This window comes from Ambystoma mexicanum, chromosome 5q (assembly GCF_040938575.1).
Source record: "Ambystoma mexicanum isolate Mex_15411 chromosome 5q, UKY_AmexF1_1, whole genome shotgun sequence".
Lineage (NCBI taxonomy): Eukaryota > Metazoa > Chordata > Amphibia > Caudata > Ambystomatidae > Ambystoma > Ambystoma mexicanum.
In genome coordinates this window covers 1,401,305,753-1,401,882,468 of record NC_090933.1, presented here as the reverse complement: position 1 = coordinate 1,401,882,468, position 576,716 = coordinate 1,401,305,753, and the positions used below count along the sequence as shown (strand labels likewise).

General features: G+C 45.3%; 1 protein-coding gene and 1 long non-coding RNA gene across 2 annotated transcripts; both read left to right on the top strand.

The window, feature by feature from the left end:
• The first annotated feature begins 67,637 nt into the window (after positions 1–67,637).
• On the top strand, positions 67,638–104,612 carry LOC138498206 (uncharacterized). The gene is made up of 4 exons (XR_011278716.1): positions 67,638–67,690; positions 68,049–68,133; positions 77,651–77,704; positions 104,559–104,612. It is a non-coding gene; the product is annotated as an uncharacterized lncRNA (long non-coding RNA).
• Positions 104,613–240,637: 136,025 nt separating this feature from the next.
• On the top strand, positions 240,638–493,142 carry LOC138498457 (fibrocystin-L-like). The gene is made up of 7 exons (XM_069622207.1): positions 240,638–240,773; positions 241,281–241,555; positions 306,806–306,876; positions 377,099–377,264; positions 444,766–444,898; positions 490,758–490,901; positions 492,832–493,142. The coding sequence occupies exons 1-7, from the start codon at positions 240,638–240,640 to the stop codon at positions 493,140–493,142; spliced, it is 1,236 nt and encodes a 411-aa protein (XP_069478308.1).
• Positions 493,143–576,716: the final 83,574 nt, after the last annotated feature.

Here is a 576,716-nt window from a genome sequence, read left to right as displayed (position 1 = left end):
AATGTCTGTGTGGTACCACACTTAGCTATTGACTCCTTTAAAATGCATTAATTCCTGATTGTTGTAATGGCATACAAATCATACAGCAATGTGTATCAGCATAGATCATAGGAAGGAAGGCAAGTTGGGTTCAACAATGCCAGAATGCTGACCACCTCTACCTAGAGGCAGTTCTGAGTGAAGATCCCCCCCACCTGGGCAACTTGTAATAAAGAGTATTAAGAAGCCCAGTCCGTTAATGTTTAAATAGTCTTGTTTCCTGGTCAAAATGTTCAACTACCCCAATGTACCTGAGTTAGAAGAGGTTCTTTGACAGTTCGTCGACGGATCCCCAGAGGGTGGACTCCCTTTAAAAAAAAGGAGCCACGGGGCATCGAGATTCCTCGAAGAAAGGTGAACACTTGCGTCGAGACTACAGCTTCGACCTTTGCGGTGCTCTTTGATGATTGATCGTGAAGGCCTGTTAAGGTGATGTGTGCAGTCCACCTCGGTGCAAAGAGTTTGGTGCCGCAAAGAAGATTTGGTGATGAACGTAGGCCAAACAGCAGGGACATCAGGTGTCGGGATAGCTTCGCCAATCGGGACTTGACCACGGGCGAGACTTCGGATCTTCACTTCGTCATCAACTTTGATGGCTTTGGGTGACCGGAAACCCACCGACGGGCTCTCCTCGGTCATCGACAACCTCGACTTTCTCCGGCGAGACAAAGCGGTCGACTGTGATGGCAAGGGAGCTCTTTGTTCAATGTCCTTAGGCAAGGTGGAGCGGTGCGGCTCCGGTCGTCGAGCAGCACAGTGTCAAGCTGTCCCCGCTGCTGGGCATCAAGACTCGACTGGCTTCCAGCGGTTCTGGAAATCCTCCGAACCCTGGTCGATGGCAAGGGACTTCGATGGCCCCGATGTCCTGGCACTTTACTTCAAGATTCTCGGTGAACCCCTTCTCCGGTTGACAGCCTTTTGGGACTGGCTTCCAGGGTACCTCGATGAAGATCAGCTTCTGCACGATGTTCCATCGTAGATCGGGGAGAGGTCTCCTAGGCAGGTCCTCTCTAGGATCAGTCCACGACAGACTCAACAGCGTTTAGATTTGGTTGAAGTAAAGCAGCAGCAATTATTCTTCTTCCAGCTGGGCTTCAAGCATAAGCAGCTTCAAGTTTCAACTTCCGCTTCTGAACAAATTGGGAAGTGAGAGGTCCCCAAATATACACATCTGTCCCTCATTCTCTGTGCTGAGCCAAGCTCAGTCAGCCAATCAGACAGAAGGGCATTCATGAAGGCAGGGAGCCACTCTGGCTCAAAGGCATTCAGGCTATTCACTTCCACCCAGACACCCATAACAGAAATGTGGATTGGCGCAAGCACTCAGCCTTTCAGCACACCCCACTGCATTCATGTCAGTTTCAGGCAGCGCTGTCTCATTCATTGTGTCACACACACAGAAACCAGACACCCATAACATAGCATGCATATTGGTCACACACTCTATTCACACAGGTCCTACCCCAAGGGTGTACCCACAACATACAGTCACTGGGAAGGCTCCAGACAGTCTGGCCTGGTCTTCCTCACAATACCATATATAGTTCTTCCACCCAACAGACAGTCAGGGGAAGGGTCGGAGTTAGGGCTTCCCAGGACTTTGGGAAAACAAGGTAACAGGCAAAAGAAACCAAGAGGCCACAGGTACCATCTTGCCTTCTATCAGGAATCCACTGATTCCTATGGCAAAGCCTGGATATCCTAAAATGAAGGACACTCAGAGCACCTGTCAAATTCAGCATGGAGCTGCCACCAGCCCATACCCTTCTCTGTGGGCCACGTACAGGTGCCCAAAAACATACACTAGGGGTGCCGGCTTTACCTCCACCCATGGGTGCCATAAATGTATGCCAAGGGTCTCTGTTCACCACAAACAAAAAGAGGAAAATGTGCACTGCCCGGAGTCCCAACTGGACTCCTGTGCAGAAAACCACACAGAACACACATTATAAGGGAGTACAGACAAGGACATGAAGGCCCTGTCCCTCCAATGCATTTCCAGCATCACATATTTTAAAGACTGTTTTACCAGAACCAGCTTCACCACTTCAATACAGGAGCAGATATTTATAGTTTTTACAGCTACAAGTTGTAGTTTCATGTTTAAAACCATGTTCAATTTATTTAGTGACTTCTAGATAAATGGTGAGTTGTTCATCATTTAGCTGTGATTTGAGCACTGACATGTCTTCTTCAGATTGTTTATATGATACATGGTATTTTCTACCTCAGGCATGGCTATTTCTGCTTCATTTGTAATGAGTGGTCTTCCAAGTGGTTCTTGGCTTCATGTAAGGGAAGGTTGACTGCCCTCAGGAGTGTCTTTATCTGGTTGAGCTTCAATTTCTTCCTCTTGTTTCTGTTCATTATACAACATTTCTTTGTATTAGTTGAAATTTACATTTGTTATACTGCTTTCATTTGCTTTGAATGCAGCTTCAAATGAGTCATAGTCACCTAGTAATTCTTCTTCTTTTTTCCAAGGTTTAAAAGTTGCAGTACGGCCATCTAATACAGTCCTATATGTTGCAGAGATTTAAATGATAACTTTATATGATTAATTAGGCTAGGTTTGGTAAATTTTATTAGGCTTCCTTCAAAAGTTGAGACTTTATATTTGTTAATTGTCTTATCTGGGGTGACATTGTTTTTATAGGGGTAGTTTTGGGCTATGTCGTACAAGCACAGGTTTTCCAAAGCAGTACTTCTGTTTAGGTAGTATGTGTCAATGAAATAGTTTTTTAAAAGGTTCTGGCTGTTGGGATCATTTGTGGCTTTTGTTTCTATCTTTTGGTAGGATTTGAGTACTCTTTTGCGAGATGAAGCTGGACCAAGGTTTAGCCAGACAATGTGCCTCATTATAGGTTTGCCGATCCGGAAACAAGAGTGCCGGTAATGTCACTGGCACCCTTGTTTCTGGACCGACAAACTCTGTGTTTGTCTGCCGTGGCCACTGTGCCCAACAGGTCTGAACCTGCTGGGCGCAGCGGCCACAGTAGGCAAACACTTCACAGAAGTGCCGGCGCCGTTAGCAACATTGTCGGTGCTTCCGTGTCCCCATGGGGACTTACATTTTGCTGCAACTGACTTCCCGTCCCGCCGGAGTTCTAATCTCCCGGTGGCACCGGAAGTCAGGCGCCGGTAAAATATTACGGGTTCGGCGGCAACCCGCCAGTAGCACCGGCAGAGTTACTGCTGGACCCGTAATGAGGCCCAATGTGTTCAGTTTTGGCATCAAGGGCTTTACCTGTTAAATGGTCTGCAGCTTTGTAGCATTCACATTCTCTAGGGGAGAGCATTTTTATAACGAAGTTGCACAATTTTTGTGACAGTGTTTTGTCAGATGGTATGTCATCCCAGAGGTCTTTTAGCTCTGTTTTATCAGCTTTGGTGAGAGGCTGTGGCATATCATGCAACTGCAGTGGAATATTCTGCAATGTATTGTATGTCTATGTTTGCATTCCACAAAAGGGCAATGATTTCATTGTAATCATTGATGTACTTGGATGCTTCATCCATTTTAATGTTGTATGTGTTTTTTGGGGATTTGCCTTTTACAACCCGTCTGACAGAAGGCATCAAGCTATTTACTTGTCCTTTTTTGGAAACTGGTCTAGGGAAGCCAAACTGACATTTGGTATAGTATTTACCTTTGTTTTTATATCTATGTTGGCAGTATATGTTGTTTGAAGCTTAAGCTTTGTAAGGGATGTCACAGGTTATGTATTTTTCAATAAACTGTTAAACAGTGGCGTCACTGTCATGGCACAATTTGGGAGCAGCTTTTATGGATGTGTGGTGCTCCTCTGGATTGATATTCATTTCTCCAAAAGAAGTGTTGTACTTCTCTGAGTGGAGTGGTAGTTTTATTGCAGATGAAGTGTAGCATGGCAATGAAGCGATGGTGATATGTTGACTGGGTCAAGAGAACAGAGTTCTTCTGGTGTTTTTAGATCTATTTCATTTTTATTTTGGTTTGCAGTGCGTAAGAAGCCGTGCAAGTCATCCAATGCGTACTCTGCACAGATTAAAGTAACAAACCATGTGGTTGGGCCTAGGTTCCTTAGCATACAACATATATAAGTGTGACTTCGGAACCAATATGTACCACGCATGTTTGCCAACAGATTTGTGATACTTGACAGCAAAATGTAATCTTTCAGCCTCATTACGATTTTGGAGGTAGCCATGCCCTTAATAAGGGCATGGCTACCCCCAAACTCTGGTCCGGCACCGGGTCCCACAAAAGGGGAATAACCAGGCCATTCCGACCTTTGCGGGCCCGGTAATTTCCCTTTCGCGGGACCCGGTGCCTGTACGTCCCCCATAGGGCTCAATGGGAATGGGGAGGATGGTAGCAGCGGTACCGTTCATAACCGTACCGTTGATACCATCCTGTTCTGCTTGCCTGTGCCGCTCTGCACGCCTGGTCTGACCAGGCATGCAGAGCGGCCCCCGCAAGCAGAACTCGTAATATGGCAGCAAGGTAACAACGGCACCGGTAGCACTACCGGCGGCGTTGTTGCCTTCCCGCCAGGGCTGTAATGAGGCCCTTTGTCTTTTATTTTTTGAAGCAGTTGGGTAGCAGAAATGTTTAAAAAATAAATGAGAACCTGTTTTTAATGTGTGTGCCACTCCATAACTTAGAGTTGCTAGTTCACTTTCGAACAGGCGGTGGAAAATGTAGTTCGATGCACGAATTTGTGTGGACCTTTCAACATATATTCCTCCTTTTCCTGTAGGATAGATCAGAGGAAAAGAACGTGCTTCTACACTGTTTTCCCATATGCTCATTTGGGATCCTGAAGGCACGCCCCTGTACGCTCACACCAGAGAAAATAAAACCCATTAGGAAAAAAAGGCCCAAGAAACTCTTGCAAGGATAACATGTATTCCCATACAAAAAAGGAAAATCACCAACAAAGAACTCTGCTGCCGTGGAACGTTCTTTCGTCATTCGCTTGAGTGGCATGTTATAAGCACAAATGGCAACACTGATGACGCAGTTACAGATAGCACAATTCTCCAATCCTTGTTGAGGGTACATATACATGTAGGTCCTGCTCCATATGGGATACCCGGCCATTGGCCCATCTTCATCTGTCCGTCTTCACTGGCGTGGGCACTGCTGGGCTCGTCATCCGATTCAGGGTTGGCCTAACGATCAATTATACACTGGTGATAACAATGTTATTTTATCATGTCTACACTACACCTGGCAGATACATGAATCGGATCTGGGGAGGGCTGAGTTCTCCCTAACTTCACTCGTTCCCAGGCAGATCAGCAATTTCAAGGCTCTCCACCTTCGGTTTGTGCTATAATTTAGACGAATCACGTGACCCACTTGTGAAGGCGCGATAGCCTTGCCTTGTGATCGGACAGGGTGTAAAGGTTTTATGGTTGGTGGTCTGGGCTTGGATGGCCCCGTAGCATGCAGGGTTCTCAGGATGAAAGTGCTGCCAAGCTATATTTCTCGTGCAGGGATTGTTCCGGGTAGGAGGGCCTTGCTATCCAATCTCTGTGATGGTACTGCCGGGAGGCTCGCTGCTCCCTTCTCATGACCTTGCTGGGCACATTCCTCCAAAGGATAAAGGACTTGTAAGTACTGCAGAAAAATTGAGAATTTCATGGACTCTGTGAGACCTGGTCAGGGTGGGGGTGATGTTTGCACTCAGGCAAAGGGTCTGCTGTCAGAGCCTGCAATATTATTTGCCACGTTTGGGCCTAAGTTCCAACCTGGCTGCTAATTTCTAAGATGGCGTCTACATTTGCATCTGTCTACTACACGCTCTGGCTCGGCCGTACATCCTTCTCTGCATGCACCCCCCTGCCCTCTACTCCCTGATTGGGACCACTATCATTTATTTCTCATTCCGTATTGCCTAGGGGGGGGGGCGGGAAGACCCGCTCTCCTTCACAACATTCCCCCCTTTAGTAACTTCTTCAGTAACAAACTCCCCAATAGGTTCCCCAAGGGGCCCATGTGTCCTATATTCTTCAGCATTCCTCCTGGATTTCTCTTCCTCTAATCTTTTAGCCTCCAAGTATGGCAGTGAGCCTGTAACTGGGACCCATGCCCTACACACATCTTGCAAGCTTTCCCCAGCCTGGGCATATTCTTCTGGGGAATATTTCATGTAGATGCAACCCCCACCCACAGCTAGGTAAACCCAGTCTTCGGTATAGTACTCGAGGTCAGGTGGGGGTTTGGTGGCAGTGCCAAGGGGATGTAATAGGTGATACATTTCTATCATGCAAGGTTGGTTTGTGTCATCAGTTTGGGTACCGATTTCTGTGGCCCCTCAAAGTGCTTTAGGTGTTACCTAAATTGAGACCATCATCATTGTGCTATTAGGCACTGCTTTGGCACAGTATCGAAGACCCATCTGGAACATGCAAAAAATTACCAAAACAAAAAATGATGACAGGCACCGGCATCTTCACTATCGCCCCCATCCAGGATGGTGCCCAGGAAAACATTGTATTGAATCAATCATTTTGTATTCTAGCTTATTTCTTCATGCAAACTAGGTTGTGTATGGCGCATATTATCTGTGAGAGGGAGCCATTCTCTGCATCTTTGGGAGGCACGAATGTGCAACAAGAATCTCCTATCTTTTTGCACATGCCTCCTTCCATCGCCATCAACAGGGCTAGGACATACCTGTTCTGCATAGTCATTAATATCAAAGCGTTCAACTCTACCTTTAAGAAGTTGAATTCTTGTTCAACGTCATTTGCCAGCTGCATCAGCTCCCACCTCACAATTTGCAACCACTTGGCATTGGTTGTGGCTTGCACCCCCGGTAGTAGCGATGAGGCGTAGAATGTCTCTGCTTTGCTGAAGAGCCTGTATTCATCCGGTATCTCGTCCAGCAAGTTCAATAGGTCTTTTGACAGATAGTTAGATTGTCTCTTCCTTAGCAGGTTCTCTCTTTTCTCTTTCCAAGGGAGCATGCAAAATTCTGGTGGCGGCAATGGGTTTCTTGCTTGCTCTTCAGTCATTGGGAGGGAGGTTGGGGAAAAAGCAGTTGGTGGCCCCCATTGCAAATGTTCTTCAGGGATTACTAGTAGGGCTGAGTGCAGCGTAGCCAGTGAACAATAGCCTCTCCATGATGGATGGAGGTGCAAGAATGACTGCTGGCAACATACCCAGTAGTAATCCATTACTGCTGCAGAGCCTTAGGTCAGGATTGAGTAAGGTCTTCTTGCAATGTTCATTGGCCCCTACAGAAATTGTCCCAGCACTATAAAAACAAAGTTTGTATCTATCTTGTCTATGCACCTTCACTGGTTTCTCCATGGCTTCAATCCATGTTAGTTTTGTGATATGCTCAGTCCAGAATAGAGCACATGTTGCTTTCACTCAGGGCAGAACATCTTCATATCCTATGAGGCCCTACGACATACAGCTTATTGTAGTCTCTTGCCATTTGTTGTTGATTTACTTTAGTCCTTGTATAGCCAGGTATGGTCTTCGCAAACATTGGATGCTTTTTGGTTTTTTTTCTATGCACTGCAGTTGGTCTGGGTCAATTACTTCAAGTCTTATGCTTGGAAAGTGCCTTTGGGCCTACACAACGCAAGATGTACTAAACACTGGGCTTCTAAGATTAGTATTTCCTCTGGCACGAGGACCTTGGGAGCCCCTAACGCATGAGGTATCAATGAACACACATAACAACTGACATTCACTTTGCCTCTGCCCACTGAGCTCATGTCAGTATACCAACTACTGGATACCAAGCCCGTGGTAGGCATCATATTTCACCTTGTGTGCTTGTCTTTTCGTACGTTTTGTTCTAGCTACGTACCCTCTAATAACATTGCTGTCATTATGTTCATTATCTCTGCTTGTGTCAAGGAAGGCATTGGGAAATAATCTTGGAAACATCAAGATCCTTATAATAGTTTCTAGCAAGCCAGTGTGGGTGGTGTTACTATGTACAGTCTTATTTCTGACAAGGGGTTGTTGGTAGGCGTGGGGGTATATTTCTATTGGGGTGTGAGTTTGTTCAATTATATGCAGTTATGGTAATGTTATTCTCCCCCCCCCTAATATAAACGATGCACCTAAATATATTCCTAAACAATGCATAGACATTTCAAAAACACCTACTATAGAATGCTTTGCACACATAAGAATATGAATAACTGTACTGTTTCTTAATATCTAGCGAGTGATTTGAGAGCGCTGGTTCCATGTTCTTCAGTGCCCTAAAATGGAGAAATAATGCACGCAAAAAGAACACGTGGAAGGAAGAAGGGAGGTGCACTAAATGCAAGATAAAGGGAGAGAGAAAGAGGAAGAGAAAGAGGGGGAGAGAGAAAGAGAGAGAGATATGAAACAAGGGATGATGACAGACAGAGTATGGGGAGGGTAAAGAGAGTGCCCCCTGTGCAAATGTAACTTTAATAGCAGCAATATGGTATTAAAAGTGTAATTAAGGCCTGGCAGCAGGGGCAGATGAACGAGGTAGATGAACGCTGCCAGTCCTTCTAGAGCATTTGGGCAGTGCTTTCCGAACGTCTGCCAGGTGGATCCAGTATCAGAGTCCTTCCACCTTAACAGCGAGTGGAGTGCAGTATATCACTTTGAAAGGCCCATTAAATCTGGGGCTGTCCCACCTGCTGACCAAGGACTCCATGTAAACAAGGTCTCCTGGCAGCAGTGGTTGGGTTGGTGAGGAGTCAGTCGTGGAGACAACTGTGGCGTCTGGCACGTCTTCTGCTCAGGGCAGTGCGATCTGTCAGGAAAGACAGTTTATGGCACGACTTAGGTTGGTGAGGTACTCTTTGAACTCATCGCCTAAAACAGCTGCTGCCTTATGATGCCCTTATGATTGGGGACAAGGGTGTATGCATTGGCCGGCCAGTGGCAACCTCGTGGGGGGATAAATGGTGGTCTTTGCTGGCCTGTGTGCGCAGGCTGAAAAGTGCTATGGGGCAGTCAGTGCACCCATTTCCTTTTAAGGGTGGTGTAAGTTTGGACAATTTACTTTTGAGGAGGCTGCTGATCCTCTCCACAATTCTATTGTCCTGGGGTGGTAAATTGTACACATCCGGTGTCTGATACCAAGTAATTTAGTGATCTCTTTGAAAAAAGTGTGTACCGTTATCTGACCTTAAAACATCACACACTCCCCATCTGGGGAATACTTCACAGACTAGAAATTTGGAGTAGAAGCTGATGGAGCTATGCAAATGTCTTTATAGATGCCTCATTAGGGCTCATTGGAAGACAAAGCATGCGAGGAGTGGGGCGAGAAAGCTTTGCAGGCAAATGTTCTGCGCGTCCCAGTCCATGCTCATGTACCCATTAATCCTGCTCCGTAGCACAGCTCCTCCAACAAACATCAATCCGGATCTGCTCTACTCAAACGTAATTGCATTCTCAACACTTCTCGAGGTTTACCAGAAAGGCATTTTGCCCACCCATGGGCTGTGCCGCCCTCACTTGGTCACTAATTTGTAAGGTAGACCTGCAATAGCGGTGTAAAAAAAGTTAAAAGCCGGTTTGCTTTCATAGGCGTGCTGCCTGAGCTCCAACCAATTGGCGGTGTTGCCACCCGCGACAATAGCAGAGCAGCAGCCATGCTAATTACAGGGCTTTTACCGTGTATTATAGTGTATTATAGCGTCAGGTGCACAAGCCTCAGAGGTGAGCTGGGTATCAGAGTCTTTTATTGCAGCCCCCTTTCCAAAGGGGGATGCGCCTTTTCTTTAAACAGCCGCGGCCTTCCATCCCCACTGCGGGAGTAGGCTGCCTTGCCTTCCCTGGCGCAACCTTACCACACATGCCGCCCTCAACGCCCACACTGTTCTCAACACCCAGTCACCCACAATCACCTCAACACTCAAGACGACTTCAGTGCAAACATTTTCATCAACCCAAATGCTCTCCGTAACAGCCATGGTATCTCCCAACTCCCAGCACCACCAACAACCTAAACACCCCTAGCATCAGCAGCAATCAAGATAACCTGAAAACCCACAACTATAACATCTACTGTTTTGCCAGCCCAGCAGTTCTTAAGCCTTCAGGCCTGAGGGAAACCGAATTCGACAAAAGTTGCCTTTTTTTGTTCCAGTCACCCTGGCAACCTTAATCTGTATCTCTGTTAAAATGCAGAGCCGTGGTGCTTTGAGCTAGCAAAGAACAGAATTCTGGCTGTCACTGCAAATTCCTTTCTTCTACAAATCACATTCTATGACATGTTACAGCCAACAACTGATAAGGAACTGTTTATGATAGTGTGTTTATTTTGTTTTGCGCACAACTGGCGTTTAATGCCTGAGAGCAATAATCTGTATTATTTGAAAGCACAAAAATGAAAACAGTTTTAGATGCATTGTATTGAACTCATTATAAGTCATTCCGCATCCTGCAGACCCATGAACTAACCTTAACTATTTATAAGCATGTCCTGCACTGAAGTCCTGTTAAAACAAGCATTGGCAAAGCCAACGGTTTTGGCTTGTTATGGATATCTTCAGACATATCCAGTAGTCATCTACTATTCAGTAAGTATTCGGCCCTGCCCGAATACTTAGGTCAACTATTCGGCCGAATAGTAAATGTACTATTTGGTACACCCCTAATAGTGACCCGTTGCATCTCTCGCCCATGCCCGAGTAGTCAATGGGCCTCATTACAAGTATGGAGGTAAGGCAACAACGGCGCTGGTATCGATCCAGCCACCATTGCTACCGTACCGCCATACTATGAGTTGTGCTTGCCGGTCTGTTCTGCCCACCAGGTCTGACCTGGCGGGCAGTGCGGTACCCGCGAGCACAACTCGTGGATGCACCGTCACCGTTATGAACGGTGCCAGTGCATCCGAGCTCTCCATTCCCATTCAGCCCATGGAGCCGAATGCGGATGGGGAGTCCCTTATTGCCAGCACCCGCGACCCTCGGCATGTCCCGGTAATTGGTAATTCGGGGGTGCCAGTAAAATCATGGGTCCGGCGGCAGCCGTGCCTTTGTTACAGGCACGGCTACCACCAGACCCGTAATGAGGTCCAATGTGTAACTCACAGAATGGCCCAGACAGGTGGAGTAACATACCTCGTAGTGTGCACAGTGTCCTGCCTGTACTGAAACTATGACACATGGTGCATCGAATGGTCCTGCTCAGTAAACGTTCCTGAAGGTTTGGAATGAACCAATCCTCCTGGATGTCAGCAGCGATGTGGTGTTTGGAACTGTGGGAGGGGTGGTGTAATTGGTCAAATGCAACGGTTAGCAATTTGGTCGGCATCACAGCCTTCCCAGAGCATTCTTGTCTACATAATAGGTTAGTTGGGGATTAATTGCACCCTCGCTTTACCCATACTCTGGGGCCCTTCCTTCTAGTTCAATAACCTGTGCTGTGGCAAGGCGTTGTAGGGGATGGGTTGTTGTTCCGAGGTAGGTGTAGTGATCACATATTCTGTTGGCTTGGGCACAGGGAGCTATGCAGCAAGTTTGGCCGCTGTGTCTGCAGCAGCGTTCCCAAGTGACATCTCGTCCATGTTGTTAGTGTGGGCGGCGCACTTGACGACCGTCACTACACAAGGTTGTGACAATGCAAAGATTAGTCTGTCTAAAAGTGTGGTATGCTGCATAGGGGATCCATCTGCCCTCCTTTTCCATCACGAGAGACCAGCGTGCACTGCTGTACTAACGTACACGTGACACCCCTGCACAGCCTGCAGCATGTCAATGAGCGCAATGAGGTCTGCGCGCTTGAGTTGAGTAGTGCATGTACAATCATTTTTGTATCAGTATTTCATATTCACTGTCCACTAGTCAAACCACTGCTGCGCCAGAATGCCTAATCAGTGTGTCTTGGTCAATAGTTGCTCAACCGTCAACGAAGAGTAACCCCCCCTCCCCTCAAGTGCCTTGGCAGCTCATCACTATGGTGGCACCGTTCTCTATGCCAAAACCTGCAGCTGCAAGTGCCTGCTCACATGCGAATTGTCCATTCATCTCTGAATCTAGCATGCTGCTATAATAGGCCAGTGGCTTGTGGCCCATAGTGCTCTTTTGCGTTAGTGCAGCAGTCATAAATTGGCCATTTGAATGTGAAAACTAATAGAACTCCTGAGTGTAAGCTGGGGTGGCCAACAGGGGGACAGTACAAATCACTTCCTTGAGGTCACTGAAACTCTGTCATTTCTTCTGTCCACACTATTTTAATGTCTGTCTTTTGCGCCTCTTTGAGGCTCTGCAGAAGTGGCCTGATGTAGGCCGCATAATCTAGAATCCAGGCTCTGCAGTAGTTGCACAGCCCTGAAAACCTTTGTATATCTTTGACAGTGGTGGGCTGAGGGGTGGCACATGCAGATGCTGCTCAGTCTGGTATAATGCATTTGCCATTTGCTGATATGAACTGCCCTAAGTACAACACTTCCTTTAAACAGTACTGTAGCTTTACCTTGTCAACCTTATGGTCCAGGAACTGTAACAGAATAATTGAGTCTTGCCTGCACTGCTGTTCATTTTCACTGAACACCAACAAGTCATCTACGAACTTAATGATGGTACTGGACACCTGAATGTTCCCTAAGTCTGCGTGGAGTATTCTGTTGAAAATAATAGGGCTCTCACAGTACCCCTGAGGTAATCTCATGTGTTCGTAGCGCCACCCCCATGTGAAAAGGCAGTGAGGTACTGGGAGTCTAGGTGTAAGCATATTGAAAAGAAGGCATTCTTCAAATCCACCACAGTGAAATGTGTTGCCTGTTTGGGGATGCTGCATAAAATCATGTCAGGGTTAGGAACCACAGGAAATTCCTGTTGTACTACGTTATTGAGGGGGCGTAAATCCTGGATCATTCTCCAATTACCCCTTGTTGCCTTTTTAATGGAGTATATGGCCGTGTTACACAGGGAAGGATGGTACTAATATTCCTTGGTTTAGTAGAGTATTTATTGTGTCTCTAATCCCCTCCTCTGCCGCTCTGGAAAGTGGGTATTGATTCACCCGTGGCAGCACCACTCCTGGTTATAGTGTTATTTACACTGGGGCACACCATGTAGAAGCCCTACATCATGGAGGCTAGTGGTCCACAATCTCTCAGGCACCTGTTCCAAATCTTCCTGGAAAAACTGGGGTGGGGTGTACAATGCAATTAGGGGGCACTGATTTTATTTTCATTTATTGTTCACTTGTTAGGTGCCTACAAAGCAAGTAAATACAGTTCAAAGTGCCCACAGGGCATAGGGAGGGAAGAAGGGAGTGAGACACATTACAAAACACAAAAATATTAAACACAGTAGAGGGAAAAGGAGAAAGGACGAACCTACTATGTCTTGTGAGGATTCAGAATGTGCAAGTGCAACAAGATAGAGGGCAGAGGGGGGAATTGCTGGAGTGTCCGTGCAGATAGGTGCATGGTCGAAGTGCATGGTATGGAGAGTGCTACACGGCTTGGAGCCGTGTTGGGTATAAGTGCGAGCCTCCAAGGCAGAAGGAGTACCAGGGCAAGTGCTAAGGACAAACAGGAGCAGGAACGAAAGGGTGTGGGAGGTCAGGGGCCCCGAGGATGCATGATGGCCCAGGACACCAATCACAGCAACTGTGAAATTAGCAGAGGAGAGAGGATGGGAAGGAGGAGGTAAAGAGGAAAGTCTTGAGGAGATTCCGGAATTTAAGAAAGTCCTGCTCAAGGCGCAGAGGGAGGGAGAGGCTGTCCCATAGGAGGGAGCCAGCGGTGGAAAGCGATCAACCACCTGCCCTCTGTTTGGGGAAACGCTTTACACACAGATGGTTGGTGCCAGAGGAACGTAGAGGTCTAGAGGGAGAATATTGAGTGAGATACAGTTGAAGATAGTGTGGTCCCCGGGCCCAGACAGCCTTGTGGATGATGCAGATGGATTGAATTTAATCTGTACGCAGAAACTGGAGCCAGTGAAGTCTTTTTAGGCAGGCGTGATGTGATAACTGGGCTAAAGGTTAAGTCTGGCTGCCCTATTCTGGATTAGCTGGAGGGGTCACAGAGTTGAAAAAGGTAGATTTAGGAGGAGGCTATTGCACTAGTCAAGCCTAGAGAGAACCAGGGTTCGGGTAACCTTGAGGCTCTGGGGGAAAATGAGGAAAGGGAGAATTCCTTTGAGAAAGAATAGCTGAAAGTGGGATTTCTTGGCAATGTCCTGAATGTGAGTGAGGAAGGAGAGAGTAGTCAAAGATGACTTCAAGGTTTCTGGCTTCAGAAGAAGGAGCAGGAGGAGAGACCATGGAGGAAGGCCAGAATGAGGGGAAGAAGGAGGGAGCAAGGGTCCTGATGGGAAGGATCTCAGTTTTGCAGGCGTTGAGGCAGAGATCATTGGAGGTGCTCCAGTACTGGATGGCAGATAGGCAGCCAGGGCTGATGGAAGGTGCAAGAGGGTCAGCAGGAAGTTTGAAACAGAGTTCTGTGTCATATGCATAACACTGGAAGTTGGGGGAAAAGAGGAGTTGAAGCGTGTAGATGTTAAAGAGCCAACGGTAGAGGATAGAGCCCTGGGGGACACCACAGGTGGAGAAGGAAGTAGGAGAGAAGGGGCCCAGGATGACTTGGGACGAGCGCTCAGTTAGGAAGGATGTCAGCCAGTCCAGTGCCCGTTCCGAGATACCAAGGGTATCGTGGAGTCTTTGTATGAGGATGGAATGGTTGACTGTGTCAAAGGCAGAGGAGAGATAAAGTACAGCTGGAAAGTTGGAGTCAAGAGATGTGAGCACAGGTGTTCAGAAGAGCAGTTTCCATGCCTCTGGATGCTCGGAATCCAGATTGATGGTCGTGCAGACCACCAACTGTCACGACCCTCGCCCCAAAACCCCCTCTGGCAAACCCATTGGCCAGGTGGAGTCAAGACTCTGGCCTCTAGAGCCTGGCATCCTCTTCAAAAGCCCTCATGGGGCCAGTCCAGGCTCATACACCATGAACAACAATGTGCTTGGGAACTACTTTATTGTATTGTCAGCCAACATGGAGGCATCCACATAGCTTGGTTCATAAGAACCAAGCTATGCGGTCTAGTGTTTTGGGTGTGGCAGGCCTGGAACTACTTTCCCTGGTACTACTTTACCTGGGCTATATAAACCATACCCTGACTGCAGAACATGCTTCGTGATGCTCACCGTGTCCAGCTATTCCCTCGAACCTCAGAGAAGCAGAACCAGCAAGGAGACAAAAGGAACATCATTAGCAGCAGCATCTTACCTGCAGTCTTCATCTTTAAACACTCGCAGCTACTGAGAACAGCTTCCTCGAATCTGCACGCCTCCCGGACAGAACGACCTGAAAGAGGAAGATAGAGGCAACATTAAAGAAAGCTGTAGAGACATTTACAAATTACGAACTGCTCAAAAGGCTTACCTGGCTGGTCGCCTCTCGGCTGGCATCACTCCGGACTTTCCACTCCACTCGCGCTGAAGAACACTGCGACCTACAAGGAAGGAAAACACAGGTTAGCAAAGGCAAGAACGCTGCGCATAGCTCTTACTTACCGCATCATAGCGCTCTTAATGCGCCATCATTTACCAGCGGGGCTCAACCAAGCCAGTTTGCCGCGCTGAAGCTCTGCATACCTAAGGGAGAAAAAAGAGACATTTTAAACAAAGAAAGGCATGCAGGATAGCAACAAAACTAAAGAACAGCAATAAGACCTACCTGAACAATATCAAACGGGCCGACGTCAGTGAAGTAACTGGACCGCACTCGCCCATGAAAGACAACGCGCCCCTGCAAAGAAGGCAGGACGGAGAGCACGCCTAATTCTACCACAAGGCAGAACCTTCCCCGCAGACCACATCAGGGCAAAGCTGAGAAGCATACCAGCGAGTAACCCAGCTGGGTGGCGTCCCTGTGGATACCAGGTGAGCGTAACACCAACAAGTTCAGTGAGCTAGTTGAGTTGGGGCAAGGCCAGCTTCAGCAGCAGTTTCCTCAGGCAGGAAGGGGGTGATGGAAATAGGGCGGTAGTTGGCTGGACATGTAGGGTATGCTGAAGGTTTTTTCAGCAGGGGGTGCACAAGGGAGTGCTTGAGGGAGGAGGAGAAAGATCCAGTGGCAAAAAGAGTGGTCGCATAAATCAGCGATTGTGGGGACAATAGAGCCAATGTTGTTCTTGTGGTTCTCGATGAGCAAGGGCAAACCTTTTTAGAAGAGACTTTCATGGAGCAGACAACTCTGGTAACTTCTTCAGGTGTGAAAGGGGAGAAGGAGAAGAGGGGGGAAGAAGAAGGGTGAGGGGCCAAGGGAGGCAAGGGGGTATGGGAAGGGTTGGGAGGGTGAGTAGCAAGGGTGTTCAGGATGTCCTGAGTTTTGGTGGAGAAGTGAGTGACCAGAGCATTGCAGAGAGCCTGGACAGGGAAATGGGAGAAGGAGACTGCAGATGGGTTGGCTAGTTCCCTGCAGATCTCAAAAAGTTCAGCCATGTTGTTGGATGCAGTGGATATCTGCGCCTGTATGTGGTTTTTTGTCTTTGCACCATGGAGAGTTTGTATTGCCTTTGGAGCAGGCGGCAGGCCAGTTTGTCAGAGGATGCACCTGAGTTTTGCCACTTACGTTTGGCCACGCTGCATTGCCTTTTTAGGGCCGCAGGTACGGAGTCTTATCAGGTGTTACGCTTGGAGGCAGGTTTCAAGCGGATCCTCATGACTGGGGCAAAAATGTCAAGAGTATTGGTCAGTATTGGTGATGTAAACGCAGAGGTTGCTGAGAGCAGAGTCGGTGGTGGTAGAGTGTATGGTAGGGGGTAAGGTGGGATGAAGGTGGAAGCAAAGGCAGCAGCTGATACTCATTTCATCAGGCTAATGTTAGGGAATGAAGTTGGCAGGGCTATTGTGGGTGCGGTCAGAGGGCCAAAGGGACCCAGGTGGGAGGAGAGGAGAGAATGGTCTGACCAAGAGAGAGGGGTGACTGGTGGGGAGGAGAGACAGAGGTCAGAGTGAATGGGGGGCGTCCAGAGTGTGTCCAGCCGAGTGGGTTGGACCAGAAGGGAGAATGTAGAGGGATAGAGAGGTGCAGAGGTCAATGAAAAGAGTAGATGCTGTGAGTCCAATTGGATGTTGAAATCCCCCAAGAGGAGGAGATAGGAGGTGGATGGAAGTAAGGAAGCACAGAAATCAGCCCAATCAGAGAGGAAATTTGTGGTAGAGCCTGGAGGCTGGCAAATGGTGGCAATGGTCAGGATGGAGGAGGGTGAGATGACCAGTTTGTAAACCAGGCTCTCAAAGGAAGAGTAGAGCTGGGTGGGCAAGATGGAGGAAGGAACCCACTCAGGGAAGATTAAGGCAACCCCACCACCAGCACAGTGAGGTTGAAGCCTGGAAATGATCTTGAAGCCATCAGAGAGGAGGGAGTCAAAAGCAGAGACTGAGCTGGCATTGAACAATGGGCCTCATTACGGGTTTGGAGGCAGAAATGCCCTTAATAAGGGGATGGCTGCCTCCAAACTCGGTCTGGGTCTGTGGTCCCTGAATGGAGAAATACTGGGCCATTCTGACTTTGGAGGGCCTGGTATTTCCCCATTCAGGGAACCCGGACCATCCCCATTCCCATTTGAGCCCACCTAGGGCTCAATGGGAATGGGGAGCATGCTAACAACGAGCCCGTTAATGACGGGCCCGTTGTTAGCATTCTGGTCCCCTCGCGGGACCCGCAAAGGACGTCTGGTCTGACCAGACATCCAGAGTGGGGCCCGCGAAGGAACCTTGTAATAAGGCGGTACGGGGTTAACGGCACCGGCACCTTTGCCAGCGGCGTTAACCCCTTACTGCCTCACTTGTAATGAGTCCCAATGTCTCGGTGAAAGCGAGAATGTTGAGGTCAATGGGCCTCATTACGAGTGTGGCGGTCCGCAAACAAGGGTGCCAGTAATCTTACCGGCAACTTTTTTCCAGACTGCCACACTGAGTCTGCCTGGCGGGGCCGCTGCGCCCGGTAAGTCTGACCCTGCCGGGCACAGTGGCCCTGGTAGGCAGATTCATCACAGAAGCACCGGCACAGTTAGCAACAGTGCTGGTGCTTCCATCTCCCCACTCCCATAGAGTATGGGAATGGGGATTTACAAAATCTGGCGCCTGACTTCCCACACTACCGGGACTTGTAATGTGCCAGTGGCACCGGGATGTGAGGTGCCAGATTCAGTGTGACGGGGTTAGCGGCAACCCGCTGGTTGCACGGACGGGTTACCGTCAACCTCGTAATGAGGCCCAATGTCTTCAAGAAGGAAGCAGATGTAAACAGAGTGTTTGTTGGCTGAGCGAGCGTTAATCTTCACCAGATGAAGGAGGTCTCTGCCTTTGAAAGTTTTCTGAGGAGGGGTACAGGTGCGTGGTACACTAGTAGGAGGAGGAGGGGTGGAGAGAGTAGTGGGAAGAGAGGCAGGAGAAGGAAGGAAGTTAATGAGAGACGGCAGGATCTGGTCAAAGAGGAGGAGGTTGGGTTGAGGACCCTGAACCAAGATAGTGCCTGTGTGGTAGACATTAACGATTCAATGTGAAGATAAGAAGCCGGCCAAGAGGACTTCCCACTTGGTACTGCCGTTAATGGGAGAGGATGTGAAAGGATAGAGTAGAGATGAGATGATGGGTCCATAGATCTGGAGAGGGGACAGATAAGATGATATCAGTGAAGACATCACTGGAAGAAGCGCTGACATAGGTTTTTACGATGGGAAGGCCAGGGTTTGCATCTTTCGTGTACTGTACCATAATCTCACTGGGTATGCAAATTGCCAGTACTATCTCTCCATCATCAGGCCTGTCCTCAAATAAATCTGTCAGTGACCTCTCTTAGGGGTATCCTGGGGTCAATACAAAGTACAGTGCACCACTCGCACCTAAGTTGGTCACTTCCAATCACCACAATTCTTTTAGCAGACACTGTCAGACCCTGCAAGTCCAAGGATAGTATGGTGCCTGACGCCAACTCAGGGGACACAATGGGATAAAAATGAAGTCAGTGGGCACACGCCAACAACCCTTGCCAATGTGAGGCACCACCTCCACAAGTACCGTTATCCCATACAAGAACATGTCTGGCTATGGGAATTCCACAAACCACCACTTTGCGAACCAATGCATGAATAATAAGCATGGTCCTAATGGCGCATATTCATGGGGTTGCACAGACTATACCCTCCAAGAAAGACGTAATCGAGGTAGTGGCTTCTTGGGAAAAATGTGCAGTATCCGAAAGGTGTTTACACAGGATCCTGTGGTCGACCAGGTCAAAGGCAGCCGAGAGATCGAGGAGTAGGAGGAGCGAGGACTTACCCTTGTCCATAGAATCAAGTAGCAGACTCTGTGCCGTGACGAGGAGGAAAGCCAGATTGTCTTTTACCAAGAATATTGTGTGCTTCCAGGTAGGACTGGATCTGCAGATACGCAGCCTTGTCTAGAATTTTCAACAAGAACGCAACGGTAGTGATTGGTCGGTAGTTGTTGGGGGAGTCTGGGTCATGGGTAGGTTTCTTTAGCAGCGGCCGAACCCAGGCTTCCTCGAGGGAAGGTGGGACGATACCCGAAGCAAAGGAGGCATTTATAAAGGCAGTCATGAAAGGGTCTTTAACTAAGCTGGCTGGGCTGATGTCACCCTTACAGAGCAATGGTTTAATATGCTTCATAATCAGTAAGACTTCAGGTATAGTAACTTCCCTAAAGGCAAAGGGTTTTGGTTTGTTTGTGCCATGTGAACCACCTAGGCTGGCCCAGTGGCAAAGGGCTTTGATTGGGGTGGCGTGACTGTTGAATTGGGGTGGGCAGGTTGTTGAATTGTGTCTTGATTTTTTCCTCAAGTGTTTTGATTTTGTCTAGCATGCATGGCATGATGAATGTTATGTCACCATGTTTCATCTTTCTCTGTTGGTTGTGTAGTGGTGGCAGGGATGACCAGATAAATTAAATTAAAGATAGCAAACACCTCTTTGGACTGGATTCTAAGGTTGTAAGTAGATGCGTTAGTTGTAGAGATAGCCTTTTTGTATTGTTTAGCAACTGCCAGTTAGGTATCTCGTGTAGACACGGAGGGACTTGATTGCCATTCGTTCAGTGCTACCCGTTTGGCGGATCTTATATCTAGAAGTTCTTGGGTGAACCATGAGTTAGCATGTTTAATATTCTTGGCTCTTTTCTTTCCAGTGGGGCCACTGCGTCTACTGCTTCTTTGGCGGGGGACAGAGGGCAGACTGCTGCTGCTGCTGCTGAAACAGCCCAAACCGATGGCGGGGCGGTGGGAGCGGGTGAGGAAGCGGGAGACGCCATCTGGAGCACCAATGGAGTCTCGCGCTCCTCTCCACAATCAACACCGTGGCCCCCTGCTCCTCTGTCCGAGCCGCTTTCAGGTCCGCCTCACGTGCATCCAATTTTGTGTTCAATTTTGTGTCTGATTTTGCTCGGCAGCACAGTAACTTCTGCCGCATAAGAGGGCCTTTATCAGGCATGTCCTTCATTTTCTACTTCACAAACTGCACAATGCCAGTATTGGCAATATCAGATTGCCGCTTGTATGCAGATTCAAAGTTACTTTTCAAACGGGGGGCGCTGGAGAGCCCGAACAAGATGGCAGCCACCTGAGGAAGCTCTCGCGGGTGGCGACAAACATCACGGCTCTCTGCCCCGTTAAACCGCACATAATCGCGTAAAGAAGAGAGAAATGCCTAGCTGAACCGCATGATCGCAAGCATAGAAAATCCTGAACCGATTGGTGCAGCAGGGACGGAGAAACAAGCTGCTGAGTTGCAGACCGCTACTGAACCCGGTCCGGCCTCAGCGGAAAAAGGCGCAAAAAGTACAGACCGAGAGCTGAGGACCGAAAGGGAGCTGCCCTTCTTATGGCCGACAGAAAACCTCTGCCACAGACATGACACAGCACGTCACACCAAACTGGAGACTCCTCTGCCCCAGTTCGGAGCACCCAAACTGCAAACAACATCAACAACCCCATGAGCGGGGAGGCCGGTGGCGGGGGACACCGCCTGTGGTGTGTGCGAGGGCCGCACTTCAATGGCTGGCCCGGCACTCTGCACCTCCCGAGGAACCTAAACTGGCGGCGGTCTATCACAGACGGCACCACCCACCCGACACCCTGAGGCTGCCTCTGGAGCCCAACGCGAAGTAAGTCCACAGCGCAGCGGGGGGAACCGACAGCACGGCCCGCTCACACTCATGGACATGCTACTAGGAACACGCTGTGCGGCGGCCCGCCGGACCCCACCAGCTGCACGCACACAGCCGAACCTGAAGCCTGTACCCAGCACATGAAAAGGCCCGCTGCAGCAGAATCACCCGCACACCTCATCCGCCTGCAGCCCATAGGAGGAGAAAGCGACAACCGGCAGGCTACACAGGCCCCTCATCAACCCTGAATTAGGACCTGGCCATCCCCTCAGATGGCACACACAGGCGCATAGCAGCAGCCACACAACAGAGGGGAAACATTGCCTGCAACCCCCCGTGTATAAAGCAGCTAGACGTCATCAGCGGGAACCCGCCCCATATGCCTGCAACCCCCGGAACCGGAGGGCGAGGAAACTCCGACACCCCATACCCGCAGCCGACCGCCTATGAGTACAGCCCATCCACCAACCCCCGATTAAAAAAAAAAAAAAAAAAAAAGCCTGTGCCTTGGCCCCCCACCTGGACCACAGATGGGGCAAATGGACATGAATCAACAGCAGTGATATCAGGGGGCCTTAGACCCAGCAAACATCCCCCTGCATATAAAGAAGGTGCACGCAGGTGGGGAAAACCAGGAAGATCCACACCAGGCATTAGCGGCCGCCCGCTGGAGAACACAGCCCTATACCAACCCGTGGTCAAATCCTGGCCAGCCCTAACCCCCTTGCTCGGGCCACAGGCAAGGCAAACAGACAAGGAGCAGAGATTGTGTCGACGCCGGAGGGACTTGCAGCCTGCACCACCCCCCCTCCACCAGTCGCCGCAGGCACCCCGCGGGGGCACCCATACAAACAAACAGGCGACAGCGAAGACTGCACCGTCACCCTCAGACCCACACAAAAAACGGTCCATACGCTACAGGGACCCGGGACCACGACCTCTGACACCACCGGTGTGCCGCCCTCGCTGACCCTCACGCCCTACCGGTGTCACAACACCGAGAGGCCAAATACTCGCAAAGACACACAGACAGCACCAGATAGAAACATTTCAGGGCTAGCACGGTGGCACCTCCCAACCCCCGCCTGATCAATATACGGACAAAATCCGGAGAAGGGAGCTCACATCGCTCACAAGGATCAGGCGAGCAATACCACCCATAAGCACAACGCCTTAGAAGGGGTGAGAACTTAAAAGCAGACAACAGACCAAAGGAGACGCATAAGGGGAAAGCCCAGGGACCTACACCAGGGGAGGGCCCCCCCCCGGGAACCTCCCCAAATCAGGCAGGTACAAGCAGAACTGCAAGCACTCGAAGGTACCACCAAGAGCACCCCCCCTCGAACTGGACACCCCGGAAAAAGAAGCGCGGAAGGGCATGCAACAGGTGGCACATATCGCAGAATAGAAGGAATACGCCAATCAAGACAAATCAAGTAACCTCCCAAGGCGCTCGACGTGTAACAAAACAGACATGGAAGTCCAGGCGCAGCTGCAGGAGATTCTAGCCAAAATGAAATTAATTGACCAAAGGACCCAAGAAACTAACTGTACACCTGTGGGAACGCAGGAAGGTAGGACATGTGGTGTTGGCAGCGTGTTTTGGTGGGTGGGCAGAGTGAAATGTCTGAAAATTGTGATTTTTTCGCCACATTTCAGACTTTGCCGGGGGTTGTGGGTAATAAATTCTGGGGCGATTTGTGCAAGTTACACCTCTGTGGATTCCCACAGGTGTCCTCTTTTTGGAAACGCATGGGGTTCCCTGTTTTTCTTGGTGGCTTCGACACCCTAGGCCCAAATGTGTAGGTTGTCCACAAGAGCAACATTTCTCAAAATCTGCTCTGCCTAAAGAGCCTTTTCCCTTTGCGTCAAGGTAGGTGCACCCACACATGTGAGGTACCGTTTTCGTTGGGACACTGAGGAAACGCGGGAAGGTAGGACATGTGGTGTTGGCAGCGTGTTTCGGTGGGTGGGCAGAGTAAAATGTCTGAAAATTGTGATTATTTTTCTCCACATTTCAGATTTTGCCAGGGGTTGTGGGTAATACATTCTGGGGAGATTCGCGCAAGTCACACCTCTGTGGTTTCCCACGGGGGTCCTCTTTTTCGGAAATGCATGGGTTCCCTGTTTTCCTTGGTGGCTTCGACACCCTAGGACCACATCTGTAGGTTGTCTCCCCAAACACTTTGGGGGTTACCAGTGGTTTAGCCTATCCGTGCAGTGGTACAGGCTTTAGCCGCAAGCAAACTTTCTATTCTATCAGGATTTTGAAAAGATTAGCACACCCCTACAACTTCACAGTTTTGTGCTTATTCGTTGAACGGCACCAAATTTATAAGCGACCCAAAAACTGCTTTTTGGATGGGAAAGATAACTTGACCATAAATATAGGGTCACTTCTGCAGAGCATGAAACACATGAATCCACAGAGGTGTGACCCCTCCCCCCATTCCCCCTCCAGCACTATCTGAAATGTCATCAGGCCTAGTACGATAGTCGCTTGTTTTGTTCCTCCCATCCCTTTCTGCACACCTCTCCCTCACCTTTGGTTCAGGCCTAGTATGGTAGTCACCTGTCTGTTTCCGTTTCCTTCCCACTCTCCCCCTCCCTTCCTTATCTATGTTTTAGCTCTTGCACTATCTGAAATGTCGTCAGGCCAAGTACGATAGTTAATTTCACATCCTTACTGCTCATGGCCTGTAAGAATGTAATTGTATTTTACCTTGTTCCCTCCCTTGCCTTGAAGCGCTTTGAAACACATTGTGTATAGGCGCTATATAAATAAACTATTATATCATATGTACATATACATAGTTAGATGGTCCACTTGAGTCAAGTCACTCACACATTCCACAATGCCACTTAGTAGCCATCGCTGGAAGTTCGTCTCCAGTTCCAAGCCACATCAGCAATGCATTGTGGGAATGCAAATTAGACAAAATGCAAACCTTTTTCTCCAGGAAATTGTCTTTCTCTTAGAGGGCAGTACTACTTTATACATAGCTTAATCAACCCACGACACATTTTGCAAGGCTATTATATAGACTTGTTGTATATTTTTTTAATTACAGGACGGATTAGGTACACGTTAGAGGTGGGGTTGGGGGAAAGAGGATACCATGTGAAATTGGAAAGTTGAGTGTGGTCTGGAGAGAACGTTTTTGGATTATCGGGAGAATACTGGGAAATCTCGCGAGGTTCTTGCAGCAAAAACGCAGGACGCACTTGGAAAAGAAAATGCGTCCCACGAACCAAACAGGGAAAGAGGATAATGGGAGAGAGCCAGGGAGGGAAAAAGAAACTGACAGTACTGGAGGGAAAATGGAAAGAGGAGGGGGCATTTGGTGAGTACCTGTAAGGACTGGGAAGAGTTTTGATTTTCGAGTGTTATCAGAATACCCGGGGAATACTGCAGGCATGGGGGGGAAAATCCCTGTGGGAATCGGGAGAGAGTGAAAAAAGGAAATGTTTACACCTACAGAGATCACATGTACTAGGGAGGGGATAATGGGTCTTTGTGCAACTGCCCATGGCAAAAGGCTGAGGCTAGTGGGTCCCAGAGAAACCCATTGGTGCAACATATGACCATGGCTAGTGTGCCCCGAAGAAACCTGTTGGAGCAACATGCATTGTGGCCACAGCCGAAGGCCATGTCTAGTTGGCCCCAAAAAAACCTATTGGTGCAATATGTATAGTGGCCACAGACAAAGACCATGGCTACTGGCCCCCAAAGAAACCTATTGGTGCAACATGTAAAGAGGCCACAACCAAAGGCCACTGCTAGTGGGCCCAAGGGAACCTACTGGTGCAACATGTACAGTGGCCATAGAAACTATAGTATATCAAAACCCTTGAAATTCAGTGAAAGAACATTAGTTTAGAGAGAGTTAACATGATCAGATTTAACTCAACAAAACCCCTGAAATTCAGCACTCACATTTTAAGCAACTGCACCTTAAATATACACCCCCTGTTGCGCAGCATATGACCAAAATGATGACGTTACAGATGACATCACTGGTGACATCACTAATTACATCACACATGACATCACTAATGGCAGCACAGATGACATTAATAATGACATCATACCAAACATCACTGATGAGATCGATAATTACATCATAACATATTGATTATATAAGTTAGAATATCTTTGTTAACTTATTTTGATAAATATTTTATTTTATTACACTTAATAACATAACATGGAACATTACACTGGCACAGAAGCATGATTGTGTGCAGCATTCATTTGTAGTACTTATCAACTTATAAAATGTTAAATAAAAATAACGTTATACAAATGATTTAAATTTCATGTATTGCTAAGCATTTACAATACTTAATTGTAGGGAAAGTACCTGATTCAGGCAAATCTATTTCAGGTATTTCAAACATAGTACATGTACTAGTAAAAATAAAAATAAGAATAGATAGAAGTAGAAACATATTTTATTGCAAGTGTTATGAAAATAGTAAATGTACACATTTAAATTTACAATTCTTACTGTAATAACATTCCATGAACACATTCTTTTCAAAATTAAGTTTTTTTTAAATCACATCTAATAGAAAGTGCGTGACCGTGTGTATTGTGATAGTATAGAAATTAAGAATTCAAAGTTTGTTTAATATACATTGCAACATAACCTTTGAAATTCAGAGAAAAACCTTAGATAAAGAGATGTTTCGGTGAAAATGTAATGCAACAAAACCATTGAAATTTGGCAGACAATTCAGACAAAGCCACTGGAACTTTTGGGAAAGATTTGTAAAGAAAGGAAAACGTTATTAAGAAAATCAAACGCTGTTTTTGTCCCACTCTGACTCATTTTACCATAGAGAACTGCAATTTCCGGGAAGCCGTAGTGTGAAAACCTCTGCATGGATATGGACCAAATAAGAAACAACTTGGGAACAAGCATTGACCTAATTTCATTAACTGGTTTGGGGAAAAATTCATCCAGTAGTTTTAAAAATATTTGACAGAACGATGTGCCCCCTGCTCCCAAAATCGTTTATATATCTTTCAGAAATGAAAATCCGCAATTATTTTGCAATTACCATGGTAACACTGTGGGCATTAGAGTATGAAATGTGAGAAAAAGTTTGTTTAGAAGAAAGGAATCAGTGTATTGAAATTAGGGTAGTGGTGAAGAGGAGGAAAGAGAAAATTAAGTAAACTGAGGCAGTTTGGCGTGGGCTATGGAGTCCTTTTTTGAGCAAAAATGTTTTCGATTTGCATGGGAATCCCGAGACTTATCCACGTCATTATTACCTTGGCTATAATGGAAGACATAGGAAATGAAAGTGATTCAGAACTTGAGTGGATGTCAAAGGTGATAGTGTGAGAGGATGGGAGGGGAATATAGTATGTTGCGTTATGGGTGGTCTATGTATGATTTAGTGACTATATTGGGTGTTAGAGTCCAAGAGACAAATATGCGTACATTGTTTATGATTAACACACTAATCAGATTGAAATAAATTGTATCCTTGCGTTAATAGATGAATGAAGGCACAAATCAGTATTTATATTACATATACTGCATAAATGGATTATATATGTTATACTAATCCTTTTATGCAGTTTATGAATTATTTTGTTCTTATTTTTATACATTTGTGCGTGGTTGTTATAAAAAACATTTGGGAGTGGGGATGGTAGGTGGAGGGGAAACTTGGAAGGATAGAACATTAGGGTGGGTACATTTAATAAGGGGGGAAAGAAATAAGCACATAAATATTGTTTTGGTTTTGTAATGTTTTCAATGTTTTTTGTATAACAAGAAAAAAGGTATGTAAAAAATAATGCCACTTAAAAAAAAAAAGGAAAATAAATCCTAGCGTGACAGTTTTGTTGATGGTTTGCAATTCCAACTGCCCTTTCATCCAGGGTGGCACCTCCCATGGTCATCCTATTAAGGCATATGAGGAACAGGACTATGCTCTCATTTAGGCTCACTCACGGTTGTCACCAGTGAAACAATTTTGGGTCCTGGGAGTAGGACTAGACTCTGGTGAGACTGCTGTAGCCGAAGGCGCTGCTGATGTTGTTGGTTGCGATTTCGGTACATGAGCGTAAATTGTGGTGCTGGAAGTGGAGGGTGCACTTGATGGTTGTCGTTCTGTCTGCTGTTAATGTGCCTTCACCTTCTGCTTGTAGTGGGCCTACCGGTAGGGCTCATACACTTCTTCCCAGTGTACGCAAATCAGGTGTTGTATTGGTGTTGATGGCAGAACGTGCAACAGACCGCTTCCCCCTCTTTCAAGCAATGATGCTCCGACACCAGAAAATACCTCCAACTGTCCGCAGCCTTCATGGTAGTCCTTGCCTTCTTCTGTGGTGGTGATGCAGTGGGGACCTTGACAATGATGCGGTCTTCCATAATAGTTACCTTCGGCACGTCTTCAACACTGCTGTTTTCATGTGATGAATGTGGGCTTTGTTGTCTTTGCATGGTGTGGAAGTGGGAGGATAATGTATTAAAAAAGTAAAAAAGACAATGAAAGACAATGGCATTTAAGATTTTTAAAAAACTAAAAGAAGTGATAAAGAAAAGACAAGGGAGAAAGGTTAAGGAACTGAGGGCAAAAATAGAACTGGAAGAACTGCTTTTTAAGGTTTAGTAGTAAGCCAAAAGACTGCTATGTACCCAAAGTTAAAGAGCAATGGAAGAATCATGTACACTTCCTTGGAGTGTGATTAATAACCACGGGAATGATGGACTACCAACCAGAGGGGGCAATCCAATGCCGTGGCACGTGTTCCCATGTTGATCAAGTGGGTGTGGCTTTTTAGCCGTTGCAATGGAAAGAACGAACTTAAACAAATTATGAAACCGAATTTTTGTTTTTTGTAAAGCTTGCAAAGGCCTAGAAATTCTTGTCTGAGGGTTGGCCTGTGGTTGGTCTTTTGCACGTTTTTTGTTGTTGCTTTGTGTCAGATGGGCTGTGTAGCCCCATAAACTCTGCGCTTACTTGTGGCGATGCCTTAGCCATTGGAGTCACGCCATCCATAGTCGCAGTAACGGGTGGAAAAAAGTTTACAGACAAATGCTGAAAAACACTTTTTTTGTTTGTTTTAAAGCTTGCAAAGGCCTAGAAATGTTGTCTGTGGGTTGGCTGGTAGGAATTTTCATGAAAGTAGTGTTTTTTTATATTTGTTTCAGATGGGCCATGTAGCCGTGGGAATTCCGTGCTTACAGTAGCCACGGTCATAACCGACAAAGGTTCCACCAATGGGTCGTCATGAATTATTTTTGCCAATGAACATTTTGTACTAGTAGGTTGCTTTGGGGCCCACTAGTCATATTCGCCCGTGGCCACTGTACATGTTGCACCAATTGGTTTCTGTGGGGCCCACTCGACATGACTTTCTACCATGACAAGTGGCCATGAACAATAGGTTTATTTGGGGCCCACTAGCCATGGCCTTCAGCTGTGACCACTGTACATGGTGCACCAATAAGTCGAACTCTCTCACAGCAAACTTCTCAGCCAATGGGATTAGCCCGTTCATAGCCATCGTAACAGACAGAACGGAGTAAATATAAAATCTGAAAATTACTTTTATTGTTTTGTTTTAAAGCTTGCAAAGGACTGCAATGATTGTCTGTAGGTTGGCCTGTGGGATTGTTCATGAAAGTAGTATTTATGTGCTGTTTAGCCATGGGAATTCCACGCTTATGGTAGTCACTGTCATAATGGACGAGGGTTCCAGCATTGGGTTGTCGTGAATTTTTGCCACTGTGCATTTTTCAACAGTTGGTTTCTTTGGGGCAGACTAGCCATGGCCTTCTTCCGTGGCCCCTGTACATGTTGCAACAATACGTTTGTTTAGGACCCACTGGCCATAGCCTTTTGAAATGGCCATTGGCACAAAGACCCATTGCCCTCTGCCAAGTAGATGTCATCATGGCAAGTGTAAAATATCTTTACTTTCACTCTGTATTCTCGTGAGATTCCCCTGGTATTCCCCTGATACTGATAACAAAGTTCTGATTCTTACAGGATTCCTCCGTTATTCTCCTGATAACTCTTGAAAATCAAAAACTCTTCCCTGACCTCCAAGGCCCTTACCATGTAAGCCTCTTTCCCCTTGGTCATCCCACTCCCATTAATTGCTTTTTCCCCTCCCTGATCCTCTCCCATTACCCCCTATTGCTTGCGTGTCTTTTGGTATTGCCGCAGGAATCTCACAAGATTCCCCCGGTAAGCCAAACTGTTCTAACTGTAACTGTCTCCCAAGACCACACCCAACTTCACATGGTGTCCTCTTTCCGCCTACCCACCTCTAGTCTGAAGCTATAGGCCCTTTTTCCTCCTCCAAATAGCTTTTTGATCCCTTTTTGTATTTGGCTTCCCCAGGTATTATCGCAGGCATCGCTCGCGATAAAATAAATGGCGATTTTTCATTTCTGAAAAGTCTCTCTGCTGCAAACCACCATGGGAGATATAAAGGTTTTTGGGAGCAGGACGCACCCCCTCCTCAATCAAATATTTTTAAAACTATACTGTTTGCATGTACCCGAAACCGGTCAAGGACATTAAGTCAACGCTTTGTGCCCAAGTTGGTTCTTATTGGTCCAAATCTGTTCAGAGGTTTTTCCACTACTGCTTCCCACAAACTGCACTTTTTCCTCTATGGGAAAATGAATGGGAGTAGGCCAAAAACAGCATTTTTTGCTTTCTCAATAACATTTTTATTTTTTAAAGAATGTTTCCCAAAGGTTTGTTTGATTTGATGGGGAGGGTGCGTGACAAACATTTTTATCATCCAAATCTGTCCAGCAAACCAAAAGTTATTCACAATAGAATTTTGAGAAACGTATATCTACAATGGTTTCAACTTAACTATAGGTCAGCGACTGCCACTTATACTATATATGGCAGTTGATGAGATTTGATAATTTAATTGTGTGAGGGATACGTGCCCCAGCTATAGGCCTGGCCCACTGGCCACGGTCACAGTCATTTGCTTAGTCTTTTTGCTTAATGTTTGCAATGCGGACAGGGGATAGGCAGGGGGAAATGAGCCACAGCCCTAGGGCAAAGCCATTGGCATCTGTTTCTTGCAGCATGGCAATTTGGACTGTGGAGAAGACATAGTATAACAAAACCCTTGAAATTCAGTGGAAAAAACCTTGGTTAGGACAGAGTTAAGATGATCCAATTCGGTTTATACCAAGAAACCATGAAATTCGTCAGGTGTGGGAAGTGGCGAACAGCTTAACTCGAGTTCCCCCAGTTGCTCCTCAGCCCATAAGCATAGACATAAGATCCCAGCAGGGGGGGGTCAATAATGATATATAAAATAATGTGGGTTGCATCTATGTGGGGACTCCAAGTTAAGCTGCTCTTCACTTCCCACGTATTGCCTCAATGTTTCCAAATTCCACACTGCCCCAACAATGTACCTGTCATGTTTCGGTTTCTGTAATAAGGTATTACTGTTAAAAGCATCCTGGAAAATATGATTCACAGCAATACTAAATGTTTCTTGTAAAGTGATTCCCTCATTTTTGGGATGCTCCTTGTAAATGTTTTCTGTAAAGTTAGCTCTGCAAAAAAAGGGAATGTCTTGGTTGTTGATGTAAAAGAGATGTTCACTTGTCTATCATTGTCATTTTCCTCTTTTCCAGACCTATGTTTCCAGAAACCTTTTTTGTTAGAGTTACTGTGGATGGAGTCCAGCTGGCAGACAGTGACACCTGTCATGGCAACTACTACTACTACTACTACTACTACTACTACTACTACTACTATTGGTGGTGGTATGGATTCCCTTGCTCTTTCAGGGTAAGATGTTCTATGCACATTTTTAGAAAATAGAACAATGACCTGTGGGTAAAAAAAGCAATGTTTTTGTATGTTTACCATTTTCTTAAAGAGCTCCGCCCCATTGCTATCTTTTCTTGTCAATTTCAAAGAGCCCACTTTAAAGGTGGATTCAGGTCGTTTGTTAGGTATTTTATTTATAAACACAACAAAAATACGAACTTTTAACAGACCAAACAAAAACCTTAACGATACATAAGTGGCAGTAAACAATGCATATAGAGTGGTAAAAAGAAATGTTGCCTCCTTTAATTTACATCCAGATGTAGATGTGTCTCACGAACCAGCATAGTAGCCAAAGAGAGAAGTATACCGCTTCGGTCTGGGAAAGGTAGTTCAAACTGAATTCCTGACATAAGCCTAGTCACCAATAAGGCCAAGTTTATAGAGCACCTGCCGATGGACCACCGCAAGTCACTAAAGCAGAATACTCTCAGGAGGGAGAAGACCCTGCCTCAAATCAAAACGCTTATATAATGTCTATATATCTCTGGGTCTACTTGATGACACCACTATCTCACTATGTGTCCTAAGAATCACAGCAGCAGGCTATATCCCAAAGCCATGCCTGTACTCTCACGGTGAACCCGGTACCAGGCGATCACCACGGTACCTAGACAGGAGCAGCAATAGTCCTACAAATCTCTTGTAGCTCTTACGTAATTCCATGGCATAGGTCAGCAAACCCATCACGGGAAACACTCTTACCTACTCAACAATCATACAGCCCACCTCACCTGTCTACCTTTTTCCCCACCTAGCACATGAGACTTTGGGGTATATTTTAACATGACCAACCGAGGTATGCTAAACTTGGTGGAGAAATGTAAAGTGCAGCAGTTTTAATCTGTAGTTATAAGGGACCATTGTAAGGAAGGCATGGTATCGAAGTAAAGACAGACACAAGTGCTCACAGTTCAAAGGTGTTTATTAAACTGTATGAATGATGGAGATGAAACACCTAATCGAAACCTAAATCAAAGATGGGAGCAAGCTACGACCATCAAATAATAATAATACAGACCAAGTCTAGTAAAATAAAATGTGTCTATACTAAAAAAAACTTAGCGCTATGCTACAAAACAGTGTGGGACAATGTTCACAAGAAAAGAACGAAGTGTTCACAAAATGATAAGTCAGGATGTTATGGCTGGGGTCTCCCTAGCACTGGACAAGGAAGGTCTCTTGAGCACAGCACACTTCTGGGCTTTTCCGGCACAAGTTTACAGTTCCTTTCAACAATATCAGGACATTCTGTGGCCAAGTGTCTTTTACTCAAAGTCTCTTGCCTTAGCGGGCCTGATGGACCATAAAAATCATCACGTTGGGCGATTACTCTTCACTTTTGGATCCCATCAGCTGGGCTTCGATCCTTCTCTCAGTGTTAGCCTCCCACATTCGGCTTCACTACAGCCTTTAATTCAAAATGTAACGTTCAAGAGTCTGAATGTCTTTTTAAACAACTATTAACTGTGTACATCTCTCAGTCGGGTTCATACTTGTCATCACAATGTACACAATCTCATCAGAAAGCAGGGGTTCACTTCCCCTAGCTTTCTCTTGGCATCCCTCTGTCGGATTCACATAGTCACAGTCTCAAGACAGTCTCTAGACCCCTTAGGTTCTTCCCTTTTCCTAAGACCGGGTCTCAGCCCCTAGTCAGGCTTTCCTTAATGCCCCCAGCCAGTCTACACACAGTTCCATTAACAGTTTGCTTTATCACAACAATGGGTCAAAAGACTTGACTGTGCAAGGGGGTTTTGCTTGACTCTCGTATGACCACTTTGACACCTCATGTTGGCCTCCTCTAAGGCCTCTTGGTTCTTGTAGTTTCAACAAAACAGAAGTTCCAGTGAGAGTCTTTCAAATGAACACCCACATGGCGCCAGACCACTCTGTATCTGGACTTTTACTGTGGTTTCTTTAAAGTTCAAATGCACAAGTTCTTTGTTGCTGCTTGCAGCTATCAGTTTTCTCTGACTCATCGGCTGTGCAGAACTTGTTGGGATCTCGCTAGTCAAGGACGGCACCACAGTGGCAAACGCTTCTCCCCGCCTTGGCTATCAGCGCGGGAGGGCCCGGTGTACCGTTGACACCTGTCACACCACGCGATCGCTGTACTTCCCGGTCTTGGGATTTCCATTTTCGGAGGCTTCACGGTTCTGGGTTGAAAAGGGTAAGGGCAATTTCCTCCTCGTCATCCCTTCAGATCTCACTGCCTTTCTCTTCCATTTGAACTGCCGGTCCAGAATAGCTGCTTCCTCGTGCGTTCGGTTTTGCTCAAAGTGTGCTTTTGTGCTCTGCCTTTTATCCCTGTTGGGAAGGGAATAGGCAAGCAGGTGTGTGTAATTATCGGCAATTGCCTGTCTCTGCCTGACCCTTGTGTTGGGACATGTCTGTTGTTACTCCGTTGTTTGTCACGGTGCAAGAAAGTGTTTGTGTTGGAAAAGGGGTGGGTAGAGTTTCTAGATATCCTACGGAGAAGGATGGGGAAAAGGTGTCAAAGTGAAGGGGGGACCGCGTCTCACCCGTCGGTGTCCCACACCCACTCCCCGAAGACCCCCCATCCAGGTGATCCTCTCCCACTGGTTCACCCCCAGGAACTGAATCCAATAGCCTAGTTTGCTAGCATATGTAGAACCATTGGTCATCCGTTACGAGTACACCCAATGAACTCTCCCACTGTGCCCTGGATAGCACAAATGACTCATTCATCAATGTCAATATTGCTGCATTCAACATAGACATCAACCTCACTTCATTCTGTGTGTTTATCAGGTCAAGGGAGGGAATTACCTGAGCAGATTGAGCAAGCCTGGAATATCAGAGCACAATGCTACCATATGGCAAAGAAATTAGTAAATGTCTACAGAGGTGGTGCCCCTTGAAATGTATATATATTAAGGGACATAGTTCTCCAAAACACCACTCCTATTGTGAACATAGTTTGCAGAATAATTGTCTCAAACGTGACAGGCTACCAAACCAAGATGTCAATTTGTTGCAGGAGAGTGTTGATGGGGATCTTGCCAAACCGCTGTGGCAAGATCCTGCCAGTATGACATGTGGAATGTAAAATATTAGACTTGTCCCATAACTTCTACAGTTCCGAAAATTACTCAATCCCTCCCCTTCAATGAATGGCTCTTCCTTGACACCTAGTTCCACACACCCTGCACTCCCCACCCTCCCCGAGACTCTGATCTGCTCCCCACTGTCTTCCCCCGGTTGCTTGTAGATCCCTTGCTGCCAATTCCTCTCCCATACCCTCCCCTGCTCCTTTTTTCTCTGCTTCCCTCAATGTGGTCATCCCACTATGATTGTAAAGCGCTCTGTTGCTTCCCGAAGCTAGGTTCGTGCTCAGTAAATACACTAATAATGATAATCTCCTTGCCCCAAAGGCCAAAGTCAAGAAATACTGTTGATCTGCAGAGAATCTGGGACAGCTGTCGCTTTCTTGAGTTAAACATGTTTTTGGTCTGGTTATGGTGGAAACCAAAAGACAATGGGATTGAGCCACCAGATAATCAAGTTCCATATCCGGGACTGCAAGCCCTTCCTTATCATATGACAATGTTAACACACATCACTGTACTCTAGACTGCTTCCCCACCCAGATCATACTAACAAGAAGGGACAGTACTTTTAGGATGACACTCTTGGTATTGTATCAGGGGTCCTCCAAGCCAAGCAACGACTGGAACACCAAAGTAATCAAAAAAGGAGCGTAAACCAAGCAGGAAGTAACGCTGTTTATTTGGGCCTAGATGCAGCTGGGAAAGCACGATTCAAACAGCACGGTGGCCCAGAATTGTGTGAAGAGAGCTGTCAATACCGCCCACTGTGGGCAGCCATTTTATACACAAGCAACATAATTAATATACACAAGGTTGAAACATTTGTTAAAGCATCTTACAAGGCTGATTGGTGGGACTACGTCAGTCAGCTATATCTAAGCATACATTAAAAGCTCATCATTGGCTCATGCCATCTCGACCCCCATTGTCCCACACCACCCATTGTGACATCATGCACCTTCCACACCTCCCCAAAATGGCATTCAATAGCATTACGTGATACTGCTGACCACTGGGACTTTTCATCTGACATTGGCCAGCCCTCATCGAACAACCTGAACTTCGCAAAGGGGAGACATTCACACAGCATTCAACCAATGAGGTGCCCAGCGGACATCAGTGAAGACACAAAACACTGTTGCACCCTAGGGACACCAAACCCTCTCCTATGATTGGCTCCCCGTCGCTCGTCTCCTCTTCCCACAACCCTCTGCCAACGGGCAGTTTGAAACGGCACACCTCACAGTGGTCGAACTTGATTTAACTGCAATTAATCGGTAATTCCCCAAGGCTTCCCAACAAGTGCACTTGGTCCCTTTCCCATGCCGCTATGTTCTCCTGGGAATGGCCAACTTGCAACATTTCTCCAGCACACTGCTGTAGCTGAATGCTCAAGCGATTTATGGGCACTGAGGGCCTGGGGCCTGTATCTGTAAAAAACCAACTACTTAACTTACCTGAGGCCTATACTCAAAAATGGCTACGAGGGGGGGCGTGGCCAGCTGCAGAGCAATGTGGACGTAAGTCCCTGAAGCTCCCGCGGCTGCTTAACATATCCTGGAAAAATAGCCTGCTATCCGTGATAGATCTGCACGAAAAAAATTCTGCTGAGAGACAAGCATTTGGAGCACAGATGGCCGAAGTGCGACCACAGAAATCAGCCTCCTGACCGATTCCTGACCATCAGAACGACCCGTGGCAGCTGCGGGAAGAAGGAGACAAGATGGCTGCGAGCTGCGAAGCAAGCCTGAGGAGCCGAGCGCAATACTGAAACACCGAAGAGGTGACTGGAGTGCGGTCTATGTCCGGCCCGAGGGGACTGGTGGCTTTAAAGTTTGCTACGGTCCGGAGAATTGTCAGACCACAAAGCGATTGTCGTAGTGTAATCCCAAACAACGTGGCAACCCCGTCTGCATATACTACGTGGGACACTGCCTGAAAACGACAAACACCAAGAGGACCGATCCACTTGTACATGGAAAGAAGGGGACAAGCAACCGCGAGTGCCTGATCGAGCCCAGGGACCCGAGTGTAATGCGGAAACACTGAAGAGTTGACTGGAGTGCCGCTGGTTCCCAACTGGAAGGGACCGATAATGGCTTAGTTTAATGCGGTCTGGAGGACTGCCGGGCCACCCAGTGAATGCCGTAGAGTGATCTCACACAGCATGGGGATCTCACCTGCACATACAACGTGGGCTTCTGCCAGAAGGTGAAGAAACACAGGAAGACCGACCCGCCTGTACGCTGAGACGACCTGGGGGTGACCTCAACCTGCCTGGCGCGAGAGAGAAATCACACCTGCCCCACCCGATATTATACCTGGAGGAGAAGGAGCGGCTCCCCGAGAGTCCCACAGACTGCCCATCCACTACCGAACGAACGGAAAGCTGAAGGAGCCCGTGTTCCACACGGGATGAAAAATCGGTGTAACCACGAGGACACCAGGGCCTGGCACCATCCCACACAGAAGAGAGAGCCCCGGGAACAAGCCTGCGAGCTAACGTCAACAGCCTGCACAACTGAGTAGGGAGACGCTGAGCGACAGCAGTTCTCAGCGAGGAGGACCCCCCCCACCGAAACTGTGAGCTACCCGAACAATCACCAGAGTGCAAACCAAGTAGTACCCACCGTATTGCAGGCCGACCAACACTGACTCTTGTACCTATGACGGGAAGATACTACACTTGAAGCACAAGCCTGAGAATATTCACCCGTTCTGCCCAGAGTCCGTCAGAGCCCCACGCACCCCGAACAGCAAAGTTGGCTGAAGAGCCAAACAGAGCAGAGGAAGACCGCTGATCCAGGCAGAGGAAGCACCACCGCACTAGCGTGGGAACGCTGGGGCTAGAGAGGAGGCAGACCCGGTAAATGCTCTGTCCACGGACCCAATACCCCCGCTATGGTATGGCTTCAAGACTTCTGTGGGAATCCTGTTTGGGTGATGTTGCCTGGGAGGGGAGGGGATTGAGACCCCCCCTGGTCTCCCCCGCGGGGATCACCACAAAAGCGAGCTTCGCTTAGGACCAACACACCCTTCAAGGTATGGCTCCCCCCCCAGTTTTGTTCAGTGGAACGGAACATCGCACTGCAGCCTGACACCACCTGCGCCCATCCTGGGAAAGGACAAATCCAGGAAAGTGACCACCCAATGCAGGGTAAACCAATTCACCACACCTGCCACAACTACCACAGCGGAACAAGTTCACTCAGATACCATGGCGGATGCGAAGACAACAATATCCAGAAGGGACATAATGGCAGCAATCACAGATTTGCGTGCCTGCATGGAGCAAAAAATGGACGGCATCAGCATGGATGTCTCACTCCTCCGACACGACCTACAGAAGTTAACATCGTGCCCTGGATAGGCAGAACAGCGAATATCCGGGATGGAAGATGGGCTACGAAATTTAGAACAACTGGCTAGAGTCACAACACACCTGAAAACGATAGAGGAAAGGGTGAAAGAAGGAGCGGGAAGGCCAAGTCGTAACAACGTACGAATCCTGGGCCTACCAGAAAAAGCAGAGGGGCCGAACATGGAACTGTTCCTGGAACAATGGCTCGCAGACATGTTTGAACCAAAGGCTATTTCCAAATTCTTTTCAATCGAACGGGCCCACCGTATACCTACTGGACGACCAGTGCCCGGGACACCTCCACGCACGGTAATAGCAAAGCTATTAAATTATAGGGATCGCGATGCGCTGGGGCCTGCGCCAAAGGCACAATAACCTACAATGCATCCAGAATTGCGTTCTTCCCAGATTACACCAGGGAAGTGCAGAAGGCCAGGCAGTCATTCGACCAACTCAAAAAGCAGCTACAAGCCCTAAATGTGAAGTATAGCCTAGTGTTCCCAGCTCTGCTGAAAATATACCATAAAGGCACGACGGTCCATTTTACAGATCCCAAGGACGCATGGAGATGCGCAGAGCAGCACATTGAAGGGGACTGGGAATCAGTGCAGAGTAACAGGAATAGAAACCCCAGGGCCCTGCCTGAGAGAGGCCTCCCGGCCCCACAACCACCGGCGCAGTAACACCAACCACCGCTGCACAAGGGGGAGGAGTAATGCCTTGAGAACCATCGACTGGGTATATCCTCACACCTCTACGTTTAAAAGGCAGGACAAATATTCCTATGTGGCATACAGTAAATGTCCACGCTAATCACGGATAGACACAAAGATGAGCGACCGGCTCTGACGGAAGCCCCCCACACCTGGAATATCACACCAGCGCTGTTGGGATGGACATGCTTCAGGGATCTGTATGTGCCGAGTTTAGTCTAAATTTGCTTGCTTAGTAGTTAACTGTTGTCTGGCGACAGATGCTTCAGGTTGGGATGGGTCATAGGGAGGGGGGAGGGATAAATACATTATATGTTGTCCACAGTTCCACCGATCATGTCACACTCACGCCACAATAGTGCACCCTTCTACCCTGCGGTCAACTCCCAAACTGCGCTTGAAATGCAGCCCTACACTCACCTATTTCCAATATATCTGCTATTTTTGATGATGTCAAAACCCTTAGATTCCTACCATGGAATGTTGACGGAATGGGCACTGGAATCAAAAGGTGTCTAGTCACACAATTCCTGAACAGGCACTCACCAGATATCGTGCTCCTTACTGAAAAACACTTGGCAGGCACATCATGCAACTTGTTTTGGCGTACCAACTATCGCATAACGATGCATGCCGGTTTCTCCATGGGCTCGAGAGGGGTGCTCATACTACAACACAAGAGGCTTCACTTTAAACTTTCCATTGTAACACAAGACACAGGGGGTAGATTTGTCTACGTACAGGGAACAAGATGGAATCAAACTCTTGACATATTGGCGGTCTACTCCCCACCCTCACTTATAACTGACCTAGTTCGCGATATTACACCTATACTCACTAAAAACACGAGTGACCTCCAAAGAGGTCATGAATGTAAAGATGGGCAGGAAACACCTAAGAGGGAGGAATCCAGAACCAACACTAAGCTTTTCACCTTCACCTCTGCGCTCGGGTTGAAGGACGTATGGCATGATCTACACCCAAGAGAATACGAGTACTCATTCCACTCTGGGCTCCATGCCTCACTCTCGAGATTGGACTTTTTCTTCCCCCCAGCAATAGATATCCATAAAGCAATAGAGGCGACCTTACTCCCACGCGGCATCTCCGATCACTCTCCCCTCTTGATGGTGCTTTCCACAAATAGACCACTCACCCCTCCCTTGTGGCGCCTTAACAGCTACTATTTAGGATTCCCAGAACTCATTGAACACATCCAAACAACCACACATACATATTTTGAACTGAATACTGGGTCAGTAGATAACCCAGCAATACTTTGGGAAGCATACAAACCGGTACTCAGGGGCGAGATTCTCTCCTCGACGACGGCCCATAAGAAGGCACACCAGCTGGCACTGGTGGAATCAGAACAGGATGTGCAGCAAAAAGAAGCGGCATATGTCGCGACCAGCTCCCTAGATACACATCGATTGCTTCTACTGGCGCAAGAACGCCTTCATAACATAGCCCTAGATTGTGCCAAACAGGTGCATAAAGTGATGTGCACAAGACTATATAAATCAGGTGACAAAGCTGGCAAACTGTTGGCTTGACTGGAACGAAGGGATGAAGGCCATTGACAAGTTAGAGAAATTCGAACAGAGAGCTCAGGATTGTTACAAACTGACCGCGATATCGCGGAAGGTTTTGCAGACTACTATGCTGAATTGTATAAACCTCCGGAAGAACCCATTCACACTTCAGTGCTTGATGGGGTCGCAATACCCTCCCTAAGCGCCAACCAAACAGCCCTTCTTGAACAGGATGTCACGGAAGATGAACTGGTATTAGCTATATTGCAATTACTATCGGGGAAGACACCAGCACTAAATTGTTTCCCATCGACATATGGAAACAAGATGGCCCCACATCTGCTTAGTATATTCCTACACTACAGAGAACAGGAAACACTGGGCCTCAAAGCAGGCGTTAAAGTGCAACCCGCAAAAGGACCTCGTAATCAGGCGTTAAGGGTTTAACGGCGCTGACACCTTTTACGGCGCCGTTAACCCCTTAACGCCTGGGTTGTAATGAGGCCCACTGTCTCCCGATTTGAGGAGAGCTAGTATAATTGTAATACCCAAAGCAGGTAAGCCCCCAGAGAAATGCAGCTCGTATAGACCAATCTCACTGATCAATGGTGAAATCAAAATCCTAGCAAAAGTGCTGGCGAACAGATTACAAAAGGTGATAACCTCACTGATCCATCCGGATCAATGCGTATTCATGCCACAGACGTCCACACGCATGAACCTCCGCAGTCTCTACCTAGCGCTAGAGAGAGCTCCCGCCCTTCAAGAGCCCCTTGCTCTGTTAGCGGGAGATTTCGAAGAAAGCTTTTGATTCTGTCTTCTGGGAGGCCGTGTGGGAAATGATGCTCAGAATGTGATTTGGGGAACAATTTATGGGCTAGCTACGACTCCTGTATAGCTCTCCCGAGGCGGAAGTCAGGGTAAATGGATGGCCATCAAGAGTCTTTCAACTAGGTAAGGGAACAAGGCAGGGCTGCCGCCTATCTGCGTTACTCTTTGCATTGGTAATTTAACCCCCTTGCCATAATACTAAGGAACACATCATCATTGAGTGGCTTCCGCTGGCGAGAGAACTGGGAGGATAAAGTTTCCCTATATGCCAACAACCTGTTAATATACTTGGGAGACCCACTCAGATCCTGCCCGGTGGTTACACATCTATTAGAAAGATATGGGTGCTTCAGTGGTCTGAAAGTGAACTGGTCCAAATCCATACTTTTCCCGGTTAAAGGCGTGCAGAGTGCTGTCCCGGATAACTGTCCATACCGCATCGAAACAGAACACTTCCGTTATCTGGGAATGCAGATCACGGTCAACCTCACGGAATACATTGTCAGGAATCTACACCCGATCATGAACAGATTTATAGAAGATGTGCGTCAATGACCCTACTTGGGAGAGCGGCACTGTTCAAAATGCTGGCCCTATCCCGGTTCCTATATATCCTACAAAATGCCCCACTCCATATTTCAGCCTTAGAATTCCATAAAATCGATACCACCCTTAAGAGGCTCTTGTGGAGGGGAGGACATCTGCGGATAGCACTACAAACACTCCAACGTTCCAACTGGGAAGGAGGTTTTGGGTTACCACATTTACAAACCTACTATTCGGTTAGCCAAATGTCAGTGGTTAATGACACACTACACAGAGATACAGAGCTGCCCCACATTAAAGCAGAGATTGCCGCAATGCAGGGGTTGTCCCCACTAGGAAACCTCTACCAAACACTGAAACCCCCACTTCCCAGCACTATGGCAATGTACACATCACTAATCTGGAAGAAAACACACAGACATATTGGCTGGGACAACAGAATTACCCCAATATGAGTACTATGGGGAAACAGAAATGTACCCGAAATAGGCAAACTTCCGGCATGGCCGAGTTGGGAATCAAAGGGAATAATCAAAGTTGGGGATGTAATTGTGGGAGGCAAGCTAGCACCCTTCGAAGACCTAGCTGCACGATTCGGTCTTCCTGTCACTGAGCGATACCGGCACACACAGCTTCCTGCACTTTTACCTTTAAAGTCCATTTGATGTTCTCCTCCAAGTGCTCCTATGCCTCTCGCACTCATCAGGGAGGCTGTCAATTCAGGACATATTGTTTGAATCCAAATTTACTGCTGCAGGGAATTCTAGTTTCTGCAATCTATCAAGACAGCCAGGAACCAACCCCCTTCCATTACATAGTGTAACACCCACAGGGGTGGGGGAGAACCAAGAGTGTGCCTCTTCAGTGGGACATGTGACACCCCAGTGCTGCTCCTCCAGAGTACAGAGCTCCCAAATTGTATTTTCTGCGCAGAAAGGGAGGCGGGAAGGCGTGCATTCTGGTTCCCAGAACATGTAGCCTTACATTCTAGGTATCATTCTCCTCCAAGCGCTTTCATGCCTCTCAAACCCATCAAGGAGGCAGTCAACTCAATTGTTACTAGTTGAATCCTAAGTTGTTGCTTCAGAGAATTCTGTTTGCTGCTGCGAACCAAGGTAGCCAGGAACCAGCTCCCCCCCTTAACATAGTGAAACAACCTGGCTGGGGGTGAACCAATAGAGTGGATATCCTCAGTGGGGCACATGGCATCCCTGTGCTGCCCCTATGGAGTACAGAGCTCCTAAATATTATTTTCTACACATAAGAAGACTGAGGGCTACACTGATTCCCACAACTTTAGCATTAGATTCCAAGTAATGTCCTACTCCAAGAGCTTCCATGCCATTCATGCTCATCAGGGAGACAATCAATTCTGATTTCACTGGTTTAATCCAAAGTTTTTGCTGCAGAGAATTCTGGCTGCTGTAGTCCAACAAGGTAGCCATAAACCAACTCTCGCCCATCACACAGTGTAACACCCACAATGGCAGTGAGAACCAATAGTGTGGCTCGCCTCATTGGGACATGTGCACCCTCCCTCCAGTGCTCACCCTCTGGAGTCCACAGCTATCAAATAGTATTTTCTGCACTCTGGTTGTGGTGCTTTTAACCATACCGTTTCCAGGTGGTGATCTCCTACAAGTGCTTTGTTGTCTCTTACACTCATCAGGGATGCTGTGAATTCAGGTGTTTCTTGCTAAATACAAAGTTGTTGCTGTGAGGAATTCAACCATCCGCACGGGGAGTGTGCGCTCGCCTGGGCTTTTTTTCACATTTTGTAATGAAAATGAATGATGGGAGATCAACCTCAGAAAATGTGTGGGGCTAATCCGTACACATTTTCCTCTGCTCACTGCACAACACACACATAGTCAAGTGTACTCCGGGGGGACACAGCCTAAAGGCGCAGTCCTCCCTGCCACATTTAGCTGGAATGTGACAGCCACGGGTACATCAAAGCATCTTAGGAGCAACACCTTCCTCCGGCCATGGCTAGCCTAATTAAAATATCAAAGGCCCCATGGATCTGCCCTCTCTATTGTCTAAAGATCTGCTGGTGGCAGCGCATACTGATGAGAGGTAATTGAAACAGGCCTGCGATACGCCTAAGTGCCGAATGGACAAAAAGAGGCCAGACACTAACACCTCTTTGACATGCAATGGCCCTCATTACAACTCCGGCGTTAAGGGTTAACGCCACCGTTAACCCTTAACGCCTGATTCTGATTTTAACGCCTGCTTTTTGCAGGCGTTACAATCCAAGGCGCTAACCCGCCATGGTGCTAATTACGCTGCTGTAATTTACGGCGGCGTAATTAGCGCCTTCCCCACTCCCATTATGCCCTATGGGGCAAACATGGGAATGGGGAAGGGAAAATGGGAAATGGGGATTTACCGCCCCACTCACCTTGGAATGGGGCGGTAAATCCGCCATCCACCATGGTGTAAACAGAGTTTACACCATGGTGGTAAAGTTAGTGCACTTAGCACCAAGGTTGTAATGACCTCCAATGTGTCAACTTGAAGCTAGATCCCACCCCTCTGTATGAAGGGCAGTGAATGGAATGTCTGGGACAACTGTTTAGAGTAGGCAACTCCTGCAGGGAGCCCCCTTTTCAGAGGGAAGAAGTATATGAATTGAGGGAGGCCGAAGTCTGTTTTTCACCACAAAATTCAATGAAGACATATGCTTTGATCAAGATTCACAGAGAGCTCAATTAACCAGAAAGACACTTTGAACCACAACAGACAGGAAGATGGGTGGAACTTAGTAGTACATGATGTCAACCCTTACCTTTCCTGTTGCAAAGCACTTTGGTTACGACCTCACACATAACAGAAGATTGTTGGTGGGGACCCAGGTTGGTTCCTTAATGTAGGTTTAGCCAGCGCCTATCACTGGGGCCCATTTGGCTTTAAAAGGCTTAAAAAGAGGGCTGAGCCCCTCACTTAGCAGATCATCCGACAACTTTGAAAGGTGTAAGAAGAAGGACTTAGTATTGGACCCAGGCTAAAGGTACAGTCTGCCTTACAATTTCCGCCAGTGAAGGATGGCCAAGATTTCCAGGAGGGAAGCAAGTTCCCTCCCCCAAACATTCTCCCAGGGAATAGAGGAAGGTACCGTCCAGCAGCTCCAGAACCGGTACCCAGCCAGCACACAGCATGCCCTTCTAGGTTCTGGCAGCAAGCGTCCTAGGTGGGACGTGCCAGAGAGTCTCTGAACAAAGGACAAGGCTGTTGCCTGCAAACACTCTCCTCAGCTTTGGTCTGTCTGCCTTAAAGGATGACACAAGCCCTGCGAAGAAGCCAGGAGGAGTGCCACAACAAGCATCAACCACCGTCCATCTTTTAAGGACATTTTCAAGGCAGTCGAGGTCTCGAACCGTGACCGGCTGCACCACTGACTGTTGTCACGCTGCAGTCACGGAAGCTGTCAGAGATGCCTCCACCAACGTTCAAGATCCGCCAACCAGCACAGAGACAACAATTATTGACCCTGAGTCACTGTGTAAGCCAGCCTGCAGCCTTCCGCCCAGCCTCGCTTGCCAAACTGCCTGCCGTCTGAAACCCGCAGCTGTCTCCCATCGTGAACTCTGTCGCAGGAGCTGCAAAGCGTCCTGGAGCTGACTCGACGCTGTTGCGCATCAAGATCATCTCAAGCATCAGGTACATTGTGGTTCTGTCCCCCTGATCGTTCTCTGAAGGCCCCGCTAAACATTTACGACCCCTTACTCTGTTAGTGCTGAAACCCAATAACCTTGAACAGTTAAGATTGATTGCTTTACCGACTACCCTTTTGTCAGTATCCAGAGTGCATCCCTTTCCTTTGTGAAACTGTCTGTCCTCTGTGTTCCTTTACAGGGTGGGTTATATTTTGTAGTATGATAGCTGTCTGTTGTAATAATAATAAAATAGATATTTTATATAACCTTGACTGGACAGTCCCTTTTATCATTGGGTAATAATTGTATTTTCGTTGTGTTGCAACTAACCAACGACCTTCCAGAGATAAGCCTGTCCTTCCGTCCACGTTACCAAAATTGGACACAGAGGTTTATAATTTATATGTTTCCAATCTGTTCGGATCCCTTCTGGTGTACTAGAGTTGTGGGGTTGATTGATGGTTTAGAACCGATATTCATCCCTGGAGCACTGGTGCCCCGGAAGTTGATTTGTCACAGTTGCTGTAGGGAATTCTGGCCTCTGTAGTCTATCAAGGCAAAACAATAATGAAGTGGGACCAAATACCTCTCTCTAAATCCGCTCAATATTGGACAGTTTTTCACACTTGTGTTATTGCTAGACTAGTCAACAACACCTTCCATGTTTTCTAAACCATTTCACTTAAAACAAAGTTTATTCATATATTAATATAACAGCATAAAAAATAAAAACAATTAAGATTCTTCATGTGCATTTACCACAAGGCACATTTGCATAAAACAACACAAATGATCTATGACTTATTATATCAAGGTTTTATCAAAGAGTGGGGTTAGGACATGGCAGGTTTATTGTGTACATACAAATTGCCTATTTATATTTTCATGGCATAATATATGTTCACCAATTCAGCTAACATTTCATTCTATCTTCTGAAAAAGATACCATTGTTCTGGTCTCTCATAGTCTAGGATTTTTTAATGCAAATCCGCAGGATATGTCTACATATGTTTCGGCCTCAAAAGGTTCCTTAGGCGCTATCCCTAGTGTCTTTTCTTTTAGTTGTGGTCGTCTTCAGGACAGGTGTATTTCTTAGAGTTAGCGAAAAAATCACAAAAAACCCTTGGGTTTTTTCAGCAAAATCACTACAATACAAAAAACATAAACAATTTTGTTTTAAAACCAGAGCGGCAATACCATAAGGTTAGTTTCTTCCTTCTATATAATGGAAGACTGCTCTCTTCATTTTTGCAGATTTGTTTACTTCCACAGGGGGGAAGAATTTCTCTTCTTCCCTGTAACACATAATGCATTATGTATGTCTCATTTTTCTGGGCTTTTACTCATGTTGCATTCTAAATTATTACTTGCTGTACGTGCTACTGACCTGTTCACACGGATCAGTTGTAATTTAAGTTTCCTTTTGATCCTTTTTTTCATAGGTGTAATGCCAGCTAGACCTTTCTTTCTTTATCGTCTCAGCACTCGTTCTGTTTCAGTATCTCTACAAGGGAACAAGATGTTTTCACTTTTAGCTGATGTAGCTAGCGTTTTCGTTATTTCTTGTATTATGTTCATTGTTCTAGACATAACTGCTGAACCCATATGCATGCATTGGTGTTGGCCGGCCCCCAAACCCTCACCCATAATAATTGGCTCACAAATTGCGTCAAGTGTTGGCAATAAAAGGCCGTAGGATTTTATTGTACAGATATGGTTATGGCAATATACAATATCACATATAATAGTATAATAATTTTGGACACCGGGTCCTGAACTTACCCCCTCTGACCCGTGCCCGCCTTCTTGTGTCCCACGATTTGTTGTGGGCACCGTACAGTGGCCTGTACTTCTTTTTGTTCTTCTCCCTTCTTTTGTAGGGTGGGAGGGTTCTGTGCTAAAGAAGAAAAAAGTTTGGAATACACTGAGTAAACAGTGAACCTCCTGTTTGTTTGGATCCCCGTTCATGGTCCACAAACAGATTGTGTTTACTCAGAGAATGCTGCTCTTATTTATAAGACCCAGGGAGACCCTGGGTCTTTGTTATGCAGGTAGTGGGGGCTGCTGTTGTCACAGCCCCCGGCCGGATAGCCGACTGTCTGGCCCCCTGATGGGGACAGGTCTTTGAACCTGGGCCCTGCCTGACTGTTGGTTTCCTTATGGTGCTTAGCACCTTGCTGTTTGGAGGAAGGTTGAGGTGACTGTTCACACCTCAACCTTCCTTGGCTTTGTGCTGCCGAGACTGCGTGTCTCTGGAGCTGGGGGGAGGAGAGGAGCAGGCTGAGATAAGGTTGGGGCTGCCCCTCTTTCAGGCTGCTGATGGTAGCAGCAGTTACCCTGCCTCGCTTTTGCGATGCCCTGCAGCATTGCCCAGAAATGTAGTTCAATGCATTGCCTTTTAGAGCTATTCTCATAGTTTTCATACATGCAGCATTAGCTAAACCATTCTATCTAATGTGCTATGCTCTATTTCCTGTATTGTAATATCTTTTCTACCGCAAGTGTTTTCATATTTTCAGGCTTGTGTCTTATTTCTTGCCCTTTGGATTACTTTTAGCAAGTACTAAGGTGATGAAAGGCTCTACTTAAATTGTTCTCTGGAGACCGTTTGTTTCCTTCTTCTGCTCGCCTCCGCGTCTGTTCGATTGTTTCAAAACATACGAAACACAGGCTTTCTCGCAATTAACTAAATCTGTTATAGCGCGGTCACGTGACCTGATATCCTTGTCATGTGACATTCAGATAGGCTAGTATTTGCGCTCTCGCTTACATTTTTTCTTTCTTACTGCCTACCAGAACCATATTCGTAGGGTGGTTCACCCTCTATGGATCGTGTTAATTCGTTCAGTAAACCATTTTTCTTTGTTATTACACAGGATTTCAATGAAGCCCGATATTTTCGCTCCATAGTCATATGAACTCATGGATATATGATATTCAAATTCTGCTATTTTCACCTACACTATGGTGGTGTTTTTATCACATGTCTGCGCCAACCTAGGGTTCTAGTTGACCCTCTATACATCAGCATTTTTTTATTCGAAAGGGAACTTGTTTTTAAGGAACTTTTGTTTTTCTAAGTGATCTTAAACTAACTCATATTATAAATGTAGGTGTTATTGAGATATACTGTACAGAACCTACAGTTGGTTCTCCTTATTTCTTTTTTGTTTTTAGCTCGAATCAGCTATTGATATATAAGGTACTGGCTTGATATTTAATCTGGCTATAGACATTGTGAGTTGATTCTTTTTGTAGCACTGGGCTCCTTTATGGCTCTCCATATTACCGTCAGCATTTTATTTTTACCCCCGGCTTTGCATTATGGAATGGTTTAGTTGGGTCTAATTCCCATAACCTATAGTAGATCTTGGTTGCACTTTTTTATCTCCAGTTTGATTGCAGAGGGTATTCTCGTGTCTGTCTAGGAAGGTGTTGTTGGTATATAGCCTTAGTAATGTTTATTCTACATGAAGATTCCCCATTCTACTGAAGAGTTAAGGCCATTTCTTACTGTGTCAAGGTTGTAGATCCATTTTTGTTTGCATTTTTTTAAAGTGAAATATCTGTCGCCACCTCGATTTGAAACATTGACCATTTGAATTATAAACCAAAAGATTTCAGTTGGTTTATGTTTGTAGCGTACATAGTGTGCTCCTAGGAGTTTGTTCTCAATTGTATTTCTTATACATGTTCTATGTTCACATATACGTTGCCATATCAGGCGTTTGGTCTTTCCAATCTACAATAGGTCACATGGGCATTTGATCCCATATACCACCCACTGTGAGAGGCAGTTTGTGAAAGTATTCAAGCACCACTCTTTCCCTTTCAAGTCAATGCTTTTAATGTTTTTTGTTAGGGGACAAACTGAGCAATTGCCACATTTAAAGTGGCCTGTAACGGGCGGCAGGTCCCATAGGGTTCTTTGTCTCTCCACTATATGTTTATCTTCACGGTATGTGTGGACAAGGCTATCTTTTAGATTTCTTTGTCTTTTGAATGAGAACCTCGGTAAAATCCAGAGTCTTTATAATGTGCCAATGTTTCAAAATGGTCTTTCTTAAGCAGTGGCTTATGGGACTGAATGTGCTTACGTGTGTTATTTTCTCTAAAGTATATCAAGGCAGCAAATAACCAACTCTGCCCATTACATAGTGTAACACCCACAGTGGGGCAGGGGAACCGATAGTGTGGCTCTCCTCAGTGGGGCATGTGTTATTCAGGTGTTTCTAGCATAAACCACAGGTGTGGGCTACAAGTTGATGAAGATCTGGATCTCAAAGCCCAACTTTAGATTTAACCCAAATGTCTGCATGCATACCTCGTCAAACCTCTGGATTAGTCTCACAATATGAGGAGGAAGCCAACCCAAGACAAATTGTGAGTAAGCAATGCTGGATTGTAATCTCCCAAGACTGCTTTCTTTTTTAAACAATTTTTTATTTATACATTTTGATTGTACAACAGGTGCCCTAACTTGTATAGTGGCAATGTATACAACTGTCATGATCTCTGCTTTCAAAGGATCAGGACTTGCCCGACTCCCTTGGAAGCAGACCCATAACCCCGGTTCCGAGTGCCAGCCAGTCCCAATTGGGACCTTTTGGACCCTGTCCTGGCGCCAGTGGCACCAGGCTCATAAAGATGTCCAGTCCCAGCGCTGGAAGCGCCGGGCTCATAATGCTTGGGTGGACTTACCTGCAGCAGACCATGCTGCTTACTTACCTGCCAGTTGAACCCCTGATCCTCTTCTGTTTGGGACTACTTTTCCTGTTAGGTGGGGCAGGAGCCACTCCCTAGGTTCAGAACACTGGAACTCTTCTGGAAAGCAGGAACTCTTTTCTTACCTAGGCGAGGCTGTGGAAGGAGACACCTAAGCACTACAGGAGGCTATTTAAACCACACCCGATGGATGAATCTTGCTTTGCGTTATTCTGCATTCTCTGCAGCAGAACGCTCATCGTGTCTTCTGCTTCTGATCCTGGGCCTAAGGGAACAAAGGCTTACCATCCTGGAATCCAGTCTTCAGCAGCACCTGTAAAGACAAAGAAAGAACAGGTTAGCACTACGGTCTTCAGTGGCAGCGCATCTCTTACCTGGTCCATCGGCTGTCACCAACGCCTCGTGCTGCATTCCGGCATCTGAAAGACAAAGGCTTACCTACTCTTCGCATGCTCCGGAGGTCTTCGCACTGCATTCCGGCATCTGAAAGACAAAAGCTTACCAGCTCTTCGCACGCTCCGGAGGCCTTCGGCGCTGCATCCCGCATCTGAAAGACAAAAGAAGGTGCGTTTAAAGACATTGGGCAACTTTATTACTCACGTGCCATTACTCCTTCCCACGCCGAATCCAGTGGGTATTCCAGCACCCTTCAGCTTCTCTAAAGCTCCGAACTTGTACCTGCAAGATAAAAGGGACAGTTAGTGCGCATTGTGAAGCAGGCTACAAGCGCTTACTTACGTGCTTCCAGGCGCTTCTATTCCTCACGCGGGTTCGATCCTCAACTCTCATCAGCCCGCCATCCGCCATCGCCGGAACCCTGCAAAACAAGAGATATCATTACAAAAGACTTTTAAGACATTTGAAGTGCCCAGAACCTATCGTTCGTGCAGTTAACGACGGACAGCAGTCCTCTGAGGTCAAGAGGCCGGCACCCTTATCCAGTGAAGAAACTGGTTACAGCACCCTGCCCCGAGGCAGATGGAGAGCTCGGCGTTCACTTACCTAAGGTGAGGGCGTTAACCTTTGGGGTTCTACAGGAGAAGAGAAAGGGAAGAGGAGAGAGGCACCCAATAACCCCAGTTCATTAATCCCATATTTTCTATCTGCAGACATCTTACTCTTCGAGTCAGACATACAGTGCACAGAGGTCCAGCCCAAAGAGCCAACCGTGTGTTACACATCACCTTTGAAGATACGGCATTCACCCAGTCAAGACCGGCGCCTCTGCGGGAATCAGGTGAGCGTTACAGAACGCAAAGCCAACCGCAAAACTCCCACCCAGGCGCTATGGACACCTCGGATACCGACCAGCTAGCCCAGTTACTTGGGGAACTAAGAGCAGAAGTGCATGCAGCCCGTCAGGAAACTAATGCTCTAAGAAGGGAACTGATTATTTCCAAGGAGCGAACAGACAATCTCGCTAGACAATTGCTACAGTCACAAGCCGGACAAACTCCGTTACCCGCATCAGGGGCAAATCTTCCTTCAACATCCTCTACGAACCCAGTGCAGATCAACCTACCTGGGAATGTACCTCTGGCTCCGCCCGAACGATTTTCTGGTGACCCAAAGAGGTTTGCAGTATTTATTAATCAGTGCCGGTTGCACTTCTTATGCCGGCCAGCAGCCTTTCCAACTGATCAAGCTAAGGTAGCTTTCGTGCTTTCGTACCTTAGTGGCAATGCGGCAGACTGGTCGATCCCTCTAGTTAATCAAGATGATCCGGTTCTCCATGATTTTCAAGCTTTTCAGCTCAGTATGGAAAAAACTGTTTGCAAGACATTCACAGGGGCAGGCCTTGGACAATGAGCTCCTTTCATTGCGACAGGGTAATCAAGACCTTTTGGCTTATATTGCGTCTTTCAACAGACTGATAGTGGAAACTCGATGGCCTGAGGACAAAAGGATTACGCTGTTTTATAGAGGTCTACGTGGAGAGCTCAAAGATGTGTTAGCCCAAGTAGTGAATCCCCCGCAAGACTGTTCGGACTATATTGACTTAGTCGTTCAAATTGACCACAGACTGCAGAACAGGAAGGCCAATCGTTCCAAGTTTGATGCTCGAGTATTTTCCAAACCACCAACTCCTACCAAAGGAGTAGACTCCGGGGAACCCATGCAAATAGGGGGCCTGAAAGGACCACTAACACAAAAGGAGCGGGAAAGGAGAAAACAGCTGCAATTATGCCTCTGTTGCGGAAACTCGGGGCACTTTCTTCGAGACTGTCCGGTGAAACCAGCCAAGAAGGCAGTAGGAGCTCCAGTTACCAGGGTCACAAACTCTGAGCAGGGAAACGACCTCGCCCGACAAGAATAGAGGTCCTCTTGCCGAGCGTTAAAACCAGTTCCGTGACCTCGCATTTCGTGATACTTATGGTCCTCATTAGCCCTGAACATCCGGATCGATTACATGCAATTGAAGCTTACGTCGACAGCGGTGCCATCGGCAATTATGTGGATCATGAAATGGTTTTGAGGATGAATCTGACTCTTTGTCCAAAGGCTGTAAAGGATGTCATTACTACGGTGGATGGTACGGAGATAGCCTCCGGACCAGTAACGCATACCACCCAAGAAGTGACGCTAGTAAGTCAAGATGGACACCATGAGAAGATCGTGTTCGATGTGATCAAGGCCCCTCAGTTCCAGATTATTCTAGGAATTCCTTGGTTAGAGAAGCACAATCCTCAGATCGATTGGCGAGCAAGAACGGTTCAGTTTCCAGAATGTGTCTCTACTTGTCACCCTCGACCTGGTGTTGCACTGGCAGCAATTTCCTCGGAGGCTCCCCAGTTACCTCCTGAATACCTAGAATTCCAAGATGTTTTCCGGAAGGACCAGGCTAACTCTCTACCTCCTCATAGGTCTTATGACTGCCAGATAGACCTGATACCTGGATCTACTCCTCCTTGTAGTAGAATTTATGCCCTCACCGAGCCTGAGAATCTTCACCTCCGACAATACCTGGATCAATACCTAGCGAATGGGTTTATTCGTCCTTCCAAGTCCCCTGCTTCCTCAGCTTTGTTCTTCGTTCCAAAAAAAGAAGGGGACCTTAGAACTTGTATAGATTATCGCGCCCTGAACCAGATCACCGTTAAGAATAGATATCCGTTACCTTTGATCCCTGAACTCCTGGACCAAGTCAGAAAAGCATGCATATATACAAAGCTGGATCTTAGAGGAGCCTACCACTTGGTACGAGTAAAAGAGGGCGATGAATGGAAGACGGCCTTCCGCACCAAGTATGGGCTATTTGAATATCAGGTCATGCCCTTCGGACTTTGCAATGCCCCGGCCGCCTTTCAATATTTTATGAACGATGTCCTCAGAGAGCTCATAGATGTGTGTGTTGTTGTTTACATTGACAACATCCTCGTTTATTCTTCATCGGAAACTGAACATCGGAAACACGTGAAAATGGTCCTCGAGAGATTGCGTCAACACAAACTTTTCGCTAAGTTGGAAAAATGTGTTTTCAACGTGACTGAAGTTGAATTCTTGGGATTCATATTATCACCTAGCGGAGTGCGTATGGATTCAAAGAAGGTCGATGCAATTCTCAAATGGCCATCGCCATCCTCCGTAAAAGGTGTTCAAAGCATGTTAGGCTTCGCTAACTTTTACCGCAGGTTTATCCCCGAATTCTCTCAAATAGTCCAGCCCATCACCGCCTTGTTAAAGAAAAACAAACGTTTTGAATGGTCTACCGAGGCGGAACAAGCTTTCCAGAATTTGAAGACTAGATTTATCTCTGCACCGATCTTAAAACATCCTCGCCCAGACCTCCCCTACATCGTTGAAACTGATGCTTCGAGCATTGCCATGGGGGCAGTTCTATCACAAAAGGACCCAGTAACCAATCAGTTGCATCCCGTGGCATTTTGGTCCCGCAAATTCTCGCCTCCTGAAATCAATTACACTATTACTGATAAGGAACTTCTAGCTATCAAGTCCGCCTTTAAGGCTTGGCAGCATTATCTTCTGGGGGCCCGACACACCGTTACTGTGATTACAGATCACCGAAACCTGCAATATTTGAAAACCACAAAAGCTCAATCCTCTAGGCAACTCCGTTGGGCACTATTCTTTGCCGAGTTTGACTTCATAATTACCTATTGACCTGGTACAAAAAACGGTAAAGCTGATGCCCTTTCTCGGATGGGAGTGGAAGAACATTTGATCAATCCTAAACCTGTACCTATCATTCCCGAACAAAGAATTCTAGGTGTAATCGCCACACAATCCATAGAGGAAGTTAAGGATAAGGCCAGGCTACTGGTAACTCCAGCAGACATACAGAATTGGCATCTGCAGGGAAAGGACTTTACGGTGAAGGACAACCTATTATATTTCCAAGAACGGTTATACCTGCCCAGCACAGATTTACAGAAAAAGGTAATCTCTTGTTATCACGATTCTTTAATGGAAGGACATCCCGGTATGACCAAGACCTCGGAAAAGATCAAGCGCTACTTCTGGTGGCCGACTTGGAAAAAAGATATCAGAGACTTTATAATGTCCTGTGGAGTATGCGCCCAAAACAAGAGTCAAAAGGAAAAACCAGCCGGCCTCTTACGCCCTATTGACATCCCACCTCGCCCTTGGCATACGCTTTCTATGGACTTCATCACCGATCTACCTCCATGCTCCGGATACAATACGATCCTAGTAATCGTGGACCTATTCTCCAAGATGGCGCATTTCATTCCACTCAAAGGCTTACCAACAGCAGCAACTCTGGCCCGAGAATTTCTCGAAAACGTCGTCCGACTGCACGGTTTTCCTTCAGTTCTCATTTCGGATCGAGGTAGTCAATTTATTTCTCATTTTTGGCAAAGTTGCTGTGGGTCGGCTCAAATTGATGTGAGACTTTCGACCAGCCACCACCCTCAAACCGACGGACAAACCGACAGGACCAATCAAACTCTGGAACAGTATTTGCGCTGCATGCTACAACAAACTGAAAAAACTTGGAAAGATATCCTTTGGATAGCCGAATATGCCTACAATAACTCTGTCCACTCGGGAACTGGGAAGACCCCGTTTTTTCTTTTATACGGTAGTCACCCTCGAACCTCGGAGTTGGATCCACTCGAAGATCTTGGAACACCAGCAGTAGACCACCTGCATTCAACAATCACCCAAGCCATTAAGGAAGCCGTTTCTCACCTTCAAAGGGCTAAAGAACAATACAAGAAAGGAGCAGACCAACATCGGAAGGACCCCCCCAATATCCAGTAGGAGATCAAGTCTGGTTATCCACCAAATATCTACCTCTAAAAGGACCACGCACATTCAACCCAAGATACCTTGGTCCCTATTCCATCACTACCATAGTAAATCCGGTAGCGGTCAAGTTGGACTTGCCCCCTCACATGAAGATACATCCAGTCTTCCACGTCTCTCTATTAAAACCCGTGCAACCTCAAACCCGACTAACTAAATCTCCAAAACCTATTCTAGTTGATGGAGAACTCGAGTTTGAAGTCAAAAGCATCCTGGATTCCAAGATCTCCAAATTCAAACTATTTTACCTGATTGACTGGAAAGGCTACGGTCCCCAAGAAAGATCCTGGGAACCTGCAGAATATGTCCACGCCCCTCGTCTAATCAAAAGATTTCATCGAACATTTCCTAACAAGCCCAAACCCCCGCAGAAGCCCGGTTTGGGAGGGGCCTTGAGGGGGGGTGCTGTCATGATCTCTGCTTCCAAAGGATCAGGACTTGCTCGACTCCCTTGGAAGCAGACCCATAACCCCGGTTCCGAGTGCCAGCCAGTCCCAATTGGGACCTTTTGGACCCTGTCCTGGCGCCAGTGGCACCAGGCTCATAAAGATGTCCAGTCCCAGCGTTGGAAGCGCCGGGCTCATAATGCTTGGGTGGACTTACCTGCAGCAGACCATGCTGCTTACTTACCTGCCAGTTGAGCCCCTGATCCTCTTCTGTTTGGGACTACTTTTCCTGTTGGGTGGGGCAGGAGCAACTCCCTAGGTTCAGAACACTGGAACTCTTCTGGAAAGCAGGAACTCTTTTCTTACCTAGGCGAGGCTGTGGAAGGAGACACCTAAGCACTACAGGAGGCTATTTAAACCACACCCGATGGATGAATCTTGCTTTGCGTTATTCTGCATTCTCTGCAGCAGAACGCTCATCGTGTCTTCTGCTTCTGATCCTCGGCCTAAGGGAACAAAGGCTTACCATCCTGGAATCCAGTCTTCAGCAGCACCTGTAAAGACAAAGAAAGAACAGGTTAGCACTACGGTCTTCAGTGGCAGCGCATCTCTTACCTGGTCCATCGGCTGTCACCAACGCCTCGCGCTGCATTCCGGCATCTGAAAGACAAAGGCTTACCTACTCTTCGCATGCTCCGGAGGTCTTCGCACTGCATTCCGGCATCTGAAAGACAAAAGCTTACCAGCTCTTCGCACGCTCCGGAGGCCTTCGGCGCTGCATCCCGCATCTGAAAGACAAAAGAAGGTGCGTTTAAAGACATTGGGCAACTTTATTACTCATGTGCCATTACTCCTTCCCACGCCGAATCCAGTGGGTATTCCAGCACCCTTCAGCTTCTCTAAAGCTCCAAACTTGTACCTGCAAGATAAAAGGGACAGTTAGTGCGCATCGTGAAGCAGGCTACAAGCGCTTACTTACGTGCTTCCAGGCGCTTCTATTCCTCACGCGGGTTCGATCCTCAACTCTCATCAGCCCGCCATCCGCCATCGCCGGAACCCTGCAAAACAAGAGATATCATTATAAAAGACTTTTAAGACATTTGAAGTGCCCAGAACTTACCGTTCGTGCAGTTAACGACGGACAGCAGTCCTCTGAGGTCAAGAGGCCGGCACCCTTATCCAGTGAAGAAACTGGTTACGGCACCCTGCCCCGAGGCAGATGGAGAGCTCGGCGTTCACTTACCTAAGGTGAGGGTGTTAACCTTTGGGGTTCTACAGGAGAAAAGAAAGGGAAGAGGAGAGAGGCACCCAATAACCCCAGTTCATTAATCCCATATTTTCTTTCTGCAGACATCTTACTCTTCGAGTCAGACATACAGTGCACAGAGGTCCAGCCCAAAGAGCCAACCGTGTGTTACACATCACCTTTGAAGATACGGCATTCACCCAGTCAAGACCGGCGCCTCTGCGGGAATCAGGTGAGCGTTACAGAACGCAAAGCCAACCGCAAAACTCCCACCCAGGCGCTATGGAAACCTCGGATACCGACCAGCTAGCCCAGTTACTTGGGGAACTAAGAGCAGAAGTGCATGCAGCCCGTCAGGAAACGAATGCTCTAAGAAGGGAACTGATTATTTCCAAGGAGCGAACAGACGATCTCGCTAGACAATTGCTACAGTCACAAGCCGGACAAACTCTGTTACCCGCATCAGGGGCAAATCTTCCTTCAACATCCTCTACGAACCCAGTGCAGATCAACCTACCTGGGAATGTACCTCTGGCTCCGCCCAAACGATTTTCTGGTGACCCAAAGAGGTTTGCAGTATTTATTAATCAGTGCCGGTTGCACTTCTTATGCCGGCCAGCAGCCTTTCCAACTGATCAAGCTAAGGTAGCTTTCGTACCTTAGTGGCAATGCGGCAGACTGGTCGATCCCTCTAGTTAATCAAGATGATCCGGTTCTCCATGATTTTCAAGCTTTTCAGCTCAGTATGGAAAAACTGTTTGCAAGACATTCACAGGGGCAGGCCTTGGACAATGAGCTCCTTTCATTGCGACAGGGTAATCAAGACCTTTTGGCTTATATTGCGTCTTTCAACAGACTGATAGTGGAAACTCGATGGCCTGAGGACAAAAGGATTACGCTGTTTTATAGAGGTCTATGTGGAGAGCTCAAAGATGTGTTAGCCCAAATAGTGAATCCCCCGCAAGACTGTTCGGACTATATTGACTTAGTCGTTCAAATTGACCACAGACTGCAGAACAGGAAGGCCGATCGTTCCAAGTTTGATGCTCGAGTATTTTCCAAACCACCAACTCCTACCAAAGGAGTAGACTCCGGGGAACCCATGCAAATAGGGGGCCTGAAAGGACCACTAACACAAAAGGAGCGGGAAAGGAGAAAACAGCTGCAATTATGCCTCTATTGCGGAAACTTGGGGCACTTTCTTCGAGACTGTCCGGTGAAACCAGCCAAGAAGGCAGTAGGAGCTCCAGTTACCAGGGTCACAAACTCTGAGCAGGGAAACAACCTCGCCCGACAAGAATAGAGGTCCTCTTGCCGAGCGTTAAAACCAGTTCCGTGACCTCGCATTTCGTGATACCTACGGTCCTCATTAGCCCTGAACATCCGGATCGATTACATGCGATTGAAGCTTACGTCGACAGCGGTGCCATCGGCAATTATGTGGATCATGAAATGGTTTTGAGGATGAATCTGACTCTTTGTCCAAAGGCTGTAAAGGACGTCATTACTACGGTGGATGGTACGGAGATAGCCTCCGGACCAATAACGCATACCACCCAAGAAGTGACGCTAGTAAGTCAAGATGGACACCATGAGAAGATGGTGTTCGATGTGATCAAGGCCCCTCAGTTCCAGATTATTCTAGGAATTCCTTGGTTAGAGAAGCACAATCCTCAGATCGATTGGCGAGCAAGAACGGTTCAGTTTCCAGAATGTGTCTCAACTTGTCACCCTCGACCTGGTGTTGCACTGGCAGCAATTTCCTCGGAGCCTCCCAGTTACCTCCTGAATACCTAGAATTCCAAGATGTTTTCCGGAAGGATCAGGGTAACTCTCTACCTCCTCATAGGTCTTATGACTGCCAGATAGACCTGATACCTGGATCTACTCCTCCTTGTAGTAGAATTTATGCCCTCACCGAGCCTGAGAATCTTCACCTCCGACAATACCTGGATCAATACCTAGCGAATTTGTTTATTCGTCCTTCCAAGTCCCCTGCTTCCTCAGCTTTGTTCTTCGTTCCAAAAAAAGAAGGGGACCTTAGAACTTGTATAGATTATCGCGCCCTGAACCAGATCACCGTTAAGAATAGATATCCGTTACCTTTGATCCCTGAACTCCTGGACCAAGTCAGAAAAGCATGCATATATACAAAGCTGGATCTTAGAGGAGCCTACCACTTGGTACGAGTAAAAGAGGGCGATGAATGGAAGACGGCCTTCCGCACCAAGTACGGGCTATTTGAATATCAGGTCATGCCCTTCGGACTTTGCAATGCCCCGGCCGCCTTTCAATATTTTATGAACGATGTCCTCAGAGAGCTCATAGATGTGTGTGTTGTTGTTTACATTGACGACATCCTCGTTTATTCTTCATCGGAAAATGAACATCGGAAACACGTTAAAAATGGTCCTCGAGAGATTGCGTCAACACAAACTTTTCGCTAAATTGGAAAAATGTGTTTTCAACGTGACTGAAGTTGAATTCTTGGGATTCATATTATCACCTAGCGGAGTGCGTATGGATTCAAAGAAGGTCGATGCAATTCTCAAATGGCCATCGCCATCCTCCGTAAAAGGTGTTCAAAGCATGTTAGGCTTCGCTAACTTTTACCGCAGGTTTATCCCGAATTCTCTCGAATAGTCCAGCCCATCACCGCCTTGTTAAAGAAAAACAAACGTTTTGAATGGTCTACCGAGGCGGAACAAGCTTTCCAGAATTTGAAGACTAGATTTATCTCTGCACCAATCTTAAAACATCCTCGCCCAGAACTCCCCTACATCGTTGAAACTGATGCTTCGAGCATTGCCATGGGGGCAGTTCTATCACAAAAGGACCCAGTAACCAATCAGTTGCATCCCGTGGCATTTTGGTCCCGCAAATTCTTGCCTCCTGAAATCAATTACACTATTACTGATAAGGAACTTCTAGCTATCAAGTCCGCCTTTAAGGCTTGGCGGCATTATCTTCTGGGGGCCCGACACACCGTTACTGTGATTACAGATCACCGAAACCTGCAATATTTGAAAACCACAAAAGCTCAATCCTCTAGGCAACTCCGTTGGGCACTATTCTTTGCCGAGTTTGACTTCATAATTACCTATTGACCTGGTACAAAAAACGGTAAAGCTGATGCCCTTTCTCGGATGGGAGTAGAAGAACATTTGATCAATCCTAAACCTGTACCTATCATTCCCGAACAAAGAATTCTATGTGTAATCGCCACACAATCCATAGAGGAAGTTAAGGATAAGGCCAGGCTACTGGTAACTCCAGCAGACATACAGAATTGGCATCTGCAGGGAAAGGACTTTACGGTGAAGGACAACCTATTATATTTCCAAGAACGGTTATACCTGCCCAGCACAGATTTACAGAAAAAGGTAATCTCTTGTTATCACGATTCTTTAATGGAAGGACATCCCGGTATGACCAAGACCTCGGAAAAGATCAAGCGCTACTTCTGGTGGCCGTCTTGGAAAAAAGATATCAGAGACTTTATAATGTCCTGTGGAGTATGCGCCCAAAACAAGAGTCAAAAGGAAAAACCAGCCGGCCTCTTAGCCCTATTGACATCCCACCTCGCCCTTGGCATACGCTTTCTATGGACTTCATCACCGATCTACCTCCATGCTCCGGATACAATACGATCCTAGTAATCGTGGACCTATTCTCCAAGATGGCGCATTTCATTCCACTCAAAGGCTTACCAACAGCAGCAACTCTGGCCCGAGAATTTCTCGAAAACATCGTCCGACTGCACGGTTTTCGGATCGAGGTAGTCAATTTATTTCTCATTTTTGGCGAAGTTGCTGTCGGTCAGCTCAAATTGATGTGAGACTTTCGACCAGCCACCACCCTCAAACCGACGGACAAACCGAGAGGACCAATCAAACTCTGGAACAGTATTTGCGCTGCATGCTACAACAAACTGAAAAAACTTGGAAAGATATCCTTTCGATAGCCGAATATGCCTACAATAACTCTGTCCACTCGGGAACTGGGAAGACCCCGTTTTTTCTTTTATACGGTAGTCACCCTCGAACCTCGGAGTTGGATCCACTCCAAGATCTTGGAACACCAGCAGTAGACCACCTGCATTCTACAATCACCCAAGCCTTTAAGGAAGCCGTTTCTCACCTTCAAAGGGCTAAAGAACAATACAAGAAAGGAGCAGACCAACATCGGAAGGAAGCCCCCCAATATCAATATCAAGTAGGAGATCAAGTCTGGTTATCCACCAAATATCTACCTCTAAAAGGACCACGCACATTCAACCCAAGATACCTTGGTCCCTATTCCATCACTACCATAGTAAATCCGGTAGCGGTCAAGTTGGACTTGCCCCCTCACATGAAGATACATCCGGTCTTCCACGTCTCTCTATTAAAACCTGTGCAACCTCAAACCCGACTAACTAAATCTCCAAAACCTATTCTAGTTGATGGGGAACTCGAGTTTGAAGTCAAAAGCATCCTGGATTCCAAGATCTCCAAATCTAAACTATTTTACCTGATTGACTGGAAAGGCTACGGTCCCCAAGAAAGATCCTGGGAACCTGCAGAATATGCCCACACCCCTCGTCTAATCAAAAGATTTCATCGAACATTTCCTAACAAGCCCAAACCCCCGGAGAAGCCCGGTTTGGGAGGGGCCTTGAGGGGGGGTGCTGTCATGATCTCTGCTTCCAAAGGATCAGGACTTGCCCGACTCCCTTGGAAGCAGACCCATAACCCCGGTTCCGAGTGCCAGCCAGTCCCAATTGGGACCTTTTGGACCCTGTCCTGGCGCCAGTGGCACCAGGCTCATAAAGATGTCCAGTCCCAGCGTTGGAAGCGCCGGGCTCATAATGCTTGGGTGGACTTACCTGCAGCAGACCATGCTGCTTACTTACCTGCCAGTTGAGCCCCTGATCCTCTTCTGTTTGGGACTACTTTTCCTGTTGGGTGGGGCAGGAGCAACTCCCTAGGTTCAGAACACTGGAACTCTTCTGGAAAGCAGGAACTCTTTTCTTACCTAGGCGAGGCTGTGGAAGGAGACACCTAAGCACTACAGGAGGCTATTTAAACCACACCCGATGGATGAATCTTGCTTTGCGTTATTCTGCATTTCTCTGCAGCAGAACGCTCATCGTGTCTTCTGCTTCTGATCCTGGGCCTAAGGGAACAAAGGCTTACCATCCTGGAATCCAGTCTTCAGCAGCACCTGTAAAGACAAAGAAAGAACAGGTTAGCACTACGGTCTTCAGTGGCAGCGCAGCTCTTACCTGGTCCATCGGCTGTCACACTGCATTCCGGCATCTGAAAGACAAAGGCTTACCTACTCTTCGCATGCTCCGGAGGTCTTCGCACTGCATTCCGGCATCTGAAAGACAAAAGCTTACCAGCTCTTCGCACGCTCCGGAGGCCTTCGGCGCTGCATCCTGCATCTGAAAGACAAAAGAAGGTGCGTTTAAAGACATTGGGCAACTTTATTACTCACGTGCCATTACTCCTTCCCACGCCGAATCCAGTGGGTATTCCAGCACCCTTCAGCTTCTCTAAAGCTCCGAACTTGTACCTGCAAGATAAAAGGGACAGTTAGTGCGCATCGTGAAGCAGGCTACAAGCGCTTACTTACGTGCTTCCAGGCGCTTCTATTCCTCACGCGGGTTCGATCCTCAACTCTCATCAGCCCGCCATCCGCCATCGTCGGAACCCTGCAAAACAAGAGATATCATTACAAAAGACTTTTAAGACATTTGAAGTGCCCAGAATTTACCGTTCGTGCAGTTAACAACGGACAGCAGTCCTCTGAGGTCAAGAGGCCGGCACCCTTATCCAGTGAAGAAACTGGTTACGTCACCCTGCCCCGAGGCAGATGGAGAGCTCGGCGTTCACTTACCTAAGGTGAGGGCGTTAACCTTTGGGGTTCTACAGGAGAAGAGAAAGGGAAGAGGAGAGAGGCACCCAATAACCCCAGTTCATTAATCCCATATTTTCTATCTGCAGACATCTTACTCTTCGAGTCAGACATACAGTGCACAGAGGTCCAGCCCAAAGAGCCAACCGTGTGTTACACATCACCTTTGAAGATACGGCATTCACCCAGTCAAGACCGGCGCCTCTGCGGGAATCAGGTGAGCGTTACAGAACGCAAAGCCAACCGCAAAACTCCCACCCAGGCGCTATGGAAACCTCGGATACCGACCAGCTAGCCCAGTTACTTGGGGAACTAAGAGCAGAAGTGCATGCAGCCCGTCAGGAAACGAATGCTCTAAGAAGGGAACTGATTATTTCCAAGGAGCGAACAGACGATGTCGCTAGACAATAAGTCAACCAATATAATGAATACTGGATAAAAGACAAAAAAAAAGAACATGCAGCAATATAGTGAACCAGCCATCACTAGATGAATTTACAAAAATAATTCACTCTAATCAATTCCATCTAGTTATAGCATAAACAATTCGAACATTTATAAGTTACAGTCTAGTCCAGCTCAGTGAATCCAACTTTACATGACAGACAGATACTAGTCAAACAACAACAAAACGAAAACAAAAAAACACCAAAGAAAATACACACACTTGTGTTCTGCTACACTACCATCAAGAGCATAACATCTCATGACCTTAGGACAATTTAAGGCTAACCATACAGTTCATTAAATGTTGATCAAATATCATTGTATAAACACGAATTGTACTCCTTTATTACATTACTTTCTCATATTGAGAAAGGATAAGCAAATCATTTAGACAAGTATCGAATTGATGTTATTTCCAAGTTTTCCATAACCTTATGAGCCAAAACAAGTGCCCTGACAGTCCAAAGTTCAGTATCAAAATTGATTCCTAATTCATGTTCTCCTAAGAATACTATTAATCTTCCTGGATTGTTTGGAATAGTAACATTACCCGCTAAATCTATTCTATTAAGTTACATCCATCCAGAAGTCCTCGATCCGTGAGCAGTCCCATAGCATATTTGCCCATGTCCCCCTCGTTCCCACATCCCAAATAGCAATCATTGGGCCTCATTACGAGTGTGCCGGTCTGGTAACAACGGTGCCGGTAAGCGTACCGGCACCGTTGTTACCGGACCGGCTCACTCCGAGTCTGCAACCGGCTGCCCTCCCGCCCGCCAGGGCTCACCTGGCTGGCGGGACGGCACCCACTCTCAGACTTACATGGAAGCACTGGCACTGTTGCACACAGTGTGTGTGCTTCCATGCTCCCCATTACCATTGAGTCCTATGGGACTCAAATGGGAATGGAGATTTACCATTGCTGCCGCCTGACTTCCCGGACCGCCAGGGCTGTAATGCCCCAGTAAATCCCGCAAGCCAGGCTCTGGAAAATCTTGCAAGTCCAGCGGCAGTCTGCTGGTTTTACCGGCACGGCTACCGCCAGACTTGCAATGAGGCCCATTGTCTAGAAGACCCAATGAGAGCATATTTTCAGGTGTCCATTACAGCCTACTCTGGGTTTATTGTCATACAAGGCATAAATTACGATCCAATTCTGCCAGAACAGCTAATTTAGTCGATTTCTCCCATTGATCTTCAGACAATTCATAACCCAATTCAACGGACCATTTCTGTCGCAATCGATCCCATTCATCTATTATTTCATATTCAACTGGTGCCTCCATTAAAGCAATCCGTTCAGACAATAAATCACTTAAGACTGAGAAATACTTCTGATCTCCTGCGCCTAAACTAAATCACACAAGGCATTAAAGCGAACCAGACAATCATCTTCTAACAGATCAGTCACCATCAAACTTCACTTAGAAATCCATATTTTACAACGTAACATCTTATTCTGTAATTGGAGAGCTGGATATTTCCACAAGGAGGTGCTCTTACGCAACCACACACATTGATCATTCTCTTTCAACCAGTTAGACAGAATTGTACACATGATCGATATCTTTGGGAGTAATCTATTAGTGTGTGGCAGCCTAGACATAGTGTAAAGACTGGCAAATTTGAAAGGTAGAACTGCTTGAGTTGCATGCATGTCAAGTAGACACAGACAACTGAGGAAAAGTTGGGTCAGAAACTTTTATTTAAAATAAAAAGAAGGGTGGAAAAAGGCCTAACTTGCCCTATGCTAAGTTAGGATTTCCCTACTTAACTAACACTAACAATAGTCTGTGTCAGGAAGTCCAAAGCAGGATAGCTCACTTTGTCAAACAAAGGGGTTCCCTTCCCCAAGCTTGCAAGTCTTTCAATGTTCCAAAACAACACATTCGGTCTAGGTGTGCTTTCTGGACCACAAAGTCCACACATTACAGGTCATGCAACCGACACACCTTACTTGCTTCTTCACAGTGACACTGCCACTGTTTCAGCTTTACAGTGGTATTGCTTGTATCCTCAATATTCTCAATGTTTGGTTCGCCACCATTCACTTGTTATATTTTCAAATGTTCATAAAGCTTTTGCCAATGCTTATTCTTTCAGTATACACAGTTCTTTAGATTCATATGGCACTTGCCTATGCTTGCTTTCTTCAGTTTACACAATTCACAGTTCCTTTTGTATCAGGGATCATCACCAACTGCTTTCTTTCTGTTCGGTACTCAAAATACAAGGTTTCATCTCATTTCATTCTAGTCACTTTAAATCCATCATCATCAAATTCCCAGTTAACTCTTCTGCTGGGAATTTGCACCCTGCTCACGGCCGTTTTCACAAGTTCCAAACTTCACTTTTCCTTGGCCCTCTCTTGACCTTTTCAGTTTCGTATTCACAATTCAATATTCACAAACAAACCCTTTCATTCAGTTTTCTCAGCCTTTTCCTTCTCATACTGTCAGAAGTCGTAAATTCAAAACTGGAACAGCATTCACACTGCCCAATTCGCCTGCGCTCTGCCCTGCCGAAACCACGTGGTTCTCTCCACTGCATTGCGGAGTCATTCAGGCTCCTTTGACCCACCTGGTATGCTGTCTCCGGGTGCTGCACTCCACATCGGCTCCCGCCTCAGCGCCTCAGTCACAGGATCTCCACCACCTCTGTTGTATGGATACTGGATTCCCTCTGACTCCAGGAAGACTGCAGAGCATCTCTGCTCTCAGAGACCTTCTGATGGCTCCCATCACAATCCGCTTCCGCTGCAAAGACTTCTGCCTTCTCCTGCAAGCGTTCCACTGATAATCTCTCTGGCGATCTCCCATGCAATCTCCTCAGCATCACCTGAGCAGGACATTTATACCGCCTCCTGTTCATCTACTCAGTATCGGTCTTAGTACTCGGCATCCCTCTTCCTCGTTCCGGTACCAGAGTGCTGTTTGTGTATGTTTGTATTAATAAAGCGAGGATCCCCGCTTTGAACCTCCACAGGGCTGGAGGCCGCCTTCGTCCCCCGCCGGGGATTCAGGTATGTTTTTTTTTGTGGCCGCTCCAAGATAAATCCCCTAGTTCTCGCGCACGTTTTGAAACCATCTCCTTGACAGGAAATAACAAAAATGCAATAATAAGTGATGAGGTCTCTCGCCAACTAGGGGTTTTGGGTCTACGAACCTATGCGCTCTTTCAATATCTGTAAAGTGTCTGGGATACAAATTCAACATTCTTGACAGATTATTTTGTATAAACTCAGTTGGATTTCCCTGCTCGGCATTTTCTGGAATTCCACATTTCTCCTTGAATGATTCTCCAGTTGAGATAACGTGAGGTTGAGTTTCTGATTCTGAAGCTGGAGGTCTCTGATTTTATACGATATCCGATTGTATACGATATCTTCACAATTCTCTCATCTAAGGTGTGCGTCTGTGTTTCCAAGGTGTCAATTTTAAGAGCCATCTCCTGACACTTTTGTTTCAGAAGCAAACCGCTTTCATTTGATCTCAGCAATATAAGCAGTCATTTTCGGAAGCATCTCCAAAATCTTGACATCCCTTTCCTCTTTAAGTGAATTTGTTGTGCTTTTTTCTGTCTCTTAGTAATTGTGAAGTCTCCGGAATCAGTGCTTCAGCCATAGTAGATGAATCAGTCACAGGTGGAGAGCGAGCTCAAGCCTCAAGCTGTCATCCCTGAAGCTGACAGTTCTAGAATCCTCAAGACTGGTTTCTAGGACACACTCTGCCAGAGTGTACTTGTTTGTTACTATGTGCAAGCCCACCACCCTCTTTCAGCAACCAGAGGTGGACTTGCCTAATGCCTTCCTCATTTGTCACAAGCTCTTCAGAACGTCTAATGCAAGATGGCTGGCTATGTGGCCTGCATAGACTCTGACATCTAAAAGTGAAGGAGCCAGTCTTCCCCCAGCAATAGCAGAAAGAAGCATCTTTACGAGAATCTTCCAACCTGCTGAATGGTCAGCATTGTCGGACCACTGTAGTGAATACTTTTGGATTTGCATATAAAGTCGCAGTTTGAAATCAGGAATACATTTCTTACTGCAAACTCATGAAATTAAAATTGTGCTTTTCTGGTTGTCTAGACCACCTGTCGAACTGTAACACTGATAAAACCAGGACAACAAACTGCTTCTACATTGCACTGCATGTTAAGAAATACTGCAAAGCTATCTCCTGCATTGCAGACAACTATGAAATTCTGCAAAGACGGCTCATTACAAGCTGGGCAGTGCTGGTAAATTATTACCCATATACCGCCACATTACCACACCACCCAACTATAACTTTGGCAGAAAGTTGGAGGATTCCCCTCCAACTATGAGCTGGAGGTAAATCCAGCAGCTTTCCGACACATTTTGGTGGAATTACTACAGAAGAATTACTGTCGCTGTAATTCTGCAAACAATGCCCCATTGAGTCGGAAGGACTAAATAAAATGGGGATATAGACCTCCAACACCACTTGTAATCTTGCGATAATACCACCGGACCAATTGGCAGTAACAGTAATACAGTTTGGCAGTATCTGGGCAGATTTACCACCCAGATACCACCGAACTCGTAATGAGGACCAAGAAGGCTAACCTGAAGTTATTTTTGTTATAAAGAATCTTAGCTTTTCTTCTACAATCTTCATATCTGGCTATTGTATCTGTAGGTTCCTGTGAAAGTTGTACTTGAAGTTTACCTCATATCTCTGCACTGAATCTAATATTACTCCTGCATTTAATTGTGTTGTCTTTGAGTGACAGTATATATATTTTAAAGCTTTTACCTGCAATATAGATAAAACCCTATGAATGGTCTTAGTGAAGTAGGACTCCTCACATGTTATTTTGAATGGGACTCTTGGAAAAGAGTTAAAGAGAAAGTGTTCGATAAGTATTATGATATAATGCTATTTTATGCATGTTTCTTTTGTTTTTGTAGCCACTGCAAGAACGGACCCCATCAATAACAACTGTTGTACCCTTGTCCGGTGTCCCAGGTCAGTCCTTGGTAATTCAATAGTAACAAAATGGCATTAAGGACAACAAATGCAAACAATAACAATTATTCAAAAATCACGCAGTGGAAAGAAATGTATGATTAGACCATTTTCTACAGTTGAGGAATGTGTGGCAATGGAGTAAATATAGCCTCACAGCTCTGCATTTGCCCTTACTATGGATTTTGCTAACATGTGAAATGTATGTGCATTTTTGACAGTTAAAACACAAGCATGTTTCCGTTTTCTTCTTTTGTTTACAAGAACATATGAAGTATGGTTAGATATGTATGCATATCCTTATACCGTTTCCTGCACATTTATGGTTGACATATTGCTTTTTGCTTGTTTCTGATAGGTTCATTGGTATCAATCAAAGGTCAATTCTATACAGAGGCATATGGTGCCTTCAACCCTTACAATCGAAATCTGAGGATTAAGAGGTATTGTTACTTTCATCTACTATAATTACTCAAATACTTATACTGCTTTAGTCCAAAATAGTGAGACCGGTCTTTCAATGAAGATATTCTGTTAACATTCATGCTGAACAAACTGTGCTGAATTCCCAAGTGAAAATGTTTAGAAAAAATACTGTTCCCATATGGTTTGATCATGTTAGGTAGTTCTATTAATTTATTGTAATTATTTATTTATTGTAATTATTTGATGACAGTTTAACTATATCATTCTTTAAAGAAACAGTACAATAACAACATTTAAAAATAAAAAATTAAGAAGACAATCCAATCATAATCAGAATACCTAAGGAAGAGTGTTATAAGTTCTGTTTTACTGGTAATGTCTCTCATTCCTGACTGTCTTTTCGCAAATTCAGAAGTGGTGTGCCGCCAATGATCTCTGCCTTAGTGCCAGTAAGACTGAGATCCTCCTTATCGGAACACCAGCTCCCTCCTTTCCTCTCACGCTCTGGCCGCCCACCCTGGGCCCTCTTCCTGCTCTTACCTGTGAGGCTAAGAACCTCAAGGTCATCTTCGACTCCACACTCTCCTTCTCTCCTCACATCTCTGACGTCTCTAAGAAGTCAAACTACCAGCTGTACCTCCTCAGAGGTATTCTTGCCTTCCTCACTTTCCACCAGAATCTCACTGTCTCCAGAGCTCTGGTCCTTTCTAGGCTGGACTACTGCCTCTACTCTCCACCATCTACAACTCATCCAGAACAGGACTGTGAGACTTGTCCTTGGCCTCAAGCACAGGGATAGTATCTCTCCAGCTCTGAAATCTCTTCACTGGCTCTCAGTGGCAGCATGGATCAAGTTCAAGAGCCTCTGCATTGTCCACAAGGCTTTCTGGGACCTAGGACCTCAATACCCCCAACTCTCTCTTCCTAAATATCTGCCTTCTCAAGCTCTCCGCTCCTCCACCTCAAACTCTTTGAGGGTCAGTCGCTTTTCCAAGCAAAGAGGTGGGGGCAGATCTCTTTCTTCGACTGGGGCCTCCCTCTGGAACAGCCTCCCTTCCTCTCTGAAACTTGAGCAGAACTATCTCCAGTTCTGGAATCAACTCAAGACCTTTCTCTTTGCTTCTGCCTTCTCTCTTCCTCTCCCTTGGCGATCACCTGCTTGATCCATGCACTGGTCACCTTGTCACCCTCTGAATTTAGGCTCAGGTCTATGCCTTCCCAGCTGCAATCCCGCACTGCCTCTTGGCTCCCCTGCACTTGTGGTCTTTATCAGTAACAATACAGTTTCCTCTCTTGTATTTATTCGCCACCTGCTGGCTGCACTTATGAGTACCCGCGCCTGCCACCCGTTGGCTGCACTCCTGTTTTTCTCTTTTGTCCCACTCTTCTCCATCCTCCCTCCACCCTCAGCACTTCTCCCCTCTCCCTTCCCTGCTCTTGCGCGATCTGAATGACACAAGGCCTAGTAAGATCGTCATTTTGTCCTTCCTTTGTTTCCCACTCCTTGTCTTGTCATGCCTAGAAACACCTGTGTACAAGTGGGTTATAAATGCCATATCATATCACAGGAACTCAACGTATAGTCTAAGATGTAGTTGCAAAAAGACCAAAAACAACATGTTGTACTGGAGCAGAAAACGTATGAGCTATACTGACAAGTAGAGAAGAGCAGAGAAAAGCTTCTTAGGTGGATGATATAAGGGCGAAATGAAAACCAAAAAGGTGCTAAAAAAGAAAAATGTATATGAAAAGAAACAGAAATGGAAAATGGAAATTAAATATTATATTACAGTTCGTGTAGATTCTTCAAATAGGGGAAGAGAAAAGAGGCCAACAGAATTTTGGATAGAGAATAGACTGGAAAGATGTCAAGGTAGGACAACAAAATAGGGTAAAGAACATAATCTTAAATGGGAAAGAACAAGAATTTGAAAAAATAAAAAGATCAAAAATGTATGCAAGTGTTACTCAAATGCTAAATAACTGCAAGCAGTTCATATGAGTAACAGTGGACCCTTTAAAGTGAAATCTAGATTACGAAGGGTAGAGGATATGTGAGGAGAAGCTGACGGCTTCTGAGGGTATGAGGGTAGTATAACTTGAAGGGAGCGCCTGAGGCGGAAATAGACAAACGTGTCGAGGGCAGTGGAGGCTCCGCAGGTTTTAGCCTGTTGGTGGGTGAGGAAGCTCCCTTCGGGAAAAAGGTCGCCGATGGCTTTTAAGTTCAGCTTGTCAACCTAGTTTAGATAAACTTTCTCTGTGGTCAGGGGAATTCCCGGAATACATTTTATCGGCAGGAGAGGGGAGAACCTGGTCTGAATGTCGCATTTTTGTGTAATTTTTTTCCAGATTGCGATGGTAGAGAGACCCGTATTTAGAGTGTTGTGTGAGGTGTGGGTTTGACCAAAGATTGCTGCTCTCAGCAGGTAAGGGGATGTGACAACTCGCTCTAGCTGTACATGGGGCCGGACAAAGTGCGTGGCGTACCAGTGGCCTAAGAATTGGGCCTGTGCCGCCCAGTAATAGCGTTCTAGGTCGGGGAGTGCCATGTTGCCCTTATTCACTAGTTGGATCAGTAACTTATAGGCTATTCTGGCTGGTTTGCCCGCCCATAGCAGTTCTAGGACTAGGCTCCAAAGGTGTTGGAGGTGTTTCTAGGGTACCAGTAGGGGAAGGTTTACGAAGATATAAAGGAGTTTGGGTAGTATCACCATTTTGACTAGAGACACTCGTCCCCAGAGGGTGAGTGGCAATGACTTCCATCTATCAATTTTCCCTTGAAGTGTCTCGGTTACTTTGCCATAATTATCTTGAAAGAGAGTTTGGTGGTCCCTGGCCATTTGGATGCCTAGGTATCGGACGTTTGTGTGCTCCCATTTGAGGCCATAGTCGTCTGGGAACTCTTGGGTCTGTAGGGTTAGCGGCAATATAATTTACTTGTTGTGGTTGATTTTTAGGCCGGAGAAGTTGCTGAATTTAATGATATCATGTATTACCGGGTTCAGGTTCACTGCTGGGTCGCGAATATAGAGGGCGATGTCATCCGCATACAGGGAAATTATTAATTTGTGAGGGCCAAAGGATAGGCCTCTGTGTACGTGTCTGACTCGGAGGTCCGAGGCGAGGGGCTCCATTACTAGCGCAAATAGTAAGGCAGATAGGGGGCACCCCTGCTAGTTCCCTGCTGTAGGTCAATTGCCATTGATCTGGTTTTCCCCAGGATTATGTGTGACCGGGGTTGGTTGTACAGGAGGGCAATCAGCTTGAGGTATTGTTTGCCAAGACCCATTCGCTGGAGCACCTCAAAGAGAAAGGGCCTTTCGATGGAGTTGAACGCCTTTTCGGCGTCCAGGAGGACCGCTATTGCTTGGTGTGAGGGGTCTAGTGCTTCCATGACTCCGAACATGCGTCTGATACCAAATGTTGTGTTGCGTCCTGGGACAAACCCTGCCTGGTCGGCGAGCACCAGCGTGGGCATAAGGGGGATTAATCTGGAGGCCAGGATCTTGGCTAGTATCTTGTTATCGAGATTGATCAAAGAGATTGGTCTGTAGGAACCGCATTCTTCTGGGGGCTTGTTGGCTTTATGCAGTAGGATCACGTTCGCCTCACGGAGGGTCGGGGGTAGTGATGCAGTCTTGAGTGCTTCCTCGAAGACCTGTATCAGTAGGCGGGCGAGGATGGGTGCGAATGCTTTATAGAACTTGCCGGTTAGCCCGTCGGGGCCGGGCGCTTTAGTGTTTGGTAGTTCTTTAATAGCCTGGAGGATTTCCTCTGGTGTGATGGGTTGATTTAGAGGTTCCCTTAGCGTGGCATCTACCCAGTGTAATTCTATTTCGTTCAGATAGCGCACTAGTTCCTCTTGGGTGGTGGTATAATTGGCCCTGTACAAGTTTTGATAGAAGGTGCGGAAGGTTTCCGCTATTTCCTTGTCGGTGTGCACTAGGGTGGCTTGGGGATTTCGGATCTGCTCTATTTGTGTAGGTCTCCGGTCTGCCGCTATTACGCTCAAGAGGAGGGATACCCAGTTTATGCCCCTCTCCATATTGGCGGATGCGGTGGCCTTGTGATAGGAATTTCAGTTCACGATCTTCTGTCGCTCTGAACTTGTTTAGCTACTTCTTTAATGCTGCCAGCACGTGCGGCTCGGGTGATGTGGTGTGTAATCGTTCAAGCTCTTTCAGGCGGGCTTCGCTTGAGGCCAGTTCACGTCTGATGAGTTTTAAAATTCCTTCTGCTTTTGTTAAGCAGATCCCCCTAAAGTAACATTTCAGGGATTCCCATAGGGTTCCAGCTGATGACACAGAGCCCTGGTTGAGTTCGAGGAAGGTGGCTATCTCTGTGCGGAGTTCATCTGCGAACACCTGATCCTGTAATGCCCCCGGTTTGAATCTCCATGGCCGTCTCCCTTCTGAAGGATCTGGTGGGGTGCACTCTACTGTGACTGCTGAGTGGTCAGACATTGATCTAGGCAGTATTTGGCACTGGTGCCATTGGACTTGAATGTGTGCGGAGACCAATATGTAGTCCAGGCGGGAACTGGTTTTATGGACCCAGGAGTGGAACGAATAGTCTTGAGTCCCCCTGTGCTGGCGTCTCCAAATGTCCACCAAATTGTATGCTTTACAAATTTCGAGAACTTGGAGGGCTGCTTTAGAGACAGTTGTAGACGATGGGTGAGACCTATCCTTCTGTGGGTCTAGTGCGGTATTCATATCGCCTGCCCAGATAATTGTTGCAGTCTTCGCTTCCCCCAGTTTTGTCATTACCCAGTCAAAGTTGTTGTGCCCATCTGTGTTTGGCCCATAGGAGTTTACGATGATGAATTCCGTGTTTTAAATGGTCCCCCGTACCAGGAGCGACCTTCCCTCCTCGTCATTTCTAACAGATATTAGTTTGAATTTTCGGGATCTATTTATCAGGATTGCCACTCCTCTGGCATATGAGGAATATGAAGCAAAGTATCTATGGCAGCCCCAATCCCGGGCCCATCGATTCTCTGTTCCGGGTAGGAGATGGGTTTCCTGAATTAGCGCAATATCCACTTTGTGCCTCCGGAGATACTGTGTCATCTTTCTCGTTTTGGTCGGGTTATTGCCCCCTCTGATATTCCAAGTAGCTAACTTGAATGTTGTTGGTGGGTAGGCAGTTTGGCTGACCTTGAGGCAGAGAAGCGGTTGGTTGAGTTGGGCCACATTACAGCTGCGTTGTGCCTACGTTCCTGTTTTCCTAGGCAAGGGCTAGTGTCGGTGCATCCGCCGGGCAATTCCGGGTGCAGGTGAAGGGGGTCGGATTCCTGGTGAACACACTTCCATAATATTAAACAATTTCCCTCCCAGCCACGGGCAACCCCCAACTCGCCCGTCAATTTTCCCCTCCCAATTACTCAAAACATAAACGTAGCTGCGCTTGGGGCGCTAGGGAATTTCTAAGGTCAGGCGCACCCTGAAGTCCATCATGATTGTGGAGGCCAGGGGCTCTTTTGCGTCGCACATAGCGGCCTGATGCTGGGCATGTTTGGGTGTCACAGCGGGTCTCTGTCCACTCGGTCTCTCCTGGGGGGTCTCGGAATGCCGACGTTCTGTTTACACCTCAGCTTATCCAGAAAAGCATTTGCCTCCTCGGGCGTGTTAAAAAATTGGGATTTGCCGTTTTGTTGGATTCGTAACTTGGCAGGGTATAGCATGGAGTACAGCATTTTGTTGTCCTGTAGTCGGCGTTTCACCCCGGTGAACATCCTGCACAGCGCCTGGACCGACGGGGAGAAGTTGGGAAAGAATTGGACGTCATCTCCGTCGTGTTGCAGGTTCCCCTTCTCCCTTGCAAGGCCCGCTATCGTGTCCCGGTGTTTGAAATTAAGTAGTTTGGCAATTATCGGGCGGGGGGCTGCCCCGGGGATGGGATGGCTGGTCGGAAACCTGTAGGCTCGCTCCACTACAAACATGTTGGACAACGCGGGGCTTCCGAATAACTCTTTGCATAGGGTTTCCACAAAGTCTTCCATTTTTCTTGTGGTTTGTTGCTCTCTCACCCCTAGGATCCTAATGTTGTTCCGGCGGGAACGTCCTTTGAGGTCCTCATTTTTAGCAATGACAGCTTTCATTTGGGTTTCAAGTGCTTGGTGGCCGTGGAGGCCGCATTATCTTCGATGACGGATATTCGTTGCTCGGCGGTGTCAAGCCTGTCGCCATGTTTGTCCAAGCGATGTTGTAGCTGGTCAACTTTTGTGGACAGGGTATCAAGCTTACTGTCTATTTTGCCGATGCCAGCTTTTAGTTCGAGTAAGATCTCTCTGATGTCTGTGGCTTGTGCGGTTGAGCGGGGTCGTCGTCGTGTGGCATGGACTCTTCCGGGCTTTCTAGTCGTTCGTTTGTTTTAGGGGTTTTGACAATGGCTCCTGTCTCGAACGTCAGCTTCCTCTGTGATTTATCGGATTTTCCCATTGCAGCGGCTTTGCTGTTCTCGGACCGAGTGTGGCTCACTGCCTGTAAGTCTCCTCCCTCAACCGTTTCCCCACTATCGCGTGGGTGGCAGCGGATAGGGTCTGTGAGTTCTGCAGTGGTTATTATGGCGTGCGGGGAGTCCCCGGGGGGGTCAACTGTAGATGGATACCTCTTGTTGGACAGCGGAGCACTCCCCCAGGCTGAGTTGTCCTGTGGTTAGGGGGGTCCGCTGTAGGCCGCCATCTTGGTCACGCTCTAGCGCCCTTTCCCATAGGATTATAAATATGTGTAGGGTACAGCATAAAGAGGACTGAGAGCAAATGGACAAGGTAGGAGAAGACATATGAGCGGGCATGGAAGATGGATATACATGTTCAGGTTTGAAGGCTTTTTTGTGGTAGCTCAACTCCAAAACCGATGAAGGTGAAACAGGGGCTCATTATAAGTGTTCCTGTCTTGAATTAAAGTGCCAGTAATAATGTTTACTGGGACGTTGGGGTGGCCAAAATTACCTCAAGCCAAGAGCCAAAATGCCGGTATTAGCGGTACTGATAATACAGGCAAAACCCCCCATGGAGTCCTCTGGGACTCCATGGAATGGGGATTTATTGTTTCTACCAGCACTTGGAATCTGTCTGAAACACCGTCAGACCGAGTGCTGGTAACGGTAATTCCGTTTGGTGGTATCCAACCAGATTTACTGATGGGATACCACAAAACTCATGAGGCCCAAAGAAACAGATCAGTCGAGGAAGACAATAATGATTTGGTTTTGATACCAGACTTGAGACAGAAATATTTAAAAATGCATGTGTGTAAGCCAGCAAGGGACTGAAACAGAGCAACATTTGGTGGAGATTGATGGCTACACCATCACCTCCTAATTTGATGGATAGTGGAGCTTGGGCACACAGCTTAATAGGCTTGTAATTGAAAACACATGTTCACATCAGTTCAAATAAGTCAGCATTCGCTTTATCAACCTAAACTGTGGCAAGCTGGTCAGACAAATTTAAAAATATTTCACATTAAGGGCCTAATTCATGGGACGTTTAGCACGGTGCAAAGTGACTTTGCACTGCCAAAAACACATTGAACCGGGACTAATTCACAGAGCGATGCAAAGTGTATTTTTGCGGATCAAATTCCCTTTGCACTGCAAAAGTACTCTTTGCACTCGGCTAAACGGGCCTAATTCACACAAAAAGCACTATATCTGCACTACAACGTGACTTTGTTCCACAAAAATACACTTTGCACAGCTCTGTGAATTAGGCCTGGTTCAACGTGTTTTTTGGCAGTGCAAAGTCTTTAAAAATACCTACTAAAGTTAATGAAAAGAGTAAAAACACAAATGAAGACATTAAAATAACTAAATAGATCATACTTCTTCAGGTAACCATACATACTCTGCTGCACTACTTAGCACCCCCTTTTTATTTTTCCCTATTTGCAGGATTGAAGCAATATTTTTCAAAAAGGGGGAAACTCATCCTGTACACATCACCACTGGTTGTACCATCTACAACCCTCCTCGCCTCTTCTGCACCAGATAGCCTATGACCTGGATGTTTATTACGTTGTTGAACACTACTTTTAAATATTCAAGCCAGTGTGTCTTTTTGAAAAAAAGAAAATCAATCTAAATTTGCTTTCTTAAAATAGTTATGTGAATTCATTGTTTTATCTCTTTGTCAGCATTCATCAATTGTATGGACCTGTCTTTGTGATACACCATTAGGGTTACCATAATATAAATACTATCTGGGCAATGGGCATCACAGTGGGTAATGAGTGGTACTTGTTAGAATTTCCATTAAGTCTAGTAAAAACAGTAAGGCACAAGGAAAAAATAGTTCATTGTTTTCGATGCACCATTAGGCGGTTGGGTTTTGCAGTCTTCTTCAACAATCATGCATGTACATAGTAATCATGGATGTCAGTTGATGGGTTCCCATGGGCATTTGTCATGTGAGGGTTATGCAACAAGATGAGCCTGTTGATTGGTTGGGCTTGGTTTCAGTGCCATCTGGGTAGTTTGTAAGGAGGAAAGGGGAATGGCAATAAATGCCTTGCTTTATTGAGTGGTATGGGAGATTTCTTGGTCACGTCAGATGCGGGAGAAATTGTGCACAGTGGTTGAGAATGCAGTGTTTGGTGTGTAGTGCAGAAAGGCTGCTGTTAATTGATGTTGGAGTAATGAGTTGTGGGGACTGCCCTGTGCTTCTTAGTGCTTAGAGACTCCATGAATGTAATTTGACTGGGTGGTAGATGCACGCTGAGAAGAAAGTGATGAAAAAAAGAAGTATTTCAGGAAGGGCATTCAGTAGTTGTAATTCAATGTATTGGGCAAGGGGGTTTCCGAGTGTGTAGTGATATAACTCAGTCTCCACATTTGAAAATACAGCAGTAGCTCGAATATTAAGCACCACTGGAAGCCCAATGGTGTCATATAATCAAACATGCTGGATAACCAAATGCTTCCAACCCTTCAGCTCTGTTTAACTGCACTCTCCCACCTGTAACATTGGTTATCTGGTATATTAGTGTCTTACTAGTGCATTTATTTCTGCATCATAATCACATTTATACTGTAAGAATATCAGTGTGATAACGTAGCAAGGATGCAGGGTTTTGATTATCAGAAAAACATGTCCTTTTCCAGATCCAAATGCATACAATGATATGAATGTAATCATTTACTAGACACATAGTTTAAAGGGTCAAATAGAAATGCTGTGCTCACTACTCATTATGAATATCCTCATGATAGTTGAGTGGTAATGATAAAGAATCTTCCATTGTGCCCTTTAACAATATGTGGGCAATATTCGAGAAATATAAGAGAAATTATGAATGATGTTGTTTTTGGGATCAATGCACACTGTGTTTGGAAAAATACAACTCTCTCTATAATATTCTTTGTAATGGGATTCCATTTGTAGACAATATAATGAATCTTGAACATTGCAACATGATAAGTTAAAGGCTAAATGTATCTTAGTTACCGTACATTGAACAAGATTACTATTGTCATTGTGTTCACTAATGTAACTAGAACTATACTCATTCCTTTGCTTTTTATATTAAGAGTTTACGTCGGAGGAAGTCCCTGTGAACTTCTGAAGCCCAATTCCGATGAACCGTAAGTAAAGCTGTTACGTATATTTAAAAAAAAAAATCTATTTTCCTGACATGGTATTTCAGAAAGGGTAACAGAAACACCACACTTTACTTCTTTCTTCATTTCTTTCTGAGTTATTGAGTTGCCTCTAATATGTATATATAATTACCAAAGGATGTCTGTGCATGACATCCTAACACTGAGACTCAACCCGGCTCTTCTAAAATGTTTGTGAGCCTCCCAAATGCAGCATGGTTCTCTGCATTGGGAAGAGGAAACCCAATGGTCACGATTGAGTGACAAATGTCGTAGCTAATTTCTTCTCCGACCTGATCCTTAGGCTATCCACATGAGTATACATGCTTCATTTATACAAACACTTTGATGTTAGGTTGAGTGGTGTGAAACATGAACTGAGCAGCAACCCAGTATGCATGTATGCACTTATTGATTCAAGCATTCAACCCTTTCATCACAGACATATTTGTCAAACGTTAATGTTTGCTTTCATTTTTATGTGCTCATACTCATTGCTCATGAGGGTATTTTACAAGAGCACAATAGGAGTGTATCAGACTTTCCATCTTGAAACAGTAACCTTCTATCAGAAAATAATCAATATGGTTAGCCTAGATTTTGATAATGGGCTTTGCTGAGTAAGACAAGTTATTATGGCTGCAATGTGTGCTGGAAGTGATTGTAATGAGGCAGATGAATGTGTAGGTAATACCCACGCCCCTAATCAGATGAGTATGCAAGTACCACTTCCTATCACACCCCTTGCCAGTATTGTCCAAGTGAGAAACGATACCATCTGAGACAGACCTACCGCCCCAAGAGTCTAGGGGTGAAAGACAAAACTAAGTTCATGAAGATATAATTCTGAATACAATAGATGGTGTGACCAGTACAGTGATAGGTAGGTGTTATTATATATATTGTGAGGAGCCAGGAATGCAACACGGACACAGATGATTCATGGTTGTTGTCATAAACTTATATTTAAATTAAAAAGGGTTGGAAGGTGCCTTACTGTCCCTACTCTAGGAGGTATTTTCCCTACCTCAACCAAAACTAAGGGTCTGTCCAATGTCAAGATGTCCAAAGCAAACGGTCCTGTGTCCCAAATCCTATCCTCACCCTCACATTCTAAAAATAACTCTAAGGTGCTAAGGTAATGTCTCTGGTCTTGAAAGGTGCACACATTTTCAAGTTCGAAAGAAATGTATATATATACATATATATATATACATATATATATATATGTACTCCCACACAAACGGTTCCAAATGGATAAGGTTCACAGTCCCAGGGGACGGCTCCCTTCCCCAGGTTTCTCTTTAAGAGACTTCAAGACTCCTACGTGTACAATTTCTCCTTGGAGTTCTTTGTTCAACACACAAAATAAAAGACCTTGTAGTCAACACAACTTGGATACGACTCTCTACTTCGTAACACCCCTGGTGTACTCCCCTGCCAGGTTATTTTCTACTTCAAGTTAACTTTTGCTCACAGTCTTGCTTTTATTCCTTTGCCATGACGTCTTTATGTGTCTTTCACACTTGCAAACTTTAATTTGGCCTGGTATATTCCGCTGCCAGGGCTTTTAATGTGATTTCCTTTACACACTTGCAACATGGTTTTGCCGGGTGTACGTACTCTCCTGCCAGGGCTTTCATGCAATTCACGTTACATACTTGTAAACTTAATTCTGCCTGGTGTATTCTCCTGCCAGGGCATTCATGTGACTCACATTACACACCTGCAAACTTGAATTTGTTACATTCACCTCCAGTAGTTCTCTTTAGGTAACAATGAATCTCAAATTTCCTTTAATTCATTTCACTGTCCTTTAATGTTCTTTGGTAGCATTGCCGAAACACCCTGGTGTCCCAACCTCCATCTTTAGGACTCACCGGCTTTCTTTGGTGCTCTTTAGTTTACTCGTGGTAAACGGGAAGCAGCAGTTTGTGTCCCGCCTCCACCTCACAGGCTCTTTGACTTCACCCACCAGCTTCCACGTCCTTTGCGGCACCCGCTTGGTTGCTGAATTCTTCTCAGTGTGTGAGCAGAATAGGTGCTGCTCTTCGGCTCCCGTCGCCGCCAACCATATTTGCTTTCTTCTTCTGGTGCGGTGCCACCGTGGCAAACACTCTCCTGCAGCCTTCGTCTGTCTGCCTTCCCCTGCAGCCGGTTGGCTCCACTGACTTCTTTTTAGCGCTTTGGTAGTCCCTTGAAAGTCCCAGCACCTGGCAGACGCTCATAACCACTAAAGCGCGTTCTGCACTTCTCAGCTTAATGGATCCTCATTGCTCCATTCAGCATCCTTGTTTCAGTATTCTCATATGCATGAACATGTTGGGCATTTCTTGGTTTTTATTTCCCATGATACTGGAAGAGGCTATCAGTAGGTTTTGTGTGTGGGAGGGAACTCTTACAATAAGCCAACAAAGCTTGAGATATGAGGGAAACATCCCTAAAAGGGAAAGGGGGTATGTGTCTTTACCTGAGGATACCATGTTATGACGTTGAGGGTCGCCTCCCCCAATGTGGTCCTCCCTCATATAGCCACCCCCCAGTGTCAGGATAAGGTAGAGGCTGCCGTATCCTGGCCACGTGGGGAGAGGTTACCTTAGGGAAAAGTGTGATGACACCATCAGTATCATCACAATACATATAGAGATAGAAAATAACTAGATGGCTCCACACATACACACAAATTTAACAAAGCAGACACCAGTAAATATAGACATGAAGAGCACATAGCCATGAAAAATATTCGCACATCTACATGAAGTACATATGCACGCAGCTATGAAGAGGATTTGCACATAGGCATAAAGAACATACACACCTATAGGTGCAGCCTCTAAAATCATTAACATGTAATAGATGCAGGGCACAACATGGCAGAGAATGAACCAAGATGCATCCATTTTCCTAAACGCAGAGGCCCCAGCAGGTCTCAGAATTAGCAAGGCCTAAGAACCCAAGATGATAAACTGTATTCTAGAAACTTGTGTAGAGTTCAGACAGTATCTCACAGCTAGCGCCAAGGACAGAAACCAGGAAGGGAGTAATGGATGAATGAAACGCAGGCATTAGATGACAGTTACCAGGACAAGAAGCAGTAGACCTCCCAGTTAATCAATTTTAATAAGAGCACAAATAACCATTGATGTCCAGGTGCATGAGATCAGCAAGTCAAAAGACTTTATAGAAAGTAAATTAATGGTGTCCTCAATGGCCATAAAGTACACAAAAGGCACATTAGAAGTAACTAAAACCTTAATAAATAGAAGGAAATCCACTCTCAAACATGGTACCCTAGCACATGATCCAGATACAGAAACACTGGCTATTCATTATGAGCCAAACACAGATAGGACACATGCAGAACTGCCTCAGCATGAACAAGGACACCAGACGGTACACAAGGCCAAGTTCAAAGGATAGGGAAGGCTTCATTGTCTTGGGATGATTAGGAGTATTCTTTAATTGAAAGTATGGCAGACCATGGAAGTCTCTTACTTGTGTCTCCCTCATATCTTGACGCCTTTCAGAGTTCCAAGGTTGGTAAGCTAGATGCCAACCAATAACAAATCCCCTTGCCACTCTGCCTATGATAGATAATGTTGACCAAATAATTGTCTTTATAATGATGTATTAGAAATAGTATCTGTAGTAGAATGGGTCCAGGCGGAGCTATCAGATAAGTAGCCACCAGTGGAGTACTAAACCCTATTGAATCTATATGTTGTTTAAGATACTGACCAACCCCCATTCCCCGTAGGTTTTTTACATGGATAGTGTAATGTGACATCATTATTGATGTCATTTTGCCACAAAGTGTGCTTGCAAATGCTAAATATGTGAGAGCTATGAGATAACATATTTGGATTCTGTCCTGACTTGGATTTGTTGTTTGAATAAAGCTGGGTTTTGATGTGCACCTGAGTTCTCTATCATTGAGTATTATTTTGACTAATTGTGTGTCCCTGGGCACACTTTAACATGGTCATTTGAAATGAACACTGTAGAGTTTCAAAAGGAGCCTCTTTGCAATTGTAGTAGCAGTAATAATAGTAGTCATTTGTATAATGCCTTTATACCATATTATTTGAATGCTAGAATGCGTGTGTGCATTTGGCCAAGAAAAGGAAGTAGGAGGGCTGACCGGTCTCCGTAACGTTACCCATGAAGTCAGGCACATGATTGGGTGCTGAGTGGAGAGGAATATGTGTGATAGCAAGAAAGATTTGTTAAATGTCCATCTAGGCCGAATTTGTCGTAGGTCGTCGCTGCATTCTGGTGGAAGTTGCTGTGCGCTGTGTTTAAGCCTAGCGGCGTGTTATGTTTCAAGGTAGACCTGAATTTTGTTGTAGGTCGTCTCTGTATTCTAATGCATGCATGTGGGTTGCCATGTCTGCGGCCTAACTTCACTAACGAGGTGCATGCAAATGTACCTTGAGGCACGAATGGACTCTTGTCTTGGAAGTAGCTCTTCTTCAGTGTGAAACATGGCTAGACTTCACAATTCTTTAAGTGCAAAACAAGGCTCACCTTCCCAATTCCTCCAAGTGTGAAACATGGCTAGCCTTTACAATTCTTTAGCTGTCAGTCTGAGTGCAACACATTGCCTGGCCCCAAAATACATCCAAGTGGAACACATTTCTGCCTCCGGAATACATGCCCATACACATTGGCTACCCCAACAAACCACCTAGGTGAAACACATTGGCTACCCCAAAAAAACATACAAATAAACATACATTTTTATTAGCATGATTTGCCGAGAATACACATAATTATGTATCTCAAAATGTCAGTACTCTTTGGGAAAATTGTGCTCAGATGTAAACACATTATTAAAAAGAATTTTAATTACATTTTTTTAAGTCCAGCCTTAGTTCTAAAGCATATGAGTACTGTGCAGGGTGTGGATAGCCAGTGTTTGAGCTGACATATTTTAACAATTTTTTTTAACTCCATTATTGGTTCCAACATAAGCACCAAAAAGTGGAATGCCAAACATGCATTCACATTATTACACCGAATCATATTTCGTTTTTTCTCCCCCCCTACCCTCCCTCCCATGCAAGCCTACCCCACACTTCTACCTGCCTCTTCCTCTTCTATTGGCGTCACCTCACTTTCTGCACCTGAAGGGTTGTCCTCCTTAGAGCTTCCCCGACCAGACCCAAACAGAGTTGCAACTAAGTGTTTCCAGGCTACCAGCGTGTCTGCTTCTTCCTCCCCACCTCTGTTTGCGGCCTCTTGCCACACCGTTGTTTTGGCATTCGCCCATTTCTGGAGATCATGCCACCAAGCTTCTGCTCTCGTCCTTCTATTTGCTTTCCAGCTCAGTGATATTCTACCTTTAGCAAGTATGTATGCTAAGTCTTTAAACTTGCTCACGTGTTTGAGTTTACACGGCCTTGGAAATCCCCATAACATACCCGTCCACAGGGAGTCTATGCTGGCATATTTTAACTACGTTAACAGTAGCACTGTAGTGTGATTTGACAACTGTGTGTCAGTATGTGAGTCTATAAGGATTAGTCCTTGGTGAGGTATTGCTGAAAAAGCCATGTTTTGAGAGCTTTAAAGAATTGGATAATGGGTGGTGCATTCTTATCTGGTACAGGGGTTGAGTCCCAGAGGGTGGGTGCCGAACAAGAGAAGGATTATTTGTGGGTCTTCTCTTTGCAGGAGAGATGAGATTCAAAATGGTTAGTCAGTTTTCTGCATGAAGGGCATGGGCCACCAGATATATAGAGGTTGGCAGACTTAGCTACTGTGCTACTTGTGAATGCTTTGTAGTTGATAAGTGCAGTCTTGAACAGTATCCTGGCCTGGAAAGAAAGCCAGTGTAGTTTACTAAGGATGGAGGTTGATTCAGTCAGATTACTGAGCACACGTAATGAGGCACCCTGGGCCAGGATGGACTGCTTTTTGGGGAGCCAGGTGAGCAGCTGTAACCCTCATCAGAAGGACGTTTCTCCCATTGATGTGCAGAACCACTATGATCCGGAAGTCCTGCAGCAGAGTGAAGTGTTTTATTTTGTGAATGGTGGAGATTTGGAGCCCAGCTGTTTGGGCCATCTTGGCTATGTGTTTCTGGAAAGGCAGTCTGCTGTCAATGATGAAACCTAAAGATGTTGCTGAAGCTGAGAGTTGCGGGTAAAATCCTTCTATCCACATATCATTGAGCCATTGTTGGACAAGTTGTTCGTTAGCGGGTGTCCAATGCAGGCACATTTGTTTTTGGAGGGATTACGCTTGAGGAAGGCAGTTGACATCCAGGACTGAATGACAGCTATGAAATTGCAGAAACAACTTATGTCCTGCAGGATTTTTACTCTCATGTATACCTGGATATTCGTGGATGGCTATATCAGGATCTTTGAAGAGGGTGCAAAAAAATGCTCTGGTAGAGAGTGGTCCAGACACATCAGGTAAGGGTTTTAATATTTCTTTATTGAATGAAGCTCGTAAGAACAAGTCGTGGGTAAAGAGACCAAAGGTACCCGTGCTCTTGATTTCCCCTTTGCCCTGCTGGCTCCAACTGTCCCTGGATCTCTTGCTCCCTCAGTTTAGATTGCAGCACTCTTACCACAAGAGAATGTTCTTCAAAGCTCCTTAGGGATGATTCTCTCTCTTGGATTGGCCATTGAATCAGCATATATAACACACTTGCCCCTTATACACCTAGACCAACCAACTCACTTGGCCACCATGTTCACGGTTTGCTTCCCCTTTACCACCCTACCTTTGTTCCACATTTTCCCATTGTCTGTGACAACAGCTTCATCCACCACTTTCCCCACCCTCTCCGATCCCTAAATCCTGCTTTCTCCCTTCGGGTCTAACCCTGTTTTTTTCACTCGAACCACCTCCACTCCTTGGAAAATCCCTCCTGCATATTCTTTAACCTATGAAACCTTGTCTTCATCTTCCCCCCTTTATCCTGCACTCTTCCTCTCAAACTCTGTCCATCCCACTCTACAAAGCGTGTACGTCCCAACCCCGGCGGACAGACCGCTATGTGTGGCTTCCTTCTCCACAGTAATTCAAAAGGAATCAACCCCATGATTGCATGGGGTGCCACCCTGTAGGCACACACCCTTTGCGCCAATGCTTACGCCAGACTTTTACCTGTCCCACTGGTCATACTCACAGCTTATATCAGGGTGCGGATGAACCTCTCAACCGCACAATTGATATTGTGAAGACATCATGAAGTTAGACACAGACAACAGATTCAAATGTATACTCAAAATGTTATTTAACTTAAAGGTTTTAAAGGTTAGGATGGATTAAGGTCTACCATGCCCTATTCTAAGGTGGGATTTACCTACCTAGATAAAACTAATGATAGTCTGATAGTTAGAGGCAAGACAACGGAGCACAACACAGATTAAAATGCTGATCCCGCGATTAGAAACCCCTCACTTATAATAATAATAATTTGGCATTTATATAGCGCTATGAACCCTCAGGTATCTGAGCGCTGCTTATTATTACCCACGGTGTGTGGTGCTCATTTATCGACCTCGGAAGGATGAAAGGCTGAGTTTGGCCCCGCCGGGATTCAAACCTGGGTTAGCAGGCTCTGCATGTATGTCAAAGCGAGCGCTCTACTCGCTGTGCCACTTGACCAGCATATTAAGCATATTATAAATGAACAATAAAATAAAATAAATAAATAAAAAGTCTCTGTCAGTGTCCATAGCCCATACTTGCTCTCACAGCTAGCTGCATACATGTTGGTCTCAAAATAATAGTGTACAAAATAAAGTTCAGAGCTTCTTCAGAGCTTCTTCCAGCTCTTGGCTTAGGATCAGCTTCCACTTCCCCAAGTTCAAAATAGTTCTCAAAATGTGGGGATACCCTTCCCAAATATGGGGCTATCCTTCCCTTTGTGCTTCCAAAATAACACAGTTTCTTGGAACACCTCCTAAATCAGGGTTTCCGTCCCCCAAGAGTTCAAACTTCCAGACCTTCTTACTTCCAAAATAGCACAGTTCCTTGGGACACATCCCACGTCTGGGTTTCCTTCCTTCAAGAGTCAACACTTTCAGTTTTCACAATTGACACAATCCCCTGGGACACTTCCCAGTTCATGACTTCTTTTCTCAGATGTTCAGAGCTCCCAGCTCTCAAAATCAACACAGTTCTGTTTTCTAGCTTCAGTCTTTCAGACAAAGATGTAGCAACACATACACTTGACTTCACATATGCTTTCATTGCTTTTCCAAATAGGGCACTTGGTCTAGGTGCAGTTGTCAGACCACACGGTTTACCCATTACAGGTCACACAACCTATACCCTTTCTGATTCCTTCAACACTTAGCCACTGGTTCCATCTGATAGGGATGCTTAGTTTATTCCTCAGTGTCACATTCTCCAAACACTGTTCCGTGGCTGCTTTAGCCACCATGCACTTTATTATTGTTGTTTGTATTTCGCTGGTTCTTTGTCAATCCAGCTCTGACTCTTGCCAATTCAAGTCTCTTTCACATTCTCCAGACACTGTCTTGTGCCTGCTTTAACTACCATACCCTTTTTTTATTCTTGTGTGTATTTATCTGACTCTTGCCAACACAAGTCTCTCTCAATTTACAATGCCCAGTCCCCTTTAGACTTTGGCCCACTATTTAGTTTTCCATCTTCGTACTTCGTTAGTACTCTCTCGACTTTGCCTTATTTCACACACTGTATTCCTTGTTTTGGGAGGATAGCTCAGGGGCAACAATCTTGCCTTGAATGCAAGACAATGTGGGGCAACACAGGTTCGATCCCCGGGTCTGCGCTTAGAAACTTATGGGTATTAAGCATGTTATAAATAACTAAATTACTAATTTCCGTGTCCCTTGTTTCATGTACCACTTTGCTTTTGCTCCCTTCATGAGCTTTCAACTGACTTTGTGCGTCATTCCCAAATGCTATGAATACTTCTAGCTGTGTGAAGTATTCACAATTGCTTTCAATCATCCCCTTTTACTCTGCAATTGGTTATAGTTCATTCGGTCTCTCAATAATACTTGTTCCGTTATTCAACAATACTTTCAATCTCCTTGCCTTTCACTCAGCTGCTGCAAAGGACTTTGCTAAACATTACGGGAACGACCCCATCAGAGTGTATATTGGCTCTACACTCACTGGTCGCACACAGCAGCGTTATTCCTCCTGGCATCCTTCAAAATGGGCTTCTCCAGGCTTCCGCTCCTTCCTGGCTTCTCCCGACTTCACCTTCCTCTCACGATCTACACCGCCTACTCTCCTGGCTTCCTTTGGTGGCGGCTGCAGACCCGGGATGCTCCACTGTTTCTTCCCATCAGATCCGCTTCAACTGATGCCAGGACCTTAGACCCTCGCACAGCCGACCACGGCTGCAGCGTCCCCTTCTCCTGCACAGCAGGGTTCCAGCCTGCTGGGCCTCCAGCTTCCTTTCCTTCAGCACGTTCCCCTTCCCTCAGAATGCCAGGCATTTTTATATCATTCAGGTGTGTTAAGTGACCCCATATGTGCGTTGTTGAGTTCTCGTACCTGACTCTGGAGGATATCCATTAGGCAGACAAGCCTTGTTGTTTCTATGGTATGCCCCCATAGTCCTCCTCTTCGTCTCAGTACCACAGTGGTTTTTGGAACTGTCTGATTCAATAAAGGAAGCTTTTTCACCACTGTTTGGCTTCTGATATATGTGTGTGTCTATGAAATGAGGATGTGTCCTCCTATTTGGTTTCTTCCTCGTCCCAGTACTAACATTTTGTTTCTGGGGAACTTATTGAAAGGAGAAGGGAAGGGGTTGGCAATATCCCACAAAGGCATTAGGGATAGAGGGCTCATTGTGAAAGGGAAAGGCGGGATACCAATTCTCACATAAGGATGTCCTCTCCCTATTCCCCAAGTTCCCTCCACACAGGTTATCCTCCCTTGCATATCCACCCCCAGCGTTGGGATCTAAAAGCGATGGCCTTTCTCTGGCCACCTGAAAGGGGGAATTTTGGGTTAAAGAATTCAGGACGCCCTCAGGTTCCTCACAGTACAGAGATGTTTCATGGTGAGCAACACCCATTCCTTCCAGAAAAGCCTCAGCCACTATTAAAGTAAGTTAAACCCTTTTATCAGTTAACAGTTTCCTCAGAACACCTTCCCTCTGAAGGTCCTTATTAAGAAAATCTATCATTGTTTTGGAATCTACTTCCTGCAGCACTTCCACTTCTACCCACTTTGAGTACGGATCCATCAGAACTAACACATACTTTTTCCTTCCCCTCTCCAATCCTAGGCACTCCAACACATCCAGTGCCAGAAAGGTCCACAGAGAACTGTTACATTCCAAAGGCTGAAGCGGATGGGTATGATTCCTGAGCATCTTTTCAGCTTCCTCAAACTGCATGCACCATTACACCATCTCCTCCACTTCAGTATCCATTCTAAGTCACCAATAGTCACTCATCAGCCTACCTTTCATATTAGTCCTGCCAAGGTGACCTTCAGGAGCCGCATCCAATATCAACTTTCCTGCTTTTCACAAATAAATTTCCTTGCATACTCAACTGCTCTCTGACTCTTTGAAAGTCACTTAGTTCCTCATTCCCCTTCCTCTCTCTCCAACCTCCTCAAAGCAGCTCAGCTACCCTGCTGCTCAAACTTGTGAAGCTCGAATGTAACTTCTTCCCTCATGGCTATCAGTACATTCCTCACTTTGGCCAAAACTGGCTCAGCCTCTACCTTCGACCTAATGATGCGGTGAAACGACTTGAGGCACCCTAGTTCTTGTCGGAACACATTCCCATATCTATCTTCCGGTTTAGCCACTTGGCCCCTACCAATCACGGCTATAAGACTAGGAACACTCTGCTCATACTAACCCTGGAGGTTTCCTCCTCCTCCCTTTCTAGATACCTATACATCAGCTGTTGCGGTGCACCCCTTCAATTCTAATTTGGCCTGGAATACCCCTTTCAAGTCGATGCGGGCCCCAATAAATGCATTTGCTCGAGCTCTAGGAGGCCTGAGTCTTATACTCCTCGGCTGAAGTATTTCTCTCACACCATCAGGGCCATGTTGGTATATTCCAAAAACGGAATCCAACTACATTCACAATCACCTGGGCACTTCTTCACTCCCATTATCATCACCCACCTCTATTGCATCCCCCACGTTGATCCCCCAGAGTTCTCCTTTGGAAAGGGTTTCACAGCACCTGAAAAAGTGTCTTTTCTGCCTACATTTCTGACTGTCTGCCTGGAAGCCAGAGCAACTAGCAGAAGTTGCAAAATGGAACATGTGCTTGCCTAATCGCCTTTTGATGCCTTTGCCCTTCTACATTGGTACACAGATCTCTTTAATTCCTCCCACCTTTTGCTCCTTTCATCCTCCTTGGGTTGAATATGGGCCCCTCTTGTCCTTCAGGCCCCTGACTGCAGCACACTCCTTCCAATTCACTTTGGCTATGTCCAGTACCTCATCCAGGCTGGGATCCCTTTTTTTTCTTTTTCTTTTTTTTACAATTTCAAAATCCAAATATTTATCAACATGCCGTAGTTTGGATATACGTGACTTCAGAGTTCTTTGAAAAAGAGCTTTCTACCAGCACACCAAAGACCCTGTCTAAAAATTGGATCAAGCAGAAAATGAAAAGTTAGTGCCCTGAGAAAGGAATGCCCAAAATGTTTCTGCATCAGACTTATAGATGGTAGTGACCCAACTTCCAAGGTAAAATGTTCACAAGTCAGTCAAAGCCGTACAAAATAGAGTGACATTTTTCAGTGTTTCCAGTTCTTCTGCGTTGTTACAGATTCGACATTTATTAGCGGCTGAGTGCGTGAAGATGTACAACAGTTGGTTAGTCGGTAACAGGTTCAGCCTGAAACGCAAGAAGTAGTTTATGTTCCAGGGATTCGGAAATTTGAAGAGGTAGTTTGGCAACTGGTTCCTGGGTTTGATGTCATCTTTTATGGCAGATGAAAGTTTAAAGACATTTTTACCATCAAGGGTTTTGATCCAATCGTCCGTCCACAGTTTCTGTTTGACTTTTTCAGAATTGAAACTGGTTCGTCAGGAATGGAGGGCAAGTCGGTCAATAAACCTCGGCAGCTATTGTGCCAATTATTCAATAGGGTCTCTGTGCCATTAGACAGTGCTAAGTTTAGTATCAATACGGCTTTGTCGAGGGGGCAAGTATGCACTTGCGGTAGAGGGACCAAGATTTCCATTGCGATTTTGCAAAGAGCGATACTAGACCCAATTCGTACTGTATGACCACTGCAGGTATTATGTTTGATAGATTAAAGATTTTTCTCCAGAAAGACACTTCGAGTGTTGGCCAGAGTTCTCATGGAGTAGAAGTGCATCCTTCCGTTCAATGCAAAAGGACTGGTGAAACTTTCACAGTGTATTATGTAAGTAAGGGAACGAAGGATTCAGCCTTGCGTGATTAGGGATGTCAGTCTTGCTTTCAAATTTGTCTGGCGGGCTTGATCAACTTTGATGCTATTAATTCAAACTCCCACATAGCAAACCTCATTGATTATAGAAAGAGGTTGATTGGAGAGATGCCATTTGAATATAGGGGCGCAACAGCAATCTCGTGGACCAAGAGTCATAATGTTAGTTGTAAGGGAGTTCATTTCCATGCCGTTATCAGACAAATATTTCTGCAATTGAGACAGGGCTCGTTGTAACCCAATGGGTGTCCTATCGATCAATACAATATCATCTGCATAAAGGATGCAGGAAAGATGGTGCACACAGATCTTGTTTGGAAAAGAACAAGTTTTATCCATGTGGTCCGTCATATCATAGAGGAACAGAATGAATAAAGTTGCTGCGAGCGTGCAGTCCTGCTTCAATCCATTGTTCGCATTTATCTTTGAAGACAAAAGGCCTTGAGTGTTGAGATGAATTTGGATTTCTGTGTTGTCATACAGAGCTCGGATTGCTGCTAGTAAATCGTCTGGGCAGGCCCATGCCTCCATCTTATCCCACAGCAAAGAGCGGTTCACAGAATCAAAAGCCTTCTTTAAATCTATAAAAGCCAAATAAATTCAACTATTACTCAGATGTGTTTTCGATTTGAGTATGTTTAGAAGAAATATGTTTAGTTTGGTGCCGACTCCTTTGGTAAAACCCGATTGATGTGGGTCATCTCTGTCATGTAAAGAGATCCAAGCTTGAAGATGATGCAGCAGAGACGAGGCAAATAGTTTGCCAATGGCATCCAACATGGCGATAGGGCAGTAGTTTGCCGGATTCTCTCTGGGGCCTTTCTAAATTGGCATGATAATGGATGACTTCCAGGATGTAGGATTTGATTCTGTCGGCAGGATGATATGATAGTTTATTAATATAGCACCTCTACACAATGTGTTTCAAAGCGCTTCAAGGCAAGGGAGGGAACAAGGGAAAATACAATGACATTCTCACAGGCCATAAACAGTAAGGATGTGAATTTATCTATCGTACTCGGCCTGACGACATTTCAGATAGTGCAAGAGCTAAGACATAGATAAGGAAGGGAGGGGGAGAGTGGGAAGGAAATGCAGACAGACAGGCAACTACTGTACTAGGCCTGACGACATTTCTGGTAGAGCCGGAAAAAAACAAAAGGTGAGGGAGAGGGTCTGTGAATAAGCTGAGGCTCAAAGGGGCCCAGCTTCTGGAGCTGCTTTAATCATGTAGTTGGTTATGCCATCAGGCCCGAGGGATCTTGAATTATTGGCCTTCTTAATCGGTAGTATCATGTCGAATAAGTCGATAGGCAGACACCACCCTTTTGTAAGTGAAGAGTCAGGGGCAAGGTGGATTCATTTTTAGAATCGTAGAGCTCACAAAAGTATTCCACCCAACTTTCACCTGAAATGATGTTCGCTAAGTGCATGGTCTGCAGGGATTTGGCACCATTTAGTAGTTGCCATATTGATCTTATGTCCTTACTGGTAAGCAGGCGTAACATCAGTTTGGCATTGTTCTGAGACAGCTCATCTTTATGGGTCTTGAGCCAGTTCTTATACTATATCCTTTCTCTTTCTCATGTGCCCATTCCTATCTTCATGTAGATATTTAAGCAATATCAGATCTTTTTCAGGGCTTTCTTCGCTTCGAGGACAGTCTTGTCTGAGGCATGTTAATCTCATAACTTAGTGGTGTTTTGACATTGGATTTGAAACGGCAGCAACAGAGGAACATAGTCGGCATCACCTCCTGACTGGACGCAGCATTTGAGGTTCTGGGGATGTAGCCTTAGACGATTGCGTGACTTGTTAGTCTCGACAGCCACTGGCCAATATCTGGAAGGTTCAGACCAATCACCGACCCAGGTAAGTTGGAGCAACGCATGGTCACGCTCCGTTTTCTGAATTACTTCAAAAAATTTGATGTAGGGCAAGAAGCCACTGGAAGTAAAAATGTATTCAAGCACCTTGAAGAAACAGCCATTAGACCATGTCAATTGACAGGCGCCATCAAGTGAGTAGCACGTCTTGTTTCCTTGGAATGAAGCAAATGGGATCTGGTGATGTAACATGGGCAATTAAAATCACCTTAGATGACTAGAAAATGATCATTGAAAGCTGTTGTAAGGTCGTCGATGTGAGCTGATAAGGCAAATATGAATTCATCAGATGTAATGGAAGCAGGGTTCCAGTAGGCGTTCAGAACCAAGTAGCGTTGCAGAGAGGCGTTTGTATGAGTTTTAACTGAGATTTCTGTGGCCTGTAAGAAATGGTTTGGACAATTGAAACAATTGATTTTATGGACATTCACGTTTTTGACAAATGTAAGCAGCCCTGCAGTGAGACGGCCAAGTAATCCTTTGTAAGCCGGGTTTATGATAGCTGTATATCCATCAAGCACCGGCAAAAAAAGAAGCCAGGTTTCTTGCAAACAGATGATGTGGAAGGCTCCCGAAAAGAGATGAGTCATTTGGGAGATGGGAGAATCCTCTGGTATTCCAGTAAGCTGCTTTCCACAATATGTTTCGTGGTGTATTTGGGTACTGATTACTTCTCATTAGCGCACTGTGCTAAAACAGGTTTCATTTTATGGGTGATAACAGAGACTCTACGTGAGGTCAATGCTTTGCAGGTCGTGATGACAAGTCGGCTGTTAAACACCTCAAAAGTCAGCAAATCGGTTGAGTTCTTAAAAAAGGGATGCGTGGACTTGGCCATGTGAGGTTTGAGAATTCAAGGTTTTTGCAGCACTTTGGCCATGTTAAAGGAGTCCTGGTGCTGACTTGACTCCACCCAAGCTTTATTCGAACCTTTCGATGAGAAACAAATAATTTTTCTACAGTCAAAGGCCATGGAGAGTAAGAAGTGAGCCATCTATAAGCCAGTGGACTTAATCAAAGATGTTTTCATGTGTAAAATTATTTTGTCTGTAATGTGTTTAGTAGGAAATTCCACGATCCTGATGTCTTCTGATCGTAAGAAGCGAAGTTGTGGAATGCTATAAAATATTTTCAGAACATTGGTATGGTTCAGAATTAGATCATCATGCGCGGGCAGCAAACGCTCCAGGGTGACCACTGGGTCATTGTGACAGGAGTTACATTTAGATGGCTTGGGATGCGATCTGTAGGGGCTGAGTTGCGAACAAACAAGGCTCCGCTTGGTGGACCGAAATGAAACATGTTGATGGTCTATAGGTTTAGATGCCGCCTGGCCTTGGATGTCAACAGTGATCTGTCGCTTCTCTGTCAAAGTACGGAACGGACCAGGATTGGAGTTTATCTCGTCATAGGTTCTGTGCAGAGCCAAAGCTATATCCTGGCCGTTCATGTGTCCAGTTTCGAAAGTAGACTTCAGGCAGGGAAGGGCCGCGGCCGCAGGATGGTTGATGGGCAGTGATATTTTCAATTTAGGTGGAACATCACCATTGTCGAGCAGGGGTGAATCATGATCGACAGTGTAAGTCGAAAAATTCAAACAGTCAGCCTCTTCACTAATGCAAGAGGAGTCCCTTGTTAGTGGGGTCTTTGCATGAGCTTTAGACGTTTGGCCAATGCAAGAAATGGCAGTTACAGGCTTCAGAACGGAGGACAAGTCTTTGGCTTTGTGATCGGGTAAATCATGCAAGTTAGATAGGTTCCGAATACAGTTCCTTGCTTTATTAGTGTTGTGGTTCCTTGGCAAAGGCTGGTTCTTCATTTTCGTTCCTAAAGACACCACCTTTTTTTACACTCTATCTCTACCCCTTCTCTAGTGTTCCCTGACTTTAAGCATACATTGGTCCCTCACCCGCTCACAGTACGACTGCCCAATGTTGCACTTGTTTGCTAGCTCCCTCAGGCCAGTCACAAAGTCTTCCAGTGCTTCTCCCTCACACTGCTCCCGCATTGCAACGTAATATCTTGGTAGTATTAAACGCCTCTTCTTTTCAAAATGCATGTCAATTTTTTTGAGGGTGACTTCATATGTATTTAGCACTGCATCCTCCCGACCTCTGACAATTTTCCGTTCCTCACTAGTCATACTGATCAAGTCCGGCAAACTTTCAAAAATCCTCCTTCCCTCAAAACTCAAACAATGCATGAGGAGGACTCTCCTACTCTTAATACTGTAGGAGGAGCCTTGGGTGGCAAGAACGTAATCTTGGAAGTCCTCTGTCTATGTCTCCCATTTGATGGTGGGCTTCCCAGAGTGGGGTAAGAATTGTTGAGGTAGACTTCTCATTTTCTGTGCTTCGGTAGATCACTGTTGAAACCCAGCCCATGTGGCAGCTTCTCGCTGCACGTGGTGGCAGTGAACAGTGTTACATCTCCTTGTTGCTCTTCTGCAGTTGTTAAACATATAGCTGTCCAAATGCTAGGAACTTCATTCCAAAATGGCACGCTATCTATGGATGTGACTGCCTTGACTGTGCAAGTATGAAATCAAGTATTGTCCTTCTTCTGGTTCATGCAACAGCTTACTACGCTGCACGCAGAGCTACTCGCAGTCAACTGCTCATGACTTTATCTTGCTCTTGCCCACTGGGTTGCCTCGATCCAACCCACTACAGTATTGGTAATGCTCTGTTGGGATGGGGGTGTCAGGATTGTGATCCGCTGTGGTGGCGTGCACCCACCACTGATAATGCCTGGAAATGGGGCCCCCCTCAACGCTACTTGTGGTTTATTGCTCCAACTGTCTAGCTTGTGCTTTGGCCACCACACCAGCAGGCACCTCCTTATTCCAACTGCTGAGTCGGTGCTGCGGCCACCCCACTGGTGGCGGCTCTCCACTCTCCACCAGCACTCGTCGCTCTCCTGCAGTGACCAGGCCGCTCTGGGGCAGCATCATCCTCACCACAATCTCTATGCCACAATGCATCCTTTCTGACCTGCATTCTGTGTCTGCCTCCCTGGTGGTCTCTGTGCTCATTGCCACAGATAGAAAGTGGTGGGCTAGACACACTAGGTACGTGTATTAGTATTTTGTTGTTGTGTGAAGCACTTAAGAATAAGTCATGGGTAGAGAGAGCCTAGGTGTCAGTGCTCATCCTTACCCTGCTGGCTCCATCTGCCCCTGTAATCTCTTGCTCCCTCAGTTTAGATTATACCACAAGAGAATGTTCTTCAAAACGTCTATTAGAGATGATTCTCTCTCTTGGAATGGCCACTTAATCATCATTTATAACGCCCCCCTCCCCTGTTACTCCCCTGCTGGCTCCAACTGTCCCTGGAATCTCTTTCTCCCTCAGTTTAGATCATAAAACCCTTACCACATAGAGAATGTGTTGTAAAGCTTCTATTAGGGATGATTCTCTCTTGGAATGGCCAAGGAATCATCATATATAACAGGATGCTTGTAAAGGTTAAAGAGGTTCGGTGAGATGATGGAGCCTTGGGGGACTCTGAAGGAGGGTGGAAATTGGTCAGAATGTAACATGTTCATCTGGATGGCCTGGTGCCAGCCCGAGAGGTAGGACGTAAACCAATTCAGGACAGTGCCAGTGAATACTGTGAGGAATCAGTAATGTGAGACTCACAACTGAGTCTAGAGTTTTCAAGGTGTACATTTTATTTGGAAATGAAACAATACAATAACCCTAACTAACCCTACTCTGCCAGGGGATTCCCTACCTATTCTACGTTTTAAGGGAGAAGCTCCTTCAACCTCTACAGGTTCGCAATGCACTCTTATTTCAACTTCTACCAGAATGGGCAGCCACTTTGCCTTTCCTCTAAGTCTTGTAGCTACCACAAAATCTGCTTCAGCTTCTGACTGCCACAGTGTCAGCTTTAAAGATGCATGATTATTTTGTGTGACAAGCACCCAGCTCTCTTCCCCAGCTTCATGGGCACCTCTGTATCTCCAAAGTTTACCTCAAAGCTGTAATGCCACTCTCCCAGTTTTATATGACCTTGTCACTCTTGTATCAGAAGACCCTGGGTTAGAATTAGCTTCAACAACTTTAAAACAACGTGCTTCAGTTCTTATTTTGGCTGGTTTCTTCTTTGAAAGGTTTTTCCTATTGGCTTGGGCAAAGCTTGTACATCTTCTGAGTTTTACAACATTAGCAACTTTTGCAATGCTTAAAAGTAGGAGGTTACAAGAGTTAACGTTCACTTCGCAATTGTTTTTAAGCACACGAAATGACTTCTTGATGGTAAACTTCAGCTTGATACTTTTGTTCGCTTTTACAACGACCGCTTTCGTGTTTAACAATGATCGGGAAATAAAATAATGCATATGTGACCTCTCTGAAGTAATGTTTCCTTGTAGCTCAATGGGAAAGTCTGCCACTGCTTACATGATCATTACCGTTACTGTTCTCCCTGTTAATAGGAGTTACGTGACTGCTCCGGTTAATGATTTCTAAGTAACAATGGTAAAAGAAAGACTTTTTTCACACGCAAGCACTTCATTTATTGCTGGGTAAGCGCATGATGCATTTCCCTTTGTTTGATAAGCCTTCCCACTATGAAGACTTTCATTTGCTTTAGCTTCAACACAAAATGAAGTTCAGCTGGTTACAGTTACCGGCAAGGAATTTCTGCTGCTCTGGAGTACGGTCCTTCATTTACCAGCTCCAATATTACATCGGCTGCAGGCTTCCCAACTTCTTATCCTCTGCTACTGCTACTATGGGCACTCTCTGGATCCACACCTTTCCTCAGCACGGTTGTTTCGATTGGGCCTCATTAAAGGAGAATCTTCCTCTCTTCAGCTTCCCTCAGCATACTTCTGCACAAAGGCCTGAGGTAAAACACAGGACTCTGCACCCATGACAATCAGGCACACCTGGAAAGACTGCAGGCTTTCTCCAGTCTCTTCCACTGCAGCCACAGCCATACAGGGTTTGTGAGCACAGGACCAACTCCAACCCTGTTGGTAAAATCTGCCTGTTCTTTGCCCTGGCGTCCCTTCCATTTTAACACTTCCTTGTGAACTGCCAGCCTTCAGTTTGGTTTCTTCTCCTACTGCTGCTGGCATCCTTCCAGCTCCTGCTACAGCTTCTCTCTGGGACCCCTTCCTGCAGCAGCCTTGTATGCCCCTCAGGTGGGTTAATTGGCTCTAGGTGCAGACCCTCAGTCTTAATTGCCTGACACTGGCAGAGGCTATTAGGGTTGCTTGCCTGTTCTCTACTTCTGTAGGCCTCTTTAGCCTTCTTCTTCATCACAGTTTCTGAGGATTTCTGGGACATGTAGTCCCTTTCAAGGCATTGTGGTTTTCTTACTCCACTGATGGTTTTAAAAATATTTCTTTTCCCTTAATATTTTAGAAGGAAAATTGTAAGACAGATAGTTGGAATAAGAATGGCCGCATTTCCATCATCCCTTTTGGTATACTTTTGGCCTTGAGGCAGATATATATATTTAGGGAGGCAAAAGACTGGTTCTTCCAATATATCACTTTGTTGGGTTATACTGTGGGAATTTATAGGAGTGTAAGATATTTTAAATCAAAAATATGCCAATTTCTCCTTTAACCTGGTAACAACAGCGTCCCTTTCTAGGTAAAAATACTGTGTCTTATCCTCTCTATCACCCCCCAACCCTGGGCCTTGTCCCCGCCCAGGTGATCCTCCCGCAGTATTCCACCCCCAGGATTGGGATCAGGTAGCATCTGCCCTCTCCTGGCCATTGAGACTTTAGGCAGGGCTTCAGTGGGGGACCCAAAGGATTCTCCACAATACCATCATGTCAGAGGGGAGGTAGAGGAAGATGGGGGGTTCGATGGTGTTGAAGGCAGCCGAGAGGTAAAAGGGGGACTAGGAGGCTTGAGTGACCCTTATCCTTGATTGAGAGGGCATCGTCCACCACCTAGGTGGTGGCTGTCTCACTACTGCACTTGGGGCAGAACCCAGACTGATTGCCTTGTATGAGGTGTATTTGTTCTGGTGGGTAGTTGTGAAGCAACTCCTTTTTCCAAGATTTTAGTGATAGAATTTTGTAAGGGGTGGTATTTGGCCAGGTCATCTAGGTCTAGGCTACATGTTTTCAAAAGAGACCATATGCGAGAAGTCTTGAGGGTGTCTGGGAATAACCCTTTAGTGTAGGAGGCATTAATGATGCTGAAGAGTGCGTTGAGCGCTAGACTTTTAAATTGTTCAATGATGGAGGCAGTGATGATATAGTGAGAGTGGGAGGTAGGTTTGAAGGAGGCAAGCATTTTGAGATGATCCAGGGAGAGAGAGGAGGAAATTCGACCCAGAGGGGCAGTGTGCTTGCTGGTGTGCAAGGTGCCTAATGCTGGGCAAAGTTGATTCGATGGTCTGTTGGATTGTGTCTACTTTTGCAATGAAAAGGTTGCTGATTTTGTCACATTTTCCCTGAGTCGCTGGCACCTTGGAGTTGGGTGAGGACTTGGTACAATGCTTTACTATTTTGAAGAGGGCTTTGCTCCTGTTAGAGTCTGCAGCGATGGTGGTGGAATAGTAAGGAGCTTTGGCCTCCAAATTTGGATCATATGGTTGGCGTGGAGATATTTAAGGTTTGTGAGATCTCTGGGGTTTCAATTTCTCTCTAGGGCTCCGATTAAGGGTTTTTGTTGGAGGTGAGGTTGTAAGTGTACAAACAGGCAGATGTGTTTGGTGTTAAAGCTGCTCGTTTCTTGGGGGCCATGAGTGTTTACCCCATTGTTCTACAGGGCAGTACAGAGATGGATGTGACTAGGGTGCACGAGACCCACCTGGAATTTCCAACCTTGGTCCAGTTTAGCAGGATGACCTTATTTTTTTTTTAACTTTATTTAAAGAGAGTTACATTGAAACAGAGCATCACAGACTCAGCAGTATATTTCAACCATTACAACAAGTCGACATTCAAAGCACATCAAGCATTGTCTTACTGTTCAAGGTGTCATTGGGGGTGTAAGATCATTGTCCGATACCATATTACATAAGTAGCTTCTGAAGGGAGCCCAGATATCTTTGGGGCAATATGTTGCCAGCACATTTAACACAAATTGCTCTTTGCATTCATTCACCATTGTGAGATCTCTGAGGAAGTCTTCCTTACAGGGTGCATTTACTGATTTCCAGCACTTACAGCGTTTAGCAACTGCACATGCCACATTAAATAGTCGTCTAGTAGTCTCTGCCATTTTACCAATATCTCCAAACAGGTATTTCAGTGGGGAAGGGGATGCAGGAATAGACGTGATCCATTCCAGGATCTCTGCAACCTCGCCCCAGAACCTTGCCACCGGGGGACACGACCAGTACATATGGTACACACTTGCGTCTGGTGCATCACATTTCAGACAATTCCCTGTGCAGCCCTCCACAAATTTGTACAGTTTAACAGGGGAAAAGTGTAGCTGATTAAGTATTTTAAATTGAATTAATCGCAACCTGGAGTTTAGGGAAACTGATCTAGTAAGCTGACAGCATCTGAGCCATTTTTCATCACTCAGTGTGATCCCCAGGTCTCGCTCCCAGGTCTCTTTCATATTGTTGCAGGAGGTTGAGTGTGATTGAACTAGGATGTACAGAATCGAGACCCCTTTCTTCCACCCATCGGTCGCTGTTATAGTCCTTGTGCATTCATGTGTAGGGGGTTCTGCAGGGAAGGTTGGCCATTTAGCTGCAAACGTGGCTTTCATGTGATGGAAATGGAATTGTTTGAGTTGCCCACCTCACATCGCGTCCACACAATCTTTCAGTTCAATATATACACCTTCTGGGAACATATCTCGCATTTTAAACTGTTTAGTCGGATCCCACAACCTTTGCAGTGCTTTATCAAACGTGGGGGTAATATTGGGGAAGTTCCACAATGGGATTTCTGGGTGTTATGGGATCTCTAGTCCAATCCTTGTGTATATCTTAAACCATGCATGGACGGTGGCACTCACTGGATCAAACTCACAGGAGTCTTTGTGTTTGGAACCAAATATGACCGATCAGACATTGGAGGGGGAGGCTGCAAATCTATCTATAGGGATATGTGCAGCCGTATCGTCTGGGTCGAAGCAGTGCTTGGCAAATTGCGCTTGAGCCACTAAGTAGTACAGTTCGAAGTCCGGGGCTGAGATGCCACCGCTCGAGAATGGTTCAGTTAATTTGATCCATTTCATCCTGGCTGTCTTCCCACCCCATATAAACGTGGTGATTAGTGATTGAAGTTTTCTAAAGAAAATTTTACCGGGCCAGAGGGGTATGTTGCCAAAACAATCGAGGACTATCATCTTAAGGAGAGCCACTCAGCCGTATAAGGAAATGGGGAGTTTGGTCCACAGCTGTAGCTTAGTGGTTAATGACTGTAAAGGTTCCTCATGATTATCCATGTATAATGTTTGTTTGTCCTTGGATACCACCACTCCCAAGTAACGTACCCCACTTGAACCCCCCCATGTCAGACAAATCTTGGGGCAGGATGACCTTCTTGACTTGATCAGTGAGTGCCCGAAAGAAACCCCTTGGGAGGCAGTGAGCTAGAGAACACCAAAAAACATCTGTCTGACTGAGAGCTGTGGTTCAAGGCCAGACAAAACCTATCCTCTGAGCCAAGTGAAAAACCCCCACTGGTCCGACACCAGGGTAATTACTAGGGATGAGCAAAATGTTCACTCCCAAAGCATAAAGTCCGTATTCCGCACTGGAATCCGCTTCCGCCCATTCCACGAAATCGACATGAGGGTTCCGCTACCACTGAAATTTCGTCCAGTTCTGTGCGGTATCACGCAGAGCGTGCTGTTTGATTCCCATGTTAGTTTCGTGTTGTGTGACGAGAAACTTTGCAAGGTTTTTTTTTATATGTGCTAGCTTCAAGCAGTGATAGGTTCACGCAGCATCACAAAAAACATTGTGCAAGTCTTTTTTCGATCCATGCTAAATTTGTGACACGAGTAACTTTGTGCAGGTCTTTTTTTGATCTGTACTAGTTTTGTGCAGTAGCACGAGAAACTTTCTGTGGGTCTTTTTGGATCCATGTTAGTTTTGTGAAGTGGCACGAGAGACTTTGCAGTTTTCCACGATCCGTGCTAGTATCGTGCAGTGAATCGAGAAACTTTGCACAGGCTTATTTTAGATCCGTACTAGTTTTGCGTCGTGGCACGAGAAACGTTGCACCGATCTTTTGAACCGTGCTAGGTTCACGCAGCGGCACGTGAAACCTCGCCCAGCTTTTTGTTTGATTTGTACTTGGTTTGCACAACGACACAAGCAACTTTGTGCCGCTGTTTTCGATTCCTGCTAGGTTTGCACAGCAGCATGAGAAACTTCACACCACTCTTTTCGATACGGAGGTGTGACGGAACAGCGGATTGCGGTGAAATGGATCAAAATTCTACAGATTTCGCTTCTGCTCCGGGCGGAACAGAATTTGACAGTTTTGCCCAGCCCGTCATTAAATCATCCTTACGGAGGGAACTATTGAGTCACCTCTTTGTCTTTTGTTAGACTTGAAAGAACCTTTTGAACAATTTTGCTTTGCACCTGCCAGCTTCCTTGTATTGCATTGTCTTCTTTATGGGATTAGGTGAGACTGAATATTTCATTTGACAGAGATTGGCCTTTTCCACACATTGTACCTGTCATTTCGGGCCAACATTGACCTGACATCTTGTTTATTGAGTTTTGCCACCATACTGATACATTGGGCCTCCATACGACTCTGGCAGTAGCCGCGCAGGTAAAAACGGCAGGCTGCCGCAGGAGTCGTGTTTTTTTCCGGCACCTGACTTTAGGGAATAACCGGGGCATTACAGCCCTGGCGGTCCCTGAAGCCAGGCGTTGGAAAATGGCGGGCGAGGCAGCACCTGCCCGCAGTACACGGAGCGTGCCGGTCCGTTAACAACAGTGCCGGTAGCTTACTGGCACCATTGTTACCAGACTGGCATTCTCATAATAAGGCCCATTGTATATAAAGGTTACTGAAAACGCTTAAAACATACTTGGTGTCCGAGCCTCAGTTCATGCTACATATATCGCCACGAAAAACATGAAAAAGAGTCCTGTAAAAATAGAACGAGTTCTTTAAAATATAAACAACAAAGTCTTAACAAATATACCAAAAGAGTCTTTATAAAGTGCATTTTAAACTATATACAAAATAAATTACTTGGAAGATATTGGTACAGCCAGCATGGAACTGTATGGGCACAGCTAGCTTAAAAATGTTTTTTATACTGGCATATATTGTTGTGAAAAACATGAAAATATGTTGGAAAATGTTCCCGTCCACTGTTGATGATTTGCATCAATTGGATTTTTTCATGTGTCAACCTACCAAACCGACTGCAAACTGTCCGGCATTTTGCTCAATTTTTCACAGAAAGTGTGCTGTGTAATGCACAATTTTAACACATTATTCAAAACCTTTCTCAGGGGAGAACCCCAGTGAACACCTTTTAGTTGGTTCAGGCACCCTCACTATGCTCGAGACCCCTAAGTAGTCCCCTGGGGATCTGTCAGACAGGTGGCCAGGACACGGCCATCGCTTTTGGATCCAGTTCCTGGGGGTGGACCAGTGAGGGAGAATCAACTGGATGGGGGGTCCTCGGGGAGTGGGAGTGGGACACTGACGGATGAGATGCGGTATTCCCCTTCTTTTGACACCTTTTCTCCATCCTACCATGTAGGACATTCAAAACCACGCCCTCTCCTTTTCCGATACAAACACTTTTGCACGACACATCAGACAATGGACTAACACCAGAGCCGTTTACCTGACATGTCCCAATACAGTGCTCAGGCAGAGTCAGGGAATTGATCAACACCACACACACCTGACAGCCTTTTCCCTTCCCCACGGGGATAAAAGGTGGAGCAACAGAGCATAGTACGAGCACGGCTGACAGCACGACGGGACGGCTAACCAGACGTGGCAGTTCAAGAGAAGGAGAAAGACGGCAGGAAGCAAGAGGGTGGCGAGGAGAGAAGCGACCTTGCCCTTTTCGTCCCAGGCCCGCTGAACCTTCATGGAAGAAAGTTTAAGACTGCAAACAATAGTACAAGTGTCTTGCAGCAGATATCAACGTTTTCTTAATATAGGTCTTTATTATTTGACATGACGCCACCAGGACTGCCTTATTTTCATTTGATGATCGACGCTTGCTTACATTTTAGATTTAGGTTTAGATTGGGCGTTTTTCCAACCTGCATACAGTTTAAATAAACACCCTTGAACGGTGATCACTTGTGTCTGTCTTTACTGTTGTCACCATGAGTTTCCCACAGGGAGCCAGGTACCGTCCCTTTGTTTCCACACTAGGTGATTAAAAATCATAATTAGATCTTTCACCCAGCGCGGTCCCTGAGTATCCCTGCAGCAGCATGATCATCATTGACACTGCGCACTGCGCATGCGTGGTGGTCTCGGCTGGGCCCGAGTGTGGCGTGCCTCGTCCTTTGTTTAGGAGGTCGGGGGAGCCTTGTGCTTTGTTTAGGAGGTTGGGGAGGCCTAAGCGTGGCTCACAGGGGGGCCCCCAAATTTTGTGTTACGCCACTGGCAAATACACTTTACAGGTTGCTTTTACAATAGATTCCTATGGGATCTGCCTGGCCCTGAACAGGCGCAAATCCCAGGGATCCCATAGGAATCAATTTGTTGTACGCCTGCATCATAATCTCATGTTGGCGTACAGCGACATGCACTAATGAGACGAGGAAGAATGCACATCTCATCTCCATCTGATCAGTGCCGGAAAATGTGGTGGGGTGTTAACGCCTTCATTAAACACCCCAACTCATTTAAAAGGAGGCTGTTGGTGTTTTAGTTAAGCACATAATAGATAGAAGAAATGTGCCGGCACCTCAGCCAGATGACTTGGGATAGCACAGCTACTATAATGCAATTGATATGGGATTATCAACCTCATTTTGTACTAAATGGAAATTGGGGGAGGGGACCCCAGCATGAAAGGTTAAACCATCAGAACGCAGATGGGGAGAAGGAAAGAGTAAAAGAGGCGTAAACTTGCTTTTACGCTTTTCATTTTCCCCTCCATTTCGGTGAAAAAGCTAATACGCTTTTAAGGCGGCGTTTCTTAATAGATTCCTATGGAACCCGCCTGGTATTGACCAGGTGCTAAAACGGAGTTTGAATTCCATGGGAATCCATTTGTTTTACTCCTACATGAAAATTTCATGCAAAAAATAAAATGAAGTGCTCACACAAGATGTGATGAGCCCTTCAGAGATCGTATATCCTGCGTTCCCCTTCTGCACGAAAATGGGGCAGAGCAGGACATGGAGGCCTAAATTCATTACGTCATGCATTTACGTCTCCATTTCCTGTTCTGCCCATTTAAAATGAGTGTGTATATGTTGCCTGATACATGTTAGAAGTGTAATTTAAAGATCAACCCTATTGATGCAAAATGTGTGCCTTTCTTGACTTCTTGATAAAAGTTTGGGGAGCATGTCAAACTCGACTGCCCCAAATCAAACACGCTTAACTCGTTTCTCATGTTTATGTTTTGTTCTTTAGATATGGACTTAGCACTGACACGGTTACCTGCAAAATGTCTGGCTCCTATGTCGGTAAGAAGTACTTTTATGATAATTCTATAGATATAGTACTGGCCTTTCAGAAGACAACTGAAAACTGTCTTATTCATTGACTCTGTGCTGGCCTCATAGTTAACAGCTGAACTTCATCCCTGCCAACAACTACGTGCCTGGCTTGAACTGCTGTAACCAACTACATCCCCTGCTCCCCTCTCCCTGCCACCCCCCTCCCGGCTCCCCCTCGCTTAACAAGCGCCTTGATGCCTGAGGGTTTTGCGCACTCTAAAAATGCGAAAATAAATAAATAACTAGATAACAGTTTTCTATATCACTGATATGATTTGGCAAGTAACATATATACAAATAAACAGCAGTACAAACAATTCATGCTGAATTACAGCAAGATTGCGCAAGGCAACAGAACTGAATAAACATGGCAGTGTTACTTACACTTGTGGGCATGTGGGGGTGGACATGGGTACCTCTGCTAGATGCTTTGAGAGGTGCGGGAGCTTCGGGTGGGTGGGGTGCAAGTGCCTGACTCTTGTTCTGTGGGGGCGGGGGTTTGGTAGGGAGAATTGTCATGAATGGTTGATTTCCCTTACCTACTGAGTCCCTCGGCAGCTTTGCTGGATTTCTAGGATTTATTTTTTCACCTGGTAAGAGTGTGAGCCTTTTTTCCCACTCTTACATGTGCTTTGCTATGTGTGTTTCTACTTTTTGTGTGATCTTGGGCACTGGAGCCTCACCTACTCCAGGGCACCATATTTTTCATGTGTGTTTATGTTTATGTTTATTGTTACACAGCACCTTTAGTGCAGTGACACAGGGTTGTCTTTTAGACTTCCCACCGACTCTATTTTCTGGGGCTGACTACAGTCCCCCAGAAAAGGGTAAAGTTGCCATTAACTTTACCTTAGTCACTTTAAACCACAGACCCAGTACACCCCATCTTCCATGGAGTATTGGAAAGGGTTAATTCCTATCCCTTTTTGTCTGTGCCTCTTGGGACATTGTTTTGCTTCCTTTACATTAAGACGTGGCTGATGGCAGTGGTATCTACCCTAACATTTCTACCGCAATTTTTTTACATAAATGTGGTAATGTTTTAGGCCATTATTAGCCTCAAACATAAACCCGCTTGACCAAATACATTTTATTTTGGCTCCGGCCGGGTTTATTCACCATTTCTTTTTGTTAAAGCCTTTCTCATGTTTTACTCTGCACGCCAAACCAGGTTTGGTCCCTTTGTTCATCGCCTTTTTGCGGGCTTCCACACAGAAGCCCTCCTTTAGGTGCCTGAGAGTCTGGGTAGGCAGGATGTGAGGGAGGGGTTTTAGGACCCCTGCCATGGGTTACCCTGGTAACCCAAGTCGCACTTCTGTCTGATTGGCTAAGGGGACTGGCCTTGCAAAGGCTGCTACCCTGCTGTGTGATTGACAGCCAGGCTGTATGAATGGGGGAAAACTGCATAAAAAGCAGGTCTCTGGGACTGGAAGAGCAGAGTCACCACTGGAACGAAAGAACCAACGAGGAACTGGAAGAAGAGGACCCCTACAATGACTGAACCACCCGGTGAAGCCCTGCTGCAGGTCCGAATCTCCAGAATACAACGACAGTGAAGATCCTCCAGGAAACTTCTTCCCTTGAGCTGGTGGGACCAACCAGTTCACCCAAACTGCAAGCCAGGACCCCTCCTCTGGTCGAATTCGCTGTACAGAGCTACAGTGGGCCGGATAGCCAGGAAGGTCGGACCCTGCTTGGGTTTTAAAGAGCGCACCTTTTATTCATTGCTTTGCTCTGCTGCTGGTTTCTTCCCTGGGTAGTGCAGTACCCTCCGGTCTTCCTACTTCTGATCAGTCCGACAGTCCCCTCAGGAACCGTGAGCCTGCAGGAACTACCAGGAACTTCTGCCTCAGCTACAGCTCCCTCTCTGTTTTAAGGTACTGTGCAAATCCGGTTGTGCGTTTCGTTCAGCCACGGTGAAAGTGTTTGAAATCTTTCTCCAACCAGAGGGCTTGTCCTTCTCTTCTCTTTGAACTAACTTTTCTACCAACCAACCTCGTCCGGAAACCACGCCACGAACTTTACCGCGAACTACCCTGAACTTTGTTTTCTTGAGCAAAAGACTTTTGAACCATTGACTTTGGGACTAAGCCTTTTCTGTCTGATTTTACCATTGTAGTCTCTTTTGTTCGCTTGCCCTGAGTACTTACCTGTTGGTGTGGATCCATTTCTGTTAACTTTTGTCTTTCCCTCCCTTTTAAATTTCTGGAGTGCCATTTTGCTCCCACTTCATTTTGTGAGTTTAACTTGTCTGGAATTTAAGGGAAGTGGTGTGGTGTATTACGAGTGTGATTTTTAGACTGCTTATAATAGTGTAATCTTATACAACTCAAGAGTGAAATAAATGTATATTCTTTTACTTGAAAACCTTGAGTCAGTGTTTGCCTGAATCATAGTAATTGATGTCCTTTGTGTAACTATTTGATACTGCTCACTTACTCTTGAGATAAGTCTGGCTGCTCCGCTACTGCTACCACTTTAACTGTGTAGTACAGGCTTGTACCAACGGTGAAATTGTACTGTCACTTGTAGTCTTAATTGTGTGTGGTGTTCCCAAAGGGTACTGCATATAATTCTGCATAACACTGCAGAAGCTTTGTACGTAGAGATGTTACAGTGGTCGCCCACTAGCAAAATCACACTTTCCGCAGGCGAAGAAAGGAGCAATACACATAACATAAAAAATTAAGGAAAACCCTCATCGTTAAGAACATTGGTTTTGTAAAGAAAGGAGATATGCATAGGGATCAAAAAAGGTCTCATCATTATTCCCAAAAGTATGGTTGTATGTGCATAATGGTTTTTATATGAGATAAATCTAGCTGTGAAGCAACAGAGCGCTGCACAAAAAGTAATTACAGTAATAGGTTTCAAATATATGGATACTATTAGAAGGCTTACATATTAAGGTTAGAAGGCTCCAGAGGGAGGGGACTTAGAGTGATGCTGGGTCCCAGCATTAGCATTAGCAATCCCATCACTTGGCTACTTCTGCTATGAGTGAGGCCGCAAAGGGGATCCATTTTAGTCCAACAGATGTACACAAAGGTACTAAATAATTAAATGATGGTCCTCTCACATGTGTCTTGCCTTTTTCTATGCCATCTTGTACTGGCTTTATCGATGTAACTTTGTAAAAGGAATTGCTTTATTTCCATTTCATTCAAATGTAACAACCTGAAACATGTAAGGAAGATTGCAAGCATTATATTGTCTGGCATCTGGGGGGCGTGGCCTGAGCCCATGTGGTGAGGCTGTGAATTTACAGAGCTCCATCGTGATCCTTACTTGATCCTGCTACTCGGCGGTAATAGGTAAATCTAACCGCATGCAAGGACATCAACCTGCAGGGGATATCAGCGTCCTGCTGGGAGGCGTTGTCCTGACCTAAATCAGACTTGTTTGGTGGAGAACAAGCGGCTGGAAAACTGGCCCATGAGGAGGAAGATGGCGGCCAGAGCGGCGTCACAGTGAGAAGGAGGAGGAGGGGCGCAGACACTGCCGCGCTGCACTCCACACCTTGCGTGGCCTGTGTGCTAAGTAATTCTCTGGGGTGTCCACTACTGGGGGATACCTAGGTTGCTGGCTGGTTCATGAAAATCGCATGCCGGACGGAGGTATATGCTGTGCCTTCGCCTGTGCGCTGTCCTGCCTGCAGAGCTGGCAGGCTGGTGCCGGCGGATGCCTGAACGGAGAGGCGGCGAGCAGATATGCACGGCTGACTGGGTGCTTATCTTCTGGCGAGGATCGAATTGGGACCTGTAGCGGGGCGAGGGCACGCCGGCTGACGCCCATTGCTTGAGCAGCGGCCCGGGTAAGAGCGACTTGTGACAGCCACTTTCCTTGAAAGACCTGACGTGCCGTAGCAGGCACGGCAGGGGACTGAAATAATACTGCTACGCTGCAGACCTGCCTGATGTGGAATTAGAGTTCTCCCCCCATATGAACCCACTCCACCTGAATTACCCCTGGTGATTGGAGCTGGCGGCAGCGTTATCAAGGCCCTCGCTGTGACCCATAACAAGCTATGTAAGTGTTGAACGTTAGCTGGAGACCTGGCACCTGGCAGTGCAGCGGACATTGCACCTTCCTCATGCTGAGACTGCAAGTGATGTGAGTGGGATCCAGGTAGTAGCAGGACACCTGTGGTGTGGTTGGTGGGTGGTACTGATCCTGCACACCTGCTCTGTATGAAAGACAAGTAAGGTAGGAGCGGGACTGCTTCTACTCTGTTGCGACGACTGGGCCTCTGGGTAGCACACGTATTGCGTGCTTGGTGTGAGGCGAGTGCTGTTTATAAGACTGAGGGCCTTGACGTGTGCGGGCCTGGGGCCCTGGACAGGTCATAAGGTGAAGGCACCTGATCGTGCTGACAAAGGGCGTACAGGTGCAGGGAAGAGGTGTGCGCACAGTGAGATTTCACAGACTTCCCCAGCAGCCGCTTGAGGTGGTAGATATGCAGAGCGGGAGGTTGGACTGGGGGAACGGCTGGCTATCATGTGACTGGCAATCTCTGGAGTCTTGGATGTTAGGATCTGTCACTCACGGCTATCAGCACCCCAGATACTGGGAGGAGTGGACTCACTTTCGCTTATGGAAAGCAACAGACCTGATGGCAAACATTGATCTCCTGATCTCTGACCAGCTGATGCCTACAGTATAGCACCTTGAGAAGGGAGAAGGAAGTGTTGCATTGTGGCAGAGCTAATATTCAATTGTTACACTGCTGAGTATACCCTGCACTGACCAAGATACGATTCTAGTCACTGCTGGCTGCTGTGCTACAATTGCTGGGTCAGTGGGAGCGTGCATAGCAGTCCACATGGGGGCTGGAGACTGCACTGGGTGGCCCTCTTGTCTGGTGGTTCCTGGAATTCCTGTTGCTGCCGGCTGAATGCCTGGATTTCTGCTGAAGCCTGAATCCACATTTGCTTTGACCTCACTTGGAATAATGTCCCAGACTAAGGGTAAAAGTAAAGCCACAATTATCTACTTGTTTGCTAATACGGGTAAGTCCTGTGAACTCTCAAACAGTGCACCGGCAATGCAAACAGAGGCATGTGTATCTGGAGCAGGCTCACAGGAAGATCTGGTACTGGATGCAATAGCTGCGCTGAGATCCTCATTAGAGACGAAAATAGATGAGGTCAAGGTAGACATTCAGTTGTTACGACAGGATGTGCGACAACTAGCCGAAAGAGTTACGACGGCTGAGAAGGAGCTGAAGGAAACGAGAGACTCTACAAAGGACCTAGAGACTCGGGTTCGGGATCTGGAGAGAAGGAACACTGCTTTGGAGCTGCGGGCTGAGGATGCCGAAGGGAGGGCCAGACAAAACAATGAACGGCTGCTTGGTCTCCCAGAGGGCTTCGAGAGTTCAAACCCCACTCAGTATGTTGAGAACTTATTACTGCAGGGAGCAGGACCTGGGAACTTATCGCAAGGTTTTGCGGTTGAGCGTGCTCACCGCTTGCTACAGAAGCGGCACCCACTGGGCTGTCATCACAGACCTGTCATTGTAAAAATATTGAACTTCTGTGATAGGGAGGTGATATTGAAACACTCCAGGGAAGGCAATTAGATCCACAGAGACAACTCTAAAGTCACCATATACCCAGACTACACACCGGAGGTGCAGAGGGCCAAGAACTTTTTTGTGCCGGTCAAGGCGAGACTCAGGCACCTCAATACTACATACATGCTCATATATCCTGCTAGGCTCAAAATAATTTATAAAGGCAGGGCACACTTTGTTGAAACACCTGCAGCTGCTGACATGTAGCTGGAACACAACAATTTGGCTAGCAGAGACGAACCTAACACTTGATCCCATGTGTGCCATTATTGAGATAGGTCACATGAGTTTGGAAGTTGCGATACCCGGGCATCCCACGTAGCATTAACTGATGTAAAGAACCACCTGTGAAAAGAGGGGCGTTGGATTTGCGACTACGACCTGATGGTCACCCTCTAGAATGGTGCACCTGATACATTTGATTCTAAGACTCTTGTTGTGCTGTGTGTGATAAGAGAAATCTATGTCTGTCTGAACAAATAACCTTGCATACGATGGGGGCAACGTTTGATTACCCACTAATGGCCTTGTTGGAACGCTCTACGCGTAGGTGGGTGGCTGGCCCTTTGCTAGCACCCATTGCTCGACACATGGTGGCCTGGATAGGCCCTAATAATACGGGTACGACCGAGCACTGTACACACCGTGCAGTAGCTGGGCGAGTTAATATTGTTTGGTTTGTTGTGTTATTGGTTTTATGTCCTCCACGCTTTCTGGTTCGTATGCTATTCATAAGGTTTAACTGGTCGGGTGGGAGCTGGGTTGTGGAGCATTGAAGGCGGACGCAGGATCTCAGGTCTATTATGAAAGGGCGGGAGGTGTTGATGACGTTGTGCACAGGCGGGTAGGCAGATATCTAGAATATGGCCCCCATTAAAGTATTAACCTGGAACGTGTGTGGGTTAGGACATGTAATTACATAGGAATAGGGTGAAATCTTTCCTGACACGTAAGATATCAATTTCCCTGCTTCGGGAGACCCACTTAACGACCGAGGAACTGGCGAGGGTCCGTGAGCTCTGGGGGGGATGGGTATGGGGTGGCATACTCTAAATATGCTAGAGGAGTGTTCACTTGGATAAATGAAACTTTGCCGTTCCAGCTGCTGGAGATGGAGGCAGACAAGGAAGGGAGGTACCTCATCTTGTGGGGTTACATTGACCACATTGAGGTGTGCATAGTTAACTCTTATTTCCCGAATCATGGCATTCCATCCCACGTTCACACATTTTGTTACCAGGTGACACATCATAGGAAGTGCTTCTTCTTATGGGGAGGTGATTGTAATTGTGTTAGGGATCCAGTGCTTGACATATCCTCTATTCCCCAGAGAGGTCCGTCGTCTGCCTCTACTGCACATAATGTGGCACTGACCAACCTGGATCTAGTGGATGTATGGAGAGAACTGAACCCTGAGGGTAGGGGTTACTCCTACTATTCTTTACCACATGCCCTGCACATCAGGATTGATTACATCTTTGTTGGGCGATGTCAGATGGCTGATATGTGTGGGGCTGAGTATTTGGGGAGAACAAAATCAGACCACTCCCCTCTGGTGGTTGCTTGGAATCTAGGGAGCCTAAGACCCCCCCATTCCGATGTGGCATATGCCAACGGATGCACTGATTGACCAAGTCTTTAGAGACAAGTTGCAGACGACACTAGTAGAGTTTCTACGACATAATGTGGGCAGCGTTAAGGAGTGGGGCACTGAGTGGGAAGCCCTGAAGGTGATGGTCAGGAGAGATGTAATATCTAGTGCTGGGGGTATCAGAAGAACGCTGAGGGTGGAACTGGAAACTCTAGAAGATGAGATCCGAGGCCCAGAATGTGGGTCTGCAATCGAGTGAAGAGAAGCTGGCTAAAACCCAGTACCGCTGCCTTGAGGCGCTGGAAAGGTTATACAAATTCGATGATGTTTCAAGAACCACCAGAGCACATGCTAAGCGGGATAGGCCGGGAAGGCTGTTATCGCGGCTGTGTGAGCAGGAACACCCCAGGCACCTGACCACTGCGTTGCGTGAGGAAGATGGGAGTATATGCAGGACACAATCTGGAATCAACAATATTTTTGCTAGGTTTTACTCCCAGCTGTACAGTCATGAAGAGCAGGTTCCCCAAGAGGATCTAATGGAGACCCTCTCGCTTATGGCCCTTCCCAAGCTAGAGAATGCACAGCAGGCCACATTAGTCCAACCCATCGCTGTAGAAGAAGTGCGTGATGCGATTGCTTCACTTGCTATAAGCAAAATTCTGGGAAGTGATGGACTTCCACCTGAATTTTACAAAACATATAACTCGACACTAGTCCGTGTTGCTCAAAGTCTTTGAGGAAGCCTACACTAATGGTGCACTCCCGGCAAGCATGCGGGAAACCCTGGTGGTCCCGATACCTAAACCAGGGAGCCCACAGATAAATGAGAATCGTATCGGCCCCTGGCAATGCTCAGTAATGATATGAAAGTATTGACAATGATATTGGCCGGGCGGCTCCGCAGAGTGATTGCGGCCTGATACATAGCGACCAGACAGGTTTTATTCCAGGCCAAAGCACCACCCTGAATTTGCGCCGACTGCAACACATGATTGCACAGACCAATGAATGCCCTGACCAGTGCGTGATAGTATCGCTAGATGTGATTAACCTTTAAACTGCTAAGGACGAGTATGCTCGTCCCTTTTTGCATATACTTCAATAATAGCCTGCCACTTAAGGGGTTAAAGCGTTTGATTCACTTTATTGGGAATGGCTGTTTGCAGCACTGTAGGGATTTGGGTTCGGTGAACAGTTTATAAGATGGGTGAGGATCCCATACACATCGCCGACTGCCAGAGTCAAATCTGGGAGGCAGGTGTCAGTGGTGTGGGACATTCAAAGGGGAACGCAACAGGGATGCCCGCTATCACCCATGCTGTATGTACTGGTGCTAGAGCCCCTAGTGGTCTACATAGGCCAAGAATTTCTAGAGGCCGGCATTTGGGTTGGTGGCACTAGACACTTAATATCATTGTATGCCGTCGACCTCCTGCTGTATATAGGAGAGCCGCAACACAACCTACCAATAATCATGAAAGTATTGGACAACTTTGCTAAATTGTCCAGGATATCTTTTAATAGAGAGAAGTCTTGCATTTTTCCATTGGCAGAACTTCGTGGGGTTGAGGCTGAGGCTTTGGGGCTCCGGTGGCAAGTGGGTGCCTTCCGATCCTTAGGTGTACACATCATGCACACGCCTGAAGGCATACACACACGCAACACAGTTGGGTGATACAAGGGTTGAGAAGGTCAATGTCCTTTTGGTCTAGGCTCCCACTTTCGCTGATGGGATGGTAGTGATTATAAAGATGATTGTTCTGCCTAGATTCTTGTACTTCTTTACCATTATCCACCACTATATAAATGTCTCCTTCTTCCGCTTACTGGACTCTCTGGTGTGGGGTTTCCTGTGGGGCCCATCTCATCATAGGATTTCCCTAGCAAAGCTGAGCTTACCATATAAGGAGGGCGGTGTGCAGCTCCCGAATCTGGAATGTTACTACTTGGCGGCACAACTTAGTTATGTGACGAAATGGCTGTCAGATGAGGTTACATCTGAGTCGCTACTGCTACAGCAGCTGGTGGCCTCTGCCCGCCTCAGAGAAGTCATATGGCTACCATTGAATTGCCTGGACACTATACCCTTACTAATCAGCTTGGGCAGGAAGGTGTGGCATAGAGAAATTATTGAAGATAGACTGCCCTTACTCGCCCGATGTATCAATAGTGGTGGATGTATGCAGGAACAGAGATCCGATGTACCGATAGTGGCAGATGTATGCAGGAACAGAGATGAACGCAGTGGCATGATGTTGGGAGGGCTGAGGAGTCTCTACCTGGGGCGACATGTTCAAAAATGGTAAATTTAAAGAACTGGACACTATAATTGAGCAAACTGGACTTCCTGGTGGGAAGTTCCTGCGATATATGAGAACAACAGGGTGGCTAAACAAAAACGGTCTGGGTGGTCGGAGATACCAGTGGCAACGGTGCTGTTGGTCTTAATGTATTCTCTTGAGGATGGCTGGCGACCGGTGTCTAGACTGTATTGGATAGACCTAATCCCTTGAGCTCCAAGCTAAAAACATGCTGGGAACCAGACCTAGGAGCAAAGATTGGGGAGAAGGAGTGGGAACGTATTCTCAGGTTTCCCAAGGATGTGTCCAGGAACGCCTGCTTCAATTTGTTCCAAATAAATGTGCTTCACTGCACCTATATGACACCTAGTAAAGTGGCCAAATTTAATAAAGGTGAACAGTAAACCTGTCCCTGGTGTCGGAGTGATTGGGCCGATCTGATACACATGTTTTGGCGTTGTGCTACGGTGCAGGGTCTTTGGTCCTGGGTTGAGCAGGCATGTAGGAAGGCTGGGGTCACAAGATATTCCTGGAATCCATTGGAGTGCCTGCTATATGCATACCCGAGAAATAGTAAACACAAGCACATCATTAATTTTATGGATATGGCATGTATCCTTGTTAAGCGTTGCATTGCCATGTCCTGAAAGTTGGCTAGGGGTCCATAATATTCACGCTGGTTTAGGGACTTTGAAACTTGGGCTGAGGCGGAGACCAGAGTGTGGGCCAGGTCGGCACAGAACCTAGACGCGGCTTCGGGTGGAACTTATGAGTCATGGAAGCAGCTTGTATGGGATATGTTTCACCCCTTAGATGATAAGCCACTTACTTTCTTTTTTTGCCTTATCGCCAGCTCTAATAATCCAACACTCCCAGACTGAGTGGAATCTGGTTACCATAGCCCTGCTATGTAGGATTGGTATATTGTTGGTATTTGCCCCGGACCTGACCACAGAGCGGATACCACTAAGACCCAGTTGACATGCGTGGAAAACTGTTGTTAAGTTGTTTGACTTGATTGTTTTGCTTGCTTATTTTGATAGTATCCAACAAGTAAGCAAAATGCATACCTGTAACTAATGCACAATTATTTTTTTACCACTAATTGCTTACTACAAACAAATTTGAAAATAAATGACGTTGTCTGGCATCTGTGACAAAGCATTCAAAGCAGTGGCAGCAAGACAATGCCCTGTAATATAGCGCAGGTCAGTGGCTGCTCATTAGAACTGTATTTTTACACTGGTGTGATAGCGCAGCAAGTAATGCATTTGCCTTGGATATGTGGTGAGGTTCAGCAATGATAAGTGTGACACAGGTAAGGGACAAGCTTGAAACATGGTTTGCTCTGTGTTAAATCAGGAAAGGGGTTATGCCAAATGACTACAGGAACAAGAGGGGCATCTAATAAAACTGTGTTGGGATTGAGCAACACAAAGTGGGGTTTTCTAGGTTCACCAACACAAAATCATAAAGTGTATATCCTATTTCTATTCCTTGCCCATCTAAGGGCACCTTATCCTGCAAAGCAATGGGCCAATAAGTGGGCAACAGTACGATCTAAAACATAATTCTATCAAACCCTTAGTCTCCGGGCTTAACATGTTTAAACCAAAATGTCCCTACTTGTGGCCAACAAAAGCGTTCCAAAGCTGATCTACAAATGTCCAACTGTATGCAACAAAAATACAAAGTTTTCCTGGAAGGATTCTTCCAGATCTTGCTCACAGTATGTACCCTTCTTTGGACTTCTTGCTCCCATGATACATCTCTAAGACCTCTCCTAGGTCTCGGGGTCAGACTTCCCATTTATGCCCTCCTTCTGCACCTCAGGTTTCCAAACTCCACTGCACGGCTTCTTCAGCTTCTCTCTCTGTACTGTTGGGACCACCTGCCAACCTTAGGCGCCAGGCTCATGTTGGACCCCTGTCCTGGCGCCTTAGGCGCCAGGCTCATAAAGCTAGACATGTGTTCAAGTGTTTTAATGTGCACTTACCTGATGCAGACCATGCTGCTACATCCAGGCCCTCTTGAGGCCTGAATGGAACTACTTTACCTGTGGGACTACTTTCCCCTGGGTGTGGTCGGGGAAGGATACATACCTGATCGGTGGGAGGATACATACCTGGAATTTCTTCCAAAGCTATTTAAACCACGCCCGATCAGCAACTCACGCTTCGCGTTGTTCTGCTCCTCGCAGCTGGACGCTCACCGTGTCAGCTCCTGCATCTGGACTTCAGCCACGCCTGTCAGCATCCTGGGTCACCTGCTAAGAGAGAATTGGAGAGAAAGAAGACCTTACCTGCTAAAGCTGCATCACGGAGACATAACACCGACAATCCTGAAAGGGAAGACATCATTTTAAAAGCATTTCGCTGCAGCGCTGCATTTCACTCACCTTTCCTGGGCACCTCCATATTCTGCAGCGATCATCCGGATCCGCAGCCACTTCCCAGAGCCTAGAGAGAAAAAGACAAGAACACAAGGTGAGAGAAGGAAGGGAATAGGAAAAGCTCAGTTTCCTTCTAAGACTTACCTGTTGGGTCATTCCCATTTCATTTCGGGTCCTGCCGCTTCCTGGCATTCTGGACCCCGGCCCCTATGGGGAAAAAAGACAAAGATATTGAATGAGCGAATGCAAAGACATTACCCGAACGCTCATCCAGAACTTACCTGTCATTTACTGGAACTGCACGTTTCACTTCGGGTCGGCGCCATATCTCCGGCATTCCGAACCCCGGCCCCTAAGGGGAAAAAGACATAAGCGTTAGCGCTTGCTGCAATAAGACAAATGAACATTATTATTAAGCTTGAACTTTTGAACTTGCTACAGAACTCTTACAGCGCCTTACCTGAATAGTCAAGCTTATTTGAACTCCCATCAAACCTCAATCCAGTGAAGTAACTGGGTTTCAACGCGCCCCTGCATCAGAAGCAGGATGGAGAACTCATCCTTCCAGACCCTAAGGTGAGACTTCACGGGGAATCGAGGAAGGGTATCGTGGAGGGTTGGAAGGGAGTGGGAGGCTTGAGCATTATTCCGTCAGTAGGTAATACTTCCTTTTCACACACAGGGGAATATTTCTGCGAGCCAGAGAGTCCATCTTCAGAGTCCTGCGCTTCACCATTGAAGAAGCATCAGCACTCGAAGCCAGACCTGCGCCTCCGTGGGAATCAGGTGAGCGTGACAGAACGCGAAGACAACCCACAATTTCCCACCCGGGCGCTATGGAGACTTCCGAGACAGATCAGCTGGCCCAGCTTTTGGGGGAATTACGGGCAGAAGTGCACTCAGCCCGCCAGGAGACTAACGCTCTCAAAAGAGAACTGATCCTATCCAAGGAAAGAACGGATGACCTGGCCAAAAGGTTATTGCAGGCCCAGGCAGGGCACACTCCTTTACCTAATTCCGGAGGTACTTCCACATCAATGGGTTTGAATAACCCGGTACAAATCAATCTACCTGGACACATGCCTTTGGCCCCGCCTGAACGTTTTGCGGGGGATCCCAAGAAATATGCCGTCTTTATGAACCAATGTCGTTTACACTTTCTATGCAGACCCGGGGCCTTCCCTAACGACCAGACCAAGGTAGCCTTTATACTATCTTACCTCAGTGGCAGTGCTGCCGATTGGTCTATTCCATTGGTAAATCAGGATGATCCCATTCTCCAGAATTTTCAGGGTTTCCAGGCCAGCATGGAAAGATTGTTTGCTCGACACTCTCAAGGACAGGCCCTTGATAACGAACTGCTATCCTTACGACAAGGTAATCAGGATCTCCTGTCCTACGTTGCCACCTTTAATAGACTGGTTGTGGAAACTGGATGGCCAGAAAACAAAAGGATCACATTGTTTCATCGAGGCCTGCGCGGAGAGCTTAAGGATGTTCTAGCTCAGATAGTAGATCCACCCCAGGTCTGCGCAGACTACATAGACTTGGTGGTTCAACTTGATCACAGACTTCAAAATAGAAAAGCAGATCGGTTCAAGTACGAAACCCGAGTACCGAGCAAAACCCACGCTAACTCCAAGAGTACCGACGTATCCGAACCTATGCAAATCGGCGGTGTTAAAGGACCATTAACGCAGAAGGAACGAGAGAGAAGGCGGCAAATGCAACTTTGTCTGTATTGCGGGACTTCCGGTTACTTTCTTCGAAATTGTCCGGTTAAACCACCTAAGAAGGTGGTTGGAGCCACTGATAACGATTTATTGACACCTGATTCGGGAAACGACCTAGCCCGACAAGCATAGGGGTCCGCTTGCCGAGCTTGAAAACAAACTCTTTGACCTCGCATTTCGTCATGCCAATGGTGCTCGTGGAACCAAAACAGCCTCAGCTGTTGCATGCTATAAAAGCATACATCGACAGTGGAGCTATTGGAAATTACATAGACCGTGAATTGGCTTCCAGGATTAAGCTCCCTCTCCGCCCGAAAGTAACCCAAGATGTCATTACTACAGTAGATGGAACCGAAATAGCCTCAGGGCCTGTAACGCATTCCACTGTTGAAATGACACTGGTGGGTCAGGATAGACATCGGGAAGCAATCGTGTTTGATGTGATCAAGGCCCCACAATTTCAAGTAATTCTTGGAATTCCTTGGTTAGAAACACATAATCCCAGAATTGACTGGCGAGCAAAGAAGATAAGTTTTCCTGATTGTGAACCAACTTGTTACCCAAGAAATCCAGTTATGGGTCTAGCCTCAGCAACTTCCACCCCTGTACAGCTACCGTCAGAATACCAAGAATTCCAAGACGTTTTTCAGAAAGAACAGGCTAACACGTTACCTCCCCATCGGTCTTATGATTGCCAAATCGATCTGGTACCCAATGCTCAACTACCTTGTAGTAGGATTTATGCTCTTACGGAACCTGAGAACCTACATTTGCGTCAGTATTTAGATTAGTACCTAGCCAATGGTTTTATTCGCCCGTCCAAGTCTCCTGTCTCCTCAGCTCTGTTCTTCGTGCCGAAAAAAGAGGGCGACCTTAGAACATGTATAGACTATCGCGCCTTAAATCAAATAACGATTAAGAATCGTTATCCTCTGCCCCTGATCCCTGAGCTTATCGACCAGGTGAAAGACGCTCGTGTGTACACCAAGTTAGATCTCCGAGGAGCTTATCACCTGGTGCGTATAAAAGAAGGCGACGAATGGAAGACTGCATTCCGCACCAAATTTGGGCTCTTCGAATATCAGGTGATGCCCTTCGGTTTGTGCAATGCACCTGCCGCCTTTCAGTACTTTATGAATGATGTTCTTCGGGAACTTATCGACGTCTGTGTCATTGTTTATATTGACGACATCCTGGTGTACTCTTCTTCAGAATCCGATCACAGAAAACATGTTAGGGCAGTTCTTGAGAAATTGCGCCAGCACAGACTATTTGCAAAGCTCGAAAAATGCGTTTTTCATACCACAGAAGTGGAGTTTCTTGGATTCATCCTGACACCTCAAGGAGTCCGAATGGACTCGCGAAAGGTGGACGCCATCCTCAAATGGCCATCTCCTGGCTCAGTGAAGGGAGTTCAGAGCATGCTCGGCTTCGCCAATTTCTATCGAAGATTCATCCCGGAATTTTCCCGAACAGTCCAACCCATCACAGCTCTCCTAAAGAAAAACAAACGCTTTGAATGGACTCTTGAGGCCGAACAAGCCTTTCAGGACCTGAAAACCAAATTCACCTCTGCACCTATATTGAAGCACCCGCACCCAGATCTCCCTTACATTGTGGAAACCGACGCATCCAGTTCGGCCATGGGAGCTGTCCTGTCGCAAAGAGACCCAGAAACTAACCAACTACACCCTGTGGCCTTTTGGTCCAGGAAATTTTCTCCTCCTGAAATCAACTACGCAATTACCGACAAAGAGTTACTGGCTATTAAATCTGCTTTCAAGGCTTGGCGTCACTACCTTCCCGGGGCAAGACACACCATCACCGTAATTACGGACCACAGAAATTTACAGTATTTAAAGACGGCCAAAGCTCAATCTTCACGACAACTCCGATGGGCTCTATTCTTTGCGGAATTTGATTTTGTAATTACCTATCGCCCTGGCTGCAAGAATGGTAAAGCGGACGCCTTATCCCGGATTGGCATGGAAAAACCCAATTCGAGTTTAGAACCTGTGCCAATGATACCTGAACAAAGAATCTTAGGCCTAACTTCATTGCAAACTATTGAGGACATCCAAACGCAAGTAAAACAACTTCTAGACTCTTCAGCCTTACTGGAATGGAGTCAAAAGGGTCCTCATTACACCGTTAAGGATGACTTACCCTACTTCCAGGAGCGGTTGTTTATGCCTAGTAAAGAATTGCAAGAACTTGTTATTGCCCATCATCATGAATCATTAATGGAAGGACACCCTGGTATCACTAAAACGGAGGAAAAAATCAAACGCCACTTCTGGTGGCCTTCTTGGAGAAAAGACATAAAGTCTTTTGTATTGTCTTGCGGAATTTGCGCCCAAAACAAGGGTCAAAAGAAAAGGCCAGCCGGCCTACTTCAACCCTTGGATATTCCAGCGGCACCATGGCACACCTTGCCAATGGACTTTATAACTGAACTGCCTCCTTGTGCTGGTTACAACACTATCCTTGTAATTGTGGATCTATTCTCCAAAATGGCCCACTTTATCCCTTTAAAAGGTTTGCCTTCAGCTTCCACCTTGGCCAAGGAATTTCTGGAGAATATAGTTCGCATACATGGTTTCCCTTCCATATTAGTCTCGGATCGTGGAAGTCAATTTATCTCCCATTTTTGGAAGAAGTGTTGCCAACTAGCACAAATAGATGTGCGGTTATCCACCAGCCACCACCCCCAGACTGACGGACAAACCGAGAGAACCAATCAGACTCTCGAGCAATATCTTCGGTGCATGTTACACCAATCCGAGTTAAATTGGAAAGACATCCTTTGGATCGCAGAATATGCATACAGCAATTCAGTGCATTCTGGAACCGGACAAACTCCTTTTTATACTTTGTATGGTCACCATCCTCGGACCTCTGATCTAGATCCACCCCTGACCCTGGAAATGCCCGCAGTAAATCATCTGCATTCCACAATAACCCGAGCCTTCAAAGAAGCTGCAACTCATTTACAGCAAGCCAAGAAAAAGTATAAAGAAAACGCTGATTTGCACCGAAGTAAAACTCCTCCTTACCAAGTAGGAGACCAGGTATGGCCAGCAACGAAACATTTACCCCTCAAGGGCCCGCGAACCTTCAATCCCAGATTCATAGGACCTTATCCCATCAAGGCTATAATCAATCCCGTGGCCTTTAAACTGGATTTACCGTCTAACATGCGTATTCATCCAGTTTTTCATGCATCACTTTTGAAGCCAGTACAACCAGGGACGCGACTGTCCAAGCCTCCAGACCCAGTTCAAATTGAAGGGGAATTAGAATTCGAAGTTAAAGACATTTTAGACTCCAAGGTGTTAAAGTCCAAACTCTTCTATCTTGTTGACTGGAAGGGATATGGACCTCAGGAGAGATCGTGGGAGCCTAGTAACCATGTTCACGCACCTCGATTAATACAAAGGTTCCACCGGAGATTTCCGAACAAGCCAAAACCCCCGGAGAGAACAACCTTGGGAGGGGCCTTGAGGGGGGGTACTGTCATGATGCCTACCTCCAAGGAGCCAGGTCCGACCCAGCAACCCCAGAGGCAGGCATCATTCCCCCCAGGGAAGTGCCAGCGGGCCCAAGCTGGGGCCCTTTGGACACAGTCCTGGCGCCTTAGGCGCCAGGCTCATGTTGGACCCCTGTCCTGGTGCCTTAGGCGCCAGGCTCATAAAGCTAGACATGTGTTCAAGTGTTTTAATGTGCACTTACCTGATGCAGACCATGCTGCTACATCCAGGCCCTCTTGAGGCCTGAATGGAACTACTTTACCTGTGGGACTACTTTCCCCTGGGTGTGGTCGGGGAAGGATACATACCTGATCGGTGGAAGGATACATACCTGGAACTTCTTCCAAAGCTATTTAAACCACGCCCGATCAGCAACTCACGCTTCGCGTTGTTCTGATCCTCGCAGCTGGACGCTCACCGTGTCAGCTCCTGCATCTGGATTTCAGCCACGCCAGTCAGCATTCTGGGTCACCTGCTAAGAGAGAATTGGAGAGAAAGAAGACCTTACCTGCTAAATCTGCATCACGGAGACATCACACCGACAATCCTGAAAGGGAAGACATCATTTTAAAAGCATTTCGCTTCGATCGCTGCAGCGCTGCATTTCACTCACCTTTCCTGGGCACCTCCATCTTCAGCAGCGATCATCCGGATCTGCAGCCACTTCCCAGAGCCTAGAGAGAAAAAGACAAGAACACAAGGTGAGAGAAGGAAGGGAATAGGAAAAGCTCAGTTTCCTTCTAAGACTTACCTGTTGGGTCATTCCCATTTAATTTCGGGTCCTGCCGCTTCCTGGCATTCCGGACCCCGGCCCCTATGGGGAAAAAAGACAAAGATATTGAATGAGCGAATGCAAAGACATTACCCGAACGCTCATCCAGAACTTACCTGTCATTTACTGGAACTGCACGTTTCACTTCGGGTCGGCGCCATATCTCCGGCATTCCGAACCCCGGCCCCTAAGGGGAAAAAGACATAAGCGTTAGCGCTTGCTGCAATAAGACAAATGAACATTATTATTAAGCTTGAACTTTTGAACTTGCTACAGAACTCTTACAGCGCCTTACCTGAATAGTCAAGCTTATTTGAACTCCCATCAAACCTCAATCCAGTGAAGTAACTGGGTTTCAACGTGCCCCTGCATCAGAAGCAGGATGGAGAACTCATCCTTCCAGACCCTAAGGTGAGACTTCACGGGGAATCGAGGAACGGTATCGTGGAGGGTTGGAAGGGAGTGGGAGGCTTGAGCATTATTCCGTCAGTAGGTAATACTCCCTTTTCACGCAAAGGGGAATATTCATGCGAGCCAGAGAGTCCATCTTCAGAGTCCTGCGCTTCACCATTGAATAAGCATCAGCACTCGAAGCCAGACCTGCGCCTCCGTGGGAATCAGGTGAGCGTGACAACACCCCTGTCTCTCCCAACCTTTATACCCGCCCACCCCCCAGCATGCCCACAACCTCTGCCCCACCAACGAACCGATCACCCACCCTCCCAGACCCACCTCATCCCGCCACCACCCCCTGCCCTTTCCTCGCGTCAACTCCCTCTCACATCCTCCACCGACCTCCTCTCTTGCCCTCCATAAAAACTGCACGTCTCACCCTGGCAAGAACAGTGTCAGCATCCCCATCGCCCTCCGACCCCCCTACCCTCTCACACACCGACTGCATTAAAAACACTGGAAAAAAGGAAACAAACATGGTCTCCTACAATCTCCCACTACTCCACGCCCCTCCTGTCTCGGCTCCGCACCTCAATCTCTCAGTCTACACCATCACCACCCTCCCCCCTCCTCACCCTGCTTCGAACCCCTCTCCCTTGAATTTTCACCAACCGCCACATCTAGAAACCATAATCCATTATGCCTCATCCACGAATTCCCAGTCCCAAATCAGTCTTCCCAACGGACCACCATCACACACCTGTCCAACCCCATCCTCTCCACACCCACCTCCTCCGCCCGCCTACTCTTCCCCACCACCGTCGACCAACCCGCCTCTCTCACCTCCCAAATTCCGCTCACTCCCCTCACTCCCCAACACCGCCCACCCCCACCACCCCTCCAGCCACCCACCCACTCCTCCCACCACCACCCCTACAACCACCTCAACACCCCGTACCAAATTAATATGCATCCTTTTTAACGCCCGATCTGTAGCAAAAAAAAGACACAGCATCTTTGACCTCCTCGCCTCAGACAAACCAGACCTAATCTTTATCTCGGAAACCTGGCTCTCCGACGACTTTGCCCCTATCGCCCATGAAGCCTTCCCCCTGGACTACTCCCTCATCCCACTCAATCGACCATCTAGAGGAGGAGGAGTAGCAACGTTTTTTAAGTCACACTTCTCCGCCTCAATCACTGACTGCCAGACTAGAATCCCCTCCTGCGAATCGCTTCTCGTCAAACTATCCTCCCACCAACGTTCTCCCACAGCTTCCTAATCATCTACAGACCCCCTGGCTATGAAAGACATTTCTCAAGCAACCTCTGTGATTCGATAGCCACCATCCAAATAAACCATCCCACCCTCACTCTTATAGGGGACTTCAATATCTGGCTGGACATTCCCACCAACCCCATGACCCACTCGCTGGTCGACTGCCTAGATGTGCTTAACCTCTGCCTTCACATAAACGGCCCAACTCACACCAAAGGACACACCCTTGATGCCATCTTTAGCTCCCACGACCAGATATATCTAAGCCCCCCTACACCTATCATCTGGTCTGATCACTTAATTGTGCCTTTCACCATTCGCTCGCCTGCCCCTCTCCCCGTACTTGAACCAGAACCCCCAAATCAACGCAAATGCTGGAAGAAACTAAAAATCCTCCCTGACCTAGCCGACGCGCTGCTCTAAACTCCTCCATCAACCACCACACATAACAAACCCTTAACCGTCGACTCCTTTGACTCATGGCTCAATACCTCCTTAATCCCACTCACCCCTGCTTGCCAATACTCTGCTCACTGTGGCCCTTATCCCAGATGGTTTACACCAGAACTAAAGACTACAAAACAACTGTATAAATCCCTCGAACGCAAATGGCAGAAAGATAAAACCAACCTGTGTAGATCCACCCTGGCCCGCCACCATCGCCACTACAAAGCCGAAATCCAAAAAGAAAAAAAAGTCCACTAGAACTCTCGAATTCTCAACTGTGAAAACCCCAGCAAGGAACTCCACAAAATCATTTCTGAATTCACCAAACCAACTTGTACCACCACCCAATCGACCCCATCTCAGTCCCTCTGCGACTCACTCTCTCTCCACTTCTACACTACTGCTCTCGACAGAACAAATTCTCTCAACAACAAACTGGCCCTCATGTTCCCACCACATAATACACGCGCCCCACCAGTAACCCCCCCGCCTGCCTCAGCAACTACAACCCATCCCACTTTCGACTCGTTCACTCCAATATCAAGAGACCAATTTCTCAAACTTCTCTCTGCCCGGAAACCATCTGGATCCCCCCTTGGCCCCTGCCATGCCTCAATCCTCAAAGAAATATTCTCATCCACCTGCGCAGGAGAGTACGCAAGAACCATCATAAATGACTCCCTCTCCTCAGGAATCTTCCCCGACGCCTTCAAAACTGCTCATGTCAAGCCTTTTCTAAAAAAACCTTCCCTCGACCCCAAAAACTACCGCCCCATCTCAAACACCAGGTTCCTTGTTAAACTCATCGATCGAACCCCATACTCCCAACTAAATGCCTTTGTCAAATCCAACAATCTCCTAGACCCTGCACAATCAGGCTTCAGACCTCGACACTGAACAGAAACCACTCTGACCTCAATCTGGGATTATCTTAATAACACTGCAGACTCTGCAGGATGCGCTGCACTAATCCTTCTAGACCTCTCTGCCGCCTTTGACACAATCAACCACTCAATCCTCCTTGACTGCCTCCACTCCCTAGGAATCCGTGGAAACACTCTCAAGTCGATAGCATCCTTCCTCAGCAATAGGAAACAAATGACCCGCCTCTCCACCTTTGCTTCCGCCGCCCAACCTGTCAATACCGGTGTTCCACAAGGAGCATGCCTATCAGCCCTCCTGTTCAACCTCTATATGTCCACCCTCCCAGGAATAATCCGCCTGCACAATATCCTGTGCTTTAACTACGCTGATGACACCCAATTCATCCTAAAACTCCTCAACTCAAAACCCAACTGTCAGCCCGACCTCGCAGCCTGCCTCCTCGGCATTGATCGCTGGATGACCACAAACCACCTCCTCCTGAACCTCCTAAACCCCACTAAAACTGAAATCATGGTATGTGGCAACACCAAGCTTCTCCCCTATCCTCATCATGTCCAGGGCATGTTCAGTTTCCCCTTAATGCACACTTAATTTGGTGATCAGCAAAGTATTGGATAAATATGGTAGCAGCTTCAGGTGGTGGTTCTGTGGCTTTATATGTGTTTCAGAATGTCAGTGCCTTCTTGGCTTCTCTATAATTGGCTCTCACCACTCTGTGTGATTCCATGTCTCCCGTGGCTTGGAGAGTGGACTGCCTTCGTGTTTCCACCTCGACTTTAAGGCTTGAAGTTACATTGCTTTCTGTCTCTCTCTTGCTAGTAAGTGAAGGGAATGAGACTCTTGTGGTCTGTGAAATTCATGGGAGCACGACCGGACACAGAGGACTTTTTTGTGGTTCCCTGTTTAAAACCGCAAATGTTTATCAGATGGTCTGAAAGGGTTTTTTAGAAAAATTGTCTCTGTAAATAGGTGATGTCTGGAATTTCCATAGTATAGAAGGGGAGATGCACCAACTCACTACAGATATCTTTGTGCCACCTGTAGTAAAACACTGAACTGGGCTGACTCAGCCCTTCACCTTTCATTGGTCTTTACATTGGGAAAAACCCCCCTTGTTCAGAATATTTAGAAACATGAAGCATCCAGCATGAAGGACAATTAAAAAAATTCATATGCGTCAATGTTTACTGAACATCATGCAAGGCAACATCGTCAGGCTACAGTTCCTGGAATGCATAGGAAATGTGCTTTCCTCTGTCATTAGGGATTGAACATTGCCTTAAAGACATCAGCAAATCTGTGATAATTGAAATTCTTTGAGTTACATAGACAGTGTGGATCAACGTCTTTCCAAATTTTTAATGCACAAAGCTCCCCAAAAAAATTCTCTGAATCCGTATTGCCTGTAGACTGTTGGGAGGTCAACAATGAGCAGTGGCAGGTGGGGTGCATCACAATGCAGCCTTGTGTGAGAAACCTGAAGGTGTCTGACCTACTAGTCCATGGGGATCTGTCATCCAGGTGGCCAGGACATGGCCATCGCTATTGGATCCAGTTCCTGGGGGTGGACCAGTGCGGGGGGATCACCTGGATGGGGGTCTTCGGGGAGTGGAAGTGGGACACCGAAGGGTGAGACGCGGTACCCTCTTCCTTATGACACCTTTTCCCCATCCTACCCCGTGAGATAATTAAAAACTCTACCCACCCTCCTTTCCCGGCACACACGTGAAAGACAACGGACTACCACCAGAGCTGTTTACCTGACATGTCCCAACACAAGGGTCAGGCAGAGTCAGGCAGTTGCCGATGGCTACGCACATCTGACTGCCCTTTCTCTTCCCCATAGAATAAAACGCAAAGCACAAGAGCACACTTTGAGCAAGTCCAACCGTACGAGGAGGCAGCTATTCCACGACGGCATTTCAAACGGAGGAGAAAGGTGGCAAGACCTGAAAGGACGACAAGGAAGGAATTGCCCATGCCCCTTTCAACCCAAACCCGCAAAGCCTCAAGAAAACGATTATAAGACCGGGAACTACAGTTGGCGTATGGTGTGACAGGTGTCAATGGTACATGGGGCCCTCCCGCATTGATAGCCAGGGCGGGGAGAAGCGGTTGCGGCCGTGGTACCGTTCTTAACTCCAGAGGCAAGAAACGCCAACGAGTTCAGCACAGCTGGTGAGTCTGAGAGAACTGATAGTAGACCGAACTGTTCTGGACCCAAGGTTGCAAGCAACAACATTGTATGAACAAAGAACTTATGTGTATTTGAACTTTAAAGAAAACCCAGCTAAGGATCAGATACAGAGTGGTCCTGCAGTAACATGGGTGCTCATTCGAAGAACTCTGGCTGGAGCCTTTTGTTGAAACTACATGAACCAAGGGGCCTTAGGGGAGGCTGGCGTGAGGTGTCAAAGTGGTCATACGAGGGTCAAACAAAACCCAGTACAGTTGAAAGTCTTTGACACATGGAGGAATCAAAGTGAACTGTGTTACTGGGGCACATTTTAACCCGACTGAGGGATGCCTATGAATTATGGTGACCAGTAACACAGCTGAGAACTTTGTGTTAATAGAACTGTGTGAAGCCTGGCTGGGTGCTTTAAGGAAAGCCTGACTGGGGGCTGATACCCTGACTTGGGTAAGAAAAGAAACTAAAGGGTCTAGAGTGACTTTTTTGTGAACTGTGGCAAGTGTGAACCTGACAGAGGGATAACCAAGGGAAAGGCTAAGGGAAGCGAGTCCCACATTGTGATAAAACTAAGTGAACTGAGATAAATTGGCAAGTGGGAATACGGCTGAGGGATGCCTGATAATTAGGGTGAACAGTACTACACCCGTGAAAATTGTATTGACAAGCGTGAACCCGACCGAGGGATGTCCACAGTGAATCATTGTTCAAAAAGACATTGAGACTCTTGAATGATGCAAGATGATGATATTCTGAATGAAAGGCCGTAGTGAACCCGACTGAGGGAGGCTAGCGTTGAAAGAAGGATCGGAGCCTGGTTGAGGGGCTCCAAGGGTGAAGAATAATCGTCTGATGCCAAGATTAATTGAAGGAACTTTTGTTTTGTTGTTTATGGAACATCAGGCGCTCTGAAGCAACAGACTTTGCGTGAAAGAGACGAGACTTGGCCACAGAAGGCCCTGATATTGTTGAAAGGAACTGTAAGCTCATGTCAGAGAAGCCCAGAAGTGTGCTCTGCTCAAGAGTCCCGCCTTGCCCCATGTTAAAAACGTGGGCAAGGGAGACGTCGGTCATAACATCCTGACTTAACATTTTGTGAACACTTCTTTCTTTTCTTGTGAACATTATCCCACACTATTTTGTAGCATAGCGTTAAAGATTGGCAATTGTTTTCTTTTAGTATAGGCCCTTTTTGTTTGACTGGACTCCACTTGGACTGTATTATTATTATTTGATGGTCGTAGCTTGCTCCCATCTTAGATATAGGTTTAGATTTTTATCTCACCCATTGTTACAGGTTAATAAACACCCTTGAACTGTGATCACTTGTGTCTGTTTTACTATTGCCACCATGAGTTCCTTACACTTGTAATCGTGAGCTAGCACTATATATTCCTAACTCTTTTGTTCAATATGAATGCAGTGCATGGCGTCTGTGCCCCACCACTGAGAATTGACAATGGGCCTCATTACGACCCAGGCGGTAAGTTACCGCCTGGGTCGTACCTTTACCACCATGGCGTAAACTACGTAATTAACAACATGGTCCCTTAGCGCCATGGATTTTAACACCTGCTAAAAGCAGGTGTTAAATCCGCCATGGCGCTAAGGGACCTCGGAATCAGGCGGTAAGGGTCGGCGCTGTTTACGCTGCCGTAAACCCCTTACCGCCTGAGTCGTAATGAGGCCCAATACCTTTGTTCACCAAACAGTAGTCTCATCTACCCCACCCACTTGAATTGGGCCCCATCATTTATGTTGTGACCCTGGCTTCTGCAGGCACAGGTCCTAGCAGCCATATACACTTTTGAATATGTTATCAATAAACAGAACAGCGTTTTCTTAAAAAGAAAAAATATTTTAAAGTAAAAAATCAACTCCCATAAGGGATACCCATTTAACTGAAATAATATATCTTTACTGCCAAAGAAAGTATTTGTGGAGCCCCTTTTACAACGTCATTTTCAAGGTGGCAAATGTTAAAAAGCTGCACCACAAGGGTTGGTGCCAGAGAATTCCATGCTTGCCACAATTTCTGGTGTGAGTGGCATCAATGCACCTCAAATGGATTTCCCTGGAATATCTCTTCCAGAAAAAAACTGGCGCACTCCATGCAACTTCATGGTGAAGATGGATTTGGAGGGGTCACTTCCTTTGAAGATCTCTGTGGTGCACGTATGTGAAAAGGGGAGATGCAAACGAGTTTAGCACATGCATTCAGTGAAGGGCCCAGGCTTAGCTGATCACATGTTCAGAAGGATCTGAAAAGCTAGAAAGAACCTGACCAACCTTATATGGCACAGGTTATGCTCTTCTGCATGGCTAATTGGTAGGTCTCAAAATGAACTCCTGAAGTGGAATGATCAAAAAATGTAAAATCCTGAGCATAGAAGCCTTCAGATCTCAGCACATCTATTAGAGTACAGTTGTATGTGTTCTTTGCAACAAAGCCATGAAAAAGATTAAAGGTGAGTCGGAGGATACCAGGGAGAGTATAATTGGCCACCACTCATACAGTGCTGGGTCTGAAGAAAGCAATGTGTTCTTGCTAATGTACACTAATTAATGATGATTATCCTCAGTTAATGGTCAAGTTTACCAGAGTGATCATAATGGAATGTACCCTTTAAGCCAGAGCACAGAAAACAATTGCAACTTCCAACTATTCAGTAATTGTTGATTGGGAGAGAACGCTCAGATGTGGAGTCTGAGATTAAAAAAAAGACTGTGCCTAATTACGAGTTGGGCAGAGCAGAAACAATGCACTGGAATTACCACATACTGCTGCATTCCTGCACGGCCCCAACTACAAGTTTGGCAGAAAGTCAGAGAATTCACCTCCTGCCATGAGCTGGTGGTAAATCCTCTGACTTTCTGTCCATTTTTGGTGGAACTACCACGTCAGAATTTCTGCTGCATTAATTCCTCTGAAAAAACCCCATAGGGTCCAATGGACTCTGAAAAATGGGGATTTACTCTGCCCCTTGTAATGCAGCAGTAATTCCGCCGGACTATGTGGCGGCAACAGAAACACAGTTTGCTGGTATCCTGGCAGATTTTCCACTAGGATACCAGCAAACTCGTAATAACCCCCAATGTGAGTCTTGTCCCATAAAGACAAAATATTAACTGCATCAGAGAATCATGTACAGATCATTAGGTTTGCAGTGAGCATGGTAGTAACCACTTGAGAATGGTGCTAACCACTAGAGAATGGTGGTTATTACTTAAGAATGGTGGTAACCACTTGAGATTGGTGGCAACAGCTTGGGAATGGCCATAACCACTTGAGAATGATGGTAACTCCTTAACATGAAAATGAATAAGTGACTAGAAATATAAGGAAAATATAGACTTGGGGCCTGATGTCATGGTGATGTTTGCTTTCTATGGCTATGGTATGTATATTAACACAAGCATAACTATTTCCCATTTCTCTCACAGGGCATCACAATGTCAGTTTGATCGTAGACCAAGACTATGGACGGTATGTCATCTTTGACCAATCTTTACAATGATCTGATATGCTTAATGTTTACTATATCTATTATTCGAATGGATTGTGTCCTCCCACGTATTCCTCATCTTAGATATATCCTTACCTTCAGCTTTGCTGCTTCGGAAGATAAGGATATATCTAAGATGAGGAATATGTGGGAGGAACATCCAATCGAAAGAACATTACAGTTGGTAAGTAACTTGTTCTTCGAATGGTTTGTGTCCTCCCACGTATTCCTCATCTTAGATATTACCTTCAGCTTTGCTGCTTCGAACGAAGCAGCAAAGCTGAAGGTAAGGATATATCTAAGATGAGGAATACGTGGGAGGAACATCCAATCGAAAGAATGTTACTGTTGGTAAGTAACTTGTTCTTCGATTTGCCTCTCACTTAGATATAGCTTTGTATGACGACTGATGAAAAATGTAACATTATCAAGTAAGACTAGGAGTAACACAATCAGGGAAATACCACGAGAACAACAGTCGTGAGTAATACTCACTGTGATTAAGACCCCAATTTAAACTATACGAAAAGGGTTGCTGCCACATCCTGATTTAGGGGCACAGCTAGCCACAGCTCTGTCTTCAATCGAGAGTCTGGTGAAGCTGCAGTTCAGGTGTCCAGACTCAGTCAGCTGCTGGTCCATCTCAGTGCCGGTGTTCTCACCACTTCATGGTCAGTGCTGAGACCTGGCACTGCAAGGCTTCCAGCTGTCAGAGAGGTTGAAGATTGTTGCAAGGCTGACCCTTTTGAGTTGAAAGCAGCAATGCAATTGTGATCCCACTCTGATGGCTGGGCATCCAGTTTTTCACCTTCAAAAGGATCTTGGATAGGAGTTGGTTACAAAGGGTTAGCTCCCACCCAATCACCGGGTCATCATATTTGTTTATTCCTTTTTTTTTTATAGTGCTGCCCTTGAATTTATTGGGGAATTAAGAATATGCTATGATGCCCGTGCCTCAAACGCATGGTTGTTTTTATTTGAACATGGTGGCTCTGTGCATCAAAATTACATTTCCAGGCTTGACCCTGGACAAAGATTACAGATTTGGATTCAGCCTTGAATGTAGACACCAACTGAAAATATTACTATCTAATCATGGTCACTATAGCCTTATACTCCCCGTTCTGGCAGTATTTGCCTACCTGATTAATCACTGGAATATGGTTTGACAGAGAACCAGTGGGCAAACTAGGCAGGATAAAAGCAGAACATTACCTGGTCCATTCTCATGGAGATGGCACAGTGGATTTAGCAAACTCTTGCAGTCTGTCCATCCTGTTGTCCTCTCAGCCTTTGATATGATTGGCCACCCCTTCTACTACAGAGACTCTTAAGTATCAGAAATCTCTACTGAACCTCATCTCTACCACCAGGACTGTAATCTGTAGAGTGCCCCTAGGGCTTACCCCTGCCCCAGTGGCCTCATTATACGTTTCCCTGGTAATTCCGGCGGGATATCAGCAAACTGACCTACTGTTTCCACTGCCTGATATCAAGGAATTTCCAGGATATTACAGGTGGCAGAAAGGGCAGTAAATCCCCATTCCATGGAGTCCCAGAGGACTACATGGAGGGGATTGCTGGTATTGCCGGCACTAGTATTATTGCTATTATTTTTCACTGGTGGGGGCCTGATTTACCTCCAGCACTTGTCTGGAGGTAAATCAGTGCCCCCCACCGGCAAACTTGTAAATTTGTGTTGCAGTAAAAGTGACGGTCACGGAATTACCATCTTTTTTCCAGCATTGCAACACTTGTAATGAGGCCAAATGTATACTATCAGACAAATAATGAACAAACAATAATAGAAAAAATAATGAACATACTAAGGGAACTAGAACCATGTGAAAAAATATATATCTCTTATGTCACATTCTGTGCCACCTTTTAGTACCTAAAGCAACAAAATTGAATGTTTTTAAAGGCATTATATATTGCTTCCTCTCCTATACATTTACATGTAAGTGGTATTGTAGAGTTGCTACATTTTAATAGAGACCCACCACACTGGGCTCTAAAACAGATGGCACAGTCACATTTTTCAGACCTTTCACAAACAGATGTCGTCTTGAGTCAATTACACAAAAACAGGGTGTATATGCAGAATTACATAAACAATATAACCAAAGAAATAGCAACATTTAGAACATTCTTAAAAGTCTCAAACTTTTAATTAAAATACTTAAAAAACATTATTAGTCTGGGTACAGGTTGTACTTTTGAACCAACGTGTTTCATTTTCCATGTTGGCGTGGCTGTAGCTGTCTCAATGAGGCATTTCTTTATTTGGAAATTGTCAAGTGTCAATGTGATTAATATACATTGTAGCCTCTTGGTTTAGGGGTGGCGATTTCTTGTGCATCCATTCTGAGGTTTCACAGTGTTTATGTTAAACAGATGTTGGTTGTTGGTGGCCCTGTTTAAGTTACATTGTGCAAGGAAAATTAACACATCAACAACGTTGCATATGGTAACTAATTTGTTATGCTCCAGTCTTGTTAACTGCTGCTGGTAAGAACACTGGATGTCACATTGTCCACTACTGAGTTATTTGTCTCTCTAATTCTGTACTATAAGTCATGGATAACCTAGATCTGTGGACAACATGGTAGAGAGACAGGGATCCTTTTTCACACTTACAGAGGCAAAATACAGAATTGCCTGGTCGAGACCCTGTTGTTCTCTGATGTCACCAAGGGACTGGTGGGTATTAATTTCTGGATGAACACAATGGCCCTCATTACAACCTTGGCGGAGGACCATGGTGCTATTAGCACCATGGTCCATGCCGCTAAGGTTACAAATTCCGCCATGGTGGATGGTGGAATTACCTCCCCATTCCAAGGTGAGTGGGGCGGTAATTCCCCATTCACCATTTGCTCTCCCCATTCCCATTTTTGCCCCCATAGGGCATAATGGGGATGGGGAAGGCGCTACTTACGGCACCGTAAATTACGGTGCCGTAAATAGCTCCAAAGTCCCTTTGCGGGTTGGATTTTTATCGCCTGCTAAAAGCAGGCGTTAAACACCAACCCGCAAAGGGACACTTGTAATCAGGCGTTAAGAGTTGAGTTGTAATGAGGGCCAATCAGTCTGATGATGAAAGGGGCAAAATAGACATGTTGGTATTGTGGCCGAAATAGCTTCTTAAATCAATTAATATTCTCTTCCCAGCACACACATTCTTTGGGCAAAAGTCCCAATCAATATCATAATACGGCCCTGTGCCCCACTGATGGCAACCTCCTGCTACAAGTCTACCCAGACCCTTTTCCATATTGTGCCCACATTTTTGGAGCTCTCCTCACAGTGAACACGATCTGGTTCTGACCACAAGCCCTTAAGTGGGACACAAACGCTCAGCCACTGCCCAGATCAAACTGTAATTGTACCTCTTCCACCCCAAGGGGATGCGACCTTTGGCACTCCAGATGTTTTGGACTACAGTTCCATCAGCTTTATTTATTTATTTATTTATTTATTTATTTATTTGTATTTATAATGTGCCCATACAGAATGTGTTTCCAGCCGCAAAAAGGCAGGGGGAGGGGCAGGGATGACAAGACAAAAACGTTCCTACTAGGCCTTTTGACATTTAGATCGTGCAAGTGCAGTAACAAGAAGTGCGGGGGAGAGTGGAGGAGGGTAAGTGCTGCTCAGGGTGGAACGATCCATGCGTTAAGCGAGTGCCGAGGAGGCCAGGTGGACAGAGAAAAGGGAATGCAGAGAGTGCATTGGAAAGGAGGTACACAAGCTAAGTGCGAGAAGCGGGGCTGGAAGGGCTCAAGGGGTGCAGGCCCAGCCAGACAGGGAGCACACAGGGAGGGGGCTCGGAAGGGCAAGTGTAGGTTGGGGTCATGGGGGTCAGGGAAGACAAGTGCAGGGATAGACTGGTCGAGGAGAGCTTGGATCCCTGTAAGAATTTGAAGGAACCAGGCAGCCAGTCAAGAGGCAGAGGGGGGCAGTAGCAGGGGAGGGGGAGAGGGAAGGAGGAAGAAAAAAGGAGGGTCTTGAGAAGCTTCCAGAACTTAAGGAGATCCGACTCAAGTCTGAGAGGGTCAGGGAGGCAGTTCCAGAGGGAGGCACTTGCAGAGCAGAGAGATCGACCCCCCACTCTCTGCTTAGAAAAGCATCTGGCCTGCAGAGAGTTGGAACTAGAACAAAGAAGGGCTCTAGCAGGGAGGTATTTAGGGAGAGAGAGTTGGATGTAGCAGAGTCCCAGGCCCCAGAAAGCCTTGTGGATGATGCAGAGGGTCTTGAACTTGATTCTCGCAGCAACCGGGAGCCAGAGGAGAGATGTTAGGGCTGGAGCGATGCATTCCCTGAGCTTGAGGCCAAGGATACGTCTCACAGCCCTATTCTGGATTAGTTGAAGGGGCAAAGGGAGGAGTTAGGCAGATTGAGGAAGAAGCTGTTGCAGTAGTCCAGCCTGGAGAGGACCAAAGCTCTGGAGAGATTGAGTTTCTGGGGGAAGGTGAGGGAAAGGAGAATGCCTCTGAGGAGGTGCAGCTGAAAGTGGGCCTTCTTGGCAAGGTCTGTGATGTGAGGCGAGATCGAAAGAGAAAGGAGTCGAAGATGACACCAAGATGTTTTGCCACACAGGAGGGTGAGGTGAGGGGACCCATGGAAGGCCGTCAGAGTGTAGGAGGGAAGGAGGGAGCTGGGGTCCCAATGAGAAGGATCTGTCTTACTGGCATTAAGGCAGAGATTGTTAGCAGTCCACCATGCCTGAATAGCAGACAGACTGTCATGATGCATACCCCCGGGCATCCAGACCACGTCCATCAGCCCCGGGAGCAGGCATCATGTTGCCTTGAGAAAACTCAGCAACCCCTGCTAGGGGCTGTCTATGGGACATCAGTCCTGGCGCCATAAGCGCCAGGCTCATAGGTGCACACTTACCTGATGCAGACCATGCTGCAAGAAGATCCAAGCCCATGTGAGGCCTGGAAGGGACTACTTTACCTTAGGGACTATTTTGTTACTCGGGTGTGGTCGAGGAGGAATACCTACCTGGGACTACTTTGGAGGCTTTTTAAACCACGCCCGAAGAGCAGCACATGCTTCGCGTTATTCTGCATCCAGCAGCATAACGTTCACCGTGCCAGCAGCAGCATCCAGCCTTCTGCCACGCCCGCCTCGAACCTGGAACACCTAGAAAGAAGGAAAGAAGCAAAGGTTAGAACAAGAGTATTACCTGATTTCTTACCCGATCCCGGATTCATCGCATCTTCAAACCAGAGGAAAGACTTTGTTGTAAACGTGTCGCATCGCCAGCAGGAGCGCCGCTCCATACTCATCGTTCCACGCAGCATCTCTCCGATCCGGCACTGTCTCCATCTTTGCATCGCCGAATCCCGGCACCTAGGGGGGAAAAGAAACAACAAGGTGAGCAGAGAGAACAGACAGAGACAATCTCTTTAGCCGCCATATGCTTACCTGATTTTACCGCCGGAGGTATTATTCATCAGCACGCCACATCTTCTTATGCCACACCTGCAAGAAAAAGAGAAAGCAGCAAGTTTAACCCTTGGCATTATTTACCGGACAGTGTTGGGTAACACAGACTTTTACCGGAGCGCTTTCAGCTGTCAATCTTCTTATTGGGTCAAGGCTGCAAGATAAAAGAGGAATTGGACAGGAGTGAATTCCAGACATTTTGAACTCTTACGAACTATATACTTACGGTTCTTTGCCAGGACCTTTTGGAGTCAGGATTCGTCTACAACTCTTCCAAAACCTTCAGGCCAGTGAAGTAACTGGTCATCAACGCGCCCCTGCGTACTTCGCAGGATGGAGGGCTCATCCTTCAAGAATATAAGGTGAGATTGCTGAGAGGGCACTTCAAAGGTGATAGTGGGGAGGACAGTGGGGGTGCTATCACTAGAATCCACAAGTGGCTAAACCCATCTCTCCACCTGCAGGAGAATATTTCTACGGGTCAAGCAGACAAGATTAGGAGGGCAGATCCAGTCAGTCATCGCTGCACTACTCATCACGTGGGTGGAGGCCGCAGCAGTCCGGGTCCGACCGACGCCCCTCTGGGAGCCAGGTGAGCGTAACACAGACAGTCAGGGATGAGAGGAAGTGGAGGAGGCAGAGGAGGGGCGCTTGAAGGAGAGCTGAGTTTCATCCAAATAACATTGGAAGTTAGGAGAGAAGGCAGAGATCGAATGGGGTAGAGTGGCAAGGTAGATGTTGAACAGCCAAGGCGAGAGGATAGAGCCTTGAGGGACTCCACAGGTGGAGAGTGAGAGTTGAACCTGGGAAGGTCGGTCAGAGAGGAAAGATTTCAACCTGTCGAGAGCCAGGTCTGTGATGCCAAGGATATCATGGAGCCGATTTATAAGGGTGGCATGATTGACCTTATAAAAGGCCGAGGAAAGGTCAAGAAGGATGAGAATGGAAGGAGAGTTGGAATCAAGATTAGAGAGCAAGTCTTTATGGGTGTTCAGGAGTGCAGTTTCTGTGCCTCTCGAAGCTCTGAAGCCAGACTGGTGGTCGTAAAGGCAACCAGCAGATTCAGTGTGGTCGATAAGATGGGACATGGCCAGCTTCTCCAAGAGTTTGCCCAGGAAGGGGGTAATGGAGCTAGAGCAGTAGTTAGCCAGACAGGAAGCGTCAGCAGAAGGCTTTTTGAGGAGAGGGTGCACAAGGGAGTGCTTGAGGAATAACAGTAACAATCCAATGGCAAAGGAGTGTTGCAGAAATCAGCCATGGCTGAAGCAAGTGAGGCAAGGTTATCCTTGATAGTTCAAGAGGAGCAGGCAAGCACATGTTTGTCTAGAAACCTCATCAGGTGATTTGGAAGAAAGAAAAAGAATAGGAGTGAGCGGGGTAGGAGGGCCAAGTCAGGTCTGAGAGCAGGTGAGGGAGAAGGGAGTGGTGTAGAGGATAGTGAGGACAGGATGTCCTGAGTTTGAGTAATGAAGTGAGAGGCCAGTGCAATGCAGCGGGACAGGGAAGGCAGAGGAGAAATTGAGGCTGCGGTAGGAATGGCGAGTTCCTTGCAGATTTTGAAAAGTTTGCTGTGTTGTTAGTGCCCCCAGAGATGCAAGCTTGGATATAGGACCTCTTCTTCGAGCAGATGGAAAGCCTGTATTGCATTTGGAGCAGGCGGCAGGCCAGTTTGTCAGAGGATGTGTTTGAAACCTGCCACTTCGGCTCAGCAGCTCTGCACTTATGTTTCAGAGAGGCCAGGTCGCAGTCATACCAGGTGCTGCTCTTGGAGGCAGGCTTCCTGCAGATCTTCATGACATGGGCAAGGATGTCCAGAGTGTTTGAGATAGAGAGTTGAAGGTTAGTAGGGGCTGTGTCAGAGTTAAAGTCAGTGGCAGGAGTTGGAGGGGGAATGAAGGTGGCATCAAAAGCAGCAGCTGACACTCGCTTCATAGGTTGAATGACGGAGACTGGCAGTGTGGGTGGGGGCTTAGCTGGGGGACCCAGGAGGTCCAGGCAGAAGGCAGAAAAGCATGATCTGACCAGAAGAGGGGAGTAGTGAAAGGGTTGGAGATGGTGATGTCTGCAGAGATGAGATCATCCAAGGTGTGTCCAGCTGAGTGTGTTGGACCAGAGAGAAGAATGGAGAGAGAAAGGGTGTCACAGAGGTTGCAGAAGAGTCCAGAGGCCGCTTTAGGAGAGTCAAGGTGAATATTGAGGACTTTGAGGATGTGAAGCTTGGAGGTGGAGGCCAGGAGAGAAGAGGTGAGGTCAGACCACTCTGAGAGAAAGAGGGTTACCGGGCAAGGAGGCCTGTAGATGGTGTACAGAGTCAGTGAGAGGATAGGAGATAAACCAAGCTTTCAGATGAGGCATTCAAAGGAGGAGTAGGACTGAGTGGGTATGATAGTAGCAGGGACCTATTCAGGGAAGATCAGGGCCACTGGTCCCTGGACCACAAGGAGCAAGGTGTCAAAACTTGTGATATCGAGGTTGATATCTTCAAGGAGGTGGCAGATGTCAGAGGAGTGTTTTACAGCAGTGTGAGAGTTGATGGTAGCTAAATGAAGTTGGTTGCTACTTTTGAATGTCTTCCGATGAGTGGTACAGGAATGTGGTACACCCGTCGGTGGTGGCAAAGGGGCCATAGGGGTGGCAGAAGGAGGAGTGGCAGGAGAAGGCAGGAAGTTGATGAGAGACAGAAGATGCCTATCAAGAAGGAGGAGGTTGGGCTAAGAGCCCTGGACCATGCCCGTGCCATTCGGGTAGACATTTGATGATGGGCCTAGAGGAAAGGAAGTGGGCCAAGAGTACTTCCCAACAGGTGCTGCCATTAATGGGAGAGGACAAAAAAGGGGAGAGCACTGAGACCATGTGGGGAATCCAAAGGTCCCCAGAGCAGGAGTCAAGTTCTCCAAAAAGTGGGGGCTCATTAATATACCAATTGAGTGTGGCATCACAACAAATTAGCATATCAAGGTGCCCTCTGAAAATAGTGGGGTAATTTGGGCCACCAGTGCGTACCATCGACTTGAGCCCTGATGAAGAGGGAATGACTAAGAGAATGTCGGTGGCAGTCTGCCTGGAAGAAGCTTTGACATAGGTGTCAGCGATGGGCAGGCCTGGATTAGAGACCAGGAGATCCTTCTTGAACTTTTTCCTTCTAGACTTCGGAAGAGAGATAGGATAGGTGATAGAATAACAGAGAAGATAGGGGAGATTGAAAGCACCAGGGAGGGAGAGAGGGCGAGGGGGAGAAACACCAATCTACAGCACACAGCAATTAAACAATCTAGAATCAAGTGTCCAGGATGAAGGGAAAAGGCCTAGGTTACAGCATAAATACAGTGGAAAGCAAGGCACCTAGAAGCGAGATATCTGGATAGAGGGAAAAAATCCTAGATAGAGGGATAAAGGGAAAAACTTAATTTTCAAACACTGCAGCAAATGGAAAAAACAGACAGATTCGACTTTTCTGGAAAGAGGGATGAAAAGCCTAATTTTCAAACACAATAGCAAATGCAAGAAGAAACAGATATGACTTTACTAGATAGAAAGGGAGACGCCCCAATGTCTAAATACGAAAACTCACCTAATGCCAGATATGGATAAAATACAACTGTGACGTGCAGCAGACTACAATGTTAGTTAATAGGGGTAATAAGAGAGGAGGGACAGTTACATAGGGAGCAGTAATGGCTGTTGCACCTGCCCACACATTTCTTACTTTGTCAGTCGCTGCTGGTTGACAGCTTCCCTGCATGCTCCCACCGTGAAGACAGGCAAACACAGACTGGAGCTGCTGCTGTAGGAGCTGCCCTTTGCCTTGGGGCCCCTAGCCAATGGGGCTGCCTGGGCAGTGGGGCTGCCCTGAAGCGTCCACTAAGGTAGGGCAGTAGTACCAATTAGGCGGCAGGGGCAGTGTGGGATGATTTAGGGAGGGAGGGAAAGAAACAAGGGGTTGAATACCCATGCTCACAAGCCGCAATGCCGATAGCACAAGAGTAATAGGAATTAAACTTCCAATGCAGGCTAATTCAACTCCGGCACAAGATGTTATCAGGCAGTGAAGTTGAAACTTTCAATGCAGGCAAATTCAATACTGCACACAATGTTATCAGGCAAAAGCAGTTAAAACGTTCAATGTGGGCAAATTCAATACTGCACACGATGTTATCAGGCAAGAGAAGTTAAAACTATCATAGTCAATGGTGAGAGATTATGGTCACAGTCCAAAACATCTGGAGAACCGCAGTTTGTAGACAACTCACATAGACTAATGTCAATAAGAGCATCTGCTGCAGTTTCCAGAAGTATGTTCTTAGGAGAAATGCAGCACTTATCTCATGATTGGTCCCCCTAATATGGGGCATTGTAAATCTTCCTCTGTCTGTTGCTACAAATATGTGTTCCGTGCTTACTGTATAAATCAGAATAAACATAAACATTTCATAGTTTACCTTCAAACTGCTCTCTAGAGTATGCAGATTGCATATTGGTTAGGGCTGGAATTTCCTCCTTAGGCCCGGATGCCAGCAGGCGAAGCCGACCCCCTCCAAGGGCCACCATCATACCCTGTCCGGGGCCTCTTTAGAACTATTGCCATTGAAGAAACATCGTTGCTTCCCATTTTGTGCACCTATCATAATGTTGCAGTTTACTCATGTTACCTGCATATTTGATGTAGCCCCCGTATCATGAGGCGAGGGTTTCCCATTTTGTGCACCCATCCCAATGTTGCATTTTACCTATTTCACCTGCATATTTGATGTAGCCCCCGTATCATGAGGCGAGGGTTTCCCATTTTGTGCACGCGTCCCAATGTTGCATTTTACCTATTTCACCTGCATATTTGATGTAGCCCCCGTATCATGAGGCGAGGGTTTCCCATTTTGTGCACGCGTCCCAATGTTGCATTTTACCTATTTCACCTGCATATTTGATGTTGCCCCCGTATCATGAGGCGAGGGTTTCCCATTTTGTTCACCCCTCCCAATGTTGCATTTTACCTATTTCACCCGCATATTTGATGTAGCCCCTGTATCATGAGGCGAGGGTTTCCCATTTTGTGTACCCATCCCAATGTTCATTGCACTTGCACGATCTAAATGTCTCATGGACTAGTAGGGACGATTTTGTTATACTTTTATCCTGTGTTCCGTTTCTGTACTTCTTGTCACTGCAATTGCACGATCCGAATGCCTCATGGGCTTTTGGGACCGTTTTTGTTTTCTGTTGTTAATTTTCTGTTCCGTTTGTGTACTTCTTGTTACTGCACTTACTCGATGCAAATGTTACAAGGCTTAGAAGGACTGTTTTTGTTGTCCTTCATCCCTGCTCCCCCAAACCTTTGTGTTGTTGCGCCTTCTAACACTGTGTATAGGGGCATTATAAATAACCAATAAATAAAATAAATAAATAGACTTCTGACAATTCAACATTGTCTAACAAACTAGGACTACAGCAATCCGAAAAATACCATATTCACAACACAGGGATTGCCTCAGTAAAAATGCCCAGAGAAACGGGCAAACACTAACATGAAATGTATTCTCTCAATGACATCATGTTGAGGACCTAATCGCTAACTTCACAAGCTAGACTGGTGTGTTTATACAATGATATGTATACTCTTTCATGTCATACATATTATAATAACCACCTACACATCAGAGCATAAAGCAAACGTTAATTGAATGTCGATGAACTACAATGATGAACCAAACATATCTCTGATAATCAATTATAATCATCAAGAAAGAAATCACAAATTAAAAGATGGATTATGGGAAATTCCGATCACTAATGCATAAACAACATCAAAACAAAACGCCAATCATAGTGCACATTTGATGATGCATAATATAGCTTTATAGACCTGCAGTGAGGGGGCCTTACCAGGCATTATGGTCCCTGGAGACCGAGTTAACAAGGCATGAGGGACCATAACGCCCGGTACGGCCCTCGCTGCAGGTCTATATAGCTATTAGAACCCATGGGCAAAAAGAAAAAAGTTAATTTAAAAATATAATTTGTACAATTATTATATTATTTTTTGGGGAATTAAATATTCCTTGTAGAAAATGTAAGCTTAAAAAAACCATGAAAAATAGCATGATAAAAAAATAAGACATGTTTAATTATAGTAAGCTGTTCTTTTAACTAACAAACTAAAACTAAAACTAAGGAAAAAAGACGGTATTCATAGGGAAATGTAATTTTCACTTTGGCCGCTAGAGGGGGGCGAATCACTCTTAATGCTAACTTTCCGATCTAAAGAAAGCAATTTACAAGCTATGATGGAACTGCGAGCTATACCAGTTCTTAAAGCCCGCAAATTGGCCAATGGGAAAGGGTTATTCACTTGCCCAGGGTTCTAATACAGAAATCTCACTGGACAGTTGTGGACAATATGATGTGGGAACACCCGCAATAGCGGTAGCCTTGGAAGGTTCCATGTGATAAAATCGCGGCAAAAAATGCTGTGGTTACAAAATATCGCCGGTTTTTGCACCGCAATGCATTTAAAGGATGCGGGGGACACCCCTGGACCCATTATACCATTTAAGGGGCGCGGGGGAGACCCCCGCAAGCCCTGCTCCCCTTAAATGGTATAATGGCACACCTTTACCGGGTCAAACCACGGCATTTTTACTGTGATTTTTTCTTTACCGCAACATTTTTGCCGCGATTTTATTACCTGATACCCCTTGGAATGTGGCATTCGGAGCAATCTGCAGGCTACACTCATTCATAGACTCTCAGTGCATTCCAAGAGATTTGATATACAGCGTTAAACCAAGCTCTCCACAGGGGGCTTAGCCACACTAGCCTGAGCCTAGGTAGGCCAGATGAAAGTGAGGACCTCTGCTAGGACTTAAGGCCGTTACCACCGAAGCCCTCCCTGGAAAGCGGGTTTAACGCTACTAGCACCTGGGTGCTAAACGTGTTTGTTCTTTAGAATCAAATGTTTCCTTTACAGATACCCACCATGGATCAGTTTCTTCATTCTGTCCATGGCAGCTGCGTGAGGTGGGCTGACGAGGGTGGCGGCAAAGAGCTGGAGGTTCGGGATAGCAGTGGAAAAAACAGTGTGCTCAGAGGTGTGCAGGGGAGCAGAGGCAAAGGAGCTCGGCATGCGCTCGAGCAGCAACCAGCTGTCCCGCAATTGGGACTTATACTAGAGGTTCTGGCCTGGTGTTCCAGGATGCTGATTGGCTGCCACCCTTGCACTGTGGCCTGATATGAAAGCTAAAGATGTACGTTGGACATCTTTTAGAAAATGTGTCTTATATCTGTTTTTTTCCCATCGCTAGGAGTTTGCCATCGCCATCGAGCTACTTTATCTCGTCTCTGAATAAATTCTCCATGTTCCAGACATTTGCAGGTAAAATACAAGTGTGTTACAATGCGAATCTCTGGCAAAGTAAACATTGATATCTATACATTTCTTTATAATTTCCCTTTCACTGTTCCCTCAAAACAAACTTTTCCAAATCTGAATGCAAGAAATTATGTCAGCCTATAAAACGGTTTCTTTAAAAGTGTTTCCAAGGTCTAATTGCTTGGTGTAAATATGCCATTTGTACTTTAGTCATGTACTGGAAAGGCGGCATTCCCCTTGTCATCTGTGATCACAGCGTTACTGCAGCAGCTCTGCCCAGGGTAAAACTACAGGAGTTGGCAAGACATTCTCTGTAAACCTGAAGAATTTGCCTTACCCAAGACGAAGGAATCAATGCCAAATCAGAGCAAATGCATGCCAGCTTAGCGATTCTTACACTCTCAGTCCAGAACTAAACGTGGAAAAGTTCCATACGGACACGCAAGCAGTCCGCCAAATTAAACCTTCACTGCCCCACCTTGCATGAAGAAACAGCATCTCAGAATAAACCCGCACCATCCATTTAATTCACAAAATCACACTGCCACTGTTTCAGACAAATGTAAAACCCAGGGTCCATTCACAGAAAGGTGATGTGTTTTGAGATGTTGGAGACTGGGAGTAGACAATGGGCCTCATTACACGGTAGGCGGTAGGGATTTACCGGTACCGGTAAGGGATTACCGGTATCGTTAAATCCCCTCCACAATCACGACCCGAACAAACCGCTATTAGCGGCACCGCTAAGTACGGTGGCACTATTAGCGGCAAGTCCGTGGGCGCGCGACCCCTCAGTCCGGAAATAGCACCATAGCGCTAATAGCACGCCATCACAAGCCATGCGGACATGGCAATACCGGTATGGCGAAGACCCAAAAACCCCTTACCGGCAAGGCGCTAATACCGGCATCGCGAACCACCCGTTACAAGACCTGAGCAGTGTTCCCACCTGCCACAGGTTGACAAAATCAGCACAGGTGGAGGCAATGGAGACTGGCAGGACAAAAGAGCACACCACACCCCTTCCCACACCCATTTCCTCATGCATGCTGAACCAGGTGCTCGATGCCCTCCTGAAGCACACAAGTCAACACATAGCCATGCCACGGACTGCCCAGGAGATCTCCAACACCAAAGTTGGCTTCCATTCATCGGCAGGCATCCCAAGTTGCATTGGGGCCATCGACTGTACCCATGTTGAACTGGTGGTCCCACATGCCAATGAGGTAGTCTACCGTAACAGAAAGCAATACCACTCCATCAACGTCCAAATGGTATGTGACTCCAACAAGATCATCACACATTGTTGTGCCCGATATCCCGGATCAACCCATGATTCAATGGTCCTGCGGAACTCGACAATACCACGATACATGGAGCGACATGCTGGACAACGTACATGGCTACTTGGTGAGTAGCAGGCCAACCACATGGCAGTGTGATGTGGATTGTGAGTGTGGGGGGGTGCATACTCCAACTGGGTGTGAGTGGGGGGAGATGCATACTCCAACTGGGTGTGAGTGGGGGGGTGGGAGATGCATACTCCAACTGGGTGTGAGTGGGGAGGGGGGAGATGCATACTCCAACTGGGTGTGAGTGGGGGGGGGAGATGCATACTCCAACTGGGTGTGAGTGGGGGGGAGATGCATACTCCAACTGGGTGTGAGTGGGGGGGATGCATACTCCAACTGGGTGTGAACTGGTGTCAGGAGAAGAATGGACATACATATTAGCATCACTGTCCAGTGAGGCAGCCCACAATGGACCAGACACAAAACCACATGCAAGTTGTGATTTTGCCGGACAAAGATATCAATCCATTACGCCAAACATGCCATTTCCAACCACATGCACACCGCACAACACACCATTTACCCCATAACACAAATCAGCAACATGCATGGAAAAATCACATCAGAAATGTACGCTGAACAACATCAGAAATGATCCGCGCCCATGAGTGCATACAAATGGATCTCCTGTAGCCATTGAAGTGAGCCACACCCGTACAACACTACTGAATTGCCATTAAACAGCATGGTGACTTCAAATGAGGAATGGCAGTATACTAGAAGTGTGGTACAAACGTTGCCAGGGCCGGGAAACATGAATGACTTAAACTCAGCCAGGACATGGCAATCTCTGCCGTATGCATGCATGCTGCATGTCCACTTGCAAGGACTACCTCACCTTCCCACATTGCAGTTACCCTGATTGCCATGCGTGCTTCGATCAGTGGATGTCATTCACAATGCTATGATTGATTGTGTGATATGTACAGGTTCCACTTGATGTAAACACTTACACATACCCATTGTTGCACCCATGCAGGTGATGCCGGTTATCCCCTGAAGAGGTGGCCCCTTACCCCTGTACGGAACCCACAGAACAGGCACGAAGAGGACTACAATCGTGCACATACCCGTACCTGCGTGGTAATTGAGCAGACATTTGGCCTTTTGAAGGCACGCTTCCGGTGCCTCAGCAGGTCGGGCGGGGCACTCCTGTACAGGCATGAGAAGGTGGCCAAGATCACCATGGCATGTGTCATGCTGCACAATATGTGTATCAGACGGAATGTGCCAATGCCCCCTGACATTGAACTGCAACCACCTAATGAGGATGATGACGGGGATGAGGATGGAGGAGAGGGGGCTGCAGGTCATGCAGGTGGCGATGCCCAGGAGGGACGTGCTGTGCGCCAGCACCTGATAGACCATTGTTTCTGATACACATGGATTAGGAGGGTGCAATTGATGTGGAGCTCAGGGCACTGGGTATTGGGAGGACATTGACACTGTGCACCCTTCACCAATAAAGCACACATACACAATAATCAATGTCCAGTCATGTGATTATCCATGCCATAACGTGTGTATTGAGCATTATGTGAATCAAAAGTGCATGTACCCTCCACCCCACACATCCTCTCCCTCCCCCCTCCCCCCACAACTCCCCCAAACACCCTCACCCCCTCCCCCCACAACTCCCCCAAACACCCTCACCCCCCTCCTCCACAACTCCCACAAACATGTTGTGCACATCACTGCTGCATTAGTCTGCAAGTGTCAACAGTGACAGGCTGGCCCTACTTCCCTCCTCCACTACCACCATTGGGGTGTTGTGAGTCTGGCTGCCGCAAGGACCGGCTGGACCTGCGCAGGGTGCTTGTTTGGTCGGAGCTGGCAGACGAGGAGGTGCCTGGTTGATCAGATCCCTGTGTGTGACGCATGCTCTCCATCGCCTCAGCAATGCGGGTTAGGACCTGCCTCACAGGGGCCATCTCATTACATAAGCGCGTCTTGTTGCTGTCCATGGCTGTTTTCATGTCCCTTGAAAACTCCCGAATCTCCTCCCTGGACAAGGCAGCCTCGCCGGCCAACCAGGGCATTGAGCTCCTCCTGGCGCTGTCGTATTAGGCTTATGCTCTCGTCTGTGGCCCTGCCCCTGTTTCTCCTCGGCGCAGCTTGCTGCATGTGGCCGCCATCAGGTGAGGTCGCCACGGGACTCAATAACCCTGCCAGTGATTCTCCGGCATTCACCTCATGGATGCTGCCATTTGGTGTGTTGCACGGGCTGTGGTGTGAAGACAGCTGGGGACTGGGTGTACGCTGCACTTCCGGTGTCGGACATGGGTCCTCCACATCACTCATGGGTGCCGTGGTAGCTGCTTCCCCGACGGAGCTATTGGCTGTGGACAGCGTGCCTTCTGCCACTGGCTCCTGAGTGGTGGGGGTGGGTGGTGTGGGTGCTACCACAGTGTCGGATGAGATATCAACCCTTGGTGAATTCGGTGCGTGTGTGGCTTTGGACCGCTGGGCCACTCCAGATTTCCCAGTGCCCCTCGATGTACTGGGCCTGGTGCCTGCATCCTTGCCCTTGGCCTGCTTTTTGGGTGGTGGGGCCTGCGTTGCAGAGTCCAGCTCCTCACTGTCAGATTGTGAGCCTGTGGGGGAGCAAGACAGGGATAGCATCAGTGATGGGTCAACGTGCATCATGCATATGTTGTTGTTGCTGCAGTTCTATGGATTTGGACATCTAGTTTGGACATGCAGTTGTTGGCCAGATGGGTGGGTCATCCAGACAAGAGTCAGGGTGACACGTGTGTGAGGTGCTGCATGCATGTGGTTGTGTGGGGATGTGCACGGCATATGTGCAGGGTTCTATACATGTGTGTGTGATGCCCCCATCCATTAGATAATTCCCATATCACATTTGGGGGAGGACCTCATGCTTTGCATTGCAGTGTTTTGCGTGGACACTCACCTCCATCTGACGTTGTTGCCACACCGCGCCCATTTGGCCCACTCCCTCGATGGATTCAATGCCAATGATGCTGGCACATGTCTCCTCCCACTCCTGCATCTTCATCGGGGATCCTCCTCCGCCTCCTGTGCCCATGGCCAGACTCCTGTTGGCCAATAGTATACTGCGTACACGGAGGCGCAGATCGTCCCACCGCTTGCGCACGTCCTTTACGGTGCGGGGGGTGGTGCCCACCGCACTGACTTTCCGCGCCACCTCTGCCCAGATCTCCTTTTTTCTCAGCAGTGCGGGACGCCGCATGTCACTTGCAAACACTACATCTGCGTTTTCAGCTAGTGTGTCTGCTAGCATTGTCAACTCCTCGTCAGAGAAGCGTTGTTTGCGCTGGCGCGCATCACCTTTCTTTAGGGCCTTGGGCATTCTTTGATGTCGTGGGAAGAAGTTTTTCCAGCTGTGGTGTTGCTGCAGGTCCTGGGTGCAGAGGATGGCAATGGATTGTGTTTTTAAAGATGGCCGCCGAGCTCTTTCCCGTTCCTGTGCGATGACGCTATTTCCGGTTCCGCTTTTTTACGGTGACCGCTAATAGCGGTGACCGCTAATGGCGGTAAGCGCTATTAGCGGTAACCGCTATTTCCATGTAGCATGAGGGCGGAGGTGCTATCAGCACTTTGGTCAAAGCCGGTAAGGTGCTCTTGGGGGACTTTTGCGGCATGGCGGTAGGGTCATTTACCGGCATGATATGATATGATATGATATGGTATTTGTAACGCGCCTATACACAAGTGTTTCAAGGCGCGACGAGGCAGGGAGGGAGGGAAACAAGGGGAAGACAGACAAACGATCCTACTAGGCCAGGTGTCATTCAGATCGCGCAAGTTCAGAGGTAGGGGGAAAAGGAGAAAGTGCAGGGGTAGGAGGTGGGGGGGAAAGTGCAGTACACGGTAAGTAGCGTAATAAAATAATAAATAATAAATAATAAATAAAAGGGCCAGCTGGTGGCAAGTGCGAGGTAAGTGCAGAGCAAGTGCTAGGAAGGGGGCTGTAGGGATACAGTGACAGTCCCACAGTGCAGGGGGAGCCAGGGAGGCAGTGCAAGTGGAGAGTGGCTGGGCCCTGGACCGAGGTCGCTGAGAGTGGCCAAGATGCAGGTTTAGTGCAGAATTTCAGTGGGGAGTTAAGCAGGTTTAGCAGGGGAGAGGGAGAGAAAAGGCAGAAGCGAAGAGGAAGGTTTTGAGGTGCTTCCGGAACCGGAGATGGTTCTCCTCAAGTTTCAGGGAGGCAGGAAGGCTGTTCCAGAGGGAGGCCCCTGCTGCGGAGAGAGATCTACCCCCAGCTCGTTGCTTCGAGAAGCGGCTGACCATGAGGGAGTTGGAGACGGATGAGCGAAGGGCTCGTGAAGGAAGATATTTAGGAAGAGAGAGTTGAAGGTATTTAGGCCCCAGGCCCCAGAAGGCCTTGTGGACAATGCAGAGGGTTTTGAACTTAATCCTCACAGCCACTGGGAGCCAGTGAAGAGATTTCAGTCCTGGAGAGATACGGTCCCTGGGCTTGAGGCCAAGGACACGTCTCGCAGTTCTGTTCTGGATAAGTTGCAGAGGGCGGAGAGTGGAGGCAGGCAGATTAAGATAGAGGCTGTTACAGTAGTCCAGCCTTGAGAGAACCAGGGCTCGGGAGACAGTGAGCTTCTGGGGGAAGGAGAGGAAGGGAAGAATACCTCTGAGGAGGTGCAGCTGGTAGTGTGACTTCTTAGAGACGTCAGATATATGAGGAGAGAAGGAGAGTGTGGAGTCGAAGATGACCCCGAGGTTTTTAGCCTTGCAGGTAGGGGCAGGAAGGGGGCCAAGGGAGGCCGGCCAGAGAGCTGCAGGGAAGGAGGGAGTGGGTGTGCCGATGAGTAGAATCTCAGTCTTACTGGCGTTAAGGCAGAGGTCATTGGCGGCACACCATTCCTGGATAGCAGACAGACAGTCGGAGATGAGGGAAGAAGAGGCACTATGCGCGTGTCCGCGTACTCGGAATGGGGCGCTATTAACGGTCGCCTGCGAGGGCGGACACGCTAATAGCACCATGCCGGTAAATTCCGTTTTTTACCGCCTACCGTGTAATGAGGCCCAATTTCTTATGGCCACTGTTACTCAACCAGTTCAGAAACAAACCTGTCACAAATATTGCCTTTGCAATCCCATATTGATTGCTGGGGAAGTCCCAATGCTGTGCTCTTTACATTATAATAGTTCCAACCTTTGCCTGAATGCCGGGGACAAGGAGCTTGAAACAGCAAATTCGCGAGAGCACAAAACAGGCACTAAATTACTTATTAGTAACAACAGTCATACCGTCATACACAGTGATGAGTATAGTGGGAGCATTTTGGACGGAGGATGGGTAGCAGCGGATAAGGTGAGTGGGGTACTGGAGGCAGGGAGTGGAGGAAACGATGACCGTAGGGGAGGGGAGGGCGGGGGAAGATGGCGGGGCTGGGAAGCACCCTTCAGGCTACTCGGAATGTGAGCTTGAATTGTGGGATTCAGCCCGCAATCCGAGCAACCTGATCCCAGCCCCAGGTGCTAATAATATTTTTCTGCATTTGCAATGCGGTTAATGAATTGTCAGATTAATGGCTAAGGCATATTGATCATCTCTATCAGTGCAACAGGCAATGTATCTTGTTTTTGAGGAGAACATTTCAGAAGTGTAACTTGAGAAGTGCTTTGTAAGGACTTATGTTTACTTTCAGTGGTTTGTGAGAATGCCCACACGGTGTCTTGGTGGTTTCAGCAGCAAAATAACCAGGGCAGTGTTAGCATGTAACACCTGCTGCAAAGAAGAAAATACTGACTGTGAGTGGGAATAATTTGTGAAATCGACCTGAAATGACTGGGAAAAATCACAAAATATCAGAGCTTTTGATGTGATCATTTTGGTGTGCTTGACAATTTTAATCCATGTAGATAGTTTGTAACAGTTCTGATGGTGTCCCCCCTACTGCTAGCGTCAAACCACATCAAGTGTCACATCACCCACTGCCACTGAGCACACCCACATGTGACATCGGCCAGTGAATGAGAGCACTGTGGGATCCCAGCAACAGCATCAGTGTCACACTCTCACTTACCTTACCTGATGAGTATGTGGGCTGTAGATTCTCACACACTACCAGTGTCTCATCTTGCCCAAATGTAACAGCACCCAGAGAATGTGGGGGCGTACCCCTAATTACTTCAAGCCAAGCGGGCCCACCTCCTGAGGAATGCGTGCACGTTTTGTACGTAAAGCAAGTTTATTGTACAATTGTCCGGGGAGCAGTTAGATGGTAGCGTGGGACCAACCTAACCCAAGTCTCGACGAACCACATCAGTTGATACATTTTATACATTTTTGCAACAGTTAAAACACTCCCAGATACTTTATTACAACCCACCCCTCACACATGATTCGACAAAACATATACAAAGAAGTTCCATCTTTTTCCATTTCTTTCCTTCTCATTGGTCAGCGACAATCTTTACTACCATCTTCAGATCATATTCGAAGCCCGCCTTTGCTGGAGATTGGTCCTTGGTAGGTCATGACACAATGACGTAATAAGCCTTCACATACAAACATAATTCATTACTAGCAACAACTGGCCTAAGGCCTTTTAACCTTAAGCGTGATTGCACATGAGCCGCACGGATATCTTAGCAGCATGAGGAAAGCTCCGCAAACAGGATCCCTTTGAACTACTGATGACAATTTACTGGCTCCACTTAAGTCATACTAATTGTTGTGACTGCCACTCGAGCATGTATGGCCTCTAGTTCCACCCTGAGAAAACAATTGAACACTGGACACCACAGTCTCTGGCCTCATCTTAATTGCCCACCCGAGCAAATGGCCAAACCCCTCTCCATGACTTCAATGCAATAGGCAAGATTACATCTGTTCCTTCTGGAACTGTTAAACCATAAACCACTGTATACTGTTTGCAGGCTGACCTTCTACTGGATGACTCATTGTTCCTCTGTCAACCCCCCAAACCTGCAAAACCAGTGTGGGAAACCTGAAGGTGTCCTCACATCTGCTCCCCTCGAGTCCTCCCCTCAGGTGGCCAGGGAAAGGCCATCGCTCTTGTATCCTTGCGGGTGGAGAAGCGAGGGAGGATCACCCATGGGTGGATGGTCCTTGGGGATTGGAAATGCGATATTCACAGTTGAGACACAGTATTGTATATTTTCCATTCAGGGAGAGCACTATATCCCAGGGGACATTATGGGGTATTGCTATCCCTGTCCCAATGACCAAGAAAATGCCCAAAGATGGTATCACTCTAGAAGCACTAGAAAGAGGGTGAAAATGAGAGGGGTTAAGAATAAAACAGGAGAGACATGGTATCCCCCTTTCCCAATTGAGGACCAACCACATCCTCCCCCAGCCTTTATAGGCTCTTGTAAGCCAGCTCCTCTCATTTCCCCACATATGACATATGACTGTCCTGGGACGAGGAAGAGGTGACTAAGAGTGATGAACACTACACCATTTCACCACTCTTGTATTTGGACGAGGAAGATGCCGGCAAAGTGCTGTGAGGGTCTGGCATTTCCCTTTAATTGTAGTCAGACAAGCCCAATTGAGAATCTACACCTGCAACCTCTCAAGTGGTTGCAGGTGTATAAAACGTGGGCTAGAGAACAGCAAGGGAGAGAGCAACAGGGAAGCCTGTGTAAGAGAGACCAGCAGGGGACCCTTTTTATGTGGAGGCAGCTGTGGTGGGACCGGAGAAGGAGCCAGGATGCAGGCAGATATCCAAGAGGATGTGTGGGGCCAAAGACAAGTGAGCTGTGCTGTTGCCACAGGTGTGGGAGCTTCCACAACAGAGAGCGAGCAGCAGGAGCTGTGAGCAGGTCTTTCTGTGCATGTAATATGCATATTATTCCTTCCTTACTGTGGGATTTCAGGACAGGCTCCCCATTTGCAAGTGCATTAAAATATTTCTGTCTCCCAGTTTTTAAGTACTTCAGAGTGTTAGGCAAAATCCTCTGCAGTACCCTTAGGGAACACTACAGACAATTAAGTCTACAAGTGGCAGTACAATTTCACCTTTGGTACAAGCCTGTACTACACAGTTATAGTGGTAGTAGTAGCAGAGCAGCCAGACTTATCTCAAGAGAAAATGAGCAGTAATAGGGATTACACAAAGGACCACAATTACTGTGACTCAAACAAACACTGACCTTCTGGTTAAAAAATATAAGTACATTTTTTTTTAAACCATCTGTTCACAAAACACGTCACTTCTATTAAACAAAACCACACTCTAAATATACAACACACAACCAATTCCTTTGGTTCAGGTGAATTCAAGGTAAGTACATTGGGGTTTGACAGACCGAGTTTGCGAAACAAAAGACGTAATGGCGGTTTAAGCAGTGCTTACTTTTTGACAGTATTACAGTACTGACAGATCGGTTTTACGAAAGAAAAGCGTACCCACAGGAAGAATTGTAACCATAGTCAAAACACATTTAGCACATTGAATAAAAACCAGGGAACAGGGGATAAAAATCATAGGCAATACTTTTGTCAAGGCACTCGAATCACAGGACGTATTCTAAGAGACAGATAAAGTAAATAGGCCTGCGCCAGTGTCAAATGGAGCAGGGTCTGTTGTTGAGGATCACACAGTTAGAACAGTTCGAGATTAACGTTGCCAGGAGTACTTGGATATTGTCAAAGGGAGACAAAAGTTATAAGAGGGAAGGGTTCACCCTGATTCCTCAAGGTCAGACGGAGAGAACAACCAAATGGACACAGTACCTTATTCGAATGAAGAAAGGTGGTGCCACGGCAGTTGTTCCTGGTAGTTCCTGCAGACTCACGGTTCCTGAAGCTTCAGTCATGGGGACAAGAAGGAGGACGTCTGGAGAGATCTGCACTACCCAGGGATGAGGCCAGCAGCAGCAAAGCAACAGTGATTAAAATGTGTGCTCCTTTAAAACAGGAGAGGGCTCTTCTGATGGCTATCTGGACCACTACAGCTTCGTGCAGCGATTTTGATCCAGGAGAGGATTCTCTGGCTGTAGAAAGGTGAGCTGGTTGATCCCACGAGGCTCAAGGGAAGAAGACTCCGGACTGGATCTTCTCTGTCATTGAAGATAGCTCAGGACTGCAGCAGGGCTTCACCAGGACTCGGAGTTGCAGCAGCCGTCTTCTCCACCGCTTCTCTTCGGTTCTTGTAGTTCCACTGGTGACTCTGACTTCCAGCTCAAGAGTCCTGCCTTTTATGCCAAAATCCCCCATTCACACAGCCTGTCTGTCTACCATACAGCAGGGGGGTTGTCCAGCCCAGACAACCACCTTAGCCAATGGACACAAAGTGCGACTTGGGTCTCCAAGGAGACCCTGTGCAGGGGGTTACTAAACCCCTCCCTCACATTCAGCCCACCTAGACACCCAGACGCCAAAGGAGGGCTTCTTTGCTGAAGCCCGCCAAAGGACGGTGACCAAAGAAGGCAAACCTGGTTTGCCGCGCAAAGTAAAACACAAGAAGGATATTAACACAAAGAAATGGTGAATAAACCCGATCAGAGCCAAAATAAAATGTATTTGGTTAAGAGGGTTTATGTTCGAGGCTAATGCAATAGCCTAAAACAGTATCACATTTATATAGTATAATCGAGAGATAGGGTAGATACCACTGTCAACAGCCAAGTCTTAGTGTTAAGGGAGCGAAACAAGGCTCCAGGAGGTATAGACAAAAAGGGATCAGAGTTAATCCTTTCCAATACTCGATGTAAGATGGGGTGTATTGGGTCGGTAGGTTAAATGACTACATAAAGTAAATGGCAACTTTACCTGCTTCTGGGGGACAGTAGTCAGCCCCAGAGAAATGGAGTCAGTGGGAATTCTTAGAGACAACCCTGTGTCACTGCACTGAAGGTGCTGTGTAACACACACAAAAAGTTGGGCTCATGGAGTGGTGTGGCCCCATAGCCCAAGATCACCAAAACAGTAGAAATACACATGGCAAAATACATGTAAGACTGGGAAAAAGGTTCACACTCTTACCAGGTGGAAAAAAATAAACCACAGAAATCCAGCAAAGCTGCTGAGGGACTCACTAGGTAAGGGAAATTAGCCATAAATGTGAATTCTCCCTAACACTGCCCCCCCCCCCCCAGACTAAGGGACAGGAGGATTTAATCCACTTCTGGATGGATCTCATACCTCTAGTCGGTTATAAACATCCTAGAGAGACCATCAGCATTTTGGTGGTGACTTCCTGCTCTGTGCTCAATGGTAAAATCAAACCCTTGCAGGCAGATTGACCATCTTAGTAGTTTAGGGTTTTCCCCTTTCATTTGCATCAGCCATCTCAAGGGTTGGTGGTCAGTATGAATAATGAAATTAGATCCATACAAGTTTGGTCTAAACTTCTTAAGTGCCCACAAAATAGCAAAACATTTGCATTCTATTGTTGCCCACCTTGTCTCAGGATCCTTTAGCTTCCTGCTGATGAAACAAATGGGATGTTCCCTACTTTTCCCATCCAGTTAACTAAGGACTGCACCTATACATTTGAAGCACCCGTTTGTACAATGAAGGGTTGGTGGTAGTCAGGAGCTCTTTGGACTGGAGCTTGACAAAGGGCTTTCTTCAGGCCTTCAAAGGCTTGAGTGCACTCCTCATTCCATCTGACCTTTTTAGGAAGTTTTGGAGAGGAGATAACATTCAGTGGAGAAGCTATGGACCCATAGTTCTCTATGAAGTTCCTGTAGTACCCAGTGAGACCTAGGAAGGCTCTCCCTTGGGTTTGAGTAGGTGGGGTGGCCCAGTTTTGTACAGCCTGTACTTTGCTAGGCAATGGCCTTATTTCACCTCCTCCTACCTCATGTCCAAGGTAGACCACTTTGCTCTGACCAATTTGACATTTGCTTGCCTTTATGGTCAGATGGGCCTGTTCAAGAGCCTGCTAAACATACCCTAGGTGATCAATATGTTCTTTCCATGTAGGGCTGAACACTGCAATGTCATCCAAGTATGCCATGCAGAAGTCATCCAGCCCATTCAAAAATTGGTCTGAAATGTAGCAGGTGCATTCTTTAGTCCAAAAGGCATTACCTTAAACTGGTAGAGGCCTGCTGGGTGGAGAATGCAGTTTTTCCCTTGGCATGGTCTGTCAGAGCTATTTGGCAATAGCCTGAGGTTAGGTCAAATGTGCTGAGGTACTTGGCTGCACCAAGTTTATCCACCAGCTCAACTGTCCTAGGTAAAGGATGGGCATCCATCTTAGTGACTGCATTTAGAGCTCTATAGTCCACGCAGAATCTCAACTCCTTGGATCCTGCATTGGTGCAAGCACCACTGGGCTAGACCATGGACTAGTAGAGGGTTCTATAACCCCGAGCTCAAGCATCTTGTTGACCTCATTCCTTATGTGGGTTCTTACATTGTCTGACATTCTGTACCCCCTGCTTTTCACAGGCAAACAGTCACCAGTGAGGATATCATGCTGGCCCCAAGGGGTCAAGCCTGGTGAAAGTGAGAACATGGAGAAAAACTGATTCAACAGTAATTTGCACTCATCCTGTTGGTCAGATGTTAGCATGGAAGAGAGTTTAACTCCTTCCACTTTCTCATCGAAAGGTAAGCCTCTGAGGAGGTCAGGCAGAGGTTCACTCTCCTCCTCCTGAGCGGAAGCTAGGAGCAAAGCCCCTATCTCAGGTCTAGAGACATAAACCTTTAAACGGTTGGTGTGAAAGACTCTGGGAGGCTCCTTAGGATTGCCTAAATCCACCAGATAGTTCGCCTCTCCAAGTTTACCCACAACTTTGAAGGGTCCTAGCCACTTGTCCTGTAAGGCCCTCTGCCTTGTAGGCACCATAACAAGAACAAGCTGGTCTTGAGTAAACTCAACCATGTTAGCCTTCTGGTCATGCCAATGCTTGACCAGAGCTTGACCAGCCTTCAAGTTATCACTTGCCACTGCCATTATGTGTGACATTCTCCTCTGGAGAACTATCACATAGTCAGTCACTCTGGCTGGATTGGGGGAAGGAGCACTCTCCAACCCCTCCTTAATCAGGGCCAATGGACCTCTGACTAGATGGCCATAGAGAAGTTCAAAGGGACTGTAACCTACTCCCTCCTGAGGGACTTCTCTATATGCAAAGAGAAGGCAGGGCAGTAGAAGGTCCCACTTTCTTTTAAGTGGTTCTTCTAAAGCACTTATCATGCTCTTCATAGTTCTGTTAAACCTCTCCACCAGTCCATTTGTTTGTGGATGGTAGGCAGTAGAGAACTTGTAAGTGACTCCACAGTTTTTCAACATGGCTTGGACATAAAATTGGATCCCATGTCAGATATCACTTCCTTAGGAAAACCTACTCTGGTAAAAATACCAAGTAGGGCCTTAGCCACAGCCTGAGCCGTAACAGTCCTTATAGGTATTTCTTCAGGATATCTATTAGCATGGTCTACTACTACCAGGATAAACCTGTTACCTGAAGATGTGGGAGGATCAAGAGGACCAACAATGTCAATCCCAACCCTCTCAAAAGGAATTCCCACCATTGGGAGAGGCATTAAGAGTGCCACATTCTTGGCTCCACTCTTGCCAGAGGTTTGGCAAGTGTGACAGCTTCTACAGAATTTGTCTACTTCTGAACCTATTTTAGGCCAGTAGAAGTAAAGGGAGAGCCTTTCCTTGGTCTTCTTAAAACTTAAGTGACCAGCCAAAGGTATCTCGTGGGCTAACCGTAGGAACTAGAGTCAGTTCACTAGAGGTACTACAAGTCTTTTGCAGTCTCCAGGGGTTGACTCAGTCGGTTCACTGTAGAAGAGGCCATCTTCCCAGTGTAACCTATACTTTCCATGTTCTTTCCCCTTGAGCTGAGAAGCTGCCTGTAGGTGAAGACCTTCAAGAGTAGGACTCTCTCTTTGTCCTCTGAAGTCTGCCCTGTTGGGTCCACCTTCTGCCAGTAAAGACTGCAGCTCAGGATGTTCAACAGGGTCAAGATCTCCAACCAGAGTAAGATCTTCTTCCAGATCTGAGTCTTCAGTTTCTGGTTTTACCACACAGGGTTGGACCTCACACTCAGCCTCAGCTGGTGGAGGAGTCACAGGTGTGACTTTGGACAGTCTCGGTGATGTCCTTGTGGGCACCGGGGTGCTTGCTGTTTTCTTGCTGGCAGACTTGGGTTTCCCCTTTGTCTCTTTTTGTCTTGCAATAGCAGTAAGTAACTCCTGTGGACTTGGGGTGATAGTTTCTTCTATCAAGTCCCCAGGAGAGCCTCTCAAGGTTCTCTCCCTTGCACGCTGGTGAGCTCCTGTTTCCTCTTACTGGGAGGTTTGAGGGTACTAGACACAACTCCAAGAGTCTTCAGGTCATTACCCAGCAGAACTCTCCCAGGTACTTCACTCTGCACACTAACAAGTATTCTGACAGTTATGTCATTGCACTGGATGAGAGCTGGTAACTGGGGAACCATTTTCACAGGGCCCCCAGCTAACTTTGTTAGGTATTTGGGTGCCTTAGGAACATCCTCTACCTTGAAAAAACATTCATCAACCACAGTTATGCTGGATCCAGTGTCTCTGATGGCAGGGGTCTCCTGACCATTCACAAAAACACTATTTTTTATAATACTCTTTAGTATTATCTGGGTTTGAGTTATAGACATCTAAGTTCTGTTGTTCCCAAAGACCCAAGGATAATAAAAAAAAACACTAGCTGAGACTCTCATGGGTTCATCAGCCAGTAAGTGAAAGTTTCCACTTGTCATAGATACTTCTTCCACCTGGGAGAAGGCTAAGGAGACAGTGTGGACCCCTGAAGGTTTACCCTTACATCTGGGATCCCGTTTCACATGGTCAGTAGCTTCACAAACATACCATTTTCCAAATGTCCTATTGAGTGGAGGCTTACTCGGACCTCCACCTGGTTTAGCACCAGATGGTACACTAGCCTGATTCGGTTTCCCTTGTGATTTACCCTGGTTCTGTTTGGGGCCCTCTTTTGGATCTTTCCCTCATCCATCTTCTGAGTTGCCCCAGAATTCTTGTGAGTAGCCCGGTTGGCAACCCACAAGTCAGCAGCCTTAGCTAACCTCTTAGGATCTATCTCCTTTGAATCAGCCAAGTGCTGTCTAAGCTCAGGAGAGCAGGCATCATAAATTGACTCCAACATAGCAAGATTCCTCAAAACCTTCATAAGTGTTCACTGAATGCAAAAGTTGTAATTCTTCTATTTTATGACTTCTTCTTCTTATAAAAATCATTAATTTGATTGAATCAAGTAAATTAAAAAAATAAAATAAGTGTTTACTTTGTAACCCTTAACCCAATCATCTAAATTCTTCAAACAGTCACACACCCAGGTAGCCCAAGGGGTACCATCATGCTTTTTGAGGGTCCTAAACCTCTTAGGTACTTGGAAGGGGTCTTCCCAAATCTAGCTATCAAATCTAGCGTCACACACTCATAATCCTGTTTATCCACCTCCCCCAACTCCATTACAGCATCACTTGCAACAGGGGGGAGCCTAGAGAAAAGCCAAGAAATCAACTGATTCCCTGAGATACCCTGAATCCCATAATTGTATTCAAACGTTGCTAACCAATCCAATCATCAAGTTTAGTCTCATACATACCAATCATTTCCTTTGGCATACGGGGTCTCTTAGGGCTGGAAGACCTAGAAGATCCTGGGAGATAAGGATTTTCTACAGACAATTTCTTCATCTCTAAAGCATGAGCCTTTTCCATTTCTCTGAGCCTTAATTCTTGATGTTTCATGGCAGTTTGTGCATCAATACGTTTCACTTCCAACTCAAGTCTCATTTTCTCAAGTGCAATAAATTGAGGAGTGAGTGTGGGACCTGATGTGGTCCCTGTGGATAGAGGTTGTGATCTCTGGGCAGGGAGAGGAGTTGTAGGGCCTACTGGCATAGACTCGTCTACTTCCTCTAATCCAACACTGTCAGAATCAGACACATCATTATCCACATTTGCTGGGGGGGGGGGTAGGCCCTTCTGACCCACTCCCCAGACTTTGCTTTCCCAATAACTTAGCAACCAGTTCATATTTTTTCCTTTACCAGAGAGGTTTCATTCTCTACACATGGTTCTTAAAACCTCAGCAGTGTAGTTTAAGAGACTCGCTTCACTGTAGTTTTCCATATTTGACATGATTTTTCAGTTAATAGATTTCTGTGGTATTTAGCCTTGTGGTTAGTTGACCCAAGGTAATAGCAGCACTCCAAGTGTAATCTCTATACTTAAAAATCCCACCGCTGTACACCAGTGTTAGGCAGAATCCTCTGCAGTACCCTTAGGGAACACTACAGACAATTAAGTCTACAAGTGGCAGTACAATTTCACCTTTGGTACAAGCCTGTACTACACAGTTATAGTGGTAGCAGTAGCGGAGCAGCCAGACTTATCTCAAGAGCAAATGAGCAGTAATAGGCATTACAGAAAGGACCACAATTACTGTGACTCAAACAAACACTTACTCAAGGCCAAGTTGGGAATAGGGACCTGATTGCTTCTCTCTTACCTTTCTGACTCTCTGTCTCCCTTTCTTATTTGTTCCTATGCCTGTGCCCCTCTGTCCCCAGTGAAGACCCAGGCCCCTATTCCCAACATGGCACAGTGAAGGTGCTAAGCAGCACGATTCACTGCGCCAAAACAGGACGCCCAGGCTCCACTAGTATTCTCAAGTGGACGTGGGCGTCCTCGTAGAGCATGACAGTGCTCTGTGTGGATTGCGCCTGTTTTAAGGTGTTACGGGCGCATTCCAATCACGGCAGCATTTTTGTAAAATAATGACATTTTTGTTATTTTACAAAAATGCTGCCGAGAACATAGATGAACACGTTCCTATACACCAAAGTGAGCAGCTTCAACATTGCAGGATGTTGAAGCTGCTTACTTTGATGTATAAGAAAGTGTTCATATACACCTTTATGGTGTATATGAACACCTTCATTTAAAGCGAGCAGCTGCTCGCTTTGGTGTAAATGAAAGTGTTCATATACACCTGTGTGGTGTATATGAACACTTTCATTTAAAGCGAGCAGATTCAACGTTGCATGCTGCAACGTTGAAGCTTCTCGCTTTGGTGTAAATGAAATTGTTCATATACACCCGTGCGGTGTATATCAACACTTTCATTTACACCAAAGCAAGCAGCTTCAACGTTGCAGGATGCAGCGTTGAAGCTGCTAGGTTTGGTGTAAATGAAAGTGTCCATATACAATACACGGGTGTATGTAAACACTTTCATTTACACCAAACAAGGCTTCTTGTGGCACTCCTACAGTTTAATGGCACCAAAAGGGTACCGTATATGTGCGCTAGTTTAGCGCACATATAAAACTGGCGGAGTGCCACAAGAATAGGCTTCCAAAAAGCCCATTTACGAATGTGGCGGTTGCTAGGTTGGTTTCCAACCCATCCCAGCAACCGCCACATGTATTCCAAAAGTGGCGCATTCCTTCCGATTTCGGAGGAATGCGCCACCTTCAGAATAGGTCTTAAATACCGAAAAGGTCGCTAAGCCTTTTAACGTCCTTTTCGATACTTAACACCTGGATGAGAATAGGGCCCTTAGAATGCATAGAGTAGAAAAATAGAAGAAAATGAATGTGTCTTCTTCAGATAAAGTATGTATGGCGGTGGTTGAAGTGGGCGTGAGTGATGCTCCTCTACTTTTGCAATTCAGTTTTAGTGTTCCTATACTTTTATTTTAAAAAGAACTGTTCCAGAATGGTTTTGTTTTAAAATAAGTGTATGCTCTGTGTCACTTTAGACAGGGGGCACGTGTTTTTCTTTCATTCGCCTTACTGGGGATTTGAACCTGTGATCTGCTGGATCAGCTCCAACCTCGCATCATGGTGAACTATCATAGAACTGCTGAGTTGCTGTTATTTTGTTCAGTGGCCTACTTGGGACATGGCCCATTACCAAGCCTCATCATAGACCTGCTCCCGCAATAATTAGAATTTTTCTTTTGCATTTAAGCAACATAACGTGAAAATACTGCAGGCACAGCTGTACTTGCAGTTAATGGGAAGGTGGGAGCAGGGATCTACTGGCCTATTGTTAAGGATTCTAATCGGGCGTCACACACCAGACCAGGATTATTGATACTGGGCTAGGCTGCAGCGCACAATTAAAACACTTTACTTTATTAACTAAGAATTCAGATTGAGAAGGCACCCAAACCGTCTCACACCCACCTTTGCAAACACCGCGGGTCACAATGGATCATGAACCAGGCCGGTGGATAGTAATACAATATTTATTTATTTTAAAATTCAAAGGAAATCACACACATTTAATATAGGGCAGCAATCACCAGTGTGGTGAGGTAATAATTTACACTGTAAAATGATAGAATACACTTAGTTTGACCTTCTAAAATATCAAACACAAAGCCCAAACAAATGAGAGCAATATTACTTTTTGGGTAGATAGCACCCCAGTTAATATTTCCCCCTGCAACGCTCCCTCAAACCCTGATTAACTGAATTTTGGGTGGATACAGAGGAGTAGCAAGGAGTCAGGTATACTAGGCAGCAAACAGAATTAAAATCCCACAAAATGGGAGGCAAAAGCCTTTGTAATTGCACAAAATAGCACTCGAAATTAGTACATATTTGTTTTACACGTGCAGTTGAATGAATAAGGTCGAAATTAGTATGGCTGTCTCAAATAAGTCAGAACACTTGTAACTACAAGGCAATGTACTAGCAACGAGCATTCGGTTCAGAAAATCAACTTTGGAAGAAACATACAGTACAACAAATCACACGTGGAGAAATTACATTTGCTAATTTTCACGGGTTTAAATGGCAAAAACTGCTTTAAAAATGGGTGAAACAGGCAAAATCAGAAATGCGGTTTTTATGCTGAGGGACAAATGCATATCACAGGGATAATATGAAAGTGAAAAGGGAACTCTAAATGAATGATTGGATGAGATTCTTAACATGAAAGGAAATTTGGTTTTAAAAGTGAAATCAGTGGACAGGGAAAAAACGGTTTGGAAAGGAAAGGACACGTTTCACTTAAACTAGATTTTAGTGGCTAGAAAAGAGAAACGTCACCCGTGAATAAGAAGGTTAAGCTGCAGTCGTAACCCCTTCACGATGTGTGCCTCTTTTAGGGAGAATTAATTTATTTCATCAAAATAGTACTAAGGACTTACACAAGGACAGAAATTAGTTGAAAGAATGGCGCTTACTCTTGGAAATCAATGACAGGATGCACAGAAGATTCTGACAGTTTTAAGGATTTATGCTAAGGCAGTTATGGGATTTCTATGGGATGGGACCTTATACAAGGTAACAGAGCAAGGGATGCAGTTTGTGGTTGTTGGCGAAGGGAAATACTCACAAGAAGCACTTGAATGGGGTAGTCTGGGCAGCGGACTGGGTTTTTGAACAGCAAGGCAATATCTGTTCACAGCTCACAGCGACGGGCTCTCCTAGAATGGGACGGCTGGGCCTAGTCTGGTCACTGAATAGCGAGGGTACAGCTGGCATGCAGGTAGCGGGGCAAAAAGCCGGTTTGGTCACAGGATACTCTCAAAAAGGGTACCACAGATTTTCCCCCTTTCTCCCTGAGCTACTGGGATTTTTAGTGGGGTTTTTCTGGATCAGTGGTTCTGCCTGGATAGAGTCAACTATGCACTGGCCTGGCACTGGAATCTGGAACCTTGCAGGATGAATTTGGAATGTCTGGATACGCAGGAGCTGGAAAATTCAGAAGAGAGAGTGCAGAGCTCCCCTTGCACCCCTTTATGTAGGGATCATGACATCACAGGATTTACTATGGGGGCAGACCTTTGGCTTGACATGCCTCTAACAACTGGATTGGTCAGGGATGACTTTGTTAGGGTACATTCTGGAGTCGGCAGAGCCATACCTAGGGTCTGCGGATCTCCAGCTCTCAGAAGGCCTTAACTCCTTCCAATGTCCCAAAGAAGTCGAGGTCCACACAAGGAACAAAGGGCTACTGCTGTTTTATTATAGCAAACAAGCAAGGATCACCCGTATGGAGCAACATCCAGTCCAGGCACATCTCACTGATTTTGGGCTCGCAGGCCCCTTTTGTACACTTGTGATGTCACAATCAGCGTCACTTACCAAAATGCTTCCCTGAACCTAACGCCACTCTGGGTTGGTTCCCTGAGTGGTAGGTCCAGTATTGAAACATATAGTGCGCAGTGTTACTGGTGGACACTGTGTCAGGTGGTAGACTTGGATGATCCCTAAAAATTGCTACCTGAAAAGTGTTACATTAGAGAGCCCGATGATTGGCTGGGGATTCCCGCCGCCAGCCCCTAACCCCCAGTGTCCTCATTGGTCAGGCGGCGGGCCCCCAAGCCTGCGACTACCATTGTTCCCAGCCCGCACGACACCTGCTCTCGTACAGTGTGTATCAACAAGGTGTGACTATGTGACAGTGTGTAACAATGGGGTGCTTAAACTAATGCCATGAGAACGGTCCATTCCCACCACATGATGTAAGTGGTTTGTTGCAATTCGTTGCAAGCTCAGTCCCAGAGGTGAGACGGCCGTGTCTTCCCAGCTTCCAGGTCTTGGCACCATATCAGTTCGGCAGAGTCACGTGTGAGGAGACCGTCGATGAGGCTGAATTACTTTGATTTCATTTGTATTTTGGCTTGGAATATTCTCTCCTATAGCCGGTCTCACCGTGGTGCAGTGGGTGAGCAATGTCACTTGCAAAATCATAGCTTTGGCGGCAGCAGTCCCTACCAGAGCTGTTCTGCTTGCACAGCATCTTGCGGTTTGAGATGTATGTGAGACGATTCTGGCTTTCTGGATTTTCCTAAGGCCTACTTCGGCTCTGATTAGGCATTCAGTGTAATTGTCCATGGGTTTAAGGCATGTCATGGTCAGTCAGGTCCCTTGAATGCCCCTGTCCATCCATAGGGTTAAAAGCGTGTAGTATCTGCAAGCCTATACACAAGCTCTTCTGTCATCTTGCGTTTCTGCAGTGCTGTAGCAAGCCTAAGTGGCAAAATAATAAACGTGTGGACAGTATGTATATGTCATGGTCCTCTAAATCATAGAACTGTACACGCGTGTTCTTCGTGTGGATTGGTTTATGAGTGTCCCGAATGTGCAGGTTGCACGTGTGGTTCCTGTCTAACGCAGCTATGTCGTCATGGTGTCTCTAACAACCTGCAGCATGGTTTGCGGGAGATTCATTCAATTCGGTCCATATAATCATCTCCAGCACGGTCTTGACTGGCGTTGCTTGGTTTGGATAGAGTCCGTACCATCGCTGGGTTATATGGTCGGGTAGCTGACTACCGGTCATAGTGCGTGCTCATGCTGGGAGCAGTGGGGATTAATGCAAACTCATACGGTCAGTGGTTATTCTGTCGGGGGTGCTTCTTCCGGTTGGGGGGGCCCATCGGGAGAGAAGGGACACTCAGATTTTCCCTCTTCAATCCCCCCTCTGGTCGACTTGTGGACCACAAAACTATTGCTCTGTTTGTCATCTCTCAGGTGCCACACCTTTGTGATCCCAGCCAGATGTCCAAAGTGAGTTACCTGATCTTCAAATGACCAATACATATATATACATCATCCTCCAGGCTTGCAGTAAACACACTTTCCAACATAAATCTTTGGGCGCCTTGGATTCTCTAGTTTCATTGATGGTGGATACATGTCTGATTCCATTAGCTGTTGCCGTAGTCTTTCTCATTCCATACGTATGACATCTGTCTGCTGGTCATCCTCTGCAGGCAGGAGTAGCCTCATTCCGATCATTTCTTCTGCAGTCATCTTAGATTTTGCCATGCACGCTTTTACTCCAAGTAGCGAGACCATCCCCAGGATCAGGCCTCCTTCCAGCATTTTTAGACCATCTGATAGCCAGAATGGCATCCAGGACCAAAGGTATGAAAACCAGCTCCCATCCTTCTTTGTGCCTTTTGGATTCTTCTTTCATTTTGGCATGCATTTTTGCTAATTGTGATACTGCCTCATTGTCTTCATCGTTTGCCGGTATGAACGTACAACAGGAACTTCCAATCTTTGCGCATACTCCTCCCTCCATTGCTGTGAGGTGGTCCTAGACATACCTGTTTTGTAAGGCCACCAATCGTATAGCTCGGAGCTCTTCCTTTATTGCGTTAAATCAGTTCACTGTTCAGTTTATTGTCATCATTAGCTCCCATCTTGTAATTTGAAGCCATTTTGCATTTGCGTACATTTGGAATCCGGGATTTATTATTGCAGAGAAGAACATGGCCGTCCTGCTGAACAACCAATGTGATGGTGGTACTTCGTCAAGAGCAGCTTTCGATTGGCCCCAGAAGTAGTTCCCTTGTCGTTTTACTCTCTGTAATTTCCCATCTTTGGTGGTGATGTTACCTGGTGGTAGCTTGGCTGGAGATAATGACCTCTTCCTTCTTCTGTTGCTTTCATTCATTTTTGGGAAGTCGTCTATTTTGACATGTTTCATAGGCACTACCCTTGAGGGTACATTGACATGTGCCAATGAACAGATACCTCCCCAATTCGGTGGTAGTTGTTGTATGCTTTTGATCCACAGGCCAATAATGATCCATGAGTACTGCGTGCCTGATCCCATCTCCACTATCTTCTCTATCCACCTGCATCCCTCGTTTGTTCCTACTTCAATATCCCTGTTGTGTTGGTAGCACAATGTTGGTGTTGTTAGAGGAATAATTGTCAGTGGTCCATCTTCCTTGTGTAGCCATGTCAGCAAGCTTGCGCTCCTGGCCCATTCCTTAAGGCACTTGTCATTTTCTTCCTGCACCTTGTTTACTGCAGCTTTTGTCAATGTTAGAGGCTTACTTCCCACCACTCCATCTACCTATCCTTCTGTAGTATCTACTTTCCTAAATACCACATCTGGGGCCGCTCCCAGCAACCAGGTTCTCCGCCTGTTTCCCTAGCATTCCATTTGCACGGCAGGTAGTCCAATGTCACTTCCTTAGTTTCCCTTTTTCTGGTCCGTCAGTTATGTACCGTAGTGCTTAAGTGTGCTGCCAATAATTATCGAACATAGGCAGTGTTTTTAAAACTATCCTTGTATGGGTATGTTGACTTTGATCTCCATCTGAGTGTTGCTGTCTTCCCTTTGAATCTCCCTCGTGTCTGGAACAGTGCGAGATATAGGAGAAATTGTGTCATCATTGCGGGTACTTCTGTAGCTACGAAGGTCCTGGAGGCGCTCATGGCATATGGGATCAATGAGCAGACATAGCAGCTGTCCCGTGTAGTGTACTTACCAATTTTCCACATGTGTTTATACCATTATACCACATGTTGTTTGTTATGTGGGTCGTACCAGTGAGATATGCGTCAACCCCATTAACATCAGCACCAGTGCTACGTTTACCTCTCCTTACCTTTTCAGCTGTGCTGGTCGTACCACCTGACACAGTGCTCCTTGCAGCATGGGTAGCGGAAGTGTTAGTATCAGGGGTTGCAGAGACAAGTAAAGTGGTGTACAGTTGCCAAATGACAGCGATAGCAGCCCAGTGGACAGCATTAGCCATACGGTTGTCAGAACACCTTTTATTATCACAGCCATGAGTATATATATATTGCTTACCATCCTGTCAAGCCGTTGATGAGATGATAAAGTTGCCCGCCTGAAAATAGCGATAAAAAGCGTTACTTATTTTAGTATTTGTAAGTACTTCAAGCCCGGTGCACTAAATAATCATTTACTGCCCATGCAAATAGCTCTTGCCAGATTTTTCGTATGGATCTGTCTCTCAGTATGGGGAGGGTGTGGTGAAGTTGTGGGTACATTTGAGCTATGTATTCTATAAATGCATTGTAATAAACACGTGGTGGCCTTGGTCTGGAGGGTGTGGGCCTCCGTACAGCATGTATATATTGAGGCATAATTGCAGCCGTTTTCTCCTTTCCCGCTCCTTTTGTGTTAGTGGTCCTTTCAGGCCCCCTATTTGCATGGGTTCCCCGGAGTCTACTCCTTTGGTAGGAGTTGGTGGTTTGGAAAATACTCGAGCATCAAACTTGGAACGATCGGCCTTCCTGTTCTGCAGTCTGTGGTCAATTTGCACGACTAAGTTAATATAGTCCGAACAGTCTTGCGGGGGATTCACTACTTGGGCTAACACATCTTTGAGCTCTCCACGTAGACCTCTATAAAACAGCGTAATCCTTTTGTTCTCAGGCCATCGAGTTTCCACTATCAGTCTGTTGAAAGACGCAATATAAGCCAAAAGGTCTTGATTACCTTGTCGCAATGAAAGGAGCTCATTGTCCAAGGCCTGCCCCTGTGAATGTCTTGCAAACAGTTTTTCCATACTGAGCTGAAAAGCTTGAAAATCATGGAGAACCGGATCATCTTGATTAACTAGAGGGATCGACCAGTCTGCCGCATTGCCACTAAGGTACGAAAGCACGAAAGCTACCTTAGCTTGATCAGTTGGAAAGGCTGCTGGCCGGCATAAGAAGTGCAACCGGCAGTTCAGTCTTGGTAGGGGTCCTCTCCCGTCAGCTCCTCATCGGTTCATTCTTTCCAGTGGCGACTCTGCCTTTCCAGACCCAAAGACCTGCTTTTTATGCAGTTTTCTCCCATTCACACAGCCTTGCTGTCAATCACACAGCAGGGTGGCTGTCCCACAGCCAATCATTTCAGATTGCGACATGGGTCTCCAAAGAGACCTTGTGCAGGGAGTCCTAAACCCCTCCCTCACATCTTGTCCCCCCAGACATACAGGTGCCTAAGGAGGGCTTCTGCATAGAAGCCCGCCAAAAAGACAGCGAATAAAGGAATCAAACCTTGGTTTGTTGCGCAGAGTAAAACACGAGAAAGACTTTTACAAAAATAAATGGTGAATAAACCCACCCGGAACCGTAATAAAACATATCTGGTCTAGCAGATTTAATTTCGAGGCTACCAAGAAAGCCTAAAACAATACCAAGGTTATTTAAGATAACCGCGGTAGGAAAAATTGGGTAGTTACCACTGCCACCAGCCAAGTCTTGATGAAAAGGGAGCAAAACAATGCTCCACGAGAAACAGACAAAAAGGGATAAGTATTAACCCTTTCCAGTACTCCATGTAAGATGGTTTGTACTGGGTCTGTGGTTTTATAGAGGCTAATAAAGTTAATGGCAACTTTATGCGTTCTGGGAGACAGTAGTCAGTCCCAGAAAAATGGAGTCTGAGTTGGAAAGTCTAAAAGACAACCCTGTGTCACTGCACTGAAGGTGCTGTGTAACACACAGTAAAAAGATGATGCCTGTGGAGTAGGTGAGGCTCCACAGTCTATGAACACAAAAAATGTTAAACACACACAGCAAAAACACATGTAAGAGTGGGCAAAAAGGCTCACATTCTTACCAGGTGAAAACAATTCATCCTAGAAATCCAGCAAAGCTGCTGAGGTACTCAGTAGGTAAGGGAAATTTGCCATTCTGGAGAATTCTCCCTAACAGCCTCACAGGCACGCCCAGTCGATATCCTCGGCCCCCTGCGGCCGTACACCTTGCGCAGCATACTCTTGTACTGCCCTGCCTTCACTTTGGCTGCCGCTGTCCGGCATTTCCTTCGAACATGTGCTGCTGCTGTTGGCGCACGTCTGCCTGTTCACCTACCCTGTAGTTTCAGCGCCGAGTTGCGAGCCCCACGCTCGCTAATACCACAGTGACCTATGCAATGACCTATGGGTGACGTCACCAAGCTAATGCTTCACAACCAAACAATTTGTGCACGTATTACACACAACAATTCCGCCGTTTTAATTCCGCATATAAAAAGCCCACAATCCCCACAGCTGTCTTCCCACCTCCCCTGGAGTGTAGTATACGTCATCAATCATCCCGTTTTGTAATTGAACTGCACCCGTCGCGTCATCTGACGTGTGATATGTTTCCTACCATAGAAACTTAAGCAGTTACCTACCTTCCGTAATCTAAGATAGCTTCAGCTACACCTTAAGGGAATTCGACATCTACTCATCGAACTGGAACGCTCAATTCATAGGAAAACCACATCTATTCACCAAGCTATAACGTCGATTCATAGGAAGACCATGCCCCTAGACATGTGTTCACTGTCCAGACCTATCCAATCCTTCTCTCACATGGGGACCCGCTGCCCCGCCCTCAAAACGCTCACCAACACGAGAAGGGACTACCTCCACTCCATTCCCTACAATCATACATGTGCCAACCACTGCCGCTTTACCGAACGTTATAACAATGTTACACCACCCTCTGCTCTATTTACACATCCCCCCCCACCCGCACAAAATGTGGACCACACTTACTTTCAGGTGCACTTCTGCCGGCGCTGCTCGGCTTCTGGCTCCCCTGCCACCTGGCTCGTCTCGCCTCCTCTGGACCGCGCCAGGACACTCGCCAACCGCGGACGGGATGATTATGAAGTCGGCTCCCATTGGCCAATTCTCTGGTTGCGCTGTCCGGTTGTGTTGCAATTCGTGAAGGTCCTGCAGACTTCTGAGGTCCGACGGCAGAGGGGGCAGCACCTTGCCGAGCCAACGTCACAAATGATCTCGCTGGGGACTCTAACTTGTTAGTTTAAATTCTGGGGTTGGCAGAGCCGTACCTAGGGTCCGTGGATCTACAACTCTTGGAAGGCCCTAACTCCTCCCAATGTCCCAAACAAGTCGAGGTCCACGCAAGGAGCAAAGGGTTACTGCTGTTTTATTATAGCAAACAAGCAGGGATCACATGCATGGAGCAAAATCCTTCCTGTCAGCCGGTTGGACATCAGGGATATGACATCAGTTTTTATGTTGTGTGCTTACAACTCCCATGGTCTTCCCACAGTTATTTTAGCTAACATCAGTTATGACATAAATTGCAATTTTTTACAGTTGTAGCACTTTTGAAAATCACATAAGCAGATTCCATATTTTACACTGAACCTGTCATTACCATTCCCACATCTGTACGATGTTGTTTAGTCGTTTTAATAATCTTTCACAAGTTTTGGTAGGAAATATTTCACTTAAAATTCTACAATTTTATATGTGTACCTATTATCACAGAGCATGTCTGCATTAAATATCAAAGTTATACATGTACACTTTTCCCATGATTTACATTTTCTTGCCATTTGCATCCTATACATGCTAGGGAAAAGCACAATATCTTGTTTTAATGCCACAAAAATTACATTTAAACTGTTAAACTTTTGCATTCCTGCGTTTTCCAATTGCAGAAATAAGAGTCTTAAAGTTTAAGAAATTTGAACAGTCTTTTAACCCAGATGGACCGGCTTTGTCTTCCAAATAAGGGCATTTTTTTAAATACCCACAGCCAACTGTCAGGCACTAGCCCTGTGTTGCCATGGATTTGTCTTTGAGGGGAGGTGCTACCAGAAAGTCACACCTATGTGTCCCAGAAATCCTTTGACCAAGGCTGGAGCACTGCCGCAATGTCTGATGAGGATGCGAGATGCTTCACCCTTCCCTATTCATATGCCCCAGGCGCTGGTCCAATTGGGGGCAGATGGATCCTGTAGTCAGGAAAGGCAGGGCCCTCTGAAGACAGGACCTGTCAAAACCTGTTTCTTGCTGGCTTCACAGAAAATGTATTTATTTATGTATCTATTTTTTTCTGAACCAGAAAGCAAGACTGTAGGGATTAAATATCCTATATATATTTTCAAAAAACCTCCATCACATTCTATGCAAAGACAGGACCTTAATTCAACCTTTTCACTTTCAAACCAACATTGTCTTGTTTGTTAAAAGCACAATTTTACACGTGGGTAATATTCCTTAAATGTCACTTTCAAATGTGGTTTTCTCTCTCTCTCGCATCTGTGTCCTGAGTATTTCCATGGCCATAGTCATATTTCTAATGCACCAGCAGCTGTTCAAATAAAAGGACATTTGTAACTGACATGAGCAAACAGAGAGAGAAAGCTTCTTATGAAGGGTTTATCTGTGCCGTTTTGTTGCAACAAGGAAAGCATTTTCCTGCGGCTTGGAGTGAAGTTCTTTGTTACTTCACAGATCTTGCCTGACACAGCCAGTCATTCAATGAGAAATGGACCCCTTTTGCTGGAGCACAACCTGAATATGGAGGGATGTAGCTGGGTCTCACTGGATCAAAACTGTGTACTGTTGGACAGATGAAAAAGAGCATCAGGGCGCAGTCATTTTAAAATGCAGAATATTTTCTTTTACAGTGAAACGTTTTTAGCTGGCAGCATAGCAGCGCTGCCTTTGAATTCTTTTCTTCAGTACAATTGAAGAAAATACTGGCAGCAATTCTCGGGTTGTTCTGGGTTTCATCTTGCCCCATGTGTGGCTGGTAAGACAGCGCAGCCATCATTTTTGTAGCTGCAAAACGCAGTTTTGATGCTAGGCAACGGTGCTCAACTGAGCCATTCTGCTGATACTGCTGGATTGCAGCTTGGCAATGTAGGGGAATTCTGCAGGGTTGGTCAATGTACCCCACACTATAGGGAACTCTGGAGATTTCCCGGTAGGCCTCTGCACCCTGTGCCACTTTTGTGTGGTGTATCCTATTTTATTTCTTAATTTTCTCATAGGATAAGGGTTGAGCTGGCAGAAAATGTGACCAATTTGAACATTATTTTTCAGTTCCCATACCACCCATGGGTGGGAGGGGCGGCTTTAATCTTTAGCATGCCCCTAAGAGTTGCGAATGGTGGGTGACTAGAAGGGGGAGAATGCGCAAAGCTTCATACTGTGTGGGACAATGAATAATGGCAATGGCAGTTGTTTCAAATGGATTTTTACATTTTCTTTCACTGTGTTTCTTTCAGCCTTTACACAGTGGTGGGCGTGGAATGGAAGAAAGTCAGGACACAGGCATGGGGTTTGTATTGCTCGTGGGAGGGGGCGTGGCGATGAGGTTTGCACTACTTCTTTTCTTACACTTCAACCACTGATGTGGGGAAGGGGATAGGAAGGCGAATCCTAGGGACATAAAGGCCTGCACAATGGGCCCTTTTCTGAAAATAAGACAAAGGAAAACTCACACTGTAGCAAGAGGAAATAGAATTCCGTTTTCAGTGGGAGGAATGCAATCCTTCACCAGCTGAGGCAATGCTGCCTCCTCTAAATGGAAGAACCCCAAGTGCTGCTTCAGGATTTTTGCCATTATAAAACGGACCTTTTAAAACATCATGACAGTGAAACTGGCTGTCGAAGCACGTGCGAAAGACAGAAATCGGGCACACATGACCAAGTGTCCTTGTCTTAATTTTATTTTATTGGCTTTATTAAGTACGTTCACACAATTATAAAATGGTACAAAAATATTGACAGTGTGACCTTAATATTTATAGTAGGAATCTCACACAACGCATATTGGCAATGCCAACAGTTTTGGCTTTTGTGTAGGCATGGGAACAGATTTTCCAGGCACTGCCGTAGTGGCATTAACTGGCCACCAATGGCAGCAGCTGCAAAATGGTGCGAGTACCTGGCACGCCAAAACTGTTGGCTTTGCTAATGATTGTTTTTAACAGGACTTAAGTGAAGGATATGCATAGTGCTTATAAATCAAGTGGGTGAAGGCAGACCTGGTTAAGAAATGATTTTGATATACCAGTAGCTTGTGTACAGCTTAAATTAAGCCATTAAGACTGCTTTGAAAAAACACTTGCAGTCAATTTCAGCACAACGTATAATGCTTAGGATTGATAAAGTTAGCTGGATGAGATCCCAGGAGGGTGTGCTTTGTGCAGGGAAGGGCAGGAAGTGGGTGGGAATGGCCATATGGATTAGCATGGCCAGGGGAGTTGCTAGGTCTGGAAAAGACCCGGGGCTAAGCTGATGTCGGAACTGTTGGGACTGGGGGCTAGCTAGTCTTTTGGCTGTAGCTCCTGAGATTCTATCTGGGGCTACAACCAAAAGATCAGGGGCTATAGCCCCCTTAGCCCCCCCTAGCAACGCCCCTGAGCATGGCCACGGGCAGTCAATGGGTGGATAAACAGCCAAACAAAACCTACCAGCTTTATATTTTTATAACTTTCCTAATATTCAATTTCTCCCCATCTTTACTCTTATGCAATAGTACTGGTTTATAGGTGGTGCTGAAGTTCACCCAGAAGTGCACTGCAAGTGCTCTTGTGCTGTCCTGACCTGTGTTGCGCTGCTGAATCCTTGTGGGACCTGTGTCCGCAAGAGGAAGCCACGCCGTGTTCAAACTCGGCGAAACGCTTTGTGGACTTATACCTCAACAATCACTGACCACGTTGTGGCCCTGCTCCCAGACTCCGAGTAATCCCACATATTGCATGGTGCATGCGCACCCGCGCACGCACCTGGAAGTGCACTGCAAGTGCTGTTGTGCTGTCCTGACCTGTGTTGCACTGCTGAATCCTCGTGGGACCTGTGTCCACAAGAGGAAGCCACGCTGTGTTCAAACTCTGCGAAACGCTCTGTAGACTTATACTTCAATGTAAATATAAAACTGGGACTTGGCACTTCAACGTATTGGGACTTTTTTGTTGGGACTTACTTGTCTCTTACACTTACATTGTCTTTGTTCTGAATCCTAGAATCACTGCCCACGTTGTGGCATGGCCCCAGACTCCCAGCTATTGCACATATTGCACGGTGCACACGCACCCGTGCGTGTACCCGGAAGTGCACTGCAAGTGCTGTTGTCCTGTCCTGACCAGCATGGCGCTGTTGAATCCTCGTGGGACCTGTATTCGCAAGAGGAAGCCACACCGTTTTCAAACTCACGTTCTGTGGACTTATACTTCCACTTAAATATAAAACTGGGACTTGGGACTTATAACAACATATTGGGACTTGGTTGGGACTTACTTGTCTCTTACGCTTATGTCGTCTTTGTTCTCTGAATCCTAGAATCACTGCCCATGTTGTGGCCCCGCCCCCAGACTCCCAGCAAGCCCAGATATTGCACAGTACGCGCGCACCCGCACCTGAAAGTGCACTGCAAGTGCTGTTGTGCTGTTTGGTTGTGCGCGGGGCGTGTGGCGCTTCTTTGTTCTGTCGCGCGTGCCTTGTATCTGTTAATCAATGCTCTATGATACAGCCCCGCTCGACTTTTTGGTTCATGGTAAGTCAGCATTTACTTGCTGTAACCTGAGTGCTATGGTGCCTTTACCCACGGAAACGGTTTCACTTCCTCTTTGAAATATCACTGCTGAAGTAATTGCACTGATTTCCCAATTACTTAGTACGTGGGCAATGTGTGTTGATTTTGAAGTCTAGGAATTATCATCCACTGTTTTCTCGTGATTAATTATTACCAATCAAAATTCCTAACGACAATGGCTTATTTTTTTATTCTCTCTAAACTCAAACTACCCCTGAATTTCCTTGTCTTATTTTTGTAAGTGAGCTTTGTGAAGCCTTAGATTTAGGCTGCTTACGGCAATTTAAAACTACATACTAAACATCCTTGCAGATGATTAAACCATCTATCATGGTGGGTGCACTACGTAGTGGGTGCGTTTGTAATGACCCTTCAGTCCATACTTCTAACATGCCTGATCCTTCTGATGACATACTTACTACTGAAGAGATGTCAAAATAAATCTGTTTCCAGGGCATATCCTGATGTGGGGCTCTCTGGCGCACCCTCCATTATTCCATGCAACCCTGGTGTACACGCGAGACCCTCACACAGATCCGAAATTAAATCCATGTTGACTCCCGGACAAATTGTTGGATGATGCACTTATTAAACACACTCATCTATTTCGTTTACATGAGGCCCACAACATGGAGCTTCCTGTTCATCCAATATTCTCGCAGCAATTTTCCCACAACGCTCACGACAACGAACCACAACACTTCACTCAATATTGCAATAAATCAATATCGGATGTTTCTATGTTCGTTCCTGCCGTGTTGACAGTGCTTGTAAAACAAGTATGTCTCTCCCTTGGCCCCTCAACACCGGTTATTGCTTCTCGCGGAGGCATTGATGAAGTGCAATTTTACAACAAGAGACAATCTCAACCTAATCCACTATTTGATCCCAACATATCCGTAAATCTCTCTCCTAAAAATCCATTTAATCCCTTTGCGAGTTCTTCGTATTCCAAACCTAAAATTTATCTTGAGGAAAGTCTGATCCAGGATTCTCTTACCCAGCCAACAACCCCCACTTTTAAACACAGGTCTTGTGAGTGACCGACAAAGTGCTATCCAAATGCTTGATCCTTTGACTCTCTCCGATTCTAACCATTCCGATCATGAGTTTCCACTGTTAGCCCGAATTTTAAACCTGCTCGATAAAGGCCAGGATCTCAGACACTTGGAACTCAGAAAAGGAAACAAACTCTCAGTTAAGAGCCCTTAAACGTGCTAATTTATCCATGGAAGCGTTCACCCTGCAAAAGAAAAATACTGTAAATGCATACAGGAACAGAATGAAAGCAATAAAACACCTTGTATAAGCTTATGACAATCCAAAAATTCTAGGTGACCTATGCAAGAACAATAGACGATCTGTTTGGGCTGATAGAAGAAATACGTCTTCTACTACTGGTGCTTTTCAAACTTCCATTTCAGGTGATTTATGGACCTCCTACATTACCAATACATTTAAGATCCCTGGGGAGTTCACATATGTTTCACTTAATCAGAGTTTGACGAGCCCTCTCGGAGTCTGCCAATGGTCTCTCATAGACATTCAATGGGCAATTTCACAACTGAATCACTCGAAAGCTGCTTGCCCTGACGACATCCCTCATTGTGTATTGAAACAAGATCCTAGGCTGTGGGCCCACATTCTAAAAATTAAATTTGACAATGTGGGCCTCATTACGAGCTTGCCGGTCCGGATACAACTGTACCGATAATCATGCCGGCATCGGTGTATCTGGACTGGCAAACTCCGAGTTGTGCTCGCGGGTTCCTTTCATTCTGCCAGGACTGACCTGGTGGAAGGAAAGGCACCCGCGAGCACAGCATTTCGGATGCACCGGCACTGTTATAAACTGTGCCGGTGCATCCGACCTCCCTATTCCCATTCAGCCCTATGGGGCTTAAATGGGAATGGAGAAGAATTTTTTCCAGCACCCAGCAATGAGCAAATACCGGGTCCGGCAAGGCCGTAATGACCCGGTAATTGGCCATTTCCGGGCACCGGAAAAAAATAAATACTGGCGGCAGCCGTGCCTGTTTTACCGCCAGCCTCGTAATGAGGCCCTATATTTTCTACTGACACCCTTACCGCTACATGGTGCACCGCCATAATTGTGCAGATTTATAAAAAAGCTGACCCTGCCGATCCGGCCAACTTTCGCCCCATTTCGTTACTTGATGCATCAGCAAAATCTTTGTAATATTTATTTTGAATGAAATTGAGACCTACATCTGTAAGAAAAAAATGCTATCACGCTACCAAGTTGGCTTCTGAAAGCAAATGGGAACAATCTTAAATGCATAAATGCAACCATATTGGCCCACATTTTACAAAGTCATATAATTGCGAATATGGGGCCGGTTTACATGGCATCGTTGGACCTCTAGTCTACTTTTGATTGTATTATCTGCAATATTCTTTGGAACAAGATGGTGGCCTTTGGTTTTCCTTGCACCTCATTAGTCTAATTCTGAAACGGCATACCAACACAAGTTACATGAGTAGAATAACGAACAGGGAGCGCTTACTGAACCCAATCCGACCCATGTCAGGGTTAAACAGGGTTGCAATTTAGCAGTGACCCTGTTTAACCTCTACTTGTCTGATATGGATAAAATCTGGGACTCAGCAGTTTCTTTCCCTGTGGGACTCAGAAGTCTAACTCTTAACTGGTTGGCATTCACTGACGACATCCTATTATTTGATAGCACTCCCTTTGGCCTTTAGGGAAACCTTTATCTATTTGCACAGTATGCAAATGATTTAAACTTAATATCCAATGCAAAAAAGTTAAGGATCATTATTTTTAATAATCTAAAACGAAAAGTGGTCTCTTAAACGTGGTCCATCAATGAACTCCCTATACCACGTGCACAGGTTGTCCGTTTCTTGGGTTACAATTTTACTGACATACAATCTATGGTGATGTGGAGAGCTACTCTTAACTCCAAAGCTAAACCTTTAATCTGTCAAATGATCTGTCAAATGAGAATCATGTATAAAAAATTATGTAAATTCACAATGGGGCCGATCTTCGAATTCTACCTATTAAAAGTGGAACCCATAATTCTGTACACCTAGATATATGCTTAACTAAAATTCACCTCTTCTTGGATCAACTCCAAGGTAGAATTTGGAAGCAGTGTCTGAATCTGGCAAACTCTCTTCCTAATGCCATATTGCAACATGAATTGGGACTGGTTTCCCTTTCGGTACGATTTCAGTGGAGGCTTTTAAATAACTACAGCAAAATGAATGCTCCCCTTTCAAATTCTCTCTGAGGAATTCCATACAATGTTAGAAGTAGGACAACCTCCTTCTATTGCTACATATTTATTGAACATGGAAAACCATCTTACAGAAATAGGTTTATTGCTGGATGATCTACTTTTAAGACCTGGACATGTAAAAAAATAACATTTTGATTCTGATTGGTGTCGAACAGTGGACTCCTTGAGTAAATATACATGTTATAAAGAGAATGCAATTTCTATTCTCAAAAGATATCCACGTCAGCTTTATCTCTTACGCTTTCCGTCTAACAAGGCATGTGAGACCTACTTAAGATTTAAGCTCAACCAGATGTTGACTTATGAAAAAATGAAACATTGGCCACATATGCAATCACTTTTGACTTTAGAGCAGTGCAGATTTTGCAATTCTATCATTCAGCTAGAAACGCGAAAACATTTGGTGATCTTTTGTGTATATTTCAACCATTATAGAATCTCTGCGTTTGGCCAAGAATGTATTGGTGATTCCCCTTGTCACGTGAATCTTTGTGGGCACGCTGTATGACTGGTATTAATCTAAAAGTTATGTTGGCACTAACGCGGCTACTTTCTCACATTAATGAGGCACTGGCCCTAAAAGCCAACTTTAGTACGACTCAGCAGGCCTCCTTTGCAACTCATTTGCAAGGGTAGCCTGTTGAGTACAATTTACTTCTGGAGTAGGTGTGCACAACCTACTGATAGCAGGTGGTTTCGATTGATGCAGGATCTCAAGGGCCCTAAATTCCCTTTGTTAACGCTCTTATACCACATGTTGAAGAGTTCATTATGCAACTGATACATATAACACACAGAATACAATACCTGGAATTTCCATGGAAATAAGGTATGTAAATGTTAAAGTACAACAAAATCTTAAAAGCATTTTAAGAATTCTCATGTCATGCGATAATGATAGACCTGTGTGTTTTCTAACCTGTCATGCTTTTTTTGATGATCATCCTGGTTATATATGTAAAAGGCAGAATGCACATTCTTCTGTTCGTATTAATGTTGTATTTTTGTTTCTGTTTTAAAAACATATACTCGTATGTGGAGTATTTTTAACGATCGCACCGAAGATAACTTGCTTATATTTTATTACATTTTTATTGTTTGTAAAATATCTTGCTATTTGCACAATAAGCTATACACTGTGCGATCTCCTATGTATGTATGTCTAGTTTCTATGTGGACTATCTGTCTACTAGGACAATGTTTTTAGATGGGTTCTAAGAAAACGTTTTACACATCGTACCTATGAATGTGCATTTCTTTCCACTTTCTATGAGACAATATTATGTATGTTTGGAATCTTGGGATGATATTTATCTTTGCATTATATCTAAATGTTGTAAAAGTTTTGAATTTTAAACTAAATACAACTATAAATAAAAAAAATTAAAAAACAAGAAGTTCCCCATTATAGCCAAAACTGAAAAACTAAGCAAAGTGAGACGAGCACAGATGGGATTTCAGAAGGGCATACAAGTCTATAAGCGAAGGGACAGAGAAAATACAGAGTGAATTCCACATCTTGGTGGCAAGTGGCAAAAGAGAACAGCAAAGAGAGCAGGAGCAAAGCAGGTCTTGGCCAAAGAGTAAAAACTGTGAGGAGAAGGGAAGAAAGCAGACAGGTGTTATAAGCGAGGAGAGAAAGGAAGTGGAAAGACCATACACTCTTTTAAACGCAAAACAGGGGGAAGAATATTGGTGCAGAAATTGAAAAGAAGATCCAGCAGAGGGAAGCACACAAGCATGGTGGAATTTGAGTGATAGAGTGAAGATAAAAGAGTGAGATCAATAAAAATGGAGGGCTGACGTTGTGAAGGAGAAGAGCTGCAATCAAGAAGAGAAAACATAAGAATTAATGAGCATACATGCCAACATTCTGTGACCAAAAATCTGTAGGAATCGTAAAGTTTAAAAAATATTGAAAAGATAAAATCGGTATTTGTTGCCACTAAATCAGTAGATGGTAGGACTGCTTAAAAAGCGGTATCCTACCGCCTAAATCGCTAGGGTTGGCAAGTATGTAGGATGGGGTGCCAAGTTAATGAGCACAACCCTTTCCTCTCCCTGTTTTCTCTCCAGTCACCTTTCACTCAGCCAATTCTTGCCTGTGACACCCCCGACATACGGCCTGGCAGACACCAGCTTACATATATGGGACAGCATTGGTCGCCCATCAACCCAACCTGATACACTTGGCCAACACACACTCAAATAGGGAACGCCCAAACACTTGTTGGGTCCATCATGCATCAATGGTTCACTAATTTCTAAAGCACTCCTCTCTGAAGTCTTTCAAAACCTTCACAGGAATATATTTGTCCCAACGAGGTAGGTGTTGGGGGGGTGTGTCTCTCTCTCTCTTTCCTTCACTGTACGATCCCAGGTATGTGGTTGTCCTGACAGCCTTTCAAAATGTCTGTCTTGGGTTGATTAAGCTATGGATAAAGTAGCACTCCCCTCTTGGACAAAGACAATTTGCTGGAGAAAAAGGTTTGCAATTGAGCTAATTTATATACACACAAACCATTGCTGATATGGCTCAGAACTGGAGGTGAACTTCCGGCGATGGCTACTAGGGGCGCTGTGGAATGTGTGACTTGGCTCTTATGGATTTTCCTATTTTCACATTTCAGGTAAACGGTTATTTTTTTCCAAACCTTTTTAAACCCACCATAACTTTGTTGGTGTTGCTAAAAACATGGCCAAATGCTCCAACTACAAAGTTCCTCCTTCAATATATTAGGGACACTGGGAAGTGGGAGGAGCATTAGCAGAGTTGCATGACTGACAAGGGAGACAAACAGCGAACATCGTCTCTCCAGATGGGGGTGCAGGGAGAAAAAGCAGGCACTGTCAGGACTATACTGCACTGATGCTCCCTAATAAGGGGGAAACCAATTATCTAGTTGTCCCGACAGCCTTTCAAGATGTCTTTCTTGGGTTGATTAAGCCATTTATAAAGTAGCATGCCCTTAGACAAAGCAATTTCCTGGAGAAAAAGATTTGTATTTGGGCTAATTTGCATACCACAATGCCTTGCTGTTGTGGCTCAGATCTGGCGGCATGTATATATATTTTTTTAAAAGACAACCAGCATAACAAGACAAATCACTGAATCCAACTGCCTCTCAGTGGACTTAAATTGCAATATTGGAAGTGAATTTTAAAAAGTTTTCAAAAAAGAACTATATGCATCCTAAAAATGGGACCATTTTCACTTGGTTCGTGTTGCAGTGCAGCGCCCGCGATGTGGGATTTCTATAGTCTCCAAAAAATATCAAAACATATATTAATGCTTAGGGTCTTCATAGTGTAGCATTCAACATGAAAAGTCATTTGGCAACATGTTCCTCTATGGCCATAAAACATCATTGCCATGTTAAACTAGACTGAATTATTGCTGCCACTCCTGCCCTCTAAGGGACAGGCTTAACACTCTTCTGGCCCAAGGTGGCCAGGCCAGCTTGCAGAGCCACAGTCCTGACCCTAAGCGGCTTGGAGGCTAAACCACAGAGACTCACTTGGACTGACGGCTGTGTCCGTCAAGGTCACTGGTAGTATTTGGGAGTATTAAGGAGACGTGGAGGAGGCAGGACTCTACCCATTCCTCCCCAGGATTAGAAATGGCTGTGCAAGAGGGCAAGGAAGGAGCAAAGAGAGAGAATGACTGAGTCTGGCACTTGTACACAATCACAATTCTAATCCTTGCCATTCAACCATCCCTAACCTTGGGAGAGAGTTCAGCATTCTACACGCGTGTTACCTGAGCATTGTCAAAGCGCTGTACTACTGTGGTCAGTTCTGGAAATGGAAAACATATATGGGGGAACTGTCACCTCTTTGGAGCGTTGAGGCTTTTGGAAGGAAGTGGTGAGAACAAAGGGCATGGTCCCCTGCCAGGTAGTGCGCCACAGTGTTTCTTCATAGAGCCCAATCCTAGCGATTTGCATAAAAGCAAAGAGCATTATGGGAACATCATAATGTGCACAATTCAAAATGTTAAACATGTCTTATAGTTATTCAGTAAGAAGCGCTTTTAAGTGTATAATGGACTCTTGTTTTGATTAGTCACAACATTCACCCTAATAAAGAAATGTCAGTAAATTACATGACATATATACCACATACATGCCAACATTCTGTAAGCAAAAATCTATAGAAATCGTAAAGTTTCAAAAATATTTTAAAAAATGGGTATTTGTTGCCACCAAATCGGTAGGCGGTAGGACCGCTTAAAAAGCGGTATCCTACCACCTAAATCGGTAGGGTTGGCAAGTATGAATGAGCATGAGAAAAAAGGACATACTGGGCAAAGATTAAAAAGTTGCAAAGGGCAGGTACAAACAGAGATTTGGCATGTGTGTCTGAAAGGATAGAGAGGGATCAAAGATAACATCAAGGCTACGGTCGGAACAGGAAAAGCAGAGAGAAGTTGGCAGCAAAACGATTGGACAGAAAATAATAAAATGTATGTTTTTGAAGATTTGCGATGAAGGCTGTAGGTACCGACCTCCCAAAGTGTAAAAATTGAAATATACATTCTTCATCTATCCCAAATCCTGCAAAATGTCCACCACTGCAGATGTGGAGATTCTGCTCCACCCTTGGAGTTGTGCTCTCCACAACACATGCTTTATGATGCTAACAAACATTGGGAAAAAGTGTGTTGCCTTTTTTTGAAAAGGACACTCATTAAAAAAAGGGAATGGACATAAAGTATCACAAGGCAGTACTACAAGGCAGTTTAACAGCTTGTGCACATTTTGTTCTACCGAAAAACTCTTTGTGCTAAAAACTCACAAATATTTAGATATCTTCTATTTTGGTGGCAATCCGCCATCTTTGATTCCAAGTACGTACCAAGACAGGTACCTAACCAGAGGAACAACTTGGCAAATATGTTACCTGCTCCAATCGAAAACCCTTGGTCCATATTCCAATTAAAGCAGAGTAATACCCTTGGAACCCTGTCCTTGGTGAAGATGGTAGATAAGTTAAACAATACCTCAGTGCATCAACATTGTAGAGCGAGATAGTAAGAAATATGGCATTGATTTAGGAAACCCCCTAGGTTTAAATGACTTAACAGTTTTATTTTGTAACATTGTATTTCTTATTCCACGGGAAGCCACAGTCTTTCTACCTTCCCACACATAATTGAAATAACCATATTGGCTGGGACACCATTATCTTTTATACTGCCCCTAGTGATCCGTGCATTACTAAAAATCAGTTTATTATATGAAAAGAAGACTGTCTGTGAGAATCCGTCTTTATGTAGGATTCTCTGATTTCGAAGTGTAAACAGTGAATCAAGAACAGTTTTCTCCTTTTTTTACACGCACTATTCTGCGGAAAATACCTTTAACTCTTGATCTGATTTGTCAGGAAGTAATCCACTTAGCTATTCTACATTCATATTTGCAATTTCATTGTGTTTTTCCCAGAGATCACTGGAGTTTCACCTTCTGAAGGGAGTGTTGAAGGTGGTACCATACTAACAGTTACCGGAAACTTCTTTGATCAGACAGACTCGCCAGCTTTAGTACTTGTTGGAGGTAAGTACACCTTTGAGCATGGCATGAAATTTTGAACCCAAGGCTCATTCACCAAAGCATGTTGTAGATCAGTAATTGAACATTTTAGTACACTCAGAGACCTATAAAATGCAGAGTTCTTGTATTACCATTGAATTGAAGCAAAATCATGAAATAAAAAAGTTATAGAAAAAAGAGAGCAAGACAGAACAACGCTTGCCTGGCTGCACCACTTCTTGTTTATCACAGCCTGCTCTGTCTGCAATAAACAAATTAGTTTGATGGTTTGTTGTGTTGATTTTTTGCAACAAACCAAGTAATGCATCAATTTTCTCTGTCATGACCAGTTTGCATTATTTGATTAAGAAACATTAGAACTTTCAGCCTCATTAAGAGTTAGGCGGGAAGTGGTGAAATTGGCGGTAACTGGGTTACTACCAATTTTACCACTACACCAAATTATGAGGTTGGGTTTTGAGTGGAGGACTTACCTCCAGGAAAACCCTGGAGGTAAATCTTCCCACTCAACACTGAAAAATCGGCAGAATTGGCGGAATTACTCCAGCGTTAATTCTGCTGCAGTAATTCCGCAAAAAAGCCCCATTTGGACCAATGGACTCAAAATAAATGGGGAATTACATCACCAGCACCACTTGTAATCAGGTGGAAATTCCGCCTGATCAAGTGGCGGTAACAGTAATTCCTTAGGGCAATTTATTGGTGGATTTACTGCCAAATTTCCGCCTAACTGCAAATGAGGCCGAATATAGTTTTAGGGTGCAGAAATAAGGCTCAGACACAATGGTGGCATATTTTTGGGTGCAACTTTTATTGATCAAGAATGGATTGGGAAATTCCTCTGTCCCTAAAGCTAACAGGGGTTTCCCTGCCTCAAAGAAAACTAGTGAAATGGTCAGGATGTCCAAAACAAAAAAGTCCATCACTGCCGTGTCTCAAAGCCCACCCCTGTCCCTAACATTATTAACTTAAATAAACTGTGCAAGGATGATCTCTTTTCAAAGTAAAGTGTTCAAGGTAGTTCCAGCCAACAGAAAATGTCCCAGTCTCTTGGGTAATCAAATCTGATGAAATAAACAATATTAAGAAATATAAGATTCCAAGGTTAAGATCGTACTCTTTTCCCCTAGACTGCTTGTCGTTCTACTTTCCTTCCTTTTGCGCTTCTGAGCCCCATATCCTTTTGGGTAAATGCCAATAATCAATTCACAAGGATATGCTTCTCAGATTCACAGTTCTTTATCCCACCAACTTAGCACACTCCCCACCAAGTGTAGAATTCCTTCTAATTAATCCTTTTTAGTTCTAGGGTTCTTGACCCCTTGTTCCCAGACTCACAATATTCAAAACGGCTTGGTTCACTCTCCTGACAAGCCACTGTCCTCTCATGGAGGCCTTTCTTTCTCTCACAGGGTCCCAGACCCTCTTATTCTTCATTACTTTAGACTTTTGTCTCTCATATGGGTGCGGGTCATAGACTCACAGTTCATTATCATATCTGCTTGGTTCACTCTCCTGACAAACATATCATTCTTTTCTCTCTGTCTCTCTCTTGGTTATTCTTGGTGTCCCAGTCCCTCTTGTACTTTGACTAACATATGGGTGGGGGTCCCCGACTTGCAGTCTCCTCTGAGGGTCTCAGAACCTCTCATTCCAGCTTGTGCTTTCACCCCTTGTTTTTCCAAGGCCTCTAGCAGCTCTTGAGTAACCCGCGTACTGGTTTGTCTCTTCTTTGCGGTACCGTTCATATATCTCATTCTGCTCTTAGGAGACTACAAAGAAGCATATGCCCCACATTATTGAGGGCAGAGAGCAAGTCCCACATGCGTCCTCCATAGGGGTATGTTTCAACAACCATTTTTGAGGATACAAGACGTGGCTATCAAGAAGCCAAGATTAAGCAACCTGCACTTTGCAACAAGCACACCAGCCACATTACCCAGAAGTCTGGAGGCAGGCTCAGGTACTAAAGACATATCCACAATATTAGATAGAGAAATTAACACTATTTGCCAGAAGGAACCAAGTGCAGGACAGGTCATACACATATTGAGCATCACACTTTGGGCAGTTTCACTGCAGTGAACAGCTTAATTTTGCCCTTCAAATAATATAGCCTGCTCGGGAATTTAAATTTTCCTGGCCCAGATGTTCCCTACTATCGTAACAGAAAGTCATAACTCTATTAAAGACACAGAGGAAAAGGGTTATGCTCAACTCGACTCTTTACTTCTCGAGCAGCTTTGAAAACAACTCTAAAACAAAGCAATACAAGTAAAAAAATGATAACATCCAGAAATATATATACTTCTTGTAGTTTTAACTTGATTGGATAAAAAACAGTCCATCCAACCTGCTCCATCTGAGGCTAGACCATCCCTGTCTGGCTGGAACACTTCCTCTTTCTTCTGTTGCCACCAACTCGAACTGGGGTCGCAACCGGTAAACACTGCATAACTAACAAGCTTATCCAGCCACCTCACAAGCCCACTTACTAGAGCTCTGCAGCTGCATGAAGAACCAGACATACTAATATTGATTGAAAGCCAAACGCTGGGAGAGTGATTGCCTGGGTGGGATAATCCTTCATCTCTCTGTCTGTGATGCTGGAAATGCAGTGGAGGGACAGGGCCTCCATGTCCTTGTCCTGTAGTCCTTTTATCATGTGTGTTATGTGTTATGTCCTGCACAGGAGCCCATGTGGGACTCCTGGCAGTGCAGCTCTTCCTCTTTTTAGTTTGGTGTACAGACCCTTGGGATACCCTTATGGCACCCATTGGTGAGAGTACAGCCCTGTACTCCTAGTGTATGTTTTTGGGCACCTGTGTGTGGCCCGCAGAGCAGGGTATGGGCTGATGGCAGCTCCATGCTGAATTTGAGAGGTGCTCTGAGTATCCTCCATTTTGGGATACCCAGGCCCTGCCATTGGAATAAGTTGATTCCTGATAGAAGACAAGATGGCCCCTGTGGCCTCTTGCTTTCTATTGCCTGTTACCTTGTTTTGCCCAAAGTCCTGGGAAGCCCTGACTCTGTCCCTAACCCCTGACAGTCTGTCGGGTGGATGTCCCATATATGGTATTGTGGGGAAGTCCAGGCCAGACTGGCTGGAGCCTTCCCAATGACTGAATGTTGTGGGTACACCCTTGTGGTAGGGTCTGGGTGAATGGAGTGTATGACCAATATGCACTTCATGTTATAGATGCCTATTTTCTGGTATGTGACATAAAGACTGAGACAGCCCTGCCCGAAACTGGAATGAATGCAGTGTGGAGTGCTGAATGGCTGGGTACTTGTCCCAATACACATTCCTTGTTGTGAGGGTCTGGAGGGAGGAGAATGGCCTGAATGCATTGTGAGCCTGATTGGCTGGCTGCCTGCATGAATGCCCTTCTGGATTTCTGGATGTTTGGTTACCTGAGTGTGACCCAGCAGAGTGAATGAGAGGCCAAACAGCATATCTGGGGACCTCTCACTGATGGAAATTGTTCAGAAGCTGAAGTTGATGCTTCTCTCAAAGCCGAGCTGGAAGGTGAACCTCTGTTCCTATCGATGCAATCTGAAAACTGCTGTGCCTTCAAGAACTGATCCAAGAGAGGACCTGGCTAGGAGACCTCTTCCCACGCTACGAGGGACCATCGTGCACAAGCTAACCTTCGCCAAAGCGCCCTGGAAGTCAGTCCTCGAAAGGCTGCCAACCGGAGACAGGGACCGCCGCGGAATCACAAAGCGAAGAGCCCGGACATTGAAGTCCATCACCATCGCCGCCGGAGCCGCAGTTCTCCCTTGCTTAAGAACACTTTGAAACAAGGACACCCTCGCTCATCACCAATGACCACTTTGCCCCACCGGAGAAAAGTCAAGGCTGCCGACGAACCGAGGAGAATCCACCTGTGAGTTTCCTGCCACCCGAAGACTACAAAGACGCTGACAACCCGACGGCCTTGCTGGGCCAAAGTTCTTCAGTAACTCTTTGAGGCAACGAACTACCATCGTCGAGGAGCACTGCATGCCTCATCTTCGCAGGACATCCACGACCGATCATCAACGAGCACCGCCAGGACCGAAGCTGCTGCCTCAACCCCTTTGTTCACCCTTTTCTTCGTGGGATCTCTACGATCCGTGGCTCCTGCTTTAAAGGGAGTCTGCTCAAAAGGATTGTCAACGACCCGACGTCGAACTCTGCTATTCCAGGTACATCGGAGTGGTACAACTATTTAGAAGGAAATAAGACTCATCTAAACAATATATGGACTGTGCTTGTATTATATCTTTATTTACAGGTTGCCCAGGTGGGGGGATCCTCACACAGCACTGTGTCTTGGGTAGGGGCCAGTATTCTGCTTATTGTTTAACCAACCTGCTCTCCTCCTATGTCTATTGTTGGTTCACTTTATTAACTGATTTGTATGACATTTTAACTGAGTACAGTTGATGTATTTTAATGGAATCAAAGAGTAATTGTGGTACCACATAGAAACTGTATATAGTTACCATTTTAGATTAACTTGAGCACAAAGTGTGTTATTGTGATTGTGTACATAACTTGTGCCTATTCATATAAAGGACTGTGTTTTCATTAACATAGTGTGTGGACATTCCTTTGCGGGTGCTTGGGGACAACACTGTACTTAAGAACCAGCCTACATCACCTTGTGAGATCTTAAGCCTTAAGCCTTGATTGCTCGTCCAACGTTACCATATACAGAATCTTGGTGGGGTGCTCTGTGCCTCTACTCTGCCATATAGAGAGCAGGAGTGCAGAAACCCCCCTCCAGTCTTTACAGTGTCTTTAATAGAATTATGACTTTCTGTTACGATAGTAGGGAAAATCTAAATTCTATGTCAAGACAGGAGGCTTGGATTATGCTTGTTTAAAGCTTACTCACCACTAGCGTTGACACTTGTTTGATTGGCCTAAAGTAGAAGGTCTTAAAGACTGATTTGCTAGACCAATCTGCTGCTGGTACAGTTCAAAGGCCAGCAAAGCCGCACCTGGGAGCACCAGGGGCCACATCAGCTTAGTCCCTTGATGTTGGGGCAAACATTGGAGTAATGAGGCACAGCCTCAGTATCCAACATCCCCCACTGACAGATCACAATTGTCAGCAAGATAAAGTTATCTTGCCATGCGCCAGTTTGAAAACCAACTCACTGTCTGCTGTGTCCACCCAGATCGATAATGCAGGAGGGGGCCCAGCCGAATCTGGTGCCCCATAACAAGCAGGGCTCACCAAGCTCACACAGAGAGTTGGCACGCCACCACATAAATCAGTCTTCCAGTTATCCAAAATACATGTTTTATTCGGCTTCAAAGGTGGATATAAAAGGAAAAATACAACACACTAACACTTTTCACCCAGACCTGGGCTTCGTCAGAATGTGCACCGTTTCGTCTGTGAATACATAAATACAAAACATAGTCCTTCATCCGCAGTTATGGTCCTTGTAATGCTATTGCAAAGCGCCATCTTTAAACATTTGGAAACGCATGGTTACATATCATTTTATTTGGTTCCCTGCGCTATGCACAGCTCAGTCAATAAATTCAATCCTTAACTTGTATTGTATTTCCAATTAAGTAAATGCAAATGCATTCATAGTGGATCAGACATATTCTCACATATTTTGAGGTGTATAATGCTGCGAAGGCAATTCGCATATTACTTCTATAGCGTACTGCCGCAATAGTCTCAGATTTAAATACAAAGTGCCTCTGACATGTAACTATATTCAATTAGAGTACTCTAAAATTCATATAAAGTGCAAAGTACTGTAGAGTAAAGAACCTTATGCAGGTCCCAGAGGAAGTCCCGTGGGAATAGCAGCGAGGACATTCTGAGCGTGGCAAGCCATGGAGTGGCAGCTTGCTATACTCTCTCCCCTGCAACCTCCTGCCCAAAGTCCTTTACTCACCTGAGTACAAGAACTACCAGCAGGACTACATAAACCACATAAATAGATGCTGCAATGTATGATGAAAGGTGATTATTACATAAGGATAGTTTTACGTGTGAAGAAATAACAAAAGCACGCTAACTAGACCTTCGGGCCTGTTGTGATCATTTAAGGGCCACTACATAATTGGCGATGAGGACTGGATCGGCCCAGCTGCTCCACAATGCAAGGAGCAATGCCACCGCCATCGTTCCTGCAAGTCCCAGGCAAGCCAGCTATTCCATGGCTCCAATGAGAGCCTTTATTTCAAACTTACCTGGAAGCGATGGGTGGAACAGGCTATCCAGTGGGGCGCAAGAAGGCCATGTTACTAAATGCGCTAGGCGTGGAAGGGCAAAAAACTTTTGCAGGCCTGAACCCAGAAACCTGACAGGAGACGGTGATGACATCTATCAAGAGGCAAACAGGAGAATGGCCAAGAGATTCTGGTGTAAAGAAAATATGGTACTACACAGAATCAGATTTTACGGCAGGAAGCAATAACCGACGGAACCTGTGGACGACTACGTAGTCAAGCTAAGAGAATTGGCTGTCTTGTGCGCATTTGGAGCAACGTCAGAGGAAAGAATCTGCGACATGCTCATAGTCCACACGAAAAACAGAAAGGTACAAGACAAATTTATTCTTGAGAAAGAAATAGTGTTGGATAAAGCAATCCAGATTGCGAGAGCTTTAGAAGAGATGTCTTGCAGGTGCAAAGAGTGGGGAGTTGCTGCGCAATCACCTGAAATACAGTGGGTACAATCCAAAGGCAGAAGGGAAAAAGGACAATGCAAAGCCAGAAATGACGTAGCAGTGAAACGCGAACTGTTGAAGTGCCACAGGTGCACCAGTACAAGCCACTTGGCCAACAGCAGAGAATGCCCGGCAAGGAACATAGAATGTTCAAAATGCAGAAGATATGGACATTTCGTGTCGGTGTGCATGTGGAAAGCGATGAAAACTGTAAGCAATCCAGAGCGAAGAAGGCAGAGGTGAGTCCTACTCAGATGAAGAAGCATGCGCCACAGTTCTCATGGTGAACAGCGTCACGACTCAGAGGGAAAAGCCCCACTGCACCATTAAAGTCAATTGCCATGAAGCAAGAGTGATGGCAGACTCTGGTTCCGACCTCACCATACTACCCTTGAATTTATACAAAAACTTGGTGAGTGTCACAATCACACTTTGTAAGGGAAGAGAGTTCGACACTCCCTCCCGAACCACAGAAGCCGAATGAATTGACCCCTCCCACCATGGTTGCCACAGACTATGTGAACCTATCACACATTTCCATTAACTTAATACCTGAGTGCCTCAACACCCACACACACATGAGTTGAAAAAAACCTCCTCATAAACCTGCCTCCTGTTCCTTCCTGGTTAGACACACTTGGATACATGTATAGCTTTAAAATGGACACATGGATAACATATTAGCATAAGCGAGATGAAACAAACAAATGGGAAGTTTCCCAACATGGTAAGACGCACACATGGCCTCTTAGGCAAGCATAAGCAAGACGTAACAGCACACAAAACATATTCAACAGCAGAATCTAGTTAGCAACACTAGATCAGCCCATAAACACTTGTGACTCTCCCACACATAACTTCCAGATACGAGGATTCCATATCCTCCTCGTACTAACTGTCACTTTGCAGTAGCCCTTTTAAAGTTCATGTTTTACTTCTGGCCAAAAGTTCCAAACAAGCACATAAACCATAGACGTAAATAAATGCCCCCTGGGCGCCTCATAAGGGCTTCTTGCTTTTATGACTCAGACTGTAGCAAACCAGACTACATTCCAGCCCCTCCCGTACTTATCTTCAGTCCGGGAGCCCCACAGGACTACCTGGACGAAGAATGTGCTGCCAAATGGAGGACGCAGTAAAGTTTCTGTCTTCCTGCTCGAAAATAAGCTCTGTCCCCAGTCTGTCAGCATGATAGTGTGGGAAACACACCGAGAACTCCTTCTTCCTCCGACCATAAGAACGCTGAACTCCCAAAATAAGCCGCACCTGCATAATGCTGTTGCCGACTAATAAGCTGTCCCTAATCACAGGCAGCTGGCAGCGCGCGCGAGGAAGGACTACAGATGCACGCTAAGGCTGATGGGAAATATAGTCTTTTCTTCCCGCAGCTCCCAAAGCACTTTAACATGCGAAATGCAACACCCCACGTCTGCCCCAACCTCCATTCCTGACAGTGGGAAGAGAAAGAGTCAAAGCCTACAAACCAAACATCAGTCCGACGGCGTACAGAGGTGCCAGTGTAAATCTTTTGAGGTACGTCAGAGCAACAGTGGAATTCAAGGACAGGGTCACCAGAACCTTAGTGTATCTTGCAGAAAATGGACCACCAGTATTAGACTGTGATGACTAAGCCAAACTGCAAATCAGGCTCGAACCCAGCATGGAGGGACAAGTCCTGTCCATAAACAAAAATGGCACCTCAATCAGCAAAGAAGATTTGCCACAATTGTTTTCAGACACGACTGGCCGCATCAAAAAATATGTGCACAAATAAAATGAAAACAGGGAGCTGTACCAGTCAAGCAGAGACCTGTGCCGGCAATGGCGAGAGTTGCACTACAACAAAAGCTCAACAAGATGCTATCGGAAGGAACCATAGAGATGGTGGAGTGTTCAGAATGGCTCAGCCCAGTGGTTCTCATAAAGAAACAGCATACCGGCGACTTGCGCATTTGCATGGATTTACGCAGCCTAAATCTGGAGGTGGTGGCGGACAGTTACCCCCTACCGAGCATAAATGAACTGATCTTGCTCATGAAGGAGGCTAAAATATGTTCAAAATTAGACATGAGGGATGCCTCCCACCAACTCACCTTACATCAAAAATGCAGACCCGTCACGGTGTTCATAACACCATTTGGAACGTATCAATTCACAAGAATGCCATTTGGATTGTCCTCAGTGGCCTCTACATTCCAACGCATGATGGACTCCCTCTTGAAAAACATCGGTAATGTCTCTTACTTCCAGGATGACATATTAATATGTGCAGAAGATATGGAGACATATTATGCAGCTCTCTGCAAAGTGTTGGCAAAATTGCAAGAAGCAGGAGTGCGACTACGCTACAACAAATGCGTACTGCAGGCTGATGAAGTAGAATATCTGGGATACACCATATCCAAGGCAGGCATGAGTCCCAAGAAAGACTTACTGCAAGCAATCGTAAAGGCGCCTCCCCCAACCAGCAAAGAAGAGCTAAGATCGTTTTTGGGGCTTTCAGAATACTACGCAAAATTCATACCAAACTTCTCAGAGACCACTGCTCCCATGAGAGAATTACTCAAGAAAGGCGCGGAATACCACTGGGAGGCATACAAGCCAAAGCATTCGATGATATCAAGGATGGAATAATGCATGTGCCCAGCCTACAACCCTTTAATCCTCAATGGAAGACCATGATTACCACGGATGCCAGCACATACAGTATAGGAGCAACGCTCACGCAAAAGAAGATCGATGAAGAACATATTCTCGCGTTTGCGTCCAAGGCCCTCTCACAATCAGAAGAAAATTACTCCACAATTGAAAAGCAGATGTTAGCATGCGCATGGGCCGTGGATTGCTTCCGTACATACGTATGGGGTTCAAAGTTTCGGTTGGTTACCAATCACAAACCCCTAGAGCATCTACTGAGCCTGGGAGGAACCCACGCAGCGACACCTCGCCGTGCTCAAATTTCAATTAAAAATATATATTAGAACAATGCGCTTAAGATGAAAAATGCATACAGAATTTTGCACAACTGCCTATTTAATCCTCCAGTCATTGACATATTAACCGATGCGCACAGGCTTCACACATTCTCTACCACTGTATTGCGCAGAATGTAGAATAGTAGAATGTCCACGTGATCAAGTCCAAGTTAATGCTTTCTTAATTTTAATGATTTTTTAACAAACATTAGATCAGTGTTTGCATAACGTGACATTATCTTCCAGCAATAAACTCTAAGGTCTATCATCCCGTGTGCATGTTACAGCCTCACCAAATCCTCTAGCGACTCTATTGCAAGGACAAAATGTATGTGTGACGGGGCGGCTCTGCATGGTGCTCTATGGAGAAAGTTATGATGTTGGTGATGCATATTTTAACAATGGGTAGAGTATGAACTAAAGTTACATATACTATGAATTAGTGATAAAAAACACAATACTCCATCACCCTGAACAGGAAGTTCCAGGTAGCATGTTGAATTTATAGATTCTATGGCAATAATTCAATATTATTATTTGGGGAGTGGTGATGTCCTCCGAATATGCGGTCTTGCAGGCAATCCAGGAAACTCTAGGCACAACTGAAAACAAATGATGGGTGTTGGAGCAGCAATATTTTGACGATTCCTACCCCCCATCTATTGTCCAAGATTGTGTCCATAATGGTTGAATTTCTTGCAGAATCAGAGAGACTAAATAGGGCATGTGCTGTGGTGTCGTGGCCCACTGTCTTGAGAAGCAGATAGACCAGCAAGATTATTCACATTCTTTATATGATAGAAATGGGTTGACGCCTTAAACATGCTGTCTATAATGATGCTGGACTTGTCTGCTGGTAGCATTTCCCCTCATTTCCCTCCAAACTTCTAATATGGTGGAACATAAAAAATGGCTGCATTTCTTTTACTGCCCTTTTTTAGTGCTATATTGGGAAAGGAGCCCTTATTGCTATGAACTTATTCGATAAGCTCCTCAGTGTTTTGTAGTATCTAGTTAATACGTTTATAAAATCTTTGCAATGCCCTCAGTCTTTATCCAATAAGTTTGTTGCTTGTGCTCCTCTTCTGCTGCATTCCCCAAGCTCCCCTGGCATGGCTAAACCTTGAGCTTAGCCAAGCTATCATAGGAGTTGGTGGTCGTCCTAGAGAGCCTTTGCCTGGTCTCTATTTTTGGGCTGCATAGGTTGTTTGAAGCTCGGGTATGGTAAATTAATGTTTTAACCTGTCCTCCTTTTGTATCTGGCCAGTGATTTACACACAAACACACACGCACGTGCTCACGCACACACACCCTCACTTTACGAAAATACAAATAATGCTAAGACTTCTGTTATTTCTGATTTCCGTAGGGCAGACCTGTGAAATTCTCATTATTACAAACAGTGCAATAACTTGCAGAATGCCAGCCAAGCAGAACACACTCAGAACAATATTTCCAGGTAAGTGGTCTATACATCTGGTGGTTATGTTGTAAATTGTTTGCTTTCACCTCTCCTGTCTTCCTAATGTTGTGCATGCCTCAATTTGAAATCTGTCTATGGCATTCATATAGGTAGATGGCAAGATAAATCAGTGAGAACATTGGTTGGTCTGACATCCGTGTTCATGATGTAGGACGCTGCTACTAATTCTGACAGGATCGACCTAGCTTTTTTTTTGTTTGCAAGGTCAATGAATTGACTACTGCTAAATTGTTTAGTAATTGCATTGCACCGGTCATTAGATCAATCAGAAGCAGAAGGACTCCAGCATGGAACTCTGTATACAAATCTGAAATTATTTAAGCAATAGAACCCTTAGAGGGGGAGCATCAGTTACAGGCCAAAGCAAAGCCTGCACTAATATTACTATTAGTACCCTGGCCCGTTGTACTGGGGTACTAATAACTTATTTTTCTTGAGTTGAGAAATGGGGTGTTCACTGTTTTTCAACTTGAGAAAAAACTACAAAAAAAGGTGGGTGCCATGGATCGGGAAGAAGGTAGTCCCTTCTCCCTTTCCATGGTGGCCATTAGCGTGCCGTCGATGTGCTGTGAACACTAGTGTTCCCAGTGCCGTAGAGGGATGAGGCACAAAAAGGTAAGTGGGGTGGGGCAGTGGGGTTGAAGATGTGGAAAAGGGGAGTGGGGAGGAATGGGTAGGGGGCATTGGGGAATGCACTTACCTGCTACCCGGCGAGGGAGATGGTAGCCTCCCTGTCGGAGGAGGTTTGATGCAAGGTATTTCCCAGTGTGCTAAAGACCATATTCTGAGTCTCCTCATTGGCTGGCAGGCCGCCACACCCACCTAACCCGGTATTAATATTCATCATTATTGAGATGCTCAAAGACCATCCATATAATCAATCCTCTAGCATCTAGAGTAGTGATAGCAGGGAGATACTTCAAGGAGCAGCCTTAGAGCGGTTGTCAGGAGGTGGTGCATTTGCACTGCTCCTTTTGCACGTCTGTGAAGGATGAAGAACCAGTGCTGCAGTGACCCACTGGCCTACACTGTGCACCAATGCCACTTGAAAAGCAAAACTGCTGCTAAGCTGCTGCTGAGACATAAGTCAAGCCATACTGCTGTATCCCATAGACATGGCAGCCAAGCAATGAGGTGTGGTGCCTACCTGCTTTAAGAATCTGACATGAGGTATCTGCTCTGCATCTATAGATGTCTTCTGATGTAGAGCGTAAGAAGCAGGTAATTGAGAAGTGGAGGGCTGGCCCGGTGTAGGCAATTTAGACACTGATGGGATGAAGATGCTGCTATCTGGGGTATGCAAGCTTGAATGTGTGGGTGCAACAGGGACATTGACCTAATCTGGAGCCCCCACGTCGGATTCAACCCAAACATCTGCTGACATCCTCCTTGGAAGCCCGCCAACCTGTTCTCCCACAACCCTCACACTAGCAACACATCATGCCCTACTAACATCAAGGAAAATAAGTTGTTTAGGTCATTTTATGATACATTGTGGTCTCTACTGCTTGGATCTTTCCCTTTTGCCTAACTATAAAATAAGTTTGGCTTTGAGGGTATTTACCTCTCAGTGTGCATTTTAAGAACTGGAAACTGGCCTAAGTAAATCTATCCACTTGGATACCACCTTGTGTGACCTCCTTATTTAACTACCAATGATCCACGAAAACTCACAAATCTTCCAATGACACTCTGGATATCTCCACAAATGGGTCTTGCTTCAGCTCCTTCGTTTGGGCAGCCCAATGACTAGCCAGACCCCTCTACTGGCACTGGGAGTGCAAGCTGAAGATATATATTTTTCTGACAGCTGCCAATGGAACCCAACACACCAGTAGACCACCATTCTCTTATGGACACCTTACATCGGCGCAGGGGGATCAGCAACCTTCTCCTACACTGGTTCAGGTCCTACCTCACCAACCGCCAGCAGTTTGTTCAGATGTACTCTTCTAGATGGCCAGTGCTACCCCTCACCTGTAGAGTCCTGCAGGGCTCCATCTATACATGGAGCTGCTGGGAGCTCTCCTAGCCACACCCAACATCCACATCCACCAACAAGCTGATGACACACAGCAATACCTCAAGATCGACTCCATCAAGGACATCCATAGGCTCAAAACCTGCCTCTCACTCATCCATGCAGTGGATGCCCGCTGCAAACTTGAAGCTCGAATTCCTACTCCTCACCAACAACACCGAACACCCAGACATTCAGACCGGGCTATAAACCATGAACTCTGAGGGCTCACCTCCTATGCTAAATCCGTCAGGTTCCCCAGCCACAAACACCTCTCCTTCAAGACACACATAACTAAGAAAACTCAGACAGCTTGGTATCAGCTCTCCCTACTGCGGAAAGTCAAGTCCTTCCTCCGTCCAGACAGCTTTAGATATACTGTTTGAGCCCCGGTCCTATGCCACCGGGATGGGGGGCAGTGCACACCACAAATACCTAATGTCATCCTCCCTTGTGCCCCAGAGAAGTGTCCGATGTGCGGCCAAATGCCTCCTCAAGGGTCTACGCAGATACAACCACATCCCCCTGGCCCTCATCGACCTTCAATGGCTTCCACTGCACGCACAAATCACCTTCAATTCTTGCTGCGTCATGTATAAGACAGTCGCTTCAAGTCACCCAGCTACCTTGCAGAGAAACTCAGCACCTCCAGCAGACAGTGCACCACCAGAAGACAGGACACGTGCCAACTTGAAATCCACCGCTGTAAAAGGAAGGGACCAGAAAACAAGCCTTCTCTGCCTACTCTCTAAGTCTATGGAACCTCCTCCCATCAGCATCAGACACGCCCCAACGCTCCTACAATTCTGAAAATAACTCAAGACCCACCCCTTCAAAGAGTCTCTCCTCCTCACCACCTAGGCCATCATGTCGCAACTTGCACCACCTGACTCACTAGGCACTGCTTGCCCCTCTCCTCCCTGCCACCCGGTTACAACTGTACCCTTCATCTGTGTCCCTCTGTATCCTACCCCCGGCTGTATATCTGTTCTGTTGTGACTCTGAAAAGCCCTCAAATAAGATTCTGTATTGTTATATACCTCTGCAAAGCACTCTGTTGCTTCTCAGAACTAGGTCCACACTCAATAAATACCATGATAATGATAACAGTTACAGTGTCTGCCATTTCCATTGCTAGCACTAGATTCAAGTAGGAACCCACTTTTTCCCAATGGAATTCAGACTATGGACCTTTTAGCCTTTTCTTTGGCAATGATTTCCAGCCCATTATGAATACCATATGTCCATTGCTGTTATTTATCCACCTCTGTTTGCCCACATATCACTGCCATCAGGGTTAACCCTCTCTGGGATGTGCGATTTCATCCCAACTGAAGGTACTAGTATAATCTATCTTTATGTATCTTGAATGTTGCCACTGACCAGTACATTTGTTAAATAATTTCAGTGTGGAGGCATACGTATTTCTCATGAATTAGTGCAAGTAAGAATCCATAGAAAGGGAGCCTAAATCAACATAGTGGGGGTCTCCCTTTGAAAAATAGTTTTAAAACAATAGTTTAAAAAAGGGCATTTTTACAGCACATATTTTGCAAACAAATTAATAAAATACCATACAATTTTCATTTAGTTCTACAGCGAACTCTGCATGATGCCAGATCACCAAATGTACACTGGACCTTTTTTTTCACGATGCTCCTGTCCATAAAATCTAGCAGCACTGCCAAAGTAAGCACATGTTCATTATGCCCGTGTCCACAATGTTGGTCATCGTTGCTACTGTAAAACACTTTCATGATCCTTGTGCTCAAAATAAACAACATTGTCATTGAACACGTTCATGATTCTTGTGCCCACAATACGTTTCACCATTGACACTGTAAAACATGTCCATGATGCTGGCACGCACAACATATGTCAGCAGTCCCACTGTAAAGTTCATTGATGAGAACGGAGAGTCTTGGGGAATTTGGCAGTTGAACAGTGCTTCAGACAACATTGATTGTATGGCTAGTTAGTAAAATGGCATTTTCATACCGAGGAGACTGCGTTTTCGGCATATCTTCTCACAACAATAGCAATACAGATGGACCAAAAGAAGGTACAAGTAGATCAGAAATGGCAAGTATCTATAACAGTTACTTTGCTAAACTTCTACCAAAGTTTAATCTTTGACTTATCCGAGATGATTGAAACACCATATTTTTTGTCCCAGAACAGTCTCCTCCATACCTTAAAACTACATTTGGACATCATCCGGTTACAATGCATTACAAACTCCATAAAAAGGGCTAAAGAGAATTTCAGAAGCCAGACAGCATGACTACATATTCGAAATGGCCAAACAGGTTCCTTAAAGCTATTTTCCATTGGTCTCCTCCAGCTGTTCTGAAATTAGTAAATATTTGTTTTACATGTGCGGTTGAATGAATAAGGTTGTAAAGAGTATGGCTGTCTCTAAGAAGTCAGAACAATTATAAACTACAAGGCAATGTATTAGCAACGGGCATACGTTCAGAAAATCAACTTTGGAAGGAACACACAGTGCAGCAAATCACACGTGGAAAAGTTGCATTTTCTTACTTTCACAGGTTTAAATGTCAAAACGGTTTAAAAAGTGTGGAATAAACAAAATTGGAATGCAGTTTTTATGCTAAGGGACAGATACACATCACAAGAATAATATGAAAGTGAAAGAGTGACTTTAGAGTAATGACAGGACGAGATTTTCACTGGGAAAGGAAATTCGGTTTTAAAAATAAAAGCAGTTGACAGAGAAAATCAGTTTGGAAAGGAAATGACAAGTTTCACTTAAAATAGATTTTAGTGGCTAGAAAAGAGAAATGCCACCCGTGAATAAGAAGGTTAAGCTGCAGTTTTAACCCCTTCACGCAGTGTGCCTCTTTTAGGGAGAATTAATTTATTTAACAAAAATAGTATTAAGGACTTACACAAGGACATAATTGAAATGAAAAGGGCGCTAACACTGGAGATCACTACAGATTTTCCTACACAAGGTACACAACGGATTCTGACAATTTTAAGGATTTCTGCTAAGGCAGTTATAGGATTTCTATCAGATTGGACCTAATACAAGGTAACAGAGCAAAGGATGCAGTTTGTGCGTGTTGGGGAAGGGAAATACTCACATCAAGCACTGGAATGAGGTATTTTGGACAGCGGACCGAGTTTCTGGACAGCGAGGCAATATCTGGTCATTGGTCACAGCGGCGTGCTCTCCTAGAAGAAAACAGCTAGGCAAAGGTCTGGTCACGGCACAGCTGCACCTCAGCTGGATAAGACAGGGAGCAAGGCAAGCAGGTAGTACTGGATAATCCCAATGAGGATTCAGCCACGTTTCCCCTTTCTCCCTGAGTTATTGGGATTTTTTAGTGGGGTTTTTCTGGATCAATGGTCCTACCTGGATAGGGTCATCTATGCGCTGGCCTGGCAGTGGGATCTGGGATCATGCAGGATGAATGTGAAATATCTGGATATGCAGGAGCTGGAAAATTCAAAAGAGTGTGTCCTTTGTCTCTGTGAGCCTCCCCCTTTTATAAGGCAGTTGACATCACAAGATTTACTATGGGGGCAGACCTTTGGCTTGACATGCCTCTAACAACTGGATTGGTCAAGGATGACTGTTACCGCCTACCTGTCAGCCAGTTGGACTTCGGGGACATGACATCAGTTTTTATGGTGTGTGCTTACAACCCCATGGCCCTCCCACAGTTTGTTTAGCCAAAATCAGTTATTACATAAATTGCACATTTTTACAGTTGTGGCACTTTTGAAAATCACATAGGCAGATTCCAGATTTTACAATGAACATGTCATTCCAATTCCCACATTTGTACGATATTGTTTCGCCATTCTAATAATCTTTCACATTTCTAGTGGGAACCGGTTCACCTAAAATTGTACAATTTTCGATATGTGTACCTATTATCACAAAGCATATTTGCATTAAATTTCAAAGTTACACTAAGTATACTTTTACCACGATTTATATTTTTCTGCCGTTTGTGTCTCCTACCTGCTAGGGAAAGCTACATCATCTTGTTTTAATACCACAAAAGTGACATTTAAACTGTTAAACTGTCGCATTCCCGCATCTTCTGGTTGCAGAAATAAAAGTCTTAACGTTTATTCATTCCAAACAGTCCTTTGCCCCAAATGGCAAGTATTGTCTTGCAAATGTTTATGTTTATTAGGTTTATATAGCGCTTTAATCCAAAGCGCTTTACAATATAACAACAAGATACAAGGATAATGAAAGAAGCATATTTACAGTCATAAAACAAACCAATGAAACAATATGTAGAACAGTTAACCTAGATGGCAGAGGGTGAGGGGAAGGGTGAGGAGGAAGGGAGAGAGGAGGTAGTCAGGGGAAGATGAAATAACAATTTTCAATTTTCGGATTCAAATTTCCAAGGGGCTAGGAGGAGGGAAAAAAGGGAAGGGGGGATAGGAAGGGGATAGGAGGGAGAATAGGGATATAGGGGAGGCGCGATGATAGGGAAAGAGGTCAGACGGGGAGTGGAGAAGAAGAGATTTCAAGGAGGTGTGGAAGGTGGGGATGGAGCAGATTGAGAGAGGTAAGGATTTCCAATGTAAGGGGGCCAGGAGCTGGAAGAACAAAAGCGTGAAGAGGCGCAAGGGGACGGGGGGACGGTGAGTAAGAAAAGGCATACTTCTCAATGTTGCTCTGGAGTTGCTTTTGAAACTCCCCAGTTTGGGTTGAGGGGATGTGCTGCTAAAAAGTCACATCTATGTGTCCCAGAAATCCATTATACCAGGCTGGAGCACTGCCACAGAGTCGGACGAGGACGCGAGATCCACCACCCTTGCATTTTCATATGCCCCGGGGGCTGGTCCACTTGACGGGAGGCAGATCCTTTTCCCAGGAAGCAAAGTCCTTTGAAGCCAGGTGAGGAAAAACATAAAACCTGTTCTGTGGCTTCAGCACATTTATTTATTTTCTTCTTTCCTAAACCAGATCACAAAACTCTTGGAATTAAATATCCTACATATGTTTTAAAACAAACCCCCCCTCACATTTCTATGCAAGGACAGGGCCTTAATTCAACAACTTCCTTTGAAACAGACATTTCCTTGTTTGTAAAAATACATTTTTTACACGTGGTTAATTTCCCTTTGCTGCCACTTCACAATGCGGTTTTCTGTTATATCTAGATTCTAAACATTATTTGTAGCCCTAGGCAATTTCTCCTACACAGAAATCTGTTCAAGGGAAGAGTCCACAGAAACTGACATAAGCACTGAGAGATAGGGCTTCTTTTGAAGAGTTTAGCTGTGATATTTTGTTGCAAAGTCAAGCATTTTTCCGTACGGCTTGGAGTGAAGTTCTTTGTTATTTCACAGATCTTGCCTGACACAGCCTGTCATTCAGTGAGAAATGTCCCCTTTTGCTGGGGCACAACCATATGGATGGACATAGCTGGGTCTCACTGGAACAAAACTGTGTACTCTTGAAACGGTGGAAAAGAGCATCAGGGCGCAGTCATTTTAAATGCAAAATATTTCCTTTTTCAATGGGAAATTTTGAAGCAGGCAGCATAGCAGCGCTGCTTTTCAATTCTTTTCTTCGGTGTACATAAGGATAACACTGGCAGCCATTCTCTGGGTTTTCCCTGTTGCATCTCGCCCCATATGTGATTGTCAAAGACAGCGCAGCCCCGTTTTGGTGCAAGGCAATGGTGCTCAACACGGCCAGCGCAGCCATTCTGCTGGTGCTGCTGAAAATGCAGTTTGGTGATGTAGGGGAGTTCTGCTGGGTGGATAAATGTACCCCACAGATCCCGCCCCCGACTTTCCCGAGACTTCTTGTTGAGGGAGAGTAGGGCAAAGTGGGGTTCATTTGGTGGAGTCCTTCTTCCATCAGGGAGTGGTACGCCACGATCCTCCCTTTGTCTTTCGTTGGAGTGTGGAGCGACACCCCCTTTCCTTCCTTCCCTTTCTGGGTCCCCGGGGAGATCCTCCTTGGTCTTTGAAGGAATGGAATCGGTACTAACTAGTGAATAAATAAAGACAGGTTTCAAAATGTTCCCACTGATTGTCTTCCCGGAAGTTTGACATCAGTGGTACACACATACATTACGTTCATTACTGTACTTGAACCATTTCAGCAAGTAATTCCTCAACAAAGCAAAGATAACTATCGATATTTATGCCATGTTTTTGTAATCGCTTTTTGCAATGGTAATGAAAAAAATTACTCCCTGTTAGATAGAGATACCTTTTTCTTGTTCTCATTCTCCAGATGTCCCCTCTAATTGACTTTCCCTTGGCTCCTCAATCAGCTGCAAAGTATGCCTGGGATGACAACTCTTTCACTGATTAATGTGGACCCATTTCTCTTCCGACAGCTCTCCTTTGGGGATGCAGATTCTGTAGGCAACAGGTGATATTGTATCTACAATTTCAAAAGGGCCGCTCCAGGAGGGGAGAAATGTTCTCTTCTTAGTCTAGTTCCTTTAAAAATTGTACAAGTAGACCCTATCTCCTACTTGGTATTCCTTGTTGGTTGTTTTTAAGTCATATTGAGTCTTCATCCCCTCTGCTGATTTTTCCAGATTCCGCTGAGCATACGCAAAAGCATGCTGAAGGTGTTTTCTTCGATTATCAGCATATTAATGGGTTGTGGCGGCGTTTATCAGTGTCTGCTCTTGTGTTCTGTAGAGCAGACGCTGAGGTAGCACCATCCCTCGTGCAGTCATTAGCTCAAATTGAGACATTTTGGTCGTGTAGATCTGATGGCCATCAGGACAAGCGGTAATTGGATGTCCCAACTTGGCCCAGAATCTGCCACAAACGTTTTTAGAATCTTCACAATTCTTTTATTGTACCTCTCAACTCCCCCACTAGAGGACTGGCAGTATGCAATATGAAGTTTCCTTTTTACCCCAAGTATCTCCCACATCTTTGTCATCACTTCGCTGGTGAAGTGACTTCCTCGGTCTGACTCAATCCTTTGGGATAGGCCAAAACGCGAGAAGATGTGGTTGATCATCAGGGCAGCTGCTGTTTCTGCCTTGCAATTTGGGTCCGGGAGACATTCCACACATTTGGTAAACAAGCATGTTACTGTTAACATGTACTTGTTCTCCCTAGAGGAGTGAATCACGGCCCGATGAAATCTACTTGTAAATCTGACCAAGGCAGTGTCATCCTCCTCTTCTGGAGGTGAGCTTGGTGTGTGAGTGAACTTGGCTGAAATTGTGCACACACAAGACACCCCTTCAAATATTGGTTGAGGTCCTGCCCCATGTGTGGCCAGTATCCCGCAAGATTTCTAGAGTAGTATGAAACCCCCGATGACCGGCTGTGGCCGAATCATGGGCGTGACTTAGCATCAGGCTCCGGAATGAGGTAGGTACCACCCACTGGTTGCATCCAAAGATGGATCTCCTTACCAATAAACCGTCTTGGATTCAGAACATTTTCATCAACACCCTGAGGTCCTCTTTCCCAATGTAATCGGTATCCGTCAGAGGAAAGTTCTCAGGGTCCTCAATGTGTTGATAAAATATTCCAATAATCAGATCCCCTTTTTGCGCCGTGATTAAATCAGCATCTGGTGGTCTCCTTACTCCAGTAGGCAGTTGAGAGTTCATTGTGAGCATTTGTCTGGGACCTAGTGACAGCAGTGACCTGGATTTCCCCCAACAGGGACTTGATCTCAAGGAGATCTCACTGGATGGCTCCGGTTTTGGCCAGATGATCAGCTAGGTAATTCCCAGTTTTGTCTGGCCCCTCTATTCTGAAATGACCCTTAATCTTTTTCCAATAGATGGCCATCCCATTAGAGGTGACCAGATCATTAATATTTTGTATTAGCTTGCCATGTTTAAGTGGTTTGTTATTAGCACACAGCATGCCTCTGGTTTTGCAATTAACCAGGTGCTCCACAAACCCGTTCCGGACATAATCTGAGTCGGTGATTATGACCAGATCATGGAGTTGGTGTTGGACGGCAGTGAGGATGGCCTGATGAACTGCCATCAGCTCCGCCACCTGCCTACTGTGGGGATCGATTTTGTATCGAGTGGAGGGTTCCAGGGCATCATTCACCCAGGATTTCCCAACGTTGGCCACCAGTTCTTTTTTCCCATTGTTATCAACATGGTAGGAGCACCCGTCCACATAAACTGTGAGCATTCCCTCGCACTTGTCCTGGGTTTTGAGTGCGAGGGAGTTTTCTCTCGCACAATCATGCAAGTCATCCAGACCTTGCGCGAGGGGCTCTTCTTGTTTTGGCCATATCTGACCTCCACAGGAAAGCCTTTCATGGACAGAATCCAGGAAGTAATTCTGGAATTACTCACATTTCCTGCCCAGATTCTGTTGCTTTGGAGGAATTGCAAAGGCTGGTGTGGAGTCTCCACTATGATGTGTCCCCCTGGATGAACCGGCGGTAGTTTTTCAATGCCCACACCTTTGCCAGGAGTGCTTTCTCACAATCGTTGAATTTTTCCACCACAGAGGATAAAGTCTTGCTTACATAGGAGATGACTTTATTGACCTTGTCCTGCTTTTGATATAATACTGCTGTCAAGCATGTATTCGAGAACCCTGTCTCCAAGAAGAACTCCTTGTATTTGACAGGGTAAACTAGACAATGCGCTTGTGAGAAACTTCTTTTGAGTTGTTTTACTGCCTCGGCTTGTTCTGGACCCCACTGTCATGATGCCTACCCCCGGGCATCCGGATCGAGTCCATCAGCCCCGGGAGCAGGCATCCAGATACTTATTAAAACCCCAAAAACCCCGGCTGGGGGCCGTTTGGATTCAGTCCTGGCGCCTTAGGTGCCAGGCTCATCATAGGCTCATAGACTTTACTTACCTTATGCAGACCATGCTGCAAATGAGTCCAAGCCAATATGAGGCCTGGATGGGACTATTTTATTACAGGCACTATTTTTCACTCGGGTGCGGTTCTGGGGAACTTCTTACCTGTGACTACTTTGCAGGCTATTTAAACCACGCCCGAACAGCAGCCCATGCTTCATGTTATTCTGCATCCAGCAGCGTAACGCTCACCGTGTCTGCAAGTCAGCATCCCGTCTTCTGCCACGCCCGCCTCGAATCCGGAGCTCCTAGACAGAAGGAAAAGAAAGGAGAAGAGGTTAGATCACGGACATTATTTGATTCCTTACCTGATTCCGGACCCAGCACAGCTCCGAGCTTGGAAAGGACATTATTTCAGCACGCGTCGCTTCGCAAGCAGCAACGCCACGTCATACTCACCAGTCCAGCGCATCTTTCGACTCGGCGCTGCCTCCATCATTTTCTTTGTCGAAACCCAGCACCTGGGGGGAAAACAAAAGGAATAACAAGGTGAGCCGAGAAAACCGACAAAGACAATCTCTTGCCACCATAGGCTTACCTGCTTTACCACCGGAGGTATTATCCTTTAATTCGTCACATCTTCCTATGCTGCACCTATAAAGGGAGAGAAAACAGCAAGTTAAACTCATGCAACTTTTACCGGACAGTGTTTGGTAATACAGACTCTTACCTGAACACCATCAGCTGCCTCCAGGCAATATTCTTTTGGACCCAGCTGCAACCTAACGAGGGAATGGAACAAGAGTGAACATCGGACATATTGAACTCTTTGAACTTTATGGACACTGGAGTCAATATTCCTCCGGAACTCCTCCAGTACCTTCAAACCAGTGAAGTAACTGGTATCTACGCGCCCCTGCATGCCATGCAGGATGGAGAGCTCATCATTTAAAAACATAAGGTGAGGTTACCAAGAGGGGATATCGGAGGTGATTAGTGGGGAGAATGAGAACAGTTGGGGGGCCATCACTAAAGTCCAGGGGTGGCTAAATCTCTTTCTCCACTTGCAGGAGAATACTTCTATGAGTCCAGCAGACAAGATTAGGCGGGCCAGTCCAGACTGTCATCTCTGCACTACGTATCACGTTGGTGGAGACCGCAGCTGTCCGGGTCCGACCGACGCCCCTGTGGGAACCAGGTGAGCGTAACAGAACACGAAGCTTATCTACAAATCCCCACCCGGGCGTAATGGAGACCTCAGAAACCGACCAACTAGCCCAATTGTTAGGGGAACTTAGGGCAGAAGTGCACTCCGCGCGCCAAGACACCAACGCCCTCAGGAGAGAATTGATTGTGTCAAAGGAGCGCACTGATGATCTTGCCAGACAACTGCTGCAAAACCAAGCCAGGCAAACACCACTACCTGGACTTGGGGGGATTTCAAACCCCATTTCATCGAGCAGCCCTGTGCAAGTGGTTCTACCAGGGAGCCGAAAAGGTTAGCTGTGTTCATGAACCAATGCCGCTTGCACTTTTTATGCAGACCAGGAGCTTTTCCAAACGACCAAGCCAAAGTAGCCTTTGTACTGTCATAATTTAGTGGCAGCGCAGTGGATTGGTCAATTCCATTAGTCAACCAGGATGACCCTCTTCTTCAGGATTTTCAGGGTTTTCAATTGAGCATGGAAAGACTATTCGCCAGACATTCACAGGGACAGGCTCTGGATAACGAACTTCTATCCCTACGACAAGGAAACCAGGACCTGCTTACTTATATCGCAACCTTCAATAGGTTGGTGGTGGAAACCGGATGGCCAGAGGTAAAGCGAATTACATTATTTCATCGTGGCCTTCGGGGTGAACTCAAAGATGTTTTGGCCCAAGTTGTGAACCCACCTCAGGATTGCGCAGAATATATAGACTTAGTGGTCCAGCTAGACCACCGACTTCAGAATAGAAAAGCCGATCGAGCTAAGTTCGAGAATCGGGTATTGGTTAAACCCAATGTTACTCCCAAAGGAACCGATGCATCAGAACCAATGCAGATCGTGGGGGTTAAGGGACCCTTAACTCAAAAAGAAAGAGATAGGAGATGACACTGTTGGGTCAAGATGGGCATCGAGAGACTATTGTGTTTGACTTAATCAAAGCCCCGCAGTTCCAAATAATACTGGGGATACCTTGGTTGGAAACACATAATCCTTGTATTGATTGGCGAGAGAAGAGAGTTACCTTCCCGGAGTGTGCACACACCTGTTACCCGGAAAAAACCTTGAACAAAAGCCTGGCCACAGTCGCTAATCCAGTCATGCAGTTACCTCAGGAATATCAAGAATTCCAGGATGTTTTCCAAAAAGAACAAGCAAACACCTTACCACCTCATAGATCATACGATTGTCAAATCAACCTCATACCCAATGCACAACCACCATGCAGTAGGATCTACGTCCTTACGGAACCCGAAAACCGTCACCTACGACAATGCTTGGACCAATACCTTGCTAATGGCTTCATTCGTCCATCTAAGTCCCCCGCATCTTCAGCTTTATTCTTCGTGCCCAAAAAGGAAGGTGACCTCAGAACGTGCGTAGACTACCGCGCATTAAACCAGATCACGGTGAAGAACCGATATCCATTGCCTCTGATCCCCGAACTACTAGACCAAGTAAAGGATGCCTGCATCTACACTAAATTAGATCTCCGAGGGGCATATCATCTGGTACGTGTAAAGAAGGGCGACGAATGGAAGACCGCTTTTCGCACCAAGTACGGATTATTCGAATATCAGGTGATGCCCTTCGGGTTGTGCAATGCACCAGCAGCCTTCCAGTATTTTATGAACGATGCCGTTCGTGAACTGATTGACGTCTGTATTGTCGTATACATAGACGATATTCTAGTGTACTCCTCCTCAGAATCAGACCATGTTAAGCACGTTCGTGCAGTCCTTGAGAAAATACGTCAGCACAAGTTATATGCAAAATTGGAAAAATGTGTTTTTCATGCTACAGAAGTTGAATTCCTTGGATTTATCCTGACTCCAAAAGGAGTCCGAACGGAATCTCGATAGGTGGACGCAATCCTCAAGTGGCCATCACCCAGTTCAGTTATAGGGGTGCAAAGCATGCTTGGATTTGCTAATCTCTACCGCAGATTTATTCCTGACTTCTCATATGTTGTACACCCCATCACAGCACTTTTGCGAAAAAACAAACGCTTCTTGTGGACCGAAGAGGCTGAAAAAGCCTTCCAAGAACTGAAATTGAAATTCACGTCGGCACCTGTCTTAAAGCATCCACGCCCCGAGCTCCCATACATAGTTGAAACCGATGCATACAGTTTAGCCATGGGGGCTGTCCTGTCCCAGAAGGATCCGGAAACCGGTCAACTTCATCCAGTAGCATTTTGGTCCAGAAAATTCTCGGCCCCCGAATTAAACTATGCGGTTACCGATAAAGAGTTGTTAGCCATCAAATCTGCCTTCAAAGCTTGGCGGTATTATCTTCTCGGTGCCAGGCATACCATTACTGTAATCACCGATCACAGAAACTTGCAGTATTTAAAAACAGCCAAGGCCCAATCATCGCGTCAACTTTGATGGGCCTTATTCCTTGCCGAATTCGATTTAGTGATCACTTATTGACCAGGTTGTAAGAATGGTAAGGCAGACTCTTTATCCCGAATTGGGATGGGAGAAGCATATTCGAACCCGGAACCGGTGCCTATAATTCCTGAACAAAGAATTCTTGGGATAACTACTCTACAGACCTTAGAAGATATTCATTTAAAGATCCAACAACTTTTCGATTCAGCAGCCCTGCAGGACTGGGTTAAAAAGGGCCAAGATTATTCAGTTGTCAATGACCTACCTTACTATCAAGGGCGTCTATTTCTACCACACAAGGAACTACAAGAACACGTCATCTCCAATTACCATGAAGCTCTGATGGAAGGGCACCCAGGTATTGCAAAAACTGAAGCTAAAATTAAAAGACAATTCTGGTGGCCCACCTGGCGAAAAGATGTAAAGTCATTTGTACTGTCTTGTGGCATCTGTGCCCAGAACAAAAGTCAAAAGAAGAAACCAGCTGGTCTTTTACAACCTTTAGATATTCCACCCACACCATGGCACACTTTGTCTTTAGACATTATTACAGATCTACCGCCATGCAATGGATTCAACACCATTCTAGTTATTGTGGATCTTTTTTCCAAGATGGCCCACTTAATTCCTTTAAAAGGATTACCTTCTGCTTCAATCTTGGCCAAGGAATTTCTCAAAAATATTGTTTGAATACATGGATTTCCTTCCGTATTGATCTCTGACCGAGGTAGTCAGTTCATTTCGCAATTTTGGCAGAAGTGTTGTCAATTGGCACAAATCGACGTAAGGTTATCAACCAGTCACCATCCCCAAACAGATGGTCAGACGGAGAGAACCAACCAGACTCTTGAACAATACCTACGTTGTATGCTCCACCAAACCGAAAGTAATTGGAAGGACATTTTATGGATTTCTGAATACACATACAATAACGCTGTACATTCAGGAACCGGACAAAGCCCCTTTCCTTTTATACCATATATGGACATCATCCTCGAACCTCAGAACTCGATTTACCCCAGCATTTAGAAATGCCGGCAGTAACTCATCTGCATTCTACTATTACACAAGCTTTTAAAGAGGCAACAAAACATTTGAAACAAGCAAAAGAGAAATACAAGAAAAATGCTGATCAACATAGAAGTGAGACCCCACCATATCGAGTCGGAGACCGAGTTTGGCTGGCTACAAGACATATACCTCTGAAAGGAACTCAGACTTTTAATCCTAGATATTTGGGACCTTACACCATTAAGGCCATTATCAACCCGGTGGCCGTCAAATTAGAATTACCCTCTAATATGCGGATTCATCCTGTCTTTCATGTTTCACTTCTAAAACCAGTTCAACCCGGGACAAGATTAACGAAACCACCTGACACCATCCTAATAGATGGAGAACCTGAATTTGAGATAAAAAACATCCTGGACTCTAAAATGGTTAAATCAAGACTTTTTTATTTAATGGACTGGAAGGGTTACGGACCACAAGAAAGGTCATGGGAACCTAGTGACCACGTTCATGCTCCTCGATTGGGACTTCCCAGACAAGCCAGGGCCAAGGGGAAGAACAACTTTAGGAGGGGCCTTGGGGGGGAGTGCTGTCATGATGCCTACCCCCGGGCATCCGGATCGAGTCCATCAGCCCCGGGAGCAGGCATCCAGATACTTATTAAAACCCCAACAGCCCCGGCTGGGAGCTGTTTGGATTCAGTCCTGGCGCCTTAGGCGCCAGGCTCATCATAGAAATTAGTCCTGGCGCCTTAGGCGCCAGGCTCATAGACTTTACTTACCTTATGCAGACCATGCTGCAAATGAGTCCAAGCCAACATGAGGCCTGGATGGGACTATTTTATTACAGGGACTATTTTTCACTCGGGTGTGGTTCTGGGGAACTTCTTACCTGGGGCTACTTTGCAGGCTATTTAAACCACGCCCGAACAGCAGCCCATGCTTCGTATTATTCTGCATCCAGCAGCGTAACGCTCACCTTGTCTGCAAGTCAGCATCCAGTCTTCTGCCACGCCCGCCTCGAATCCGGAGCTCCTAGACAAAAGGAAAAGAAAGGAGAAGAGGTTAGATCACGGACATTATTTGATTCCTTACCTGATTCTGGACCCAGCACAGCTCCGAGCCTGGAAAGGACATTATTTCAGCACGCGTCGCTTCGCCAGCAGCAACGCCACGTTATACTCACCAGTCCACCGCATCTTTCGACTCGGCGCTGCCTTCATCATTTTCTTCGTCGAAACCCAGCACCTTCGGGGAAAACAAAAGGAATAACAAGGTGAGCCGAGAAAACCGACAAAGACAATCTCTTGCCACCATAGGCTTACCTGCTTTACCACCAGAGGTATTATCCTTTAATTTGCTGCATCTTCCTATGCTGCACCTATAAAGGGAGAGAAAACAGCAAGTTAAACTCATTCCACTTTTACCGGACAGTGTTTGGTAATACAGACTCTTACCTGAACGCCATCAGCTGCCTCCAGGCAATATTCTTTTGGACCCAGCTGCAACCTAACGAGGGAATGCAACAAGAGTGAACATCGGACATATTGAACTCTTTGAACTTTATAGACACTGGAGTCAATATTCCTCCGGAACTCCTCCAGTACCTTCAAACTAGTGAAGCAACTGGTATCTACGAGCCCCTGCATGCCATGCAGGATGGAGAGCTCATCATTTAAAAACATAAGGTGAGGTTACCAAGAGGGGATATCAGAGGTGATTAGTGGGGAGAACGAGAACAGTTGGGGGGCCATCACTAAAGTCCACACGTGGCTAAATCCCTTTCTCCACTTGCAGGAGAATACTTCTACGAGTCCAGCAGACAAGATTAGGCGGGCTAGTCCAGACTGTCATCTCTGCACTACGCATCACGTTGGTGGAGACCGCAGCTGTCCGGGTCCGATCAACGCCCCTGTGGGAACCAGGTGAGCGTAACACCAACTCACACTTGACCCCCCCTTCAACAAATGGATCAGGTGTCTTGTGACGGCTGCGTAGTCCTCAATTAACTTCCTACTGTAATAAGTCAGTCCAAGGAGGCTTCTTAGCTCACACAGAGTTGCAGGGTCTTTTAGTTTTAATAGTGCTTCCACTTTCTTCTCCTGGGGACAGAGACCCTCAGGAGTTATTTCATGTCCCAAGACGTTGACATGGATCCTGCACCACTGTGCCTTCTGGAAGGACAGTTTTGCTCTGGCAACCCTCATCTGGGTCAGAACATAACGGATTTCCGCTATGTGTTCCTCCACAGTTGAGCTTTTTATCAAGACATCATCCATATAGCCGTTGCTTGGGAAGAGGAGTAATTTTTGTTCCTCTCTAATCGGATTGTTGTTTTTATCCCCTTGGATTTGTCTACATATATTTGGGCAGAAAATATAAATTAGACACTATCCCTAGTGTCCATTTTCCTCTTTTAGCCATCTTCAGGACAGAGGCATTTCTTTAACGGAACAAAATCAATTCTTTCACCCCTTTCGTGGTTGCACACACAGTCACTGTATAGTATTTTCAATCGGATTGGAGTGTTTTCACTACTTTAAAAGAAGAGCATATATCCTCTTTGTGCGAGGGAGGGAACTCTGTTGCTGTTTGTTTGTCCTCCACAATCGGTAATTCAGCGACCAGAATGTCGTTTTGCTTTCTTTTTAAGTCAGCTTCTGTATTTATTAATCTTAATTGCGAAGCTGGTCTTAAATTGTTAATGCTGGACGTCGTCTACTGAGTTATTTTGATGTGAACATTGTTCATTTATGTTAGAAAAAGCAGGGGCGAGGCGCACACTCCAATTCCTGGCCAATATATTACCTGAACAAGTATCCAAAAACAATCACAGGGTTAAACCCCAAAGTGTCCAAAATATTCACAGGGTTAAATCCCAATAATGTTCACAGGGTTAATTCCCTTCTTGCACTGTTGTACTCCTCCAAGCGCTTTCGTATCTGCAATACTCATAAGGGAAGCTGAGTTGCCATTCAATTCAGGTGAAACCAATATAAATGCAGTTCCAGTCTCTAGGAATTATGGTCAATGTAGTGAACCCATTTAAACAATTCAGGTGACCAGTGAAAGACTCCCCTCCAAAACACACATCATACCCTTAGCAGGGGGAGGGGGGAAAACCATGATTATGGCTCTCCAGTGTAGGGCAAAATAACCCTAGTGCTGCAGCCTCTGGAGTCCGGATCTCCACAAGTTAAATATTCAAAAAAGCAGGGGCGAGGCGCACACCCCAATTCCTGGCCAATATATTACCTGAACAAGTATCCAAAAACAATCACAGGGTTAAATCCCAAAGTGTCCAAAATATTCACAGGGTTAAATCTCAATAATGTTCACAGGGTTAATTCTCTTTTTGCACTGTTGTACTCCTCCAAGCGCTTTTGTATCTGCAATACTCATCAGGGAGGCTCAGTTGCCATTCAATTCAGGTGAAACCAATATAAATGCAGTTGCAGTCTCTAGGAATTATGGTCGATGTAGTGAAGCCATTTAAGAAATTCAGGTGACCAGTGAAAGACTCCCCTCCAAAACACACATCATACCCTTAGCAGGGGGAGAGGGGAAAACCATGACTATGGCTCTCCAGTGTAGGACAAAATAACCCTGGTGAATAATTTGGACACTTTGGGATTTAACCCTGTGATTGTTTTTGGATACTTGTTCAGGTAATATATTGGCCAGGAATTGGAGTGCGCGCCTCACCACTGCTTTTTTGAACATTTAACTTGTGGAGATCTGGAGTCCAGAGGCTGCAGCACCGGGGTTATTTTGCCCTACACTGGAGAGTCATAATCATGGTATCCCCTCCTCCCCCTGCTAAGGGTATGATGTGTGTTTTGGAGGGGAGTCTTTCACTGGTCACCTGAATTGTTTAAATGGGTTCACTAGATTGACCATAATTCCTAGAGACTGCAACTGCATTTATATTGGTTTCACCTGAATTGAATGGCAACTTAGCCTCCCTGATGAGTATTGCAGATACGAAAGCGCTTGGAGGAGTACAACAGTGCAAGAAGGGAATTAACCCTTCATTTATGAACTCCTCACGGAATGTCGTGGTCTTTCTTTCTCTCACACATCGCCAAGCTTGTAATGAGGCCCACTAACTTTGCACCTTAACAGTTGCATAAAATCTGCCTTCTTTCTCCACCAAGGTGCAAAGAAGGTGTGAGTTATTTCACAGCCTGGTGGTCATTTTCTTAATATTGAACTCTGCCACTGTGTGATCTTGGCCAGTTTTCTGTGTCGGAGTTCGGGAATCTGCAAAAAAAACGTTGGAACTCTCAATGGATATTGTTGGGAATCCTCTTTTTCCCCAGCTCCTTGGCTGACATGGCAACAGTTCTCAGAACCTGTTTGGAGAAGGACACCCCCTCTGTTTCACTTCTCTGTGGCTCACATGTTTTGGGTTGAATAGTTTCTAGTTCTGTGTCGGTCTCCATACTTACCCTGTCCCACTTATGGTCTTTTGGGACCGATTTTTCTTTGGGAGGGATCCTGCCAGTTTTTGAAAGAGAAGGTCTGCTTACCTGAATCCTCCAGGGATACTTCTCTTTCAAAGGGGATAATCTGGAGTTCCTCCACAAAATGGGTTCTTCTTTGGCCTCTCCTACTTACCCTCTGCTCTTTGGGTTCTAACATTTTGGGTGTAGAAGAGACTCTTTCAGACGGAGAGGGTTTTATGGTTTCTGTTTGGATAAGAAAGGAAGCTTCCTCAAGGTGTTGGCATTTCCCCTCCACCCAGGCCCCCTGCCCCAGGACCTGAGGTTTGTCAGAGGTTTCCTCCTGTCATTTCCCCCCTGGGGTATCAGACCTGGGTGGTGGGGAATTCTGGGAAGCAGGGTTAGGTTCAGAGTTGGACTGAGCCCTCAGCATGCACCCCAGATCATTGGTCAGTTGCTGGAAATATCGCTCCAGTTGCGTAACCTTGTCTGGGTGGTAGGGAGGTCTGAAGTAATTCCTCTGCTGCTCCTGAAAGGGGTAACTGTCCCTTCTCCTGCCGTAGCTTGGGTACTGGAAATTCCCCCCATAATTTTCCATCCTGAATCTCACTTCTTCTGGGTTCAGGGATCTATTGTCCTGGAACCGGGGAGAGAGAGGAGGATTGTTTTGGAAGTTCTCGTTTGGGGATATCTGAGGAAAAAGTTCAAATTGGGAGGTGGAGTGATACTTCTCTCCTGACGGAAGTTTGGAGGGGCGTGTCCTTGGGCAGTAGTTATCTGATTAGTTCCCCCATTGGACCGGGGGAGTGTATACATACCGCAGGATTGGTTTAGTACCCTTGTACCTCGGACCTGTATAGGTGGCAGGGTCAGAGGGGTCATTGTTCTGGGCCCCGCCTGATTACCATTCGATTGGGCCGTGTTGGGGAGTCCCTTCTGATTTTCTTTTTGCTTGTTGGTAGGAGGGTTACTTTTAGGCCCCCCCATCTCCAGATCTAAAGGAGGGGTAATTTTTACCTCTGCCACATTTGCAGCAGCAGGTTTAGATGGTTTGGGGGTTTGGGTGGTATTTTTACTCTCAGCAGGTTTTTGGACCTCATAAATCCTGGTGGTCTGTTCAATCACCCAATCCAGTGTCCTATGCTCGTGAAAGTCACGCACCAACTGAGTCATTATGTATTTGGGGAGAGTATAGACATATGTAGTTATGAACTCCCTACTGGGTGTTCAACAACTGGGAAGTCTGAGCAAATGTGCGCTTTATCTCCTGCACAAACTCCCTTGGTGTCTGAACTTCCCTACACTGCAAGTTATATGCAGCTTTATGGGCCTCTTGTGGGTTCCTATGTGCGGAAATCTTTTTCTATATGGCTGCCTTATAAGTGAACCATTTATGATGATCTTGGTTCTCCAGTCCTGCAAAGAAGTTGTAGTACTGAGGTGGGAACGTCCATTTAGCAAATGCTATACAATTCACATCATTCCTGATCTGGAATGATGCCATCATCTGCTCATAAGGTTCGAGGTGCTCCCATACCGAATACTTGGCATTCTTGTGATATGGGGTCAGGAACTCTTTATGGCTTTGATTTGTCTTATTGGGTCTTTCACAAAGCCCTTGTTCTGCTTCACTATCTTTTTCTTCCTCTACACTTGTGTCCATTCACCTTCTGTCTCAGAACTGCTACTGGTACTCCCTTCCGTGTCTTCTAGGCTCTCCCTAACTCTATGAGACTGGGAATATCCTCTCTCCTGGACCAAAGTGAACTCTCAGGGTCACTCTCCCTGGAGTTCCTTTCAGGCCCAAGATAGAACCCAGTTTCCTCTGTATTAGTAAATGTGTTTGAATATATTTGGCCGAATGGTACATTTGACCGAATTTGGCCTGTACCATATGACCGAATATCTTCGAACAAATTGGCTAATAGACACCTATCATGGTGAGCGGTGGTTGCAGTGGTGCCCCCCCGCTCCCCATGATCAGTGTGCATTGACCTTGGGGGAGTTGTGGGGGTGTCCCCCACTTCCTCGATATTTGAGGCGGGGGATCGGCGGAAAAAAAGGAAAAGGGACCCTGCGGTGTCAGAGCTGACCCGCGTTAGACGGACGGATCAGATGTCGCAGGGCTGAAGTGAACCAGGCGACCAGAATCAGGTAAGTGGGGAACGGTGGTGGGGGGTTGGTTTGAGTGTGTTTCAGCCTCTGAGAATTGATCACATGCAGGCTTTTTTTTCCGGTCAGTTTGCCGCGATCAGTTCTCAGATGGCCAAACGCACCCAAACTGTTTCCTCGTCTGCCCCCTACCAGGGAGTCTGGGGAATTCCCCCTTCCCCTGAATATACAAAGGTTTTTAGAATGTCCTTCCTAGGCTGAGGGTCTGGCTTTTCTCATTCAGCGAAGTGGGGAAGGTGGTCTCTTTGTAGTCAAATCTTCAGCCAATCTAACTCCCCGACTTTCTCCTCATGAGAGTTTTCATGGTCTGAAGTACTTACTGTATTATTCCTTACTTCCCAGGACACACTGGTCAGGCCACTTTCCCTTCTGTGTGGAAGAGATGAATACTCACCAATATCATACAGGGACTGGCCTTCTTAATCAGTTGGGCTAGGCCTGGGTAAGTCTAACTGCCTCATGTCACCCTGTTCTTGATTCGTGGCATGCATGAGGTTGGTTCCCATTTGTGCATGAGAAGTTGTAAATGACTGGCATGAGGCCCCGGTTGGGAAGGGTGCCTCACCTTGATCAGTGGGCCTTGTCCCATATCCTGATTGGTCAGCGTGCCTCAGGTCCTTTTTATAATTTTCCATTTTGTTGGTGAGGCTCTCACACATGTGTCTATCTTTCTTTATTTGCTGTTTTTAGTCAGAGAGTTGGCTTTTTAATTCTGACACTAAGGCCTGATTAATCTCATGCACCCTGCTCTGAGCTACCAACCTATCCTTTGTTTGTTGCACCTCCTGCTGAAGTGTTTAATTCTCCCTCTGTGAGCCTTGTAAGCTGCATGCGTATTCAAGGTGATTTTCCTTTAAGAGACTAATCGTTTTCTCTTGTTCATCCCTACATTTTGCTGCCTCTAATAGTTCAGCTTCTCTTTGTCTCACTCGCTCTACAATCTTATTGCTTTCTTCTCTAATTCTGGTCAGTTCCTGAGAACCTGACTGTCCCTTTTCTTAGAGGCCTTTTTCCTGAATCAGCTGCATCCTGTGTTGTTTCAGAGTACTTACCTGCTGATATAGCTGATCTAAGTAATTTTGTGAATCAACCCCTTTGATAATTAATTGACTATTTTCAGTTTTCAATTGTTTTATTTCTGATTGGAATGTGATAATGTCCTCCAAAAAGACTCTATTATGAGCAGGCTGGTCCTTTAGCTCATGTTGCAATGCTCTCAGATTTTCTACACACTCTTTATGTGTATTCTTCAGTGCAAACAACTTGGTTTCACACTCTGCCTTCTCTTGCTGCAGTGCTTTGAACTCAGCTTTGAGTTGTTGAACAAGATCCCTGGCTTGTGACAGGTCTCAAGCCTGATTCATCCTACAAGTCTAACTATTTTGCTAACGCTCTTCTACTAAAAGCAAATGAAAATATAACTGAGCAGTAAGCTGAGCCAGTTGGATCTGTTCATCATGCGCAGTTGTGGTCATATAAAATGCTTCAAGTGCTTTGTGCAATATCCCATCTTCAAGCCAACTATCATTGCTTATTGAGGTAACCTCCTGCACAATTCTGGTTTGCCCCTTTTACTGCATCGTCCTCAACCCATTCTCCTTTGAGAAATAATTTAGTTAGGAGATGCTCCCTGGCTTCCCCAATTTGTACAGTAGTCATTTTCACAATTGGCTTTTTGCACTTTAATAAAACTTTCTTTATGCAGGGGCAAACTCACCCTGTTCCTGCTTGATTTCCTCACTCAAATAAATTCTTACACACTCTTAATCTTCTACCTATACACCTCCCTGGAACTCAAGCGTCAAGTCCTAGCGGCACTTTAACAAAACAAAGATGACTTTCCCTCCAACTTAATACAATTGCATCAAAATTAATAGACTGTCACAATGTTCTTTTCATGGGCCATGAATAGGAAGCTAAATCCTGCCCATGAGCCCCCACTTTGTAACAGTTTATTGAGACGCCACTCTCAACACACTCACGTGGTTATGCAACAAACCGTTTAACAGATTCTTTTTTTAACCCTATCTCAGACACATATCATGCCCCTTGGATCCCTCTCCCCTGAGCTAACAATGAGCCAAGAACCAGGCTGGTGTACCAGAAATATATTGGTATTTATTTAAATTAACAGTAATATAACTTAGCATGTAAATATCGAAAATGCCACTTTATCGATGGCACAGCACAATCAACTTCTCTCAGCATAAATAAATCACAAAATTGAATTAAAAAGAACACAGACCGAATTCTTCCTTTCTGTAAATTGCACTTCACAAAATAACTACGATTATCAATAAAGAAAGCACTTAGGTATTGTTGTGCGATTTTGATTTTCCTGCAGGCTTAAAAGGGTAGCAGTAGGATTTCAAGATTGGTAAAATACATATGGCAATTATAATTTCACCCACATTTTTGGTTTAAAACAGGCTGATTTATCGCTTTGTGTTTCAGACCCCCTTGCTTTGTTCTATGTTGGGAAGTGAGACAGAAAAATTGGAATGCTTTGGTGAATTTTGGATTTCAGACCCTCCTTACTTAAAGGCCTGTGTTGGGGAATCTGGGTAAAAATATTGGACCGATGTAAGAACAAAGACACCCTCTTCCTTAAAGAAGTCGGGGTCAGCTGGACAACAAGGATTACCTAATTCAATTAAAGGCTATAGTTTTCAGCACCCACTGCGAAGTGAGCTATGTTAATTTCAAATTTTAACAAAATTCACCCTGTAGTGTTCTGCCAAATGGGGAATTAAATAAATGAATATTTTGGTTTACATAGGCTAAAGACCTACACAGTTTGCCCCCCACTGACTATAAAGGGAAAAGATTCAAGGCAAGCAGACTCCCCCCCCCCCACCTTTCGGTTTTCCAGAGCTTAGTTCTACTTACATAGCAAACCTCTGTTTAAGGTTCAGGAATGCCATCTGCATCTCAGGACACTCTGGAAAGATAGGGCAGGGGTCTGGTCACTCCACTCTCAAAGATGGCTTCCCGCTCTTCACCCAGTCAGGACCCAGTCAGCTTTGAGACCTTCCTAGACATGCACAGCTTCAACCAAATGCACTCTCAGCAATCTCCTCTCGTGTCTCCTTAAAGCTGTCAGATGGTAAGTTTCAGCAGCCTCCCTGATGGTCTGTCCCTTCTCTCTCTCCTCCTGTCTCCTTTTTCTGTCTCCCTGATATTTGTTTGTCCTGTCCTAGTGCAGTCCCCCCTTATATAGCAGAAAGTACATTACCAATTTTACAATCTTGGGGAAGTACCCTTCAATAATCCCTGCCACTAGGATTGGACAGTTACTCTTCTCTCTCCGCCCAAACCCCATCTCCAAGTCAGGATTGGTTTAGGGGTCTGGAGCACCCTATGGCAATTCCCATTTGTCATGATCCTTTGCTCTCCTTTCAACTTTTTGGCAAAAAACTAGTTATGTACCACAACTTCATATTTTACTAGCAACTGCCATACTAAATATATTTTCTGTTTGAGCTGATCATGGATAATTAGATAAGCTGACCACCAAAATTGTACGATGTAGCATTGCCATGTGGCACATTTCTGCCGTTTCCATAAAAAGCACCACCGTTATGAATATGTAAGTTATTAAGCATATCCCTAATTTCAATATCTACCTGCTCACCAACTCTCACATTTGGAACATGTTCAGATCAGCCAGAAACCTAATCTAACTGGCCATTGCAGTTCCCAGAGTCACAGTTAGATGTGTTTTATATCCCATTGCACTGGTTCCTGGTTCTGGAAATGGCCAGGACCTTTGCTGTGTGCCTGCTCCATTTTTGGAGTTGTCCAGGTCCTCAGCACTGCACCTGCTCCCATGTCTGCTTCCACAGACTCACCAGAGTGGGACAGTACCTCAGTTCCTAGCAAAAGTCAACCTGACCTGGGACTACAGGCGAAGAGAACACTTGCAGCTCTGGCAGGCCCTATTGATCTGAAACTTCCCTGTCTACCATCTGAAGTATCTCCATACAACCCTGAGATCACTGCATCCAGTGCTGACTCCATAGTTACCTCCTTGGCCACTGAGCCCTCTCTCACAAGAGTAGTAGCATCAGGGGTCTTCAGCCTGGACTGAGAGTTAGTGGTGAGACCGGTCTCTCACACTCTCCAGCTGAGGAAACCTCAGGGCCTTGGCCCTCAAGCGCCTCCTCCTGTGCTGCTCACGCTCAAGTGACTACATCGACTATGTCTGAATCAGGTAGGTCATTACCCAACAGACATCCTAGTGGAATGAAGCCTTTGCCTGCAATGCAGTGTAGGGAGATATCACCCCTACAAATAAGTTCCACTATTGCCATGGTACAGTATGTCAGATCATCCAACCCTCTTACCAGTTTTTAAGGTACTTCATCCATTGTCACCTGACATCTGTGATACTTGCAGCACTATCACCCAAAGTGGGAGATCGTTCCCCCTTTTATGGACACACAGGCTATTGGTGGGAACTGTGGTCCACCCAAAGACCCGGTACTGAACCAGCTAAGAAAACGGGAAATTCCAGCCACTCCCTTCCCTAGTAGGACTTCATATGTTAAGATGGCCATGTTCTCTATATCCCCCTCTTCCTCTAGTCCAACAGTTACCGTGGCCTGCTTGGGTCTCCCCTTGCAAGCTGATTCTCCCTTTTTTATGTGTCATTTCCACACACAGAAAACAACCTCTTGGTGTAGAGGATGCAGGCATCTCACACCACTAAATGCTGGTGAAACGCCATCTGACATTTTTGAAAGATACTCTCAAATGCAAATAAATAAACCTACCCTCAAATGTGTCAACTTTGTTACCTGCAACCCATACATTTAGATATTTTAGAGATTGATGCGCAAACACCTCAAAGGTTTGTCCTATTTTCTTGGTGAGCTCTCAACCTCGTAAGGTACTGCTTGAGGGTCTTACAGAACTTCGTGAGGACAGCGGGCTTCATTGTCTTATCAATGGGTCTTATCAATGGGTCTCTCCTCAGGAGCCCACTGAATAATTACATCAGTCCCGGTTGTCGTTATAGACGTCATAGACCCCACAACTCTTCCACATCCTACATGCAGAAAGCAAACTCCAGTCCTTCAAACCAATTAAATATGACCCTCCCCATTTTATAAGAAGAGACTAAGAGACTAAGGGCCTCATTCCGAGATTGGAGGTAGTCATGGCGCTATTAGCGCCATGACTGCCTCCACTAACGGGTCCGGCACCGGTCTTGTTCAATGGGGACTTACCGGTGCAGTCCGACCCTGGCGGGACCGGTAAGTCCCCATTGAACAAACCATTCCCCATTCCCATTGAGCCCATATAGGGCTCCGTGGGAATGGGGAGGGCCCTAATAACGGGCTCGTGAATAGCAAGCCCGTTATTAGCACCCTGGTCCCTTAGCGGGACCCATAAAGGACATGTGGTCTGACCACAGGTCCCTTACGGTTCCCGCTAAGAGACCTCGGAATTGGGCGGTTGGGGATTACCGGCACCGGTCTCCTTACCAGTGCCGGTAATCCCTTACCGCCCACCTTGTAATGAGCCCCTAAATCCTCATGGATGTGGCGCCTATGCTTCCCCTGGGTGCCACCTGTAGAAGTGCTCCCTTCCCCACTCCTAGCCCCCTCTGCTTCTCTAGGTCTATTTTGAGCAGTGGCACAAAATCTGTTTTCTTCTCTCATCACTCTGCCTCTCTCTGGTGCAGCTGATAGCAAAACAACTGTAAAGACGCAGGTAGCACTGTGCCGGCTACCTAGAGTCAGTGGATGTCAGACATGGAGCTGCTCAGCAGCTTTGAGGACAAGAGCAAAACCCCAGCCAAACACTAGTGGCCTACAACAACTCAACGAAGAAGTGACATCTAGAGGTGGAAAATTACACCAGATGCCGGGAGCCACTGGAGCCACTAGATTGTGTCCGGGGGAGAAGGCGTGTGAAGGAAAACAGACCAAGAGAAGCAATAGACAAGACAAAGATGCTAGTGACAAGGTGGAGAATCCAGGGTCAGGAAAAGTGATGCAGGGCTAACCTTAACAGAAAGAACATTGAACAAGAACACCTAATGAGAAACACTGCAATCTGCACACTTAGTTCAGCTATGCTAGAGGTCATAGAGAAATTGAACATAAGTACAAAGGTTGCATGTTGTAACATAATGTTAGAGTTCATAGAGCACACTGAGAAACTATACAGAAAGATTTGGAATGATCTGACTCCTGTATCTACGAGAAAGCTATGCTCTATATTCCAGACTTTCATTTCTACGTAGGGTCCTTTTTGATTCACGGGAATAGACACTGGTTCCAACCCCTGTCTTGGGCTCTCCTATTGAGGAAATAACACATCATCCGATGTGTAATCACTACTATTACTATAGTATGTATTTGGTTGGGTATCAAAAATGTTCCCGCCCCTTGCTCCATTTCCATTCTGCGTGTTCTGTTGGCTCTGATTTTGGCTAAAAGCAGTCTGATTTTGAGTTTGGTTCTGATTCTGAGTAACATTTCCTTGACTATTTTGGTGCTGTTGCATGTGGCTTCTTTTCTGCCCATTTGTTCCTGTGTGCCCCCTATGCTGTCTTCTCTGGCCACACCCATTTCTATTTTGTAAATGTGGACATTGCGCTCGCCAGTGACGTTCCTCTCTGCAGTACGTACACTAATTTAGTCCCAGAGGCCCTCCATGCATGTTCGAATTACTTGTGCCTTCTGCGTTTGCTCTCCCTCTATTGTGTCCCGCCACTTGCTGAAGTAGCACCTCAACCATTGTCCGTACTGCTTCTCTTTTCATGGGCAAGGGGTATTCATCAAATATTTCATGTATTTGCATTGTGGGAATACTAGGATCTGAAATCCATCTTAACGCCTCTCGTATATATACTTTTAGTTTATCACCCGTTTGTCTTGGCGACAGCAGAAATCGCCGCTGTACATATGGTATCCCTGCTTCTCTCCTAATATCTTTATTCCTCTTCCCCGGCGTGGCAAACATTTCAGCATATTCATCATCAAATCCATTCTTAAATTCAAAAAGTCTCTCTCTACAACGTGCTAATGCATTCAAATCCAACAACTGTTGCGGTGGTAGCCTCCCAATTAACTGTTTCCATCTCCCCGTTAAATATTCCCCCATGCATTCCAACAATACCTGTCTTTCATTGCTCCTCCTGAAATCATACATCGAAGCTAGCGTTGACGTTTCATCATTCCCGTTTATATACATCTCCGCCTGTTCTTGCAACTCTCGTTTTCTCTTCTTGCTGATCGCACTACGGGTCACTCTAGTGCATTCACTTCGTCTGGTCCCCTCTCTCATTTCAATGAGTTCAAGTTCAATTATTGGAGGGGCGGATGGGACAGAAACAATTTCTTGGGAGGGAGGTGCAGATGGGACAACGGGAACGGGAAGTGACTGTTGTGGCGCTGGCTGGCTAATGGGAGGTGCTGATTGTAGGATCTGTGGCTGCGCTGGGGTGTGAGCAGTAGGGAGGGGCTTAACAACTGGAGGGGGCTGAGCAATAGTCACTGGCACAGTCTTTTTAGTCTCTCTTCTTTGGCCTCGCTTTGTATCAGTTAATATTTTATTTATTAATTCATCTGATGAATGCAACTCTTGTGGGTATATTTTATCTATACTCAACTGACCATGTCTATTTGATTTTCTCAAACTATCATCCCACTCCTCCTGCTTTTCTCTCACTCTTTCTGCTTTCGACTCATGCCTGCGCCCGCTCTTCTCTCTACTTTTCCAACAAAGCATAGCTTCCCTTCTCCAGTCTCTAAGGATGTCAAATGCCACTGGACGTGTTTTCTTTTTCAATAACACCTTCTCCAAGTAATCTATCCTCAAGATCTCGAAAACTCTCAAAACTCCCAGCCATTGCAAATCTTCCTCTTTTCTGGTTTGCCTATGCCAAATCTCACAAAACATTATCGCCCCTACACCATACTTCACATACATCTCATACGGCGGCAACCCCTCGGGTGGCGCTACCTTGCCAATTTTCCAAAGATTGTATACCACAGTTGAAAAATCCCGCTAAGGTGGACAATACCCCAGGCATGTTTTAACCTTACCCTCGGCTAATCACCTTACACTGGGTGTTTGATTTTGCAAAATCAACTCTCAACCAATATTAGGGTTACTTCGAATCGGGGCACGACTCACCTGATCAATCAAATCGTCTCTCAAGACGCGATTCGTCCATATACTGACGCAACCAATAATCACTTTGTCTGCGTATCTTGGCTCACTCTGCCTCATTTCGGGACCCTCGCCTCCTTGTTCTCTGGCCGGGCACGTCGATCAGGGATCAGTTGTGTGCAGATCTGCAAAGGAGTCTCATCACGTTCACAGGGACGCCCCGAACACCTCTTGATCCCGGCTCCATCGTCGCGTCCTCGCCATTCTCTATGCCTTCCTTATTTTACAACATACACGATGGAACAAGTGGCCTCCCCCAGGCGCCATCTTGAAGGGGCGTCTAGGGGACCCTCGTGTATGGAAACAAGGCACAATCACCACACACTAACTGATACAACAGGCACAAGGTTGTATTCCCAAAAACTAGGGTTTATTGCAAAGCAAATAGTCTCAGTTGGCCAACTGGGTCCCATGCCCCGCAACGTGTGTTTCCAGACCCCGGGGGACGCAAGAGAGTGAGACTCGTACAACAGTTACATATATACAAAGCAAGCATCTTACAATCAGTGGTGACACATTCGATACCGCCCATAATGTATTTCCTTTGAATTGGGTTCGATGATTGACAATTGTGACGAGTATGACACCTTCAGACATTTATTTAGCAAAAGTTTGTAATTTAATAAGCCTGCAGACATAATTCTTTGTTATAAGAACATACTGCTTCTGTTCTCTGCAAGCAAGCTGCGCGGCCTCACTATCTCCTAAATTCTATTTGTGTACTGGGGGTCAGCTCGCTCTCCAGGGCTCTACAGGGCTCAGGGAAGGGGGGCCATAAAGGAGAGCATATTTCAAGCCATTAAATCTTTGTTTCTAATATTTCTACTGTATTAGCGAGACTAGCTTGCACCTGTATACTGATTAAATGCCTTGCTTCTTACTTCCAAGGACTTGTGAGGGAGGAGACCGGGCATTTCTGTCTGGCACGCTGCGTTATGTTTCAACAAGTCTCTCGCGGCCTTGCTCTATGCATGAACAATAATGTACTAGTGGAGCAGAATACATTTTCAGCAAAGCAGTTTTAACAGAAAGCAAAAGGCAAACGTTCGAAAACAAAATGGTGATTTCAAAAACTTCAAAATGGCCGCACTTCAGTCAAGCTTATGGCTATGCATTTCTAATACTAAACACATGAGGCGGTTGGTCTTTGGCCAACAGAATACATACCCTCCATCATTGAGGGGTGTTTACTTTTCTGGACTGACAGAACATCTACTCCTGTCCTTTTTTAAAAAAAATAAAGAAGAGAAAAATTGCCAGACTCTACTGTGATTATTTTTCTAATGAATCACAATACATACATTGTGCAAGCTTTGTGTACTCATGGCTTGACAAGCTGTGTGACTACTGGATTGTCAACACTGAGACTATACTGATATTTTTTAAGTTTAAGTATAGTGGGATTGTAAATCTGGGGGCCTACTGGGAATTTGCGAAATATGTTCAGTCTGCTACACTGGAAGCACACTGGATTCTCAATCTTGCAGTACACAGGGATTGTGCACACTGAAAATATACAGGCCCTACTATACTAGAATTTTGCAAACTAGAAATGTTATGAGTTGTTCGAATTGGGATTATATTACCGGTAAAATAGCTCAGTGGGTTGAGCACTTGCTGCTGAGATCTGAGTATGATCCGCAGGTCGCACGGTCGAATCCTGGCAAGGACATCTCAGCCTTTCGTCCTTCCGAGGTTGATAAATGAGTACCAATTTCTTTTGGGTGATATTGTATGTAGATATGTTCTCTGTAAAGTCTTTGGATATATTGGAATGGCAAACAGAGTATATAGTAGGGTGGTAACAACTGTGCTAGTACTGGGATATCTCAGAATAAACCAAGATGGCGGGAATTGAAAATATATTGGGTTATGTAAACAAAAAATACAATGGTTTTTGCATGGGAATATATAAGGATGATGCATTTTAGGATTGTATTGGGATGGCAATCTCACAAAATCCTGGAATTACGCATACTATGATTGTATAGGAATTTATAGTACAAAGGATTGTATAAACTCTGAATATCTTGGAGTCATACTGAAAGTGAACTACTTCAGTGAAACTAAAACTGGGGTTGGCAAACTTGGTGGATAGCGGAATTGTGCAAACTGGGTGCATATTGGAAGGTTACTGGAATATTATGCCAGTGGGAAAATTGTGGTATTGACAAACTCGTTATATGCTGTGACTCACCAAACATAATGCATAACTGAATATTAAAACTAGGAATATACTAGGATTGTCAAATAGGGCATGTAATGGGATTGTCACACTGGGCGTGTACTTGAATTGTGCAAACTCGGGGAAAAAGTAGCGTTGTCCACCTGGAACTGTACACTGTGTCATTAGATTTTTCTATTTATTTTTTATGAACCTTGAGCGAGCCCTGTCCGGCTATTTGCTTGAAAGTGTGGGGAAAAATATATTTAACATAATCCACCAGAGGTGTTTGTTAAATGTGTTAACTATATTTTCCCTGTCTTTTATTACAATGTTGCCAATAGCTCAATGACCTACGCTTTGGCCCAACTCTGAATGAAAAACCATTTCGAATCCTGCAAGTGATTCTCATATTTATTATGGTTTAATTTTATTTTATTGTTTAAAGAGTTGATCTAGCTTTAGAGCAGTAAAGCATTTTACAGAGTGTGGTAGTCAGCAGTTGGACTGGAATCTTTTAACAGTAGTGCAGTATTGTGAGTTGAGGTCTATGCATCAGTATGTGCATCCATTGAGATTAGTCATTGGTCAGGTGTTGTTGAAGAAGCCATGTTTTAAAAGATTTGTGATATTCTCGTAAGCCCCTTATGAAAGCCTATTTTTTCCATATACCCCTTTGGGCAGTAACTGATCAAGATTGAGGTGCTGCACAAAATAGTGCCCACACAACAGGCCTGCGGTTGTCAATAGAGATACCACAGTCTGTGTTATGCACATTTGTGGTGCAACACAAAGCACTATTCTTTGTTTGTGCAGCTTTTAATTACTCTTTTGCTAGTGATCAAAAGTGTGCGCTATTGCAAAAGCATCTTTAAAATAAATCCTGTGACAGATGGAGTGTTTAACTCACATTTTGCCAAATGTGATTATAGTTTAATTATTTTGAGGTCGACGTTGTCTGCGCCGTCTGTATATGATTGGATTGAGCATACTGGGAGTGGACTGGGGTTGCCAAACTGAGAATATGCTGGCATTGTCAAACTGTGAGTGTACTAGAATTGTGTAAAGTGGGAATTTCCTGGGGTTTGCAAAATGGGAGTGCAGTGACTCAGTCATCTGAGATTGTACTGGTGGCCTCTAACTGGGATTGCCAAACTATGAATGTAGTCGGAATGTCAAACTGAGAATATAGCTGCGAATGTGATATTTAGAGAAAATTGTGTTTGTTATTTTGTTATGCTATGTTATTTTGCATTTGTATAGCGCCTTATGTATCATTGGTATGATCTCAAGGCGCTGGTAGGTTGAACGCCCTTGGGAACCACAGTTCGAGTCATTTCCGAGAGAGTAATAAAGTGCGTGGGCGCACCAGGTATGTGTGCAGCTGGTGTGGTTGTTGCATGATAGTTGCTTCTTAGCGGTAGGTGTGGTGCTGAGGAGATCAGTTGAATGTGTTCAGTCTGGAGTGGGACAGCCAGACTGAAGTTTGGCTGCGTTAGGCCTGAGGGGACGCCTAAGCTAGCCGGTATGTGCTAGCTAGCTGTGTTTTATTAGGATGATGGGTAGTTTGATGAGTTATGTTAGTATGAGAACAGCTTTACCGAATGTGTCATAGTACCGCTGTGTTCTAGTTGAATGGTGGTGTATAGGAGAGAGTAAGCATAGTAGTGAGATATTGTGGTAGTCAGTAAAGAGTATGCGACTAGGCACACACAATGATGTTGGGAATACCTTCTAACTTGAACTCTATACAGTGACGCTTTTAGGGCATATTTCTAAGTTCAACTTTAACACAGTGACGCTATTGGGGCACACTCACTGATGTTGGGAATACCGTCTAAATCCAACATTAGCACAGTGATGGTATTAGGGCACACTTTCTAAGTTCAGCTTTAACACAGTGACGCTATTAGGGCGTACTTTCTAGATTCAACATTTCTGGAAGTATGATAGGTTCGTGCAGACAAGACATTCACAAGACTTGTCAGAAGTGATAAGAATACTATGACTTTGAAGCTAGTAATTTACTGAAATTATCAACTATGACTTTGATATCCCTGTCAGTTAAGACGTTGGCATAAGTCGCAATCATCCAGCTGGAGGAAATGTATGCAATAGTCTGGCTCCTTTGATGTATCTCAGTTTGGCTTTAGCCCAGTAGTGGAACTAAATCCAACTTAGTCTACATGACAGATGATGTGCTGATGGCCATCGACAGATAACTCATTTCAATGGTTGGCACATTTATCTTGTCAGTGGGCTTTGATCAATTAATCATAGGAGGTTATCAGCCCACCACTGTGACATGGTTATGATTTGTGGAAACAGTATTAATTGCTGGACCCACCAATAGAGAATGGGGACCTATGTTTCACCAGTGGGTCCATTACTGAGTCCTTTAGGGATCCAGCCTCTCCTCTATATTGTTCAATTTTACAGGATGCTGGGTGACAGATGGAATCCCTGTTCTGTTATGGAATGCCATCATGCGCACCGAGGCACTGGCGTTGTTAGTTGACAATTGGTAACTGCCATTATATCTTGCCTTTGCCTGTTGGGTCAGAGAATGCGTTTAGGGTCTTATATTCACTGTATCTTAATAAACTTACTTGACTTCTATGATTGCATGCTGCTGGCCATTACTTCACGATTGGCTATGAGGAGGAAGACCCCAAATTGCTCGTACCAGGGTCTGGTGAAGGGTCGGCAACTTCATCCCTACATGTTTTTGCACCAGCTCATCCCAGGCAACTTTTAAGGCACAGAGGTGGATCTGAAGTGGGGGCACCTAGCAGTTTACCCATCGGTGCTGTGTTGGAGGTCCGGAATCATGCAGGGGATAGCTGAGGTGTTCGGAAGGTGGCAAACCGGCATATTGTGCATCCAGCGCCGGTAGTGCGGAGAATAGCATTATATCTCCAAGTGCAGTTGGAGGTGAGGTGACAGTGGGACGGCTTCACCACTTAGAAGCGGTCGGCCCTGAGCTCTGTGTAACAACTGTAGTGTCGGGAGCTGAATAATCTCAGGGAAGAAGTGGTGCCCAGCCAAGTGGTGTGGGGGTGGGAGGTGCTTTTCTCCCCATTGTGAGGACCAGTGAGACGCACCAAATGGAAATTCCTGTGTGTCGGCACTCTAGTGGCATCCCACAGTAAAGCCAGTGTCAGCGCATAGCAAACAAGGAAACAATTACTTTGCTGCTGGGGCATGCGCAGTATCACTGCATCACGGTCATTTAGGTAACAGGCAGCAGATGACTGGACTATAAAGCCACAATTATTTGAGGTCAGGGGGTCAGGGGTAATTGGAGCATCGTCCTTACAATTGTTCCACTGCCATTTTGGGTACAGGCATAGCCTGGACATTTCAGCACGTCTATGATAGGCACCATTTGTGGATCAGGCAATATCATTTTCTTTGTCTATGAAGTAAATCTGCGCAGTGTGCTTAAGCCAATTGTATATCTGCATCTCTGATGATAATCCCAGCTGGAGTTCGATAGTACCTGTAATGTTTTCTGCAGCTTCAGTTGGCCATTCCCAGCTCATTTAGGTAAGTGGCAGTGGGAGATACTCCTGTCTTAAGACAGCTGGGCCACAGTGGACATTTCTGTCGGGAAGGCGATACCACCATGCAGCATCCTGACCCACCACCAGGTTTTTGGCCACACCAGGGGAACCACCAATCCCCTGGGAAAACTGGAGAGATCTGTTTTAATTTTACTTTGTTGCTTCAGGAGGGAAAAGATATTCTGATGAGCGAAAATTCTTGATGTGCTGCTTAGGGGCAGAAGCTGTAATAATGTAATAAACTGCCTGGTGTAGTGGCTGAGGGGGAAATGGAGTGGGTAGAGGGGATGGGGAGGGGCTGTATGGTATGGCCATGAAAACATTACAGGTGCAGTTTGGGAAACAGATTAATATGTTATTGGAGAGGTACATGTTTTTCTCAAGGAAAAAAGGTGGTGGGGAAGCAGTGAACTCATTTGTGGCAGATCTTAGTGTAATATTGTCATCTTGTGAATTCACAGGGAGGACGGATAAATATATTGGGGATCAGCTAATGATGCACACGTCTAACTCAAAAAATTCAGGAACTCTTGTGGGAGGCGAAAAACCCTCCACTACAGAAGGCACTGGCAATCGCTAAAGGAATGGAATTAACTAGTATGTGTTTGAAGGAGGTTAATTCTAAAGGGAACAATGAGTTAGTGCATGCTATAGCTGAAAATGTGGAGGAAAAATAGTCGGGGTTGATGAAGCCAAGGTGTGCGCAGTAAGGAATAATAACAGAGCAGGAATGGGGACGAATGGGGAAGTCAGTCCTCAACTGCTGGGTGGAGCCATGTACCGGCACAAGATATACGCAAGGTGCAATGTTCTAGGTGAGGTTTTGAAAAACATGCCATGAATGCCAAGGAGTTTCCGGCCATGAGAGTTAAATGCAGGAGGTGTGGCAAGATGGGGCATTTTGCCAGGTTGTGTATTTTCAACAGCAAGTGCGAGGAGGCTGACATAAATATCCAATATGTTGGGGAGGTGAATGGGAAGTCGGCCAATAACATTGTCCACATTGTGGGTGAAGTTGAGGAGGATGAGGAAGGGGAATATGTTGCCCCTGAAGTTGAGATCCCAGTGGCTGGATGTTCAGTGAGAGCCTTAGCTGACTCGGGTAGCCTGTATACCACCATTTTAGAGAAATTAAGGGAAGAGTTACGTGGCCTGTGTTTGCAGGATGTGATTGAACCCATAGAGAGAAGTGAGTGGTACTCCCCCATCGTGGTCGCACAACGTCCCGATGGGCGGATTAGATTATATGTAGACTTAAAATACTTAAACAAGTCAATCTGGGTCAACACCCACCCTTTGTCCAAGGTTAGTGAGATGCTCATGACTATGCAAGAGGCTGAATGGTACAGTATGCTTGATCTCTCAGCTGCATATTACCAGGTGGACTTACACCCATCATCACGCACCTTTACAGCCTTCATCATTCCAATAGGCGCTTATCAGTTTAAAAGAATGCCTTTCAGCATCTGCCGTTTTCCCAAGAATAATGCAGGATCTGTTGGGGGACGTACCTGAGGTGAAATGCTTCCAAGACGACATTTTGATTGGGGCCAGAAGTGAGGCTCAGCACAATGCCAGAGTGTATGAAATATTAGGGAGATTGGGCAGAGCGTGTTTGATTGTCAAAACGGGGAAGTGTCAGTTAAAGGTGCATCAGGTATCTTATTTAGGTCACAGGCTCACAAAAGAGGGAATGGTTCCATGTCCAGAGATGATGGATGCCATTTTAAAAGTGAAATTCCCTACTAAAAAAGACAAGTTGAAGTCTTTCTTAGGACTTATAGAATTCTGTTCTAAGGTCATTGAGAATTTTGCAGTGAAGAGTCAGCCCTTACGTGTGTTGTTGAAAGTAAGGAAGGAGTTTCTTTGGAGACATGTGGAGGAGGGGGCATTCAGGAGGTTGAAGGAAGAAGTTTCTAATGCCCGTATCTTACACAGGTTTGATCCATGGCTGAGACCATTGTGTCGGTAGATGCATGTGCTGTGGATTTAGGTGCAGTGGTAAGTCAGATCAGGGACTGGAAGTACCAGTGGCTTTTGCATCTCGAGATCTATCGGATATGGAGTCTAGATAGTCCACGATTGAACGAGAGAGTGTTGCATGCTACTGAGCCTCCATGTACGTTAACGCCTACATTTGGGGTTGACCTTATAAGCTCAGAAGTGATCATAAGCCATTGGCACATTTGTTTTCCACTAAGGGCTCAGGGTTGGCGACCCCCCCAGAATTGCCCTGGAGCTTCTATCCGGGGCTACAACCAAAAGACCTGGGGCTATAACCCCACAAGGCCCCTCTAGCAACAACTCTGCAGTGTCAGTTGGTACTGGTTATGGGAATGCAACCCCTCCTTGTTACCCATTTCATCTTTTTGTCTACTTATATAGGCACATTGATTTACACATTCAAGTCAGCACGTTTCAACTGCAAAGCTCATCATGCGCCTAGCACATACTGTACAGCAGGTGCATAACATGCAGCAGGAATGCTGCAATATTCTTCATACTTTCATCCCATTTGTCCGGGGTGTGTACGGGCTACCACCTATTGGTATTTTCCTTTGTGAGGGACTAGCTGACCATTATAACCTTCATTAATCTTTTAGTGCATTCCTATATCTTTAAGCTGGAAGGTGACTATAGAAAACATCTTCTCTCAGGCGGGATACTCCTCACTGTGCCATGGATGTTTTGAAAGGGGTGCACGCCTTCTCAAGTGCTATCTCAGAGATATGGCATGCTTCTGCCCCGCTTTACAAGGCACAGTGAGGCTACCCCTGTTCGCATCTCATTGTAGCCTTAGCTTCCTAGGGCCTGAGGATGATATCAAAACACCACATAAATATGAATAGGATCACTATGATTATATATACGTGTTGGGCATATAAATTGTACTGAATGGAATTTAAAATGGTATTTAAAATACTGCGTCCTTGTACTATTACTGCGAACATTCATTTTGGGACCAAATATTAATTAGAATATTATTTATGTGTGTTTAATTTTTTCTTTTACTACACCCTTTTTTTGTTGCCCCATCCAGTGGGTGTTTACACTTTACACAACACAGTCATTTGCACTGAATTGAAGAACAGAAACCTCCAGGAGAATGGGCTGCTGCATCTTGATACATATATATACAGACGGGGTTCCTAGTCAGCACACAATAAAAATGCAACATTGTGTTGTGAAGAAGTCTAAGAAATGCATAATATTTATAATCAAACAGATGAAAAACATTAATTACAAGTAATACATGCAAATGTATTGTATGCAAACACAAAACAATACAAAGGCTGCCATATTTGTACAAACATGAAGATCATGATTAAAACCAAAAATATCATATCACTCACATATATACATAAAGGGGTAATTTCATTCTCTAATGGCTATATTAAGAAATAAAGGGAAGCCAAGTTATGTGTTACAGTACATGTGAAGACAAATGGGGAACTAATCCTGATAGAGAAATTGTTATCAGCAGTTAATATTGCTTACATCACTTACACAATAGTACTTTGACCTACGGATGCATCTCGAATTGACGCCTCCCCTCTCTGATGCATATTTTGCCACAAAAATCACGCAAACCCCGCCAAACTGCTCAAATTGTACCAAAGACAATGAATTGCCTTGTGTCCTTTCCTACTAGCCCGTCCAGGAATGTCATTTCACCAAAATGCCAGGGGTAGCGTAAGTGACATCACATGGCCATTGACCCCCCAGTGACATCACAGGAAGTGAAGTAATTTGACACCTCCCCACGTGACATCACAGGAAGTAATGACAAACGACCTTGAGATTTTTTTAATGCTTTTAGCACCCGTGTTTCCAGGTGCTCTAATTTCAGCATGATATAAGAACCGAGGCACAGAGGGAGGCATGAATTGTCCACGATAACACATTTGGGGAATGCCATTTTCCAGACTCGACGTGGGGCCTATATGTAAAACATATATAATGCAGTATTTCTAACAAGGTAACCGAAATCGGTAACGCAGGCTACAGCTAGTGTATGAAACATCTACACAGGTGTTATCTGTGGCGTTGCTGTGTTAAACACGCCAAAAAAGCACTGACCAGGTGAGGCGTGCGCTGCTGTTTAACCAGGAGAAAAATGCTGCACGAGTAAGGCCTAAAAATTAAATCATTGACCAGTATTTAGTATCAACACAATTCCCTGGTTATAAATGTATAAATGATTCAGCTACCACTACGATAGAAGAAACCTATTAGACTGGTCTGCGTGCACAGAGGGTAGTGCACCTGATAATGTTATCTTTGCTGGAGTATAATACTTGGGAAAGGTTGTTTCAATATACCCAATGTTAGGCAGAATTATATGCAGTACCTTTTGGGAACACCACACAGAATTAGGACTACAAGTGACAGTACAAATTCACCTTTGGTACAAGCCTGTACTACACAGTTAAAGTGGTAGTTGTGGCTGAGCAGCCAGACTTATCTCAAGAGTAAGTGAGCAGTATCAAATAGTTACACAAAGAACAGCAATTACTATGATTCAGGCAAACACTGACTCAAGGTTTTCAAGTAAAAGACTATATATTTATTTCACTCTGCAGTTGTATAACATTTCACTATTCTAAGCAGCTTAAATTCACTCTTAATACACCACACAACTCCCAATAAGTTCCAGACAAGTTAAGCTCACAATATGAAGTGGGAGCAAAATGGCACTCTAGTAACTTTTGAGAAAGGGAGGGAAAGACAAGGTTAACAGAAAAGGAACCAAACGAACAGGTAAGTATTCAGGGCAATTGAACACGAGGAACTTCAATGATAAAATCAGATAGAAAAGGCTTAGGGCCAAAGTCAGTAGGTCAAAAGTCTTTTGCTCAAGATAATACAGTTCAGTCTAGTTCTCAGTAAAGTTTGTGCCACGGATTCCGGACGAGGTTGGTTGGTAGAAAAGTTAGTTCAAAGAGAAGAGAAGGACAAGCCCTCGGATTGGAGAAAGATTTCAAACACTTTCACCGCGGCTGAACGAAACACACAACCAGATTTGCACAGTACCTTGAAACGGAGATGGAGCTGTAGCTGAGGCAGACGTTCCTGGTAGTTCCTGCAGGCTCACGGTTCCTGAAGCAACTGTCGGACTGATCAGAAGTAGGAAGGCTGGACGGTCCTGCACGACCCAGGGAAGAAACCAGCAGCAGAGCAAAGCAATGAATAAAAGGTGCGCTCCTTAAAACCCAAGCAGGGTCTGACCTTCCTGGCTAACTGGGCCACTGTAGCTCTGTACAGCAAATTCGACCACAGGAGAGGTCCTGGCTTGCAGTTTGGGCGAACTGGTTGTGGTCCCACCAGCTTAAGAAAAGAGGTTTCCTGGAGGATATTCTCTGTCATCGGATTCTGGCGATTCGGACATGCAGTAGGGCTTCACCGGGCAGCCCAGTCGTGGTAGGGGTCCTCTTCTTCCAGTTCCTCGTTGGTTCTTTTGTTCCAGTGGCGACTCTGCCTTTCCAGTCCCAGAGACCTGCTTTTTATGCAGTTTTCCCCCATTCATACAGCCTGGCTGTCAATCACACAGCAGGGCGGCTGTCCTGGCAAGGACAGTCACCCAGCCAATCAAACAGGAGTGCGACTTGGGTAACCAAGGGAACCCATGGCAGGGGTCCTAAAATCCCTCCCTCACATCCTGCCTGCCCAGACTTTCAGGCGCCTAAAGGAGGGCTTCTGCGTGGAAGCCCGCGAAAAGGAGATGAACAAAGGGACCAAACCTGGTTTGGTGTGCATAGTAAAACATGAGAAAGACATTTACAAAAAGAAATGGTGAATAAAACCAACCGGACCCGTAATAAAACATATATGGTCAAGTGGGTTTATGTTTGAGGCTAATATAATAGCCTAAAACAATACAATGGTTATTTAAGATAACCGCGGTATAAAAAATAGGGTGGATACCACGCCACCAGCCACGTCTTAGTGTAAAGGGAGCAAAACAATTCTCCAAGAGACACAGATAAAAAGGGATAAGAATTAACCCTTTCCAATACTCCATGTAAGATGGGGTGTACTGGATCTGTGGTAAAAGTGACTAATAAAGTTAATGGCAACTTTATCTTTTCTGGGGGACAGTCGTCAGCCCCAGAAAATGGAGTCGTGGGAAGTCTAAAATACAACCATGTGTCACTTCACTGAAGGTGCTGTGTAACACACATGAAGAAAGTGGTGCCATGGAGTAGGTGAGGCTCTAGTGCCAAAGATCGCACAAAAAGTAGAAATACACTCAGCGAAACACATGTAAGAGTGAGAAAAAGGCTCACACTCTTACCAGGTGAAAAAAATAAATCCTAGAAATCCAGCAAAGCTGCTGAGGGACCAGTTATGAGAATTCTCCCTAACACCCAAGACCCCCATAGTTTTTATTATCTAAGCACAAAACTAGGTGCCAGGACTTGAACAAAAACACCATTAATGTAATATCACTTCTGCACACATAAATTCATAGCACCACAGTTATTTGAAATTTAAAACACCCACAAGTTCCTTCTCACCCGGGGCCTCACTGGCAGACTTGAAGGCGCGCACTACACACTATCGCTTTGACTCAGTGTTGCCCAATGGCGTAGCACAAAATTTGGCAGCTCCCCTGTGAGCCATGATGTGGGGGTCCTCCCAAGCTCCTTAACAAAGCACAGGGAATGCCACACCCTGGGCTTTTACGGGCCACCACATGTGCGCAATATCCATGATGCTTATGCCGCTGCAGGGGCGTGCAATACTCCAAGTGAAATAAGTAAATATGTTTTTCAATCAAAGCTTAAATCATTAACATAACATAGAGGGAAGGGGGTGGTGCCTGGTCCACATATATTCCAGCCATCTTTGGCGGCTGGTGAGTTGTTTTTTTGGAGGGTGTAAATATTTGCCAGAAATATGTGATTGCGACTGAGCATAGCAAGGGAGCCCGAACTAATGAAAATGGATTGGTGGGGGATGGGCGGATTCTTCTCCCTCCCCAGAGTAAATGTTTTGAATAATGGGTTAAAATGGTACGTTACACAGCATACTTTCTGGGAAGATTTGGGTAAAAGGCCAAAAATGTGTGTAAAAGGCCAACAATCGTTTTTGTAGGGTGTAGGGTAAATCATGAAAAAAGTACAATAGATGCAAGTCACCAAAAGTGCACAGGGCATTTCCCAATGCATTATCATGCCGGTCACTGCAATATATGCCGGTATAGAAAACATTTGTATGCTGGCTGTGCCCATACATTTCCATGCTGGCTCCACCAACATATGCTTAAATTACCATATAAAACCATACTTATGTTCACTTTAAGGCATTTTTCTATAGTACAATTACTAGCACTGGGCTCAAAACTGGCTCTATCAATATTTGCCAGTACTCCTATGTAAGTACATACTCCAGTTGGTTTGGCCATTAAAAGTACCATGCCACAATAGGAAAACGTGTCCAAACCGGTTCCAATGTAAGCCATTCTAGACCCATAAGAACACTTATCTTGCTTGATTCATCATAGATGCTCAGTTAATAAAAAGTCATGCTACACTGAAGAATATGCAGGCCGCTATACCAAAACATCAGTCTAGCGAGGTAACACTAATTATCACGCTGGCTTTTTTAAAGATGCTGAGCAATAAATGTCATGCCACAGTAAGCAATGGCAAGACTGACTGCACCAAAATGCCAGTCTAGCCAGGGAATGGCACACATGAACTTGCCTTTGCCCTAAAATACCAGTAAAACATGTAAAGTCAATAAAGGATGTGGCAAAAATGCTCCAGTGATCCCCAAAGACACATGCATCCCCTTTCACCCACCGGTCACTCACCCATACATCTCCTCTCGCACTCACACTGGATTCACCACACAGGCACAGACCAAACCCCACCCAGAACATTGAAACACACTCAACCACATATATGCTCAATCACCAACCAGTCACTAGTCACACCTTCTCTTACATGCACTCATTGCATTCTCTACAAAGGCACAGACCCACCCACTCAGAACATTCAAAAACACACTATCACATTCATACTCATTCACCCAAGAGTCGCTCACACACACATTCTCTTACATCCACTCATTGTAATCTCTACACAGGCGCACACCCATCCCATCCACTCATTGCATTCTCTAGGCAGGCACACACCCAGCGATCCAGAACATTCAAAAACACACATCACATCACTTCTCATTCACCCATCAGCGACTCACACCTTCTATTACATTCACTCATTGCATTCTCTACACAGCCACATAATGACCCACCCACCAAGAACACTTAAAAACACATATCACATCACTTCTCATTCACCCACCATTTACATACATACATCTGACACACACTTCACACATGCAAAACACACATTATATTACAAAAAAAGCCTTACCTTTTTCTTGCAGCTTCAGTACATCCTTCCAGGCCCCCTCGGCTCCTCTGTGCTGCTCACAAACAGGAACCAGGAAGCTGCAAGAGCTTCCCGGTTCCTGTATGTGAGCTGCAAGGAAGCCGAGGGAGAAGGGGTTAGAGCTGAACGTGGCATGTGACATGTGCCACATGTCAGTCAGCTCCAACCCCTACTGAGTGCTACCCTGGCCCAGCTTCATCCTGATGGCTGAGGACTGGTACGGGGACCCACCAGACCTGGTTTGGCAGGCACCCCTGTGCCACATGAGGGCCAGCTACACCAGGAACACCCGTTTTTTAAATGTTTTTAAATTGGGGTCACAAAGGACTCCCAGGGTTTGCAACTGTGGCCCCTAGGGGTCGCAGTTGCATCCCCTGGTGACCCCCAAATGACATCCCTGATCCTGTCAGCACTCATTGGGTTAGATTCTTTTGCAATCTGTGAAGAACTTTTGGCTTACATAGGTTAAAACAACTGTATTTCAATTCACTCCCCTAAAGGAATGCTGCATATAACCATTGAAGGAACTAAGTATTGATACATGAAAGCATAATGACACACAATCCAACCATCCCTTAATTAACTGATTGAAAAAAGCAAAAGGAACCTATAGAATAGGAACAACTTCACTTTTGGGTCATGTGATTTGTGCTGCGAGGCGCAGGTATGGATAAAATGATAGCCCAGAAAGAGAGTGGAAGACCTTGAAGAGGTGCCGGCTCAGTCTGGGATCGGGTGAATTTTGTGAGTGAGTATGAGCTCAGCTTTTCCCTTGGGCTCCTGTCTGCTTGTACCAGGTGCACAGCTAGGTAGATGGAGATGTATTGTTTATCTAGTACATAATTGCCAATCAACCGCCTCCTCATGACCAATGACCAATGCTGCATTACCCACTTGGAAGAAGATGGACAGAAGGGGCTGGGACCAATGGCCTGGCATCCCCTTTGGAGCAGGCAGCCCATGTACAGGGCTTCACCAACCAGCCACGCGGGTTTCTACTGTATGTGATGATGTCACTGATGATGCTATATACCTTCTAAATATGCTGTTCATGCAGATTTTGGCAGAACGTTCGGCAGCAGCAGAGCACTTAGCTGGTGCACTGCTTTTATTTTAGGAATAAAATACTTGTTGTCCTTCCAAGAGGTGTATTGGGCATTCTTTCCCTAGCGGGTTGTACTTTTTCTGGTGTGAGCTTTGAGGGGATTTCCTACAGTGGCATCAGATTTGCCCTACACGCATAACATGTAGCCCAGTTAACAGTGTGGGGAATGCAAAAATGTAACTTCAACTGGAGTGGCTATAGTCTTAGCACTAGCCATAAGGGAGCGCAAACACTGCTTTGCATTTTGTATAGCACAGTTATGCTCTCATTTCCATTTTGTATCACTGGCATTGTATTACCCATTCACAACTGATACCGTGCCACATGCTTCTAATGCCACAACTTTAACTTATTAAATGTTTTTTGGAATTATCAGTTTGGCAATCTGTTTATGTTTTGCAGGTGGCAGGGGCTTAAAACTTGAAGCTTGGGATGCCTCCAATAACCGTTTTGACGACGCAGTCCGCTTCAATGAAAGCACACCAGGCTATCAAGGTGCTACGTGGTTGGACATGGCTTCTTACACCTGGCAGCGAAATTACCAACAAAGGTGTATCACCCGCCTGAGTGGATTCCTAATACCTCCAGAAACAGATTGCTATAAATTGGGACTAAATGCCTACTACTATTGGAACTATGCTCTTTATATAAACAAAACCGGATCCACTGATGACAGAGTAAGCAATCTCAAACACACTTTATATTTCTTTATGATACCTAGCAAAGCATTCTATGACTAGACTTTGTAGACACATTGTATGAGAATTAATGTGGGTCAGTTCTCTCACCAATGTAGTCTCTGTATTGAATGTGCAGCAGTTTTTTAACCATTGTTACTGGATTAATGTGATTTAAGATGAACCATTTCACACAAAGGCTCCCAGGAAATGCACAACCATATATTGTGAAAAGGCATCATTTGCAGTATGTGAATGTGGGCCTCTTCTTTTTTCATGGCACAAACTATTTTCCTACCCAGACCAAGCGTAATCTCACTTTTAATTTGATGGTACATGTTTAATTTAATACATAATGCGCATGTCCATTCTCTAAGGTTTCTGATGCATTAAGTACTATTTGAGCAACATAGATCCTGGCCTGTAATGTGCTTAAGCTTTCAATTGTTTGTTGTATCACTACTATGTAATAGCTGTTTGTATTAGGCCATAGCAGCCCCTATATTTGTATCCTTACATTTTTGAGTGAAGACAATTATGTGATAGCATTTGTTATGATATCAAGATTTGCAGACACTCTTTGGCACTTTTTGTCCACTGGGATGCTGCAGAGCGTAAAGAGCCAGCCTGCCTTCTAGTTTGTATTGGCCAGCTTTTTAAATGGTTGTGGAATGCCCAGGGATCTGGATTTTCTCTTATAGGCTGTTGGACAAAATAGGGTAGGATCAATAGTGGCTTCCTGTGTTTTTCCCACGGAATGTATATCTGTATCTGGTGTTTAAATCAGACCAATAATTCTAAAGTTGCTATTAAAATGTATTTCCTCTGGTCACTTTAAAGGCCATTTCTTTTGGTGGACATTTAGCTATTGAGTTTAGCTTGAATTACATGTGTGCCCCCTTTATAAAAAGAACCGTCTGATCTGATGGCATTTGGTGCAACAAACGAATCATTTTAATAGGGTATTTAATAGACCAGATCTGTTCCTGTCTTGCTTTAATATTCTGCCAAGTTCAGAGGTTTGGGTGTGTCTAAGTATTGCTTCTTTTAAAGTCATATCAAATGGTCAACCAGACAAATCAATCTATTCCATGGATGGCCTTCCAAATTAGCTTAAACATACAAGACCATGGGCACCCTGATATTGGAAGTAATTTTGACTTATGTTTTCTCATTTTGAAACCATGCCTATTGTTTCAAGTAAACACAGCTGGGCTCATTAGTTCTTTCCTGCCTTCACCAAAGTGGTGAATAATTGGGTGTCTGCTGATACTTTCACATACATACAGTTGCAGGTGAACTGAAGTTAGCAGCTTAGGTTAAAAGATTGTCATAAGATATATCTTGTCCCATGTAACAGAAACCTATGATTTCAAACATGTTTATCTATAATAACACTCAACCAATATTTCTTTCTGTTTGTAAACATATAGACTTCTCATAGGATTTGTAATAACTTTCTATGTAACATTTCCTTAGAGGGTACCACAGCTCAAGTTGAACAGGTTATTATGTTCCCTCTCACATAAAAGCAAACACGTAGAATGTGTCTTTAGATTCCTTTTTTCTTTCATTAAATCCCATATGACAGCATGGATTTCTGAATACTCTGTTTTGTCTATTTAATATTAGTTAAATAATATCTCACTATAAAGCCATTCTCAGTTTAAATTATGTATTGGAGAACATTAGATCCATTCAGATAATACTTTACAGAATCGTGTAGTGGGCTGATTGGTGAAGGAGATCAGGGTGTGGCATGAGGCAGGGGGGGATTTAAGAAGGTGGTGACATCTCCAGGATAGCTGGCAGTGCCAGTCAGTGGTACTGTTCTGCTGGAGCACAACTCATGGTGTGTCTGGGTTATAGTTGTGCGTTTTATAGTATAAGTCACTTTCTGATCTGTTGTCCGTGGACACCCCCGGGACCAATCTTGGGAGCGCATAGTGTACATGGCTGCTGATTAGTCAATTCAGAAACATGAGGTGAGTCAAAGGTTGTGAAACAGACACCATGTTGGATTTGCGTACTGCACCTGTAGTCCGTGGAGTCCTGGTGGGTGGGCCACCAGTATACTGAAAGGAGAGCACCTAAGGAAACAACCAGATCTGCCCAACCATGGGCCAAACCAACGAGCAAGGACAGGAAACTAAGCCCCAACATACTTACCTCAGCAGGTATAGCACAAAGCATATTAGACTTGATAAAGACCCGGGGGGTCAAAACACGTGTCGGCTGACAACAACAATAATGATATTATAATGTAATTAACCAATGTAAATCGCAATATCAAGCTATATATCGTTGTAAACATGAATTTTCCTTAAACATTAATGACAACATTTATGTTTAAGGAATATGAAGTATGCATTTGTTACAAAAATGAGAGTAACCTTTGTTTTTTAATAACGGAAGTGTTGTTACATTCAAACCAACCGCTTTTGACATACGCAGTATAGGTGACTGAAGGGGTTGTGCCACCAGTGTGGTATATTATGCCTACTGTTGCGAATGTTTTTTTGCCAAGAGATACTTGGGCATGTGTGAAGTTAGTGAGTTTACAGTTATTTTAAGTGCCATCTGCACTGTATCCTAAATGATTTAATATTACATATTGGGCATGTTAATCTATTTGTATGTTTGAAAGATTTTTTGAATTGCAAAATGAGCAATGTCCTACCAGGTAGCCACCGTACCACCTGATTACCGTATAACAGGTAAGTACTTTGGCTACACCGAGAGCCAGGTCTCAGGGCAAAAAAACCTTGAGGGGGGGAAAAAACCCATGGTGTTCAATAGATGTTCCAGGTAAGTCCACAAATCTGGGGTTGTCTTAACAGGAGCCAGGAAGACTTCACCAGAAATCCAGGTAAGAATCCATTGGACCCAGAATGGAGCCAGCAAGAAGGGAAACGCTGCTGGCAGACTTAAGGTCATTTTATAGGAATAGCATAGGAAGGAGCGGTGCTCCGAAAAGGTAATGGAGACAATAGGGAAGGCAGAGCGTGGGCTCAAAGAACACCAGGAAGAAGGAACGGCAGCGCCGTGTAGGAGAGAGAGGAGAGATAGCACAAAACAGAGGAAGCACAAGGAAAGATTTCCAGGAACTCGCTGAAAGGAAACAGTGAGCAAGTGCGGGAAGAATACTCACGAAGACCAAGGCACACTAGCGTTCCGCAAAAACAATTGCAACGTGAGGAGTCTTCCATGAAGACTCTATTTATTTCCAGGTAATGGAGGTTGCCATACATGCAAATGCGATGATGTCACTGTGTTGCAACGGCATCTGGGCACCATTTTGAAACGGGGAGCAGAGCGGAAGCGTTTCCGAAACAACACATGATCGGAGAAACGCCAGGCAGGCGAACGCATGACATCATGCCCCCTTCTGTGCTTTGATCCCCCCATCTTCCAGGGATTTAGTTGGTGCAATCTATGAACCAGACAAGGGGTGTGAACATGGATCGATGGTTCTCAGGACCGTTCACAACTGGGGAAGCCCTTCCAATCTATCAGATACTGCAAGGTCCCATGGTAGTACCTGGAATTGCAGATCTTGTTCACTTCGAATGCCACTGAGCTGTCTTCGTAAGGATGTACAATGTCTCTCTGGTCTTTTCCTTCAAAGGCCTTCAATAAAGTCACATCGAACATGAGGTGTATTCGACTCCAAGAAGGAGGTAACTTCAACCTGTAAGACGTGGGTTTGATTCTTTTCAGACTTTTGAAAGGTCCGAAGTACTTCGGTGCACATTGTCCCGGTTTGAGTCTCCTGGGTAGATACTTGGAGGAAAGCCATACCAGTTCTCCTACTTGGTGCCCATTAGTTTCTTTCCTCCTGCAATCAGCAAACCTCTTATTCCTCTCTTGTGATTATTTTAAGGCTCGAAGTGTCTCTTGTTGTACCGAACTGAGGTGTCCAGGATATTGCTCCACTGAGGGCATCGAGGAGACCACTGGAGAAATCCTTGGGAACCAAGAAGGATGATAACCAAATGAACAGTAGAATGGTGATGTGCCAAGAGCGGAATGTACTGCGTTATTGTAGGAGAACTCTGCCACACGTAGTAACATAAGCCAGTTATCCTGAGATGCATTGGTGAAGCACATTAAATACTGCTTGAGAGTCTGGTTCAATCGTTCTGTTTGCCCATTGATTTCGGGATGATAGCCAGATTACATAGCTCTCGAGATCCCAAGCTTTCTACACAAGGCAGCCCAAAATCTAGACGTATACTGTACGACTCGATCAGATATGATTGAGTCTGGGAGCCCATGTAGGCGTAACATGTCTCTTAGAAGCACTGCGCTTATTTCTTCTGCTGTAGGAATCTTTGGTAGTACGGAAAAATGTGCCAGTTTAGTGTACATGTCCATGGTGACCATTATCACAGTACAACCATGCGACTTCGGGAGGTCTACAATGAAATCGGTTGTTATCTTTTGCCAAGGGCGGGCAGGTAATGAAGGTGAAGAAATGCGACCGACGGACAGCTGGCGGGGTGTCTTATTTTGGGCACAAACAACACACAATCTGATGCACTCCTTCACATCCTTGGATAGAGTAGGCCACCAAAAGTATCTTTGTACCAGTTCCATGGTTGTCTTTTCACCTCTATGGCCGGCTACCGGTGAGTCATGCCCTAGTTCCAGGATTCTTTAACAGAAGGCAGTGTTTGGTACATAAATAGCAGAATGGTGATAGAACAAGCTGTTCTGAAAATAGAGCCCATTTTTGAGTTCATCTCCCGGGTGTCACAAATTGTGTCGTTCTGTAGCTGTTGTAACCACGTTTCCACTGAACACACAAAGGCAGTAGTGGGAAATATCTTGTTTTGAAACTCCCTTTCTGTATTGTTAAGTTCATGCCGGGATAACAGGTCTGCTGTGATGTTTTTTGTTCCAGGTATGTATGTCATAATCAGAGGCTAATGCGAGAAGAAGTGTGCCCATCGGGCCTGTTTACTATTTTGGCATTGTAGGTTCTGTAAGGCCATAAGATTCGAGTGGTCGGTTTGAATCTCAGTGGGTGTTTGCGCTCCAAGGAGCAGGTGTCTCCACTCTGAGCAAGCCAATTTGATGGCGAGTAGTTCTTTCTCCAGAACCGAGTAGTTGCCTTCAGCCACGGTTAGAGTCTTTGAGAAAAAAGCTACCAGATGTTCTTCGTGGTCTTCGAACATTTGTTTAAGCACTCCTCCCACAGCTGAGTCAGAGGCGTCTGCTTCTAGGATGAATGCATGTTGATAATTGGGTTGCTTCCACAGTGTTGCTGACGTAAACAGGATCTTCAGATTCTCGAATGCCCTGTGCAGGGACGTCATTTCACGAAAATGCCAGGGGTAGCGGAAGTGACATCACACGACCCTTGACCCCTTGTGACATCACAGGATGTTATGTCATTTGATCCCACCCGAAGTGATATCGCGGGATGCAATGGAACGCAACCTTTCACCCGTTGACAAAACAGGAAGTGCTATCACATAGCATTGTACAGTACAAAAATATGGTTACAATATCACTATAATGTGATGTACATTTCATACAAGAATGGATCGCCATATGTATTGTTAAGATCAGTGTGTATAGGTCCATATTACCAAATTACTGTGAATGCAAGCAGAAGTCCCTAACCAAATGATAATGATGTGTTATTGTATAGCACTTACGCTTAAGCGCTGTATATAGAAAAAATATACACCCAATATCACCCAAAGTGTGTTGGTACTCATTTATCGACCTCAGAAGGATGAAAGGCTGAGTTGAGGTGTTTAAGAACAGACCAAATCAGTGACTCTCCCCCCGAAGTGTGCCTGAAATAAACCTTTAATGAGTCTAGCAATTATTGTATCTAATTCCAGAAACACACATTATTAGCTATTCCTAATCTATCTTATTTAGGGTCAGTGCTGAAAGTGTTAGACTTGTGGCACTCCTTTTCTTATTTTTCTTCTTTTTTAAGGGGCTTTAACAAGAAAGCCAGCCACTCCAGGAGTAAAGATCCACATGGTGCTGGCCACAGCCCAGGAGCTCGCATTACAAAAAAAAAAAGTGTTTTTCCTTTTTTTTCTAGAGGTCGCAAGGGTGACTACAGAGGTCGCAAGGGAGACCTCAGGGTCGCAGTTGCGACCTCTGGTGACCCCTAAATGACGTCCCTGGTCCTGTGGGCCGTGGTAGACCAGATGCATTTGGTGTTCTTCTTCAACAAGGACATCAAGGGGAGAACAGTAGTGGATAAGTTCTGCATGAATTTTCGATACAAGTTGGCCATACCAGGGAATCTCTGGAGTTCCTTAATAGAACAAGGAGGAGGCATTTGTAGAATGGCAGCAACCTTTCGGTTGTCCATAGAAATCCCCTCACCAGACAAAATGTACCCCAAATAGGATACAGAGGATGCATGAAAAGAGCATTTCTCCAGTTTCACTGCCAGCCGTTGGGTCTGTAGTCTCTCCAAGACCTGACTAACGTGTTGTTCATGTTCTTCTGGGGTCTCGGAGAACACCAGGATGTCGTCTAAATAGACCACGACAGAATGCATCGACAAATCTGCAAAGACACGGTCCATATATCTCTGAAAGACCACGGGGGCATTGGCTAAACCGAAAGGCATAACCCGATACTGGAGGTGACCAAAAGGTGTTCAGAATGCGGTCTTCCACTCATCCCCTTCTTTGACTCAGATCAAATGGTAGGTGCCCAGAAGAACCAGTTTGGTAAAGATCTTAGCATTGCGAACTGCCTCCAGGATGTCTGAGATGAGTAGCAGAGGGTGCTTATGTTTCTTTGTGATCTTGTTCAGGCCACGATAATCGAGGCACGGTCTCAGTTCTGTTGAGTCTTTCTTTGGCAGGAAAAAAAAAGATGCCCCTCCTGGAGATTTGGATGGTGTGATGAGACCATTCTGCAGGTACTCGTCAAGGTATTACTGCAGGGCTTGTTTCTTTACTGAGAAAGAAAAAACATCCGGCTGAAAGAAACACTGGTGTCCGGAATAAGATCAATAGCGCAGTCGTACTCTCCATGTGGTGGCAGATTTTTCTGTTCCTCAGGACTGAACAATTTCTGGTATTGTTTGTACTTAACCAGTAGAACCGTTGCTATTGATGATACGGAAGTGGGTGAGCCAGATGGCTCATCCCCTAAACCGCTGTAGGCTGGAACTACACAAGATTGTGTACACTGCTCTCAACCCAAGAAACGTGTTCTGGCTGACCAGTTGATGTAAGGGTTATGTTTGGTCAACCACGGTATGCCCAAGATAACAGGGTAATGGGCCGTCCTGATCAAGTCGAAGCAGAGTTCCCCCTTATGGTGCTGAATGTTTGTACAGAGCGGGACAGTGTGATGTAGGATTGGTCCGCTGGACAACGGAGAACCGTCAACACCTTCGACAGGTACAGCTGTGTCTTTGCTCTCAGAAGGGATCTTCATCCGATGAGCCCATTCCAGATCCATAAACAAACCAGCTGCTCCTGAATCCACCATTGTTGTCGTAACTATTTCCTCCTGCCCAGATAAGGACAGATGGATACGAAGCACTAGGAGTTCTATTCCTGGAGTCTGCTCAGTGTTACGCTTGATGGCAATAGACCTAGACTCCCGAACACAGGTCCCAACTATGAGCGGGAGCTGCCATTTCCCGACCTGCGAGGGGGTGCCAAAGGACATACCCTGACCAAGTGGTCACTGGATGCGCACTACATGCATAAATTGTTCACTCTTCGTCTCTGTGTCTCTTCATTGGTTAAGGGCCCTCTTGCAGCCCCAATCTGCATGGGATCTTCCTTGTTCTTGGAGGTTGGAGAGGGCAAGGTGGTGAGAGCACAGGATGTTAGACTCTGGCTCGTCTCTTTTCTTGCTTCCGTTCCTGGAGACGGTAGTCGATTTGGAGAACTAACTTGGCCAGATCCTCAAATGAGGCAGGACGTGGGATACGGCCGAGTTGATCCTTCAGCTCATCGGACAAACCTCTTCTGAACAGGGTTACACAGGCCTCTTCTGGCCAGGCTGTCTGCTGAGCCAGTTGCTTGAACTTTGCCACGTAAGTGAGAACGTCCAGAATTCCCTGCTTGGTATATGTAAGCTCTGGGCAATCGAAAACGTCCGAAAAGGCTTCTACAAACCCTTTGAAGTCATCCATTAGTGGGTTGCCAGATACCACCAACAGAGTTGCCCAGGATAAGGCGCTCCCGGACAGGTGGGTGATGACAAACCCTCCACGGGAACGATCGGTGGAGAATGTTGTTAGTCGAAAGATGAATGCTACCGTACAGGCATCCATGAATTCTCTTCTGGGGCTCTTCATCGTACTTCTCTCTGGATGCACCTCGATACTGTGCTTGGTCTCTATTGGTGAGATTCCTTGGGCCAAAGCTTGGCGCAGCACTTCATTTTCCGACTTCAACCTCTGCACTTTTTTGGGATAACCCCTGGACCGCAGCCACAAGCTCTTGCATCTGCACCATGGCTTTCTTCTTCTCCTTCTTTTTCTTCTGGTGTTGCAAGTTGTCAGAGCTCTTTGCTTCTGGACTCTTTTGCTGGGATGAGGTAAGGCTTGTCCTTCTAGATAGCCACCGTACCACATGATTACCGGATAACAGGTAAGCACTTCGGCTACCCTGATGGCCAGGTCTCAGGGCAAAAAAAAACTTTGAGGGGGGAAAACCCCATAGATGTTCCAGGTATGTCCAAAAATCTAGGGTTGTCTTAACAGGAGCCAGGAAGACTTCACCAGAAATCCAGGTAAGAATCCAGTGGACCCAGAATAGAGCCAGAAAGAAGGGAAAAGCTGCTGGCAGACAAGGTAATTTTAGAAGAATAGTGTAGGAAGGAGCGAGGCTCCAAAAAGGTAATGGAGAAAATATGGAAGGCAGAGCGAGGGCTCGAAGAATACCAGGAAGAAGGAACGGCAGTGTAGAAGAGTTAGAGCGCAACACAGAGGAAGTGCAAGGAAATAATTCCGGGAACTTGCTGAAAGGAAACAGCTAGCGAGTGCAGGAAGAATACACATGAAGCACAAGGCACACTAGTGTTCCGCAAAAACAGTTGCAACGTGAGAAGTCTTCCATGAAGGCTTATTTATTTCCGGGTAATGGAGTTTGCCATACACGCAAACGCGATGATGTCACCGTGTTGCAACGGCATCCATGCGCCATTTTGAATCGGGGCGCAAAGCAGAAGCGTTTCCTAAACGACACATGATCGGAGAAAACTAGGCAGGCGAAAGCATGGCATCATGGCCCCTTCTGTGCTTTGATACCCCAGCTTCCAGGGATTTCGTTGGTGAAATCTACAAACCAGACAAGGGGCATGAACATGGATCGATGGTTCCCAGGACCGTTCAGAACTGGGGTACCCCTTCCAATCTATCAAATACTGCAAGGTCCCAAGGTAGTACGTGGAATCGCAGATCTTGTCCACTTCGAATTCCACTGAGTTGTATTCGTAAGGATGCACAATGTCTCTCTGTTCTCTTCCTTCAAAGGCCTTCAATAAAGTCACATCGAACACAGGGTGTATTCGACTCCAAGAAGGAGGTAACTTCAACCTGTAGGCCACAGGGTTGATTCTTTTCAGAATTTTGAAAGGGCTTTTGAAATTTTGAAAGGGCTGAAGTACTTTGGTACACATTTTCCCGGTTTGAGTCTCCTGGGTAGATACTAATAGGAAAGCCATACCAGTTCTCCTACTCGATGCCCATTAGTTTCTTTCCTCTTGCGATCAGCAAATCTCTTTTTCCTCTCTCATGATTCTTTTAAGGCTCGAAGTGTATCTTGTTACGAATTGAGGTGTCCAGGATGTTGCTCCACTGAGGGCATCTAGGTGACCACTGGAGAAATCCTTGGGAGCCAAGAAGGATGATAACAAACAGTAGAATGGTGATTTGCCAAGAGCGGAATGTACTGCGTTATTGTAGGAGAAGTAGTAACATAAGCCAGTTATCCTGAGATGCATTGGTGAAGCACCTTAAATACTGCTTGAACGTCTGGTTCAATCGTTCCGTTTGCCCATTGGTTTCGGGATGATAGACAGATTACATAACTCTCGAGATCACAAGCTTTCTACACATGGCAGCCCAAAATATAGATGTATACTGTACGCCTCGATCAGATATGATCAAGTCTGGGAGCCCATGTAGGTGAAAAACGTTTCTTAGAAACACTGCGCTCATTTCTTCTACTGTAGGAATCTTTGGTAGTCCGAAAATGTTTTCCAGTTTAGTGTACATGTCCACGGTGACGATTATCACAGTACAGCCGTGTGACTTTGGGAGGTCTACAATGAAGTCGGTTGATATCTTTTGCCAAGGGCGGTCAGGTAATGAAGAGACAATAAGGAAGGCAGATCGAGGGCTCAAAGAACACCAGTAAGAAGGAACAGCAGCGCTGTGTAGGAGAGAGAGAGTGCAACACAGAGGAAGCGCAAGGAAAGAATTCCTGGGAACTCACTGAAAGCAAACAGTGAGCGCAGGAAGAATACCCACGAAGCACAAGGCACACTAGCGTTCTGCAAAAACAATTGCAACGCAAGGAGTCTTCTGTGAAGGCTCTATTTATTTCCGTGTAACGGAGGTTGCCATACAGCCAAACGCGATGACATCACCGCGTTGCAACAGCATCTGGGCACCATCTTGAATCGGGACGCATGATCAGAGAAATGCCAGGTAGGCGAAAGCATGACAAACATACACAAATAGTTCATTATGAACATGTTCTTGAGAAACATGGTTGCAGAGACTGCATGTATGTTTCCAACTATATGGAATTTGTAGAATTTCATTTATAGGGATGTGTTCTTTGTCTAGTACTTCTAGTAAGTACATTGGGACTTTTTGTGCATCCTCCTGAGTGTTTATGGCGAATTTAACAATTCTTGAACAGTGGTCCAATTCCTGTCTTATCCCTGAGACTCATTACGAGTCCCGAGTCCGGCGGTAACCGTGCCGGAAAAACCAGCAGGTAGCCGCCGGACCCGTAATGATTTAACGGCGCCTGACTTGCTGGAATAACTGGGGCATTACAGCCCCGGCGGTCCGGTTAGTCAGGCACTGGTAAAATGTTGATCCCCATTCCCATAGTCCCATAGGAGTCCACGGAATGGGGACCATGGAAGCACCGGCACCGTTAACAACGGTGCCGGTGCTTCCGTGTAAGTCTACTGGTGGGTGCCGTTCCGCCCGCCAGGGTCAGACCTGGTGGGAGAAGATTGGCCTTACCAGCACCATTGTTTCCGGACCACTTAACTTGTAATGAGGCCCACTGTGCCTCATTATGAGTTTGGAGTTAAGTGTTGCCTGGTGTGCATATTATCTCACTTTGGCCAAAGCATGGCCCGGACCATTCCTGAGTGACCTCGAGTTATTGCCCATATAACTGACTGAACACTAAGATCTCTGGATTCTATGACACCAGTGCAGCTAAGGGAGGTGACGGATAACAAACTGTTTGAGAATAATGACAAAGAGGGGGACATATTACTGGAGATGATACGCTATCAAAAGAGTGCAGTGTCCTTTAATGCCAGCAGTAACTGGATCCCCATTTTTCGAATAAGATTTACGGCACATGCCCCTGCAGTTGTGGCCTACAAATCCACATGATGTTGTTTTGTTGAAAGATGTAACATCTGTGTGTATAACCCTGAAGCAAGGTGCGATACTTCCCAGGGTAAGACAATATCCACTGTCTAGAGAGACGGAGGAAGGCATTAGAAAAAAATAAACAGGCCTTACTGGACCAAGGGATTATTGTGCCCTCTACGTCCCTGTGTGATACAGCAATAAATCTGATTAAAAAATCAGCGGAGGACAATTGGAGAATTATCCAGGACTTGCGCCCCCTAAATGATGTAGTACAGAAAGAGTTTCCAGTAGTTCCGAATCCTGCAACAATTTTATGTAGCATCCCCAAAGACGCCACATTTTTCACTGTAGTGGATCATAAAAATGCTTTTTTTTTCGATTCCACTCCATCTTGAGTCGAGGTACCTCAGAGCATTCAAACAGGGCCAGATGCGGTTTGAACGTACTAGATTCACTCAGGGGTATTGCGAGAGCCCAAGTATATTTAACAGAATACTGCATGCTGATCTTGGGAACATTCAGTTGCCTAGCACGATTATCCAGTACGTGGGTGATCTGCTAGTGTGTAGTGACAGCGAACAGCATTGCCTATAAGGGGTGCAAGGTTGACAAGGCTAAATGACAATATTGCCAGAAGGAGGTAATATATTTGGGGCAGTTTATATCAGCGAATGGGAAGAGGCTACTACCCGATAGGGCAGCGTCAGTATGCCCCACCTCCAGACCCGCATCAGTTAAGGAGATGCAGCCGTTTCTGGGCCTGTGTAACTACTGCAGGGCATGGATCCTCGATTATGCAGCTTACACAAGGCCTCTTTTGCAGGCCCGGAGGGAAGCACAGAAAACAAAGGACCACTACTTACTGTGGATGACAGAAATGATCAGACAGTTTGACGATTTAAAAGAAGTCATCGGTTCGGCACCCATACTGGCTACCCCAGACTACACACAGGAATTCTATTTGTTTTCACATTCTGATGGTCAGCTTATGACAACAGTGTTGACACATTGGAGCACTATGGGCCATAAGCCATTGGCCTATTATAGTGGTACTATGGATGCAGCGATGCAACGGCAGTTTGCATGCGAACAAGCATTAGCAGCGACTGCCTTTGCTATAGAGGATAGTTACACAATCGTAATGGCGTGTTCAGTGATATTATGTGTGTACGCTGATTCTGCACGCGTCAGGGGCTCCCAAGGTGTAAGTACCACAAGCAGTCCCAATTATAGAGGAACATTCTTTGTTTGCTATTTTAGAGAGGTTGAAATCCACCCTGACTATACAAAGGTCATCGGCATATGAGATTTTCATCTCCAAACCCCATATTCATGTGGTTAGGTGTAAGATGGTGAATCCTGCCACCTTTTGAACAGATATGCCCATGACAGAAGACTTGACAGCACATGACTGTGCCACATACGAGGGGGGGATGACACTTCAAAAGCAAGGTATTGTGCATTGACAGAGGGTGAAGTACTTTTTGTTGACAGGTGGTCCATAATCGATCAGGAGGATGGACATAGACATACAGGGGCAGCAGTGGTACGACTTGAGGGAGGGGAGTACAAGAGGGTTGTCATGAAAAGATTGCCTACACACTATTTTGAACAAGCAGCAGAACTTGTGTCCCTCATCGAAGCGCTGAGAGCATCGCAAGGGCATCATGTTACGATATATTCCAACTCGGTGTACAACGGTACATTCTGCTCTCTCCTATTGGAAGAGGAGGGGGTTCAGGAGGGCAGATAGATCCCCAGTGCAGCATGCTGTGCTGTTAGAGATGCTAATAGAAGCGCTATCACAGGCATCTGTTGTGGCGGTAGTGAAGTGCTCTGCCCATACTCAGGGACAGATGAAATCTCAAGGGGGAATGCAGCTGCCGATGGTGCGGCCAAAATGGCAGGTTACCAGCCAAGTGAAACATCCACTGAGTATGTTATGGCTGCCCCACCGACAGACGAGCGTACAGTGCCTTATACCACATTGCCCATCTCCCTGATTATTGAGCTACAAGGAAGGACAACTGAGTGGAAAAAGGAGTTGTGGTCACAGAGAGGATGTAAGCAGTCTCTGACTGATCTGTTGTTGTGGCAGGAGAGCTCTGGGAAGATAGTGATTCCCCGGGAATTGCTACCAGTAGAATTTGAACAATTTCACTACCTGTCCCATAGTTCGAAACAACACATAGCCGCAGACATACAGGAGGATTGGTTCAAAACAAATACCAGGGAGAACATCACTAATATGGTTATCCATTGCACCACATGTCAAAGATTTAGCACAGGGATGACACTACGAATGTTACGGGACACGTTGCCCTGCCCTACTGAGCTGTTCCGTGAGTTACATATAGATTACGCCGATATCGGGGAGCGTTGCAATGGATCTAGGTACCGCATTGTGGTGGTCTGTCCCTTCTCAAGGTGGGTGGAAGCAGGGCCATGTGCGTACCCAGATGGCAAGTGTGCCGCAAGGTTTCTAGTGCAGGATGTCTTCTCACACTGGGGTGTGTGTGAGGTTTTTAGGTCAGAAAATGTCACACATTTCTTCAATGCATTATTCGAACATGTTACAGCACTACTTGGCATCAAGCATTGGATGTGTTCGATTTATCACCCACAGGCCAATGGTGCTGTGGAGAGAATAAATGGCCTCCTTAAGAGCAAGTTATCTAAATTGTGTACTACATTTAAGAAAAACTGGGTGTACTGTCTGCCCCTGGCCCTTTTTAGATTACACATGCAGCCAAGCAAAGACCATCCGTTTTGTACCCCCCTTGCTGTTAAAGTAAATGTGTTGCGCTACTGGGTTCACCTCTCTGACATTTGTAAGGCACCTCCAGAATGTACTGTGGTGCATCAATTGTCTTGAGAACAGAGGTGATAGGGGTAACAGTGCCTGTGTCCCGAGTACCTTACCAGCCTGTCTATAGGAGACACAGGCATAGTGGCACATCTGAGTGGCAGGCCTAGGCTCAGCTGCTAGCTCTGTATTTTTATTTTTCTGGGAGCGCTTCTTCTCACTTTCTCTCTTCCTTCCTTCTCTCTCTCTCTCTCTCTCTCTCTCTCTCTCTCTCTCTTTCTCTCTCTCTTTTTCTCTTTCTCTCTCTCTCTCCATCTTGGTCCCTCCCATTTCTTCATTCTTTTTGGTACAGTATACATCATGTACATCTCTCCCTTTTCCCTTGTCTTGTGTGTCTGTGCTTCCATTTCCGAAAAGAAGATGGACACAACTAATGTACATAGTTTGTTAAGTAAGGACCCGAGGCGTAGAGCCACAAATGAGAGACTGTGGACATATATATATATTATTGTGGAGCACCAATGCTGGAGGATTGTGTGTGATATTGCTAATACTACTGGGGGTGTATTGGGGGGGGTATTATAGGGGAGGTCCTATAAAGGGGGTGATGGGGGAAGTAGGATTGTATATTATCCAAATGGAACAATACATATAAAAGTTAATTACATGGGTGGAGTTACATATATCAATATTAATGTGAACTCTAATAATATGAACGGAAATGGATTAAATAACTCCGATGCGCAGGTTACGGCTGTGAAGGAAGCCGGGAATAGATTATTTACAGTAAGGAGGGCCAGTCTGCCACTATGGAAAGTTATAATGGTATTTCTGATGGTACCACTGCGACTGCCATTCTTGTGAATGTGTGTAGGAGAATGAAAAGAGAAGTACAATGAAAGTATGACACATATCAAGGGTTGGGTTTTGATATGATCGAGGATATTGAACACCCTGAATTTTCTAATTCCTGATATTCTGATATGAGTCGCGTGGCGAGAAATGCCGTAAATGGGATATATTATGTGTGTTCTCTCTTTCTGCACGCACCAGGGAGTCCCAAGGTGTTAGTACTGCAAGCAGTCCCAATTATAGAGGCACAATGTCTGGTTCATCTTGCGCTATGCAGAATAAAAGGATCATTCCAGGCACAAAGTGTAGAGTTGCAAATGGTATACCCAGATTTTGTAAAATGCTCCGACAACCAACGAAACATCAAGTGTGCAGAGTTACCTTATCTGATGGTGAAGGGACAGAGGTACGTCAGTAATAACTGGCAGGACAGACACTACCTTGCTTGGCAGAAGGAGTGAGAACATATAGCAAGGAAAGAATTGTATGAGTGATCAATTTCTGTGCACAAATCTGGACACAGCATATCACAAAGCTAACGTGGATTGCAACGATGGAAAAGCTGGTGCAAGTGCACAAGAATGGAGAAAATAAATTCTGTTTCCGCAGCCAAGGCAAGGCATAAATTAGTTTTGCAAAATTGATTAGCGAAAATTGCTAATTAAAAAACAATTGATGAGCAATCCACCCTAAATGATTAGCAATTTTTATATCTTTATTTTTAAAGTGATGAGCAATTAATTGCAACATGGCAATTGCCTGTAAGGCGCAGTTGCAACTAACAATAACATGTATTACAGAGGTAATCTCTGGGCCTTTTTAACCTTGCAGTTCAAGCACAATTCATTTATCACAATCCAACAACGTTTAGAAGCCCTCATGCCTGCAGGTTGTTATCCGTGCAGGGCAACTTCTAGCAAATGAATGGGAATAATCTCCAGCCAATCATCGGCAGAAGAATTATTATTCCCAGACACTTTATAGCCTGCACTGAGAATACAGCCTGCATGTAAATGCTCTTTGAAACATGGGACGGCAGCAAATGACTGCAGTCCACGGGAGGTGTCAGGACTTTTCAACCTTTTCAGTTCAAAGGAGCAAAAGGCTGGCAGGGTCCACCAGCAACTGTCCCCATGTTGGCAGTCAGGAATCCTATGACATTGCAACATACTTATTATATTCCATAGTTTAAATGCATACTTTGCAGTACACACATTCCAGACATAACAAGCTGCATTTGCTGGAGTCCTTCAGGCCGTCACTTTCCTTGGGCTTCCTCTGTATCTTGAAGGGTTATCACCTTGTTGCCTTTTAAGATGGGTGGTTTCAGAAAATACCCTTGCTGCTGAAGAAGGATTAATAGCTTTTCATGGGACGTTTAGTGTTTCAGTTCCTCGCTGTTTCGCAGTCTTGTGATAATCTGTGGTATTAACCCCCACCCGCCCCTCCCCCAGGTGTATTTCTATGTCTTTGTTAGAATGTATATTTGGATGTATTATTTCATTTTAATTAATTTGTTCGAATTTACTTAAGTGTAAAGGTTTCTTGTAAACTGTAAAACAAAACATTTAAAAAAGAAAATTAAAAATAATGTTTGCACCCTCAGACTTTGTCTCCGCTCCAGGCTAAGGGCCCCCAAACATCAGATTGAAATGGGCCTGCACGAGCCGGCCTTCAGCCTTCAGCCTTCAGCCGGCCATGCTGCTGTCAGGAACTTCAAAGACATTTAGAAGGCCTTATGACTGTAGGCTGTGTTTTCAGCGCTGGGATGACCATTAGCAAATGGCTGGGAAGAATATATCTTCTATCAATCATCGGGAAGGAGAACAATTATTTCCAGACACTTGATAACACACAACCTCTTGATAATACAACCTGCAGGCAGACCTGCCTAACCTCGCCCAATTCTGTGTCTTATTTTGAAGTAGTTGTCCCCTTTCTCAATATAGGGAAAGGCGAGGACCGGGTTTATAGTAATTATAGAAGCAAGGCTGCAGAAATCACAGGGTTTTTGATTTTCAAATGTAGGCAGGTCTGCCTGCAGGCATATGACCTTGTAAAAGTTGTTTGAAGCACGATGTGCAGACAAATCACTGTACTCCCATGTTTCAAAGAATATTAAGAAGGCAATGACTTCAGGCAGAGGGGCACTCGTGCCCCCCCCTCTCTGTTCTCTTTGAACAACGGGGCAGGAGGGTCATTTTGCAACCATAAAGAATCCGGATTGATTGGCATGCTGTTCTGAATCACTCCGGCTGGCCTCCTTTCCTGTTGGCTTTGGCTTAGTGAAGTGTTAACATGCATTTTACAAAATTAGCAAGTGCTTCTCACTTCCAAGGGGGTGCGGGGCTTGCCTTATTGTGGTCAGCCTTCATTGGGGGTAGGTGGTGGACAGGCCAAACTGTTTGTGGCCGAGCTGTCAGGGAAGTAGGAATTACAAAAGCAGAATACTGCAAAGACAGCACAGCAGTTTAGGCGACTGCTGCTGAGTTGTTATAGGTTTAGACCTGCCTATAAATACTGTGGGTTTTTCCCCCCCAATTCCTGCTGGTAAATGGGCTTTATAAAGGTGGATTGATCCAGCACCCTTGCTTCCCAGTATGGGAATTTCTGTCCCCCATAGCAAAATTAGTTTCCGCCCATGTAACGAAAATCAAAAATGGGCACCCATGCCTTCAGGCAGTGGTGTACCGAGCGAGGGGCTGGGTGGAGAGGATGTTGGGGGGCCAGCTGAATCCCCACAGGTTCTTTTGAGAGCCTGACCAGGAATTTTGTCACTGGGACACCTCTCCCCCGTTCGGCACCTCTAGGGTGCCCAGTGGGAAAGGTGTCCCGCTGAGAGGACAATGTGTGCTGAGCAATTCCTGATCAGCACGATCATTGTCCTGACACCTGACCCCTTCCGAACGGGAGACTTGTCCCTCTGCCAGGATATTGTCCCAAGGTCTGTGAGGTAATGTGAGCCATTAGGCACTGTTGGGAGGGATGGGGGCTATTAGCAGGGACCTTTTGTCCCTTTAGAAATGTGCATGGGAGGGAGTGATCAGCATTGAGCAGGGTACATAATACTGCAGGGTTTATGAAAGAATGGGTATGGCTTTAACCAGGGGGAAATTGTTAGGCCAACATTAGTCTGCATGATGCTATTGTGACTTTGCATGAAGGATAGGAGAATACAACTAAAAACCATCCGCTGATAGTTCAATATATTAAATATTTCTATAATGATGTACATAGTGTAAAGTTAATTATTAAAGGGTAGTTTCTTATGTATTGTGCTTTGCTTCCAAGGCATTGCTTTAAATAAAGTATTATTTAAGCACATTAAATGCAAAGGGAAACCTTAATAAATATCTATCGGCTAAACCTATTAAGATTGATCAGTTGCTTAAATTGTCCACATCCCAGTTTCACCTTTTAACCAAAGTGTGTGATCTTGGGCAGATCATTTAATTACACAGACTTATCTGCAGCTCTTTGATTCACTTCAGAGCTTATGTTAATATATCATGCTGTTCTTTTTTTTTTTTAAAACCCGACTTTAAAGTTGCTCCATAAATAACAAAAGTGCAATGTAGGTATTTTGCACCACAAAGTTGTATGCTACTTGGCTTACTTATGGCAACTTGTTCTAAAATCCCTTCCATAGTGCCTCCAAGTATCAAAGACTGATAATGCTCATTGCGATGCCTTTTTCTGTGAAGTCATTTCTGTTGGTGCAATCCATATGCAAATTAGGAGGTTTGTATGCATTTTGCCCCAGAGCGCCTACAGAGCTCTAATAGATGAGTTTCCTGCATCTGTAATAATTCTGCAGTTTTATTTATTTTTGTTATGTGTTAAAATACCATTACCACTAATGTTACCAGCCAAAAAAGTAGATTTGGGCAGGGGTGGGCGGTTTGTGGGCGCGAATGAGACCATATGGAATTGCGCGCACTGCAATTGCAGGGAAAGTAGTAGGACTTTTTTCGTTGACCACCCCACCCCTACTGCCCCCACCCACCCTGGCAATGTTGCTCAAAGACCCATCACCCTACCTGGCCCCCCACACTCCTGCAATGCTGGATGCTTCCCTGCGCACAGGCAGTGTTATCAGTGCTGTGGCAGTGTGATCCCCACACTAATAACACAGTCCAAGGCTTTCTAAATGTTTTTTGAGACACGGGACGGCAGCAAATGACTGTAGTACCGTGCTTCAAAGAACATTGTGAAGGCAATATGCCTGTAGGCTGTTTTATCAGTGCGGGGTCTGTGTGAGCCCCGCACTGATAAAACAGCCTGATAAAATGTTCTAAAATGTTCTTTGAAGCGCGGGACTGTGTTAGGGAGAATTCTCTTATAAGGCTAATTTCCCAAACCTAGTGAGTCCCCCAGCAGCTTTGCTGGATTTTTGGGGTTTGTTTTTTTCTCCTGCTAAGAGTGAGACTCTTTTACCCCCACTCTTAGGCATGATTTGAGGTATGTCTCTGACTTGTTATGTGCTTATGGGCTATGGGATTTTCTTTTTACTCCATAGGGTATCATCTATTTTTTGTGTATGTGTTACACAGCACCCTCAGTGCAGTAACAGAGGGGTGTCATAGTGACCCCCAAACATAGACTCCATACCCTGGGACTGACTACTGTCTCCCAGGGCATGTAAAGTCACCTTTGACTTCACTAGTCCTAAATTGTGAACAGAACCAGTACAAAATATCATATTGTGGAAATACTGGAAGGGGTTTATTATATTGCCCCTGGGTCTGTTTTCAAGGGGGCACTGTCCAGACCCCCCTGTCGAGTTTCTGGCTGGTGGCAGTAGTTACCACGCAAAATATTCCCCTGGAATATTTCATATGGGATTTTCCCATTGATTTTAAATGCACCACTTTTTGGTGCAATGTTAAAGATACCGCTGGTTTATTTATTTAATATTAAATCCACAGTTGGGTCTTTTTGCCAGAACTCTTTTCTAAAATGGCGTCCGTGTCCGTCTCTGTAACTCCAACCAAGGCCGAGCCCTTTGTTCCACTTTTTGGCGGGCTTCTCCACAGAAGCCCTCCAAATGGTGCCACTCTGTCTGGGTTCCACAAGATGTGTGGGGAGGGGAATTGGCACCCTGGACTGCCTTGCCTTAGCAACTCAAGTTGCACTCTATTCTGATTGGCCCAGTGGTGAGCCGCCCAGCTCACCACTTAGCATGTTTGAGTGACAGCTAGGCTTTTGAATGGGGATTTTTCTGCATAAAAGCAGGGCTTTTGGGACTGGAAATTCAGAGGTCACCACAGGACTGGAGAAATCCGAAGAGGGAAGAAGCTGAGCCATCTGCAATGACGACACCACCGGTGGATCCCTGCTGCAACAACCTCACCACTTTCCCGACGACAAGAGGAGATCTTCTGCTGGAAGTCTTCTCCCTCTGAGCTGGTGGGATCAACCAGTTCGCCATTTTGCCTTCCAAAGATGTCCCTTGGTCGACTCGCCCGTGCCAAGCACTCCGGCGACCGGATAGCCAAGCTTCACCACTTTGACAGCGAATAAAAGGAACGCACCTTTTACCAACGAACTCCGCGGCTGGTCTCTTCCCTGGGCAGTGCAACGATTACAAGTTTCCTCCTCGATGAGATCTTCTCTTCCCCTGGTCGAAACCATGACTTGCATCCACTGCCAGGAACAACTGCTGCCGCTGGAGCTTCCTCTCTCTTTAAGGTACTGTGTTCCACCTGGCCTCCCTTTTTTCGGATTGCTAAAGGTGACCCTTAAATCCTTGGCTCTCTAACTGGGTTGGCTCCAGACCTTCTAACTTTACTCTTCAAATCACCCCAACCTCTTTTGAACACTCTGCAAAGACTTTTAGTGCATTTTAAACCGTGTGATCCTGGGCACATTTCGCTTTGCTCCATTTAAAGTGGGCCTGGCCTATGAGCTTTGGCTCTACAGTGTATACTGCCTTCACTGACTTGCTTTGGACTTAGAAACGTGCTGTGAATTGTTTTATTTTATGCTCTGCCTTTTTCTTTCCCTTTAGCTTAACTATTGGAGTGCCATCTAGGTTACGCACTCACATCTGTTTTAACAAATAGTGATGTTTTCACTCTGACTTGTCTAATAGTTATCAAGGGAAGTGTTTATACTTTATCTGACTGTGTTTTAACTTGCTCTTGATTTAGAGTGCTAGTGTATTACCTAAAGTGTGTTTTAAATAAATAATTATATACTTTTGATACAAAGCTCTGGTCAGTGTTTGTTTGTCCCACTGTGTTTTTGGACCTATTGTGTATACTCTATATACTGCCTTACTCTTCTTGAGAGAAGTCTGACTGCTCAGCCACAGCTACCAGGTAAATCTGGGTGGTACAGACTGCTACCAATTGGGTTTACTGCTTACTCCTGTAGTCAATCTTTTTGCAGTGTTCCCCAAGGGAACTGCACAGGATCCTGCCTAACAGACGGCAGCATATCACTGGAGTCCCCGCTTCAAAGAACATTAGGAAGGCCATGCTAATATAACCAATTATAGTGTAACCATATGGTGTAACCCAAGGCACGGGCAGCATTGCTATTTTGCGTAGATATTGCCAATCATAGGTAGAAGAAAACACTTGGGCAGTAAAGGCGGCCTTGCATGCACTAGGCCCAAATCCACGAGACAACAGAAATCTCCAGTCATGCCCGAGCTCCCATGAAGACAGTTCGCACCCCCACCTGCCACACTGTTTGTTCATTGTTCTTAACAGTGTTGCGAAGATGAGTCTTTCACCCAAAAGGAATTTGCCCTACAAAGCTGCAATCAGAGGCTGGCACCTAGTGTGCATATTATCTCACTTTGGCCAAAGCATGACTCGGCCCATTCGCGAGTGACCACGAGTTATAGCTCATATAACTGACTGAACCCTAAGATCTTCCGAATGACACCAGGTGCCTTTTGAGCACCAACCCCAAAGTAACAAGTCTTGAAATGTTCAAAGAAGATGGACAGGGTGTGTTGTTGAAGCGACAATCATGTGATTTGTATTCCGAGATCCTGGGAGTGATACATTATAGTTAAAAATGAGGGCGGAGGCCTTGGAGCCGGATGGCACAGAGGGAGTGAGTGAAATGTGTGTGTGAAGGTTAGAGTGTCATGGAACTTCCTGTGTGCCCGTCGTGAGGCCTTCCAAGTGCACAGTATGAGTGATAAACAAGTTGTGTAGTAGGAGTATAATTAATTTGTTTTCTGACAATCGACGTGAGAAGAAGATGAGCCCCGCAGCACCCACATGATGGAAGATGGACGGACTGGGTTGGGACCAATAAAATGCCATCTCATATGGATAAAGGCAGCACTTGTATAGGGTCCATTCATTCAGTCATGTGGGTTTTCACTGAATGTATTGCATCAATTATGACAATGTTTTGCTTTAAAAGTTTCAGCTTGTATCGCTCTTTGGCAGAACATTCTTAGCAGCAGAGTTCTTTGCTGTTGCTCTCATCTGCACATGAGATTAAAATTGTTATCCTTACAAGATTGACTTGGGCCTTTTTTCCCTAGCGGGTTATATTCTCTCTGGTGTGAGCGTTCAGGGGCTTGCTTTCAAAGTGTAATCCCCCATTCCCGTGGAGTCCTATAGGAGTCCTATAGGACTCCACGGGAATGGGGACACGGAAGCACCAAGCACCGGCACCATTGCTAACGGTGCTGCTACTTCCGTAAAAACAATGCCAGCAGGGGCCAATGCCTCCAGCAGGTCAGACCTGCCAGGAGCAATGGCCCCTGCAGGTATAGTTGTAGTCTGGCTGTCCGGAAAGCCTGCCGGTACATTTCTGCCGGCACCCTTATTTCCGGACCACCAAACTTAGAATGTATCCCACCGACTGTAGATAGTCTCAGGGTTGTTAGGGGCTTTTCTGTACAGGCTGAGGAGTAGTAAACATAGCTGTTCTGAGCCATGTAAGTAAATACTATCCACAATTGGTGGCAATTGGAATTGAAGATTGATTGATAGATTTGCATAGCAATTTACTTTAGTTGTGTTGCTGAATTTAAAAGGACCAGATAATGTAGTCTCTGTTTGGTCTCAAGGTCCTGCATTTGTTTTCTATTTTTATACAGGAATTATGGGGAGATCTGCTATAGTTTCTGTTTGTACTAGTTATCTTTTAAAGGTTTGCATATGTGAGGTACAGGGTACATATCCAGATGTAGAGTGTACAGTGCATATAGTTATATTCTAGGATGCAAGGAATGTCAGCTTTGACTTTGTTTGCATCAAAGTTTACTAAGAATAGACCAATAAGAGTACAAAGATGTGAAAGTGCGACGCAACTCATAGCTTCTTTGAAGACTGTGCTGCCAATGTCTACAAGAGGATGTTCAATGGTTAGACCGTTTGACTTGTGAATGGTAACAGCATATGCAAGAGACAGAGAAAATTGTTCTCTACGTACATGCATATCTTTGAAAATAAGGAAATGTGCTGTGGTGCAGGGAATTGTTTTAGTTTAAGTTTTTCAAAATTGTTTTCATTAAGAAGGTTTTTCCAGAACTAACTTCACCACTTACATTCAAGAGCAGAGGTTTGTAGTTTTAATAACTGCAAGTAGTTTTTATAACTGAAAGTATATCCATGTTTTCATCAATGTTCAATTTCTTCAGTGGCTTCTAGGTAAATGCTGAATTCTTCATCATTTAACTGTGATTTGAGCACTGACAAATCTTATTTGGATTGTTTGGATTGATACATGGGGCCTCATTACGAGGCTTGCACTCCTGTAATGAAGGGGGCCAGTACGGACCGGCCCCCTTCTTTATGGGAGCGCCTATTACGAGGTTTCCGTTGCGGGACCAGACATCTTTTCCGGGTCCGGCGAGGGGAAGAGGGAGGTAACAACGGGACACTTGTAGTGTGCCCGTTGTTACCTCCCTCCCCATTCCCATTGAGCCCTATGGGGGCTCAATGGGAATGGGGAATGGTTCCTGCAAGGAGGACTTTCCGGATCCTCCCATGTCGGAATGACCCAGTAAGTCCCGATTGCAGGAACCCGGTAATGGAGCCCGGTTTGGAGGCAGCGGCTACCTCCAAACTCGTAATGAGGCCCATGGTGTTTTCTACCTCATTCATTGCTATTTCCGCTTCATTTTTAATGAGTGGTTCTCCAAGTGGTCTTTGGCTTCCTGTAATAGATGATTAAGTCGCTTCAGAAGTGTCTTTCTAATTCTTCTTGTTAGTGCTCATTTTCTAACTTTATTTTGCACCATTTTAAATTTTCCTTTGTTATACTGCTTTTATTTCCCTTGAATGCAGCTGGTCACCTAACAATTCTTCATCTTTTCTCCAAGGTTTGAATAGTTGCAGTAGGGCCATGTAATAAAGTTATCTATGCTGTTCAGATTTAAATGATGATATTACGAGGTTAATTAGAGCCTTTTTTGAAAGTCTTACTAGACTTCCTTCACAATGTAATACTGAGTATTTGCCAGTTGTCTCATTTGGCATAACATTATTTTTGTAATAATAGTTTTAGGCTTTATCATAGAAGCACATGTTTTCCACGGCAGTACTTCTGTTTGGTAGTATATGTTAATAAGAATATTTTTTAAGGTATCTTGGCTCTTGGGACTTTCTGTAGATATAGATTCGATTTCTTGGTAGGATTTTAGTACTCTTTATCACGATTAAGCTCGACCAAGGTTGAGCCAGAGAATGTTTTCAGATTACCCATATACGTCTGTACCTGTTAAACGATCTGAAGCTTTGTATGACCTGCATTATCTATGTGACAACATTTTGATAACAAAGCTGTAACATTTTGTCATTCCTGAGCTCTTCTAGGTCAGTTTTCTCAGCTTTGGTGAGCTAGGCTATGGCATATCTTGCAACTACAGTGGAATTGTCTGCAATGTAGTGAATCCCTATGTTAGCATTCCACAAGAGTACAATAATAGGGTTGTAATGATTGATCTACTTCTGTGCTTCATCTCTTTTAATCTTGTATGCATTTTTGGAAATGTGCCTTTCACACTGTGCCTGACAGAAGGCATGAAATGAAATACTTGACCTTTGGTACTAACTGGTCTTAGGAATCCAAAACTACATTTGGTGAAGTATTTCCCTTTGTTTCTGTATCACTATCAGCAGTATTTGCCACACTTATGTCGTTGGAAACGTAATAGGATTTTGACCGTAGGTCATTATGCATGTCTTTTGAAGGGATGACACAGTTTTCCACCATGGCGTTTGGCATGGATTGACATGCTCATGAATATTTCCGTTATCAGACTGGGAATCCTCGGTAAAAAAGAAAGCAGTTTCACTTTAACCTAAGAACTGCTTGTCTCCTCTATAACCATTCACTGTCTTTTGGGTGATACTGCCCCAAGCCAATGTCACTCGTCTCCTTAAGCCCCACCCCAGGTCGCCATCTACAGATTGTTACTGCACATTTCAGTGTTGGGAATCCTCTTGAATTGTTCCTCTAGAATTGTGATTTTTTTCGATAGCTTTTTATAACTTTTGATAGTTTTCTCCTTCGATCCATTCATCATCGACTGTCACAGTTGACTACGAGCAGTTGGAATCTGTTGTCGGCGAAGATTGAGTTCCATCGTCGGGTCTTCTTCTCAGGTTTTTCAGCAGGTCCAGGCTTGGGCCCACATCTCACCTCGAAGATGTCCGACATGGGCAAGAGAAGTCTATTCAGGGCCTGCCAGTCGTGGGGCTGAAAAATGTTTATTTTGAGGATTAGCACCTCAAGTGCCTGCATTGTCTGCATCCGAACCACAATGAATGACTGATGTGAGATCTGCCATAGGGTTCATGGTGAAGACCAAGTGAGATCGTTATCACAGGTTGGTGGCTTTCCCTCAAGGAGGAGAAGGCCTTTGATGTGGCTCGGGTGCAGTTATGCCTCCTCAATGACCGACGGGTCCCATGACCATGCTCCCTTTGAGAAAAGGAGCTAGCAGGTCCGTTGAGGATGCCACTTCCCAGGGGATCTAAAAGAAGGCAAAGCGCCACATAGCTGACCCTATGAAGGTCACCGCTGCAGCAGGATCTGGTTCGGGAAGGACACGCTCTCCCTCTTCGTCGCCGTCTACGGTGAGCCTGCTGGTTGGTGGGGTGCCTTCGGCAAAGACGTTCCTGACCCCCTCCAAATATAAATTCACCTCCAAGGACAAGTCTTCGATGAAGAGGCCTGCTGGAGACTTGTTGATGACTGCATCGTCTTCGTCAGCTGCAGCAAAGGCCCATCGATGATGCAATGTCTACCAGGACCACTGCCTCATTGATGACTGCTTCGTCTTCCAAGACTCCTACCTTGTAGACAGCCTATTCATTTTATGACCACGATACCGTCAACAACAACATCATCTGCAATGGCCTCATCGACGATCCCGTCGATGAACCTGGCGACGACCACCAGCATTACTTCATCGGCAAGAAGTCCAGTGAATGCGTCGTTTGAACAGGCAAAACTACTATGACAACAAGGGTGGCTTTGCCTCTGAGGCCTCCGACTGCTACTGCTCCAGTCACGACTTCAACGGTGATGATGCTAACTTTGCAGGTTGCCATCGTCGCCTCATTCCCTGATGAGGTCCCCTCAGATTTATGTTAGCTCTGAGGATGAGCATCTGCTTGAAGATTACTACTCGGATCATGAAGAGGGCCAAAGGCACATATTCCAGGAGGATTCTTTATGCCAGGAGCCAGATCATCCTTTTACCCCTCCCAGGATGTTCAGTCCTGATCTTTTCCCATCTGCTCCATTGCTCCTCAGCCAGCACCCAGAGTCGTGTTGCTAGACATCCTCACCACCCTTCACACCTTGGTGTCGGAGATACAACAAAGACTGCCTGCTGTCCCTCTGCAGAGCCCGGCCCACAGCACTCCTAGAGCCCTGACCAGGAGCCCGGCCCGGCAGAGTCCACCCAGGCCAAATCGTCTGCCTAACCCTACCAGGCAAAAGCATCAGCCTGCCCCTTCCGGGCCAAAGCACCAGCCAATGCTGCCCCATTGGCCCTGGACACCAGTGGAATAGGAGCCATCATGTACCAACACCAGTACTGACACGGATACAATGGCTACCCATACAGAGAGTGTGAGGATTATTTCCCTGCTGACTAAGGAACCTCTGGGTACTGACAAGCCCACCAGGGCTTCGCCGCGGGTTGAAATTGGCTCATTTCATGCCATGATCTTGAGAGCGTCCAAACTTTTCAGTCTGGTGCCGGAGTAGAAGAATAAAGAGGGGTTTCTCTTTCAGTGGCGTGAGTCCTCCAGGAAGACCGTCATGTCTGTTCCGTTGTTTGACAATGTCTGGGAGGAAGGTTTGGCCCAAATGAAGATGCCAGGTACCACAGCCTCCAAGAGAGACAGGCTGGAGAAGAAGTATAGGGTCCCAGATTCAGTCCCCAGGTGCCTGAGGTCCCAGCCTTCGGCAGACTCTGTGGTGTCGGCAGCTGCCAGAAACGCTCATCTAACCCATCTTTTATTTATTTGTATTTATCTATTGAATTTGGTTATACGCTTAAACCCTCGGGTATCACGCATTCTTCCATGGTTTCCCTGTGATATGGAGGGAAAGAAACACATCATTTTCACTGTGGCTTCGGCCATCAAAGCTGCCAATGCCCCATCCCCCTGTATCACTACAATAGGGAGCTCTGGTATAAGCTTGGGCCAATATTGGACTTCCTGCCAGAAGACATGAAGGCCGAAGCCCTGGCCCTGTTCCTGGAGTGTGAGGTGGCCTTTAACCAACCCGTCATGGTGGTGCTGCACATAGCGAACTCTGGATTCTGCCAGATGGGCAGTGGGGGGGCCCTCCGGCGCCACGGTTGGTTGAAGGCCTTGAACTTCAGGGCACATGTACAGTCCAAGGTTGTGAACATCCACTTTCTCACCCCAGTGGGAGGCCGGCTAGTGAAGTTTGTCGACCAGTGGAAGGCCATTGTCATGGAAAAATGGGTGCTGGATGTTGTTCATCAATGGCACACCTTGGAATTCCAGCACAGGTGCCCACTCATTCCTGCAGTGGTGCGTCAGGAATTACACATGGCTCAACTGTTCTAGGAGGTTCAGGCCTTTTTCAGGAAAAGGACAATAGAGCCTATGCCTCAGCAGCTCTGGGGCTCCGAAGTGTACTCCAGATGCTTTCTGATATGGAAAAAGTCAGGAGGTTGGCGTTCAATCCTAGGCTTAAGACGCCTCAACAAGTGCTTGAAGTCCCAGAAGTTCAGGATGGTCATGTTGCAGTACATGCTCAACCATCTGGAAGAAGGGGACTTTCTGGTGATCATTCACCCGAAACATCGGAAGATCCTACGGTGTGTGGTCCAAGGGCAACACTATCAGTTCAAGGTCCTGTCCTTCGGCCTGAAATCGGCACCAAGGGTGTTCACAAAGTGCTTGAGCCCGGTGGCAGCGCATCTACGCCTTAAGGGTGGCCACATTTACCCTTATCTGGACAACTGGTTCATCCACTCCCGCTCTCACATACTGGAGAATCAGCACACAGCGGAGACCATATGGTTGCATGCCTGGCTAATCCCTTGGTGGAGAGGGTGTCAGCCATCCTGGGGAAGGTGCAGCACCTGTTGTCGGCACTGTCTGCAACAGTACGCTCCATCAAGTCACTGTTGGGCATGATGTCCTCCTGCATCCACCTCGTTCCCTTTTGAGGCCTCTTCAGGAGTTTCTAGACGAAAGGTGGCTACAGGTCACAGGCGTTTAGATGGACAAGGTCTCCCTCACCTTGGAGTTCCGACAAGCTCTACGATGGTGGCGAACATGCCCGACCCTCACCTCAAGCAAGGATCTTCCTTTCAAACCCTACCATACCAGGCAACAGCTACCGCAGATGCCTCCCTAGAAGGGTGGCAAACAACATCAGACAGTCGTACACCAGAGGCCTCTAGCTCCCATAGGAGAAAGACTTTCACATCAACGTCCTAGAGTTCCAGGCAGTCTTCTGGGCCCTCAAATCATTCCAACCTCAGTTGTGGGGGAAGGTGGTGCAGATCTTCACAGACAAAACCACCACCATGTTCTATATATGGAAGCTGGGCCGGACACGCTCACCCACTCTCTCATTGGAAGCCCAGGCCCAATGGCACTGGGTCATTCTTCAGCACATGTTCCTCATCCCTTTACAACTGGTGGACACCATCGCAGACTCACTCAGCAGGGAGCTGCGGTCCTGCCACAAGTTGGAACTTCATCAGGTACAAGTATACCTTCTCTTCCGCAAGTGGGTTCAACCCCAGGTTGACCTCTCCATGATAGCAGCCAATTCCAAGTGCCAGAGGATTGACAGCAGATATTCTCTGCTGAGAAGCCTGGGGGATGCCTTCATGATTCCGTGGGACGGGCGCTCCCTGTACGCCTTCCCACCAATTCCACTTCTGCTACATGTGATAAACACACTCAGACGTTGCCCTTGCAGGGGGATCCTCATTGCTTCAGTGTGGCCATGGCAGATCTGATACCTGGACCTGCTCTGCCTGTCAGTGGCTCATCCATCTGGCTGCCTACACTTCTGATCTTCTCTCCAGAGAAACCGGAACAATACTGCACCACGTCCCAGCGTCGATGAGCCGCACAGCCTGGCTCCTGAAGCCCTAAAGTTTGGACATTATTGCCTACTATGGGAATGTAAGAAGATCTTGCCAAAAGCCAGAGCTTCATATATGCTATCTTGTTACATAAGGACATAACGCATGCCTGTACCCCTCCACAGAATCTTTCCAACATGGCAATCTGCTCCACTTTGCTACTCTCAACTCCCGCTCTGCTGTCAAATACTCCTCCGACTGTTAAACTATAATTATGTAGTGCCTCCTTATTATGAATATTGGCATAAACCCATTCCTGTTACACAGAAAACCGCGTTTGCAAAGTTCCAATTTTGAATTAATTTTGCCGCCATTTTAAGACTCATCCGCCATTTTGATTTTAACTCATGTTCCGTGTTCTAAATGGTGGACTGTGTTTTCGACTTGCAGTCGAGCTGAACGACCTTTGAGTTCTGTTAATGTTTAGGTTGACCGAGAGCCGACTGTTTAAACTATACAAAGAAGCCTTGCGCTTCATACGAACTGCCATTCAAGTCTTGTCTGCGCTCACAAGCCTCATCCTCGTATAAACACCGAAACAATGAAGAACAAACTTCGATCTTATGTCTTAGCTGAACTGCATTGTAGTGACTCTTGGAATAAGGCTTACCGCGGATTCGAGAACTAACAGTACCAATGAATATTCATGGGCATGTAAACTTGTATATTCCCTTGTATAATATTGTAACGCCTGTCATGTGAACTAGGCACAGACTCTAGCCCATGAATTATTTCTCTGGAGAGGGGTTGGACAATATTGTAGAAATAGGATAAATATGTCTGTGTTTAGATGTCCAGCACTCTCACTCCTCACTGTGTGTGCTGGTACACACTGCGAGGTGTTGGGAACCAGATAGCTATCTGTTTTGCTTTGTAAACTGTACAGTAATAAAAGATACTTGTGTCTTTTCAGCCTGTGATTGGTCTATTTCATTTGTGGTACTCAGCCTCGGTATTTCTTTGTTCTTTCACGACATCTGCCGACTCCTCGAAGAACTTGATGTGGATGTCCTCTGTCCCACTGAGACATCATTCTCGGCCAGCTGTAGCTCTATCCTCCCTGATGGCTACATGATCCTCTCCGAACCCAGAACTAACCGTCCAGGAGGTAGAGTAGCCCTTATCTTCCGTGAGTGGATCCCTGCCTCTGTTATTCCTACACTGGCCTACTCCTCCTTTTGATGCCTGGTATGCAGGCTATCTATCTCTCCTGCCCTCTCTCTAACTGTGGCAACCACTTACAGGCAATCTTGCCAGGCCACAGTCTTCCTCTCAGAGTGGCCCAACATCTCCTCTTCTCTTCTTGCCTCTACCTATCAACTCCTCCTCCTCGGAAAACTCAACATCCACCTGGATGCTTCTAACTCCTCCTCAGGGTTCTTTTGCAATCTCAGCAACTCTCTCTCTTTCTATTTTACCCTCCGGCCCGACACACTCTGTCTGGCATACCCTGGATGTTCTCAACTCTTCTGACATCCCCCTCTCTAACCCACCCACCACTCCTCTCTCTTGCACTGACCACTTTCTTCATTCCTCCCACCTGATGCCCTCTGTCCCCCAGGTGAAGACGACCCAAGCACTGCCACCCACCTTCTCGGTCATCTAGCCCAGGAAGCGTGTGTCAGTGGAGGGCTTTGCCACCACTTTCTCTCCTCCTCGTACGCCTATGGCCAACTCACACTCTGACACAGCCCTCTCTAACCTGCATCTCTCTATCCCTAACACTCTTGATGTCCTTGCACTTGTCATGAGGATCCATTCGGAGCCATCCTCCAAGTGCCATTCTAAGTATGACTCCAACCTCGCCACCTTTAAACGCAAGTGAAGGGTATCTGAGAGAAGGTGGAGGGCATCAGATGCATCCTCTGACAAACTGGCCTGACGCCCACTCCAATGGCAATACAGACTCTCAGTCCTCTGGGCCCTATAACAACACGGCTGAACTCTTCAAAATCTGCAATGACCTGGCCAATCCTGATGCATTCCCCACCTCTCCTGTTCCCTCCCAGGAACTTTGCACGGCACTGGCTTCTCACTTCATCACTAAAACTCAGGACATCCTGTCCTATCTCTCCTCTTCCTCTTCCTTTCTCGGCCAACTCTTCCTCTCCTCCTCCTTTCGCCGAGTTCACCCCTCACAATGTTTCTAGACATGTCATCTCTATGAAAGTGTCGTCCAAGCAGGTGCTCCCTTGCTCCTCCCGAACCATGAAGGACCACAATGACATTCTCGCTCTAGCCTTGGCCGATTTCTGCAATCACTCTTTTGCTACTGGAACTTACCTCTCTGCCGTAAAGCACTCCCATGTGCACACCCTCCTTAGGAAGCCTTCTGCTGACCCTTCCTCTCTGGCAAACTACCACCCGACTGCAAACCAGAAAATAACTGTGTGAAAAATCCAGAGTTAGCCAGTCGCTCTCAGTAGGTACTCATAATGTAGGTACTCAATAACTATAGGTTAATGAGGTGAGTATATTTGGTTAATATTTTCTCTGTGTAATCCTTGAAATCCAACCTTTGAAGTTGAAGTTACATTTCCAATGAACAATCTTAGAATCTTTTTAGTGCAAAAAAGGTGAAGGTGTAAATTTGAACAGAGAGTGAGGCCAGTGCGTGCCTCATCAAGGTAAGAGCTCTAATGCCAATGCATTTCGGAGTTGTGACTCCTTCATCAGGGAGGATCCCTCCAAAGTGTAACATAACATAACTCAAGCAAGGTACCATACAATTTGATAAATATAAGTGTCATCAGAATACATAAATCATATGGTAAATACAGGGTACATACCGGGTTTTAATTGCAGTGCAGGTCGCAGTAAAGATAAAAAAGCAAAAGCAAAATGTGGTGTTAGTATCCAGTGTAATCTGAGTGTAATACTCACAATTATGCGTGGAAGAATGTTAAACAATACCTTAATCGGTGTCTCAAAAACAATCAAAGTCCAAGTTTCTCGAACGAGAAACCAATGGGTGCAAACGCACTCACTCCCCTGTTGTGTAAATAAATCTTAGGCCATTTAGTGTTACCGTGTATCTAAAAGATATTGTCAATCCGTAAGCGAAATTTCTCTTGCGGCTATCCTGTGCACTGCTTACCTGCTGCAGCCGGTGGTAGCAACTAGCAAGCGACGGACGCGCGTCAACGCACAGCTGCAGCATTAATGTGTTGCTATGGCGACTGCAGCAGGTAAGCAGTCTACAGGATAGCCGCGAGTGAAATGTTGCTTACGGATTGACAATATTTTTTACATGTCTGAGGTTGTGGCTACACCTGCGGCACCTTGCGTCACGATCACTCCAAAGTTGGAGAGATCGAGACGCGCCTGTCGCACTGTGACGGTAGCCAAATTGTGAGTAAATGGAAGTAAAAGATTATACACTAAATCAGGCCATCTGGTATGGTGCCTTAAAATCAACGTCCGCATGGTATTCACCACGCCTACCTCCATAATTTTATTGGTCTCACCATGGCAACAGTGGGATCAATTAACATTCCTCAGGCTAGTGAAACTTCAAACACAGATAGAACGGTTTCTTTAACCTTGATGGATGTATTTCCATATAAGTCGTGTCATATAAATGGAAAACTTTACAGTGTGCTGCAGGACTCAGACGATTATGCCTCTGTGAATTACAGCTCTGCAGCTCCTCCCATACATACTTTCACTGACCACGGCTGGCCTGGCTCATGCATGTATCAAGGTACATCTAGCTGTCATATCACGCTACACCCGGGCGCCAGACTTGTCAAGGAATTCCTTAAGGATCACTCCAGGACCTTTCCACTAGTGAAGGCTCCTGCTCCCACTTTGAGAGCTCAACATGGTTTTGACTAAGCTAATGAGGCCTCGATTTGAACGTATGCATCATTCCACTCTGAAGTTTCTCTCGTGGAGGACCTCTGTTAGGCAGAAACCTGTGCAGTTCCCTCTGGGACCACTTCAAAAGATTTAAGACTACAGGTGTTTGGCAGTAAACCCACTTGGTAGCAGCCTGTACCACACAGATTCACTTGGTAGCTGTGGCTGAGCAGTCAGGCTTCCCTTAAGAAGAGTTAGGCAGTATACAGAGTATTCACAATAGGTCAAGAGCACACAATAGAACAAGTAAACACTGACCAGGGCTTGGTGTAAAAGAGATATAATTATTTATTTAAAACCACATCTAGAAAAACACACAGGCACTAATAGTAAGCAATTCAAAAACACGGTCACTAAAAGATATACACTCCCTTAAAAGAATATTAGACAAGTCTTAAGTAAAGCCCCACTTATTTTCAGACAGCGGTGAGCGCTTAACGTAGATGGCACTCTAATAGTTCGTTTTAAAAAGGGAGAGAAAAGCAGAGAACAATTTGAAACAGATCCCAACACTTTTACAAGAACAGAACAAGAGAGGAAGGCAAAGTCAAAGCGTGAATTCAGAGTCAGTAGGCCGGATCCACTTTAAGGGGATTGAAACGAAATGTGTCCAAGGTCACACGGTTGCAGTGCACAAAAGTCTTGTAATGATTCAAAAAGGAGTTGGACCAAAGAAAGGGACCAGTTAGAGGGTCACGGCGGCCAGCCCAGTCCAGAAGGTTAAGGAGTTTTTATTACCTTGTTGCAATCTTTAGAAAAGGAGGCCTGGCGGACACAGTACTTTAAAGTGGTGAGAATGCTCCAGCGGGGGCAGTTGTTCCTGGCAGCAGATGCAAGTCGGTGCTTCGTCCGGGGGAAGAGAGGATCTCGTCGTGGAGGAAGACAGGAGTCCGTTGCACTGCCAGGGAAGAAACCAGCCGCAGAGTTTCTCAGGTACAAGGAGCAGTCCGGTGATTCGCGGTTCAGTGGTGAGTGGCTATCCGGATGCCGGGGTGCTTGGCACGGGCAGTTCGACCACAAACCAGGCTGGGGTGCAAAGAAAGAAAGGTAAACTGGTTTTGCCCACCAGTCAGGGGAAGAAGCCTCTCCAGCCGGGAGATCTTCTCTGTCGTCGGGAAGTGGTGAGTCGGTTCCGCAGGGCTCCACCGGTGGTGTCGTCGTGGTAGATCGGCTCAGATTCTCCCTCGTTGGATTCTCAGGTCCTGTGGCGACTTCTGAAGTTCCAGTCCCCAAAGCCCTGCTTTTATGCAGAAAACCCCCATTCACTCAGCCTAGCTGTCACTCAAACATGCTAAGTGGTGAGCCAGCCGGCTCACCACTTGGGCCAATCACACAGGAGTGTGACTTGAGTTACCAAGGTAACTCAGTCCAGGGTGCCTAAACCCCCTCCCACATCCCCTGTGGTACCCAGACAGAGTGGCACCACTTTTGGGGGCTTCTGTGGAGAAGCCTGCCAAAAAGTCGAACAAAGGGCTCGACTTGGGTTGGAGTCACAGAAGAGAACACAAACGCCATTTTAGAATCGAGTCTTGGCAAAAAATACCAACCGGAGAATTAATATTAATTAAATAAACCGGCGGTATGTTCGAGGCTATAAGAATTAAATAATTAAAGTTGGCAGCCTCGAACAATGGGAAAATCCCATAGGGAAATATTTGCGGTCGAATATAAAAAGTAGTTTCCACTGCCACCAGCCAAAACTCGATCAGGAGGGACGGAGACGTGCCCCCTCGACTAACAGGCCCCAGGGCAATCGAATTGCCCCGACCAGTACGTCCAAAATATGATGGTTTGTACTGGTTTCTGTTAATAATTTGGGACTAGTAAAGCCAATAGTGATTTTACATGCCCTGGGAGACAGTAGTCAGTCCCAAGGTATGGAGTCTATGGTGGGGTGTCACTATGACACCCCTGTGTTACTGCACGGAGGGTGCTGTGTAACACACATAGGAAAAACACATGAGACCCTATGGAGTAAAGGACCCCATAGCCCATACAACACATTAACAATCAAAGGAATATCATAAATCATGTCCAAGAGTGGGAGAAAAAAGAGTCTCACTCTTGGCAGGAGGAAAAAAACAAGCTCCAGAAATCCAGCAAAGCTGCTGCGGGACTCACTAGGTTAGGAAATTCAGCCTAAAGAGAGAATTCTCCCTAACAACTGCTTTCCTGGTGGCCATTACATCCGCCAGGCAGTTCAGGGAGATCCAGGCCCTCACCTGAAACCAACCGTATTTGTCCTTTAACGTTACGAGGGTGGTGCTGCTGACCCATCCCACCTTAATGCCAAAGGTTCCTTCAGAATTCCATTCCACCTCAATGAGGGTTTGGTTCTGCCAGTCTTCTTCCTGAACCCTTCTATGCCTGATGAAATGGTGTTGCATTCACTGAAGGTTGTTCACGCCTTTAAGTTTTATGTGGCATGCACAAAGGATTTTTGGAAGACATCTCAACTCTTTGTAAATTTTGGCCCAGGGGGGCATGGGAAGGCCCTGTTTAAGGCTTCCATTTCCAGGTGGCTGTCCGGCTGTACCATGTACTGTCATCGTCTGTTGTCCTGCTTGACATCTGCAGGGCGGGTAGGTGGAGGACCATCCATACCTTCACTAGATTCTACCTTGTTGACAGGGATTCAAGGGAAGAGTCTCGAGTCGGCCAAGCGGTGTTACACAACCTGTTTGATTGAGGTGAGTCTGTTCCAGGGGTAAGTTATTGCTTCTGTTGAGCCTTGCCACCTCCCATTGTTGTGTACATATACTGCTGTGTAATCAGATTCATGAGCATGTAAATCCATGCCAGACCCCATGCTGGAGAAGGAACAAGTTACTTAGCTCTAACTCAAGTTCTCCAGCATGGGTCTGGCATGAATTCACATGCAGACGCTCCCCCTTTCCCCTCTGGGGCTCTTCTTTGTTCATACTGTCACTTTATGTGGTCTACCAAATCTGAGGATGGCCACCAGGGGTAGAGCTTAGGGAGAAGACTGTCATTGGCTGGGAGCATTTTCATCCAACGGAGAGTTATTGGTTATAAAGGAGACAAGAAATGTTCAGGTTAAAGTGAAACTGCTTTCTTTTTTACTGAGGATTCCCAGCCTGACGACAAGGAATATTCATGAGCATGTGAATCCATGCCAGACACGCTAGAGAACAGGAGTTACAGGTAAGTAACTTGTCCCGTATTGTACTTTTCAATAAATTGTAAAACTGTGTCATCACTGTCATGGCCAAATTTGGGAGTATTTTTTATCCACAAAAGCATGTGGATGTGTGGTTCTCCTCTGAACTAATATTCTGTCCTCCAAAAGAAGTGTTATACTTCTCCAAGTGGAGGACACTTTGTATTACAGATGAAGTGTAACATGGCAATGAAACAGTGGTTAAAGTATCTTGAGACATTTACAGGATCGAGAAAATGGAGTTCCCCAGCACTGTTTATGTCTATTCCTTATTTATTTTGGTTTGAAGTTTGTAGGAAGTCATGTAAATCATCCCATGCATATTCTGCAAAACTGCGAGTAACAAACCATGGGGTTGGGGGCTAGGTTCCTTAACATGCAGCATACATCAGCATGATGTTGGAACCAGTATTCCTTCTTTCCATGCATATTTACCAAGAGATTTGTAATACTTGACTCCCAACACTTCATCTTTGTCTTTTATCTTTTGAAGGAGTTCAGTAGCTGACATGTTTAGAAAGAGGGTGCCTGTTTTTAGTGTGTGCAACTCTGTAAAATAGAATTGCTACTTCACTTTTAAAAAAAAGATGGAAAATGTAGTCAACATTTTGCAGGTATCTTGGATCTTTAGAATACATTATAGAGAACAATAGTCTAATGCACTGATTTTTATGGATCTTCCAACATGTCTTCTTCCTTTTCCTGTAGTAAAAAGTGGTGGAAAACAACATTCTTCTAAACCTTTTTCCCATATACTTATTGGATACCCTTTGTTTATGTATTTTATTTATTGTGTATTTACATAGCGCTTCTATACAGGTGAAGTGCTTCAAAGCGCTTCAAGGTGGGAAGGGAACAAGGGAGTACAGTAATCATACTTAAGCCTTGAAGATTCTGAATGATCTAAACAGAAAAATTAGCATACTAGACCTGACGTCATTTTTCCTAGTGCAAGTGCATGAAGTGGTACACTTGAGACCAAGCTCGGGAGGGGGGTACGGAAAGATGGGGGGGAGGCATGTCAGAACAGACAAACTAACTGGTCCTAGTACATTTAGGTCATGCATATGTGCATACGGAGGCGCAGCGACTGGGGGGACAAAGAGTACAGCCCAGCATGGCCCTGGGTTAAGTGCAGAGAGGTTGCCCCACTCAAGGAGCGTAAACTGAAAGTGCAGTAATGTTGAACAAAGTGCGGCGGCCTGGAGGCAAATGCAAAAGACTGGCTGGGGAGCCTGGGACCAACCAGACAGCAAAAACTGAACAGAGTTAGGGAGGAGGAGGGTGGAGAAAAAAGAAAGGAGGTTAGCAGGGGGAGAGGGAGAGAGAAGGCAGAAGAGAAAAGGAAGGTCTTGAGGAGCTTCCAGAACTTAAGGTGCTCCGGCTCAAGATGGAGAGAGGCAGAGAGGCTGTTCCAGAGGGAAGCACCTGCAGAGGATAAAGCTCTTCCCCCAAATCTGTTTGTGAAAGGGGCACACAGGCAGAGAGTTGGAGGAGGACGAGCGGAGGACTCTCGAGGGAGAGTATTTAGGAAGAGAGCATTGCCCGGCCACAGAAAGCCTTGTGGATTATGCAGAGGATCTTGAATTTGATCCTTGCTGCCACAGGGAGCCAGTGGAGGGATTTCAGCGCCGGAGAGATACGGTCCCATGGCTTGAGACCAAGGAAAAATCTTGCGGTTCTGTTCTGGATGAGTTGTAGAGGACGGAGAGTAGAAGTAGGAAGATTTTGAAAGAGGCTTGACACATTTGATATGTTTCTAATGAATCTTCCATGGTGGCTCTGGAATGTAGTGGGTGAATTGTATACAGGTCAAGAATATTGTCCGTAGTGATAGGATCAACACGTTCAAATTGACCAGTTAATGGCGCATCTTCAAATATTTGTGTTGTTTATTTTACATTTTCCTCTATGATTATATCTTTGTACTATTCTCTGTTTGGTTTCGGAAACTCTGGGACTTCTTTAACTTTGTTCAAGTGAACTAGTTGTGGCCACATAGTTTTGTCTTTTGTTGGAACACCATTAACTAGTACAATAAAAGATTGATGTCTTGGTTGTCCTACACCTAGTGTTTCCACATTTTCATTAAGATCTAATGGTAAACATACTAACTTGCCACAAATGCATTTGAGTAATCCTGGTGGAGGCAATTTGGCAGTCTTCGGCTGCAGATGTATAATAGCTTGGAATAGGTGTACTGTTTGAATCATACTACTCTCATATAGATTAAGTTGTTGGAGAGCATATGGAAGTGGATTTGTTATTGATTGCTCAAGATGGCATTTGGTTATCATCGAGCTTATTTTTCCTGTATGTGCAAAGTAATAATGGATCAGTTATGTTGTATTCATTTTCTGTTGTTATATACAAGGCCAATTGGAGCCATTGTGATTACTCGTTGTCTTCTATCATGTAGGACATAGCTACCATGTTTGTTATTTTTTAATAGAAAGTTCTGTGACAACAGACACATACTTTGTCTGGAATTTCAGCAGACATGTTTTCAAACGTTAATATTTCTTTTTTGGATGTGTTTGTTAGGAAGATAGTGTATGAAAGTTCTTGGTTAATACTTTCTAAGTTAACTGTATCTTAAATTCTGTTTGTCTCAGCACTTCTTGGCCTATTCCGTTTAGGAGACTGTCATTTTTTATTTTTTTATTGTTTATGGTTTAAAAAAACCTTTACAAAATGACGGGTACAAAAGGTAGAACATTTTTTCACATTACAAAAACATAATTTCTTCTAAAAACACATATAAAATTCATTTCTGTCAAAATCACACATCACAACAAATATAAATCCCACTATAGCATCACAGACAACAAAGAAAACAAAATTTAGAAACAAATAAAAATATTTCGAACGTTGACTTGATCACTCATAATTCGAAATGCAAAGTTCAATATAACCTATCGCGATGCTGAACAGAAAGAAAACCACACACGCTAAGGCTTAATACCACTCAGTACCCGACATACAATAAAAACTAGGTGGAAAACCCTAGAGAAGTGTCTAGATTATTCAACCAAACCGACCTCAACGGTCGTCCCCTCTTTAAGCACCTTATATTTCATGGACAAATCAGACTCAAGAGGAACCAAAAAATTAATTAAGCACAATATCAGTCGTTGGCTTGAACCCCACATCAACCTTTGCCACAAGGACTCTTTACAAGTTACAGAATCATTATACAAGTAAGATCCAAATGACAGTTTTCGTTGTGCTTCAAAAAATGAACAAAATAAGGTAAGGTGTTTTAAAGTTTCCAATACATTGCCATAGCAGAAACGACAGCTACCGATCAAACTATCAGAGCTATCATATGACCACAATTTCAACCTTTCATTGGTTATCAATTGGTTGCATTTGAACCTTAAATAGGTCTTTCTTGCAATATTTTATGGAAATATTTCCAAATATCGCGCTCGGTCACCAAATTTCCTGATGAATTTCGCGTATTCATAATACATTTTGCTTTTACTAATGGAGTTGACAAGATACACCAAAAGTATAGTTGAAATTTCTTTTTGCATGCTGGAATTCCCAATATTAAGTCCTCCTTATCAATCATGGTTTCTGTTAAGAGATTGTCCATGTTATCCTTAAACTTAACCATGGACGGGGGGTGACCTTCTTTCAATAATTTTGCAAGGTCTTCATATAAACTCTTTTTTGGAGGTGTTAAAATTTTAGCATAATTGTTTATTTGTCGCCAGTGCCATTTGACCGACAGGGGTAGAATGCCTATTTCATGGCATATCAGCATGTTTGGAATGGACAGTGCCAGCCCTAGAACCTGTTTCCACATCTTACCCTGTGCACAATCAAGGAAATCTTCTATCCCGTAGGTGCAGATGTCAAGTGCATATAAAAGTATAGGTTCAACTTTTAATAAGTAAAACTGATTAGTGGGCAATAAAGAAAATCTACTATACCTATGGTATACGATCCTCATCTGTCAGGTGAGAGATTTAAATTTGTTATCAATCAATTCCTTCCACATCCCTATAGAGTATACAGCTGAAAGTTGATAACCTAAATAACGAATAACGTTAACTTTTGGTACAATGATCTCATTGAGGCACCAAGTAAATCTAGCAGTTCTTTTCTTTCCATCTGCAATTTCAATGATGTAAGATTTAGACGGGTTCACTTGGAGATTATTTTTGTGGGCATAGGATAAGAATGCTGAAAGTTTTGCCTGGAGACCAAACAGAGTTTGATCCATAAGCAAAAGATCATCGGCGAAGGCAAGCCAATTGATACCCAGCTTTACTGGAAATATCACCAGGTTCACCTATGCAGATTCTAAGCCAGCTAAGTATAAATTAAAAAGGACAGCTGCTAAATTGCAGGCCTGTTTCAGGCCAATTTGTGTGGGTATTTTATCTGTCATTGCTCCATCCTTAGACAATCGAATACGATATGTCGTATTCTGATGTAGGAGCACAATCATGGCAACAAGATATCTCGGGAACCCATAGACGATCATCTTGTTCCAAAGCACAGCTCGAATAATTGAGTCGAAAGCAGAGGTTAAGTCTAGGGCAGCCATATATATCAGACCGGACCGTTCAGATTTAGTTTGGGCATGAAGGTGTGCTAAAATGCAAGCATTAAACAAACACCCTAACTGCTTGCGAAAACCCACCTGGAAACGAGACAACACGTCCAATTGGACAATATTTTCCTGGATGGATTCTAATAGCAAGTAAGAAAAAATCTTTGCTGAAACATCCATCAGGGCAATAGGCCTGAAGTTATTAGGGTCATCCCATCTCCCTTTCTTATAAATAGGGATGATGTTTGCCGAACACCAGCTCGGTGGAATAGAACCAGTAAGGTAAATACTGTCAAATTTGTTCTCTAAAATCCATGGCCCAAAAGGGCGGATTCAGCTTAATCAAGCATGGAGGAATACCATCCGGGCCTGGCCCACGAGAGCACTTGATTTTACCAATCGCCCGAATAATGTCATTGTATACCCAGGACGAGGATTTTAGGATCAAACTCTGAAAATTAGGATCTACAATATTAGCAAAACGCCTTGGAAGGTCATATTTCGCTTGAACATAAGTAGACCAGGCTGTAGCAGAGACCGCAGCTTCATTCAAGGTCCCACCCATACCCGTCAAGACTCTCAGTGCCGACCATATATTACGAGAGTCATAGTTCAAGAGATGGCGGAGCATTGTCTGATTATCTGCAATCATAACTTAATGTTTCATGGCCTTCAGCCTATAACGATATCTTTGAGCAATTTTGGATTTAAGCATAGAGTAAGCAGCACCAACTAAATGAGGTGGTCCTAGATCACGAATGGTTCTACGCTTTTCTTTGCGGAGCTCTGCCACACGTGCATTATAAGTGTGACGATGAGTCGGTAAGGACAGATGCAATAGGGCTAAAGACATCAAGTTGCCAACATGAAACTGGAGTCTAGAAGTATTAATCCAATCAGCCAAAAGTCAATCAGGACCAGCTCTAGTATCAGGAAAGTAGATCATAGTATCATCACTTAAAGAGGCCATCATTCTCAAGCATAATTTGTTATTCCACCGTACACTAATATGAGGGCGATCGGGAATAACCAAGGTTAAGGCCGGATCATGTGTAAAATACTCGATCCCAAAATTTAGAGTGAAAACTAAGGCCATATGATCGCCTAAAAGTGGGTTGCATATGATCAACTTATCAACATAGGCAAACAGTAGACTGGAAACAAAAAAATAGTCAATCAGCGAGGACGCTGCACCACGAGACCAGGTATAATTGAATGAATCAAGGTTGGGAGGTACCATTTGGATATCCCATGAAAGGAGATGATCGACCCACCGCTTCCCTAGCTTTCTTGATTGAGTAGCAGAGCAAATGGCACCGTAAGTGGAGAATTCAATGCATAACACATCAAAGTCACCTCCCATAATTACAAAGATTCCTGGATCTTCGGATATGGCATCTACCAGGACAGCGTCCAATGTGTCAAATAACTCGCACAATGTACAATTAGTTTTATTCCAATATAGGCAAATTACCAACAGCGTGCAATCGGCATCACCTATGTGATTTAATTTAACTGCTAAGATCGATTAATCAGAAAAAAACAGTTCTGAGTAGAGCCTACTTGATTTACCTATAAGGACCGCAAGACCACCAGAAGGGCGGCCCTGCGAGCCTTTTAAAGCAGGCTGTACATAGGTAAAATAGCCTTGCACATCAAAATGAGACAGATGCATGGTTTCCTGAATAAGAATAATCACAGGGCGCAACTCCATGTCAAGATGCAAGAACCAGAGCCTAAAGTTCTTTAGGCCACAGGCATTCCAAGACATTAGAGTCAGCCCCCTACCCTTACTCTATTTATTACCCATATACTGGGAGGTAGTAGGTTGAGCACCCTGGGCATTCAATTTGGAGCTAGAGAACGCTGTTGCAAAGGTCATAAATTGTCTGAACAATTCATCATTAAGAGGGGCAGGGAGATAACCTTCAATACCACCCATTTGTACCATAGTTCTTGCCGGAGGTTTTTCAACAAATATTTTAGCTAGCTCCTCGTTCAAGAATATAAATGGGGTTAGGCCTATAAGTTCAAAATCAGTGCGTTGAGCCCAAATCATCTTCATGATAATGTGAGAGTGGTACCCACAGATCATCCTGTTATTATCATTGGGGGATAGTCTAACCCATTCAATATCATCAGATCTTATGGTTCTCAATGCAGGAATTGCCTGAAAGGCCTTGAGAATGGCCGATCTATTAAGGCTCATCTTCCCATTAGAGACATCATTGTATTCCCAGCCCATGATGGAAGGCATCTCATGCGAGAGCATGGGGCCCTCATCCTCTGAGAGTGAGGTGTCGTGGGTATTAATGTTTTTTTCTTGAACAACACCCTCTTTTGAACGGTGTGAATCGGAAGATTGGTTCGAAGGCTGAGGAACCTGGTCACCCACCTGTGATTTAAATACATTCTTCTTCTCTAGTACGGCAACTTTCCTGCTACCCTTTGGGAGCAAAGTGGGTGGTCTAGCACCATCCCCGCCCTTAATGATTTATTCATTTATTTGGATTTGTATAGCGCACATCTGCCCAGGGGCATCGTGGTGCTTAAAGCAATCTTACTTGTTACAGGCGTACATGGAGTATATATAGATACAGTGCAGAGCATTTTTGCATATTTACTTACAGTTGTGTTTATTTAAATACAGTTGTGAGTGTACGGTAGGATTGGGTGGAGTTAATTAAACAGCGTGATTTTGAGTACTTTGCGGAAGGTGTGGTATGAGTTTTCGTTCCTTAGCGCGGTAGGGAGTGCGTTCCAGTTTTTGGGTGCTAAGTGTTCAAAGCTAGACCCACCGACTTTGCTTCTTTTGAATGCGGGTACATAGATCTGGTTCGTCAAGTGTGACCTAGTGGGTCTGGTGGATGTGTTAAGAGTGATTCTTTCAGAAAGATAGTGGGGAGCCTTGGCGGAAAGGCATCTGTGGGTGATGGCCATGGATTTGAAGAAGTATCCTTTCTTTTATGGGTAACCAGTGGGCTTTTTTCCTGGCTTGAGAGATGTGCTCCCTTTTAGGGATGCTTAGGGCTGCTCTTAGGGCATTGTTTTGTGTGACTTGCATGCATGCGAGGCATTTTTGATTGACATGGTAGGGTAATAATTCAACAAATTCAGCTGTTTCATATTCACGTAGTCTGGTTTGCCCTCTTGAGGAATGTTTTTTGCAGTAACTGGGGTGACCAGTTTCTTACAGGCATTCTTACCGCCCTCCGAGTCACGATTCCCATTGCACTTCGATGCACCATGAGTGTGCTTAGATATCGCAAGGTCCAATAACTCCTTCGATTCAGGGTTAAGTTGCTCCAAATCAATTATCAATGGTTATGGGATTAGGCAAGTTCCCAGAATCAATGGGGGTTGAATTCGCTTTCAGAAAATCCTTTTTATTTTTTTTATGGCAGCACATAGATTTTTTTCCTGATGGAATTTCCTTTTTTGCATTCTGGCAGCCATTTTCCTTTGTTTTCTAGTCATAGGAGCGTTAGGTGGTGTCTGGGGGTCAATAGAGAGGGGCTGAGTAGCCAAAGCAGGACCATTAATTTCAGATTCTTCATCATGGTCAATTAGATTAGTTAGGTCAGACGGGCTAGAAATCAAATCATTGCCATCCGATTTGATAGATCCCATACCAACAGGTATGGGGTCGGCAGCCTCAACAGCTGACAGCCCCTTAGTCAACAGCTGAATAGCCAGAGCATTCTCTGAGATCGCATGCATCAGCTGATGTATCATTGGGTCAGGACTTGATATATCATTATTTTTGGGTACAGCAGTAATGGCAGCAAACAATGGTTTATCCGCACCAGCCATTCTCGGGTCAGTTAGTGTTTGTGTAGCATGATGAACACCAATTGGCCGAGGCAATACAGACTCTACTTTAGGGAGAGAAGCAGACGTGGCGTTACTATAAGGAGTTTGGGTCATTGGTTTTGATTTAAATTATGAATATCCAATTTCCTTTTTTGGCAAGTCAAAGTAGCAACAGCATCACAGGCAAATAAGAAGCCTTCAATTTTACTAGTTTTTGACAATATATCGACTAGAACACCTTTTAAAATACCTATTCCATCATGGGTCTGTTCGTGCCCCTTATCCAGTAGGTTTAACAGTCTAGTCATTACCGGGAAGTCAGCAACCATAGATTCAGCATCAGCGACCTGAAGATCAGTGGGCATACCCATTTCGGCATGTCTGACCTCCGGATTGTGAGATGATGAAAACATTGCAATTTCATGGTCAGATAGAGATAACACCCCCATCTGGACATGGTTTGATTTATTGTCGGTAGGAGAACTGGATTTAGCATTGCCATAGTCTTTCCCAGGGAAGAGAGTTTTATGTGGAATAGAGGACCTTACCCTCCCCATTGGCAATTTACCATCCGTAGAGTGAAAGAGGTGGACATTCTCCATACCATATCTTGATTGGGTAACAGGCGTGGAAGGGCCCGTTGAAAACCTCATGCGTTTCCCCAAGACAGCCTCAATACCAGGGGCTATCATAGATACATCAGCAAACTTGGGCCCAATCACGGGACATCCTGAAATAGCAGGTAATCTTGCCTCATCGTAGGGTGACTGTGGGATAATTGGGAGATCACTCACCACAGCCCCCACACTTTTGTTCAAGTCTTCTATTTTAAATGTAAGAATATTTTCCTGGACCTCAGAAGAACCCTGCCTCCCTGCCATAATCAACGGATGGACAATAGGGACGCTCTCTGACAGAACGGTGCAATTAAGGGCTGTAACACAAGGTGAGCGGGGCAACCCTTCACATAAGGATCTCCCAGCCGAGGTCAGCCCCATACTCATACTAACAGATGATGTAGCCCCTCCATTACCGTCATGTGCAAGCCTAACTGGATTGTCACAAGGTTCCAAGGGGGAATCATAAGATTTCCACCCACTACGCAGGCCATTAACCATACCTTAAGGGTTAACCTGGCTATACTTATGACGAATTTAGGAACAGTGTATGAACCTTAGCATGGAAACAATATCTGATAAACAGTAAAATGCAGACTCAATGAATAGTACCTTAATATCAGCCCAGCCCGTGTCCCGTCTAACAGTCCAACAGTCTGTACACTTCCAATGCACTTCCGGGATGCGCGCGCGGATGCGCGTGCACCCTGTCTATGAGGACTGTTTGGACACGTCAGGGGGCGTGGCCAGCACCGAACCAATCACGGAGCCTGTAGTGAAAAAAATGCTAAACACCAGTCTAGCGCAAGATGCGTTTCCCCGCACACGTGGCTTCCTCTTGCCGACTGGCGCAGGGGAGATGAATAGTCCTGAGTCCACGAAGCAAACAGCAGGAAAAGTCCAATGAAAGGCAGATGAAGCAAGCGGGCAGTCCAACAGTCTTTGCACTTCCAATGCATTTCCGGGATGCACCACTGTCATTTTTGTGTAGTTATAGAGCCGGACTTTTAGCACTGTACAGTTTATACGCAAGGTTGCGCATTGTAGAAAGGTGCAGTGCTAAAATTTGTATGTGATGAAAGGTGTTTTTAGAAGCTGTTTCTGAAATGTAGGCTATTGAATGTCCTCATAGTCCAGTTTGGATGCGCACAGGACAGGGGTTCATGTTTTGTAAAATGTTGATTCTACTTTTGTCTTTTCTTTTAACACATTGATTTAGGAATTGTCATAAACATTTGAACAACTGTTGGTGCACATTGCACATTGAGCTGCATGTCCATTTGTACATTGGACAACCATTTGGTTGAACGTTTGTTTTGGAAGATTTTTCATTTAAGGTGTCTTTCACCATAATGGTGTCTCCTACTATTTTGTAGCCTCTTCCGCTACTATCTATGGCAATTGGGTTTGTTTATTGTTTGTAGTATTCTTCATCATGGAAGTATTGTTCTGTGTTACTGTGTTGAAACCATTCACGTGCACAGAAGTTACAAAAGCTATCTATGTTGATATTGCGCATGTTTAGAAGTGGTTTTTGCAGTTTTTTCATTAATTTAGTTAGTAGTTTCATTCTGTTTAAAACTAATATAAATAATGTTGTTTTTAGTTTGAATGCCCTGTCAATCAATGCTTTAAGCATCAGTTTTCTTTGGTATGATCTGATATGATAGTTTATCTATAACGCGCTTAATACACAGAGGTTCTAAGCGCATACTCAGGTATTGAACCTGTGGCGCTCTGTGTCGTCTTGCTTCCAAGGCGAACACGTTGCCCCAGAGTTATCCTCCCGAGGTAACTTTGAAGTTAGGAACGTGACATCTCAGATTGTTTTACGAGATTGCTAAGAACTCTGCGCTGGAACATTTTTTTGTAAAATTGAATTTTTAGAATGTTTTGTTGTGACTTCATTGATATTGCTAGCTATAGTCTGAGGTTCATTTTCAGTTGTAATTTCTGTACTGCATATCTGGTTATCTGGTTACTAGGAGCAATATTTTTGTTAGTGGTGACTGTTGTACTTTGCAAGAGCAGAATTACTGGTTCTCTTGCTTGTACGTTTTCTATAAATTGTTACAGTGGAAGGGTATATGGTTTTCCCTTTGTTTTTATTTTTTATTTGTTTATTTTAAACCGATTGCAGACTTGAAACAATACAGGCATATCTGAGACTTGAATTACCCCAATTCCTGTTAGCTGAGACTGGGCCAGCATCGTCCGTATCGCTCGCCATGGCCCCCCCACCTCCCAATCAATCCTCATCCTGTTCCAACAGGGCCACCGATCCGCAAGCTCCCTGCTGCCCAAATGCAGGGCCCGTCTTGCCAGTTGGGGTTTATGGGTCCTTGCTGGGAAGTTCAGATCGTAGTCTAATAGTGGGGTCCAAATGTCTTGTGAATCGCTGTAGAGCGCCTGCTCTGGCTGCCGTAATATTTTCTGCAACTAAGATGGCCCACAGTTTAATCCACCAGAGCATCAACGAGGGGCCCTTTGGCATCTTCCATGTACGGGCTACGGTAATTTTCCCTGCTAGAAGAATTTGTGTAAGGAGTTTAACTGTTCTCCTCGATCTTGGGTAGACCCCCGATACTGGAGCTCCTAGCAGGATAGTTTCTGGCTCCATGGGGATCATTACCTGGGTAATATCTTTTATGGTAGAGATGCATTGTGCCCAGAATGATTTTAGGTTGGGCATGACCACCACATATGCAAGTAAGAGCCCGGCTGTCCGCTTAGGTGCCAGCATTGGGGATCGAGGGACCGGTTAATGCGATGCAGGCGTAACGGGGGGTAATACCATCTCAATAGCAGTTTGTAGGCGCATTCCCAATTGGTGATGCAGAGAGAGGAGCAATGCGTTCTAGACCATATGTCCACCCATGTCTGATCTTCCAATGGATGCCCCAAGTCTGCCTCCCATTGTGCCATGTATGGGGCTCTAGTCATAAGTGTGTCTTCCTGCAGTAATTTGTAAAGCGAGGACATTTTCCTCCACGGCCGCAGCTCCTTCAGTGTGAGCTATAGAGCGCTGGGGATGCGTGCAGCTGCTTGACGGACCTGGGAGTGGGAGCACCAATGTCTCAATTGCGCATAAGTGTACCTGTCTGCATCCGCCAATTGGAAGGTTGCTTTGCATTGTTCAAAAGAGCGGGGCTGGCCCTCCTCGTAAAGCTGGCTCAGGGATTCAACCCCCCTGCCGCCCAGTTTTTAAAGTTCAGTGAATAGAATCGAGGAGAAAATGCTGGGTTATGGAAAATTGGGGAAGAGGGGCCTAACCCCCGCAGAATAACCCTCTGCTTTAATGCCCAGTCCCATGATTTAAGAGTATGTTTAGTGGAGGCCAAGACCCCAAGCCAGGTCCGGCATAGTGGAGGCGGGACATAAGGGAGGAAACGCAGGGGAAGAGCGAGGTGGGACTACTCCAAGTCTACCCATTATGGGCGTCCACAGGTCACAGTCCATGCTCGAATATGTGCCAGTTGTGCTGCTACCTGGTATTTACATAGGTCGGGAACTCCCAGGTCTCCCAATCTAGCATTGCCCATCATGGCCCTTTGAGAGTTCCTTGTATTCCTGCCCCTCCAGATGAACCAGAGCATTTTCCTCTGCATGTGTAGGTAGGGAGGGTAGAGCAGGCATGTAGGAATTGCGGGAGGAGATTCATTTTACAGGCTGTGATACGCCTGATGCGTGAAATCTCTTGTGAGGTCCAGCGTTCAAGATCTTTTTGAGCTCTTTCAAAAGTGCGGGGAAGTTTGTAAGATACAAGTCTCCAGAGCGGGCAGGGATTTGGACCCCTAAGTAGGGAATAGCTTTCTCGCTCCATTGAAACGGGCATAGGGTTTCTAGAGTTTCCCGCTCTCCTGGATCCAGGCCTATTCCCAAAGGAACTGATTTCCCGAAATGAATGGCAAACCCTGAACCTTCTCAAAACTGCGAAGTTCTTTGAAGCTGATATGAGAGAGGAGCGGATGTCTGTTAGGGATGGTAGGACGTCATCAGCATAGAGTGAAATGTTATGATGGGAGGCGCCAATGAGCGGGTCCTTAATTTTCAGGTCCAACCGAACCTGTTGGGCGAGGGGTTCCATTACCAGTGAAAATAGGAGAGTGGGCAACCCTGCCTAGTTCCACAGGTTAGGGGATTGGGTCTGACAGGCTACTGTTGACCCTGAGAGAGTTTTAGGGGCCTGGTAGTTTGCCAGGACAAATCTACGAAGGTTTGGGCCAAAGCGGAAGGCTTCCAAGGTGAGTTGTAGAAAGCCCCAGTCCACCTTGTCAAAGGCCTTTGTCACATCCAACGCCAGCAGCGCTAATTTATGCAAATCTTGGGTTGCGATATCTACTAGGTTCAAGGCCCTACGGATGTTATCCCCCTTCAACCTATGTGTTATAAATCCTGTTTGCTCTGGATCTATTAAGTTGGGTAGGACTTTCGCTAGGCGGTTTGCTAAAATTTTTGAGTAATGTTGGTGTCAATGTTTAGTAGGGAGATAGGCCTATATGTGCCAGTTTCTCTAGGGTCTTTGCCGGGTTTAAGCAAAAGGATAGTTATAGTTTCTTGCATTGATGGGGAGACCAATCCCGAATCCCCAAATGAATTAAAGAGGGCTGCTAGCGGGGCTATCAATTGGGGATGAAATACTTTATACAACCTAGTTGCGAACCCGTCCGGGCCTGGAGCTATGGGTTTAATTGACTTAATAGCTGACTCGACCTCCTCACCAGTGATTGGGGATTCAAGATCTTCTCTGTCAGATTCCATAAACTGCGGCAGGGCAGCGCTTTGTAAGTACATCCGCTGTTCAGTTTGGTCCCGAGGTCTGACATTGTCTCGGAAAGATGGGCTGCTGCCAGTCGCAGCTTATCTTGCTCCGCATATTGGACTTTGCCTTGGGGGTCGCAAATGCCCACTATAGTGTTCCTTTTCCTTGCTTTCGCCAGTTTCTCCACCAGGAATCTATTTGCTTTGTTGTTTTTAGCATAGTATCCCTGCTTGGACTTGGCCAATAGGTATGCCATTTCCTCTGCGTAATAAGCCTCTAATTTCCTTCTGGCAGTTTGTAGGACGTGTTGAGTTTTCGGGGACCAGCCTTTGCGTTTATGATTGACCTCGGCTTTCTTTATCTCCTCATCGAGGTCCATTCAGGTTTGTCATTTGCGTTTATAGAATGCCGCTCCATGTGCAATTAGTTCTCCCTGAATAACCGCTTTCATAGCGTCCCACGTATTGGCTGGGGAGGTATCATCAGCTGGATTTTCCCTGATTTATTTTTTATCGCTATAGCTATAGAGTTCCTTACCGGCATTGTGTGCAACATGGGGTTGAAGTGGGTCCAACGGCATCAAGAGGGTGGATCAGGGTCATGGGCTCTGAGGATTAGTGATACCGGGGCATGATCAGAGAGCACTTTCATTCCTATATTCACAGTGTCAATAAAGGCAAAGATCTGTTGGGAGGTCAGGAGGAGATCGATTCGGGAGTAAGTCCTATGCACATGTGAGAAGAACAAAAAGTATCTTTCATTGGAGTCCACTACCCCCAGGGTTCGGAATAGATGAAGAAGGCTTGTGGATAGCTTGAAGTCTTTAGGGGCTGAGGGGTGCGATCTGTCGCATGCGGGGTCCAGGACCCTGTTGAAGTCTCCTCCTATGATAACTTGGCCTTTCACGGACGGGAGGAGGGATTCGCCCAGAGCTTCATAGAATACCTCTTGGCCTTCGTTCGGGGCGTATACCAAAATGAGGGAGTAAAGTTATCCAAATATCAAGCCCTCAACTGCCGTGTAGTGGCCTTCTGGGCATAGTAATGTTTCCAGGATCTGTGGTTGCACCCTTTTAGCGAAAAGAACAGCAGTTCCCCCTTTTTTGGTTCCATTAGAGGCTAAATATTGGAGTGGGAAATCCCTGTTGCGAAGGCGTGTTTAGTCCGCCGCCAATAGATGTGTTTCCTGCAGAAAGACCACTGAGCTTTCCATTTCCTGCAGCAGTTTCAGTGTTCATCTTTGTTTGGAGGGGGAGGTTAGACCTGTAACATTCAACGAGACAAACTTCAGTTTCTGGTGTGACGGGGGAGTTTACAGGGTCTCAATGTTTTCTGGTAGCGGAGTCCGGGCTAGGTGTAATTCAGCTGCCATCCAGGGGTTTTGTTATCCATCGTCATGGTGCAACCAGGGTTTTAACTTGTGCTCCCAACGTGGGGCCTTGACATCAAATTTATGGGGCGCCGATTTTTCTCTGTCTGCGAATCCCTTAGCCAACGGGGCTAAAACAGTTTGTATTTTGCTCCAAGGGATTAAGGGTGTCATCCACCTCAGAGCCAGGCTTGGGGCCATGCAAATCCAGCCTTAAGTGAATAAGCCATCTGTGTTCCCAAGCTTATCGGCAATTGCAGATCTGGTCCATTGAAAACTTACAGTCTGAGAGGACCGATGCTCAGGACCGCCGTCGCCATTCATCTGTCAGTTTGTTGGCCCCTGGTGGGGGGTCACAGCGTGCTCTGCCCTTTTTGGATCTTTGTCCAGGCCGATCGTTTTGTTTTTGGGGGGAGCTCTGCAGAGCCCCCCACCGGCGAATCCAGTGAAGCTTTGTCTCATTTTTCAGGTGAATGAGGCTGCAAGCTGTGGTCTCCATCTTCCAGGTGAGAAATCATCCGGGGGACCCGTTTGTCAGTAAATTGGAGAGCAGTAGGGTATAGCCACTGGTATCTGACCTGCTGGTCCTGAAGGAATAGAGTCAAAGGCCTCAGTGCTCTCCTCTTCTGTATCATTGTGATTGCCAAATCTTGGTAGATCTTGAGGGGGGCCCTTGCAAGGTTAGGGCGTCTTGGGAGCGGCTTACCGCCATGATGGCTTCTTTGGTTGTGAAAAAGTGGACGCGGCTGATAACATCTGAGGGGGAGTCGGTCTCCACCCCCCGCCAGGGCCAGAGCCTGTGAGTTCGGCAAGAATGAGTTGAGATTTGTCTTAATGTGGCAACAGGATCTGGAACAAATCTCCCACATATTCTGCTAAGTTCCGGTCTGGGACTGAAGAAGGAAACCCTCTAACCCATAGATTGTTTCACCGGGCTCTATTTTCAAGATCTTCTTGTTTATATTCCAGGAGTTTGTTCTTGTTAAGTATGGTTTGCAGTGTGCGCTGTACTTCCACGAGTTTCGCTGCATGTTCTTGGGTGAGATCTTCCACTTCCCCTACTCTCTGTTCCACCTCCACCACTCGTTGTTCCGTCTGTTCAAACTTAGTGGTCAGCTCTCCCATGCAGGATCAAAACTCTACTTTGATGTCCATCATTATGGCTTGTATGTCTCCTTTATTGCAAGCAGTCCGCTGTTTTCTGAGGAAGCGGGAGGCAGAGGTTTTGGGGAGTCCCCCTTTTCCCCCCCTTGTCAGCTGGGAGCAACATCGTTGCGATATCAACACTTTTCGAAGTCTTTAGATGTTTTGCCACTTTTGCCGGGACCTGGGGTGGGACACTATGTCCCTTCCGCGATGTGATTGACAGAGTGCACCAGGAACGATTTCCAGGAGAGGGGGAGATCCAGTGGATTTTGCGGTATTTGACGAGAGGAGGGTAAGTGGCTCAGGAGCTGAGTTCAAGCTGACACTGCAGAGCCGATAAGCCTTCGCTGAGGGAGAATTGCGTTTTCCTGTTTGAGGTGAGGTTATAAGGGGGGCTACTCCGCTATATGGTTGTTCAGCTGCATCAAATGGTCTCCTGCGAGTCCGGAAAGTCACTGGGTTGTTCAAGGCTCTTGCTCAGCCGACGTTAGAGGCCTCTACAGAATGCTGATGGCGGGAAGTGGAGGGCTAAGGTAAGGAAGGGGCTTACGCATAATTAGGGCTCTATCGCACAACCTAGTGAATCTGGCTGTGGTCCTGGTAGTTCTCTGAGTTCTCCTGGGTGATGTGGCAGTCAGTTCTGTTTTCTGGAGGAGGCAGAGGCTTTATAGCGTAAGTGGTCCAGCTGCTTATCCGCAAATGATTAGGGGAAAAGTAGCTGCGCATTATGTTAGGCGTTCAGGGCGATCTTGTATGAAATCACATGGACATTGGTGGGTGAGTTCACCTGCACTGTCTCACCCGTGAGCCCTTCTATGTTTTCTGGCATGTTAGCGCTGGGTCCTGCTTACTGGAGGTAGCGCTTTGAAGTAGGGCAGTAAAATCCTCCCTTGGGCCTGCTGGTGCTTCCTGCTGGAGTTCTTTTGGGGGATACCGCGGCCTTTCGCGAGATTCCCTGTCAGCACCAGAGGGTCCGCCAAGCTACGGAGGGCCCATTGAGGCCGGAGGAGGAGCACCGCCCTTTGGGTGCCGAGCCCAGTGCTGGCTGTAATGCTACGATATTCCGAAGGCCCCCCCTCTGGTCGTTAGTCAAGTCCACACTAAGTGGGCCAAGAGAGTCCCCACCAGGGCCGCAGAGGCAGCTGAAGCTTCTCCCGGTACTGCTGTTCTAGATGGAACGTTTGAGCCATTCGTTGGTGGACCGGGGAGTGGGGCCGCACACCCCCCCGTCCCACACGGGCAGAGTCCGCTGAAGCTGAGACCGGAGCTGTGTTCCCTCCTGGCTCCACCGGCCTGGTCATCACTCAGTAGCCGGGGTTGCTGGCTAACTTCTGTGTGCCGCGGGAAGGGGCTTTCTGAGCCCCACTGTCAGGGATCACGCTGTTCTCCGCGGCCGCCATGAGACTCACCACCAAGCTGGAGGGTCCGATGACTATGGAGGCGAAGTGCCTCTATATGGTTTCGGTGATCCGTGCCGGCTAGTGTCCTGCGGCATACTCCGGAGGTCTGTATCTCGGCCGCAGCTATGATTGCTATGGATGGGTGAAGGGGTCCCCATCAAGCTTGCGATGGCGGTTAGAAATCCCTCTCATTGCTGCTGCTGGAGTTGGGATGCTTTGCTTCGTACCAGCGGAGCCGGAAAGCCCCCATGGGCGTCTGGACCAATTCAGTGGAAGTGGGGATTGGAGATGTGTCCCCTCCCAGCTCCATGGTGCATGGCTGCAATTTTACGATGTTCCACAGCCAGGGTACCTGGCCATGCCTGCCGCGTTCAGGGAGCTGTCAGCTTGTTGAGGGCTCAGCGTCTCACAGGTTGGGCCCCATATGTTCCGATCGCCGTAGGTGCTTTCATTTTCGGAAAGCACATGTGGGAAGCGCTGATTATTGTCGCAACAGCGGGCTTCGCATGGAGGTCATTAGAGTAGCGGCCGCATGGATGGCACTCCATCTGCTCGATATTTTCTTTGTAGGGAGCTGAGCTTTAGAAGCATTTTTTTTTATCTGTTGGAGAAAGCAAGTGTGTACTTTAATTTTGTAGCAGGGTTGTGTGGGTAAAGAAATGTATTAATATTAAATAATGGAATAAGGGATATGGATGTTGAGATAGTGAAATGGATAACAATAGAGTAATTATTGCCTGCCTCTGTTCACTTGAACTGTTTGGACAACTACCTACCTGCCTGCAATCAGTGACTCCGACCTTACTCAGCCCTGTGCTACCTCATTTTCTTGTGTTTTACCTTCTTTTAACTTAGATTCTTGACGCTTCATTCAGTCCTATGCTGCTCTGTATCTATCTTTTATAAACCTCACTGACTTTGTCTAATTGCCTGTCTGCATTCCTGATGTAGCCTCTCATGCCATGTGGCAAGGCTTTTCCAGTCTGCATTCACTCATGCCTACTTTGTCTTATTGCCTGTCTGCATGTCTGATGTAGCCACACATGCCTTGAGGCAAAGCTTTGACATTTTGCATTCACTCTTAACTATTTGTCTTATTGCCTGTCTTCAAGCCTCATGTAGCCCCTCATGTCTTGAGGCGAGGCTTTTCCAGTCTGCATTCACTCTTACCTATTTGTCTTATTGCCTGTCTGCATGTCTGATTTAGCCCCTAATGGTTTAGGCGAGGCTTTACCAGTCTACACTCACTCATACCTAATTTGTCATATTTGCTTCTGGCGTCAAAGTGCTTTTTTACCTACTTGCACATTCAGATTGTGTAGTCCCCTGAACGGTGAGGTGTGCCATTCCATTGCTTCAATTTTCCAGCTTGTACCTGCATTTCCCCCTCTCCCTCTCCCCATTTTCCTGTTGAGCACTGGCAGGTTCCGAGTGTCTCTTTGCCTAGTAGGAATGTTTTTGTTGTATTCTCCTCAACCTTGTTCCCCTGCATTTTGTCTTGATATCTTCTTGTTACAGCACTTGCACAATACGAATGTCTCAAGCCCTAGTAGGAATGCTTCAGCTTTGGTTTTTCCTACCTTGCACCCCCTTTTTTGTCTTGATGTGCCTTGAAATTCCATTTGGTTGTAAATGTGTATTATAAATAAATAAATAAATGTCACGTAATAATTCGAATCAGTGTTATTGTACTGGGATGGAGAAGGCGTTGGAGTAATAATATAGATTATAATTGAGAGGTTGAATGTGAAAGAGGAATGTATAAATACTGGGAGCTGTGTGCTAAATTATTTGGAGAGGGAGAGGTTGTAGACCCCTGATGTAGTGGTATGAGGAAGAGGGATGCAGTGATAATGAAAAATAGTGTGAATTCAATAATGGTATGAGGAAGGGGGAAATACAGCAATGAATGCATTGTTGTTAGTGAAGTCACATGAGGGAGAGTGGTGTAAGCATAATGATATCGATTAATGTTGGGTACTGGGATGAGGGGGAAAGCTTTTGGGTAAAATATACATTCCATTTTGAAAGTAAAATGAGGTAGAGAGGTATATATGCAATAGGAGGTGTGGTAGAAACAATTTGTAGAGTGAGATGTTAGAGCCTTGGTGTACTGGAATAAGAAATAGGGGTGTTGGGTAAAGGATATGGATTGTAATTGGAAATTGGTTTGTGGAAGAAGGATGCATAGGTAATGGGAGCTGTGCGATAAATGTGTGTAGTGTTATGGGTTGCACAGAGTGGTGTTCTTGAATGAGGAAGAGTGGTGTGGCTGTCTTGGAAAATAGTGATTGCAGCAATGGAATGGATAGTTTAGAATAATACACAGTACAGTTGTGTTATTACAATTGTTATGACGCACATGTAACGCCTATGAGGGGACTTTAACTGTTTTATGGGACATTCAATTTGTGTTGTGCACTATATCACCTCACACCTTCCATCTTATGCATGCTCCTGCACATTTGGATACTCGTTGCACCTTACCTTTGCTCACCGTCCTCATTAGGATTGCCTTTCTCTACCTCTTCTGTCCCTTAGCTGTACCTTCTCTTCTTCTCACCCCTCCCTCACTATGGTTAATGCTCTTACGCTATCTGAAATGTCGCCAGGCCTAGTATAATAGTTAGTTTGTTGTCTGTTGTATTGTTCTTCTCCTTCTACCCCCATCCCCTTCTTCCCTCACTTTATTGTTAATGCTTTTACACTATTTGAAATGTAGCCAGGCCTAGTACGATAGTCTGAGTTTGCTTTAGTTTTATTCATTCAGATTGTCTAAAGGCCTTTTAAGAATAATTACTGTACTTTCCCTTGCTCCCTCCCCTGCCTTGAAGCACTTTGAAACACTCCAGTGTATAGGCGCTATATAAATACACTAATATATCATAACATATCATTCCACCGTAATACACTTTTTAGAAATGGAAGAGTTTGTTTTCTTTAATAGGTTTCTTTGATAATCATCTTTTTTTTGGGAAATGTAAAAGAAAGATTGTTGTCAACTCTGAACATTTTACACTGCTATAACTGCAGGACATGGAGTTCAACATGCAAGACAAATTAATTTTAAAAGCACTAATAAACTGTTGGGATGGCTGCTTCAGTGAAGCTTGTTTTTCAGCATAGAAAACCACTTATAGTTGAAGAGAAGTTAAAGCAACGGTTGTTTAATATGTTAAATATAATGGTGTGCTAGAAGGCAGGTCATTTTTTTTAAATGTCCTTTTGTTTTCTGTGAGAAACCTGACGGTATCCTCCCACCTACTCCCCCGGGATCTTCCATTCAGGTGGCCATGGAAGGGCCATCGCTTTTGGATCCCAACACTGAGGGTCGACAAGAGAGAGAGAGAGGATCACTTCAGTGGAGGGTCACAGGGGATGGAATTGAGAATACCCAAGGGCAAGTCATGGTAGTCCCCCTTTCCCAATTATACACCAGCCCACTCTCTCTCAGCCTTAATGGGGTCTTTCCAATTACACCAAATCAACCCCTCCCCATTTCCAATAAGTACTGGGATGAAGAAGAGGCAATCGGGAGCAATGAGGATTACCCACAGAAACAACATAGGAGTACAAAGTGAGGCCTACCATGTAACACATTTGAATTGTCCCAATAGAATCAGGCAAGGAAGGTCAGGCACTTTACTCCAACTATGAACACCTGACTCCAATTGACTCATTATAAAAAGGGTGGTTTTGTCAGAAGCATTGAGCGAGCTGGGGGTGCTGACTGGACCAGAGAAGCCAAGGAGCAGGGAGCTGCAGGAAGAGAAGCCTGGAGGATCCAGAGGAGAATGGCGTGCCAAGACGCTGGCCTGGTGTCTGTGAGGGGCTGCAGCATGGCTATACAGCTGTGTCTCCAGGGAGCAGGAGCGAGGCAGCCTGTATCCTACCAGCCGCATACATGCCAACCCTCCCGATTTAGGCAGGAGACCCCCGATTTTTTATTAAAAAGTCAGGCTATTTTTTACTGTCTCCCGCCTAAAATAATGCTAATCCCAACGCAATCCTATGCGAAAAATAAAAGTTGCCCATTGCTGTGGTGAAATCTCCCTCTCAGGGGCTCCCGAATGTTGGCATGTCTGCAGCAGTGTTCAGGGAAAATGCTTGTTCCGGTCGCAACTGTGTCTGTGGGGCAAGTGTGAGACCCTGACCTCGACCCAAACACATTTGGACCTTCTTGCCGTACTGTGCTACTGTTAGCGAGTTTCATGAGACAGAGAGAAACTCAGTTGTGTGCGGGTGGATGAAGCGGGAGCAGAAGTGTTGTTGAAAGAAGAGCCTGGAGAGCGAAAGCAGGACGAAAGCAAGTGAAAGCTGGAAAGTGATGAAAGAAAGCAAAGCGAAGCAAAAGAAAGGCAAAAACAAAGCAAAACAAGCGAAAGCTGGCAGTGAAAGAAAGCAAAATGGAATGACAGAAAAGATGTGCTAGCAACGCAAAAATAATGAAAAGACAGCAAAGTGCGCTGGCAGCACAGAAACAGCTGTGCCGGATGGACCCCAACCAGCCCATAAGACTGGGGGTTTCCGAACAGCACTTTAAGATGAGCAGCAGCACACTTGAGATGGATGGGGATGCAGATTCGTACTCTTGCACCACATTAATAATGACAACTCAAAGGTTTGGCAAAGGGAGTCCGTTTAATGACAAGTACAAAAAGCAGGGAGTTTCAATATCAGCAATCGCTCGATCTTCCTTCTCGCTACAACTCCAATTAATTTAAAAAAAAACATGATATTTATACCAAAAACACATCATCACTGACATGTAATTCTTAAATCTTAGCATGCAACTTGATTGGTTCTAGGAAGGTAACTTTAATATAGGTACTATATCTGAATATGGTAACAGGGAGAGGGGATTGGATAAGCAATGTCAGGTGGGGCAACTACACCCTTCCTTAAACATGGCCACTGTAAACGTCACTAAAAGTACGACGTCTCATTGGTTCTACTAACTATAGGACTCTAGATTACACGGTACACTATGATTGGGTTGGCATCAACCCTACTCATACTTTTTCACTTGCGCTTAGCAGCGTGCAGAATAGCCAGCCAGGTGCAGGGAGTTCATCTGCACCCCAGCTTCCTTCCAATTACTGTTACAATCAGTCATCGCCTCAGTGGTAATGTGTCAATTATTTCTTTGTAGTTGGCCTCGAGTCTGCTTCTTGGTCTGGGAAAGTTAAGGCGTATGGGTATGGCAAGGATCCATGCGTAGGTGTGAAAGTCTCATCCGCTTCTGCCTGCCTGGTCACGTGATTCAGATACGTGAAATCAACCTCTTCTTCATGCTATTTCGTGTATTTGACTTAATTCTGCCAGTTGTCTACCATCTGTGGCTTACCTTGACCTTTCTGAACAGGATACTCTGTTCTTTTTTCTCTTTAATTGTATCAACTGTGGCCTATTGCAGCTGATACGACCTTAGCTTCTTGGCATGGTTCCCTTCGGCTGAGTTTCTCTCTGTCTTTAATTCTCGATTTGTTTGCTGCAAAACTCTCCACTTGAGACCTTTAGTAACCTTTTGTTAATTCTGCTCTTGTGCGTAGTGGAAGTATACTTATATAAAGTGCTCTTTGATATATGTATAGGTGGCGCTTGCCGCAATCTATTTTGCTACTAAACATAAGCAAGCCTCACAATTTCTTTGCTTCTTGCGGTTTCTTGCATCTGTACACGTTTAAACTAACTGAATATCTTCATCGTGCATATGGCATAGGTTTCTGACATCTTGACATCAACTGTTTCACTTTAGGCTCAAGAGGTCGCTTATCCATGGTATTTCGTCTCTTTTGTCATCATTCTCAGGTCATTATATCTTCTATATGTGCGTCAGTCCGGGTTCTTATGATGTCACCATTCGTCTTTCTTCAGTATCTTCTTAGCTTCTTCGGGTATTACATTCTGACAATTGTCATTCTGTCTCACTTGTCGGTATGGTTTTCTCAATGAGTACCTTACTGTCCAGGTTTTCTTAGGTGTCAGTACTTCATTAGGTGCTGATAGGTACTGGACAGAGCCCAACTGTGGCTCTCTGCTGTTTTATTTGCTCATCATATGTCACATATTTCGGCGTGACTGTTCCTGGTACTTCGAAGGGGGGGGCTGGAGTGTGAATCGTGCTTGGCTCTTCCTCTTCACAGCCAAGAGTGGGTGCGAGAGTGACCCGCAACCAACAGAGAGCCAGAGCAGCAAGAGACAGTGAGAAGGAAAACAGACAGTCAAGAGAAAGGGTGCCAGCAACCCAAAAGAAATAAAGAGTGTAAGAGGCACGTTAAAGGGCAAATGAAGGTGCAAGAGAGCACAATGAGAAACCAAAGGTGCCAAAGAGCATGGTGAAGAGTAAGTGGTCACTCCTGGGAGGAGCAAAGAACCCAGTGTTCCCGAAAGTCTCTGATACTACCCACATGAAAGAACTGTACAATGAAAGGTGCTTCATGACAAGAGGAACTTTTTGTATGTGAGACTAGAGGGGCCTACGCTTGGGGAAGGGATCCATAGGAGGCCCACCCAAGACATCATTGAACTTTGTGAGGAGGGGCCAACGCTTGGGGTAGGGTACCCTAAGAGACCGACAAGAGACATTGTTGAACTTCGTGAAGAGATGCCTAGACTTGGGAATAGAATTGTGTTTTCTTTTTGGAACTGGAAGGATCAATGCTTGTGGAAGGGAACCACAAGAGAACCAGAGACATTGTGAACTCTATTGACTTGCTGCAAGAACCCTACATGGACGATTCCAAGGGCAACCCTTTTGAGTTGAACTCTTTTGAACTGGCAGAACTGGCAGAACTACACCTATTGGCAAGACTATCTGAAACCATTCCTTTTGAATCAACATTTTTCCTTTAAGAAGACCCCCTACCGAGTGAGGGCAGGGCAAGCATAGGATTGGATACAAACTTTGGTTTTGGACTTACGGACATTGACGTCCCTTAGAAACATCAGTTGAGGGAACATCCCCCTTAGAGTTAGGGCCAGATAGGCATTATACCAACCCCACAAAGTGAGATAATAAAGGTTTTCAAACTGTTACTTTTGAGTCTACGGGCCTTACTACGAGTTTGGAGGCAGCCATGCACTTAATAAGGGCTTAGCTGCCTCCAAACTCGGGTCTGAGTCCGGGTTCCCTGAATGGGGAAATGCAGGGCCATTCCGACCTTGGAGGGCCCGATATTTCTGCATCCAGGGAACCCGGACCCGGTACATCCCCATTCCCATTTGAGCCCCCATAGGGCTCAATGGGAATGGGGAGCATGCTAACAACGGGCCCGTTAATGACGGGCCCGTTGTTAGCATGCTGGGCCTCTCGCGGGACCCGCTAAGGACGTCTGGTAAAACCAGGCGTCCAGAGCGGGTCCCGCGAGATGACCTCGTAATGGGGCAGTAAGGGGTTAACGGCGCGGCACCTATACCGGCGCCGTTAACCCCTTACCGCCCCTCTCGTAATGAGGTCCTACGTCTCTCATGACACCATGCCTGTCGCACAGGTACTCTAGGTTGGTAATTGAGGTATTTTTAACTATGGGATTGTGCACTGCTATAACATGTAGCACATGTAGCAGTGACTATGCAAGCAGAAGTACTTTTAAAATCACTAATGAATTATCGGGATGGATGCTGCAGTGAAGCATGCTTTGCAGCACAGAAAACCACTTATAGTTCAAGTGAAGTTAAAGGCAAGTTTGTATAATACAGTACAATATGAAGGGCTGCTATAGTTTTGACAGAATGCAGGTCATTATTAAAAAACAATGTCATTATTTGTTGTATTTGAGCTTGAAAATTGAGGTATTTTGTAATTTTGTAATTGTAACAGTCACTTTGCAAGCACTAAAGAATTATTGGGATATATGCTGCAGTGAAGCATGTTAAGCAGCACAGAACACCATTCTGTTCTTGAAGTCATATAGTCTAAAAGTGCTATAGAATATTACTTTTGAAAATTAAAACATACTTGTAGTATGTCTTCTTAGTTGTAGATTCTGGAATGCAGATCCTTAGATCCTGGAAATAGAAATCTGTGAAAATGTGTAAAGTGGGTTGTGATAGAGCAGGCTCTGAATCGCAGCACAAATGTACTCTGAGAGTTGAAAGATACATCTGAACTATTGAACTGAGGGTTCGATGTAGGGTTTTTGGATGTGATTGGTGGATGTGTCTGTGACTCTTTCAATGTAGCCAATTAGAGAGTGTTGCAGAGATAAAGGTAAAATGGACAGAAGGGCTGTCCTTGCCCCGATGTCCGCGGACATATGTGACTGTTCATGGACAGACTGCACACTCCATCCGGTCTCTTTTACTATACACTGCAGGGAAAGCTGACTGTGAAGGCTGCAGGCCTCAACCAATCAGACCTTCTCTTTGTGGAAGAGGAGTTGAACTGCAAAGGAGGACAGGGCAGCAAGCGCTTCATTTCATGTTTGATTTGCTGAAAGCATGGCGCGCAACAAAAAGACTCTGGATTATAGGAGATGTATGGGTTAATTGGCTGCAGATATATCCAGAGCAGCTTGGTATCTTACATAATCTTGGCTTTAACAAAATGGAAGTGGTATGTTATGGAGTTTGTGGTATGAAATGGAATCAACTATTACCCATGTGTGAATATATGGTTTGGTGCATTTGAAACCGTTAGAAATTATTATAGTACATTGTGGAGGCAATCATTTAGGGTATCTATCTTTGCAGTTTGCCATGAAACAGACTTTCACAAATCTGAAGAAGCTTTTTCCACAAACCATGTTTATTTTTTCACAAATTACACAGAGACAAGAGTGGAAAAGATCTAAGCTGTTTTGTCCATGAATAGAAAAAGCAAGGCAAAATACGAATAAAGCTGTTTGTGCATTCCTTTGCGATTTTAGAATGTCATCTTTTGAAAATGATAACATACGACATAATAGCGTAAACATTTTTTAGAAAAGATGGAGTACATCTTACAAATCTTGGAAATTAGCATTTTCTTACCAATATTCAGAATCCAGCTAAAATAAATTGTGAAAAAAATTAAATTGGAAGAAGAAGAGTTTGTCATGAAAAAGTGCATAAGTACATGTTAAAGTCACTCTTTTAAAAGGCTACATAAAAGACAATTTTAAAAAAGGAGTCAATTTGGTACAACTTCCATTCCACGTTTTTTGATCTTATAGGTTGTGGATATGTCGCATGTGCACGCATATCGAGGGTGGAAATACATAGGCAGGGAGCTTATGTTCTTCAGTGGTGTAATGTGAATGGAAGCTGTAAAAGCCCTGAGTAAGGATTTAATGCCTTCCATTCATGTCACAATACATTTAAAAAAAATGTGTATGGCAGAGACGAGGGAATAACAGAACTGCATTTATGCCACCTTTTTTCCTCTGCTCTATACAGATGCTCCATTATTTGTGCTGGCATGGATTTTCATGCTGGAGAAAATGCTGGTGATTCTTATGGACTCATCTGCTTTTAACACAAAGCAGGTGGAATCCATAGGGATCTAATGTACACTTAAAAAATATATATATCTATTTTTAGACTTTTAAAGGTGGTTCCACATCGAACGTATTCTTTTTTTGTTTTTTTTACATTTTATGTTTTTTATTTTTTCAGTAGAAGGCAGGATGGGAAGGGGTACCAACCAACCACTATAAAGGAGGGACATGTGAAGAAGGGAAAATGTTGGGCACTGGTGATGTAACTAGGGGAGAGGCCAATTCATTTCATGGGCCTTTGTAACTGCCTCAAAGGCTTTGCGGGATTGCTCCCCCGGCAGATGAGTGCATCACAGTTGTCCTCTCAAGGTAAATGTCAACTGCCTCTTGTATATGCTGTGATGCAGCAGGAGGAATCTGACCAACTGAGGAGGTACTAGCGTGGACAGCAGTGGAAGGTGATGGTGCAGTAGAAAAGGTGAATCTACATCCTGAGAAAGGCACTGCCTTTATCACGACCACCAGACACAGAAGCTACCTTGTATACTGGATCATCATCCTCCTCCGCTTCCTGCGCCAGGTCATCTGCTGCCGTGCCCCTGCAGTGATGTCATTGATGATGCCATTTGTGATGTCATCTTTGATTTCCTGGCTGTTAGTGTGAGCAGTGTGTGGCGGTGGTGAGAGTTATGGTTGTGCAGTTTACCATAACTGGTGAATATTTTTTTGGTTTCTCAATTTTATCTTGCAACCATAAAACCCCATTAACAGTGTTTTTTTACTGAATTTCATTATGGTTTATGGCTGCGGCACAAAATCTGAAAACTGTAGAAATTCACCATTTATCTTAAGCTATGCAACCATAACTCACACCCATAACATGCACTGCTAATACTGGCACACTTAACATCACAATTGCAAAATGTATGCCATCATCCATATGTAGCTATCCTTACAGAAAGTGCCAACTACAGATTGTCTTTGGGTATAGAAAGATGCCTCAGACACATGAAGGAGGCCATGTTTCCCAACATGTATTTATCTTAAGAAAACATGTCTCCTGAAGTTATGTGTAGGACATAGACTGAGTAATACATTACTGCAGCCCACAGCATGCCTCATATGTTTTACTATGGCAGAAGAATTAAATGTCGAGGTATATCAGTACACAATGCATGGTTATACTTGGAGCAAAGTCTAACTATATGCTTGATGTTGACCATATTGGAACATTGATATGGAACATGTATGTATTACTTCACTATTTTCACTTATAAATGTATCTTTCCTTATCAACAGAACAATGCAAGTGGCATTTACGGGTATCCTGCAAATCTATACCAAGATGTACAGCTCCAGAAAGGAGAGGGGTAGGTTTTATCAATATCTTAATGTCTTAATGCTTTGAGCGATTTACTTTACGTTTTCTATTTACATATCTTCTTTTTATCAAACTGTAATGTGTGTATACGTGCATATACTCATTATGGAAATGCTATTGTTGGACTCCTTGGATTGCGTGGGGCTTGATTACCCTACATTGAAAGAACAAAGAAATATCGAGGCTGAGTACCACGAATGAAATACACCAATCACGGGCTGAAAAGATACAAGTATCTTTTATTACTGTACAATTTACAAAGCAAAATAGATAGCTATCTGGCTCCCAACACCTCGCAGTGTGTACCAGCCGACACAGTGAGGAGAGAGAGTGCTGGACATCTAAACACAAGCATATTTATACACTTTCTTAAATTTTGTCCAGCCTCTCTTCACGTTAATGTTTCACAGGCTAGAGTTCGTGCCTAGTTACCATGACAGATGTTACAATATTATGCAAAGGATTACATAGGTTTGCATTTCCATGAAAATACAATGATGCAGTAGGTTCTCAGATCTCCGGTAAGCCTTGTTTCAAGAGTCACTACAATGTAGTTCAGCTAAAGCATACGCTCAACGTTTGTTCTTCATTGTTTCGATGTTTATACAAGGATGAGGCTTGTGAGCGCAGATAACACTTGGATGACAGTTCATGTATAGCGCAAGGTCTCTTTAAACAGTCGAATCTTGGACAGCCTAAACATTAATAGAACTCAAAGATTTGTTCAGCTCGACTTCAAGACGAAAACACAGTCCACCATTTCAGAACATGGAACATAAATTTTGAAATCAAAATGGTGGATGAGTCTTAAAATGGCGGCGAAGTTAACCCAAAATTGGAACTTTGCAACGCGGTTTTACGTGTAACACGAATGGGCCTAGGCCAATAGTCATAATAAGGAGGCACTATATGATTACGGTTTAACAAACCCTCCTTTTGGCCTAAGCCAAGAGCTTTACTAAAACATTTGCTTTATTCAAAACCCCACATTTCAATGTCCGTACATCCTGAATCGCATTCTTTCGAAATATCGCCTTAGATCCTTGACAGTAATATCCTTCATTACAAAAACATCAGTCATCTTCTCGGGTGTATGTATCTTTGGTCCTAAAGTATCTACAGTTTGCGCACAACAGCCCCCGAACATTGAACATATGGCAGGAAGGCATTGTATGCAACAACAACAGAACAATAAAACACCAAGAATTACCACTAAGGCTGAGAAGAGTTTCCATCCCAAGACCATAAAAAGTCCCAGAACCAAGCACTAAGATCCCAATTTCCCTCAGGAACATGTACTTCTGTACTTAGGACGTGCAGATTTTGTATTGCCTTGAATATGGTAGGGGAGGAGTTAGGTACGAAAATGTAACAAGCAGATCCCACCAATTTACATACTCACCACGCTCAGCCAGGATAACGTCTAACACTATCCGGTTCTGTAGAGCCACTAATCTAATTGCTTTCTGTTCTAACGTCATATTGTATACCTCCTCATCTCAAACACCAGGTTCCTTTCCAAACTCATTGATCGAACCGCCTACTCCCAACTAAATGCCTTTGTCGAAGCCAACAATCTCCTAGACCCAGCACAATCAGGTTTCAGAGCCCGACACAGAACTGAAACCACCCTATTCTCAATCTGCGATATGATATGATATGATATGATATGGCATTTGTAACGCGCCTATAAACAAGTGTTTCAAGGCGCGACGAGGCAGGGAGGGAGGAGCAGGGGGAGGACAGACAACGATCCTACTAGGCCAGGTGTCATTCAGACCGCGCAAGTGCAGGGGTAGGGGGAAGGGAAAAGTGCAGTACAAGGTAAGTAGAATAGAAATAAATAGATAAATAAATAAATAGGGCCAGCTGGTGGCAAGTGCAAGGTAAGTGCAGACAAGTGCTGGGAAGGGGGGGCTGTAGGGATACAGAGAACAGTCCCGCAGTGCAGGGGTTGCCAGGGAGGCAGTGCAAGTGGAGAGTGGCTGGGCCCAGGACCGAGGTCGGTGAGAGTGGCCAAGTTTCAGATTCAGTGCAGAATTTTGTGAAGAATTAGCAGGGGAGAGGGAGAGAGAAAGCAGAAGCAAAGAGGAAGGTTTTGAGGTGCTTCCGGAACCGGAGATGGTTCTCCTCAAGTTTCAGGGAGGCAGGAAGGCTGTTCCAGAAGGAGGCTCCTGCCGCGGAGAGAGATCTACCCCCAGCTCGTTGCTTCGAGAAGCGGCTGACCCTGAGGGAGTTGGAGACGGATGAGCGAAGGGCTCGGGAAGGAAGATATTTAGGAAGAGAGAGTTGCAGGTATTTAGGCCCCAGAAGGCCTTGTGGACAATGCAGAGGGTTTTGAACTTAATCCTCGCAGCCACTGGGAGCCAGTGTAGAGATTTCAGTCCTGGAGAGATACGGTCCCTGGGCTTGAGGCCAAGGACAAGTCTCGCAGTTCTGTTCTGGATGAGTTGCAGAGGGCGGAGAGTGGAGGCAGGCAGATTAAGATAGAGACTGTTACAGTAGTCCAGCTTCGAGAGAACCAGGGCTCGGGAGACAGTGAGCTTCTGGGGGAAGGAGAGGAAGGGAAGAATGTGCAGCTGGTAGTGTGACTTCTTAGAGACGTCAGATATATGAGGAGAGAAGGAGAGTGTGGAGTCAAAGATGACCCCGAGGTTTTTTGCCTTGCAGGTAGGAGCAGGAAGAGGCCCAAGAGAGGCTGGCCATAGAGCTGCAGGGAAGGAGGGAGTGGGTGTGCCGGTGAGTAGAATCTCAGTCTTACTAGCATTAAGGCGGAGGTCGTTGGCAGCACACCATTCCTGGATAGCAGACAGACAGTCAGAGATGAGGGCAGGAGAGGAGGAGGCCGAGGGTAGCCTGAAAATGAGCTGGGTATCGTCCGCATAGCACTGAAAGTTGGGGCAGAGGGCGGCAATGCGGTGGGCAAGAAGTGCCAGATACTGGTTGAAAAGCCAGGGAGAGAGATTAGATCCCTGGGGAACACCACAGGTAGAGAAAAAGATGTCAGAGAGGAAGGACCCAAGTTGGACCTGGGAGGGTCGATTGGAAAGGAAAGAGGTCAGCCACACCAGAGCCTGACCAGTGATACCCAGGTTATCGCGGAGACGGTTGAGCAGGATGGCATGGTTGACAGTGTCAAAGGCAGAAGAGAGATCGAGCAGAATGAGAACACACGGAGTGTTGGAGTCGAGGTTCAAGAGCAGGTCATCACGGATGTTCAGGAGAGCAGTTTCCGTGCTTCTGGCCGCTCTGAAGCCGGATTGGTGGTCATGAAGACTACCAACAGCTTCAGCATGGAGGTTAAGCTGGGAGATGGCCAGTTTCTCCAGGAGCTTGCCCAGGAAGGGAGTGATGGAGATTGGGCGATAGTTAGCCGGGCAGGAGGGGTCGGCAGAGGGTTTCTTAAGAAGAGATGACCTTAAAATCACGGCAGACTCCGCGGGATGCGCCGCATTAATCCTTCTTGACCTACCCGCCGCCTTCGACACAATCACTCAATCCTCCTTGACCGCCTCAACTCCCTAGGAATTCGTGGAACCGCTCCCAAATGGATAGCTTCGTTCCTCAAAGATAGGTACCAAATAACACTACTCTCTACCTATTCCTCCCAAGCCAGACCAGTCGACACGGGAGTTCCACAAGGAGCATGCCTATCTGCCCTCCTGTTCAATCTCTACTTGATCACCCTCCCACCAATAATTCGTTCACACAACATCCTGTGATACAACTATGCTGATGACACTCAACTAATTCTAAAACTCTTGAACTCAAAACCCATCTGCAGATTTGACCTCGCTTCCTGTCTCCTCGACATAGAGCTATGGATGACCAGAAACCACCTCTTGCTAAACCCCTCCAAAACCGAAATCATGGTATGTGGCAATTCTGAACTTCTTCCACACCCAGTACCCATGCCATCTGCCATGGGCCACCCACCAACTCCCTCTAATTCAGTAAAAAACCTTGGATGCACCCTTGACTCTGACCTAACACTCTCGCGCCAAGTCAACAATGTCTCAAAGTCCTGCCACTACCACCTTAAAACTCTGAGGCGCATCTTTCCATACCTCTCCTTTCCCAACAGACTCTCCACGGTCCAATCAATTGTTATATCAAGACTGGACTACGCTAACCCCCTCTACCTCGGAGTCCACGCTTACCAACTGAATAAACTACAAAGAGCTCAAAACGCTGCAGCCAAACTGCTATTAGCGCTCGGCCCAGGAGACCACGTCTCCCCAGCACTCAAAACTCTGCACTGGCTTCCGGTAGCCCGAAGGGTGACCTTCAAAACCTTATGCATTTATCACCGAGCACTGCATAAAACCAGACCTCAATATCTTCAAGACAAGCTAAAACCCTATCATCCTCCACGTACTCCAAGATCAAGCTCAGCTGGCCACCTAGTCATACCTAAAACAAACTCAGTCAGATTAGGCGGATCATCATTCTCAGCATTGGCCCCCACGCTGTGGAACGCACTCCCACCCCACATTCGCCAAGCTGAAAATCTAATGTCTTTCCACAAATTACTGAAAACTTGGCTTTTCCCCTAAAACCAACCCCGTACTCAAACTAACTCAAACTGAATAACACCATCTCAATGACACCAACTCAACAAACTACTAGATCTTGAATAAACAATAAGACAAATAACAATACAACATCAAGATCCAAGCGGGAAATCGACAACTAATAACCGCTAATGTAAACTAAAAGGACAAACAGAATAGAATGAGTAAAGTAGATCAAAGCAATGAAGTGGATAAATCAAATAAATCGTACGAAAACAGTAAAGCGGTCTAAATTAATGAAATGGATGTAATAATTGCAATGGGCAAAATTAACAAAATGGACGAAATGAATAAAGAGAAGAGGATGGAAAGATGAATACAGGAGACTGATGAGCACACAGACAGATGGCATTGACTGTATGAGTGCATGGCATAAATGGAAAGTACAGAATAGACGATTCAAGTACATGAGACGGCTGTAGTGCATGAAACAGATAGAGAGCATGGAACGGATCCAATACTTATGCCAAGTGACATGGCCCAAACCGATATTGCATGAAGAATGAACAAAGTGAGTACAGCGGATGAAATCGGTAGAATGGATGAAGTGCGTGGAATGGATGCATGCGCTGAGCGGATGAGTGTGTAGAACCGGCGAGTGTGGAGGGTGGATGACTGTTAGAGCGGATGAGTGTATAGAGTGGATGAGTGTATAGAGTGGATGAGTGTATAGAGCGGATGAGTGCATAAAGCAGATAAGTGCGTGATGAGTGCGTGGAGTGCGTGGTCCGGAAGAGTGCGTGGTCCGGAAGAGTGCGTGGTCCGGAAGAGTGCGTGGTCCGGAAGAGTGCGTGGTCCGGAAGAGTGCATGGAGCGGAAGAGTGCGTGGAGCGGAAGAGTGCGTATGGGTACCTAGAGCGGAGGTGTGAGTAGAGCGGATGAGTATGTTGAGCCGATGGATGCGTTGAGCGGACGGGTATGTAGAGCGGATGAGTGCACAGAGCGGAAGCATGCTTAGAGCGGACGAGTGTGTAGAGCGGACGAGTGTGTAGAAAAGATGAATCCGTAAGAGCGGATGAGCACATAAGAGCAGATGAGTGCGCAGAGCAGATGGGTGCACCGAGCGGATGGGTGTGCAGAGCGGATGGGTGCGCAGAGCGGATGGGTGCGCAGAGTGGAAGAGTGCGCAGAGTGGAAGAGTGCGCAGAGCGGAAGAGTGCGCAGAGCGGAAGAGTGCGCAGAGCGGAAGAGTGTGTAAGAGGGGATGAGTGTGTAAAGCGGATGAATGCGTAGAACGGACTAGTGTGTAGAACGGACTAATGTGCAGAATGGACTAGTGTATGGAACTGACGAGTATATGGAGCGGATGAGTGCGTATAGCGGATGAGTGCGTATAGCGGGTGAGTGCGTAGAGTACGTGAGTGTGCAGAGCAGGTGAGTGCGTAGAGCGGGTGAGTGCATAGAGCAGGTGAGTGCTTGGAGCAGGTGAGTGCGTAGAAAGGGTGAGTGCGTAGAGCGGGCGAGAGCTTGGAAAGGACAAGTGCGTAGAGCGGACGAGTGCGTAGAGCGGACGAGTGCGTAGAGCGGATGGAACGGGTGAAGTATGTGGATGGAATGGGCGACATATGTGGATGGAACGAGTGATGTATGTGGATGGAACAGGGACGTACGTGGATGGAACGGATGAAGTATGTGGAAGGTACTGGTGTAATATGTGAAAGGTATGGGAAATATGTGGATGGAGTGCATAAAACAATACACGGAAATGATCGGAGTACATGAAACACATTCGTACCTCAAGACTCCAGGCACGGCGTGATCTGCGGACAAAGTGTTGTTGCTTCCCAATGGAAGTGGTGAAACAGAGGCAAGATTGCTCTAGGGTACAGAAAGATACCCTTGATGTACATACAGTTTTGGACAAAACGCTCAGCAGTCTCTGAGATGTTTACATTTGCCCAGACAGGTTCTAGTAATTTACACATTTTTCTAGCACATATGTGAGTGGGACCATGAGCCATTGTAACCATGGCGGTGACACATGCATCCGGCAGCATCCATCTTTTTCTATCGTTTTCCACCCAACAACCTTCCTCATCCAAACGTGCTAAACACTTGCACCAATGTTCAAGTTCTTCTAAAGTGGCATCAGCTTGAATATCCTTTTTCGAGCCAATCCCTTCATCTATGGTACAGGTATTTGTAACTTCTTTCACTATATACATTTCTGAACATAAATCAGTAGCAGTCTGTTTAGCTATATTGTCAGCAAAAGCGTTTCCTCTCCCTACATCATCTGTTTCTTTCTGATGTGTGGTGCACTTCACGATTGCTAATTGAGTAGGAAGCGCAAGTGCTGAGAGTAGCTGAACTATCAAGGTACCATGTTGGATTTTAGTTCTATGAGAGGTCAAGAAACCTTGTTCTGACCATAGTCTACCAAAGTTGTGAACCACCCCAAAGGCGTACTGCCTATCCGTAATTATATTTACTCTTAGCCCTTCGGAAAGTTCACAAGCTCGAGTCAGTGCGATAATCTCTGCGGCCTGTGCAGAGTTATGTGAAATTCTCTTGGTTTCCACAATCATGCTTAATGTAGTGATGGCATAAGCAGCAGTGGATGTACCATCCGGAAGTTTGAAGCAGGAGCCATCGCATGTGTATGGGAATGCTAAAGAAGGCATTCTTAAGATCCACCACACTAAAATGAGTAGCAGAAGCTGGGATCATTGTTCATATCATAGTTACATCAGGCACAATTGGAAATTGTGGAGCAACAATCTTATTGATGGCGCGCAAATCGATAATGCAACGAAAAGGAATTGCATTATCCTCTTTCTTGTACACCGGTAAAATCGGGCTATTGCACAAACTTCCTGCAATTTCCTCAATTACTCCACGATGAACAAAATCAGAACCTATGCTCTTCAGAGCTTGCTCACCATCAATGGAAGTCTTATATTGTGGAATACGTGGCTACTTCGCTTCTGGTTTCAAAACAATTTTAACAGGCTCAATTTGCAAAATGCAGACATCATTGTCATCAACCACCCATAAACATTCCGGAACTTTACTAAATTCAGGCAGTAAAAGTCTAGTCAAAAACTGTGAGGCAGAAGATTGCTGGGGTAAAATCATCAAACGTACTCCATCCGAAGAACAATTAATTACTGCATTTAATTCCTTCAACAGATTTAACCCCAACAAATTCTCTCCACAATTCGTTGTTAGAAGAAACGGACACTGATCCGTGAATGGTCCCAGTGAAATCGGTACCGGCAGAGAAACTGAACTAACCACTGCTGTGCCAGTGAACCCTACAGAAATGTTATTCTGCCCTGACAGAGGAATGTCTGGAACCCGCAAATGATCAATGGAACACTTCTGTGCTCCTGTATCTATCAAGAATAGATGCTTCATATTCCCTACTTTCATCTCAATGTAGGGCCCTTTCTGATCGACAGGAATAGGCATTGGTTCCAGACCCTGCTTCGGGCTGTCCTAACGAAACAATATATCATCAAAGACAAGATCCTCAGAAAGATAGGCAGTTGAAGGATTATCAAAAATGTTTCTGCTATCTATACTAGGTTGCTGATTATCTTGCGAAAATGGCTGTGGATTTTGAGCGAACTGGTTCCTACCAGAACCCCCTACCCCAGGGCGGCCTCTGGATCGTCTATCCATGACACCATATGTGTTATTCGACATCTGCTGAAGGATTGGGCATTGTGCTCTCCATTGACCCTCTTGTTTGCAATAAGCACATTGGTTCACGTGTACAGGACCCAACTGCGCATTACTTTGTGGAACAAACTGGCCTCGAAACTGTGTACTTCCACGTCTAGTTCCTCTAACTATCTGTTGCAGCAATACTTTGGTTTTCAGGTCTCCCTTTTTCTTTTCAATCCTCTCTTTTTCATTATTGACCCCATTTTCATAATACTGAGCCATATGCAATACTTCAGACTGTGCCAAGTACTTTCAGAAGTCATAATGTGTGACTGGATATCAGGCAACAGTCCACGCACAAGTTTATCCACAAACAATCTTTTCCCTGACTCTGCTTAAATCCTGTCAGCTAAAATCGGAAAATACTTGTTCAAACCGATTAAAGAATTAGGTTGCACCTTCAGATTTCCCTTGGGTACAAGCAGTGAGTTTGTCCCAAAGAATCCTTTTCTCAGGAACCAAAGTTTTTTATACTATCCTATATGGCAAACTCAGTATCACCTGCAGTGGTCTCTCACCTGCTTTCATTTCCCCATCTATCCTCTCCAGGTTAACCCATGTGTCACCCAGCACTGCTTGATCATCTACAGTTCTAATCTGTTTCCATAAATCAGCAGGTAGGATCACAGGGAACAACAAGTCTATATCACCCAGAGTGAAAACTGACGAATGCAAATCAGATTCTATTTCCTTATAAAACCACGTTGGATTTTTCCTAATGTCTGGAATCGACTGTCTAATAGTGTTCACTTCCTGTCTGGAGAACGGGACATAAACAAATTGTGATACATAGTGAGCTTCAATAGTAGTGGCTGCTATACCTGCTGCGGCATTAGCTGGAATCTCAACTTTAGGAACAAATATCAGAGGGACCTCTCTCATAGGCAACTGAGAAGTAGGCACCTCTGATCGTTTGTTAAGCAATAGAGCTAGATCGAGCGCTAAAGTGGTGGACGCAGTATCAGGCACAAAGGCTCTCTTATTCAGCGCCTTGGTATAAAGCGCTATATAAATAAATCAATCAATCAATCAATCAATAATCATCAATTCTGCAGGACAACAAATCTTTTTCTTTATACACTCATCCTGCAGGTATTCTACCATTACCTGTAACACTTTTGTCTGCATTTCTGGAGATATCGACACATCCATAATCCATCTGAGCGTATCCCTTGTTCAAATTTGCGTTTCTTCACTCGCTGATTTAAAAGGAGGAAGGAACCGTTTCTGTACATACGAAGCCTCCGATCTATCACCATCTGTTTCATCATTCTGTAACCATTCTAACTCCCTTCTAAACTCAAAAACCCTCTCGACATGCTCATTTACTTTCTCTACAGTATGCCTTGAATAAGCTAAAAGATTAAAATCCCTCAACCCTTGTGGGACATCCATGTCCGTCAATTTATTCCACATTACAGCCAAATGTATTCCCATCCCTTCAATAAAAACATTCTGTTCGGGAATACTTTCCAGATCAAGAAGCGTAGCTAAGACAGTTGATCTTTCACTTTTCTCTATACAATTCTTGGCCCATGCATTTACATCTCTTTTCTTATCTCTGGAAACTGTACTCCTAGTCACTACTTTTGATTCAACACTCGCCCCTTCATCAGCTACAAGCGGAGCAGAACCGCTTGGGAAAGAGAGAGTTGACAAATCCTGTACAACGGGTAGTGGAGACACTACCGCTGGCAACAAAGACGGAATCAACAAAGACGGAATCATCAAGACGGAATGACTGGAAGAGTAATAGTCGGTAAAGGTGGAGATACAGAAGAGGAAACAACAATAGGAAGAGGAGCAACAGCTGGCAGCGGAGGAACAACGGGAAGAACAGGAATTGCTACGGGAGGAGATGCAACAGCGGGAAGAGGTAAGACAGCAGGAATAGGTACAGGGAGGTGGTGCAGTGGCCCCAGGCCTACGTTAATTTAAGAGTTTATCAATTAGTTCAACTGAGACATGAAAATCTTTACACGGATATATTTTCTGTACACTAAGTTGAAAAGCCCTATCCATGTTTCTAACAGACTCTGACTGTTTTTTTTATCATAAAATAATGCCTTTTCTGAATTTGACATATGATGAATTGCTGCATAGCTTCTTTTTTTCCAATTCTGAATTAAATCAAATGCTGCAGGTCTAGCTTTTTTCTTTAACCATATGGATAACTATATGGACTCTAAATACTCTATTCGGGCAATCTCAAAACTACCATTGACTGGCCACTGAAATTCGAAAGCATGTCTAGTTTGTCTGTGCCAAATATCGTTGAATACTATACTACCAATGCCGTACTTACAGTACATAGTACATGCCCGCGACCTCTCCTGTGGTGCCGGTCGGCCAAATTCCAAAGATTGTCTGTTTCTGTGGAATAATCCCCTGAAAAAGGCAGACAATTTCCCAGGCATGTCAGAATACTGGTGTTACCTGGCGTCGTTTGTGCTTACGAGTACAAAACTGCAACCAAATATCATGATACTTAGGAATCGGGCACAACTCACCTGATTTCAAAGGACTAAGGAGGTGTGATCGGATTACAAAGGACAAAGGACCCTCGCGGTTGGTGTTTTCAGCAAAACTGCCCGCCTCGATATATGGACCCTTGTCAAGATGCTGTCTCGGACTACGTGCTCAAAGTCCAGAGCTCGGATTGTGCAGTACTGTCGAGGTATCGCTTCTCATACAAAGGGGCCCCCTTTTTTCTCACCGGGCGATCTTGGTCCGATAGCCGCGTCTACTCTTCAGCGAGGTGGCATCAATCTTGAGGGTCCCTATTCGGGCGGCATCTGAAAGAACAAAGAAATATCAAGGCTGAGTACCACAAATGAAATACACCAATCACGGGCTGAAAAGATACAAGTATATTTTATTACTGTTCTGTTTACAAAGCAAAACAGATAGCTATCTGGCTCCCAACACCTTGTAGTGTGTACCAGCCAACACAGTGAGGAGAGAGAGTGCTGGACATCTAAACACACGCATATTTATACACTTTCTTCAATATTGTACAGCCTCTCTTCACGTTACTGTTTCGCGGGCTAGAGTTTGTGCCTAGTTCACATGACAGATGTTACAATATTATGCAAAGGATTACATAGGTTTACATTTCCATGAAAATACAATGACGCTGTAGGTTCTCCAATCTGCGGTAAGCCTTGTTTCAAGAGTTGCTACAATGTAGTTCAGCTAAAGTATACGCTCAATGTTTGTTTTTCATTGTTTCAATGTTTATACAAGGATGAGGCTTGTGAACGCAGACAACACTTGAATGACAGTTCATATAAAGCGCAAGATCTCTTTAAACAGTCGGCTCTCGGACAGCCTAAACATTAACAGAACTCAAAGGTTGTTCAGCTCGACTGCAAGACGAAAACACAGTCCACGATTTGAGAATGTGGAACATGAGTTTTGAAATCAAAATGGCGGATGAGTCTTAAAATGGCGGTGGCGTTATCCCAAAATCGGAACTTTGCAACACGGTTTTCCGTGTAACACGAATGGGCTTAGGGCAATATTCATAATAAGGAGGCACTATATGATTACGGTTTAACAACATGCTTGCCTACATTGTTGCTGGTAAATTGTGTGCCGTTCCCAGGCCAGGTTGTTCTATTAATTGCAGTTTAAGAGATAATTCTATAGTTTCAGAGAAATGCTTTGGTGTTGTGTGCCAAGTAGATTGTTTCATGAACTAGCTGAAGTGCCAGTGCATGGCTCAAGGACTAAGTGCCTTGCTTTCATTTAGGTGATAACTGGATAAACATTTGCTAAAGGTATTACCACCTGTTTTTTCCGTCTTCCTCATTATGGGTTAGTAGACCAATATGCTCTAAAACGACCTGCACATGCATTGGAGTTGTACCGTCAGACAAATAGCAGTTAAGCCACAGTTGCTACCAGGGGGAATTGTAATTGTGCATGGCACTATTAGCACTACCTATACCTTCAAACTCTTATTGGGCCCCTAAAGGTTGTGACAGCAGGTTGCTATTAGTTTAGTTTAGTTTATTATTTGTATCACGCACCTAACCCTGAGGTAACTGGGCGCTGCAAACGTATGCGAACGTTACAGGCATGCATAGAATAACATCAGGCAAGTCGACCCGCAATACAGATAAGAGCATAGGGACATCGCCCGTGGTTACAGTTGGATGACATATACAGCGAGGACATGTACACATGCAATACATAATGTGAGACGAAGTGGGAGGATAGCATCCGTAGTAGAGTAGGGCTAGAATTTGGTTAAGGATTCTTATCAGAGGGCCAGCTTTTTATTTTGGATCTTAAAGACCAGAAGGAGGGTTCCATTCTGATGGCCGGAGGTAGGGAGTTCCAGCATTTGGCGGCCAGAACTGGGAAGCTAGCTCCTCCAGCTGTTTTTAGATTGAACCTTGGTATGGTGAGGCAATGTGAATAGAAATATCTGGTAGGTCTAACTGATTGGTGTTTGGAGAATTCGTCAAACAGGTATCTAGGGGCGGAATTAGACAAGCATTTGTGGGTGATAACTGGGGTGCTTAATGCTATTCTGTCATGCACTGGGAGCCAGTGGGCATCCCATCTGAGAGAAGAGATGTGGCTGGACAGGGATGTTTAACGCAGATCTCAGAGCGTTATTTTGTAGGACCTGTAGCCTATTGAGGTTCCGTTCAGAGGATCCAGGGAGGATCCTGGGAAAAGAGTGTTACAATAATCGAGCTTTGAGAGCACTAGGGCCCTAGCTTGCGTAATGCAACTATTAGGGGACAGGTATGATTTATAAGCATTGATCAACTTGTTGGTGTAGGCGTTGTAGAGGTGGTGGCGCTAACTTGTTTCTTTAGCAACAGGGTAGAGTCTAGATAAACCCCCAGGGTTTTGATTTCCTTTGCAACTTTGATAGCGTTCCCATCGATATCAAAGGACATATACCGATGGTCTAGTTTGTTTAGACGTGCCTGAGAACTGACGATCAGGTGCTCCGTCTATTCGTCATTGAGGCAGAGGCTATGGGCTGCTTTCCATGCCTGGAATTCCAAGTAGATTTCATTAATTAGCTTGGAATCATGTTCATAGCAACCAGTCAGCGTGATGAGAACCTGGGTGTCATCTGCATAATTCGTACAGATGACACCCAAGTTATCAAGGTGATCGAGGAGGAGGTTTGTGAAGATGTTATACAGCGTTGGGAAAACACACGAGCCCTGTGGCACACCACAGTAGATAGGGATAGGGTCTGCTGAGGCTGTGGGCGCGAAAACTCTGGTAGTTTGGTTGGATACCTATGATTTCATCCAATTGGAGGCATTGGTGGAAAAGGCAGCTGTTGTGGTCAGGTGTTCTGGAAGGATCTGGTGATCGACCAGATCGAATGCAGCAGAGAGGTCTAACAACACAAGGATCGCCAAGTTGCCTTTATCCTTGGCCTCATCCATCTGGATTTTAAGGTCCAGAAGGGCCGTCTCTGTGACGTGCCTAGGCCGAAAGCCAGATTGCGGAGTCCAAATAGATTGTTGTCCTCCAAACGTGTCTGGACTTGGAGGTAGGCAACTCTGTCCAATATTTTCAAGTGGAATGGGATGGTTGTGATTGGGCTATAATTGGTTGGTATGTTGGGATTTTTTTTTTGAGGTTTTTTTTTTTTTTTATTAGGAGCGGCATAACCCTGGCCTCCTTGAGGTTGTTGGGGACAGAACTGGTGTTGAATGAGGAATTTATCACAATGGCAATGAAAGGGGACAGCTCTTTGGCGCCTTCCTTAATGATAGGGGTCGGGCAGATATCTCCTTGGCACCTTGTAAGGTTTTAGGCCTCTGTTGATATCTTGCACTTCTTTTAGTGTGACTGGGTAAAATGAGAAAGGTGTACACAGAAGGGCTTGGCGGGCTGGTGATTGAGTAGTAATGGAGCTGTTAACAAGGCTGTTCTTTTTGGTTTCTATTTTGGTTTGTAGTAAAGAGATTTTGTTGGCTAGAGCTTGCTGAATTTTGGCGCACCAGGCCGCATCCTTCACACATGCTTCTGTTGGCGGGGCTGGAGATTCGAGTTCCCTTAGGATACTGAAGACCTCCTTGGTCCTGGATTTAGCGTTTAGAATTCTATTGTTGTAGGTATCTTTTCTAGTATTGAGGATGGCGGATTTATAGGTGGCAGCCGCCGTAATGAACAGTGTCTTGTTAGTAATAGTAGGTGATTTCCTCCAAGTATTTTCAGCCGTTCTTTTGGCATTCCTCTGGATTTATAGTTCAGGTGTGAACCATTTGTTGAGGTGGGCAATTGGTTTGGCTGTTTTTGGTTTGATAGGCTCAATATTATTCAAGGCCGATGCTAAGGTGTCATTATAAAGGTTGACTTGTTTGTTAGACTCTAAGGGGGTCATTAGGACCCTGGAGGTAACCATGCTGCAATTTGGAGCATGGTTACTCCCTTACCGGGTACCGGGTCCGCGTTCCTTGAATGAGGAATTGCCGGACCATTCCAACCTGGAGGACCCGGTAATTCCTCATTCACGGAACCCGGACCCGGTACATCCCCATTCCCATTCGAGCCCCCATCGGGCTCAATGGGAATGGGGAGGGAGCTAACAACGGGCCTGTTAATAACGGGCCCGTTGTTAGCTCCCTGGTCTGCTAGCGGGACCCGCTAAGGGCGCCTGGTTTTACCAGGCGCCCTTAGCGGGTCCCGCAAGCAGACTCGTAATGGGGCGTTAAGGGGTTGACGGCTCCGGCACCATTACCGGCGCCGTTAACCTCTTACCGCCAAGGACGTAATGACCCCCTAAGTCCTTGTAGTTAGTTGAGTCCAGGATGCTATGGATTAATGGATGTAAATTTTGCAGTGTTATGTTCTGGCTGTTTCTAGATAGAGTCTGTGGGGCGATAATGGTATTAGGATTATGGAGATTCTTCTCCTGGATGGCGAAGGATACGAAATGATGGTCTGACCAAGCAACAGGTTAATTCTGGAGTATTTTGGTTGAGCATTTGTGGTCTCTAGCCAATCCAAAATTCGACCCTTGTTATGCGTAGGCCCCGTGATTTGGTGATTAAACCTGAGCTGGGAGATAGACTTTTCCAGAGCTGTGGCGTTAGTATCATTGGGGTCATGGAGTCCTAGGTTAAGGCCTCCAAGCAAGATGATTTGTGAGCCTGGTTTGGTATTGTCTGTTAGTAGGTCTGTAATGTCTTCCTCAAAGGAGGAGATGGGACCCGGAGGTCGGTAGATAAGGTGCATGAGGATTGTTTGGGTAGCTGATAAAGGGAGTTTAGCTGATAGGAGTTCCGCTGAAGGTAGGCTAGTCTGGGAGGTGGCTCTGAGGCCCAAGTGGGTTTTAGCTATAAAGGCAACTCCACCGCCTTTACCAGAGTCTCTGTCAGCTCTGATTAGGGTATAACCCTCAGGGAGGGCTAGGGACAGTGCAGTGCCTGCTGCATGGTGTAGCCAGGTTTCAGTGATGGCGAGAAAGTCCAGGGAGTTAGTTAGTTGAGATGAGGTCGGCAATATCAAGTGCATGGGCAACCAAGGAACGTGCATTGATCGAGATAATAGGAGGGCTGGGATCACTAGCGAGTGGGGAGGTGGTTATCAGTAAGTTAGGTGATTCCATGAACTCTGTAATTTCTGCTGAGCAAGTGGCCGGCAGAATGGTTTTAGGTTAGGTAGGCTGGAGTTGTGAGGGTGGCCTTGTGGTAGACTTGCGGTTGGGGAAGCCTGATCCTAGTCTGTCGTTTCTAATGCTCACTGGGCACAGTATTAATGGGGTGGGTGGTGTGGCAAAGCGTTGGATCCGTTCTGCAGGGCTGAGTTGGTTATTAAGGGTACCCCTGTTGTAGGTGCCATCTGCGGAAATTGTATTTTTGCGAGAGGAATGTTGAAGGAGAGAAGGGAGAAAGTTAGTGGGCGCTATTGATTGGAACAATGGGAGGATAGTGGCCAGGTAAGGGTGACCATGAGGGATGTGGAAGTGGAGTCCTAGAGACACAGCTAGGAGATGCAATAGGCTGAATATGGAGACCTAGATACACAGGTAAATAACTCAATAGGTTGAATATGGAGTCCTAGATACACAGCTGAATAAATGCAATAGGCTGAAAATGGATACCTAGATACACAGGTAAATAAATGTAATAGGCTGTATAAGGAGTGCTAGATACACAGGTAAATAAACGTAATAAGCTGAATATGGAGTCCTAGATACACAGCTGAATAAATGCAATAGGCTAAATATGGAGTCCTAGATACACAGGTAAATAAGCGCAATAGGCTGAATATGGAGTCCTATGGACGCAATTTAGATGTCAGGGACAAAAGCACATCACAGAGGATTGATTGATACTAATTGGTGGCCCAGAAGGCTAGTGAATACAGTTGATGAACATAGCAGGGCGTGAGTCATCAGAGCGGCAGTTGTAATATGCGTGTAAATACAGTAGGTAGGTGAATGTAGTAAACACGTATTCATTAGGGGCAGGAAGTCACATCAGATGGGCGAGTATGCACAGAAGGCTGGTCATAGAACGTGTGCGGGGATCATCGCCAAGGTGTGCAGGTGCCAATAGACAGGTAATAGTGATAAAGGTGAGCATAGATTGCTCAGTATAGGTAATTACTATAGGAGGCATGTATAAGTGGCGCGGAAGGTTGATCTCAGCGAGTGTCAGAGTACAGATACAGATAGCAAAGGACTGGTGAGCACCGTAGGGGGTGGGTGTATTGTGGTTAGCAGAGCTTGAGCAGGGTGGTGCGGCGGTACGGGGACACAGTGGTAGTCTTAAGGATGCACAGCGTTAGACGCGTGAGCGAGTTAATAGGGAATTTGTGGATCGGAGAGGATGTCTCTCATGGGTAGAGGAATGGGTAGCAGGTCAACTCACCAGGCGGGAACACAGCCGATGCGCACAGGAGCTAACAGGGCCTTTTTCTGGCCTTGTTTAAAGGCCGGCGCTTCCGCCTGCCGGCGGATTTAGCTGGCAGTTGTAGGCCTCAGTTGCTAGGCAACGAGGGGAAGCCAGCCTCGTTTTGGTGACGCGCTGCGTCCAACATTTTAAAATCAGGCGAATAGATAGAAATGCGATCACAGGCAAAACTCCACCCGCGTGGAGCTCTAGGTGGATAAGAGGGGCAAACAGGCTTCGGTGTGCAAGCAGGAGCTCAAAATCATATAAGCCTCACGCTTGATGACAGCATCATGGCAAGCACAGTATCTGATGCTGGAGTGGCTGCAGGCAGCGGGGGTTTTGCAGCGAGTGGCGCGCAGCATCAGGGGATGGTGGTGGTTCTGGGAATGGGGTGGTTGGGGCTCCTGCCCTCTCCACCTCGAGGTCGCAAGTCTTCTGTCTACAGAATCTGAAGCAGGGGTACTCACAAAGGTTTTCTCAGCAGCCACAAACCCAGTTTTCAGTTTGACTGAGGGCCACGCTCATACTGCCAAAATTCAAAGAGAAATGAATTTGAAAAAAAAACAAATACTCACTTTCGCAATACAGGTTTCAACACACAACACATGTATGTTAATGAGATCCTTTGAACCCTACTCAAAGGAAAATAAAATAAAAAGCGCATGAAGTATGTTTCGAATGGTAGGACTTTTCAAATTACGATTTGTTCCCTTAACATACTTTATGAACTATTTCTTATTTTTATTTTTACCGCTAGATGACATTGTTTGGAAAACGAAGACCACAAATGCATTTCTTAACAATATGATTTTTGGTAGTTGAGGCAGACAGTGCCTTTTTTCGCAATGGCAAACCGAGCAAGTTTATTCCACGAGGAATAGATGGCATTCATCCAGCGGGAATACAGCTACTGTCTAAAATAAAGAGCCAAGTTATCAGAACTGAAATGCACTGACACATCACATAGAAGATTTAGCTTTGTAAACCCTATTACATCATCTACTTTTGGATACCACTGGCCGAGTGAAGAGAAACATTTGTATTTCTGAAAGTTAAGCAATACATCTCTCCAGAACCTTTCTTTGCTCAACAACCCCTTTTCAGTATGCAGAAGAGATTTCCATATTGCATTTGTATGTTCTGAAGCAATTGTTTGAAAAGTTTATGGTTGAGGGCTTTGGCATGAGTACATTTAACAATATTTACTACAAGCAGCATAACCTCATTAACTTCTCCTTGTTTTACATTGGCACACAATGGGCCTCATTACGACCCTGGCGCTAAGGGATTACTAGTACCGGTAAGGGTACCCGTACCGGGAATCTCTTAGTGCCTGATTACGAGGTCCCTTTGCGGGTTGGAGACTTTAACGACTGCTTTTTGCAGGCGTTAAAAACCAACCCGCAAAAGGACCTTGGTGCTAAGTACGGTGCACCGTACTTAGCGCCTTCCCCATTCCCATTGAGCTCTATGGGGCAAAAATGGGAATGGGGAAGGGCCATGGCGGCATGGGGAATTACTGCCCCGCCAACCGCGGAATGGGGCAGTAAATCCCCATTCCGCCATGGCAGAGTCGGTAAGTTACCGGCATGGACCATGGTGCTTTTAGCACCATGGTCCAACGCCAGGGTCGTAATGAGGCCTATGTTTCTTGATTGATGATGCAATGATGATCTAAAACACATGCAATGGGTACCTCTTTCATTACAAAGCTTTCTCCCAATTCACCGTTGATTGATTCTCATCGGCAATGGCAACTTGCAAGACTATTAAATGCCAGGTGATAGTTTCCAAAAAAAAGTACAGATGATATTAAATATACCCTCCCATCATGTCTAGCAAAGCAGTGGTATCAAACACAGGTTAGCCCTTACTGGAGCTGTTTCTAGTATCCCACCTAAACGAACAATTGCATCACCTCGCCTACATCTGTTGACTTATCAATTGCGATGATATGGAATTGTGACATTTTCTCTGCAAGGTCACCTAATCCTTCATTTGCATCCATTTCCTTAATTCTACTTGCACATGTAAATTCTGATAGCCGTAGTGCACCAATTTCCTTACAAATAAAGTTTCTGCTGTTGATTGAAAACACGTATTACTGGTTAAATCTCAGAAAATGTCCTCTTATCTTTAGCAAACAAGTAACACCTTTTGAAAGATACACCTGTGACTGCTCCAGACTCTTTCACCTGTCACAGACCGATCTTTTATGAGTTACAGGATTCTGTTTTCATGATTCCATGGGTATTTTTTTCTGTATATATGGTTCTTTTACATAACCTTTTTGTTGTACCACTGCCATATTTTGTGGGGAAACTTTGGGTAGGTGGCAGACTTGAGTCTACAATAAAGAACATGCACAAGCCTGACAAATGCAATGATATTGAAACGTGCAATACCGAATATGCAATAATTAAATATTAGTATGAGGTCAGGCGTACTGTGATCAACAGTTGCTGCACTTATATATAAAGAGGTTTATCTTGGAACATCTAATATTGATTCCAATGCTCAAATATCTGGAAGTCTTGTTTTTTTCTGACAGGAGTTGTTTGATGTTGGGCTGTGTTGAGTACTAACTGAAACAAAGGTACATGATAAATTATCTCAAACTAAATAATAATATTAGGCTTTTCCATGGTGCCTAATGCCCGATTTCTCCCGCATCGAAGCTCTGTAATGATAGCTATTATTGTCTAATGTAATGATACTCAAAGAATTGACTTATTAAGGATGAGAAAATGAATCGTGTAGGAGATATTTATGGGGCAGCAATTCATTTGGGAAGTTCGCCCCCCCAGAAGCGCCACACCAACTGAGAAAATGTGGATTCTGGCCCAGCTCTCTTGTTCACTCATATAACACCAGTGCCCCCCCCCCTTTCACACTATTGAAGCCAAGAACCAGACTGCTGTGCAGAAAGAACATAGATTTTTATATATGTGCAGTTTTTATTTCTGACCTCAAATTCCCCCTGGTTAGGTGAAAAAGAAAAACAGGTCTAGAGAATCCTTCTAACATGGCAATATTAATTGACAATGTAGTTGATACGTGGATTCACTTAAATACCTGTAGCACGTTTCTGTTGGTCACAAGAAATCTGTCTTGCGCAGTGCTCCTAATTTTTGACCTCCCTACCCATTTTTCCGTTGTAGCAAGTCTCTAGCATAACCATTATTTAACAAATGCTTTTCTCAATATATGAAACACTTTCCTTCACTGCCCTGCAGTGAAAAATCTCTCTTCAATTTGGAGTCTCTTTCTCATTCTCAGTAGAGAGCGTGCTTTTAACTCACATATTTCACTTGGTTTCACTCTGAAGACACTTTTCCGAACAGCACAGGCCCAGGTATTCAATTTATCATGTGGAACCCCTCTGCTTTAAGGCAGGGTCTGGGAAATAAAGCGAACAGTTAAAGGGGTTTTGGGGATTTTGGGGTTGGCAAGAATAATGTAGGGCTAACCAATTACTTTAAAAGACTGTATTGTTATCATCACTTGGATGAATGTTGAGAATTTCGAAGTCCTCCAAAATCACTCCATTGTCCATTGACTATCTGGACATTAATTACATTATTAGTTAGAAAATTATAGGGATTTATTTTGGCATGCCCTCCCAATCAATACAGGAAAGATATGAATTCAAATTTAATCCCACCAATGGGTTGCCTTGTGTATTTACTTTAAATCACTTTGGGTTTTGTGCTCAGGAAAAGTCATCAAGGCTCCAGGGTCATCTCATGGGAAGCAGAGCGATCTGGTAAGGATGTCCCTCCAGACTCAGTTATGGGTAGCTTCCATCATTGATCCCTCTGTCCTCTTTCCCCTGCAGATTTTAGTCTTTTTCCTGGTCTCATCCGCCTCCTTCATCTCCCTTCCTATAATTGTCTAGAGCTCCAGTCAGCTTAAACAGCTCAGATAATTTCAGACAGCTCTCCTCTTTTTAGTCAGCTCCTCATTCTGTACAGGCAATCCTTATTATGGAAAGAGATCCTCTTTTCCATTGTGTGTCTCCTTTTAAACCCCTAATCACACCCCAAAATATCTAAATGTTGAGGTTCCAAATATTGGCTCATGATTCTGATTGGACATTTATTGTCAACTCTGTTAAACAAGGCATAGCACCTTTACTCTGATGTGTCCCGTGTCGTTACTAGGTTCCATTTCTGGGAGTTATGGCTGCACCCATTTGGAATGCCATTTCTGAAGACTTCAGATATGAACTTAAAAATCTTCAACATGATACCTTTTTTCCTTTATAAATACACGCCACAAACTATACATGTCTGAACTGGTCTGATCATGCCAGTCGCAATGCACTGTGTCTCATTTCGGCATGTGGATGCAGGTTCAAATGGCAGTTTTTTGTGATTTCCGCTAAAAGGATACAAATTGGAGTTATGACATTTTACAGACAGGATTCTGGTTCCATTAGCTGCAAGGTACCTGGCTCTTTCATCTGTAAATTATTAGGGAGGTCCAATCGCATTTAAGCTAATAACTCTTATTGGCAAGGTTGAATTCTGAGGAGAGTTGTATTATCGGATGGGGATTCCCATGAACTTTCAGGAATAATTGAACCATTTTTGTAATTGTCACGGTTCTCAAGTTAATTGACAAAATATGATCCTTCACATAAACCTATGACATCCTATTAATTATACACATATTACTAGTTCAGTCAAACAACACATTTCTCTTCCCATGATCTGAATGTAGACCTGGCCTCGGGCTTGTGTTGACCCAAGCCTACAATAAAGCACTTAACATTTTTGCTCCCCCAGTTGATGACCATCTATGTCCTTATCTTTCTTGCGCAAAGGGGAGAACTCCGCCCCCTGATTCATGTGACATTCTCCTGGACCATGTCTATTGTCATCAGCTCAGGGCTTCTCTGCAAAACTGAATTTAATTTTGACTATTTCTTTTTTTTCAGAGTTCACCATCCATTAGCAGCATTATTGTTTATTCAGAGTTGTCATTCACCACAAAAAACCTGTTCCCAGGCTCAAGCTCCTGCTTTAAATAGTAAACCGAATGTCTGGTACATGTAGGAGGATGTGAGCAGTTCATGATCTTTGAATCTGATGTGGGGGAAGGCTTCATCGTGCTTAAGCACAGGTTTTCGGTGCTCTGGTGAAAAAATGCATTTTTATTTCCATTACATGATGCCTACTTCAATGTCTTATATCACATGGGATGCATTTTACTCCTGCATCTTCATTCTCACAGCTTATATTAAAACAGTTTATTTTCCTGTAGCCACCAGTTTCCTTAATGTGTGCCTTTGAATATACTCCTGAAGGAGACTTTCATTTGTAATTAGTAATTTCCCTCCAAGCTGCAACATGCACACATTTCTCCCTGACATCTCTCTGTTGTAGCAAAGCTGCACTCTCAGGTATCAGGCCATTGTAGTTGGAATCAGGCCTCAGGCTTTTTTCGGGCTATGCATTTGCACACAGTGCATCATTTATTTTGACTTTCATGAAATCAACCTTTTTATGTTTGGTATTTGAAAGTTACATGCTGGCCTTGTGATCTGGCAGCCAACAATGCACTTTTGGGCTTAACGTAGCCATAGGCAGTTCATTTGTATCTGGGGCTTAAAATACGCCACAGTTGACAATTCCGGGATTCAGATTTGTGACGTACATACTGGCCCTGTGTCAGATGTGAGTGAATATGCATGAGTAAGTCTGCTTGTCCATTGCAACTTCACAAAGCAGCAATAAACATATTAAACAAGATATGCTATTTCATGTAAGCAGGTCCATTATTGAACATCCACACCTTGATGCCACCCACCGGCCTCCAGGTAATACTCTGTCATCACTACTATATCAGTTAGCTTTCTGATTATTCTCTAATAAACAATCATAAAACAGATATCTTTATTATTTAGATACCAGAGTCTGACGCCCCAGACTGAAGACCAGCCACCTGTACCTCCGACAGTTAGCCACTCATCTTAGTTTCTCGCCATGGTGCATTCAGAGTAATTTAGGTAGGTTCACCTTCTTGCAGTGCTCTCTCTGTCATTTTTGGCATATCCCTGATCACCCCCTTTTTAAACTAATTGTGTTTTTCGACTCTTTAGGTGCGTGTCTATCCCTATGCAACATCGTCTTTACCACAATCAATGTCCTGAAGACAGTTTGGTGCCTACAGCAGCACTGTTCCATCTATACAGCCCCTGCCATACTTGCACTACTCACCGAACCAGAAACACCAACAACACCCAGTGTGTCGACAACGTTTGCGTATTGCTACTTCATTTAGCAATACATGAAATAACAGTCACTTGTTTCTACCTAATAACCCATATTTATGCATATTTTACTGTTTCGTGTTATGCATACCCCACGTGTCACTTGAGGCGCATGTCTATTTGTGTAAATATGTGTCTATTGTTAAATTAAACTTTGTTTTAAGATTTTTTGCTCTTGGTGATCTTTATGAGCTAGTATATATTAATCTAGCTTCACTGCTAACACAAAGGTGGCTGCCTCTTGCTTTAATGACAAGGGTAGCCTTTGACTCTAATTCCTTTTTGATATTCCTGTTTAACCCTCTAGAGTCAGGCCCCCACACTAAAAAGAGGGTCTCTGCCCTTAAATATCTCAGGCCGAGTTTGTGTTTGTGTGTGATCATTAAAGTTCTGAATGTAATCCTGTCTTGAAATGGAAGCCAGTTAGCATTCCTCCTTGCTTGAGAGAATGGTTACAGCGAGTAATGTTTAGAGCCACTCTGAGGGCATTGTTTTGCAACACTTGTAACTCTTTTAGGTTTTGTTTGCTGGTACCTAGGTATAGAGTGTTACAATAGTCAAGTTTACAGAGTATAAGTGCTCCTGCAAGCGTGAGGCAACTGAGCGTGGTCAGAAAGTGTCTACAAGCGTTTATTAATTTGGAAGTATAGGAAATTGCTGAAGCTGTTGCTTTAACTTGTTTGGAGAGGGCGAGGGTGGAATCTAAGTCGACTCCAAGTGTTTTGGCGTCCTTAGATACTGTGATATTATTTCCATCAATGTTGAATGAGGTGTATTGGGGGTCTAACTTGTTAAGACTGTTCCCTGAGCCGATTAGTAGGAGCTCAGTCTTGTCGTCATTGATTCAGAGACTGTGTTTGGCCATCCAAGCTTGAGTTTTGAGGTAGATTTCATTTAGGAGAGTGGAATCTTTGTTGTATGAGCCTAAGAGAGTGATAAGAATGTGCGTATCGTCCGTGTAGTTTGTGTAAGGGATATCCATGTCATCTAAGTGATCAAACAGCAACTTAGTGAATATATTGTAAAGCATTGGGGATATGCAGGAGCCCTGCAGGACTCGGCATGTGATTGGCGAAGGATCTGCTGAGGCTGAGGGAGAAAAACCCCTCACTGGTCTGTCTGAGAGAAAGGATTGGACCCAGGCGGCAGCTTTGGGGGAAAAAGAGGCTGCTGTAGTCAAATGTATTGTTAGGATGTTGTGATCAACTAAATCAAAAGCTGCCGAAAGGTCAAGTAAGAGTAGTAAGGCAGGCTTTCCAGTAGCTTTGGCTTCGTCCATCTGGATTTGTAAGTCCAGGAGGGCTGTCTCTGTGCCATCTCTTGGTCTAAATCCAGATTGCCGGTGGCCAAGAAGGTTGTTAGTTTCAAGGTGGTTCTGTATTTGTATATAGGTTGCTTTATCCAGAATCTTCAAGAGAAAGGGGACGGTTGTTATAGGTCGGTGATTGGTCAGAATGCTAGGGTCAAGATGAGTTTTTTTGATGAGGGGCATTACCCAATCATCTTTGAGATTTTTTGGGACATAACATGCAGTGAAAGGAAAGAGGAATTGATGAAGGATGTGAGAAAGGGAGCAAGTTCCTTTGCCCCTTCTTTTATAATTGAAGCTGGGCAAATGTCTCCCTGGCATCTAGAAGGTTTAAGGCTAGCAATTATAGCTTCAACCTCTTTAGTCGTGACTGGGGAAAATTCAAATACGCTACAGGAGTTAGGAGGAGTTGAGTGGGATTCACTTGGTTTGGCCCTTAGCGCGAGGCTGGATTGTTTAGCTTCAATTTTAGTTTGTAATAGTGCGATTTTATCTAGAAGTGCCTTCTGGATGTTGGCGCACCAAACAGCATCTTTATTGCACAAGTCTGGTGGGGAGATAGGTGACTCAAGCTCTTTTAGAATGGAGAAGAGTTCTTTGGAGCTGGAATTTGCGTTTTTAATTCCATTATTGTAGGTGTCACTTTAAGTTTTCAAACATCTTTGAAGGTGTTGGAAACATTGTTGAACTTTTCCTTGTTCTGGTCAAAGTTTTTTTCCAGCTAGTTTCTGACCATCTTTTGGCTTTACGAAGGGCTTTCAGGTATAATGAAATCCATCTGTTTAAATGTGCAGGGGGCTTGGCTTTTCTCAGTTTGCGCTGAGCTATCTGGTCAAGGGCTTGCAATAAGTTCTGGTTGTAGAGATCCACCAGGTTGGCAGGGTCCTTATCTAGGTCCTTATGGGGGTTAGTAATGGTGGTGGTCAGACCATGCACAATATAATAATTTAGTTTTTTTTAAATCCCACCCTCACAGAACAGGCTAGTTTACAATCACAATCTAATTTATTAAATCAGATTATATCAAAATATTGTGACAGGTGATTTACTATTTGAATCACAATGGGACTGCAGCCACACCTTAATCTACATCAGTTTGAATATTCAATTGTACTCTAAATGTATACACGCAAATTGACAATGATTTTATTGTCAATTAAACCATCAAACTACGTGCACAAGACAATGCTGCTTACTTTATTTTTATTTATTTTATTTTTTGAATGCACAGTCCTAGTTCGAGAGCAGCTGTACAGGGTGTACATAGCCAGAATTTGGGCTAGAATGTTTTGACAGTAGTGCAGTACTTCCTTTAAAACTAAATCCATGTGGAAATCAAAAGATGCACCAGTGCTCAGAATAAGCTAAAAACAAAATTCCAGTTCTAGCAAAAAGGTAAATGTGGTTCAGCAACACTGTGTCTAATTTAAACCTACAATGTACAAAAATACATATGACAAACTATTCGTTCCTTGCTAGAGAATAGACAGTATTTGACTGCAACTTCTACGATGTCTGACTTGCATCAAACAATTATAAAGGCATGTTTTTCTCAAGTTGTTGAAGGCAAGTCCCTGTTTACGATCACTCCAGAATGAATACAACCCTCTGGGGCATAAAGGCTAGGAGATAGCTTGCAAGGAAAACACATTTTAATTGTACGGAATACAAAGATTTCAGTAAAGAACACTGCTGCTCGAGAACGTTCTGACTCCAAAATGGTTGTTAGTACCTTTTAAGAGGCCACAGTGTCACCAAGGGTGTCACATATAGGGTCTAAACCTAAACAGTTGATAGGTAAAACAGTATACATGCTCCTGCTCCATAGGGAATGCCAGGCTACAAATGGTTAATTTTTCTGCCGTCTGTCAGTCCTCACGTGAGTCAGCTGGGCTCATCTCTCCGCGGAGTGAAGGTCAGGTCTCTCATAAATTACATTCTCAAAAACTGCTATTATACACTAAGCCTATTACTACATCACTGTGGCATGCACCTGGGAGGCTCGGGGACTGGTATCAGGGGGAAGGAAGGAAGAAATACAGTCCTGCTGAACCACACATTTAGTGCTTTGTTGATAACGTACCCTTCGCACCCAAGGCCTCCACCCACGTTTTGATCTATAGTTTATCTTTCCCTGTACCTCGCATTACAAAGGATGCATTTATGTGGCGAGGTGAAGCAGTCGCACATGCTTAGATCTTTTATGGCCAGTTGGTTTACGATTTGGGCTGGGGTCATTCGCTATCACAGAATGCATGGCAATGGGGGTTGGGTCAGTGGTGTGGGCTATGGCTCTGAGTAGGCTGGGTGGGGGTTAGAGGTCTGCTGGTAGCTTAGCTGTGATGAATGGGCACTTTGCGGAGCCCGGTGTTGTATCACAGCCTTGCAGGGCACATTCCTCCCAATGATACAAATAATTGCAACAGTGAAGGGACAAGGGGAAGCTTCCATGAGAACTGGCCATGCAAACTACATTTCATTTTAATGATCTGGGCCTAGTCAAGTCTTTCCAGAGGGCTAAAGTTGTGCCACGCAGCCCTGCCAGTCTTTGCATCTACCATAACTACAACGTGGCATTTCTTTCTATGTGCACACTGAGTCTATGCAGCTATCATTCTTGCAATATTAAATGTGTGCCGACTGCCCCAGTGCAGTTCTTTCCCCCCTTGTACACTACATAACTTCATATGGGATTCACCTCACCTTAAAGAGCCTAGGGGGGGTGGGATAGACTCATTTCCATCCCAACAGTCCCCCTTCATTACTTGTACAGTAACTAATTCCTCTTCATATTTGTGCTCATTTTCTCGTCTCACTGCAGCTTCATAGGGGGGTGTTACTTTTATTGGCATCCAGGCCCTACACACATGTCTGACGTTTTCTCCTGCTCACGCATACTCTCCAGGCAGACATGTCATATAGATACAGCCCCCATTCCCTGCCAGGTCAACCCAGACTTCTTTGTAATTTTCAGGGTCCAGGGCAGGGACAATGGTCATGTGATGCAATCGGTCAACTATATCTCCAATGGGGATAGGGACCATGTGAGGAATGGGGTGGTTAGTCTGCACTTGTACTTCCCTTGTATGATGAGGTACTTTTGGACCACCAGTAGAAACCATTATCATTGCGTTATTAGACACTGCTTTGGCACAACACTGGGGACCCATCTGGCACTTGCAGAAGATGACCAGGATGAACACGATGATGGGCATCATCATTTTCACCAATGTTCCAAGCCAGGATGTGGCCAAACTGAATGCCAGAGAGAGCCAATCTTCTTCTTGGACACCAGCTTCCTTTTTTATCTTCGCCCCTAGATCAGGCACTGCAGCAATAACATGTGACAATGTCCCATTTTCGGGCATCTTCAGAAGGTACAAATGTACAACATGAACTGCCGATCTTTTTGCAAACACCACCTTCCATTGCTGTTAGCAAATCGAGCACATACTTTTTCTGCATCGTCATCAGCCTGAGGGCACTCAGCCCGTCCCTTATGACGTTGAATCCTTGCTCTGTGCCATTACCCAACTGTATCATCTCCCAACAAACGATCTGGAGCTATTTGGCATTGGCTCGCCATTGCACACTATGTATTAAGGGTGCAAACACATTTCTCTGCTGATGTGAATAACTTGTACTCATAAGGTATTTGTGCGAGCAGGTCGGATGAGTCTGTTGGGATGTAATTTGATGCTCTTTTCCTCCTTCGCAGTTGATCATACAGCTCTTTCTTGGGAAGGATGCGTGTGTTGTGCTTCGATTGTTGGCCCACTGTGGGTGCTTCGTCAGGCACTGGCCCCCCTTTCAGGTGTTCGTCTGGGGCTAACAGGGCTGAGTGTACCGTAGCTAGCGTACAATAACCCATCCATGATGTTGGGAGGTGCAAGTACGCCTGTTGGCTATATGCCCAGTTAGCGCTGTGGTTCCCTACTTGAGGTCTGGAATCAGCACAGTTCTGTTACATCTTTCGTTTGAGCCGACCAAAATAGTTCCTTTGTTGTAAAAGCACAGTTCATATGTCTTTTCTTGATGCACTTTCATTGGTTTATCTATAGCTGCAATCCAGGTCAGTTTTGTGATGCGCTCTGTCCATGAATGCGCACAAGTTGTTCCACGAGTGCCACTGTCTTTTCTGGAAACCCTACAAGTCCATCAGCTTTACACATGAGAGTTGTTTCTTGCAACTTGTTGTTAACATATTTGGCCCCTTCGATCACCAGGTATGGCTATTTTAGGCAGTTGGTGTTAGTCAGACTCGTTTTGCATTTCTGGGCGTCTGAATTAACCAGCTCCAAATTGACGTTTGCGTGCCTGAAAAGTGCCTCTAATCCTACATAGCGCAAGATGAATTAGGCATTGTGCCTCTATGATTGGTACTTCTTGTGGTACTAGAACCTTGGGTTCCCCAGATGCGTGCGGTATTAAGGAGCACACAAAGCAACTGCTATTGGTTTGTTCGCCTTCCCACTGCACTCATGTCGGAATACCAACTGTTGGAGTGCTCAGGATGACGGATATCTTCAACTGCGTCCAGGCATAGGCCATGGTATGCATCATATTTGGGTTTACGCACTTGTCTTTTCATTCTGTTATGGCATGAGATTTGTCTTTTTGCCAGCCTGCTTCTGCTGTTTGTACTATTTACATCAATGCTTGTATTGCACAAAAGGTTTTTGAGATTTGGAAGTAATATTTTGAACATTTGGCTTGTGCACACAGTTCTGTGGGTGTTGCTCTCATTCTCGGGGGTCATATTATACATAGTTCTTGTCATGTTTTCTGGTTCTGTTACATTCGGGTTTGGGCTTGGGGATGATTCGGTTAAATTAAAAAGTATATTTTTGTTCAGTTCCCCGAGGGCCACCCTCTTCTTTTAGATGGGCAGCCGAGATAAAAGGTATCCCCAATATATCTCTAATCAGAACAATAAAACTGTAAACAAAATGGCCGTAAAATGGAGGCCACTCATATGAATACATTTTCGTGCTACTAATAACATTTACATCTCTAGACAAAGAACAGCTTGACGTTGAAGTCTTCATCATTGCAGAACCTGTAGTGGGGAAAAATGGGTAAAATAGAGGGATAGGAGGGTATAGGTATTCAGGGTAAGAGTAGGTACAAACTTGGAGGGGCAAGGAGGGATAAAAAGAGAGAGAGTTCTAATTCTTAGGTAGCTGATGCTTTTAGCAGCAATGCATGTTTGTTTTTCTCTTGTACATGCACTCATATATACAGCATTAAGCTACCTTAAATGAGGTAGGTCTGTTGCGTTAGCTTTAGGTTACAGGTGCAGAATTTGGTGGCGCCCTGTGAATTTCGGAGAGGTGTATCCAGCATCAGAGCCCTTTCACTTTTACTGCAAAAGGGGTGGAGAACACAACCGTAAGTCGCTGAAAACTATGCTCTTCAACTAAAACTCATCCAAGACAGAAACTCAACTCATTCTCATGTTTTAGCTAATATCTGTATCTGAATGCATATATAATGTAAAGAGAATGTACCACAAACCCTGTAACTGTACTCCTGCTATGTTTTCATTACATGCATGTAACTTTTTGTAACTAAGACTGCCACAAGTAACAGTGCCGCAATGCCTTTGGGCTGCATATGCGCTATATAAATGCATAAATAAATAAATAAACCTCGTAGGGCAGGTGCTGGGACTGGCTGTGGAGCTTCTGCGTTTTGTGCATCCTTGGGGCGCGGTGGTGCTATTTGTCTTGACATGCACCTGATTGCACGTGTTAACTGTGTCAAATATTGCTTGAATTGCTTGAATTCTTCCCCCTCTATGGGCGTCAGGAGAAATGGGTGGTTGCATATGTCTGCCAGTAACTATTTCATGGGGGGAAAAGTGGTGCGCAAATGAAACAGGGCCAGTGGTAGGCAATATACCCAATTCTTTTTCAGGTCATTGCATCATTTGGATAGCCTGATTTTGAGCAGGCCTTTGATCTACCACACCATTTGTTTGTGGGGGGTAAATGGAACACATCTGTTGCTTTATGCCCAATAGTGCTGTGATCTCTTTGAAGAGTTCATTGAAAAAATGGGGTGCTGTTGCAAGACCTCAAAACGTCACACACCCCCCACACACCCCCCATCGGGGGAAAACCTCACATACGAGGAATGCAGCACACTTAGCATCTGGGTGGGCGCATGGACCAGCCTCAACCCATCTCGAGAATAGACCCACCACCACAATTAGATATTGAGCTCCATTGCTTCTTTCCCCCATGTCTACGTAGTGAACATGCAGCTCACGAAAGTGCTCAATGGGGCGAGGCAAGGTTTTGGGTGTCATCACTGTGTTGAATACTTGGCAGGGGGTGCATTGGATGACCATTTTTGAGAGTTGTTCTTGTGCTTCCTTAAGGCCCTGTTAGAGTGGCCTTGTGTATGCTGCATAATCGAGGATCCATGCCCTTCAGTAATTGCATAATCCTAAGAATTTCTGCATATCTTTCACAGTGAGTGGTTTGGGAGTTGCACGCACTGTTGCTGCTCTGTCAGGGATAATTATTTTCCCATTTTCAGAGATGAGTTGCCCCAGATTAAGCACTTCCTGTTGGCAGTTTGCCTTCTCTACCTTGTACCCCTTATGCGCTAGCAATTGCAATAGGGCAATGGAGTCTCTGCGACAATTTTGCTCGCTGTCTCTGCATACCAGTAAATCATCTAGGTACTGAATTATTGTGCTGGGTACCTGATGTTACCTAAGTCTTCGTGCAGTATCTTATTAAAGATGCTGGGCTCTCGCGGTACCCCTGGGGCAAACGAGTGTGCTCATAGCGCTTTCCACCTAGGGTAAATGCTGTGAGGTACTGTGAGTCTGGGTGCAGGAGTACTGAAAAGAAGGCGTTCTTTAAATCTACAACAGAAACATTGGTTACTTCTTTGGGGATGCTGCACAAAATGGATGCCGGGTTTGGTACAAGGGGAAACTCTTTTTGCACTGCGTTATTTAGGGGCAGACATCCTGGATCATCCTTCAACTGCCCCGTTGTTTTTTTAAAGGGGTATATTGCTGTGTTGCATGGTGAAGTGGAGGGTACCATGATCCCTTGGTGTAGTAAGGCCTGCAGTGTCTGCGGGAATGTGTTGTAAGTCTGCCTGGCTGAATGGGGGTGGTGTGACAACAACCATGATGGGGCTCTGAACTCTTCATTATTGCACCATTATCTAACAGGGTATGCACATTTCGAGGATAATTTCTGTGTCATTATTGTTCTCAAAAAGCTCTGCATTGGTCAATTCTTTAAGGGGCACAGTAGGATCGATACATAACATGGTGCGCCACTGGCATCCGTAGGGGTCAGTGCCTAAAACTACTATTCTTTTGGCTGATACTAGCAGTCCCTCTAGGTCTAGGGAGAGTAATGTACCTGCAACTAGCACTGGGGACAGCACAGAATGAAAAATGAAATCAGTGGGTACTCTCAGGCAGGCTCTTGTGATCTGGGGCACTGCTCATGCTAGCACTGTGTTGGGATGGAAATTAATCTATCCCACCCCCCTGGGCGCTTTAAGGTGAGGTGAATCCCATATGAGGTTGTGTAGTGTGTAAGGGGGGAGAAGACCTGCGCTAAGAAACTCAGCACAGCTATAATGGAACAAGAATAATAGATTCATAGATTTAGCATGCACATAGAACAAAATGCCATTTTTTTAGTTATGCAGGCACACAGTTTGCATGGCAGCTTGGCTCAACTTTGGGTCCCTCAAAGGACTCAAATAGGCCCATATCATTAAGACGAGATGAGTCTGCATGGCACGTTCTCACGGAAGCTTCAGCTTGTCCCTTACCTGTTGCAATTACTTGTGTGGAATGCGCCCTGCAAGGCAGTGAGACAACACCAGGCTCCTTGCAATGTCCATTCTTCACAGCCAAGCTGCCAGCATGCCTCCAACCACCACCCAGCCTACCCAGATCCAGAGCCCACACCACTGACCCGACTCCCACACCCCTGCATTCTATAATGGTGAGTGGCCCAGCCCCCAGCATAAACCAAATGGCCAAATAGATCTAAGCATGTGCATCTGTTTCACCTCTTCACATAAATACATCCTTTGTAATGCGAGGTACAGGGAGGGATTCATTATAGATCAAAACAAGGGTGGAAACCTTGGGTGCGAGAGGAGCAGTATCAACAAACCGCAGAAAGTGTTGCTCAGCATGACTGTTTTTTTTCCACCCTTCCCTCTGGCACCAGTCCCGAGCCTCCCAGGTGCATGCCATAGTGATGTAGTATTAGACTTAGCGTATCATACCAGTTTTTACAAATGTAATTTATGAGAGAGCTGACGTTCAATCCACAGAGAGATGAGCCCAGATGACCCATGTGGGGACTGACAGATGGCAGAGAAAGTGGACCAATTGTAGCCTGGCATCCCCGATGGAGCAGGACCATGTATACTGTCATACGAATGGACTGTGCAGGTTTAGACCCTATATGTGACGTCCCTAGTGATGCTGTGGCCTCTCAAAAGGGACTAACATTCCTTCTGGAGTCAGAACGTTCTCGCACAGCAGAGTCCTTTGCTGATATCTTTGTATTCTGTACAATTAAACCTTGTTATCCTTGCAAGCTATCTCTTGGCTTCTTTCCCTAGAGGGGTGTATTCATTGTGGCGTGTGCGTAAACAGGGGCGTGCATTCATTTGGTGACCCTGCTGACGTGATCCCATCACCCCTGTAAATGCAGAGGTATCCTGGCAGCCTCTCCAGAAGGGCTGCACCTACCCACAGTGACCAGTCCCAAAATGCGTACCCCGAGTGGCCTTGTGGGAGATGTCTTTGCAGAATCCCACCTGCTCTTTCTTGCAAGGTGTGGCCCCATGGAGAGGTGCAGGCCAGTTGTGGAACCCCATGAACGGAGGTCTTCAGGAGAACGTGCACACGTGAGTATAACCTATAAGGGATAACGAAGTAGGGTTGGGTGTATGGAGCAGTGGGTTGAAATTGAGAGTGTGGCATGCTTATGGAGTGTGTTGATTTTTGGCTTTTTTATTAACTTTTTAAGGATATTGAGGAGATGAAAAACGGAAGTAATGGAACCCCCCCGCCCTGAGTAAGGGAGGAGGGTGGTACCACATGCATTGTCTCGACCAGTGGGGGAAAAATCTAAGGATAAATATAGGAGCTCCGTGTAATTAGAGAGCTCGGGAAGAAGGAGTGGTTGTTATTTTAGCTTGTTATTTTAGTTTGTTTTATTGGTGTATCAGGAGAGTGTGAGGTGCGGGCGTGAAAGCTCTATTGGGTATAGCGGGTTGGGGAAAGTGCACTGATGATTTTTCTGTGAATTTATTGACAGTATTAACAAGTGTTAGAGACCAAACTGAACTGCATATGCTTTGAACGAGCTACTGTTTAACTGTGCACTGTAGCATAGCCCCAAGACAAGACACACGCGAGACACAACTATGGCGGTAGAAATGCCTATAGAACACATATACAAGTCCATGGGCCTCATTACAAGTATGGAGGCATCCATGGACTTAATAAGGGCATGGCTGCCTCCATACGGGGTCCCAGTACCGGTTTCCTTCAATGAGGAATAACCGGGTAATTCCGACATTGGAGGACCCGGTAATTCCTCCTTGAAGGAACCCATTCCCATTTGAGCCCATTTGAGCCCCCATAGCTGTTATTAGCTCCCTGTTCCCCTCGTGGGACCCGATAAGGACGCCTGGTTTTACCAGGCGTCCTTACCGGGTCCCGCAAAGGAAACCTCGTAATCGGCGCTCCCGTAATGAAGGGTGCCGGTCCCGTACCAGCACCCTTCATTACGGGAGCGCCAAGGTTATAATGAGGCCCCATGCCTTTATATTGCAAAAAGATCAAAAAGTATCATAATCAATGGGTAGTTGAGACTAAAGGGGGGGAATGACCCACTCCTGGCCAGAGCAAGGATCTTTCGACAGAAGTGTGGTGGTACATATGTCTACTTTACTGACAGCAAAATATAAGGGGAGACAGTTGCAAAATAGGAGGGAAGTATTGAACCTCTGGAACATTTTTGAGTACACAAAGGATCCGTAGGACACATGACAGTAGCAAGGAGACGGGTCCAGGAAAGAATGGGAAGAATGTGGAGATGAAAAAAGGTATATATCCGCTAGCAACTCACCCAGCTGAAGGGTATACCAACCCGACGTATATATTGGCTGGCACAATGGTAGCAACACCAGATACAACCCCAGCCCTGCCATATGTCGCACGCCAAGAGGTTACTGCCCATACTGGGGTGAGGCAACAGGACCTGGAAGTAGCACTTGCATCCACATGAACAGAGCTAGCCAGGCTAAGGGCCGCATGTACAATCAAAGTAGATATCCCTATGTTGCCTGTGGGGACACCAGCACTGACCAGCAGGAGACGAGTGGAAATCGGGCGATTTCTTATTTAGAATAAGAAATCAGAATTCAGAATACACAGCGCACCCATGAGAACTGTTCACGTGGAATGTGACGGAGAAACAGACAGCTTGGGCTATGACAATGTTGGATCCCGAAGAGGCGACAAGGAATATTGGAGTGATTTTCATGAGACCGAAGACGCAGAGCCGGCGCCCCAGTGCACACCAAGACTAGAACGTTTATGGGACGGAAGATTGAGAGATAGCCTTAGCACAGAAAAAGGGAAGTGCATCTATGGGTGGAAAAGAAAAGATGAAAATGCAGATGTCACTGATAGACAAGGTTGCATGGGGGCCTTACTATGTACCATTGGTGCAAATCGACAATAATAACCTTTTTAGGGTGCTCCCATAACGCAACGCGGGAGCGGGGAAGTGGATTTACGGATTTGAAAAGAACACAGCAGGGGTGCCCTTAGCAATAGGGGATATTAAAAGCCTGTGGTAGCCGTGGTTGAGGACAAAGCAGAAACTGTGTGGGTGAAAGCAGGGTACTCAGGTGTAATGTTGAGCAATGATGCCCATGATGGAGCATTGTTTAACAAGATTAGAGCAAGGGTATGGGATGTGTTGCGGCAAATGTCCCCAGATACCCCAGACTTACAATCGATCATGCAGTGCACAATTGGGGGTGATGAAGAGTCAACCCAGTACATTCTTAGGGTCAAAGAGTTGTGGAGAGCAGAAACGGCAGCGTCTGGGACCAGTCAACCTCACTTTCCTATTTTATATGCTAAAAGAAGTAACCCCTGTAAGAATCTTACTAAAGGTGGGGGCAGTACTCCCCCGGGTGAAGCAATACCCATTGTCTAGGGAGGCAGAGGAGGGCATCAGGGAAAGCATACAGGCCTTGCTACACCAAGGGATCATAGTACCCTCTACCTCACCATGCAAACACTGCAATAAAGCCTATCAAAAAAGCGACAGGGGGCAGTTGGAGGATGATCCAGGATCTCCGCCCCCTTAATTACATAGTACAGAAGGAGTTTCCACTTGTCTCCAACCCGGCATCCATTTTGTGCAGCATCCCCAAAGAAGCAACCTATTTTACAGTAGTATACCTTAAAAACGCCTTCTTCTCGGTACCCCTGCACCCGGACTCACAGTACCTCACCGCATTTTCCCTAGGCGTAAAGCACTACAAACACACTTGTTTGCCTCAAGGGTACTGTGAGAGCCCCAGCATATTCAACAGGATATTGCATGAAAACTTAGGTAACATCCAGGTACCCAGCACAACGTAGATGATTTAATGTTATGCAGTGACAGTGAGCAAAACTGCCACAGGGACTCCATTGCAATATTGCAACTTCTTGCACGTAACGGGTACACGGTAGACAAGGTAAAGCTCCAGTACTGCCAACTGTAAGTACTCGACTTAGGGCAACTTATCTCTGAAGATGGAAAAAGGATCATCCCTGACAGGGCAGCAACAGTGCGTGCTACTCCCAAGCCACTCACAGTGAAAGAGATGCAGAAATTCTTAGGATTGTGCTGTTATTGCAGGGCATGGATTCTTGACTGTGCCGCATACACAAGGCCACTCTTACAGGGCCTCAAGGAAGAATAGAAAGAAAACAACATAATAGACTGGACCAGAGATATGATCAGGAGTTTCAATGATCTAAAGGAAGTGATTTCAACAGCACCCACCCTTGCTACCCCAGATTATACACAGGAGTTTTACATTTTCTCACACTCAAATGGCACACTCATGACAGCGGTACTCACACAAAAGAGCTCAATGGGACATACGCCACTGGCCAATTACATTGGCACACTAGACTCTGTGATGCAAGATCAGTTTTAATGCGACAGGCTCTTGCTGCTGCAGCCTTTGCAATCACAAATTCCACAATTGTCATGAGGTGCTCAGTAACACTGTATGTGGAGCATTCATTATTTACAAATCCGCCCTCACCACCCAAGGGCATCCGCCAATGAAATTATGCTGTCAAGCGCACATATCCATGTGATAAGGTGTAAAACAGTGAACCCAGCCACGTTCCTCACACAGCCATGCACCGCCGAAGATTTGCAACAGCATAAGTGTGCAACCTATGAAGGCAAAGAAGATAATATCCCTAAAGCCAAAGACAGCCCTCTTGCAGAAGGGGAAGTGATTTTTGTTGATGGGTCAGCAACAGTTGACCATGACACAGGTCAGAGACATGTTGGAGCAGCAGCAGTGCGATTGGAGGATGACTATGAAACACTGGTAATAAAAAGGCTGCCCATGCACTACTCAGTCCAGGCAGCAGAACTCATAGTACTCATTGAGACCCTTCAGGCACCCAAGGTGCGTTATGCCACTATCTACTCAGACTCAGCATATGTCACCACACAGTGCATGCAGGTCTATCACATTGGAGAAGCAGGGGCTTCAGGTGGGCAGATGGCTCACCAGTGCAGCATGCCGCCCTGCTCAATACATTGATTTCCACACTTGCAGAACCTTCTGTTGTGGTGGTTGTTAAATGCACAGCACACACCAACAACACTGATGATATCTGGTTGGGGAACGCAGCTGCCGACACGGCAGTCAAAGCTGCGGCATATCTCCCAGTCCCCGCATCTGCTGAATATGTTGTCGTAGAAGTCACCACCAGACCAGTGACCGACGCATACTCAGCCCTCCCAATAGCCCCAATAATTGACCTGCAGCATAGGGCACCACAGGATAAGCCAAGAATTTGTCTCAACCGTGGGTGTGTGCAGTCCCCAACTGACCTCTTGTGGAAGCAGCAAAGTACAGGGAAAGTAGTGATGCACAGCTTTTGAACAATTGCACTACCCTTCTCACAGCTCCAAGCAACACATTGCAGCAGACACCCAGGAAGATTGGTTTATTCCCAATCTCCAAGAACACCTTTCCACAATGGTCGTTCAATGAACCACCTGCCAAGTGTTCAGTACAGGAATGACACTCAGAACATCGCAAGGTCCCCTGCCTGTCCCATTGGACCATTTCGCGAGCTGTATATTGACAATGCAGACATGGGTAGAGAGATGTAATGGGGCTCAATACCTGATTGTGGTTGTGTGTCCATTCTTGAGATGGGTTGAGGCCAGTCCATGCGCCCACCCAGATGCCAAGTGTGCTGCCAAATTCCTCATGTGTGAGGTTTTCCCCCAATGGGGAGTGTGTGATGCTTTCAGGTCCGACAATGGCACACATTTTTTCAATGAACTCTTCAAAGAGATCACAGCACTATTAGGCATAAAGCACTGAATGTGTTCGATCTACCACCAGCAAGCAAATGGGGTGGTAGAACGGATCAACGCCCCGCTCAAAAGCAGGCCCTCCAAATTATGCAACACCCTAAAACAGAACTGGCTGTATTGCCTACCCTAGTTCAGTTCAATCTGCGTGATCAGTCCAGCAAGGACCACCACCTCTCCCCTCCATGAGATAGTAACTGGCATATGCATGCAAACACCCATCTCCCCTGTGAGAAGGGCATCAGGCCCCAATAGAGCAGCAGCAATTCTGGGGGAAGAATTCAAGCAATACCTGACACAGCGATGCGTGTCAAGACAAATACCACCACCACACCCCGAGGATGCACAAAATGCAGAAGCTCCACAGTCTGAACCCAGCACCTGTCCAGGGCACCTGGTCTATGTCAGAAGCTTTGTGAGAAAATGGAACAATCCCAGGTTCCATGGGCCATACAAGGTTGTGTTTTCCACCCCTCTCGCTGGAAAAAGCGAAGGGGCTCCGATACGGGATACACCTCTCAGACATTCGCAGGGCCCCACCAAATTCCACACAAGCAGCTCAAAGCTAATACAAAAGACCTACCTCATTTAATGTAGCTTAATGCTCACTATATAAGTGCATGTGCAAAAGATAAACATGCATAAAAGCATAAGTTACCAAAAAAAATGTAATCTCTCTCTTTCTCTATTTCTTTTTCTCACTTTCTCCTCCCCCTCCCAGTCTTTCCCTAAATCCGCATACCCTCCAATCCCTTTATTTGTACCTGTTTTACCACTACAGGTACTACAGCAGCGAAGACTTCAATGTAAAGTTGTTCTTTGTCTACAAATAGAAATGTTATTAGTAGCACGACAATGTATGTAACTATGGCCTCCATTTCACAGACATTTTGTTTACAATTTCAATGTTTTAATTAGGGTTATATTAGGGGGCATCTTTTATCTGGGCTGACCATCTAAAAGAAGGGGGGAGGGACCTCAGGGGAACTGGAACAGAAGTATACTTCAAATCGATTGTGTTCTCCCACGTATTCCTCATCTTTGACACTTGTTGTCCAGCTTCAGCTGCTTCAGAATTTTTTATTTAGCAGAGGGCACTGTGCGTCGAAGGCATTGAGTCGGCGTCCCTCGAAGACTTCCGTCGAGGGTGATGTCATCGAAGGTATATATAGCACACCCAGTTATTATTCACAGTAAGTTATGCGAATTTTCGCTTATTCCACTTATTGAGTTTTATCTACTTAAAGTTGAATCAATCATCTTATATGGGTTAGACCTATGCTTACTTTCAATTGGGCCGATACTAAATGCGCTGCAGGGGTTGATCTGGAAGAAGGTACTACACTTGCCCCTTTCTATGCCTAATTCGATAATCATTCATGAGCTAGGACTCAATTCTCTGGCATCTAAACTCTTGTGGCGGAGACTTGCTAATTTTGGAAAAATGTTAGATCCTGTTAAAAACTCACTGTATGAAGATCTAGAATCCATGGTGATGAAAGGTATTCCTATATACTTGGAGAAGGCAAATGCTGTATTATTTAATGCCCTATCTATGATTGCACAGAACGTATCAGATTTGGTCCGATATCCTCAGATTGTAAAAAAAAAACTTTACGTGTGTGATTGGGCTAACACCGCTGATAAGATTGGACAATACAGCAATTATAAGGAATATGCGAAATTCCGCCATAAGCAGCAACCTCTTCTTTTATATCTTACACAAGTACCCAGCAAATGGGTGAGAATTTCTTTTATGCGATTTAGTTTTAACCTTGTATTGACTAAAGATCGCATGAAAAGCTGGAAGAATAACATTGAACAAATAGACATGAATTATTGCAGATTATGCATGACAGGTGCTCAGGAAACCCTGAAACATCTTGTATTATACTGTACAGCCTTGGAATCAGAGAGGGTGATATATATTTTCCGCTAAGATACTGGCGTTGCCTATGAATCCTTGTGGGTTCAATGTATGTGGGAATCTAGGGTGCCGGTTGTACTTGCTTTGGTACGTCTGCTTCAAATTATAGAAAAAAAATTAGGCATGGTAAATGCTGACTGAAAAAGAAGAAATGAAACTATGGTTGTAATGAAATTTAGTTATAGCCTCTAGTCTGAAAAGGGAATAAAATGTTCCTGTTCATCCCTATCATAATTTTGAATATCAAATGCGTGATAATAATTTATTTGGAAGCCTAAACTTGAATTGTGAAAATCGAACTTTTTTACATTGGACATGTTTGTCTGATTCTTTTATTGATTTTTTTTATCACACATGTGTTGTTTTAGTGTTGTATTGGTTGAAAAAGATGTTTTGTAAAGCTTGAATTGTTTTGTTTAACTGAATTGTTTAAATTATATGTTGTAAAGATGTTCCATCAAACACAACAATAAAAAAAAAAAAAATAGCACACCCAGTGCCCGTTGGCCTCAGTTCAATTTTTCCGTGACAGGGACGAAATTTGGCATGCCTCACATCTTGTGACGTCTCTTTTCAAATCTTCAAAGAATATGTCATCATCATCGAAACTGACGGCTCCGAAGTACGATTTTAAAACATTTCGGGATTGCGGATCGAAAATGTCCCTGACGGATCCGCACCGTATCTACTTGTGGTGCCTCAGAGCAGGCCATGCCACCTCCGACTGCTCGAAGTGCCAGTCCATGACTGGAAAAGCCTTGAGGGAGCGTAAGGGGAAGCTGAAGGTAGGCAAAACCCCTAGAAAATCCCCTACCCAATCTGTAAATCCTTCGGCAGACCAGTCGAGAGGAGACTCTCCTCGGAGGAAGAAGGCCAAGCGGTCCAGGTGGGGGAGTGGTTCAGACCACTCTTCTTCGTCCTCAAAGAAATGGAAAAGGCACCATAGGTCTCCTTCGTCGACTTTGTCGTCGGATGCTTCCCCCGAAAGAGTCGCTTGCCTGACCAAAAAATCCACTCGGCCGAGTGGGAAGCCTTCAGTGCCAAAAAGCTTAAGATTTTTGAAAAACAAAAACCTAGCCATGCTCCTACCGAGCCTTCAAAAGAAGCCAGAAAGGAAAGGTCTTGTCTTCTCGCACACCCTCGAGCCCGGGAAAAAGGCCTGATCCACATCGTGAGCCTTCTAGACCTCGATCCGATGTTTCATCGAAGGATCACTCGAGACACACGCACAACTCTCGATGTCAACGTCGACATCGATGCTGAAAACTTCGACGCCAGCTGTGCCATCTTTGCCGGCTGTGCCGTGAACACCGACTGCCCCTCCTAAACCAATGGCGACCATAAAGAAAACCTTGACAACCACTTCTCGGCGTCGAAGCCAATTATGCTAAAACCTGTAATTCCAGAAAAGACCTATGTTCCACTGCCTAAGAAAGAACCCAGTATGTATCGGGACAGACTCCTGCAGAAGTAGGCTCGAGGCGGGGGGGAGCAGGGTAGAAGAATCAAGCAAAACAGGCAACATGAACAGGACGACCTTACCGACATTCTTGACAAAGGTCCACAATCAGATCCCATCTTGCCTTTCCATGTAGCCTTGGCAAAAAGGGAGACCAGTTGATAAAAATTTAACTAAAAAATACCACTCTTCCAGTAGTGACCCCGAGAGCCTGGTGGTGCAGGCAGCTACTGCAACATCAAAACAAGCAGTGTACCATACCACCCCTCCTGATAGGGATGACAAACACGTAGCTGGATGGGCAAAGCAGGTCTTCTCTGCAGGGAGAATGGCACTAAAATTTGCCAACTCCCCTTGTGCCCTCGCAAAGTTTCCGTTCACTCTATGGGATTGCATTTCCATGGAGGCAGAGCACATTCCCAAAGAAGATGAAAGAGACGGCTTCCTAGCTATTGTTAGAGACGGCCAAGGGGCCATGTGTGAGTCTCTTCAGTCAGGTTTGGATTCTGGGGATAGCATCAGCAGAATCATGGCTACCAGCACCATTAGGCGCAGATTTGCGTGGTTGAGAAAGTCGGTTTTGCCACTTAATGTGCAATCTAGGCTTTTCAGCATGCCTTTTGACAGGTCTCACCTTTTTGGCAACAAGGCTGATGAGAGCCTTGAGAAGTTGCAGAGCTCAAAGGCGGCAGCCAGATGTTTAGGCGCCGCTATAAGGCAACCTCAGCCTTTTAGTCCTAGTGGGCAGCTTTGGAGGGGTAGATCTTTTCGCTACTATTCCTCAGTTGGAAGGGCGAGAGGAATGGCCAGTCAAAGGGCCAGAGAAAGTTTCCTCATGGTGGATGAGGTAGAGGTGCAAAGCCAGCTCCAACAGCAGCCTCCTTACCATCGGCTACTACATCAGCCTCCACAAAACTGCTCTGAGGTCTTGAATCGCAATTTACCATTGGGGGTAGACTGTCTCAGCATCTGGAAGAATGGCAAGACATTACATTGGATGCTTGGGCTCTCAAAACCATAGCCCACGGTTACTGCCTTTCTTTCATTTTTTAATACCCAACAAGAACGGAGGACTGAGGCCCATCTTGGACTTAAGATACTTGAACAAGTTCCTCAGGAAGGACATGGTCCATACTACATATCATACTTTTGGAGCTGAGGGCAATCAGACTAGCTCTGAAAGCCTTTCTGCCCTCTGTATGGGGAAAGAATGTCTTGATAATGACGGACAGCACAGTGGCCATGTACTACCTCAACAAGAGAGGAGGTGTAGGGTCATGCAGCTCTGGTATTGGGCAATTCAAGAAGGAATCTCCCTATTGGCAGTTCGCCTAGCAGGAGAGGAGAACACGGCAGCGGACGCTCTGAGCAGGCAGAGCACAGTCTCTCATGAGTAGGAGCTAGCTCGGGAAGTCCTTCAAGAGATCTTCACCCTTTGGGAAACCCCTCAAGTAGATCTGTTCACGACCAAGGTCAACCGGAAGTGCCAAAGGTATTGCCCCAGGGAATTTCCCCCAAGAGGAGCTCTAAGAGACATGTTTTTAGTGGACTGGGAATTGCCACTCTTGTACACATATCCTCCAGTCCCTGTCATTCCTCATGTGATCAAGAGGTTGAGGAGGTTTGAGAAACACATCCTAATTGCCCTGGATTGGGCCAGGAGAATGTGGTACCCAGAACTTCTGGACATGTCCATCTGTCCTCCGATGCGTCTTCCACAAAGAGAGGACCTTCTCTTGTATGAGGAGGGTTGGGTTCTCCATCCAGAGATCAAGACACTCAACCTTCACGCTTGGTTTCTGAAAGGCTGAGACATAAGGATTGGATGACGTAATGGATGTTTTGCTTCCGGCCAGAAGGCCAGCAACAAAGTCTCTGTACCGTTGCCATTGGAATCAATTCTGCAACTGGTGCAGGCAAAATAATGTAGATCCTTTTCTGTGTACAACACCAGATGTCTTACCCTTTCTTCTGTCTTTACCCAATCTGGGGCTCCATATTGATACTGTTAAAGGCTACTTAGCAACGCTGGCCATCTTTAAGCGCTCCTCAAAGGAATGTTCCTACTTCAAAATTCCACGGGTGACACAATTTCTAAAAGGACTCACCAATGTGTTGCCCACATCTCCTTTCCAGGTTCCAATTTGGGACCTTAATCTGGTTCTGAAATTCCTAAAGTGTCCCCCTTTTGAATCCTTGCACTCATTTCCTTTAAGGTTGTTAACCTTTAACACCCAACATAGGGGGTCATTACGACCCACTCGTTAACCAATGGCGCCATTAGCGCCATGGTTGACGCCGGAATCCGCCATGGTTAGTGGTGGAATTACCCCCCCATTCCAAGGTTGGAGGGGAGGTAATTCCCCATTCACCATTGGCCCTTCCGCATTCCCATTTTTTCCCCATAGGGCTCAATGGGAATGGGGAAGGCGGTAATTACGGTACTGCAAATTGCGGTACCGTAATTACCTCCTAGGTCCCTTTGCGGGTCCCTTCCTTAACGGCTGGTGAAACCAGCCATTATGGTAGGGACCCGCAAAGGGACCTCGTAATTGGGCGGTCAGGGATTACCGGCACCAGTGCCCTTACCTGTACCGGTAATCCCTTACCGCCTGGGTCGTAATGAGGCCCATACTCTCTAAGTTCAAGGCGGCAGGAGCTAAGGAATGCCCTATATGCAAAGAAACAGGTGCTGGAATGACTCACATGTTTTGGGGGTGCCGAGAAATACAACTTTTTTGGACACAGATAGCTACAAATGTAGCTGAGGTAGATTTTGGGCAGATATAAGAGAAGTCGAAAGAACAAACCACTGAACAAGCTAAATGATTTGATGTACATATTAGCAAAAAGAAGCATCGCCATGGGGTGGAAAAACACCACAAAAGTGTGGTACTGTGGTGGGGAGACCTCCAAAAATGGGTAATGGCGGAATCTGGGGCCTGTGAAAACACACTACGGGAACAGAAACTAGACAACAGTGAAGATCTGCAACAATGGGTGGCGCTCACGTTGCCTTTATTCAATTCAAGGAAAGAAGACACTACCACGGATGAAGCAGGCAGCTTGCAATCGGAGCCCTGTAACGATAGACTCAATGGACAGACTGTGGTCTTGGGAGGGGGCTGGGGAGATGGGAGAACACGTGAGACTGCTGAATAATGTATCAATGATGATAAATTGGTTTGTTTGTCTTGTTAAAATAAAAACAAATTTACAAAAAAGGTTGTTAACCTTTAAAACCATTCTATTGCTAGCTCTAACTTCAGCTCGTAGAGTGAACGAGTTGCAGGCACTTTTGTCCATGCCACCCTTTACTATCTTCCACAAGGATAAGGTTATTTGAAGACTCAGACCTTTATTTTTGCCCAAACTCATTTCTGATTTTCATATAGGATGTTCATATAGGTCAGAAAATGGTTCTACCATCTTTCTATCCCCCACCTCAACCGGGCAAAGTGGAGGAAAGACTTCATAGGTTAGACTCTAGGAGAGCGTTAAGCTTTTATATATCAAGAATGTCTAAGTTACATATTAATGACATTGCATATACAAGACATTAGATGAGTCAAGCTGTTACTAAACAGACCTTATCTAGATGGATAATTATGGCAATCTCATAATGTTACCGGCTAGCAGGGAAAGAACCTCCTGAAGGCTTAGGGCCCATTCCACCAAGGGCATGGCTACCTCTACAGCCCTGCAAAGGGGTGTACCAATTAAAAACATTTTTGAAGCGGCAACGTGGTCTTCCATCCACACATTTACTAAGCATTATTCCCTGCAATCTTCCGTTGGTTAGGATAGTACTTTTTGCAAAGCAGTCCTGCACTCCGTTCATGATAATATATAAATTCAAATTCTACTTCATACTCCAAACCTAATACTGCTGTAGGAGTCTGTCAAAGATGATGAATACATGGGAGGACACAATCCATTCGAAGAACAAGTTACTTACTCCCGGTAATGTTCTTTCAACTCGATGTTCCTCCCACGTATTCCACATCGCCCTCTCATCCTACCCCTCAGTTGAATTTCACATGCTGTTACACCTACCGTTCCATCAAGGCTGAGTACGGTCACTCCTGTGTTTAGCGGTTTTCTCTGCTGTTAAAAGGGGAAAAACAGAACTGAGGCCAACGGCGCTGCACGTGCTATATATACCTTTGATGACATCACCGTTTACAGAGGCCTTTGAGGGACATCGACTCAACGCCATCGACGCACAGCGCCCTCTGCCGAAAATACATTTCCTAAGCAACCTGAAGCTGGACAACAACTGTCAAAGATGAGGAATACGTGGGAGGAACATCCAGTCGAAAGAACGTTACCATGGCTAAGTAACTTCTTATTCTTAATTTAACTGAACTGTCCCCAAGCCGGTATCGGAATGAAAGAATGAATGAAAGCACACCCTTTAATGTAACAGAACCAGAACACAGGAGCAGAACTATGTATAATATGACCCCTGCAAATGATAGCAGCGTCCATGATACTGTGTGCACAAGCAAAATGTTTGAAATAGTACTTCCAAATTTCAAAAAGCTTTTTTGTAATCTAAGCAATGGTGTAAATATAACAAATAGCAGAAGCAGGTTTACAAACAGACAAATATGACGCTACAACAGAATGAAAATTCAAACACGCAAAGCCACGTATGACACATACCATGGCCTAGGCCTGGATGTGGTTGAAGATATCCGTCATTCCGAGCACTGCAACAGTTGGTATTCTGACAGACGGAATGAGGACACCTAATAGTAGTTGCTTTGTGTGTTACTTAATACTGCACGTATCTTGGGCACCTAAGGTTCTAGTACCACAAAAAGTACCAATCATAGATGCACAATGCCTAATACATATTGCGTTGTGTAGGCTCAAAAACACCCAAAAATGAAAAACAAGTCAGACCAACATCAACTGTCCAGAACAGCCAAACCTGGTGCTTGAAGGAGCGAAGTATGTGATTAACAAATGGCAAGAGATGACTCTCACTTTTAGGACTTTTAGGATTTCTGGAAGAAAGAGTGACCCTAGAGAGTGCAACATGCTCACAAATATGGACAGAGCACGTCACAAAACTGACATGTGTTGCAGCCATGGAGAAGCCAGTAAAAGTACAGCAAGAAAAGACGTATGAACTGTGCTTTTTTAGTGAGGGATCTATTTCTGTCAGATCAAATGAATGTTGTAACAGGACATTGCTGATTCCAGACCTCAAGACAGGCGCTGCAGCGCTGATGGACTACTACTGAGTGTACAGCCAACAGGCGTACTTGCACCTCACAGCCTCATGGAGGGGCTACTGTTTGCTAGCTACGCTGCACTCAGCCCTGTTAGCAGTCCCAGAAAAACACCTGAAAGGGGGGCCCTTGTCTGACAAAGCACCCAAGTGCCTCAAACAATCGAAGCACTGCACACATTGCCACCACCAAACTTTCACATTGTTCAGTGAAAGAGCCGTATGAACAACTGCGAAGTAGGAAAAGAGTATTGAATTACACATCAAAAGGCTCTTCCGAATTGCTCGCACAAATGACGAGTACAAGCTGGCATCCAGGAAGAAGATTGGATCTCATTCGTGTTTAGTTGGGCCCCTCATGGCTTGGAACAGTGTTGAAAATGCTAGTGCCCGTCATCGTGTTTTTCTTGGTCATCTTCTGCACGTGCCAGTTGTGTCTCCGGTGTTGTGCCAAAGCGCTGCCTAACAGTGCAGTGATGATGTTCTCTATTGGCAGTCCAAAGGTACCTCGCAATACAAGAGAAATAGACGTGCAAACTGACCACACCATTCACCACATGGTCCAAATCCCTGTTGGAGACATAGTTGACTGCTTGTATCACACAACCATTGTCCCACCCACCGACCCCGAAAATTACAAAGTAGTATAGGTTGACCTTGCTGGGGATGGCAGGTGCATTTGTATGACACGTACACCCGAGGAGTATGCGCAAGCAGGAGAAAGCTTGAGACATGTGTGTAGAGCATGAATGCCGATAAAGGGAACACCCCCCTGTGAGGCTGCAATGAGGCCGGGAAATGAGCACAAATATGGGTACGAATTTGTTACTGTAGAAATAACAAAAAGGTGGGAATGTTGGGATGGAAATGAGTCTATCCCACCCCCGTAGGCGCTTTAAGGTGAGGCAATCCCGTATGAGGTTGTGTAGTGTGTAAGGGCGGAGAAGACTTGTGCTAAGAAACTCTGAACGGCTATAATGGAGTGAGAATAGTAGATGCATAGATTTAGCATGCACATAGATCAGAACGTCATTTTTTTAGTTATGGCAGGCACACAGTTTGCATGGCAGTGCGGCTCAACTTTAGCTCCCTTGAAGGACTCGAATAGGCCCAGATCATTAAGACGAGATGAGTCTGCATGGCCACTTCTCACAGAAGCTTCCCCTTGTCCCTTCACTGTTGCAATTACTTACTATCATTGGGAGAAATGCGCCCTGTAAGGCCGTGAGACAACACTGTGAGACAACACCAGGAGGGGAAGAAGGATCAGGAGAAGAAGGAGGGAAGAAAAGAACCTCGGTTTTGGATGGGTTAAGGTCAAGAAAGTGAGAAGCCTTCCATGTTTGGATGGAAGCAAGACAGGCTGAAACTTGAGAGTGAACAGAGTCACAAAACTCAGAAAAGGAGAACACGATTTGAGAGTCATCAGTGTAAAAGTGACAGGAGAGAGTAAAGGAAGCAATGAGAAAAGAGAGAGAAATAGGGAACAATGATAACAGAAGGGGACAGAGAACAGAGCCTTGGGGAACACAGTAAAGAAGTGAAAGTGGGGAAGAAACCTGGATACAGAGTAAGAGCGTCCAGAGAGATAAGATTTCAACCAAACAAGGGGAGAGGCAGAAAACCCCAAGGAAGGGAGAGAGAGGATGGTAAGCTAGGGTGATCAACAGTATCAAGGGCCACAGATAGATCAAGTAAAATCAAAATAGAGGAACGTTTATTGTGTTGTGCAGAAAGAATAGAATCAGAAACATGCAGGAGTGGAATGAACAGGCCTAAAGCCATATTGAAGCAGGGGAAGAAGGGAATAAAGATGAAGATAGGATGACATTTGAGAATAGAGTTTGGAAAGCAAAGGGATCAAAGTGATAGGACAAAAGTTGACAGAGGAGAAGGATCAAGTGAGGTTTTTTTTAGAATGGTAATAGCAGTAGCATGTTTGAAACAATAGAAAACAGAAGACAAAGAGAAAGATTGATAAAGGTAGTGAGGTAGGAGAGAATCTCATGGTAAACCGATGGAATCGAGTGAGAAGGGATGCTTTAGTATGGGAACGAGCAAGGAAATATGCAGTATCAGAGTCAGTAAGAGGGGAAAAAGCAGAAAAAGTAGCAAGTAGGGTAAAGGAAGAGAAGAGGAAGGAGGGGAAACAGATGAAGATGAAGGAGCAAAAGAAGCATTAAGATTAAAGACTTTAGTGGTAAAATAATCAGCAAGATCAGTAGCAGAACTTGAGGAGGAATAAGAGGGATGAGGTGGATGGGGAGAAAGAATATTATTGAGAAGCTGATAAAGACTACGAGGGTGATGAGCCAAAGAAGAGAAGAAAATATTGCTTTTTGTTACCGAGAAGAAGAGATTCATAAGAACAATGGGCACATGAAAGAAGTTGTAAATCATGAGAGGACTGAGACTTCAAGTTTCCGAAGAGAAGATTGAAGAGCAAGTAAAGAAAGGATAAGCCATGGGTGAGGTGGTTTGCGTGAAGGGGGAAACGTTATTAATCTCAGAACTTGTGCGCTTTAGGTACTGAGGAATTGAAGAGATCGGACTTGCAACAAGGTGGAACAACATCTTACTTGTAGACTTTCTAGTTTGGGGTTTTGGTAAAAAAGGAAGAAAGAAAGGATAACCAGGGAATAGCACGCTTGAATTTGATTTAAAGAGTGTCCAAAAGCATACAATCTGTGCAGAGTAAAACATTGGCGAGTCTGATGGTAGCTTACAGTTTGCTGGTGGTGGTTTCCCAAGCACATCTACTCTGCAATACTACGTTCTGGTATATTGTACATTTCTTCATTCCTGAAAGGCAGACTGAGAACCATCAAATTATTATTGACGGGTCGGTGTGTTGTGATGTCAATGGTTCAAACAGCACAGTTTACAGTTTGATCTTCAAGCAGCCCCGTGCGGAAAGGTCCTATTACACCTCCTCCATAATAGTAGCCTTAGATGAGGCCTGCTCTCGCTCTTCGTTAATGGCAAAACCAGTGTGCTTGGATGATGCTTCCACCTGAGACGAGATCTCCAAGACCAACATACCTCACGCCAAAACTCCTTCAAGAGACCCCACTGAAAGGGTAATGCTTTCTTGTTTATAACCAGAGCACCATTGGAATAGGTTTGTTAATTAACTGTCAATTTCAAAAGCGACTTCTGATGTTAAGCGTTCATAAACAGAGGAAAAGGCTCTCTCAGACGTGGGTCAAGTCTCTGGCATGAAGGAAGGAACAGACATCATGCCCAATATTGTACGTCTAGTGCTTTAATGCTCCTGTTTGACATCCAAACCATTTCTACAGTTTTAAATTGTCATAAACCTTTACACTTCTCATCTGTCTTGGTCCTACCATGTTTTTCACGGGTATGTGTGTGTCCCATCAATCTATTGCCAGGGTCGTTTTATAGACCATGATCAAGCCAGAGTTTCCAATATAAAACCGTATTTAATGTCACATTTAAAGTTTAAAACAGGGCCTTTGTCTTTCTTAAATACACACTGCTCTATGGTCAATGTTCTCTTGATGTAAATAAAATATGAATGTAGCCTGGACATTCTGACTTTTCAAGACAGACTAATTTATGGTTGTTTCTGCATGGACACATGGTTTCAGGTGATTGAAAATTCACAGAATGTAAATGCAGCATAATAAGAATATATATATTTGTTTTTTTTAAAACTTTATTGTTTTTATTTCTACCATTGTTACAACCAGAATGTCAGACCATGTAGGCACATTTTGACTGCATGGGTGTTCAGAAGAAATTGCGCAATTAGAGCTAAAACAGATTGAACAATACTTGCAAACATGCCCAGCAGATTCCCTCCCACCCATCTACAACTGTGTTTGCTTATGCCTCCAAAGCTGTAAAGATGGGAGTGTTAGCCATTGGGTGCTCGTGAGCTTCGATTCGCGTGGGTGCTAGCACAGACGGGCTTGCTGGTGCATCGACTGAGAGCTCCGGGGCGAATAAGGTTTGCACCAGTCTATTACAAGTCACTATATCGTGGTTTCGGACTGCTCAGTGTGTGCTGCCCAAAGCCATACCACTGATTTGGCCAGGGCCCATTTATGTAGAGCACGCCACCAGTCTTCAATTCTAGGGCTTGTTGGGGATTTCCAGGACATGGCAATTCTGTGCTTGGCCAGAAGATACACCAGATCCTTCATCTTGTGCATTTGGCATGGGTTTTTTTTGTCATGTGAAATTACCGAACAGTCCTGCAGCCGGGATAGGACATTCAAGCATAAGAATATTCTGTTCCATGTAACATACACATTCCCAATTTAAATCTTTTTACTTGAAATAACAATCAAACAGGTTTCTCTATTAATATAGCTGGTGTGATTTACAATACAAATTCTAACATTCGGAAATAACTTTACATTGTCATTTTCGTTATAGAACATGGCAGCACACACGCAGAAGCACATTCAGTTTACATATTTCATTCATGTATAGCCTATAAGCATAACACACTTTCATTAGAGAAGTATGAATGGCGAATTTTGTTTTTACTTTGTTTTGGCTGTTTAACATTAATTACTTGGTATTTGTTTTGTTGAGTATTATTCTGACCTCGCATCACATTCAATCAAATAATGATTACAGGATTAGCAATTTAGCAGCAATATTTGCACAGAGCAGAATACAAGATGTAGTTTTTGCACTCGTCACTCAACCCAACTAGCGTTTCTGCACTGGTCACTAAGTCCCATTCCATTTTTGCACTGGTAATTCAGGACAAACCTCATTGCAAAATGTCTGCTCAGCTGGGTGAAACTGCTGATCAACCAAGCTAGTTTTCACGTCACTTTTGCATTTCATATGATCGTGGCGCAGATGTATCAAATCCACTACATTATGGTTAGACACCCCAGTTTTCGTTTATATTGGTTTTTATACATACAGACGGAAATCACTTTGATTCCGTTCAGTGTTTATTTGGGAAAAACAGGAAAAAAAGCGTAAATTGATGTGTTTTGATTAGCTCTTTGGGTTATCAGTTATGCCTTGGAGGCCAATGGCTATGAAAAGTATCAAAATACATTATTAGTCAAAGTGCTACAGCGATATTAGCATAAGGAGCAGCTGTTCATTTTTAAAGTGAAAATGTATCTTGGCTTGAAGTGCACAGAGCGACTTCTATGAGCTTTGCATTCCAGGCAGTGAAGTGCTACATTTCTAATTCGTATGAATGCAGACAAACTACTAGTTGTATATATATATGGATAAATACTGATGGAAATGTTGACAAAACAAATACAATAACACAGTGAGCCCTACTTATGAGACACACAAGCTATTCAGCAATGGGGGAGACTGACATGCTTTTCCTCACAGAAACCTACCAAATGGATGATTTTAAGGCAGCTGATCCCTCCTAGCAACGTCAAGGTCAGGCAAGCCAACTGAGAGGGAAAGTGAGGCCTAGCCATAGCTTACGAAGAATGCCTAAAAATCACTGCGGCACCATCGCTAACCATCCCGATCTGTGATCCCAATTCCTCCACCTAGCATTTGACGATGAAACCAATCTATCCTTCCTACAAACCACCCACATAGAACCTGACCTTTACAGAGACATGTGCAGATAGCATAACAACATCCCAGTAGAACAACAACACCTGATCATACTAGATTGTAACATCTAGTTCAAGAGGAGAACAGCAACTCTACCAAATCACTACTTTTCCACATAGCAAGCATACACCTACAACAAATGGTGGCAATCCATGCTGCTGGACACACATTGGATGCAATTTTCTGCAAAAAAGCCTAACTTCAACTGCTTCCCCAGTGCACATTTTCTTGAGCATCCAGTTATGTGCCGCCCACAAAAATCTAGCTCCAATTGAGAAAAGAAAATGGAAATCCCTCAACATAGCGGAACTTAACACCATATTGGAATCCACAAAACCAAACAACCCTGTCGTAGACACACCTCCACCACAAGAAATAATGGAGGCACTCCAAAAATGGATCACAGAAGCCCTTGGTTCTTGAAGCACTGAAGAAACTGTCCAAACCCTGACAAAAGAAATTATAAAATATAGCAGCACATTAATTTGGTTCTATACTTTACAGGAATTAGAACATCCCAGTCATCAACACATTTAAGCGTCTGTGCATATTACTTCACATTGGTAAAACATGGGAAGTTTGAGAATACATCTATTGAGATAGAAGAAGGAAGAAATCAACTGCTGATGGTAGAATGTAGCAAGTTTTTGCTCCTGAAGAAGAGAGTTATTTTCTCGAAACGCATTGAGCTTTTTTGTTTTTGAGGTTATGAATCGTTATCCAATATGCTTCGAATGTATGGGTTTTTAATGCAATCATGAAGTGATTGTAACTTGTATGATTATGAGTACAACATAATCTCTTTGACAATATTACTAGTAAACTCTGATGGAGTTGAATATCAAAATACACTGATGTGTTTATAACTAAGAAATATAAAATTGTTGCTGAGTCATAAGATAGGTAATCAATAACAGAAAAGAATTACGGTTCAGTATAATCAGAATTCAGTTCTAACGTTGATTGCCATTTCCTCTTGTGAAACGTATCAAACGACATGGACTTACACGATACAACTACGCAGCTTACATTCAAATCATTTACAAAACCGCCACCCGCAAGGACATAGACCAAGCCATTGTCAACTCCCTCTCACAAATCCATTCATTGTTGAGCAGCAACAACCTTAAACTTGACCCGGATAAAACTTAAATCCTGATCATGCCCAACAACCCTTCTATGCAACCGTGCATACCATGGCCTAAGGAAATGGGAACCAGACCAAAAGCCTCCAAAGTGGATACAAATCTCGGAATTCTGAAGGACAATTAGCTAACACTTGAACCTCAAACTACCACAGTAGTAAATAACTTCTTCCACCTCTGATCTCTCAGACGGTTATTACCATTTCTCTCTTTGCCACACAGAACACTCGCAGTTATCTCACTTGTCATTTCAAGAATAGGCTATGCCAACAACATTTACATTGGCATGCTTGTCTACCGTACCAAATAACCACAACAAATCAAAAAGGCATCATCAAGACTCCCTCTAAGACTCAACAGGTGAGAACACATCATGCCACTGCTAAGATCACTACACTGGCTACCAGTCAACCCTCTGCATTGTTCAAAGGGCAATTCACATTTAAGGAGTAGAATTCTTGCAAGATTACCAAACATACCCTGAGGTCTAGCAATGCGCCTTGAACCCAAACTTGTTTAGAAAATGAAATATGGTTAATCAGCATTTTCAAACATCTCAACAAAACTCTGGAACCACAATTAAAAACTCACAATAGAGGAACACCTAACGTTCAGGAAAGCAGTAAAAACATGGCTGTTTAATATGCCAAACTAAACAGCAATCCATTGGCCATTGTCAAAGAGAGGCCAAACATACTAGACCACGGCACACTTAGTTTCATTTACCAAACAAGCTACCTGCATGATTGTGACTTAACCCAATGCCATGCTTTCAAAGTTCCATGGACCAGAAGCAGTATACAGTTTGAACTAGGCCTCTGTTTGCCATAACAATGGGCCACTGTTACGGAAATTCCATGGACCTGCTGGCTTGGCACTGTTTTTGTGTAGCATATGCATTTTTCACAGCTGCTTTTGTATGCATTTTGCACTTAAAAAGGCCAGAGGAATTTTGGTCTTTTAGAGTACCTAAAAGGGCACTGTACATGACATTCAAAGTACTTGTGTAGTGCTAGGTGCTGTAAACATTGGGCCATGGCTTTGGTATTGGGTCATACCACAAGGACTTTCTTTTTATGCGCAGGTGTTGAGCTGGGGAGGTTTCGAAGCACATACAATGTTTGTTTGCTGGGTTGTAGGAGTTCTTGATCATGCCGGAGCCTCTTTGTTTATGGAGGGGGCATTTTGATGTAGCAATTTGGCATTTCTTATGATGTGTGAGGGTCTAGGAGTAGGAGAGGGACACAAAGGTTGCATGTTGATTGGCAAACACTTTTATTGACAACAAAAATGGTGGGGATTGAGGAAATCCGAACTAGGCCTATCGCTAAGAGGGGTGTCCCTGCCTCAACAAAACTAAATAATGAAACTGTCTGTGTCAGAATGTGCAAAGTAAAGTTTGCCTTCCTGTGTCCAAATAATAACCTATCCCTCAGAAGCTAAACCTAATTTAATGTGACATGGGAATGTCTTTTGGCTACTGGCTTGCAGCCCAGCTTTGCAATACAAACATATGTTGCAAAAGGTGTAGAAAAGAAAACCAATGTTCCACAATCCTCAAGGGGTTGCTTCACTTTCCCCAGAGTCTTTCCAAAATGATCTGCAGCTCTGCTTTACAGTTCAAAACCAAAATGTTCCAACAAGTATCAGTGTCTTTAACATTCAAGACACGTTTTATCTTTACTTGATGACCCTGACTTCCAGGTCTTGCAATAACAAAGAATGGCCTGGACACCTTTGCCAAGCATGGTTGAGGGCTACAGACCCTATTCTTAGTACCCCTCCTCTTGGGATGCTCTCCTGCCAAGTTGGGTATTCAACATTCCTGGATTCACAGTTCTCTCTATCTGTATTTACATTCACCCAAGACCTTGGTTAACTCTCCTGCCAAGGTTCCTGAGTGTCACTTGTACACACAAGCTGTATTCCTCTGACTCACAATTTGGGGTATACTTCCCCAGGCTCGGTCCCAAAACCCCTTCATGTGGTTGTTCACAATATTCTCTTTATCTGTTCTCTTTTGGTTCCACAGCCTTGGTTTACTCTCCTGGTAGAGTCTGTGAATGTTACTCCTATATGTAAAGTTCATATTGCCCTCTCTTCCTGTTCGGGTATGCTTTCCTTATGTGGGTCCCAGACTCCCTTCACGTGATGGTTCACAACTTTCTCTTGGCCTGACCTTCCTTCAACCCACATATGTGGTTTACTCTTCTGCCAAGATCTGTGAGCACCTCTTATATTTGTAAACTTTGCATCCCCCTTTGTTACTGTTAGGGGTATGACTTCATTATGTGGGTCCCAGACCCCCTTCACTTGATTACTCTGTCTCAATGAATATTGCCATTCTGCCTTACTTCTGGTCCCCCTGTACTCTATGGGTCTCCATAACCCAGTGGTTTGCGACTCTTGTATCTGGAGGGTCTTGGCCATCATGTTCAAGCTGTTCGCGTTTCTCCCAAGAGCTTTGGCAGATCTCCTGGCTTCTTGGGACCTTCTCTGGTCTTCCACGTCCCTTCTCTACAGCTTTCCAGCAGTCTGACTGACGGCAGCTTCAGTTACTGGCAGGCGCCTTGCCTTGCCTCCAGTCTGCCTTCTGCATCGCGGACCTCCAGGACACAGTCTGCCATTCTGCACTCGGGATCCATGCGGGCTGTGCCGTGTTCTCGGTCCGGATTGGACCGAGGTTGTAGACACCATTGTTCTCTTCTCTGTGCAGTTTTATATGACAGCTGGCCAATTGGAGCGTCTAGAAAACTAGAACGCGTGTGCTGGTTCTGGTGAGTGATCATCATTCCTCATTTCCTCTTCCTCGTCCCAGTTGTTCTCACTTGGGATATGTTAGTACAGCACATTGAAGTAACAGGTAATGGAGGGGTCTTGAGGGAAGGTGGTAGGTTTAAGGGGATACTGTGCTCTCCCGAAGTGGTCATTACTCTCAATGTGGTCCTCCCTGCCCATGAGATCCTCCCGTTGAGTGCCACCCCCAAGGAGACTATCTGGTAGCACCCCACCACCCTTGCCTCATGGAAAGGGGCTTCCCCATCTAAAGCAGTGACAATACCTTGGGATTCATCACAGATGGGAGAAGCATGTCCGAATAGCACTGCATGGCAATATCAAATGGCATGGCACACAACTGCTGCTGCCAACAAATATGCCTCATTGCCTGTGCTGAGATTCAGTTCTGGTAATGGCATACACTGTGTTAGGCAGAATTATATGCAGCACCCTTTGGGAACACCACACACAAGAAGGTCTACAAGTGGCAGCACAAATTCACCTTTGGTACAAGCCTGTACTACACAGTAAAAGTGGTAGCAATGGCTGAGCAGCCAGACTTATCTTAAGAGCAAGTGAGCAGTATCAATAGTTACACAAAGGACAGCAATTACTATGAATCAGGCAAACACTAACTCAAGGTTTCTGAGCAAAAGAATATGTATTATTTACACATCAGTTATATAACATTTCACTAGAGCAAATCAGTTAAAAAATCACACTCTTAATACACCACACCACTCCCAATAGTTTCCAGACAAGTTAAGCTCACAAAATGAAGTGGGAGCAAAATGTAATTCAAAAGGGAGGGAAAGACAAAGTTAGGCAGAAATTGAGCAGCATCAACAGGTAAGTAAGCAGGGCAATCCAGAAAGAGGAACTACAGTGATAGAATCAAATCAAATAGGCTTAGGGCCAACGTCAATAGGACAAAAGTATTTTGCTCAAGATCACCCAGTTCAGGGTAGTTCGCCGTTAAGTCTTTGCCAAGAGTTCAGGACGAAGTTGGTCGGCAGAAAAGTTAGTTTAAAGAGTAGAGAAGGACAAGCCTCGGATTGGAGAAAGATTTCACACACTTTCACCGTGGCTGAACGAAACGAACAACCGCATAGGCACAGTACCTTTCAATGGAGAAGAAGCTATAGCTGAGGCAGACGTTCCTGGTAGTTCCTGCAGGCTCACAGTTCGTGAAGCGACTGTCGGACAGACACGAAGTAGGAAGACTGGAGGATCCTGCACTACCCAGGGAAGAAACCAGCAGCAGAGCAAAGCAACAAATAAAAGGTGCGCTCTTTAAAACCCAAGCAGGGTCCGACCTTCCTGGTTATCCGGCCCACTGTAGCTGAGTACAGCGAAATCGACCAGAGGAGGGAGTCCTGGCTTGCAGTTTGGGCGAACTGGTTGGTCCCACCAGCTCAGGGGAAAAAAGTTCCTGGAGGATCTGCTCTGTTGTTGTAGTTCGAAGATTCGGACCTGCAGCAGGGCTTCACCAGGTGGTTCAGTCGTGGTGGGGGTCCTCTTCCATCAGCTCCTCATCGGCTCTTTCGTTCCAGTGACGACTCTGCCTTTCCAGACCCAGAGACCGGCTTTTTATGCAGTTTTCCCCCATTCACACAGCCTGGCTGTCAATCACACAGCAGGGTGGCTGTCCCGCCGGGACAGTCACGACAGCCAACCATGTCAGAGTGTGACATGGGTCTCCAAGGAGACCCTGTGCAGGGAGCCCTAAACCCCTCCCTCACATCCTGTTCCCCCCAGACATAGAGGCGTAGAAGCCAGTGAAAAGACGGTGAACAAAGGAACCAAACCTGGTTTGACATGCAGAGAAAAACACGAGAAAGACATTTTCAAAATGAAATGGCGAATAAACCCAGCCGGAACAATATTAAAAACAATATGGTCAAGCGGGTTTAAGTTCGAGGCTACCAAGATAGCCTAAAACAATACCAGGGTTATTTAAGATAACCGCTGTAGGAAAAATAGGGTAGTTACCACTGCCACCAGCCAAGTCTTAATGAAAAAGGAGCAAACAAGGCTCCAAGAGAAACAGACAAACAGGGATAAGTATTAACCCTTTCCAGTACTCCATGGCAGATGCTGTGTACTGGGTCTGTGGTTTTAAAAGACTAATAACGTCAATGGCAACTTTACATGTTCTGTGAGACAGTAGTCAGTCCCAGAAAATGGAGTCTGAGTTGGGAAGTCTAAAATATAACCCTGTGTCACTGCACTGAAGGTACTGTGTAACACATAATAAAAAGATGATGCCTGTGGAGTAGGTGAGGCTCCACAGTCTATGAACACAAAAATGTTAAACACTCACAGTAAAACACATGTAAGAGTGGGAAAAAGGGCTCACACTCTTACCAGGTGAAAACAATAAATCCTAGAAATCCAGCAAAGCTGCTGAGGGGCTCAGTAGGTAAGGGAAATTAGCCATTCTTGAGAATTTTCCCTAACACACTGTACAAAATATGTTGTTACTAGAATAAGAGAGTGCACACATCATGTCAATTCCACTTCAAAGCTCTGTGAGGGAAAAAAGTGAGAAAGAGGGGACAGTGATGGAGCCAAGTTGAATGGAGGACTTTCACCCCCTCATCCCCATAGTCTCTTCTCCATGCATGCTGTACTCCCCTGCCTCTTGCAGGGCTGGCACCCAGATAATGAGCACTTCAATTAAAACAAATAAAAATAATGCACACAGAATTGAGGTGTGAATGGTGCCGGCAGTGTCACACGCTGTCCTACTGCCTGGAAGGCAAAAGCAGCAACAAATGTTCCAATCCTTATGGCGCACTGCCCATGCTGTCCATTCACTCATGCTTCCCTAGCAGGTGCGATGACCGCTTGTAAACGTAAGCTAATTTGTACAAAAAAGTGTTTGTATGCTTGTTTGAAAGTATTGGTGTGTATGCATGCTTGAATGTAATAGCGTATGCGTGTGTATTTGTGTACACACCCGTACAGTGCCCTGACCCAGTCAGGGGGATACACCCCACTCAACCTGGGGCAGGAGGCCTACCAGGGTCAGTCCTGCCCCAGAGGCGGGGTGACAGAATTGGGAGGGCTTCAGTATCGCTCGCTTTGTATGGGCCTAGTTACAAGTGGAAAGTACCAATGTCAGTCGGCCAATTCCTGCCGTACCACATGCTGGCCATAACTCTCTCTTTTCCTTTTCAGATCTCAAACCACTAGACACCCCTACCACGAATGATGAGTTATGCGACCCACAAGAGAGAAATGTGGAAAGGAATCCAGAGTCTGCCGAAAATATCTTACCTTGCACCAGCAAACCAGTCACTTAACCATGGCAGAATAATAACTAAACCAACAGTGATTCCGCTTTTGTGCATCCATCACAGAACAACAAGGGGGCGGCTTAAAACACATTTAATAACATTGCACTGGTGTAATCCAGCCCTGGGGAAAAGTCAGGTGTAGATTGGTCCATATGAACAGGTGAGCACTCCAGCAAATGGAAAGGGGGGAAGGGGGACGAATTACCCAAAGGGTGCTATAAAAATGAGTGAAAAACATTGTTCAGTGTAGTCTGTCTGGTGAGGTCCGGTGGAGAGGAAGCAGACCAAGAGACCAGGCAGAAGAAGGATGGTGGAGTGGAGCATGAAGGATACTGAGAACAGGTTTATTAAAGTTGAGGTATTGGCTTTGGTGCATGTGTGTAAGAATGTGTGTATGGTGAGTGAGGGTTAGTGTAAGAGTAGGAGAATAGGTGGGTGAGAGTGAGCATTGCGTATGCAAGAGTGAAAGGGATGATTGAAAGTGAGATTAGAAGGAAGAGGAGAGTGGGGAGCAGAGGGGAGTGGATATGAGAATCTGGTATGGAGGGCGGTGGATAGGAGATGTGGAGTAGAGGGGAGAGGAGAGTGGATAGTAGAAAGTAGAGGGAAGAGGAGAGTGGAGAGTAAAGGTGAGAGGAGCAGAGTGTGGAGAGTTGAAGGGAAAGGAAAGGAGACTAGAGAAGAAAGTAGAGTAGTAGGGAGAGATGACCAGAGTGAGAAAGGTAGAGCACAAGACAAAGGGAAAGTGGAAGGGAGTTGTGTCATTCTCAGAGGGGCAGATGAAGGAAACAGAGAGGGAGAGTGAGAGTAGAGAGTTTCTGGAAGAAGGAGTGACACTGGGGAAGTGAAGGAGAAAACATCTGGGAGGGAATGCAAAGATGTCAAATGTGGTGAATACTTGAAACTGAGCATTTGAGAAGGCACCACATCCCATTGTGAGAACCGTACATCACTGGCTAGATGAAACCCAGAGGGATTGAGAAAAGGAAGGCTGGGGCATTTGGGCTATCACTTTAGTCAGTATTTCTGACAGTAGGGGATACTGATCTCTAGTTACCAACCCAAGTGGATAGGAAAGTCTAAGCTAGGGTGGTGGGAAGCCCATAGGAGATGAGAGAGGGATGACCTTTAGTGTGTCCCACTGTCCTCACATTCCATCAAGCTTCAGCCAAATTTGGATTCTGGAAAATAAAAACCCTTGGATTATCTTCTGGAGTATTGGTATTCTTTTGGCATCCATGAACATATGCATGCATTTTGAATGTGTTTGAATGAGTGCATGCCTCAGTGTGTGCGTGCGTGCTTGCATGTATGTCTCCCCAATGGATCCTTTCTTTGTTCCACTGCTGTGGGTTCTGTTCAGAACGATGTGTATCTCACCAAATGCACCCATAAACTATTATTGGACTAGATTGTGGCTGGGGCTTCATGAAAGTCATTTACACTGACAATATTGGCATATATTGCGGTAGCGAAAAATTCATCGTAGCGAGTCCTTTGAAAATCAACCCCCTTTTGATGTGGTTAATTGCAGTGGATTATGTACCTTTCCACCTTTAATCCTCCCGTGCACAGCCATTCCCCTGAATCTATTGCATTTTGGGAAAAGGGTACTAGAGGAGGTTGGCAGACTAGAAAATATGGAGAGGGAGACCCACTCTAACTTCAGCAAGTGTCAAAGGGATTTTATGCTTAAACTAGCCAGGAGTCATGAGGTGATCATACGACAGGCAGATAAGGGTGGTTCCATTGTTCTACTAAACTGCACAGATTATATCAAGGAGTGCAACAAACTTCTATCAGATGGAAAAGGTACTGTGTGTTAAATGACAATCTCATAGAAGCTATGGTCCGGGCCGTTAGAGACAAGGTGACACGAGCGTTAGATCACTGGATGATTGGGAAACAAGAAGCAGAATATGTGATGAGAGAAAAAGAAGAGTCCCAGTGTTTTATATATTGGCCAAAAATCCATAAGAATCCATTGAGCCCACCGGGCCGTCCATTTGTTTCAGGAGTGAGTTCTATTTTGGAACCCTTATACAAATTGGCTGATTATTATTTGAGACCTTTTGTACAACAGATGACGAGTTACCTGAGAGATACAACTGACGTTATTAACAAGATTGATGGTCTAGCTTTCACTCCAGGTACCCATTCACTGATATGTTTGAACATTCAGTCCCTTTATACTATGATCCCCCAGAAAGCCACATTAGAGGTGATTGAAAAGCTATTAATGGGTCGTAATGATGATCATCCTGTGAGAAATGGCTTCATTTTATGGTGCACTGAGTTTGCACTTAGTAGAAACTTTTTTCAATTTCAGGGTGTTTTCTACCAACAAGTGGAAGGGACCTCTTTGGGTGAAGCAATGGCCCCAAATTTGGCCAATGTATATGTTAAAATGTTCAAAAAACAACAGTGTATCCTGATAATAATCCCTTTAAATCTCACCTCAAACAATGGCTTAGATCTATTGATGATAGCTTCATTGTGTGGAAGGATAAGAGAGGAACAGAGAGCTTTATGGTGTGGCTCAATCAACAAAATGCCTTTCTAAAATTCACCAGAGGAATAAAAGAACTTGAAAAAAATGTACTGGATATAACAATTTTCCATCAGGGAGGAAGTTTATGGTTTAAGCCTTACGGCAAGGCGATGGATAGAAATGCTCTGTTGCATTTCTCTAGCCACCATGATAAACATATCAAAACCAATTTACCATTTGGTCTATTGTTGAGATTAAAGTGAAATAGTAGCATGAAGGAACATTATGAGAACATTTCCAACACATTGAAAAAAAAGTTTCTGGGGAGAGTGTACCCCAGAACATTGGTTACAGAGTCGGCAAAACAGGCTTATAACAAAAAACGAGAAGCGCTCCTTGAAAAAGCGCCATAGAGAATAAGAAAAAAGACAGGGTCAGTGTTTGTTAATACCTGTTCAAACCTGGCTTACAAAATTCAAACAGTGATTGCTAAAAGTTGGAGAAAAATCTACAACAATGGGAAGCCAGCCCCGTTGGTAACGTATAAGAGAAGCCAGAACTTGAGGAACATTCTAGTCAGGAATGACATAACAAAAAAACATCAGGGGTTGCTTAGACAGATAACACTGTGGGGTACGGCTCCTGTGATGGGCCATTTTCCATGTGGCCAATGTGTAATGTGCAAATACACAATGAAAACTAGTGAAGTAGACATTGGGCTACAGGCTAAATGGTATTTAAAAGAATTGAGCAACTGCAATAGTGAGACATTCTAGTGTCCAATACATCTATAGCCACTTTTGGTTTGTCATTCCTATATAGTGTGCCCATGTGGGCTACACTATATAGGAATGACAAACCAAAATTGTAAGACCAGACTTATCAAGCACTGCAGCTGTATCAAAGGCAAAATTATACAGGCACCCATGGTGGAACATTTTGTTGAAAAGGGTCATAGCCATGAGGATTTTACATGGGTCATCCCTAAGAAGATCCATGGTGCCGAAAAGGAAGAATTTAATTGCAAACTTCTCACTTTTGAACAAAAAATTATTTTTAGAACTCAGAGTTATGTGCTCGGGCTAAATGAAGAGATTGAGTGGCACAATGTCAATTCCACGTAGATTGATCAAGCGGTTCTCTGCTCTTATGGCCAAGCTATCATCTGGGGTGCTCAATGTGTTGCTGGACAATGCTTGATAAATGTGGGGGGTTCCATATGTATTGTACCCGGCAATATAAAAGTGTACTTAATTCATCTGTGGGCCTCAGACAGGGAGTGTTGGTACTGTGTCCATTGTAGCTCAAAGTCTTGTAGAACATTTTTTTATTTTGAACTGAACATGGCTATAGATGTATTGGACACTAGAATGTAGCATTCATTAATTGACTACAAGGTATTGGATTCTAGCAATAGAGTATGAACATTAAATACCAGAATACACCTAATATGTTATGTGAAATAGACTGTTAGATCTGTACTCTGAATTACAATCACATTTTTGCCACACACGGTGCAACTGTAACGAGTTGGAAATGTATGCTGGTCACTAAGAATGTTCCAGAATACTCCTTCGTATTTGCAATGAATATGGTTTGCACTGGTATGAGGTATTGCAATAAATTGATGAGGGATGAACGGATGCCCTTTAATTTCGGTACGACTTGGTAATGTAATTACCCTATGCCAAATAGGCAGTATAAGATGGCCGCCATGCGTTACAGGGAGTGCTTGAATGTAATGTGGTGAAGTAGTCCGTCATTTCTGTTTACACGGAAGTCAGACCTGTGTAAAATAAGCCCTGCGCTGTGTACGAGGTGTAAATGCCGTAGTACATTCTATCCTGGCGAGGTGCACTTGGTGTGTGTTCATAGTATTATTGAAGTTGAGTTAGACGTTGGAGGTCATGATGAAATTTGTCTCCTACTGAACATGAGTGTGGAATTTTCTTCAAAACATGGGTGTTTACTTTGCATAAAGAGCAGGTACCCTTTCAAGTTATGTTTGTGGTTCCACAAACTCCACAAACTCACACCAGATGGAATATATATGGTTCGATTGTTGGTGTATATATATATATATATATATATATGAATTAATATCTGAAATTAATTGATTGGTGACGTTTGATTTTTTCTCTCTTCCTTTTTTATTTCCTTGATTATATGTATGTATGTGGGGATAATTTTTTCAGAAAGTACCCTTGATGTGAACTACACCCAAGATACAAGAATCAGAAACCCATTAAAGATTGACAGAGGACAGCCCCTGATGAATGTCCATCCTATTTGGTGTTAGGGACAGAAGCATGTTCGGCTTTATAAATGTGGATACATAATTGGATCAATGTTCAATTACTTGTTTGTCCTATTGTGTCTTTGTATGATGTTGTAAACTCTGTTGTGTTAGTAATGTGTAGATGTTTCTGATGCTCTGATTTTTGTTGTTGTAATCTAGCTGGTGGGTGTTCTTAGATAAATGTTTTTATAGTAATGTTTTAGATTTGCATTATGTTGAATTAAGATACATGAAAAACATATCGATATTGTGATTTTATGTATTCACTACTGGGTCCATTTTTTCAGGCCTGAACAGTAGAAAGGAAGATGAGTCAGTCACTATAAGGTTTCAAATTTGGTCATTCTTATCCATTATTTTTGCATATAAATATATATATTGTGGAAGCAGCATCATGAAAATGTTTTTTAGTGACCACACTGGCATAGATTATGGATGCAGCTTCTTGGAAGTTTTTGACAGTGTATTAGCTAAACCGAGCTATGTGGTCCTCTTTTTAGGGGCCGTGTGGGTGAGGACTAAAACTATCACAATAAACAAAATCCCACAAAAAACGGCTTCCTTCCTATTAGGCTATGGGTTTGTATATAACAACTGGTCACTACACATACATGCTACCCATCCAATGTATGGGCAGACACACAAGACTTTTTAAAAAATAACACATATTTTAATGTCTATCACAGTCATAAAAAACTATAAAACACAAGTGATACATATAAAACGAACCCTAATGGTTCACACAAAAAACATCTGTTTCCCTGATTGTTTGAGTATGCATCTGAACATCAACTGTTAGATATTGTGCAATCAAAACACACTCTATGGACACACTATAATTGTATGTTCTTATCAAAGAAATCTCCTCTGCCTTGGGAGAAATATTTGGGAGAGATTTTTTTCTCCCAAGGCAGAGGAGATTTTTTTCTCCCAAGGCAGAGGAGATTTTGGGTAACATGGGTATCACTGTTCAGTCCCTGGCTTGGCTGACTTCTTTCCTCTCCGATTGACCCTCCCAGGTCGAAATTGGGTCCTTCCTCTCCTCTGTCTCTACCTGCGATGTTCCCCAGGGTTCTAACCTTTCTCCCTATCTGTTCAACCAATACCTGGCACTTCTTGCCCACCGCATTGCCGCTCTCTGCTATTTCAGTGCTATACGGGTGACACGCAACTCATTTTCAGGCTCCCTTCTGCCACCTCTTCTCCTTCTCTCATCTCTGACCGTCTGTCTGCTATACAGGAGTGGTGTGCTGCCAATGATCTCTGCCTTAATGCCAGTAAGACCAAGATTCTCCTCATTGGCACACCTGCTCCCTCCTTTCCTGTCACTCTCTGGCCGGCCTCTCTTGTTCCTCTTCCTGCTCCCACCTATGAGGCTAAAAACCTCAGGGTCATCTTCGACTCCACACTCTCCTTCTCTCCTCACATCTCTGACGTCTCTAAGAAGTCACACTACCAGCTGCATCTCCTCAGAGGTATTCTTCCTTTCCTCTCCTTCCCCCAGAAGTTCACTGTCTCCAGAGCTCTGGTTCTCTCTAGGCTGGACTACTGCAACAGCCGCTTTCTAAATCTGCTTGCCTCTACTCTCCGCCCTCTGCAGCTCATCCAAAACAGGACTGCAAGACTTGTCCTTGGCCTCAAGCCCAGGGATCGTATTTCTCCATGATGGAAATCTCTGCACTGGCTCCCAGTGGTGGCGAGGATTGTCCACAAGGCCTTCTGGGGCTAGGGGCCTTAATACCTTCAACTCTTTCTTCCTAAATATCTTCCTTCTTGAGTTCTTCGCTCATCCGCCTCCAACTCCCTCAGGGTCAATCGCTTCTCCAAGCAATGAGTTGGTGGTAGATCTCTTTCTTCTGCTGGGGCCTCCCTCTGGAACAGCTTCCCTGCCTCTCTGAATCTTGAGGTTCCTGAAGCACCCCAAGACCTTCCTCTTTGCTTCTGCTTTCTCTCCTCCTCTCCCCTGCTGATCTTCTCCTGGCCGAAACTGAAACTGCACTGGTTAGCTGGCTACCCTCTGAGCAATTGATTTAAGTTGCAATGCTGGCATATATCATGAACGCAGCTGCAGGAAAAGTATTTACATTGGCATTGCTGGCATATGTTGCGGACACAGGCATAATGAAAATGTTGTATAAATCTCCCCTGTACTGTTGATGACATGATATCTACTGGATGCATTACCATAGAAAATTATAAATTGAATGACTTTTTACCAAAGCTTATTTTGTAAATTGCAGCATTTGTTTTAAACACATTCTCAGTTGGAGAACCACCCTATATTATACTTCTCACTATGCTTGGTCATTCTCACTAATTTTTGGGAGACATTAATGGCCCTCCACTTAAACTATTCACCTGAATATCCACTGCTCTTGAATCGTTTAAATTGCTAAATTGTCAGACATTCTTCAGGTTCTGAGCAGAGTTGCACAGGACCTTCTGTGGTGGACATGCGAGGACAATATTGTGAAGGGAGAAACTTTTTGGCAACCATGGCCGAAGATAACAATAGTGACCGACGCCTCACTCACGGGGTGGGGAGCCCATGCCAATGATCTGACAATCAGTGGTCGTTGGTCTCTATGGGAGTCCAAACTATACATCAATCTTTTGGAGCTGAGGGCAATCAGACTAGCACTGAAGGCCTTTCTGTCCTCTGTACAGCAAAATAATGTGCTGATAATGACAGACAACACAGTGGTCATGTACTACCTCAACAAAAGAGGAGGCATAAGGTCACTACCACTGTGCAGCGAGGCAATGTAGCTCTGGTTCTAGGCAATTCGAGAAGGAATCTCACTGTCAGCGGTTCACAGAGAGGAGAACATAGCGGCAGACGCTCTGCGCTCTGAGCAGGCAGAGCACAGTCTCCCACGAGTGGGAACTAGCTCAGGAAGTTCTTCATGAGATCTTCGCCTCAAGTAGATCTGTCCGCGACCAGTACCAACCGGAAGTGCGAACAGTAGGGCTCCAGGGAATTTCCCCCAAGAGCAGCTTTAGGGGACGCTTTCGTAGTGGACTGGAAATTTCCACTCCTGTACGTGTTTCCTCCAGTCCCTGTTATTCCTCATATGATCAGGAGGTTGAGAAGGTTCGGAAAATCCATGATCCTAATTGCTCTGGATTGGGCCAGTAGGATGTGGTACCCAGACTTTCTGGACATGTCCATCTGCCCTCCAATGCATTGTCCACAAAGAGAGGACCTTTTCTCGCAATAGGAGGGCCGGGTTCTCCATCCAGAGGTCAAGAACCTGAACCTTCACGCATGGTTTCTAAGAGGTTGAGATATAAGGATCAGGACCTCCCAGATGACATAATGGAGATTTTGTTTCCGCCAGAAGGCCAGCAACTAAACCGTTGCCATTGGAAAAGGTTCTGCAACTGGTGCAGAGATAAGACTGTGGTCCCATGTCAATGTAATATACCTATGGTGCTGTCTTTCTAGCTACATTTGGCGAATCTGGGGCTCCATATTTGAACCATTAAGGGTTATTTGGCAGCGCTTTCAATTTTGAAGTGCTCCGTCTTACTTTAAAATTCCTTTAATTATACAATTTCTCAAGGGGCTAACCAATGTGTTTCTCCCAACTCCTTTTCAAGTGCCGGATTGGGATTTGAATCTTGTTATAAAATGTCATATGTGTGCTTCTTTTGAGCCTCTTCATTCGTGTCCATTAAAACTTCTGACATTTAAGATCATTTTACTGGTAGCTCTAACATCAGCCCGCAGGGTGAGCGAGTTGCAGGCGTTATCTTGTAAACCCTGTTTTACAACTTTTTACAACTTTGTTTCTACCTAAAATAGTCTCTGAATTCCATGTATCTGAAAAATTGTTTTACCAACTTTTTACCTGCCCCCTCATCCTAGAAAGGAAGAGGAGAGGCTACATAGACTTGACCCAAGAAGAGCTCCGAGTTTCCATATTTCGCGAATGGAAAAGATTCGCCAAGATGATCAGCTCTTCATTGGATACATGGGTTATAAATTAGGACTAGCAGTAACACAACAGACCCTGTCCAGATGGATTATTCTGAGCTTTGGAGAATGCTACAGATTAGCTGGGAAGGACCCTCCAGAAGGCCTAAGGGCCTGTTCTACGAGGGCGATGGCAACATCTTCTGCCCTACAAAAAGGGGTGCCGATAAGGGACGTCTGTGCAGCAGCCACTTGGACTACCATCCATACCTTTTGTAAAGCATTACTGTCTAGACTCATCTTCATCTCAGAAAGGAGGATTTGGGAAGGCAGTCCTTCATTCGGTTTGTGACTAATATTCATTCTGAAAAATGTGTACTCCTGCCTCCAAAACCAACACTGCTTTGGGTGTCTATCAAAGGATGAGGAATACGTTGGAGGACACAATCCTCTCCCAACCTATACTGCTGTAGAATTTCCAGATATTACACTTTACAATCTTTTAGTGTCTGATCCAGTATGTTGCTAAGCGGGTAATTCTGCAAAGGAAAACAGGGGATAAACAGAACTGAAGCCAACTGGTGTTGCGTGTGGTACCTATACTGGTGATGATGTTGACCTTTAGACAGAGGCCCTCGAGGGACCGGCCTCTGCCGTAAATATTTTCCAAATCAGCTAAAGCTGGAAAGGCTATATATCAAAAGATGAGGAATACGTGGGTGGGACATCCTGTCGAAAGAAAGTTACCAGGTGTAAGTATTGTTCTTTAGTCTTCCGATGTTGCATCTGCAGCGCTACGTCTGCAGAAGGTGTACCTTTTCAGTGTTGACTACAATGACATAATCAACACTGAAGGCGGGCTCCTGTATCAGACATGGCGTTGCAGGATTGCAGAATGGTAAATTTTCCTTTTTTTACATTATTTTTCCTCAGCCTTTAGCACCCGCGTGTGATTACTCACGGGTGTTAAAAGCAATGTGGAGGAGAGCAAGGGAGACACAGGACAGGCGATGGTCAGCAGTCAGTTAACTATGAAAACAGGCTCATACCATAGAAACCAGTCCCCGTTCCAAGCTGCCTGACTGGTTGGAGCCCCCGCCCAGGGTGCTAACATTAAGTAATTGAATCAATTGTCTAAAATAACCATTCATATTTGTTCTTCAATGTATGGATGATGGTGTGATTAAGAAACATTAGTTGCCTATTTTGAATAAAAACATTAATGAGAGAACAGCAGAAAAGTTTTGTTTTCCTTTCTGTATAAAAGGTGCTTGTAGTCATGTTAAGTATTGTGGGCAACTTCCCTAGCATTGTAAGTTAGGGGAACGCTTTCATTCCTGGATTTATTATTTTATATAAAATAAAAATATTCAGATGAAAACCGTTTGTGTCTTGTCCCAGACTGCTGAATGGGATTGTTGCACTAGGAGTAGCATTATATTAGTGATAGTCATCGATGAAGTGAACCACTAAAGCTTACAAAGATGTATTCCACCAGAAGAACACACAATAAATTGCATGTTTCCAATGCATCAACCTGTCGTTGGTTTCTGTTCTTGTGTGTTAAAGGTGCTATTATTTAGCTCATTTGCATATCATATACATTGAAGGGAACTGCTGCTGATGCCGGTGTATCCGGTATTTTCATTGTGAATTAAAGCAAAGTGATAAATATCACACATTATGTTTCACAGGTATTACTTTGAGCTGTACTTTGAAGAATACTACTACTACTATTCTGGTTCTTATGATGTTCAGTTGACCAGCAGCAAGACTACGTACACTGACCAGCAGACGCCTGAGGCTGTGAACGAGGAGCAGCTACTTCAAGTTTCCTCCACCGTGGTGCCAGAGATCCAGGTACTGTATGACGGAAATACCTCAAAATAAAACGTTCTCTCTCATCCAGTAAAAATGTAAGTGTTAATGCGACTAATTTGTGTGTAGAGCAGCATGTTTGCAATGCTTTGCGGAAATCCAAATTGAGAAGCAGTTGTACAATTAAGAAGTTTAACAGTGACTTAAGGGCAAACATTTTGGGTAAAAACAGTGAATAATGTGCAATAACACTGCAACGTGCCTATTGTGTCTTCTTGTAGAGGCAGGAGGTTGCTAGCTTGCTCTCCGATTTACCAATAATACGTTTCTTTAATTAATTAGACATGAGGACAGCTCAAGCTGTCATACGCAAAGTCCTATCCTGGGGACAAGACACAGCTATGAATCACGGCTGCCATGTGCCAGGAGGGAGGATAGCTTAGGGGGCAAAGCCTTTCTTCTTGGAAAGAAGACAATCATCCTGTGCTTAGAAACCACTCGCTGAGTGTTATAAATGAACAATAACATTAAATAAAAAATGTCCTGGTTGGCACAACTCAAATCACATTGTCAGTAATACCGATGTTATGTAAGCGATATTCAATCAACACTACAGCTAAGTCAATGCCTAGTCTGGGATGCTGAGGAAAACCCTTATTGATGTATTTTTATGTCCAGTTCAGTACTCTGGATGACAACCCTTGTATAACACCCCCCTCTCAGAATCCCCCTGACCCCACTGAGCCAAGAAGTAGGTTTGTTTTGCAAATTAAAAGGTTTATTACAAAAATTAACAAGATATATATCACACTTTTATAATAAATTAATAATTGATATCACACTTATGGATATAATGTTGATCAACAATGGGTAATCTGGCACTAGCACACTTCTTTACAATCAATGAGGAGTTAGTATAGGATGGATAAGGTAGCAAAAATACTTTTATGGTTTCAAGGGAAAAGCAATGAGGAATAAAATGCAGTTCAGAAATAACTTGATATGATTTTAGCAAAAGATAAGATAATCACTTTTTCTCTGGCAATTCACCCCCCCCTATGCAATGTAAGAAATGGAAGGAGAGCACACAGTCTTCAAGAATCCCAACAAAAATGCACTACGAAATGCAGTTTACCCCCTAGCAAGCTTAGAGAAAAACAGGTATGATTTTAAAACACAGGCAAGATACTTTGATGTGGTTGCAATTAAGTGAAAAATACGCTAAAAAGGCTTTTAATTTCCTATAGGGGGTTCAGGGTAGTTGATAGATACTTTGAATCAGTTCAGGATCACTTTAGCAATGCTCTATGAATGATTGTCAGGTTGCACACGAATTTCATCAAGCAAAGCAAGGACAAATATTTTTACACGTGGCTGAAATTGAGCAAAATGTCAAATTGCGGCAAATTTAGTCCCGTGCGTCGAGCGCGATTACGGAGGCACTATAAGGAGTAGGAAGTCGGTTCTAGGCTCATTGAAAAGCTTAGAATCTTAGCTGAAATAGGCCTTGTCACGGATCTGGTCAACACATCCAGCGGCGGTTCTCAATGCTCGGCGGGTCAATCAGGCACCGGTTCTGCTCACAGCGATCCGGATCTCTGGTTCTGCTCACAGCGGTCTGGGTCTGGTCTGCGGTTCCGGCAAAAGTTCTTGGCAAAGAATTCAAACAGCTCGCCCGGCTGTTGAATAGTTTGGTTAGGTTTGCTGGATTCTGAAGGCCTGCTGAGAATACTTTTGCTTGCAGTGGGCCTTCTAGGTTCAACGTTCTGTAGTCTATGGGTCCCTGGTTCTGGTCTCTGTCTGGATGGGATCTTAGCTGTCAAAATGCTCCGCAGAAATGGAAAATGAATGTCTCCACCTGTCCCAGCAGTCTCTTTTTATGTGTTTTGAAAATGGGTGTGTGCCTGAGCCTAGCGAAGCCTGCCCCTCTCTACTTGTCATTGGCCCAATTCTCCCCTCCCCATGATTGGGGGAAGGAAATAGATTGTCATCATGATGAGGTCTGTTTATGGGTCAGAGGATCCTCCCCTGGTCAATTTACACACAAACCTATTTCTGACCCAAATACATATTTATCAGATACACAAGTGGTTGACATTACATGTACATATTACAGATGAATTAAGACAGGTCTCTGTTCAAGCCCCATGTTCCTGCGAGCTGGGATTCAGAAATGACAAAATTTTGCGCTTTTTGGTCGGTTTACCAATATCGGACATTTACCAAAAATTACACAAATGTGCGCAAGGAGTATGGACATTAATTGATGAAGTGTCAGATTTTTAACATGCAGACATTTGGAGTAAGAACCTATTTTCTGCTAGCAACCCCCCAGAATACACCACAGGGTCCTAACACCTCTTAAAACGTGCACAGAAAAATCACAAGAATAATGATATTACTTATATAATTCTGACAAGTCCGTACTATGAATTATCCGTCTTTTTTAAAATTATGCTCTGGCCCAGATGGGTGTGGTTTAGGTTCCAAAGCACATGGGGGAAGCTTCTGTCTGTCCCCGCCTCCAGCTCAGGTGGCACCCAGAGGCACTTCTCCTCCCACTTCTCCCAAGAGGAAGCTATTTTACGGCCCCCCCCCAATATAGCATTTGCCTGAGCCCAGGACAGTGCATTGTTCTGTGTCTCTGCCCACTGCAGGTGCCCCTCCCCTAATCTAATCAGAGAGGTGTCATCTCCTTTTGGTGGGGAAGCAGGAGGCAGCCAGGCCTGGGAATGCAGTTTGATCAAGTTTCAACTCCTGTCGGGGGTTGTTGCCGGGCAGAATTCACTCTCTTTAAGCCAGGCTTCACTCCTGTCAGAGTTTAGACCGCTAGCGCCGGCTTGTGTCCAAAGCCGGTACTGCACCCAGTTTTGGGAGTTGTCTTGAATTTAACAGGAGAATTTTGCTATTGTTTTGATGGGCATCCTTACAGTAGAGTGGTGATTTGGAACCCCCCACAAGAAGGTTGAATCTTTGAGTGGTCTTGTGCCCATGATTTTAGCAAATTCTTGACCTTAAGAAAATGAATTCCCAACAGCTCTGGGTTGCTTTTGGCAATCAGCATTGCCATTTGTAGCAGGGCTTGGATGCATGGGTAAAAACATCCCACAAGCCCCCCTTCTTGCGATGGCCATTCTGATCTTTCACTGATGGAACTTGCAAGATCTGGGATGTTCGCCTCTTCTTCTTACAATTCGTAGATGGCACAGTTCAGCATCTTCTCCTCCATCAGGGTGGATCGATCGGTTCTCCTCGCCGGTCATGATGGGAGTATTGGGCGGTACCCCGGGCCCCTCGGATCCTTGCTCCCAGTCCCCAGGTCGTTCTCCTTGGCCAGTCTCCATGGTTTCATCTCTCCTAGGATGATAAAGCAAAAGCGGCAATACACATTCCTAGACATTTTTCCACCACTATTAATGGTGTGGCGAACATGTACATTTTATACATCCGAATGCATTTTGCAGTCTGATTTTAAAAACAATATATAACAGGGAACATTTGCATTACGTTACTATATTTTTGATATGTGGAATATTTTAGAGTTTGAACTGACTTACTCTGGAGCGGCCCCCTCTGGTATTGCAGAGGACTCCTCCAGTTGCTGCAGAGTGTGCCTGGGATGGCAACACTTCAGCTGATTAATATGGACCCACTTATCTTCCCCTTCCGCCAAATTGCCTTTGGGGATGCGGATCTTGTAAGCTACAGGGGAGATTTTGTCTATAATTTCAAAGGGTCCCTTCCATGTAGGCACACATTTTCGCTGTTTGGCCTGGTTCCTTTGGAAATTGTATAGATAGACCCGGTCCCCCACCTCGTATACTTTCCTGGTGGTTTTCAGGTCGTAGTGGGTTTTCATGCTATCAGCTGATCTTTCTAGATTCTGCTGAGCATACGCAAAAGCATGTTGGAGGTGTTTCCTCAAATTCTCCACATACTCATGAGTTGTTGAGGCATTTATCAATATCTGCTCTTGGGTCCTGTAGTGCAAATGTTGAGGAATCACCATCTTGCGTCCAGTCATCAACTCAAATGGTGACATTTTGGTTGCAGATGAAGGGGTAGATCTGATGGCCATTAGGACCAGAGGTAATCGGATATCCCAACTTGGCCCAGAATCTGCCACAAACTTCTTTAAGATGCTCACAATGGTTTTGTTGTAGCGTTCTACTGCCCCAGAAGAAGCTGGTCGGTAAGCAATGTGTAGCTTTCTTTTGACCCCCAGTATCTCCCACATCTTATTCATTACTTCGCTGGGGAAATGGCTACCTCTGTCTGACTCAATCCTTTGAGGTAGACCAAACCGAGAGAAGATGTGGTTTATCATAAGGGCAGCTGCAGTTTATGCCTTGCAGTTTGGGGCTGGGAGACATTCCACCCATTTTGTAAATAAGCATGTCACGGTCAACATGTACTTATTTCCCCTAGACGAGCGAATCGCGGGGCCTACAAAGTCAATTTGCAAATCTGACCATGGCAGTGTCATCCCCCTCTTTTGGAGAGGCGCACGGTGTGTGAGGGATGATGGCTGAAATTGTGCACACACAAGACACCCCTTCAAGTATTGGTCGAGCTCCTGCCCCATGTGTGGCCAGTGTGCAACCTCTCTTAAGATCTCAAGTGTTGTGTGAAACCCCCTATGACCGGCGGTGGCCGCATCATGGGCGTGACTTAACATCAGGCTTCGGAATGAGGTAGGGACCACCCACTGATCATGGCCAGCTTGGGATTTCCTTACCAACAAACCGTCTTGGATTTGGAACCTTTTTGGACATTTCATCAACACTCTTAGGTCCTCTTTCCCAATGTAATCGGTATCCGTCAGGGGAAAGTTCTCAGGGTCCTCAATGTGTTGGTAAAACTTACCAATTATTGGGTCCCCCTTCTGAGCTGTAATCAAATCAGCATCAGGGGTCTCCTTACTCCATTGTGCAGTTGAAAGATCATTGTGAGCATTTGTCTGGGACCTAGTGATAGCAGTTACCTGGATTTCCCCCAACAGGGACTCTATTTCTATTAGATCCCCGTGGATGGCCCCGGTTTTGGCCAGCTGATCAGCTAAGTCATTTCCAGTTTTGTCTGGTCCCTCTACTTTGGAATGACCCTTGATCTTTTTCCAGTAGATGGTCATCCCATTCGATGTGACCAGATCATCAATATTTTGGATTAGCTTGCCATGTTTCAGGGGTTTGTTATTAGCACATAACATGCCTCTGGTTTTCCAATTGACCAGGTGCTCCACGAACCCGTTCCGTACATAATCCGAATCTGTGATTATGACCAGTTCGTGGAGTTGATGTTGGACAGCAGTGAGGATGGCCTGATGCACAGCCATCAATTCTGCCACCTGACTACTTCGGGGACCAATTTTGTATCCAGCGGAGGGTTCTGGAAACTCCTTCACCCATGCATTCCCTAAGCCGGCCACCAGTTCTTTCTCCCCGTTGTTGTCAACATGATAAGAGCATCCATCCACATAGACAGTGGGCATTCCCTCACACTTGTCTTCTTCAAAGACTTTGTGTGGGGAATTAAGGTATGCCTCCATGTTGTCCTTGATTTTTAGACTTTCGTCCTCAAGACAGTTTTCTCTGGCACAATCATGCAAGTCAGCCAGACCTTGCGCGAGGGGACTCTTCTTGTTTTGGCCATATCTGACCTCCACAGGAAAGCCTTGCATTGACAGAATCCAGGAAGTAATTCGGGAATTACTCACATTTCCGGCCCGGATTCTGTCACTTTGGAGATATTGCAGAGGCTGGTGTGGAGTCTCCACTATGATGTGTTCCCCCTGGATGAACGGGTGGTAATTCCTCAATGCCCACACCGTTGCCAGGAGTGCCTTCTCACAATCGTTGAATTTTTCCTCCACAGAGGATAAAGTTTTGCTCGCATAGGAGATTACTTTATTGAGCTTGTCATGCTTTTGGTATAATACTGCAGTCAAGCACGTATTAGAGAACCCTGTCTCCAGGAAGAACTCCTTGTTTCTGACAGGGTAAGCTAGGCAAGGCGTTTGTGAGAGGCTTCTCTTGAGTTGTCTTACTGCCTCGGATTGTTCTGGACCCCATTCCCACTTGACCCCCCCCTTCAGGAGATGAATCAGGGGTCTGGTGATCACTGCGTAGCCCTCAATGAACTTTCTGCTGTAATTAGTCAGTCCAATTGTTGTTTAACTTGATTTCGCGCTCCGAGCGCGTTGTGAGCCTGCTCCTGCTGCCCCCCTCCCACTTCCTGGTCCTCCTCTCCCTCCCGCCTCCCTGCCCGCCCACCCCCCCTCTGATTGGCTGCCTGACTGTCCCCTTCTGGCCTACTCGACGGCCGTTCCCCCCGCCCGCTTTCTTAGCTCTGCGGTGCGTGGGAGAGCGGTCGCCGGTAGCCCGGAGGGAACAGCAGGCTAGGTAGCCCTGCCTGGGCCCTGTGAGTGGATTTGTTTTAAATTTATTGTTGTTTAACTTGATTTCGCGCTCCGAGCGCGTTGTGAGCCTGCTCCTGCTGCCCCCCTCCCACTTCCTGGTCCTCCTCTCCCTCCCGCCTCCCTGCCCGCCCACCCCCCCTCTGATTGGCTGCCTGACTGTCCCCTTCTGGCCTACTCGACGGCCGTTCCCCCCGCCCGCTTTCTTAGCTCTGCGGTGCGTGGGAGAGCGGTCGCCGGTAGCCCGGAGGGAACAGCAGGCTAGGTAGCCCTGCCTGGGCCCTGTGAGTGGATTTGTTTTAAATTTATTGTTGTTTAACTTGATTTCGCGCTCCGAGCGCGTTGTGAGCCTGCTCCTGCTGCCCCCCTCCCACTTCCTGGTCCTCCTCTCCCTCCCGCCTCCCTGCCCGCCCACCTCCCCTCTGATTGGCTGCCTGACTGTCCCCTTCTGGCCTACTCGACGGCCGTTCCCCCCGCCCGCTTTCCTAGCTCTGCGGTGCGTGGGAGAGCGGTCGCCGGTAGCCCGGAGGGAACAGCAGGCTAGGTAGCCCTGCCTGGGCCCTGTGAGTGGATTTGTTTTAAATTTATTGTTGTTTAACTTGATTTCGCGCTCCGAGCGCGTTGTGAGCCTGCTCCTGCTGCCCCCCCTCCCACTTCCTGGTCCTCCTCTCCCTCCCGCCTCCCTGCCCGCCCACCCCCCCTCTGATTGGCTGCCTGACTGTCCCCTTCTGGCCTACTCGACGGCCGTTCCCCCCGCCCGCTTTCTTAGCTCTGCGGTGCGTGGGAGAGCGGTCGCCGGTAGCCCGGAGGGAACAGCAGGCTAGGTAGCCCTGCCTGGGCCCTGTGAGTGGATTTGTTTTAAATTTATTGTTGTTTAACTTGATTTCGCGCTCCGAGCGCGTTGTGAGCCTGCTCCTGCTGCCCCCTCCCACTTCCTGGTCCTCCTCTCCCTCCCGCCTCCCTGTCCGTCCACCCCCCTTCTGATTGGCTGCCTGACTGTCCCCTTCTGGCCTACTCGACGGCCGTTCCCCCCGCCCGCTTTCTTAGCTCTGCGGTGCGTGGGAGAGCGGTCGCCGGTAGCCCGGAGGGAACAGCAGGCTAGGTAGCCCTGCCTGGGCCCTGTGAGTGGATTTGTTTTAAATTTATTGTTGTTTAACTTGATTTCGCGCTCCGAGCGCGTTGTGAGCCTGCTCCTGCTGCCCCCCCTCCCACTTCCTGGTCCTCCTCTCCCTCCCGCCTCCCTGCGCGCCCACCCCCCCTCTGATTGGCTGCCTGACTGTCCCCTTCTGGCCTACTCGACGGCCGTTCCCCCCACCCGCTTTCTTAGCTCTGCGGTGTGTGGGAGAGCGGTCGCCGGTAGCCCGGAGGGAACAGCAGGCTAGGTAGCCCTGCCTGGGCCCTGTGAGTGGATTTGTTTTAAATGTATTGTTGTTTAACTTGATTTCGCGCTCCGAGCGCGTTGTGAGCCTGCTCCTGCTGCCCCCCTCCCACTTCCTGGTCCTCCTCTCCCTCCCGCCACCCTGCCCGCCCACACCCCCCTCCCCTTCCTCTCCTTCTGCCTATAACCTCCCCCCTCCTGGGCAGCCCTCTGCCCGGCAGCCCCCTGCGGCTAAGGGCCCTAGGCCAAGGGCGACTCCTCAGCTGCGGCTCCCTGTGTGTCTGCAGGTGTCCGCAGGGGACGCCAGGCACCAGCTCCTCTGCTCTCCGGCCCACCCCTCCTCACCTTGCCCACCTCATCCGCATGTTGCCTCGCCCCCCCTTTTCCAATTTACTGTTAAACTAGGGTGCTTTTCTCCCATCGCAGGATTCTCAAACTTAGGTGGCCCTGACCTACTACGCATTACTGTTTGCTCTGCATTGTGTTAAACTAGGGTGCTTTTTCTCCCCTCGCAGGATTCTCAAACTTAGGTGGCCCTGACCTACTACGCATTACTGTTTGCTCTGCATTGTGTTAAACTAGGGTGCTTTTTCTCCCCTCGCAGGATTCTCAAACTTAGGTGGCCCTGACCTACTACGCATTACTGTTTGCTCTGCATTGTGTTAAGCTAGGGTGCTTTTTCTCCCCTCGCAGGATTCTCAAACTTAGGTGGCCCTGACCTACTACGCATTACTGTTTGCTCTGTATCGTGTTAAACTAGTGCCCTCCACTCAATTCCTGTCTGCATACTCGTGTCGTCCGCCTCCCCTCCTACTCCATGGTGCTCTCTATCTCGCCTATCTACTCTAACTGCTTCTCTATTGACTATCCTGCTCTCCTCACTAAATCCGGTAGGAAAAAGTTTAAAAAGGACATCCTGGTCTCCAACCCAGGCCTCCCTATCGCTGACACCTACACGAGCGCCTGCTCCAAGGAAACTCTCACTGACATTCTCTTTTTCGTGCCTTCACCTGACCTATGGACCCTTCACATGGTCTCTGTGCTCTCTCCTTTCTCCTCCTCTCCCATTAATGGTGGCACCCGTTGGGATGTCCTCTTGGCCCCTTTCCACTCCTCTAAGGCCATCATTAATGTCTATGCTAACGGGACCGTCTTGGTCCAAGGCCCTCAGGCCAACCTTCACCTCTTTGATAGACGCCTCCCACGCCTCATCAACTTCCTCTCCGCTCCCGCTGTCCCCCTTCCTCTGTCCTCGGCTACCTTGCCTCTCCCCTCCCTCCCTGCCCCTTCTCTTGCTCCCTCTTCAACTCCTTCTCCAACACCTCCGCAGGGCATACCTCTGATCTGTACCCCTCCCTGGAAGTTTTTCAAAGGTGGCAACCTTCTCCACATTGCCACTCTAAATGCTCGCTCTGCCATCAAGCACTCCTCTGATATCTGTCGCCTTCTTGAGGAACTGGACCTCGACGTCCTCGGTCTCATTGAGACATGGTTCACAGCCAGCTCTGCCACCAGCTTCGACACACTCCTACCTGACGGTTACAAGATCCTCTCCGTGCCCAGGCCCAACCGTTCAGGGGGTGGTGTTGCCCTTATCTTCCCTGAGTGGATTCCTGCCTCTGTCACTCCTACGCAGACCTACTCCTCTTTTGAATGCCTTGTCTGTCGACTCTCTCTCTCTCCTAGCCATTCCCTTACCGTGGCTACTATATATCGGCCACCTGGTCAAATTTCCTCCTTCCTCTCTGAATGGGCTGACCTCTCCTCCTCACTCCTGTCCTCAACCACCCAACTCCTCTTTCTCGGTGACTTCAACATCCACCTCGATGCCTCCTGTCCCCCCACTGGTCTCTTTCACGAACTCTGTAACTCTCTCTCACTCTCTATTCTCCCATCTGGGCCTACTCACTCTGCAGGGCACACTCTTGATGCTCTGATCTCTTCTGACCTTCCCCTCTCCCTTCCTCTCTCCACTCCTCTCTCCTGGAGCGATCACTTTCTCCTATCCTCCCACCTCTCCCTCCCTACCCCACAGGCAAAGCCACCCTCTTCACTGCCACCCACCTTCTCGGTCATCCGACCCATGAAGCGCGTGTCAGTTGAGGCTTTCGCTGCTACCTTCTCGCCGCCTCCTCCCCCCTCGGCTGACTCCCACCCTGACACAGCCCTCTCCATGCTCTATTCTTCTATATCTGAGACTCTCGATATCCTTGCCCCCGTCATGAGAATCCGCCTGAAGCCCAAAGCCAAATGTAACTCCTGGTATGACTCGGATCTCGTCACCCTAAAACGCAAGTGTAGGGTGGCAGAGAGGAAATGGCGTGCTTCATGTTCATCCTCTGACAAACTGGCCTGTCGCCTGCTCCAAAGGCAATACCGGCTCTCCGTTCTCACCAAGAAGAGAGCCCTTATCCAAGCCCGCATCTCTGAGGCATCTAACAACTCGGCCGAACTCTTTAAAATCTGCAAGGAGCTGGCCAACCCCGCTGCAGTCTCTACCTCTCCTGTCCCCTCCCAGGCCCTCTGCACTGCACTGGCCTCGCACTTCATCTCAAAAACTCAGGACATCCTGTCCTCGCTCTCCTCCTCTCTCCTCCCTCCCTCTCTTCCCGGCTCTTCCTCTTGCTCTCTTGCAGCCGCCCCTCCACCCTCCTTCTCTGCTTTTCCACCTTTTTCTGCTGATGAGGTTTCCAGACAAGTCCGATCTATGAAAGCCTCGTCTAAACAGGTTCACCCCTGTTCCTCCAAAACCATCAAGGACCACATCGACTCCCTGGCTCCTTCCCTGGCTGACTTTTGCAACCACCATTCGCCTCTGGAGTCTTCCCATCCCCCCTCAAGCACTCCCTTGTGCACCCCCTCCTCAAGAAACCCTCTGCCGACCCCTCCTGCCCGGCCAATTATCGCCCAATCTCCATTACTCCCTTCCTGGGTAAGCTCCTGGAGAAACTGGCCATCTCCCAGCTTAACCTCCATGCTGAATCTGTTGGTAATCTTCATGACCATCAATCCGGCTTCAGACCGGCCAGAAGCACGGAAACTGCTCTCCTGAACATCCGTGAGGACCTGCTCCTGAACCTCGATTCCAAAACTCCCTGTGTTCTCATTCTGCTCGATCTCTCCTCTGCCTTTGACACTGTCAACCATGCCATCCTGCTCAACTGTCTCCGTGATAACCTGGGTATCACTGGTCAGGCTCTGGCCTGGCTGACTTCTTTCCTCTCTGGTCGACCCTCCCAGGTCCAAATGGGCTCCTTGCTCTCTGACATCTTTTTCTCCACCTGTGGTGTCCCCCAGGGATCCAACCTCTCTCCCTGGCTTTTCAACCAGTATCTGGCACTCCTTGCCCACCGCATCGCCGCTCTCTGCCCCTACTTCCAGTGCAATGCAGACGATACCCAGCTCATTTTCAGGCTACCCTCGGCCTCCTCCTCTCCTTCCCTCATCTCCGACTGTCTGTCTGCTATCCAGGAATGGTGTGCTGCCAATGACCTCTGCCTCAATGCCAGTAAGACTGAGATTCTACTCATCGGCACACCCACTCCCTCCTTCCCTGCAGCTCTCTGGCCGGCTTCCCTTGGCCCCCTTCCTGCCCCTACCTGCAAGGCTAAAAACCTCGGGGTCATCTTCGACTCCACACTCTCCTTCTCTCCTCATATATCTGACGTCTCTAAGAAGTCACACTACCAGCTGCACCTCCTCAGAGGTATTCTTCCCTTCCTCTCCTTCCCCCAGAAGCTCACTGTCTCCCGAGCCCTGGTTCTCTCTAGGCTGGACTACTGTAACAGCCTCTATCTTAATCTGCCTGCCTCCACTCTCCGCCCTCTGCAACTTATCCAGAACAGAACTGCGAGACTTGTCCTTGGCCTCAAGCCCAGGGACCGTATCTCTCCAGGACTGAAATCTCTTCACTGGCTCCCAGTGGCTGCGAGGATTAAGTTCAAAACCCTCTGCATTGTCCACAAGGCCTTCTGGGGCCTGGGACCTAAATACCTTCAACTCTCTCTTCCTAAATATCTTCCTTCACGAGCCCTTCGCTCATCCGTCTCCAACTCCCTCATGGTCAGCCGCTTCTCGAAGCAACGAGCTGGGGGTAGATCTCTCTCCGCAGCAGGGGCCTCCCTCTGGAACAGCCTTCCTGCCTCCCTGAAACTTGAGGAGAACCATCTCCGGTTCCGGAAGCACCTCAAAACCTTCCTCTTCGCTTCTGCCTTCTCTCTCCCTCTCCCCTGCTAATCCTGCTTAACTCCCCACTGAATTCAGCACTAAACCTGCATCTGGGCCACTCTCAGCAACCTCGGTCCAGGGCCCAGCCACTCTCCACTTGCACTGCCTCCATGGCTCCCCCTGCACTGTGGGACTGTCACTGTATCCCTACAGCCCCCTTCCCAGCACTTGCTCTGCACTTACCTCGCACTTGCCACCAGCTGGCCCTTTTTATTTATTATTTATTATTTATTATTTTTTTTTACGCTACTTACCTTGTACTGCACTTCCCCCCCACCTCCTCCCCCTGCACTTCCTCCTTTTCCCCTTACCTCTGCACTTGCGCGATCTGAATGATACCTGGCCTAGTAGGATCGTTTGTCTGTCTTCCCCTTGTTTCCCTCCCTCCCTGCCTCGTCGCGCCTTGAAACACTTGTGTATAGGCGCGTTACAAATACCATATCATATCATATCATATCATATCAAGGAGGCTCCTTAGTTCCCGCAGAGTTGTGGGATCCTTCAGTTTTTGGAGTGCTTCCACTTTCTTTTCTTGGGGACAGAGACCCTGAGGAGTAATCTCATGCCCCAAGAAATTAACACGGGTTCTACACCACTGTGCTTTCTGAAAGGAAAGTTTTGCTCCGGCGGCCCTCAACTGTGTCAGAACATAACGGATCTCCGCTATGTGTTCCTTCACAGATGAACTTTTGATGAGGACATCATCTACATAATCCAGGTTACCCCTCGCACCCAGGTCGGGCATGGCCTTGTGTAGGAAAATGTTGAATTCATTGCTGGAGTTGAGGTGTCCGAAGGGAGTCCGGGTCCATGTGTACTGCTGGCCACCAAAGGTAAAAGCCAGTTTGTATTGGTCCTCCCTACTGACTGGCACGGTCCAGTATCCATTGGTCAGGTCTATTGCAGTGAATACCCGTGACCCCTGGATCTGGGCCAGCCCTTGGTCAATGTAGAGAGGCCATCGGGAAGTATGGACCCGTTTGTTGAGCTCCCTAAGGTCGGCACAGAGTCTCCACTGGCCGTTTGGCTTCAATATTCCCAGCACCGGATTATTGAAGGTGCTGTGTACTGGACGGATTATTCCGCGGGACTCAAGGTTCTTAATTATTTCAGTAAGGGACTCCATGGATGCGAGAGGCAAACGATATTGCTTCACAAACACTGGAGTCATTCCAGGATCCGTGGGAATTGTTGTTGTGTGGATGGCAGTGCGACCACAGTCATATGAGTCTACCGCAAAGAGATCTTGGAAATCCAAGAAAACTTGTTTCAACTTTTGCTTTTGTTCCAGAGTCACACATGCATCAGCTAGGTTGACCCTCTCTTCCACCATCTGCCTGAAGCCTGGAAAGACTTCTGGTTTGGCTATCTCAGCAGCCTCCTCCAGCTGGGTGGAGAAGTCCCTGGTCAGAGTGCTGATTTGGACTGGCGGCTTCAGGTGGGGAAGGCAGCCCTCATGGACCTGGAAAACCACCTCATCCCTTCTGAAGTCACAAGTCACATCTTCCTTACCATAAGGGCAGGAAGTGTACACCAGGAAGTTCCCCCCATGCCGGGTGAAGATCCTGTCTGGTGTTGTATTGTCATCGCTATCACTGTCAAAACAGTCCTTGGGGATTGGTCCTAACAGGTCATTTACTAGATCAATGGAAAAATGTCGGTCATCAACCGCCATTCCAATAATGGTGCCTGTGGCTAGAGTAATACTCTTTAAGTCGCTGTTATCAACCTCTATTGGAATGGTGTCATGTTCTATGTTGACTAATGGTGTTGGGTTTACCTCTAACCCTTGCTGTTGGAGAGAAGCATTTAGATGAATGTAAGCATCAGGGTTTTTCAATTTTTGTCCTCTTTTAACTTTCACTTCCAGGGAGAATTGTCGGGTCCTTTCTGGGATGGTGACTTCCTCTTTAATCTGAATTTCAACTGCATAAGGTAGCAATTGAGCTGACCTAAATGCTTTTTCTGAATCATCAAAGCCCATGGGATTATCCGCTAATCGGGACCTAGCTTTGAAGTTTATTAGGTCCAAACTAATGGCGAAGCGATTGAGAATGTCACTGCCTAAGTAAAAGGCGGCAGTGACGTCTCGCACGACCCTACAATTATGGACTATGCTCTTGTTGCCATTGGAGATTTTGAGCATACACCTGCTTGGCAGGAGATGTTTGGAATTGGGTGTTTCCAGATCCATTTCCCATTTGTCTATCAGTTTGAATGTGGGAATGGCTAGATCTTTTGGGAGTTGGCGGAACATGGCTTCACTGATGAAGCTCTTACCGTTGTTCACACACACTCGAGCCAGAACAGAGTCCTTCCCATCATTTAACTGAACAGGGATGAACAACTGCTCACCAATTTGCTGAATATCAGCCAGGCTCTGAGCTGATTTCACATCTTTCTGGACTATAGGAGTGGGAGTGTCTGATTGTGGATTGGTAAAGAATTTCAGAGTATTTCCTTCCAGTGTGGAATACCACCTTAAACTGGAAGGAAGGTTGATTTTCAGAAATAGAGAGGACCCCCCATCACCAGTCTGTTGCCCTACTGCTATTACTGTCACGTCTGGAATTTGGTTGTTCTGGAAGTGAAATTCTACTTGGTCAGATTTTTGTTCAACCATGTGGCAGGTGCCGTTTAAACCAACATGGTTGACACTCTGTTTTAATTTTATTGGTCGGCTAGTCTGAGTCCAGAGGACCTTGTTCACGCAATCTATTAGGGGTGACAACCTTCTCAGGAGGTCATTCCCTAGTAAACAGGGGGTGCCCTCTGGAGTCACTACTATGACCGGGTGTTTCACCTTGTGTCGCCCAATTTTGAGGTCCAAATCTGCAGTCCCCTCGACAGGAATTTCCTTCCCAAAGTTCTGCAGTTGTCCAGGAAGAGAGGTGAGAGGAATACAGTAATTCTCCCCCCTTCCTGCATTTAGTTAATCAAAGGCTTTATTTGTTTCAATGGGTCCTTAAGCAAGGCCCTTTTTGCCTTATTGGCCTTTTTGGTTCGGGTCACCCTGGTTCATTCATCCTCTGACTCCGAAGCACTGCTCCCAGAGGTGCCCATCTGATCTTCCAGGTTTTCCCGGATTCTGCAAGCCTGGGAATGGCTGGCTGAATGTGGGGACCTGGTCTCCTGTGTCCTGTAACGCTCAGAGGAGTCTTCAGATCCCTCCTTGCTGCCAGGATTTGATGGGTACCCCCCCACTGACCTAACTGGGCAGAGGTTTTCAGGAAGCTCTTAATGGGCCTACTCTCCTGGGGTTCCCCACTAGATTGCACTGTGCTTGGGTGCCCATACCCGGATGCCCGCCCCTCCATTCCTGGGTGGTACTGGCCTATGAGCCCATACTTTTGGCTGGATAGTAATCTGCCATCCCCGTGGCCCTGTGCTCATGTGTGCCAGGGGACATGGGGGGTGGCAGAGTCCTGGGACTGAGAGAGATGAAGGCCTCCGGTACTAGGGCTCCTGGGGTTATGCTCAGGCGTTTCCCTTTCCGAGCAAACTTCATCTCTGTCAGCCCCTGCTCCCTGTTTCAATGCAAGGGCCTGCACCTTCAGTTCCTCAGTTAAGGCCTTACTAGACTCTATCAGTCTCTCCTGCATCGCTACCCGTTGCTGGAGCCTATCATTGTGCTGGCAGAGAGCCTCATTCTCTCTCTGTGCCTTCTGATTGGTCCTGAAGTACTGGGCCAGTCTTTGCTGCAGGAGGGTTACCTCCTGAGTCCCATCCCTACTGGCCTGCTCCTTTCTTGCCAGAGCCTCTTCCATCCTCCTGGTGTGCTCTACCAAGTTCTGATGCTCTTTTTGGAGGTCACCCAGCCCCTGGAGGGCCACGTGATTTTCTGCAGTTTTTCTTTTTAAATGGCAAACTTCCTGGCCTAAGGTGTCCCTTTCCTGACTAAGAGTCTGCATCTGTGCCTTCAGGTCGTCCCTTTGCCTTTGGAAGGCACCAGCTTTCTGGAGCTCCTGATCAAACTCTGCCTGGGTATCCAGGTCTTTCAGAATCAATTTATTGCTTTCCTCTTTCTCTCTGTCTAATCGAATTGAATTTGCAGGGTGGCTACCTGCTCTGTGCATGCCCTGTTGAAGTCCAGTTGTTGCTCCAGCTTTTTCTGGCTCTGCAGTAGGGAGTCCAAACCTTCTTGGTACTCCGTCTGCAAGGCCAGAAATCTGGTATCCTGGTCAGCCTTTTCCTGTTGCAGCATATCCATATCCTCCTTTATTTTAGTGATGTACTGTCTGCTGTCATTTTCTGACTCCTGGCTCCTGAGCAGCCTCTGCTCAGAAGAGTCCAGATCAGATTGGGCACTTCTCTAACGCAATCTGTCGCCTATTTGCCAGATCTTGGCCTTCAGCACATTTATCCTGCATGGCTCCCATATATAGATACAAATATGCCGCTATCCTAACAATCTTATTGTGTTCATCTTTGGCTTTAGGGGCCAAATATAATTCACTCAGAGCCACATGTAATGGACCCTGATCTCTCCATATGTCTGCCCCTGTTTCAGTGACCTGTTGCGCGATTGCCTGCAACCAGACCGTCTGGTCCTGATGAGTCCATTCACCTCTCACAAATAGCTTATGTAAGAAGTGTTCCCTGGCTGTTTTGATGTCTACCAGTGACGTCATTCTGGAATTTGATTTCCTTCCTGACGCCTTAAGTTTGTATTTTATTTTGCAAAACAGAGCGTCTCCTTAGCGTGATGATCCGACCGGATGTATGTATCCCGTCAGTTAGCACACTGTAATTAGCTGCACAAGTGATAAATCTAATCCAGAATATCCCGGCTACGAGCCCCCACTTTGTAAGCGATATTCAATCAGCACTACAGCTAAGTCAATGCCTAGTCTGGGATGCTGAGGAAAACCCTTATTGATGTATTTGTATGTCCAGTTCAGTACTCTGGATGACAACCCTTGTATAACATCCCCCTCTCAGAATCCCCCTGACCCCACTGAGCCAAGAAGTAGGTTTGTTTTGCAAATTAAAAGGTTTATTTGAAAAATTAACAAGATATATATCACACTTTTATAATAAATTAATAATTGATATCACACTTATGGATATAATGTTGATCAACAATGGGTAATCTGGCACTAGCACACTTCTTTACAATCAATGAGGAGTTAGTATAGGATGGATAAGGTAGCAAAAATACTTTTATGGTTTCAAGGGAAAAGCAATGAGGAATAAATTGCAGTACAAAAATAACTTGATATGATTTTAGCAAAAGATAAGATAATCACTTTTTCTCTGGCAATTCACCCCCCCATTCAATGTAAGAAATGGAAGGAGAGCACACAGTCTTCAAGAATCCCAACAAAAATGCACTACGAAATGCAGTTCCCCCCTAGCAAGCTTAGAGAAAAACAGGTATGATTTTAAAACACAGGCAAGATACTTTGATGTGGTTGCAATTAAGTGAAAAATACGCTAAAAAGGCTTTTAATTCCCTATAGGGGGTTCAGGGTAGTTGATAGATACTTTGAATCAGTTCAGGATCACTTTAGCAATGCTCTATGAATGATTGTCAGGTTGCACACGAATTTCAGCAAGCAAAGCAAGGACAAATATTTTTACACGTGGCTGAAATTGAGCAAAATGTCAAAATGTCAAATCGCGGCAAATTTAGTCGTGTGCGTCGAGCGCGATTACGGAGGCACTATCAGTTTTAAAGATGACAGAATGACACGATTCTAGGAGGCAGTTCTAATAGGCTAAAATAGTTTGAATTAGATTATTTTAACTAAGAGATTGGTTCTGCACAGTTCTGCTAGGTACTCACAATATAAATTTGAAATAGGCCTCGTCACGGATCTGGCCAACACGTCCAGCGGCGGTTCTCTCTGCTCGGCGGGTCAATCAGGCACCGGTGTCAGGATTAGTCAGGCGAGTACAAAGGCAGCGAATATGGCAAGGGAAATGTGCACCCAGGAACTACGACTCAGGTATGCTAGAACCCAGGAGTGCAAATAGAGTGTGACATCAAAACCAATATATGAAAAGGGATGTGGGGTAAGCACCTGACCGCGAGGAAAGTCGGCAAGCGCCTTACCCCCAATTGCTGTTACAGGTACTGACAGCGCTAAACCCACGTGGAGGGCAAGCAATGACAGGATCTGTGTACTAACACTCTTGATGGTATTACAGAAGGGAACTTAAGAACTGTACTCACGAGGACGAGATAAACCTCTTGAATGTCAGCTAGCCCACGAATCCTGTTGAAGAAACTGGGACCCCGAAAGGCTAGAACAGCAATGGAAGGAAAACTAAATACCTAAGTGGGAATAGTGTCTACAAAATAGTGAGGAAAACATAAGCATTCACACAGGAGCTAGCTACTACCGCACACCACACCTAATAATCAAAGGGAAAATAAATGCAGAAGTGCAGTGGAAAACATGGAATGGATCCTCTAGAAAGTAAGGATCAGGAGCAGGGAAAAACGAACTAACCTATGCAACTTCTCCCTACCCCTCCAAGGAAAAGACAGGAAACTAAACTAAGAGGAAGGCTAAGGCAAATGGGTAACAGCAGCAAAGGACAGAGTCAAAGAAATATAGAACATAGACAAACTGGGCTGCATCTAAAAGGGGAAAGCACTGAGAATTGCTGCCTGCAAACAGAGGAAGACAAAAAGGGAAATCAAGGGAGCAGAAATCAATTAGCTCATGAATCCGAAATTCAGGGCGGAGGAAACAAGAAAACAGGAACAAGGAAGTAGGTACAAAGGCAAGGAACCAGGAACCAGGGACTAGTCAAAAACAGGAACACTGCAAACGATGACCAGCGCTGGACTGAAGTGAGACTGAGGCTTTTAAAGCTGTTTAACGAGCACACGCCCTGGTGTGCTGACTGCTGCACCTGCAGCCACAGGTGTTGCCTATCCTCCACCCAACCTTGTCCTGCAAGGGTGGAGGTGGAGCAGTGGGCCAGGCATTCTGGGAAGCACAGTCATTTGGTTAAAGAAGCATGCTGGCTGCCAAAAACCTGGAATGGATCCGGAAGGGAAGTAGTTTGGAAAATAGGGATTTAGCGCTCCCAATTCATTACAGCACTGTGGCATTAGGTTCGGAGGAAATGTCCAGCAAGGAATAAGCCCCAAAACATGCCCCCAAGTGGCGGGAACGGGAGCGAAGGGAGCGAGTCGTGACAGTATACCCCCTCCTACGGCCCTCTTCGGGTGCCCGCCACCCGTACGAGACTTCTTCTTTCCATGATGGGAGTGCTTTTTCTTTGGAGGAGGCACTGATGGAAATGGTGGCTTGTGGGCAAAGGCAGATGGGCTTCCATGATAGGAGTGTGTTGTCTTTGGAGGTGATACTGATGGAAACGGTGACTTCTGGTGAGGAAGAGACTCATGGTTCGAAGAAAAGCATGAAGAACTTGCAGGACCTGGAGCAGAGTTGGAAGGTCCAGGAAGCTCAGTCACTGGGAGTGGACCCTTGTAAGTCTTTGAGGAGGGAGGCAGGCTGGTGCAACTTGCCTTAGACGATGGTAGAAGTTCTGTTAGCCTTTCTGCCGAGAGCGGACATGCGGGAGGTGAGGAAGTTGCTGGCTTCAGGGAATGTTCATGTTCAGCCATTAGAGAAGGTGGCGGCTGAGGTAGAGGTTCAGATCTTCTTCTGTCATCCATCTGGGAAAAGGCTTGTGGTTGAAAATGATTAAGGTTTGACTGCACATATTCTACGCCTTGGATGCCTGGAAGTCCCATGGGTTGTACGAGGCTGGTACTCCTGGTGACAGTCGTGTAGCCACTTTGTTGCACGTTGGATACAACAGCAGGGACGTTTGGCATACTGATAGGAGTGATAGACACAGTACTTGGTATTTCAGGCACACTCGCAGAAGGAGCAATAACAGACACATCTTGAACTGCAGCAGTCATTCCCTTCCTTTGGCTACTAGCACCCAACTGGTGCTTCTTGGCGGAATTCTGTTGCACAAGTTCTGTAGGTAATACGCCGGTCTGCACCACCCCCTGTGCACACCCAGGTGAGTGGTTCTGACTCACCACTTGGTCCAGCTTGATGACTCTGAAGCGGGAGCTGGCAAAAGTCTCAAACTCTGATGCTGCATCTTTAGGAGGCTCTGATGCTAAAGTGAAGCAGTTGGGAGAATCGTCTTGTGGAAAAGGCAGGCATTCTGGTGCTCCTCCTGAAGCAAAAGAAAGGCAATCTAAACGTTCATCGACAGTAAATGTTTTGGATTCAGGAGGACTGTCTGGAGCAGTAGAAAATATAGCAGGATCTGATGGTGTAGACAGGTATACCTCTGATGTTGGAAGCGAAGTTAAGCAGGATACCGGTGTATCATGAACTGAAGGCAAACAAGCAATAAACTCTGGAACTGAAGACATGCACATATGATGGACTACCGGAGGCTCTCTGGCTGAAGGATGATCTTCTGGATGAGTCACTGTAGCTGAAGACAGGCAGGCTAGAGGAAACTTTGAAGCTGAAGGCATGCGAGTTGGAGCCATCTCGGTAGCTGAATCCAAACATGTCAGGGTCTTTGGGACTAACCCCGTGCATGGTGGAGGCTCTTGATTAAATGGCAGACATGGCAGCGGTTCATTGATTGAAGACACGTGTACCAAAGATGACTGCAGGGCTGTGGATTGGATCATAGAAGAGTCAATGGTTGTAGGAGGACACACAGAAGTCTCAGAAGTTGATAGACACATTAGTGGCTCAGGAATGGAGGGCACCTTTAGGGCATTAGACTCCTTGGCTCCAGTAACCAAGGACTGAACTGTACCCTTGCATTCCTTTTCTTTAGTGGGTGACACAGAGTCTCTTTCTTTGTGGAAGTCAAAATCAACCAGTGGAATCACCATAGTAAAGTCTCTGTTAATCAGGATTTCGTCAATTGTCCATTCCTCTGTCTTAGCTTCTGAAAGAGGCAGATTAACAATCAACAGTTCAGGAATCGCCTGCTGGTCTTTTGGTTCTGTATACTGTGGAATGAGTTCATCAGAACATGAAATCTGTACTGTCTCTGACTGTTCGTATTGATCAGAATTGGCAGAAGGAAGAGTGAACCCAGAGGTAAGATTGTCTTCCACATCAGCTTTAACATCTACTTCAGTCTCAGCAGCTGTATCAAGAGCAGGACCTAAGCCTACTGTAGTGACTGAATCTGTGTATGCCACCTTTGTGTATTGTGTTTGGAAATCAGAAGCTTGTATGTGTGCTAGCTCAGAATTATGACAGACTGCTACACAGGAAACTTTAGGTAAAGGAGTGGCTTGTAAATCTTCAGCTAACTGCAATCCCTGACAATCAGCAGAACAATTGTTAGAAACTGTGCCCAGATTGAGCGCTGTGCTAGAAGAAAGACTTTCACTTCCAATAGATCTAACATATTGGCAATTATCATGGTTTACCAAAGTCTCTGCACTCAGGGGCTGAACTGTGTTCACTTCATCAACATCAATGGATAAAGTCTGAGGTGTATTCAGGAATGCGTGCAAGATCTTATTCTCCTCTTGTAAAGAAATGAATTCTTGTGTTAACTCCTCAAGCTTAGCTCTTAGCATGCCCTGCATTAACTGTACATCACTATCAGTAGGCACAGGGGGAGGCATAGTGGCATCAGGGCTGGATCCTGCACTAGCAATCTGGATGTACACCGATTGTGCATTGTCCTCAACTGCTTTCAGGTTCTGAGATTTATACTTTCTCATACTAACTTGGTCTGTATTACCCTTAAGCAATCTATTGACCTTAGACCTCTTGACATTAGGGACTACCGTATGTACTTGTGCAAAGAAGTATTTGGACTGAGGGTAGAAAACTGAAGTTATGCAAGGAACCCCTCCATTCGTTATGTTTGTACCATGAAACTGTTCTATCTGAGGTGAAGCACAACTGGAATCATGGGGTTCAACAACAGAGGTACTCTTGTATAATAAGTCTAACAGTGTGTTGTTTTCTGCGGCTAAGGCTTGCGCTGACATAGAATCGGGATCAGAACAAAAGATCGAACTAGGATCAGGCAATGTAGGATGTGCCATCCTATGGGAAAAATACTTTGCTCGTAAATGCCCATTCGTGACAAGGAGTTCATTTAAGCCAAGACTAGGGATTTGATTGTCACAGGTAAATGTAGGGGAAGCTTTCTGTACTAACTTGTTAGAGGCCTTGCTGCCTTTCTTTCTTAAACTTGCCATATTCAATGGGAATTTTGGGCTGGTCATTCTGTCAGGATTAGTCAGGCGAGTACAAAGGCAGCGAATATGGCAAGGGAAATGTGCACCCAGGAACTACGACTCAGGTATGCTAGAACCCAGGAGTGCAAATAGAGTGTGACATCAAAACCAATATATGAAAAGGGATGTGGGGTAAGCACCTGACCGCGAGGAAAGTCGGCAAGCGCCTTACCCCCAATTGCTGTTACAGGTACTGACAGCGCTAAACCCACGTGGAGGGCAAGCAATGACAGGATCTGTGTACTAACACTCTTGATGGTATTACAGAAGGGAACTTAAGAACTGTACTCACGAGGACGAGATAAACCTCTTGAATGTCAGCTAGCCCACGAATCCTGTTGAAGAAACTGGGACCCCGAAAGGCTAGAACAGCAATGGAAGGAAAACTAAATACCTAAGTGGGAATAGTGTCTACAAAATAGTGAGGAAAACATAAGCATTCACACAGGAGCTAGCTACTACCGCACACCACACCTAATAATCAAAGGGAAAATAAATGCAGAAGTGCAGTGGAAAACATGGAATGGATCCTCTAGAAAGTAAGGATCAGGAGCAGGGAAAAACGAACTAACCTATGCAACTTCTCCCTACCCCTCCAAGGAAAAGACAGGAAACTAAACTAAGAGGAAGGCTAAGGCAAATGGGTAACAGCAGCAAAGGACAGAGTCAAAGAAATATAGAACATAGACAAACTGGGCTGCATCTAAAAGGGGAAAGCACTGAGAATTGCTGCCTGCAAACAGAGGAAGACAAAAAGGGAAATCAAGGGAGCAGAAATCAATTAGCTCATGAATCCGAAATTCAGGGCGGAGGAAACAAGAAAACAGGAACAAGGAAGTAGGTACAAAGGCAAGGAACCAGGAACCAGGGACTAGTCAAAAACAGGAACACTGCAAACGATGACCAGCGCTGGACTGAAGTGAGACTGAGGCTTTTAAAGCTGTTTAACGAGCACACGCCCTGGTGTGCTGACTGCTGCACCTGCAGCCACAGGTGTTGCCTATCCTCCACCCAACCTTGTCCTGCAAGGGTGGAGGTGGAGCAGTGGGCCAGGCATTCTAGGAAGCACAATCATTTGGTTAAAGAAGCATGCTGGCTGCCAAAAACCTGGAATGGATCCGGAAGGGAAGTAGTTTGGAAAATAGGGATTTAGCGCTCCCAATTCATTACAGCACTGTGGCATTAGGTTCGGAGGAAATGTCCAGCAAGGAATAAGCCCCAAAACATGCCCCCAAGTGGCGGGAACGGGAGCGAAGGGAGCGAGTCGTGACAACCGGTTCTGCTCACAGCGATCCGGATCTCTGGTTCTGCTCACAGCGGTCTGGGTCTGGTCTGCGGTTCCGGCAAAAGTTCCGGCTGTTGAATAGTTTGGTTAGGTTTGCTGGATTGTGAAGGCCTGCTGAGAATACTTTTGCTTGCAGTGGGCCTTCTAGGTTCAAAGTTCTGTAGTCTATGGGTCCCTGGTTCTGGTCTCTGTCTGGATGGAATGTCGGCCGTCAAAATGCTCCGCAGAAATGGAAAATGAATGTCTCCACCTGTCCCAGCAGTCTCTTTTTATGTGTTTTGAAAATGGGTGTGTGCCTGGGACTAGATAAGCCTGCCCCTCTCTACTTGTCATTGGCCCAATTCTCCCCTCTCCCATGATTGGGGGAAGGAAATGGATTGTCATCATGATGAGGTCTGTTTATGGGTAAGAGGATCCTCCCCTGGTCAATTTGCACACAAATCTATTTCTGACCCAAATACATATTTATCAGATACACAAGTGGTTGACATTACATGTACATATTACAGATGAATTAAGACAGGTCTCTGTTCAAGCCCCATGTTCCTGCGAGCTGGGATTCAGAAATGACAACATTTTGCGCTTTTTGGTCGGTTTACCAATATCGGACATTTACCAAAAATTACACAAATGTGCGCAAGGAGTATGGACATTAATTGATGAAGTGTCACATTTTTAACATGCAGACATTTGGAGTAAGACCCTATTTTCTGCTAGCAACCCCCCAGAATACACCACAGGGTCCTAACACCTCTTAAAACGTGCACAGAAAAATCACAAGAATAATGATATTACTTATATAATTCTGACAAGTCCGTACTATGAATTATCCATCTTTTTTAAAATTATGCTCTGGCCCAGATGGGTGTGGTTTAGGTTCCAAAGCACATGGGGGAAGCTTCTGTCTGTCCCCGCCTCCAGCTCAGGTGGCTCCCAGAGGCACTTCTCCTCCCACTTCTCCCAAGAGGAAGCTATTTTACGGCCCCCCCAATATAACATTTGCCTGGGCCCAGGACAGTGCATTGTTCTGTGTCTCTGCCCTCTGCAGGTACCCCTCCCCGAATCTAATCAGAGAGGTGTCATCTCCTTTTGGTGGGGAAGCAGGAGGCAGCCAGGCCTGGGAATGCAGTTTGATCAGGGGTTGTTGCCGGGCAGAATTCACTCTCTTTAAGCCAGGCTTCACTCCTGTCGGAGTTTAGACCGCTAGCGCCGGCTTGTTTCCAAAGCCGGTACTGCACCCATTTTTGGGAGTTGTCTTGAATTTAACAGGAGAATTTTGCTATTGTTTTGATGGGCATCCTTACAGTAGAGTGGTGATGTGGAACCCCCCACAAGAAGGTTGAATCTTTGAGTGGTCTTGTGCCCATGATTTTAGCAAATTCTTGACCTTAAGAAAATGAATTCCCAACAGCTCTGGGTTGCTTTTGGCAATCAGCATTGCCATTTGTAGCAGGGCTTGGATGCATGGGTAAAAACATCCCACAGTAAGCATACATGATCAGTTGAAAAGTTCTCTAAAGCTGGTTTCCCGGTGATAGCAGCGGTCTATACATTATAATGAATTCATGTGTGAAGCATCTATTAGGCACTGTACTGAAGTTATGTCACACATTAACATTTGAAACATGACAGGAATGGCAAGCAAATATTAAAACAGCTGAGTTGCTTTAGGTCAATTGATGTGTTCATGGGGTCAGGAGAGAGATTTATTTTGCATCTGCCTGGCTTGAACTACGCAAAGCAAAAGTAAAACAGGGCCAAACTGCTACCTGTAAAATGTAAAATTGAGAGAATAATGATGACCAATTTTAAGTGTTGCATTCTGTGGGGGGGGGGTCATTTTATAATTGAGGAGTGATAAATGATGGCATATCAATTGCTTTCACGGCAAAGAGGGGGAACCAAGCAGAATGAACATCTCTGCCGTGCTTTCTTTCCCCCTCCATCTTGAAAGTGCGGTTCATTTTACGACTGCTTGAGATCTTCATGGAAGAGCCAAAGGAATGTATTCCTAGGGGATGTGCCTCCATTTAGCTCTTGGTAAAAGCAAGCAGTCTGCACAGGAAAGACATTTGTAAATGCCGTCTGAAAAGCGTATTTAACATTTTAACAAAACCTACAGTAGAAGTTAAGTGTACATGTGATTTCATCTAGTTTAAAACTGCATGCAGGGGACCAAGAGCACTTAAGCACCAAAAAAGGCTGTCCCCTGCATGCAATTTACATTCACTGTAAAATGACTGCCTATGTGAAAGAGAGCACTGCCACCATCAGAGGGGGTCATTCTCCATAAATTGTTCATTGCAGGCTGGGAAACACTAGCATTAGTACATATGTGCTGTTGGGTCCCCTGCATGTAGTTTTACATTTTTACAAATTGGAGTGTTAAATGCAAGATTAAAAACATGCACCATACAAAATCTCCTTCACTCCATCATTTTACACTCTGTTTTGTAAAACTTGAAGTGGGTGGGGGGCGGTGGGACAAACCTTCTCAGGCCCCTCTATCAAGAGGATCCTTGCAGGGGGCCCCATTCTCTCCTCCTTGTCCCGACAAACTGCATTCCATAACACCAACCTCTGAATCTATCCGTGCTTTAGCTGGGATACACTCAAAGGGATACATTCACTTCCTGGTGCTATCAGACTACTGTGCTCTTCCTCTGCTTTAGCACCCTTCATTACCCTCTATCAGGGACAAGGCAGGGGGCAGGCTGGCTTCAAAATGAGTGTAAATGCAGCTCCCATTGTGCCCTTCTCTCCACTGTGTTATACACACAGAGAATAGCTCCCTGTCACCTGGACTCTCTGCATCTTGCTTGAAGGACCTGATCTCTGGCCTTATTCCTGTCTGTGACACCCCCCCACCTACACCAACAGCCTTATGTGGTTTCCAGGAATAAATGTGCCATGGGGAGTTATTTGGTAGGTATTTCTCAATTTCTCATATGTTTCATTGCCACCAGATGGGTTAAGGCAGAACAGTGGTGTGTCCAGGAGTTATATATCTGGAGGGGTTGAGGGGCTTACATTATATATATATATATATATATATATATATATATATATATATATATATATATATATATATATATATATATATATATATATATATATATATATTCAGTGAAAAAACCTTGGTTAAGAGAGGATTAAAGTGACACAAACCACCCCCTGAAATTCAGCAATTGTATTTCGAGCGAGTCCACCTTTACTATGCACCCCCTGTTATGCAGTGTATTTCCACAATGATGACATCACTGGTGACATCAATAATTACACCATACATGACATAAGTGATGCGATCAATAATTGCATCAGATATCACATTACTGATTAAATAAGTTACAATATTTTTGTTGACCTCTTTTGATACCTATTTTATGTTATTCCAGTTAATAATACCATGACATGGAACAATACACTGATACAAAAGTATGATATGATTACGTGTGGTGCATTCATTTGTAATTCTTATCAACTCAAACTTTGAAATAAAAAAATCTAAAGTTATGCAAATAGTTTGCATTTCATGTATTAGTAAAGAATTACAAAACTTTGTTGTAGGGAAAGTACCTGATGCTGATAAATCTATTTCAGGTATTTCAAGCATAATATAAAATGTATATGTAGTAGTGAAAAAAAAGAAATAAGAATAGATAGAAGTAGAAACAGGTTTAATAGTAAGTGTCATGAAAATAGTCAATGTTCACATTTAAGTTTACAATTCTCCTCACTGTTACAACATTACATGACACATTCTTTTCTAAGTTTTATACAAACAAACCAGCACACAGTGACTGTTTATTCCGAACTGAAGCTACCAACAGCACATCAAAGCTCACTTGAGCTTTTCCCTCTCAATCCCACTAACAAAGCCCTCCCACTCCTCCTTCCTTTTCAGATCTTCCAGGGCGTCAAGAGACCATGAAAGTGGCAGCGGTTCGTGCTATAAGTCCCAATAACATAACATAAAAAATAATCATATACAAAAGAAAGTACTTTCCCGTGTGCATTGTGATAATATATAATCTGAGAATTCAGAGTTTGGTCAATATAAAAAACAAAATTAGTTACTTATGCTACAACATTGTATACCGTTCGATACATTTAAAGAAACAAGGGCAGAATACATTGTACTGTCTAAGTATGTACACATATGTTATGTCAAAAAAGAGTTGTCATATTTCAAAATGTAATTAATCAAACAAGTGACATCAGTGATGTCATTCATGATGTAATTAGTGATGCCGATGCCATCAGTGATGTCATGTATGATGTCACCAGTGATGTCATGTATGTGTGATGTCATCTATGGTGCCATCATTGTGATCATATGCTGCACAACGGGTCGTATAGCTACGTATGCTCGAAATGCGATTGCTGAATATCAGGGGTTTTGTTGCATTCAATCTGATCACTTTAACTCTTTCTTAACCAAGGTTGTATTCACTGAGTTACAAAGGTTTTGTGGCTATGTCATTTTCACATTAAATCTGATCACCTTAACTGTCTCCTAATGAATGGTTTTTCACAGAAATTCAAGGGTTTTGTTATACTATAGTTTCTTCAGGGCCCACTAGCCATGGCCTGCAACTGTGGCCCTGTACATCATGCACCAATAGGTTTCTTTCGACCCACAAGCCATGGCCTTTAACCATGGCCACTATACATATTACACCAATAGGTTTCTTTGGGGCCTACTAACCATGACCTTTGGCCATGGCCAGTGGCCAGGTTTTGAGCTATAGACAGTGGCCATAGACTTTGGCCGTTAACACTGTACCTGTTGAACCGATAGCTTTCTTTTTCGGGCCCACTAGCCATGGTCTTCAGCCATGGCCAGTTGCCTCGGCTTTTGGCTGTGGCTACTGTACATGTTGCACCAATAGGTTTCTTTGGGCCCCTCTAGCTATGGCCTTTGGCCATGGCCTTCGGCCGTTGACACTGTACATGTTACATCAATAGTTTTATTGGGGCCCACTAGCCATGGCCAGTGGCCACTGCCTTTGGCCATGGCCTCTGTACATGTTTCACCTTTAGGTTTCTTTGGGGACTAGGCATGACCTTTGCCCCAGAGACCCATTGCCCCCTGCCTAGGAAATTCAATCACAGCAGATGGAAAATTACTTTTATTTATTTCACTTTCTCCCCATTCCTCCAGGAATCGCTCTATATTCCCCTGATGATGGCAACAAACTACGCATACAGTGCCATAGAACTACCCATGCCCTTGGTATTCCCCCAGTATTCCACCAATAATGCTTGAAAATCCCAAACTCTTCCTTGTCCTCACAGGCACTCACTAAGTGCCCTCTCCTCTTTCCATGGTCCTCCCACTTCCCTCAATTGCTTTTTTCCTCCCTGGCCTTCTTCTGGCCATTACCCACTAACATTGTTTGATTTGTGTGATTAGTTTTCTTCTCTGAGGTGGACTTGATTGACATTTTTGTTTTGTTAAATCTGATCACATTAACTCTCTCTTAACAAATAGTCTTTCACTGAATTTCAAGGGTTATACCTTAGTTTCCTCAGGGCCCACTAGCCATGGCCTTCTGCTCTGGCCACTGTACATGTTGTACCAATAGTTTTATTTTGGCCCACTAGCCATGGCCTTCAGCCAGTGGCCATGTCCAGCCATGTTGCATAGTTTCTTGCAGTCTCACTAGTTATGGCCTTCGGCCCTAGCCCCTTACGTGTTGTACCAATATCTTTCTTTTGGGGCCAATTCCCATGATAATTTCACAGTAATAATTTACAATAACAGAAATTCCTGCAGTAGAGTAGCAGTTTGCTGATTCCCCCGATAACGGGAAAAATTCCTCACAAATAAAGTCTTCCATGTCCTCAAAGGCACTCATCTTGTTTACCCCTTCTATCTTCCAGCTCCCTTCACTCCAGTCAATAGCTTTTTCCGTGCTTAACCCACTGCCATTACCACCATTACCATTACCATATCACTCATTGCTTCACCTGACACACATTATTTTCTGAGTGTGCCTTGGTGCGTTGCTGCTGTAATTTTGTGAGATTCAGGCGGCATTCCCCTGATAAACGGTACATTTTTTACCCATAACTGTCTCCCAAACCCGACCCCCAAAACCCCAACTTCACATGGTGTCTTCTTTCCCACTCTTGACCTCTAGCCTGATGTGATTGCTATTGCTATTGTATTGGTATTTATAAAGCGCCTACGGCCAGGGCATCTAATTGCAGTCGGCCAAAACAATCAGTGTTCCCCTTGGAGTGACTACATAAACCAAAGCGTTTTGAGTCTCTTTCTGTTATCGAGAACATTATAGACTCTATACGGTCGTAGGGGAGTTCACTCCAAAGTTTGGTCCAAATCTGCCCAGCGAGTTTTGCGCTAGGGCTGTTCAAAAACAGCTATTTTTCTCTATTAATGAAACAAACCTTTGGTCTAGAAAATGTCATCAAAATACACCAAGTAAGTCAAATGTTATTAGCCTCTCTCAGCCTCTCTGCTGCAGTGCATCAAGACGGATGTAAAGGTTTTAAGGCACAGCGGGGACCACTTTCTCTGTCGAATATTTTAAAAACTACACAATGGATTTACCCCAAAACAGTCAAGGAAATTAAGTCATTGCTCTGTTCCTAAATTGTTTCTCATTTGGTGCAAATCTGCCAAGTGGTTTTCATGTTACGGATGTTCAAAAACTGCACTTTTTCTCTATAGGCTGAAAACAGTGTTTTGATGTTTTCTTAATAACTTTTTCATTTTCTAACAAATTGTTCTAGACATTTCCATTTTAGTGGAGCTCTTGACAAACTGTTGATTTGGAAGTTGTCATCCAAATCCATCCAGCAAGTCAATGGTAATTAGCCTTGCTCAGCCTCTCTGCTGTAAAAAGCACCAAGGCCGCTATAAAGGTTGTAAGGAGAAGGGGCACACCCTTCTCTGTCAAATATCTTTAAATCTTCCACATGGATTTACCCCATACCACTCAATCAATTTAAGTCAAAGCTTTGTGCCGAAGTTATTTCTTATTTGGTCCAAATCTGCTTGGCGGTTTTCATGCTGTGGCTGTTCAGAAATGGCACTTTTTCTCAATGGGAAAATAAATGAGCTGTACACAGTGAAAGTGTGGTTTTATTTTCTTAATAACTTTTTCAATCTACATTTTGTTCCCAAAATATGCAGTTTGTTTGGGGCGATAGGTGGGGCGGAGGGGGTGGGTGCCTGGACAAATATTATGGTTCAAACATTTCATCCAAATCCATCCAGCAAGTGAAAAGTTATTAACAATAGAATTTTGGGGGAAAATTGCTGCTTTTTCATTTCTGACAAGCCTGTCAGCATCACTGCTGCAAATCACAAAGGGAGATATAGCTATAATTTCGGGAGAAAGGGGCACCCCTGTCCCCAATATTTTAAACATCACTGGATGGAATAATCCCAGCCCCCCCTGGAAATTCGTATCCAAGTTGTATCGTACCTGCTCCAATTCTGTCCAGCGGTTTTGAATGTACGCTGGGGCAAAACTTTGACTTTCTGTCTATGGGAAATTGAATGGGGAGTAGGCCGAAACTGCGGTTTGTTACTTTCTTAATTACTTTTTTATTTTTGTAACAGATATTTCCCAAAATGTCCAATCTTGGGTATGCGTGGCAAACTTTTTGTTTGCAAAATTTCAGCCAAGTCAATCATGAAAGTCAAAAGTTATTAGCAATTACATTTTTGGGTTTCCTATGTATCTCGATACTCAACTTAACCATAGTGCAGTGACCTATAAAAATGTATAGCCCGTTTAGGAAACCTATTGAAGCAATATTTACAGTGACCACGGCCGAAGGCATGGCTAGTGGGACCGGAAGAAAGCTATTGGGGCAACATGTAAATGGGACATAGTCGAATGCCGGCCAATGGTCATGGGTGAAGGCCATGGCTAGTGAGCGGGAAAGAAAGTTAGTGTTTAAAAGATACACTGGGCACGGCCGAAGGCTGTGCTCACTGGCCAGGAACAAAGGCTATGGCTAGTGGAGCCTATAGACATGTATTGAGGCCACGGCCAATTCCGTGGCCAGCTAGTGGGTCCAAAAGAATGATATTGGGGAACATGTACAGTGGACACACCTGAAGGCCATGGCCAGTGGGCATGGCCAAAGGCCATGGCTAGTGGCCTGTAAAAAAAACTATGGTATAACAAAACCCTTCAAATTCACTGAAAATACTTTAGTTAATGTGTAGTTAAGTTGTACAACGCAACAAAACCCTTGAAATTCAGTGGATGTGGGAAGTCACGACAATCTTAGGCCGGCGCATCACTGTTGATGTCCCTCATAATGCTATGCCATTTTGTAACCCATTGTGACTCCCTTCCGTTATAATATATATGTGCTCATGGACTTTGCAATGCAAGGGGAGCGCGCCGAGTTAAGCTGGTCAGGATTTCCCACATCCACTGATTTTCAGGGTTTGTTGGGTTAAATCTGCACAAATTTATTTATTTATTTATTTATTTATTTATTTATTTATTTATTTATATTGCGCCGGTAGCTCGCAAGCTTCGGGGCGCAGAGACAGGAACACGAGAGACAAGTGACAGATAATATACACGAAGCACAAGACAGATATAGAAGATATGGAACTGGGCCAGAAAAATGTATATGTTTTACTTAAAGATGTAAGTTTTCAATTGTTTACGGAAGCGTTGGTAGTTGGCTTCCATCCTTATCTGGCCCGAAAGGTTGTTCCAGAGGCCTGCTACGGTGACAGGGAAGGATTTGCCCGCTCCGTTTTTGAGTCTGAAAGGAGCTGTCGTAATCAGTCCTTGTTCGGCTGATCTTAGCTCTCTGGAGGGCTTATATGGGATGATTTTACTTCTCATGTAAGCTGGAGCTTTGCCATATATACATCTGTGTGTGAGCGTGAGCGACTTAAATTGGACTCTTTCTTCTATTTTTAACCAATGAAGTTCTTTCCTGGCTTCGCTAATGTGCTGGTTCCTAGGTATTTGTTTGATGATTCTTACTGCATTATTTTGCAGGACTTGCAAAGTGCAAAAGTGAAAAGTTGTTTCAGTGAATATATATACATATGTGTAAATACCAATTTATAAATTGGTATCATCCTGATTTTTGTTCCGAGCAGGCTGTGGGAAAGCACCAACATCTCGCTGCTGCTTTTAAACCTGTCTCATTTAGCTTCAGACTAAAATAAGATTCAGACATCTTTAGCAAGAAAACAAACACATGGATATTATTTTTATACACTTAAAGCGACACTGATTTAAGACTATGACAATATTTTGAGCCTATGCTTAGATTGATGCTAACATTTAGGCATTTATAATAATCCATTACTTATAAAGCAATTTCACCACAGCACTTTACTTAAAACAGTCATATAAAATTATTATTACCCGACAACCAATAATCACGTGTGGACCTCAGACGGATAAAAGTTTGAGTAGACATTTCTAAGATTCAAACTTATTACTTGCTGACCATACAAACATTCTGGCAGTTCGCACTTAACCCACAGAGCTATCTTACCAGTTATTCTTCCTTCAATGTGCATACTACAGCATTTGGTAATGCATTGGCTCTGGGGATTACATGTTGTACTAATATAACACATATTCCAGTGCTGAGAAGCAGTAGGAACATTAAATGGCCCACTAGTAAATGTGATCATTGTAGTGCAATCATTATCTTTTTTATAAAAGAACTGGAGGAGACAAGAGAGGGTAGCTGGTAGGTATCCTAATACATGTTTCTTTTTAACTGGACAGTTGATTAAACAGCATACTTGTATCTCAATTGGAAAGTTCAGTGAGTTAAAAGCTCAACTCGGATATAGGCCAGCCTGCACTTTCCAAGCCCATATCTTCGCAGGGCAAAATCAGGCCTTCATCAATTAAATAATATTACATGTGGTAGAAATAACACCTATTTTTACAACGCTTAGAAGCAGGAGGAGTCAGACATGAAACACTATTCATAAAAATATGATATAATACCAACTTTTATAACTAGATACAGGAAACCCTAGGCCACAGTGACATGAAAACGTGGAGTATTTGTGCACAAAATGATAGGCCTCGGAAAACATAAAACAATCAAGTGATTAAGTAAATAAGAAGCTCTCGATCTGGGGCCTATATAGACACATACTACTTTCCAGTATTATCTTTGCAAATACAGCACATTTAGGCTTCTGGCAAGGAGGTATTGTGATGGAAAGGTTATACTGCTTCTAAAATCAGCAGCAATATGCAGAGAGTTTATCTGACTAGTGTACAATGTGGGCTCATGACACTGGATATTGGTAAAAGATGACATATGTTGGACGACCATGATATGAATTTTCAGTGTATTCAGTATCCATAGACCCTCATCAACATATCTAAGCTCTCCACTCAAAGTCAAATGGAGAGTTTTCGCATCTCCTATTCTCGGTGCAGCAAAATAAAGTAAAATATTTGTTGTTGTTTCTTGAGCAGTACAATTGCAATGGTGCCCACCCCTTAATGTAAATGCACATATGTCAATACTTGTGGATCATTGAATCATCAAAAGACAATGGGCCTCATTACGAGTGTGGTGGTCTGGACCCTTGTTTCCGGGGCGCCACACTACGAGTTTGCCTGCCGGGGCCACTGCGGCCGACAGGTCTGACCATGCTGGGCGCAGCGGCCCCGGTAGGCAGACTCATCACAGAAGCATCGGCAACATTAGTAACAGTGCCGATGCTCCCGTGAACCCATTCCCGTGGAGTCCTATGGGACTCCTCAGGAATAGGGACTAATATTTTTCGGCACCCAGCTTCCAGTTCCACCGGGACTTGTAATGCTAGGTGCCAGTAAAATGTTACGGGTTCGGCAGCAAGCCGCCAAAAACACTGGCAGGTTTACCGCTGGACTCGTAATGAGGCCCAATGAAACCCGCAGTTCATTCTGCAGTGTCAAGGTAGCAACAAGGACACACACAATCACAACACCATCACAATATAATAAAAGTGTTGTCATTATCATATAATGTGCCTGCAAACATCAAAACTAGCACAATGTGCAGGATAATGCCCAAAGCCAACCTGTCCCACTTTGCACGCCCTTAAAGTCAAGTCCAAAATAAAGAGACTTGTGGATATATAACTATCAACAGCAAGCCTGTTGTCTATTGCTTACATAGGACCCCCGTAATTTATAAAGATTTTACTGAATGCTGTACCATCTTGATAAGTAATAATTGTAGTGCAACACTGAAGGCATATTCCACTGGTGACCTCACGACAGTTGCAATGTATTGTTTTGATATCTTCCTCTAGTCTTCGGTGGAGAATGAAGAAGGGTGAAACTGGAAGGAGGTCAGGGAGGCAGCACGACCACTGGTTGTTCCCCTGGGGTGGAAAAGGGATGCTGAAGTGTTCATACATAACGTAAAATTGTATAAATTCCTAAGATGGCTCTAATTAACATCATAGACACCTTTAGCTTCACTCAAAATGTATATCAGAAGTTACTCAAAGCCCCTCAGTTGAAGATATATCTTGGTTTTTGATAGTTACCCATCTAAAATTCTATATGATGATATGATGATGTCACTCTGAGCCTAACGGATACATTTACTTTGCTGTTAATAGTTACTGTGACTACGCCCCCTGACTAGCCTTTTGGCGGATTGATGATGAGGTCGCCACTAGGCTGGCCTATAATTGCCACAAGACATTTGATGGTGGGCTTGGGGGAATAAAGGGAAGGATCCAAGGGCTATCCCCACCATGCCACTCGCAGGAGGCATGGGCTCATCTCATTGGCAATTTAGATGCTCCTGTCCCTTTAAGGGAATCAAGGAGTGGCAACACACACAGCTGGCAGTGCTTGTATTCTTAGCGTCTTTCTCTTTGGGTACAGAAATTATAGATAAAGCAAACAGAGAAAGAGTGGCTCCTGAACCAAGAAATAGAACTAAAAAGAAAGGGCAACACACCTTCCCATAGGGGCTGAACCACCTCCCAATTCCCATACAAGCCGCCTAGGGCGATAGATCAGATAGTCAGAGAGAGGTTGGAAAGCAGGGTCAACACCCTTTAAAATGACAAGCTTGTGGCAACGCTTGTGGGTGTCCATGGAACAGGCTAATTTGAAAACGGCTGGCAAAGAGTGCGGAAGGGCCTGGAGCAAGAGACAGGAAACCAGCAGGGGCAGGTGATGTTGGAATCAGGAGGAGATGGGAGACTGGGTAAGAGTAGACCAAGGAGGCTGTAGGCAAGTAGAGTTAGGAGTCTCGAAGAAAGTTGACCCAGGAGGCTGGAGAGATAAAGCTCTAAGTGGCTGGGAACATGTGCAGGAGGAGGAATTGTTGAAACAAGCTTGGAAGGGGAGGAGTGCTCAGATGAGCTGAGAAGAAGGGGGATCTCATGGGAACTGAAGAGTAGGAGGTGCCTTCAGGAGCTGAGAAAAAGAAAGCGGTGCCGAAAGGTTCTGAAGAGAAGGAGGAGCTACTCAGAAGAGCAGAGGAGGAGGGGGTGCTCAAAGGAGTTTAGGAAAAGGATGAGGTTCTCTGAGGTTCTCTGAAGTGACAAGTAGAAGGAAGAGGTGGTCAAAGGAGCTGAGGAAAAGGAGGGTTTGTAAAGAAGGTTCAGGTACTCAAAGGAACTAAGAAGAAGGAGGAGGTAATCAGCGGTGCTGAAGAAGAGGAGATGACAAGGACACAAAGAAAGAAGCACTGGACTTATAGGTGCCTAAGAAGGAGGGTGTAAAAGGAGTTAAGCAGAAAGTAGTAAAAGAAGTGAAGAAGGTGGTGGCAACAAAGACGTAAGTGTATGGTTGCCAGAGAGGAGATATGGGGAGTAAAATGACCAAACTTTGTGGACAAGAGGAGGCATGTGAGAAAAGAGGAGAGGCAAAAAGTAACACTACCAATTGGATGGTAAAGGTGGTGGATAAAAGATATAGCCAAAAGGTAGAAGGAGAATGAGAGCAAGGGGAGAGGAGCAGAGGAGGGAATGTGTATTGCAGAGCAGGAGAGTACATCAGACATTGGTGTTAATCTCAGCAGCACCTTCCACGGGTATATCCTCCCCACTGAAATTATACACAGGGCCCTATATTTGTCTTAATTCTAAAGTGTTTTGCTGTTGGTTTCCTTCATTTACGCTAGCCAGCATTCTCCTTGACATTACAGTAGCCTGGGTTTCTGTATCCACCATTGCAAACACATTGCATTGCTCTTCTACTGTGATAGGGGCATAATATCGATGCTCCCATCCCTCTAGTATACATAGGAATTGTGAGTTGTACTGATCTCAGGAATAATTTTTCTTAAGGACGCCTGACTTCCTGCTTAACAAAAGGGCATATGGAATGATACCTTACCCCCCTTTTTGATTGTCTAATTTTCAACTTTCCTATCTTCTTTGTTTATTTTTCTGTCCTGTGATCCCATCCGAAGCTTTGCTATTGACTGGCCTCCCTGCATATTGGACCCGTTTGAGTTCTTAACAAATTTCTTATCTACTTTTTTCCACATTGTTTTCAGCATCATCACGTACCTTTTCTATGGTACACGATTTCACTGTGTTTTCATGAACTCCTTTTTCATGTGGTAACACATGAACATTTTGTGTTTGGAACCTACCTTGCACTTGTACTTTACCCGTTAACTGCACCTCATTGAACATCTGTGGCACGAAATATTTGTCTGGGGACTCACCTGTATGTGTCCTTTGAGGAGTTTTTACCTCTGTGGGGATATGAACAGTAATAGATTCATCGGGTAATGGACCCCATCACTTTTTTCTGTATTCACTCTATCCTCACTATTTGCAATGTACTTCTTTCTAGTTTGTTTTCTTTCCCTCGGTTCCTTGGGTTCACCACTCAAACTAGTTTAATCATGTGTATTTTTCCTTTGTCTTTCACTTTCCTCACACACATTAATGGAGCCTTCGCTTTGGTTTAAATACAAGTTTAACCACACTCCTTTTTGTGTCTGTGTTCCTACTTCCAATTACATTACAAATCTGTTTCCCCAAATCTAAGTTACAGGCTGCCTGAAACTCAGAATGGTGAGAGTTCGAACCACCAGGGAGCCCAAGGCGGAGAGCAAATAAAACCAGGAGTAAATCCCGGCCCAGTGGCTGGTTTGGATTCGACTGCTACACACCTCTGGAAAAACCCTGCTCGTGAAGGACAGGGTTTTGTAGCAGCGATTGGTCAAGTCAATGTTACAGCCAGTATTTGACCGAAAAGGGCTGACTTGAGTCTGAAACAAATGAACAAGGGGGTAGTTCCAGCTGAGGATCAGACTTTTGCAAGTTTCATCCCCTCAATCCAAGGGGCTTTTAGAGCCGAGGTTACGACTCCACAACCAACTCTCTTGGTCCAACAAATTTTGCGTTTAAAGCCTACCCTGGAGCCTTCTGTCCACCCTGCAACTCTAAATTATGAAAATGTAAGGCCTGATCCGCTGGAGGACTGGAGGCAGTTGAATTTAATTTGTACTTTTAGAGGCAGGACCCATAGTAATAAAAACCTCTACAAGAGACGACTTGTTGGAGTACTGGGGACTGTTCTGGGCGTGGAAGGTATCTCGTTTAAAATCCTTTCCCATGCCCGTATTTTGTCAGACTGTATGTTCTGTGGTGGATGCAACTTGCGCATAGGATTTAACAATCCATATATCAGATCTTCGTGATCCATTGCAGAGATTGGCTGGCCGACATGGGTATCGAGATTTTTCTGGACTCCATGGCCAATATATGCCATCGACACGACACTTGACATGAGGCCTTTGTACCGGGGGTGGACTGGAATGGAGTAGGACAGGGAGATGGAGAGGTGAGGGATTTTGAGAGGAGCACTGCGCTAAACCAGTTAGTAGCAAGTGCTGCACTTTCCCCCCGCCCACCCAAGCCCTCCCGGTTTACCAGGGGCCTCCAGCTAATGCAAGACCTGTTATAATGATCTCTAGGAAATCCAAGGACAGTGTGCCCCAGCCAATTTCTACCTTACAGGGGGTAGGCAGAACTGCCTCTAGGATTAACAGCGTGGGTTGAGAGCAGCAATTTTAAACTGTTTCCTGGAATGTGGCCCGTTAAACGGCAAAATTATCGACAAGGAATGGGTCACTTTTATTTCTGGTTATGATAACATCTGCCTACAAGAAACATGGATTAAGGCTGCTCCGACACTTAGAAATTGCGTTAGTTTTGCAATAGAGGTAAAAGTTGTAGGTAGAGGGAGGCGGAGGAGGAGCAGTGGGGGTGCTTACCTACATTAGGACGTCCCCACTCTGGTCAGCTGAAAGGGTGAAGGTTGGCAATGGATTTGCAGTGGTTGTTCTCCTGAAAACCAGGCCAGGTATAATGGACCTGCTTGTGGTGAATGTGTACATACCACCAACAAACTGTCAATCAGGGAATGTTTGTTGGAGGAAGGCGTTGGGGGAACTTCCGCAGACTGAAATCCCATGTAATATTCCTACTTTAACATCAAAAAGGGATTACCAGCAAGTGACAGGGTGGACTGTTGTCATCTGGAGTTAGAGCATGGGATACCGGACAGATGTCAATTGAACACTAGAGAAGACAGCCGGGGTAAAGAGTTAAATGCTTTTATGAAGGAATACCACCTGGTTGAGTTAAATGGGAGATCCAAAGGAGACTGCCCCCCAAAGCGTACCTGTAGTCGGGGTAAACATGGCTCTGTTATAGACTACTCTTTGGTAGACGGTTGTTCCTTTGCAAGTATAATAGGATTTGAGGTGGTAGCCTGCCTGGACAGTGACCATTTGCCTCTGGTTAAGGCTATGGAGTTTTCTGGACAGGCCCTTGATTTGGGGGAGGAAAATGGTAGAAGGGCATGCCAGCGCCTACCGCGTATAAGGCAGGATCACTGGGAGATGACTCGGAGGGTACCTAGGGTTGTAGACAAGTTTCTAGAGTTCTATGACACTCGATTGAATAGCTCAGCATGTATTAACAGCTACAAAGAATGAATAGAGTTACTAGTTGGCAAATGTAGGAAACTGCTCCTGAGTAGGAACCAGCCTGAGCGGTCAAACTGTGGGGGTGATGTTTGGTTCGATCAAGATTGTAGGGCCCTGAAATGGAAGATTAATGGGGCAACGAAACGTGGAGACATGAACTCTGGTCAATGATATGCTCTTAAATCTGACTATAGAAAGCTGTTGAACACTAAGAGGATGGAACACACAGTGAAACAGTAGGAAAGGTTAGAGCAAACAGTTGTAAATAATAACTATAAGCTCTTTTAGAGCTTAGTTAGTAGAGGGTTTGACACTCCAAATATGGCAGATCCTTCCTGCATCTCAGGTGATAAGTGGGTGTCCCACTACACTAAAACCTTACGGGAAGTGGGAGGGGAGGGTGTTCTCCTGCAGTGTGACCTGGGTGATGGGGGGAGCATATAGTATTTACACAGGCAGAGATCCTGGAGTGTATCGCCGATCTCAGATTGGGAAAGGCGGCTGGCTCTGACGGTCTTCAGTCGGACCTCTTGAAGTGGAGTCCTGTTTGGTGGGCCACTATTTAAGGAAAACCTTTTAATGCTATTGCGAACTCTAACATCGTCCCCAGTTATTGGAAGAAAGCTATAATTGTCCCCATTTTTAAGAAGGGTACATCTAACGACGCCCATTTTTATCGCCCAATCTCGCTCCTAGATATATTTCTAGTAAGATCTTTAATAAATGTATAAGGAGGAGAGTTGAAGAGTGGGCAGAGAGTCACAGAGTGTTACCTGCCTCCCAAGCAGGGTTCCGTAGTGGGTTTTCAACTATGGACCACTGCTTGGTTTGACATATCCTATTTGAGAAGTATTGTTCGATAAGAGGGGGTAGGCTGCATGTAACTTTTTTGGACCTTGAGAAGGCGTTTGATAAAATTAACAGAGGAATGCTATGGAAGAAACGTAGGGACCTGAAAATACCTCTAAACCTTTTGCAGTTGATTTTATGCAGTTAACAAGATACTACTGCCACTGTAAGGGTAAATAACCAAGTTCAGTTAACAGAGGAATTCCCTACAAACCAAGGAGTTAAATAGGGTTGCTCCCTGGCTCTGTTGCTGTTCCTCCTATTTTTAGCCATTTTAACCCTGCAGAAACCAGTTCTAGGACCAATCCACCATATTTGGGAAGCAGGTCATTCAAGGCACTGTTATATGCTGATGACACAGCTCTGATCATTCTGACTCCTGTGGGGCTACAAGCTGGTCTTGACTATGCCACTGAGGATTTTAAGGCTGATAAGTTAACCTTGAATAGGGATAAAACAAAGATTGTAGTTTTTAGTAATAGCAGGAAGAAGGTAGACTATTCATTGTATCTTAATGGTCATAGAATCAAGGTTGTGGACTCCTTTTATCATTTGGGGCTGACCTTTGACAGTAATGGGAAGTGGGGAAAGCATTTGGACTTGGTATGTCTAAAGGCCAGGTCCAGGTTAAATGGGCTAATTATATTCTACCATACATCTGTGTGGGCGCATGCTGGGTAAGGCGATAGAGGTCTACAAGTGTAAGTGGGGAATATACTACTGTATGGTAATGAAATCTGGGGGTGTTCTAACTGTGAGAAGTTGGAGGTTGCCCAAAATAAAATTATGAAAATGCTGACGGTGTCCCAATGCGAACCCCAAATTGCGCTCTGCGTTTGGAGCTGGGGATCACAAGGACAGCCACACAGGCTAAACTGAGAAAAGGTGCCTTCTTTTCAAAGGTTCTGCAGGTACCCACGAAAAATAACATTATTCAGTATCTGTTATCAGAGATGGCAGGTTCGGGTTTCTGTTTAAAGTTTAGGTGGTTTCGAGAGAGACCTGAGCCTGACAGAGTTAAAATCAAGGGTTAAAGAGAGGATACTTAGTAGGGACCTGATTCAGGAATCGAACGCTGTTCAGGCCTTAGGTTCTCTGAATCAGTTTTCAGCTATGAGATTTAATGCCGAGCAGGGTGCAGTGTATGTAGTTTCCCCTTGCCTAACTGTAGGCATTCTATCTTATTAGTGGGTTTAAACATGTTACCACTAAAGGGCCGCGCCAATCGGGGACTGAGAGACACTTGGAAAAACTGTACGTGTGAGCTAATAGTAAGGGAGGATCTTAAGCATTTTTTGCTAATATGTAGCTGGTACTTAGATTTGAGAAAAGATTTGTTAAGGCCCTTCTTCTTGGAAAATCAGATAAGGGACTGCAAAGAGACATTGGGGTCATTCCGAGTTTGGAGGCAGCCATGGTGCTTATAGCCATGGTGCTATTAGCACCATGGCTGCCTCCAAACTCAGGTCTGGTTCTGAGTAGTCCCCATTTTGAAAACCATTCCCCATTCCCATTTGAGCCCCCATAGGTCTCAATGGGAATGGGGAAGGGCCATGGTGAAATGGGGAAATACCGCCCCACCAACCTTGGAATGGGGAAATACCGCCCCATTCCAAGGTTGGCGGGGCGGTATTTCCCCATTCCACCATGGCGGACTCGTTACAACACCGGCACCAACCATGGTGCTACTAGCACCATGGTTTAGCGCCGGGGTTGTAATGAGGGCCCTTGACTTTATTTTCATCTTGGGTACCTACGTGAGCAAGGCTCTGATAAGATGTTCGATGAAAGTTTTAGATTGAAACTGCAGTGGGAAGAATTCTCTTTTTAACAGTGGGCCTCATTACGGGTCCGGCGGTAACCTGCCAGTTTTTCCGGCTCGGTTACCACCAGACTCGTCTGACCATTCCACCTCCGTGATTCCCGGAATTACCGGGGCATTACAACCCCGGTGACCCAGGAATTCTGGAGGCGGAATGGTGTAAACCCCATTCCCATTGAGTCCTATTGGACTCAATGGGAATGGGGACCATGGAAACACCAGCACCATCTCGTGATGGTGCCGGTGTTTCCTCGTCCGCCTGCAGGCGGGTGGTGTAAAACCCGCCAGGTCAGACCTAGCGGGAACACCACCTCCCGCCTGCAGGACTCAGGATCGGGCCGTCCAGAATTAACAGTGGCGGTGGGTTTACCGCCACTGTTATTTCCGGACCGCCCGACTCGTAATGAAGCCCATTGTGTTTTTAATTGATTTTACATTTTGTATCATTTTTCGTTTTTGCTATGATGTGTTTAATGATGTATGTTAATGGAGAAAACCGATCAATAAAGTTTATTCATTCATTCAAATCTAAGTTACTGTGCCTATCTGTACATTTATCTAATGGTATGTAATTTTGCACCTGTTGTTTTGGGGTGTTTGTCTAACTATTCACTTACTAGTTCCTTGAGCAACGCCACTCTTATTCTCTTCGTTCTGATTCACCATCTGTTGGCGATTTCTTTGGCTAGCACACAGTCTCCCCACTTGCTCAGCAAGCATCGTCACTTGTGTTTCTAGGCTTTGAAATCATTCTTGAACCCTAAAATCATCTCTCTGTGCTCTGGGCCCATATTCCTCATCAACATAGTGTTTATTTTGGAAATGTACAAAACTTTCTATAAAAATAGTACACTTTTAAGTTAGGTGACATAACAATACAGATGCCAGAAATAAAAACAAACAAAGCCACATATTCCTCAGCAGACGCTTTCTAATATAAAGTGCTATTTTTAGGTACGATAAGAGAGTCCACCCAACACGTGGAGAAACGACCCTTAATAAAAAAGTCAATGCAGGTCGATATTGCACAAAACCCAGTTCACGCAGCAAAGGGAATAACAAAGATCCTCCCACTCTCCCATGGGCCAGGCAATAAAATAATAAACGGGTGAGATCCTCATATGGTGCATCACACAAAGGACAGGGCTGTTTGCCAATCACCCCAGACCATGCTGCCACCACCGCCCTTAACAAAACATGGTCAAACCTTGTCCTTGTTAACATGATTCGCTCCGCTGGTGACTTAGCCCACAGTAAATACTTCTGTATACTAGAAGACATGATGGGTCATTAGCTCTCTGTTCTTGGGTTTCAACAGCTCCGAGCTCTCTCTCTCATTGACCCTACATGATCATGAAAGCGGCTATTGAACAATCTTATCTTCCCTCGCAATACAACATTAAGAGGTGGATACAAATGTGTGATATTAATGTTCGAAATTTGCTTCTTAATGTAGCTCATTCAGCCTTTCCACCAATATCTTAGGCAATCATGAAGTTGATCTGCTCATGGGCATGGACAGCTTTCTCATTGCCCCATTACCTGAGCCAATGAAAGACGGGCTGCAGGGAAATAACATCCCTAATTAATGGACAGCCCAATTCTAAAAGTACCCCAAAAATCAGAGCAGAGCATGGCAGGCCCAGAATACTTGAAAAAAAAAATGGGTCTCCACTACTTGGATGGAGTTAGTATTACAATATTCTCACAAATCCATCCCAAATCTAGCGACAGAAGGCGCTTTACCATTATACAATTTTAACAACAGGTCAATCGGTTTAGCTCTAAACATACCAAGGACCAAGGATTGGCTACTATTACTTTGATGTGAAAAGACCTCAATACAATACATTAAGACTTGGCTACCACACGTTTTGTCAAGTGTGGGAGCTTTTGCTCGTTTGTTCATTTTGACCTATTTATTTGTTTTTTTTTCTTTTTCCTTGACCCCAATGCTCTGTACACAACAGAGCCCACAAAAATGCATCTCAATTGCTATGAGTACTTTCAAAAACGGGTCAATGAGTACATAGTTGGATTTTACTAGATAGGATTAGAACTCTGTCAGTAAATCACAGAAATAACATCAACACACAGATTTTTTTCTGAAGAAACAAGTTTAGTTTGCTGTATTAAGAACACACTCTTCTCTGCAGATAAGTTTATGCACAAGAGTCACACCTGAAACTAAAATGCAAATGTTGATTATAATAGAACCTTTGTTTCTTCCTTTACATGGACAATCCTAGTGGCTAATATTGTTTAGAATTTTGTTGCTCTATATACTATGGCAAATTGTAACATAAAAAGTTTGTTCTACCTAAAGATGCGAATATGATTTTTTCCTTCTTTACCATATGTAAATAAATACATGTTCCCTGAGTAATAAGGGCATACAAAGAATGATTTAATCTGCTTTATGATCTATAGAGAAATGCAAGTTCATGTTTCAGTTCTTGCAAGTTTGGAATAGGGTGATTACTAGTTAACACTACAGTTCCCTAGAAATATCACATTCTACATTTTCAGAATGGCTTAACTTTTGCACGGCGGCAACCACCCCCCTTGTTATACAGTCTAAACATACCAATAGACATGCTGACACCTCCCATTGCCTGCTTAGAATGAGCTGCCTGTTTGCTCACATGTGAATTTGGGCTACAATTGGAAGAGAACCTGACCCCCAGATAGTTTATATGATCGACCCTGGGGATCAGAACGCCCCTACAGTACATTGGGCCTCATTACACGGTAGGCGGTAGGGGATTACCGGCACCGGTAAGGGCACCGGTGCCGGTAATCCCCTACCGCCCTACTACGAGGTCCCTCAGCGGGTCCCGTCCTTAACATGTGGTCAGACCACACGTTAAGGAAGGGACCCACTGAGGGACTTCAGAGCAAATAACGGTACTGCTAACAGTGGTACCGTTATTAGCTCTTTCCCCATTCCCATTGAGCCCTATGGGGGCTCGAATCGGAATGGGGAATGGTTCCCGGAATGGGGATTTACCGTTCCTGCAAAGGTCGGAATAGACCGGTAAGTCCCTATTCCGGGAACCCGAACTCCGACGGCGGTAGGGGGTAGCCATGGTGCAAAAAGCGCCATGGCTACCGCCTACCGTGTAATGAGGCCCATTGACTTGAATTTCATGGTGTGCCTCCCTCTACGACAGGCCATCACGGATGTATACGAATTGTTTGAACTACAATTGTTTGAATTACAATTGACCTTTGCACAATTGACCGAATTGTGAAGGTCAATTGTTACATATATGCGGGGGGAAACCCCCACAACCCCCCATTATATACATAAATATATATATATATACATATATATATATATATATATTACCAAACCAATATATATATATATATATATATATATATATATATATATATATATATATATATATTTATATATATATATATATATATATATGTGCGGTCAATTGTGCAAAGGTCAATTCGGACCCTCGACTTTCGGTCAATTCGGTAATTCGAACAATTGTGTTCGAACAATTTGGGTAATACCGCCATCACTGCTGACTTCACTGCATTAACCACCAGATCCTGGCTGCCCACGAAGTAAGCATAATCAAGAATAAGCTTCTGGAGGGCCATCTAGGTACACGCCATTAAAACAGTGTCATCCGTGTACACCAAGACTGCCAAAGGCCGGCCGCCCATCCTGGAGACATCAGGTGAGGATATCAGTAGATGATCATACAAGCCATCAATGTACAAATAGAAGAGCAGAGGGGCCAGGACACAGCCCTGGCGCACCCCTGACTCCACTTTGAAGAAACCTGTACATCTCCCAGGCACAGGCATGTGCAAAGTCATGCAATCGTGCCAAGAGACTCACCAAGGCAAGGGGGCAATTCATGGATCTGAGCACGGCCAACAACCGGGCTCAGTTGACCTTGTCAAAAGCTGTACTCAGATCTATGAATGGCAGATAAAGTTGCTCCCCCCTTATATAGATCGAATGAGAAATAACCATATAGAGATTGAGAGACTGCTCATCCGTGCCCAGGCCTGGCCCAAATCCCAGCTCTACCAGTGAAAGGACCCCACTGTCAACAACCCACTCCTCTAGCCTTGCAAGATTAGCACTGCCAAAGATTTAAAAGAGTGAGTTTAACAGTGAGATGAGCCTATATGAGGCGGGAACATCCCGCTGTCCATTTTTATATATTGGCTGGCTTGTTGCACAGGAGCATGATAGAGGTACCGCACCCCCTGCATAGATAGCATTGAACTCCTGAGTCAGAACCGGGGCCCACAGTTCCTGGGCCATGGTAAATAAATCAGCCGGGATATTGTCGGGTCCAGGAGCCCGATTGCAGCACTGACATCCAATGGCTTAAGTTATTTCCACCACAGAGAAAACAATCTTTGCAGCAATGCTCCCCTCCTCCATGTTCCCTATACTGCCCAAGGTAACAGGGCTAAAATTCACTTCCTCTTGATGTGCGCTATATAGAAATGAGAAGTGGTCCAGCCAAGCCAGGTCTGGTACATAAGAGACCGTGACCTTCTGGTTAAATGTATAAAATGGGCCATGATTTGCAATTTCCTCAAAAGGTTTTAATTCATTAACATGGGAAGTTCTGACCCATGTGTCGCATGCCTCATTTTCAATGAGTCCTTTTCGCCTGACCAAAACCTTCTTAAAAAGGGACCTTGCACAAATAATAGAGTGTTTGATGGCCAAAGAAATGTTCAATAGTAAAAGTAAATGAAACTTGGCTCCAGTGCAATCCTGATCAAACCAGTCCGTCCTTGGTACATACCTTCTTTTACCCACTGCACAGGTAAACACCAATGACAGGTTGCACAATAATAACCCAAACTCCTTGGAGATAGAATTCTGCTACCCAGTCCCCAGTCACCGACAAGATAGCCTCCAGTTCATGAGGACCAAATTGAACAGCCTTCCTCAGTAAATCCTCCCTCTTATCATTGTTCCACCAGAGCCTACCTCCAGGGGCAGTTAAAGATACCTCTGGCAATTGAGTTGATTGAAATTGCCCTGGCCTGTTTTGTTTACTCCGATTACCTTCAGATGACTGAATTCGGTTAGTACTTCCCCAGAATTCCTGCGATAGTGGAGGCGGGGAACGTGGTTTTACTCCTTTTCCATAACTCCCTTGTGCTGTGGCTTGAGCATAGGAGTGTGGGCTATATGTCACATTATGTCTTTCATTAGGCTCATATTGCTCCCTTTGTTGGGTACCTGTTTCAATGAATCTATCTCCATATCTTGGTTGCATTTAATTACTGTCCCATATGTCATCGTTGTATGATTAAACCTACTTTGCACTCCAAATGCCTGGTACAGTCCATGAGGTAAGTCACTTGGGCTGCTATTTGATTCTGCTACACTCTACCGATATCCTACCCTAAATGAATTTCCAAGATACGGGGGGCTCACATATGTAGATCGTTCCCTAGTATTGGTGGACTGAAATGCTGGCATTGGCGATGACAGCCTTTCTGCCTGGGCCCTTCCTGTATCGGCAAACCCCTTTGATTCTGTATTGTGTCATTTGTTTGCTGTCTCATCTCCAGCGCCATATTCTCCCTGACTTAATTTCTGCTACTGTGGGGTAAGCTACCACCTCTTTCCCTTTATGCTTTGGCTTTTTGCCTTTATTCCTAGTGTGCGAGATGACTTCCCATATCATCATGGCTTGATCGGGAGCCAATGAATACTTTTTTCATTTGAGAATTCACAAGCTTACTGCGCTACAATCGGCTGGAAAGAATGTATTTTTGAACTCAATCAAATTAACATTGCAGCCCTCATCAAATTATAACAACGCCCTTTTTAGTGTTTGTAGAAATTGCCTAGGTGATTTGTCTGCGCCTGCTGACAATGCATAAACCGCTCTCTTCGCTTCCTGCACTGATTTGTAGGTGGAAAATACTTCCTTACTTCTTGTTGGTAGTCCTCCCATGATAAGATGGCCTGCTCATTTAAACTATGAAAAAAAAACATGTGCCTGATCCACCGTCCAGTGCAAGAAACAAATGTACTGTTCTTTGAGAACATTGACTGTCTGATAAATCTGTATAACTTGATCAAAGTGCTCCTCTATTGACCCATCAGAATCCCATCAGAATCCTTTTTAAATGGCCTTATGATCTCCGTAAGTGACTTCATAATCTTAACTGAGTCGATAAGCACCGTATTTTCTTGTGAAAGCCCATAACAGTGAGCACTTTCTGGCATCTGCTTTCTTGTACCTGTCCCTCTCCCTTCAGTGAAAACCCTTCTTTTTAGCTGACTCGTAGAGCCTCTCTGCCTCCCTATGCCAGCCCACAGTGCTTCACTGTCTCTCCCTGCTGAGGCTGTGATGCCACTTCTTGGCAGTCACGCCTCTACTGGCTCGGCTCCCAGATTCTGGTCTGACGTAGGTCCATTACTTGACATATTTTGCAGTTCATAATGACGGGAATACAACATTTGTCTTCTTAAATCTGTGTTTTGTGCCATTAACTACCTCATCTGTGCATTCAACCTTTTTGTTTCATCCTGAAAGTTATCAATTTTAGCCTTATGAATAAAGTATTCTTTTCTGAGGCTAGTCCCTTATAGGAGATTATTTTCAGACTTCTTTCGCTCTCTGACATTAAATTAGTGATTTAATCTTCTAAACACTGAACATATTGAGACCACTGCCCATTCAGTTTATATTATGGTGTCGTCCCTTTCCACCTTAACCTGATCTATTTCTACCTTTAATTGCTCAATGTGTTCTGTGTACTCTTGCGTATGTTTGCGTTTGCAATACATCTGTGTACTCACTTGTAAATGTGCAAATTCATCCATCAACTCATTACATCTAATTTGCAACTGTTAAAACATCATTCCCCCTTCGCCTGAGGCCCTTTTAGCTGAATCACCCTTTCACATAACTCTGTCAATCCATTTTGACACATCTCCATGGTTTGTTTATTATGATCCCAAAAATCCAATACCTTGTGTAGGATGAACCAAAGCTTTGCACCCAACCGGATTATGCTATCGTTCTGCAATTTCTTATCATCGCAGTCAAATAGCCTGACTAGACACAAGTGGAACTCTGTGCCCTCATCAAATAATTTATTAGGTGATTCCTTTTCAATCTCTGCCTCTATGTGCTCTCGCCACACATTCATAGCATCGGAAGACCAAGTTACGAGAGCAAAACATTTCAATTCTGCTTAGTCACGCACGTTTGCTACACTAACCTCAGACATGATGTACCCTGTCTATGCAATTCACAATGCCTCAACTTAGAATTCACTTCAAACTCAGCACACTATTGATGAATGCAATATTGCCACATCTGCACAGCACAGCACTCTATTGACAAATACAATATTGCCAAGTATGACTAATGCACTAGCTAAAAGATTCCCGGCCAATGCACCTTTCTGCCACTCATATTATACCTTTAGACCATAGCTATGCATCGTCAGGTGTCACACTGTGCCCTTTTTGCTAATCACTCATTTACTTACTGGACGCAATAAAGACAAACACTCCCTTTCACACTTAGCCACTTTATCTCATCAGCAAGAGACGGTCAATTCTATGTCGCTAATTGAGTACGTATACAAAACACAATGAAGCATTCATCAAAAGACACATGTACAAAAACACATTTTATATAAGCATGACATTTCAAATGTATGCATTTTTCTTTTTAACCTCAAGGTTACTAAAACAGTACAAAATCATTGAAGGTTGCAGTAGACTGATTTTCTCCCATTGGATGGTTTGTCTAATTATGGCACCCCTATGCGTGAAAGGACAAACCCCCACCTAAGACTTTGAACTCAGGCTACTCCATTAATCATTGGTACCTTAATTATAAAGGAAGTGTTGCCTTTCGTGTCCAATCTGACACCCTGGCAATTACCCTGCAGGAGGTCCCGCTTATTTGTCTACCTGTTTAAACCCACCATGCAATTGAGTCTTACCTTATATTGTCTTTCAGAAAGACCATCTTGCACTTGGCTCGCAATCTCCCTTCCTGCGTCTATGTATGCCTCAGCTCGTCTTTGCCAGGACACTGCCTCGTAGACAAATCACAACCTTCAACAAACTCCCTTTGCAGCTCCCATTCCCAGCTACACCGATTAGCAGCCCAGCAGAGGATCCTCGCCAAAGCTCCGGACAAATGAAACGCCATCCCCCGCTTTGTTCTCCCTCTATTTTAAACCCCTCATTCAACACCACCTCCTCTATATATTTCTGTACATTTCTTTAATATTTCCCAGCCTTTTTTAGGGATGTCACCTCTGGTCACAAAAACTTTCCAGCACCCACCTCACCCCCTATGCGAACTTTGAGCAGGGCTCCGCTTAGCACAATCTCCTATTAATGTTGCATTTCTCACTTTATCCTTCCTTCCCCTTTCTTGCTCTGCACAATGCGCGTCTATTTCCAAGGATCATCTTGCTTCTGTTAATTTCTCTGTCCGCTATGAATCTTTCCTTCACGAAGCACTGCTGTTCAGCTTCTAAATTGTTTTGGATTTTTCTGAGTCATTCTATGTTCGTACACCCGTGGCTATGCCACTATTTTTGTGATCTAAGTATTCTAACCCATAGTATTTATCCCTCAATTCTAAGTGTTAGTGTCAAATGTTCAACTACACATTGAAAATACTGTTATTTAGCTCATAAATTACCTAACACATCCATATTCCATTTTCATTATGTCAGAGCATGAGGATACAGCTTTGTAAAGAGAAAGGCAGAGTAAATGCTGTATTACCCTGCTCTGTGGTCATATCAGTGGAATAGGACTTCCACATGCCACCAGGGGTTTTGTGATAAAAGGAGGATACATCATCTAGAAGACTCTTTATGCACTAATGGCTTCCAAACTAAGTCATACACAAAAACATGCTAATACCTTATGTAGAACATACACACTGTCACTGTGGCACTACTCTCAACTAGACAGAGTGCTGAGCCAACCTATGTCTGACTTTTCTGACCTAGTGACATTGGACTTCATTGCGAGTTTGGTTGTATCTGGGGGGTAAATTCGGCCAGATACCACCAAACTGTATTACCGTTACCACCATTTGGTCCGTCGCTATTACCGCCGGATTACAAGTGGTGGTGGCAGTGTAAATCCTCATTTATTTGGAGTTCACAGAACTCAATGGGGCATTTTCAGCAGAATTATCGCTCCAGTAATTCCACAGCGGTAATTCTGCCGAAATTTTACAGAAAACTGGCAAATTTACCTCCAGCTCAGAGCTGGAGTGTACGCAGGTGCAAAAAGTAACAGTTTTATTCAGGGCCCCAGACGCTGGGGCGACAGCAAATTCAAACAGATTGCTTGTGATCGTGCAACATGAAAAAAATCTCCCTACACAAAGCTGATTGGACTTCGCACTGTGAACCCTTACAGAAAAACATATATTACAATCCTAAATTGGGTCCACAAACCTTCCCACATGCCCCCAATTACAGCTTGTGATGTCACAATCCACCCTCAATTCCCACAGCACAAAGTTAAGTCATTGAAACATTTCAGACAACCAGCAGAACTTTAAAAAACTGTCCTGGTTGCCTCATCCTGATTCTCATCAGAATTGCTTACCACCATGACACCACCAGAGCCTTGAACCACGGACATACTGTTGTACATATGTACATATCAGGGACAATGTAATGCTTTTCCCAGGAATAAAATGTTCTACGGGGCAATTTGAAATTGCTGTGTTTCTTTTCGTCTCCATTACAAAATCACATTTCAGAAATGATTTTGAATTATAAAATGGTCATGTTTTACCTACTTATTGGCGGAACATGTGAGTTCAGATCTGTGACCTTGAAAAATACCAGCCACTGTGTATTTCTCTCAGTGCTGGCCAGGCATCGCAGACTCTGCACTAAATCACCAGCCACAGCGTTTTCTGCAAAAGCAAGCTTTTAAGGCCAATTTACCGCAGTTCGTTCTACCACTAAGTTTGATTATGCTTACCTGTGCCCCAGCATTTATGGATTAGTTTTATTAAGCATTTAATTGCACATATATCACTCAGGGCTCCCTCCCCTTTTACAGTGCTACTCTCGCAGCTGATAAGTGCGTTCCTTCATACCGCGCTGGACTTCCATTTTTATTACACACCTGCGCCTTTGAAACAGGCACAGTGGGAGGCGCAAATCATGACCAGGTAATTTCTGACCCTGTCATTATTTTTTTTATAAGTGTGACAGTCGTGGTTCAAGCCACGGTTTAAACCACGGCTGTGACACTTACATTTCCAGCCCCCAAATTAATTGAAATCCTTTTTTTACTCAAGCAGTTCACCGTGAAAGGCCGTTTAATGGTGCGTCTCTGTGAAATGCGCTCCCAGCATGGTTGCTGGGAGCCTGTCATACATTGGTGTCAGGAGCGCTTCCCAACACTAATAATAATGTTAGCAAGGGGGCTGGGCAGCACATCTTTGCACTATTATCCTCCTGACCCTCCTGAAATGTCACAATCGAGAATAAAGGGACCTGAGCATTTAATCAATGAGCGTAAATGAAATGAATGTATTCTCTGCACTCATTTCATTTGCACTCATTTTGGAAAAACAGGCTCATGAAGTTTTCTGAAATATACAACACATACAACTGATGACTGCACAGTTCAACCTTGACCCTCGGTTACAATCACAAATGATACATTCAAAAGAAGGAATATCCCCGACATGAAGAACAGGAGCGGTCAAAGAAAAACTATTAAACAAAAACACCTGCTTGTGTCGTTGCAGTCCAACATCCCCCATATTCTTTTTTCATAAAAGTGCATATTGGCTCATCAGTCCAGTGCATGGGTGCATTGTACCATCGCACATCCGACATTATCAAAGGCCTATGGAGGCATATCATCCGAAGGAACAAACAGTGCCTGCGTCAAGGCGTTCCATGCAATCACATCGTTGCTCACCTCTCTCAAACCTATATATACCGCCCTATGCCAGACCACTGTTTCGGCCATCACTGACCTATACAGATCTCACCACCAAGCGTCAATGAGGGGTCGCTCCTTAAACATCCAGGCCATCATAATCCAGCACTTAGCCAGTACACCAATACGATCCTTCATCTTGGAGAGGTGTATAGCATGTCTCTTCCCCCTTGGAAACATTCCTAAGAGGCAGGCCTCTGGAGGCCAATTTTGCATCTCATTCCTACCCTTTGCTGCCCTGTCCGCAACAGCTCCCCAAAAACACTTGGACCTCTTGTGTATTGGCACGTTATAAATGCTGTATCATATCATATCAGGGCAAGTCCAAAGCATATGCATCAAGTCTTCCTTTTCATTCTCACATCTAGGGCACTACCTCTGACCCGCTCCTCAGAACTGTGATATTCTATGCAGGGTCATGTAGGTCCTATGTGAACCATTCAATTGCAATAGTTTGAATCTGGCATTTTGGGAGACCTTCTTAGTGTACCTCAAGCTACAGGCCCATTCCGTGAAGGTCCTCCCTAGATCTGCTTCCCACTGCATATGCACTTTCAAAACAGGTTTCTCCAGTTTCTTTGAGAGCACTTCATATATTCTGGAGACCACGTGGCCGACCTTCTGACATGTCATACATGGCCTCCAGTATCCGGCGCTCTACCTGCCCCTGCTGAAATCTGGCCACCTGGCTTTGATCTTTTTAAGCCAACTTGCATATGTTAGAAATGTCCCCCCCTGTATGCCCGCGTACTGCGTGAGGGAATCGAAGTCCATCAACCTTTGCTCCTGCAATAAGTCTCCCACTGTCACTACACCACAAGTCTCCCAATGCTTCCTGATTGCCCTCACCAGGGTGAGCCTGCCATCTAATAATCCCACCCGGGGAATATTGGAAGAGTATGGGTCAGCAATCCCGATTATTTGCCAGGTCTTGCACCACGAGTCTTGCCCAATGCCACCCGGTGGGGCAGATACTCAAATCGAGACTCACGTATCCACAGCACCTTCTTCAGGAAATAGAGTTCTATAGAGAGCTGCTGATTGACCCACTTTGCTGTGCTATGCGGCATCACTCTGATAGTTAGGGTGCAAGAAACAGCAACAATTGCGGCAAAACCCTTGTGTGCGCCAAAAACCTACAAAAACCGCGTTCTCAAACACACCAAAAAGATGGATGCACAACCTGCCACCCATGGTGCATGTGTGGTGGGATAGAGTATACACTACAGAAAATGTGCCAGTGGTCTCCATGACCAGCAAACAGAGTGCAGAGAGAGAAATAGCACTTTGCAAATGAAACTCCAAAATGTGCCTACAAATGACATTTGCTTTGTTGCTAAAAACTCCAAAATGCCTATAATACAACACTTCTCAACATGTACAATCTTGCTTGGTGCTAAAATTCATGTAATCCTATGAAGCATTGCAAACATACAAAGTCCTAAATGTCAAGAGCAACACATTTCTGCAGAAAAAAAGGATTGGCTGTAAACTGACAGCCCCTGTCAAAATCTGTGTGCAGTACCGTGGGCTACCTGTGGATGACAGCTGTCAGAAGGATTGTTGCTAAAAGGAATAAAGATCTTAGTTGTGTTTTTGATCCCACAGATTGAAAGCTAAGAAAGAAATGTATTTATGTGATTTGATGCCACAAGTTTGGTTTTTTTGGGATTTTAATTAAGAATAAATTAGCATGGCTGAGCTGCAAGAACTGGAAAAGCAGGTTTCTCCACGGGGGAGGGAAAATCCTCTCAGCAGAAACTCACTGGGGGATCCCAATTGTGGGTTAGCCCAAACGTTTGTCTACAGAAAGAGAAAGAACAATGGCAGATGCTACAGCCTAGGAAACGGGGGTGTGAATGGGTCGTAGAATGCTCCTGGAAGGGACTCCCAAAGGAGGGGGCTGTTCCTGGACTGCAGGGAGAGACAAATGGGCGGACCATTTGCTGTTAAGCATGAACAATGAACAATTTTGAAAGACTCATAACTTGGAATTCATAGTGGTGCAAAATATACCAAGGACATATCTGTTAGTCAAATTTTTGGCTACACGTTTCAAGAGGCAGTAGAACTGTGTAACATGTTCTGGACAGGAATGGCAATATATGTGGTTTTATGTGAACTGTGTTAATGCTAAAATTGTAAAGCTTTACACACACATCCCCATGGTAAACACACACATTTGTGGAAAGTGGCAGAAAGTTTGGAAATTGTGTTCATGGTGAAAAGGACAAAATTCTGTAAAAAGTTGAAACAAGATCCTACAGCTGCGGGATTTTTAGGAACAGCTACTACATAAAATATGGAATCGTTGTGTGTGATTTGTGTAAAGGTGACCAATGTAGAAATATGTATTTAGGATGAAATCCGATTTGAGACCAGTAGCTGAGGGGAGGTTTCTAAGGACTGTAAAGCTAAACCATAAATGTGACATCATTCGCCCTTGATCCAATCATTCAGTTGCAAGGCGGAGATGAGGTTTTGATCCAATCCCAGCTCACAGGGGCAAGTTTAGCTAAGCCGGCCCATCCACCCATTTTGTGAGGTCATTTTAAAGGATAAATAGAGACAGCTGACAACACATAGGGACTCACTGATTCACTCATTTTCCCGATTTTGGCGAAGCACTCTGATCCAGCATTCTACATCCAGCTTTGACATCCTTTCAGATCCAGATGCCAAGACTCTTGCCACCAGTAGAGAACTATCGACTTACAGCAAGGCCTAAACCCTCAAACGTATTCTTGCAACCCAGTGAAGCACTATGGTGTGAGAAGGCCTTTTGAACTTGTATCCGAAACTCTCTGGCTTGCTACCACAAGGCTTGCCTGAGGAACTCGCTATCCAGCTGATTTAGAAAACCCACAACCAAGAAGGGCAGATACTGTGCAAATCTGGTGACCGGCCTTGCTGATCCAGTCCCGCTGTCCTTCCTTGGCCGACTCAATCCATGACCAGAACTGACGGTCCAATTTAATAACTTACTCTGTGAATATTAATATGGAGAACAGTGACCCATAATATATCTGCATTGTATGATCCCAATCTCAAAATCCCATCTTTAATTGAGAACCATAGTATTGCTAGAACTATCCTTGTGCTGACCTTTCTCTCATCTGTGTTCCTAAACCCTAACTTCTTATTGATTAAGAAAAGTAATTCCCAAACCAAACGGAACCTAGAGTATCACACATGAATTGTTATGAGCGGCCTTGAATGACCTTCCTGTGTGGCAGGCATTCTCCTTTTTGTAGTCCTTAATATAGCATCAGAAAACCTATCTGTCATTTCTAAACCCGAATTTCTGTTTTCCATTCTAGCGCCTATTTTACAAAAACGACTTTTACTAAAACCTCTACAACTTCCTCTGTTTATATGATAAAAGCGAAATGTCAACTTCTACTTGTACCTAACATCCTTAGCTATCCATAGAACCCGGTGCAAAACATTGCGATTCACCCGTTATAACAAATATCGTGTAATAAAAAGTTTGCCGCGAATTGAAATTCTGAAAGGTTTTTACACGTGTAAATTAGCTTTAAATTGTATCCGACTTGGACTTTGAACTTTCAAATGTTTTCTTTGGACTAAATCATTGTTTGTGATTGTGTGCAACTGTTCAAAGCGGCTCCCATAGGAATTTATAATAGTTTATGTATTTTTGACCACATTTGGTGTTTTTGCCCAGTCAATTCTAAAGACAATTTCAAAGCCATCCTGACAGCTGAAAAGTCGATTCCGTTTTTCTCTTGTGTTTGAAGGGGGACGTGGGAGTGACATTCTGTTTGATTGGTGCTATTCCTGAATACCTGCTCTCTCCTCACATCTATTTAATTGCCTATTGGTGGGTTGAGGGGTGTTGCAGGGGGAACCTCCAACTATAGTTCTATCTGTTATAAACCAATTCAAAAGTATTATTTTCTGTGCTGCATTTGTCTTTGTGCTCATTACTTGATTCATAGTGTATTAAAGATTTTATTCAGTGTTCTGTCACCCCATTGGTGATTGTTATTACCTATTAAAATATTTTGTGATTACATTCTAAATACATAAATAAATATGTACCTTTGCAAACTAGCCTGATTCCTGGTTCAGTGTGACGGGGGGGGGGGGAGTCTCAGGAGAAGGGTGTGATATGAGTGGTATATCGTTCAGAATATTGAACTACTTCTAGATAAATAAACAAGGGTTTCATTTGTGCACTACATGCTGGGCATGAGTTGGGTGTGTGCCGGATTGAAATCACTTACACTGCAATAAAATCATATCAATTGAAAGCTCATCAGACAACCAGCCCAATACAAGCTACAGTTGCCCTGTCAAATTATACAATTCAAAGTGATGCAACCTGATCCCCCCCGTCTCCATAGTTCCTCTGTAGTATACCAAGAGCAATCCTGTTTCTCTTCCCTCCTCAAAGAAAATCTCTGACAGTCTCAAGTTTACTGAAAAATGTATTAGGGATGTTGAAAGGTATATTAACAAAGTGATGCAATCGGGGGAGCATTACATCTTCAAGAGTGCAGCTCTTCCGATCACGGACAGAGGGGGCTTCCTCCAACACACCATAGACTTTACCACTCCATCCAGGACTCTATGCATGTTGTGTTCATGGGAGTTGTGAGCGTCCCTCCACACATTGACCTCAAGGTATCTGAAGGTGCCTATCTCCTACTTTAAAACTAGGTTGGGAAACTGGCTCTGATGAAGATCAGTAAGCCCAGCCAGCAGGAATATGGAGGATTTGTGTGGGTTAACAAGTATGCCTGAGAGGTCTGCAAACCTGTCTATCACATCTAGTATGTGTTGAGGATTCTCTTCAGGATGTGTGGCATATAAAAGCATATCATCAGTGTGTAAAGAGACCAGGTGTCTCACCCCCTCGATGTAAATGCCAGCTTTTCGCATACACGGCTCAAAGGAACACTGAAAGTTGCTCCAAGGCAAGAATAAAGAGCATCAGGGACAACAGACACCCCTGCTTGGTGCCTTTCTGCAATTCCCAACCACTGAATATCCGTTTACCCGTGCGCACCCTGACCATTGCTTCTGTGTGCACCAACCGTACCCATATCAAAAAATGTGCGCCCATATCAAACTGCCGAATAGTCTCATATAACCAGTCCCAGCTAATGGAATCAAACAATTTGACAGTGTCCAAGGAGGCGACCACGCAGTCCAGCTCCAGATGTCCAACACTGTCCATTACGTGATACGATCTCCTCAGGTTCCCTGAGGTGTTTCGACATGGGACATAACCAGTTTTATCCATGTGTATCAGGGTACAGATCACCTACATCAGTCTATCATCCAACACAGCTGTAACGATCTTGCAGTCCTGGTTGACCATGGAGAGCGGCCTATAAGAGCTGCCTTCTAACGGGGCTTGTCAGGCTTAAATATCAGTGCTATGATCAATTCTCTCAGGCTATGTGGCAACATTCCTGACTCGTACGCCTCCTCTAACACCTAAGAATGTCTGGGAGCAAGTGCTTCAGCATATTCTTTATAAAACTCCCCAGGTATTCCATCAGCCCCAGGGGTTTCCCCATCAGTAGCGCACGTGTAGTGACAAGGAGCTCCTCCATCATGAGGGGGGCATCCAACATATCCTGTTGTGCTATATCAAGGTGAGGTAGATTGATATTAGAAAATGCTTCACCGATGTCAGAGCCCCCTGTCTCCACATCCGATGTATACAGGCACTCATAGTAGTGCAAAAACACCTTGTTTATCTCACTGTGCTCACGATTAATGGCCCCCATTAGTCATTGTGTATAGCGCCGATCATCTTCCTCCTTTTCTCCCTTCCTCACAGCCATGCCAATAGCATCCCTGATGTATCCCCCCTGTATGTACCCTCTACATGTATATGGTGTAGTCAAATTTACCCAGTCGCTTCCAGTCCAAAAGGCACGTTGCCACCCCTAGTTCTGCATCCCTGTGCTCAGCAGCTTCAATCTGGGCTTCTGTGCTAACTAGGGAGTCCAATAGCTCCTTCCGAAGGCCCCCCATCTTACCAGTCACCTCTCCCCAAATCAACATCTTAGAGGCCTCCCACACTGTGCCAGCACTATCCACGCTGCCCAGGTTTTGTTCAGAATAATTGCCTATTACCTCACCTCCCCCATATATTCTCTGAATGTGTCATCTTGCAGTGCTTCTGCCGTAACCTCCAGATAGGGATCGGAGGCCGGTCTATTCTTCTCTTCCACATAACCAACAGCAGAGCATAATCCGAGAGAACCCTAGCTTTATAAGTGGCCACTGCAAACTTTGTCAGCGTCTCATGCCTGTAAAAAAATAATTGAGGCAAATATGCACCTTGGGTGGGGAATAGTGCAAGTATGCACAATCTGTCCCACATATTGATTTCCATATAGCCACCAGTTCTAGGTTCTGCATCAATGCCAGTAGGGGATGCGGGCCTCAAATACTTACGATCAGACCTATCTACCAGTGGGTCCAGTGTGCAGTTGAAATCTCCACCCCTTATCCACAAAGCCTTCCTATATGGTGCTAGTCTAGAATAGAGTGACATGAAACATTCTGTGGCATCATGATTGGGGGCGTGTGCTTTGATGATACATGTCTCTTTTTCTTCCAAAATCCCATGCAATATGACCATCCTGTCTTCATGATCACTTTTGAATTCCAAAAGTTTAAAGGGGACAGACAGTTCCACCCACACCAGGACGCCCATTGCATATGCTGAGAAGGCAGAGCCGTATATCTACCCACCCCACTTTGTGCCAAACACACCCTGTATGTCTTTGGTAAGGTGTGTCTCCTGCAACAGTCCAATCCCTGCCCCCAACCTACGCCGGTATGAATGTTCTCTAATCCGTTTTATATTACCATTGAGCCTCCGGACATCTCCTTTCCTCGCTTGTGCAAGTGAACCATTTCACTTGCACTTGATGCTCCCTTCTCCTCCCTCCCACCTGAGCTTTACTCTTCCTCCCTGTCCTGCACTTCTCCCCCCCTCATTTCTGTTACTGCACTTGCACGCTCTGAACAGTCTCACAACCTAGTAGAATATTTGTTTGTCTTCTTCCGTGTTCATCCCCTTCCTACTCTGCACCTCCTCTCCGGCTGTTACTACACTTGCACGCTCTGAATTGTCTCACAACCTACTAGGAACGTTGTTGTTTGTCTGCATCCCTGTACTCCCCTTCCTGTCACTTCCCCTCCTCTCCCTCTCCCCTCTTCAGTTATTGCACTTGCATGCTCCAAATTGTCTCACGACCTAGTAGGAACATTTGTGTTTGTTTTGTTCCCTGCTCACACCCATCCTTTCACTTCCCCTCCTCCCCCTCTCCCATCTTCTGTTATTGCACTTGCATGCTCCAAATTGTCTCATTTCCTAGTAGGAACATTTTTGTTGTCTTCTTCCCTTCACCCTCCCCTTCCTTGTCCTCCCCTCCCCCTTCCCCAGCTTTCTCGTTATGGCACTTGCACGCTCCGAATGTCTCAAGACCTAGTAGGAACATTATTGTTTTCTTTCTCCCTATACCTCCTCCTCCCTTGTCTTGATGCGCCTTCAAACACCATTTTGGCTGTAAAGGTACATTATAAATATCCAATCAAATAAATAAATAAATGTTACAACTGGCACATAATTCCCCATGTACACTGTAATCAGTGCCACAAATGTCCCCACAGACCTCCATTCACCCCAGAACCCCATCCTGCCCAACCCAGCACAATACTGGCCCACCCTCTGATACAAGCCAGGGTAAAAATATGACCTTCTGAGAGGAGAATAACACAACAGTCAAACCATGCCAGCCACAGTGCCAGCAACAATTCCAAAGCAGCTGGAGTGCTCAGACCTCTCCACAAGCAGACCGAAAAAACAAACAACGTAAACATTGCAATAAAAACAACCAGAACAAAATGAACACAGATACCACCTGAAACTATTACAACTGGCCCAATAGCATAGAGCCTATTCAGGCCCACCTGCTATCCACACCCCACCCCTTCTAGGCGACGTACAGCTGTCTGATGCCTTAGAACTGGCATCAGAAAGTCCAACGTCTGCAGGAACGTGGCAGCGGCAGATGCAGCTGACCCCAGCAACTTCTGGCCAGCCGCTGTCCCCTGCTGCTCCCGCAATAAGAGAAGGCCAGTATCCGCTCCCTGTCCTTGTAATTCAAGATCCTAACAAATATCGGCCTCAGGGGTGCCCCTGGCGGAGGTCGTCTAGCAAAGGACTGATGTGCATGATCCAGAGTAAAGCCCTGCATCAGGGTGCCTGGGCCAACCTCTTGTAATAGCAAATTCTCAATATATGAAGTGGGGTCTGCACCCTCCTCGCCCTTCGGCACACCCAGGATCTGGACATTATTCATCCTCGGTTTTCCTTCTTCATCCTCAGTCCTGAGTTCCAATTCCCGCACTGTCTCAGTCAGCGCAGTTATCTCTGACTGCTGCCTGGTGATATTGGTGCTGTTCTCTTGTGCTTGCACTTCCGTTGTGCCCAGGTGGTCCGCCAGCAGGCACACATCCTTCTGACAGAGACCGACAACGACAATCATTGAGTCCATTGCCTGAAATGCTGCGATGGCTGCTACGATCTGCACACCCCCTGCTGGGGCACAGATAACAAGGCTGGGTCTAACTCTGGAGATGGAGGGGCCACAGTGTTCTCACCCTTCCGAGCAAAGACCTCCATGGCTTATAAGGCATTTGGGGTGCTGCTCTCAGTCTTATCCACTTGTAGACTACCTGCTAACAACAACAGGCAAGTGGCAGCCGGCATCACAAGTCCCTACCATGAACGCGTCTGCCACAGAGTATCAAGTGCATACACTGCCCTGCCCAAACTTCTGTTATGATCACGTTGTGCTCTTCACCTGTCAGCTTATAGAGTAAACAACAGCCCACGTGGCCAGCCACCGACGCCACCCCTAAGTGGCAGTAGTAGCAGGCACCTCCCATATCCTCACTGCCAAACGCACAGGCCATGCACCACCAGCCTGATGATTTGTCAGCCTTCAGTGCAGGCCGAAACAATGTCTCCCAATCGTGGGCCCCCCACAGGTGCTCCCTGGTGAAAAGGAATACACCATGTTAGCCACATGTACAGTCATGCCGCTCTCTCAGCTCCACACTTTGCTCCCCTCTCACCATCAGGGTCAGCCTCTTCCAGAGGGTTCATGAATGACTGGGGGAAAGTGCCAGGCTCCTCCATCTTCCCGCTCCTCCACTGTGCTATGATGTGCCTCCCCAAGCGAGATGGAGTTTAACGCTTCCTGTAGTGCAATGTTGAAATGTACCTACACTGATGGCGCAGTCAGGTGATAAAGGCCCAATTTTCCTGCAGTGCGCGATCCTCTGTCCCACAGCAGCGGCGCTGCCTCCTGGCACCCTAGCTGCACTTGTGCCCATGAGGCAGTCACCCAGCAGGCTCCAGCACGGACCCTCAAACCCCTTCCAGAGAAAGGGCACGGGCTCCCTGGGCGCCAAACAACTCCTCAGGTCTGCACGTTGTCTGGTATGCAGTCCCCAACAAGGCTGGGCTGCAGCCCCTTAACTAACACAGCCTCAAGCTATCAGCGACAGCGCTCCCAGCTTCCAGCCACCACCACAGCTCACACCACGTCCCCGGACTCCCCCGTGAGCACCGCCCACAGGTCTACAGGCTCACACATAGCCTTCAGCAACAATACAGCATTGGCCCAGGGACACACACGGCTCTACCACGGGTATGGTCAGCAAGGGCTCCCCACTCCAATATACGGTGACAAAGAGCCTCCAGCAGCTCAGCGCTCACTCAGCCCCCCAAGGTTGCAGCCCTCAGCAAGCCCGGAAATGGAGGGTGCCTTATTGCGATCTCTGTTTGGTGTCCCAAGGTGTGTTTACGCGACGTGCCTGCAGCTTTCTTCCTCTGCACCAGCATCAGCATTATCAGGCAGGCTCCGACGCTAGCAAAGCACTGCTTAATCTAAGGAGCAGTTCATTTCAGGCACATCTGGAAAGGATCATGCGGGAGCACAGTGAAACTGCTGCTCACAGCATGGCTGCTGGCCACACCCTTTATCCGGCCCATTAAGTTAAACTGATTCATGCCTCAACTCTCACCAGTGCAAAATCTCTCATCCTGTCACAGGTTTCCCCCTTTCTCAACTGTCTATGTTGCCTGATGTCCTCTTTAGGTGGAGTCTTCTTTCGTATGGTTCGGGACTTAAATAAGCCCGCTCAGCCGTCCTCGGCTTCCAGATTACGTTCAGCTTTGATGTCCAGGATCACGGGAAACTCTGGGAGTATTCGAGAAGGAGTTGGGGGGCACGCGGAAGTGCCGCAGGGATTCCGGGAAGTTAGGAATTAGGGAAGAAGTCGGGAGAAGGGAATCCAGGGGCCAGGGGATAGCAAGTAGCACTAGAGAAGGTTCGGAGCACACGTCCGATCACAGCTAGTAGCAGCGTTGAGACGCGCGGGGCAGCGGGGGTGTGGCTTCTTTATAGAGGACGCTGCGTAGAACGTGAAGACTGGCGAGCAGCGTTCTGAGCTTGCCGCCATGTTGGTAGTATTATGGAGTGTAAGGCCCGACGTGTCAGGGACCAGGAGGCCCAGAAGGGGCGAGTTTGATGGTTCATGACACATCCATACAATGGACTGTGACCTGTCATTTAAAACACACTTTGCCAAGAAAACCCAAACAGCATAGTCCCAGTTTGAGCTCCTTCGCAATGTTAACCCTGCCTTCCTCGCCATGAGGTTCAGATTGGTTGTCCAATCCCTGGTCATTTCCCACCTGAATGGTGACCAAAGCTTATTCACAATAGTCCTAGATGCCACATTGGCCCTTCTGAAAGTCTTCTAACACGACTTCAGCATGCATAATCGTAGAACTATGAAAATGCAAGCACATCCCCCTATACACAAAGGGCTGTACTGGACACCCCTTGAAGAAGGCATCATGTTCAAAGAAGTGTGCATGACCTACAAAGCAGTTGCAATCAAAATACCACTCTGCCTCACCGAGACACTCACCATCTTCATAGGCTAACACACTACTAGAAGCTACAACATTGCCAGGCTAGAAAGGAAATACATTCATAAAGACATAAAGAACGGCAAGAGAGAAACAGGCCTTTTGCTTCTAAACACCATATCCTTGGAACAAGATACCAGTGCAAAGACTGGCTCCCTCCATCCTACTCTTTAGGAGGGACCTGATTACTTTACTCTTTAAGCAACATCTTGTCTATTGCTGATCACTCCACTCAACCCTTCAGGACCCTCTCTGGAACTTTCCCTCTTGCTTACCCCCTCAACCCATTCCAGCTACCTCTGCTTTGCCTGCATCTATCCTGTAACACTAGGGTACAACCTGTTGCTTCCCAGCTAAGTTTGAACTTTATAAATCACATACATACAAACATTAATCATAAACATTAGTGCATTTTATTGTTGAAACTCCTACAAACTTGCAGATCCATGCCACTCAATGATAGCCAATGGCACATGTAAGGGAAAACAGGAAAACTCACCCATTTAAGAGCCAACGTTGAACCTGCTTGTTTCACCCATATCTTGGAAGCCGGATCATCAAGCTTGTAATAATCCCCTTGATGCGATTCTGATACACGTACTATAGTGTGCGTTCTAAGGCCTGTTCCCTAGTTTTTTTTTTCACTCTTGCAGTTCTTTGTTTCCAGTTTAGCAATGCTGTGGCTTCTGGTGGCATGTTTGCCTCCTGAAATGGTATGTTCGTGGGCAAGGTACACTGGTATTTTGGTTGGGACTGTTTTATAGGAGATGAAGACTGTCTTGAACATAATGTGTAAAGCAAGGGTCAACCAGTATTTACATATTCCTTTGATGAGGCATGCTGCAGCATGCTAGATGGCTTTCAGAGGGCCCAATGTAGTATGCAGGAATCCTGAGTGAAAGGCACTGCCACCAAGAACGAAAACATCTGCATAAGTATTCAGAATCTAAATAGAGATAAGTGATCTAGCTGAGTGCTATGTCCTCAGCTAGGATCCTTGCAAGATAAGAATGTTGCAATTGTATATATATCACTAAATATGCAAAATGATATTTTTCTGTAACCAAGCCACACACAACTAACAGTGCTGCGATGCAAAAGGGCTGTATGAGCGCTATACAAGTGTAATAAATAAATACATAAATAAATACTGCTATGGCCTTTCAATCTTTTGTAGATAATCGCTAACCTTTCTTCTAGGATACGTTACAGTAGATCCTCGCAACCATCCCCTCACAGACCAAAGTCCTGTTCTTCTGTCCTTCGGCTAATGTGACTGAGGATCTCTGTTTTTGATATCCTTAAATCCAATGGGCGAGGCAGACATTATAAACGTTATGAGAAAAATGAAGGCATCGTCTGAACAGGTGTTCACTTGCCAAGCCAGGATCATCAAGCATAACATAGTCATCCTGTCCCCTACCCCACTTTCATTGTTCAACAGTTCCTTTAACCAAGGGGTGTTGTCCAAAGAGCTGAAGATGTGCGGCATCCTTACACTTCTAAAGAAGCCATCCAAAGAAAGAGCTACCTTGACAACTATCACCCTCTTGCCATCACCCCATTTTTTTGGCAAGATCCATGAGAAAGTGATGTTCACCTAGCTCCAGACCTTCACAGAATCAAATGACCTATTGCGTGACCACCCACTTGGGCTTGGCCTACAAGGAGTACAATGTCTGTACTACTCTGTATGAGACATTAACTCTAACTCTAACTCTAACTTTTTCTCTCAAAGATAACTGTCCTACTTGACTTGTACTCTTCTTTTGACACTGCTAACCATAATACCTCCCTCACCACTCTGGAAAACTGCTTTAATAATAAAATCACTACTGGCAGGAGGTTGTCTTTCTTTCTTCTTGACTGAGAGATACCAGTTAGGTCTGGCCTCTTTCTTTCTCAGTTGACTATCTCTCAATGCATGATACCCTACGGTTGTATTATGCACCCTTTGACTCTTTAAACCTACCCCTCACCTCTGCAGACCCTATCACCCAAATCGCCATGACACCTCTTCTACTCCTAACCTTTTTTGTCGTGCACCTCCCTTATCCCTTATCCAAGCCTATATGTATGATAACAATCTCAATATCTCTGAAGCTGAAACCAGTTACCTTGGCTCTGCCATGTTTCCCTCTTTACCATTTCGGAGACCTGATTTTCTGGGCCCGTCCCCTACTATGTTTCCCTCAGCTAGAAATTCAGGTGTTGTCCTCAACAGCTCTTGCGCCTTCACTGCTCAGATTATCAAACTCTCTAAAGAACTTGTCTCCAGCTTCAAATTCATAAATGCATTCGGACTTTCTTCAACTTCTCTTCTAATATGGATGTGGTCATGGCTCTGGTCCTCTCTGTGCTTGACTACTGCATAAGCCTTGAGCTATGTCTCTCTACGTTCCTTATGCACATGATGCTGGTTATGAAGAGCAAGGTTTTGAGGCTCATCATGGACCTCAGAAATAGAGATGACATTACCCTTCCTTAAAATGTATTTACTGGCTCTCTTCTGGAACTAGGATTTCCTTCAAGGCCCTCTGCATCATTGCCCTGGCATACTGGGGCCAAGGTACAGATCCCTCCAGATTGAATCCCTCACCACTGCTCCTCTGGGGTATTAGGATCTACTTTTCCAGGTTGCTTGCCATCCAGTGAGACAAGTGGAGATACGTACAGGTAGATTCCTAGGTGCCACCAGAACCTATCTTTGGAACTCTCTACCTCTTACCTTGAGGGCAGTAGAAAGTCATTCTCATTTCAGGAAATTACTGACGACTACCCTCTTGAAGAATTGCTTTGGCTCTTAGGCCTTGCTCCTGTTAATTCTGTTCCTTTGGGCCAGCTTCCCCAGGCCCTCACTGGCATTAAGGCCCTTTGGTCCTTGGACTGCCCTGGCACCCTTTACATCCTGAGCTCTCTTCAGTGGGCCTCGATCTTCCTTCTGTACCAGTGCCATGTTCTTGGATCACCTGCCTTGCACTTTTTCTTATGGGTTCTACTGGTTAAGTGTGTATATCCCATCTATTTTTCAGGTTCCTGTTGATATTTTGTACATAGGTTTGGGCTCCAGAGTGCCCTCTGCACTTATTTCCCCACACTGGGACTTCTGCCTGTCTCCATAGTCTCCTACTTCCATTCATTTAGCACTTTTCTGATCTGAATATGACAATTCTTTTTAGACCAGTCTCTCCCTTCCCCCTTTCAACTTGTGGCACCTCAAAGTATTTGCATTCCCAGAAAGTGCCTTATAAATCAACTATATATTAGTACATATTAATTTGTAAGACTGAACATGTAAAGAAATGTGTTATATCAAACAACATTATATTTATTGCTTACAACAGCAGTGCTTTTTTTCTTGCAAACGTCTTAATAAATGTATAACAGAACTTTAATGCTGATTAATGTTACCACCCTTTCCAGATGATAACATTGGAGAACTGGACAGCAACAATTAATTACACCTATGAAGTCCAGGCTATCACTGTTACCAACCCTTGTGTGGATTTATGCCAGTTACCTTGGTATAGCCTGATCTACAATGGAGAATCCACAGGTACTGTAAACAGAATTATTTACATTGTTCCCATGTACCAAATTACAGAGCCTCCAAGAATATCAGGTAATACAATGTTAATATCACACAAACAAATTACGTTTTGAAATGCAACTGAAGTCAGAAAATGGTGCATACCTGCATAAAAGCGTTGTTTTGGGTCAGGGCCTCGCATTGAGCATCAGTCACTCTTTTTCTCCCTCTGTCTTCCTCTCCATGTTCCCCCAATGCTATTCTACTACCACTCCCCTTCTCTCTATACTTCTCCTACTCCCCTCTCTGTTACTCTCCCTTCCATCTACTCTCCACTGTTCTGCACTCTACTACTCACCACTCAGCTTCAACTGATCAGTACTATTTTCTCCCACTATTTCCAACTACATTCTTCTCTCACTACAATACACCCTCCTCCTGCTACACTACACTCTCTTACTGCTACACTACACTCTCCTACCACTACACTCTCCTACCACTACACTACGGTCAACTCACAACTCCTCCCACAATCACCCTCCCAGTCTAAATTCCCAAATAATCGCATTCATACCCCTACTTTCTCTTTTAGTCTCACTCACTCACCTTACACATGCCCTCACACCCAAGTACCACTGTCTCTCACCAACCAATACCTCATCATGCACATGTTTTTATGTGATCCTCCTTCTCTGTGCTCCGTTGCATTGTCCTTCCACCACCTAGTCTCTTGGTCTGCCTTCTCCTCCCGGGACCTCAATCCAACAACCCACACTGCCTTGCAATTCCTGCCCTCATTATTTCCTCCTCCCCTTTTTGATTGGGCTCTGCCTCAGCTGGTTATCTGGGCCAATCCTTATCTTCTCCTCCCTCAGGTGCCAGGTTACAGAGATGAGAAACCATAACACAGTCCTTAATCCCCTACCCCTTTTCCAACAGCAATCCGCTGGTGATCTGCAATGGTGCTCTACTAGAAACACAGTTAACTTCAGTGTTTTTATTTGTTGTTGAAGGAGCGTCTGAATTGGCAGTTTGTTTGCGCGACAATTAGCTGGTTTTCTGTTAATCACCACCTCTCTCACTAGTGAGCCGTCTGATTGTGTCTCTGCCACAAAGAATCCTGGTCTTAGAGTCCCTACCGGACAAGAGAAATCACACTGGCCAACTTGTACGACAGGTATGGGTAAATGAAATTGGTACTTTGCATTTCCAACCAGGCACAGTTAGTAGGGACAGAGACTGTGACCCTCCCAACTCCTCACCCCACCTCTGGGTCGGAACCGGCTCTGGCAAGTACCCTGGTAATCCTCCAGCCCCAGGTTGATAGGGGTCCACATTCCTTGTGACAGCATAAGGCTCCTGACTCTGTCACACAATTCATTCTCTTAATGTGCATAAAAATAGATACATTTTGCTCAGGATAGCCAGTATGGTTTAAGGCTCCAGGATTAACTCAAGCATCAGTGCCTCATGTGATGGTTCAAAGGGGTTCTATCAATTCCTTTTCATTCTGGGTCCTTTTCTTTTCCAGGCAGCTTAACACAATTATACAGATGTGACTAGGTGCTGATTGATCTAAAAATCAAGTAAAAACACTGAATAAAATATCTCTGAAAACATTTAATGGTCCTTCGCTGTCTGTTCCAGTCTTTCAACAAAGGTCACTTCTCTGGTGTCAGATATGAAATACAAGGATACTGATACAAACTCCATGTTTTTAGGCAAAGACCTTCACCTTACTTGAATCACTTACTGTGTCTGCATTCAAGAGATGATCTCTATTTTCATGACAATCAATGTCACTGGCTCCAGGCTATTCTCAGGATGGACTCTAATAAATATTTTTGCACCACTTCTTGCAGCTAGTTCCTTGCCTCTTCTAGAAAGCAATGACAGTGACTTAAGGGAGTCCCTGGAGCGAATGATTGGCTATTTGTCTGTGGACAATAAACAGGAGAAGCTAGATGTGCTGAAACAGGTTGCACAGCAGTCAACCAAGCCCCCAGCACTTGAAAGGATAATGCAGTTGGCTTTCCATGTTTATTGCCCAGAAAATAAAGTGGGAGAGACTCTTGTGCTAGACTTACAGACTTACATGTATCGAGGCATAACCTTGGATGCCAGTACACTATCTTGAGTTTAGCATTTTCGGGAAAGTCTATCTTTAGAAGTGATAAGTATGAAGATGGAGGCTGGCACATTGGAGGATGTAGAAGAAAATGTACTGATCTTCTTTCTATTCATGAAAGTAACCGTATGATCTATTTGGCCCCCCATTCTTCAAGCACATCAGCAGTTATTTTCAGCTGCCACAAAAAGCCTACTACCCGCAAGGGTTTGAGTTTAAAGCAGTGGAATTCAGCAGCGATTCATAGCAGTAGGAAATTGTCTACGAGTAAATTCCCAAGTGCGAAGTAAAATTCAAAAGCATTTGTCATCTTCCACAAAAGACATGTGTTGCCCAGTATTGTGCAGAATGGTGCACTGTGAAGATTTCCAAACATCTGCATTCAGCTCTACAAAGAAGCAGTACAAGCAACAACCAATAGAAAGAGCCATTAAACCATCAGCGATAGAGCAATGGAGGAAAGGAATCTACTCCTGAGATTTTTAAGAATAGAAGGGGCAGATCACTTGAGACTGATGCTAGATTTGTGAATGGCAAACACTTGGACAAGGAATAACAAGTTGTTTGAGAAATGACAGCTGCAGAAATATTAGTGTGACAAACAGAGATTATTGTATTATTACCCTACCAGTAAACACTGTTATGTGCCTTCTAACATCATTAATCAGCATGTAAACTAGTGCTGTGACTCCAAAACACACAGCCATGCTTGTCACTCATGGTCATAACAATAATCCCACTATCAGCATACTTCTGCATATTCGGAAAAGGGTATTATAGACCCTAGCCACTGGTGGTTCCTGTTAATGGTGGTTCTTCCTTCTGCAAGCTTTTAGACTTGGAGTTTGTCATCCCATGCTTTTTTTGTGATGATTCACGATGGACCACTGTCAGTTAAACCCATAGAGAGTTCTCAGGTCCTACAGAACTTGGCAAGCACTGGCTCTAGTCCACTGGTCTTGAGTATCATTGCAGCTGCTCACTGGTTCTGGATCCTTTATTTCTTGGGACTTCCAAACTAAACCAGTGATGGTTTCTGGAAAAAAATCCCCCAGCAAATCAGTCAGGTATGCAGACAGTTTCCATCCAACACTTACTAGTGACTAAGTTGGGCAGTTATCTTCTTCAACCCAAATGTTAAGCAGGAAGTTAGTCTTTCAGGTACAGCAGTCACCATGTAGAGCTCCTTGCAGTCAAAAAGCCAAATAGTTACATAGGAAGCGGCACATCAAATGGCCTTTTAATTCCACTTTATTCTAATGCTAACTCGTGCCTACCCTCCTTTGATCCCTCTTCCCTTGACCATAGATCACAGAAATATTCACACATAAACCAAGATGGTTGAGGACTCCAGTCACTGAGAAAGGTGTGTTTCACAAGAGGGCTCTCCACCCGTTCTAACTCAAATGAAGGCAATCTGGCAGCTATGCACACAAGGAGATAGCCCCTGCTGGGGCCTAATTCCCCCTAGATTGGTCTGGCCTGGCCTTATAGAAAACAAAGGAAAATCACTAGCCCAGTTCCTCTAAACTGATTAAAGTTTGTGAAGAGACCAGGCTGAAACTTAGTCACCATTCTTAAACCTTACCAAAAATACGTTTTGGAATCAGGTTAGGCTTTATTTAACTACAGAGTCTTTCTTTTATAAAGAATTTCATAAACTTTCCAAAAATGAAAACTTCAGCTCACTGTCACAGAGGGATATAGTTAAAACAATTGACTTTTAATTGATATAGTTTAGGCCTATTGAATGTAAGTTCCCGTGTGTCTTTCTTTTACATTCCTAACCAGCACATGGCAAATACAAAAGTTCTGACTTGGGAGAAGAAAATTCCATTCCCCTCCTTCATTCCACTTCAACCCACCATGCTGAATACTGGTGGCTTGTAGGCCCTAGTCTATGTGGCAAGCCTTAGCATGGACATTTAATGTTATAAAGCTTCAAGTGCATGTTATATAGGCCAGTCGTGGGTCTGCCCCTATTACCCTTCTATATTACAAGGGTAATGTGTTACCGAGGAGGGAATTGTCAAATTTACAGAAACACTGGGACTTGACATTTGCAAAGCTAAGCCTCTGTTGACTCTAAGTGCAGAAACCCACCTGAAAATGGAAAAAACTGGGGGCATGCAAAGAGCCTGTAAAATCTCTCATGCACACATTACTAAAGTAATCCTGATCCTAAAGCATTTCTTACATAGATTATATATGGTGGTGCTTTAATCTAATCTGCTGGTCAAAAGAGCCACACTGACTTATGCCATACACAGCATATCTCTTATCCAAAATTCAACACAGTTTATCCGGTCATGCATGGCTCCTGAATAGCTACAGTACAAACATTTAAACTTTCCAGAAGAGTGCATGTCAGTATTGAAGAAAGCAAGAAGACCATCTACCAGAACCTTCTAAGCATAACATGGAAGAGGTTTCAATGCCAGCACAAAGGTACTCACAAAATTGAATGTTAAGAGATTACTCCATTATCATTTAGAGAAAACAAAAGTCAAAAGAAAATGAAAGAATCTGTATGGAAATTATACAGTCACTTTCACTGGTCTACAAGCATGTAAACATTCGATTGCCATAATACCAGTCGTGTGTTGCCATAATGCCAGTCGTGTGTACTCTTTTATGTAACTTGAAAGCAAATCAAAATCTGTTCAGGTAGAACCAGAGCTCATTAAAATACAGTTACGTCCCCTACTGCTGACCTTCTGACAAATATTGCAATCAAACAGATTTTGTGAAGCAATCTTCTGGAATCTATGCACACCTCTAACACACTACAGTATGTAGATTCTGATGCAGGAGAAGATGCTTATGTAAGAAAAGCTTCCTTAATAATCTTGTTTGTGTAAAGAGGGTTGGAAAGCCTTGACATTCTCTTGAGTTCTGGATTTGTTTTCCATCCTCTTCCTATTAGGGTACAGGCTTGTTATTATACGCAACGTGTATGGATATCAGTGGAAATCCCATGCTGAGGAATGGAAGGTTACTTAGTTGTAATCCTAGTTCTCAATCGTCAATATCGTCATTAGAGTCCTAAACAATTTGGCCGACTTTGCTTTATAATCTGGAATTAAATTAAAGAGGAAATTACACTGGACTGCATACAGAAAACAAATTAACTCACACCAGAGTCTAATGCTATTCGTTAGCCACCGGGGGCCTGCTGCCTTAAGGTGACAGTGGCCCTCATTACGAGTTCGGCCGGTAGCCATGCCGTTATTGCGGCATGGCTGCCGCCGAAATCGCATCCGTGTCCGGGTACTCGGAATGAGGACTTACCGGGCCATTCTGAGTTCGGATGGCCTGGTAATTCCTCCCTCAAGGACCCGGACACAGTCCTTCCCCATTCCCATTTCAGCCCCCATAGGGCTGAATGGGAATGGGAGAGTGAGCAAACAATGGGCCATAACGAGATGACCCGCTGTTTGCTCCCTCTTCCCCTCGTGGGACCCGGTAAGCACGCCCGGTTTTCCCAGGCGTGCTTACCGTGTCCCGCGAGGGGACCTGGTAATGTGGCGGAACGGGTTGAATGGCGGCGTCACCTTTTACAGCGCCGTTTAACCCGTTCCGCCAGGGTCGTAATGAGGCCCAGTGTCACATTTGCATATTTCACATGCTTACCTATCGGTTTCTTTGTTTTTAGTTTTCCCTTGCCTTCACAGTTTGGAAAACCTTTCTACAATATCTTGATGGGCTTTTTGGAGGCACCAAATGATAAAACATTTTTAAAAGGCCAGATAGGCAAAAAAAACACTTTTTTTTAAAAAAGGTTCTTAAACAGACGTTTTTCTCTGTATTGTAAAAAGTTATCTGAGATCATGCACATAGGTGGAGATATTGTTTCTACATTTAATATAGATATGGTTACGCAGTGTATTTTCTGGTTCTGGCAATCAACAAGACAGTGGGCCTCATTACACGGACGGCGGTGATCCAGGGTGCTATTAGCACCCTGGACCATGCCGGTAAATTACCGGCACCGCCTTGGCGGTAAGGGGATTTACCGCCCCATTCCAAGGTCGGTGGGGCGGTAAATCCCCCTTCCGCCAGTGCCCTTCCCCATTCCCATTTCTGCCCCATAGGGCTCTATGGGAATGGGGAAGGCGCTAATTACGGCACCGCAATTTTGCGGTACCGTAATTAGCTCCGAGGTCCCTTAGCGGGTTGGTATTTAACGCCTGCAAAAAGCAGGCGTTAAAGCACCAACCCGCTAAGGGACCTCGTAGTACGGCGGTAAGGGTTAACGGTCACCGTTGCCATTAACGGTGACCGTTAACCCTTACCGCCGTCCGTGTAATGAGGCCCAGTGACTCAGGGGGCTAGGCACCCTGTACTAGGAGATGTTGGGTCTGGGCAATGACTGAGGAGGATTCTCTGGGCACTTTACCCTAGTCCCTAACACCTTTCAGAGGATAGTCATAGTGCATCCTTGCAGGCCAGTTTGAGATCTCCAGTCTGTTCACACTCCATTGGCCGGTTTGGTCATACCAAGCCTAGAATCTTGGACGCTGACCTAAAAGCTTGTCATTCTTGGCAGGTTAGTGAAAGGGCCCCTTTCTGAGATTGAGAGAGAGCCTAAAGGTCACCCGAGCCAGACCCAAATTGCCCACTTGAAAAGAAGAGTGTTTTCTTTAAGCTAGAACTTTTTGGTGAAACTGACAAAGGAAGCATGTACAATACCTTTGCCGGTTAAAATGGCCCATCTAATGATTTATGTTTGGAGATCCATTGATCCCCCAACAAACACCACTGTTCTGTGGAAACAATGCTTCCAGTCTGCAGATTCCCAATCATGGAGAAACCAACAAGCAAAGCAGGGCTATAACTCCAGTATTCACGCCAGCATAAATCGTGTGCTTGTACAATTGTACCATTGAACATGAAAAAGTAAAACGCTTACCAAGCATGTTTTCAGCCTGTAATTCTCACATTGGGTCAGAGGAACAAATATATAATCCACGATGGTGGACAGGCCGGATGGAGACTTTGTCTAGCGCCACCCCCACCCCTGTCGCCCAAAACCCAAAAAGCACACTCAGAAAGATTTACAAATCCCAACGCTCACTCAATCACCACTCACATATGCAGACCCTAAGGGAAAGGTCCATCAAGAGGGAGCAGGGAAAACACTATAAATTACACAAACCCAATCTGAAACAGGGTTGTAGGAGCAGGGAGCTCACATTAGGACACTAGAGAGTGGTGGCTGGAGAGCTGGTGAGAGCCGAGCGGGCCCAGGAGGACATGGTAACAGCAGCAGAGGACAGTGGGTAGAAGGAGGTGGCGATAGTGAAGACCGTAAAGGAGGAGGTGGCAACATCACAAGGGGAGAGTGCACGGAAGCAGGTGTGGCAGTGAGGAATGTCCATGAGGAGGTGGTAACATCAGGAGAGAACAGTGGGCAGAAGAGTTGGCTTTAGTGGAGAATTTCTAGTAGGAGATGGTAACATCAGGGTGGCAGAGTGGGAAGAAAGATGTTGCCGTAGTGAAGAACATCTGAGACAAGTTTGTACCACCAGGAGGTGAGAGTGGGCCAAAGGATGTGGTGGGTTAGAGAAAGTGAGGGAGGGGTTGTGCTAATGTCACAACGCAAGTGTGTATATAGGAGGTGGCAGGAAAGAAAAAGTAGGAGGAGAAAGTGGTATCAACAGAGAAGGAGAGAGGGCTGATGGGTCTTAAGGGTATGACAAAGGGGGTGACATCTAAAGGAGAACATGTCCAGGAGGAGACAGAAACACCAGGACCCAGACCTAAATAGGAGGTTGTAGAAAGCAGGGAGCAGAAGAAGGTGATGGAACCTAAGGCCCAAGAGGAGGTGTGGACATCATTAACCTGGAATGACACTGAAGAAGTCACATCTAAGGAAGAGAGTGGTAATGAGGTGGTGGGAGAAAGTGAGGAAGGTCAAAGAAGTAGAAGTGATTGTGAAAGACCAGTGTATAGGCAAAACAAATTGGAAGGTTTCAGCAAGCCAGGTCAGCCTTAGGGAGGACCAGACGGTGGGAGGAAGAACGACACAGGTCAGTTAGGATACAGTCAGATCTGACAGGTGAAGGGAAAGTAATTCAGGGTACACTCAGATCGATCTAGGGACCCTCTTTATTTCTCCCTGCTAACCATGACCACAGACCCTTCTGCTCATAGAATTTGGTGCCAGAGTCAGTTGTGGGGTATGAGACGCTGAAAAACCCACCTTTAGGTTAGACTGAAGAAGTGCATTCGAGATCCCCCTCTTCTTGTAATCCCACAACACCAGAGGATGGGATATGAAACAACCTCCAAAGAACTGTGTAGATTTGCACATTTGCTCTAGGGGTCCTAAGGCCCAATTACCCTTATCCGGTGAAGTAGACATTTGGAGAAGACATCCATATCAGTATCTATATTTCTGAGGCTTGTGGAATCTGCTTAGATCACATGCTGTGCATAGGCCGACATCTAGTGGAAGCTGCAGAGTATTACAGTTTGTTTTTCGAAACTCGAAAATGGGTGTCGACACAGGGCGTACCAGTAATACTATCCCTAGTGTGATGTCCACTGTACCCATGTTCCCTCACGCGTCTAGGACCCTCAGATAGTTTTTTTCTGCCATGCTAGTCGGAAGCACTGAGCGGAGTTCCCTGACTTAGTCAGATTTTGCAAATATTGTTATATATTTCCCCGTTTATTCCACCTATACGTCGAGTCTCCGAACATCGACACTCGACGCCGGATCGGAGAAAAGTCAACCGTCGAAATACAGCGATGGATTTGGGCCTCGGAAGTCCTCTGGACTCGGCCCTGCAAGTAGGGAGAGTGGGGGGTGGCACATATCCTACACCCTGATTAATATAGGTACATTACTTATATTCCTACAATCCCAGCCCGCTGCCACAGGGTGCGTATGGAGGGTACCCCTTTTCAATTTTGCCCCAAGTGCAACTGCAAGTATCCTTGGGTTGACAGACACGCCACGTGTAACCTCTGCTTGCCGAGGGACCACCCCGAGGCGAATTGCAGAGCGTGCAGTCGGTTCAAACCGAAGACCCTTAAGGACCGTTCGACAAAGCATTGGGCCCACCACGCCAGGCGACAAGAGGCCATGGCCGCGGAGGGTGCCTTCAGCGATGGCAGCAACGCCATACTTTCGGACGGCGAGGGCAATGTGGCGTCGATGGACAGCCAAGCGCAAGTCCCCGACCTCGGAAGGTTGTCCGGCAGGGCAGCTATGGGGAAGACACCCAGCGACACGAGCGCTACCCACACCACTTCCAGCAAACAAAGGTCCAACCGAGACTCGACGCGCACGTCGAGTTCTCGGAAAGAGGCACGTAGAGAACGGTCCACCGAGTCAGTATCCTCTGGGCGTTGGCGTTCAAGATCGCATCATGACACCAGGCAACCCTCCACTGTTGCTAAGAGTGCCTCGCTCCCCTTAGTGACTGAGGTTTGGTCGTCGGAGGACGACGCCGACCTCTACCCCCAGGCCGCACGCCAGGAGTCGGTGTCTGCAGGCAGCGCGAAGGCTGCTGCCGAATCCCTTGCACTCTCCAGAGACAGGGACTCTACCCCCGAATCTCGGCGCCAGGCATCGAAAAGCTCTGATAGGGCCCAAAAATCAGGGAAACACTCTTCCACCTGCGGGGAGGGGGGAAAACAACGAAGTAAGCAGTCCCAGCCTACTTCCACTCCTAAACTACATTCTACTCTACCTAAACAGATGAACAAGTCTCAGTCTCTTGTCCCTAATGCCCCTGTTCAGGCCAGTAGGTCTAATAAGGATAAAACAGGGAAAGCACTCCAGAATAGAGTTATTCCCAGTTCAAGGTAATGGTCCAGTGATGACATAGACAGAGTAATGTCAAGGATGTCATCATTGGCAGATTTCTATGCCAAAAACCCGGAACACTTTCTCTCTTATACCCCAGAAGGGTCAACTCCCTCAGGCTCTAAGGATCTTATACCCCAAGTAGGAAGTCCCGGGGTGAAGCACCAACTCAGTCTTCAGACCCCTTCTATATACAGACCTATTCTCAATATCAGGAAGATCCATCCTTTGGTGAGGATCCAGACGTGGGCATGTTCGAAGAACAAACTGGGACGGGCTATTATGGGGATGATGAGGACCAAGAGGAGGAGGACGACCCAGGTACATACAGGGTAGATTCCCCGGTAGAGAAAGAGCCATTGGTTACCGACTCCCCTGTCGACAACCAGCCTCTCCTAAATGAGGTCCTGTCCAGAGCGGCACAGCACTTCCACATTGACACCCAAGGTGCTCAGGAAGAGAGGGACTTTGCAGAGGAATTGGTGGGAGAAAGGAGACCTGTTGCTCAGGCCATCCCTATCCTTAAGTCAATACAAAGGAGGATAGACCCTTCCCTTGTTAACGCCAATCTCACTAGGGCAGTAAACCCAAGAATTGTAAAGCTTTTCAGGGCAGCCCAATCTGATCCACTGTACATAAGGGGACATCTCAAACCAGACTCCCTGGTTGTTACAAACACCGTAAGAGGGCGGGAACACCCTTGTCATCGCCCGAAGCTCCCCCCGACAAGGAGAGCAAGAAGATTTATGGCTTGGGCAAGAAAGTAGCCTCCACTTCCGCCTACCAGGCAAGGATTGCCAACTCCACCACCCTGCTGGCTAGTTACAACTGCCATCAGTGGGAAGAAGTCACGGCTCTCATAGACTCCGCCCCAGAACCCTTAAAAAGCCAATTGGCACGAGTCGGAGAGCCGTGTCAGGTTGCATTTTAGAATCAACCTTTCATGCCGCGGATAACGCCGGCAGATTAATTGCTGAAAGCACGGTAATCAAGAGGCATGCTTGGCTACGGCAGTCTGGTTTCAAGGCCGAGACCCAAGCATCATTGATAGATAAGCCGGTGGAGCCGGATCTATTGTTTGGAAAGGCGGTCGAGGACGCGCTGAAGAATGCCAAGGACGAGTACGAGACACTCAAGTCCCTAGGGCAACTAACCAACAAACCCCCTAACCAGAGAGGGAATGACAATTTTCGTCGGCCTCGCGGACAAAACTCCCAAAGAGGCTCAAACTATTCCCAAGGCCAGGGTACTCCATGGAACACTAACCAGCAGTCTACCCAGAGTTATGGCAGGGGTAACAAAAGAGGTCGTGGTAGGGGTAGAGGCAGTCCCAATAAAGGAGGGGGCACGCCTCCACCAAAACAGTGACGCTTCGTTCAGGGTCTCTTCTCACGCATCCCCAGTAGGGGGACGCATTTCCATCTTCACCCAAGCTTGGGAAGGGATCACATCAGACAGATGGGTGCTGTCCAAAGTGTCCGCAGGATACTGCATAGAACTCCTAGAGCGTCCCCAAAACCACCCTCCACGACAAAGAATACACTCCTTAGACCACCAGAAGATCCTACTCGAAGAGATCGAAAATCTTCTCGCAAAGGACGTGATAGAACTCGTCCCGGGACACCAGGTAAACAAGGGTATTTATTCAACTTACTTCCTTGTGCCAAAAAAAGATTTGACAATGCGCCCAGTATTGGACTTACGGCCTGCAAACAAGTATGTCAAGCCCCACAAATTTCGCATGACTACTCTCCAAGAGGCAATTCCCCCTCCTAAAAAAGGGGGATTACATGGCAACATTGGATATGAAAGATGACTATTTTCATAATTCCATGTTCCTAGCGCACAGAAAATATCTGCGCTTCAAGGTGGACAGTCAGCACTACCAGTTTAAGGTACTGCCCTTCGGGACAGCCTCGGCTCCAAGGGTATTCACCAAGGTACTGGCGGTGGCGGCGGCACACCTACGCAGGGAGGCAATCCCAGTGTACCCTTATCTGGACGACTGGCTCATCACGGGGGAGACCCCAGTAATTTGCAGGACAAACATTCAAAGAACTATCGACCTCCTCTTCGAATTGGGCTTCTCCATAAACTAGAAAAAATCAAGTCTGGTGCCCAGCACCTCCAAGCAGTTCCTAGAGCTGTTCTAAATACTCAAGAGGGGTTGGCTTTTCCTTCAGAGGAAAGAATTCGGAATATACTACTTCAAATTCCGCAATATCAAACCGGTCGCCAGTTAACAGTATGCAAAGCAATGCGTTTGCTGCGCATGAAGGCATCATGTATTTACCTGGTCCCCCACGCGCGCCTGCGCATGCGCCCCATGCAAGAATGGTTGGCGAAACTGTGGTCTCAGGCAAGTGGTCAGTGGGACGATCTAGTGGTAGTTTCGCCAACACTTGTACAAAGCCTCCACTGGTGGACAAGAGACAATCTATCCAAGGGGAAACCCTTTTACAATCCCGGGATACAGGCGGTAGTCACGACAGACGCATGCCTGACAGGATGGGGAGCACACCATCGCCACTACACAGCTCAGGGTCTCTGGTCTCACACAGTGGCCAAGAATCACATCAATCTGCTAGAGCTTCTGGCAGTTTTCAGAGCACTTCAAGCGTTCGAGCCCCACCTGCTGAACCTGTTGGTGCAGATCCGGACGGACAGCACGACATCCATGTTCTACCTGAACAAGCAAGGAGGGACTCGTTCGCCAAATCTGTCCAGACTTGCCCAGAAAATTTGGATATGGGCACTCAGACGGAACATCTTTCTGTCATCTCAACATGTTCCAGGGGATCTCAATTCTCTAACGGACGCTTTGAGCAGAGATCCCCTTCCGGAGGAACATAAATGGTGTCTACACAGAGAAATCGTAGAAGATCTCTTCTCTCAGTGGGGTTTCCCCACTATAGACCTATTCGCCACAAGTGAAAACAGACAGTGCCCAGGATTCGCATCCAGGTTTCCCCAACCAGACTCCCTGGGGAACGCCCTGTGGATGAACTGGTCAGGGATGTTTGCGTACGCTTTTCCACCAACTCCTCTCATTAGGAAGGTGGTGAACAAGATGAACAGAGAGTCGATGACGCTCGTCCTAGTTGCTCCCATGTGGGCGAGACAACCGTGGTTTCCACACCTACGCAGACTCTCGGTGTGCGATCCCATCAAACTCCCAGGCTGGTACAATCTTTTGTCCCAGCACCAAGATCAGAAGGTGCATCCTCTACCCAACTCCATGAACCTAGCAGCATGGCTCCTGAGGTCATAGAGTTTGGACATCTCAATTTACCACAGAGGTGTATGGACATCCTATAAGAGTCTAGGAAACCGAACACGAGGCATTGCTACTACGACAAATGGAAGAGATTCGTTATCTGGTGCCAGAATAAACAAATCAACCCAGTTGATTGCACTCCTTCCTCAATTGTGACATACATGCTCCACCTGCTGGACGCAGGGTTGGTTTTCAACTCACTAAAGGTACACCTGGCAGCACTGTCAGCGTACACCACCTCACATAGCAAGGTGTCATGGTGGAAGGTACCCGTGGTTAAAGCCTTCATGGAGGAAGTATAGAGACTTCATCCTCCTATATCTAACCCACCACCAGGATGGGACCTGAACGTGGTGCTATCTAAACTCATGGGCCCCCCATTCGAGCCCATGCATAAGACAAGTCTCAAACACCTGACCTATAAGACTGCCTTCTTAGTAGCCATTACATCCATAAGAAGGGTCAGTGAAATTCAGGCTCTGTCAGTGCAGGATCCTTTCTTTACTAGTCATAAGGATAAGCTGGTTTTACAGACACACCCTAGGTTCTCACCTAAGTTTATTTCTAACTTCCATGTAAACCAGTCCATCGAGCTTCTGGCTTTCTTCCAAAACCCACAAAGCTCGGCTGAGGTTAAACTACACACCCTAGATGTGCGTAGGGTGGTCCTTTACTACGTAAACAAGACCAGACCGCTTAGGAAAACAGATCAACTGTTTGTTTCCGTAGCCACAGGCAAAGAGGGAGATCGTGTCTCTAAGGGTGCCATCTCCAAGTGGATTGTCAACTGTATCCAGTTGTGTTACTCTCTTTCTGACAAAACTTTGCCTTTTATGCCCAGAGCCCACTCGACAAGAGGCATTGGGGCCACTCTGGCTTTCATTGCAAATGTTCCCCTTGACACCATTTGCAAAGCAGCTACTTGGAGCTCTATTCACACTTTTACTCAGCACTACTGCATTGACACCCATTCCAAGACAGATACTCAAGTGGGACAAGCGGTTCTAAGACATTTATTTGCTCATGACACTTCTCAAATCCCACCTCCTTCTAACACTGCTCGCTAATCTATGCACAGCATGTGATCTAAGCAGATTCCACAAGTCTCAGAAGGGATAAATTACTCACCGTAATTTTATTTCTGATGCTTGTATCTACTTAGATTCACATGCGACCCACCCTTCCTCCCCTCTGAGAGAAGGCGCATGGATGCTTGTAGTCTTATCTTATCTATCTTCTATCTGCTTGGATCATCTGTACTCACTCTACTCCTCATGCTACCTCATGTCAGAAACAATACAATATGAGGGTCCTAGACGCGTGAGGGATCATGGGTACAGTGGACGTCACACTAGGGATAGTATTACTGGCACGCCCTGTGTCGACGCCCATTTTCGAGTTTCAAAAAACAAACTGTAATACTCTGCAGCTTCCACTAGATGTCGGCCTATGCACAGCATGTGAATCTAAGCAGATACAAGCATCAGAAATACGATTACGGTGAGTAATGTATCCCATATTTGTATCTCTTCCGACGAGACAGCAGTTTGGCACTTAAAACAATCAATCTTTTTTTCATAACAATGTAATGTCCACAAAAGAATACAAATATGCCAGTACAAAATGATTCAAATAACATTTCTTGCAAGGCCAATTCATCAACATCTGAATATTTACAAAATTCTTAAAACATACTCTAAAATTTCAATATCATACAGTTAAAATCATTGCTCTTCAAATCATAAATTCATTATACAAAGTCTATACAATGCAGCCATACTTAACATAATTCTAATAAACAATTTCAAACCACTAAGAAATGCTCAATATAAAATTAGATAGAGTAACGTGCAAATCAGACTTTTTACACTGTTTATCACACTATGTCAGATTAATTCTTATGTATAAATGTGTTTTGTACATAAGATAAAAGTTGCTTCTTCCGATTCTCTGATTCACGTTCTAAATGAGAAGTATTCTTGTGCAACCTTCGTCCAATTATAACTATTGTTCCCTACTGATTTACAAAATAACTCCTTGAGGCACATGTTTCTTAATTCACTTTTAACCTAAATAAGACATTCACAACTATAACTCATGAGGTCTTCTACTAACAATTGGGTCAGGGAAAGATATTTATTGTTCCATAATTGAGCCCACTATATTAAAGGCTGGACTTCTATAGTATTACTAGTAGCAGTGAAAGCCTTTATTAAGCACACCATTTACCACAATCCATTTTCAAAGTGCTATACAATAAACAGATTAAACAATTGTATACTAACAAAAAATGTAAATAAACATTAATAATAAAAAACAATCAAACTTCATATGAACCACGATCAATAGTCCACAATTACATTAGATCAAGGTGATTACAAATGTTGCTTTAAGTAATGTTTATATGTCTTAAGAGAAGGGCAGGCCCTAATGGATAAGGGCAACATATTCCATAATCAACATCCACCCACTTACCCAATGGAAGCAAATTCCAAGAGGTAGACCCAAGGGCTCGCTTGTTGACAGGAATATCAATTAAAGTCGACAAATAATTTGGAGCAAACCAATATAGGGTTAGTATAGCTCTAGTATGAATTTGACTCTCGATCGAAATCTAGCCCAGCATGCCTGGAGCTAGGAAAACATGATAATGCTTTCTTAAACAACTAGATCACCCTGACTGATATATTTTGAACTGCATGTAGCTTCTTTACGATTACTTGGCGATTCCTTGTTAGAGTGACATACAGTATTGAATTCTAGAAAGAATCTCCACCTGCTCTAAAGATTTATGATTATTCTCATATACACAATGGCTACATCTATTTAGATTATTTAGATGGAAATGAGTAGCTTTTACCACATCCTCCACCTGAAGAAAAAAGAAAGACATCTGTGAAGTAGGACACCATGGTTCCTATCTGAATCCACTGCTTTTGTAGTTTGAAAACAGTTAGCAGAACTGGATTGGGTTCAATTTGAAAAGTATTTTTTTTGCATGTTTTTTGAAAGAAAAATCGTTTCTTGTCATAAAAAGATCTTTCTGCATTTTACTTAATTGGAATCTATAAAAGACCGTCTCCATTGATGCTCTAGCTGTGGTCCTTCTCTTTTCAGTTCAATGGAGTCAGTGGAAACCAAAAATTACGAGCATGTCTAGCAGATTTGTTATGACACTTTTCTACTGCCGTTAATTCATGTAAAATAATAATGATCTTAGAATTAAAAGAGGTCAGAATGTTATCAGGAGATCAAGATACCTATGCAATGTCTAGTATGCCTAGTATTAAACTCCTTTAAACTTAAAGAAAGACGTTTACGATAGAACAAATATTATTATTAACTAGTATAGGATGTGGAAGGTTTAGTCTGCCTACCCAACTCACAGGAAAACTTAATTAAAACATGATCAGATAATGAAACGGGTAGAAGAATGGGATAGTCGAGTTGTACATTTAAAGCTAATAATACATCTTTAAAATGTCGTGCTGTTTGAGTGGGACCTGATGTACATCCTTTGAATCTTAAAGAATCAAGTAAACGAACATCGTCGTGCACTATGAGTGAGCAGGGCCATCTTAAGCGCTTTTGGCACCAGGGCACTGACACTTTTGGGGCCCTACGTCCACCAAACCAGAGCAATTAAAGGGTCAAGACTATCTGGTTGCAACGCCCCCTTGTCACGATCACAACCCATAGTTTGATATGCTTTCTTGCATCAATCAAAATAGCATGGTTATTCCCTTGAAGTCCACTTACCCTCCTCATACGTCCTATAATCAGAATGATAAACACATAGCATTTGAAGGCCAACATTAGCAGTCCATGACAGGAGTACTTGTGTTATAGCATAGGTACAGGACACTTTCTATCAATAGCATCCCCAAGAAATGTATGTGGCCTGTAGTATTAATGCAGGACCGTATGAAAATGGTACACATGACCCCTAACAGACAGAGTACTCACATTAGCTGGGACACAGAATGAAAAAGATCTCAAGTGCAGATAAAGGAGAACATTAGAGAGCAAAGAAAGAAGTGGTTGTGGTGTGCAATAAGTATATCAATACTCCCTAGTGTTACAGGTGAAACAACACTATAGATTGAGGCTTTTTTGAACATCATACCCTGAGAATTAAATCACTATGAAGGAGCGACAAGTTTGAAAGGTTTACAGACTGATAATTTTGACATTTAAGGTATTACAAGATTAAATAAGATGCCCAGTATCAGACATTGGTTAAGAGGTGAAGCTGGGATTTGCACCCACACTGCAATTTCTGCCTTTTAACACTTTCTTTTCCAGTTCTTACCATGAACTAAAATAATCCCATTGTATAGAACTGACTTGGAAAGTATAAAATCACATAACCAAACATAACAATTTTTTAAAACAAAATGTTGTAGAAGTGTATTATGCAAAATGATTCTAGCTTCATTGGGGGTCATTACGAATTTGGCAGTCTGGAAACTACGGTACCAGTAATTTTACCGGTACCATAGTTCCCGGACCGGCAAACTACAAGTTCTGTGGGCAGACGCACTCCCGCCCGACAGCTGTAACCTGCCCGCAGAGCATGCCTGTAGCACCGGCACCATTTTTAATGGTGCCGGTGCTACAGGCATCCCATTCCCATTGAGCCCTATCGGGCTGATATGGGAATGGGGAGCATTGTTTACCGGCGCCCGCGAATGGGCAAGTACCGGATCCGGCAAATCCGTAATGACCCGGTAATTGCCCATTCGCGGGTGCCGGTAAATATTGCAAGTTTGGTGGCAGCCGGCCGGTTTTACCGGCAAGTCTACCGCCAAACTTGTAATGAGGCCCATTGTCTTACTACTGTTGCAGATAAGACCAGTGACGTGTAAGGCCACATCCCTGCCTGTTCCCAAGCAACAGCAAACATATAGAATAGGGAAACCAGAATAAATGTCCCATTTTGTGTATGCTGCCGCCATGTAAAATATAACACTAGAAGGATAGAGTTAGTTTGATACACTGTAGGGAGCTAGTTGTTATATTATAGAGAGGGTTAGGTTACTGAATACACAGAGAGGGAACATAGTAAATGGTGGTATGCACAGTTAGGTAGGGTACAAATATGAAGCAACCTTCTGCTGTTGTGACTGGGTGCCTCTGAGTTCTACAGGGCACCAGCACCCCCGACCAGTCCACCCCCCCTCCTAACACTTAGCATGTGGACCCTTCCTTCTGCACCCCATGCAATCCCTTACACTTGCCCTCCTGGCCTCCCCTTACACTTGCCTAGTCTCTGCCCTCCTAAACCCCTCCTTTTTACTTGCACTCTCTCCTCTTACCCTGCACTTCCCTTTCCACCCTAGCACTTCGCATTTGTGCGGACTGACACCCCCCCCACACTTCTTGTTACTGCACTTGCACGATCCTAATTTCACAAGGCCTAGTGGGACTGTTATTGTTATCTTCTCCCTTGCCCCTCCCCTTTTTTGTCTTGTGGCAACTTGAAACACCATTTGGTGTATAGGCGCTTTACAAATATCCAATTAATACATAAAAAAATGACAAGAGAAACACAATATTTTTTCCTTGCCAGGCCCTGCATAGCACATGTTTATAAAGCGTAGCATTGCAGTTTAAATAGCTTAATAGGGATTTTGTTGGTACATGATAGTGTCCAGACAACTGAAGGTGCCAAGGCTGAGAGAAAAGGGAGGATAGCTGAAACTGCATGAATAGGCTTTTCCCATGATATGTAACAACTGAGTTTGTTTTGTGCTAGCAGACAGGAATATGCGAGTTTCCATCGGCAGGTGCACATAGTAACGTTGTCAATAATACACTAGCAAGATACATCCACACCACCTCCAATGGTGAAAGCAGTTCAACGCACGCACAGAGAACACATGAATAGGTTAAATGAACTGATGGCAAAAGGTCTTATACACTGGCCTCACACTAGAATGAATAGCGGCGTACATCATGACCCAATTAGATCAAACACCTGCAAGCAGTAGTATGTGTCAAAGGGAGTACGGGACAAGCTGTCCAAGGTTGAGCAAACTATTTAGGATATTGGGGCCTGGCATGAAATATAGTGTTTTGGCCAAGGCAGTGTTTCGATCTCTCCTTTCCTACCAAAGTTAATTTGACTATTGTGGATAAGTGTAACAACCAGTATTTTAACAATGTCAGCATATTGTGGTGCCAAGCAATTAAAGCACAGTCCAGTGATGTCCGGTGCATGACGTCTTGCATGGTGGGAAGGACTCTAGGGGGGCTCAAGCTAATGATTGACCAATGAAAGAAGGAAATGCATATAGCAATGTATGTGACTTGATTTTAATAGCCAATAGTAGTTGTAGATATTGTTTCTTATGAATATGACGATGTAATGTGTTTAGTGTATAACCCCTGGATGATCAGGAAGTAGCTAAGAACGTCTTTGGACCTTTTCCGGCCAAGTATATTAATAAAGCTAAACAGAGGGGGGTCTGGGAAACTCTCTACCAGCACGTACACAGCCCATTGACTTGTTCTTGGGTGGATGGCCCCTGGGAGAGTCTCAACCAAGTCTTTAGCTCACTGTTCTTTTCACAGAGAAGACATTTCCCCACATATCAGTCTTTGTCCTGCCCAGGGGCAGTCCAGCACCGAAATGCTAGGCAATTCTCCTCTGAACAAGAGTACCACAGCAACCCCATACACGTGTTTCAACCTTGTTGGGCATCATCAGTAAGGAGAAGCTGCGCCTCTCTAAGAACAGTGAGCAATGGGTCCACGTCTGGATTCCCCTTGTAACTTAGGGTGAGACCCAAAGTTACTTGGTATGCAAAACAGAGGGGGGTCTGGGAAACTCTCTACCAGCACGAACACAGCCCATTGACTTGTTCTTGGGTGGATGGCCCCTTGGAGAGTCTTAACCAAGTCTTTAGCTCACTGTTCTTTTCACAGAGAAGACATTTCCCCACATATCAGTCTTTGTCCTGCCAGGGGCAGTCCAGCACCGAAATGCTAGGCAATTCTCCTCTGAACAAGAGTACCACAACAACCCCAAAACAGAGAACAAATACATGCAGGTTTATCAACTTCATAGGAATACATAGGAAAGGATAAGTCAGCCTGGCTGGAATTTGCTGTTGTAAACTTGAATAGGAACACAGTTCTCTGCAATGTGTGCTTAACACACTGTGCTAACTGGACCATGTGGCACTCAAATGTATCTCTATGCACTTTAATTTTGACTATTGCACGTGATCAGTATGATCTCCCCAGAAAGGAAAGAATACTACAGGAGTTGTTACGTAGTGAACACACAAACATGTGTAACGCAGTGAACACAGAAAGCATTGCAGAATGAATTGATAAGAGCAGAATGTACTTGTGCTATTTAAGTCTAATGAACAATGGAAATTGACTTCTTTACATCAGCCATCCTTGTGAGGACCGCAAGGTAGTGGCCCAGGCCAAGTGCCCTTTTTTGCCCTCCCATTAAAACATTTCTGTGACTGAATCTTTGTTATCCAAATGCAAAAATCACCTAAAATCATATTTCTAGCAGCAAGGTATTGTAGCCCCTAACTTAACAGGTGGAATTTGGATACGAATAAAGCATTTTTTAAGGAGGACAATAAAGAACAACTACTAAGAGAGAGACCTTCAATGTTAGATGTTCAAAAGTAGAAAAAGTCTCTGAGTTTTAATTATTGAGCCCTTTAGTGTACTAGAACAAATAAAACCCACCCTCCACGCAGCTGGCCAGACTGGCTTTTACAAAAGGAAGAAAAGCCATGAGGGAACATTAAATGTAGGATTATTGGACATTCTTGTGAGAAACAAGTTTCAGTTACAGCCCATGTGAACCTCATTGTTTTTTTTCAAACCACATTCAGCATGCAATGAATAGCCCAGAGAACCATGAGGTAGGCTATTTAATTCCCACAGAAATTAATGTTCCTTGATCTGTATTTTTTTTCGATCTATAATATCCCCATATGCCAGAACCATATGTTGCTATCAGGAGATATTTGGCGTTGTAAAAGCAAAAAGCATGCTCTAACAATACACCTCATAGTTGTTTGCCATATCCCAGAACAGAGCCGTTAACCATGCTGTTAGAGGCTTGGCTTTTATTATTTTGGAGAAACTAAGGTCCCCGGATAGGGCAATACATAGATTAAAAAAAGAGGGTACCCTATTCACTTATTCTCCAAAAACCATTGTAAGCCCCAAAGATTATTTTGATCTGCCAGCGCATACAACCTTTGATTTTTGTGTGCTCACTTTTAAGTCCCTTGCACTCATATAATCTACATAACCCTTAGCCAGTGTTTGGAGATTTGGGGCACTTTCTGCATCAATTAAAGAGTAGAGGGTCCAATATGCTTCTCTCTCTTACTGCGCACGTAGAGTCAAACCTGGATGTGAATTTGCCCAGTTGACCATAAAAAACTCTCAGTGTTAGGCCTCAATGCATCTCAATCAACATTGAAAGTAGTAAATAGGGCATTGCTAAATCTCTAAGATTAACCCATAATGTACTGTGATGTACAAAGTTGAACGTGGAGGTAAGATCCATGAATAAAAGATAAAGAGATTATATATCACTGCGCATCGGTATCAAGGATTCACCTCAGATTCAGGATCTGGTCCACCATCCCCATACTCTTGTGAAATCCAAATTGGAAGTCTAATAAAATGCTATTACCTCGCACTGAGTCTATTATCTTGCCATATAGTACACTGCCAAGCCATTTGGCCAATGTATCTATAAGGAAGATGGGTCGATAACCAGGATCAGCTATATCTCCCTTTTATCCTCTCCTTCCAGCTCTTTGGGGTGATGCTCATACACATTGTAGTATTAAATGCTTAAGTAAAAATAGTGACACAGACTTTCATCTCCAATTTGAATAATTTGCTGAGCACCAAATCAAGCCCTGCAGCATTTCCATTTGTAATTCAGAACAGAGGACTTTCCACCTAATTTACAGTAACCATGACAGACTCTTCCTTAATTACCTCATTTAGCAACTGGCTATGGATATTCCCTGTAATACCATTAAAATTATCTTTCACATTGTGCAATGCTTCAATGTATCCCAACTATCTTATTGGGTCGATGATGCACACTAGGGCGGACTGGATTTGATTATCCCTTATACCATCAGTTATTACCTTACAGAGAGCTTTGGGATTACCAGACAGGGTGGCCTGCTATAGATTTGACCATGCTTCTTCTATTAGCTCTCATTTTGCATTTCAGTTGACCCCTATATGTACATAGTCTGCAAAAAGAAATACTAAATGAACAATATTAGGTCTTGGCATCCTTCTAGATCTTAGGTGTCCTACGTGTCAATAACCAAGGTGGAGAAGTAGGATTGCAAGTAACTCATATTTCATATTAGCCTGTTGCGATCACAAACACATTGAAAGTCATCAAAATGACTAGACACTCAGATTCCCCAGGAGACCTGCAGAGGCAACCTCCATCTTCTTTGCCTGGCACCCAGCACTGTATTTATCAACCATCATTACCCAATATTATAGAGGATGCTTTTACAAGGTATCGTCACTCTGCTTCTAAATAAGCCCTACTTCGACCCCAGCATTTTTAGTTTAGTTTATTTACTTTTATAGCGCACCCCACCCAAGGGTATCTGGGTGCTTTTACTTAGGTACAGGTTACAGAGATAGAAAACATGGCCCCAAAAAAGCGGGGGAGGAGGTGTGTTACAGATCACCTTACAGGCAAAAGAAATTGAGGTGAGTTACAGATCACCATACAGGCAGGAGCAGTGAGAAACAGGGAGTAAACAACTATGCAGACAACTTACATGCAAACATAGGGGAAACTACTATACAGAACAACTTACAGGCAAGCAGTGAGAGACATAGGGGAAACAATTATGCAGACAAGCATATTTACAGAGAGAAGTAAAATGTATAGATAGATATACAATCACTAGGCCTAGGTTACATTTACAGTTATATTTACAAAGAGAGAGAGCAGCATCGGCTGTGAGTATGCACACTCTGAGTTGGAGCTTAGTCATGCTCAGGGGTTGTTTTAACTAATGAGCCATGCTTTAGTTTTGGCTCTGAAGGACCTCTGGCTCTGCTCTAATGTCAGCGGGGAGGGAATTCTAGCGTTTGGCCGTTAACACTGGGAAGCTGGAACAGCCTGCTGTTTTTAGGTTGAATTTAGGGATGGTGAGTTGGATGAGGTAGTTGGATCTGGTGAGTCTATTGGTCTGATGTCTTGGGAATTTTACTGTCAGATAGGCGGGTGCCGTGTTTGCTAGGCACTTATGGGTGATGACAAGCGCCCGGAGTGTAATTCTGTCACGAATGGTTAGCCAAAGCGCTTCTCTTCTGAAGGATGAGAAGTGACTGGAACAAGGGATATTTAGGGCTGATCTTAAAGCATTGTTTTGCAGAACCTGGCGTTTGTTTAGGTTCCGCATGGAGGTCCCGAGGAGAAGGGTATTACAGTAATCGAGCTTAGATAGGATTAGTGCTCTTACTAATGTAATATAACTGGTGGTGGATAAGAAAGGCTTACACGCATTGATAAGCGTGTTAGTATAGGCTGCGGAAGAGGCTAGTGAGTTGGCTTGTTTGTTTACCGTTAAAGTGGAGTCAAGGTAGATGCCCAGGGTTTTAAGTTCCCTTGAGACTCTAATGACATCCCATCAATGTTGAAGGCATCATAGCAATTATCTAGTTTGTTTAATCGATTTTGGGAGCCAATGATCAATAGTTCTGTTTTTTCATTGTTTAAACATAAACTAAGAGTAGCCATCCAGGCTTGGATCTCTAGATAGATGTCATTGATCAGTTTAGTGCCTTTCGTGTAGCATCCAGTGAGTGTGATGATAATCTCGGTGTCATCAGTGTAATTAGTGTACGTGACACCCAGATTGTCGAGGCGGTAGAATAGGATCTTGGTAAAGATATTGTACAGCATGGGCGATACACACAACCCTTGTGGGACTCCACAGTTGATGGGCACTTGATGCGCTTAAGCCAAAGGGGAGAAAAACCTTGTGGTTCTATTGGAGAGGAAGGATTGGATCCAGCTAGCTGCATTCGGAGAGAAAGCAGCTGCTGAGGTTAGGTGTTGGGTCAGGATTTTATGGTCTACCAGATCAAAGGCTGCTGGTAGATCCAAGAGCAGGAGGATGGCTAGCTTGCCTTTGTCGTTAAGTTCATCCATCTGAATCATGAGATCTAGCAGCGCCGTCTCGGTGCCATGTCTGCATGTAAATCCGGATTGCCGGAGGCCTAATAAGTTATTATCTTCAAGGTGACTTTGAATTTGTATATAGGCCGCACAGTCCAGAATCTTTAAGAGAAAGGGGACCGTTGTGATGGGCCTATAATTCGTGGGCACGTTGGGGTCTAAGTTCGGCATTTTTAGTAGTGGCATGACCCAAGCTTCCTTGAGGTTATCAGGAACTGAGCAGTTTTTTGAATGATATATTTATCAGAGTTGTGATAAATGGGGCTAGTTCTCTAGCTCTGTCCTTGATGATAGCCGCAGGGCATATGTCACCCTGGCAATTGGAGGGTTTAATTCCCAGGGTAATCTTTTCTACATCTTTGATGAAGACTGGGGAGAATTGGTAGGGGGTGCATAATGGAACTTTGTGGTTAGGGGTTTCAGAAGTGTTGGAGCTGGGGGTAGATTATTTCTTTTTGTGTCTATTTTTGATTGTAAAAGTGCAATTTTGTCTGAGAGTGACTTCTGAATGTTGGCGCACCATATATCGTCTTTGAAACAGGCTTCAGTGGTTGGTGCAGGGGACGCAAGTTCCCTAAGGATAGTGAAAAGTTCCTTAATACTTGATTTGGCATTTTGGATTCTTTCATTGTATATTTCTTTTTTTGTTCTAATCATAGATGCTTTGTAGGCACAGGCAAAGGACGCATAGTTTTCCTTATTAGCGATAGAAGGGGTTTTCGCCAAACAGTTTCAGCAGATCTTTTTTCATCCAATGCCGTCCATTTCACATTGTCCTTGTATTGGCACACTTTTGGACAAAAACAACAGAACCAGTTTGAACACAAAAAATTCACGGACATGTTTCAGTCAAACCTTAAACAATGACATGGGATAGATAGAACCATTTCAACATTAGGAAGGGCCTGATGGAAGTACTTACAGAAATCTTAGTTATCCAGCTAGACTTGTTTACAGTATTGGAGACTGTCAATCACAATTTGTTTTTTGAACCCTTGCACTGCAGGGCCTTGTGACTGCTAAACCAGCTAGAACAGCAAACACGTATCTCCCTTTAAGTCCTTCGCCTGCTGCCACAAAGCAATCCGAGGATTGGTTAATTTCAGACAATTCTCTTCAACAAGATAATTCAGATGTCTTTGTCCTCGTTATGCCCCACCACCCTAACTTTCTTTATTTCTGAATTGTGTCCTCAAACTCTCTTTAGAATCTATGAATATTACTCTCTCTGCGGAAACACACAATTCTACTTTCAAAAACATGCCACTATCAACATTTGCTACTGGGGAACATCACATCTCCACTTCTCTCAGAGCTACCATAGTCAAAGCAACCATTCTCATTACACTCTGTTATGTAAACTCTGTATACATTGATCTGTTTCAGTCTTGCATTGCTAAACTTCAGATATTATTTAATTAAATGGTTAGGATTATATGCAAACCAATATCCCATGGTCATACCTAGTCTGCTCTCTTTGAGTGGTTGTCTCTACATCAAATTTAAATGTCTCGTTCTTTCCTAAAATAGTTCATCAAGATTGATCTATCTAATACATATCAGACAGATTAATCTTGCTGTGATTGGAGTCGTGAAATTCAAGAAACAGTTTATGAGCAGTAAAATCCTCTGTATTCTGGAATGTTTTACCTTCATAGCTTTGTCTCAAAGAACACTACTAATATTACCTTTATTGCTATGTAAAGACACATTTGAATAGGCTAGTATAAATGCTCATGTCTTTTTGACTCTTTCCCATCCTCAAAGCTCTGATTTGTAGGTGTTCGCTCCTAGGTGGCCTGCTAGCACCACCTAGTATGAGTCAAAATATAATTCTGGGAGTGTTGTGCGGATGGGCCTTTAATCACCTTAACCCAAAGCAGGCCCACCACTTATGAAGCGAGTGCACGTTTGTACGTAATTCAAGATTATTGTACAATTGCCCGGGAGGGGCTAGATGATTCTATAGAGTCAAACTAACCTGAGTCTCCCTGAACCACACAAGTTGACACGTTATATACATTTTTGCAACAGTTAAAACGCTCCCATATATTTTATTAAAAACACCCCCACACATGATTGGTAAAACCTATACAAAAGAAATCCAATCTTCTCTAATTCCCCCATTCTCATTGGTCACAGTTATCTTAACTACCATCTTCAGATCATGTGTACAACGCACCCCCTTTTAGGGTTTGTCTGTGGTAGGTCATGACATTGGGCCTCATTACAAGTTTGGCGGTAGCCTTGCCGGTAAAACCGGCAGGCTGCCGCCAAACTTGCGAATTGTTCCGCCACCCAGGAATGGCCAATTACCAGGGTATTACAACCCCGGTGGACCTGGTAATTGCCCATTCCTGGGCACCAGAAAATATTCTTCCCCATTCCCTTTGAGCCATCGTGAATGGTGCCGGTGCATCCGACATGTTCTGCTCGCGGGTGCTGGTGTGCCCGCCAGGTCAGACCTGGCAGGCGGGAGGGCACCCACTCGCAGAAGAGTATGCCGGTCCAGTAACTACGGTACCGGCAAGCTTACTGGTACCATAGTGACCGGACCAGCATACTCGTAATGACCCCCATTATCTCACAGTTACACATTCACATACAAACATAATTCATTACACGTCCCAGCTCACCTGAGACCTCCTACCTCCGGACATAATTACACATGGTTTGCATGAGTACTTCAAACAATATGAGGAGGGGAAGAATAAACAGGTTCCCTTTTAACTGGCGATAATCATCTCACCCACCCCGACTTGTTGGCTTATTCAGAACACTGTAATCTAAATGACTACCAATTCATCACTCATTGCCTCCAGTCGCATCCTGAGAAAACAATTAACACCCATGAAGTATCGGTCAACTTTGGCCTCAGGCGCCACTTCACCCCAGGTTTATAGCTGGTCAAAAGTAAATGGCTGGATTTCCCTGAACAATAAATACCATTATTGTTATTGTAACAATAAAGATTGTATTTTCCTTCTGCGATACTGCCAAGCAATAAAAACCCTGGGCCGGCCTGTTGGCTGACCATCTACTTAATGTCGCGGTTACTAATTACCTTTCCTTCGGCCTCCAAAACCTGCAAAACCAGTTTTTGCCAGTCACTCAGAATTCACCTCGCAAACCCTGACTGCAGAGTTCAACCAAATTATAAAAAAAGCACATTGCATATAGATTTGTAAATTCCCCATGTATGTATATCTGTGCATGCATGTTTAATAACTACTGTGTATTCCTTTGAGTGGGTTATTTGTGATAAATCCCCTTCCTAGCATGCACAGTATCAAGCACCTCATTGCCCAGCTTCTATGTGCTTCATGACACACCATACCCAGATTGTATTTATATTTCATTGATGAATTTGACATTTATCTTGCTGCACACGTACAAATCATGACATTTATCCATGTACACACAAAGTCTCATTAACTACGCTGGGTACATATAAAATTGCAACATTGCGTCAACTTCGCTGCTCCCACATTCACAAATATGACTTGTGCAATGTGAACCCCTCCTTTTCATTGGGACTTTTCCTGACCACCCCAACATCCCCCCCTTTAATTAATACTTTAACTAATAAACCAAATTTGTGTTCTTTTAACCCATCTTTTTGGGGAGATACCTCTTGGTTCCATATGGGCATACTCCTCCGCTGAACAACCCCACCTCATCCCCCAACCATTTTGCAGTATACCCGCTGCTCCACACAATTATTCCAACTTGGTGGAAGACATAAGACAGCTTCAATCTTAGTAGCCATGTGATATGAAATGGTAGTGGTTCTTGCTTTGGACAGGGTGACCGTCATCATAGCAGCTGCTTTCAGTACCTGGGTAGTACAGCATCATAAGAGCATTTGGCATGAACAAAAGATGACCAGGAAAAAGACAAATATGGGCATGCACATTTTGATGACTCGGCTCATCCAAGGCGGCACCCAACAAAAAAACAAAGGTCATTTGTGATTCCTGCCTCGTTCTCCATGACCACCCTAAGCGTGTGCAAAGTGGCAATAGTCTGAGCCAGGGTCCCATTCTCTGAATCATTAGGAGGCACAAGCATGCAGCAAGTGCTCTGTATCCTCTGACAGACCCCTCCCTCCATAGCTGTGAGGATGTCAAAGATATATCTATTCTACAAGACTATGAGCCTTAGGTCCTGCAGTTCTTCCTTGATGGCACTGAAAGCTGATTCGGAGGAATTCGCAAATAGCAGGAGTTTGGACCGGGTCACCTGGAGCCACTATGCATTTGCTGCAACTTCAATGCCCAGTGCCAGGAGGGAAGAAAACTATGTTTCCGTATGACTAAACAAACAATACTGTTCCAGGATGTCCATCAAAGCTTTTGAAGATGCAGCTGAAAGGTAGTTTGATCCCTTGCTCTGTCGCAATGGTCCCTCCTTTTCATGGTCAGACAGAGTCATTGGGGTGTCCATGTCTGATGATACAGAGGATGTAAGGGGCGCAGGGGACAAAGGGGGCATGGTTGTGGCCTTGAGCATTGGGGGGGGCGAGGATTAAATGTTCCTCACGAAAACCAAGGTCAGGCACATGTAACGTGGTGAAACTGCACACCTCGCCAGGCTGGAGGTAAGTGCCTGTAGGCATACAGTCCAAAAGGCCAAAAATGTTGAGAAACACAGCTGTACCTCTAGCCAGATCAGTGATGTGAAGCCTGTGGCTGCAGTTCCCATTTCTGTGAACATGCACTGTGCCAAGGCCCTTAAAACACAGAGAAAAATGAGTATGTGTCTATATCATAACAGGTTTTTCTGGCTCTTTGAGCCACGTCAAATACTTTAAATATTCCTGACACACATTTCCACATTCTTGGTTAAAACATGCCATCCATCTTCTCGGGGAGAAACCCTACAATCATCTCTCAAATTGGTCCCAATATGGGCATACTTCTCTGCTGAACAACACCAACTTGTCACCCAACCATTTCACAATCTACCCGCTGCTGCCCACAATTATCCCAACTTGGTGGAGGACATAAAACAGCTTCAATCTGAGCACCCATGTGATATGAAATGGTAGTGGTTCTAGCTTTGGACAGGTTGACCGTCATCATAGCAGCTGCTTTCAGCCCCGACCCGCCCTCCTGGTGCCTTCCTGGTTGCTGCTCTTTTTCCCTACCTAAGGAGTCCTCCAGCCTCTTTCCCTTTGCAGATGGGGAGCAGGTGTAAGTGGGTCTAGGTCACCTGACCTAAGCACCACCCACCTTTGTAGCCCTGCCTCTTCCTTTCTGCTCTTAATTCTTAGATCAAGGGTGTCTCTCACCTGGGCGTCCGAAGCATAGGGCAGACAAAGAAAAGGGAAGTTCCTGTTTGGACCTGTTTGGACCAGGAGGACCCAGGGCCTGAACTCCTGCTCAGACAGCAGGTAAGCATGCACCAACATGTGTTTACTCCCTCTGTCCCCACAGGCCATCCCACACCCCCTCTGGCCCCCCTGTGATGTTCCCTTGTGCCCCCCCTTCTCGTACACAGGTGTTGCCTATTTTTCTTGATTCTTCTACCCTGCTCCCCCTCCCCCACCTCCAGCCTACTTCTGCAGGAGTCTGTCCTGATACATTCCGGTTTCACCATCACCGTCTTGTGGCCAATGCTGGATTTGACTTTTATGGACTTCATTTGTTCACGGTGCGTTCCCCTTTCTCAACTCTCATGCTGGACTTCCTTTGCATCTTGTACTCATGGTGGCCCTGAATCATGCTGTTCCCATCTTCATCTTGTATCGTGGCCTGCAACATTATGTGTTACTACTGTCTTCTGCAATTGTATTCGCTCTCCCCTCTTGCTTCTCCACTCTTTTTGACTGCTTACTCTCTGTTCTCTCCTCCTCTCCCTTTGTCCCTCCTTTTCCTATCTCCTCCCCTCCTCCCCTTACTTTCTTCTATGCACTTACTCTATCAGAATTGTCCCTGGACCTAGTATGATAGCAACCTTGTCTGTATCCTTCCCCCAGCCCCTTACTTGTTGTTTTCCTCCCCCACACCCTCCAGCACTATCTGAAATGTTGTCAGGCCTAGTATGATAGTCACTTGTTTTGTTCCTCCCCTCCCTTTCTGCACCCTTCTCCCTCACCTTTTGTTTTTCTCCGGCTCTACCAGAAATCTCATCAGGCCTAATTCAGTAGTCGCCCGTCTGGTTCCATTTCCTTCCCACTCTCTCCCTCCCTTCCTTATCTATGTCTTAGCTCTTGCACTATCTGAAATTTCATCAGGCCGATCATACATTATCTGCTGCAAAATCATGTGTGTCTACTATTGGATCTAAATTTAGATTGTCCTCACTGCCCAGGAAATCAGCGCCAGCATTCCTTTGTGGCCTCAATAATATATCATCAAATTATATGATACTAGATACATTTAAACCAGTCACATCCATAGTCTTTGCCATCTTTGAACATGATGGCAAGAGAAACAAGAAAGACACATAAACAATCACTGTAATATAAATTATGAATCCAAAGTTTTCTTCTTGAAAAATAACAATCCCTGGTTTTCATTCACTCCTCCCTTTTTCAATGGAATGAACTGCGAATCCCTAGGGCATACTTAACGTTGAGCCTGCTCCTGTGCCGGTGGAGGGGGACCAGTATCCCATCGTACATCAATGATGTGGACCCAGCTCTTGCTGCCCTCCACCTTCACAGCAGTCAGAGTTGCGAAAATCACAAAGTGCAGGCCATGGAAACGCTGCTTATACCAGCATTGCACAAAGGAACAAATAAAGATCAGGTCCGTGGGGACAAATAGTTGCTTGTGCAGATCGTCAGCTTCTTTGCCGCTTCCTCCTGTAGGCTGTTGGTGAGAAGACACAACCTGTGTAGATTTAATTTTGACACTTTTGGTTAAGGCCCTAAGGTACTCTCTAAATACCCTCACCCAGGACATCTGCTGAGTTATGTGCATCTGATGCTGTGCGTGCAGGTGAGAGCGGTGTGTGTATTCTACGCACTGTCACGATCTCGTGAGGGCTAAGGTGGTGATCTTTTCCTGGCTAATTCCTCAAATAAAACAAAACCAATGGCAAACAATATAACCACATTTTGCTTAAATTACTACACATTTTGGACAAATGGACCTTAAGAACTCCATTTAACAGCTCCACGATCTCGTTGGCCTGTGGGTGGTATACTGAACACAACCAGTGCTTGATCCCCAAGAGCAAAGTGATTTCTGAGAACAAGGCATACAAAAAGTGGGTTCCATTGTCGGACATCAGAACCTCACAAATTGGCCACAGTGGAAATACCCCCCTCACCAAAAATGTTGCTGCAGACTTAACATCAGGGTGTACGCAAGGACCAACCTCAAGCCATCGGGAAAATGGGCAAACTATAACTATAAGGTACCAGTAACTATTACATCTCAGAAGCATATCCACAAAATCAATATGGAGTTCCCAAAGTGGCCCAGAGGACCTCAGCAAAACTCCCCTTACCAACCCCATGGTGTTTTCCAGGATTAAATTCAATTTCCTATAAAATCTACTTACCTGATCCTGGAGGTTTGGTATGAACCATCCCTCCTGGAGCTCAGCTGGAATGTGTCACTGAGAAGTGTGTGACAGGCAATGTAGTAGCTCTAGAGCCACAAGAAGCAGTTTGACAGGCATTACTATCCTCCCCGTCAGTTCCTGTCTCCAGAGCAAATCCGTGGGTGAGACAGCACATCCTCTCTTTGCCCAAAGCTCCTGTTCCTCTTTAGGTTCTTTTCTCTGCATTTCTTTCATTTGAAGCAAAGGAACTGCAGTGTAAGGAGCTGGCAACTGTACCTGCTGGGACACAGTTTACATTTTCTGGGGATCTGGGAATGGCAAATATGCAGCTTCTTTCGCCACCCTGTCTGCTGCATCATTTCCAAGTGCTAGTGAGTTAGTATGATTAGTATGTGCAGGGCACTTTACGATCCCAACCTCTGTGGACAATGTTAGCGCTTTGATTAATCTGGACAACAGTGCAGCATGCTGTGCAGGGGTCCCGTCAGATTTCCTAAACCCTCTTCTCTGCAAACTTGACAAGCCTGAATGCACAGTGGATGTTAAATATGCAGAGTCAGAATGAAAAGTGACTGCCTTACCCTTACTCATTTCTAAAACCTCTACAGTGTCACTATTTCTGACACTTGCGTAGAGTAATGCGAAGGCAACCGTTTTTTCAATCTGACTTGGTATTCCCCATCCACAAGGCCCACAACGGCTGCACCCGTATGCCTCTCACTAGTGTCCTGATTGATTGTCAAGGACCCATCAACAAAAAGTACCTTAGCTCCCTCCAAAGCATCCTCCTTAACACTCTCTTCCTCTTCCCCCTCATATGTCACACAATCATGGACAATGTCATCAGGTTTCACTGACTTCGCTACAAATTTTGCAGGATTGACTAGGTGACACCATATAGGATGTATGGATGCATTCAATAAATTAACCTCATATGCCGAAACTCATTAGGTCGTCAAAGTCAACTTGGATTTTCCAAAGATCGCAAAGACTGCATGCTCCACGTACAATGCCACCAGGCAACCCATAGTAATGGTTGAAGACTTTTGAATTGCAAAAGCTGCTGCCGCTAAAGCTTGCTTACAAGGGAACTGTCCCTGCATCAATGGGTCAAAGAGTCCACTATATTATGCTAATGATTTATGGCCTAGTGATGTTTTCTGGGCCAGGACTGCTGTCATCACGTGCCTGTTTAAGTTAGAAAAGATATAAAATGGTTTCTTGTAATTTGGTGTTGCCAAGACAGGAGCATTGCTGATTGCAGCCTGGAGTTCCTGAAAGCAAGTCACAATTTCTTCAGACCATTCTATTGGACCCTTCACCTTCTGCACTGAAGTCCCTGCATTAAGGGCCTCATGTAAGTAGAGTAGTCCAAGTTCCAAGATCTACAATAGTTACAGAGTGCCAAAAGTGCTGCATTTCTCTCACCGTGACCGGTTGAGGTGTATTTTGAACTGCAGTGGCTCTCTCTGGCATTACCTTCCTTCCTGGGGGCAATATCCCATGCCCCAAATATACTACCTCCTTCTGGTAGTACTGCACATTTTCTTTGTCCACTTTATACCCCTTCTCCGCAAGCAGGGTGAGGAGCGCTATTGAATTTCCTCGACGTTGCTCTTCTGAAGTGCTACAAACTAGCAAATCATCCACCTCCTTTTATTACTGTACTGGGCACATGTAAATTCCCCAAATCCATTTGAACCACCCTGTTGAAAAACACTCAGAGATTCACAGTTACCCTGGGGCAACGTTGTGAACGTGTGTTGACCCAGTAAGGATATTACAGAGAATGGTAGCAGGATTTGGTACCACCAGGATTTCCGCCTCAACAATATTGAGGGGGCACAAATCCAGGACCATCCTCCACTTTGCTTTCTTCACAATGTAGATGGCCGTGTTATATGGGGACACAGAAGGATTCAATATGCCTTGCTTCAACAATGCAATGGATTCACATGCTCATTCACATGCTCATCACGCAGCAAAAAAAAAACAGTTTCACGTTCACTTGAAAACTGTATTTCTCCTCTAAACCAATCACAGTCCTCCCGGTTATACTGCCCCCATCCAATGACAGTCCTCTCCCTACGCTCCACCTCTTGGGGCCAGCTTCAGATTTGTATTGCACACTTCAGTGTTGGGAGTCCTCTTAGTGCTCTCTGAGCTTTTATCCTAATATTTTGTGTTTTTTGGTAAAATTTGAAAGTTTTGACCGATTTCTGGATTCATCGGTCGACTACCGGCAGTAGGGATCCGCTGTCGGTGAAGATCAAACGACATCGAGGATCTTTCATCAGAAGGCCCAGGTTTGGTCCTACTTAGAGCCTTTTCACCATTTATTTATTTTTATTTATTTATTTCTATAACGCCGAAAGCCCGCAGGCATCGGGCCTTGACATGAACACAAAATAGACAAAGTAACAGGACCGAGGAGAAGAGATACGTCTTCAAACTCTGTGCGAAATGTGGCCTAAGCAATGGTTTCGTGGATGATCAACAGCAAAAAATGGCTTTACTGCCTGCATCTGGACCATGATGAGGAGGGATGCACGGTCTGCCATAGTTTTTCCAAAAAGGCGAAGAAGGACTGCTACAGCAGGCTGGTGGCATGGTTAAAATCGGGTAAGGCCTCTGATTCGGCTTCTGGTCATAGTCATGCATCCCCCAGGACTGGCCGGTTCCATGATCGAACTCCCTCAGATAAGAGGCCGAGGTCTTTTGAGGATGCCGTGCCCACGCAGGTCCAAAAGAAGGCAAGGCCACATGCCACGGATCCCACTCGGTTCGCCGCTATTACGGGTCCCGAATCGGGAAAGACAAGGTCACCAACCACATCCACAGTGAGCCTCCTGGCGAGGGTCAAACACTCTAAGAGAAAGTCCTTGACCCCTTCGAAACTCTGCTTGCCATCACCGGACAATCCGACAAAGGAGAAATCCAAGGTGGGCCCTTCTCTGCCTCCATCGACGTCTCAACCAGCCAGGACAGCACCATCATCAACTGCATCATCAACGGCCACATAAATATGACTGCTGTAGCCACCCCGTCGACGACCCCATCAACGTCTGCGCCGACGACCACTACTGCTTCAAAAGGATGGCAGACAGCGAAGGTGATGCCCACAGTTAACACGGCTGCTACTCCGCGGGTGTCCCTACCATCACGGCGTGAGGTAACTGCCACGGCTTCAGCAAAGACCCCTGGAAAGGGGGCATCAGCCTCTTCCTCCAAGAAGTCTCAGGAGAGGTGAGGGAGTAGGGCTCGAACAACCCCTAGGAATGGTATGGAACAAGGAGCTGAACCAAGTGTGCCAGGGAATGTTTATACTAGCTCCGATGAGGGTGACAACCTGCCCAAGGGCTACTATTTCTGACCACGAAGGGGGCCAGGGACCTTGTTGGAAGGTGGGTAGCGCGGCCTGAACCCCATCGTCTACCTCTCCAGAAGAGGCATACCAGCCCAGGGCCTCCCCCGATCATTCCTTCTACACCTCAACCCAGGGACGTTTTGTTGGACATTCTGACCAAGCTGCACACGCTGGTATCAGAAATTCAGCAAAGACTGTCGCCCACACCGGTCCCTGCTCCATCTGGAAGTCCTCCATGACTCCATTCCAGAAGTCCTTCTAGGCACAAACACAAGTCAAAGGACCCTGCTGGTCCAAGGCTCCAAACGACTCACATGCCACCACCTCCTCCGCCTCAGGATTTGATCCCAACTCAAAATGGGATCCTGCCGCACACACAATGACACGGGCACAGATACGGCAGCTACAGCGACGGACATCGATGAGGCTGATGACTTTCTGCCAGTGGACAAAGAACCAGCAGGCGCGGATGACCCACACAGAACCCCTCTACCGGATGAGGTCAGCTCCTTCCACTCAATGATGTCCAGGACCTCCAAACGTTGTCAACTGGTGCCTGAGGTGACGAAAAAGGAAGGTTTCCTTTATCAACGTTGCAAGTCCAGACAGAGGACCATCATGTCCATTCCTTTGTTGGATGATATCTGGGATGAAGGCCTAGCGCTGTTGAAGAATCTGAGCACCATCCGCCTAAGCGGGACATGCTTGCGATGAAATACAGAGTTCCGGACTCACCCCCAAGTGTGTGAGGTACCAGCCTTGATCTGACTCTGTGGTCTCAGCCGCAGCCAGGAAACCCTCTGCGTACCCATCGTCCTCGTCCATGGTACCCCAGACCAGGAGAAGAAGAAGCTGGATGCTATGGGGAAGAGGATTATCTGTACGTCTGCCAGCAACATTAAGGCCGTTAATGCACTGGCCATTTTGTCATGCTACGACTGGGAGCTCTGGAATAAGCTGGGCCCTATTCTTGACTTCCTACCTGATGCCAAGAAGGCAGAAGCTCTTGAGCTGTTCCAGGAGGGAGAGGTGGCCTCGGACAATGCCATCACAGTGGCGGTGGACATTGCGGACACCGGATTCCGTCAGATGGGAAACAGGGTGTTTCTTCATCGGCAGGGATGGCTGAAAGCCACCAACTTCAGGCTGGACATTCAGTCTAAGGTGTTGGACATGCCATTCGACAGAGAAAACCTGTGTGGCAAGATGGTTGATGAGTCTCTTCAAATCATCAAGACTGACATGGAGACAGCACGTTCGCTGGGCACCCTGCACAATGTCAGTCGCCGTCCTTTCGTTTCTCAAAGGGAAAACCTGGCAGGTCCTCTAAGGGCTACACAACCCTTTATTGGCAGCCTTCTGGCTCCATGACTCAGGAGGCATACAAAGGTCCCTCACAGGCATACAGCAGCGGAGGAATGAGCTGGCGCCGCCCGCAGGGCCATGCAAGTAAACAGGTCTGAACCGGCTGTGGACTGGGGCTCCCCACTTGTGCACCCCGGTGAGAGCCCACCTGGCGAGGTTCATCAGCGTTTAGAAGACCATCAGCACCGACAGATGGGTGCTGGATGCTCTCGGACAGTGGTATTGTTAGGTAGAATTCTCATAAATGTGCTAATTTCCCTTACCTTAGAGACCCCCAGCAACTTTGCTGGATTTTTAGGACTTTAATTTTTACCTGGAAAGAGTGTGAGCATTTCTTTCCCACTCTTTCATGTATTTTGATGTGTGTTTTACTTTTGTGTTCTTTGGATATGGAGTTTTAGACAACTACATAGGCATCATCTTTTCTTGTGCGTCACACAGCACCCTCAGTGCAGTGGCACAGGGATGTCTTTCAGACTTCCCAAAGGTTTAAATACCTTCGCTGGGACTGACTACTGTCTCCCAGTGAATGTAAAGTTAAATTGTGTTTGCTAGTATTTTTAAATTGCTAGACCCAGCACACACTGCCTTACAGCAGAGTGCTGGAGGGAATACCTAGTATTCCCTATGCCTAGAAAACTCATGTAGCACTCAGATGCTACCCTTTCCTCTCAGAATGGCTGGTGGCATTACCATGATTTTCCCGACCGTGACCCGTTTAAACGCTCCGGTAGCTAAAATCCACCGGAGCCATGTTTTCCAAGATGGCGTTGAGCCCCCTCTGAGAAAACAGGTTCTGACCGACTTTTTTCACCATTTCTTTTTGGAAAGGTCCTTCTAGTGTTTGACTCTAGGACACCAGGTTTGGTCCTTTTGTTCATTTGCCTTTGGCGGGCTTCAGTCCTGAAGACCACCTCTGGCGCCTGAGTGTCTGGGGTGGACAGGAAGCGAGGGAGGTGACTGAAACTCCTTGTGTTTAGTATCCTAGGAGACCTGAATGCACCTTGGCATGATTGGCTGGGTGACTGTGCCTGGCAAGGACAGCCACCCTGCTGGGTGAGTGGCAGCTAGGCTGAATGAATGGGAGAAAACTGTTTAAAAGGCAGGTCTCTGGGACTTGGAAGGTAGAGTCGACCACTGGAACGAAAGAACCGAAGACGAGCTGAAGGAAGACGACTGCTGCAACGCCTGGACCGTTGGTTTGCCCGGTGAAGCCCTGCTGCAGGTCCGAATAGCCTGGAACTCCCTGGACAGAGAAGCCCCTTCAAGGACGACTTCTTCCCTTGAGCTGGTGGGAACAATCAACTCGCAAGCCACCTGGAAACCATCTCCATACTGGTCGAATTTTCTTCTGAGTGCTGTTGAAAACCGCATAGCCAGTGAGAAGGATACCAGTTTGTGGACTTTAAGGCACTCGCACCTTAAACCGACGTTTTGCCAAGCTTGTGGAACCGTCTCCGTGCAGTACAGGAACCTCTCGACGTCCTCCCTCTTGTCCCCACGACTGAGGCCCAGGAACAGCGAGATCTCCAGGAACTGCCGGGAACAACTGCCTCAGCTACAGCTTTTCTTCATTAGCAAGGTACTGTGCAAACGCGGTTGAGAAATCCTCTCTGCCGCAGCAAAAGTTTGTGAAACTTTCCCAACTCTGAGTCTTGTTCGCTCCTAATCTGACATATAACTCTTTTTCGTGCAAACTACTTCTCAGAACATTGGCATAGACTTAACCATTTACTACCAGAACTGTGCTATCCTATCCAAGACACTGATCCATTGACTTTGGCACAGGCTTATTCAATTGAACTTCCTCTTGTAGTGAAATGAAACTATTTGCCCTGCCTAAGAAAGTAATTGTATTTCATTCTTATAACTAGTGTCTTTTAGTCGAATTTTTAAAGTTATTGAAGTGCTATTTTGCTCTCAATTCTGGGGATCCTAACTTGTTCAGAAAAGTATTGGTTTGGTACTGGAGTGTATTATAGTGTGATATTTAGCTGCTTATTACTAGTGGAATGTTTTCTAAATGACTGTGTAAATAAATTAATATTGTTTTACCAAGAAACCTTGAGTAAGTGTTTGTTTGAACCACTGTGATTGCAAGTCCTTTGTGTAACACCTTGTACACTCACATCCCTCTTGAGATAAGCCTGGCTGCTCAGCCCTGAAACCACAAAACTGTGTAGTACAGACTTATACCAAAGGTGAGATTGTGCTTACACCTGTAGTCTTAATTGTGTGTAGTGTTCCCAAAGGGTACTGCATGTAATTCTGCCTAACACTGGTGGCAAGTGGTGAGGATGAAGTATAGTTGTTACATTGTGAGTGATGCTCTTACTGTTGTTCAAATAACGTTCACAAGGCTAAGCACCACTAGAAAGGCAATTGTTTTATCATGCCTGATATGGATAGCTACAGACAGGAGGCCCTAGTCATTTTAACAGTTGATCAACTAAAGGAAATGTGTAAAACTAGGAACCTCACTGTTAAAGGCAAAAATAATTAATTGATAGAAAGATTGTTGGAATTTCAAAGTCTAAGAACACCTACTACTGCAGCAAATGTGGCAAATGATGATGAGGATGATAATGTTTCAGAGTCCAACTCAAATGTTATTGATGAGTTAGAAGAGGCAGAGGAGTCTCAATATGTAGGCCCTACTGCACCTCTACCTGCTCTTAGGCCTCAACCTTTAGCCACAGGGACCCTACCAGGTCCAGCACTGAGTCCAGAGTTTGACTCTCTGGAGAAGATGAGACTTGAGTTAGAGTTCAACAGGCTCCAAGCACAAACTGAAAGTAAACATCAAGAACTTAAACTAAGTGAAATGGAATTGCAACATGCTCTTGAAATGAAGAAATTGTCTCTTGAGAATGGTTCTCTCCACGAGTCTTCTAGGTCTTCCAGTCCTAAGAGGCCTTACATGCCCAAAGATGCAGTAATTATGTATGAGGTTAAGCTTGATATTTTGGATTGGTTGGCTGCTTTTAAATATAACTATGGGATTCAGGGAGTCAGCTGATTCATTGGCTTTTGTCTAGGCTACCCAAGGTTGAAACTGATGCTGTAATGGAGGTGGGGGAAATAGGATGGAGTATGAACATGTGAAACTGGCTGTGATAGCTAGGTTTGGGAAAACTCCTTCTCAGTATCTTAACAGGTTTAGGAACCTCAAAAAGCATGATGGTGCCCCTTGGGATACCTGGGTCTGTGAATGTTTGAAAAACTTAGATGGTTGGGTTAAGGGTTACAGAGTTAACACTTATGAAGGTATGAGAAATGTGTTCATGTTAGAGTCTATCTATGATGCCTGCTCTCCTGAGCTCAGACAGCACTTGGCTGATTCCAAGAAAATTGATCCAAAGAAGTTAGCAAAGGCTGCTGACTTGTGGGTTGCCAACAGGGCTACTCACAAGGATTCTGGGGCTACTCAGAAGAAGGATGAGGGAAAACAGCACAAGAAAGATAACAAAGAGAATTCCAATACCTCCAATCCAAAAGAGGGCCATAAACATAAGAAGGGTAAGCCACCTGGGAAACCGAATCAGGCTAGTAAAACCTCTGGTGCTAAACCAGAGGGAGGTCAGGCCAGACCCCCATTTATCAAAACATTTGGGAAATATTTTGCTTGTGGGTCAACTGACCATGTGAAAGGGGATCCCAGATTTAAGGGTAAACCTTCAGGGATCCACACTGTCTCCTTAGCCTTCTCCCCAGAGGAAGAAGTTCAAATGGCAAGTGGACCAACTGGCTGAAGAACCCATGAGAATCTCAGCCAGTGTTTCTTTAGTGTCACTGGGTCTGTGGGAACAACAGAACTTAGATGTCTATAATTCCATCCCAGACAACACCAAAGAATATTACAAAGACAGTGTACTTGTGAATGGTCAGGAGACCCCTGCTATCAGAGACACTTGGGCCAGCATTACTGTAGTGGATGAATCTTTTTTCAAGGTTGAGGATGTTGCTAATGCACCCAAATACCTCACTATGCTTGCTGGAGGCCTTGTCCAAATGCTTCCACAGTTACCAGCTCTCATCCAGTGCAATGACATGACTGTCAAGATAACCTGTTAGTGTGAAGCGATAAGTACCTGGGATAGTCCTGTTGAGGAATGGCTTAAAAACTCTTGGAGTTGTATCAAGCACCCCCAGGCCTCCTAGCAAAAGGAAACAGGAGCAGACATGGAAGGCCAGAGAGAGTACCTTAAAAGGATCTCTAGGGGAAATTATAGGAGGAAACTATAACCCCCAGTCCACAGGATTTACTGACTGCTATTTCAAAGAAAAAGGAGGAAAAGGGGAAACCTAAAAACTCCAAGAAAAAGCGAACAAGCACTCCTGTGGTACCTGCAAGGACATCCCCGAAAGGACTGTCCAAAGTCACACCTGTGACGACTCCACCAGCTGAAGCTGAGTGTGAGGAACAACCAGGACTGGTTGAATCAGCTGCTGAAGATTCAGAGCTGGAAGAAGACCTTCCCCCCTGTTGGAGATCTGGATCCTTCAGACGACCAGAAGATGGCCTCTTCTACAGTTAACCCACTGAGTCTATCCCAGGGGACTACAGGATATTTGTAGTGCCTCTAGAGACTAGACACCAGTTCCTACAGTTAGCCCACGAGACTCCTTTGGCTGGTCACTTCAGCTTCAAGAAGACTAAGGAAAGGCTTTCTCTTTATTTCTACTGGCCTAAGTTGGGGTCTGATGTAGATAAATTCTGTAGGAGCTGTCACACTTGTCAGACATCTGGCAAGGGTGGAGCCAAGAATATGGCACCCTTGGTGCCTCTCCCAGTGGTGGGAGTCCCTTTTGAGAGGGTAGGAATCGACATTGTTGGTCCCTTAGACCCTCCAACCTCTTCAGGCAACAGGTTTATCCTGGTTGTAGTAGACCATGCTACTAGATACCCTGAAGCCATACCTATGAGGACTGTTACAGCTCAGACTGTTGCTAAGTCCTTTCTTGGTATTTTAACCAGGGTAGGTTTTCCTAAGGAAGTCATCTCTGACAGGGGTTCCAATTGTATGTCCCACTACATGAAGACATGTGGAAGAACTGTGGAGTGACTTACAAGTTCTTAACTACATACAATCCCCAGACAAATGGGTTGGTAGAGAGGTTTAACCGTACTATGAAGAGCATGATAGGTGCTTTAGAGGAACCCCTTAGGAGAAATCGGGACCTTCTACTGCCATGCCTTCTATTTGCTTATAGAGAAGTCCCTCAGGAGGGAGTTGGATTTTGCCCCTTTAAGCTTCTCTACGGCCATCCAGTTAGAGGTCCCTTGGCCCTAATTAAGGAGGGGTTGGAGAGTGCTCCTTCCCCCAAGCCAGTAAGAGTCATTGACTATGTGATAGGTCTCCGGAGGAGAATGTTACACATGATGGCAGAAGCATCAGATAACTTGAAAGCAGGTCAGGCTCTGGTGAAGCATTGGCATGACCAGAAGGCCTACATGGTTGAGTTTACTCAAGAACAGCAAGTTTTAGTTATGGTACCTACAAGGCAGAGGGTGTTCCAGGACAAATGGATAGGACCCTTCAAGGTTGTGGAAAAACTTGGAGAGGTCAACTATCTGGTGGACTTAGGCAATCCTAAGGAGGCTCCCAGAGTCTTTCAGACCAACTGTCTAAAAGCTTATGTCTCAAGACCAGAGGTAGGAGCTTTGCTTCGGAGATAAGCCTGGTTGCTCAGCCCTGCTTCCACAAAACTGTGCAGTACAGACTTATACCAAAGGTGAGATTGTGCTTACACCTGCAGTCTTAATTGTGTGTAGTGTTCCCAAAGGGTACTGCTTGTATTTCTGCCTAACAGGCATACCTTGGAGTTCCAACACAGGTGTCCTTGTATTCCCCCTGTAGCTCGACACGAAAAGCATTAGGCACAGCTGTTGCAGGAGTTCTAAGCCATGATAAAAAAAGTGGGCGATACAATCCGCTCCCCAGCAACTCCAGGGCTCCGGGGTGTACTCCAGATACTTTCTGGTCCGAAAGTTGACAGGAGTGTGGAGGCCGATCCTGGACCTGTGACAGGTCAACACGTACCTGAAGTCCCAGAAGTTCAGGATTGTCGCGTTTCAGCACGTGCTCAGCCAACTGGAGGAAGGCAACTACCTGGCGTCTCTGAACATGGAAGACACCTACTTCAACCTCCCCAACCATCAGAAGCACTGCAAGTTCCTGTGGTTTGTGGCCCAAGGGCGGCACTATTAGTTCAAGGCACTTCCCTTCAGCCTGAAATCGGCCCTGATGGTGTTCACGAAGTGCTTGGCTCCGGTGGCAGTGCATCTTCATCTTAAGGGCATCCACGTCTACCCTTACCTGGACGATTGGCTAGTTCGATCCCGCTCCCATGCTCTGGCGAGCCAGCACACAGCAATTACTGTGCATTTGCTGACGGATCTGGGATTATCCAAAGTCCTGCTTGGAGCCATCGCAGAACACTCTGTATCTGGGAGCACGACGCAACACAGTGGCTTGACTAGCATCTCCCTCAGAAGAGATGGTGGTAGCCAACCTAGGGATGGTGCAGCGCCTGCCGTCGGCACGGTCGGCTACTGCGTGAGCCGTCAAGTCCCTGTTGGGCATGATGTCCTCCTGCATCAACTTTGTCCTCGTTTGTAGACTACAGATGAGGCCTCTACATTAGTTTCCGGATGCGAGGTGGCTGCAAGTCTCAGGATCCTGGATGGACAAGATCCCCCTCAACGAGGAGTTCTGACGAGCAATACAGTGGTCGTGAGTGCGCTCCCTTCTCATGCAAGGGGACCCATTCCAAGTCCCTCCTTGCCAGGAAACAGTCACCACAAAATCTTCTATGGAAGGTTGGGGAGCTCATACCGGACAGTTTCAGGCCCGAGGCCTCTCGCTGCCAGAAGAAAAGACCCTTCACATCAACGTCCTGGAGCTTCGGGGCGTCTTCTGGGCCCTCAGGTCCTGCCGTCGTTGAGGGGCAAGGTGGTGAGGATCTTCATGGACAACACCATTACTGTGGTCTACATCTGAAAGCAGAGCGGGGCGCGCTCTCCGGCTATCTACAGGGAGGCCCAGGATCTGTAGCACTGGGCCATTCGTCCGGACATGTTTCTCTTCCCTTTGCACCTGGCGGGCACCAAGAACACCATTGCAGCCTCACTAAGCAGGGAGCTATGTTCTTGCCATGAGGGGGAGCTTCGCTAGGACCAAGTGGATCTTCTATTCCATGAATGGGGCCAACCCCAGATTGACCCTTTCGCGACAGTGATGAATTCCAAGTGTCAGAAGTTCACTAGCAGGTTCCCACAGCCGAGGAGCATGGGGGATGCATTCTCGTTCCCATGGTAGGGACATTTCCTATACGCCTTTCCTCCGTTCCCACTCCTGCTATGTGTGATCAACACAATCAGACAGTGTCACTGCAGGATGATACTCGTCGTTCTGGCATGGCCACAGAAAATCTGGTATCCAGACCTGCTACATCCCATCGTCGCTGAACCTCAGGGCCTGGCTCCTGCAGCCCTAGAGTTTGGACATTATTCTTTACCTGTGGATTGTAAGGACATCCGGGCCAAAACCATGGCCTCTTCAATGTTGACGTGCTATGGCCATAAGTGGAAGCGTTTCTCTGTGTGCTGCCCAGCTCAGAAGATTACCCATCTGCGTGTTACTGCCCCACAGCACTCATCATACCTACTTTCCTTGCCCAAGGCTGGACTGGCTCATGCTTCTATCAAGGTGCACGTGGCTGCCATATCCCGTTACACCAGGGCACCGGGTATGCCTTCTCTGCGGTCGCACAGACTCATCGAGGAGTTCCTCAAAGGACTTTTCAGGACTTTACCACCGGTGAAGGCTCCTGCCTCCGCTTCGGAACTCAATGTGATTTTGACTAACCTCATGGGGGCTCCCTTTGAGCCGATGCATCAGGCTCTGCTCAAGTTTCTATCGTGGAAGACGGCTTTCCTCGTGGCGATCACCTCAGCCAGTTGGATTGGGGAGATACAGGCCCTGTCGTTCAAGCAACCATACTTGTCCTTCCATACTTCTAAGGTGCTATTGCCTACACAGCCCACCTTTATGCCGAAGGTGCCATCAGAGAACCACCTCAACAAGCCTTTGGTGTTGCCCGTCATCTTCCCGAATCTGTCGTCACCAGCGGAGTGGTCCTTGCATTCTCTTGACGTTGCTCATGCCTTGAAGTTTTACGTGGCACGTACGAAAAACTTTTGGAAGACTTCTCAGCTGTTCGTCAGTTTTGGACCTGTGAATCATGGATAGGCCTTGTTGAAGGCTTCCATCTCCAGGTGGCTCTTCGTCTGCATCATGCACTGTCAATGACTGGCTAGCTGCCGGCCAGCCGAGAGCTCACTCCACCAGTGCTATGCCAGCAACGATGGCGTTTCTCTCTGGTGTCCCCCCACTCGACTTCTGCAGGGCTGCTGCGTGGAGGTCTATACACATCTTCATGAGGTTCTACTGCATTAGCAAGGATTCCATGAAGGAGCCCCGAGTCTGCCAAGCGGTGCTACGTAACCTGTTCACTTGAGGTGAGTCTGTTCCAGGAGTGAGTGTTTGTTACTTCTGGTGAGCCTTGCCACCTCCTGTGGTTGTGTGCATGTACTGCTGTGTAATCGTTATTCATGAGCATGTGAATCCATGCCAGACCATATGCTGGAGAAGGTTAAAGTAACTTACCTGTAACTATTGTTCTCCAGCATGGGTCTGGCATGGGTTCACATGCAAACCCTCCCTCCTTCCCCTCTGTGGCTCTTCTTGGTTCATATTGCCACTTTACGTGCTTACCAATTCTGAAGAAGGCCACCAGGGGTGGAGCTTAGACAGAGGACTGTCATTCGATGGGGCAATATGACCTAGAGGACAGTGATTGGTTTGGAGGAGCAATACAGTTTTCAAGTGAAACAGTTTTTTCTTTTACCAAGGATTCCCAGCTCATGAGCATGTGATTTCATGCCAGACCCATGCTTCAGAACAATAGTTACAGGCAAGTAACTTAAACCTTGTTGATGAGGTTTTGACTTCAGGTTAACTAGTGAATGAACACGCCACTACTGTCAGCTTGTTAAAAGAAAGATACATCTCATGTAGAACGCCATTTCATGGATTGTCACTATAAGACATCATAAACATTGTTTGTATACATTCAGCCTTTTTTAATGTCTATTTGATTATCAATTTGATTTTCATTTTTAGTTCCACTCTCGTCAGAAGCCACTGAAGGTGAAGTTCAGGATGCCTTGAATGCCCTGTGGTCTATTAAACCAGATGCAGTCAGCGTAACCAGGGCATATATTGATCAGGTTTACATGTACAATGTGACATTCATTTCTCAACGAGGTGAGTAGTAACTGTATCTGTATTCTGTGCACATTTCACTAAGTCCAACGGCTGTATGTTCCCTGTAACTGTGGGGATATTGGGTTGCTTGTGTGTTGAACAAAGTTTCAAGTTGGTAAGTATCCAGTGTATAAAAAAATATGTACATATTGTCACCTTTATGGACAATCTCTTCAGAGATGCTACACCTTTTTAAAGTAAGCTTTCAGCTTCACCAATTCTCTACAGTAAAGGTGGGCTTGTGTGAGGAAGTGTACATTGCATCAGAAATGAGTCCATAGGCTGGGACAGATGCTAAGGGGTTGTCTAGGGGTACTCAGAATATCAGCGTCGATAAGTGCCTCCTAAGACTTCAGGATTCAAGTTTTGCCAGGACTGCCACTCTCAGATGTCAATCACTGACCTGCATGGCATCTGCGTGTGGTGTCTAGGAAAAGATCAATATCAAAGAGTGCGGCTCGGTCAGCAAATGAATCCAAAAACCCATAGGGAATGATCGGCTAAATTAGTGCTTGCGCAGCCTCCATCAAAGTGTACAGCATGGTCCACCGTCATGTCGCCGGGACAAGAGACTGAAGGCCCCATGCCCAAAAAGGCAGACAGGCGATATAAGAAGGCGAAGAACCGTTCGCACTCGCGAAGCCATTTATCCTCCCCGTCGTCCCATAAGAAAAAAAGACGCCATCGACACAGTCAAGACTGCGATTCATTGGAGGATTGCAGTAAGGTCTGCCCGACCCAGGCACGTGGAAGGAAGAGTGGGAGGCATTCAACAAGCAAATATCACAGATGTTTAAAACGGCCACAGCAGGTACAACTCTGGTCTCAACGCTGAAGGCCAATACAGCCCAACTTTCACCCGCAGGTACCAGCGCCAAGCTTACCAAGTCTGGTCCTACTCCCTCATGCTCGACCACAAAGACCTGCAAACCAACCCTAGCGCCAAAGGGCCCGAGGGACTGGTGCCGATAGTCCTGGTGGAAATGACGCCATTGACACTAACAGTCAAACGGTCCTGTATCCCCAAATCCCGATTGACATTTTAAGACTCAGTGAGGTCGATTTACGATGAGGAACGGGACCAAGTGCTTTTTGGCTTCGAGCATATGGGTGGGGTGACTGGAGGAGATTATTTTTTTCACTGACCATGCAGATTTGCTTTATGTAGCTGAAGGGCAGTGGAATGTGTTTAGAATTGTTATTTACACATTGATCTATATTTTTTGATTCAACATCTAAGGACATGATACGTAAACCCTTGTCTGAATGGTTGACAACAGTGACCTGCTGTGCTGTTGTTGTATACATTTTAACACTATGTTTGTTTGAATTAAACTTTGTTTTATCTGTACGATTATGAGTGTGATCCTCATTAGCTAGTTGAATAATCTCTAGTTGCCAATAGGTTCTCACCCTTGAGCGTCTAAAGGGGCTGACAGCCTGGTTTTTCTCCTTTTTCCTATATTGATTCTACTTTCTAGAACCAGGACCCCGGTTAACAACAAAGAAAGCACTGCTCATTTATGTTCTCTGCAGCTGAAGGGCTACATGACGTAAGTGGGCTAGACACATCTCCTGATCTAGATCCTCAACAGGCCGGCCCTTATGATCACCCTAATGCACAGTACAAAATGACTGTGGAGAGGGAAGTAGAGGCCTTTGGGTCTAGGCATATTAGCAAAACCCCTGTCAGCCTATGATCTAACAGACATCTTATATAAGGGACAGCAAACAGAAAGGGCATTACCTTTTTACACAGCAATCTCAGGCCCCAGTACAACGTTGCCCTGCTCCACACCAGCTCTGGATACAAAACTCACCAGCCATCTAGGAGGGATTTGCCTTTTCTGTCTTCCAACACCAGGCCTAGTGGTGCAAACCGCTACAGTGAGTTTTAGACCCTCCATATCCTCCTCTAACCTGCCTACAGATAGGGAATCCAAGAAGATGGATGCCCTGGCCAAAAAGATCTTTGCTGCAGGTAGCATGGCCCTGAAGGCAGCAAATGCATCATGCGCATTCACAAAGTACTCTCACAAGCTGTGGAGACTCATAGCGGATGCTGCAGAACACCTTCCAGCTGGTGAAATGAGGGATGATTTCATGCAGAACGTTGACAATGACAAGGAGGTGGCATGCGAAGAGCTGCAGTCGGGACACTGCAGATTGTGTTGGCCATGCAATGGGACATCCGCAGTTCAGGTGTCTCAACAAAAGTCCAAGCAAAACCTATGGACATAGCTTTCTACAGTGAGCACCTGTTCGGCTCAAAGGCCTATGAATCCTTGGAGAAATTCAAGGACTCTGAATTGGTTGCTGGGCTTAGCTGTGCAGCAACCTGCAAAGCAATCTTTCGGCTTCTTCTCCAGGCAAAGAGGCTACAGGTAATACATTCTGTTTGGAAAGAGGGCACAGCTTCTGCAAGCCAGGCAAGTTCAGGGGCGTCTCTTGAATCACGGACAAGGTAGAGTGGCCTCTAGGGGCTAGGAGACTGCATCAGCGGCAGGGGCGGCGGCTCCCACTAAGTCGATTTGAGTTCTCCCAACATATTTCCCCTTTTGGAGTGATAATTTACGAGCACCTGGTCAGGTGGAAGGAGATAACCTCTGACACCTGGGACCTGCAGCTCTGTCTACCATTTTTAAGATTTCCTCTAGACAGACCACCTTGCCTCTAGACAGACCACCTCGCCCTCAACAGCCACCAGAACAGGAGCTCCAGAAAGAACTGAGAGCCCTGTTATTGAAGGGTGCCGTGGAAGAGGTGCCACCTAAACTGAGATGATCAGGCTGGTACTCTTGGTATTTTCTGGTACCCAAGAAAGGGGGAGGACTGCATCCCATCCTGGACCTCAGGGCCTTGAACAAGATCCTGAGGAAAGACAAGTTCAGGATGGTGACATTAAAATAAATTCTCCAGGCTCTGTAACTTCAAGACTGGTTGCTGTCGCTGGACCTTCAGGACACTTGCTTTCATGTGCCAATTCATCAGAGGCACAGGCGATTTTTTAAAAGTTACTCATTATCAATTGAAGGTGCTCCCCTTTGGATTAACCTCAGCGCCCAGGGTTTTTACCAAGCTGATGGCAGTTGTGGCAGCGCACCTCGGGAGATCCAGTGTTCATGTATTCCCATGCCTGGACGACTGGCTGATCCACGGAAAGTCTCTGGAGCAGGTATCGACGCAGCTCGAGGAAACCTGCTCTCTGCTTCACAGTTGGGCTTCTCCCTAAATTTCCAGAAGTTCCACCTCACACCAACAGAGGAGCTCCAATTCAGCCATGGATACATGTGTGGAGAAGGCTGTCCCCTCCACCCCCCTGAAGAAATAGTCATTGGTGTCAGGAAAATAGTAGAGGTCTTCTAGAGCCACAACACTTTACCAAGCGGCTTCCTTCCTCCTCCTCTTAGGCCTCAGGACTTCCTGCATGTTTCTTGTGCCACAGGCCAGACTGCGCGTACAATCCCTGCAATGGCTGTTGAGGGATCAGTGGTTCCAGTACTTCGATGCCATGAAGGAAATTCTCAAGTGTTGAGGTCAGTGGCCAACGACCTGTCTTGGTTGTCCAGCATAGAGAACATGAGGATGGGGGAACCCTTTTGGCCTCTGTGGCCCCAAGCCCAGGTGGTCATGCATGTGTCATTAAAGGGTTTGGGCACTCAATGGGGGGTCCTGCAGGTGAGCGGCCTTCCATCACCAGTGGAATGCTGGTGGCATGTCAACAGGCTCTAGTTGCAGGTCAGTCAGGTTGGCCTGATGGCCTTTGATCCCTCCATCAAGGGGATGTACGTCCTCATTCTGACGAACAACACAGTGGCCATGCACTACCTCAACACACAGGAGTATGTTCGGTCCCTGCCCCTATGTAGGGTACTGCTGCAACTATTGTTCTGGTTGCTGGAGCACCAGATCTCTGCTTCAGCTGTACATCTAGCTGCCCAAATGATGCTACACTACACAATGGATTTCCTGCTGACTCTAAGATAAAAGGAGCATGGAACACTCACCCTACGTGCTCTGAATAGAATTAGGTGCCTAGCCATCATTAATAAAGAATCTGCATTGTTTTTGCATAATGCAAAATTAACCACTGCTGGTTGCTTTCATTAATACAAGATCTGCGATAAAAATTTCTGTTGCACTCAATGAGCTCATTACTATTTTGAAATTGGATGTTCTTTTTGTGACAGAATGCTGAGATTATGTAGATTTTGTGGAATGGCAAATATTGAGACTGCAAAACATTTGATATGCTACTGTGAATGCCTCAATCAGTTGCGTGAAAAATATTTGACAAGATACAAGAACTCCTGTTTAGATGATAAGATAGAAATAATATGGCAAAGACTGATGGAAGGGAATGATATTAATTTGATATTTCACATGAAGACATTTTATGAGTTGATTTTAAACATTTTAAAAGAGTTATCTGATGGTATTTATGTAAGATAATCGTATTGTTTAGATCTGGTGTTAGGAATTGAAAGATGATTGTGTTGTATATATGTAAAGCCTGTCATGGATATGAACATATTAATCATAAATAAATAAATACATAAATAAACTTACTTTTTCATCTGTGCCCAGATGCAGTACCTGCTTGGTTCCATGTGAAATGCGCTATACAAGTAGAAAAATCTAATCTAGCAGGAATGGAGAACAAGCAGGCGGACGCTCTGAGCAGGCAAAGCACACTCTCACATGAGTGGAAAAGGGTGCCAGGAAGTTCTTGAGGAGATCTTCACTCATTGGGGCACCCCGACAGCAGATCTGTTTGCCAAGAGGTCCAACGCAAAGTGCAGACAGTTTGCCTCGAGGGAATTCCCAGGTGCACTAGGGGATGCTTTCTTTGTGGAGTGGGTCTTGACCTCCACTATGCCTTCCCTGCGATACCTGTCATCCCGCGGGTTCTCAGGAGGTTGAGGAGGTTTCGAACCACCATGATCTTGATTGCCCCAGATTGGGCGTGGAGAACATGGTACTCGGAACTCCTGAACTTGACCATCTGCCCACCATTCTAGTTGCCTCTCGATGGCCGGACTCCCTATCCCAGTCGAAAGATCTGGTCTTCACCCAAACATGGAATCCTTCAACCTACATGCGTGGCTCTTGAGAGGATGAGATATGATGACTGGGACCTCTCAGAAGAGATAATTGAGGTACTACTGGCTGCACGCAGACCATCTGCGAGATCTCTGTAAGCATGCAGATGGAGAACATTCAAGGCATGGTGAAGGATAGAGCATATAGCTTGACCTACCACTACAGTGATGGAGTTCCTTTTATGCTAGCCTCATGAGGCCTTCAGATTGGTACAGTCAAAGGCTACTTCGTGGCTTGGTCTGTTTTTAAGAGGTCTTTGGATCAAGGTTCTTTCTTCACAATGCCGGTTATGACCCAATTCCTGAAGGACCTTCTAAATGGGTTTCCACCTGCCCCATTTGTGGTTCCAGACTGGGACTTAAACTTAGTTTTGACATTCTTGATGGCAGCTATGTTTGAGCCTATGCATTCATGTACTATCAGGCTACTTACCCTGAAAACAGCTTCCTGGTGGCAATAACATCAGCAAGACGTTTGAGTGAACTGCAGGCGTTACCCTGCAAGCTGCCTTGTCTGCGATTCTTCAAGGAGGAAAGTTCACTCAATGTGCGTCCCAAATTCCTACCTAAAGTGGTCTATGAATTCCACGTGTCCCAGAGCATTGACTTGCCATTTTTTTAACCTCCTCTTATCCTTCTAAAGATGAGGAGAGGCTGCACAGATTGGACTCAAAGAGGGCACTCAGTTTTAATGTGGCTAGGACAGTGGAATCCAAGAAGGGTCTGGCTGTGTCAAAACAGATATTCTCCTGGTGGATAACTCTCTGCATTACAGATTGTTATCAGAGATCAGGTAATGAACTGCTACTAGGCATCAGGGCACATTCCACTAGGGGTATGCTAGCATCATCTGCATTGCAGAGGGGTGTATTAGTAAGGGAAATGTGTCGAGCAGTGACGTGGTTGTCAACAACATGGTCACCAAGCATTACTACCTGGATGTAGCACGTAATTCAGAGGCTCGAATTGGCAGATCACTTTTGAAGAGCTTCCTTGTTTAAGGACTTTCATCCCGCTTCCGCACTCTGTACTGCTTTGGGAGTCCATCTGATGAGGAATTTGCGGGAGAATACAATCTATTAAAGGAGAAATTATTTCCTAGTAATGTTCTTTCTATGGATTCTTCTCCCGCAGATTTCTCAGAACCCTCCCATCCGGCCTGCTATGAAAGTGGTCTGCAGTCTGTAATTGATTATCCTCTTTGTAAAGACTGGAGGGGGTGTATCTGTACACCTGCTCTCTATATGGCAGAATACAAGCATAGAGCACCCCAGCCAAGAATCTCTATATGGTAACGTTGGACGGGCAATCAAGGCTTAAGCTCTCAGGAGGTGCTGCAGGATGATTCTTAAGCACAGTGTAATCCCCAAGCCCTCACAAAGGAATGTCCACCCACTATGTTATGTGATAACACAGTCCTTTATATAAATAAGGTTCAGAATATGTACACAATCACTAACACACTTTGTGCTCTGGCAATACTAATATGATAAATATGTACAATGTCTATGTGGTACCACAGTTAACTATTCACAAAAAAATGCACCAACTACTGACAGTCTCAATGGCATACAAATCAAATAGTAAAGTGAATCAACAATAGACCTAGGAGGGAAAACAAGTTGGGTTAAACAATGGCAAAATACTGGGTCCCTACCACCAGACACAATTCTGTATGAGGATCCCCCCACCTGGGCAACCTGTAAATAAAGTGCATCAACAGGCTCAGCCCATATATGTTTAAAATAGTCTTGCTTCCCTCTAAAAATGTTCCACTAACCCCAAGGTAGCTGGTTTAGCAGAGTTTCGTCGACTGCTCGTCGACAGATTCCTTGTGAGCGAAATCTCTTTAAAGCAGGAGCCGCTGTCGGCGAGATGCCGTGAAGAAAACATGAATACTGTCTTCGGGAGAGCAGCTTCGGCTTTCACGGTGCTCGTCGATGTTTGATCGTGGACATCCTGTAAAGACGAGGTGTGCGGTACACCTCGATGATGAGAGTTCATTGCCGCAAAGCAGATTAGGTGAAGAACCTAGGCCCAGCAAGGGCGACGGATGTCGGCATCAGTTATCGGCATCAGCGATCGGGACTCGACCACGACTGGACTTTGAATCTTCTCTTGTCAGTTTGTTTGTGGACTTCAGGTGGCGGGAAACCCACCGGCGGATTCTCCTTGGTTCGTCAGCGACCTCGACTTTCTCCGGCGGGACAAAGCGGTCGAAGGTGATGGCAAGGGAGTCCTTGATTTCAAAGTGTCTTAGGCAATGGAGCACTGCGGCTCTGGTCGACGACGTTACAGCAGTCCTCTGAACCTCGGTCGACGGTGATGGTCGTCCACGGCCTCAATGTCCTGGTGCTTACTTCCATGGTTCCTCAGCGGTCCCCATCTCTGGTCGACAGTCTTGGGACTGACTTCCAGGGAGCCTTGGTGAAGATGAGCTGGTGCATGATGTTCCTTCGTAGCTCGGGAAGAGGTCTCCTAAACAGGTCCCCTCTTGGACAGACACGGCAGCTTTCAGATTCCGTCGACAGTGAGCAGCAGCAAACCTACTTCAGCTGGGCTTCAAGGATAAGCAGCTTCAAGTTTCAACTTCAGCTTCTGAAAAATTCTGGTAAGTGAGAGGTCCCCAGATATACTGTACTGAGTCTCATTCACACTGCTGAGTCACACTCAGGCAGCCAATCATTCAGAAGGGCATTCATGCAGGCAGGCAGCCAATCAGGCTCACAGTGCATTCAGGCCATTCACTTCCATCCAGACACCCATAACAAAGAATGTGGTTTGGGACAAGCACCCAGTCTTTCAGCACACCACACTGTGTTCATGTCCGTTTCGGGCAGGGCTGTCTCATTCTTTGTGTCACACTCACAGTTACCAGACACCCATAACATGAAATGTCTATTGGTCAGACACTCCATTCACCCAGGCCCCACCCCAAGCGTGTACCCACAACATACAGTCACTGGGAAGGCTCCAGCTAGTCTGGCCTATACTTCCCCACAATACCATATATGGAACCTCTACCCAACAGCCAGTCAGGGGAAGGGACAGAGTCATGGCTTACCAGGACTTTGGGAAAACAAGGTAACAGGTAATAGAAACCCTCCTATCAGGAATCCACTGATTCCTATGGCAGGGCCTGGGTATCGCAAAATGGAGGATACTCAGAGCACCTTTTAAATCCAGCATGGAGCTGCCACCAGCCCATACCATGCTCTGTGGGCCAGACACAGGTGTTCAAAAACGTACACTAGGGTTACAGGGTTGTACCCCCACCCATGGGTGCCATGAGGGTATCCCAAGGGTCTCTGTTCACCACAACCAAAAGGAGGAAGGGCTGCACTGCCGGGAGTCCCCCATAGACTCCTGTGCAGATAACAACACAGAACACACATGATAAGGGAGTACTGGACAAGGTCATGGAGGCCCTGTCCCTCCAATGCATTTCCAGCATCACACTCTTCTACTGGGTTGTCTTCTTCTCCTGGGATGAGGTTATGAATAGTTATGTCTTAGGCACACTTTGATGCCCTGCTGTTATAACGTTGTTAGTCCCTGACTTTCAGTACAGTCCTGTTACTCACATTGGCTATTTTTAGCCTGAACCCTATGAATTCTTCTTCCGTGGCTACTGAGCTTGAGGGAAAAAAGGTGAGGAACTGAGGTACAGGGGCATAGTAACATAGTATATATGGTGGCTGAAGTCACGCCCAGAGCCGACAAATTGCATGGTCGAGTCAAGAGGCATTGACTGTCGAGTCGTACTGTGCCCCCTGTCAAAAAAGATTCAGAGCAGCTAACGCTGGAATGGATATCGATCTGATAAGGAATCTGAAGTAGCAGAATCCATAGAAAAAACATTATCGGTAAGTAATTTCTCCTTCTGAGACATCACAGTCTGAATAATACCAAATCAATAATTTTAGGAAGGGTTCTGCATGGCTAGCTGCCATGCGGAATGCTGCATTTCTTGCCAGTAGAACAAAGGGCCTAAGAAACCCTACCTAAAATTCTTGATCTGGTATTATCCAGACTTGATTATCAGTGATATCGACACATATACAATAGAAGCTATGGACAAAAGGCACTCTACATATTGGGAATGAACATTCAAGATTAATACATCTAGAAGAAGTGTCTAACTAGACACAACAAGTGTACTCTCCTAGATTCTAAATGTAAGGGGTTGATACCGAGTAGAAATTCTTGATTGTATCCAAAGTTCATTTGTGAAGTAAGAAAAATGTGACCTGTGGCATAGGTGGTAGTCTACATCAACCACCAATTTGTAAATAACACTCTGAAGAAGACCTAAGTGATAAGGTCGAAACAGGTGTAGGCAATCGGTCGGAACATGTGTAGGCAATCCAGAAAGAATGCATGCACTGAAAATTGATCAGTATCATTTATTTTGGAATAATGTTTAGTGTCAAAGGATAAACAAAACTCTTTAAAAAAGTAAGCATGCAGTGCAAGTGCTTAACATCTTATAACATATACTGTGAAATACATTTCCACCTGAAAAAAAAAATCTTATGCTGCCAGCGGATGCAGACATATCCATGTTGAATTGTGCTATCTTTCAGCTCAGTGAGGATCTTTATTTTTAGTTCAAAACAGTGAACCAAGTGTTATGTGAACAGTAACAATTATCTCATTGTCATGGATTTTACATTTGTTGGTCTTCAAAGATGACTGAGAACATTTGACAATTACGTAAAAGAAAATAAGTAAGCAATCATTCCCTCAAAATCTAGCATGATGAGTTTTAATAGTAAGAAGAAGTGGAAAAGTGTTAGTTGGTATATTGATGAAAGAAAGATTAATAATGTTGATTCAATGATTTATTTAAGATTGCTTTTTACCTCTAAGAAACCTTTGCTCATTTAAAGGGAAGAGTGAATGACAAAATGTATATTGTTATAACACAAATTAAATTGATTTATAAAATGTTCTGTTTTTCCTCAATGCTACCCCTATTAGAATACTAAAAAGTAAAAGTTACTCCTATAATCCTCTATGGTTTGGAGCACTTTCCCATTCAATTGGAAACATTTCTGCACAAATGGGAAGGAAGAATATTGAGTGAAGTCTTAAACCTCGCTCGATCCACTTCAGTCAAAGCAATTTGGCTGGCGTTCGGTTTAGCCTCTTGGTGGTCAACTCTTAAAATGAATACATTTGTGTCTTTTGTTAAATTTTAGAAGAAAAATATATTAGTCTTTATGGTGACCTGGGAGAAATATTTTGCTCCAAAACCAATTTGGTCTAAATTAATTGATGTCATATGAAATATTTTTAATTGAGGCTGAAATTTCCCCAGACCTCCCAATGGCGAAAATCCAGTGTAATTAAAAGACAGGGACAGGATCTGTAACTTGGACCTTGGAACTTGGACCATTTGCATGGCCTGTTTCTTTTTAAGGATTATATTCTGTGCCTGGAATGGTCTGTGGTCTATGAGGGGCCAAGACAATGTCTAGTGAAAGCTACGTCAAGGTTTTATTGGATGACGATTATGCGGTTTTAGATTAAACTGTTTGCATACACTGGAGGTTATTGAGCCTCAGATTGGATTGGATCATGATAAGAAAAAATTGCAGACTGTGTAAGGTAGTGACGGAAATGTAATCTTTGAAACTTTTGGTTTTATTCTATAACGCACTTCTACCTAAAAGGTTGTTTTATATAAATTCTACTTCTCAGCATTGTGGAGTTGTTCAATAACTGCTAATAATATGTCTTTAACCATCAACCTTGTTGCCTTTTTAACAGAAATAATTGACCTAAAGGGTGATGTTTCCACACAGTCATTTGCACTTTTGAATATAGCACATTTAATTTGATATTGATTTAATGCATCTGTGTTTTGATACTGGAATTGACATTTAATTTTTAATTTTGCTCTGTAACTTTATCGTAAAGTCTCACTGTTTTTTTTAATGTTTAGTTAGTGCAGGGTTTTTATGTAATACCATGGCACCATAAAATGACCATGATTCAGATTTCAAATAATATACTAAGACACACTGGTAATACTTTCTCAAAATCACCAATATGTGAACCATAAAGGTACCACCACCATACAGTAACCATATGGTTCAAAGGATTTTTCACAAATATGACACATTGTGCCTGAGGATGTATGAAGGCTAATCAAAACAATGAGGCAATAGAAGATCAACTAGTTTCGGCATTCGCCAGTTTGTGGCTGCCTTTATCAGGGTTAGAAGAGTATATACATACCACGTTATAAATGCCATATCATATCCTATCATATTACCTGCTCAATATACAAAGGATTAATGTATCTACAGTGTCCCACAAGGCACAACACAGATTACACAAATTATGATTGGAACCAATGTAATCACATTAAAAGACCATCACCGCAGACATGTGTCTGTCTCAGTTCAAGGCCGACTAAGTGCAAATAGACAAATGATATTTGCATACATTTTATGTGTATCAGAAGTATCATAAAGATGTAAAAAATGTAAAAAGAAGGTCGTCCTTCATTGAATCACATTTTTTTAAACCAATCAGAAAATGACAGTGCAGCCATGAAGAGAAATGTGAAAGAATAACTGACAATTAACCGAAAAAATAACCGAAAAAACTATCTTAAAAGTAACTGAAGATAGATGAATAAAAATAAAACAAAATATTTCCTAACATGGCGCTGGAATATTGAAAAATGGGAAGTATTGACCTCTAGGGGCAGGATACCCCCCTTGCCGCATGTTACCAATCTGCAGATGTATTAATCATGTAGTGAGCTGCACTGTATAGCGCTAATGTGAGCACTTAACTACACACCTTGGTCCGAAGGAGGTCACACTTACAGCAGGTCGGGTGTATCGGGGTCTCCGGGATTCAGAAATGCTGTTAGAGAATTCCACAATTAAGCGCTCCTTAATATTACTTCAGTACATATATACTAAGGTGGAGTTGTGACAAACATGGATGCCATCTTTGAATGTGTTCAATGAGAAGAAACTATGTCTGTTATGCAAAGGTTTCACCTTAAAAAAGTTATGAATAAAGAGGGACTGCCAAAAACAAATTATAATGGAAAAAAGGAAAGAAAAAAGGAAAGAAAAATTAGTGATAGAAAAAGGATAACAATAGATTAAATGTGATAAAGCTAAAAGGACTGAAATGAAATCAGGACGAATACTGAATTATACACAAAGACATTGGATTTTTATTTACCATAATAATTTGAAGCAATATAACCGTCTGAAGCACAATTGTAAGAGAGTTACTAACATCATTTGAATGAAAATCTCATAAAAAAAATGTGTTAATCAATAACAAAAAGGTTTTTTGACAAAAGGAATCTTTGACTACTTCAGAATAATGACCAATTTATTTTGTCATTTAAGCCATGTACATGGCTGTAGGTTTTTTGAATCTGCTGTTGTTCCAGGCGACATAACATTTTGTTTTAAGTTTTTTGGCGATCATCTGATTGGGCCACCTGAAGAACAACCCGCTTCAAATCATTGTCACAGGGACCACATTCTATATAATGGGAGACAAGTGATGCGTTTAAGATGCCTTGTTGAATACAGGACCTATGTCCCCGAATACTGACCATAACCTTGCGGCTGGTCATGTCAATGTATGACATATTGCAGGGTCATCTGATCATGTATATACAGTTCTTGGTCTGGCAATTCGTGAATTGTTTCAGTTTCCATGTGAAGTTGTCAAACATTACTTCATTTTATTTACCTGTATATGGACATGATACAGTTTCCACATGGGAAGTGCCCTACTATTAGGTCCAGGCCCCATGCTTTTGTGATACTCAGAGGATTTTGTCTTTTTACGCAATGCACGTACCAAATTGTCTCTTAAAGGCAAACAGTGGTCTGTCTCATGTGGGAAATCTGGCCTGTACGATATGCCAGGAATTGTTGATGACACTATTTAAATTGTTACTATATAGATTGAATGTGGACATTGTGATGAATCCTTGGATGAGGTCCCTTCTCCCGTAGGGGGAGCTCCTTCCCATGAGGCCAGGGACTACGCGTTAGTCTCCCTGGGGGTGGTAGTCAGCAGGTGGATCTTATGTGGCGGGATCCCTCTATTGGACTAGGGACGACTATCCAGGAAGAACGTGGTATGCCCTAGACATATCCCCCACCTCCTTCATCCTCCTACCCCACTCAGAGTCCCACAATCCCATACACTTCCATGCATCTTTGTAAAGCAGATGAATAAAGAAGATGAACTAACCTCTCTAGAAAGTACTGTAATGAGGAAGTGTAGGGATTACTTCTGAGTCACTGTCATGATGCCTGTCCCCGGAAGACCAGACCAGGCCCAGCAGCCCCGGAAGCAGGCATCATGCCACTTGGAGCATGCCCAAAAGCCCCAGTTAGGGGCTGTTTGGGTGCAGTCCTGGCGCCTATGGCGCCAGGCTCATAAAGATAAAGTCAGTCCTGGCGCCATGGGCGCCAGGCTCATTATTGATAACTTACCTGAAGCAGACCATGCTGCATACTCACCTGAGGCAGACCATTCTGCATGAAGACTCAAGCCAAATGAGGCTTAGGAGGGACTATTTTACTGAAGGGACTATTTTGTTACTTGGGTGGGGCTGTGGAGAATACTTACCTGGATCTTCTTCCAAGGCTATTTAAACCACGCCCAGACAGCCACACGTGCTTCGTGTTATTCTGCTTGCTGCAGCGTAACGCTCACCGTGTTTTCAGCAGCTCCAGTCTTCAGCCACGCCCGCTTCAGTCCTGGGACTCCTGAAACAAGAAGAAAAGAAGAATAAAGGTTAGAACAGGAGTTTTAACTTTAATCCTTACCTGAATCCTGATTCATTTCGCCACGGAGCTGAAAGACAGAAGTCTTTGAAGCATCGCTTCGCATTCCTACAGCGCCGTGCTGAACTCACCTGCTTGGCGGTACTTCAGCATTCCATCACGCTCTCTCCATCTCGCGGCCACCCTCCGACACCTAAGGAGACAAAGACAGCAAGGTGAGCAAGGGGACTCTCTAAGGCTATACAAGCTACCCCCAAGGACTTACCTGATTTACCACGGGGGGTACTCACCTCATCTCGGGTCAGCGCAGTCAACTCTGCTTCATCGCCGTACCCCAGCCCCTAAGGGGAAAACCACAATAGACTTACCTGAATCTTACCAATTGCCATTTGGAAATCTTCGAGTGGATTAATCGGCAACCTGCAAGGAATCGGACAGAGTGAAGATCAGACATTTGAACTCTTATGAACAATTGGACTTTAGAGTCAATACTGGAACTCACCAATTCCTCTACGCCAGTGAAGTAACTGGTCATCAACGCGCCCCTGCGGTCGACGCAGGATGGAGAGCTCATCCTTCCAAACCATCAGGTGAGACTAAGGAGGGGACATCAAGAGTGATCTGTGGGAAGACAACGGGAGTGGGGAAGGTGGGTTGACACTCAATTCCACGGGTGGTTAATTCCTCTTCTCCTTTGCAGAAGAATATTCCTGCGAGCCAGACAAAATAGGCTGAGCGGGCCAGTCCAGTCAGTCATCTCGGCGCTACACGTCACACTGGAAACAACAGCGGCCCAGTTCCGGTCGACGCCCCCGTGGGAACCAGGTGAGCGTAACAGTCACCTACAGAAACTGGGATGAAGAAGAACACAAGAAACTCACTTAGGAGTAATGACAGCAAAACTGAGACAAGGAGGAGGCACAGAGTAATGCGGAGCAACCCACAGAACCAACAGGGGTGGTCCAGACAATGCAAATCAGACACACACACTCCAAGCATCAAAAGGGAAGAAGGACTTTACGAACTGGCAGATCCTTCCTGGAGGTGCCAGGAAATTCGAATGCAGCTGAAGAAGTGGAGATGCCAAGAGTGCAGGAGCGGAGACACTGGGCCACAAGCAGAAGTGCCCCAGCTAGGCCCACCTTGGATTGACCACAGCAGAAGGCGGAATGAAGGATAACCAGCCAACGAGCGAAGCTGGTATGCGCAGGAAGCTAGAAGCACACCGTCCAAAGAGAAAGGAACCTGACAAGGACGCCAGAGTTCCTGGAGCATCTGCAAGAGACCCGAGAGGGGGAGCGAGGCCCACAGACAACTGGAGGTCGCAGGTAAGGAGGGTGGAGGTATCCAGGGAACTGGGCGAAGAGATCGCACAGAACGGGTCTGGGGCCCGCTGCAAGTAACAAACTGCTTCCAAAGCAATCTCTATAACCACAGTACCTGAAATGGGAGTATACCAGGTCACAAGAAGAGAACCACATGGGTCTGGGACCCGCACCCATTAAACAGGAACCACCTACAAGGCCATCTTCATAGTCACAGTACCTGGCAGGGAAGTGAACCAGGTGAACTGTGAAAAACGTAGAAAGGCTAGCCGAAGAACCATATCCCCTTGTGTTGGAAACTGTGGAAACCTGAGAAAAAAGCCAGGGGAGGAACCAAACCTCCTTGTGTTGCGAATTGTGAAAACCTGAGAAAGGCCAAGGGGAAGGACCATAACCTCTGGTGTTGTGAACTGTGAAAACTCAAGAAAGGCCAGGGAAGAGCTATACCCCATGGCATTTTGAACTGTGAAAGGCTGAGAGAAAACAGGGAAAGAGGTATACCCCCAAATGTGTTGAAGGGGTCTGGGACCCATGGACAATAAGAAACTGTAAAAGGATTCAGAGACCCACAGCTGGATAGAACCAGTGTGAAGTGGTCTGGGACCTGAATCAAGAGAGCCTTGGGAAGGAAGACATTCCCCCTGGTGCTCGTGAACATTGTAAACTCAGCCAAGGGAAGGGGATCATTCTCTTGGTATTGTGAGACGCCTACAGAGACCCAAGGGAAGGGAGTCATTCCCCTGGGGTTTGCGACATTGTGCAAGACCTGAGAGAGACCAGGAGACGGGAGTCACTCTCTTGGGGTCAAGGTCCTTTTTTTTAACTGGAACGTTGCTTTTATTTATTTATTAATTTATGTATACCACGCCAGAGCCTGCAGGCATCTGGACGCACACAAACACAAAGACGAAGTGAGACAGGATATCAAGAAGCCTACAACAGAGCCAAACTATTGGTATTTTACCAGGAAAGGGATGTAGCAAGGGGGAAAAAGAAATTCCTGGTGGAAAGAAGACTGAACTCATTACTGAAAGAGCTGTGTTTACATACCATATGGTATATTTGGTTAAAATTTGCGGCTGTATGAAATTTTCATAATTCGATCAAATCTACCATACTTTTTTTCTCGTAATTTTGTACGGTAACGGTTGGTCCCACCATATCCTTTTTTTTAAAAAACTCTTTATTGATTTTATGTTAACATTACAATAACAGACAAAACATGCAACATAACTGGCTGTTTGGCACTGTGCATGGGTGTCACTTTACATCTTCCATATCAGAGTGATCAGGCAATCATGCTGCTTTGGACTGCCTCTGTCCCTGTGGCAGTTTCAGAGTTTTTCCCAGCTTACGCCCTCCTGCGCTTGGGGGCCCCTCATGTGCCTCTTCATCCTTTCTCTATTGTTCCTCTTCCCTTCTGGGATCATCTGCGTCACTCTCCTCTCTCTGTTCGAATAGGTCCTGCATCAGGGAGTTCCATGCTGTTATTTTTTGCCCTGTTTCCCCTTCTCCCTTCTGCGCCGCCCTAATCCACACTGCCGTTTCCGCCAGTGCCCACTTCCTGAGTTCTGCCCACCATGAGTCTACTGTCGGGTCTTCCCTGGAGTTCCACGCCATTGCTATCCGCCGTTTGGCCAATATGCATATTAGGTCCTTCATTTTTGCAAGGTGCAACCTATGTCTGCCTCCTCTTGGGAAGAGGCCCATCAAGTACAGCTTGGGGTTCTCTGCTTGTATTTGGAGTCCACTCCATGCCACTTTATTTCTGATTTTATCCCAAAAGACCTGTATCACTGGGCAGGTCCAGAACATATGTACCATGTCTGCTTTCTCATCAGGGCAGCAGGGGCATGTACGGGGGTCTTCCAGCTTCATTCTATTCATCCTCTTGGGCGTGAGGTACGCCATATGCTTGGTATATAATTGTGCTTGTCTGAACCTTGCATTCCGAGATACTTTTTTTGGGTATCTCAGTGCCCTGGTCCATTCCTGGTCGCTTAGGGGTCTCCCAAGTTCTTCTTCCCAGCATCCTCTTATGTGCAGCACTTGCGAATTGTTCGATCTTAGCAATTGTTTATATAGCCTGGAGGTTGTGTGTCCCGCTTCTGATATATCATACCATGCATCTAGTTCTCCTCCTATGTCCTCTTGCTCTGACTATTCCGGCCACCTCTTCTTGATTGTCAGTATTATGTTATTGTATAGGATGAATTGGCCTTCATGCATGTCATAATCTTCCACCATGTCTTGGAACCCCGCCCATTGTTCCTCCTTCCTCAGATCTCCTATTTGTGCTACACCTTTGTCTTCCCATTGGGATCTGTATATTGCAAGTGTACTTGTGTAAATGCCTAGTAATCCTGCTAGCGGGATCTGTGCTGAACAGGGATCTTTTGTCCCCTGGAGTCTCCACGCCCTGGCCCACAGATCTGTTGCAAGCTTGAGCATGTTTGGTAGGGTCCTAAGCAGGGATTTGTCGATCCATGGTAGGTCTTGTAGGTAGTATAGTTTCAATGCTGGCTGGAAAAATATTTTGCCTATTGATTCCTCTTCCCCTAGCCATTTGACTACAAATTTCAGTTGCCCTGCTAGGCAATATTTTTCGAAATCCGGAAGTCTGATACCTCCTTCTTCATACTCCCTCTGCATAGTTGTCATAGCGATCCCGCACCTTCCCCTCACCACAGGAACCTTTGTGTTATTGTGTTCAATTTCGTGAAGAAGACTCTTGGTATGGCGTGCGGGATGTTCGTAAAATAGTATAACAGACGTGGGAGTACCACCATCTTCAGGATGGCCGCTCTTCCCATCATCCCCAACGGGAGTGTCTCCCAAAAGTCCATGGCCTTTTGTGTTTTATCTAGGGCCGCCTGTGTGTTGCATTTGTGTGACTCTGCAGTGTCGTGGTGTATCTCTATTCCTAAGTATCGGAAGGGGTGCAATGCCCATGCTAGCCCCATGTCTGGAAGTTTGTCCCGGGGGACCCGCTTTAAGTCTGCTAGGGGGAATATACGGACTTCTCTTTATTGATGGCTATCCCCGAGAGTCTGGTGTATGCGTCCACCCCTTCTAGGAGGCAGGGTAGGTTAATGCGCGGGTTCTCTACGAAGAGAAGCATGACATCTGCATATAGCGAGATCTGATGTACCACTCCATCTACATCTATCCCTGTGTCCCCATACTCCGTCCTGAGAAAGACCGCCCACGGTTCCAGAGCCAGTATCTATAACATTGGTGACAGTGGGCAACCCTGTTTGGTTCCTCTGTATATTCTCCAAACTTTCGAAATATGCCGTCCCGTTTTCACTCTAGCTCTGGGGTCTTTGTACAGCAGCCTGATCCATCTAAGAAACCCTTCTGCTATACAAAAGTGGGCTAGGACACTCATCAACCACCCCCAGTTCACAGAGTCGAAGGCTTTAACGGCGTCTAATGACACTACTGCGCATTCGCCCTGTCTCTGGTTTGTCTGATCTATTACGTGGTGTAGTCTGCGGAGATTCCATGATGTGTTCCGCCCTGGGAGGTAACCCGTCTGGTCTGGGTGGATCATTGTGGGTATTTCTAGTTTCAGGCGGTTGGCTAGGACTGCTGAGTATTTTGGTGTCTTGATTAATGAGGGAGATCGGCCTATAGGAGGCGCACTCCGTTGGTGACTTCCCTGGTTTGAGGATCAGTACAGTTATTGTTTCCGACATGCTGTCTGGTAGTTGTATTTTCTCATGTGCCTCTTGGTATGTTTCTAGCAATTTCGGGGCAATAGTGCCCTTATACGTCTTACAAAACTCACCCGGAAGCCCATCAGGGCCCGGAGACTTACCCGAGGGGAGCTTGGAAATTACTGCCTCTATTTCTTCTACTGTGATAGGGGCATCCAATAGTTGGACCTGTTCTGCTGTTAATTTCAGTAGTCTTATCTCTGTTAGGGAGTCTATGATGTCATCCGGCTCCACCTCTGGATTAGGGCATAGAGCCACTCATAAAAGCTGGCAAATAGGTCATTTATATCCTCCTGGTTCCTGACCTCTGTCCATGTTCCATCTTTTAGTACAACTATGGGGTCTTTCTTGTTTTCTTGTTTAGTGAGCCATGCTAGGAGTCTACTAGGTGTATCCCCTTCTGCGTGCAATCTCTGTAAATATTTCCCATAGTTGAGCTACCCTAGTTTCTCCCAGAGTTCTATGCATCTCTTTCTTAACTCCATTAGTGATTCTATCTCCCTTTCCAGTTTGCCCAGCTCTTCTATGACTGCTCCTTTCACTCCTCCTGTTTTCCCAATTGCCACCCCTCTTATCACTACCTTGAATGCGTCCCAGAGCGTGGCATTACTTTCTAAGCTTCCCTCGTTGTGCTCAAAATATTCTTCTATCACCTCATGTAGATGTTCTTTGAGTTCGCCCTCCCCTAGAGCCTCTGCTCGGAGTCGCCATGTTGGTATTGGGGTTCTTCTATGGGTGTGTGGCCATGTTGCTAGTATCGGGGCGTGGTATGAGAGTGTGCTTTTATGTTAATTCCCGTAAAATCTATTAAAGACTCAGTGCCCGTGAATAAGTGATCTATTCGTGTGAATATTCCGTGTGGTGCACTATAGTGTGTGTATCCTCTCCCGCCTCCGTGTACCTGCCTCCAGACGTCCACCAGCTGCAGTCGTGCGAGGGTCTTTTGTAGCGCTTTAGCAGGGTGTGCTGGCTTCCTGTGCTTGTCGTCCGACCTGTCGAGAAACGGATCCAAGGTGCAATTAAAGTCTCCTTCCCAGATGAAAGTAGCTTCTCTGTATTGAGCCAGTTTGGGTGCTAATCTCCTGAAGAATTCTATTGCGTCGTGGTTCGGGGGGCGTAGGTATTGATCATACATACTTTTCTGTTTTCTAGCATTCCGTGCACCTGCAGTAGTCTTCCCTCTGGATCACGTTCTTGTTTTATTAGCTGAAAGGGTACTCCTGGCGCAATCCATATTAGTACTCCCCTTGCATAGTTCGAGTATGTGGCGCTATACACATGCCCTCCTCATTTCTTGTTCACCTTGGCCTGCTTCTCTGATGTTAAGTGAGTCTCTTGCAGCATTGCTATCTTAACCTTCATCTTGTTCAACCAGGCATAAACTCTGAACCTTTTGACATAGGTATTGTGTCCTCGCACATTCCAGGTTGCTATTATTATCTCATCTGGGCCCATGTGTATATTGTTTTCCCCGGCTCCGTTGTCCCATGGCCTTCATCTTGTTTCCTGTTTATTCTCCTTACGTCCTTCCCCTAGGGCATTCTGTCTTCTTCAAGGCCCTTTTCTCCCTTGCATCAGGGGCTATATCCCCTGGTTTATTGCTGTATGTCATTTCAGTCGCCTTTCACTCGAGTTGCTCTGTTATTGCATATATTGTTCCTTTCATCATTAGTGCCGTCTGCCAACCACTCATACCAGTTACTAACCAACACAAAAACTAAAACTGCCAAACTAATGCCCAGCCACCCTCACCCTGCTCGGGCCTCGCCGCTTCTCTTGCTCTGTCCACCGAGGTGGAGCTGGCTCGCCGCAGCGTGATGCCTCCAAACTAGCATCCAAACTTGCAGAGCGTACTCTTTGGGGGTTGTGGTTCTCCTCTACCATCACGGCTGGATTGGAGCTAGTCGCTCCTTCGTACTATTCCTGGGAGTCGATGCTCTTTTTCACTGGGGCTGGTTCTCATTGTTATTTACGTTTCTCTGTCTTTGCTGGGGGATGCCTTGCTGGTCCATCCATATGTGGGTTCTTCGGTTGAGTCAAAGAAGCATGATTTCCCTTGGTGTATTACCTTGGGTTATAAAAGCATGTATCGCACTCCTGCTGTCCTGAGGCGCTCTTTTGTCGGGCTGAATCCCGCTCTCTGTTTTTGGACCATGACTGTGTAGTCAGGGTAAATGGTAATCCTGGAGGAGTTCCTGGTAATCACTCCCCCTTCTCTTGAGAATGACAGTATCTTCTCCCTGTCCCTAAAGTTCATGATCCTGGCAATCATAGCTCTCGGGGGGGGGGGCACCTGGTTGAGGTCTCTTGGTCAGGGCTCTGTGTGCCCTCTCCACAACAAAACCCTGGGACAGTGTCCCAGCCCCGATCTCCTGGAGCAACATGGTTTCGACATACTCTGTGGGATCTCTGTCCTCTTCGCCCTCCGGAAGCCCGACTATGCGGATATTGTTCCTCCGTGCCCTTCCTTTCGTGTCATCCACCCTTTGTTCAAGGATCTTGATCTTCTGCATCACCTCCGACATTTGTGTCTGTGTGACAGCGACATCGGTGGTGTTTTGCTGCACTTGCTGTCAGATACCTGGCATCCTGGCGGAGGAGGCCCACATCTACAATGACAGTGTCTAGCTTATTTTCTAAGGATGCCTTGAGGGCACCTATTGCTGTGTCCATTTTGAGCTTCAAGGGATGCTTTCAAGGCAGCTATTGCTTCTAGTATCGGTCCTTCGTTTGTGCTTCCCGCTTGTTGTGTTGCGCTTGATGTGACCATTGCTGTGTTAGACTGAGCAGGTTGTTTGTTTCCGGATGTCTTAGTGAAGGCGTCTATGCTGGTTTGTTTGCATTTTCCCTCTGTTTTCCGGCTTGGCATTATCTATGTAGGTAACCACTCAGATCAGCGTGGGGCCCGCTTCTATACTGCGTGGTGGTCAGCGTGTCGGGGTCCGTTCGTGCCCTCAGCTCTATCTGACTTCTGAGTGCCAAGGGTTTGGTTCCTGAGCTTCCCGGGTGTAAGTTCCAACTCTTCTGTAGGCCGTTGTGTGCCCTCCTTATCTGCGGGGAGAACCTGTGCCGGATATTCTGCCTTGGCTTCGTGTCGTGCGGTCAGTGCCAGGGGCGCTTCCCTTCTCTAGTGCCCGTGTGGAGCATGGGCCGGGCTCTTCGTGCACTTTGATATGCCTTAATAGTTCCTCCCGCAGCACTAGCCACTTCAGCTTGGTGGGTGGGTGGCGGTCTCGACCCACTTATTATCTGGGTATTTTGCCCTGTAGCTAGTGTTGCCCAATATGTGGTAGCTCTTGTTCCCTGTGCACCCTCCTTCTCCAAGTTTTGCCCAGTCTCCTCACCTGGCACTGTGTGGTCTTCCCAGCGTGTGCCCTCCGTGTACCACAGGTCACCACACGCCGGTGCGGCAGTGTACGCTTCCCCTTGGGCTCCGTTGCCTGCCTTCCTCTTCTCCTTCTGCCTCCCCCAGCCTCTGGGTGTCTGATTGCGGAATGTGGTTTCTCCGCCAGCAGTGTTGTCTTCTTAGCTGGGCGCTTCCGTCCGATTGTCTTGGCCTGCCCGAGCTCTGTTTGCTCCTTCAGGCCGAGCGGTTTTGGGGGTACGGGGGCCTGTATGTTGCCGCGTTTATATCTCAGTGGAGGTTCCTCTCCGGGCATGTGCGCACTCTCTCCGCTGGGCTTCTTTCAGTTCCATCCTTCTGCGGTGTCCGTGTCGGCATCCTGGCCTCTTCTTCCGGGATCACCTCATCTTGTCTTCGTCCGTCCCTCCGGGAGGTGTCTTCTGCTGTGCTGGATGGTTGTCTATCCACAGCCTTCTGCCCTCCGCTTGTATTCTTCTCGCTCCCGGGTCACGAAGCGCAGATGCTCTCTCCGGCGAGTCGGCTGCTCGCGCCCGCCATTTTGTTTTCAGCGGGCAGTGTCTTAGTTTGTGGTTTTCTCCTCGATCCTGGCTCCGATTTCTGCTGGGAGACTCAGCGAGTGGGTTGCTGATGTTCCGACGTCTGTTTCTTTAGTTTTGGATGCTTTTTGAGCTGTGTTATGCCAGTTCGGCTGGATCTTATTCAGGATCTCGTAGGAGCTTCTCAGTCGTGCTTCCTACCACATGGCCGCGCCTGATCCGTCATATTCTATGAATTTTAGGCAAAGCATATATGGCCGGAATCCTTGGACAGTCAACATTGAGAAATTCATGTTCCTTGTTGCTGAGAAAGCCTTGTTTCACGCAAATATCAGCTATTTGTCAAATCATATTGTGAATGGATTTAATAGGAATTCTGTTTAAGAACAGAATAATGTTGTTTGTTCTTAAGCAGGGATTCGACTATAAGGTCATATTTGTCTGTGCTCATAATAACTATTCCCCCACCTTTGTCTGCTGGTTTGATGATTAAAGATTCGTCACTTTTTAGTCTATACAGTGTTGCTCTTTCATTTAATTTTATTTATTTTGACATTTGTAGAGCATTTAACTTGATAACACCCCCAAGGGCTATGTTTTCGAGTACAAGCAGCTCTGGAGGGGTCTCATTGTCCGATGGCTAAAACATTAATAGTTTTATATTCATAATGGAAGGCTCAATTTCACTTGAATGTTCAGTGAAATAAGATTTTAGTCTAATTTTCCTAAATAACTGGTGTAGTTCTAATTCAGTTTGGGAAATTGAGCTAAACTGAGTGGGAACAAAGGACAATCCTTTATTAAGCAAAGAAATCATATCCTCATCCATAATCCTATCAGTGAGGTTAACAACTGGAATCGTCATCTCCTGTATGCTCTTTGGCGAGTCCTGAACATTTCCAGAGATCCTCGATTCAGGGACTGGTTGTCTGAACCTCTTGTTCTTACCATGCCTCACTGTGGTCCTCTGCTTAAACAATTCTGTCTGTTTTTATTACTTGGGCCAGGTTTGTTTTCTGAACTAGAGTCAGTGGAATCTGAAATGTGACTCTTTTATTCAGTCTTTTATCGAATTAAATTTAAATGTTGGAACAAAATCCTCACAAAGACATGGATACACTTTCTCTTTCGCAAACTGAGATGTCTTTCTTCAACTTTTCGAATTCTTTCTTTAACAAGGAAGTGCAGAAGCTTTCAAGATCTTTATTAATTGCTAATAGTTTTATCTTTAGCATCCATAATGGTCTGATTGGTCAAAAATGCATGTTGTGCTTCTTCAATTTCTTGCTTAATTTTATCATTTTGTTTTATTGCTGTGGTAACAATCAACCACATAAGGTCCCGGCTACATTTGGTCACTATAAAACTAAAAACATGTTTGTACTCTGTCGTCAAGAAAGAGACCCAGCTCATTTTTAATTTGAAGACCAAGACGAATAATTTCTGCTTTGAGATATTCACTCAAGACGTGGCTAAATTGCTTCTTCTTTAATTTCAACAATGAATCAGTAATGATATTATTGATCACATGAGTTTGGTCAATACTATCAAAAAAAGAGGATCTTGATAATGCCTCTAGAAATGGTGCTTCTGTGTATGAAAGTGTTTCTGCTTTAGTCAGGAATATGATGAAGTAGAACAGTCCTTCTCTATAATAATAACAAAGGTCCTAGCTGGTAACTACCTGCTCCACAGTTCAAAACAAGGAAAGGAAGGTCCCAAACTGTACACTCCAGCATCAGGGGTAGAAATTACAAAACTAAAGAATGATACTCAATGGAAATATTTATATCAAAATAAATGTGTGTTGTGTGCTAAGTGGTCACAATCTATAAATTATATCTAAAAATCAATGGGCCTCAATAACGGTGCCGGTGCTTCCGTGAAAGTCTGTGGGCGGGTGCCGATCCGCCCGGCAAGTCAGACCTGCCGGTGGGGAGGGCACCTGCCCACCAGACTTGTATTTTGCCAGTCCGGAAACAACGGTGCTGGTAAGCTTACCGGCACCATTGTTTCCAGACAGGCAAAGTTAGAATGAGCCCCAATTAGTGAAATGCTGGTTAACAAATACATATTGTGTTTTGTTGTGTTATAAAAATGCAAACATGATTCTGATTTCACAATTCAAATAATATACTAAGACACACGGGTAATCTTTATATATAAAGCGGAATGTATGTATGTGTGTGTGTATGTTCATCCAGCTATACAAATCCATGCCGTTGAACCCACGTCTACCAAATTTTGCATGGATTCCTCTTTTGTCTGGGGCAAGATCGTAGTCTATGTTTGGATGCAAAAATCTTATATGCAAAATATTTTTGGGACATGTATTTGTACGTTTGTCCGGTTATACAAATCCACACCGATGAACCCACTGCTACCAAATTTTGCATTAATTGCTCATATGTCTGGAGCAAGATTTAAGTATATGTTTGGATGCCAAACAATTCACTCCATAGACACCCTCATTTACTGATGCTCACCCCAATTCACTACAGTAGGTACTAGAAGGAGGCAACATTTGAAAAAGTGTCTGAAGCAAAATGTTCGATGTGTTGGTTATGCCTTGGAAATGTATTACTACTACATACCATTTGAAAGTGTTTATTAAAGCATTTTTAAAGGGAATCTTAAAAAAATGTATTCTTTTTTTATCACGCCACTCCAAATATGGGAAATGGCAAGGTTACAGTTTACGTAAGTTCATTCACAAGAAGCGAGCACAATCAATCAATCATTCTCAGACAGCATTGAGTGATTGAAATATGCTGCACAAAAAACAAACATCACTTGGAAGAGCTCCATCTCATGCAAAGCGAAAATCAATATCAAGAGCTCCTGAAAGGCAACAACAAACAGCAGCACGACTTGCCGACCAGAGGACAAGAGCAACTTTCTCCAGGGCAAATGAGATGCCAGAGCAAACTGAAGCAAGACTTGCTGACATGAGGACAAGATCAACATCCTCCAGTGCATATGAGACACCACAGCAAACTGAAGCAAGACTTGCAGACAAGAAAACAATAGCAACATCCTCCAGGGAACATGAGGCACCACTCGATCAGGACATGGCAACACCGGGTACCCCAGCTAGTATATTCTAAAAGTGAACAATATGTGAACCATAAAGGTACCCCCACCATAAAGTAACCATATGTTGCAAAGGATGTGTACAAAATATATAACATATTGTCAAAAAATAGTCATAGGCGCCCCTCTACGAGACCCAACATGGCTAAATGACCCGTTCTTTGGGAAGGTACCCACTCGAGAGTCCGCAGCCACACTTTAGCTCACTGTACCTTTCACAGATGGGAAATATCCATTTGCATATCAGTCTTTGTCCCGCCCACATGGTCAGTCCAGCACCGAAAGGCTATGGCAATTCTCTTCTAAACAAGAGTACCAACACCAACCCCAGACACGTGTTTCAGCCTTGTTGGTCCTCATCAGTGAGGTGGAGCTGTGCCTCTCTGAGCACAGTGAGCAAGGGGTCCACATCTGGATGACCCTAGGAAACTTACGGTGACTAAACCTAACTCCCTTAAACAACATAAAAATAGTCATAGGCGCCCCTCTACGAGAACAAACATGGCTAAATGACCTGTTCTTTGTGAAGGTTCCCACTCGAGAGTCTGCAGCCACACTTTAGCTCACTGTACTTGTTAAAGAAGAAAATTGCCATAGCATTTCGGTGCTGGACTGCCCATGTGGGCAGGACAAAGACTGATATGCAAATGGATATTTTCCTTCTGTGAAAGGTACAGTGTGCTAAAGTGTGGCGGCGGACTCTCGAGTGGGTACCTTCCCCAAGAACAGGTCATTTAGCTGTGTTTGTTCTTGCAGAGGGGCGCCTATGACTATTTGTGATATAACATATGCAGCCTGAGGATTCATGAAGGCTAATCAAAACAATGATGGAACAGAAGACCAGCTAGTTTCAGCATTCATCAGTTAGTGACCGCCTTTATCAGTGTCAGAAGAGTACATATGTCCACCTAATCAATATATACAGGATTAATGTATCTACCGTGTGAAGCAAGGCAGAACACAGATTACACCAATTTACGAATGGAACCAATGCTATTACATTAAAAGACCATCACAACAGACATTGGTCTGTCTAGGTACAAGAGCCACTAAGTGCAAATAGACAAATGATAATTACATACATTTCAAGTATCGTAAAGATGTAATAAAGAAATGTAAACAGAATGTCGTCCTTCGTTAAATCACATTTTTTTAAACCAATCAGAAACGGACAGTGCAGCTATGCAGTGGAAAAATGTGAAAGAATAATGTGAAAGAAATATTGAAAAAAAAACGTAAATGTAACAAAAAAAAGTTTTATAAAAATAAATCAAAAAAGTTATCTCAAATGGGGCTAGAATTTGGGGAAAATGGTAAGTAGTGACGTCAAGGGGCTGGATACCGGGCCCCACTTGCTGAATGTCATGGCAGGGGTCACATTATGCTGGTGAAAGGAATAACAGAAGTGTGTGGATTCTGACAAGACCTTTGATAGGATGTGTGCCCAGGAAATACACAGTTCAAGTGCTTCAAAGCATTGGCAACAACTGACATTGCTTGTAATTAGATGGAGGTCCACACAGTGACAAGTTAATTTGCCAGTGCATGAAGGTCGCTATTAACCAAGCATAGAGTCATCCATTAAACTGTACATTGTGCTGGAGAGAGTTATGTGCCCACGTTTGCACAATCTTCATACTCTTGGGAATACAGGTTTGGGGTCATCTCCTGATGTAACCCAAAATAATGAATGTTGCATGTACAGCCTCTCTATCTAACCACAACTCATCTTGTTACAAGAAGTAGTTGTGACTGCTCTTGGCGACAGCAGGAGCCCCCCATGCCTGTGAAAAAGTTAGGGGTTTAGGCTGCAGTAAGTAGCAAAATTGCCACCATGCACAACATGAAAATGTAGTTCGATACGTATAAGCAAGGGAGTTATTTTCACCCCCAGGTTCTTAGTGACTGTAGACACAAATGAATCCCTTTTATTGATACTTGTCTTTCTATATTTCAATATATTACATGCCCTGCAGTAGCGGCCGTGTAGTTATGGTTAAGTTGCTAAACTCATAGGAAGAGCCCTTTTGCGGCGGCTTATAACTGTGCTACCACTGGGCGAATCCTCACCAACTTTGCAAAAAAAGTATATGGCCAGCTCTGAATTATTTCGCCACGTTCAGAGAGGTTTCGTGTAGGGAGGTGGGGAAAGTTATAGGGGGGATCCCACAAATCTTTTTTTTCCATAGACTGAATGGGGAAAAGATTTGCACATGGCTACCGTTCTAACAGAGTTTCACCAAATTTGCGGCAGGAGCGGGGGCTTGGGTCAGAAAGCGTGCTTTTGTGTGTTTGGTGGAAATCCGACCAGTACCTTTGTTGCAAAGAACTGAAATGCACATCCCAAAAAATGTGTGATATCTGGGTCCGCTCCGCAGACCCATTTCCCTGTTCGCTCCACGGACAGAAGTGTCTTTGGCTCGTGGTACGGCATGCTGTCGGAGAAGTTTGGACGCGGCCGGTGGTTGGCTGTAGGGAAGCTTGGTGTGCATCAACATTTTTGGGGAAAGCCGCCATGGTGTATCGGAGAACAGTGTGGCAACAGAAGAGTCTGGAATAAGTACCGACCGGAATCTATTGGAGGCAATAAGGGAGGGAACGGGTGGGGGAGTGAGAAGTGGTTCATGTCACATATGTAGGCGACTACTTTCTGCCGCTATCTGTTTGCGGAAACCTCTTTTTGTGGTGAGTGGTGGCAGGTAAAGTGCAGAAGGGGAGTGAATTGCACATGACATAGGTTGGGTGGGAGCACGGGTGGCTGTGCGCTGCTGATGGAATGCAGTAGTTGGGCAAATGGTGGTATGCATGGGTGAATGAAGGTGCAGTGGGCCTGTGGAAGGATTACACTATTGGGTGCATGGCCGAAGGCTGTATGGTGTAGGGCATGCACTCAAGAGCGTAGGGCTGCAAAATACCCACCGTAGGAACCCGTAGGAACCCATGTTTGACCTTGCATTTGGTAGAGGGTGGTGCTTGCATAGTGTGGTCTGTGCAGATTGGTTGCAGTAGGGCCAGAGTTGCAAACAGAATGTGGGTAGGTAGCCAGTGACACAGTAGTTTGCGTAGTTTGCGAATGGAAATGGGTACGCCCATAGTATGTTAATGAAAGTGCACAGGGGTTCAGGAGAGAGTATTTTGTTTCTACATTATGTTAACTGTTAAAATTTGTTGCTGCATAACTGCATGGAGGTGCGCAGGTTGGGTAGGAGTGCTGGTGGAAGTGGTGTGTGTGGATGGTCGTAGTTGGTGAGATGGTGACATGCATGGTGGCATTACGTTGCTGTGGGTGTGTTCAAGGCCAGATTTGTGGATTCTGGTAATTGCACCGTTTTCGTGAATGGGTGTTTTATGGTGTGGAGGAGTTAGGGTGAAGTGCAGCTATGTACGTATGTTACGTTAGTGCATAATGTTAGCTGCCCACATGGCAGTTATGTTAACTGTTTAATTTGTTACTGCATAGCGCCATGCCGGTGTACCGGTTGGGTAGGCGTGCTGGTGGCAGTGGTGTGTATGTGGATTGTCGTAGTTGCTGACATGGTGAAATGCATGGTGGCATTACGTTGCTATGGGTGTGTTCAAGTTCAAGGCCTAGACTATTGGGTGGATGGCCGATGGCCGTAGGCCATCCACTCAAGAGCCTAGGCCTTGAGGACACCCACGGCAGTAATGCATTTTTCAATGTGCATCAGTTATAGGGTGGTGACATCTAATAAACAGTTGTGGAGCACAAATCAGCCATTATAGGGTAGTGTTGCAATGTGGGTAGGTTGGAAGTGGCACAATACTTTGTGAATGGAAGTGGGTACGCCCATAGTATGTGATGGAAAGTGCACAGGGATGCAGCAGAGATGGTTTTATTTGTACATTATGGTCAAATGTTGGAATGTGTTGCTGCATAGCTCCATGGCGGTGTGCTGCGGTTGGAGATGCTGCAGTGAAAAGGCACATAGTGTAGGCACTGGGTGCACTTTTTTCATACTCTCTGTATGGTAGTGGGTATGGTTGAAGGGCAGCTTATATGTGCTTGGATAGTGTGGTGTGTGCACCATGGTTGCATTATGGGCAATGTTATTAACATTGTGTGGTTAAGTTGGCAGTGACACAATAGTTTGTGAGTGGAAGTGGGTAAGGCAATAGTATGTGAATGAAAGGGCTTAGGGTGCCAGAGATAGTGTAATGTTTATACCTTTTGGTAACAGTTGCATGTAACGCTGTGCATATCCATTGCAGTGTGGAGGTTGGTTAGGAGTACTGGTGCCAGTGGTGCGTATATGCATAGTGGTAGTTCGTGACATGCTGACATGCATGGTTGCATTACGGTGCAGGGAATGTGTGCAAGCAGCACTCCCACTGGAGCAATGCAGGTTTGACAGTGCATGAGGCACAGGGTGTTCATCTTTGGAGAATGGGTGTGGAGCACATTGTGGACGTGCTACATCACCACATGTGAGTTGCAAAGCGTGTATTGTGCGTTCCATGGTTGTGGTGATAGTTGGAACATGCGACAGCATATGGTGTGCAGCAGGAGATGGTGCAGTGAGAAGTTGTGTCGTGTGGCCACATGGTGCAGTGTGTACATAATGTGAATATGGAAGGGGTATGGGTAAAGTGTACCTAATATGTGGTTGGTTACTCTGCTGTGTGCAGTTTATAGAAGTAGCGCCAATGTTGTGAAGCTGTTGTGCATAGGTTGCCAGTGACACAATACTTTGTGAATGGCAGTGCATGGGGGTGGTGCAGGCCGTGGTATGTTTGTGGATTTGGCTAAGTGTGTCAGGTTTTCGTGAATGGCAGTGACACAATACTTTGTGAATGGCAGTGCATGGGGGTGGTGCAGGCCGTGGTATGTTTGTGGATTTGGCTAAGTGTGTCAGGTTTTCGTGAATGGGTGTTTTATGCTGTGGGGGAGTTGGGTAGAAGTGTTGCTACATATGTTACGCTTGTGCATAATGTTAGGTGCCCACATGGTGGCTTGCTTGGATGTATAGTGTTGTGGTGGGTGTGGAAAGGGCTGCAATGTTGTGTGCATGGGCAAAGGTGTGCTGGGTGCGTCCTAGGATCTTTGTGGATGCTGCAATCTTGCATTCTTTAGCAGAGGTTTCTGGTGGATGGCCTTTGCAATGAAACGGAACGTGTAATGAGAGTGTTTAACGGTAAATATGGAGTGGTTTATAGAAATGACAGTGTACAATGCAGAGTTTTTGTATGCGATTGCTGCATGCGTGTTTGAAAATTTGACAGCACCCAATGGGGGAGTGCTGCAAAAAATGACTGTCCAAAGGGAGGAAGTATTGTCTGTGCTTTACTGGCCGTGGACCCACTGTAGATGGGAAAGCGTACATGCACAGCCTGCCAATATGAGCAGGGTGGAAAGGGAAATGGAATTGTGGGAAATAGGCAATTAGGAGTTTAGGGCGTGGTTCACTGGACGGGGCGGTACCATTTCATCCCAATAGTGTGTCGGGAGGGAGGAGGACATGGAGAGATGCAGAGTGCTTTTTGTGGGTGATACCTTTGTGTGCCATCTGCACAGGTGTTGTGCGGAAAGAGGCGTTGCTGGTAATTTCGGGTTGGAAGATGTGGACACTTTTTGGGCCTGTAAGGGTGACTGCAATTTCGGCAGGATGGTTCACCTGTGCAGATATGTGGCGTCCATCACGAACATTGACTGTGTCGTAGTGCACTATGGAAGTCAACATTTAGGTTACATGTCGTGTGGTCGATTACTCCATCACTTGAAGAGGTTGCTGACCGCAGTGATGCATATTTTTCCTACTGCCAAGGTTGTTTTCTCATGCATAACACCAAGAGGAGTATGGGTCCATGACGGTGTAATTTGTCCCCAGCCTCAGCTACATCATTCTTCTGCTTCTAAGGTACTGTGCTAACCCGGTTGTTTGTTCTGTCCAACTGCGGTGAAAGTGTTTGAAAGCTTTTGCCAATCCGAAGGCTTGTCCTTCTCTATTCTTTAAAGTAACTTTTCTTCCGACCAACTTCGTTTCAAACTCTTGGCAAAGACTTAACCGTGAACTACCCTGAAAGTGTGATCCTCTGCTCTGGTCCATTGACTTTGACTCAGGCCCCTTGATTTGATTTCCTCACCGTAGTTGCCTTTTCTAGATTGCCCTGCTTACTAACTTGTTGGTGCTGCTTAATTGTGAATAACTTTGTCTTTCCCTCTCTTTTTCAATTGCTGGAGTGTCATTTTGCTCTCACTTCATTTTGAGCTTAACTTGTCCAGAATTCCTTGGGTGTTGTGTGGTAAATTTTAAGAGTGTGATTTTTCTGCTGCTTTACTAAGTGAACTGTTTTTCAACTGATGTGTAAATAAATGCATATTCTTTTACTCAGAAGCCTTGAGTCAGTGTATGTTTGAACCATAGTAATTGCTGTCCTTTGTGTAACTGTTAGTACTGCTCACTTTACTCTTGAGATAAGTCTGGCTGCTCAGCCATCGCTACCACTTTACTGTGTAGTACAGGCTTGGACCAAAGGTGAATTTGTACTGTCACTTGTAGTTTTAATTGTGTGTAGTGTTCCCAAAGTGTACTGTATATGATTCTGCCTAACAGCCCTCACTAAGACAAAGTTACTGTCTGGACTCTAGACTTACTCTGTCCCAATACAGCTACGGGGTTCATATCTAGCCATTATGACCTATACAAGGGTTCAAGCATCTACTACCATTTAGCCTTGAGGACGGCCGGTTGGTCGAAACACGTGTTGGCTGTTGAAACATTGGAAATTACCATTAAACTATATTTTGGAAGACTTACAAAGATCATTGGACTGGATATATGAGATTTTTTTAATACAGGATTGTGTACGATAACTTCTGGATCCTAGCACAGAGCCATAACAATAAGTTAATCCATTCTGTTATACATAGGGGGGTTTAGGTGAGCCCCTCTTATTGTTGCTTCTGCTGCATTGGATCACACAAGAAGCAGGAGAACCCAGTACACCATTACCTGTGACACCTCACCCTCTTTGTTTCTGTAAACAGATATATGCATGAGTTTATGCAGACTGCTGGCATGTTCTCCTCCCATTATGAGATCATGAGGTCGCAAAATATGCAGTGGTTCCGTAGAAATGGCATTTATTTGAGCGCCATTAACAATGCCGTTTTCTTTTACATTGTCCCTGAAGCATTGAGCAGAATGTGGTAAAAATGTGAGGAGAGGCAAAGAGAAACGCATATAAAGAGAAAATACAAAGAAGTTGCTCGAACAGACATAAAAAAAAGAAAAAACACCTTTATACATCTACGATGCAAGACTGTATCCCCTACCCAGTTTGATATTGTTAACCCCCCAATCCCCGACCCTATCTGAAAAAGTAGTTGATTATGCAGTACTTTCAGGAATACACTTGCCACATCCTGGGTGGCTATGTGGATGTATGGGGATGGAGAAATTTTGCACACTTTCATCGAACTGTGCAGTGGACATGGTTTGGAATGGCACGACATTTGTACTGTACATGTATTACGGTACATTTCAACTGTTGTACAGGAGTGACAGTGTTGGATGATGGTGGCTTCGATGGGCTTGGTGGATGTGTGTGTGCCTATTTACGCGTAACCTAATTAAGTAGAGATGCAGAGAATATAGTGCAAAGGGAAGAAGGACTGCTCCGACTTTACAGGGGTGCGGGCCTCGCGCTTCTTTGGGAGGCGCACATGTCAAAATCTGCCCTTTACACCACCTTGCCCAACTGCCATGGCAGTGTGGGGATTAGCCAATCAGGTAGTATGGGTGTGGTTAACAGGAAGGGGATATGAAACTGTTGTACAATATACTCTGCGTACTGAGGGTGAATTTTGGTTTGGAAGGAGTGGAAGCATCGTGAAACACTGTCTATGAGTGCAATTTCGCCGATATGCATGCACTTTGCAAAGACCTCCCCACTTTTCCAGTAGTAGATGTTATCGTCATCCATTACGGCGGCATGCATATGGGTTACCTGACTTCCTTACATTTCTTCCTTAGACTGAGGACATTGCTGGATGTCATACGGACGCTTCTTCCCACGGCCAAGGTGCTTTTCTCATCCATAATACCATTAAGACTATGGACCAATGCTCACGGATGTTGCTGCGACCTAGACGCAGGAAGGTGTCTCATTAACAGAAGCATGTACATGTATTTGTCCACTCGTGGAATGTGCTTCTACAACAATGACCTCGTTAGTTGTGCAAAAGCAGAGTTTTTCCCAAAAAATAGCATTTTGTTGTCACCCATTTGCAATGCAGTTTTGTTTGCTCCTCTACAGGATACAGTAAAGAGTTTACTGTGCTAATGTGAGCATAACAAAACACAAAAGCTAATGAAAACCGAAAGAAAGGCGTTTGGGTAGAAGCATCTAAGAAAAAAGCCCTTTTAAGAGTCGCCCCTTACCAGTAACTCCCCTTAACCTGGTTGCAAGTTATTCCCCCACGTCCGCACGCAGCACACAAAAGCCACATCTGGGGATTTTGCAGGTGGCAGCCACGAAAATTGAACTATGGGGATTGTCCAATCAGATGTGTAGGGTTTGCGGCAATAGGAAGAGGGACTCCTGCTTCACTCGGGCCCGGCCCTCGACGCACTTGGGGACCCGCACGTGCCACATTCGGCGCTTCTCACCATGCTGGCCTATGGAAATGGGAGTGTAGCGATTGTCCTATTGAAATGGCACTGTAGCGATTGTCCTATCAGGTCGTGCTCAGGGTGTGCATCACAGGAAAATGCGCCAATAGGAAGAAGGACTCCTCCTGCTTTACTGGGGCGTGGCCCTCGTGGTGCTTGGAGAAAGGCACATGTCATATTCTGCGCTTCTCAGCATTCTGACCAATGGAAATGGGACTATCGCCTTTGGACAATCAGGTGCTCAGGGTGCACTTCACAGAAAAGCGTGGCATTCACTTTTCCCATTATTTTGAGTATTGCGGCTGGCAAACATGGCAATACGCACAGTTTTCGTTGTGGGTGATGGCTTCGTGGAAGATCTGTGCGTGTATGCCCTCCAACAGGACTTGTCTGGCAATTTTGGTTTGGAGGGGGTGGATGCTTTGTGGTGCAGTCTCAAAGCGTGCTGTTTCGGGGGACTGCTTGTAGAATGTCGACGCGTGGCCTCTTCGGCAACTGTACATGTTGCGATCGTGCACTTTGGAGCCTTCTTTATGGGTTACATGCCTTGTTCCTGTGTGTTCCGTCAACTGAAGATTATGATGAAAGCAGTGCAGTGCATTTTTCCTACTGCCAAGGTGCTTTTCTCATGTATACCCCCGAGAACAGTGTGGAAGGATTCCAATGTTTGCTGTCGCCAGCCAGAGGTCGGAGGGGGTGTCATCAACAGAAGCATATGTCAATTCTTGAGTGCTGCTGGAATGTTCTTCTGTGAAAATGAGGACATTGATTCGCGATACATACACCTTTTCAAGGTGAATGGCATGTCTTTGTCACACAGTGGCAATGAAATATTGTTTCACAATCTACACACTGCAGTGAAGACTCTATTGTAAGAACGTGAGCTGACATTGAAAACACACAATTACGTATGGAAACCGCAACAAAAGTGTTTCTAAAGAAGTACTTTAATAAAAAAATAAAAAAATAAAGGTTCTTTTAAGAGCCACCACAACGGACGCACCCCTGGTTCAAAGTCATTCCCCCACTCCTGCACGAGCCCAGCATGAACATTGTGCAAATATCGCAATAGTTGCAGGGTGGCACGTGTTCCATACGCCCCTTTTGTAGATGACGGCCATATAAATGCACCTGCAGAGGCTACGGGATTGGCCAATAAAGTTTGTAGGTGTAGTGTGTACGGACAGACTGTGCTACACAGTGTATTTGTCGACAGAAATGCAGAGGGTTGCGGGTATGGCTTTGTGTTTCACGAGGCACAGCATGTAGATTTTAGGGGATTCCGACATACATTGACTGAAAGTGAATGAAAAGGACTGTGCATTGCCTATGTGCATGTGTAGCGCTATGGAGTAGCTACAATGAAGTGCCTGATTTTGGTTTCTCTGTGTGACACTTTGGTGACACGCAATCATGCCAATATTATTGTTGTTCATTTTGCAGGGAAAATTCCACAGCATGTTACACGAGCTTCAGTGCCGTTTGTGATTAAGGATCCACTTCACCAGTTCATGCGTTTGTTTCCGATCTCTTGCATACGTTTCTATCGCATTATGCAGCCACCGATGTTGCAGTATCATTTTCTATTTGGTCTGTGAATGCAGATAGCGCGGTACATTGCAAAGAAATAAATTTGTTTGGCATGTGCCAATGACATACTTTGCCCATGGGAATATAACGTTTCACACCACAAATACTTTTCCCCAGCTATAATGTTCTCCTTACTGTGCCAGCCATCCTGATTGTTGCACACCCCATCTACATTGGCTTGGTGCCCTTCTTGAAAGTAATGATATTTTTTAGTACTTAGTGTTGCGCTGTGACTCTCTTGAAAATGGTCTGCAACACGTATAAAAACCTCTTCGTACAGCGACCCCTTTTGTAACCAATTGAACTGCAGTGTTTACCACACTTCCACGCCTCCCGCCCTGCATGCGTCCATTGGCAATTCTGTTGTTGATCTGTGAAAGGTGCATTCTTTGTTTACCTATTTTCATTTCCCAGTTTATTTCCATTTATTATGGTGTTATCACACACGCCACAGAAGGAACTGCAGGAAAGGTCCAGTACATAAGGGGCAGCACTTACCTGGATACTATAGGGGACGTACCAGGAGACAGAACTATTGGGTGGGCCTCATGTACATAGGCGTCAGGCATTCTAATGCTTCTATAAGGATTGTCCCCACGCACTTCCAACTACCTTCCCTCTGTACAGTAGCGTGTTGCAGTACATGCACAATACAATGCCCTTTTCCGGGTAAGGGTCTGTAGTGCGGTATATGGTTTGCAAAGGTTGTTTTACAGTTCCACTGCCCCACAGGAGTGCCCCTCTTCTTGGCCGCAGCAGATGAGGGAAATGCTGTACATGAAAGTACCCTAGGTAATTGTTGGAAGGGCGGTAGCTTGGCCACTGGTCCCTTGTGCTTTCATTTCAGTTGTCGTCACATGCAGTACAAACACTTTATGCTACGCCATTACTGTTAGGGGTAGCATTCACGGATATACATACATTGGCCTCATTACGAGGCGGGTGGTAAGGGATTACCAGCACTGGTGCCGAGTTCCCTTTGCGGGTCCTCCCTTAACGCCTGGTTTTTCCAGGTGTTAAGGACGGGACCCGCAAAGGGACTCTGGAGCTAATAACGATACCGCAAATTGCGGTACAGTTATTAGCGCCTGCCCCATTATGCGGGCTCAAATGGGAATGGGGAAGGGCCCTGGTGAATGGGGAATTACCGGTCCCGCCAACCTTGGAATTAACCGGTATTTGCTCCATTCACCAGGGCGAAGTCAGTAGGGTTTTGGAGGCAGCCATGGTGCTAATAGCGCAATGGCTACCTCCAACCTCGTAATGAGGCCCATTGTCATAAACACTAATGTTTACAACAATGCGAAACACAGCCTCATTACGTGCAGCAGGAAGCCATTTATTCTGTGCGACCCATGCGGCTACAGCGCTTTTCTAACCACCAGTAAAGGTGTTTGTGCTCTGCCTATTCTGCTGTTTCCTTACTAGCCTTCACATGCAATAGTATGTGCGTGAGGAAGGTGCACCAGCTTTGCCATTTTGCAGACTTACTACAAACTGCCCCACCTGCAGTTACATGTTTTATTGAACTGTACGACCGGCAGGCGACCTCTTGATACACTGCTGAGTGCACACACAATGTATCTGTTTCACGGGCCATGGAAAGGCAAGCAGCAGATAAATCAAAGTAATGCAACATTTAACCCGCCCACGTGATACTGCAGGTTGCTGTTTCTTGTTTACCAGTGGACGTTATACGAGTACTTTAGCCACACATTGGTAGGTTTGCAGAGCCACTCACGAAGTCGGCAGCAGTACTTTAAATGTGTTAGCCTACTGCATGAATCGGTAGGGCTGGCGACAGGGGTGGTGTTACCAGAATACAGTGGATGACGTATGCATGGGTCTAGGTGTGGAACGGAAACACGTGAGCTTCCACAACTACTTAAAGTGCATTCGAAGATGCGGACATGTGGCCACTAATGGAGTCATATGGATACTTCCAGTGTGATTGCACATACACCAAGCAGGTGCAGTGTCCCTAAGAAACATCCATATTGCTCATCTGTAGCCATCTCGGCCAGTAGTGTGCGGCACAGATTTATCATGCACTGTTAACACAAAAAGAGAGCCTACTGACACGCTAAACAACATTTACCATGTACATCTGTAATTGGTACGATACACCAACACTATGTGGTAAAGTAGGGAGTAGCGCAAATAGATACATACACCAGACAATTTGCCCTTTCCACACGTTTCTCATCTGGGCAGCCAATGACTCAATAACAAACTGTTCTTAAGGGGACGTTATGGTTATGTTGTTGTACCAAATACCTATCCTCTTTATAGAAAACGCTATGCTAAAGCAATGTTCTGTTTACAGTGCCCTCCTAAAAACCTATAAAATTCATTAACAAAAACATTGTTAAATGGATGTTATGGTTAAGTTGCACTAGATTGTGTCTAGTAAGCCCTGCCATTGCTATTACATTTCAGTACATAACTGTTTAGTACCCTTAGCTCATTGGAAATGTGTTAAGTAAACGTTCCTGTTGTTAGGCAGAATCCTGTGCAGTTCCCTTGGGGAACACTGTAAAAAGATTAAGACTACAGGAGTAAGCAGTAAACCCAATTGGTAACAGTCTGCAACACCCAGATTTACCTGGTAGCTGTGGCTGAGCAGTCAGACTTCTCTCAAGAAGAGTAGGGCAGTATGCAGAGTATACACAATAGGGCCAAAACACAGTAGAGCAAACAAACGCTGACCAGAGCTTTGTATAAAAAGTATATAATTATTTATTTAAAACACACTTTATGGCATATACTAGCACTCTCAATAAAAAGCAAGTTAAAACACAGTCAGGTAAAGTATACACACCTCCCTTAATAGTTATCAGACAAGTCAGGGTTAAAACACTACTATTTGTTAGAACAGATGTGAGCGCTTAACCAAGATGGTACTCTGAGAATGTAGTTAAAGGGAGAGAAAAAAAAGGCAGAGCAAAAGAATAAAACAGTTCCCAACACTTTTAAGAGTTCAGAGCAAGGGGAGAAAGGCAGGTTATACTATAGAGCCAAAGTTCATAGGCCAGGCCCACTTTAAATGGAGCAAAGCGAAATGTGCCCAGGATCACACGGTTTAAAGTGCACTGAAAGTCTTTGCAGAGTGTTCAAAAGAGGTTGGGGTGATTCAAAAGATATAGTTAGAAGGCCTGGAGCCAACCCAGTTTAGAAGCCAAGGATTTAAGGGTCATCTTTAGCAATCTGTAGAAAGGGAGGCCAAGCAGGACACAGTACCTTAAAGAGAAAGGAAGCTCCAGCAGGGGCAGTTGTTCCTAGCAGTGGTTGAAGTTCATGGTTCCGATCAGGGGAAGAGAAGATCTTGTCGAGGAGGGACCGTGGAGTCGTTGCACTGCACAGGTATGAAACCAGCCGCGGAGTTCCTGATTAAATGGTGTGGTCCTTTTATTCGCGGTCAAAAGTGGTGAGCTTGGCTATCCAGCGGCCGGGGTGCTTGGCACGGGCGATTCGACCAAGAGACGTTTTTGGAAGGCGAAAAGGGCGAACTTATTGATCCCACCAGCTCAGGGGAAGAAGACTCGTCCAGCAGAACATCTTCTCTTGTCGTCGGGAAAGTGGTGAGGTATTTGCAGCAGGGCTTCACCGGTGGTGTCGTCGTTGCAGATGGCTCAGCTTCTTCCCTCTTCGGATTCTTAGGTCCTGTGGCGACTTCTGAAGTTCCAGTCCCAAAGGCCCTGCTTTTATGCAGAAAACCCCCCATTCATTAGCCTAGCTGTCAATCACACATGCTAAGTGGTGAGCCGGGCGTCTCACCACTGGGCCAATCAGAGTAGAGTGCGACTTGGGTTGTTAAGGCAACCCAGTCCAGGGTGCCAATTCCCCCCTCCACCCATCCTGTGGAACCCAGACAGAGTGGCACCATTTGGAGGGCTTCTGTGGAGAGGCCCGCCAAAACAGTGGAACAAAGAGCTCGACCTTGCTCAGAGTTACAGAGACGGACACAAACGCCATTTTAGAAACAAGTTCTGGCAAAAAAAAACAACCAGTGATTTAATATTAAATAAATAAACCGGCAGTATCTTTAACATTGCACCAAATAGTAGTGCGTTTAAAATCAATGGGAAAATCCCATGTAGAATATTTCAGTGGAATATTTTGCGTGGTAACCACTGCCAGCAGCCAGAAACTCGACAAGGGGGGACTGGACAGTGCCCCCTTGAAAACAGACCCAGGGGCAATCGAATTACCCCTTACCAGTACTTCCACAATATGATGGTTTGTACTGGTTCTGTTCACAATTTTGGACTAGTAAAGCCAATGGTGACTTTACATGCCCTGGGAGACCGTAGTCAGTCCCGGGGTATGGAGTCTATGTTTGGGGGTCACTGTGACACCCCTGTGGTACTGCACTGAGGGTGCTGTGTACCACGCATACAGAAAAACAGATGATACCCTATGGAGTAAAAAGAAACCCCATAGCCCATAAGCACATAACAAGTCAAAGACATACCTCAAATCATGCCTAAGAGTGGGAGTAAAAGAGTCTCACTCTTACCAGGAGAAAAAAAGAAACCCCAAAAATCCAGCAAAGCTGCTGGGGGACTCACTAGGTTTGGGAAATTAGCCTTATAAGAGAATTCTCCCTAACACCTGTCACTGCCTAGATCTGCACCTCTAGCTCTCCCAATTACGTAGTAGCAGCTTTCTGCACTATTACTCGCTCAGACCCGCTCCACAGGTGTGACATTCCAGTTACACTACAGCTAGCCGGCACCGAGCCAGCCCTCCTCACTTAACTACACCATGCCAGGTTGGTTATTACTCATGATGTTTCCCTTTTGTATTGTACCGTATGACACACCCTGCATAGACTCCCACTTTGTTATCCATGATAATGGGCTCTCCAGAGTAGCATGCCCCTGCCACCACCCCATCCTCTGCCCCACGCCCTTCCTGCCTCTCACCAAACCGTTTCACCAACATCACCATCTGATTAATGGTTTAACAGACTACATAGGGATCCAAAAGCCACAAAGAGCCAGCACACCCTACTCATCTACTACTAATAAATCACCTAAAATGACTACTCCGGTCCTCAGTTCACTTAGATGCACCAGACTTAGATCACAGACCTTCACCACTTTCTGTTCGCCGAGCTGGGACCTCCCCAAAGTTAAGCAAACAAAACAAATCCCTCTACTAGGGCTCATGAGAACCCAAAGACTCAGATCCCGATTCATAAACCATCCTAGCATAAGGGCCTCCCCCACCTCTGCCATCATAGGAAGCTCACCTCCACTAGTGACCCAATCTAAACGCCCCAAAAGAATCACAACAATCCATTATCATAGGGACCACCAATACATACCCAGCCCTCCCAGTCCAAGAGCCATCCCCCCCTAGACACCTCAAGGCAGCACTCATTAATGCACGGTCCATACCTGCTCACGCCACAGAAATACATGACTATATCACTGAGCAACAACTTGACCTACTTATAGTGATGGAAACCTGGCTCCACCAAGCTTCTGGACCTTCACTCTCTATTGCCATTCCTCCAGATTACACCATCCTTAGGACGGAGAGAATGAAATCAGTAGGTGTGGGAGTAGCTATTATTGCTAAAACCCATCTCAAAATAAGAACTTGCCCTATTGAGAACCCAGATGGTTATGAAGTCCTGCTAGCCAAACTAGCTACAAACCATAAGACTACTATAAACATATTAACTATCTATAGAGCACCTAACGCCAAATCTCAGCCAGAATTAGATAAACCACTACTGCTAACGCCACTTATTAAACCGAACACAAAATGTCTAGTCCAAGGGGACTTGAATCTAGGATTTAATGATACCCAAGACCACAAAGCAGATACACTACACAGTGCACTCAAAGACATGGCATTCACACAACTAGTGAACGGCCCTACCCACACAAAAGGAAGAATATTAGATTGGATACTACCACTCAATACCCTAGTATTCATAGACTCCATTAACTCGGCACCCTGGTCAGACCATCACAGTATAAATTTCTCTATTTTGTGCAACGAACCAGAACTACCTAAAACTATCGTTGGGGAATCTTACGTAACGAGAAACATCTGCAAACGTACAGCAGAAAACCTCAACCCTTTATTAACCATCTCCCTCAACAATAAAAACATCAATACTGAAAACCCCTGTGCCCTGGCTGACATTTATCATAATTGTCTCACCAGCATAATTGATACCTTAGCACCCTGTGGTAATAAAACCAAACGCAAGGACAAAAAATCTTCTTTTTGGTTTAACAAGAAATTAGTCTCTCTTAGATGGATTAAAAGATCTCTCGAACACCGGCTAAATAAAACCCATACCTTAGAAGCCATGCAAGCATTCAATTCCGCAAACAAAATCTACAAATAAGCCATCATTGCCCATAAAGCAGATGCCTTCAATACCAGAATCAGTAATGCATCCTCTGACAGCAAAGAACTATTCACCATACTCAAGGAGTTGGAGAATCCGATCCCCATAATCAACCCAGTCCAACCAAGTAAAGAATGGTGTACGACCATCCAAGATGCCCTGGCATAAATAATTAAGCTACTACAAAATGAAATCATCTCCAAAAGAAATCTCCTATCTGATAAGCACTCCACGTCTAACCAAATCACCATGAACATAGAAGATACCACCCCTCTCTTCCACTTCACACCAGTCTCACATGATGTAGTACGTAATACTATATCCAAACTTAAAGCGTCAAACTGCAAAGTAGACAACTTTCCAGCGCACCTAATTAAATTATGTGCCCCTACCATCACACCTATAATTACCCATTTTGTAAATGCCTCTTTCTACACCAATCAGGTCCCAGTTAGCATTAAAGCGGCATGGGTCACCACTCTACTAAAAAAGCCCACATTAGATCCATTAGTGCCTATGAACTACCGGCCCATAACGACTGTACCCGTCTTACTTAAAATTATTGACAAAATAGCCTACAACCAACTACAAACCCACCTCGAACAAAATAACTTACTAGGAGCTAGACAATATGGCTTTAGGCCCAACCACAGTACGGAGACAGCCCTCTTGGATTTGAAAATCCAACTGGACTTCATCAGAGATTCAGGCAAATTAGCCAATCTACTGTTACTGGACCTATCAGCAGCATTCGACCTGGTAGACCACGACAAACTATGCGACACTCTAAAAAAAAGATTTACATTTTTCCAGCAACACCACTCAGTGGAACAAATCCTTTTTAACAGACCACACATCCAGATTTGCCATCGGAAATTATGCAGCGGACCCTATAGTAGTACCCATAGGAGTCCCCCAGGGATCCTGCCTCTCTCCCACCCTCTACAATGCATACACTAAACTCCTATTCTCGGCCCTTGATGATATGGGTGTCATCTACACCAACTTTGCAGATGACACCCAGATCCTCATCCCCATTACAGGTGACTACACCCAAGACACCTTCACCATCAATAGAGTATACTCTATAAATCAAAATTGGATGGCACTAAACAGTCTCTGCCTTAACGATGAAAAAACGGAGGTCCTCATTGTGGACTCCCAAAAAAGAATAAGCACCCTCCATTCTAACTATTCTCACATCAACATTGACGGTACACTGATCCCAATACTCAAACAAGTCAAAACTCTTGGTGTATATTTAGATGCCAACCTCACTATGCACAAACAAATAGCAGCCCTCTCCTCGTCCACAGCCTACACAGCAAAACTTATTGCGCTCAGCCGCTAATTTCTTACCCCTACAAATTGCATTACTTTGGCCAGAGCGCTGATCTTAACGAAATTGGATTATTGTAACATCCTCTTTTTAGGAACCTCCAAAACCAACTTAAATAAAATCCAATTATTACAGAACAAAGCCCTTAGAGCGGCACTGGGTATAAAGAAATCCGAACACATATCTAGCATCAGAAGAGAAAACCACTGGCTGCCAATTGAAGCAAGAATCATCTTCAAAACACTTAGCATTGTCTATAAATGCATCACCAACAAAGCACCTAGCTATCTCAACAACACCATCAAGAAAAAAAATCTCCTGTAGGACACTGAGGTCTAATAAACTGGCCCTCTTGGAAGTTCCTCAATACAAATACAGTAGATCAGGAGGAAGTAGCTTCAAAGTCCTAGCCCCATCGCACTGGAACGCACTACCCCTTAGCATCAAAAACGAGGACTCCCTACTAAGATTCAAAAAAGCGCTGAAATCTTGGTTATTCAACAAATATTAACCTCAACTAGACCTACTCCTCCTCAGTACTAGAACGCTTCTGGTTTACCTCCTTTCTTTGAACCGAAACACTGAATGTAGTTACCATGGCCTACATGTATCTCCAGGGGTCACCTTTAGATCTGCAACTAGTGTTTAAACAAATTTTGACTTGCTACTTTGACCAATTGTAACTTACTATAAGAAATTTGATCACATGACTTTATTTGTAATTTAGTATAAAATATGCTTTATATGATTGTAACTGTAACACTGTATAAAAATGCGATAACTCACCTGCAATTTCGCCGTGATACCCTCAGGTCTGGGCGAGTAACAAATGTAATAAATAAAAATAAATAGCAAAAACCTGGGTCATGGGTGTTAGTCCTTGCAGTGCACACTGGTTGTCCAAGTTATCGTTGCTTATCTTACCATAACTGTCGAATTTCAGGGGGTTTTCGGTTTTACCTGTAACCATAACGTCCCTGTAACAACATTTTTCCATAGAATTTCATAGGTTTTTCCTAGTGCAATTTAACCATAACGTCCCTTTAACAATGTTTTTGTTATATATATATTACATGGCCACAGTAGTGGCCATGTAGTTATGGTTAAGTTGCTGTTTCCGTAGGAAAGAGCACTTTTTTGGTGGCTTATAACTCCGCTCCCCCTGGACGAATCCTCAACAAACTTTGCAAAAAAAGTCTATGGCCAACTCTGAAATGTTCTGTAAAGTTTGGTGAGAAATCGTCCAGGGAGAGGGGAGTTATAGGGTCCCATAACGTCTTTTTTTCCCATAGACTGAATGGGGGAAAAAACTTTGCGCACGCTACAGGTGAAACCGCTGGATGGATTTTGACGAAATCTGCGGCAGGTACAGGGGCTTCGTCCAGAAAGCGTGCTTTTGTAAATTTTGTCACCATACATGCAGTAAGTTCATTTATAATTATGAAAAAGTAGGTCTGAAATAATTAGTGATATCTATGTTCGCTCTGCGGTCACACTTCCCTGTTCGGTCGACGAACAAGAAACCGATTGGGTAAGGGGCTGCCATCATGGCCGCGTACACGCGACGTCTCTGTCCATTGGCTGCTGCAAGACGTCTTCTGCGTCAGATGGTTTGGATGCGCCCAACATCTTGGATCCGCGGAAAGCGAAGTACCAAACAGCGTACACATGCTTTTTTCATTACCCTATTTTGCTGTGGCACAGAGCATTGGGAAAGGTTCACACAGTAAGAAATGGGTGATCTATGCATTTGTTCCTCGGCCGTCATGATGTAATTTCTATGGACACCCTGTATGTACAGTAAATGTGGGGGATAATAACGATAGCACTTCAGTCCATATAGTGGGCAAGAAATTTGTAACACTTCACTGCATGTAGTGGATAGCAAATTTGTAACTCTTGAAAGCACATGGGTAGAGGTAGGTAACATTGAAATTGACAACATGCCGTGACCGTATTATTTTTCGTAATGCCTATTATTCCAATCATTAGTACGCCGCCATGGGCTACAGTCTTCACATATGGGTGATTAATGCACTTGTTCTGGGGGTCGGTCATCATGATCTAATGTGTATGGACATCTTGTACGCACAGTACACTTATACCTACTTAATGACGTATGTTCTATGGCCTCCTTGTACGCACAGAAAAGGAGGGGTCCAATAAGGGCAGTATTTGAGGCCGTGTATTGCACGGGGGAGCTGTTACATTTGTACGGACACGTCTGGTGTTAGGGAGCATTGAAATTGCCTACATGCTGTGAATACATTACTGTTTCCAATGCCTATTATTATATTCATTAGTACGCTTCCACGGTTGGCACATGCTACAGTGGGTGTGGCCAGGGCCTAGAGTCTTGGATGCATGGCTGTCGGCCGAAGGCCAAAGGCCTTACTTCCAAGACTCTAGGCCCTGGCCACAACCACCGTAGCATGTGCCAACCATGCATACACCCCTTGTGTTGCATTTTCGTTGGCGAGTTGTGGAGAGTGTGTACAGTGCTGGGTGCATGGCCGAAGAGATGGTTGTGGGAACATCCTGCACTCTTGTGTGCAAGGCCTAAGGCCATGCACCCAATAGTACACTTATACATACTTTATGACGTATGTTCTGTGGCATCCTTGTACGCACAGAAAATGAGGGGTCCAATAGGGCCAATATTTCAGCCCGTGCAGTGCACGGGGCAGTTGTTAGATTTGTAGGAACACGTGCATTACTGTTTCCAATGGCTATTATTATATTCAGTAGTACGCTGCCATGGTTGGCACATGCTACGGTGGTTGTGGCCAGGGCCTAGAGTCTTGGATGCATGGCCGTCAGCCGAAGGCCGAAGGCCTTACTTCCAAGACTCTAGGCCCTGGCCACAACCACCACTGCATGTGGCAACTGTGCATACACCTCTTGTCTTGCATTTTCATTGGCAAGTTGTGGGGAGTCCATGCAGTGCTGGGTCCATGGCCGAAGGCCATGCCCCCAACAAGAAAGTGGTAAGTACTACACTTGAAAGACACTGCACACCCATCCCATGTAGGATCTACAGAGGGAACCTAGGAGGGAAGCCTCTGGGCAGAGGTACAGCAGGATAACACACCTATAGAATAACCCCCACTACCACGCATCACCGAAGTGGTTGTGGGGAGACCCTGCAGACTTGGGTGCATGGCTAAAGCCCAAGCATGCACTACTGAAGTCATAAGCAGTGGAGTTACAAGTTAATATGGGTGTGGTGGATTCTGGTTGTTGTTTTGATGCCCTAGTTTCTTCACTTCATGGCTGCAGACGATGGTCCAAAAAGTAAATTTATAAGCAGCAAATTTACAAGGACCATGTTTCACATATGCAGTGATGGTTGTGGATAGGACCTGTACTCCTTGCAACTTGTTTGTAAGGCGTAGGTGGTAGGTTACTCACCGCAGACGAAAGGCCAGCCTACAGGCACTGCAGCATATTACTAACACACATTAGGCAAGTACATTCCCATGTGTAGAAAATGTCTGCCAATATACTTACTCCTTACTTTGTTCAGAATCCAGAAACTTTTTTTATGTTTGGTTTTTGTACTTGGCGGAAGTATCACTTTTTCCATTTCTGTGATGAAAGAAAAAGGTGTGTTAATGTTTGCAGATTTGCCACATTTACCACATTGCTTAATAGACAGTTCATTTTTTTTTTAGACCCTCATTTTTACTTTACAAACCAGTGTACTGTGCATTGCGCTGTTTCTGTGTTTGCTTTTCTAATCCTTGGGTCTGGGGAAAAAAATCCTTGTCGGATTAAAAAAAAACCTTCATTTCTTATGCAACTAAGTACTTCATTTTTTCCTTTCAGTGTTGTCTTCATTTTTCTGATCAATGTTATGTGTGTTGCCTTCCTGGCCATTTTTATCAAAAGTTAGATACCGATAGGCGTATTCAAACTGTGCATTTGTTCCTACAGATTTTCGATACTCATTCATTTGTGTCGTTGTTACATCCTGTTTCCTTGATCTTTCCCATTAATGTTTTCTTTGTTGCCTTCCTGCCGATTTTTAACAACACTTAGATACCTATAGGCATACTCCACCTGTGAATTTGTTTCCAACGATCTGTCATAATCATTTATTTGTGTCATTCTTCCATCCTGTTGGGTAGTTAGATACCTGTAGGCATATTCTAACTGTGCATGTGTTCCTACAGATTTGTGATACTCATTAATTTGTGTTGTTGACATATCCTGTTTCCTGTATCTTTACCACTAATGTTTTCTTTGTTGCCTTCCTGCCCATTTTCAACTACAGTTGGATACTTATAGGCGTATTCTGCCTGTACATTAGTTTCCAACAATCTGTGACAATCATTTATTTGTGTCATTCTTCCATCCTGTTGGGTAGTTAGATACCTGTGGGCGTATTCGAACTGTTTGTAGTCTTTCACTTACTTTTTTCACAATTTTGAAGTGCCCATTATTTCGTAAATTTTGGCTTCAAGAACATTAAATACGTATTTGTTAGGTAGCTGGCAACCTCTGCTTTAGAGTAATGGTGCTATCATTACATTCAAACCATCCACAATTCTTTGTAATGTATGCAGTGTAGTGACCTGCATTGGTTGTATCTCCTGCATGGTAGATTATTCCTACTGTTGTAAAGGTTTTCTTTCCAAGTGACACTTGACCGTGTGTAAATCCAGTTAGTTTGCAGTTGTTTTTGGTGCCATCTGCATTATAACGTAGAAGCATAAGTATTATGTAGGCACTATGTGATTCTATCAGTAAGGTAGAGCGATTCTCTGAATTGCAAATACTACATAATCTGCCATGGTTTCATTTTGTACAAATTGCTGAAAAGGAATGCTCTCACAATTTGGTATGGAAATATACACAAATCGCTCATTTGGGATTTCTTCCTGTATCACTTTGTTACAGAGAGTGCATGTATGTTTCCACATGTATGAAATTTGGAAGATTTCTTTTACAGGTATCCTTTTGTTTTTCAATACTAATAGTATGTACATTAGAAATTCTTGTGGATCTTCTTGTGAGTTCATAGTGAATCTCTCCATTCCAGTACAGTCGTCCAATTGTTGCCTTACTCCATAAACACTGTATGTGTTGTCAGGATTGCTTGTTGCATTTCTATGTAGTACTAACATTTGCAAGCACATTTGGTCTGTGCTGTGCAGGTAAATATTGTTAACAATTGGTGGCAATTGAAATAGAATATTCATTGCTACATTTTCATAGCAATTTACCCCACTTTCATTTGTAAATTTGAATGGGCCAGAAAGTTCTGTACCTGAGTGCATTTTTCGGTTTTTCTGTTGCTTCTTTGCCAACGTGCCTGGTTTACATTCCCTAATAGGTTCTTATATGTTTGCGGCAATTGATGAAACTTTAGCTTCTTTTCTTTTTTTTTGCAGAATTTCCTGTTGCATTCTGTTGCATTTCTGTTTCATTTACTTTTCTTTTACCACGTTTCACTTTATCTGGAACAGGGTATTGTTTCAGATGAGGGGTGTACAGTGAACGCAATCTATTGTATTCTAGAATGCAAGGAATATCAGCTTTGACTTTACTTGAATCAAAGTTTATTAACAGAAGACCGTCAAGTGTACGTAAGTGTGATAATGCTACGTAGCTCATGCCTTCCTTAAACACTGTCTTTCCTATATCTATCAATGCTTTATCTAGGGTAAGACCTTGGGATTTATGAACGGTAACTGCATATGCAAGAGTTAGAGAAATGTGCTCTCTACGTACATACATGTCTTTGAAGAGAAGGAATCGTGCCATTAAGCACCCTATCCTTTTTACTTCTGAAACTTTATCAAAGCTAATATTTACAAACTGAATGATGTAATCACGTGGGTATGATTGAAAGCGAACAACTGTGCCCAGTGCTCCATTAACTAGCCCTTGTTCTACGTCAAGGTTATGTTTAAGCATTACTCTACAATTTAATGATAATTTAAATACTTCTTCCAACCCAGCTGTGTTGGAGATTGAACGTTCTAAACTATTTAGTCTTGTTGTGGCTTGCTCACACATGGGTACTGTCAAAACATGTACGTCTAGTTTGTCTGTGGTGCTAATTTCTATTATCGCTTGCATTTCTTTCTTTAGCATTGTTTCATTGAATTTGAAACAGCTTGCAAGAGTTGGCATTAAGGCCATACAATTGACATTTTTGTGCGCTATTTGTTCCATAACATCAGTTGCGCATGCATTATCACCATAAAATGCATGTATATGCCGCTTTATCAATACAGCTTGTGCTTCTTACGATAATACACCAACTCTAATACCTTTTAAGATGTTGGCATAAGTGAGATCTACAGATTGCCGCATGTTCTCAGTTAATTCTCTGTATTGGAAATGTTGCCAAAGGTGAACATTACCTATGCTACCAAAGGTTTTCCAGCAGAGTTTGTGGCCTAAGGTTTTATAATCGGTTCACCTTTTACTGGTATCAATTGTAGAAGATCTCCGAAAACGATAATGTATTTCCCAGCAAAGAGTTCTTCCTTATTACTTTTAAGTACTTCTTGCAATCTGAGATGAATCAAAGCCAACATTAGATTGGAGACCATGCTCACTTCATCTATTAGTAGCATTTTCATTTGATTCAATACTCTCCTTAATTCCATTGCAGCTTCTGCAGAAAGTTTGTAGTAGTCTAATTTATTTTGATGCTCTACCTGAAGCAGTAGTAATCGTTGTAAAGTCACACCGCCTATGTTGTAGGCAGCTAAACCTGTGGGGGCTGTTACAACAGCTGACAGTTTGTTGTTTGTGAATTGCTGCAGGAACTTGCTAATAATTTTGATTAAGAATGCTTTCCCTGATCCAGCTTCACCACTGATGTACAGCAGTATAGGTTTGTAATTTTGGCAGGTACATTCTTTATTTTCGTGCTGTACACCATGCACAATTTGTTTTGTTACCTCTTCAAAAATGGTGCGCTGATCGTTGTTAAGTTTTCCTTGTTGCACAGTTAAATCCTCTGTATCTTCTTGATACTGATACATGGTGTTTTCTACTTCTGCCATAGCAACTTCAACCTCATTTGCTATCAGTGGGTGTCCTAATGGCTCTTGACTTCCTGTTACAGAAGGTTGACTACTGTCGGAAGAGTCTTTATCTAGTTGGGCCTGAATTTCTTCTTCTTGTTGCTGCTCATTGTGTAACATTGTTTTGTACTGCGTAAAGTTAACATCGGTGATAGTGCTTATATTTGCTTTGAAAGCATCTTCATAGCACTCATAATTATCTAGTATGTCTTCCTTTTTTCTCCATGGTTTGAAAAGTTGTAAAAGAGACATGTAATATAGTTCTTTCTGTTGAGGAGTTTTTAATGACAACTTCACATGATTAATTAAGCTGTGTTTGTTAAGTTTCACTAAGCTCCCTTTACAATCGGTCACTCTATATCTATGTTTACTTTCATCAGGTTTTACATAATTTTTGTATGCAAAGTTTTGCGCTATGTGGTACAGACACATGCTTTCCAGAGTGGTACTCCTGTTCAGATAGTATGTGTCCAGTAAATTGTTTTTCAGAATGTATTGGCTGTTGGGATCATTTCTGGCAATAGTTTCTATGTCCTCATATGATTTTAGCACTCTTTCTAGATTTTGCAGGACCAAGACTGAGCCATACTATGTTGTCTGATTCTCCGTACAAATCAGTGCTGGTTAAACGATCTGCTGCTTCATAGGCCCCACATTCTCTATGAGAGAGCATTTTTATGCCTAGACTGTACAATTTCTGTGATAATGTTTTGTCTGATGCTAGGTCATCCCAGAGGTCTTGAAGCTCTGTTTTTTTCTGCTTTTGTTAAGTAGGCTGTAACATATCGTGCAACAGCAGTTGAATTGTCTGCAATGTACTGCACATCTATGTTTGCATTCCATAATAGGGCAATGATTGCATTATAGTCATTGATATATTTTGATTCTTGCCTTATTTTTATGTAATACGTGTTTTTAGGTGATTTACCTTTAACACTATGTCGAACTGAAGGCATGAAGTTGTTTACTTCACCTGTTTCTGTAACTGGTCTGGGGAAACCAAAGCAGCATTTGGTGTAGTATTTATCTTTGTTTTTGTATTTACGGCGACAATATTTGCCACGTTTGTGTCTTTGAAATTGTAAAATCTGCCCATGCAGCTCACTATGACTCTGTTGTGAAGGGATTTCACACGTGACATATTTTTGGACAAACTGCAAAACAGTGCTATCACTGTTGTGCCCAAATTTCGGTGCACCTTTGATCCATAACAGCATGTGAATATGTGGTGCTCCTCTCGCTTGATATTCTTTTCTCCAAAAGAAGTGTTGCACTTCTCCAAGGGGAGGAACACTTTTATTGCAAATAAAGTGTAGCATTGCAATGAAACGATGATGGAAATATCTTGAGACATTAACTGGAACTAGAGAGCAAAGTTCTCCAGGTGTTAATATATCTATGTTGTTTTTGCTATACATAGGAACTCATGCAAATCTTCCCATGCGTATTCTGCACAACTTAGCGTAACAAACCAAGTTGGTGGTCCAAGGTTTCTGATCATGCAACGCACGTCTCTATGCCGTCTAAACCAGTATTCCTTTGTACCACGCATGTTTGCAAACAAATTTGTTATACTTGATTGTAAAACCTCATCTTTTTCTTGTACTTTTTGTATTAACTGCGCAGCTGACATATTTTGAAAATGCGTTCCAGATTTAAGAATGTGTGCAACTCCATAACATAGTGTTGCTAATTCACTTTCGTAGAGTAGGTGGAATATGTATTCCACATTTTGTCTAAATCTGGGATTTTGGGAATACATTCGTAATGAGCGGTATTCTGATGCCCCAATCTGAGTGGGTCTATCATCGTACCTCCCACCTTTGCCAGTAGGAAATAGCAGTGGAAAAGCACGTGCTTCTATACTTTTTTCCCAAATAACCATTGGTGAGCCTTTGGTTTGTCGCATTTGGTAAGTTTCTAGTGCATCATCTATACTTTCATTGGAATGCAATAGATGAATTGTGTAATGGTCTAAGAGAGTGGACACTGTAGCTGGATCCAGAAGTTCGAATTGTCCAGTTTCTGATGGCTCTTGAATTATTCCGTTGTTTGCCTTAAGCTTTCATCAATATTTATTTCCTTGTAATACTCATTGTTGTCTTTTAGATATTGCAATGCTTGTGTAACTTTGTGTAAGTCTACTAATTGTTGCCAAATTTTTTTGTCCTTTGTTGGTACTCCAAGATTATTAAAGAATGCGCTATTGAACGTTCCACTCCTAGAGAGTGCACATTTTCCGTTAGATCTAATGGCAAGTACACTACTTTGCCACGAATGCCTTTCACCAATTTAGAGGGAGGTAAATTTGCTGTTTTTGGATGAAGGCGTATAATTGCTTGAAATGGGTGAACTGTTTGAATTATTATGCTCTCATACAAATTGAGCTGTTGCAGGATTTTTGGTAATGGCAACAATTCCAAATTATTTGTAATTGCACGTGAAGGAGTGTGGTTGTTGTCTAATTTTGCAGTGCAGTAACTGCAACATATTAGACGTTCAGTTACTTCATATTTGCTTTCAGCTAAAAGGTACAAAGCTAATTCAAACCATTAAGAGTCTTCATTGTTTTCTATTTTGTATGCTATGTCCACATTTTTTGTGTTCCTTTTGTAAAACGTTCTGCGGCAACATATACACACATGGTTTGGTACTTCAGCCGATGACCTTTTAAATTTTAGTATTTCTTTTCTGTATGTGTGTAATAGAAGGTTGCTATGTGCAGAATTGTCGCTGCTATGCTCTAAAAGTGTTGCATTTTCTACTTGGCTCTCACTTCCAAAATACTTTTTCTGAATACGGTCCATTTCTTCTTGTAAGTATTGGGTGTACCATGCAGAAGAGTGGTATTTAAATTGCCTAATTCTGAAGCTGGACTTTTTGCACAATATATTTTATACACTAAATTTCTTACTTTAGAATGATGTACTGATATTCTTTTAATATCATGGAAGGTACTTTTGCAAATCGGCCCAGAAATGCAGGCTAGTGAATGTCCTTTTAGTCCTGTGTGTTTTTGCACTACACAAATATCCATATTTTGCAGCACTTTGATTTTACTTTTGTCTTTACCTTTTACATATTCATTGAGGAACACACGTAAAGATTTGAAAGCTTTATTTGGAATGGCACACATTGATGTGCACGGCCATTTGTATACTGGACGGTGTGGTTCTGCTGAATCGAGAGGTAATTCTGAGTTTTCAGAAGACAATTTTGTTAGCAGTGTTTCTTGTTCCATGATGGTAGTATTGATTTTCTCATACCCACGTCCACTGCAATGGATGGCAATTGTGTTTGTTTGATTTTGTTTGTATGCTTGTTCATTGAAATATGGCTCTGTGGTTGTTGTGTGACTTCATTCACCACCACAAACATGCAAGCAATTATTTTTGTTGACATTCCGTTTATTGCTGAGTTTCATTTGTAGTTTGGTACTTTTTTGTTAGTGCGTTCATCCTTTTTAACACTCATATGAACAACTTCCTTTTGAGAAGGATTGCACTGTCCACGAGTGCTTGCAGAATTAACTTTCTACGGTACGTTTTAAGGGGTGAGGATGACTTTGGTCCTCTTCTTAGTAGATTCTGAAGGACTCTGTGATGAAACATTTTTGCTAAAATACTTTTTTTATTTACTATGGGTTCTTCTTACACTATCAGGATTATTAGGAACATTGTTAGCTGTACTGGCAGCCATTTCTTTGACATCATTTCTGTGTTTTGTGATACTTTTTCATGGAGGACGTACAGTTTCGGTAGTTGAGACTTCTTTTATTATGTTACCCAATTGCATTAGGTGGTTTGTACCACGATTCTCCCCTAACTCTACAGCAGGACATTGGGTACCTTTATTTTTATTTGCTCTAATTCTGCGTTCCTTTCTACAGAGCTGCTTTTTGGTAGGCATTATTTGGTGTCTGTTGAGAAAAAAATATATTCTTTGGTCTGTTGTCCAATGTGTGCTGTGTGCATGTGTGCATAAGTGTGATGGGGAGACTCTTTGGCACGGTGTGTCAACGCACAGTGACCTCTAACTATCATTTGGTAAGGCTACTTTACTGTTTGTATAGTAGTACAATGTGTTTTAGATGAGAGTACACAGTGCCCTACTTGTGCCGAGAACCATTATTAATAACCAAAATGGCAAAAACTTGCTACCGCCACTTATTTTCACAATCTAACCTTCTACCGATTTCCTAAGTCATTTCAGTACCAAGCACACAGCCATTTGTCATCCATTCCACCTGTTAATCTTTGTCCTATAAATCGATATTTGTAGGCAACATGATTTACAAATGAATGCTTCCTTTGGTGCCCAAAATAAACAAATAACCCATGCAGCATCTTTAAGGAGAAGTTACAATATGAAGGTTGTACTGTACTTACTTTTTGGTGCAATATGACAAGGTTTCTTCGGATATGTCATCTGCAGTGTAGATGTTGTTGATTCTCAGGAGAGTAGTCTTCACTGTGAATTAAAAAAAACGATATCAATTACTTTGTGTGATTGCAGCCGTCATGATACTGCAGCCTTTACTTGTACTTCTTTCGTCATACGATTCAACTTTTATGTTTCAACCCAATCCACGTGCACATTTCACTTCTCTCTGCGCACACTTTGTATACTACTTTCAATATGGTACTTCAAAGTCCTTCGAAATATCTATCTCTCTTTAGGGGTTTGGAAATGCCTTGTTCTTTACAAAGTGTAGTATGCATAGGAGAGAGGTTTGTAAGTGATAGGGCAACGTAGTAGATGGGCAAACATTTTGTACTTCTTAATGAAAAGCACGATGTCCAAAAATCGGGAGACCCTCCGAAGGCCATGTCAGCACCACAATCGGGAGCGATTACTATTCTCATACAATCACATTGCAAGTAGCATTACTGTTGGCAGTACAGAGGACAGAACTGCAACATACTCACATACAAAATTAAGGTCTGCCCTAAATTATACTTCTCAACTCACATGCTTTTGGTGGATGTCACCTGCCTTGTAAAGGGCAGACTCACCCGCCAAACCTCCTGCACGGCCATTCATTCCAATGGGCGTGTCACCCGCCAAAAATCAGCTCATTTCACCCACACTTCACACAAAAATGGTTGAGAGCTATGCCTAAATAGCCATGCTTGCAACATATGTACAGGTTATGCAGAAGAAATTAAGCAGTCTTGCAATTTGTTAATGGCGAATCGGCAATCTTGCACTTTACAAAGGGGAGCGATGTTATGTGCTTCCTATGGAAATTTAGTGGCATTATTTTGTCTATTTTAAATTATAAGGCTTCCACATGTATTCTGATTAAAATGAACATACCTGTACTCTATACTGATGCATGTGGTCATGCATGGAGGTGTACGTAGAAATTCGCAATCCTTGCACAGTAGCTTGTGAAGTAGGTGCTTTGCAATGGTATGCAATGGTATGCGATTTCCATTAAGAATCATCGACAGTAATTTTGAAGTGCGCAATGTTGATGACGGAGTTAAAATTAGCGAGGTTCTATGTGATTGGTGGCTGATTGTGCGCTCGCTTAGTTGTGTCCAATGATGGACTCGCTTTGGTACCGCTGTAGAAAGGATGGAAGGACTGGGTAACAGTTACGTGCCGCATGTAGGCAACGCTTGTCCGCTGGTAGGGCGTGTCACATACTGGTTTCTACAGCTAATGCTGCATGGAAAGACAACTGTAGCCATCAGCCAATCAGATGTTCACATTACTCTTTTGTGTCGAAAGACAGTGCACAGGGTCAGGGTTTTGCTGCTCAGAGACATTTTTGTGCAAGGCTTACAACACTATGCCGAGAGTAGGCATGTGGCACACTTTTTCAATGTGCGAGGAGTGGAGGTGGTCTGGAGCGCTGTCACTGATGCCAAAGTTTGCAGAGACATGCGTAGAATGACCACTCCTCATGTGGTAATTTTGCACTATGGTGCTTGCCACTTGGGATACCTGACTTCACATACTTTGTTGGCAGATTTGGCACAGTTGGTTGAAGCAATCATGACCATCTTCCCAACATCCAAAGTTATTTTTTTTGGTAAATGCGATGTTCTTTTGGAACATAAGGCTTTCTTTAGAGAAGGTTCTGTAATGTTTGCAAGAGTAAAGCAAGGACAAAAACTACAAAAAAATGCATAAAATACCACATGTCTGTACGATATGTGGGCGGAAATAAAAAAAAACGGCTCTTCTCAAAGCCTACCTTAAAGGGGAAAAAGGGGATTAGTACTTTAATGTACCGTCATCACGCTCTGCTCCTCTACATGTCCGCGAACATGGCGGTAGTTAACTGCCAGCACATATCACCACCGGGGATTGAAGGGTGGAGCCCCATGTAAATGAGAATGAGCGAAGCTAGGGATTGGTCGATAAAGTTCAGTAGGTGTATTCTGACCGACATACTTTAGTAAGACGGTCTTCTCCCTCACAGGACACCACACAGCCATGGCTTTCCATGGTTGAAAACAGATTGTCTGGATTGTGGGAGACTCATGGATACATTGGTTGAAGGTGCATGCCGAAAGCTGCAGTTTATCTACAAATCTCGGATTTCCGCATGCAGAACTGAACTGGCATGGCGTGCACGGCATGAGATGTCTGGACTTGGTACCTCTTTGTGTTACTTTACAGAGAGAGCGTCCTCCAGATATACTCATCATTCATTGTGGCGGAAACAGTTTAGGCCATGTATCTGGAATTTCTTTACAATTTGCATTGAAGGAAGGTCTCGCGAAGCTCATGGACATGTTTCCAAATTGTAAAATACTTTTTTCCCGTATTGCCCATAGACAAATATGGCTGCGTTCTTCTGCATTTGGTCCACAAATGGAGAAAGCGAGACGCAATGTGAATAAGGCTGTGTGTGCCTTTTTATGAGATGTTGGTATGTCCTCTTTCCACAATGAAAACATTTTGTTTCGTATCAATATAATTTTCCGCAGAGATGGAGTCCACCTCACATATGCAGGCAATCAGATGTTTCTTCACAATATATAAAATGCATTGCGCCCTCTTTTGCAATCACACTAACCTATCCGACAATTCATTTTACCCAATCCACTGCTTTTTAACCCACACAACACACCACCAAAAGGCTCTTTTCAGAGCCGCCACTTACTCCCAACGTACACTTTATTGCGTTTGTTCCGCTTGCACCCTCCCTTTTTGCCCTCTACGACTGTCCGCAAACTTTTGCTGAACTCCGCAGGGCTCTACGGCCTTCACTTCATAGTTCTATTGTTACACTGAGAAAGGCGGCTCTGAAAAGAGCCTTTTCTGTCATTTTTGTTGTTTTTACGTTCATTGAATAACAGCACTCCACACACTAGGAGAAGAGGAGAGAGGAGGGTAAGGAAGGGACACCAGCCACGGGGATAAGAAAGGGCAACTGAACAGAGAAATATTAAGGGTGATCTTTATTTAGGTAAGGAGCAAATCTTTTGGTGCTCGCTGACTGCAGCCTCAAAAGCACTTCGAAGACTCTCCCCTCTGCAGAGTACTGCGTCACAATATGTGCACACTACTGTCACCTTCGAAAGGTAAGGGTCCACAGCATTGCGAATGGCTTGTGAAGCAGCTGGAGGGAGGCGCTCCCCCACAGGAGTGTCTCGTGTGGTGGGTGGATCGGATTCTGAGGATGCTTTGGAGGAACTCAAACGACTACGCTCTTCACATGGCACCACCTTGCGAATGTCCGCAGTGTGGAACGAAGTGAGGTGGCGCTTCATGGTTGTCGTACCAAAACCGTACGCTCCAAATCTCCCGCGACACAACACCACATCGCACTGGTTACACTTCACCAGGTTCGCACATGCTTTTGGTACGTTCCCATAAATGGAAAACAACCGCCACACCCACGACTCCCGCCGAGATCTCCTAGTGCGCAGTTCCTCCACTTCATTCTCTTCCTCCTCTTCTTCCTCAATCTCTACATCCTCACCCAAATATCTCTCTGTGGGCCCTTGGTGAGGTGGTGATGGTGGCGAGTTTGGGGGAGGTGCAGAGGCTAATAACCCAACAGCAGCCATGGAAGCCATAGTCATTTGTTTCCTTTTCGTCACTACAGCAGTAAAGGCAACGCACCTCTATCTGGTATAGCTAGAAGGACAATGAAGATGCGCTCAGGGGTGTGGCCTTTTGAAGGGGTGCAGGGGTGTGCCTCATGACCGTCTTCATCCTTACAAAGCGGTACACTCAATTTTACACAGCAACTCCTGAGGTGGCCTATTGTTTGGGATGTGTGAAATTACATTTTTCCACTCCACAATACTTTGCCTTGTGTCTACAAGTTCATTTTTAGTGTTGCGGAAGCACATAAACCGCGGAAACTAGTCCCCACGCTCAGCGTAGGTGCGGTCACAAGATGGCGTCCTCAACACATCCCCCCCTTCATGACTGTTATTTGTGATGTCATCTTTGATGTCCTGGGTGTAGATGGTGCGAGTTATGGTTGCTTAGCTTACTATAATGGGGGAATGTGCAGTGGTGTTTGGTTGCACTGTGAAGTATAACATTCCTTTAGTGACATTTTTTCACTGATTGTACATATATATGTATGGCAGGGAAGGAAAAGAAAGGGGATAAACAAGTGATGTTGTCATTGATGTCAACATTGACATTTGAGATGACATCTTTCATGGTCTGGGTGTTAGTGGTAGCAGTGCACAGGGGTGGTGGCAGGGTTGGGGGCTTAATTTACCATAACTGTCAAATTTCAGGGGGTTTTCGGTTTTAATTTGAAGCATAAAGGGGATGGGGAACGTTTTGTTTTAGTGAAGTGTACAGGTTTTTGTTGGGGCAACTTAACCATAACGACCCCTCATCAAAGTTTTTTTTATAGTGAATATATATATATATATATATGAAATATTGATGCATTACTTTAAATGTTCCAATAGTCGTAATAACTGTCATTATGTAGATGGCATAAACTGAGAATGCAGGACTGCAATTCACTTTGCGATATGGAATCTCCACTCTAATGAAATGTTCCAGTGCACTGACATATCGCTTACATCTCATGTACTGCTGAAATTAATAAGGGCATTGTAGCGATGAAGGAGAGCCCTATGTAAAGTGATTAATGGGGCGATACAAAGAATTAACATTTCTGCAGGGCCGTCAGTAGGTTTTACAATGAGCTGCACCTCGAGAGCTATCAAAATAAATGTCACTCCTCTCTGATTTAGATGCGTCTTATTATTTTATTTGCAGGTGACTTTGAGCTGCTCGACTTTGACATTCTAGATGAAGGAAATATCATAGTGAATATTACAGAAATGAACAAAGGAATCCCCAGTTTGAACACATTTACTCTGATATGGGATGGAGTATCTTCATCACCAATAGACACAAATGCATCTGCTGATGAGGTATGTTGCTCCCTAACCTACGATAATAATAGAGATTTTGCAGATGAAAAGTCATAGTTTGGGAAGTTGTCAGCTACGTGTCATACATAAATGTCTGATCTTCATGTGTTAAGAATTGTTTTTCATTAGCTCTGATTGAAAATAAGAGTTATTCATATGCATGTCTGACATTTCGTTTAAACAATGACTACTGCATGTGTCCTTCGAGCTCCCACATTATTTGCTTGTGTTTCAAACAAGACCATGGCTCTTATAAAGTGCCTGCAGACCTGTGTCATCCAACTTTTGTTTTGTAGTAGGACCATGCCTTTGATCAGCGATTTTTTAGAGGTCATCATTTTATTATTCCTTGTTTCAGCACAGACACTTAGACCTGAAAGGTATTTTTCTAATGTACCATCCATTTATGTTGAAAATGCCAGCATTTATCTTTGCAGTGATGATTAAGAAGGCGATTGGAGGACTATAATTGTTTACAGGTATGTACTGATTGGTCTATGAGCATCAATTGGCATACGTCTGTCTTGTGAATTGTGATTCAAATGGTAATGACTTCATTTGGCCACACCTACATAAGACATACTCAAGCACTAAGGCCTGAGAGTTGAGTTGAGGGTTAAAAGATATATAAATAAATAAGCCACAGTGTTGGTTGACAACAAAGGTTTGGTCTTAATCCCCATACAAAAAGGAAATTTAGGGCTTAGGTGGTGCAATTGTCTGATAGTCTTTAGCTAACATTTTTCTTGAATCATGAGCCAAGGTAGGGCCGTCAGGGCAAGTATGATGTGGATTTGATGTAATAGGTCAAATAATTGCATGGGGTTTGAAAGGTGACTGTTTGGAATTAATGTTGCTTTTTTGGAAGCCCTGTGCAGATGGTATAGCAGTAGGCTATGTGGGAAATGTCCCCTGCAAGAATGAAGGCAATTTATTTAGAAAGATCGAATAGTAGAATCACTCCATTAAGTTGGCATACATCGTTGCAAGCTTTTGTGGTTCCTATGTTCCGTAAGGATTGAGAAAGAGAACTCTGTTGAACACCAAACTATGTTTGCCTATCTTCTGCTGTTGTTATGGAGTGACCCCCCCTGAGGCAGGTCAGCTAATAATTAAAGGTGGGGGGTATCCTTTGCACATGTGCAGGATATCAATGGTCTTACCATTGAGGCACAGCAAATTCTTCCACGTACAATGCTGGCCTCCTTTTAAGCAATATATCATTTGATATCATTCTGTAAAGGATTCCAATCGGGTGTCACACACCAGACAGGACTCTTGCCCTTATTCTAGGATGTAGCGCTCAATTAGAATGCTTTTTCTTTACTTTGTACAAATTCAGATTGAGCTGGCACCCAACCCGTTTCACACCCCATTTTACAAATACCCCGGGTCACAATGGACCATGAACCAGGCCGGTGGGTGGTAATACAATATTTATTTATTTTAAAATTCAAATGAGATCACACAATTTTAATACTGGGCAGCAATCACCAATGGGTTAACAATTACAGAATAAATTATGAAATAGACTTAGTTTGACCTTCTATTATAACATATCCAAAGCACAGATGAATAGGAGCAATTTTACTGTTCAGGTAGATAGCACCCGAGTTAAGATCTCCCCATGCAATGCTTCTTCAAACCCCAATTAATCGAATTTTGAGTGGATAGAAAGGAGCAGCAAGGATTGTGGGATATTAGGCAGCAAACAGAATTAAAATCCGACCTTCCCTCACAAAATAATTTTAAAACCCTTTGCAATTGCATAAAATGACACTCGGAATTGGTAATAATTGGTAATAATTTAAACATGCGTTTGAATCAAGAAGGGTAAATATGATCTATCACTGTATCAGGGATGTTATATCACTAGCAACTACAAGGCAAAGTATCAACAAAGGGCATACAGTTTAGAAAGCAACTTGAAAGCAAGAACACAGTGCAGCCAAAATCACACGTTGAAAAGTTGCATTTTACACTTTTTGCAGTTTTAAATGTTGAAATGTTTTTTTTTTAAACGTATGAAATAGAAAGAATCGGAATACGGTTTTTAGGCTGGGTGATAGATGCACATCACAGGGATAATATAGAAGTTAGAGTGGCCCTAGCTGAATACCTGGATGAGATATTCATTGTGGAAGGGATTTGGGACAGCCAACCGGGTTTCTGGACAGCGAGGCAATATCTGGCCACCGTCACAGAGGTGGACTCTCCTAGCAGAACAACAGCTGGGCCTGTCTGGTTGCTGGAGAGCAAGGGCACAGCTGGTATGCAGATGGTGGGGCAAAAAAGACGGTCTGGTCACAGGATACTCCCAAATGGGTACCACAGCTTTTCCCCCTAGTTATTGGGATTTTAGTGGGGTTTCTGGATCATGTTCCTGCCTGGATAGGGTCAGCTATGCTCTGGCCTGGCAGTAGAGTCTGGAATCTTGCAAAGTGGATGTGGAATATCAGGATACACAGGAGCTGGGAATTCAGAAGAGAGTCCCTCCTGTGAGCTTCCCCCCTTTATTTATAAGGCGGGTGACATCACAGGATTTATTGTTGGGCAGAACTAAGCTAGACCTCCCCCTCAGAACCGGATAGGTCAGCCTATGTTGGTCACCTCCTCAAGGAGGGGACTCAGTTTATGGGGTTGTGTTTTATGAGGTAAAAAGCCATCCCACAGTCCTTTTTGCCAAAAATCAATCTTAACATAAATCACACATTTATACAGTTGTGGCACGTTTGCAAAATAAATAGGCAAATTGCATATTTCATACAGAACAGGGTATTCCAACTCCCAGGTCTGTATGACATTATTTCGCCCTTCTAATAATTTTTCGCAATTTTTAGAGGGAACAGCTTCACCCAAAATTCCACAATTTTAGATATGTGTACATATTATCATAGAGCAGATTTCCATTAATATTTAACATTCCACCATATTTACTTTTCCCCTGATTCACATTTTCCTGGCGTTCACGTCCCATACATGCTATGGACGGCCACAATATCTTGTTTTGAAGTCACAAAAATGACATTCAAACTGTAAAACTTTTACATTACTGCATTGTCCGGTTGTAGAAATAACAGTCTGAAAGTTTATTAATAAAAAGGTCTTTTAAGCCAGATGGGCTGGCCCTTTGTCCTCCACTAAGGCCCCTTTCCCCGACTACCACTAACTGTCAGTTTAGCCCAGGGATGCCATGGAGTTTCTCAGTTTGCGGGAATGGTAGGTGTCACTTCCAAAAGTAACACGTAGATGTCCCAGGATCTATTGTGTCAAGCTGGAGCCCAGACAGAAAGTCTGATGGGCGTGTTATATTCTTCCTCTTGGTCATTCAAGGTTTCCAGGGGCAAAAAGTAACACGTAGGTGTCCCAGAAATCCATTGTGGCTCCTTTTGGGGGAAGGCCACTCTTGTTGCCAGCACACAAATGTCCTTTGAAGCCAAGCAGGAAACTGGTTTGGCTGGTTCTCCAGTACAGCCAATGCATTTATTTATTTAGTTTTTCTGAGCCCAAAAGGCAAGGCTGAGGGAATAAAACGTTATTTTAGATCTTAACCAGACCCCCTTACAATTCTAGGCAAGAATAGAGGCTTATTCAACATTAAACCTTCAAAACAGATATTTTTCTTTTTTGCAAAAGCACATTTTCACACATGGTGAAGTCTGCTGGGATGTCCCTTTCAAATTCGGTTTTCTCTTCTATCTGGATTCCAAACATTGTTTGCAGCCCTAGTCAGTTTCTCTTACACAGCAATCCGTTCAAGGCACAGGTCCACTGAAGTTGACATATGCACAGGGACCTAGGGTTTCTTTTGAAGCATTTATTTTTGACATTGTGTAGCTTAAAAGTCAAGCATTTATCCGTACGACTGAAAGTAAAGTTTCTGGTGATTTCCCAGATCTTGACTAACACAGCCTGTCATTCAGTGAGAAATGCTTTCTTTTTGCTAAAGTGCAACTGGAATATGGCTGGACATAGTTGGGCCTTAATGGATCAGAACTGTATATTATTTAACAGATGAAAAATAGCATCAGGGCGCCATCATTTTAAATGTAAAATATTTCCTTTTTCAAAGGAAAATTTTGAACTAGCAATTCTCTTCTTTAGTGCACATATGAAAACACACTGGCAGCCTTTCTCTGTGTGCTCCCTGTTCCATCTTGCCCAATAGGTGCTTGGCAAGACAGCACAGCCATCATTTTGTAGCTGCAAAAAGCAGCTTAGATGCAATGCAATGGTGCTCAAAGGAGCCAGCACAGCCATTTTGCTGGTAACTGCTGAAGTGCAGATTGGTGATGGAGGGGAATTCTGCTGAGTGGGTAAATGTACCCCACAATTCTCCAGAGCTCCCCTTCTTGTTCAAGGTATCTAGGTGTCATCTGCATTCATGTCTTAGCTGATAAATTCAGCCTCTAGGATTCAGGCTATTGCGGTCATAAAGATGTGGAAGTGGATTAGCAAGAAAGTCTACTCTTTAGAAACTCTTCTTTGAATGGTGGTGAAGCAGATACTACAGGTAGTAGATGTGAATGGCAGAAAACATTCTAGGTTGCTTGGCAGTGACATGAAAGATATCTGTAAAAGCCATATTCAGGTTGGGTACTTTCTGTACTGACATTAGGATGACCCCAATGACTCAATACCCCCTCCTCCTTTACTTCACCCAGAAAAAATCTTGTACATTAAATTCATGCATTTACGTCTACTTGCTTTTACATTGTTTGCATCTTCACATCATTAAAGTGTCTTTGATATGCTTAAGGTTAGCTGCAATGATGGGGGTGGGGTGAAGGATGGGTTGGAGGAAGGATATGGTTAGAAAGTAAGGGGTTACAGGTAGTCTTCCCCTGTATTTATGGAGTGAATGTTAGAAGAAGCGAAAAACAGAAGACGTGAAGGTAAGAAGAGGTAAATGTGACAACGTGAATACAAGGTGAAGTATATGCAGAACAGAAAGGCATACATCCATAAACATAAACCAGAGCAATAGTTCGGAGAAAGGGTCCACAAATCCCATGGGCTAGATTTAAGTATTGTTTCAATTGACATTGATGCATCTGCATCCAATTTACCACTTATTGTATGCAGGTGGCCACTTGATGGCTTTAAATATATCCCTCGTCCTGTTTCAAGTGGGTGTCATCTTCTTTCACATGGTACTCAATGTTGTGGGATTCTATGAATCTGGTTAGTGGGGTTAAAAAATCTGGAAAGGGATAATCCTTTGGAAACTGTGCAGCTGGCGACGCTGCCGCATGGCGCACAAGGAGGCTGCTTCCTTCTAGAGCTCCGAGCCTCATGTCCCGCAGTTGCACTCTTTCACCCTATCTGGCTATACAAATGCTGGCATACAGATAGTCTGTGGCTCCTACAATTGTGGTGTAACTTGAGCCCCCAAACAGCCTCAGCAACGGCCACCATCAGCTTCGAGAATGGCAGTCTATGGCACGTGGTGACGAGTAATGCGCTGGTCAGAGGCTGACGACCGGTGCATTTCGGTGCCCTGCCGGGTGAAGGCGTACTGCCTTGTATCGGGTCGTGGCATGGATGTCCTGGACGACCCGGGTGCACTCTCTGTGGGGGATGAGTGCAGAGTGGCTTTGCCATATGAAGATTCTGTACTTCGTGAAGCCTAGGCGGCTTTTGGACCACGAGGACCTGGGGTGGTGGGCTAATACCGTTGGCATTCGCCTAACTGCGCATGGTGTTGCTCTCTGGGGCCGCACTTAGGCCAGGCTGGTGGGAGGGCTGCTTGTTCCCTCCTATATTTTGGATCTCCTGGCGAACCTCCCACTAAAGTGAGTTCTCATCCTGTGCCTATTTTGGAGCAGTAGTGGCCTGCCGATGCCATGCCTCGATAGATAGCTTCTTAAATTGTGGTGAAGGTGCTACGCATGCCCCACAGGGTATCTTAATCGGATTGAGGTGAGGGGCTAACTCTTCATAGATGAATCAAATCGACATTTGAGAGGCTGCCTATTGGACTTGGGATCCCCCTGGAATTTGAGGTCTTACGTGGTGCAATGCCAAAGGGCACAAATAGAAAACAAGGCAGCATGGACAACTTCATCAAAGCTACACCAAAAGCACCCGATTAGGAAGTCGGCTTGGCGAGTACAATTCAACCTCCTCCCCTGGCTGACAGGTCAGAGCTGCAGAAGATAATGGTATGTATGCAGGACAGCTTCTCTTGCCTCAATGTTAAACTGGACAACGTCACGGTCAACATTAATTCCCTAACTTCAAGGGAACTCTGTGATTCTATTGTCGGCTGGAGAAAGCCGACAATAGAATCACAGAGGCCGAGAAACATGTTGGTTTGGTGGAAGATGATGCTTCCACTCTTAAGACTGAACCGCCCTTGCAAAACAGGTCCAAATAACCCCTGAGAATTGGGACGACCTGGAATCCAGATCACTCCATAATAATATCTAGTAGTCGGAATTCCACAGGTACTCCCCAAGAGCAATATGGAAACATTTGTTTGGGAAACCCTATTGGCGATTCTGGAAAACCCTAGGTTGTTGCCCAACTTTATGTTGGAGGGTGCACACAGATCTATTGCCCCACAACTGAAGCCTGTGGCTGCACCATGGCTGTCCCTCTCAACTTGAGCTGGACCGCCTGAAGTTCTGGAAGCAGCTCAATACGTTCCTCTTCTCCTCTGCTTTCCCAATCTCCCTCCCCTGCTGACCTACCGGTCTGCTGTACCGACTAATTGCTTGGCTACCCTCAGGGTCTCACTGGGTGCAGGGCTCTTTCCTGATCACCCTTGCACTGCCTCTGGGCCTACCATGCACTTAGGGGCTATAACTGTAACCCTACAGTCCCTTGTTCTCCTTGCACTAGCCAGAGTTGTTCTGCCGTGGCTGAACTTACTCAGAGCATTGCTGCCCTGTTTTCCCTCCCCTCTCCCTTCCACTTCTCCTTCTCGCACTTAGACGATCTGAATGACACAAGGCCTAGTAAGATTGCTTGTCTTGTTTTCCCTCTGTCTCTGCCTCAGTCTCAATGTCAACATCATCACTGGTACATATAGAACACGCAGCCACAGTTGGCATTCCGTTTTTCTGTGAAAGTTATCGCTTCGGAAGATATGTGCGCTTCAGTTCCTTCGGGAAACCTTTTGTTATTTGCGAAAATATGGCATCTTTGTCGGCATCATAGACTCCCAGGTCAGGTTTTTAAAAATGTCATGTCTGCTGGCAAAGATGTCTCTTACGGACCCCCATCTGGTGCGTCTGTGGTGTTTAGGATCCAATCATAAGACATCGGAGTGTGAATCCTGCCAATTGATGACCGTGAAAGCCCTGAAAGAACGTAAAGGGATGTTAGCTGCAGGTAGGTCACATAAATCCCTTTTGATGAACCCGTAGAAAAAGCGATCCTCCGACGGGTCAAGGGGTATCTTTCTTCATCGGAAGAAAGCTAAAAGACGATCTAGGAGTGGGTCACACCACTCATCATTGTCTTCACGACTAATTAAGAAAAGGCGTCACAGGTCGCTGTCTTCATCATCGAGTTCCTCCCCTAAACTGGTTACATGCCCGACGAAATCAGCTTCACTGGCTGAATGGGAGACATTCCGTCAGAAAATGCTCCAAGTCTTTGAGAATGTGGCCCAACCCCCTAGAAGCAGAAGAGTAGAAGCCATGCCGCTGTCCATGCCATGGTAAACCCGACAAAGAAAGGGCGAAGAACAAACCCTGTGCGCCCTCGGGCCCAGTTGTCCAGGAGAAAACTCAGAGAACCTTCGGAAGTTGAATCGAGTCGAGATGGCATGCCTTTAAAAGAAAAAAACGTCGACGCTGAAGGGGTCGATGCCCTTGTTGGCAAAATCTTCGACACAACAATTGTCGAAGCCCTCGACGATGTCGAACACTTCGACGCAGTCATCGACGCAAGTGGCAAAATCAATGAAGAATGTCAAAAAAACTATAGAATCCTTCGCTCCAATACCAAGAAAGGACTTTTTCAAGCCACTTTTTTTCAATATATGGAAGAGCATGAGCCATCATCTGACGATGCACAACCCTTTTGCTTGCAGTATGGGACACAAGGTGTTCCAGAGGCTCTAGTATCAGAAGAGTCAAGTATGAAGGATCCAGATCCCTCTGACCATGCTGATGGATCATAAAGACAATGAATATCAAGATTAATTTAATATTTCGGATGGAGCAGACCTGCATCACATTTTGAGCAGGAGGATCTGATGGATATTCTAGACAAGGGACCCCAAGAGGACCCTATTCTTCCCTTCCATGTAGCCTTACAAAGGTGGGTCAATGCCAACTGGAAGACGCCAGAGTCGATTCCAGCAGTAAATAAAAAAATGACAAGTAAATATAGGACTTCAAGCAGTGATCCATTTTATCTCTGCAAACTTCCCACTCCAGAAAATCCAGTGGTGCAGGCCACCACATCCACTTCAAAATAAATGGCCTACCCGATGATTCCTCTGGACAGGGATGACAAAAGCTATGATGCCATGGCAAAGAAAGTCTTCTCTGCTGTGAGTATGGTCCTTAAATCAGCAAATGCCACATGTGGACTGGCTAAGTTTACGTTTACCCTATGGGAATGCCTAGCAATGGCGGCTGATCATATCCCCGAAGGGGAAGAAAGAGATTTTTTTTTAACATGATTAAGGATGGCAAGGACGCCATGTATGAGTCCTTCCAGATTGGTCTTGACTCGGCTGATAGTATCAGCAGAGCAATGGCGGCTAGCACTGTGATGTGCAGATTTGCATGGTTAAGAAAGTCTGGGTTTGCTTCAGATGTACAATCAAGACTTCTTAACATGGACTTTACAGCACAAACTTATTTGGCAGCAAGGCTGATCTGTAGACCTCCAAAGCAGTAGCCAAATCTCTTGGAGCTGCAATCAGGCAACCTCAACCTCGCCCCAGTGGAACAGCTTGGAGGGGCACACCCTTTCTGTATTATTCCTGGAAAAGGGAGAGGACTGCCGAGTCAGAGGGGCCAAAGAAGATTCCCACAGCCTGGACGGGGGAGAGGTGCTAAGACCACCCAGGCAATGGCTGCTTTACCCTCAGCCGCTGCAGCAGCCGTCCCAAAACCTCTCTGAGACCACAAGAACCCCGGTGGGAGGCAGACTTCCACTGCATCTGCAAGAATGGCAGGGCATTACTTTGGATGCTTGGGCACTGGAAACGGTAGCCCATGGTTACTGTCTCCCTTTTATAAAAAGGCCTCAGGGTCATCCACCGGGGAGCAAATCTCTTAAGTTTCCAGATCTGCTCCTTGTGCAGGACATTTTAATCCTGCTAGAGAAAGGTGCTATAGAACCGGTACCTGTAGAGAAAAGGAACAAGGATTGGTACTCCCCTTATTTTGTAATCCCCAAGAAGGACGGAGGATTGAGACCCATCTTAGACTTAATAAACCTGAACAAATCCCTCAGGAAGGACAAGTTCAAGATGGTTACCCTTTCTCAGAACCTTCAGGCTCTCCAGCTGCAAGACTGGATGGTGTCATTGGACCTTCAGGATGCTTACTTTCATGTGCCTATCCATCATAAGCACAGAATGTACCTGAGGTTCTCGGTTGGCAGTTCTCATTATCAGTTTTGAGTCCTGCCATTCGGGCTGACCTCCACCTCAAGGGTTTCGACCAAGTTGATGGTGGTAGTAGCAGCGAGTTTCAGGAGAGGGGGGATTCACATCTACTCCGATCGGGATGATTGGCTGATCAGGATCCGTTCTCCTGAACAAGCCCTGCAACATCTCAGTTTCACCTGCCACCCCTCCACAGACTGAGCTTCTCCCTCAATTAAAAGAAGTCCCACACAATACCATCACAAAAAATCCAGTTCATTGGAGCTGTCTTGGATGTATCCTCGGGGAAAGCCTTTTCACCCAAGGTGAGGGCTCAAAACATTGTGCAGATGGTCACCAAATTTCAGAGGCCTGAGTTTTTGAGGTTGTTCGGCCTCATGGCATCCTGCATTTATCTGGTGCCAGAGACTAGCCTGAGAATGAGATCTATCCAACGGACAGTCAGGATGCAGTGGTCCTAATTCTCAGGCAGGATGTCAGACCTTCTTCAGGTTCCAAACAGAGTTGCGCAGGATCTCATGTGGTGGTCTTGCGAGGACTGACAATATTACAGTTATTCAGTTATAACTTGTACCTCTAAGAAAGCCCTACTCTTTACTGAATATCCCTGCAAAGAGACTAACTACTCTGCACGTGGGTGTGGTCTCCCTAGTCGGCGCTGGTGTGCAGCCTATCCAGGGGATAGACGGAGAGACTGGCCCTATTCTCACTCATTACTTTTACTAACATCTAAAACTAGGTGCGCACCTGTGGAAGTCGAAATGACTCTTTTAATTACTTCCACATGGTGTGTTTTATCAACTAAAAAATAGCTAATAAACAACAGGTACAATCTTGTTGGGAGATTGTGGGTGTTATTCAGCCTCAGGGTGGATCTCTTATGTCCACCGTTTTGTACAGATTCAATCGGTAGCCTAAAATTATTCTATTTGTCTGGACTCTACAAAAATAGTTCCGGGGATCAGGCCATCACCCCGATCCTTGCTCGTCGACCGGTTTCAGCGGAACTGGACTACTTTGTCCGCTTTCTTCAGGACTAATCCCTGACTATTAGTGCTCAAGGTGTAACATGTTAAAAAAACAACATCATTGTTTAGTTGTCTAAATCTCCATCTTCTGCTCTGGGGATGGCGTCTCTTCTTTCTTTAGGTAAACATCACTTTTTCAGATACCCTATAAGGGAATATAAAATGGGAACCATCACTATATATATAGTCCTCACATCCATATTGCTCGAAAAACATTCTTTTTTATATATATTCAGTAAGATAGCTAAGCAGGTTGAGCGCTCGCTGCTGAGCGTGATCTGCAGGTCGCAGGTTTGAATCCCGGCAAGGTCAACTCAACCTTTCATCTTCCGAGGTCGATAAATGAGTACCAATTTCGGTTGAGTGATATTATATGTACAGGTTGGCACAATGAAAGGGTATCTAGCAGCGCTGTCTATGTTGCTCTCCTGAAGAGGTATCTTTTCCTCAAAATGCCACTAGTGATACAATTTTCGAAAGGTGTTCCCTCCAATCCCTTTTTAGGTTCCAATTTGGCACCTCAACTTAGGTCTAAAATGTCTCAGGTGTACTCCATTTGAACCTATTCATTCCTGCCTTTTAAGGTTGTTAACCTTTAAGCCCATTATTTTAGTTGCTCTTACATCAGCCCGTAGGGTGAATGAACTTCAAGCCTTGTCTAGCAAGCCTCCTTATACAATTTTCATAGTCCTTAAGGTTAAACCCACATTTTTCCCCAAAATTGTGTCTGATTTTCATTTGACTCAGAACATTTTGCTACCTTCTTTTTATCCTCCGCCTCATCCTGGGAAGGAGGAGGAGAGATGACATTGGCTTGACCCAAGGCATGCACTTAGTGTTTACATTTCGAGAATGTTCAAGTTGAGACAGAAAGATCAACTTTTTGTTGGTTATACAGGCCATAAATTGGATATGGCAGTGACTTAACAAACCTTTAGGGATGTATAAGTGTCATAGACTAGCTGGGAAAGATCCTCCTGAGGGTCTAAGGCCTCATTCAGCCAGGGGCATGGCTCCTTCCTCTGCTTTACAGAAAGGAGTCCTAATTCAAGAAATGTGTTTGGTGGCCACATGGTCCTCGGTTCACACTTTTACAAAGCATTACTGTCTTTACTCTTCTTCCAGCCAGGAAGGAGGATTTGAGAAGGTGGTGTTACATTCTGTTCACACAAACCAATAAGGAAATCCTAAATTCTTACTCCCGGCTCTAAAACCAATACTGCTTTGGCAGTCTATCAAAAGATGAGGACACAATCCAATCGAAGAACAAGTTACTTACCCGTGGTAACGTTCTTTCAATTGGATGTTCCTCCCACGTATTTCTCATCGCCCCAACCTATCCCACAGTAGAATTTCCTTGTTATTACCGTTTATGTTCTTTCAGGGCAAAACACTGTCATACGCAAGGTAACACCATAAATCATTGATAAAACGCATCAAAACGGAACTGAAACCAACTGTCGCTGCGCACGCTATATATACCACTGATGATGTCGACATCGAGATTGAGGCCCTCAAGGGACAGCGAGTCGACTGGCATCGATACCGAATACCGAAGCAGCTAAAGCTGAATATGGATATATCAAAGGATGAGGAATACGTGGGAGGATCATCCATTCGAAAGAACCTTACCACTGGTAAGCAACCTGTTCTTCAATGCAAGTGTGAACTCACATGTATATGGGTCCTCCGACTCCCCTTGATGCTGAGTCTCCCCTCTCAACTGCCTGTACTATCTGGTTCGGGGGCCCACCTAAGGGACCAGGCAGACCTTTGCCATCTGCACACCTCCTTAGTTTGTGCTCACACAAACTGGTCTCTTCAGGCAGGCTCCACGCTCCTGAGGTGTGCGGCGGGGAGCCCTCAGCTCTTTGGGGGTACTGGAGATCTTGCTGGCACTTCCAAATTTGCAGGTGAAGTGCTCCCCAAGTAATCCAGAAAAGAACACAAAAGTAATCCAAGAATACAGTGCACTTATTGCAGGGAAACACATTTTTATTTGCAAACACAGCCAGGAAAATCAGATAGCTCCATGGAACTGAACTGAAAAACATCTCAACATCCCCTCTGGGCTACAATATTTAAAGTGAGAAACCGCAAAATGTACATGTTCTACAAATATAACATATATTCTAATTCTAGCATTTCCATTGGCTATTTGTCATTGAGCCCCTAAAGAACACTATGGCGATTTACTTTCTCGTGACCATCAAAATATCACCCATCGCACTTGAAAATTTCATAGTCAGCACAAAATGCAATGTTTTCATTGGCTGGCACCTTTTGTGGTGCAAGTGATCAAGTAAGCTGTGTCCTGATTAGACGAGGACACCTGAGACAGCCTGGGCTCTAGAATTCCACCGAGACAGACGAGTCATAAAGTGAGTGGGAATCAGCGAGGTCAAAATATTGTTGCACCCCATGCAACACCACAATCCCTTTCCCATAATTGGAGCTCTTGGCTTGTTGCCAACTCTGGACGCAACCCCCTAGTTGTTGCAATGAATAGCTAAGTGAAAAAAGTGTGTGTGGCCTGCTCCTGGAAATGTATTTCTTATATTTATTCATTTTTCCAAGGTACTTGTACCCCAGTACCAGCTACTACCACCTCAGTCGGGGTGCTGTGGTCATAACCTAGTTCTACATTTTGGCTATGCTGCTGTCTGACCTTCCTGCATATCTTACTGCGTCCTTCACAACCATTGTGTATCCATTTGTTTGTTGTCTGGGAAGGCACCTGCTGTCTTGAGTCGTGTTTCGGACCCTGAGAACTTCCTTCCTTGCAAAAATGTATTGGAAACTGTTCAGCATCCTTTTATATCCTGACTTTGGCTACTTGGAGCTTTCTGCCCAACAGCAGAAATAAATTCAATTAAATAACCATAGCGAAAAAATGCGGCCTACCACACTAAATGGTAAAATCTGCAGCCTTTAACAATGTCCTGTTCTAACATGGCGACCTTTTGCTCATCACAACAGCTAACAACTACACCTGATATTGCTCAATTTACATAATGAAAATAAATGCAAACTACATAACTTTACCTAATAATTTAAGTGTGGTGAAAAGAGTGCAATATAATAAAAGAAATACTTTGCTCCACATGTTTTTTGCTATGCAACAACATACATGCCAACATTCAGATGCACCTGGGAGGGAGATTTCCACAGGGAAATCGGAAGACTTACATTTCCCCATAGCAATGCATTGGGGCTACAGTTATCTTAGGCAGGAGAACGTAAAAAATAGCAATATTTTTCACCGAAAAATCTGGAGTCTCCCGCCTAAATCGGGAGGGTTGGCATGTATGCAACAATCAATCTAAAAACTCATTAAAGTGTGGCAAAAGCGATATCTTGCCTAAATACAATGTCACACCAACAAAAACAACATGACAGCAACATCACAACCAGGTTTCTTAACTTGTACTTGTGCGCAACTTTAGAATGCTGGATTTGCATATTTACACCCTTTACATTAAAGACTCAAACTCTGTGAGAAATGGAACTCTCAGGGGAGGGTTCGCCAAAGGCAGATCACTACAGGACATGACCCCAGAATGGCAATGGTCTATAGTTCTCACTCTGGAGGGGTAAGAGAGGATAAGAGTTAACAACAGGGATCTTCTTTGTAGTTCAATATATTCCCCCTAGAACAGGATCAAAAGACCCTCCTTGAGTTCCAGAGGTTATTGGAGCAGGCAATATCTTCTCCACGGAATCGGAAGGAACTTGGATAGGAAAGAACCATTACTCCAAGATACCGGGATTATAACGAGAAACAAAAGAAAACAAATAAGACTAATTACCAACGAGCTATAAGTGGCAAGAATCGCACCACCGGGAAGATAAAACGACCCACAGCAGAATCGTGTTGTGACCGGCAGAAATCGGATGCTGGAAGACGCAGTAAGACCTGAGAAACAAGTCCCCCCTGGACGGCACAAGATGGCGACGACGGACGCGAGCTAGGAGGACGGAGGGGGAAGGGTGCAGAGACTTGGCCGGCCCCAGAACAGACTGCACCAGCGGCGGAAATAGGCCACGGCTTACGGGAGAACCTCTTGGATCGGGACCAAGGGCTGTGGAGGCGGATCAGAGGCCGGACCGAACATCAGCAGAGTCAGCCGGCAGAACCCGCAGGCGAAGCCGAGCGGGTCCACGGAACGGAGGTGACGCGAAGGCTAGCGCAGCGAAGGAGACCGAAGTGGTACCTGTGGGATTGAAGCAGCGTTCAAGGACGCGCAGCGGAGAAGCGTAATAAGGTGGAGGAGAGGAACCGGAGCAGACGCCGCGCGAGGAGCCCAGTGGGAGGACCTGCAGCGACTGCGGGCCCTGTGAGCAGGGGGGAAGATACAGACGCATAGAAGCACGGTGCAACGAGATCCTGCCATCGGGGGACGCTAGGAAGGAAGGACAGAGGAGGAAGGCGAAACCCCGAAGCACCGCAGGTATCACGAGCACGGGATCTAGCATGACCGGAGACCCCAGCAAGGAACGGGCACCCAGGAAGGAGAACGGGGAGGAGGAGACGGCATCCAGATGCACGCTGGAACAACCCTAGGGCCATTGATCCAGCTGAGCAGGGAGACAGAGGGGCACTTCGGATTCCGGACAAGTGGGGTAAGAAACAACCCACAGCACCACTCAGGACAACGAAGCACCAACACAAGGGAGCAGGGCCGGTGGTGGGGCCAATTGCAGGACTATTATAGACACATCACAGCATGCCACAACTGTGCAGCACCTGAACCACAGGGCTATCAAGCGGCCTGATAGGCCTAGTGCCCAGAGGAGTGAGAGGAGCACTGGTCGCAAAGCTGGGGGAACGCTATTCGGCAGATTAGAGAACCCAGGAACACCACCAGCAACCAGTAAGGACTGAGGAGCAGGTGGGAAAAGTCTGGAACAAGCGGCAACCAGACGATCCCCGATCAATCGCTGTGCCATTCGTGGGGGCTGCAAAGTGGAAACCGCACAGGAAAAGCCCAACACATGAGGGAAGCCGGGAAAGAGGACTGGTGAGAGAAGCGGCAAGGCGAGTCCGGAGGCACGGATCGGGACTCACAAACGGCACAAAACCGTCGACAGCAGGACTGGGTGGTACGGGGGGGCACCACACCCAGACAGGAAGTGGAAGGAAAAGCGCATTCAGAGAACTTGGTACCCCCTGACCCGGCAAAGCCCAACGCAAGCATGCCATCTGCCAAAGACAGAGGCAAGGTGAAAATGACGACAATGGACGCGTTTGTGGCACAGAAAACAACAGCCGCAATGCAAAGAAATGCGCCGGAAACGGAGGCACAAAGAGAACCAGAAATGGACAACAGGGATGTGCAAGTGTTGGAGACCATTGCTGCTCTAAGGACCTCCATAGAAACGAAAATCGACGAAATGAAAGGAGATGTGCAGCTCATGAGGCAAGATGCACGGAACCTTGCGGAGAGAGTGGCGTTGACAGAAACTGGAGTGACAGAAACTGCAGAGGCCACGACTGAATTGAAGACCAAGGTGGGGGAACTGGAGAAGAAGGTGGCAATGTTGTAGGCAAGAGCTGAAGAAGCAGAAGGGAGGGCCAGGATAAGTAACGCTAGACTGCTCGGTATCCCCGAAGGGACCGAAGGAATGAACCCGACAAGATACGTAGAGTCCCTACTGCAACAAGAGATAGGCGCGGGCAAGCTCTCACAGGGATTCGCAGTGGAGAGAGCACACCGGGCCCTCTAGAAGAAACCGCCTCTGGGCTCGCACCCCAGGCCATTGATAGCGAAGATTCTCAATTTTCAGGACAGAGAGATTATACTCAGGCACTCGAGAGAAGGCGGTTTAATAGAGCGGGGAGATTCCAAGATAGCCATATATCCTGACTATGCACAAAAGGTGCAACGAGCCAGAAACTCCTTTGTCCCGATTAAAGCAAGGCTGCGGCAGTTAAACATAAAGTACATGCTGCTTTACCTCTCTCGGCTGAAGATAATCCATAAAGGGCGGGCCATATTCCTAGAAACCCCAGCGGCGGCGAATATGTGGCTAGAGCATAACAACTTAGCGGATGGCCAAGACAACGATCCCCGAAATGATGAAATCTGATAGACGGACACAAGGGCATGGAAGTGATGTTAACAACTAGGCTGTCAACAGAAGCACAACAAGTTATTGGGAGAGAACCACAAGTGCTCTTAACAGACGGCCAAGAGGAGCTCAAAAACCGCTCTGCGTACAAAGCCCCAACCCTCAGAATGACAGACGTTGCTGGCACATCCAAGTCCACGCTGGATGCCCCGGAAGGGGCTAGAGAGTGTGGAGGCACCCGAGCACAACACCGGTTGTGTAGTTGCTGGGCGCAACTGTTTAAGCTGCGTTCGTTGTCGCAGCAGTTTCAGTTCGACACACCAGTCTTCATGCAGAAAGAGGAGTAGGGAAAGGTGGCCAACAAATCGAGGATGCAAGAAAAGAGGTGAGAGGGCGGGAAGGAAACAGAGACCCGGGGGTGGATGCCCTAAGCATGGCAATGCAACTTAGAGTACTAACTTGGAATGTGAGAGGGTTGGGGTCATACCTACGCCGGAACAGGATCAGGTCCTATCTTCGCAGGAAGAAAGTAGACATTGTAATGCTCCAAGAGACACACCTCTCAGTGGAGGACCAGTCTAGGCTGCAGGAGTACTGGGGAGGCCAGGGACAGGGGGCCCCATATTCCAAATTCGCTAGGGGAGTGTACACTTGGATCAACCCTGAGGTGCCCTTTCAGATGATAGGAAGTGAAGCAGACACGGACGGGAGGTATTTGATACTGTGGGGAGTGCTTGAGCAAGTAGAGATCTGCATAGTCAACACGTATTTTCCAAACCACGGTATTCCGCCCTACCTTAAAAGGCTGCAGATAAAACTGGCGGGACACAGAGATGGCCTTTACATATGGGGTGGGGATCTCAACTGTGTGAGGGACTTGAACCTAGACAGATCTGAACCCCCGCAGAAGCGAGTGGACAGAACCTCTAGGGCATTGAACAACCTGCTGGAACAACTAGACCTTGTCGACGTCTGGAGGGAACACCACCCCACAGACAGAGGATACTCATACTACTCCTCCCCACATAACCTCCATACGAGAATTGACTACATGTTTATAGGCAAAACGCACCTAGCTCTGGTAGAATCAATACAATACATGGGCAGATCGATCTCAGGCCACTCCCCCCTGTTAATGCACTGGGCATTGAAGGGCCCTAGACCCCCTATCCCATTATGGCGTATGCCCACGGAGACACTGACGGACCCAATATTTAAAGAGGAACTGGGAGAAAAATTGGTAGAGTATGTCACCACTAACAGTGGCAGTGTGGAGCGCTGGAGCACCATGTGGGAGGCCCTGAAGGTGGTAACGAGGGGAGAGGTTATAGCCGGGACAGCAGGAATCAGGAAAATGCTGAAGAGGAAGCTTGACGAGAGGGAGGAAGAAATAAGGCAGGGCTCGGGAACTAGAGAGGAAGAGGAGCATTTGCAGGAGGCACAGACAAATTGTCACCAGGCGTGGGGACGGCTAGCAAAATTCGACTACACAACACGTACCACCAGAGCACACATAAACGGTGACAAACCAGGTAGGCTACTGGCCTGGCTATGTAAGCGAGAGCACCCTAAACACCCAGTGACCGCAATAAGAGACATGAAGGGAGACATGAGAACAACCCAGCACTCCATAAACACCACATTCGCTGACTTCTACTCCACACTATACGCACATGACACCCAAGTGCCGCTGATAGACATACAAGACACCCTAGAAGAGATAGGACTCCCCAAGCTGAGTGAGCAACAACGAGACTTATTAGAAGAGGCCCTCACGCCTGAGGACATCACAGACGCCATTAGATCCCTGGCCACATGCAAGACCCCAGGAACGGACGGGCTCCCCCAGGAGTTCTACAAAGCATACAAGGCAACATTAGCCCCACTGTTACATGAGGTATATCAAGAGGCCTACGAGACAGGAACCCTACCTAATAGTCCCGATACCCAAACCACACAAACCAGCCAAAGAATGCGATTCTTACCGACCAATAGCAATGCTAAACTATGACAGTAAGAAACTGACCACCATGCTGGCCAAGAAATTGTCCAAAGTGATAGGAAGCCTGGTACACGAGGACCAGAATGGCTTTGTGCCCGGCCGCAACACAACTGCCAATTTACGTAGACTACAGCACATTATAGCACACACAGAGGGAGGCCAGGAGCATATGGCAGTGATGTCATTAGACGCAATAAAGGCATTCGACTCCATCTACTGGGAGTGGCTGATAGAGGTGCTAAGGGAGTCAAGCTACTGTATAATGATCCCACAGCCAGAGCGAAGACGGGCAAATGGGTTTCAGGAGCCTGGAACATACAAAGAGGCACCAGATAGGGCTGCCCCCTGTCGCCCATGCTCTATATTTTGGGGTTGGAGCCAATTGCAATTTACATTAGGAAGCAATTCCGGGACGCTGGAATACGAGTGGGTAGGGGGCACCATATTATCTCACTATATGCGGACGATGTCCTGATCTATCTGAGAGACCCAAAAAAAACTATGCCCCTACAATCTTGGAAATGGTAGACAACTTTGCACGTTATTCGGGGATACATTTTAGCAGACAGAAATCCTGCATGTTTCCACTGGCGGGCTTGAGGGAGGTGGGAGTAGACAACCTACCCCAAGTTGGGATAAAGTGGCAGCCGGACATGTTCAAATACCTGGGGGTCAAGATCAGACATACACCTGAACTTACACACGAGCAAAACACACTGACGGTAACTCAGGGGCTTCACAACTCAATGAAATTCTGATCTAGTCTACCGCTCTCAATGATGGGAAGGGCATCGATAACAAAGATGATTATACTGCCACGATACCTATACTTCTTCCAGACCATCTGTCACTACATCAGACCACCCTTTTTCTGAAAATTAGACGCCCAGATTAGAGACTTCATATGGGGAAAGGCACGTCACAGGCTGGCATTGAATATTCTAACCCTTCCGCATGATGCAGGGGGCATACAGCTCCCGGACCTTGAAAGGTACTATTTGGCAGCCCAACTTAGTCATGTCACCAAATGGTTGTCGGAAGAGGTCACCAACGAAACCGGCTTACTGAGCAATCTTGTCAAACCTATACACCTCAAAGAAATAATATGGGCGCCTCCGGATCGCGCCGGCAGAGCACCCCCATTGGCTAAACTGGGCAGACTAGTATGGGAAAGAGTTAAAACCATCACACACTCGAAGAACCTTTACTCCCCTGAAATGCCAATAATGGCAGACATGAGAATGGCACCAGCTGATATTAACACACTCAGGCAATGGGAAGGACTGGGTATATACGCCTGGGGAGACATGTACGTGGATGGGGAATTCAGAGAGCTGGAATCACTGCACAAGATAGAGGGCCTACCCAAGGGCCAATTCCTATGGTACCAGAAGCTTAAACATGAGGCTAAGGTGAGATGGAGCGACTGGCCAGAGGAGCCAACAACGACCCCTCTAGTGACAGAAATGTACAATCTGAGTGACGGGTGGAGGCCATTGTCGAGAATCTACGCGCAACTGAATGATAGGCCCAACCCCCGGGGCGCCACACTAAAGACCAAATGGGAAACAGATATTGGCGAAGAGATTTCGGACAACGAATGGGAGAGAGCACTGAAATACCCAAAAGCGGTGTCCAGAATTGCCAGGTTCAGACTAATCCAAGACTAATCCAAATAAATGTCCTATATAGAACGTATATGACCCCAAAAAGGGTAGCAAGCTTTAAACGGCAAGCGGAAGCGCACTGCCCATGGTGCACCAATGATGAAGCAGGCCTAATACACATGTTCTGGGGGTGTGCAAAAGTGGGCATTGTCTGGGCTAACATCAAACAGGCATGCGAGACGGACGCAGTAAGCAGATATGAGTGGACAATGAAAGAATGTCTGCTGGGCACGTACCCCAGGCTAAGCAAAAAAAAACACATTGTGCGGGTGATGGACATGGCATGCGTACTGGCAAAAAGGGAGATAGCAATGTCGTGGAAGTCAAAAAAAGGCCCACAATACGCAAGATAGAAAAGGGAGATGGAGCGATGGACGGTCTCAGAGACAGAAGCTTGGGGCACCGGGATTGTCAGGGGTGAGGGGGACACTAACGCTAAATTTGAGGCATGGAAAGTCGTGGTCGGAGACATGTTCCTACCGTCTGCTGATATGCCCCCGTGAATTTATGAGAAGGGTAAGTGGCGTATAGCCACAGGAGGCGCGAGGCTCATAAAGAAGAAAGGAGGGAGATGCAACACAAAGGGGGAAGAACGTTAACCCTACCCGCCCCCCATCTAAAGGGATATGGACAGGCCACCAATTTGACCCAAGGCAATGTAGACACTACAATCGTTTAAACATGAAGACAGTTCACGTTTGTTATATGTTGTTGTTTTGTTTGCTGTTTCTTTTCACAAATCAATGAAATATGTTTTGGAATTGTGGAAAGGCGAAAGAAATTCAGAAAGGGGGGGAAAATGACACTGATGTAATGCCAACTTAAAAATGCCAATAAAAATATTTTGAAATAGAAATAAAATAAATAAGACTAATTACCTTTAAAACGCAGTTGCAGGATAATCAGGTAATTTATGCAGCATACAGCTCTCTGAAAGTTAGACCATTGCGAGAACACCATTCTCTGCGCTCTGCTGGTCCTTATGCCTTTCCTTGTGTCTTTGCCGGAGTGTCCTCCCGCTGTGGGGAGGTTGGTTAGAAGAAAGGAGCCTCCAGGACATCGGAACGTCTGTGCCACCGCAAGGAAAACACTTCTTTCCTATGAAAAGTGTGCAACAATCTTGGGGCATGCAAATGAGATAAAGGCTCCCAGGAGTGATCTTCAGGTCCATACCCCACCCACTTAATCAGGTAATATACCTGTCTATTTTTGTGTCTCTTGGAATTCAAAATGGCCTGAAATGTAGGATGAATTTTCATTTGGGGTGGTAACGCCAATCGCATGGCAACAGGGTTAATGATTTTTTCTATGGCAAACGGGCCCAGATAACGTGGCTGTAATTTTCGGTATCCATGTAGATGTATGTTCCGCGTGGATAGCCACACCCGATCACCGTCATGGTAAAAGGGACTGGCTCGACGATGTTTGTCGGTTTGCTTTTTATATGAAGCTTTTGACTGAACAAGATTACCCTGTACCTCCTTCCAGATCTGCTCGATGCAAGTGCGTTGCCCTGCCAACGTGGGGAGAGCTGTCTTCAAGGGTGCAACGGCAACAGGAAGTACCCGAGGATGATGACCATACAGGCAATAAAAAGGAGATTGCTTGGTGGACATGTTCTCAGCATTGTTATATGCTAACTCCGCCAGCCAGGCATGTTGAACCCAGGATGACCCTCTGCTGGTGGTTAAACAACAAATGTACTGTTCGAGGCCTTGGTTCACCCGCTCCGTTTGGCCGTCTGTTTCAGGATGGTACCCGATGATAAACGTACATCCATCCCTATGAATTTGAAGAACTCTCGCCAAAATCTGGAGGTAACCTGTGGTCCTCTATCGGTAATAATACGATGTGGGAGTCCATGGAGGCGTACCACATGTTGGAGGAACAGCTGAGTCATGTTGCCGGCTGCCGGGACCCCTTTGCATGGAACAAAATGAGCAATTTTTGAGAAAGTATCCACAATCACCAATATGGTGCACCGCCGGTAGATCCACTATGAGGTCCATAGTAACGGTATGCCATGGTGAGGACGGAGTAGGCAAAGGGTGGAGGAGGCCAGCCGGCTTCTGGTGGTCCACCTTATTACGGGCGCAAGTTTCACACGCAACTACATGTTGCTGGCCATCACGTCACCATGTCGACACCAAAAATGCCTCGCTACTAGTTCTTGTGTCCATTCTTGTGTCTCTTGGAATTCAAAATGGCCTGAAATGTAGGATGAATTTTCATTTGTGGTGGTAACGCCAATTGCATGGCAACAGGGTTAATGATTTTTTTCTATGGCAAACGGGCCCAGATAACGTGGCTGTAATTTTCGGTATCCACGTAGATGTATGTTCCGGGTGGATAGCCACACCCGATCACCGTCATGGTACAAGGGACTGGCTCAACGATGTTTGTCGGTTTGCTTTTTATATGAAGCTTTTGACTGAACAAGATTACCCTGTACCTCCTTCCAGATCTGCTCGATGCAAGTGCGTTGCCCTGCTAACGTGGGGAGAGCTGTCTTTAAGGGTGCAACAGCAACAGGAAGTACCTGAGGATGATGACCATACAGGCAATAAAAAGGAGATTGCTTGGTGGACGTGTTCTCAGCATTGTTATATGCTAACTCCACCAGCCAGGCATGTTGATCCCAGGATGACCCTCTGCTGGTGGTGAAACAACACAAGTACTGTTCGAGGCCTTGGTTCACCCTCTCCGTTTGGCCGTCTGTTTCAGGATGGTAACCCGATGATAAACGTACATCCATCCCTATGAATTTGAAGAACTCTTGCCAAAATCTGGAGGTAACCTGTGGTCCTCTATCGGTAATAATCCAATGTGGGAGTCCATGGAGGCGTACCACATGTTGGAGGAACAGCTGAGTCACGTTGCCGACTGCCGGGACCCCTTTGCATGGAACAAAATTAGCAATTTTTGAGAAAGTATCCACAATCACCAATATGGTGCACCGCCGGTAGATCCACTCTGAGGTCCATAGTAACGGTATGCCATGGTGAGGACGGAGTAGGCAAAGGGTGGAAGAGGCCAGCCGGCTTTTGTTGGTCCGCCTTATTACGGGCGCAAGTTTCTCACGCAACTACATGCTGCTGGCCATCACGTCACCATGTCGACACCAAAAATGCCTCGCTACTAGTTCCTGTGTTTTAGATCTGCCTGTGTGTCCTGCTAAAGGTGAGTCATGGCACAGTGACATGGCTCTTTCCTGGAGCTTCTTTGTGGGTAAATATTATGCCTGACCATGATAGGGAAGCCCAGCAACTATGCTATGCTGTGGGTCTTGAGAGCACCATTTATGCATGTGCTGCATGGTTAGTTCCTTCTGCACGGCCTCAAAAGGATCGACAGTTACGCCCATAACACAAGCTAAAGGGACTACTGATTGAGGTGCCGTCTCAGACTCTTTTGCAACCGGTTCTGGGTAGCACAATAGAATACCGGCCTTGCGATTGTTGGTTCCAGGTCTATATGTAATGATGAAGTTAAACTTGGCAAAAAATAAGGCCCAGCGTAATTGACGCGGGCTCAAGGTTTTAGCAGTTCTGATGAACTTCACCGAAGGTGGCTTTTATGGCTAGCAGTTCACGGTCTGTGATTGTGTAGTTTGCTTCGGCTGGAAGCAATTTCCTTGAGTAATAGGCCACAGGGTGGAGTAATTCATACTGAGGGTCTGTCTGGGACAGAATGGCCCCTAATGCATAACTAGAGGCGCCTGTTTCAACCACAAAAGGTTGAGACAGCTCGGGATGTCTTAGTAGTGGTGCATCAGTAAAGGCTTTCTTGAGCTGTTGAAACCCTTGTTCTTCTGGGCTGTTCCACGCGAATGGGCATCCTTTACGAAGAAGCCTTGTGATTGGGGTAACCAATTCAGAGAAGTTCTTAACAAACCGTCTGTAAAAGTTTGCAAATCTTAGAAAGGATTGTACTTCCTTTACATTAGTCGAGGAAGCAGTGGCACTGAGAGGAAGTACAGAGCCCGAGTGTGAGGCGGCTGGAGACCGCCCGGAGGGAGGACACCGCTTGACACCCACACAGAGCCACGGTGACAGCTGCGTACTACGCGTGCGATTGCTGGCGAGCCGCCACTGAGGGGGTGCTGGAGGTCTCGCTTACCCATGGCGCAGATGTCTTGATGTGGGCCCAGACCACGCGGTGCCAGCTCTGCTGAGAGAGGACCGGCGGAGGCGCTGGGCCTACGCACATGGATGCCAAGCCGCTGGTGGAGGGGGACCGGAGCCCCAAGGCGCCCTGGGCCGGCATAACACTGAGCCTCACCAGCAGTGGATGAGTCAATTGAGCGGGGCACATGTGCGATTGTGTGGTAGGCCCGTGGGCAGTAAAACCAGGCAAACTGTCACCCCAAAAAACATACTGGGCTGAACACGAGCGGTGACCAGCAATGACCCACGGTGAGAGCACCCTGTGAGCCGGCCGAGACACCCCGGGAGGTACGATACACACTACTGAACTGACACAGAGTGATCATTGAGTGGTAACAGTGACCTGAAGACACAAGAGGGAACATGGGGAAAGACAAGACCAAGAGGCTCCCCACACAGAGCAGAATGGACCAATATACCATCCCTCCGACGCAGGCTCCCGAACTCCACTCGGCTACCCTAGAGGAAGAGCAGCCAACCACGCAATCTCCTTGAGGGACATCATGGCCGCTATAGCCGACTCCTGCACGTCAATGGAGCAAAAAATGGACGGGATAAGTCTGGCCGTCTCCCTCCTCAGACATGACCTTCAAAAACTAACAGCACGCACGGGTGAAGCCGAACAGCGTATTTCGAACACAGAAGACAGAGTACGGAACATGCAACACCAACTGAGAAGAGTCACATCGAAGCTTAATGTCCTGGAAAACAGAATAGAAGAAGGGGAAGGACGCTCGAGGCGTAATAATGTACGCATACTCGGCATACCCAAGAAAGCCAAAGGTGCCTGTATGGAGCTCTTCCTTGAACAGTGGCTAACAGACACATTTGATCTGAGCTCTTTCTCCAAGTTTTTCTCTATATAGCGTGCACACAGAATGCCCACAGGTAGACCGGCACCGCGGGCACCGCAACGCACAGTGATTGCAAAATTCCTAAATTACAGGGACCGAGATGCTCTATTACAACACGCACGGACCAACGGCCCGATCACCTTTAATGGCTCAAAAA

Coding starts and splice junctions, on each gene's coding strand:
- LOC138498457 (XM_069622207.1), top strand. CDS start 240,638: ATGACCAATGACCAATGCTGCATTACCCACTTGGAAGAAGATGGACAG. Junction 240,774..241,280: donor CAGCCACGCGGGTTTCTACT/GTATGTGATGAT, acceptor TATGTTTTGCAG/GTGGCAGGGGCTTAAAACTT. Junction 490,902..492,831: donor GACATTCATTTCTCAACGAG/GTGAGTAGTAAC, acceptor ACCTGCCTACAG/ATAGGGAATCCAAGAAGATG.